The 573,267-nt window shown below is 56.0% G+C and overlaps 2 protein-coding genes across 4 annotated transcripts; one reads left to right on the forward strand and one right to left on the reverse strand.

The window, feature by feature from the left end:
• The first annotated feature begins 31,561 nt into the window (after window positions 1–31,561).
• TAF4 (TATA-box binding protein associated factor 4) lies at window positions 31,562–88,544 on the forward strand. The gene is given in 17 exon segments (XM_054724170.1): window positions 31,562–31,847; window positions 31,930–32,454; window positions 32,457–32,921; window positions 61,516–61,682; window positions 62,868–62,987; window positions 65,022–65,141; window positions 65,708–65,830; window positions 66,286–66,375; window positions 67,109–67,354; window positions 69,506–69,653; window positions 69,993–70,107; window positions 72,540–72,709; window positions 72,966–73,096; window positions 73,769–73,894; window positions 74,297–74,353; window positions 74,763–74,882; window positions 87,093–88,544. Coding segments are annotated over 17 exon segments (3,114 nt in total). The 5' UTR covers window positions 31,562–31,624; the 3' UTR covers window positions 87,261–88,544.
• A 9,002-nt stretch (window positions 88,545–97,546) lies between these two features.
• Window positions 97,547–474,491, reverse strand: CDH4 (cadherin 4). 3 transcript variants are annotated; one of them, XM_054723858.1, is made up of 17 exons: window positions 474,435–474,491; window positions 472,307–472,418; window positions 219,595–219,821; window positions 211,894–211,902; window positions 205,333–205,521; window positions 155,762–155,917; window positions 154,238–154,382; window positions 143,579–143,751; window positions 127,499–127,636; window positions 114,705–114,890; window positions 109,521–109,774; window positions 108,847–108,989; window positions 103,730–103,963; window positions 101,583–101,816; window positions 101,008–101,147; window positions 100,254–100,418; window positions 97,547–97,954 (listed from the first exon to the last, which is right to left on the reverse strand). In XM_054723858.1, exons 1-17 carry the CDS (start codon window positions 474,489–474,491, stop codon window positions 97,751–97,753), a joined length of 2,766 nt encoding a protein of 921 aa, XP_054579833.1. In that variant the 3' UTR covers window positions 97,547–97,750. The 3 variants fall into 3 exon arrangements, with proteins under 3 accessions (XP_054579833.1, XP_054579832.1, XP_054579830.1); XM_054723857.1 differs by lacking the exon at window positions 211,894–211,902 and having other exon boundaries at window positions 205,333–205,512; XM_054723855.1 differs by lacking the exon at window positions 211,894–211,902.
• Between the last annotated feature and the right edge of the window lie 98,776 nt (window positions 474,492–573,267).

Here is a 573,267-nt window from a genome sequence, read left to right on the forward strand (position 1 = left end):
AGGACACCATTGACGGCGGAGTGGGGGGAGTTCTTTTTTAAAAAAAATATATTTTATTGATTTTTTTTTACAGAGAGGAAGAGAGAGGGATAGGGAGTTAGAAACATCGATGAGAGAGAAACATCGATCAGCTGCCTCTTGCACACCCTCTACTGGGGATGTGCCCCCAACCAAGGGACATGCCCTTGACCGGAATCGAACCTGGGACCCTTGAGTCTGCAGGCCGACGCCCTATCCACTGAGCCAAACCAGTTTTGGCCCGGCGGGGGGAGGGGAGTTCTTGATTAAAAATTTGGTCAGTGCTGACATGTACACATAAGGAACTGTTGGACCCAATTGAAATTGGGTCTCAAAAGAACTGTTGGCCCAGAAAGAAACTCACTACACACTGATTCATTTGCCTGTCACCATAACCATTATTGCTTGTCTCATTTTCGGTTCTTATAAGTGTATTTCTAATAGCACATGATCTCACTCATCTAGGGGAAATAATGAACAACATAGACTGATGAACAAGAACAGACCCAGAAACAAGGAGGCATCGATCGGACTGTCGGGCCTTGGGGGGAGGGTAGGGAAGGGTGGGGGTAAAGGGGGAGATCAACCAAAGGACTTGTGTGCAGGCATATGAGCCTAACTGGCGGTTAAGGACAACAGCGGGGTGGGGGCATGGGTGGGGAGGGGTGTGGGATGGGAATGGGGGGACGAGGACAAATATGTGATACCTTAATCAATAAAGAAATTTAAAAAATTTTTGGTCTATATTGTAATCGCTTTTGTTTTTTTTAATAAAAGGAAATTCACTTCTTAGATCATCGTTGAATTTGCATCCTCTTTTCTTACTCATTATGTTAAAAATCTAAAAAAATAATTTAAAATTCTATTATAAATAATTATATACATATTGCTTAAAAACAGTAAGTAGGTACATAATTACATGAACATATTTTATTGTTAGTTTATAAATTAAATTAATTTGATTGTTATAAAGTAACTATATTTTTAAAATTATTTTAATCCTATATTTCTTTCTAAATAATAACAATACTAACTTGTATTATTTTTCCTCTGAATTTGCCGTAATGTAAGTCGTAAGTGTCACTTTCAAGGCCGGCGCTAGACTTTTTGCCGCCACTATAAAATATAAATAATACGAGTACTGTCTGCTAAATTCAAGAAAATTTATGTATTTATGAAATAAATAAATAACTTACCTAAATTATCTGAATAGCTGATTTGTAATGACATCACTTGTTTAACTAGCTTCCTAGCACGCAGTACGATGTGTATCGTCTGAGAGACAGTTACAAAATGTTTTCGTCGTTGCCAATCCCAAAAAATGCCATTGTTCATTAAGTCCAAACAATGGTGGTCGAATTCTAACAACTGATCAACAATGCGAACTTGATAAGCAGTTCTCGATAATCAGTTCTCAACGATTATTTGTTATTATTAAAGTTTAACATTATAAAATTAACAAAAATAGTATAAAACTCATATCCTGGCTAAATAGCCACATGGCCGCCGAAAACCGTCTATTCCCTTCCCGTTCTCCCGCCGTTCCCTAGCTTGTCGTGCATTCTTTCCAAAAATTGGGACTTTTTTAAAACGCCGCGGGACGCGGGACAAATTAAAAATCGGGACTGTCCCACCAAAAGCGGGACGTCTGGTCACCTTACCTATTGGGCTATTTTATTTTATTATTATTTTTTTAATGTATTTTATTGATCTTTTTTTTACAGAGAGGAAGGGAGAGGGATAGAGAGAAACATCGATCAGCTGCCTCCTGCACACCCCCTACTGGGTATGTGCCTACAACTAAGGTACATGCCCTTAACCGGAATCGAACCTGGGACCCTTCAGTCCCCAGGCTGACTCTCTATCCACTGAGCCAAACCGGTTAAGGCCCATTGGGCTATTTTAAAAGCGGGCTGTGGGCTTTTGTCTCCACCCCCTTTGTGTCTGTGGCGGGAGGCCTTCCTGGGGTGTGCCTTCTGACAGTACACAGTCTTTACCTACTTCCTCATGTCATCGTGATCCATCCTCCCTGTTGGTGAGCTCTTTCTAACATCCTGTTTGCCCAGAGGCTTTCCAGGTGCATGAGCTTTGTCATGTCTGCAGGCCGCCATGCAGTAATTTGTCATTCCAGGTTAAATGCCTTGCCTTGAAGATGGACCACCTCTGGCTCTATTTCTAACAAATTTCCTCCTCTTTTCTTTTTACTTTTATTGGTCTTATTTTCACTCTTGTATTTTCATTTTTCAAATTGCTCTAGAATCTATTGACTTTTCTCATCATAGGAGAGTGAGTCTAATTTGGTTTCTAATAATAACAGGTTATTCTGCTGATAAGTCACGGGCATTTGCTTGTTAAGAGCTGCCTCAATTAGTCTCTGTGCTAATCCCCTCACACAGGGATAATAGAGCACCCTTCCGCTGTCAGGACTCCTGCTGCAATGATGAGAGATGTAAGAATCGAGGCCATTAAGCCTTTCCATTTTCCAAACCATCTCTGCAACCATCCTGTGAGGGGGTCATCAATGCCGGCATTTTCAGCCAGTTCATTAGCCAAAGTCATCAGTCCCCGGAATGCCTTTGTGATGGTGCCATTGGGTTGGGAGCTGTGTTATTGGGAATGAAGATACAACATTTTCTTCCTATCATAACACAAATCCCCCCCTTTTCCTGCTAAAACCATGTCTAGCGCTATTCTGTTTTCCCAAACCATCCAGCTAGTGGCATCCAACTGACTAGCTACCCCCTGAAGGGCATCCCGGTGTAATTGATAAACCTCTGCTGATTATAATAGATGTAGTTAATCCAGTCTACATTTTTATTAATAGTGGATCACCAGAAGAGCGCAGACTCAAATCCAGCAGCTATTTGGTTCCGGGCCTTAAATTCACTAGGACTCATATTGAATAAATATAAATATTGGAGTCCAAAGATCCTGCTGCTGCTCTTCGTGTCCTGGCTATTCTGTCTGGATTCTCGGTGGAATGCCAGGGTGAATGGTACAGCCAATTGAACTAAGGCACACGTCCCAGTCCAATTGGACGCTGTGCGCTACAGAGGTTCCCTTTCCCACAGTACCACCAGACCTGTGCCTGGGGTATATGGAAAGTCGAGTAATTGCCAGTGCTTGACCCATTGGTGCTATTTATTTATTAATTAAAGGGCATTATTTTTTAAAATATATTTTTATTGATTTCAAAAAGGAAGGGAGGAGAGAGAGATAGAAACATCAAAGATGAAAATCATTGATTGGCTGCCTCCTGCACACCCCCTACTGGGATTGAGCCCATAACCCGGGCATGTGCCCATAACCGGAATTGAATCCAGGACCCTTCAGTCCACAGGCCACACTCTATTCACTGAGCCAAACCAACTAGGGCCCATCAGTGCAAGTCGTCAGTTCTCCCATGGGTCTAGTGAATTCTGCCCCCTGCCTAGAGAGGCAAGAAGAATAGTTCACATTCCCTATAGAGAAAGAGGGGATGGCCTTAGGGTCTGATCTTTGCAAAGCGGGAAAGAGCAAAGACAGACTCCTACAGGTCTCATTTCCCCATGCATCCTTGTCTTGGTACAGGGCCGGCATGCAATACATTCCTTCGGGATCAGTATCCCATCCGAGGGGAAAGGGAACCACCTGTGGTTGTGGCCGTCCTGCAGCACATGCGAAGCGATCGCTCTTGTTAAGAGCCTGGACCATAAACTTAACCCATTCAACCCAGGCATTCATATCACCATACCCAGTTTCTATTTTAAGTCTGCCTTGTCTTTGACTTCAATTATTTTTACTCTCTTAGGATCATTTTCTAGCATCTCAGGACCCTTCGTGGGGTCTAGAGTTTGTGTTTTTACCTGTAGAGGGTGTAGTTGTGTTAACTATTAATCTGAGAGCTAGTGTCTCTAGGGAGTCTTTTCCTGAGCCTAAACCATATACTCTAGTGACTACCTCAGGTGACTGAGTCATGCCAGCTGACCATTGATAGTTATGAGTATAGGGTTGCACTCCAAATATCTGCAGTTGTCCAGTGGGGTACCTTTGGATAGATGTAGCTTAGCCTTAAGGGATCTCCAAGAATGAGATACCCACGAGTCTCTTACTGTCTACCCCTGGTATTGAGTTATTTACCGTAGATCATTCCAGCTGGGGTAGGGACCTGTGTGGTGTAGCCATTTCCTGGTTCAGGACAGAGGTACTTGTTCTCTCCCAAGAGTTGCCTTTGACTTTTTAACTTCCCACAGGGTAAGACCTGACAGGCATCAAACTTGATAGTTTGAGGTGATGGGGTCCTAGTTATATTTATTACTAATTTAACTGGTTGATTAAAGCTTGTACTCAGGGCAACAACATATCCAAGCCAAAGTAATCTGTAGAGGGAGAGCCAGGCCATGATGAGAGGGGGTTAGTGTGTTTCTTTTCTTAGGACTATCTTTAAAGGTTTTTCTGTTGACGCTACTATTTTCCACTGATATCTTTCTCCCTCCCCCAGAGTCTCTTTTACTGGTCCCTTGACCCGAGTGTAATGAGTCCACCCTCTCTCGGCTGTCTGTATGGCAGTCTCGGTAGCAGGAGCACTTGGTAGGGGCCTCCCAACTGAGTTGGAGCTTGTCCTCCTTCCAGGTCTTGATCAGCACCAGGTCACCAGGCTGGACGTGATGAACTGTGAATTTAAGAGGCAGGGTCTGGGCGAGGAGTCCTCTGAGCCTGAGGGATGACAGGGTAGGAGATATGGCCAATATATACTGAGTGGCCAGATTATTATGATCTCTGAACGCATAATAATCTGGCCACTCAGTGTATAGTTCCTCAAAAGTTGATCCTTAGTGTCCATGGTAGGAAGGTCAGCAGTCCTGCCAAGTATGGGAGCCCATATAACATTTCATAGGGGACAATCCCCATCTTTCCTTGGAGCTGTTCTAATCCTAAGGAGAGCTTTAGGAGACATTTGGTCCAGGGCACTTTGGTTTCTAGGATCAGTTTCATAATTTGTCTCTTAAGCGTCTGATTCATTCTTTCCACCTTTCCCGAGGAAGGGGTGCCAGGGAGTGTGATGGTCCCAAATGACGTCTAACCCTTCCGTTATTCCCTTCAACACCTTTGAGGTGAAGTGACTTCCGCTGTTTGAGTCGACATTTTCCATCAGACCGAACGTAGGTACGATCTGCTCTAAGACTACTTTGATGACTCTCCTTGCTGTGGCAGTTGAGGGGAGAAGGCCTCCACCCAGCCAGAGACGGGATCCACTATTACCAGTAGGTATCTCTGTCGTCCCACCGTAGCAGCTCTGTGAAGTCTACCTGAATGCTCTGAAATGGTCTCAACCTGGGTGGTCTCCCCCTTTCATCTGTTTCCTTGTTACCTTTTTGTTTATTCTTTGGCAAGCCACACATCCCCCACATACCTGTTTAGCAATAATATAGACACCCACACACCCATAATTCCTAAATATTGCTCACACATGGGTTGGGGACCTGAGTGACTCCCGCTATGCAGTATGGACATCAGGTCCCTCATTGTGGGCTTGCTTATCATTTCTCTCCCATCAGGGAGCACCCATCTTCCATCCCCTGTTTTAGTTGCTCCTATTTTATCTAATTCCTTTTCTTCCTCTTTAGTAAACCCGGGCCTTACTGTTACCGTTGGAGTTGGAACACTGAGGATCGGGTTAAAGAGTCCGATTTCTTCCTCCAGAGAGGCTTATTTGGCAGCCTTGTCTGTGAGTCTGTTACTTACAGCCTCCATAGAGCTTCCCTTCTGGTGTCGGTTTACATGGACAACAGCCATTTCTGTCTGGAGTAGAAGACTTGTTTGACTATAACTCCATGGACCAATTATTTTCCCTGCCTGTTCATGAGACCTGTTCTGCCCAAATTTATCCAAAAGTAGGCACTACTGATACATAGTCACAAACCCAAACAAACAGCCAAAATGAGGAGACAAAGAAACAACTCCCAAATGAAAGAACAAGAGAATTCTCCAGAAGAAGAGATGAATGAAGAAGAGAGAAGAAATTTATCTGAAACAGAGTTCACAGTAATGATGGTAAAGATGCTCAACAGCATGAAAAAGATATAGTAACTATGAAAACAGAATAGTTGTAAATAAAGAATGACATAACATAAATAACACATTGGAAGGAACACATAGCAGATTAGGGGAAGATGAAGATCAAATCAGTGAATTACAAGATGGTTAAAAAAAATCAATCAGAGAACTAAAAAGAAAAAAAAACAATTAACAAACATGAGGCCAGCTTAAGGGAGCTGTGGGACAATGTGAAACATAACAATATTAGAATAGCAGGTGTGCCAGAAAAGCCAGAAAAGGAGAAAGGGATAGAGAACATATTTGAAGAAATAATTGCAGAAAACTTCCTAACCTGGTAAAGGAAAAAGTCACACAAGTACAGGAGGCACAGAGAACCCCAAGCAAGAAGAACCCAAACAGACCCACACCCAGACACATCATAATTAAAATGCCAAAAATTATTATTTTTATTTTTTAATCCTCACCCAAGGATATTTGTCTATTGATTTTTAGAGAGAGTGGAAGAGAGAGGGAAAGTCAGAAATATCGATGTGAGAGAAACACATCAATTGGTTGCCTCCTGCATGAGCCCTGACCAGAGCCTGGGTTGGAGAAAAGCCTGCAACCAAGGTATGTGTCCTTGACCAGAATCAAACCTGGGATCCCTTTGGTACACAGGCTGACACTCTATCCACTGAGCAAAACTGGCTGGGACTAAAATGCCAAAAATTAAAGACCAAGGTAGAATTTAAAGGCAGCAAAAGAAAAGCAAACTGTTACCTGCAAAGGAGCTCCCATAAGGCTGACACATGATTTCTCATCAGAAACTCTACAGGCCAGAAGGGAATGGCATGAAGTACTCAAGGTAATGAACAGCAAAGATCTGAAACCATGATTACTATATCCAGCAAGGCTGTCATTCAAAATAGATGGTCAGATAACGAGATTCCCAGACAATAAAAGGCTAAAGGAGTACATCACCACCAAGCCAGCATTACAAGAAATGCTAAAGGGACTGATGTAATGAGAAGAAGAAACAGAGAGAGACACCTAGACATACAGAATTAAAATGGCAATAAATAAGTACCTATCAATAATAATAAAAGTGTAATATGCTAATTAGACCAGACGTCCTTCTGGATGACCTTCTGGACGAAGCCAGGGCTGCAAGGGAAGCCTGGGTCCTGGGTGCCAGAGGGAAGGAAGGCCTACTCTTGCACAAATTTCATGCATTGGGCCTCTAGTCAATAATAACCCTAAATGTAAATGGATTAAATGCTCCAATCAAAAGGCATAGGGTTTTTGAATGGATAAAAAAACGTTACCCAACTATATGCTGTTTACAAGAGACCCACCTCAGAACAAAAGACACACACAGGATGAAAATGAAGGGATGGAAAACAATTTTCCATGCAAATGGAAAAGAAAAAGAAAACTGGAATAGCAATGCTCATATCCAACAAAATAGACTTCAAAATGAAGGCCATCACAAGAGACAACAAAGGTCACTACATAATACTAAAGGGATCGATCCAAAAAGAGGACATAACCCTGGTAAACATATATGTGCCCAATATAGGATCACCCAAATATATAAAAAAACTTCTAGAGGACTTTAAGGCAGAGATCAACAATGATACAGTCATAGTAGGGGATTTTAACACCCCACTGACTTCACTGGATAGACCTTCCCGACAAAAACTTAACAAGGAAACAGTGACTCTAATGGACACACTGGATCAGATGGATTTACTATTAATTGACATTTATAGAATACTAGAGGCCCCATGCACGGATTTGTGCACCGGTGGGGTTCCTCGGCCTGGCCTGCAGGGATCGGGCCGAAAGCAGCAGTCCAACATCCCCTGAGGGGTCCCCGATTGAGAGAGGGCACAGGCCAAGCTGAGGACCCCACCGGTGCACGGGGCCTCCAGTATGCATATAAGATCTTTGGTTAATCTCTTCCCGCTCTTCCCCACTCCCTTTCCCTCTGAGATTCATCAGTCTGTTCCATGTTTTCATGCCTGTGGTATCCACTCCTGCGTTGAACATCTGCCCCCTGGTGGTCAGTGTGTGTCATAGCTACACCAGTCGCTTAGGCTTTTATATATATAGAGGTCCGGTGCACGAATTTGTGCACAGGTGGGGTCTAGCTGGCCCTCCCCAATTGGGGCCGATTGGGTAGGGCTGGCCCAGGGGAGGGGCTGTGGGAAGTTGGCCCCACCCCTGATTGGGGTGGGAGGCGGATTAGGGGTGGGGCCAGCTGGGGGAGGGGCCATGGTGAGGTGGGGGAGGGGCCGCAGGTGATTGGATGGCTGGGGGGAGGAGCTGCGGGAGGTTGGTGAGCTGGCCGTGCCCCCAACCAGGGTGCGGGGGCGATTGGGGGCAGGGCTGGCCATGGGGAGGGGCCGCCGGCAGTTGGCCAGCTGGCCCTGTCCCCTGGTCGAACTTCCAGTTGAACTCCAGGTCAAACTCTTGGTCGAGGGGACAATTTGCATATTAGCCTTTTATTATATAGGATATCACCCCAACACAGCAGTATATACATTCTTCTCAAGTGCACACAGATCATTCACAAAGATAGACCACATGTTAGGACACAAAACAAATCTCTACAAGTTCAAGAAGACTGAAATCATATCAAGCATCTTCTCAGATCACAGTGGAATGAAATTAGAAATCAACTACAGTAAAAACACCCCAAAACATTCAAACACATGGAGGCTAAATAGCATATTATTAAACAATGAATGAGTTACCAACAAGATCAAGAAAGAAATCAAAAACTTCCTGGAAACAAATGAAAATGAATACACAACAACCCAAAATCTCTGGGACACAGCAAAAGTACGGTAGTCCTGAGTGGGAAGTTCTTAGCACTACAGGCATACCACAAAAACAAACAAACAAACAAACAAACAAACAAAAAAAAAACACAAGAAAAAGCAGCAATAAACTATTTAACCCTACAACTTAAAGAACTAGAAGAAGAACAACAAGAAAAGCCCAGAGTAAATAGAAGGAAGGAAATAATAAAGATTAGTGCAGAAATAAATAACATAGAGAATAAAAAAACAAAAAATCAATGAAATCAAGAGCTGGTTATTTGCCAAAACCGGTTTGGCTCAGTGGATAGAGCATCGGCCTGCGGACTGAAAGGTCCTAGGTTTGATTCCGGTCAAGGGCATGTACCTTGGTTGCGGGCACGTCCCTGGTGGGGGCTGTGCAGGAGGCAGCTGGTCGGTGTTTCTCTCTCATCGATGTTTCTGGCTCTCTGTCCCTCTCCCTTCCTCTCTGTGAAAAACCAATAAAATATATTTAAAAAAAAAAAAGAAAAAAAAAAGAGCTGGTTCTTTGAAAGCATAAACAAAATTAAATTGATGAATCATTAGTCAGACTCATCAAGAAACAAAGAGAGAGGACCCAAATAAATAAAATCTGAAATGAAAGCGGAGAAGTAACCACTGACACCACAGAAATACAAAGGATTGCAAGAAAATACCATGAACAACTATATGCCAACAAGTGGACAATGTGGATGAAATGGACAAATTTGTAGAAAAATACAATCTCCCAAAACTGAATCAGGAGGAATCAGAAAACCTGAATAGGCCAATAACAACTGATGAAATAGAAACAGTAATCAAAAATCTTCCAGCAAACAAAAGCCCAGATCCGGATGGCTTCACAGGGGAGTTTTACCAAACATTCAAAAAAGAACTAATACCTCTACTCCTCAAACTATTTCAGAAAATCCAAGACGAAGGAGCACTTCCAAACTCTTTTTATGAGGCCAGCATTATCCTAATTCCAAAACTAGATAAAGACACTAAAAATAAGAGAATTATAGGCAATATCCCTGGTGAACATAGATGCTAAAATCCTCAACAAAATGTTAGCAAATTGGATCCAGCAGTACATTAAAAAGATCATACACCATGACCAAGTGGGATTTATTCCAGGGATGCAAAGCAGGTACAATATTCACAAATCAATAAATGTGATATAGCCCTAGACAGTTTGGTTCGGTGGATAGAGCCTCAGCTTGTGGATTGAAGGGTTCCAGGTTCGATTCCGGTCAAGGGCACATTCCTGGGTTGCAGGCTCAATTCCCAGTGTGGGCATGCAGGAGGCAACTGGTCAATGATTCTCTCTCATCATTGATATTTCTATCTCTCTCTCCCTCTCCCTTCCTCTCTGAAATCAATAAAAATAAATAATGCGATAGATCACATAAACAAATTGAAAAACAAAAATCACATAATCATATGAATAGACACAGAAAAAGCATCTGACAAATCCAACACCCATTTTTGATAAAAACTCTCAGCAAAGTGGGAATAGAGGGAACATATCTCAACATGATAAAGGCCATATATGACAAACGTACAGCCAACATTATACTCAATGGGCAAAAGCTAAAACCATTTCCCCTAAGAACAGGAACAAGACAGGGATGTCTGCTTTCACCACTCTTATTCAACACAGTACTTGAAGTCCTAGCCACAGCAAGAAGAAGAAATAAAAGGCATACAAATTGGAAGGGAGGAAGTAAAACTCTCATTATTCACAGATGACATAATATTGTACATAAAAAAAACTTAAAAACTCCACCAAAAAACCACTAGATTTAATAAATGAATTTGGCAATGTAGCAGGATACAAAATCAACACCCCAAAATTGATGGCTTTTTTTATACACCAATAATGAATTCTCAGAAAGAGAAACTAAACAAGCAATCCCGCTTACCACTGCAACAAAAAAAAATTAAGATACTTAGGAATAAACTTAACCAAGGCGGCAAAAGACCTGTACTCAGAAAACTACAGGACATTGAAAAAAGAGATAAACAAGTGGAAGAATATACTGTGTTCATGGATTGGTAGAATCAACATCATTAAAATGCCTACCCAAGGCAATCTATAGATCAATGCAATCCCTATTAAAATACCAATCGCATTATTTCAGAGCTAGAAAAAATACTCCAAAAATTTATATGGAATTTAAAAAGACCCCAAATAGTTGCAGCAATCTTGAGAAGGAAGAACAAAGTTGGAGGAATCACAATACCAGATTTCAAGTTATACTACAAAGCCACTGTAATCAAAACAGCCTGGGACTGGTGCAGGAACAGGCATATATCAATGGAACAGAACAGAGAACCCAGAAATTGACCCAAACCATTATGCTCAATTAATATTTGACAAAGGAGGCAAAAGCATACAATGGAGTCAAGCGAGTCTCTTCAATAAATGGTGTTGGGAAAATTGGGCAGATACAAGCAAAAATGTGAAACTAGACCACCAACTTACACCATTCATAAAATAAACTCAAAATGGATGAAAGACTTAAATGTAAGTCTTGAAACCATAAAAATCCTAGAAGAAACCATAGGCAGCAAAATCTCAGACATTTCTCATAGCAATATGTTTACAGATATATTTCCTAAGGCAAAGGAAACTAAGACGATAAACAAATGGGCCCACATCAAAATAAAAAGCTCTGCACAGCAAAAGAAACCATCAACAAAACGAAAAGGGAGCCCACTGTATGTGAGAACATATTAGACAATGATACATCTGATAAAGGGTTACTATCCAGAATATATAAGGAACTCATACAACTTAACAGAAGGAAGACAAACAATCCAATTAAAAAATGGGCAAAGGACCTAAATAGACACTTCTCCAAAGAGGACACAGGAAGGCCAAGAGACATATGAAAAATGCTCAAAGTCACTGATCATCCGAGAGATGCAAATCAAAAGGACAATGAGGTACCATCTCACACCTGGTCAGAATGGCTAACATCAACAAATCAACCACTGACAAATGCTGGTGAGGATGTGGAGAAAAGGGAACCATAGCACACTGCTGGTGGGAATGCAGACTGGTGCAGCCACTGTGGAAAACAGTATGGAGTCTCCTCAAAAAATTAAATATGTCACTCTCATTTGACCCAGTGATCCCATTTCTAGGAATATAGCCTAAGAAACCTGAAACACCAATCAGAAAGAATGTATGTGCCCCTATGTTCATAGCAGCACAATTTACAACAGCTAAGACCTGGAAACAGCCCAAGTGCCCATCAGTAGATGAGTGGATAAAGAAGCTGTGGTACATTACTTGGAATACTTGGTATACCATGGAATACTATGCAGCAGTAAAAAAGAAGGATCTATTACCCTTTAAGACAGCATGGAGGGACCTGGAGAGTATCATGCTAAGTGAAATGACTCAGTCACAGAAAGACAAGTATCACATGATCACACTCATATGTGGAATCTAATTACAAAATAAACTGATGAACGGAGTGGATCCAGAGACATGGAAGCATGGAACAGAGTGTGGAATCTCGGAGGGAACATGGGGGTGGGTGGGAGTTAGGGGTAATCAGCCAAAGACCTTGTGTGCAAATATGCATAACCCACGGGCACAGACAATAGGATGCTGAAGGCCTATTGTCTGTGTTCCTAGGGGGTGTGGGATGGAGGGGGTCAATGGGGGACAAAAGGGGACATACTAGTATGTAATACTTTCAATAATAAAGAATTATATTTTTTAAAAAGTATGCACTATTCCATAAGCATAGTTACAGTCGGTGCATATACTGTAGTGCCTTCTTAAGGCCTGGTTAAGAGCATATAATTCACAGGTCTGGGCTGACCAGCTATTACAGAGTCTACCTCACTCACACAAGGAATGTTTGGTTCCATCAATGATAGCGTAGCCATTATGTCTCTCCCTCTGTTACCCGGGATAACCCATCAAGGAACAGCTTGGCCCCAACATGCAGCGGGACGTTCGCTTGTATCCTGTGATGTCTAGGCAGCTGTGTGCGGATGTTGCCTGGTTTCCCTCTCCTTTCCATAGGAAACTGGCAGGTTCAGGCAGGCATCCGTGGTCAAAACCAAATCCCTTTCTAATAATACTAGTAGTCCTGTGCACAAATCCATGCGCCAATAGCTCTCTGCGGGGCCTGGATGCTCCGTGCCCACTGCCCAGAGGCTCTCCGTGGCCCAGAGGCCCATCTGCGCCCCAGCCTGGCCAGAGGCCCTCCATAGCCGGGGTAGAACGCTTGCCTTGTCGCCATGGAGACAAAGCAAGCATTCTGCCAGGCTGCTCATGCTGCCCGCTCTCAGTGGCCGTCACCCCAGGACTGGGGCACTCCAGTGGGGCTGAAAGGACTGGGCACCTCCATCTTGTGGCTATGGGCACCGCCATCTTTGTGATGGAGTGACAGTTAATTTGCATATTACCATTTTATTAGATAGGATGGCTTCATACTTCAGAACTCGGAAGTCTGTGGGCCATCTCCCCGCTCTTTGATTAGCATGCTCCTGACTGGATGTGGAGTGCTCACTATTAAGGCTCCTCCGAAAGTCAGTTTCCTGCTCTCCTCGGCCAGTAAGGCAGTAGCCGCCACAGCCTGCACACGTTCAGGCCATCCTCTGGAAACGGGGTCAAGGATCTTGGAAACAAAGGCCTCGGGTTGTATCCCCCAACCCCCAGGTCTAGGCCAGCACCCCAAGGGCTACTCCCTGGTCCACTGTTACAAACAAATGGAAGGGTTTCTCCAAAGTTGGTAGGGCGAGGACCGGGGCTGCAGTGAGAGCTTGTTTTAGTTCCTCTGTTGTCTGAGTTTCCTCTGGAGTCCATGTTAGGGGTCAGGCTCTCCTTCTAACAGCTTGAGATATGAAGCCTTTGTCTTCTGAGCATATGAGTCAATCCACAACCGGCAATAACTAGTTACCCCAAGGCCCTCTGAGCGCCCTCCTTGTTTGGGTATAGGCAGACTCACTATGCCTGGAATCCTCTCTGGGTTTATTCGTCTTTTTCCTTCACTAATTAATTGCCCTAAGTACTTAACTTCTTTTCCTACAAATTGTAGTTTATTTTTGGAGACACGCAACCCTTTCCTCCCAGAAAATTGAGAAGATTTGTAGTAGTTTCTGACACTTTATCTTTCCTCTCCCTATTTATGAGGAGGTCATCTATGTACTGTAGAAGCTGGGTCCCTGCAAGAGCTTGAAACTCCTCTGTGCTCTTTCCAGGATCTGGCCAAATACATGTGGGGCCTCCGTGAAGCCTTGGGGTACCACGGTCCAGCGGTACTGTTGTTTACCACCACTTGTCGGATTCTCCCATTCGAAGGCAAAGAGGTCTCTGCTCTTAGGGTCTGGGGGACATGCCCAAATGCATCTTTTAGATCCAGTACACTGAACCATTTGTGTTCAAATGGGATTTTGCTGAGGATGGTGTAGGGGTTAGGCACAACAGGATGGCGGGCCTGGACAATCTGATTTATAGCCCTCAAGTCCGGCACTAGTCTGTATGACCCATCAGGTTTCTTTTTAAAAAAATATATATTTTATTGATTTTTTTACAGAGAGGAAGGGAGAAGGATAGAGAGTTAGAAACATCAATGAGAGAGAAACATCAATCAGCTGCCTCCTGCACACCTCCCACTGGGGATGTGCCCGCAACCAAGGTACATGCCCTTGACCGGAATCGAACCTGGGACCTTTCAGTCTGCAGGCCGACGCTCTATCCACTGAGCCAAACTGGTTAGGGCCCCATCAGGTTTCTTAACCGGGAGGATTGGGGTGTTGTACGGTGACATACAGAGCTCCAACAGTCCATCTTTAATTAATCCCTTGATTACCAATTGTAGGCCCCTCCTTCCTTCAATGAGGTTGGGGTATTGCATTCTGCAAACGATTTCCCCTGGCTGTTTTAGCTCAATCTGTAATGGCGTGATGTTTAAGCCTCCCCTGTTTCCCTCCTTGACCCACACGAGGGGATCCATCTTCTTTTCCTCCTCTTCCATCAGAAGAGCCATCATTACTTTTTTTTTTTTCATCATTACTTTTATTTGACCTTCTACCCCTAACCCTAGGCCAAACCTCACAATCAAGTCCTGACCCAGAAGGTTAGCTCCTGCCTCAGGAACACATAACAGTGACCCCTCAATTTGTTCTGATCCCATTATGAGTAGCATTTTCTTGAAAATTGAAACCTGAAATCCCTTCTCTTTTACCCCTGAGACAGTTAATTTTTCCTTAGATAATTCTGTACCCATTGGTTGATACATAAGAGAGGAGTGAGCAGACCAAAAAAAATTACCTCTTCTCCCTCCGGTCCCACGCTCAAATTTACCAAGGGTTCCTGGTGGGACCTAGTCAGAAGGAACCCCTGACCCCCTAGTCCTCATTGAAGGGGATCACTTTTTCCTCCATCTTTAATTCTGGGCACTTTATTTAAAGTGTCCCAGCTTTTAACACTTGTAACACCCATTTCTATTTTTAGAAGTTTTCCCTTGCATTTCCCTTTTGTCTCTCTGCTGGCTAGCATTTCTATGTCTGCCAGGAGGAGCCTGACCCACCGCTGTCTGACCACCTCGTCCACAGCGGAGACCGTGCTGCTTGCCTTCTGTTTCTGTGTCTCCTCCTCCCTCTTACAAAGATTTTCTGAGCGTCTCTCAGTAATAATTCTTCTTCTTCTTCTTCTTCTTCTTCTTCTTCTTCTTCTTCTTCTTCTTCGTCTTCTTCTTCTTCTTCTTCTTCTTCTTCTTCTTCTTCTAAAGAAAACATGGTTATATTTATTTATTTATTTTTGCAGCAATTCTTTTTATAAAATTTAATAAATCTTTATTGTTCAGATTATTACAATAGTTTCTCCTTTTTCCCCCATAGCTCCCCTTCACCCGGTTCCCACCCCACCCTCTGCCCTTATCCATAGGTGTACAATTTTTGTCCAGTCTCTTCCTGCACCTCCCATACCCCTTTCCCCTGATAATTATCAGTCCACTCCCTTTCTATGCCCCTGATTCTATTATATTCACCAGATTATTCTGTTCCTCAGATTTTTAATTCACTTGACTTTTAGGTTCACTTGTTGATAGATATGTATTTGTTGTTCATAATTTTTATCTTTACTTTTTTCTTCTTCCTCTTCTTAAAGAATACCTTTCAGCATTTCATATAATACTGGTTTGGCAGTGATGAACTCCTTTAGCTTTTTCTTATCTGTGAAGCTCTTTATCTGACCTTCAATTCTGAATGATAGCTTTGCTGGGTAGAGTAATCTTGGTTGTAGGTTCTTGCTATTCATCACTTTGAATATTTCTTGCCACTCCCGTCTGGCCCGCATAGTTTCTGTTGAGAAATCAGCTGACAGTCGTATGGGTACTCCCTTGTAGGTAACTAACTGTTTTTCTCTTTCTGCTTTTAAGATTCTCTCTTTGTCTTTTGCTCTGGGCATTTTAATTATGATGAGTCTTGGTGTGGTCCTCTTTGGATTCCTTTTGTTGGGGTTCTGTGCGCTTCCTGGACTTGTAAGTCTATTTCTTTCACCAGGTGGGGGAAGTTTTCAGTCATTATTTCTTCAAACAGGTTTTCAGTATCTTGCTTTTTCTCTTCTTCTGGCACCCCCATAATTTGGATGTTGGTACACTTGAAGTTGTCCCAGAGGCTTCTTACACTATCTTCAACTTTTGGGATTCTTTTTGCTTTTTGCTTTTCTGGTTGAGTGTTTTTTGCTTCTTTGTATTTCAAATCTTTGACTTGATTCTTGCGTTCCTCTAGTCTGCTGTTGGGTCTCTGTATAATATTTTTTATTTCAGTCAGTGTATGTTTTTTTTTAAAATTTATTTATTTATTTTTACTTTTATTTTTATTTTTTTAAATTTCTTTATTGATTAAGGTGTCACATATTTGTCCTCATCCCCCCATTCCCATCCCACACCCCTCCCCACAGATGCCCCAACCCCCTGTTGAACTTAACCATTGGATAGGCTCATGTGCATGCACACAAGTCCTTTGGTTGATCTCTCCCCCCTCCCCCCACCCTCCCCTATCCTCCCTCTGAGGCCCGCTAGTCCGATCGATGCCTCCTTGTTTCTGGTTCTGTTCTTGTTCATCAGTCTATGTTGTTCATCATTTCCCCTAGATGAGCGAGATCATGTGTCACTAGAGATATACTTATAAGAACTGAATGTGAGACGAGCAATAATAGTTATGCTGACAGGCAAATGAATCAGTCTGTAGTGAGTTTCTTTCTGGACCAACAGTTCTTTAGAGACCCAATTTCAATGTCCACCAGTTCCTTATGTGTACATGTCAGCACTGACCCCTCAGCTCTGGATGGTGGACAAATGGTGGTGACGGAGGTCCGACTCCCTCTGGTTTGGTCTCGGCCGGACCCAGGGGCACGGCTTCACCCACACTCAGGGGCACGTGGCCACACCCAGACCCAGGGGGTGCGTGGCCTCACCCGGGCCCGGGACCCAGCCTCACCCAGATCCAGGAGCACATGGCCTCACCCGGACCCAGGATCCGGCTTCACCCGTACCCAGGGGCGCAAGGCCTCACCCGGACCCAGGGGCACATGGCCTCTCCCAGCCCCAGGGGCGCGTGGCCTCACCCGGACCTAGGTGCGCGCGGCCTCACCCGGACCAGGTACCCAGCCTCACCCGGATCCAGGGGCACACGGCCTCACCCAGACCCGGGATCTAGCTTAACCCGGACCCAGGGTCGCGTGGCCTCACCCGGACCCAGGGTCACGTGGCCTCACCCGGACCCAGGGGTGCATGGCCTCTCCCAGACCCAGGGGTGCACGGCCTCACCCAGGCCCGGGACCCAGCCTCACCCGGATCCAGGGGCACACGGCCTCTCCCGGACCCAGGATCCGGCCTCACCCAGACCCAGGGGCGCGCGGCCTCACCCGGACCGGGACCCAGCCTCACCCGGATCCAGGGGCACACAGCCTTACCCGGACCCAGGATCCGGCTTCACCCGGAGCCAGAGGAGCGTGGCCTCACCCGGACCCAGGGGTGTGTGGCCTCACCCGGATCCAGGGGCACACGGCCTCACCCGGACCCAGGGGCGCGTGGCCTCACCCGGACCCGGGACCCAGCCTCACCCGGATCCAGGGACACATGGCCTCACCCGGACCCAGGGGTGTGTGGCCTCACCCGGATCCAGGGGCACACGGCCTCACCCGGATCCAGGGGCGCGTGGCCTCACCCGGACCCGGGACCCAGCCTCACCCGGATCCAGGGACACATGGCCTCACCTGGACCCAGGGGCGCGTGGCCTCTCCCAGACCCAGGGGCGCGTGGCCTCACCCGGACCTAGGTGCGCGAGGCCTCACCCGGATCCAGGGACACATGGCCTCACCCGGACCAGTCAGTGTATGTTTAATTTCTAGTTGGTCCTTTTTCATATCCTCGAGGGTCTGGCTAAATTTATCGGCCTTTTCTAGGAAATTCTTGAAAAACCTTATAACCGTGGTTTTGAATTCTATATCCAGTTGTTTGTTTTCCTCCATTTCTTTCGTTTGTGATCTTTTACTTTGTCTCCACATTTTTGCTGCTTCCCTGAGTAGGTAGGGTAGCTTTGTGTGCTAGGTGTCCTATAGGGCACAGTGGGTTGGCCTCCCCAGTTACCTGAGGTGGACAATATTGGTGCACCCCTTTGTGGTCTGTGTGTACAGCTTGTTGTAGTTAAGTCTTGATTGTTGTTGGTATCACTGGGAGGAATTGACCTCCAGGCCAATTGGCTATGTGTATCAGCTGTGTCTATGCCAGGAGACCTGTGCTGGAGACAGCCTTATAGGACAAGACTTGCAAAATTGCAAAAGCCTCTCTGCTCAGCTTGGATGGGGTGGAGTCTCAGGGCTGAGCAGACAGTCTTGGCTTCCCATCAGCCCTGCCCTTGCATGCGTGCCTCCAGACCTCTGCCTTCCGTGGCTCCCTTGAGTTTCCGCCTGACAGTCCTGTTTTCCCCAGGCTCGCCCGGAACTGGGATTCAGTGCAGTCAGGAGCTTCCGACTCCCTTCCTCTAGGGAGAACTAGCAGCAACCTCAGCAGTCAGTCTTCTCTGCGCGCACGTGCGAGTGTGCGTGCGTGAGCCTCAGACCCCTGCCCGCAGCGACTTCCCCGCATCTCTGAGTCTCCATGTGCCTTTCTCTCTACCTGACAGTCCAGACTCCCCCCGTATGAGCTTGGGTCCACGGGGTTTCGCCTGCAACTGGGGTTCAGTGCAGTCAGAACTGGGGTTCAATGCAGTCGGGGGCTTACTTCCTTCTCCCGCCAGAGAAAGCCAGCCAGGCACTCAGCCGCCCTTCTTCTCTGCGCGCGTGTCTCTGTACCTCAGCCCTTTGCAGCTCCTCTGATTCTCCGTGTGCTTTCCTCTTTCCTTCTAGTTGTAGAATTTCCAGTCAGCCAGCTTTCCTGTGGTTCTGGATGATGTCCATTCTATCTTTTAGTTGTAGTTTTGAAATTGTTGTGCGAGGCAGCAGTTTGGGTGTTTACCTATGCCGCCATCTTGGTTTTTCAACATGGTTATATCAGTAATTCTTCTTTTGGTTTTTCATTGCAACCCTCAATCTTTTGCGACCTTTGGCAATGTCTGGCCAGCTCTTGGTCACAAACGTGGCCTTGAATAGGCCTTGTTCTATTGGGTCTTCTGGGTCTAGGTTGGGATATTTTCTTGTCTTTGTAAGAAGGCTGAAGGGGTTTCCTCCTCCTGTTGGACCTCAAATGCCTTAGACACATTCTGTGACCTAGGAGCAGACTCTTTTATCCCCTTAATTATAAGTTCCCTCAGGTCCTGCATTTGCACTCGGTCCCTGGGGTCATTGTTACCCCAGTTGGGGTCAACATTCAGAAACTTCTGTTCCACTGACAAGACCCCCTGCCCAGGAGGATGCTGTCTCTCCCAGATGTTCATGGCTGCCCTTCTGATCATTCCTCTCTCTTCCCTGTAAATAAGATGTTCATAATGAACATAATCTCAGCCCAAGTCTAGAAGCTTGGTCCTAAAAACTGGTCCAACTGGTCTACTAGCCCCAGGGCATCTTCTAAAAATGGTTTCATCTCATTCTTAAAATTCCTAACCTCTGTGCTGGTGAGAGGAGCATTCACACATCCAATTTCTCCTCATACTATGGGAACCTCTCAGAGAGGAAACATTGGCTGCTTATAAGGGATTGGGAAGTTCTCGATGTCTTTCGTCCATTGCTCTAATTCTTTTCTTAGATTTCGGTGAGGAGCAGTTGGCTGAGCTCCCCCACAATCTTTAGATCCCCTGTCTCTTCTGGCTCCTTGGCCGCCCTCTGCTCCTCCTGCCTCTCAGTCTGTGGAATGTAAGGAGCGGGTAAACATGATAAGAGGTACCAGCGTTTTTCCTTGAGTCTCTCCTCCTTCTCTTTAAGAGGAAACATACGGGCCTGTCCCTGTAACCAGCAAAGGGCATAAGCTTTCTCCTCCTGTGTGGACGAGGTCTTGTCATTCACCTAAATGACTAGAGTTTGGCACACCCAGTCTTCATCTGAGCCAAACACGGGCCAAAAGACAGAAGGTCTACAGATTGGGTCTTTAGGCCATAGCAAACAACAGTCCTTGATCATCTTTTGTTTCTTCTTGTCCCTGGTTGGGAACTTCCCCCCTAGAACCTCAGCATTCTCCCCAGTGGACAATCCAGGGGAATGTCTAACCGAGCCTCCTTGGCTCCGCTTTCCTTGGCTTCCCTAGGCCTAGAATTCTTGTTTCCCATTTTGGGCAAATTCTTTGTGACTACTCTATGTGTTCAACCCCCTACTGGAGGTTTCTTGCACACCCTGAGATTCGCTTCGTCCATCTCCCACCGTTTCCCTCACAGGGGAACGAAACCGTGGATCGGGATTCCACACTCACTTCATGTCCAGGACATGTCTCAGTCATACACGCTCTGTCTCCGAAAATACCCAACCACCAAGGCAGTCCAATTTTCCTACCTTGGCCCATGCATGAAGTTGCCTGGTTACCATGGTGCTTTCTTTCTCTTCCCTGTGTTGGTCTTGACGGCTTCTGGAAAACCGTCTCGGGCTTGTCTATGGCTTCCATGGGGAGATAGAGCACCCATGCAGAGCAGGCCCCCTGAAATCAGGTGGGATGCATCTCCTCGACCAGGACCACACTCTGCATGGGCACAGAGATCTTGGACGAGCCCCCAAACGAGTGAGGAACATGCTAACCTGTCCAAACTCAAATAATGGACTAGGAGACACAAAGTACAGCAATAGCAAAACTTTTAATGGTGGTCTTGCTTGCTTGGGTGTCTGGTAGGCACGCACACCAGGGGTGGTTACAGCTAGCAATTTATCCCTAGTGCGCAAGTCCCTCCCCCGGTTCCTCATTGGCTGAGTAATATGGAAAGCACAATCTTCCCAGACACCGCCCAAGTTTCATTATTACTTATTGGGCTATTTTAAAAGCGGGCTGTGGGCTTTTGTCTCCACCCCCTTTGTGTCTGTGGCGGGAGGCCTTCCTGGGGTGTGCCTTCTGACAGTACACAGTCTTTACCTACTTCCTCATGTCATCGTGATCCATCCTCCCTGTTGGTGAGCTCTTTCTAACATCCTGTTTGCCCAGGAGCTTTCCAGGTGCATGAGCTTTGTCATGTCCACAGGCCGCCATGCAGTAATTCCGGGTTAAATGCCTTGCCTTGCCGAAACCGGTTTGGCTCAGTGGATAGAGCGTCAGCCTGCGGACTGAAAGGTCCCAGGTTCGATTCCGGTCAAGGGCATGTACCTTGGTTGCGGGCACATCCCCAGTAGGGGGTGTGCAAGAGGCAGCTGATCGATGTTTCTCTCTCATCGATGTTTCTAGCTCTCTATCCCTCTCTGTAAAAAAATCAATAAAATATATTAAAAAAAAAACAAAAGCCGAAACCGGTTTGGCTCAGTGGATAGAGCGTCGGCCTGCGGACTGAAAGGTCCCAGGTTCGATTCCGGTCAAGGGCATGTACTTTGGTTGCGGGCACGTCCCCAGTAGGGGGTGTGCAGGAGGCACCTGATCAATGTTTCTAACTCTCTATCCCTTTCCCTTCCTCTCTGTAAAAAAAAATCAATAAAATATATTAAAAAAAATAAATAATTGCCTTGCCTTGAAGATGGACCACCTCTGGCTCTATTTCTAACATCTGGGCTCAGGTTGCCTTCTCTTACAGAGCGAGGTGTTTGTTCGAGGCTTTGCAGCTCTGAGAGGTGGTGTGCACAGTGAGCCTGACACAGTCCTTCATCAGCTTTCCCTCAAGTGTGACATCTGCAAAAAACTACACACATCAACACATTCTGTGAAGCGAACACAACCATTCACTGTGTGAATGGACCACCATTTATTTACCCATTTCACTGCAGATAGATTTTGGGTTGTGTCCAGTTTGGGGTGGTCACGAGCAGGGCTGCTCTAGCCACCCAGCCCTCTCCCTGGTGCATAGAGGACATGCTTTGGTGGGTTCTATGGGGACAATACTGAGGCCAGGCTGAGCAGTGACTCAGCTTTAGTATAAATTGCCATTTTCCAAGGTGGTTGAACCCAATCCCACTTGCATCAGCAGGTGCTCTCTTCCTCACCAGCTAGGTAGCCTGAGTCCCTGGCATGTGCCTTGGCCTGAAATTGAACTGGTGACCTTTTGGTGCACAGGATGACACTCTAACCAACTGAGAAATCTGGCCTGGGCACCAGCCATTATTTTTTTTTAATACTTCTCCCTGCTCCATTCTTTCCCTTCTCTCTTTTTGTGATCTCAGTTGCACAGATGTAGATATTTTTATATTGTCCAAGAGATCCCTCAGGCTCTTTAATCTACTCCCCACTGTCTTTTTCAGATGGAATAAATTCTATTAATAATTTTCCAGTTCACTGAGTTCTCCTCTGCCCTTGTACTCTTCTGTTAGGCCCATCCACTCATTAACTTTATATTTATGATATTCTAATGTTTAGTTATAGAATTTCCACTTTTTTAGAGATAATTTCTAGTTCTCTGTTGTGATTTTTAAAATATCATTTCACTTGTTAAAGGTACGTTTTCTCTTACAGGAGTTGCTATCTATCCTATCTAATAAAAGATAAACATGTAAATTGACTGCACCTCCACTACGCCCACAAGCCACGCCCACCAGCCAATCAGGAGTGAGTATGCAAATTAACCCAACAAAGATGGCGGGGGCCATGGAGCTGGAGCCAGCCAGAGGCTTGAGTTGCCCCTGGTGATGGAGGAAGCCAAGCTTCCCGCTCGCCCTGGCCAGCCCTGGCCTCCACTTAAGGCTACAAAGTTTAAATTATAGAAGATGAATAAATCCCAGATACCAGGGCCTCTGCTTGGGTCGCTGGGGGGTGTGGCCGGCCTGCAAACCACCACAGGCCCCTTGCCCAGGCCGCCCCACGACCCAAGGGAACCCTCACCCTGATCCGGGACACCCTTCAGGGCAAACTAGCTGGCCCCCACCCGTGTACCAGGCCTCTATCCTATCTAATAAAAAAGTAATATGCAAATTTACCATCACTTCAACATACAAGATGGATGCCCCCATGTGGTCAAAGATGGCTGCCCCATGTGGATACAAGATGGCCACCACAAGATGGCCAGCAGGGGCGATCAGTTGCGAGGGACCAGGCCTGCAAGGGAGGACAGTTGTGGGTGATCAGGCCAGCAGGGGAAGGCAGTTGGGGGCGATCAAGCTTGCAGGGGAGGGCAGTTAGGGGTGACCAGGCTGGCAGAGGAGGGAAGTTGGGGGCAACCGGGCCTGCAGGGAAGGGCAGTTGTGGGAGACCCAGGCCTGCAGGGGAGAGCAGTTGAGGGGGACCAGGCCTGCAGGGGAGGGCAGTTAGGGGTGACCAGTCCTGCAGGGGAGGGCAGTTAGGGGTGACCAGGCCTTCAGGGGAGGGCAGTTAGGGGTGACCAGGCCTGCAGGCAGGGAAGTTAGGGGCAATCAGGCTGGCAGGAGAGCAGTTAGGGGCAAACAGGCTGGCAGGGGAGTGGTTAGGGGGTGATAAGGTGGCAGGCAGAAGCGATTAGGGGCAATCAGGAAGGTAGGCAGGCAAGCAGTTGGGAGCCAGCAGTCCTGGATTGTGAGAGGGATGTCCGACTGCCCTTTTAGGCCAGATCCTACCGGGATCAGGCCTAAACGGGTAGTCGGACATCCCTCGAGGGGTCCCAGATTGGAGAGGGTGCAGGCTAGGCTGAGGGACACACACCCCTGTGCACAAATTTCATGCACTGGGCCTCTAGTGTGTGTGTATGTGTGTGTATGTGTGTGTGTGTGTGTGTGTGTGTGTGTGTGTGTGTATGTGTATAAAAGAGGTAAAATGCAAATTAGCCGGGACGCCGTAACAGTCATACTGGCTCAGGAGGAGGCTGCACGTGCAGATGGGCCCGGAGCAGTGACACAACACACAGGGGGGTCCGCCCCTGGCCCCAGTGGCCGCAGTACAGCAGCCGCTGGGGCCGGGGCCGGTGCTGGAGTGGAGACACAACAAACAGGGGGGCGGGCCCAGAGCGGAGACACAACACACATCGGGGCCCACCCTCGCTGGGAGACAGCATGCCAGCAGTCCCGCCTCTGCGTGTGAGCTGCAGAGGAAACACCTTTTCTTATAGCTCATTGGCTAAGCTCCCTGTACACCACTCACAGTGTTCTTGGTAACTTGGGTAATAAGAATCCAAGAAGATGATCTAGGGTTTTTCCACCTCACTCCTGGAGGAAAAAACAAAGGTCCGCTGCTGGAGGGCTAAGAAGTGTCATATCCTGCCCTAGCCGGTTTGGCTCAGTGGATAGAGCCTTGGCCTTCGGACCGCAAGGTCTGGGTTCGATTCTGATCAAGGGCATGTACCTAGGTTGCAGGCTCCTCCCTGGATGGGGCCCAGGTCAGGGCTCATGCAGGAGGCAACCAATCGAAGTGTCCCTCTCACATTGATGTTTCTCTCTGTCTTTCCCTCTCTCTTCCATGCTCTCTAAAAACCAATGGAAAAATATCCTCAGGTGAGGAAGAAAGAAAGAAAGAAAGAAAGAAAGAAAGAAAGAAAGAAAGGTCATATCCTATGAAGGAGACATCTTGAAAATGCCTAAAGAAAGTTGTCATTTTTTCATGGTGAAGGGACTGGAGTTGATGTTGATGAAAACACCTGGTGGCTGTGGCGGCTGGCAGTGGCAGCAGCAGCGGGGTAATGGGGGTGGCGCCTTCCCCTGATCAGCTGGTCGCCTCCTGCAGAAGGAGGCCAGACTTCGGCTTAAGCCTGCTCCCCGCCGGGAGCGGGCCTAAGCCGTCAGTAGGACATCCCCTGAGGGCTTCTGGACTGTGAGAGGGGGCAGGCTGGTCTGAGGGACCCTCTCCTCCAGTGCACGAATTTTGTGCACTGGGCCTCTAATCCTATATAATAAAAGGCTAATATGCAAACAGCAGAACAACCAGTTGTTATGATGCACACTGACCACCAGGGGGCAAACGCTCAATGCAGGAGCTGCCTCCTGATGGTCAGTGCGCTCCCACAGGGGGAGTGCCGCTCACCCAGAAGCTCTGAGCTGGGCTCATGGCTGGCGATCGCAGCAGCTGTGGCGGGAGCCTCTCTCTCCTCTGCAGCAGCGCTTAGGATGTCTGATTGCTGGCTTAGGCTCTCCGCGGGCCTAAGCCGGCAGTCAGACACCCCCGCCCCCCGAGGGCTCAGGCTGGGCTGAGGGACCCCTGGAGTGCATGAATTTTGTGCACCGGGGCCTCTAGTAGTTATAATAGTTACTTTAACATCTTTGTTTGCTAATTCCATCATTGGGGTCATATTAGGAATTAATCTCTATTTTTTTTTTTTTTTGAAAATGGCTAACATTCTCCATTTCTTTGTATACTGAGTAATCTTGGATTATATCCTGGACATTGTGAGTGTTATTTTGTGTTGATGTTGGATTCTCTTATAATAACTCAGAGAGTGTTGATTTTATTATTTTTGTGTTCCTGTTACCACAAGGCAGTTAACTCAGGGCTTAGGCTGCAAAGATGGTCCCATGCATAAGAGTTCAGATTTCAGCCCAGCTGTTTGGAGTCTGCTCCACATCTGTACTGAAATATCACCTGGAGACTTAAGCCAAGTGTACAAACAAAATTTGGGGTTCCTCTTCTCCCACTGGTCCCCTCTGGGATGTCCCTTTACTTTACAGAGGGTGTCATTGCCTCAAATGTGTCTCCTAGGGCAAGAGGATTGCAGGTGTTTTGTTGGTGTAGTATCTGCCCTGTGTGGCGGGGACTGTGGCCTGACCTCAGACTGGTAGCTGTGAAAACAGGCAGCTACCCAGCCTTCCCTCCTTCCCTGACCCCGCCAGTCACCTGCCTGCCTGTGTTCACCCTGGCAGCTGCAGGTGCTTTTCTGTGTTTTGTCCAGAGTTCACAGTCCGTCTGCAGGAGGGTAATTCCATTGGAGTTTATGCCACCACTCTGGAAATGGAAACCCCGAGCGTCCACTTCTGTGATAAAAACCCTGCTGGGATCTTAGAATCCCTTTTGCACTGAATCTGTAGATTACTAGTATGTTGAGGAGAAACGACATTTTTACACTACACTATTGAGCTTTCTGATTCTTGAACTTGGTATGTCCCTTATGTGTTTATTTTTTCTATAATTTCTCTCAATCATGTTTTATGATTTTGTGTCTATAAGTCTTTGGCTTTTTTTTTTTTTTTAATCCTCACTCGAGGATATTTTTCCATTGATTTTCAGAGAGAGTGGAAGAGAGGGAAAGACAGAGAAACATCGATGTGAGGAGACTCATCTATTGGTTGCCTCCCGTATGCCCCCAACCAGAGCTGGGAGCCTGCAACTAAGGTACGTGCCCTTGCCGGAATTGAACCCGGGACCCTTTGGTCTGTAGGCTGACGCTCTATCCACTGAGCCAAACTGCCTAGGGCTGTCTTTGGATTTTTTTGTTTTATACCAAGGCATTCGTTGTTGTTTTAAATATATTTTTTATTGATTTCAGAAAGGAAGGAAGAGGGAAAGGGAGAGGGAGGGAGAGATAGAAACATCAATGTTTAGAGAAACATTGATTGGCTGCCTCCTGCATGCCCCTTACTGGGGATCGAGCCTGCAACCTGAGCATGTGCCCTTGGCTGGAATTAAACCTGGCACCCTTCAGTCCACAGGCTGACACTCTATCTACTGAGCCAAACCAGCTAGGGCTGTTTTTTTAAAATATGTTTTTATTGATTTCAGAGAAAGGAAGGGAGAGGGAGGGATAGAAAGAAATATCAGTGATGAGAAATATGGATTGGCTGTCTCTTGCAGGCCCCCTACTGGGGATCAAGCCCATAACCCAGGTATGTGCCCTGAGCATGCATTGAACTGTGACCTCCTGGTTCATGGGTCGACGCTCAACCACTGAGCCACACCAGTTGGGTGGCATTTGGTTTTGTGATGCTCTTTTAAGTGGTGTCATTTTAAAAGTTTAATCTTTTACTTCTGAACTGCCATTCAATGGTCAGTGCCTAATATTTTAGATTTGGATAGCCTGTCTGAATGATCAATGCTCACTACACGGACTTTGCCAATGACTAACCCATGACTTGTTGCCTTGCCCAGGGAACTTGCAGGGAACCTAAAAGTTTTCAGGGATTGGGGCTTCAGCTTTATAAACTCATTCTGGAGCTGGGTGAGGGGCAACTTAGGTAAGGCAGTAACCACAGCAACAAGCAATTGTAAGAAACCACTAGATGGGCATGGTGCTTAGAAAGTGGAGCCTGGCAGTGTCATGCCTGTCCAGGTAAGGGGGACTTGGGATGCCACCAGGCCTCACCTGACAGCAAGGCTGTTCCAGGCTTGCACTTGGGGTGGTCAGGGGACGGCATGAGGAAGCTGGCCTGTCAGAGTGATGCCAGGACAGAGAAGTTCCCACTTGAGCGTTGAAGTAAGCTCCTCTCTGAGCAGAACTAGTAAAACGATGTACAATGGCTATAGTTAGCCCTTTGTGGGAGTCAGCCCGGAGGCTGCTGTGAGTCATTTGAGAGTTGCAGCCAGCCAGCCCCATCCTGAAGTTCTGGGTCAGTCTGTTTGCAGCAGGCCCGACTCTAATTTAGAAGCTAACATCTGACCAGTGGGGTCCTGCTGTTCCAGAGGCTGTGTGTCTGTCCAGTTTTAAGTCTAAGTCCCAGGTTTGTCCCCCCCAGCCCCCGTCCCCCAGAAGAGACGCCTTGGGCCATTGATTGACCTTCCCAAGCTTCGGTTCCCTCTTCTCCAACACAGTCTGGGCTTGCTCAGAGGCAGAGCTCTGTGCATCAGTCTAGTCATTACTGATAATAACTAGAGGTGGCCACTTTCTTGGCAAGGCAGAAGAGAGAGGGACTGTCTCTTCTCCAGACCCCTCAAGTCACAGGCTACTGTCTAGTACTCCACCTCTTACAGCCATGTCCTGGGGCAAAGGGGCCAGTCAGGCTAAGGAGTGCCTTCTGACTGATCGGATATGTCTGCTCTCCAAAGTGGACAAACTGGTCATCTGGTATACCTGGTTGAATACTGTTCCCCCAAATTCATGTCCACCCAGAACCTCACATGCGACTTTAGAAAGAGGGTCTTTGCATATATAATTGTTAAGAAGTTTGATAGGAAATAATTTTGGGTGTAGGATGAACCTTAAAGCCAATGACTGGTTCCTAATACAATGAGAGGGCACAAAGAGAAAAGCCATGCGAGTAGAATAAATGTCTAAGTCCCCAGGTCTGTGATAATGTTCCGAAGGCCCTGAGAAATGAATGTGTGGGTGTTTACAGATTAGTTATGTGTTCATGAGCTTGTCCCTGGGATGTGGATGTACTTGACCAAGCACTGCTGGCTGGGGTGGGGGAATCACCCAGATGAATAGGACTCCAGGAACTGGGCCCCCACAGCTGCCATCTAGCTGCCAGCCTTTATTTAAAAAAAAAAAATCTTTATTAATCTCAGAGAGGATGGGAAAGGGAGAGATAGAAACACCAATGATGAGAGAGAATCAATGATCGGCTGCCTCCTACACACCCAACACTGGGGATCATGCGTGCAACCTGGGAATATGCCCTTGACTGGAATCAAACCTGGGACCCTTCAGTCCACAGACGGACGATGTATCCACTGAGCCAAACCAGCTAGGGCTGCCAGCCTTTATTAAAAAGCTATTTTGTTATGTACTTCAGGCAGACAACAAAAGCACAGGGAATATAGCAAACACTTTGTACCTTTTGTACAGCAGAGCAAGGCAGAAATGATTGACTTGGCTATTTGTTCTTATATAATAATATACTCTATTTGTTCTTATATAATAATATACTCATATATTAAATGTGTATGTCTGTTGCTTTTTCTACTTTATTGAAAAGACAATACACTTAACGGCCTACAATGCTGCCAGCAAGGGAGCCTGCCTTTTGCCCATGGCCTTGCCCATCTGCAGTGTGGCAGGTGGCGAGGGAGGGTGTACTGTTTGGGATTCTGCCATTCTCACAGCAAACATTTTTTCCCCATATTTAAAACTGGTGTTTACTAGTATATTTACACTAGTTTTCATTCCCCCTTTTCTCTCTTTATGTTCAGGTGTGATCTTACTTCCAAGCTACAGAAGTCTTAACTGTTCATGGCAACAGATGAAACCACACAGATATTCGAAGAAAATGCCCTAAGTTTCCAGGGTGACCAAGGTTGACTGGCTGGTCTCCCTCCCGGCTCAGTTAGGGGCTGGGAGCCAAGTGGCTTCACTCTGCAGGTGGGCAGAGCTTTGGAGAGAGCCAGACCGGCCTAAACTGTCTGCAGCTCCTACATTTTCCCGGGAGCTGGGATGGTGGGGGCAGGGCACAGATTCGACCTCCCACACTTCCTGCTGTATCTGAGGGTGCCCCAGAGGACTCTGGGGGGTGATGTCAGCACCAATGCGGGAAGAGGCCTGCTGCAGAGGGCAGGGCCCTGGCAGGCACCCAAGGACAGAGTCTAGCCTGCGGAGGCCCCGGGACTATATTGGGTTGGAGGAGGATCTTGGCGGGCCTTGGGGGTACTTGAGAGGCCACCGCTCTGTGGGGACCAGGAGCAGCCTGCAATGGCGCGGTGGACCTTTACTAAAGATCTCAGTAACAGAAATGGGCCCCCTCCCCCGCAGTCACGTGGCCCCGCCCGGGCCTGTCTGGAAGCTTTGTAGCTGTTTGCTTCTCCACCCTGACTCCTGTCTGTTTTGAGGGCACATGTAGACCTTTGTTTCCCACCATAGATGTCTACACCGGGCTGAAGTTGTCTTGCTGACACATTTGTTCAGCTCACTTTAACATTTTCTAATCAGTTGTCAGCATTTAAGATCTTACAATTCCACGTCTGCTCCTGTTTGAAAAACCAGGCCACGGGCCCACGCTGTGCTCAAGGTGGCTAGGGTCAGTCCCCATCAAAGGGTTCCTCTCTCCTGCCTCTTGGGTGCTCAAGTTCTGGTGCAAAATTCCCGTTACACATTTGCGGATTCGCCCCGACACACTCCCGGGGAGGCACCTTTCCTGGGCTCCAGCCCCCTTGCTCCTGGTCTAGAAGCTGGGGGCGAGGGAGTACAGACACTCCGGGACCCGGGGACCCAGGAGTCAGCCCGCACACCGGTTTGGGAGAGGCGGGGCCGCTTGTCTCAGGGCGGTTGGAGGGGGCATTAGCTGTCAACAGCTGAGGTGGGTGTCACTGCGGCCACTGTCCCTGCAGCGGGAGCCCGACCCTGTGCCTCCCAATGCCTTTCCCAAAAGAGAGGAGAAGAAAACCACTGGAAATGCCCCAGAGCATGGCCATCTTTTGGTGAACCCCCCAAAAAACCGCACAGAGATCACTTTATCCGAGATATTTTATAAAGTGTTCGCAAACACGATTTCAGATGACTTACAGGAAACAAGGGGCGGAAAGGGCCTCCAGATGGGTCCGCTGCCCACGGAGCACCGGTCCCCGCGGCGCGTCCAGCTTCCAATGACTTGTCTGGAGGCCGAGCGGCCGGGTGACAGGACAGTCACACCGGGGAAGCCTCGGCGGGCCTGTCTCGGGGCATAGTCCTCTCGCCGCGTCCCGGAAACGTGCTGCGCGGAGCCCGGTCGCGGACACCCCGCCGGGCCGGAGAGCAGGCCCGCGCCCGCCCCCACCCCCCGCTCAGAGCAATGGCGCCGACTACGGGCGTCACCCTGCCCCGGCCCGCGTCCTTCCCGGGCGCACGGCCTCCGTGGCGAAGGACTTCGGGGCCGCGGAGTACGGCGTCCCCGCTCTCACACCGGTTCGGCGCCCCGTCCGCTCCCGCCGCAGCCATTTTGGAGCGACCACAGACAAAGAGAGAAACCCCCCCATCCCCCGCTGCTGTCCGACCCGGCCAGCCCGGCGGTCCGCACCCCTACAACCCCCAGCCCGCAGCCCGCAGGCGCCCACCGACCACAACCTACCCAGGAGCCCACCCGCGCCCCTACCTCTGCCGCTCGCAGCCATTGGCTGCGCCTTTTAAGCGAGCGGAGCGACCAATCGCGAGGCGCTGGGCGGCGGGCGGGGGGCACCGCGGCCAATGGGGAGGCGCCGGGCGGCGGGCGGGGGCGGGCGCGCCGCCGCGCCTGCGCAGTGCACCAGCGCGGCCCTGCCCCCTCCCCCCCAAGCGCCGGCCTCCCGCGCCCCCCGCCCGGCCGCCGCCCCCGCCCCGCCCGGCGCGCGCCGCCCCCCGCCCGCCCCCGCCGGCTGCCCGCCTGCCCGCCTGCCCGCCCGCACGGAGCCGCCTCCCCGCCCAGCGCCGGCCGAGCGGCGGCGGCGGCGGGCCGAGGAGGAAAGATGGCGGCGGGCTCGGATCTGCTGGACGAGGTCTTCTTCAACAGCGAGGTGGACGAGAAAGTGGTGAGCGACCTGGTGGGCTCGCTCGAGTCGCAGCTGGCGGCCAGCGCGGCCCACCACCACCACCTCGCGCCCCGCGCGCCCGCCGCCGCGCTCGGGAACCACACCGGAGCCGGAGCGGCCGAGGGCGCGCCCGCCGCGGCGCCGGAGCCGCCCCCCGCAGGTAGAGCGCGGCGCGGCGCGGCCTGGGGCGGGCGGAAGCCGCCGGGCCCGCTTCTTCATCGCGCCGCCGCTTGTCCCCGCAGGGCCCGCCGCCAAGCTGAGCACACTCGAGGCCGGAGCGCCGCCGGGGCCCGGAACCGGGGCCTGCGGCGGGCCCGGGGCCGCGCCAGCCGCCAAGCCCGCCGCCCGCAACGGCCCGCCCGGCGGCCCCGGCGCCGCGCAAACTTTGAATGGGAGCGCCGCGCTGGGGAACTCACTCCGCGCCGCCGCCGCCGCACCTGCTGTCAGCCTGCTGCACAACGGGCCCCCGCCCGCGCCGCCGCCCAAGCCCGCCGCCGCCACTGTCATCCAGACACCGCCCTTCCGCGGCGCCCCCGCCGCGCCCGTGCCCCGCGCCCCCTCGCCCCCTGTGCCCCCCGCCGCGTCCCCCGCGCCCCCCGCGTCCGCCGTCGCCCCGCCGCCGCCGCCGCCAGCCGCCGCCAGCCTGGCCCGGCCGGCCGGCCACCCGGCGGGACCCCCAGTGGCCGCGCAGAACGGGGCTAGCGCTGCGCCCGCGCCCGCGCCCGCCCCAGTCCCCGCGCCTGCCCCAGCCCCAGCCCCCGCCCCCGCCCGCCCCCGCCCGCCCCCGCGCCTGTCCCGGGTCCCGCGCCCTCCCCCGCGCTCTCCCCCGCGCAAGCCGCCAACAGTCAGCCCGGGCCCGCTGCTGCGCCCGGGCCCGCCGCCGCGCCCGTGCAGGTGGCCAAGGCAGACTCACCCAAGACCGCGGTGCAGCCGGCGCCCCCGCCACCACAGACCCTGGCGGCCAGCTGCCCGGCCGGCGCGGGGGCCGGCATGATCCTCGGGCCAACTATGCAAGGGGCGCTGTCCACCGCCACTGGCCTCCCACCTCCCGCCCCCGGCACTCCTACCGGGCTGCCCAAGGGCTCCGCCAGCGCGGTCACCCAGAGTCTGCCTAGGACGCCCTCAGTCACTACCAGCGGTATCCGGGCCACGCTGACGCCCACGGTCCTGGCCCCTCGTCTGCCACAGCCGCCCCAGAACCCAACGAACATCCAGAACTTCCAGCTGCCCCCAGGTGAGTGACCACGGGGGGGGAGGGGAGGGTCTTTGCTGCCCTAGTAGAGAGTCCAGGAAGTTGCAGGACTGGAGGACCTAAGGTCATGGGTCTTGCACGGGCCTGCAGCAAGCTCAGGTGCACCTCAGCCCAGGTGCTGGGAGTGTGAGTTCTTGCACACCCAATGTGATGTGGCAGCCGGGATCTGTTACCTTGTGCAGCTGTTGGCTTCAGCTCAGGTCTTTGCGTTGCAAAGTTTTTGTGCCAGTGCTCACAGTTCCTCTGCTGGCCCTGTGTGCCCTTGCTTGGTGTCTCCTCTGTGGAGAGCAGTAGCAGGGGCTCCCAGGCACACCTTACTGGTTTACACAGGGTGTGGAGACATAGCCTGGTTCCATGGTTTTTCCACACTTGGCGATTTCCCCTCCTGTTTCTGGGATAAGGCATATGGCCTGTGTTCTCACTGAACTTTCCTGCTCCTTTGGTGTTGGGCTGTGATGTGTACCCTGAGGGTGGGTCAAGCAGAGTGACGCCCCTCCTTGAGGCTGGGCAGGTCTGCATGGAGAGCTTCTGCTTCCCCGCTAACACCTGGGCACCTTGGGGGACTCCTGGGCACATACCTTTCCTGGGCTGCAGGAATATTTCAGCTCTTTTCTCGTTGAGCACAGTGTGATCACTGAAAGGACCTCAGTTCCTTTGGTTATTACCATCCAGTGACATCAGCGGTGGGCACGTGCTCTCCAGGCAGTGGGTTTTCGGAGGTACAGACGGACAGCCTGTGTCCTCCACTCTCAGTTTCCTGTCAATTCGCCATCCTTTCGGGTTCTTTGGGTGTGACAGTGCAAGGGCCCCACAGTCTGTCTCGTCCCGCTGCTTCGTTCTGGGATTCTTAGGCGGAGAGAAACTTTACACTTGTGGCGCCTGCTTTCTGTTCTGTCCGCTCCGCCTCTCCTGCGGGGACTGAGTGCTGCGCTTCTGGAGAGCTCCTCCCTTGCTGTGTAGTAATGCGTGCTGGTGTAGCAGCTGCAGAGGTGGCAGGAGTAGTAGAAACAGCACCTCATGTCCCCTAGTGCTTGCTGCAAAGAGCCACAGGTCACCCTGAGAAAGAATTGCAGCGAGTTAAGAAGGAAAGGCTTCCTGTCACCACAGGTGAGCTGGTCCTGGGGGCAGAGCTTGGCGGGCATCTGTTTTGATGGGACTTGGGCAGGGAGGGACCCGGCCACCAGGACCAGTGCTGTGGGTGGTGGTGGGGCAGCATGCCAGGGGGAAAGGCCATGAGGCGGAAGTTACCTGAGCACGTTGTGTTTGTTTCTGAGTTTGTAGGGGTGTTTTATTGGTGGCTCTGTTTTACTTGTTATGTGTATTTTGACCTTTTAGTAGAAAGTATGGCTAGTTATTAGGGCCATTTACAAAAGGGAATTCGGGGTTGTGGTACGTGATGTAAGCTGTCAGGAGGCTGTTTACCTGTCGGTGAAGGCCCCTTTAGTGGCCCTGCTGGCTTCAGCACTTGCCTTGTTTCAGCAAGGACAATGCCTACGCAATACTTTTGCTGTCTGGACCTGCTGTGAGCTTGTCTACGAAGTTTGTGAGGTGGGCGCTGGGCCTGGCTTGCAGAGGCTGTGAAAGGTGTGTTTGGGATTCACGGATCCCCTTGGTGTGATTCCTAGTGTAGGGACAGTGACCCTAGACTCACTTGCATCTTTTGTTCTAATGTCAGTGTGAGGGATGTCTTCATGTGACAGGTAGACAAACAACGTAGTAAAAATTGTGCCTGAGGTCTTGTGAGGCTTTGCATTAGTCCCATGTGTGAGAGCACAGGACAGCTCATAGTGACATTTGGGTGACAAATGCTGAGCGCTGTGCTTTAAAGGAGACAGATGTTTTCTAGAAAACAAAATGTTTACATCTCTTCATACCCCTCCTCCCCAGTTGATATTCTGATAGGAAACTATGATTAATTAAGTTACTCCATTTTAATAACAGTAGAAGCAAAAAAAGTAGAGTTGAAACTTCTCCCAGTGCCCCCAAAACAGTGTCCTCTTTTTAAAACAGTACAATTTAATTATGTAAACCAAAGTGACAGATGTGAATATTCTAGCTACATCATGTAATTCGTCAGAAAATACCAAATTCTCCTATTGGATGTTTCCTTTTCATTTAAGTCAAGTCTTTTATCATAAAAAGATATAAAGTGGAGGTAGAAGTAACTTACAAATATGACTCTTGCTTGGCTAATAGATTATTCTTGTTACAACTGTGTTACAAAGCTTGGGGAGGTATTAGGAGTCTCAGGGTTGTTAAAGCCACACACATAGGTGCCAAGTGAAATAACAGACTGTGGGCAGTTGGAATGAGTGAAGGAAGCCCGCCCTCCCAGAACCCTCCCTTCCTGGGGTCAGTCTGGGTGGCAAGGAGACTACCAAGACCGAGCTTGCCAAAAACCAATTCAGCACGAGCCCACCGTAGGGTAACACTGAAGTACCAAGGCCCAGGGATGGCCTCCAAGGGATGGTGACCCTTGTCCCTCTCTCCTTTACACCTTGTCTGTCCTGCTTCCACAGAGGATTTGCTCTCCTGTGGCTCTAAGGCTTGGCCAGTGTGTGCTCTTATTCCAGGGCAACACCATTTCCCCCCACTGGCCCAGGGACCTTGCCCTCGGGGACACTGGCATGTGACTTATTTGAAGTGAACACTCCTTCCTTGGCCGGGTGGTTCAGTTGGTTGGAGATTCATCCGTACACCAAAAGGTGGCGGGTTCCATTCCTGGTCAGGGCCATACCCAGGTTTTGGGTTCGAACCCCGGTCTGGGTGAGTATGGGAGGCAACCCATCAATGTTTCTCTCTCCCTCTTCCTCTCTTCCTCTCTTCCTCCCTCTCTAAAATCAGTAGAGTGAACACTCCCTGGGGTAATATGCTTGTAGAGACCAGTGTCTGCGCGTTGCTTCCCTGACAGGTGAAGTGAAGGATTTGTTGGTGGGGAAAGAGAGAATCTAGTGGTAGCTGCGGTGCTGCTTAGGCCAGCTGAGTCGGGAGGGTGGTCCCCAGCTGGGTGGCGGAGCATGTAGGGCTCAGCCCTGAAGTTAGAAGAAATGGAAATTCTGGTGGCTGACTTGTAGCAAGTGCTTTGACATGAGGGACATTCTTAGAAGCTGACATTTTGTTACTCAAGGACACTGTTGCTTTCTGACCTGGGGCGGAACATGATTCCTTAGAGCCTCGGCTTTCCCAGCTGGAAGAGGGGTTGGTGTTTGTGAAGCCTGTGAAATTGCATCTGGTGAGCCCTGTACACCGCCACCATGGAGCCTTGAGTATTCACACATTGTCCCGGCCCCTTATGTTCTCACTGGTTTTAGAACTTCATGTAGAGGCAGCGAAGACTCCACACAGCTTTGTTCCCATTCAGACTGTCCAGACGGCCGTATTCTCAGGGACCCAGGAGCCTGCTGCTGTGGCTGAAGCTGGTTCTATGAGAAGAAACCAGGCTGTCTTGTTGCAGGGGGTCCCAGACAAGTGGGTCTCGCTTAGGCCAAAGACCTTAACCCAATTTTTCTTTGGCTATACTTAGATAACAGTGATGTTTGAAAAGAAAAAGGACTAACTTTTTGAGAGCTATCCATGGCCAGCACTGGACAGCTCTCCTTGGCTTGGCACCACTGTACTGCCCTTGGAGGGAGGCCCTGGGGGTGAGGAGGGATCCCTCTTTCTCACCCTCTGTCCAGGCTTCACTCCTGGATGTCCCCAGCATCATTAGGGTGGACAGAGCTGTCTGGGTGCTGGGATTGGGATAATGTTTCATGCCGATGTGGGTGTCTTTTGGAGTTGGTGGTCCTCACATTTTAGCAACCAGGTCGCTTAGTCTCTCCCCACCCCTCGCTGTAAAGGGGGCTGACTGCCCTGTGCTGAGGGCTTAAGGGCTGAATTACCGGAGTTTGAAAAGTGGGCGGCTCTTCCAGCTCTTTACAATTTGCCACATGAGGGGCAGGGCCCTATTTGTGGGGGACCCATAATAAAGCATTTAGGGAAGTGGTATCCTGGCTACATGGGTGGCTGGTGGTCCCAATGGGCCAGAGGGCTGGCTCCCAGGGCAGTTCTGCCATCACCAGGAGGCCCAATGCCTGGCTCTCAGGTGCACTGAAGGAGTTGCTCTTAAACACCTTCCCAGAGTTCCACACATTTATAAATATATGACTGAAGAGCTTTTTTAGTCATATGTGAGTTGATCAAAATCTAACAACTGGTTTTGAAAATCTTGAAGCAGAGATTTGAAAGGACTCTGGAGAAAGTTGCCTCAGATATGGGGAAATTTGCAGAGTTCTCAAAAGTACTTTAACTTTTCTTCGTGTTGATGGAGCAGGAGTCTCAGGCTGGCTCCCTGGTCCTGGGAAATAGTGACTGCTTAGTGCTGTCATCTCTGACAGTCGCCGCAGTCTAGAGGCCGGTAGCCATGACTTGATGGACCTCTGACAGTCATCAGACAGGTACAGTAAGTCAGAAGGCAGAGGGGAGGGGCTTCTGCAGCAGGCCCCTCTGTCCTGAGTGCTGTGTGCCAGGAGGGTGACGGGGACTGTCCTTTCCTGTGGTGGCATGGTGCGTTACACACACGTGTATATGGCATGCCTTAGAATAATTCCTCTACCCCCTGTGAAGTAGTGAGTGCTGTAAAGTTGTGTGTGAGACTGGAAAGTGGGTATCTTTGTGGTGGGGCCATGAACTCTTTGAGTTAGAACTTCTGATTTTTATTTTTATTGATTTCAGAGAGGAATGCAGAGGGAGAGAGAGAAACATCAATCATGAGAGAGAATCATTGATCAACTGCTTCCTGCATGCCCCACAATGGGGATCCAGCCCGCAACCTGGGCATGTGCCTTTGACCAGAATCGAACCCAGGACCCTTCAGTCTGCAGGCCGATGCTCTATCCACTGAGCCAAACAAACTCGGGCTGAACTTCTGATTTTTACATGTCCTTAGACGTCTAGTCCAAGTAATCAAAGCGTTCAGGAAACAGATATAAAAATTGCCGAGGTACATGCCCTTGACCGGAATTGAAAAATGCATAGGTGTCCCCTCTCTCTCCCATTTGTCTGGTTCCCTTCTCTGGCTGCCTACCTGTCCACACACTGCTGTGGAGGGGATGGAGGCCATGGCTGGAGGCAGGGGCTGAAGTTGGGAGCTGAGGTCGTGGATGGGGTTGGGGGAAAGGGCTGCGGGCAGGGAACTGATTGAGCGGGTGGAGGCTCTGGAGCTCCCCGCCCTGCCACTGTGGGTGTCGTGAGCTCAGCCCTCTGCAGCCCTGGCCCGTGTTGCTGGGTTGGACCTTCGGGCTTCCCTCCTGAAGTTAGAGCCTTGATGGGATCTTTCTGCCTCTCCCACGTGGCCTGGGAGGAAGGAATGCACGTGCTTTCTTGACCCCCGATCTCATGAGGAGCAGTGTGTCCATGTGAAGGGGTAGGGTGGGATATCCCACGGCATTGGGGAACTTGCACCCCAGAGGGCCTATGTCCCAATGGTTTCTGAGTCCAGAGGCTGGGAGAAATGAAGACAGTTCTTTATGATGCCATCAGATGGATGTCAGATTTCAGAACCTGAGTGGCAAACGATAGGAGCTTCTCTTGCCTGAAGTGACTTATTTTGGGGCGTCAGTGGTCTGAGTGGACAGAGCAGGACACTAGGAGCCAGGACAGCTAATTCCTCCTCCCCAGGCTGTGTGTATGTGTCCCAGTGTCAGTGTGGCAGCTGCTGGCCCAGAACAGACTGCACAGGACAGGGAAAGGCTGTGGCGGCAGCCAGTGAGACTGAGCACTTTGGGGAAAGAAGGTGCTGGTGAGGGGGCAGCGTGCTGTGGACATATTCACGGGACATGCTGGTAGATTTGAGGTGAGGGTTGACTGAGATTGGGACTGCCCTCCCTGGAATCTGGCAGTTGCGGAGGGGAGGAGGACCAGTGTTCCTGTTTTGACATGTTTCCGAGAGGAAGGAACAGAGGTGTCTGAGGCAGGGGTGCAGGGAGAGGTAAGAGGAGGTCGGAATTTGGGAGTCAGGGCATCTGATGGAATGTAGAGGGTGGCAGGGGAGAGGCGGCGATTGGGGCCAGGCAGAGTGGGTCCTGAATGCTGCCAGGTCTCTGGGAGATAAAGTTACATGTGGGGCACTTGTTTTAAGATTTTTTTTGTTTTTGTTTAATTCTCACCCAAGAATATTTTTCCATTGATTTTTAGAGAGATTGGGAGGGGGAGTGACAGAGAGAGAAACATGGATGTGAGAGACACATTGACTGATTGCTTCCCACACAGGCCATGACTTGCGCTGGGGATTGAGCCTGCAACCGAGGTACATGCCCTTGACCGGAATTGAACCTGTGACCCTTCAGTTAGAGGGCTGGCGCTCTAACCACTGAGCAACCAGCTAGGGCTTAAGAGCTTTTTTTTTTAACAGATTAAAAAATATTTTTATTAATTTCAGAGAGGAAGGGAGAGGGAGAGAGAGACAGAAACATCAATGATGAGAGAGAACCATTGATTGGCTGCCTCCTGCACGCCTCCCACTGGGGATCTAGCCCGCAACCCAGGCGTGTGCCCTTGACCGGAATCGAACCTGGGACCCTTCAGTCTGCAGGCTGACACTCTGTCTACTTGGCCAAACCGGCAAGGGCATAAAAGTGTTTTATAATGTAGGGATGTTTGTCATTAAGAGTAGCAATTGTCTCCTGGCTCCTTTGCCTTTTTATTTATGAAAATGGCTTAGAATAGACGTTACTACTTTGGATGGATAGTTGAGTTGATAGACTCAGGTGGCTTGCAGTTTCTGTGTGTGCGATCCTGGGCTTCCTGCCGTGTGCTGAGGGACGGTTCACGAGTCTATAGGTTTCTGGAGCTACATGGACCCGTGAAGATAAGCTCCCTTGGACGAAGCTTCTGAGGCCAGCAGAGGTGAGGAGCTTTTCAAAGACCTTATGGCCACTTAACAGAGGGGTGATGCCTGGAGAGAGGCCCTCAGGGCTGGCTCCTTCCTGTGGCATCTCTTCTGGTTGTATCCACATGAGGCAGTGGATACACAGGGACCAGGCTTTTTAAAGAGAAATGCCACGAAGGGAAGTGTTTGCATGCCCAGCGAGAGGCTGAGTGTGCCTAGCAGCTGGCACATGTGTGCCAGAGACCCGGGGTAGGAGGTGAGCACGTGTCTGGCAGCCGCTGGACTTCCTTGCTTAGCAGGCACTTGTCCTTCATGGTCCCACCTTGGAGGGTCTGAATGGCTCCTGTGGGCTCTGCGGTGATCACACCAGCTACAAGCGTGAGTGGTCTGGAGGCACCCTCGTCTGGGGGTGGTCCCTTTCTCCTGCACAGGGAGCTGTAGGAGCTGCTGTGCCTGGGGGCTGCCTTGGTGGACAACCATCAGCCCTGACCTGGCCTCGTGGCTGGGCGCTGGCTTGTGAGTTTGGTCACTCAGTCAGCAAACGTTCACTGAGCACCAGCTTCAGCCAGGCCATGTCCTGCCCTCTGATGGGCTGGTGCTGGGACCACAGCAGATCCGAGAGTGGTGAGGGTGTCCAGTTGGTGGTGTCGTTTCTGAAGGGAGTCTCGTCAGCTGCTCTGTCCCAGCGCACTGTCTTAGGCCGGCGTTCTGTCTGTCGTGTTCACATGGGCACTACAGTTCCTCTGCTACTTTAACCTGATTAGAAACAGTCAGGCTGGTGCCACTTCGTCATGTACTTAAGTTGGGAAACTTGGTCCAGAAAGTCTGCTCTGAGCCGAAACCAGTTTGGCTCAGTGGATAGAGCGTCGGCCTGCGGACTCAAGGGTCCCGGGTTCGATTCCGGTCAAGGGCATGTACCTTGGTTGCAGGCACATCCCCAGTGGGGGGTGTTCAGGAGGCAGCTGATCAATGTTTCTCTCTCATCGATGTTTCTAACTCTCTATCCCTGTCTCTTCCTCTCTGTAAAAAATCAATAAAATATATTAAAAAAAAAAAAAAAGTCTGCTCTGAGAGCTCTGGAGTGAGGTGGCGAAGATGGTCCCTGGCCAGCCGCAGGTGTGGTGGGCTCGGGAGGCACAGGCAGCCCTGAGTTGGCACCCTTCTGTGTCCTGAATCCAGGCGGGCTCCTGCACCCTGCAGCCAACCCTACTTTCATGTCACACTTGGAAGTTTGGAAACCATTGACTGGGTGCCATCTACTAGTAGGGTGCTGACCCTGAACCCCTGCTGGAGGCTGCCCTCACCCAGCATTGGGGCTTCCTATCCAGACATGCTTCTGTGGGTCCCTGAGACTATGCTCCGGGATGGCTTGGTGACTGCAGAGCTGCCACCCTGCTGGGACCTATTGCTCTAGAGCAGGGGTCCTCAAACTTTTCAAACAGGGGGCCAGTTCACTGTCCCTCAGACCGTTGGAGGGCCGGACTATAGTTTTAAAAAAAACTATGAACAAATTCCTATGCACACTGCACATATCTTATTTTGAAGTAAAAAAACAAAACGGCAAAAACACCTGCATGTGGCCCGCGGGCCGTAGTTTGAGGACGCCTGCTCTAGAGCAGTGGTTCTCAACCTTTCTAATGCCGCGACCGCTAGCAGGGTCGCCTAAGACCATCGGAAAACACAAATATTTACATTACGATTCATTAACAGTAGCAAAATTACAGTTATGAAGTAGCAACGAAAATAATTTTATGGTTGGGGGTCACCACAACATGAGGAACTGTATTAAAGGGTCGCGGCATTAGAAGGTTGAGAACCACTGCTCTAGAGAAATCCCGAGTTGGGAGAGCCAGAGGCCCGGCTTTGGGGACACAGGCAGCATTTCACGTCCTTGAAGATACACTCAGGCAGCAACAACCTGTGAGAGCACAGGCGGTAAGAAGTCGCCAAACTCAGTCCTGTGTCTGCATGTGGGATGGTGAGGTGTCTGTGTGTAGGACACAGGTGGGCACGGTGTCCCGTGTGAGTCCGTCTCGGCATCTGTGAAGGGCCACATGCTGGTGAGGTCTGTGTTTACCTGTGTGTCGAGGGCGTGTTGGTCCTAGGACTCCCTGCAGGTGTCCCCTTCTGAGGATTGGAACGCGGCCTGGACCTCGAGGTGGGTTCTTCACCTTTACCTGCGAGTTCTTATTTCTCTGAAAGAGGTCTGAGCTGTTAGGATAACTTTAGCAACCACTTGTTCTGGTGGGAGGTCCTGGAGTGGTTATTCTCATAGTTGTGTGTATCTTTGAAACTTTATCAAGCCAGCCCCTGGATGTTCTGTGCAGGCTGGTGGGCAGGTGGCTTCCGGCTGGGAGGGTGTGGTCTCAGTCCCCTCAGTGTGCAGGCCGAGCGTGCTCTTGGCTGCTCCTTGCTCGTCCCCTGGCTGGGCCTGCTCCACTTACGACCTCACGGTTTCTGTTGCTTCTGGAATGAAGTCCGGCCTCCGGATGGTGGACTGAACCTGGGAGGTGTCACAGTCTCATCCCAGCTCCAGCACAGCCCACTTCCTCCCTCACCGGTCAGCAGGCCAGGTCATGGCTGCCCTTTGCAGTCGCTGGCCCTTCTGCCCAGGACATGGTTTTCTGGACACCCTGCTCAGCACTCTGGCCCCAGGTCCCGTGTGCCTGCTGGACGCCTGGTGCTTTCTCAGGCCGCTCTGTCTCACTGGGGCCGTGTCCGTGGATTTGGCCATGGGGCAAGTGATCCTGAGCCTGTGAGGTGGAACTCGGGGGTTCACTGAGGGCCGGGGGCATGACTGGCTGGTCTCATTCTGGAACCTGAGCATGAGTGTAGCGCTCGCGTGGTGGGCGTGCCTGTGGCCTGAGTCAGGGAGTTTCCTGGAGGTGTTTGTGGTCTGTCCACTGGGCAGACAGGCTGGGACTTTGGAAGGCCTTTAATTGAGACAGGGGACCAGGTGAGACAGGGCCCATGTTTAGGAGTCAGATGCATGGATTTGAATTAGTCACAGTCTTTGGTCCTGGCGCAACCTGCCTTATTTATGTCCTTTAAACAGTTTAATAAGCACCTACAGCCCAGCCTGCGTGGCTCAGTGGTTCAGTGTCAATTCCCTTTTAGGGTACATGCCTGGGTTGCGGGCTCGATCCCCAGTAGGGGGCGTGCAGGAGGCAGTCGATCAATGATTCTTTTTTTTTTTTTTAAATATATTTTATTGATTTTTTACAGAGAGGAAGGGAGAGGGATAGAGAGCTAGAAACATCGATGAGAGAGAAACATCGACCAGCTGCCTCCTGCACACTCCCTACCGGGGATGTGCCCGCAACCAAGGTACATGCCCTTGACCGGTATTGAACCTGGGACCTTTCAGTCCGCAGACCGACGCTCTATCCACCAAGCCAAACCGGTTTCGGCTCGATCAATGATTCTATCTCATCATTGAAGTTTCTATCTCTCTCTCCCTCTCCCTTCCTCTCTGAAATCAATAACAATATATTTTAAAAAATAAGCACCTACAAACACCACCCCAGAAGAGCTGGGACCTGGCCAGTGTCCCACCTCACCTTTGGCAGCCGCTGTCTCACCCCATGGTCAGCGCACCTTCACTCCTCTTTCACACCTGCTTGTGGCCTCTTCCAGACAAGGCTAAACACATGGGTTGATTTTAGCTTTAATTTAGTAGGAAGAGCACCAAGCTGTGGGTCAGCTTTTGGGACACTGTGGCCATGCCAGGGTGTTGGGTTTGGTGAGAGCAGAGTGATCAAAAGTGGCTGGGTATCCGGTATTAGGTGGGTCACATCAGTGTGATGGCGATTGTTCACCAGGTGTTATTGAGAGTGGAAGGAGGACACTGATTAAAGAGCCCAGACAGAAGGATTGTCTTGGGCAGGGTATCCCGGAGTGTCCAGTGGCTGTCCCACTCCTGCTGCTGATGTCCTACTGGGACTAGTCCCAGGTCACTGTGGAGGAGGCTGCATGTGAGCAGATGGCTGTGCCCTGCATGCCCACGGCACCTAGGACTGAGCCTCTCCTGGCTGAAAGGAGGCGCCTTGAGCCCGTGTCCCACGTCCTGTCCCCCTGATGTGCGTGGGCTCCTGGACGAATGCCCTGAGGCTTTGCCACTGTACTGGGGCCCAGACATCTCAGTTCTGCCGGTCAGCCAGATACCAGAGGCTATTTCTTAGGGCAGTGATGGGCAACCTTTTGAGTTTGGTGTGTCAAACTTCGCCAAAAAACTGAGCATAACTCGGGTAGTGTGTCACTTTGAGGAAAAAACATTATTTCGCAAATGTTTCATCCTCAGGAGCAGCAAATGTTTCATCCTCGGCATGCTGCCGCCTCAGAATTGAACCTGGGACCTTTTAGTGCTGACACGCGTGTCATAGGTTCGCCATCACTGTCTTAGGGGGTTTAGGCCATCTCCTGGAGTCTCTAATACTAGCAACATCATTTAAAAAAAAGTAAATACAGTTTGTTTAGAGTCGCTTTTGTTTCACAGTGATTCATCCATCCACCTGCAGAAGGATGTCTGGGCTGCTTCCCATTCTGTCAATGAAGAACAAAGCTGCTGTAAACGTCTGTGTGCAGGTTTTGTGTGGACATCAGCTCTCAGCTCCTTTGGGTAAACACCAGGGAGCGTGACTGCTGGGTCCCACGAGTCTGTTCAGGTTGTCAGAGACCACCACGCTGTCTTCCAAAGTGGCTGCACCAGCTGCGTTCCCACCAGCAGTGCAGGAGAGTTCGCGCCGCTCCACGTCCTCGCCAGCACTTGGTGTTGTCGGTGCTCTGGATTTTGGCCGCTCTGATAGGTGTGCAGTGGAATCTCATTGTTCAGTTTCCATTTCCCTGATGACTAGGACGCGGAGCATCTTTCCATTTGCTTACCTGTCATCTGTGTATCTATTAGGTGAGGGGTCTGGGAAGGTCTTGGCCCATTTTTAATCGGGTTGTTTGTTTTCTTTCTGGGTTTAGAATTCTTTGTATCTTTTGGAAAACAGTCCTGTATCAGATGTGTCTTTTGCAAATATCTCTCCTCTCCGTGGCTTGTCTTCTCATTCTCTCGGTATTGTTTTTGTAGAGCAGAAGTGTTTAGTTTTAATTAAGTTCAGCTCATCACTTGTCTCCTTCATGGGTCGTGCCTTTGTCATTGTAAAAAGTCACCTCCAAACCCAAGGTCCTCTAGGTCAGTGGTCGGCAAACTGCGGCTCGAGAGCCACATGCGCTCTTTGGCCCCTTGAGTGTGGCTCTTCCACAAAATACCACGGCCTGGGCGAGTCTGCTTTGAAGAAGTGGCGTTAGAAGAAGTTTCAGTTTAAAATGTGGCTCTCAGAAGACATTTCCATCGTTGTCCTGTGGATACTTGGCTCTGTGGACTAATGAGTTTGCCGACCCCGCTCTAGGTGTTCTCCTGTTTGCGTTCTAGGGGTGTTACACGTTTGCGCTTTACGTTTAGGTCTGTGGTCCATTTTGGGTTAATGCTGCGTGCAGATTCATTGTTTTGCACGTGGATGCCCGGCGGTTCCAACACCATTGACTGAGCACACTGTCCTTTCTCCCTTGAGCTGCCTTTGCTCCTTTGTCGACATCAGTTGGCTCTATCTACGGGGTCTATCTCTGGGCTCTGTCCTGCTCGGTTGGTCTGTGTGTCTGTTCTTTCACCAGTAACCATGCCGTCTTGATCGCTGTAGCTTTACAGTCAGTCTTGAAGTCGGTGGCGTCAGTCCTCCAACTCTGTTCTTCACCTTCGTTGTTTCTTTGGCTCTTCTAGGTCTTTCGCCTTCATATCAACTTTAGAATCAGTTGGTCCATATCCACAAGATAGCAGGCTGGGTTCTGATGGGGATTGTGTTGAATCTACAGATCAAGTTGGGAAGAACTGACATCTTGACAATATTGATTCTTCTTGTCCATGATCATGGAATATTTCTCCGTTGACTTAGTTCTTTAATTTTATTTAAAAAATGTTTTTATTCATTTTAGAGAGAGAGGAAGGGAGAGGGATAGCGAGATGGAAACATTGATGAGAGAGAAACATTGATTGGCTGCCTCCTGCATGCCCCCTACTGGGGATCGAGCCTACAACCTGGGCATGTGCTCTGACTGGGTATCAAATAGGAGACCTCCTGGTTCATGGGTCACACCAGCCAAGCAACTTAGTTTTTCTTTGATTCATTCTCAGAGTTTTGTTGTTGACTTCACATAGACCTCTTATGTATTTTGTTAGATTTGTACTTAAGTAATTCATTTTTTGGGTGCTAATGTGAATGGTGTTGTGTTTTTAATTTCAATTTCCACTTGTTCATTGCTAGTTTATAGGAAAGTGACTGACTTTTGTGTATAAACCCATAACCTGCAACCTTGCTGCAACTGTTCACTAGTTCCAGGCCTCTGCGTGGGAGGGGATGGGAGGAGGAGCCCTAGAAGCTGATGGGAGGGATGTGCAGTTTCCACTCTGCAGGTGGTTCTGCCTGTCTCTGTCCTTCTGGACCAAGGGCAGGAAGGGTCCCGAGAGAGCCAGCTTCCACTGCCCCTCAACCCTTGGAGTGTCAGCTGTCCCAGCGGTAACTAGGCAGTGAGCAGTGCCCCTTGGGAGGGAGGAGGTGTGTCCGGGCTTAGTGCAGCGATAGACTGTCCCTCTTGCCAGTCCCTGACTCTGAGTCCTTGTCTTTAGAAAAGGTTTTGGTACACCAGGATCCTCACAAGGCAGGCCTTGCTTTGGGGTCCCGGGAGGGAGCTGGCTCAGCCCGAACCCTCTGGGGCTTTAGGAGACTTTCAGGGTGATTTCAGTACTTGTATTAGAAAGCCACCCTCTGCAATGACAAGAGGGTGCCTCGGGAGGGGGCTGCATGGGCGTGGTGGCCAAGCAGTGTTGTTGGCCCTGCTTGTCTGGGTGCCCGTGGGAGTGGCGGAATGGTGGAGGTAGGAGGAAGAAGGGCTTGGGGTGAGGCTGGTTAGTCAGCTGCCCCGAGTTGGGATGCCCTGGTGGGGGAGTCAAGGTGCGGACTCCCTTGACTGTCACTTCTTCCCACAATCGAAGTGTGATCATGTGGATTTATATCGCTCTGTGCTCTTACTGAGGAGACTGGGGTACCAACTGCCTCAGGACAGCAGAGTCCCCGGAAGTGAGAGGGAGTCCCCTGCACAGTGTGCTGAAGCCCTACCTTGTAAGAAAAGAGACCTGTAGGAAAACAGATGGTGACCTTTTGTGACTGCGTGTTGGGAGGTTTCCTAGGACAGGAGCAGCACCCTGGAGGAGGAGGTGACAAAGTGGACTTCAGGATTGACAGACGTTCAGAAAGTGGAAGGCGGGCGTGCAGTGAGGGTGCAGGGGGAGGACCCACAGCTCCCAGTAAGAGGACTCAGCTCTGTTAAGAACAGCAGGAGGTGTGCACAGACAGGAAGAAGATACAAAAACCAGCAAGCGTGTGACAGATACCCACATCCCCCAAGGCCGTGCAGGTGAAAGCCGCATGGCATACCCAGTCAGTCCACCCTCAGCATGCTGTCATTGAGGGACCCACCATCCCTCCTGGCGGTGGATGTGGAGGTGGGGAACAGCGGGGACAGTGGGTAGGAGCACAGCTTGGCAGTGTGGACTGCCATGTCCAGCAGTCCTGCTCCACGGGAAGAGACCCTGGTGGGAAGCTTTGGCCTTGATTGATAATAGCTCAAACCGGGGAGAATCTGGAGGTGTATCAGGTGATCCATCCACAGTGTGCCCTCAGCCGCACCAGGAGCAGAGTGCTGACACCTGCAACAATGTGGGGGCGGGGTCTAAACATACTCTGCCCTGGAGAAGCCAGACACAACAGCCCATCACTGTCTGACCCCACCAAGCGGGGTTCTAGCAGTTTAGCTCCCCAGTGGGGATTGCGCCCCGCTGGAACTGTTCAAGTTGATGGAAGTGTGTTCAGTCTTGATTGTGGTAGTGACTGTACAAATGTGTGCATTTGCTCAGACTCATCAGATTGTATATTTAAAACGGGTGCATTTTTTCTCCGTCAGCCGCACTTCAGCACAGCTGTACAAAAGAGTTCCCCGTGGTTCTTTCTCCTGCCCTGGTGCTGCACAGTGTTTCAGGCTGCGTGGGAGTTGTGACTTGTGACTTGTGTCTGTTTATTGTGTCTGAAGTTCAGGTCTGCTGTCTCCTGTGTGTGAGACAAGAAGTTATTGTTGTGCTTGTGAAAGGTGGTTCCCACATCCCAGGGGCCATGAGCAGCCTGGTAGGGACTGCAGGTAACACCTGTCTGCTCAGGTGATGACCTCCGTCGTCTTCCCTGGAGAGAGAAGATTGGGTGTCTGTGGGGGCTGTGCACTGAACTCCAGGTCTGCCGAGCCTTCCTCTGGGTGCGCTGGTTTTGGGGGTGGCCACGAGAAGACAGTCTCTACTTACAAGTCTTTAATAGTTGCTTTCTCCCCAAGTAATACATGCTCATCATGGAAAGTTTGATAAAGACAGAATAATGTGGGAAAGAAATGAGTAGTAATCTGTAGTTCTGTCACCAAGAAGTCTTTATAATTGTCCCTGATGTTGTCCCGAGTTTTGATGTTTCCCACATCCTTACCTGTTCTGTGGTCAGCACGACCTCACTGGATGGGTAGTGAGTTAACATTCGTGTGTTCATTCTCCAGGACTTATCGAGTGCCAGCTCTGTGCCGGCACTGTCGCCTGTGAAGGGGGTGCTGCCGGAAGGGGAGCTCGTGCCCTTTCCATGAAGCTCAGACACAGTGAGGCAGGCAGGTGTGGAGCGGAGCAGGTGTTCGGGTCTGGTTAGGGAGGCCTCTCTGAGGTGGGGCAGAGAGCCCCTGAATGCTGGCAGAGGAATCTTCCAGACATCAGGCAGAGCTGGAGCTGCGTTCTGGTGGGGAAAGTGGTCACGGGTTGAAGAAGTGGCAGGCTTGCTGTGAGTGTGGTGGGGGTGAGCGTGGTGGGTGACGGGTGTGAGTGGGGGCAGTGTGCCGTTTCTCTCCTGCCTGTGTGGTGGCTCTCCCTGCCTCAATTTACCTGGATGTTACCCGTCTTCATGTGCGTGTCCTGAATGTCCTTTTCCTGTTAGTAGTAAGCACCTCTGGGATTAATTTTTGCATATAGTAAGGCGAGTTGGCCTTGGGAGGGTCCCAGAGGTGGCCTCTTTTGGTCCCCTCGCATCTCTGTCCTGGTGGGCAGTGAGCGCTCCCTCACCGGAGCAGGAGAGCTCTTGGCTCCTGGGTTCTCCTTGCCCTGGGCCTGCAGGGGGACTTTTCTGGCCAGGTTTGGGGTTGCTGCGACATGTCACTGCTTCTGGGGTCTGAGTGGTGGCGGCCAGGAAGTCCATTGCAGCCACACGGATGAGCTCAAGACGGTATTGCCGGTTCCGTTTCTGATGCAGCAGGTTTTGCCCATAAATGCTTTGATATGATGTTTGCCTTGCTCCTCTTGCACTGAGAACCTTGGATCCTGATGAAAGGAAGCATCTATGTACCTGGCATGTGCTACCATATACTTAGTTACGACGGTGAGACTCAGTGTAAGGTTCTTTGTGTGTTCAAACTGCACGGAAATGATTCTCTGTGTGTGTAATGTTACCACTTGGATATACAGTTCACTTTTGTTTGTTTTAGTTTCTATTTTCCGTTTGTTTTAAAAGGTGAAGGTGAAGGGGTTAAGCAAAAACAACAACAACAAAAACCCCAAAACAGACACAGACAACAGTATGGTGATTACCAGAGGGAAAGGTTAGGGGTGGTAGAAGAGGGTATGAGGGGATAAATGGTGATGAAAGGAGACTTGGGGTGATGAACACACAATACACTATACAGTATTGTAGTATTGTACTCCTGAAACCTATGTAATTTTATTAACCAGTGTCAACCCAATAAATTCAGTAAAAATGAAAAATAATAATTTTATGTTTTGAATCTGTGGAACATTACCATGGCACAAAAGCCATATTTTCTAGATTCACTTTTGGTCTGTTCCCCTCCGTCAGTACCTTCCCAGTGTTAACTTCAGTGCTTTCTGGGCCATCCTCTCTGGATGCATTTTGTAGACTGAAGCAGGTGCGAACATACACACCTTTGGTTCTTTTTCTTACACCAGCAGGGGCACAGACATCAGTGTGAAGCTTGATTTAAAAAAAAAAATATATTTTATTGATTTTAGAGAGGAAGGGAAAGGGAGAGAGAGAGATGGAAATATCAATGATGAGAGAGAATCATTGATTGGCTGCCTCCTGCATGACCCCCACTGGGGATTGAGCGTGCAACCCAGGCATGTGCCCCTGGCCGGAATCGAACCTGGGACCCTTCAGTCTGCAGGCTGACGCTCTATCCATTGAGCCAAACCAGCTAGGGCTGCAGCTTGAAGTTTTGTTTATTAATCCTCACCTGAGGGTATGTTTCCATTGATTTTTAGAGAGAGAGAGGAAGGGAGTGGGGAGGGGGGGGGGAGATAAAGAGAGAAAGAGAAACATGACCAAGAGAGATACATATGGATGGCTTGCCTCCCACACTCGCCCCAACTGGAGGTGGGTTGGGCGTGGGGATTAAATCTGCAACCCAGATACATACCCTTGACTGGGAATCGAACCTGTGACCCTTTGGTGTGTGGGCCAATGCTCTAACCATTGAGCCACTGTCTAGAGCCCAGTTGAGTTTTGAGAAGTGTGTGCACCTGTCTCTCCACTGTCACCATCAGACTCAATGTCCCTCTCCCCTGGAGGCCCTACATGCCCTTGGCTGCCCATGTTCCCCGTGGGGCAGACCTTTCTGCCTTTTGCCCAGATTCTTTCTAGAATCTCACCTAAATGGCTTAAATACTGTGGACGTATCTGGCCTCACTCTGTGGACGTCACCGTATGCAGCAGTGATGTGTTTTTATGGTGAGAGCATCCATGTTTCCACACGCATCATCCACGCACTGTTGGGCAGGTGCTACAGCTCCTGTGTGGACCCTCCTCTCTCGGGTGCACTTTAGGAGGAATGGCTGAGCTGTGTGGCAAGTGTGTGGTTAGCCTCGTCAGGAACCGCCAGCCCTTCTCCTAAGTGGCTTGGCAGTGCCCGAGGGTTCTGTTGTCCACCAGCACGTGCATGTTTCTCACGTAACGGGCATGGTGTAGACCAGGAGCACTCCCCCTTAGTGTATGGCCTGTGATTCTTCACAAGCACATACACCGCAGACCTTTCCCCACAGCAAGATACAGAAACACTCTAGAGCCTCAGAATTCCTCTCGCCCTGGGTGGTTATCCATCTCCACCCTCATCCCAGCACCCAGTGCTGCCCTGTCACAGGTTTTATGTTAGTCCTCATCCGAGGATATTTTTCCATTGATTTTTAGGGAGAGTTGAAGAGAGAGGGAAAGACAGAAACGTCAATGTGAGAGAAACACATCTATAGGTTGCCTCCTGCATGAGCCCCAACCAAGGCCCGGTGGGGAAGAAGCCTGCAACCAAAGTCCATGCCCTTGAGCGGCATCAAACCCGGGACCCTTTGGTCCGCAGGCCAATTCTCTATCCACTGAGCCAAACTGGCTAGGGCTGTCACGAGTTTTATGTAAATGAAACGATTCAACCGCACTGCTTCCTGTCTGGTTTCTTGCACTTAGCAGGGCTTGTGTGAGATTTCTATAGTTGTGTTGAGAGTCTGCGCCTTCTCACCGTGGAGGAGGATTCCATGCTGGTGATGGACTGACGGCTGGTTCCATCCAGCCCCCAGCTTTGGTTGTTTCCAGCTCTGGCTGTTGTGAACAGTGCTTGTGAGAAACATCCCTGTGAGCCTCGTGTGGACCTGTTTTCATTTCTCTTGGGTAGACCCAGGGGGTGGGTTGTCGGGCACAGGAGTGCCTGTGCTCTTCCCACTGACAGTGTGCCAGCTGTTTGGAGTCCTCACCCGACGTCCAGCGTTACTGTGGTCAGTCTTTCATTTTAGCCATTTTGGGCCGTAATGCTGGCCTAATGATTTTCTTTAAAATTTAAATTCTTTATTGTTGAAAGTATTACATATGTCTCCTTTTTCCCCCATTGACCTCCCCCCGGCTGCTCCCGTCCCCCAGCACATGCCCTACCCCCCTACTGTTTGTGTCCATTGGTCATGCTTATATGCATGCATACAAGTCCTTTGGTTGATCTCTTATCCCACTCTCTCCCACCCTCCCCTGCCTTCCCTCTGAGGTTTGATGGTCTGTTTGTTGCTTCTATATCTCTGGATCTATTTTTGTTCATCAGTTTACGTTGTTCATTATATTCCACAAATGAGTGAGAGCATGTGATACTTATCCTTCTCTGACTGGCTTATTTCGCTTAGCATAATGCTCTCCAGGTCCATCCATGCTGTTGCAAATGTTAAGAGTTCTTTCTTTTTTACAGCAGCATAGTATTCCATTGTGCAGATGTACCACAGTTTTCTAATTCACTCATCAGCTGATGGGCACTTAGGCTGTTTCCAAATCTTAGCTATGGTAAATTGTGCTGCTATGGACATAGGGGTACATATGTCCTTTCTGATTGGTGTTTCTGATTTCTTGGGGTATATTCCTAGAAGTGGGATCACTGAGTCAAATGGGAGCTCCATTTTTAATTTTTTGAGGAAACTCCATTCTGTTTTCCACAGTGGCTGCACCAATCTGCATTCTCACCAGCAGTGCAAGAGGGTTCCCTTTTCTCCGCATCCTCTCCAGCACTTTTGATTTGTTGATGGTAACCATTCTGACAGGTGTGAGATGGTACCTCATTGTTGTTTTGATTTGCATCTCTCAGATGATTAGTGATTTTGAGCATGTTTTCATATGTCTCTTGGCCTTCTGTATGTCCCCTTTCGAGAAGTGTCTATTTAGGTCCTTTGACCATTTTTTTGATTGGATTCCAGTGGGGTTTTAATTTGCATTTCCCCAAAGACTAATGATGAGCATCTTTTCATGCCCTTATTTGTTATTTATATATCTTTTGTGAAACGTCTATTTAAATCTTCTGCCTGTGTGTTTAAATGGGTTCTTTTTATTATTATTGATTTGATAAGAGTTTTAAAAACATATTCTGGATACAAGTCCTTTATCAGATAGAATTGTTTTATAATTTTTTTTAAGTCTGTGCCTTTTTTTTATTTTATTAATTTTTTACAGAGAGGAAGGGAAAGGTATAGAGAGTTAGAAACATCGATGAGAGAGAAACATAGATCAGCTGCCTCCTGCACACCTCGCACTGGGGATGTGCCCATAACCAAGGTACATGCCCTTGACCGGAATCGAACCTGGGACCCTTTAGTCCACAGGCCGACGCTCTCTATCCACTGAGCCAAACCGGCTAGGGCATAAGTCTGTGCCTTTTTATTCAAAGAGCAACTTTTCAATTTTAAGGAAGTCTGGTTTATCATTTTCTTTCTTTCAGAATTTATGTTGGGTCTCATCAAAGAGATTTTTGCCTAACTCCAAGCACAAGTTTTCCTTTAGAATTTTTATGGTTTTAGTTCTCACTTGATCCAATTTGAGTTAATTTGGGGATAGTTGTAAGGGAGGGGGAGTTGAGATTCATTTTCTTTCCTACAGGATATCCAATTGTTCCAGCCCTGTTTGTTGAAAACACCTTCTGTCTCTGTTGAATTTGCCTGTCACTAAAAAAAAATGTTTATGTTTATTTTTAGAGAGAGGAAGGGAAAGGGAGAGAAACATTGATGAGAAAGAAACATCACATCAATCATCTGTCTCTTGCACACCCTCTATTGGGGATCTAGCCCACAACTGGGCATGTGTCCTGACTAGGAATCGAACCAGCAACCTCTTGTTGTACTGGACGATGCCCAATTCACTGAGCCACACCAGGTGGCCTCTCCTGACACTTTTATTTTATTATTATTATTATATATATTTTTATTGATTTCAGAGAGGAAGGAGAGGGAGAGAGAGATAGGAACATCAGTGGTGAGAGAGAATCATTGATTGGCTGCCTCCTGCATGCCCCCTCTTGGTGATTGAGCCCGCAACCCAGTTATGTGCCCTTGACCGGAATTGAACCCGGGACTCTTCAGTCTGTAGCCCAACGCTCTATCCACTGAGCAAAACCAGCTAGGGCTCTCCTGCGACTTTTATTGAAAATCAGTGGACCTTGGGTGTGTGTATCGAGTTTCCGGACTGCGGAACAGAACCTGATCCTTGTAGCCCTTTGGAGGAAGGCCTGGATTTAGACTGAGCCTCTCTTCTTTTTCAGAAGTGTGTGGGGGCTACTTGGGTCCTTATATTTCCATATAAGTTCTAGAATCAGCTTGCCATTTTCTACAAAAAGTCTTCCAATATCTTGTCTGGGATTGTGTTGAATCTGTATATTAGATTTATGATATTGACATCTTTTAAAAAAATATATATTTTATTGATTTTTTACAGAGAGGAAGGGAGAGGGATAGAGAGCTAGAAACATCAATGAGAGAGAAACATCGATCAGCTGCCTCCTGCACACCCCCCACTGGGGATATGCCCGCAACTGAGGTACATGCCCTTGACCGGAATCGAACCTGGGACCCTCTTGACCGGAATCGAACCAGTCCGCAGACCGACACTCTATCCACTGAGCCAAACCGGTTAGGGCGATATTGACATCTTAACAGTATTGAGTTTTCTGATCCATGAACATGATAAGCCTCTCCATTTACTAGTATTTGGGTCTTTCAGAGTTTCTACCAGCATTGTTTTATAGTTTTCAGTGTTTGTCCTTTGCATGTTTTGTGAACTGGATCCTTAAACAGTCATATTTTTATGTTATATAAATGGTATTTTTAAAAATTGAAATTTCCAGTTATTTGTTGCTAACATTTAGAAATATAATCTCTTTATTAAGTCTTTTTATTTAGTTTTTAATCTTTATTGTTCATATTATTGCAGATATTCCTCTTCCCCGCCCCCCCCCATAGCTACCCTTCACCTGGTTCCCACCCCACTCCAGGCCATCCCCGCCACCCCACTGACCTCGTCCATAGGTGTAAGCTCTTTGTCCAGTCTCTTCTTGCACCCCCACAACCCCTTTTCCCTGAGAATTGTCAGTCTGCTCCCTTTCCATGCCCCTGGTTCCATTACATTCACCAGTCTGTTCTGTTCATCAGGTTTTTTATTCATTTGATTTTTAGGTTCACTTGTTGATAGATATGTATTTGTTGTCACTTTGTTCATAATTCTTTATCTTTACTTTTTTCTTCTTCTTCCTCTTCTTAAAGAATACCCTTCATCATTTCATATAATACTGGTTGGTTTGGTGTTGATGAACTCCTTTAGCTTTTTCTTATTTGTGAAGCTCTTTATCTGACCTTCAATTCTAAATGATAGCTTTGCTGGGTAGAGTAATCTTGGTTGTAGGTTCTTGCTATTCATCATTTTAATATTTCTTGCCACTCCCGTCTGGCCTGCATAGTTTCTGTTGAAAAATCAGCTGACAGTTGTATGGGTACTCCCTTGTAGGTAACTAACTGTTTTTCTCTTTCTGCTTTTAAGATTCTCTTTGTCTTTTGCCCTTGGCATTTTAATTATGATGTGTCTTGGTGTGGTCCTCTTTGGATTCCTTTTGTTTGGGGTTCTGTGCGCTTCCTGGACTTGTAAGTCTATTTCTTTCACCAGGTGGGGGAAGTTTTTGGTCATTATTTCTTCAAATAGGTTTTCAATATCTTGCTCTCTCTCTTCTCCTGGCACCCCCATAATTCTGATTTTGGTACACTTGAAGTTGTCCCAGAGGCTCCTTACACTATCTTCATATTTTTTGATTCTTTTTTCATTTTGCTTTTCTGGTTGGGTGTTTTTTGCTTCTTCGTATTTCAAATCTTTGACTGATTCTTGGGATCCTCTAGTCTGCTGTTGAATCTCTGTATGTTATTCTTTATTTCAGTCAGTGTATGCTTAATTTCTGATTGGTCCTTTTCCATATCCTTGAGGGTCTCACTAAATTTCTCAGAGGTTTCTAGAAGATTCTTGAGTAACCTTATAACCGTGGTTTTGAACTCTATATCCAGTATTTTGCTTTCATCCATTTCTTTCATTTGTGACTTGTTTCTTTGTCTCCGCATTTTGGCTGCTTGCCTGTGTTTGTTTCTATGTACTGGGTAGATGCTAAGTCTCCTTGAGTTGATAGAGTGGCCTTGTGTAGTAGGTGTCCTATAGGGCCCAGTGGCTCAGCCTCCCCAGTCACCTGAGGTGGGCGCTCTTGATGAACCCATTTGTGGGCTGTGTGCACAGTCTTGTTGTAGTTAACCCTTGATTGCTGTTGGTATCACTGGTAGGAATTGACCTCCAGGCCAGTTGGCTGTGATGACCAGCTGTGTCTACACTGGAAGATCTGTTGCACAGGAGACACCTTTATGGGGCAGGACTTGCTTCAGTGGGGCTTTGGTGCTCACTAAGTCTGCCCCTTGAGTGTGTCACTTATGGATGTGAAGAGTTGTAATCCGGTATGGTCTCACTGTGACCACTGAGTACACTGGCTATTGGATCTCCAAGGAGGTGCAAGGTCAGTCACTGTCTGGGGCTGCCCAGCAGGAGCTACAGAGAGATTTGCAGATTCCTCCTCTTTGTATGGGGTTTGGAAGTGCCCAGACGAGGCCCAGCTGTGAAGCAAGGCAGGCTGCTGCTGCCAGGCCTTGGGCCTTCTTTTGGAAGCTCTGGGGCTCTCTGACCCAGCTGCAGTTTGACAGGTTTTAGGTGGAGAAAGGACAGGCCATTCATATGCAAAAGCCGATGTGCACAGCTTGGGTGGGGTTGTAAATTGGGTGGGGTGGGGTCTCTGGGAATCACCAGGGCGGAGCAAACAGCAATGGCTGCCAGTCAGCCCTGAACCGGAGAAGTCCCCGGGTCTCCACGTCCTGTGCCCCTGTGCAGGAACAATGATCGCTGTGAGCACCTCTCAGAGAAAGCAGCCCTCGCATTCCTGTCCCGATGCCAGACAGTCCAGTTTCCCCCTGTATGTGTCTGGGTCCCCCGGAGTCTTGCACGGAACTGGAGTTCAGAGCAAGCGGGAGCCTGGGGGTCCTGGGTCCACTTCTGGAGCCTCAGCCGAAGCAGTGGCAGCACTGGCCACACTGTGGAGGTTGTGGCCGTGACACATGGACAGCCCAGTCACCCCCTGCCTGACTCTGCGAGTTGCAGGGGGCTGTGGTTTCTGCCTGAGCAGACTGGTCACAAACCACGGCAGGGCCACTGAGGTGGAGAGTGAGGGGCCCTGTAGCCATTGGGGGATGAGAGGGAGGGGCCGGAGCACTTCTCTTTCCGGTCAGTGGGTGATGTGACGTGTGCTCACCACTGTGTGCCTGGCACGATGTGAGTTGTAAAGGTGAAGTTAGTGGGTTTTTGGTAAACCAGTGCAGAAGTGTATTTGCCAAGTACACTGTATCCCGTTCTGAAGGCACAGAGCTGAGGAGGACAGTCTGGTGGGAAGGACTTTGTGGGCTGAGGGTGGCTGTCCTCCTGGTCTCTTGGGTCTGTCCAGACTCCTCCTCCCGTCCCCATAGCGACATCTTCGAAAGCCCCCTTGGGCAGTTAGGACTCCGCGGGGCAGCCTCAGAACGAATTCTCCATGTATTTCAGACAGTGCCTCGTGCTCTCTGCTCTGCTCCAGTGCCTCTCCTGGCTGCTTTGGTATCAGCGTCAGTGTTCAGGGGGACAGCTTCCTTCTGCCCATGTTTAACTGTAGAGGCCTTGCCTTTTGTACCATTGTCTTTGCAGATTCTCTGCCATCTGACAGGCGACAGCCTAGGGACCTTCATGGGGTGAGGGTGAGTGCAGGGGTCTGGTCCCTGCTCCTGTCATTATGCCTGGGCCATTTTCCCAGGTGATGTGCCCTCCCAGGGCTGGGGGAGCCCCTGAACCACATGTGAGAACAGTATGTGTGAGGGGCTGTGGCAGGTAAGCTTATGCTGATGCGCGTGATGTGGGATTCTTCCAGGTGGAGGCCCAGGCAAGTCCAAAAATGCCTGGCCACTGTGCAGTGCAGCTGGGCTGACCTAGATTTTCATTCCGGATACAGTAAAACATTGGCATGAGAAGGGTCAGGAAAGCTGTAACTGGGTGAGAACACTCGAGTGTTCCTTGAAATCTGGTGAGTCAGGGAGGGGAGGGTTCGTTCAGTCCTTAAGACATAGTGGTCATGCTTGGGTGAAGATGGGGGTGGCCTGGTGGCCTTGGGCTGCCCGCTGCTCTGGTGGGGCCACGCTGGCCTCCCAAACAGGTGGTTGTCAGGGCCCCGTTGTACCAGTGAGCAGTTTGCGCAGCTCGGTCTTGGCCCGCAGTGTCGCCTCTCTGACTTCGGGAGGAGGGTGTGATGCTGCACATGTACCTTTAAAACTGGAGCTTTCCTGATAACATGAGAGGGAAACCAGTCTGAGTTTTCATCAAGAAGGACATTAAAAATACATCTTGGATGAAATTTGTAGCCACTGAAAAGTGTTCTTGAAGAATGTAGAATGACATGGAATTACTTATGATATAACAAGTAAAAAGAAGCCCGGTCAGTGTGGCTCAGTGGCTGTCGACCTATGAACCAGGAGGTCATGGTTTGATTCCTGGTTGGAGCACATGCCCTGGTTGTGGGCTTGGTCTCTATATGGGGCGTGCAGGAGGCAGCCAATCAATGATTGTCTCTCATCATTGATGTTTCTCTCTCTCCTCCCTTCCTCTCTGAAATCAGTAAAAACATGTTTAAAAAAAAAGAAGTGAAAAGAAGAAAATAAAAAAACGAACATCAACCAAACGACCTGGGTTTTCTTCACAGTTATCAAAGCACACACGGTAATGTGAACGCTGGACAGAGTGGAAGAAACTGAGTGCAGCCCTAGTAACCAAAGGGCATGGGGTTTCAGGAGGTTCTGATTCCTCATTTCTCGTTTTCTGTCGTGAACAAAACGAAACCCTGTTGTTTTGTGTCTGCTTGATCGGGGTGCATCCTGAGTACGCCTCGTGGAGATGGGCTGCTCTGGTTTCAGGTGGCCGGAGTACAGAGGAGGGAGACAAGGAAGGCTGCTGTGGGCTGAGGGAGGGTGGCTGGGCGGAGGGTGGCTTGGTCAGGCAGCAGAGCCCCGGGCCACACTCCGACATCCCTGTTGAACTGCCTTTGTTTGGGAACTGACCTGGAGTCGGCCACATTGGTGGGAAGATGAATCTGAAGGCTCCTTTGAAGTTGAAGTTGTTTATTGTGTGAGGTGTGGCCTTCTCCTTCCCAATTTAAAGGTTGGAAGAATACGGCCATGGTATACAGCCCTCCTTGGTCATTGTTGAAGTGAAACCCAGAGGGTATGTGTGGAGCCGGAGGCACGGGGTGTGCCAGCCTCTGCCCTGGGCACTCTGGGAGAAATCACTCTGCCGCCGCCTTGGTGGCCCATTTGTAAGGTGGGAGTGGGCCAGGTTCCTTCCTTGATGGGGTCGGACGGATGCGTGTCCCCAGCCAGGAGGTGTCTGTGAACTCAGGCTATTGCTTCTTCACAACCTTTTCTCCAACATTCTTCAGTTGCATTTTGAGGCAAAGTTGTGTTTCTTTGCTTTTGCATGAATAGATACTGTACTAGTATGCTATGCGTCTGTTTGAAATGAGTGATTATAATCAGTTCACAAGATCCCGAGCTGTGATAATGTCATTAAAACATGCATTGAGGCAGCTGTTGGTGTTCAGATGCTCCCCAGGCCATCACAGTGTGTCTGACTTTTGCCTGTGATTGTGATTCATTTTATCTAGGGAAGGCACACCCCATTACAGCCTACAGGCCCACCACCCACGAATGCAAACAAACTTTTTTCCCCCTAAGGAGCCACAAGTTTGCCGTCAGGTTAGAGCCGTGGTTGGCAAACTGCGGCTTGCGAGCCACATGCGGCTCTTTGGCCCTCTTCCACAAAATACCACCGCCTGGGCGAATCTATTTTGAAGAAGTGGCGTTAGAAGAAGTTTAAGTTTAAAAATTTGGCTCTCAAAAGAAATTTCAATCGTTGTACTGATATTTGGCTCTGTTGACTAATGAGTTTGCCGACCACTGGGTTAGAGCAATTGTTTCTACAGCCTCCTGCATTGCCTGTATGTTCAGTGGCATTTGTCATCTCTCTTGCTTATCCACTCACAGATATCCTATATAATAAAAGCCCAGCGACCGAACGGCGGAACGACCACAAAGAGTCTACCGGTCACTGTGATGTGCACTGACCACCAGGGGGCAGATGCTCAATGCAGGAGCTGCCCCTGGTGGTCAGTGCACTCCCACAGCAGGAGCAGCCACTCAGAGGACGGGTCCACAGCTGCTAGGCTGACTGGGATGAGTGGCCATGCCCCCCCGGTGCACGAATCCTGTGTACCGGGCCTCTAGTATATATATTAGAGGCCTGGTGCACGAAATTCGTGCACGGGTAGAGTCCCTAGGTGGTTCTTTTGGATCAAGCCTTGTAGGTGTGAGTCCAGGGAGAGGCCTGTTATTTCTGGATGACCTGATGGGTGTTGAAGGAGCCAGAGCCCAGCGCCTTCAGAGGCTCTTCTCAGCCTCCGTTCAGACTCAGGAGGGTGTGATGCCCACAGGACACCCTCGCCCTGGCATTTTCTTTCCCAAGGGCACCCTTTTCAGCTGTGCCCGAGGGGAGGATGGGGCTTGGCCAGTGGTGTGCTGAGGCCCCACCAGAGGAAGAGTGCAGATTCCTCTCCGAAGCTCCATCATTGATTCTCATGGAATTAAATGTGAGCTTAGACACTTGTGTTATGTGTCTGATGGCGTCTATGACTGCTGCTGGTTTTTGAAGCTAAAATTAATGCTAAACCTGCATGATTGGATTTACTTTCCAGTGATGGAGCTCAAGCATGTGCTGTGTGAGTGGTTCTCCCTGTCCGTCTGTGTTGTGGGGCCCCCTCCTGGTCAGCCATGGGCACCATGCTGCCCACACCCAGAGAGGTGAGGTGCCTGGGTGCCACGGGGTCCATGTCCTGGAGGGGAAGTTTGTTTGGGGTTTCATAGGACAGGTCCCAGCTGCCCCTGGTCACAGGACCAGTGGGGGCAGGGCGGAGGGACCTGTCTTGGGCAGAGCTGGGGTCTGCGGCTCCAGCGGGACCTCCGACCTCTCTTCGACACCACTGCCTCGTGAGCACTTGGCATCTGTGTCGGGGAGAGGGTGTGCCTGTGGGGACTCTTCCAGGCCCTCAGCGTCCCTGCTGGCTTCCTCCTTTCGAGTGGGTGCATGCTGAGGCCAGTGTGGGGTGGCTGTGGGGCGATAGTGGGGCTGGCAGAGCCGTGGTGCCTGGCTTACTCACAGAAGGAAGGCTTGGTTGCCCTTTTTTTTTTTTTTTTAAAATATATGTGTGTGGATATATATATATATATATATATATATATGTTTTTATTGATTTCAGAGGAAGGGAGAGGGAGAGAGAGAGGGAGAGAGAGAGAGAAACATCAGTGATGAGAGAGAATCATTCATTGTTCGGCTGCCTCCTGCATGCCCCACACTGGGGATTGAGCCCGCAACCTGGGCATGTGCCCTGACCGGGAATCGAACTGTGACCTCCTGGTTCATAGGTCCACACTCTACCACAGAGACACACTGGCTGGGCGTCATTCGGTTGCTCTTTGAATCCATGAAACTGCCCTGTGCGTGTCCTTGTCCTGTGCACCGTCTGGCAGGCAGCAGGCATGTCAGAGTCCGGTGACTCCATGTGTCACCACAGGTCCCATTTCTCCTCAGAGCCGCTAGGCCTCCCCATAGAGCCACTGCTTCCCAGGCTCTGACGCCAGATGTCCTTTGTCCCCAGGTATGGTCCTCGTGCGCAGCGAGAACGGGCAGTTGTTAATGATCCCTCAGCAGGCCTTGGCCCAGATGCAGGCCCAGGCCCACGCCCAGGCCCAGCCTCAGACCACCATGGCACCCCGCCCTGCAACCCCCACAAGTGCCCCACCTGTCCAGATCTCCACCGTCCAGGTGAGTCATGCGTACACCCTGCACCTGCCGAGGGCCGTGTGGCAGGCATCCTGCCCCACCACCGGGTGGCAGACCCTGGTGTCCAGGACAGTCTTACTGGGAAGAGCTGGCTCTGAGTCCCTGAGAGCTGCCCTCTCTCCATGACTCCACCTTCCCATGCCTCAGTTTCCTCTCCTGCAGAGTGGACCGTGTACTAGTGCTTCTACCACAGAGCTGGGTCCCAGGCTGAGCGGAGACGTGCAGTGCTAAGCTAGTGGGCAGAGCAGGCACACGTGAGCGCTGGCCTTCTCATCGGGAGGCACAGAGGACTTGACACACTTGTATTGAACAGAGCTGCTTCCCCACACACAGGCATTGGAGACTGTGGTGGGAGGCAGGCTCCGATGCTGAAGAGCACGCAGGGCTTGCCCCCCATCTGGGTTCCTTGTCCGTGTCATGATTTCCATGTGGGCATGTGTCAGCACTGTCCCGTTCCCTCTGTCTGCGGTGCTTTCCTGTCCACTGCGTCTTCCTCTGTTCTCAGCTAGTGAGCTGGTTAGTGACCGAAGTGAGACCTCCTTCTCCGTGATGCCAAGCGCGTACCCTGGGTGGCGCCCTGCACTGCAGCAGCAGCTGCGTGTGTTGGGAGACCCACAAGGGCCCCTTCGTTGAGTGGAACAGCTCAGTTTCCCAGTCTGTTCTGTTCAGTGTGAGGCAGACGTACGGTATCTGTGGTCTCACTTTAGCTGTTGGTTGTGCATGTCACTGTGTGACCATCAGCATTTGCTGTCCATCTCCTTTCAAACCAACTTCATAATTACCTTGCTCAGGACTCGAGCTTCCCATCGGGGCTAGGTGTGACACTGGTCTTAGACCCAGGGGACACGTACTTCTTAGTGCTGTTGTCACTCTTTAGTACTTGTGGACAAGATCACAGAAGTCCTCACGGGACCGATTCCCAGATACATGTGTTTTTCAAGGACCATGCTGATTTGGTAAAGAAGTCTAAGGCATTTTCATTGTAGTAGCAAAGATGGGGAGCCTGCACTTTTACTTTGGAAACAAACATTTAGAATTAGGGTGGCTCTGTTGAAACTGCGAGTGAACTTGCGGACGCACTTGTGTTCTGGATTGCTTTGGGTGCACGGGGTGGCGGGGAATTCTCACGCTGTTGCCCCTTTTAGATGGGTCTTGCTTGTTTTCCAGGCACCTGGGACCCCTATTATTGCCCGGCAGGTGACCCCGACGACCATAATTAAGCAGGTGTCTCAGGCCCAGACGACGGTACAGCCGGCCGCCGCGCTGCAGCGCTCACCCGGAGTGCAGGTGAGGCCCGGCATCCTGCACGCAGGGACCAGGCACGAACTTGGGTGTGGGACGCAAGGCAGAGTTTTGGGAGGAAGGCTGTAGAAGAAGGGGGTTCTTCTCTGATGACAGCACAGGCTGTGGCTGGGACCCCTTCCTTAAAGCCGCACTGACTTGAGCACCAGCAGCACTTTAAAGCTGCCCCTGCCAGAGAATAATGAAAGGGTCACCTGATCAGTATTTGATTGTAAGGCATCTCTGGAGCAGGGAAAGCCTAGTGCAGAGAGTCTGTGTGTGTACCTGTCTCCCCGTGAATGCGCCGACGGTGGCAGTGCTGTCGTTGACCGTGTCCCAGGTCTTACTTGGTGTCATTATCACAGCGGTGGGCTGTGATGCTCTCAACAGCTCAGCTGCTGGTGTCCCGGACAGGCTGGCCCCTCCCGTCACAGCAGAGGAGACCTGGCCAGGGCCAACAGGCCAGAGCGTCCAGAGCAGAGGCTCAAGGTGCAGTGAGGTGTTGGTGAGCGTGCACTGTGCAGGCGCTGCAGCGCTGGCCAGGTTTCACCAGGTGTCTTTGTGGCCAGGGTGGCTCTTTGCTGCATTGCTGTTTGTGTTGATACCCTTGGCAGTTGGTACTGTCCTGTTTTTCCGAATGAGGAAACCACAGCCCAGAGGTGGCAGGGACAGTGGTGGGTAGTGGGTCTGGAGCAGCCCAGCACCACACTCTTCCCCCACTGGATCGCGTCTTCTCCTACTCACCTGTGGCGCCTGCAGTGAGCGACTGGGGTTTGAAACACAGGAAGGGTCGTCCAGGTGTGGGGGACTTTCCAGGATGCAGGCTTCAGCCTGGGGTTCTGTCTGGTTGGCGCATCTGATTCTACATTTTGTGGAAGGGTTTCCAGAAAGCATGAGGCACAGTCAGCTTGGCGTCTGCTTCTGGATGTGTCTTGTGAGTGGAAGTTGGTGGGGCCAGCAGGAGCAAATGTGGGACAGGCCCCAGGTGAAGGAAGGAAACCCCACTGCCCCGAGATGGCAGCACGGTTTGCTCCTCCTTTCCTCCCTGAGATTTGAGTTTGATGTTTGCTGGTGACAGCAGTGATGACTCATGCTTCACGTTACAAGTGAGAAAAGATAGACTGACGATAAAGCCCGTCACCACCTGCAGCTCCTGGGCCTCCCCGAAGCTGGTGTCCACAGCCTGGGGCCACTGGGACACCCGAGAGCTTGGAGGGGTCCTTTCAGGGGCTGCGTCAGCTCCCTAATGGACACTGGGCCACACCGGAGCCGTGAGCAGGGGTTGCACTGCCCCTACTTTCAGAAGTTTTAAGAAAGGGACATTTTAAAAATGGGAGAGAAAATGTTGAAAGCTAGATTATAAATTGGAGGACCGGTTAGAAAGCCAGTTAATGTTGGTGTCACGACCCTGCTGCAGAACTATGGTCGGTCAGGAGCCTGACCTCAGGCAAGGGTGGAGCTGCTGTCCATTCATTCAGCAAGGGGCCTTCCTCACTGATGCCCACCCATTTCTCCTGTTGCTCCCCCGCCCCATTAGTGATACTTCATGATGGGACTCGCTCTTAAAGTGCAAGGCAAAGGCCGGTCTGGCCGGCAGAAGGGGCCAGGGCCCCTGCCCACTCCCTCCCAGAGCCGCCTTGCAGGAGGGCTGACTTGTCACCAGGCTCTGTGCAGACCAGGCGGTGGCATTTCCCATTGCAGTTTGTTTTTTGAACTTTCTGAGGATGAGACCTACTTTGCTTATTAAAAGGCCATTTGTACTGGTCACCATGTGACTTTCAGGATCAACTCCTGAGCACCAGGTTCTTCCAGCAATGGGCTCTGTTTCTGTCAGTTTTTGCTGGAGGTGCACCATCCTACTTCTCAGGTGCTGAGGACTGCAGTGCCCAGGCTCGGCCTGTCGCTGTGTCCGCAGGTCCTCAGGGTGCGTGTCCCCCAGTACACATGGCCAGCGGGGCCCCACCCCTGCAGGGAGCTCTCTTCTCAGACCTAAGGCTGCTGCCTGCAGCCTCTGTTTACCTGTGTTTTGGAATCTTGCAGCCTCAGCTTGTTCTGGGTGGCGCTGCCCAGACAGCTTCAATTGGGACGGCGGCGGCTGTTCAGACGGGGACACCTCAGCGGACTGTCCCGGGGGCCACCACCACCTCCACAGCTGCCACGGTGAGTGCTGCCTCGTGCACCCCTCAGGTGGGACAGCGTGTGCAGAGGGCTCCCCATGGTGACAGAGGCCCAGACAGTAGCGTTTGCAGTTGCGTCTATAGGACAGCACTGTTACCCGTTTGGGTTTACACTTCAGTAGTTCCTTGCACGTGCATAAATCTTCAAACTGGGATCCCACTTTCTTTACGGCTTTTCCCAGTTTCTTTGCTAAGTAGTTCCGTCAGCATTAGCAGTTGTGGCGCACTGTAACCCTTCACTGTGCATCGGGGAGATGCGGTTCTTGTGATGAGCAGCGCTGCAGGGACCTTCTAATGGAGTCTCCTTTTTACCTTGGTGGTTTTCGCCTTGTTACATTCCAAGGGAGGGAATTGCCAGCCGAGGGAAGCGTGAGCCGGGCCCCTTTTGGTTGTATGGCCAGGTGTCCTTGGGCATACTCCTTGGGCACCTGCCAGGGCCATGCTCCACCAGCAGGCTAGGAGAACACTTAGAGAAGAAACAGTTCTCAGGGTGATGATGGGCGTTTGCCTGTAAGACTTTTTCACAGGTGTCTTTTTACTTGAATGCAGGAAACTATGGAAAACGTGAAGAAATGTAAGAACTTTCTGTCCACGTTAATAAAGCTGGCCTCATCCGGTAAACAGTCCACAGAGACGGCGGCGAATGTGAAGGAGCTGGTGCAGCACCTGCTGGTAAGAGCTTCGCCACCAGCCCTGTCCCGCGTGTGACACGGCAGCCTGTCCTGGGGTCTGCAGAGCCCTCCCGTGCGGGCTTCCTCCCCGAGGCTCAGGGCCTTGGTGGAAGTGTCGTCCCTGAGGACAGGCGTCCCTGACCCCTCTGCGCCTGTGCTCGCAGCTTTGACTGTGCCAGAGAGGTTCCCTCAGGCTGTTCTGGCTCCTGGCAGGATGCCCTGACACGTGGTCAGGGCTGGGCAGTGTTGAGTGACAGCTGGGTGAGGGAGATCAGGGGTGGGCTGGTCAGCACACACCTGGGATGCCCACATTGGCCGAGCACGGGGCACGCTGACTCTCCTGTTGCCTCTGTCAGCCCAGACCTGGCAGAGAGACCAGGAGGCCAGCGTAGCCTTAAGAGGTGTGTGTGCGAACTTTCAGTCCTGCAGGAATTTCATGTGAGTTTTATTTTTAAGGATGGAAAAATCGAAGCGGAAGATTTCACCAGCCGGCTGTACCGAGAACTTAATTCTTCACCTCAACCTTACCTTGTGCCTTTCCTGAAGGTAACGGCAAAGCCCCTGTCCAACTCCGTGCTGTTCTGAGGGAGGAGTGGGCTCAGTTGGCACCTTGTGGTGAAAGCCTGAAGCGACTGCAGCAGAATGTGTGGGGTCCTCTTAGAGGCTTTTCTGGGAGTTGGACCTCAGTACTGCTGGCATTCGGGCGTCCCACTCCAAACACAGGGCCGACTCATGGGTTGTCCGTGAGCGTGAGGGCTGATGGGACACCCACCCCAGGGAGGAGCCAGGGTTCCAAGAGCAGCGGTCGTCCCGTAGGTAATCTCTGGTGCACAGCATTCTCAGAGCATTCCCGAAGTGCTGCTCTATCTTTCTGGGCTCAGGGTCAGTGAGTGCTGGAGGCTGCCACCCACACCAGAGGTATCTCTTTAAGCTCTGAAACCGACACTATTAAAAAAAGTTTTTATTTATTTGAGAGAGAGAGAGAGAGAGAGTGGGAGAGGGAGTGATAGAAACATGAATGAGAGAGAAACCTCAATTGGCTGCCTCCTGTATGCCCCCTGTTGGGAATCGAACCTGCAAACCCGGGCATGTGCCTTGACTGGAATCCAGCCTGGGGCTTCTTGGTGCAGGGGAGTACACTCAGACCACTGAGGCACACTGGCCGGCAAAACCGACACTCTTGAGCTCAAGAACTTTACCTCAGAATGGGGTGTGTCTGGGTTCGGAGGGGGGACCCCATGCTGTGCTGCCTGCCGACCCTGTGTTTGTGTTCACCCAGAGGAGCTTGCCCGCCTTGAGACAGCTGACCCCTGACTCCGCAGCCTTCATCCAGCAGAGCCAGCAGCAGCAGCCGCCTGCCCAGCAGGCCACCACTGCACTCACAGCCGTGGTGCTGAGCAGCTCCGTCCAGCGCACGGCCGGGAAGACGGCGGCCACTGTGACCAGCGCCCTCCAGCCCCCTGTCATCAGCCTCACGCAGCCCACACAGGTTGGCGTTGGCAAGCAGGGGCAGCCCACGCCGCTGGTATGCAGGCGACAGCCCCTTACCCCTGCCCGCCTCGGCTCAGGGAGCCTGCAGGACAGCCTTGGGCGTTAGCTTCCGTGGTTAAGCCAGCAGCCTGGGCCCCACAATTCTGTGACTCATTCCTCAGTAGCGTGAAGTTAGTGTGTTGGCTTTCACCCACTGTCCATCCAGCACCTGTATCGTTGGGGGTGATCCTGGCTTACAGGGACATGGTGAGTTTATAGTGACTCTTAGCTGGATATTACCTTTGATTGGGAGCAATGGTCCACGTACAAGAAACTGACAGTGTGTGCTAGTGTTGGATGACCAGGCAGCTGCGTGAGCCTCTGTTTCACAGTGTGGGCCTGGGTGTGCAGCAAGTCTGGGCCTCGGTGACTCCAGGAGCTGGAGTGGCAGGCTGCTGTCATTCATTTACTACCAGCTTGGATTCTGTGTTCTGAGCTTTGCAGCTGGAGAAAGGCTGTCTTTGCTCCCATAGGCAGATTGGGGGCTTTTAAAAAAAATTTCAAAGAGATTTTGTTTCTCTAAAGCCAGTCACAGAAAAACACAACCCAGGCTCCATGGCATTTAGTAGAAGTGGAGTGTGTTTTATGATGGTGCAACATGGTAACCCAGTGGGCGATTAAATCCACGCAGGGCTCTCTCACCTGCTCAGGTTAGAACCCGAGTGGAGTGGGTTTGGCCTGGATCGGTGTGAGGAAGCAGGCTGACCCCGTGGTGGGAGGTTGTGAGTAGTGTCAGGGCCCGAGGTGCCATGTGACAGCTCCACGCTCCTTTCAGTCCGAGGGGCAGACTTCCTTTCCTTTCACGTGACGCAGGTACAGAGCTGCCCTGTTTGGCAACCCCTGGGGCTGATTTTCACAAAAGCTGGGTTCTCTTGAAGAGAGCCTGATGGGAAGCCACTTGTTCTCGGAGATTGACCTGTGATGCGGGTGTGTGATGCCACCGGTGTTCCCTGGTTTTAGACAGAGGCTGTGTCGACCAGCAGAGACCCTTCTGCGCTCGGCTTTCCCCAGGTTCTGTGCAGATTCGTGTGTGTGTGTGTGTGTGTGTGTGTGTGTGTGTGTATGGTCAGCAGTGGGTAGCCAGGCCCGAGTCTGACCGGTTTCCTTGAAGCTTGTAGATGTGAAAACTGGAAGGTTTCCCAGTTCAGGCTCATCCTGCACAGCGTGGGCTTTCACAGGTGTTGTTGCCAAAATAGTTTGATCTCAGGGTACTGCCCTGTCCCCTCTGTGCATGCCCCAGAACACTTGCACCGGGTTACCTTGGTAAAATTCAGAAACTGGATTTAAAAAGTAGATATTTTTATTGACTTCAGAGAGTAAGGGAGAGGGAGAGAGACATAGAAACATCAGTGATGGGAGAGAATCATTGATCAACTGCTTCCTGCATGCCCCACAGTGGGGATCCAGCCCGCAACCTGGGCATGTCCCCTTGACCGGAATTGAACCCAGGACCCTTCAGTCCGCAGGCCAATGATCTTTCCACTGAGCCACACCAGCTAGGGCCAGACACTGGATTTTGAAACCCTCAGCCCCAGAGGGGTGGAACGAGGCCACATGGACTGTAGCTGTGTGGCTTTAGAAGGGGCTGTAGTGTCGCTTGGCCCCTGTGGGGATACTCGGTGCTGCCAGGATTTGGAGTGCTGCTGTGTGGGGGGTCGGACCGAGGCTGGATGTGGAGGACGTGGGTTGACTGGACAGGTAGATGAGCAGATGGGGAGCAGAGACAGAGGGCGAGCACGTGATCAGTGGCAGGAGTCTAAGGTAGACAGCCATGCAGGCCGTGCAGGACGAGGAGCAGGCACACAGCCGGGGCCCGGCGCAGGTCATGTCTGGGGGACAGTTCAGGGCAGGATGTAGGAGATCTAGCCTCCCCCCAGCTTAAAGGTCACCTCCCCTCTTAGAGAAAATGTGGAGGAGAAACAAAAACTTGACCTGTAGCCTCAGGTGGCCATATCAACTCCACTGACCTGTGGGAGAAGTGGCCGTCCCACACGGGTCTCGGGCCACTTAGGTGCAGATCTGCCCTGAAGCTGAGGTGATCCTGGCAGCCTGACCTTGCCCTGGCCGGGGCGATGGCAGGAGGATGGCTGGGGACAGCTGGGAGCCCGGTGCTATTAGTGCTCATGGGGACGTGGCTCTGCCTCAGGTGATCCAGCAGCCGCCCAAGCCCGGAGCACTGATCCGGCCCCCGCAGGTGACGCTGACGCAGACGCCCATGGTGGCCCTCCGGCAGCCTCACAACCGCATCGTGCTGACCACGCCCCAGCAGATCCAGCTGAACCCACTGCAGCCAGGTGAGGCCGCAGTCCCAGGGTCACTCACTGAAGGTCCTGTCTTCCAGTTTTCTTACGGTTTGGGGACACACACAGCAAAAGTGACCATTTGAGCCGTTTGAGTGTCCAGTTCAGTGGCATTGACTACTCAGTGCGGGCAGTCTTCCTGTCAGTGTGGTGCAGCAAGTGGAGGCCCGAGAGATGCCATTCAGACTTGTATCTGTGGTTTGGGGTTAGAAACCCATTGCTTTTAAGAACTTGATTGTAGTGGGTGGGGGCATCCTCCCTGACTCTGCCGGGCACGGGCACCACACACATGCACCTGCATCGGGCGGGGTTCCCGTGTCCCTTGTCTTGCAGTCCCGGTGGTGAAACCTGCTGTGTTACCCGGAACCAAAGCTCTTTCTGCGGTCTCGGCCCAAGCAGCTGCTGTGCAGAAAAATAAGCTCAAGGAGCCCGGGGGAGGCTCGTTTCGGTAAGGCATGCCTGCTTGAGATGACTGAGAAGCCGTTGGGACGGTCTTGAATAGCCCAGTACTCTGAGAGCGTCAGTCCTCCAGGGCGCCTCACTCGCCCTGCTCTCAGCCTCAGGACCCTCGGAATGCGGATGGGGTCTCTGACGCGCAGCTCTGAGCTGCTCGTGGTGGAGTTAACCTGTTGGGGCAGAAGGAAGGGCTGTGGTGGTGACTGTCGTTGTGATGGAGCCGTAGGAAATGCCTTTGGGCAGAAGGCTTTCATGGGACCTTCCCCCCATAGCCAGCAGGTGGCTGGAGCCGGGCCAGTGTCTGAGCAGGGCGAGGGGCCATGTGCCTGGGCAGCCCAGCTTGAGGGCAGCGCCAGGGTGTGGGGAGGGGGCAGGTGCTGGAGATGGGAGGTGAGGTCACTGTAGCTCAGAACTGGGAGTGGATGGAAGGTGGGGAAGCCTGGGCCTCTCCCTGGCAGGGAAGGGAGTCAAATGCAGAACAGAGTGAGCTGAGTGGACCTGTGGTGTCGGGTTGGAATGGGACATGGTGGCGTCAACTCCTGGTGCAGTGTAGACAGGTCTGAAGTAGCAGCAGATGGAAATTCCTCGCTCTGCCCACCCAAGGAGCTGGGAGCAGTGACACCTGGTGGTAGCAAGCACCCGGGTGCTCAGATCTCATCTTCTGACAACTGTTTTCCTGCAGTGACTGACCAGGGTGCCTGGAAAAGGCTGACCCCTCGGCCGGGTCAGGGGAAGGTGAGGTGGGCTCGGCACATCTCCTTAGGTCAGAGAGCAGTGTTCAAGGGGGACAGGCAAGGGTCAGAGCTCACAGACAGAGGTCTTCAGAGTGGCCTCTCTCCTGCTGGCCACATCTGTAGGAGCAGACTGTACTCACGGCGGAGACAGGAAGCCATGAGCCCATAAAATGAATAACTGATAGTTTATGAGAAATGGGACACCCAGTTTCAGAGCGCACACAGGTGCACACACACTCTCAGGTCCTCACATCCAACCACAGGGCCGGGCAAAGTGCCCTGGTGGTGGGGAAGCAGGGCAGGGACCATGGGGCTGGTGCTTGGAGGACACGCTAGTAAGGGACCAACAAAACCCAGGCCCTGTGGAGGTGGCGGACGTAACTTGTGTGAAACTCCTGCCAACGATGCATCTTGTCACGAGGGGACATCAGTTAGATGGAAAACGAGGACGCATGTTAAAACAAGTGGCCTGTGACCTAAGTGTGAAGGGCATGAGATCAAGGAAGGGCTTCGGAGCATTTCAGGCCCAAGGAGGCTGAAGAGACACCGAGTAAAATGCCAGATGTGACTGTGAACAGGACCTCTGCTGTGGACGGCACTCCTGGGACAGGCCGCCAATTGGGCGGGTCTGAGCGCGGCTGGTGATGCAACCCAGCTCTCTTAGGGGTGCCCTTGTCGGCGAGGATGCCGAGTAGGGGTGTCGGGTCAGCAGCATACCCTCAGGTGGTTCAGGAAGGAGTTCTGCATACTGAGCTCCAGTTCTCCCCAGAGTCTGTGATTGTGTGATACATAAATTAATGCTCTGTGTCTTTTTTATTTCTAATCTTCACCAGAGGATATTTTTCCATTGATTTTTAGAGGGAGTGGAAGGGAGAGGGAAAGACAGAGAAATATCAATGTGAGAGAAACACATTGATTGGTTGCCTCCTGCATGTGCCCTGGCCAGGGAGGAGCCTGCAACCAAGGTACGTTCCCTTGACCGGAATCAAACCCAGGACCCTTCAGTCTGCAGGGTCCATGGAGCCAAACTGACTAGGGCAATGCTCTGTGACTTTTTTTTTTTTTTAAGTAAAATGAGCTCAGTTTTGTTTTTTTATTGATTTCAGAGAGGAAGGGAGAGGGAGAGAGAGATTGAAACATTAATGATGAGAGAGAATCATTGATCGGCTGCCTCCTGCACGCCCCCTAACTGGGGATCAAGCCCGCAACCTTGGCATATGTGCCCTAGACTGGAATTGAACCCGGGACCCTTTGGTCCACAGGTCAATGCTTTATCCACTGAGCCAAACTGGCTAGGGCAATGCTCTGTGACCTTTAAAAAAGGGTTCCATTTGGGGGAACTCCTTGAGCGCAGTGAGTAGGGTGTTGGGTTTTGCTGTCTGAACTTGGCATTGACTGTTGGGGAGCTCTGTGCACATGTCCATCCATATGCACGCCCACCTTGACCCTGAATGGGTATTTCTTTAAAAGACTGGGGTCACTGTCAGAGAAGACCCCGAGGCTTCCTCATTCAGGTGACAGCACAGAGCACGAGACCGATGGCGGACGCATGCCTGGGGAGGTGTTCGCCATGCTTTCTCCAAGGGGCCCTGTTCGCCCCACCCGCTCATTGCCCCGAAGTTGGGACCACCTGAATGCGCTTCTGCTGCAGCCCGTGCTTGGCACAGTCATCTGTTGTTCTTACCTTAAGGGACGACGATGACATTAACGACGTGGCATCGATGGCTGGAGTAAACCTATCGGAAGAAAGTGCAAGGATCTTAGCCACGAACTCTGAGTTGGTGGGCACGCTCACACGGTCCTGCAAAGACGAAACCTTCCTCCTGCCAGCGCCTTTGCAGAGAAGGATATTGGAAATTGGTACGTTCCTGCTTCACGGCTGTCACAGGTGTCTGCGTCCCCACGGGTCTGTGGGTAATATGACTTTAGTGCTCGGTCGGGGTCAAGCTGCCCCTCCTAGCAGCTCCCCACCAGCAGCTTGCCCGTGTCGTACCTTCCACGAGGTCGGTGATGACGGTGCTCTGCCCAGGGCCTGCCTGGGCTGCGCCGAGGCTGTGCAAGGCAGCAAGTGGTGAGAAAGAAGTGCTTAATGTGTGAACTATTGCCTGACCCCCAGGTAAGAAACATGGCATAACAGAACTGCACCCCGACGTGGTGAGTTACGTGTCACACGCCACACAACAGAGGCTGCAGAACCTCGTGGAAAAAATATCAGAAACGGCTCAGCAGAAGAACTTTTCTCATAAGGTAACGTGCTGTTCTCCGGACCCAGTGTCCTGCTGTCCGGTGCAGGCAGGCAGCCCCGCTGGCTTGTTCCAATCTCCTGCAGAGCTAGGTTTGGGGAAGATGCACTTCTTGGCTGCACAGTGCTCTCAGGTGCTCTGTCCCCCAGGCTGGGGACGGAGGGATTTGTGGCTGGGGCAGAGGTGGAGGTGACTTTCAGCTTGGGCACCAGTTGCCCCTGGGGTTTCCAGCTAACCCTGCAGATGGGGGGCTCCAGTCTGCTCGGTGACTTGGAACATCGCCTGTTGTGTTTTGTTGAGGTCGCCTGGCCTCCACAGCAGCGGTCAGCATGCATCCTTGTTGCGCTCCAGTGAGTGCTGTCCCACAGGCACCGAGGAGCAAGATAGACTGGCGACAGCGCCTACAGAGCAGCTGTTAGAATGAAAGCACAGAGCTGTTTTGAAAATGTTTATGTTACTATAAAAGTGTTTACATGCTACTTAAAAACAAACAAACAGCGAAGTGTATAAAGTGGAAACTCCCCTTGAGCTCACTGCGCCTTTCCTTGTGTCAACGTGGGAGCACATCGGATGCAGGGTCTGCAGGGCGGAGCTGTGGGAACTGGACCGGGGAGGGGGTGCAGACTGTCCAGCTGGGTTTCCAATTGATCAAATACCATTTTTACCTTCTTTGTAGGATGATGACAGATATGAGCAGGCGAGTGATGTTCGGGCTCAGCTCAAATTTTTTGAACAACTCGATCAGATTGAAAAACAGAGGAAAGATGAGCAGGAAAGAGAGATCTTAATGCGAGCAGCCAAGGCAAGTGCTCCTGAGTATCCTGGGACGACAGATGCCCTCAGGGTTCCTAGGGGACTGGAGTGGTGTTTGGGGTGCAATCAGGAGTGGGGCTGGGGCGCGAGGCCTCAGGAGCCATAGCACGTGGGGCAGGGCGCATCCTGGCACCTGTCCTGTGTCCTACCCAGTCAGGTTCCTGTAGCTGGCAGACACATCAGAGACTGTATCTTAGTTTTTATGTCCAAATGGGTATTGTTTTCTGAAGAATTCTGTTTGTTTTATTCCCCATGACATGCAACACAGATTTTCATCTTTTGGCTTTCAGCATTTAAACAGTGTGCCTCCTCCTGTTACAACCTTGGTGTTGCCATGTCGTGAACATTTAGGTCATAACTTATCTTTCTTCTTTCCCTCTTTGAAAAATAGTCTCGCTCCAGACAAGAGGATCCAGAACAATTAAGGCTGAAACAGAAGGCGAAAGAGGTGAGGGGCTTTTGGGGTGGAAGAGCCTTCTCAGCCGCTGGGACCTGTCCCCATCCCTGAAACGTGCGCGGGAGAGTGGGTTAGTGATGGCGGTGGTGAGGCAGCGTTTCTGTAGACGCTTGAAGTGCTCGCCCCGGTGTTCTCTGAGCTGACTGCCCGCTTCAGAGCTAGGGCACTTTCTCACCGGTGCGTTCAGTCTGTACTTGTAAATTTGTCCAGAGCTTTCTACCATGAGCACCTCTCGGTTTGTTGTTTTTCTGATTGTAAAATATGCTTTCTGTTAAAAAAACGGTTCAAACATGAAAGAAATTTTAATTTAGAAAATTTGTGCCAACTCCTTGTCTGTGAATCACTTTGTTGAGAGCAGGAACGCACATGAGGTGACCGTCCTTGTTCCCTCTTCACACAGATGCAGCAGCAGGAGCTGGCGCAGATGAGGCAGCGTGACGCCAATCTCACCGCGCTGGCAGCCATTGGGCCCCGCAAGAAGCGGAAAGTGGACTCCCCAGGCCCGGGCTCCGGGACCGAGGTACAGCAGTGTGGGGGGGTGGGGGGCTGGAGGGGGCCGTGGGGCGCCTGGCAGCTCACCCCTCGGGTAGTCAGACTCACGTAGGAAAATGGGCGTTCTCACATGCGTGGTTGACACTTTACATTAAAATCGACTTATTTGTGAACATCACAGGAGACGAGTTCTTTCCATAAGAAGTTCAGTCGCATGGTTTAATACGATGAGATTTAGACTGGCTTTGAGAAGAATATGGCGATTATAACTGTCAGGGGAAGGGCCGTCTTACTGGACGGGACAGGGATCAGCACAGGGGACGGTCACTCCCAGCGCCGTGTCAGTTTCCTGCTTTGCTTGTTGGCACATCTTTATATATAGTTAGGCATCGAACCCTAAAGAAAGCTAATTTTGCTTTAAACTGTCAGTTGTTTTTAAGCTAAATTACATGAAGAGGAAACGTCATCTCTGATTTGTCCCTACTTCTCTACTGTTCCCGGGGTTCCCGGAGCCCTCCTGAGGCCCGTCCTAGCGCAGCCTTACCTTTTCATTATAGGGTAGCGGCTGGCGGTGGAGGCCTCACTTTTGATTACCGAAAATGGTTGTATTTCTCTGTTTCAAATAATGTTTTCTCTGAGTATGAAATCCTGGGCTGACAGTCTGTTTTTTTCTTTCAACTCTTTTTTAAAATTTAAGATTTAATTTTTCCTACACTCTTGAATAAGCCAAGCAAAACCAGGTATATATCACTTAATTTTATAGAACAACAGACTAAAGGGATAAGTGAGTCCAGGAATTAGCCATCCCTGATGTTTTCCCTGTTCTTCGGACCCCTCTGTGGCACCACTGGTTCCTTCCTTTCTAAGGAATGTCCTAGTGCCATGGTTTCTTGACCAGCTCACAAAAGAAGGGAGGCTAAATTGTGTGCTTTGCCGAACTGCACACCTATTCTAAACTGAGAAACAACCACAGGGGTGTAACCATCCTCCTACTTTAAGCTGCTGTTCCACTGTCTTCCAGGCCCTGCTCCCTGTACTCCTCTCCTTTATTGTTTTGGATTGTCAGAAGTGTGTCTGTGTTGTGTTCAGATTCAGTTCTGTTGATACTTTACCTGCTTCGAGTTCTTAGATCTCTAGGAGAGTATTTTTCCTCAAATTTGGAATATCTTGGCTTTTATTTCTTCAAAATTCTTTTCTGTCGTCTTACTTTTTTTTTTTACTGGGACTCCCAGTTACATGTACATTCCACCTTTTTTTCAGACTGGATAATTTCTACTGACTTATCCTCAAGTTCCCCAACCACATCTCCAGGCGGCTGTGAAGCAAGCCCCTTCAGTGAGATTTCCTTGCTAACATATTCTGAAGTTGTAGGGTTTTCACTTAGGTCTCTATGTTTCTAATTCTTGGCTGAGCTTCCCCGTTACCTCTTGTGGACACCATATTTTCCCATTTTTCTTTCATCCTGTCTATGAAAGCTATTTGATATCTTTGTCAAGTCCAACATTTGGGCTGTCTCAGGCTCATCTCAGGCTGCCTTTTCCCCCAACTGCAGGTCATACTTCCTGTTTCTCTGTGTGTCTAGTGATTGTTGATCAAGTGCTGGCTATTGTGCCTGACGTGCTGGTTGACTCTGGATTTTGTCTTCCTCTGAAGAGCGTTGTCTATGTTTTAGCAGGAAGTCCTGCCACTCGGCTTGTGTTTCACTTTGGTGTTAGAAAGGGTCTGTAGGAAGCTCATGGGGTCTCAGAAGCCCCTCTGACCTAGCAGCTTCACCTGCAAGCTCTGCCTACCCCGTCCAGGTTGGTTTTAGGTTTTGGAGGGTGGGTCTTTACTCCTGGGTGTCAGGAGTGTGGAGGGCGTTGGCTCACCGCAAAAGTACTGCACTGTAGCGCTTTCCTGGTCTGCCCTCTCCCTGTAGCTCCTGTACTCTCAGTTCAGGAAGAAACTGTGTATTTGATACTGATGACTACTCTCTATGCTGACATCGGTCTCCTCATTTTGTTTTTCTGAATCTCATTCTACCAGACTTTTTTGGAATGGTTCATGGAGACACTGTTCCCCAAGTTCTCGCATCTTGATAACTGTCTTTTCTATTAAAAGGTCAGTTCTGATAGCCATAAAATCCTTGGCTCATGTTTCTTTCCTTGAGAACCTTACATGTGTCACTCCAGATACTGGTTCCTGGGAGAAAGTGCTGCCCCAAGTCTGATGATACTACATTTCTCTTGTGTATTATGTTCTTTTTGCCCCAAGATGCCCAGAGAATTCTTTTCTTTAAGCCTTTCATTTACGTGGAGTTGCTTACTCTGGATTGGCCTTTTCAGTGTAGGTGTGTCCTTTCAGCATACAGCATCAGATCCTATTTCATTCAGGAACACTTTCTTTAATGGTGCCTTTCTATTTTGTTTTCCTTTTCAGAGATTCCCATTACTCTGTGTTGTACCTTCTTTGCCTGAATCTTTTCAATCTATCTTTTTTTTAAGTTATACTTTTCATTTTTTCACCTTTGTAATTTCTTCTTAAGGTGTTCTTTGTTGTGCTTCTTTGCTCTTGTGTTCTTTTTAGTTTAGTCTTCATTTCTCAAACGAAATTTTGTTTCTAATTTCTAATTCTTGGTTTTGTTGCCTCATTTCTAAGTTTTGTCAATTCTGATTTTTGTTGTTTCATGCCTGTCATTATTTCCTTAATGTCTTTAGTTTGTTTTGAATTAGCACATTACAGTTTTCATCTGTTTTTTTGTTGTCTGTAGGGATGCTATCTTGCTCCTTTTTCTCCTTTTTCCTGTGGTGTCTTCTATGGGATTTGATGCTGATGCTTTCAGTTGCTCACTTTTGTGTATTTGTTTTCTTGAACTTTTAAGAAGCAGTGTGGTTTGAGGGAAGTTTGTGACTTGATTGGGTTGTTTCCATGGTGATACAAGTGTGGGTGCTCATGTTCTGAGAGTCCATGGCTCAGCTCCCCACCCTATCTTTCTGCACCTTTCTCTGTCCCTCACCCCCCTCCTGCTCAGCTTGATTTCCTGACTGGGAGCCCTGGTCAGTCCTGTAAGGCTTCCCAGCACTGGGCTGCTGTGTGAGTAGACAGATCCTCCCAGGTTTAGCTCCTGCTCTGAATGAGCCATTGCTCTTCCAGTGAAGGCCTGCTGGCCCCTGGGTTGTAGGCTTGGTGGTGCTGGTGGCCTTTTTCCGACTTGCCCTGCACGGTTTTGCAATACCATTGAGGCATGTGACTGCTGTGGTTCACCTTCACTGGCTTTGTTCTCAAGAGTGTCTGCTGGTTTGGGTGTTGCTACCTGATTGTTCTGGGGTTTATATGATACTAGAGGCCCGGTGCATGGATTCGTGCACTGGTGGGGTCCCTCGGCCTGGCCTGCACCCTCTCACAATCCGGGACCCCTTAGGGGGATGTCAGATGCCTGGTGCACGGATTCGGCCTGATCCCCTCAGGCCAGGCCAAGGGACCCCACCGGTGCACAAATGTGTGCACCAGGCCTCTAGTATGCATGTAAGATCTTTGGTTAATCTCTTCCCACCCTCCCCCTTCTCCCCTTCCCTCTGAGATTCATTAGTCTGTTCCATGTTTCCATGCCTGTGCGTTGAGCATCTGCCCCTTGGTGGTCAGTGCATGTCATAGCTACCGGTCGAACGGTCAAACAGTCGAACGATCGCTTAGGCTTTTATATATATAGATGGGCCTTTGGCAAGATCCTAAAAATGCTGCCCCTGTTACCATCTCCCTTGAATATATTGATGAACTTCTTTCAAAGTGTTTTTATTTTAAAATAGTTTCAAACCTACAGAAGAATTTTAGGAATAGTACAAAGAACTCCCTTCATTCAGATTTTCCATTCTGAACACTTTATCACATTTTCTTCTTTGCCCTGACTCCCCCATCCCCATGTCTGTGTGTATGTGCATTTGGGTATTATATATATAGTATTGTACGTTTACAGAATGGGGCAAAAGTATGTTTATAGTTGTGAGTACATGAAACACAGAGTTTTTTCTTCTTGTATTATTGTATTGTTTTCCATATGTACACACCCACACAGTGTTTCTGATATGCTGTTCTGTCACCCCCACATGCATCGATGCTGCCTATCCAACCTTGTCATGGGGGAATCAGCATGGATCCGGCCATTGGCCAGTCCTCAGACTGGTCACATTTCGCAAGCTGTCCTGGCAGCGTCGGTCTCCTTTTCTCTTTGGTCCAGTTGGTCTCCTTTTCTCTTTGGTCCAGTTCGCGTGCCTTGTTAGTCTCTTCCAAGTGTCCCTATTCTGGACAGGGTTAGAGGTCAGGCCTTGGGCTCAGGATTGCTGGTGCTCTGCTGTGGTCATCAGTCATTAGGCCCCCATGTTGACCTGGTGAACTTGATGCCACCTGGTTCAGCTGGCGTCTGCCAGGTCACTCCTGTGTACAGTCATGCTGTGCCCTCAGAGGGATCAGTCCTTAGTGAGAAGACGTTGCAGGGATGTGCAGACCTCCTTCCCCACCAGACCTCCAGCCTTCGCACCCGCACAACTGCCACTGCACGCTACCACCACCGGTGCCAATTGGGGTTGTCTGTTGTCACACCTTCTCCATCATTAGCTGCCTCTCCTGTAAGAAGAGCTTCGCCTTCTCCCTCATGCCTTCATCCTCATCTGTTCACCATGCGCGCGGACTGGCAGATTCCTGTTGCTCTCAGTGGGTGGTAATCAATCCTCTCATTATTTCTAGATGGTCAGTGGAGGCTTCTTCAAGCTGCTCTCTATATCCTTTTGAAATGTCACCTCATCCCTCAGGCGTCCCATTTCTGCTGGTGCAAGGGCTCCAGGCACCCCGCCAGCAGCTGGTCCAGAGCCCTGGTTCCTTTCAGGGCGGCGCCTATGCATACGTGCGCGTACATGTGTGTGAGCGTGTGTGCATGCTGAGTGTTGTGCGTGTGCCTGCAAGTGCTTATGTGTGTGTGTACTGCATGTCCTGCATGCATGTGCGCAAGCGTGTGTGCGTTCATGGGCGTGCCGTTGTGTGTGTGTGTGTGTGTGTGTGTGTGTGCTGTGTGTCACGCGTGCCCCTTGCAGTATCTGAAGCCAGCTCAGTGTTGACGTTGAAATGGAGGCTGAGTTGGGCACCCCAAGGCCTCTCTCCTGCGTGCCCTGGCCCGTGCCCCTCCTGGTGGAAACTTAGTTTCTGCTGCTATTCTCAGTGTGTGCGGTATTTTGCTTATGAAACGGATTTCCTGACCATGTCAGTGGCTCGGGTCCCTGTGCGAGGATGGGAGGGCAGGTCCCCTGGAAGAGTGTTTTGACTTAGCAGGTGAAATATCCAGAAAACCTCTAAAGGACAGACAAGGCACAGTGCTTCCACGCGGGTAGGGGTGCGGGCGAGGGCGGAGACCGGCCTGAGGCCGGGGAGTCAGGTGAGCCGGGGGGAGGCTTGTCACCAAGGACGGCTGTGGAGGCCTCCCCGCAGTGTTGGCGTTGCCCATTTGGACTTCAGGAAAAGTTGTGTTGTACGTGCGATGGTCAACACCAAGCCCAGAATTTTAACGTCCTCTCTCTGCCTCTCCATCAGAGATGGTGCTCAGTCTCTTGTCTTTTTATTCCCAAGTTTAAGATTATTCCCTCAGATTATGTCTTTAAAAAAGACAACTTTTTATTTTGAACTAATTTTTACACACACAGAAAAGTTGCAGAAACTTTGGAAAGTTTTTAAAAAAAATAAATTTTGGATTATTATTATTTCAAAAATATATTGTTATTGATTTCAGAGAGCAAGGGAGAGAGAGAGAGAAGCATCAATGATGAGAGAGAAGCATTGATGCCTCCTGCACGCCCCCCACTGGGGATCGAGCCCGCAACCCGGGCATGTGCCCCTGACTGGAATCGAACCTGGGACCCTTCAGTCCACAGGCCAACGCTCTATCCACTGAGCCAAACTGGGTAGGGCGAGAGTCTGTATATCTGTCACCCAGCATTCCCCACTGTGTGTCATTGGTATTATACTGTTCACTGAGGACTTTATTTCATTTTGTTTTTAAGAATTAAAATTTTTAAATTAATAAACTTTGTTTTAGGTTCACAGCAAAATTGAGAGGAAAGTACAGAGAGTTTCCTGTAGCTCCTCCCCCTGCTCACAGCCCACCCGGCGGGGCGTTTGTAACAGTCAGTGCCCCTGCATTGACATCATCACCCAGAGCCCACGGTGTGCACGGGGGTCACCCTCGGGGTTGTACGTTCTGTGGGGCTGGACAATGTGTAATGGCATGTGCCCACCGTCATAGCACCACACAGAGTAGTTTCACGGCCCTAAAATCCTCTGCCCCCCCCCCCCTCCCTCCCCCCAGCCCCTGGCCACCATGGTCTTTACTGTCTCCACAGCGCTGCCTTTTCCAGATGTCGCACAGCTGGAGTCACACAGTCTGTAGCCTTTTCAGTTGGTTTCTGTCACTTAGTCGTTGCATTTCAGGTTCTTCTGTGTCTCTTCATGGCCTGACAGCTTATTTTTTTCGGTGCTGAATAATATCCCTCTGGCTGGGTGGACCATGGTGATTCATCCACCCACCTGCAGAAGGACGTCTGGGCTGCTTCCCGTTCTGTCAATTAAGAACAAAGCTGCTGTAAACGTCTGTGTGCAGGTTTTGTGTGGACATCAGCTTTCAGCTCCTTTGGGTAAACACCAGGGAGCGTGACTGCTGGGTCCCACGAGTCTGTTCAGGTTGTCAGAGTCCACCACGCTGTCTTCCAAAGTGGCTGCACCAGCTGCGTTCCCACCAGCAGTGCAGGAGAGTTCGCGCCGCTCCACGTCCTCGCCAGCACTTGGTGTTGTCGGTGCTCTGGATTTTGGCCGCTCTGATAGGTGTGCAGTGGAATCTCATTGTTCAGTTTCCATTTCCCTGATGACTAGGACGCGGAGCATCTTTTAATTTGCTTGTTTGCCACCTGCGTATCTTCTTTGGTGAGGGGTCTGTGAAGGTCTTGGGCCCATTTTTTTTTTAAAAATATATTTTATTGATTTTTTTATAGAGAGGAAGAGAGAGGGATGGAGAGTTAGAAACATTGATGAGAGAGAAACACCGATCAGCCGCCTCCTGCACACCCCCTACTGGGGATGTGTCCGCAACCAAGGTACATGCCCTTAACCGGAATCGAACCTGGGACCTTTCAGTCCGCAGGCCGACGCTCTATCCACTGAGCCAAACCGGTTTCGGCGGGCCCATTTTTAATCTGGTTGTTTGTTTTCCTATTGAATGTTCAGAGTTCTTGTATATTGTGGATAATAGTTCTTTATCAGATGTATCTTTTGCAGCTTTTTCCTCTGGATTTGGTGTTTTTCCCATTTCCAACAGTGTCCTCTCCCGCGGCAGGCCCTTGTCTGGGATCCCTTGTGGTGTTTGATCCTCACGCTCCTTGGTTTCTTCCCATCTGTGACAGTCCTCAGTCTTTCCTGTCCTTTCTGATCTGGCACTTTTGAAGGGTATGAGTTGGTTATTGGGTAAAGTCCCTTAATTCGGGCCGATATTATGCTTCCTTGTGGTTAAACTCAGGTTATGTGATTTTGCTGGACTGTCACAGAAGTAGTGCTGTGTCCTTCCCAGCCTGTCACATCCGGAGGCCCCAGTGCTGGTGGTAACTGCACACTTGGTCCACGTGGGGCCTGCAGGGGACTCACTGTGAAGTTCCTGCCTTTCCCTTTGTGACTTCTGTCTGTGGGAGACACAGGACTGCACTGCTGTCCTGGGTCTCGTCATCGGTCACTCATTGTGACCTCCTTCAAGTTGGCTCCTGTGTCCTTCAGTGTGACCCATCACTTTTTAAAGATTTTCTTTCTCACACTACAGATTGTTCTAGGCTTATGTTACTTTTCCTGCCATGACTAAGAGGTCAGCCATTTCTCTGAGGAGCCCTGGTTAATTTTGTTGGAGAGCCATGTTTGGGGACCAGGGCCTGGGCCCCAGTGAGCTCCTGCTCCTGGGATGTCCTGCCTTCAGCCCCCGCGGCTTCCGCACGCACACACTGTCTGTGTTGGGTTGTTCCTGCCCATGTACACCTAGACTGAACACAGTGGATTTGTACTTGCACCTCAGGGTCAGTCTGAGGTCACAAGCTCCTCCCAGCAGCCCTCCTTCCTCTGGGCTGACTGACCTGTTCCGTCCTAATGGGCAGGTTACGGGTTCAGAATTGCGCAGCCCTGTGAGATGTCCCGTTGGAATGGAGGTTGTCGTGGTCCTTGTTCTGTTTAGTCTCACAGCGTCAGGCCCAGCCCTCACTCTGAGTCACTTAGATGGACTCGCCCTCCCAGGGGCTGTCCCTGTTGCATGCAGTGACCTCTGATTGCTGTCTGTGTGCCGTGGGACTCCCACATCTGGGTTGATTTTCATGGCTTGTTTTCAGGTGAAGCGTTGCCGTGCTTGGCAGTCTGAGCTGTACACACGCAGGTGCCGGTCCCCCACCTGCCTCCTCGTTTCCACTCGGCACTGTGTTCTGGGTCCCTTCCTCCTTCCCGTCTGCATTGTGTTCCAGCGGTTACTTGGGCCTTAACTCTTTCCCAGTGTTTATCCCCTGATTTTCACCTGTTTACTACTCAGCTTATTCATTTTTCTTGACCTTCAGCCTCACCTGTTGGCTGTCGGTCATCAGTGAACTCCGCCTATCCCGTTCCCTCCCCTCCTCTTCTGTGTCACATCAGTTCCCCTCTGTCACAGCGTAGGACACATGTCACTAGTCCTCCTGCCGCATCCTTTCTTTGGTGTTGCTGCACGTTCTCGTATTCCAGGCGCTCATTTCCACCATCTGTGATGTGCTGTCACCTGTCAGGATGGTGCCCGTCCTGTGACAGAGCCTGTATGCGGCCTCGGGGCACAGTCCCCATCTTGGTACACTGAAAGGGGCTTGCTTTGGCCGGGGATGGAGGACTGCAAGCTGGCTAGGAGTGCTGGGCTCGTGCTTCCTCTCAGGGTCAGTGCAGCTCTGTGGCCGCCTGGCTGTGCACGTGGCTGTGAGAAGCCTGATGCCACGCTAACTCTCGTCTTCAGAGTTTTTGTTTTCTCTTTCTACCAGAGGACTGAGCTTTGACTCTGAAACTAAGTGTTAGGAGGTTATGTCAGTGAGTTTTGCGGTTAATTTTCCCAGGCCCTTTCAGTGTGGGGTGCTGCTCTTTGTCTGTCCTGGAGGGTTTTCTGGGATTGTAGTTCAAGTCCTAGTGCTGACCTGTCTGCCCCCTCAGGACTCTGGGGGACTCTGGGGGCTCCCATTTCCCCTGTCTTTTTTTCTGACCCTTTTAATTTTCCTCACCTCCTTTTCTCCTTTCCTGCCTTTCTGCACTTTTATTTGTCTGTTCTCCCCTGGGCACTTTGCAGTGAATTTACTCATTTCTGAGCTACTTTTGTCTTTTCTGTCCATTAAAAAAAAATCCTGACCCGAGGATATTTTTCCATTGATTTTTAGAGAGAGTGGAAGAGAGAGGGAAAGACAGAGAAACACCGATGTGAGAGAAATACATCGATTGGTTGCCTCCTGCACGAGCCCTGACCAGGGTCCTGGCCGGGGAGGAGCCTGCAACTGAGGTACATGGCCTTGACCGGAATCAAATCCAGGACCCTTAGGTCCGCAGTCCAGTGCTCTGTCCACTGAGCCAAACCGGCTAGGGCTCTTTCCATTTTTTTTCTTGTGTTTAACTCTCCTGGTTTTAAATTTGTTTCTTCTGGTTTTAGATTTGCTTCTTACCTAATTTTTGAGTTTTTGACTTAAGGTGATTTTCCTGTTCTCAAATGCTTACATATATACTTTTTGTTGTTGAAAGTGCCCTCCTACAGCGTCCTCTTGTGTTTCCGGATAGTTCGCCTCTGACCGTGTGGGACCGTGGGCTCTGACTTTTGCAGCGGTTCTTCAGGGCCTTGCTAGGCTTCTCTTGTTTGGTGTTTTACAAGATGAACGGGCGGATGGCTCCCTCTTCTGGCAGCATTTCAAAGTCGGGGTAGCTGGGCAGGTTTTTTGTTTGGTTAGGCTGAGGGGAGGGCTCACCTGTCCTCTGATGGTGACATTCTCGTTCTTGCAGGACCTTAACTTGTCCCCACTCAGTCCCTCTTCACTCTCATACACTCGAATTATCCAGGGTCACTACGTCTGAGCCGGGAACAGACTCTCTTTATCTTAGGTCCTGTGGGTCCTTCAGCTGTAGGGCTGGGGCTGTACTGCCATCCTGGCCAGGGCCTCTTCCTCAGGTTCCTCTTACCCCCCAAGGCTGGACCCTCCTTTGGAGCCAGGTGCCATAGTATGACATGAACACTGCCCTCTGATTGGGGAGAAGTGAAAAAATAGCTCTCCCCCCATGTAATTAGAAGAAATCTGAGCGTCAGGTAGGGTGCCTTGAGCACAGGGGTTTTTATAAAAGTCAACAGAAGCAGGAGAAGTGCTGGTTTCCTGTGTTCTTTGACCTCAGAGCCCCGGCTGGAAGTGCACAGCCACACCCATGGGCCCTGTGGGTGCTTGCCCATCAGGATTTTTTGTTAACGGTTTTGATTTTCAAAAAATATTGCGTTAAAGTATTTGTCTTTTTTTGAAAAGAAATACAATTGACTTACAACATTGTATTAGTTTCAGGCATACACAGTGACTTGCTATCTATATGCATTACAAGGGAGCCCTGTGATAAGGCTCTCCCCGAGCACATATGTCACGTCCCTGTGACCTACTCCATAACTGGGAGTTTGCGTCCCTAGTCACCTTCCTCGGTCTCACCTGCCCCCACCCCTTGGCCATCATCAGTTTGTCTCTGCCCATGACTATTGCTATTTTGTTTGCTCATTTGTTTTGGTTTTTAGAAAATATTGTTCATGTTGATTTCTGACTTTTAACAGTTTCAGCCGCTCAGCTGTTCTGAAAGCAGAAACACAAACATGGTCCAGGTTGATAGTGTGTGTCAGAGACACATGGTCCGTGACGTAGGTGGTGCCTTTGTTCCTCCGAGTGACATACTCCTGCCTCTGTGAGCTCAGGTGGGGGAGAGGTCACCGTCTGAGAGCCTCCCAGCGTTCCTGCCCGACACTGGCCTCTGCTCTGTGGGCTGACCTGTTGCCTCCTCTAAGCTGTGTTGTCAGCACAGCCTTTTCAGGAGCGCTGTTTGATTCTTAACGAACCACTCCATTGGGTAGTTCTTTCAGACAAGGAAAAGCAGTCATGGGAGGGCTGCGGGGCTGGGGGCTATTGGGGAGCCTAGGGGGTGCACAGACCATGTAATTTATTGGTGGAAGATGTGCCTGAGATGCCTGGGACCACCAGGTCCCCTGGGGAATGGGCTCAGGTAGGGGGACCAGGCATGGCCTCACCTGCCACCTGCTGGCCGCCTGCAATGCTGCGGCCTCGCCCCTCTGCTCCCACCTTAAACCTGGAGAAAATGCTGTAAAAACGCCAAGGTGGTTTTGCACTTGAACTATACACGAGCAACTTTAACCATCAGACTCAGAGACTTTAGTTTCCACTCCACTCGGAGACACGAGAGCCGTGCAGTGGGAGTTGTGTGGTTTGTGCCTGAGTGTGCGATGGAGGCGATGATGTGCTGAGACCATGGATGCTGCTGCTGCTGGGCCCGCAAGGTGCTTCCAGGAGGACCCCCAGACTCCGTCTCTACAAGTACCAGAGACTCAGGCCCATGTCCGGGGCCCAGGGCGCAGGCTGCATCCGCTCAGACCAGCAGGGAGCCCCTCTCTTGTCCAAGGGACCACGGAGTGCTGCACCCCAGCCAGCTGACCACCAGCCTGTCCGGTTCCAGACCTTGTGGCGTCAGGAATGTGCCTTTGTCAGTGAAGTGGGGATGATACTCTGGCCCCAGGCATCGGCCCTGCCTGAGCCCCCAGATGCGTGGAGATTGGGGGACATTGGCCACAAACCCAGGAGCCTCTCTGCTGTGCCCTTGGGCAGGAGCCACCACCTCTTCCCTCCTTAGGCCACAGGGATTGAGCTCTGGGGAGCTTGGGGCTAGTGTTCTGGAGCGCGGCCCTGCAGGTCATTGTGGGTTCCTGACCCTGCCTCACCCTGCCCCGTGGGGACTCACTTCAGCTCAAGGAGTGGGTCTCTGGGATGGGGCCTGTCCCACCTGGCTTCCTCCACAATCAGGGTTCCTTGGGACACTAAGGGAGACTCGAGTTGCCCCCAGACGTGCCATCCTGGGGCCCTCACCTGGCCCCGCCCTTTCTTCTGCCCTGAGTCCGGACTATCCTGTGCACCACTAACTCGGCTGTCTTCTCCTTTGTCACCAGGGGTCCGGCCCGGGCTCTGCAGTCCCCGGCAGCTCCGGCGTGGGAACCCCCCGACAGTTCACACGACAAAGGATCACGCGGGTCAACCTCAGGGACCTCATATTTTGTTTAGAAAATGAACGCGAGACAAGCCATTCACTGTTGCTTTATAAAGCGTTCCTTAAGTAGCACAGGACCTGCGGCATCTCGTTAGAGACGCCTGGGGACGTTTTTATATATTTGCAGATTACGCCTTTTTGTAACAAGCAAATGGGATATTGTTTAAAAAACAGCCACCTCTTTGCAATGGAACCGTTTTATATTCCTGTTTCTAAGTCAACTCTTCAGTCCGGAAGAAAACAAGTTTCTGTAACAGAGAAAACAGAGGCCCATGGGCACTCTTAACGGACAACTAAATCCTAACTCATCTTTGATTGAGTGGCCTTCTTGCCAAACAAGCCATATATAAAAGCTGACAGAATCGTTTAGCAAATAATTAGCTGCCCTATGTCGCCTCCTAGCGGCTTTTACATTATTTGTGCATTTGGTTTTAGTTCAGCCCCACTTACTGCGTAGGTGTGTGTCTGCAAGCCAATGACCTCATTTCATTTATTTTATTTTTGTATCAGTCAGTTGGCAAAGCAAACTGATTTTTAGACTATTTATCCCCCCCTCCCCATTCAGCACTCGAGGAACACGGCCCACCACGGCCTCTGGGTGAGTCACTCTCCTGCCTCGCGGAGCCGGCCTGGCGGCTCCCGGATGTGTGGCCGGCATCTGTACAAATGCATTTTATTTGCTATAGTTTGTAAAGCTGTAAAGTTAAAAGAAATGAAAACCTTTTCAGCATAAATATATTTTACTTGCACTGTGTTTTTTAGCTAAAAGTGAAAACTTAGATGAAATAAAATCAAAGTTGAGAAGAATCATCAAAAGACTTTCTCAGTGTGAATCAAGTGTTGAGAATGGCTGGTGTATTTTGTCAGTAATTGTACATACTTTGGCACATAACATGAAACGCCTCTGTAAACTGTAATTATTTTGCTAAGAGACTGTGTGCGAGCTGTGGGCCCTTTACAGATGCCCAGAGCAAGCCCCTTCTTTGTACCTATTTTTTTATTACAAATATACTAATTGGTTCTTTATATTTTCAGAGGTTATTGTATTAAATTGTCTATTGATAGTACTTTTATGACTGTAAATACTTGGCTTTCTCCGTGGGAACCTCACGGTAGACTAATTCGCCAGAGTGGGAGCTGAAAGATCAGTATTTTTTACCGACACCTGAGAACTGTTACACCTTTTATTTTGTCTTTTAGGAAATCCCGTCTTTCCATTTTTTCATGTAAATTTTGCACAGTTACTTGTTCATATGTAAATATTTTACTTTCAAAAATGAAGTTTTTAATTGCTATTGTTTTATATAGGGTTGAAAGAAAATTAACTCCTTTATTAAAAACAAATTTATCTGTATTTGTTTTGCCTATTTTTCCCAGTTTCCAGTTTTAGATGCTGCCAGAGACTCAGCTCTGGCTCTGCTGAGGTGCTTACTTATGAGCCACTTGTTAGAACCAGTATCTAAGCCCCCGCGACTCACCTAGCAAGGACTCACCTCCACGGACAGATGCCCACGGTGCAGAGTAATGCCTGGCAGAGATGAGCTCACACCTTGGTGGGCTCTCAGTCTGGGCCACCCCACGGGACACAGATGGCCCCGTGCTATGTGGACAGCAGGGCTCTTGTCCCTGCAGATGAGCTGGGGCCCAGCGGGGCGAGGCCAGGTAAGGCCTGTGGTGGGCCCTGCTGGTGAGTCTGTGCGGGCGGCCTGGATGGCCAAGCCCTGATGAGGACCCACAACCATGGAGGAAGGTGGGGTCTCCTGGTGGCCCTGCCTCCGGTCTATCTGAGGGTTCAGGTAGGACCCCCTCCAAGGCTCAGGGGTCACATCCACAGCAGTGCACTGTCTCTTGAGCCATAAGTGACCAGTTGTTGGCTTAATTGGAGTTGGTGACTACTTCTCACATTAAGTTTAGCTGGTTGGATGGATCTCCAGCAATATGTGGGCTTATTTACAAGTCACACTGGAAACCACCGCTCTCAGTGCGGTACTGCTGTGCCTGCCGCGGCTGTGCAGCCAAGCCCAGCACATGGGGCGTCCATAGTGGACATCTGCCGTCCAGGTCTGCAGGCTGGGTGTCCAAGGGGTGATCCGTTTCGGGCCCCTCCCCCAGCTCCTGGCTTGTGGCATCTCGGGACAGTCCTGGGCTTGGGAAGCATTACCCCTTCACCTCTGTGTGGTGTTTTCTCCCTGTGCGTGTCTGTCTGTGTCTCTGAATCGTTCCTTTTTATAGCCACCACGAGTCTCAGAGTCACCATGATGCAGCGTTGGGACGCGGAGGGACCTGTGACAGCCTGTGCTGCCTGGGAGTCGGGAGGGGCTTGGTGCTGGCCGTGGTGCAAATGTCAGAACTTCTTGAGCTGCATTCCATAAGCACATGTGCAGTTTATCGTACCTCTAACACATGTCAGTGAAGATGCAGAAGTAAACGAACGTGAATAAAAAAGCCGTGTTCCAGTGTGAAGACACTTGGCGGGGGATGTGGTGAAGGCAGGAGTGGCAGTGTGGGGGGGTTGGGCGCAAGTCCAGAGGGCGGGCACAGGGTCTCTGGGATGCTCTTGGGACCCCTCCCCAGTGCAGGGGTGTCTGTGGGTGGCGGGGGTGCCTCGCCCTGGTGAGACTGTGCTGGAGGCCATGGCCAGGAGGCCGTGGGGGCGGCTGGGGCTAGTGCATTCATCGAGGACATGCAGGGACTGCCTTCCAGCGTTGAGGCCACCAGGTGACAGCCAGGTGGCAGCACGGGCCCCTAGGACCTGGGCTTATGTGGGAGCCAGTGGTAGGGGGATGCAGAAAGGGAAAAGAGGTGGCTTGACATGGGTGGGGGCTGGGGGCAATTTGTGGGGGTCATGGAGGCTTATGGGGGGCCGGGCAGGAGGGCTGGGCACAGGAGTCTGGGCACACAGGACACATGGGAGGTGGGGCAGGCGGGAAGGGTCAGGGACTTGAGCATTGGGGGTGGGGTGCACGGAGGTGGGGATGTGCAACTGCCAGTTACCTCTTGGAGCTGACCAAGCTCTTCCTGCTAAGGGTGTGGCACGTGGGGTCAGAGTTGGCACCCTGCCCTCCTGAGGATAAGCCAGGGATCACAGGCTCTCCCCTCTCGCTTCCTCTCCAGCAGCTTCTCCACACCCGTAGCCCTGACCCCAGACTCAGATGATCTCCTGAGAGAACCCAGACCCTGGTTCATTTTGGTGGGGGTGGAGGGAGAGGTGCAGAGGAGGCTGGGTGGTGGCATTAAAATATCTCGATTTTTCAATGTCAACAATTGTGTTCAGTTGAAAAATGGTCCCCCAAAATAGGTCCCAATCCACAGAGCCCGCTCTGTGACCTTATTTGGATAAAGGGTCTCTGGGTGTAAGTTAAGGATTTTGAGGTGAGGCCATCGTGGGTCCTAAATCCAGTGACAAGTGTCCTTAAGAGGGAGGCTGGGGGAGATTAGAGAAGCCACGTGAAGACAGGCAGAGATTAGGGTGACACCATCCCAGCCCTGGCCTGGGCACCTACTAAAGGGCCGAGGGACAGGCAGGAGGGTGCTCCCAGAAGGAGCTCGGCCCTGGGTCAGCCCAGTGACACCGGGCTCGGACTTCGGGCCTCCAGATCTGGGAGAAAGATCTGTGTCAACTGCCCAGCATGTCCTGTTACAGCGACCCAGGAAACACACCCAGCAGTTAGTTCAGTGTTTGGGGTGAGCTGGAGAGAACAAACCTTGGCTGCGGCTGGCCTCCTGGGTTTGGGGCGCAGACCCTGTAAAGTGGGCTCAGCCTCTTCATGGCCAGAGCCCCTCGGCGGCTGGCATTGCCACCAGGCAGCTTTCTCTCGGCAGCCGAGGGGCAGGGTTTCACATGGCTGGCCATGGCCGGGTGGCGGGGATGTGGAGGGCACACACCGAGGGGCTTCTCCACCCCTCCCAGCAGGCCCACCTGATTGGTGTTGAGCAATGGCTCCTGACCCCAGGCCTCAGTTTCCATGGCGACCATTCCCTAAATTTGAAGGGAAGGGAAAGGCAGGGTGGCGGAAGCAGAGGTCACTCATGGCTCCAGGTGCAGCAAGCTCAACCCTCCTGCCTGGTCCCTTAACAAGCTTCTGGAAGTTTCTCTGCCTCCCTTCCCCGCATCACCCCCAGAGTCCCTCCATTGGGACTGAGCCCCCTTCTCTTCTGGGACTCCTCCCCCAGCTGGATGACCTTGGAAAGTAAGAGGCCAGTGCTCGGGAGCCCGGCCAGGCCCTGCCAAGAGGTGGAGACAGACCAGAGGAAATACTCAAGGGAAAGCACATAGGTGTAAAACAATTCAGTTGCTTTAAGAAATCAATGAAACGAGGGGTTTGTGAGGACCACAGGAGGGTCTTGGGCAGAAAGGCCTCCCCCACAAAGGAGTCTGAGGACTCAGCACCCCAGGTTCTCCCAGCCTTGCAAGGGGGGCGGGGGCACTGAGCGGAGACGGAACTGCTGTGGGGCCAACCCCTGGGCGCCAATGCATGGCCCACTCAGCAGGGAGGGATGGGCGAAGGGACCTCCTTGTGCCTGGAGCTCTGTCCCCACTCTTATCCTTGAGGTTGATTTCCAAGCAGACAATTTATTCCTAAGCAGCAGAAGTTGCTGCAGGCATCTTCTGAAGCCACGGCCACCGGACCCACACCTGGAGGCTCAGCACCACGGACAGCTCCCTGCAGCCGCCCAGAGCCGCAGCGGGTGAGTGGGGGCCTGGTGGTGGGCAGGCGTTGGGGTGTGATACGGAGCACTTGGGTTGGGAGGGAGGGTGGAGGAAGAGGCCTGCCTGAAGTCTGCCCCTGTGTGTGTGTGTGTGTGTGTGTGTGTGTGTGACCTGTCACTTGGCCACACCCCACTCCCTCCGCCCTTTAGTAGGCGCCCAGGGCAGGTCCAGGTTAGCTGGCCACCTAAGGCAGGGCCTGGGTCTCCGCCTAGGTGCCCCTCAGGGCTGTCGTGAGAGCCCAGTGAGCTGTGGGATCAATGAGTAGCATGTTCCTGGGATGGTGGCCCCCAAATCAGAGTGGGAGTCAGAGTGTGTCTCCCAATCTCACCATGAGATGCTGTGTCCTGGCCTCCAGTGTGGCAGATTTGTGCGGGATAACTGTGGCCAGCCCCTACGCCCCCACACTCGTAGCCCTGCTTGGGTGGTATCTCCGCTCAGGGGCGTTTCCCACACCCGGGTCCTGCCTTCGTCACCATCCCCCAGCCTGGCCTTGGTTGTCAGGGGCTGGGGCAGCTCCTGGGGACCTGTGCTGAGCAGCATGCAAGCGGGCAGATGGGGTAGGGACGTGTGCATGTGGGACAGAAATGTCCCTCAGGGCACCAGGGTCGGGGTGAGATGGGACAGGAGGTGGGCACCTGCCAGGGGCCGAGAGAGGCAGGTGCCCACACCTCCTGGGTCAGTTAAAATTAGGGTCAGAGTAGATGATTTCTTTCTTAAATAAAACAGCTCCCAGGTGGACATCCCAGGACTGGGGAGGTGGAGATGGTGCCCACCCAGCAGCAGCCACTAGCATTGTTGTCGGACGTGGCAATCACTGTGGCACCTTGACCTGAACCGCGGAAGCTTCTTGCTTGGTCTCAAGTCTCACGAGTTCTCCCGTATCACAGACTCGGGACAGTGTGGCTGCCCCTCCCACAGTGCCCAGTCCTGACACACTCGAAATCCCCCCTCCCCGCCTCACCTTGGATGCCAGGGGCAGTCAGTTCACTGCTGGTCCTGCTCTGGCCCCAATGTCCACCCAAGTCCCACTGGGCGGCTGCCCCACCTGCACAACCACCTCACCTTCCCTTTGCCACGTTCCCTTGTCCACCTGCAAACCTGTGCTCTTCCTAATCTGATCAGCCGGGCCTCCCGGGTCAGGAGACTCTCTCAGGGCTGCTACCCTCCCCCACATCCTGGGCAAGGCCGGCCTGGACTCCTGCCAGGAGACGGGCATTGGACTCGTGGCTGGGGGCTGCCCCTGTGGCGTGGCCTACGGAGGGAGGATTGTGTCACTGTGTCCTGGGGTCCTCATGTGCATCTGCCTGCCCCCCAGCATGCCGTCCCAGAGCCCCCAGCCAGCAGACCAGGCATACTTGGCCAGCAGGGCGGGCTGTCACCTGGTGGAACCCCTGAGCACCAGTAGTTCTGAATACCCTGAATACCCCTTTCAGGGCTCCATGTGCAGCGGGGACCTGCGACCTCCGACCTCCATCTAGTGATATGACCCACGAGCAGGCCCCTAGGTCTCAGGGAAGGGGCTTTCCGCTGGACTTGGGGTTATTTTGGCCAGGCCCCACCTCTGGGCCAGCCAGCCCTCTGCTGTGGAGCCTGTGTACTACAAGCAGACTTCCCCAGGGCCTGGTGCTGGGCCTGGTTACAGGAACATTTGTCCCACCGCAGGAGCAGGCCACAGCACTCGCTTAGTTGTGAATGTAAGGAGCTCGCACCCTTAAAATCAGCAAGTGCTAATTGTGCCTGTAATGGTGACCTGCCCTGGGATTGCTGTGCATGCAAATTTGTGGCCCAGAACAGCTCTGGGTCTGACTGTGCCACTTAGTGGGGTTTCCCTGAGGAGGGTGAAGCCTCTGTGGGTCCAGCCTCCTGGGTGGCTCTGGTGTGTGGCCTCTGCCAGCCGGCACTGCAGCTCCTCCAGCTCAGACTCAGGCTGGGGAGCAAGGGCAGGCTGGGTCACATGACCAGGCTGGGCCAATCAGAGAGCTTCCAAGGATAGCTGAGCCTGGAGGTTAGGGGGTGGACCTGCTTATCTTTGGGTTCACAGTCTGGGGTGAGGGAGGCCTGAGAATTGTAAATTTGAGCCGGGTCTCCATGGTCTCGTGGAGGTTTGCTTTGGGGTAGGAGAGGGATATATGTTATTTCAGTTTGTTAGCTTGCATTGGGCCATCTAAGAATTCTGAAATATTAAGACACAGTGACAGGGGCCTTCATTTGCACAGTTTCCCTAGGCCTCCGTGTGAGGGGCCTGACTGTTCCTGTCTGTGCCCCCAGAGCCCAGAACAGTGCCAGGGACAGAGGCGGTGCTCACACACGTTTGCTGAGTGGACAGGTCCCACGGATACCAAACCCGACATGCTCGTCCACCCAGCGTCTGAGTGCCATCCGCCTTTGAACAAGGGGACAGAAACAAGCCCGGTGAGGCCACCTGTTTCACAGGGACTTTATTTACTCCTCAGAGCAGCGTGTGGCGCCCGGCCGCTCCAGGACAAGCCGTGTACAGCCCCTCCCTCAGAAGCAGGACTGGCCGCTGCACTGAAAGCACTGAAAACATCGACGCGTTTCCCTTTTATTCCTGTTTTTGTTTTTTTGTTTTTTTTTGGTACAAAATGATACAAACAACAATACAAAATAGTTGTGCTGTTGACGATTACAAAAGAAGTCGGAACGTTTGTCTCACTGCGCAATGCTCAGAGTTGCAGCGCGAATACATCACACTCCAGTATCTTTCCCCAAAACAACCACAGTCATGCGGGCTGCTACACATTTTGTCCTTTTTCAAAAGAAACATGCAAAACATAAAAAAATGAAAAAATGAAAAGAACCCGAATGGAGGAGGAGAAAGGAAAGCAGACGTGTTCCAGTTCCAGAGACGTGGCCCAGCCGAGGCAGAGCCGCCCACGTACGCCACGCTGGTGAGCTGCGCCCGGCGGGCGCCCTGTGCACGGGAGGTGTGGTCCTGGTTTGGCTGCTGCTCCGTTCAGCGCTGACTGTGGTTGAGACTCTCCCGCCCCAGCTTTTACCAGAGCTGTCCTCTGGCGAGCTGTGCTGGCTGCGCTCACCGGGGCGCTGGGGGTCTGGGCCTGGCACCCTGACACTTTGGATGTGCTGAAGGACACGAGAAAGCGCCAACCTGTGTGGCAGGCATGGCGGCCCTGGGCTGGGGTGCCAGCGACCAAGGTCAGGGCCTCCTGACATGCCCCGCAGCACCGGACTGTCCTGCTCACAGAACAAAGCTCCCCCAGGAACCAACCACGCCCGAGCCTTTGCCATTGCCGAGTCCAGGCCCAGGCCCGCTCCCTGCTCATGGCCCCGCCGAATCTATAAGCTACGTAAGAGACGTTCAGTACTGATGGGACGCTTAGCTAATGCTAACTCGGCCTTGGAGGAGTTCCGGCATGGATCTGGGAGGGGGTGGGCACCCATCTTTCTTTGGCCCCTGGGGCTGCCCGGGTGGGGGGGAGAGGGCCTAGCTGTCCCGCTGTCTGGGAGCAGGGACAGGCATGGGAAGGCCCCTGTGACGTCCCCAGCAGGCTGCTGCAGCTTCAGCCTGCAGGATTTAGGCAAAATGAACCAGGGGCCTGGCAGTAACAAGAGGCAAGGGAGGGGAAGGAGCCGGAGGGAGGCACATGAGACGGACATCCACCTCGGGGCAGAGGGACAGGAAGTGGTGAGCAAGGCGGGATGGGTCGGTGCATGGGCTGCTGAGACCTGGGCTGGCTGGGCACCGCCACCCCTGAGGTGAACCCCTGGGGGCCCAGGAGGACTCGGGATTCCCGAGAGGGGCCCACAGCTGCCTCAGCTGTAGAGCCACAGTCACACTTAGCACTTCGCCTGAAGGATGCACTTTCCCCAAAGAAACAAAAACAGAACATCCCAGCTCACTTCCTGCTAGCCCTGATCCCACCACCAAGCTCCCCCATGCCTCGCTGCAGACGCAAGGGCAGTTCTCTGCCTGACCCGACAATCTGCATAGCAAGGCTCAGGACCGGGGGCCTGGTCCCCTTCCCTTGGAAGGTCACCCCCTGACATCCAGCATGTGACACAGTGACCTCCCTCCCTGGGCAGCCATGGGTGGGTCAGGGACAGAGCCTTCGTGGGACAGGCTGCAGCTGCAGCCCAGCTTGGCTCTGGGAGAATGGACGGAGTTGGTGATGAGTGTGGTTTGGGGAAGAACCCTGATGTCCAATGGGGACACGCCCATGAGCACTCAAGTTCACCTTCAAGGCCAAAGTTGTTCTGAAAAGAGGGTGACCATGAACGGGGATAGGCCATAGGAGGAGGAACGACTCAAGGACCCCAGATGGGGAAGGAGGAACACTTGCCTTGCTGCACCCTAACTTCCCCAGGCTCCTCCCTGTTCCCAGGAGCAGGCCAGTTTCCTTGTCCTTGGTCCGCTGGGACTCCCCTCCCCCAGGGGGCCCTGATGCCAAGTCCTGCCCAGGCCAGTGGCACCCTTCACCCTTCCTCGGGGAACCTGAGGTGGACCAAGCACAAGGATCCCCCTTGAGGGTGCCTGTCTCCTGCCGGCCGGAGGCGCCTTCACATCCAGGGACGCCCCAGGTGCTGCTTCTCACCCCGCATTGATTGCAGCCAGGGTCTCCCCAGGGCCCTGGGACACAGCCTGTCGTCCATCCTGCAGAACCGAGTCCCCGGCCTCTGGATGGAGTTGGACTGGTATTCGAAGGGCGGTTGACCCGGTCCAGAGAAAGGGGTGGGCTGCTGTCTCCAGCAGGTGCCACCCAGACGCATCTCAGGCCATTCCGAGCAGGTCCCCGCCGTCCATGCTGCTCACAGCATGGGAGAGCTCTGGCCCCGCAGGGAGGGGTAGAGACAGAGGCTGCCTCGGCCTTGGAGACCGCACAGCCCCGGGCATGGCCGCGGTCTGGGGCTGCACTGGTGGGTGCTCGCTGGGCCTGTGACAAGGTTCGGTCTGGAGGGGAGGAGGGCTCAGGCCATGGTTTGGTGAGAAGCTGGCTGGTTTGGGCTGTGGCTTCTTGGGACACTATACTCTCCTGGACCAAAGGTAGTGGAAGCCTAGATGGTGTTCGGGGTGGGGGAGCCTAATGGTTGACCAGGGGCACCCAGGGAGACAGCCAAGGACAGAGATGGCCACTGGGAGCCCCCCCCCGCCCCCAGTTATTTAAGCATCTTGGGAGGGGGGTGCACAGCTGGGCCACCGTGAAAACCACGCCCACACAGCGGTTTTGGTCACGGGCGTTGCCCGGGAACACAGCCGCAGGAGCCGAAGCTGGGCCTCCCTGCCCCCCTGGCCTCAGGCACCCCAAGGGGTCCAGGAGACCCAGCTGCACGAGGCAAATCTCGAGCCGTTGGGATTTGGATCCCAAACTATGTTTTCTTTGTAAATTTTGTCAAGCGAGTCGCCCACTTTTTTCCTTCATAAAAGGCCAAAAAGAAAAAAGAAAAAAAGAGACACATTCTCCTGATTCCTAAATTGGTGGTGCCTTCGGAGCTCGGAAGAGCCAGGGTGGGGTGCTGGGGCCGGGCTGGGGGACTTGGTCTGTCTGCTTCAGCCACTCCTGAGTCTGAGGGAAAGACACGTACCAAAGGCACTTGTTTTTTAAACAGTGCTTCTGTCTAAGAGGCCCCGGTCAGGACCGAGAGCCTCTCGCTCCCTCGAGTGACTGTCAGCTCCCGTGATGGGCGGTGGGCGAGCAGTGTCCATGCCGGACAGCTCAATGTTGGGGGGCTGGGGCGGGGAGACCCCCCAGCTCACCACTAAAGGACGTGTCTGCAGGGAGTCGGGAGGACCAGCGGCCTCCCCAAGTCCTGCTCCTCTGTCTGTCCGTCTGTCCCTCCGAGTGCTGGTCCGGCTTTGGTCCGGGAAGGGGCAGTCAGTCCTCGCCGCCTCCGTACATGTCTGCCAGCTTCTTGAACCGGGGCCCCCAGTCGTTCAGATAATCGTAGTCTTGGTCCCCGGAGCTGGATGAGTTTAGGGAGCTGACGGAGCCTGCGGTGGAGCCGCTGCCTTCGTAGTCGAAGACCAGCAGGGAGTCATAGGGGGGCGCTGTGGGGTCGTTGTCTGCCGCTCGGAGTCCCTGGGGGTCATGAGACACGGTTAGGGGGGAGGGTTTGTGGCCTCAGGAACTGGAAGAAGACTAGGGCAGGCAAAGCTATAGGGCCCTGCATACCATAGGTGCTCAACAAGTGCTCCCTATGTTTGACCAAAGGGCATCTCAGATAACCAAGGAGAGAAAGGTCAGAAGCTGTTACAGGTGGAAAACTCAATGGCGGGATGGGTGGGTCCATGGCTACGTGGGCCTGTGGCTGGGCGGGGCTGTGGCTGTGTGGGCCTGTGGCTGGGTGGGGCCTGTGGTTGGGCGGGGCTGTGGCTGTGTGGGCCTGTGGCTGGGCGGGGCTGTGGCTGTGTGGGCCTGTGGCTGGGCGGGGCTGTGGCTGTGTGGGCCTGTGGCTGGGCGGGGCTGTGGCTGTGTGGGCCTGTGGCTGTGTGGGCCTGTGGCTGGGCGGGGCTGTGGCTGGGCGGGGCTGTGGCTGGGCGGGGCTGTGGCTGTGTGGGCCTGTGGCTGGGCGGGGCTGTGGCTGTGTGGGCCTGTGGCTGGGCGGGGCTGTGGCTGTGTGGGCCTGTGGCTGGGCGGGGCTGTGGCTGTGTGGGCCTGTGGCTGGGCGGGGCCTGTGGCTGGGCGGGGCCTGTGGCTGGAGTTCAGTCCCTCCAGGGAAGCCCGTGGGTCTTGATTCCATGATCATTGTCACATGGAATGTGCACCTGAGCTGGCCAGAGTCAGAGTTTTGAAGTTAACTATCCTCATGAACAAAACCCGGCAATGTTGCAAGTGTGGCTGGAGCCCCGCCAGGTGCTACCCCCTTTGTCCTTGAGTGTGGCTGGCTCACTGGCTGGTGGTGACCCTGGGAACAGTCTCCCCCTCCCCCCTGCCCTGCCCGCCCGTGGATGGGACAGCTTGGAGGTGTGGGGTCTATCCTAGCTCTGGGAGGTCCCCAGCAGGGCGGCCCAGGTGTCCACGGTGATCACTGGCTAGCTGATGCCTCACTGCCCAATCCTTACGACCCGTTCAGTACTGCAGAGCCTGCAGTGTCCGTTTTTGCTTCCTGGGAGAGTTACTCAAAGTGGATCGGGAAAAAGGCTCAAAGTCACGAATCATCCGAGAGATGCAAATCAAAACAACAATAAAAGGTATCACCTCACACCTGTCAGAATGGCTACCATCAACAAATCAACAAATGACAAGTGCTGGTGAGGATGCGGAGAAAAAGGAACCCTCGTGCACTGCTGGTGGGAATGCAGCCACTGTGGAGAACAGTATGGAGTTTCCTCAAAAAATTAAAAATGGAACTCCCATTTGACCCAGTGATCCCACTTCTAGGAATATATCCCAAGAAACTAGAAACACCAATCAGAAAGGATATATGCATCCCTATGTCCATAGCAGCACAATTCACCATAGCTAAGATCTGGAAACAGCCTAAATGCCCATCAGCAGATGAGTGGATTAGAAAACTGTGGTACATCTACACAATGGAATACTACGCTGCTGTAAAAAAGAAAGAACTCTTGCCATTTGCAACAGCATGGATGGACCTGGAGAGCATTATGCTAAGCGAAATAAGCCAGTCGGAGAAGGATAAGTATCACATGATCTCACTCATTTGTGGAATCTAATGAACAACGTAAACTGATGAACAAAAATAGATTCGACAGAGAGGCATCAAAACAGACCTTCAAACCTCAGAGGGAAGGCAGTGGGGAGGGCAGGGAGAAGGTATGCATATAAGCATGACCAATGGACACAGACAATGGGGGTGTGTGAAGGCCAGGGCTGAGGGGCGGGGCGGGCTGGGAGAGGACAATGGGGGAAAAGGGAACACATGTAATACTTTCAACAATAAAGACTAAAAAAAATAATTTAGACTGCAACAAAAATGAAACAAGGAAACATTTTAAAACGTGGACTGGGAAGGCCTACTTTCGGGGGTTTTAAAACTTGTATTACATGGGAGCCAGCGAGCGCTGCCTGAGCCGAGGTAACTTTCCGTCAGGTGTGGAAGCCTCTCTTGCCTGGGACGCGGCCTGTGTTGGGGGCTGTTCTGCACAGCCTCTGCTTTTTACTGAGCCCCCACGTTTTAAGAACTTCTCTCCAAGTCAGATTCCGGGGACGTGAGTGCGGACGGCCCCCCTGCAAATGCAGTCGGAAATCGAGGGCAGGGAGTCGGTCCCTCACCCGGTGCTGAGGGCGGGGCTCGGCCTTCCCTCCACACTCCAGGGCCCATGCAGAGGGCACCACTGCTGGTTCTGTGTGTTCACAGGGTTTTACCTTCAGGAGGGGCCCTGCTCGGGGCCCTCCCCACTGCCTGGGCACCCACCTCGGTGATGAAGTCTCCGATGTCCCCGGGGTGGGGCACCACAGGCCTGACCGGGTACAGGGGCTCGGTGCCCACCGGCCGCTCGTCCACCCGCCGCACCCCGGCCGCCGTGCTCAGCACATGCTCCGTGGCCTCTGGCTGCTGCAGCTGGCTGAGGTCATAGTCCTGGGCGGGCCGAGAGGAATCAGGGGGAGGCACAGGTGGGCAGCAGGCAGGGCGCCAGAGAAATCCACTGTCCTATTCCCTCCCCTGGTCGCCTTCCCACAATGCCCACCTCCTCTCCATCCAGATCCTGACTGTCCTGAAGGCACGTGGGGGGCCTGTGCCCCTGGCTGCCTTCAAGGGCCTGATGGGCCCCCAGGGGGACTCCCTCACACATTCCAACTTTGTTCCTCAGAACACCGGGGCTAGGGCTGCTGTCACCCTTGCTCTGGGCGGGGACAGGAAGCTTTAGTGGGGTAAGGACTTGCCCTGACTCCCACAATGACTGTGGTGAGCGCAGGGTCCAACTAGGCAGCTCCTGGAATCCCCCCGCCCAGGCACACTGCCTCCTGGTCACCCCACAGCCCTGGCACACAGGTCTGTCCTTCCCAGCCCCTGGGGTGCAGGGAGCAGGGTGAGGGGTCCCCTCAGGGAGGAAGCGGTGCAGGTGCATGGAAACTCGGGCAGAGGGGCCCAGCTGGCGAAGAGGGCCCTGCTGTCCTCACTGGACGTGGGCCCTCTCCCGCTGCGACAAAGCACACACTGCTCTCACCTGGTCTTCCTCGCCGCCGCCCTCCTCATCGTACTTGAGGATATTGTCCCGCACGTCGTCCTCCGGGTCGATGAGAAGCTGCTTTGTGTGGCGCTCCTTCTCCCGCCGCTTCATCCACATGACGAACAGTAAGACCATGGCTGTGGAGTTTGGGGGCGCCATGAGCAGGGCTGTGTGTGCATGTGTGCAGGCACGCACCATGTGTTGTGTGCGCCTGTGTGAGTATGTTAGCATGCGTGTGCACTGGGACGAATATGGGTGGGCTGTGCACCTGTGAGAGTGTGCATATTGCCGCCTGTAGTGCACACGCTATGCAGTCCACGTGTGGATATGCATGTGCATGCCCGCGCAGCCATGTACACACATATGCACATGGACAGTCCATGTGAACGTGCTGGGATGCATGCATGCTCATGAGTGTGTCTGTGGTTACACCGACTGGTTCAACGGGCGTTCTGAAAGGTCCCTGGAGGTTGGGAGAGGTGGGGAGATACGGGCTGCAGGGCCAACCCGGGCTCTGCCCGCTCCTGGACAACCCTGGGCGGTGTGCGCCTGCAGTGCTCGGCCGTACTCACTCAGCAGGATGACGATGCAGACGAGGATGGCCACGATGGCGCCTGTGCCCAGGCCAGCTGCCACCACCGCGCCGATGGTGGTGCAGTCGCCATTCTCATCGCATGGGCACACCTTGACTTTGATGACGGACGTGTTGGACAGGGGGGGGTTCCCAGAGTCTGTGACAATGATGGGCACATCGTACACTCCCGCCTCCAGGTACAGGATGCGCAAGCTGAGCTGGGCGTAGTCGCCTGGCACAAAGCAACAGCATGCGCTTTGTTAGTGAACACCCGGTCCTCCTTCCTGAGCACAGCTTCTGAAGCAAAGACTGAGTCCAACAGCATGAAACTCTGTGTCTGTGTGGAGCGCACGCGCGCACACACACACATACACACACGAGTATGCTCATGTATAGGCACACACATATATACATACACAGGTGTACTCAGGTACAAGCACACACACATACACAAGTATGCTCATGCACAAGCACACACATACACAGGTATACTAATGTACAAGCATACACACACAGGTATACTCAAGTATACTCATGTACAAGCACACACACAGAGGTATATACATGTACAAGCACACACATACATATTCAGGTATACACATGTACAAGCACACACATGCACACACATACACACGTATATTCATGTACAAGCACACAATGCACACACACAGGTATACTCATGTATAAGCACACACACATATACAGGTATACACATGTATAAGCACATACATACACAGGTATATACATGTACAAGCACACACACATACAGGTATTCACATGTACAAGCACACACACACAGTATACTCATGTAAAAACACACATGTATACTTATGTACAAGCACACACACACAGTATACTCATGTAAAAACACACATGTATACTTATGTACAAGCACACACATACACAGGTATACTCACGCACAAGCACACACATGCACATACATACACATGTATATTCACACACAAACACACAATGCACACGCATAGGTATACACATGAATGAGCACACACAGGTGTAATCATGTACAAGCACACACACGCACACACCCTCCGCATCTTACCACGAAGGTGAAAGATGTTGTCAATTCAAGAAAAGACACCGAACACATGGGATGAAGAACTATCTCCTACTGTGTGAAGAGTTTGACCAAATCAACCATAAGCAAAAGCCTCAGAGGAAATAGCGGGGCTGGGCGGACAGTGTTGGAGAGTGGGAATGTTTGAGCATGCTTCCAGAGAGGCCGTGGACTGTGCCCCAGATAGAGTTGTCAGTGCTGACACCAGGCCAGGCCTTGAGATATGGTCTCATGGCCCCTTCCCAGCACGTAGGCCTTCTTTCATAGAACACTGTCAGCTTTCTGGAGAACAGGATGACCCTGTGAATAACATGGTCGTCATTGGCATGATCCTGACGTTGCTTGGGAAAAACTGTTTTGTCTTGGGTTACTTGTTCTGCAAAAACCGGATGTGGTTAATGTGCTTAAAAGCGGTCCTACACAAAGGGTCGCTGCTGCTCTCTGGTCTCCCTGCGTGGAGAATGGCAGAGCAGTCGCCGGGTCGTCCGGCCGCCCGGCTAATAAAGGCTCCTTAAATTTTAATTTGGTCTGGGCTCCAGTGGTCGTTCACTCGCATCCGCTCCACAACAGACAGTTCCCAGAGGAAACCAAGTGCCAGTACATACATGAGAACGCCCTCCAGTAGTTAAGAGGTACATGGGAACAATGATTTGGGCTAAGAGATCGGGAAAGTGATTTTCAGGGACACTCAGTGCTGGTGAGGCTGGGGGACCGGTGCACTCCTGCACGTCTAGTGAAACTGGAAATCCGTGTCACCTTTCTGGATGCATCGCACAACGCTAGCAGAGGTCAGAATTCTGGTACCTTCTCGAGGAGCCCACTGCCAGGACATGTATGGGTCGGGGGTCAGCTGCTGGGATCGTGGCAACAGTGAGAGCCTGGGACTGGGCGTGGCTGAGCCCTGGAGCACGGGGGGCCCCCGCCTCGTGGGGACTCCGACAGGCGACAGGCTACGTACCCCTCTTGTGGGAACAGCTCCCCTCCCTGCCGCCCGCTCTTCCCGGGCGACGGGCCCCTGGGGGCCGCACCCCGGACTCAGTCTGGTTGTCCTGGCGCCGGGTGAGGCTCACCATTTAGGCGGGTGACGGTCCAGTTCCTCCGCGCAGCGGCGGGGACGGAGGGCAGCTCAAAGACGTAGGGGCCGACGTTGGGGTCCATGTCGGCGTCGGCCGCGGTGATGTTGATGGTGTCCAGGCTGGGCTTCTCGCAGATCTGTGCCTCCTTGGGGAGCAGCTCGGGGGCGTTATCATTGATATCGATGAGGTAGATCTGGAGGGTCCCGGTGCCACTGGCTGGGGGGACCCCTGTGGGACAGACACGGGTGACCAGGCGGGATCATTGCTGATACTCCAGGACCACAGGACATACCGCAGCCCCACCCAGGACGCCCCAAGCTGCACCAGCACCCACTTAACTGCACACGACATGCACAGACAGAAGTAGAGCCATGGGAGCACATGCCCGCGCACATACATGCACACACACACCCACACATGCACCCACAGCTCCACGCAGAGCACAGCTGCAGGAGACAGCGCCCACAGAGCTCACAACCACACTCAGGACCCCTTCCCCAGTTTTCCAGGTTGCCCTGCCCCTCCTCCCCAGTGGGGCTCCCTGTGGCCAGGCGCCCTGCGCTTAGACTCTTATAACCAAACTAGAGGCCCAGTGCATGAATTCATGCACCAGTGGGGTCCCTTGGCCTGGCCTGCGGGATCAGGCTGAAGCTGGCTCTCCGACATCTCCTGAGGGGTCCCAGATTGCAAAAGGGCTCAGGCCAGGCCGAGGGACCCCACCAGTGTACGATCGGGGCTGGGGAGGGACGCAGGAGGTTGGCCAGCTGGAGAGGGACTGTGGGAGGGCTCCAGGGCATGTCCGGCCTGTCTTGCTCAGTCCTGATTGGCCAGACCCCAGCAGCAAGCTAACCTACCAGTCGGAGCGTCTGCCCCCTGGTGGTCAGTGCACGTCATAGCGAGCGGTTGAGCAGTCTTAGCACATCATTAGCATATTACGCTTTGATTGGTTGAACAGCCGACCGGATGACCGGACACTTAGCATATTAGGCTTTTATTATATAAGATGGAGAGCCTTAGGAATTGTGTCTCTGGGGAAGGGAGCTGGCAAGACGAGTTTGAGATTGAGGGCCTCTGCCCAGTAGGTGCCCCTCTGTCCAGTAGGCCTCCCTCTTCCCAGCAGGCCCCCCTCTGCCTAGCAGGTTCCCCTCTGCCCAGCAGGCGCCCCTCTGTCCAGCAGGCGCCCCTCTGCCCAGCAGGTTCCCCTCTATAGCGGTTATTCCGCTTCTGCCAGCCTCTAGGTGATAAAAGGTGCTCTGCTGAGGCCCAGAGTTCCTCAGGGCCGCCCCGCCCCTTGTGCCCCCCACGCTTTGGCCCAGGCCGATGGGATGGTGGGCGCAGGCTGATGGGATGGTGGGCGCAGGCTGATGGGATGGTGGGCGCAGGCCGATGGGATGGTGGGCGCAGGCCGATGGGATGGTGGGCGCAGGCCGATGGGATGGTGGGCGCAGGCCGATGGGATGGTGGGCGCAGTCCGATGGGATGGTGGGCGCAGGCCGATGGGATGGTGGGCCCAGGCCGATGGGATGGTGGGCGCAGGCCGATGGGATGGTGGGCGCAGGCCGATGGGATGGTGGGCCCAGGCCGATGGGATGGTGGGCGCAGGCCGATGGGATGGTGGGTGCAGGCCGATGGGATGGTGGGCGCAGGCCGATGGGATGGTGGGCCCAGGCCGATGGGATGGTGGGCGCAGGCTGATGGGATGGTGGGCGCAGGCTGATGGGATGGTGGGCGCAGGCTGATGGGATGGTGGGTGCAGGCCGATGGGATGGTGGGTGCAGGCTGATGGGATGGTGGGCCCAGGCCGATGGGATGGTGGGTGCAGGCCGATGGGATGGTGGGCGCAGGCTGATGGGATGGTGGGCGCAGGCCGATGGGATGGTGGGCGCAGTCTGATGGGATGGTGGGCGCAGGCCGATGGGATGGTGGGCGCAGGCCGATGGGATGGTGGGCGCAGGCCGATGGGATGGTGGGCGCAGGCTGATGGGATGGTGGGTGCAGGTCGATGGGATGGTGGGTGCAGGCCGATGGGATGGTGGGCCCAGGCCGATGGGATGGTGGGCGCAGTCTGATGGGATGGTGGGCCCAGGCCGATGGGATGGTGGGTGCAGGCTGATGGGATGGTGGGTGCAGGCTGATGGGATGGTGGGTGCAGGTCGATGGGATGGTGGGCCCAGGCCGATGGGATGGTGGGCGCAGGCTGATGGGATGGTGGGTGCAGGCTGATGGGATGGTGGGTGCAGGTCGATGGGATGGTGGGCCCAGGCCGATGGGATGGTGGGCGCAGTCTGATGGGATGGTGGGCCCAGGCTGATGGGATGGTGGGCGCAGTCTGATGGGATGGTGGGCCCAGGCCGATGGGATGGTGGGCCCAGGCCGATGGGATGGTGGACGCAGGCCGATGGGATGGTGGGCGCAGGCCGATGGGATGGTGGACGCAGGCCGATGGGATGGTGGGCGCAGTCTGATGGGATGGTGGGCCCAGGCCGATGGGATGGTGGGCGCAGGCCGATGGGATGGTGGACGCAGGCCGATGGGATGGTGGGCGCAGTCTGATGGGATGGTGGGCCCAGGCCGATGGGATGGTGGGCGCAGGCCGATGGGATGGTGGGCCCAGGCCGATGGGATGGTGGGCGCAGTCTGATGGGATGGTGGGCCCAGGCCGATGGGATGGTGGGCGCAGGCCGATGGGATGGTGGGCCCAGGCCGATGGGATGGTGGGCGCAGTCTGATGGGATGGTGGGCGCAGGCCGATGGGATGGTGGGCGCAGTCTGATGGGATGGTGGGCGCAGGCCGATGGGATGGTGGGCGCAGTCTGATGGGATGGTGGGCGCAGGCCGATGGGATGGTGGGCGCAGGCTGATGGGATGGTGGGCGCAGGCCGATGGGATGGTGGGCCCAGGCCGATGGGATGGTGGGCGCAGTCTGATGGGATGGTGGGCGCAGGCCGATGGGATGGTGGGCGCAGGCCGATGGGATGGTGGGCGCAGGCCGATGGGATGGTGGGCGCAGGCCGATGGGATGGTGGGCGCAGGCCGATGGGATGGTGGGCGCAGGCTGATGGGATGGTGGGCGCAGGCCGATGGGATGGTGGGCGCAGGCTGATGGGATGGTGGGCGCAGTCTGATGGGATGGTGGGCCCAGGCCGATGGGATGGTGGGCGCAGGCCGATGGGATGGTGGGCGCAGGCCGATGGGATGGTGGGCCCAGGCCGATGGGATGGTGGGCGCAGGCTGATGGGATGGTGGGTGCAGTCTGATGGGATGGTGGGCGCAGGCCGATGGGATGGTGGGCGCAGGCCGATGGGATGGTGGGCGCAGGCCGATGGGATGGTGGGCGCAGTCTGATGGGATGGTGGGCGCAGGCCGATGGGATGGTGGGCGCAGTCTGATGGGATGGTGGGCGCAGTCCGATGGGATGGTGGGCGCAGTCCGATGGGATGGTGGGCGCAGGCTGGGCAGCCACAGGAGCATGTGCTCTGCCCTCCAGGACTGCAGGGGGTGGCAATAGTTTTTCATAGAGGCTATGCCTTGTGAGGCCAGCTCCTGACCCCGACACCAACAACCACGTTTTTTGGCTGAGACAAGTGGAGCGTGTAACAAATATATCCTAGAGCACGTTTCTTTAATCTTCCAGAAAACATGACAATGCATCGCGCCTGCAGCTCGGACCGCCGTTAGCTGTGTGAGCCCCACCGGAAGCAGCACAGGCGGGCGCTCCATTCGGGTCTTCCACGTGCCGCCCTCCGGCCACGGAGTCAGTGAAAGCCACCGTCTAATCTAACCTTGGCGCCGGAGCTGCTGGAGAAGAGGTGTCGAGGACAGCCGCAACCCGGCTGGCTGCAGCCGCCTTCATGGACCCGCCGTCAGGGAGGCGGGTGGTTGCCAGGACGTGGCTCTCGCGGGCTATGGAGCGAGCCTAGGAACTCCAGCTGCACAGCTGTGCCTCGAACCCAGCAGGCGCGGCCTGCCTCGTGTGGCCTTGCACAGGCTGCTTCCTGACTCCGGGCTCTCCTCCCGCCCATTTCCCCTGCTCGTCCCTTCTGGTTCCGCAGGTCCGTCCTGGCCCACAGTCAGCTCCTCAGAGCCTAGGGCACCGCAGGAGGCCCTGCCGCCCTCTCACCTGTTCTGTTTTCTCCCAGCACTTCTTGCTCCTGAAATGCCCTGGTCAACTTGTTTCTCACTCGTCTCCCTGGGCAGACTGCCGAGTGTCCCTCAGCACCCATGCCCCCTTTCTTCCTTCATAAAAAGAACTGGGCCCTCAATTTTATCTGGGGTCACCCCTGCCTGATTGGAAGGCCACTTTTCTCAGCATCCCTTGCAGCCAGCATGGCTTCAGGACTAAGTTCTGGCCTTCGTGAGCTGTGAGTGCAAGTCCTTGCCTTCCCTGCTCCTCCTGCTTCCAGAACGTGGTCATGATGTGGGAGCACCAGCAGCCATTCTGGACCAGGCGGCAGCTCCCCAAGGACAGGCGTGGCAGAGGGGGCCAGCTCTCGGGTCTGACCCTGGGTGCCTGCCTCCAGCCTAATCGGTTGCAGTTACTGTCATTCCTATGCAGCTGACCCTGGTTCTCGTGGACACACCGGCCTCTGGAATGCCAGCCGTGCAAGGTAGGGCGTCTGTTTGCCTGTCCACTGAGGAGTGGTGCCAGGCGACGGCAGGGGTCAGGGAGCAGTCATAGTAGCAGCTGTGCTGGCTGGAGCCAGGCCCAGCCCCCAGGGTCCTGGGCCAGCGCCGCTCGGCTGAAACATGCATGTGCCTTAGTGTACAGGGCGGAAGCTGAGAAGGGTTCAGCCACCGCAGAGCGGGGCAAACCCAGCCTGACCGCACCATCCCTGGCTCCCTCCCCGCCCCTCCTCCCTGGTGACCGTGGGAATGGTCGGATGGGCATGAGAGTCGGTGGGAGGCAGAATGGCGAAGCTCTGAATGAACGCGGGAGGATGGCTGGTGGGGGCCCTGAAGGACGGCGAGGCCCTGGCCCAGCTGTGCACAGGGCACCTGGCACCATGCCTCCCACTGCAGCCTCCCCTCTGGGTGCCGGCCGGCCCCCTCAGTCTCCCTGCCAGAGCCCCCAGCCTGGGTGAGCACCCACAGTTACCCGGGGCGGGACGCACCGTTGTCAGCCGCCACGAAGGTGGCCTCGTAGATGTTGTTTTTGGTGTAGAGGGACTCGCGGTCCAGGACGGCCGCCGTGGTGACCTGCCCGTTGGTGGCGTTCATGCGCAGCCAGCTGGCCGGGTCTGACAGCTTTGAGTATCTGCGGAGGGAGAAGCGGGGGTGAGCCAAGCGCTGGGGAGCACGGGTCTGTCCTGGAGCCCGAGCCCCTGCGGGCTGCCAGCCCACTCTTTGGGGCACCAGGTGGCTTCCAGCCCTGCGCAGGGTCCTCCCACGGTGGGACGGTGACCACAGCGACTCATGGTCACCAAGGTGGGCGGGCTCCACGTCCTCACAAGGACCCCTGGGGCAGACACTCGCATCCTCCTCATTCCCAGGTGGGAAACTGAGGAACAGAGAGGATAGAGGCCAGGAGCAGGACCCAGCCGACTCGGGTCATCGTGTGTCAGTCAGGACAACTCGTGGCTGTGGCTGCCTGTCCTCAGGACTGGGCCCGTGGCTCCCGCCTGGGAAGACACGGCCGGACTGGACTGCCCGAGCCCCTCCGGGAGGGGGACTTTGTGGTTTCAGGTTTCATGGGGCATTCAGGCTCCTCTCCTGGAAAGGGGGGCCCGAGTGTGAGGAGCCCTGGTCCAAGGGCCCGGGGGGCCGGGTGCCGTGTCCTCGGACCCACCTCACGGCCTGCTGCATGAAGCGGTCGGGGTCCACCGCCGAAAACGTGGTGAGCACGGTGCCCGGAGGCACGCCCTCCTCCAGGCGGATGAGCTTGTGGTTGGAGGGGAAGTAGGGGGCCTCATTGACGTCCATGACCGAGATGGTCACCCCCGCTGTGGACTGGAAGGACATCTGGATCCCGCTGGCCAGAGGCGCCTGGTTGGACACCATCACGGTCAGCATGAATGCTCTGTTCAGCTCGTAGTCCACGGCCTGGGAGGAGAGAAGACAGCGTGTGAGCTGCAAAGGTGCCCGTGGGGCTGGACGGAGGGGGTGCCCGTGGGGCTGGACGGAGGGGGTGCCCGTGGGGCTGGACGGAGGGGGTGCCCGTGGGGCTGGACGGAGGGGGTGCCTGTGGGGCTGGATGGTCAGCACCCACCGCCCCTGTCTGTTGCTACATTTCCCTGCTTTGTTCCCAGGAGACTGGCCCCAAGGGATGCTATCTCCCAGACTGCCTTGTCTCTGGCTTCCTGCTGGGTTTGACCAATGGGAGGAGAGAGTTTGGGGTGAAGGACCCTGATACCCTGCCCTCCTGTCTGTGTCACTGTGGGCCGTAGCTAGACTCCTCAGGGGCTACGGCACCCACCAGCCGGCCCCTCCAGGGCTTGGCTGTCATCAGGCTGGGGATGCCATGCCTGCCCTGCTCCCCCAGCTGAGTGTCTTTGCCCAGGGGTGTGCCCCTAGGTATTGTGGGTTGAACCATGGCCCCCCCAAAGATACGTCTCCCTGGAACCTGTGAATGGGACCTTATTTGCAAATAGGGTCTTTGCAGATGTGATGAAGTTATAGCTCTTGAGATGAAGTCACCCTGGATTGAGGCTGGGCCCAATCCAAGCACAGGTGCCCATGTGAGAGGAAGGCAGGGAGACAGACCACGGACAAGCACAGGCAGAGGCCAGGCACAGGCAGAGGCCAGGCACAGGCAGAGGCCAGGCACAGGCAGAGGCCAGGTGAAGACAGAGGCCAGGCACAGACAGAGGCGGGGACCGGTGATGCAGCAGGAGCCTAGGGACGCCAGATGCCGACAGCCACCAGCTTGGGAGAGGCGGCAGGAGCTGCCGAGCCTCCCTCCGAGGGAGCCCCGCCCACTCCTGGATTCCAGACTTCTGGTCCCAGAAGCGCAAGAGAACCCATTTCTGTTGTTTAAAACCCGTGTGTGTGTGTGTGTGTGTGTGTGTGTGTGTGTGTGTGTGTGTGGTGATTTCCAGGTACCTCTTCTGGGGGTGCCCGGATCCTCCTCCCTCACACTGACTAGACCAGGTCTACAGTCTACTAGCTAAGGAATTAAGTACAAAGGGGAGGGATTAAGTACGTAAGCCGACGGGCCGGGAAAAGAACAGCCGTGGGTCCTGGAAGCGGGAGAGGCCCTGCAGGAGAAGCCGGAGGCAGTGGGGCGGTCGGGGCTCTGGTGCTGATGCCCAGCTGGCCCTCCACAGCCCCCGGTGATGTTGGGGAGCCCCCACCTCTCCAGGCATGGTCTCCTGTCCACCAAAGGAAGGGGTGGTCCCTGCCGCTTCCCTCCACGCACTTGTGTCCTCACGGCTGAGGTCCCACTCCTCGTGGCACTCAGCATGGTGCCATTTGGGTCAGTAGTACCCCCAGGTGCCTGGGGACGTAGGGGGCGATCTGACGCGCCTTTAGCTCATTCTTGCCCGTCAGCACCATGCTGGGTGCTGCTCAGCTCTGTGGTGAGGGAGGGCCTCGCACCCACAGGTGTCACCGGGTAGGCCCTCAGTGGCCTAAGCTGCCTGCCACTGTGTCGAGACACCCAATGCAGAATCCACCCCCTGTCACTTCTCACCTGAAATATCTCACCAGGGACTTCTGTCCAGAGACCATGACTGCCACCCCCAGGTGCCAACCCTCTGCTCCTGGCTTTCAGCTGCTCCGAGCACACGGCACCCACCTGCACCCAGAACCGAATAGCTGCCGACGCGCCAGCCCCTCCCCCAGGCGCCTTTGAGAGTTGGGCTCCTGTGTTTAAATTTACTGCCACATAAAGTCACCACGTCTTTGTCCATGAATACGTCACTAAGCGAGTGGTCTTTCTCTCGGTTATGGGTCTGCGTCCCCGGAGGACCTGGAAATGGCTGCCTGTCGCGCATTACAAATGGTGTCCCCAGCCTGAGACAGGGCGCCTTCCAGAACCCTTACTGTGGCCATGAGAGTCCATAGCCGGTGGGTAAAGCGATCTGCAACGGCGGGTCAGCAGGAATGTGCTCCAACGGCCTCACCTCCAGCGGAGCACCTGCTCCATCTCAGCTGGGCTCCCCTTTCTCCTGTGGCGGGGCCCTTGGCTCAAAGCTGAGGGGCAGGCTGTGTGGGCAGGGCGCAACTCCAGCATGGCACCCCGGGGCACACAGGGCTGCAGGCCAGTCACTGCACTGGGAGCCAGGACTCCAGAACTGCCAGGGGCTGGTGGGAAGGAGGGTGCAGAGGGAGCCGACCCCTCACTGACCCCAGCCCAGTGTTCTAACCACCCGAACCCCCTCAGGCTCCTGGGCCACAGCTCACTCACTGCCTCAGACACCCTGTCACCAGACCCACAGCTCACTCACTGCCTCACACACCCTGTCACCCGGCCCACAGCTCACTCACTGCCTCGGACACCCTGTCACCAGGCCCACAGCTCACTCACTGCCTCAGACACCCTGTCACCAGGCCCACAGCTCACTCACTGCCTCAGACACCCTGTCACCAGGCCCACGGCTCACTCACTGCCTCACACACCCTGTCACCAGGCCCACAGCTCACTCACTGCCTCAGACTCCTGTCACCAGGCCCACAGCTCACTCACTGCCTCAGACACCCTGTCACCAGACCCACAGCTCACTCACTGCCTCAGACACCCTGTCACCAGGCCCACAGCTCACTCACTGCCTCAGACACCCTGTCACCAGACCCACAGCTCACTCACTGCCTCGGAGACCCTGTCACCAGGCCCATAGCTCACTCACTGCCTCAGACACCCTGTCACCAAGGCAAGCAGAGAGTCGGTGTTGGGTTTGAGTTGAAACCCCAAGGCCCAGGTGAAGAGCTGGGAGAACCTGATGACCTGAGCTGGGTTTTCTCCTTGGAGGAAGTTTGGCTTCATGGCTGCAGGAGCGGGTGCTGAGGGAGGAGAGCATAGACAGGGGCTCCTGAGGGTGTGGGGATGGTGACAGATGCCTGTTTCGAGCTGTGTGCCCCTCGTCGGGCACACGAGCTGTGTGCCCCTCGTCGGGCATACCTGAGAGGTGGTGAGGCTGAAGGAGCAAGGAGCCCCCATGTCTAGTTCGGCCGGAGGACAGAGCTGGGGGGCAGGTGGGGCTGGGCGGGTCCCGGAAGACCCGCCGAGATGACTGTGGACTTCCTCTGACAGTGAGCCGTTGGACCGCAGGGTGGGAGGGAGGTGCGGCCAGGAGTGAGGCATTAGGCTGAGGACCAGGCCACAGCCCAGGCGCCCCTCGTCTCCTCGCTCCTCCCGCTGCATCAGCCCCGACGCACAGGACTCTCAGAGAAGGACGGAGTCCCATCCCGAGGACTAGAACTAGCGGGGCCAGAACTAGCCGCTGGGTGTTTCCCAGGAGAGGCGCTCTGCCCGCCTTCTGGGCTGGGACCTCCAGCACGCACCTGCCTGAGGTCACTCGACATCCCTGCCCCAGGCCCCTCTGTGGAGACAAACCCTGCAGGGCGGGTGGTGGCGGGTCGGGGCCTCAGGGCACTGAGAACGACTGGGGAGCAGGCAGTCCCCGAGGACGTGATGACGATGCCTGCAGCTACTCTGACTGTCGCTGAGCTCTTGTTACGTGGCAGGTGCTGGCCACGGCCTTTCTATCCAGGGTCTGTTTTAATGTTGGTGAGAAACCTGCCCCCCACCCCCTCCCCGCACAGCCTCACGTATCCACGAGGAAACAGGCACAGAGAGGGCGGCCGGCCGGGGCAGGGGGCGGAGAATGAAGCCCCAGCATGAGACCCAAGAACAAACGTACCCACATCCCCACGGCACCGACTTCCCCCTGGGCTGGGTCCCTAGCTGTCCCCGCACTTGTCAGCTCCCTGCCACACCAGCCCCTCCTGGCCACCCCTCAGAGGGCAAGTGTCTGAAAGGATGGGTCCCTATCGAAGAACGCAAACCCAATTTGAAAATGCTAAGATGAAACATCCCGCCTTACACACACTTTAAGTGGAAATCTCAGAGGCAAGCCCTGTAGGAAATAAAGCCAAAAATGAAAGAAAAATGGGGAAAGTGTGGTGCCCACCGCTGAATTCTGCCTGGGACACGCTGACCATGACACTGAGCAGACAGTGGGGCCATGTGGACTCTCAGCTCAGTGTTCTAAACTCATTTTTAAACTCGCATACACAGCTCTGGCCAGTGTAACCCAGCTGGTTGGGCATCGTCCCATGCACCAAAAGGTCACCGGTTCGATTCCAGGTCAGGGCACATGCCTGGGTTGTGGGCTCGGTCCCTGGCAGGGGGCATGTAGTAGGCAGCTGATGGATATTTCTGTCTCACATCGATGCTTCTCTCTCTCCCTCTCCCTTCCTCTATCTCTAAAATCAATAAAAACATTAAAAAAATTTGCATACACCAAGATTCACTTGTGAATTTGACCAATAGAGTCATATACCCAAGATACAGGAGTTCACCGCCAGGTCCCCTCCTGCTGGCCTGTGTAACCAAACCCTCCCCACCCCCAGCACACTTCTGCAGACTATAATTTTGGTACCAAAGCCTAGATAGAGACAGTATGGGAAAGGAAAAGAATTGGCCTAAACTGCTCCAAAAAATACAGGGAAAATGTTCAGGTGGCAGCAAAACAAGTCCTGCCACAGATTACAGAACCCTCTTCCGTGACCACGTGGCTGCGTCGCAGGAATGCAAGGGTGGTCACCTTCAGTGTCCGGTGGAGTTCACCCATCAACAGATTAAAGAACGAGCCTTCAGGGAGGGGCTGGGAGAGTAACTTTGGGGGGTGGGGGGTCAGCCTGCCAAGACCCTGGAGGTCACATGACCAGGTCCTCGTGAAGGCTGCCCCTGTCACCAGTGGGTTGGGTGCAATCCTTTGTTCTTGGATGTTGGGGGTGAATATCCTTTCTGTTGAGCTTGTCCTGGGGCACGCGCCAGGGGTGCCTGGCAGGAAGCGAGGTGAGCACCCACCTTCACCACGGTGACCATGCCCTCGTTGGTGACGGGGTCCGTGCGGATGGTGAAGTGCCCCGAGGGGTCCCCGCTGATGATGCGGTAGACGGCATTCCAGTTCGGTGATCTGGGCTGATCTCGGTCCATCACCGTGAGGTTTGCGACCACGGTCTCCACCCGGTTTTCGGGGACTTCCCCTGCATACTGCAAAGCGGGAGAGAAGGGGATGTCAGAACCCGTCAGAAGCCCAGAGAGGTCAGGAGTCTTCGCCAGCTGCTCTCAGACGCGTGATTCCTGTGGGTGGGGTCCTCCCACGTTCTTGGTGGTGCCTCCAGGGAGGCCCAGCAAGGCTGGACACCCACGTCTGCACATATCACATCCTTACCTGCGTGCACGCACACAACAGACACACGTGTGCACGCCATGCCTCTCTCTAGTCCCCCTCAGGCCTTTCCCATGTCAACAGAGGACTGATGCAAGAGTCAGGGACACACGGGAGCCTGGATGTGTTTGCAGGACGGGGACAGGGCAGTGGACGGCGGCTCCGGAGGAGAACATCGGTTCTGCTCTGTTGGTGGTCCTGACACAGGCCGGGGCTCGGGGTCTGCGCTGGTGACAAGCGGGTAACCCAACCCTTTGACCTGTCACAGCACAATGAGGGCTGCAAGTCACTCTCATCAGTGTGTGTGGTCCACGTGGTAGGGTAGCTACATGCAGGGAAAGGCGTGTGTGTGTGCATGTGGGTGTTGGGTGGCCATAGACACCAGAGTCCCTTCTACCTGCCGAGCATCACTGCTCAGGCTGGCTTCGGGCGTGTCGCCTGTGCTGTTTTATGCCCAGCTGTCACTGCCTTGAAATTGTAGCAGTTTGTGGACAAGGGGCCCACATTCTTATTTTGCACCAGGCCCTGCAAATTGCGTGGCCAGTCCTTCACTGTGGAGTGTGCTTCTGAGCCACAAAACCTAGAGACGAAGTTTGTGCAAATATCCAGGGATTGCTGGTTGTATTCCCAGCAGTGAAGCCCCAACAATGACCACTGGGTGCCCTCTGACTTGCCTGCCAGGGGTCGTGCCAGGCTCTGCCCATGTATGGTCTTACTGCTTCCTCAGGGTAACCCTACCCATACCCCTATTGACTGCAGCGAGAGAGGTTAAGACCCTGGGGTGCCATACAGGGAGGGGCCCAGAGTGTTAGTCCCAAGTGCTGGGCATGGTGTCACGGCTGCCTCTCTCAGAAGGCACTGGCCATTGCGGGGTCACAGGAGGGGAAGGGAGGGGCCCAGAGGCACTTGGTGCCCCCTCCCCCGCCACGTGGCAGAGTGCCGGGCTTACAGCGAGGTGACCGCCTGTGCTCGCACTCTGGAACAGACAAGCCGCCACTTTACGCCAAAGGAAAGCTGCCTATGCCCCTGAGGCTCCAGGGGCCGGTGAGCTTCAAAAGCCAGGTGCCCCGGGGAGAGTGTCTGTAGCCAGCTGCCCAGGCCCCACCGTCCAGGCATTTTTAAGGCTTCTGCAGTGGTAGGTTGCAGTTGGCAGCACCATCCAGCGCCGGGGACAGGAGCTGAGGTCCCTGCGCCCAGCGACCCCTGGCAGAGCCCCCGCACCTGTCGCACCAGGCCCTCGGATTTCATAGCCCTCACACGCTGTGGCAGCTTCCCTCTCAGCTTAAACCACCGAGAGCCCTGCCTTAGCTCATTTTTGAGCAGCACCAGGCCCCACGCGGCCCCGTGGGCGCCTCCAAACTCTGAAGCTGGTTTCTGTCCCTGGGAGTCACGGGCCTGTGGTTCCATGGCAGGGACGGAGCTGCGTGTCCCCGAGTCTGACTCCTTCTGACTTTGGGGGTGTGAGAATGAACAAGTCATCTTTTCTGTCAAAGAAGAGTTTAGACAGCTGCCATTTTGGACTGCGTGACTTGGCAGTCGCCATGTTGGCCACATGGCTTGCAGCTCCCCTGGGGGCCACCATCTTGAAACAACAAAGGCCAACCCCTCCCTTTGAATTAGCCAATCGGGAAAGACTGTGCGTCTGAGCTCCAATCAAGAGCAAGGGATAGGACACGTGCGTCAGGGATTATAAATCCCAAGCAGACCGCCTGCTTGGTGTGCGCCTGCTTCCAGACCATGTGTGCGCACCCTTCTACGTAGAAGTAAAGATATTCGCCTCACTGCCTGGCTCCCGAGTATGTTTTGTGTTCCATCAGGACCCGTGACTTGCGGGGGCTCACCTTATTTCTAACAATTTGGGGGCATGTCTGGGATACTGTCTGTCGCCACAGGGAAATTGGACCCCTCTCTTGAGGAGGTGCGTCCCGCTGCCAAGTTGCGGCGGCCTCGGTGAGGAGGGACAGCCATTACCCCTGGGCCGACTACGAGCTCGGGATCGAGAGTCAGCCAGCAACACAGGAAGGGCCCAAGCAAGACCCGCGGCAATCAGGTGACCTCATGCATGAGCCAAGGCGGGAAATGGACTGAGTACTGCTTTGGTGATTGGGTGTCCTCGGAGGTCGGGCATATGTGACTGGGATGTGTCTTGGACATAAAGCGAGTGCGGAGTTCTGATCTGCGGTTCCATTCTCTTGGGAGGGAAGCGGCCAGAGAGGGACGAAGCAGATCTCGGGGAGTACGAGAAACCTCCAACATGGGGGGTCGAGTACATAGTCACAGGGACCTGCCGAGGATGGGAAACAGAAATTCTAGGCCTAGGGAATACACTCCCCTGAATAGTCCATTGGGAGAATGCTGAGGTTCTGGGGAGGCAAGTTCCCGAACCCGGGACAGAGACATTGCTCTGGGTGGAAACTTTTAGTGTTGCGTGCGCCTGTGTGAGAGTGTGTGGTGATGTTTTATGTCTGTTTTTTGTTTAATTTGTTTATTTCTGTCTTTATGTCTGTAAAGTAGGGACTTTAATTTGCTCTTCCCTGATTTATGATTTTCTGTGCTGGGTTAAAATTTTAAGAAAGATTGCAACCCAGGGAAGTTTAAAACAAAGGCCATCTAATTCCAAGCCTAACAACCATCATCTTCCCCACCTGAGGCAGAGCGGGAGGGAAAGGAAAAAGCCCGAGGTTTCCCAGTGGCAGAATGGGAGGCAGGTACTTGCCGAGCGGGGCAGGGCGGAGAAATTTGCAAAATCCCGCCCAGCATCATGTCCATTAAACATCTAGTTGTCAGCGTTGGTGTTAACTGGGACAGGACTGAAATGGAACTGGAACGGGGCCAGAACAGACCAGGATGGGAAGCGGGTGGCCGGCACCTGCTTGTGACGTCACAAACCCGCGCAGGCCAGCCAAGGCGGAACTAAGGCTGACCTTGGCATGGCAGCAAGAGAATGGGCGGTTCTTGAGTGAGGATGGACCGCATTCCAAGGGTGGTCCTGGAGGCATAGGACTCCCAGCCAGATTACCGTATCCTTTCTTGGAACAGAAAGGGCAATCATAGTTAACAGCATAATTCAAATAAAGTGGTACTTTCACATTGAGTTATCCCTGTTAGTAAAGCAGAGAAGCCTAAAAGAGAACAAGGGTGGACGGACAAATGGGATCCCTTGAATTGCCTGCCCTGCTCCCTATGCCCCTGGGAGACAATCTGAGGAAACATCCAAGATGGCGTTTTCAACCCCAACCTCCCCCTCAGGCGGAGGGCTGTCCTGATAAGGCTCCAACTGGCGGCCAGGCGGCTTCTGCGCCGCCAGAGACCTCCTTTTCTAGATCAATGCAAAAAGGATATTCACAGCCTACCCTTCCCAGCATCTCCACCTCCTCCAACAGACTGTACCCCTTGAGGAAGGTGCCCTTGGGAGGAGGGGGAATAGGCTTTGTCAATGCCCCACTCACCAGTTCAGAAGTGAGGGAGCTTAAGAAAGAGTTAAAGCCTCGACTGGAAGACCCACATGGTGTAGCTGCCCAATTAGATCAATTTCTAGGCCCACAAGTGTATATGTGGACCGAATTACTGTCCATTTTAGGAATCCTATTCTCGGGAGGAGAGAGAGCAATGATTCCAAGGTCAGCTATGGCGGTCTGGGAGCGAGAGCACCGACTGGCCCTGGGGCACTTCCAGCGGAGGTGAAAGTTCCAAACCAGGAGGCCCAGGGGGACCATAACGACATGGACCATAGAGGGCACCTGAGAGACCTTAGGGAGCTAATCATTGAAGGAATTAGGGAAGCAGTTCCCCCGTCTCGGAACCTAAATAAAGCCTTTAATATTCAGCAAGGCAAAGAAGAAGGGCCTTCCGAATTGTACCAAGACTAAAAGATCAAATGAGAAAGAACTCTGGGCCAGACCCTGAGGACCTGCTGGGCCAAGGAATATTATAAATTCCATTTGTCACCAATAGTTGGCCTGGCCTCTCAGGAAAGTGGCCTAGGGAAGGGCTGGCCCGGAGGCAGAATCAGCGGCAGCACTAACCTTAGGTGAGGTTTGCTCTAAGGAAGAAGGTAGCAGTTTAAATCCCAGCCTGCTCCTATAATAATTTTCTTAATTAACTTAAAGGCTGGGTTAAATGGTAAACATCTAAATATTAAAAAAAAATAACACAACTGAAACATTAACTGCTAGACAAGTTTTAATTTGCCTGCTCTTAGTTTTTATTACAGAAGGTCTCTTGTACTTGGTTGAAGGTATATTTTTTTGAAAGGAAAAGTGCATTTAAAGTACGTTCATAAATGTTAATCTAAGAAATGCTGACTGTTTACTTTTTGGTAATCATTGAAAAATTAAGCTTTCTAAGAGTGAATAATTCTAATACATTAAAAAGAAAGAAAGAAAGAAAAGGTCTGTACAAGTTGTAGAAATACTTAATGGAAGGACTGAGGCATGGTTATGCATTTTGAAGGAAAAAGAAGGTGGTTTCTAAAGGTGGTTATTTCTGGAAATTGTAAAAATGTTTTTGAAAGTTGTAAGAATGTCCGTGGAAATTATAAGAAGTTTATAAAAAAGAAATGTTAAAAGGAAATTGATTAAATGATACAGGCCAGTAAGCCAGGACAGAGCAGGGAAACAGATATTTGAACAGCAGTTTGCAACCATCTAGAAAACTCTGTCTTCCCTAAACCAAGGACACTTAAGAGTCAATGATTTGCATTTTGCCTCCCTAAACAGAGGGTAAACAGCTTATGCCAAAGTTCTCAGGAAGACTGATGGGAGAAATCCAATTAGTGTCATTTTCTGTCCACACCCAAGGACAAGTGAAGTTAGAAAATAAGCCTTATTTTGGTCAGTTCTTTTCTAGTAAAACTAGAGGTCCAGGCATGCAAATTCATGCACTTGGGAGGCCGGGAGGGTCCCTCAGCCCGGCCTGCGCCCCTCTTGCAGTCCAGGACCCCTCGGGGGGTGTCCACCTGCCGGCCTAGGCCTGATCCCCCGGGGAGTGGGCCTAAGCTGGCAGTCAGACATTCCTCTGGCAGCCCAGGATCCCTCAGGGGATGTCTGACAGTCGGACATCCTTAGCGCTCCTTAGCGTTACCGTGGAGGCGAGAGAGGCTCCCACCACCACTGCTGGGCTTGCAACTGTCAGCCCAGCTTGTGGCTGAGTGGAGCTCCCCCTGTGGGAGTGCACTGACCACCAGGGGGCAGCTCCTGCGTTGGGCATCTGCCCCCTGGTGGTCAGTGCATGTCATAGCGGCCGGTTGTTCCTGGTCTTCTGCTATTATGGTCAATTTGCATATTACCCTTTTATTATATAGGATAATTATATTAATCAGGTATTTAATAAGAAGACCATCTTTTAATCATAGGAACTGAAGTTTGCTGGCCTATGTTCCTGTCTAATACACTTTAATATATAATCTTTTGGTAAAAGCAAGTTTGACAACCTTCTTAGGGTTTGAATTTTAAGAAAAGTAGTTTTTTTACCTAGAGCTGGCTGTAGGTGATTCCAGTAGGCCCTGGAATGCCTCAAGATCTTCCTACAGTGGAAACTAGGGACCAATTTCTTCAGAACTGAGTACTGGGTATCTCTTCTACTTTAATCTCTCTCAGGTTAGAAGGCCTCCTGACCCAAGGCCCCCTGGAGTTTCCGGGTCATCGCCATCGACCGGAAGACTGTTTGTTCTAATCAAGACTTGGAAGGGAAGCAAGTTGGAACCCTCCTGGGAAGGACCTCACCTGTCTTGCTTACCACAGAGACTGCTGTTCGAACTACAGAGCGAGGTTGGACCCATCACACACGGGTTAAGGGTGGACACACTCAACTTGGACAGCCATACCAGGACATGTCCCCTTGAAACTGATGCTAAAAACTGTGAGCTGTCTTAATAACCATCATGTACTGGGCTCTATTTGCTTAAGGCAGTGGTCGGCAAACCGCAGCTCGCGAGCCACATGCGGCTCTTTGGCTAATGCCACTTCTTCAAAATAGACTCGCCCAGGCCGAAAACCGACTTCTGCGCATGGGCCACGAAGTTTCAATCGCACTGTACGTGCACGCCCGCACGTGGTATTTTGTGGAAGAGCCACACTCAAGGGGCCAAAGAGCCGCATGTGGCTCGCAAGCCACGGTTTGCCGACTACTGGCTTAAGGAATCTGGCAACTTGCAGAGCCTTACAATGTGGGCTGGAGAAATGTGTACAATCTGGATCATGCTTACCCAGTTAAGTTATCAGTTATAGATAACTTGAATGACTTGGATATTTCAGCCTTTAGGTCAAAAGATTGGCTAGGACTAGAGTTAGGAGTAGATGTCACAGGACAAAATCCCCTAGGCCACTGCCACCACCATGCAAAGAGAAGCAGGACATAAGGGAACGAATGCCTGGTGGAATGGATTAGGTATTCTGTTCACGCCCTGAATAAAAGCGACTGGAAGGAAGGCGAGAGGCCCAAGTGGTCCCGTTCCCATTCGGATGGACCTCAGACAGTCACGGGATGGGATGTGTGCTTGCCTTGTACCAGGAGGAAACCGCCTGGGGAAACGCTTCCTGTAAGACTCTCCCTGTTGTTCCCATCCAACAGAGGTAAAGAGCAAGGACCCCCCAAAACAATCCGGCCCATCCTCCGATGTAAACTATGCCTCCTGCCTCTCAAGGGGGGGAACAGTGCTCAGAGTTTGTGAGAAATGTATCCGGATGCGTAAATGGCCGAGTATCCTCAGAAGCCCATCGTGCTGCACTGTCGGTACCCCGTGCTGATGTCTGGTGGTGTCATGGGGGACCCTGACTTGGGCCTTGCCCAGCGAATGGAGTGGACCTTGTGCTCTGATACCATTGGCTATCCCTTTCACGTTGGCACGTCGTAAACCTTCTTCAATGGACAGACAGACTAGGAAGAGGAGAGAGAGTCCGGGGCTCCTTTGATCCCATATACACACAGATCCCATTGGGGTTCCAGGAGGGGTGCCAAGGAGTGTAAGGCTAGAACTCAGATTGCCACAGGGTTTGAGTCTGTCCTGTGCTGGTGGCCACTGTGACAAGAATGTGGCGGATTAGTTGTATTTACTAGAACCAGCAAAGGCTTGTTAACGAGGCTCGAGAGGCAGCTAAAGGGACAGTGAGCAGCTAGATGCCAGCAGCAGGATGGCTGGGGGCACAGGTTGCCTTAGATACGGTTCTGGCAGAAGAAGGAGGAAGATGTGTAACGTTGGGGCCAGTGCTGCACATTCGTCCCTGACGACACAGCACACGGACCGTCACTGAGCCTAAGGCACCGGCAGGTTCGGTGACGTGTGAGCTGGAGCCTGGGACCGAGGCTCCTTCCCCGATTCACTGGAGCGATGGCTGGAAAGTGGAAGGAGCGATGGTGTCCACCTCACCCCTTTGATTAGGAGCCACAGTGATGGGGTGTCACGTCATCCCATGTGGGGCGTCTTACCCAAAGGCTAATCGGAACCGCGTTGACCAAACAGCAAAGTAGTCTCCTCCTGGACACTGCAGAGCAGGAAGGTCAAGGGTGTCAGCCGAGTTTGAAGAAAAGAGTTTAAGTAAAGAAAAGGGGGAACTGTGAGAAGAAACAAGTCAGCTTTCCTGTCAAAGAACAGTTTAGACAGCCGCCATGTTGGACTGCGTGACTTGGCAGCCGCCATGTTGGCCACATGGCTTGTAGCTCCCTGGGGGCCGCCATCTTGAAATGGCAAAGGCCCACCCCTCCCTTTGAATTAGCCAATTGGGAAAGACTGTGCACCTGAGCTCCAATCAAGAGCGAGGGACAGGTCACGTGCGTTAGGATTATAAATCCTGAGCGGACCACCTGCTCGGTGTGTGTGCGCGCTTCCAGACCATGTGTGCACCCTCCTGCAGGAGTAAAGATATTCACCTGCTGCCTGGCTCCCGAGTGTGTTTTGTGCTCTCCCAGGACCCCTGAATTGGGGGGCTCACCTTATTTCTAACATTAGCACAGAGCAGGATTTGGGTGAGAGCAGGAGCCCAGCCAGGATGCAGGAAATACCCTCAGCCAGGCAAGAAGCCTGAGAGTGATGCCTGTGCACTCACAGACCCCTCGGGCCCTCGGCATCTACATCCCGCAGACAACGTGACCCCAAGATGGCGCTCTGCTGCCCCGAGTGCTCCGAAGCATTGCTGGTTCTAATGAGTCTCAGGGAGAGACTCTCCACAGCTGCCCCTCGGGACACAGGACCCTCGCTCCCCGCCCCCCAGACCCCGGGCCCTGGGTTGAGGAGGACATCTAACTAGCTCTCCCGGCCGGGGACCCGGATCCGGCAGGCAGGACCAGAGCCCAGACCGTGGCCCTGGAAGCCCGTCCTGCCAGGATCTGGTGGAGGAACCAGAGGGGCTGCGGACGCCTGGGAGGGGTCCCCACAGACCCGCCTGGGGACACGCCAGCACTGTCCCTGCAGTCTGTGGTGGTTTCTGCTGGGATGAAGGCCAGGCGCTCCGGGGATGGTACGGTGTTTGCAGCTTTCTGTCCAGGGAAACAATGCTAATTTCTGCTGGCTTCTGAGCTCGGAATCGGAGCCAGACTGGGGATCATGGCTCTTTTCTGGAGGGACCCTGGGCGCTGTCCTCCCTCCTTCTCCATCTGTGGGAAACGGGGCCAGCAGAGGTGGTTGTGCTGGCTGGGCCCCTCTGCGAGACCCCGTCCACCTGGGGGGGCTGCTGGAGAGCAAATGGGCAGCCAGGGAACGTGCTCCCCGGCCCGGCCCGGCCGCTTAGCTCAAAACATGGCTTGGAAGACCCCGCCAGCCTTTGGGTCCTAGAGCAGGTTTGCTCCAGGAAGGACAGGTTTCCTGATCTCCACACAGATCGGCCCACAGTCCCAAGCAGCCTTTTTCTTCGAGGCGGAAGGATCATGTTGACAGTAATTGTTATTAACGTTCGGCAACAAGATCCACTTTACTGTTTATCGAGCCCCCTGTGTGCAGGCAGGGAGAGCGTCCCCACTCACCGGTGAGAGGCTGAGCGACAAAGCCCCACCCGAGGCCCCACCTCCGCACGCAGCTCGGAGGTCCTGGCTGGGGTCCAGGAGCCTGGCCAAGGAAGTGGCCATCCCACGCCTAAGGGAAGTGGACCCCCGCCTGGCGGGCAGGCGTGCCAGGGGCCAGGATGCTGCGACTCTAAGCTTCACTCCAGGACCCATGATGAGGCAAACAGGGGGTCCTGGGGGCCCCGGCCCTGCAACAGACCCCGGTGTACCCCGAGAGAGTGCTGTGCAGAGGCCGGCCCAGCAGGATGTAGGCTGGCAGCGGGCAGCCAGGGCAGAGTGTACGGGCAGAGCAGGTGAAGCGAAGATAAGGTTTAATTAACATTTAACAGGAGTCAGATCATGCAAGACCCCTGTGTCTCCTCCGCTTCTGCTGATTGTTCCTGATTGAGCTCCCTTCCTTCGAGGGGTGTGGCCAGTCCTCAGCCCCGCCCACCCCAGTGTGCGGAGAAACCAGGGTTGGGGCTTGCCTGTCACCCACCCCAAGGGCTACATGCCACAGGCCACCCAATCCCAAGAGTTGAGATGCCCAGTGATGGCCAGGGGACCCAGAGCGTTCGTCGTTCCGATGGAAGATGCCGGACGGAAAGGAAGCGTGTGCTCTGCGTGAGTCCACTCGGGTGACGGTCTCGAACAGCAGCCAAGCCCTCGGCATGGACATGAGGCTGCATGCCGGGGGGATGGCGGGAGGTGCTGCTGGTGGGCAGGTCCTGTGTCTCCCTGGGCACAGACACTGCTGACAACCCACCGAGGTCTGTGGATCTCGCCATCAGACCTCAGGTCCATGAACACCACCCTGTCAGACTCGAAGCAGAGGCCAGAGGCCCTGCGAGTGGGTGGGGCTGCTGGCTTTGGCTCCGCTGAAGTAGCAGCCAACCGACTTGGACGTAGAAGATGGAATCAGCCAGATTGGGGCGGGAGGGTGGGCAAGGGCTCTGGTCCGCCTTGTGCGGGGCCCACTGGCTCCCCACCCGGCCTGCAGCCCTGAGTCGTGGGATCACCTGTGAGCCCCGGCTGGCTGCAAACTCCTCCCGGGCACCTTGGTGCAAGAAACCCCATTGTGGATGGGGAAACTGAGGCTTGGACCAAGACTGGGAGCAGGTTGGGTCTCTCAGGTCGCCTGCCAAAACCCAACTCCCTGGGGTACTCCCTTCGGTATCCCCTGGGTGCTCTGCACCAAACCCACTGGTGAGCTGAGACCAGCCAGCAGGGTGGGGCTGAGCCCCGAGCTCTCCAGGTCACCACGGAGCCTCATGCCTGGAAGCCAGCCTTTACTGGCATCAGAGACAGCTGGCTTGGCTGCTTTCTGCCCTGTCTCCATGGTGACCACAGCCGTCCTGGGGCTGTTTCCTAGGGGAGCCACACCCTGACACCTGGACCAGGCTGGCACCAGGACAAAACTGTGTCCCTGGAAATGGTGTCCTTGCACCTGGGCACCTGGGCTGTTTGAGACCCCTGAGCAGCTGGGGCCTGAGCATCGTGGACTGCCAGCACGGGCCTGGCATGTCTAAAGACAGCCATGTGTTCCTGTCATTGTCACAAAAGGCAGCGCAGGTGGAAGAAAGAGGCCAGGTGTGGGCAAGGCCATGGTGTGGTCTTGGGGTGCCGTTATTCTCCCAGGGCCCCTAGGAAGCTGCTCCCCCATGTCTCACCTCCCCAGGATGCTGGCCCTGGGCGTGTCCTCTCATTGTCGCTGGCGCTGGCCGAGGGAGCAAACAGAAACGGAAGCCAGGCATCCCTCACCAGTGGGCAGGGGCCTGGCTATACCCTCTGTGTGGCTATCTGCTCCATGACCACCAGGTGGCGCTGTGCTACCTTGGCCGAGGCTACAGAGCTACCACCCAGGAACGCCCTTGCCCACTTGGTCCATTGGGGTCCAGAGCCTGGGACTCCCTGATGCTGGGATGTGGGATCTTGGGACTCTGTGATTCGAGAAGGAGGAATGTGGGGATGACAGGGTGCGGGGCGTGGGGCAGCAGGATGAGGGGATGTTCATGGGCCGTGGGGCGGCTCGTGTGGTGTGGTGGGGGGAGGGCTCTGTCCTATGAGATGCCTTCAGGGCAAGTTGGCTGACACCAGAAGAAGAAGGGGTCTCCTCTCTGCCCCCCACTTTCCTGCCCTTCTCCCCCACCCTCTCTGACCTGCTCAATGAGAGCACAGCTTCTGGGGTCCTTTCCCAGCTGCCCCGCTTATAGGCTGTGTGGCTTTGGGCAGGTGACTTAGTCTCTCTGAGCCTCCTCATCATCCCCGTAACTGGATCCTCACCCCTGTGGGTTGGTGGGGATTAGAGACGAACCTGACCAGTGCCTGGCGAGAAAGCTGACAGCGTGGCTGTGCTGTGGCTATTATTGCTGCTGTTGTCGCTCTTATACCTCATCCACTCTGCCCTCCAGTGGCCCCGGGAGAGGGCAGCTCCGAGAAGGTGACATGAGACCTGAGAACGAGCCCTGGGTGACCCTCCCTCTGCCCGTCCAGCCCCCGAAACTGCCACCCGCTAGACCAGCACCTGAGGGGTGGGCACATGTCCCCACCGTGACAGCACCCCCCTTGGGGCACAAAAAGACGTCTTGGGGATGCAGTGCTGCTTGACAAGGACCTGAGGGTCCTGAGGGAGGGTGGTGGTTGGTACGGGGGAGGAGCAGAGGCCGGTCCTGAGACCTCCACGTGGCACAGAGGGCGGCTCCAATGTGAGCCGGCACTGAGTGAGCCTTGAGGGTTTCATGGGACAGGAGCCTCGTGACGTGTGGCTGTGACTCCTCAGCCCCACCCCTCGGACGTCCCCCACACGCACGCGGTTTGTTTCTGTGACTTGCTGGCTCTAGACCCAGATGGACGTCCAGTAACGTTCTGGGAGTGAGTGAATGAATACGTGTCCACCAAGGGGGCTCAGCCACAGGTCCAGCCTGGTGCGGGGCCTGGCCACAGCCACCAGCTGTGCCTGAGAGGGAAGGAGGCACGGGGCAGTTTATCCGTATACCCGTCTCCTCCTGCAGAGACCTGCCCTGTCTCTGGCCGAGGCCCCGCCTGGCAGCCCCAGCAGGTGCTCCGCACACAGCCACACGCATGCTCCAAGAGCAGCTGAGACATCAGCCCCTCGCCAGGGCCCGAGCACCACTGGTCAGCTCTTCTGGATTCAGAAAGAGGGCCCAGCTCGCTCTGTCCTGGGAACCTCTCAAGGTGGCACCCCTCGCTCCCTAGGGGGTGTTGCTGTGCCAGACTGGAACACAGGCCTCCTCCCAGCAGGCCAGCCCCTGGGTGGAGATCCCAGAGGTGTCACCCTGCATCAGCCTCCCCTGTCCAGGGCCTCTGCCCCCGCGCCCCGCCCCCACCCGCCCGGCTGTCTGTCTCCTCCTATCTGCAGCAGCAAGGACAGAAGAAATGCCAAAGGTCAGCGAATTGCCTTGCACGGTCACGTGCCAGGCGGCCACCAGGTACTCACCGTGCTTGCGATGAATTCTGGCGGGTTGTCATTCACGTCAGTCACCGCGATGATGGCTGTGGCTGTGTTCGAGAGGCCGTAGTTGAGGTTTCCCTCCATGTCTGTGGCCTGAACAATGACTGTGTACTGCTGAACTTTCTAGAAAGAACGAGTTGGGGAAGAACAGGGCTTAGTTGGGTTTTAGTTTACAGGCTGCTTATGCTTTTCATCAAAGGAGCGTGCTCCCTGGGCGGAGCTTGCTGAGCTGGGCCTCAGGCCAGCACGAGGCACCCTGGCCGCATGGCCCTCCCCAGACTCAGAGCAAGGCCGGCGGAAGGACGTTCTCTGTGGGAAACGGCGCAGCACGGGAGCCCGGCCACACGCCAGCTCGGTGGCTCTGGCCGTTGCAAGTACAGATCATAATTGGTGCCAAGACTGAGGGGCCAGGAGCACGGCACTGGGTTTGCAAAGCCAGGGACGGGCAGTTTGCAGAGAGCGACACTCCCAGACATGTGTCTGGAAGGACCTCATGCCTGTAGCATTTTCAGGGTCCAGCTCAGCTGCAGGGCAGAAGTTCAAACAAGAGACAAGCCCTCTCCGCTCTTTGCAGATGCACAGATACAAGCGCACTGTCTGAACAGAGTCCGGAAGGAGCGCTGAGCATTCAGGTGCGTGCAGGCGTGAGCTTTAACAGGCGGCAAAACTTGATGGAAAGCGTGAATTCCATCAGGCATCGTGGCCTTGTCCGCCTGGCGCTCGCTGAGGCCACTGGTGCAGACACCTCCGAGCCAGCAGAAGTAGCCTTTTCTGCGTCCGCATTCTGAACCAGAGATCACAGGAGCTTCTGATGCGACAGGTGCGGATGAGCTTGGTGGCAGCTCTCTGTGGGGACCACATCCCATATCTCACTGGTACCATTAGGGGAGGAAGGATTTGGGGGCCCAAGGCAGAAAGGGACCTTATGAAATGTCGGCCAAGTGATAAACTATCTCAGTCCTACTCAGAGAGGTTAAGGAAAAAGGCTGGTTCCCACCATCCTATTCAGGGAAGTGGGCTCAGGTTCCAAAAACTGGCTCCATAAAGAACTAATTATAAAGAGCAGATGCTCACCAGACTGTCTCTTTTTCCATCCGTCCATCCCTCCCCTCCTCTATCCATCCATCCACTTGTCTTTTTATTCATCAATCCATCAACCCACCCATCTATCCACCATCCACCCATCCACTTATCTTTCCATCCACCCATCCACCCATCCACTTATCTTTCCACTCACCCATCCATCCACCATCCATCCATCCATTATCCATCCACCCATCCATCCACCATCCATCCATCCATTATCCATCCACCCATCCATCCATCCATCCATCCATTATCCATCCATCCTTCTTTCCATCATTCTGTCCCTTCATCTCTCTGTCCCTTTCTCCCTCCTTCCCAGAAGCTAGTGACAGATGCCTGGATGAGCCTAGCCAAGGCCCGAGTTTTCCAGACGAGCCCAGTCCAAATTGACAATCTGTGGAATCGAGAGCTAAGTGAATAGAAACCCATGGACATGGTTTTGGTTGCTGAGTTTGAGGTGTTCTTTATGCAGCAGTGCTCACTGGCTCACACCCATGTCCTTCCTGCGGCCCCGAGGCCGTGTGCTTGGCTGCTGACCACCTCTCAGGCCTCATCTGAATCGGGCTCCCCACACCTCCCACACAACCTCCCTCGGTTCCTTACGCTGACCCGCCCTGCCTTCGCATGTGCTCTGACCTCTGTGGAACGCTTATTCTCCCCTAGTCAATGCCAACTGTTCTTTCAGATCTTTGCGCAAACCCCCCTTTCTCAGGAATTCTCCCGCCGCTCCCAAGCCAGGCCCCAGCATGGCGCGTGGCACAGTTCTGACTTTACAGTGGTCATGCCGTCATTTGATTGTTGTCTGTGACTCTCACCAAACTGAGCTCTGGAGGCCATGGCTGTCCTACTGACCACCGTGTCCCAGGTCAAATGTGGCGCCTACCATACGTAGGTGCCCAGTGAACGTGCCCTGAATGTCCCAATGACTGTGATGGCGGCAGAGATTCTGAGCAATGGCAGGCCAGTCCACCGACCCCCGTGTCTGGGCATTTGTGGACAGTTGGGAGGACTGAGGGGGCTTTGAGATGAGTCACAGGATCCCAGGAGTGCTCAATGCGCCAACTGCTGCTGATTTGTAGAAATAAAGTTTTATTAGTGCACGGCCACGTCCATTCATTTAGGCATTATCTGTGGCTGTTTTTGCAATGAAAACAGCTGAGCTGAGTGGCTGAGACAGAGGTCACAGGTCACCAGATGGGGCGCTAACTCTGGTCCCCATCCTCCTCAGCACCAAGGAGGCAGGTGCCAGGAAGCCGGGCCTCAGCACGAAGTCAGCCTCCTCCACAGGCTCACCAAGGTGCTGGGCGCGGGGGAGGGGCTGTGGCCCATGATGCAGGAGCCAGGCCCCCAGCCCCAGTGCCATGGCCAGCCAGACAGACGAGCCTCGGCCCTCGCTGGCCTCCGTGTTCCAGTCTGAGATGGGGCAGGGTCACGTGCCCAGCTGCCTCCACTGGTGGTCACACCAGCCACTGGGTGGATGGTGGATAGGTGGGTGAGTTGATGGATTGAAGAGCAGGGCACCTGATGAGACCCCCTCATTGCCACCGGGAGCTGATGCAGTCACTGCTCTCAGGACTTCGTTATGGCGCCAACGATGCCCACACAGCTGTGAGGTCTGATCAAACAATTGAATCGATACCCCTCCCCTGGGAACTGACCTTTAGGCCACTTCACAGCAGACATTCCCTTCTGCTTAGACCACATTCCACTTGCTAAGACCATTCGCTCTCCCCTCAGGACCGTCCCAGGATCCAGACCCGCCCAGAGAATTCTCTGCCCAGAAAAAGCCGCCTAGAGTCCTTTAAAACCTCTGACCCCCCATCTCCCAGGCATCTCTGGACACGGACACAGACCCCTGTGTGCTGGCGCCATTTTGGGGCTCAGCCCATCTGGTCTCCAGATGACCTAATAAATGTATAACCCCTCACCGCTTTGGCCTCGTGCGTGTGTTCTTCCTTCGGCGACCCTAATCCTAGCCAAGACGCCTCTGGGCACCTAGTTCCCGTGTGCAGGATGGACAGCAGGCTGGAGTGCCCCTGTCTGTACAGGGCACACGCAGAAACCCTTCCGGCCGACGTCAGGTGTGGCCCAGCCAAGGTCCCTGCTCCTGGCTTTATGCCTCAGGGTCCCAGCAGAAGGAAAGTGCTCCTTTTTCCTGTCCAGCAGAGGGCGCTGCTTGCCTGGTCAGGGCCGTGCCTCAGCCAGGACACTGCAGGGACAGGCTGGGAACAGGGACTGGCTAGTGGGGAGGCTGGCAGACCGAATCCGAACCCCAGTCCCACATGCCCTTGGTGAGGGGCCCCAGGTCCTGCCCAGGAGCCGCCTCTCAGCTGTATCTCGCCCACAGCTGCCAACGACCCCACGGATGGGGCCTCGGTTACTCCAGTCCCCTCCCCGAGGAAACGTGCAGAAGGAAATCAGATTCTCTGACAGAGCCGCAGGCAGCCTCACTTTGAAACTCTTCAATTTCTCACCTGAGTTTCTCTCATTCTTTACAAATCAGATTCCTCTCCCTCCCAGGACGGGCTGGGAGACTCAGCCGCAAGGATGTGGCAGCTTCGGGGCAGGAGGCAGGTCAGGCCCTTCCGCACCAGATGCCACCTCTGAGGGCTGCCTGTCACTGTCAGCAAGACTGCAAGGCCCTGCTGGGTGAGGCGTGGCCCGTGACCACTGCCCGGCTCTGCCTGTCTGACTGCTTGGTGGGAGGGAAGAAGACCAGGGCTGGCCGCTCAAGCCCTCAGGACCAGCTGCTGTTACAAGGGGCCAGAGCAGAAAAAAAGAGGGCAGAGGCCGGCAGCAAAGGGAGGGGTTTAGCCCAGAGGAGAGAGGAAGAAATCACAACCTCCCCATGGACCATCCAGGCCACTGCCCCGAGACACTGCAGAGAAACACACGTCTTAGAGAGGGCACAGGTACGCGTATGGGTGGGTGTAGGTAGCCACGTGTATCCTTGGTGGGAATGCCTGTGTGTGCAGCTGACTGCCACTAGAGGGCGCGCAGGTCTGGTGGGGAGTCTTTCCTGGCCTGAGGGGGGCAGCAAGCAAATGCAGTCAGCAGGAGGAAATGCCGGCAGCCCCGACCCCTGCAGAACTGGGCGCCTCAGCCCCTCCTGGGAGTGCGGGGGGGGGGGGGGACGGGGGGCAGACACAGGCTCCTTCGCGTGGCTTTTGGTGTGGAAAGTGTGCTTTTCAGACTCAGTGGTGATGACCATTCTCTTCCACCAAATCCCTTTCAGGAGTGGTGCTCAGAGGCAGGACCGGGGCGCATGCCAGGGAAGGTGGGCGTCCTGGCGTCTCTGGACACGGCCACCTCTGCCATACTTGTCCCACCTTCATGCAGGGATGGGCCTGGCACGGTTGGGGGTTTGGAGTCTGTATTAAAAAGCCATACGCAGGCCTTGGCGTCTCAGACTCACCTGCTGGTCAGCAGGCGGAGCCTGCGGGACAGGGCGGAGCCGGCGGGGCGAGGGCGGAGGCAGCTCCGGCTTGTTTGTGGCCAGTTCTCCACCGGCCCACCCCTGAGCCTGCCCCGCGCCCGCCCGGGCGCAGGACTTGGCCACTTTCAAGTTCAAGAAGGAAGAAACTCGAAGTGGCCATCCCTGCGACTTCACTGCCTCTCCTAGCTCAGCATTAAATTTTGCGTGACACCCATCAATAATGCAGCCACCTAAGTGCCCTAGAACAGCACGTAGGCTCCTGTGTGCCCTCCCTCCCTGCTTCCCACGCGGGGTGCCAGGGCTGCCGCCAACGCACACCGGCCCGGCCCGCGTCAGGCCTGCGCTCCACACCGCGCTCCGGCCCCAGGGGACCAGCGCTGCTTGGCCGGCTCAGCTGCTGTGCCTTGCGGTGCTGCGAGTATTAGAAGGCTGGGAGCCGCCACGTGCCAACCTGCAGCTCCTCCTGGCAGCCCCCGCCCCAAGGCGGCACTTCCCTCCTGGGCCAGTGCCCTGCTGGGACCCGTCCCCTGAGGCTGAGCTGGCACCCAGGGCTGGCCCGGCCTGTGTCTCTTGCTCTCGCAGCTCAGTCCTGGGGTCTGCTCGGCGCCCAGGAACGCGACTGGAGGAGCCGCAGGCTGCACACTGCGGACGGACGAGGAGCCACAGGCTCCATCCTCATTCACGTGGTGCATCGAGAGCTGCGGTCCCCACTCACATGTCACCCGGCCATTCCACTGCTGGGCACACAGCCCCGAGAACGGGACGCCGAGCTCAGACAAACACGGTGCCTGGGTCCCAGCAGCTACAGCGGCAAGGATCCCACGTCACCGACAGCTGAGCGAGCGACCAGATGTGGTCTGGCCCGTGGCAGGACAGGATTCAGCCACAGAAAGAACTCGAGCCCCGGGGGCAGCGCCAGCTCACCCCACCCCAGGCCCCTGGCCCACCGTCGGATGCAGGACCCATGAGCAGGCAGAGGTGGAAAAGCCACCGGCAGCCGGAGTGCCCGCGAGGCCTGGACCTCAGTGACCGGGCGAATGGCCGGCGGCAGGCTCTGGGGTGACTTTGCCGGCTCCGACCCCAGTGCAGAGACGCACCCAGGGAACCCGGCGGCACAGACAGGGCCTTTTATTCGATACTTTAATTCTCCTTTAAAGGAGCATGTGTCCTCCTGCTGGGCTTCTTTCTTCCGGGGAGATGGTGCGCGGCGGCTGAGGGAGACGGCGTCTGGAGCCCCAGAAGGGTTGGGAAAGGGTGCTTCAGGGCTCCCAAAGGAGGTCCCGTGGGCTTCTGGCTGCGTCTGTGGGGGGCGGGGTGGGGGTGGGGGTCCTCGTGCAGCCCAGCTCGAGGCACGTACACACACCGCCCACCATGCTGACCGCCAGACACGCGGACCGCCAGCCCACAGCGATGGGAGCGCTCCCGGGAGGGCCCAGGAGGAAGGCCGTCCGTTTGCTCTGGAAGCACCTGCCCCGGAGCACACACGGAGGGCTCAGGAGAGCCTGGGGTCACGGAGGCCGGAGGGGCGCTGTGGAGCCCGGCAGGGAGCACAGCGTAGGGTCCCCTTGGCAGGACCAGAGGCATCCAGGTGGCCAGGGTGCCGCGCGGGGCCCGAGGTCCCCGGGGATGACAGGCCTGGAGCCAGGGCAGGGGCTCCGGTTTCAAGGGCGAGCCAAGTGCGAGGGGAAGTCGAGTTTGACTCGGTAGTCGCTGACACCCCACTAGTGACTGCTGATCGGTCCCTGTGGCCAGGGTGTGCGTGTCCCCTGCCCTGCACCGGCCTTGGAGGTCCCGTTGCAGAAAACCCCTCCATCCTCACAGGGAGCGAAGGCCGGTCCGGCCAGGCCCGGCCGCAGGGCCACGCAGGGCTCGCCTTGGGGGCGGCTGAGGTCTGCGGGCTGGCGGCCCACGGGAGAACCTTCCAGACCCGAGCCCGGGCTCTTTGTGGTCTCACTTCCCTCCACCCTTCAGGGGCCGCGGGGTCTGGGATTCTGGCTTCTGGCTGAGACCCCGCTTGTGCTGCACATAGAGGCCGAGGTAAAAGGAGGAAGCACAGGCCCGCTTCCTCCTGTTGGGGCTCTGGGCGCCGGTCTCGGGCGCACGGCACTCCCAGAGATGCAGCTGCGGGTGACACCACTGGACCTCCTCAGCGCCCCCAGCCCAATGAGCATCCTGCCTGCACACCTTTGGGAAATATGGCTTATACACACATGTACACGCATAAAGGCAATGCATCCACATACGTGCACACGTGTGCAGATTGGTTGTTGCACTCACACTGTCCTTTGATGTGGCCTCGGCTCTCTCAATCAGACAGACCCAGGTGAGAGGCGGGAAGCTGGGCCACCTGGTGGCTTCTAAAGCGGCCTGGGAAGTCAGCGTCTCACCCAGAACTGGTTCACGTAGTGCAGTGACCACAGGAGCAATAACAATGCCATCCTGGCCCCCCGACCCTGATTGCGTGGCTGCTCCATGCCCCTCCCGGCACAGCCCCCCGGACCGCCGACCCATCCCGCTCCCACTGTCCCCAGGGCCGGCTCTGGGACTCGCCTGTCAACAACAGGACGGAGAGCAGCGGAAGGCCCGGGGCAGGGGCTGTCGGAGCCGCTCACACCCGGGGCGGAGCAGCAGCAGCCGGGGAGGCTGTGAGGATGCGGGCACGCCGGGCTGTGCGTGCCGGCGGGAGCCTGGGCCGCGCCCTGCTGCCCGGCGCCCTCGTCCTCTTGGCCTCTGCTTCTCCGGTTTCCTGCCGTCAATGTGCTGCCGCTGGGAGGAGAGGAAACCGCAGCGGAGTGATGGTGGGAGGCAGCTGTGCTCTGACTGGGACTCCCTCGCTGCGTGGCTCAGCGTCCTCGTCCTCGTGTGGCCAAGAACGTGGCCCCCAGGCTTCCCCGAGAGGCGCCGGCGTGCCATGGAGGGACAGGCCCCGCGTCCCGGGCGGGCACAGCTGCTGTCCACAAGCCCCCACGCCAGGCAGGCCGCCCTGTGACCAGAGACCCTGCAGACGGCAGGAAGCGATGCTTTGCTCAGTTTTCTCTTTCTCCCTCTCCTCTATTGTGGGCGACAAGCAGGACCTCAGGGATGAATAAGCAAATGAGGTTGGTGGTGGCGAATTTGCCTTAATTGTAACTTTCCTCTCTGAGACCGCAAAACCGCACTTGGGTCTGAGAGCCACCCGTAAAAATGTGTCGCAACTCGGCCTCCGAGAAACGCTGGGCCGCCGCCCACCGCGGCCGGGCCGGGCTCCCGGAGCCGCTTCCTGGGAAGACGCGGTCAGAGCCCCGGCCGGCTGCTCCCAGAGCCGGGCCGCGTGGCCTGTCCCCGGAGAGCGCCGCTGGGGCTGCGCCCGTGGCCCGCAACTGCTCGGCGAGGCCACAGCCCGGGCAGAGCCTTGTCGGCCCACCCCGCCCCCCCGAAGGCGCAGGGCAGACAGCCTTGAAAACACGTGAGGAAATCCGGGGACCCCGAGAGAATCCATTCGGCCACCTGGTCTGGGAGGGCGTTTCAGGTCGATGAAGATGGCGGTCCGCACACGAGGACAGAGGTCGGGCGGAGGTCATCAGAGCGGCATGGACACCACCCCAAGCCAGGAAGTGGCCTGGGATGCGGGGCTCCGGCTCCTCACACGGCTGGGCCATCCCACCAAAGCGACCCTCAGCGTGAGGGGGACCCGCCTGCCACACCCCATCTTCTCAGGCCACGAGCCCCTCGTGAGCCAGCGGGTGGGGAAGGCTCCCAGAGGGCGCCTCCCGGGAGACACCGCCGGCGGGTGTCACCCCGCCGCTCCCGCTCCCGACGTGCAATCACGCGGAAGTGCTCCATTCTCACGCTCTGCTACCCAGACGCGTGGCAAGTGGGTGTGTTGGCTCTGCCCTTCCTAGAGCCCTCCCTCTCCCGGCAGGGAGCCCCTCAGGTGCCCGCAGAGGCGCTGCCACGCGGGCTGGTGCCCTTTCAGGGAAGGAAGCGCCCTTTCCAGTCCGGCGTGCAGCCGTGCGCACAGCCAGGGGAGGGGCTGGGAGGACTGCCCACGCAGCCTCCTCCGGCAAGCTGCGGGCCCAGGACAGTGTCCGCAACGGGCCCTGCAGGCCCAGGTGCCAGCGGACCTCAGGGGCAGGCCCTCTGCGCTCGCTCAGGGTCATTTTTGGGGAGGGCTCCCCCGGAGCTGCCGGCAAACAGCTCCCGGGGGCGAGGGCGGTATCCTGTCTTGGGTGACAGCTGGGCTGGCGCGGCGCCCGTCCTACCATCAGACCTGGTGCTGGAGGGCGGGTGGGGCCCTGCCCGCCACGTCCCCTGCCTGTCCTGTCTCCCTGATCCGCGGAGCCGGCTGTCAGGGACCTTGTTGCCTGTCAGCACCGTCTAGTTTCCCCTCCGCAGGTGTCACCGGTGCGTGGAGGGGGCGGCGCAGGAGCACGCCAGCTTCTCAGAGAGGCGCCTTGGCGCATGGCCCACCCCACTGCCCGGCCCCGGCCGGGCCCAGACAGCCGGCTGCCTCGGGGTGGGTAGTGTTGCCAGACAGAGCAAGTAAAAGCGGGGACCAGCCACACTGGCGCGCGACATGTCACACGGAACGTGGTGGTTTGCCGAAGCTCGGCTCTGATGGATGCCTGTGTGGAATTGGGGGGGCGGGGGGACAGGCACCTGCTGAGTGGCGCAGTGCGGGGTCCTTCCTCCATCTGGGGGTGCGGCCGGGGGGGGGGGGCGGGGGACTGGCGCAGTGCGGGGTCCTTCCTCCATCTGGGGGTGCGGCGGGAGGGGGGGGCGGGGGACTGGCGCAGTGCCAGGGCCCTTCCTCCATCTGGGGGTGCGGCCGGGGGGGGGTGCGGGGGACTGGCGCAGTGCGGGGTCCTTCCTCCATCTGGGGGTGCGGCGGGGGGGGGGCGGGGGACTGGTGCAGTGCCAGGGCCCTTCCTCCATCTGGGGGTGCGGCCCGGGGGCGGGGCGGGGGGGACTGGTGCAGTGCGGGGTCCTTCCTCTATCTGGGGGTGCGGCCCGGGGGCGGGGCGGGGGGGGGGGGACTGGCGCAGTGCAGGGTCCTTCCTCCATCTGGGGGTGCGGCTGGGTGGGGGGCGGGGGGGGGACTGGCGCAGTGCGGGGTCCTTCCTCCATCTGGGGGTGCGGCCGGGGGCGGGGCGGGGGGGGGGGACTGGCGCAGTGCGGGGTCCTTCCTCCATCTGGGGGTGCGGCCGGGAGGGGAGCGGGGGGGGGGGGGACTGGCGCAGTGCGGGGTCCTTCCTCCATCTGGGGGTGCGGCTGGGTGGGGGGCGGGGGGGGGACTGGCGCAGTGCGGGGTCCTTCCTCCATCTGGGGGTGCGGCTGGGTGGGGGGCGGGGGGGGGGACTGGCGCAGTGCGGGGTCCTTCCTCTATCTGGGGGTGCGGCCCGGGGGCGGGGCGGGGGGGGACTGGTGCAGTGCGGGGTCCTTCCTCCATCTGGGGGTGCGGCCGGGGGGGGGGGGCGGGGGGGGGGGACTGGCGCAGTGCGGGGTCCTTCCTCCATCTGGGGGTGCGGCCGGGAGGGGAGCGGGGGGGGGGGGGGACTGGCGCAGTGCGGGGTCCTTCCTCCATCTGGGGGTGCGGCCGGGGGCGGGGCGGGGGGGGACTGGCGCAGTGCAGGGTCCTTCCTCCATCTGGGGGTGCGGCCGGGTGGGGTCGGGGGGGGGGGACTGGCGCAGTGCGGGGTCCTTCCTCCATCTGGGGGTGCGGCCGGGGGCGGGGCGGGGGGGGGACTGGCGCAGTGCGGGGTCCTTCCTCCATCTGGGGGTGCGGCCGGGGGGCGGGGCGGGGGGGGGACTGGCGCAGTGCGGGGTCCTTCCTCTATCTGGGGGTGCGGCCCGGGGGCGGGGCGGGGGGGACTGGCGCAGTGCGGGGTCCTTCCTCCATCTGGGGGTGCGGCCGGGGGGGAGCGGGGGGGGACTGGCGCAGTGCGGGGTCCTTCCTCCATCTGGGGGTGCGGCCGGGGGGGAGCGGGGGGGGACTGGCGCAGTGCGGGGTCCTTCCTCCACCTGGGGACGCGGCTGCCAGGCTGTCCTCCGGCCGATGGATGATTCACCCACGACAGGCCACGCGCCTGGCCCGTGTGGAGCCTCCCGGGGTGCGGGTGCCCTGCCCACATCGGCCCGGCACCCATCGGCTACAGGAAGCTGGAGACGCTTGCTCACGAGGGTGGGAGGCCCTGTCACTGCCCTCAGTGCTCTCCCCAAGGGGGTGAAGCCCCAGGCCAGGTGACAGCCTGGAGAAGGGGTGCTGCCGGCCAGTCTGTCCTGTCCCCCCTCCCTCCAACACTTGCCTGTTCATTCACAAACAATGAAAACCAGCAACAGCCCCTCATCGCCTCCAACGCAGCAGAGCCGTGGGGAACGGAGGTGCGGTGTCCCCGGGCTCATGCTCCCGGACCAGCAGCTCCTCGAGGCCCTGAGGTTTGGGAGTGCCCCACTGCAGCCCCACAGGGTCCTCGGGCTGGTGCCCCAGCGCTGGGCAGACTCTGGGAGCGCCCCCTTCTGGGAGGCCCACGCTGCCTGCACCCGCAGCCCAGGGCGGCTCCGGCAGGGCCGGGCGAGCTGTTTCTTATGTCAGGGGGAGCAGACGACAGCTGAGTGCCAGAGCCCGGCTCGCTGGGGTTCTCTCCCGCCCCCGCCCCCGTCTCAGGCACACGCTCACCACACGCTCACCACACGCTCACCACACACCACACACTTCATCACACACTCACCACACACTCACCACACACCACACACTTCATCACACACTCACCACACACTCACCACACACCACACACTTCATCACACACTCACCACACACTCACCACACACTAACCACACACCACACACTTCATCACACACTCACCACACGCTCACCACACGCTCACCACACACCACACACTTCATTACACACTCACCACACGCCACACACTTCATCACACGCTCACCACACGCCACACACTTCATCACACGCTCACCACACGCCACACACTTCATCACACACTCACCACACGCTCACCACACGCTCACCACACGCTCACCACACACCACACACTTCATCACACACTCACCACACACTCACCACACACCACACACTTCATCACACACTCACCACACGCTCACCACACGCTCACCACACACCACACACTTCATCACACACTCACCACACACTCACCACACACCACACACTTCATCACACACTCACCACACGCTCACCACACGCTCACCACACACTCACCACACACCACACACTCATCACACACTCACCACACACTCACCACACACTCACCACACACCACACACTTCATCACACACTCACCACACACTCACCACACGCTCACCACACACTCACCACACACCACACACTCATCATACACTCACCACACACTCACCACACACTAACCACACACCACACACTTCATCACACACTCACCACACGCTCACCACACGCTCACCACACACCACACACTTCATCACACACTCACCACACACTCACCACACGCTCACCACACACCACACACTTCATCACACGCTCACCACACGCTCACCACACGCTCACCACACGCTCACCACACACCACACACTTCATCACACACTCACCACACACTCACCACATGCTCACCACACACCACACACTTCATCACACCTCTCCACATGACACGCTCAACCACACGCTCACCCACCGCCACACACACTGTCATCACTACACTCACCACACACTCACCACACGCTCACCACACGCTCACCACACGCTCACGCCACACCCACAGACTTCATCACACCACTCACCACACGCTCACCACACGGCTCACCACACGCTCACGCACACCACCAAATCACTTCATCACACACTCACCACACTGGCTCATCCACACGCTCACCACACGCCTCAACACACACACCACACACTTCATCACACACTCACCACACACTCACCACACACCACACACTTTCATCACACCACTCTCACCCACCACTGGCTCACCACACGCTCACCACACACCACACACTTCATCACACACTCACCACACACACACCACACACCACACACTTCATCACACACTCACCACACGCTCACCACACGCTCACCACACACTCACCACACACCACACACTCACCACACACTCACCACACGCTCACCACACACTCACCACACACCACACACTTCATCACACACTCACCACACGCTCACCACACGCTCACCACACACCACACACTTCACCACACACTCACCACACACTCACCACACGCTCACCACACACCACACACTTCATCACACACTCACCACACACTCACCACACGCTCACCACACGCTCACCACACACCACACACTTCATCACACACTCACCACACGCTCACCACACGCTCACCACACACCACACACTTCATCACACACTCACCACACGCTCACCACACGCTCACCACACACCACACACTTCATCACACACTCACCACACACTCACCACACGCTCACCACACACTCACCACACACCACACACTTCATCACACACTCACCACACGCTCACCACACGCACACCACACGCTCACCACACACCACACACTTCATCACACACTCACCACACACTCACCACACGCTCACCACACGCTCACCACACACCACACACTTCATCACACACTCACCACACACTCACCACACGCTCACCACACACTCACCACACACACACACACACTCCACCACACACACACCACACACTCACCACACGCTCACCACACGCTCACCACACGCTCACCACACACCACACACTTCATCACACGCTCACCACACGCTCACCACACGCTCACCACACGCTCACCACACGCTCACCACACACTCACCACACGCTCACCACACGCTCACCACACACCACACACTTCATCACACGCTCACCACACGCTCACCACACGCTCACCACACACCACACACTTCATCACACACTCACCACACACTCACCACACGCTCACCACACACCACACACTCACCACACGCTCACCACACACCACACACTTCATCACACACTCCCCACACACTCCCCACACACTCACCACACACCACACACTCATCACACACCACACACCACACACTCATCACACACTCACCACACACTCATCACACACCACACATCACACGCTCACCACATGCTCACCACACGCTCCCCACACACTCCCCACACACTCATCACACACTCCCCACACACTCCCCACACACTCCCCACACACTCCCCACACACTCACCACACACTCATCACACACCACACACCACACACTCCCCACACACTCCCCACACACTCCCCACACACTCCCCACACACTCACCACACACTCACCACACACTCACCACACACTCATCACACACCACACATCACACGCTCACCATACGCTCACCATACGCTCACCATACGCTCACCACACGCTCATCACACGCTCCCCACACACTCCCCACACACTCCCCACACACTCACCACACACTCACCACACACTCACCACACACTCCCCACACACTCATCACACACTCACCACACACTCACCACACACTCACCACACACTCACCACACACTCATCACACACCACACACCACACACTCACCACACACTCCCCACACACTCATCACACACCACACATCTCCCCCTGCCCCCTCACTCCCCATCTCCCCCAGCCCCCTCTCTCCCCATCTCCCCCAGCCCCCTTACTCCCCATCTCCCCCTGCCCCCTCACTTCCCATCTCCCCCTGCCCCCTCACTTCCCATCTCCCCCTGCCCCCTCACCCCCATCTCCCCCTCCCCCCCTCCCCCATCTCCCCAACCCCCTTACTCCCCATCTCCCCCTGCCCCCTCACTTCCCATCTCCCCCTGCCCCCTCACTCCCCATCTCCCCCAGCCCCCTCTCTCCCCATCTCCCCCAACCCCCTTACTCCCCATCTCCCCCTGCCCCCTCACTCCCCATCTCCCCCTGCCCCCTCACTCCCCATCTCCCCCAGCCCCCTCTCTCCCCATCTCCCCCAGCCCCCTTACTCCCCATCTCCCCCTGCCCCCTCACTCCCCATCTCCCCCTGCCCCCTCACTCCCCATCTCCCCCTGCCCCCTCACTCCCCATCTCCCCCTGCCCCCTCACTCCCCATCTCCCCCTGCCCCCTCACTCCCCATCTCCCCCAGCCCCCTCACTCCCCATCTCCCCCTGCCCCCTCACTCCCCATCTCCCCCTGCCCCCTCACTCCCCATCTCCCCCAGCCCCCTCTCTCCCCATCTCCCCCTGCCCCCTCACTCCCCATCTCCCCCAGCCCCCTCTCTCCCCATCTCCCCCAGCCCCCTTACTCCCCATCTCCCCCTGCCCCCTCACTTCCCATCTCCCCCTGCCCCCTCACTCCCCATCTCCCCCAGCCCACATGGGGAAAGAGTTTCCATGGAGCAGGGCCTGGGCCTCCTGGAGGGGTGAGTGGCCCAGCACGTGTATGCACAGGCCCCGTCAGATCACCAAGGGAGTGAGAGCACCCAGGCCAGGTGACAGCGTGGAGAAAGGGGTGCTGCTCTAGCCTCTCCCCAGGGCAGGCGGCCACCCTGAGTGGGGGAGTCCGGCATGGTGTTTGGTTTGCTTGGGTGGACCTCACTGAGGGCCCCTGGTGTCAGGTCACAGGATACCCCGCTAATGACACAGACTCCCAGAAGCCAGGCCGGGCTCCTGACCTGCCGCTGCAGGCCTCATGGGCGGAGCAGGCAGCTCGCGGCATCGGGAGGGTGGTGGGGCCTCCAAGCACGAGATGGAGGGGCCCGGACTGGCCGAGGCCACCCGGAGCCCAGGGTCCCGGCCCACCTCCCCCATGAAGACCCACCCACACTGTCTTTGCCAGTCCTGGCTGGGCCGCAGAGCCTCTGTCCATCCCTGCAGAGCCTAGGAGGCTGGCGAGGCTATGCCCACTGCACAGATGGCAGGTGCCTGGTCTGGAGACATCCTCTGATGTGCCCATGGCCATGAGCAGGCCACTGCGGCGCCTTGCCTCCTGCTGAGTCCCCAGGCTGCACAAATGACCTTTCCTGTGGCTGCCTGGCCACCGGCACTTCCCAGGACAGGGGCGAGTGGCACTTATTGATTTGGAAGGCACGGGTGGTGACAACGTGGTAAGACAAGACCTGGCAGGTTTGCTGAGTCTGAGGTCTAGGCTCACGGCACTTGGGGTCCCCACTGCCATCCAAGCCACACATGCCAGCAAGACACGCATCCTGGGTCTGTCCCAGGCACCCAGGACACGCATCCTGGCTCTGTCCCAGGCACCCAGGACACGCATCCTGGGTCTGTCCCAGGCACCCAGGACACGCATCCTGGCTCCGTCCCAGGCACCCAGGACACGCATCCTGGCTCTGTCCCAGGCACCCAGGACACGCATCCTGGCTCCGTCCCAGGCACCCAGGACACGCATCCTGGCTCTGTCCCAGGCACCCAGGACACGCATCCCAGTGCCTCTGGGACTGTGTCCCACTGGAGAGGTCACGCTGGAGCTCTGATGTCCTCTGTGGAACAGGGGCTCAGGGGACACACCAGCTGAGTCAGTCTCTCCCCAGGCCACGACGCCCACCTCACCTCTCGATCCAGGCCGGCGGCCACTGTCACAATGTCCCCCGTCTCGCTGTTGATGGTGAACATGTTCTGGGACGGGCTCTGTGGGGTCTGGGTCAGGATCCGGTACCGCACCAGCCCGTTAGCCGTGGTGCTGTCGTCGGCATCATTGGCCGTGACGGTCATCACGTAGGTGCCTGGAACAGAGAAAGCTGTTCAGAGGGAAAAGGTTTGCATAAGGGCCGCGGCCACACCTGCTCACTCAGGACAGACATCACTGGTCGATCGCGGAACCTCTGGAGCCCGGGTGTAAGGCACCGTTCCCCACCCCTGGGCTGCCAAGCATCAGAGGGGGCACTGCCCCGGGTGGAAGCACCGAAGCGTCTCTCCCAGCGCTCGGTCCTCTGAGGCCAGCTGCTCGGACTGCCTCCTTTCGCAGTGGGGGAGCACCGGGGTCTGAGAGAAGCAAGAAGAGCATGGGGGCAGCACGTGGGGCCCCAGCCGGTGCTCTCCGAGGCACTGGGGCCACGGCCCGGCCCGGTGTTTGCCGAGCCCCGACAGGTCCCACGCAGGGTGCCGTGTGCTGGGAACTCGAGGCACACAGTGACAAACAGGGCCTGGCCCTGCCGGGTACACGGAAGGTGTGGAACGAGCGCTTGAGGAGACACATGGGAACAGACTTAGGGCAGCCCTGAGAGGGAGGCTGTGCATGGGGACTCAGAGTCGGAAGGGGTGAATCGGGGGCATGCGTGGGGGGAGTGACTGGCTTCATTTCAGAGCCGGGGCTGGGTGAACAGCCCATTCCCTCCCTCAGCAAGTACCTCAGCTTCCCCATCCACGAACCAGTGATGAGGTCTGCAGGGGACACTGGCATGTCCTCTGTCCATCTTCTGGCCTCGGGAGGCCCTGTGGGTCAGTAATCCCTCCCCCAGGGCGGCACAGCCAGTGACCCAGGCGGAGGTGTTTGCAGAGGTTTCTGGGAAACCAAAAGGCCTATGGACATGGGGGCCACAGCCCTTCCCACCCATTTGTCCCCACACATGCATGTATATATCATTGATTGGCTGCCTCCTGCATGCCCCCTACTGGGGATCAAGCCCACAACTAGGGCACATGCCCTGATTGGGAATTGAACAGTGACCTCTTGGTTCATAGGTTGACATTCAACCATTGAGCCACACTGGCTGGGCACACAGGCATATATTTTTATTGAAATACTAGAGGCCCAATGCATGAAATTCATGCAAGGGGCTTGGCCCTCACAGCCGCGGTGGCTGCCCTCGGCCTTTGCAGCCACGGCGACAGCCCCAGCTTCATCCGGAAGGTCGTCCGGAAGGTCATTTGGCTGTCCAGTCTAATTAGCATATTATGCTATTGTTATTATAGACTAGAGGCCCAGTGCACAAAATTCGTGCATGGGGGGGGGTGTCCCTCAGCCCAGCCTGCACCCTCTCCAATCTGGGACCCCTGTGGGATCGGGCCTAAACCGGCAGTTGGACATCCCTCTCACAATCTGGGACTGCTGGCTCCCAATCGCTCACCTGCCTGCCAGCCTGATCACCCCCTAACCACTCGCCTGCCAGCCTGGTTGATGCCTAACTACTTCCCCTGCTGGCCTGATTGCCCCCAACTGCCCTCCCCTGCCGGCCTGGTCCCCCCAACTGTCCCTCCCCTGCAGGCCTGGTTGCCCTCAACTGCCCTCCCCTGCTGGCCTGGTCCCCCCAACTGCCCTCCCCTGCAGGCCTGATGGCCCCCAACTGCCCTCCCCTGCTGGCCTGGTCGCCCCCAACTGCCCTCCTCTGCTGGCCATGTTGTGGTGGCCATCTTTGACCACATGGGGGCGGCCATCTCGTGTGAGGGCATGAGGGTCAATTTGCATATTACCTCTTTATTATATAGGATAAGTCACATACAATAAAACTCACCCTTTAAAAATACACAAGTCAGGGGTTTGTTTATTCACAGTTGTGCAACTGTCTGGAGTCTAATTCTGGGGCATTGCCGTCACCCGAAGGAAACCTGTATCCCTGAGCAGCCAGCCCCTCCCGCTCCCGGGCCCCTGGCAGCCACTGACCTACTTTCTGTCTCTACGGATTTGCTCTTCTGAACACTTCCTACAAACAGAACCCTGCACTCTGTGGCCTGTGTGTCTGGCTTTCTTCACGAAGCCGAATGTTTTCAAGGTTCGTGCCTTTTCATGGCAGAATAACATTCCATTGTTTGGGGTTACTTGCCCCAGTTGCTGCCCCAGTTGCTGGGGGTGGACAGCAGGCTCCGTGCTCAGACCATCGCAGTGAGAATGACTGACACTCCGTACCCTGCTGCTCACGTGCTGGGGAGGGAGGGAGGAGAGATGCATCACTGCCGACTAGGACAAGGGCTTTGCGGGAACAAAGAAGGTCCGTGTGTGTGCAGATGGAGCGAGGCGAGAAGGGGAACTCGAGAGGAACCGGAAGGCCTCTCTGAGACAGGTGGGGGTGGGGGGAGGGAAGGGGGACCCTGGGCGAGGGGCAGAGGCCTTGGGGCAGGGAAGAGCTCTGTGTGCTGTGGAAGAGAGGAGGATGCGACGTGATGGGGTTGAGGATGGTGGGGCCCACGGTGAGGATTCTGAACTTTATTCTAAGATCACAGGGAAGCCAGGATTGTATTTTCATCATGGGAATGAGTGATCAAGTTTGTGTTTTTAAGACATGTACCGAAAGCAGACTGTTAGAAGTCAGAAGTATTGCTGGTTGGAGGGTGGACAGTAAGAAGGCTAATTCATTCATTGGATTTTGTATAGGATTGGTTGTAATTTTGGTAGACCAAAATGTCACGCCCACTAGGATATTCATTCATTCATTCATTCATTCATTCTTTAACACATCTTTATTAAGTGTCTTCTAGGGAAAAAAAGAATGTCTGTGTTTTGAGAACCCTAGAAAAAAGTTCTCCAAGTACCTCTCCCACTTATTTCATGCAATGAATATATTCTCAAAGAATTGTGTGTAAACCCACTTTTAATGAATTTAATTATCAGCAGAATTTCCCCAGAGGGAAATTAAGTATTTAAAAAAAAATCCAGGAAGTTCTATTTTTAGCAAATGGTGGGCTATGTTTTTATACCAGTCTTTTCCCCAAGGAAAACCAGAAAAGCTAGGAAAAATCCTATATAATAAACGCCTAATATGCTAAGTGTTCGGTCATCTGTTCAACCAATCAAAGTGTAATATGCTAATTATATGCTAAGGCTGCTCAACCACTTGCTATGATGTGCACTGACCACCAGGGGGCAGACGCTCCAACTGGTAGGTTAGTTTGCTGCTGGGGTCTGGTCATTCGGGACTGAGCGACACAGGCTGGACACACCCTGGAGCCCTCCTGTGTCCCTCCCCGGCTGGCCAACCTCCCACGTCCCTCCCTGGTCCCGATCATGCACCGGTGGGGTCCCTCGGCCTGGCCTGCGCCCTCTTGCAATCCGGGGCCCTCAGGGGATGTCAGAGAGCTGGTTTTGGCCTGATCCGGCAGGCCAGGCCAAGGGATCCCACTGGTGCACGAATTTGTGCACCGGGCCTCTGGTGTAAAATAAAAACACCTGCTTAAAGGCATTAAAGAACCACCAAGTAATGCAGATAAAAGATAAATACCTGGGCCATCTTTTCTTAGAAGACATTTGCTGATTCCAAAGCTGGCTGCTGACAGCTGAAGAGCTACATCGAACATTCAACAGATGTATGGGAACAGGAGTCAATGACCTGAGCTTAGGGCTGCCCAGAAGGAAAGTCCCCGGAGAACTCTCCAATCCGAGGCCGGGCCCTGAAGGGCAGCACCCTAGGAGTGGGGGTGACCTGGGAATAAATAGGCTCTAACAGAGGTAACTTAGGGTAAGAGATTATTAGTGTCCCCTGCTGGGAGCAAAAGTAAATTTCCATGGAGGAGATGACATCCTACAGAGCTCAAATGATCTCTGCAGTTGTCCTATGCACCAGGCGGTGCCTGACTGACTAGGTGTACAAGCACACAAACCAGCTGAAACGGAGAGGAAAGCCGGCAATGGCCAGCCCCGGGAGAGGCAGGGGCAGGGCAGGTAGGAGCAGACTTGAAAACAAACACATCTCAGCTCAATATGTTCAAGGAATTAAAATGATGAGATGGATTTTTTTTTTCCAGAGAACTAGAAACTATAAAAAAAAAAACCACAGAAAATTTATATTTGAAAGAGTACTGAAATCAGACTGAGTAGATGTAAAAGCAGATTAAATATAACCAAAGAGAGAGTCAATGAATTGGAAGATGCATCAAAGCATAAGAAACTCAGCGTAAGAAACTTGAGACATGAGCAGGTCTACCGTATGTATAATTGGAGCCCCTGAAGGACCAAAGAGGAAGAATGGAGCAGACACAATATTTGAGGAGATGATAGCTGAAAAATTCCCAAACCAAAGAGACATCAAGCCACAGATGGAAGAAGCACTAAAATTCCGAGTGGGATAAATATGAAGAAACCCACAGCAAGTCCCATCACATCAAACTGCTAAAACCAAAGGTAAAAAAGTCACTTTGGGTGCTGGGCACACAGTGCAATATACAGATCTTGCAATATAGAAATCTACACCTAAAACCTTGTGACCTATTAACCAATGCCATCCCAATAAATTTAGTTAAAAAAGATAAATTTAAAAGCAGCTGGAGAATTTTTCAAATGGCATAAAACTTTTAATGGAATTATAGGCCTTAAAACCAATTTCTCAGTAGAAATGATGGGTGCCAGAAAACAATGGGATGAAAGAAAATAATGGACAACCCAGAATTCTTTATTTTGAGCTTTCTAAAAATAAAAGTGAGACAAAGGCTTATTTAGACAGTCAAAAAGAGGGCATTCGCCACCTGGAGGCCCAGATGACTGGCTGGTAACAAGACCCGCCCTCGGTTCCAGGCTCATCACAAAATTGTCTTAGATCTGGGCATCTGCCTTCTTGGCTAAGCTCAGAAATCTGATTTTTAAAAACCAAATGGCATACTTTTGATAATTCCTTTCTGATTGCAAAATAGAACACACTCACAGTAATCAGTGTGTGTTCACTGGATACCTCAGTCAGTACAATGCCCACAGTGGCCCTGCCCCTGGACACGCCTCCGGTCCGCATCCCAGCCACAGAGCCTGAACTTCACGCCTTCCCACCCATTGCTTTTGGTTTTTACAATCAACTTTGTTAGTGATCAAAGAGATGAAGGGAAGAAATTTTGCACATACCAGATGAGCAAACATAATCCTATATAATAAAGAGGTAATATGCAAATTGACCTCACACTGTCACAAGATGGCTGCACCCACAGCAGAGGCAAGGTTCCTGTAACAAGGTGTAACGAGTGATCAGCAGGGACCTGAGGCTGCGTGGTGCCAGGCTGGGGCGGGTGACCAGAGGCTGTGACCCCCGCCCGTCCAGTAGGGCTTGATGGGGGACCTCAGGTTGCACCCCCTGCCAAGTGGGGCTTGATGGGGGACCTCAAGGCGCACCCCCCACCCCGACCCGGGCCAGGGGACCTCAGGCCATGCCCCTGCCTGGCGTGCGCCGGGGGACCTGAGGCTGTGCCCCCTGCCCAGTGGGTTTGATGGGGGTGGGGCCGGCCGGGTCTGGGTCTCGTGCGATTTTGAGGTGCATGCAGCTGGGTGGGGACTTGACTCTGGGTCCCGTGGCGCACCCCAGTCTCTGACAGGAGGAAAGTTTTCATTACATTTTACTAATTTTCTTTCATCTCTGACACTTCTATTATAGAGAAAGGGCAAATAGCAATATTAAAATATTTCCTCTAATTAATTCCCTTTTAATGTGCACGGATCTCATGCACCTGGCTACTAGTTTTAAAATAAGGATGAGACCTACTGGTGGGGACCTGCCCCCACGGCCTCAGGTCCTGGAGGCAGATTGGCCGTCTGTGCCAAACGCTCTTCCCGTGTGCCCACTCGCAAACCCACATCTAGGAATTGGCCCTAAGGGGCAGGTCACACATGTGTGGCAGAGACTGTGGTGCCCCGGCGCCCATGGGGACGGCACAGGGTGAGTCCTCGACACCTGTTTACTGAACACCTACTATGCGCCCGCTTTAAATCCCCGCGGGACAGGGCTGGGTGTGGCCTCCTCTGCTGGTGGCGGTCCTTGCCTGCGGCTTCACCCGTCCTCGCGTGGCCATCTCCGCTGTGTCGGTGTCCAATCTCCTCTTCTCATAAGGGCACAGCCACAGGGGCTCAGGCCCACCCTGCCGGACTCATTTTAACTGGTTCCATCGGCAAAGACCTTATTTCCGGAAAAGGTCCCATCTGAGGTTCCGGGTGGACGTGGTTTTGGGGGGTCTCCATTCCACCACCACAGGGATTGGCTGAGGCTGAGGCGGGCTCATGCCGGCTAACAAAGCCCTGTGGCAGGCAGACCTGCCCGCCAACGGCCTTTCTGTGGCCTCAGAGACTTTGGAGCGGGGCTCGGTGCTCCATCCGGTCAGATCCTGCCTCTGTCACTCCCAGGACCTGGCTTCACCTGTCCCTGAGCCTCTCAGAGCCGGGGCTCCTCCTCTGGGAGCCAGGTGTCCCTCATGGGGTCACGGGGAAAGCGGAAGAGTCCCCTGTGAGCTGGGCACCGGGCTATGAGCCGGGTGGCTGGGTCTGGGCCGTCGTGACCCTGGCACCAAGGTCCCCTCCTGGCCCCTGCCTTCTTCAGCTGGTGGGTGTGAGTCCACACTCAGCCTCAAGTCCCAGCTCCCCGATGCCACAGGGCCTCGGTGGACAGTGCCAGGCCACCTGGAAACAATCTGTGCGGGGTCCCCACGCCTGCCCTCTGCTGAGGGAGCGGTCGCCCTGCAGCAAGTGCCATCACGGGACCAGGCCGCCCGGCCGCCTGGGCTGGGGAAGCGGAGGCGCCCCTCCCCGGGCCCTCAGCCGCTGCCCAGGAGAAGGAGAGGCTGGAGTTTTTCTCAGCAGCTGAGACGGGACGGGAGCGGAGTGCTCTGCTCTGCCAGGGCTCTGGCTCCGGACTTCACTTTATCAGTCACGCCGCGGCCAGAGGCGGCCGGGCCGGCCTCCGAGGGGCTCCTGTAGGTACTGCCAGGCGCCTTAAAGGATTAATTTCACAAGCTTCAAATTGCAGTTTAATTTGAAAACTAATTCAGCTCCATAATTGGCTTTCTGCTCAAATCACTGAGGCTAAAGATTTAAATTCTTAATATTCAGATGACTTCCGAGTGTGCGCGCCGTCTGTGCATTGGGCCGTGTGCTCATCTCGGGGGTCCTCCCAGCCCAGAAATAAATTAATAAGTAAACGGGCTCACTAACAGAATAATCTATTTAAGCGCAGAACCCGAGTTATATGGATGAAGGTTTCTTGGACTTCGTTGGCTGCTTGTAGGTTTCTCTGCTATTTAATATTTCAAAGTGACATTAATTAAAATTATAAGGGGTGAGAGAAGCAGGAGTCCCACTTAGAGCCCTTTTAGAAAAGGTAACACGAAGCATCTTTGCTCGGGAAACTCGAGAAACTGGTCTGGGCTGGGCTGGGCGGGGAGCCGCTGGGCGAAGGGCTGGAGCTGTGCGGCGGTGGGGTGCGGGGGGCGGCGGTCTGATTGTGAGGACACGGCCTTGAGGTCTGCCCTGAGCGCTGAGAGCTCATTTTCTGGAAAGCTGGCTGCTGGGCAGTGTGGCAGGGAGTGTGTGACTCAGGGAGTCGCAGGACAAGTGCTGGCCAGTTGCCGGATGCTGCAGGCCTGGCAGAGGTCCCCCTCCCTCCACATGGGAGTGGACGCTCCCAGTAACTCCCCAGACTCCCGCTGCCTCGCGGGACTGACGGTGAGCGTCGCCCGGTGTGCATCAGGTTCCATTCACTAGCATGCACTTAGTGCTAAGCTGAAGTAAAAGGCCTTTCGGAGGGAGAGGCAACAGCATTCCTTGAGATCAGTAAGAACAGCTATTCTGAAGTCACTAATTCGGGCAAAAGCCCGAATAGCTCCGACGAAGAGACAAAGGCGATGGGCCTTACAAGAAAGGGAGGGGACAGCTCCATGGATGGCAGGAAGGCGTTGCTATTGGTACAGAGCTGGTAACATTGTGTCACTGGGAGTCACAAGATGTGTTTTATTGTTATTTTTGCAAACAGTTGTTTGGGATACAATGTTGCCCAGGCCGGGCCCAGAGGTTACTTTACCGTTTTAACATCCAAAGATTTGAGGCCACAGAAGAGGAAGCCTCCCCAAGAACAAACCAACACAGAGGAGACAGTCGAGCAGTGGCCAGGAGGGCTCCAGACAATCCCACCCCGCCCCGGGCTCCATGCGGGGGCTCCCGCCGCAGGCTTCCCAGCTCCTCACCAATGTGTCCCCTTTGCCAGGTCACTCGGTGGGCCTGGCTATCTGCTTACAAAGAGAGCGGAGGCTGTGGTCAGAGGGAGGGCGCTCTTGGCCCCAGACCACCAAGCACATGGGTCCCTGGAAGGGACAGGGTCATCCCAGGCCTTCTGCATCCTTTGAGCCCGTCTGATCCAGCTACACCAAAGAGGGTTTTGTAAAATTGAGGGGGGCTTAGGGTGGGAAAGAACATGGGGTGGGAAGCCCCATGTTGGCTTGCTAATGTCCCCAGATGAGCTACCCAAGCCCTAGAAGGCTCTTCGGAGCGGAGTCCGTATTCACACCCCTCCCCTGGTTTTCCGTGGGACCCACTCTGGAGCCCTCGCCAGCCTGGCGCCCAGGACACCCCCTTCCTGGCGGGTTCCTCTTTATGGCACACAGGCCGGGTAAGCCTGGTAGTGGCATTTATGCTGATAGGGAAGCAACGGGGGACTGTTTCCAGGGCCCGGGAGTCTCCTGCCTCCAGAGGGCCAGGCTGGGCTCTGTTCGGACATCAGCCCCTTGCCCTGGACCAGCGTGAGTGAGGACGCGGAGCTGGGTCCAAGGCAGCAGCCAGGGCAGCTCTGGGACTGGAGACGGACTCGGGGTCCCCCTCGGCTCTGAATGTCAGACACATTTAGTCCAACCCAGTCCCGGAAGGGCACAGGAGCGAGCGGGAAAGGGGGCCCAGCTCAGGATCCGCGGGCAGCGGATCACTCCATCCCAGGCTCGGGGCTTCTCTGGGCTCCAGGAGCAGACACGGCGACATCTGCCTCTCTTACCCTCGGGAGCAAAGCCAGAAGACTTTCTCCATCAGTTCGTTTGAAAATAAGACCCGGGAGGTTTGATTTGTGACAGAGAATCCCGGCACCTTTACGGGATGTCCTGGGCCCACCGCACCTGCCGACAAGCGAGCACCCGGAGCCTGACACGCACTCGCTCCCCGGCTTCCGCAGGCGGCGGCGGCGGCCCTGTTGCTTTCTGTCTGCTTGCAGCTCACCTGCCCACCCGCCGCCTGCCCCGCCCCTCAAGGGACGGCAGGCACCAGCCCCCCAGGTTGTGGCAGAAACAATCCACAGCCCGTTCCCTTCGCTGACACCCGGCTGGCCCTCGCCTCGGGGTTCTGAGACAGCCCAGCGAAGACACAGCTCACCTTGTAGAAACAGCAGCCCGAGAAGGAGCCATGACCACCGCCTCCCGCAGCGCCAGCGGGGTGAGGGCCCACGTGTGTCCTCCGCCCGGACGGGGCGGGGAGCGGGCAGCTGGGAGGCGGCCGGGCCCAGAGGCCTCCTGGGACCAGTGCTCGTGGCCAGCCAAGTGCAGATGAACACGGGACACGGTGTTACTACGGTTCTGCTCCAAGTGTTGCAGGGGCCAGCACCATGTGGAATGGTTCGGCGCGTGTCTGAGCTCCACGCGCAGCCGGCAGCCCCACGGGGCCTCATCGGTGGCACCTGGCTCAGACCCTGTCCGACGCCTCACAATCGGAGACCGCAGGGCGGGCCGTGCTTCTCAAACCTGGGCACCCTCAGACACCGCCCGGGCCACTTGTCTGACCAGCCCAGCCCCCCCCCCCCCCCGTGTGACCTGCCCCCGACACGCGCTCCGCTGGTCCTGGGCCGCGCTCCGGAGTCGGCTTGGATCTGACCACAGCCGCACCGCGGGTCTGGGCTGCTCATGTTCCCTCTTGAACCGGGAGTCTCATCTGTGCCCAGCGGGCGGGCCCACTTCTCGGTAGTCACGGATCCAGAGACCACACAGGTCACAGGCTTAGCCAGAGCGGCACGTGACAGAGTGTTGGTCGTCGTGGATGCCGGGTCGGATCTGCAGGATGAGGGGCGCCCGGGTCGGCGCCGAGGGGACCGAGGCCTCAGGCACGGCTCACCCCTCTGGGCCGGGCGGTCTGGCCTCGCACGGCTGTCCGCGGTGTTTGGAATAAAACCCCGCGTGTGGCCCCGGAGACTGTGAACGGCAGGCTTCTGTCCGGCCTCACACGGGCCGGGACCTTAGCGTGTGCCTCCTCCTCCCCCAGCCTCCCTCCAGCACCGCACCGGCCCCAGCCCTTCTCTGCTCCTGCTCCTTCTCACGCGCCAGCTCTCGGCCTCCATGTCAGCTCCGAGGAGGGGCCCTCCCTGGCCTACAGGGTCCCCGTCTGAGCCCCATCCCTGCGATGGCTTCACGCCCTCGGATTGGCTCACTTTTGTCTGTCCCCATCTGGACCGCGAAGGCCCCGAGCGGTGCTCAGTAAACACCTGCCGGGTGCGCTCATCGCGGTGGCCGCGCCCCCCCCCCCCCCCGCCTCCCGGCCACTGCCGGGTGCGGTCGGGCTGGGCTCACCTGGCTTGGAACCCTCGTCCACGGAGCCGTTGTAGACCTGGTTGAGGAACTCGGGGCGGTTGTCGTTCATGTCGATGACGTAGATGTACAGGTCGATGGGGTTCTCCACCTTGTTGCCGTTCATGTCCACGGCGTGGGCTCGGAGCTGGAGAGCACACAGGCGGGTCAGGGCCTGAGCGCCTCTGGGGACACTCCGGACTGCTCGCCTCGGGGAGCAGCGACAGCAAGTTCCCGGGACCTGAGACGCTGGGGCAGGGATGATAGAGCAGCTCTGGATCCCCCGGGGAAAGGCTGGGGGGGTGGGGCTGGGACACATCACAAAGATTCTCTGAGCCTCAGTTTCCTTTTCTGTGGAGGCGGGGAGGGGCGGGGGGCAGGGAAGCAGGGAGGCAGGAGGGGGGGTCCGGAGAGGCCGGTGGGGGGGCATGGGAGGATGGATTGGGTGACGGGCAGGAGCTGGGGCTGACGGAGGCCCAGTGCTGAAGCCACCTGGGACCCCTGCTTGGATCAGCCCTGACCAACAGCCAAGTGCAGGTCCACCTTCCACGGCTGAAGGAAAGCCCTCGGGCCAACCTGGGGCTGGACCGTAAGTCCTGCTACTGGGAGGTCAGGCCTGGGAGACCCAGACGGGAGCTCCAGCCAGAAAGGAGAGAAGTGGTCAGGCCTGGAGGCGAGGGCGGCTCCCAGGCCCAGGAGGGCGTTTTCTGTGCCGCCACGACAATTAGAAATGGATCCTCTAATCTCGAACAAGGTGAACTTGACCAGCAGCTGGCCTCCTCCTGGGCCCGCGGGAGCCAGAGCCCCGGTGCCCGTGAGACTGGAGGCGCCGGCCGATCAGGGACAGGGCCCTGGGGCGGGGCACCTGGCCTTGATGAAGGGGATGCTGGGGCTGGGCTAGCAGAGACCTGGAGTCGCTGTTGCTCGGGAGGGGGGACAAGCCTTTGCGCCCCTCCCGCTTCCTCCTGCTCACTCACTCACATGTTCAGGGGCCCAAGCACTGGCTGAGGTCCCTGCAGACCCCAAGCAAGGCGCCCTAGAGGGGCCGGAGCCTCTGGGGGGGACAGAGAACGAGGTCAGGGGGGAGCCCAGGTCTCGCCTGGAGCCTGGCCCGGCGGGCACCACAGAGCACGGGAGCGAGAGGTCACTGCGCCCACCGTGCCCAGGTGCCCGCCTCGCAGCCACCACGTCAGGTTCGGCGAGGCCCCAGAGGACAGGAGGCGGCCCTCTAAGGAAGGCCTGCGCCTGCATTTTCTCGCTGTCTTCCGCCCAGGCCCGGCTCAGAGACGGCAGCGGGCGGGAGGCTGCGGGGCGCTCTCCAGAGCTGGAGCCCAGGGCCTGAGTGCGCAGCCGCCGTGACCCCACCAGCGCCCGGGCGGCCACGTGGGCGTGGACCGTGACCGCCTTGGCCTGGGAAGGAGGTACAAGTGAACGGTCTCGGGCTACCCCCTCCCCGAGTGGAGACCTGGGCGCGGTGCCTGCCCGGCGGGCGCCCCCTGCACAGCGCGGACCGGAGTGCAGACTCACGTGGTAGGAGGCCCGCTCCTCCCGGTCCATGGGCCGAGTGACGTACATGCGGCCAGACATGGAGTCGATGCTGAAGACCTCCATGGGCGGCTGGTCGGCGCCCACGCCCGTGATGCTGTACCGGATGGGGATGTCGTTGTCTTTGTCCGACCGGATCTGGAGGAGGGAGGAGGGAGAGGACGGTCAGCGGCTGCGGAGCGGGGACACGCTCCCCATCACACGCACCCCCTGCCTTTCCAGGCCTCAGCTCGCGCTTCCTCCACGAGCCCATCACCGGAGGGGCAGCCAGTGCTGGGGGACTTGCTGAGCACCCCCAGGCAACAGGGAAGCACAGGACCCCGGATTCCAGGGGGAAGGCTCTGCGGGAGTGGGGGACACAGCCTCCGCTGAGACGAGGGCCACGGTCTGGCACAGACACGCCTGACCGCCATCGGACCTCGGCGAAGACCGCAGCCAGCAGGCGGCAGTGTACGGGACTCTGAGGGAAGAAAGGCGGGGCCCAGTACATGTATGCGGCCGAGTTTTCATCCCTGCAGGAAGGCAACGGGCAAGTTTGGATGTGCTCGGATGGAGAAAATATCCCGTCTTCCCGCTCCTGGGACAGAGGAGGGGAAGTTGGTCCCTCGGAGGGGAGCCACAGCGACGACCTCAAGCACAGGGCTGACAGAGCCCGCAGGCAGACACCGGCATCCACTGGGAGCGTGCCTTCAGAAGGCGCAGCTTTGCATCGGAGCCCAGGGACCAGGATCACATTTTGGAATAAAATGGACCACAGTGAAACCTAAAAAAATTCCACTAAGCAGAATCGGGCAGGGCCTCTTACTGGAATAACGCAATTACAATTTAATGCTGCCACTTACAGAATTCCAGGAATTTAAAAAACATTCTGAAGTAACCATGGGCTAGGTAGGAATCGAAGCTGCATCCAGAGGCTAGTTAAAAGCTGTGACAACGATGGACTACCACATGGCCACGCCCGGGAACTGGGCCCGAGGAGGAGCCATCGCAAAGCCTTCACTTTGAATGTTTGATCCTTGAAACAGAGCCGCAGCGAGGAGAGCGCGACACCGCAGGACAAGCAGAGAACACGGGGTGCCAGCAAAGGCGGCTGCAGAAACCCCGCCTCTGGGAACAGAAAACGAAGAACTGATAGAGCAATTCGAGAGCTGCCCTCAGGGGGAAAATCCTCCAGAGAACAGATGCGCCTCTGGCAAATGTAAGATAAAAATATGAGCTCTTAACATGTTGTTATTTACTTCATTGGTAACTCAGTTGGAAATCTTAATAAAAATGACTTCTTTTTTGAGAAAATGTAAAAGTTTGAACTTGACTCGAAGAAATAGCAAACCCGAAGAGACCACCATTTCTTGGTGACATTCCTGCAAGAAGAGCCGCAGGATCAGGAGAGCATCCCAAGGCCGCCACTTGGATTCCTGAGCAGAGCACCTGCCCAGGCGGGCCTCCACCCCCACTAGGAGGCCGCCCGCAATGCTCTCTGTCGCATCAATGTTTCTCTCCCCTTCTTTCTCCATCTCCCTTCCTCTCTCTCTAAAATCAGTAAAAACATATTTAAAAAGGCAGATAACGGGGCCTCCCCTCTGAGGGCACAAGTTGGCGGCAAGGACTCCTGCCTGACTGTCCAGCAGCGGCCTCGGTAGGACGGGAAACGGGGGTGCCATTTACATAACGGTCAGAGGAGGTAAGACTTCCATTACACAGGCATGTGTAGGTCCGTGCAAGCCTAGGGTTGCGGGGTGGGGGCCTCCGGAGAGGAAGCACACACACGCTCATATGCACACACACACTCACACACGCTCGTGTGCACACACTCATGTGAACACACTCTCACACCCACTCATGTGCACACAAATTCACACTTACATGCCCACACACATGCTCACATGCAGATACACTCATGCACGCACACACTCTCCTGTACACATACACACACTCATGCTCACGCATGCATGCACACTCATACACACATACACTTATGTGCACACACACACATGCACACACACTCATGTGTGCACACACTCACATACACACCTCATGTGCATATGCACACACACACACATATTGTCTGCGAGCAGTGTCTTTGCTCTGGGTCCTCTCTCTGACTGCCTCACTCTCCTTGGTCAGGCAGGGCTCTCCCTGGCTCTCTCTAAGCAGCATACATCAACCTTGGTTTCAGGCCTTGGTCTGGGGACAGATGCCACCCCCACACTGTCCCCTGGAGCCCAGAAACCCCTGAACTTGGCTTTGCTCTGTCAGCACAGCCACCCCGGTTCCTCCTGCTGGAGGTGGCATGCTGGGCCCTGGCCTTCCGTCTTTGGCCGGTGGTCTCACTGACAGTGCCAGGCATCCCAGGACCAGCTCCGCTCGCTCTTCGTCACATGCCTCCCTGCTGCCCACCAGGTGGCGTCCTTCAGACACAAAGGCTGACCGGCTCAGACCAGCCCTGGCCAGGCAGCTGAGTGGGGACTCAGGGAGACTTCTTTCTGGGGTCCTGGCTCCATTCCCAGGGGTTGTTGAACAGAAAGGTGGCTCTCCATGGCTGAGATCCATCTTCTCCACCCATGGAAGGTTTGCACCAAGACTTGGTCACCAGGAAAACGGGGCAAAAGCTGCAAGTCTAGGTCAGAGAAAGGAAAGCCCGTTTGCCGCCTGGTGCTTGGAGAACAGCTTAAAAGAGACCACACTGTGTTGAGGAGAGAAGGGAATGCTCAGTCAAGGCTTGCTGTGTGTGAGGGACCACTTCTGCTTCCAGGAGTGCGGAAGGTTCTAGAATAAGCATGTCAAACTCAAAGGCTAACATGGGCCAAATAAAAAGGTTTAAGTTTATGTGAGCCACAAAAAAACAAAAGCTTCAATTTCCATAGAAACGTAGATTTATTTTGATAGAGACATGCTGAATACAAAGGGCTGAAATAAATGAGTAATCGTTTACATAAAACAATAAAACATTTTAATAAAAATTAATATTTTTTCTTGAACATTGACTTACCAGACACTGAATAACTGCACAAATTAATAAGCGTCACGCAAATAAACCTATTTTTCTTGTTCTCTGAAAGCGAAATATTTCCTGTTGCGCACACCAAACAAGACAGTCCAAGACTAATGATGTGTCAATCTGCTGCTAAGATATTCACTGCCAGTATTAGTGGAGAGAACTGGTGCGCCTGCGTGTAAGGCACGTAAGGGAAATGAATGCAACACGATCATAGTAATCAGTCATTAGCGAATGTTGTAGTTCGTTATTAATAACTAGAGGCCTGGTGCACAAGATTCGTGCACTGGGGGGGTGGGGCCTCAGCCTGGCCTGTGCCCTCTCACAGTCCAGGACCCCTCGGGGGATGCCCGCCTGCTGGCCTAGGCCCGATTCCCAGGGCAAAGGCTGGCAGTCAGACATCCCCCTCACAGTCCAGGGCTCTCACAGTCTGGAACCCCTCACTCCTTACTGCCTGCATGCAGTGGAGGCGGGGAGGTTCCCATTACCACCACTGCGCTCGCCAGCCGTGAGCCCAGCTCCCTGTGAGAGCACACTGACCATCACAGGGCAGCTCAATGCAGTAGCTGCCCCCTAGTGGTCAGGGCGCATCACAGTGACAGGTCGTTCTGTCGTTCAGTTGATTGTATATTAGGCTTTTATTATATAGGATTATGTACAACAGGATATTGTAAAAATTAAGTTAAGAAATTTTTGTTAAAATGTTTCTTACATACCATTGTATTGGCTGGGCTGCAAAAATATTTGTTGTGGGCTGCATGCGGTCTGCGAGCTTGACATGCTTGTTCTAGAATATTGGTGAGTCCAGGGGCTCCCTTTGACTATAGATTAAGAGCAGGGCACTTGGAGCGCATAGTAGGCCCGCAAACAACATTGGCTATCTTGCACTGGATGGAGGAGGGCGTTGAGCCAGGGCCAGAGCAGCTTCCTCTACAATTCCTGGGCCAGATGGCCTGTCTCTCACAGGGACATTTAATTATAAAACTGTGGAAAAGAACCCACCACGTATTTTAGAGATGTTATTTTTACAGAGAAATCTCATTATATTTGACCATTGGTGCATTTGCCTAATTCTCCAGGCGCCGTTCAGTGGCGCCTTCTGAAACCTGGCGCTGTGCTTCCAGGGCTTTTGCCCCAAGCCCCGCTCGGTACCGTGCGGGGAGGAAGTGCTGCGAGTGGACGCCGGGCCAAGGCGCAGGGCCGCCGTGTGTCTGGAAAGGGAGGCCTCACGCAGCGCACCCGCCCCGAGCGAGGAGCACGGCCAGCCGCCCGCTGCCCGCGCGCTTGGTCGACGCCCGAGAACACCGCTCTCCCGCGTTTGCTATCGAAGGACACACAGATGGTGAAAGGTCGGTTTGCTTTGAAGGAATGTCTACATTAAAACAGCTCACGGTCCTCCTCCCCTGAGGGATTCTGGCGGGATCCCCCCAAGGAGGAGTGTTTGCCTAAATTCAAATGAACTTGAAAGGGGAGAAAAGTCAGCATGTGCTTGAATTGCAAGCAACTCAGAGACACCTCCCGGAAGCACCGAAGGAGAGGACACCACGGGGGACAGCCATCAGGGCGCAGCCACCAGAGGCCCTCGGCCGCAGGTAGTGCCCGCCAGCGCCCCCCCCCCGGCTTCCGGCACCACTGCCCCCCCTGCCCTGTGCGCCCAGCCCTGAACTGAGACACGGCCCTGCCCTCCTGTGGCCACGGGCCCACAGTAGAGGCATCTACAAAACGATGCCCTCTCGTAATTGTAAAGTGTGGTAAGGATCGCTGGGCCAACAATGGGTCAGTGAGAGACCTGCTGGAAGAACTTAGGGGCAGGGGTCATCGAGAAAGTCAGGTTCCAATGGAGTGTTTGGTCTTGTCCACTGCTGCACATGATTCCCGCACACACACACACACACACACAGGCACAAACACACACAGGCACACACACACACACAGGCACACACAGGCACAAACACACAGGCACACACATAGGCACACACACACACACACACAGGCACACACACACAGGCACACACACAGGCACACACACACACAGGCACACACACACAGGCACACACACACAGGCACACACAGAGGCACACACACACAGGCACACACACAGGCACACACAGGCACACACACACAGGCACACACACAGGCACACACACAGGCACACACACAGGCACACACACATACACACACAGGCACACACACATAGACACACACACACACACAGGCACACACACAGGCTCACACACACACAAACACACACAGGCACACACACATATACACAGACACACACAGGCACACACACATAGGCACACACATAGGCCCACACACAGGCACATACACATAAAGCACACACATACACACAGGCACACACACATATAGGCATACACATACACACACAGGCACACACACGCGCGTGCACACACATATACAAACTGCACACACATATACACACACATAGGCACACACAGGCACACACATATACACACACATAGGCACACACATAGGCACACACACAGGCACACACAGACAGACACACACACACACACATACAGGCACACACACATATAGGCGTGCACAGACATATACAAACTGCACACACATAGGCACACACACTCATACACACATACTTACATATGCAAACATACACAAACTGCACACACATACACACATGTGTGCATACATGCATCACCAGTCCTCCAGGAAGGTGACGATGGCTGTGCATCTGAGTGGGTTTGCCCACCATTTGGAAGGTCCCCTTGACCGCGTGGGAGCATGTGAGAGATGCTTTCCAAGTCCTCGGGGTCACCCCTCCCCACTGGACGAGAATTTGTAGTGAAGTGTTTTAGCTCTTTTTCCTCGTGCGATATTAAGCTCAGCGATTTCCCAAGAAAACGGATTGTGAATTCTTATCTTCGTTACCTGTTGGGCATTTGAGCTCCCTGCCACGGCTCCCATGTCTCAGGGAGTAAAACACCCTCTCGCCCCATCCCTGGACCAGCCAGGACGCAGGTGGCGGGTTTGCGCTTGGCCGTGACTGCAGTGGCCAAGAGAGGGAATTTTCTTTTAAAATCCGGCTCCACGGAGCACAGAGGTGAGAGTCTGTTTCATCGAGAGGCACCTGCAGTCGCCGGAGCCTCGGCCAGCCCTGCTGCCAGACCTCCATGGGGGCAGCTTGATTTTCATGCTGAGAATCAGGCCTTTCTCAGGCTTACGTGTTCGCCCGCCCTCAATTCTGAGCACTAAGGATTCCCTGCACCAGTTTCTGGTCCCTAGAAGCACAACACAGCTGTCTCGGTCCCTGAGGGCGGCACAGCCACTCCTCGCAGCACGCACACAGTAGGTGCTCAATAAACTTTGGGTGAGCAGACAAAATGGGCACACTGCCTGGTGGAGGAGCGGCAGCCAGCTGGTGCCAGATCACGGCGGGGCAGAGGGACCCTAAGGGTGCGTGGTGGCGAGAGGGCTCCCAGGACGGGGCTTCACAGGCCGGTGGGAGGGAGGCTGCAGGGCGGGCGGGGTCTCTCTCTCAGGCACCGGGCTGCTGTATGGGGGGCAAGAAAATGAGCAGGGAAAGGGGAGGGAGAAGAGGAAAGAAGGGGAAGGGTCTGGGAGAGAATCGAGGTGTGGTCCCCCTCCCCAGGCTGCCTCACCGGGGTGCAGGTGCCCCCTCTGAAGAGGACAGCCAGGACTCCCCGACCCCACCCTGGGACGCCTTTGGGGACCATTCAAGAAAAATCCCAGAATGTCAGCCCCATCTTGTCCAACCCCTCTGCAGATAGGGGGGCAGGCCCGGGAGGAGAGGGGTGGGGGTGCAGGTCCTGTTTTGGTTACGCCGCCTTCCTAAGAAGCCTCTGTGAGCAGAGGGAAGATGAGGAAGCCGTGGACTCCCCAGATCTCCCCAGGGCCACTCGCCTCTTGGCCACTCCAGCCCGCTCTGCGCACATGGCTCGGGGTGCCGGGACCGCCGAAGCTCCACGCGCTAAAACGCCGCCGTGGCTCTGAGGTCCAGGACGAGAGCTTCGCGTTAATAGCCTTTGAAAACGATTATGATGGCCAGCAGCCCCGTGGGAGTCTCGTTCAGCTTGCTGCGCAGTTTAATCCAAACGGCCCTGGTCACGGCCCGGGGCAGCAGCATCCAGCCCCGGAAACCGTTCTCATCAAATCACCGGACAACGTGGGGCGCAGGTGACGAGGGATGTCTATGGTCGTCCCTGATTCTCGAACTTCTCTCTCAAGAGGCCGGGCGTGTCTGTGTTTCTGGTGTTACACGCTGATGAAGTCCAGCCTTCGATGGCTTTCACTAGGGGCTTGTAACGAGCAGAAAACCCCGGCCTGTGGCGGGAAAAGGCACCTCTGCTGTTGCACAGACACTGGCGTGCGTCACCGTTCTCAGTTGCTTTGCATTTTATAAATCATGAAAAACTCCCCAGTCGCAGGAACACGAACGAGGCCGTGGGGAAGCTCGGAGGACCTTGGGGGTGGGGGTTGTCCCACGCTTCTGGAAACGCCCTCCGGTTGCCGGTGAGCAGCGGTGGCTGCTGGGCTCCGGTGTGGGGCACGGAATTCACCACTGCGGACGGGGAAGGGCCAGGCTTCCCCGCTCTCCGGCAACAGGCCTGACTTCCTCCTGGGGAGCACTGCTCCCCCATCGTGAGTGGTCTTGGGGAGACAGTCAGGCGAGACGCCCCCTCCCCCAGCCCACAGGCAGCCCAGGAGCCACACTGGGACAATCTCTCTTTCAATGTGGACCTGAGTGGAGAGTGGCTCAGGGGAGGGTTGGGCCGGGGCCCCGTGGGTGCACGCCACCTCCCGGCCTGGGTGACTGGACTTGTTTCCCGTCCCAGGAGGGCAAGCCCCCGCCTGCCCCGGTTTAGCATGAGGGTCCCTGAGCATGGCCTGGCCAGGTACGTGCAGCCAGACCTACACCAACGCCCACCCTGACCTTTTTTTTTTTTTTCTATTCCTCACCCAAGGATATTTTTCCCATTGCTCTTTGGAGAGAGTGGAAAGAAGGGAGGAAGGGAGGGAGGGAGGGAAGGAGAGTTTGGCTGCCTTCCGCACATGCTTCGACCAGGGCCTGGGATCAAACCTGCAACCCTCGGTGCTTGGCCTGGCCTCTAACCACTGAGCTCACCAGCCAGGGCCCACCCTGACCTCCTGATCCTGGTGTTGGGGAGGGGTTTTCTACAAGCAAACCGTGAACTTCATAGAGAGGTGAGCCTGGGGGCGCAGAAGCCAGGCTCCTGTGGGGCAGGCAGGGTGCTCCCAGCATCTCCCACTGTGGCCGGCCGCCCTCTGCAGTGTCCGGCTGGGAGGCGTAGCCAGACGTCGAGCAGCCGAGGCTGGACTGCTCGTGGGGCCAGTGCAGCCAGTGGGGCGCACCTCACAGCCCTCCCACTGCCAGCTTTCCCTCGCTCATTCTTTCCTGACTGCCTCCTTTCCGTCTCCCACAGAACGGCGCTCAGGACCAAGGGTCCAGCGTGACTCACGGGCCCCAGGCCTGTGGCGCCTGGGCAGCGACCTGGAGGAGCGAGCGGGCTGGAGCGGGCAGTCTGGGCAGGCCTGCAGCGTCCAGCCGACAGGGGCTGTGTGCATGGCAGCCGGGCGCTGCTCTTCCTTCCAAAGACCCGGGCCAGGAGTCTCTCTGGCTGTCAGGGCGCGGAGACATGCGCGGAGCGGCAGGAAGACGGATGCTGCCCGGGCTCACCGTCTCGGCCAGCTTTGGCAGGGTCCATGGGACGCGTGACAGGGCGAGACAGCTGGTGGGCTGAGCGTTCACTCTCAGATTTGTCATCCTGCCCCTGCCTGTTGCCATTTCTGTCTCCAAACGGAGAGTCAAGAGTCTTGTCAGAGTGTCAGCCTCATTAATGCTTAACTCACGTTCCCGCCGTCTCTGGTCTGTGTGCAGCTGGCTGGGATTTGTGGTGGCCCCAGACAGGGTCCAGTCCTCGGGGAGCACAGCGGGGGTGGGGGGTTGGCAGCCAGACCAGGGCTGGGCTGGGGGAGAGGCCAGGCGGGAGTCCGAGGGGGCAGGTCCCCGCTGAGGATGGAGGCCAGCTCCCAGCCCCTGAAAGACAACAGGGGTGGAGGATGTGCAGGGACCGAGGGGCATTTGGGGGACAGTGAGAAGGGATGAGGCTGGACACAGGCCGAGATGGGGCGATGAGGCATCCACCAGCCCGGCCTCTCTGCTGAGCCCCACGTCTGCTCCCTTTGGAGAACACAGCCCACCTGCTCTGTACGCACGGCGGGGAGGACCCTGCTATGGGCCCCAGGAGCACTGCCCCGGCACTGTGAGGGGCGCAGGGAGGGGCACGTCACCCAAGCTGGGACAATGACAGTGATTCCATTCAGAACAAGCTTCCTCCTTTGCCTGGTCACCCAGCTCCTCCTGGGCAGGAAGGCGCCACGGGGCTCACCTCTCTGCCTCTCCGTATTGTCCTCACCTGAAACAGGATTCTTATGCCAACCCTGCAGGACTGTGGTCAAGAGGATGTGGGAGGCGGCAAATGATGATCCACATCACATCTGACTGGTAGTCAGCACTGAGTGCTGAGCTCAGTCAGTACTGAGTGCTGAAGGCTATGCTCAGTCAGTACTGAGGGCTGAGGGCTGTGCTCAGTCAGCACTGAGGGCGGAGGGCTGTGCTCAGTCAGCACTGAGGGCTGTTCTCAGTCAGCACTGAGGGTGGAGGGCTGTGCTCAGTCAGCACTGAGGGAGGAGGGCTGTGCTCAGTCAGCACTGAGGGTGGAGGGCTGTGCTTAGTCAGCACTGAGGGCGGAGGGCTGTGCTCAGCACTGAGGGCGGAGGGCTGTGCTCAGTCAGCACTGAGGGCTGTGCTCAGTCAGTACTGAGTGCTGAAGGCTATGCTCAGTCAGTACTGAGGGCTGAGGGCTGTGCTTAGTCAGTACTGAGGGTGGAGGGCTGTGCTCAGTCAGCACTGAGGGCGGAGGGCTGTGCTCAGTCAGCACTGAGGGCGGAGGGCTGTGCTCAGTCAGCACTGAGGGCTGTTCTCAGTCAGCACTGAGGGTGGAGGGCTGTGCTCAGTAAGCACTGAGGGCGGAGGGCTGTGCTCAGTCAGCACTGAGGGTGGAGGGCTGTGCTTAGTCAGCACTGAGGGAGGAGGGCTGTGCTTAGTCAGCACTGAGGGAGGAGGGCTGTGCTTAGTCAGCACTGAGGGCGGAGGGCTGTGCTTAGTCAGCACTGAGGGTGGAGGGCTGTGCTCAGTCAGCACTGAGGGCGGAGGGCTGTGCTCAGTCAGTACTGAGGGCTGTGCTCAGTCAGCACTGAGGGCGGAGGGCTGTGCTCAGTTAGCACTGAGGGCGGAGGGCTGTGCTCAGTCAGCACTGAGGGCTGTGCTCAGTCAGCACTGAGGGTGGAGGGCTGTGCTTAGTCAGCACTGAGGGCGGAGGGCTGTGCTCAGTCAGTACTGAGGGCTGTGCTCAGTCAGCACTGAGGATGGAGGGCTGTGCTCAGTTAGCACTGAGGGCGGAGGGCTGTGCTCAGTCAGCACTGAGGGCGGAGGGCTGTGCTCAGCACTGAGGGCGGAGGGCTGTGCTCAGTTAGCACTGAGGACGGAGGGCTGTGCTCAGTCAGCACTGAGGGTGGAGGGCTGTGCTCAGTTAGCACTGAGGGTGGAGGGCTGTGCTCAGTCAGCACTGTTTTCAATAAAGGAGAGCTGAGTACTGACTGTCAGCAGTGGGCTGGGTCCTGAACTATCCATGAACCAGGGCTGAGTTTGTCGGTGGTGCAGAAGCAGAGGTGGTGGGAGTGTGACCACAGTAACGGCGACAGATGCTCCCATAACCAGTCCACAGCTGCATGGCTACAGACTGGGCGGCAGACTGGCCAGGCCTGGGATGGCAGCAGAAACCACCCACTCTGCCCAAGAGACGGAGTGGGTGAGGAGGTCCCTCCAGTGAAGGCGAGGTGGGCAGGGATGCCAGGTGGGTTCCAGCCACTCCTGCCCAGACAGCGACTCCCAAGCTGGCCCTGCCTGGAGGTGGAGGGCCCGTGCCGTTTCAGTGACTGTCTGAAAGGCCCAGCGACCCCCCCCCCCCCCCCCCCGCCGCGCCTGCAGGGTGATGGCAAAGGTCTGAGGGGCTGGAGGGTTCAGAATGGGTGGCACTGGGGCCAGCGGGACCTTGCTGCTATTACCTGTGGGACTCCAGCCGCCACTGGCTCAGCGAAGGGAGAGTTCTCTGTAGCTCCTGCCCTGCTCCAGGCCGGAGCTGACCACCGGGGTGCGGAGCAGGGTGGGCTGGGTCCCGCGGAGGCTGCCTGTGAGCCCCATGGGACACCTGCTCTGTGAGCCGTCCAGGCCAGGCAGTGAGGCTGCCGGCTCAGGGAGGGTGGCTGAGAGGGAACCAAGGAAAAGCTGATGCCTGGGAGTGGCTGCCCGTCAGGCTGGCGGCCACGGTGCTCATCTGACCCCGCCCCCCCCGGGCGCTCGGCAGGCGGCAGACAGTGACTTACTCAGCCCGGGAGGGAGGTGAGCGGAGGCGTTGGAAACAGGTGCCTGGGACTCTCCTCCCACGATTTCACTGCCCGCTCAGAACTGCCAACCTTTCAAAGGAATGGCTGCTACTCAGCGAAATTCAGCCTGAAATTGAGGCTGGGCTCCACCCTACCCACGAGGACTCCCCTCTGTGATTTATCCTCTACGTGAAATTGCACTTTCTGTTCAGCTGCGGGAGGGCTGGCACCGTTCCCGGCCGGGGCTCCAGGGCAGCGTGCTGGGCCCCAGGAAGGGAGCTGCGGAGGCAGAAGGGTTTACGCAGGGACCGTGCGGACTGTGTGAGGCCACTGCAGGGACAGGGAAGAGGGACTGTCAGAAACTCCATCACAGGCATGCCCCTAAGAGCTGAGAGTAGCTGGTCTCTACAAAGCTGAGACCCCGCCCTTTTCCAAGGGACCGCCCCCCCCTGCCCCTCACAGCCTTCAGTCTCAGCCCAAGGCTGCCTCCTGAGCAGCCCTGCCGCCTGCCTGCCTGTGAGTGACTGCCCACTGCCTTTTAAAAATCATCTTTACACCTGGAGTGTGGGTGGCTCATTCATCGCCCGTGTCCCCCTCCACGGCCTGCCTCGCTCTGTGCGGGGCCTAGCACCTTGGAGAGCTCCCTCCCTCCACTGATCCCGGGACTCCACGCTGCCAAACAGAAGCAGGTGCCTGACCCTGGTGATGCCTTGCGCTTTCTCGTCTTCCTCCTGGGCACTTACCTGGTGACTGCTCTGCCCCAGGCCTGCACTCAGCCCTTCGACATGCCTCACTGCAGGGATGCTTCCGACACCTCGAGAGAGAGATGGTGCCAAGCCCACTTTGGATGCAGAGAGAGGGCCAGGAGGAGGGGCAGGGTTCGAATACAGAACTACCGGCCATAGCCCCCTCTCTGCTAGTCACGTGACGCCTGGGGAATGGAGAACATCTCAGAGCACTGGGGAAGCACCTAAGCCTAGCCTGGGGAATCCAAGAGGGCTTCTTGGAGGAGGCAGAGCTGAGAGGGGTGGAGTCTTCTTGGTGCCACCCCGTGAGTGCTCAAGTCTCCATCCAAAAGCAAAGTCACCAGGTGTCAGTGACTTTGCGGGGAGCAGAGGTCAACACACTGGTAGCTTGGGTGTGGGGCCTCCGAGTCTAGGGCGTCCTTTCCCAGGACTTCTGCCTGGTCTCCCTCAGGCCTCAAGCTCCTGATTAGTGTCTGAGCCTGGGCCCAGGCCTTGGCATCTGCGCACCCATTTCCCTGCACGGTGCTCCGCAAACCGCTCAAGAAACAGCCCGGCGGCCGGCAGGGGCACGCCGCACTCAGGGCCGTGTGGGTTTGGAATGCGCAGCACCAGGCACCTGTGTGCTCACAGTCCTCGAGGAGCTGTGACACACGGGCGGCAGCCGCTCCTCTGGAGTCATCGGGTGTTCCCGGCAGCCCTGTGAAGACCACAGCTACGGGGCAATCGGAGGCTGTGGGCCAGCTCTCTGGATCCCCCACGGACAGTCTGAGCTTGGGCGGGGCCGGGGACAGCAGCAGAGCCCTCACTTCCCGGCATCCCCAGCAGCTTTCGGGGAAAGAGCCCACGGACGGGTCTGCGGAGAAGGGCCTGGGTGGGGGTGGGAGTGGGGGCGCTGGGCTCACAGTGAAAGGGGGGTTGCTATGACATCAGAAAGGAAGAACCGGACCCGCTGCCAGGAAACAGCCTGTGCTGCGTCCCAGTGGTCACGACACCTTGGGACCCCCAGGTCAAGCCGGGCGGGGGCATGCCCGCCTCCTCCTGCCTCTGCCAGGACTGGCTGTGGTCTCTATGACCCAGGCCATGAAAATGTGATCCTGGCCCTGGGGGTCTTGGGCCCTGTTGGCTATGGGATCTAGTGTTGGCTGGAAGAGGTGGGCAGACCTGAGATTGTCCATAAAGGTCTTCTTGTCCTGACCATCACCCCGAACCAGGTCTGCTTCCTGGACTCGCTGCCCAGCCTCTTCCATGTAATTTTGCTCCTGTTCTCTCCCATGCTCAGCCAGGCCCACCCGCTCAGCTGTGACCCACTCACCCTCTCTCTCCCCCCAGCCACGCTGTCTCCCTTCAGCTCCCAGATGCACTGTGCTCGCCCCCCCTCAGGACCTTTGCACATGCCGTTCCCACACCTGCCTTCCTTTTCTGTGTTAACGCCTGTTCACACTCCAGTTCTCAGCTTAAGTGCCACTCCACTCACCCCAGCCAACTCAGAGCACAGGTCCTTCCTGTTAGCATTTCCAATAGTTTCACTTTCGGCTTCACTGCATTACGTGACTCCTGTGTCTGCCCTGAGGTGCAGGGTCCTGTGAGGGCCCTGTGCCTGCCCCAGAGCAAGGGCGGGAAGGCCACAGGTTGTGAGACTAGACGAAACCTCAGGGGCCATGTTACACCTAAACCAACAGCCAAAATGCGAGGCTAGTTTCCCCAAATCCGTTCTTTGCGTTCTGGCGGTGGGAGAGCATTCCCTGGTCAAATGCGTTTGGGAAATGTCAACCGATCTCAGAGCAGCCCACGGGGTGTGGGCCCCTAGCGGTGGCCACGGGATGAAAGAAATGGCTGTGGAGTCCCAGGAGAGGGCGGGGTTTGTGGAGATCCCACCTTTAAACATCCCGGTGGGAAAAGCCTCCTGTGGAAGCTGCCAGCACCCAGACGATTTGACTTGACACCTGAGGAGGGCTAAGCCTGTTCTGACCCTGCTCACGGCCCCCGAGGGAGGAAGGCTGTTGATGACAAGGGCCTCACACCAAGGTCCTTCCCTTCTAATCACCCCTGCAACTAGGGTACATCTGACCTGACTCAGGGCCGTGTGAGTTTCGGTGTTTGCCACCGGATTACTATTTCTTATCAAGACCTCTTTTCTCCCAAGTTCTCACGCTGGTTAATTCCAGACACATTCATGAAGTCAGCCTTAGAAATGCTACATGTCCGCACACAGGCTCTCGAAGCAGGCAGGCAGCTGCCGCAGGGAGGAAACCATGAGGCTCTCGCCTCCTTGGCAAGGCCTGTGGTCTGCAACGTGCTCCCCGGAGCCCCCGCTTCCGCTCCTTCCTGCCTCTCTCCATTGTCAACGCACTGAGTCACATCCCAAGGACACAAGGGATGGGAGGCCTGCATCGCTTCTGTGTTTTTATCCATCTTTAGAAGATTCAAGCCAAACCACTGATTCATGAACCCAGCGACCCACCAGCAACCTGCACCTGGCACGTTAGCAGGAGGCCTATGGGGAGCCGAGTGAGGAGAGCCCCGAGGTACAGGGAGCTGGCGTGCACAGCCCGATCTTAGCCCTTCGGAGGGCAATAGGACCCCCGGGGACCTGCTCCAGACACCTGGTGGGCAATGATCATGAAAAAGGAAAACAGGTCAATGTGGCTAACTGTGGCAAACAAAATGATGGTCCCTAGACACTCACACTCCTCCAGCCATTTCTTTTTTGGTTAATCTTCACCCAAGGATACTTTCCCATTGATTTTTAGAGAGAGTGGAAGAGACAGAGAGAGAAACATCGATGTTAGAGAGACACATCGATTGGTTGCCTCCCGCATGCTCCCTGACTGGGCCGGGGATTCAGCCTGCAACTAAGGTACATGCTCTTGACTGGAATCAAACCCGGACCCTTCAGTCTTCGGGTTGACACTCTATCCACTGAGCCAAACCAGTGAGGGCCCTCCAGCAATTTCTTCTCTACCCTGATGACACCGTCTCTTCCAAGCTTCTCGATAAAACACACACCTTTTGACCCCAGAGAGCTGTCCCACGACACGGCTTTACTGCAGAGCATTGATGGGTGGAGCCACGCTTTGGCATGACATTCACCTCGTGGACAATGGCATGTCTTATTGTTTCAGGCTTTACACAAACGGGCAACATAAACATGCTGCACGCATTTATTCTTCTTTTTAAATTTAATAAATCTTTATTGTTCATATTATTACAGTTGTTCCTCTTCCCCCCCCCCATAGCTCCCCTCAACCCGGTTCCCATCCCACCCTCTTCCCTTACCTCCCCCACACTGTCCACATCCATAGGTGTACGATTTTTGTCCAGTCTCTTCCTGCACCCCCACACCCCTTTCCCCCTGAGAATTGTCAGTCCACTCCCTTTCTATGCCCCTGATTCTATTATATTCACCAGTTTATTCTGTTCATCAGGTTTTTTATTCACTTGATTTTTAGGTTCACTTGTTGATAGATATGTATTTGTTGTTCATAATTTTTATCTTTACCTTTATCTTCTTCTTCCTCTTCTTAAAGAATACCTTTCAGCATTTCATATAATCCTGGTTTGGTGGTGATGAACTCCTTTAGCTTTTTCTTATCTGTGAAGCTCTTTATCTGCCCTTCAATTCTGAATGATAGCTTTGCTGGGTAGAGTAATCTTGGTTGTAGGTTCTTGCTGTTCATCACTTTGAATATTTCTTGCCACTCCCGTCTGGCCTGCATAGTTTCTGTTGAGAAATCAGCTGACAATCGTATGGGCACTCCATTGTAGGTAACTAACTGTTTTTCTCTTGCTGCTTTTGAGATTCTCTCTTTGTCTTTTGCTCTTGGCATTTTAATTATGATGTGTCTTGGTGTGGTCCTCTTTGGATTCCTTTTGTTTGGGGTTCTGTGTGCTTCCTGGACTTGTAAGTCTATTTCTTTCACCAGGTGGGGGAAGTTTTCAGTCATTATTTCTTCAAATAGATTTTCAGTATCTTGCTCTCTCTCTCTTCTTCTGGCACCCCCATAATTCTGATGTTGGTATGCTTGAAGTTGTCCCAGAGGCTTCTTACACTATCTTCAACTTTTTGGATTATTTTTTCTTTTAGCTTTTCCAGTTGAGTGATTTTTGCTTCTTTGTATTTCAAATCTTTGACTTGATTCTTGTGTTCCTCTAGTTTGCTGTTGGGTGTCTGTATAATATTTTTTATTTCAGTCAGTGTATGCTTAATTTCTAGTTGGTCCTTTTCCATATCCTCGAGGGTCTCTCATATATCCTCGAGGGTCTCGCTAAATTTATCGGCCTTTTGTAGGAAATTCTTGAAAAACCTTATAACCGTGGTTTTGAACTCTATCTCCAGTCATTTGTTTTCCTCCATTTCTTTCGTTTGTGATCTGTTACTTTGTCTCTGCATTTTCGCTGCTTCCCTGAGCTGGTAGGGTAGCTTTGTGTGCTAGGTGTCCTATATGGGCCAGTGGCTCGGCCTCCCCAGTTACCTGAGGTGGACACTCTTGGTGCACCCCTTTGTGGACTGTGTGTACAGCCTTGTTGTAGTTAAGTCTTGATTGTTGTTGGTATCAGTGGGAGGAGTTGACCTCCAGGCCAATTGGCTGTGAGGATCAGCTGTGTCTATGCCAGGAGACAGCCTTATTTGACTAGACTTGCAAAATTGCAAAAGCCTCTGTGCTCAGGTTGGATGGGGTGGAGTTTCAGGGTGGAGCCTACAGCCTTGGCTTCCCATCAGCCTCGCCCTATGAGGTTCCTGGGTCTCAGTGTCCCTCGGTACTCGCTGCAAGCACCTCTGAGAGAAAGGTGCCCTCGAGTTTCGCCCACTGCCAGACAGTCTAGTCTCTCCCCCAATGAATCTGGATTCCCAGATTCTCACCCGGAACTGGGGTTCAATGCAGTCGGAACTGGGGTTCAGTGCAGTCCAGAGCTTTTGTCTCCTTCCCGCTAGGGCAATCCAGTGGCACAGTCAACAGTCCGTCCTCTGCACACATTCACCTGTGAGACTCTGGAGCTCTGCCTTTCGCCGCCTAGATTCCCCGGTATGAGCCTGGGTCCCCAGAGTCTCGCCTGGAACTGGGTTCAGTGCAGTCCGGAGCTTTTATCTCCTTCCCGCTAGAGAACGCCAGCCAGGCACTCAGCCGCCCCGTCCTCTCCAGCTCCGTCCTCTCTGCACGTGCGCGCCCGTGTCTCCATACCTCAGGCTTTTACAGCTCCTCTGATTTTCCTTGTAATTTTTTCTTTCTTTCTAGTTGTAGAATTTCCAGTCAGTCAGCTTTCCTGTGGTTCTGGATGATGTCCGTTTTGTCTTTTAGTTGTATTTTTGAAATTGTTGTGTGAGGCTGCAGTTTAGGTGTTTACTTATGCTGCCATCTTGGTTTCTCCCTCTGCACGTATTTATTCTTATGCTGCCAAATATCTGAATGGACGTCCAAGGGCTTAGCAGTTCATCTGGTGCAGGACACACAGATTCATGGTGAAAACATGCACCAATGACCACAAGCATGAGTCTGAGATGCCAGTAGTTCTGGTTCAAGCCCCCATCCTGCCACTTCTCAGTGTGGACATGTTTGGCCTCCTGAACCCTTGTCTCCTCATGTAGAAGGTGATGATACCTACTACATCAAAATTGCCAGAGGATTAAAACAAAGATGTTTGTAATTTACAAGACTCATAGAAGAAAGTGCTCAAGATATGGGGTTGCAACTTCCTCCTTCTCTACCATCACCATCATCCCATCACCACCATCACATTTATCACCACCACCGTTATCACATCATCCCATCACCTTCATCATCATTACCCTCATCATCCCATCACCACCATCACCACATCACCTTCATCATCATTACCCTCATTATCCCATCACCACCATCACCATCATCCCATCACCTTCATCATCATTACCCTCATCATCCCATCACCACCATCACCATCATCCCATCACCTTCATCATCATTACCCTCATCATCCCAACACCACCATCACCATCATCCCATCATCACCATCACATTTATCACCACCACTGTTATCACATCATCCCCTCACCTTCATCATCATTACCCTCATCCCATCACCACCATCACCATCATCCCATCACCACCATCACATTTATCACCACCACTGTTATCACATCATCCCATCACCTTCATCATTACCCTCATCATCCCATCACCACCATCACCACCATCACCATCATCCCATCACATTTATCACCACAACCGTTATCACATCATCCCATCACCTTCATCATTACCCTCATCATCCCATCACCACCATCACCATCATCCCATCACCTTCATCATCATTACCCTCATCATCCCATCACCACCATCACCATCATCCCATCACCTTCATCATCATTACCCTCATCATCCCAACACCACCATCACCATCATCCCATCATCACCATCACATTTATCACCACCACTGTTATCACATCATCCCCTCACCTTCATCATCATTACCATCATCATCACCATCACCACCATCTCCATCACATTTACCACCACCACCGTTATCACATCATCCCCTCACCTTCATCATCATTACCCTCATCATCCCATCACCATCACCACCATCATCCCATCATCACCATCACATTTATCACCACCACTGTTATCACATCATCCCCTCACCTTCATCATCATTACCATCATCATCCCATCACCACCATCTCCATCACATTTACCACCACCACCGTTATCACATCATCCCCTCACCTTCATCATCATTACCCTCATCATCATCACCATCACCACCATCACATTTATCACCACCATCATTATCACATCACCCCATCACCTTCATCATCATTACCCTCATCATCCCATCACCACCATCACATTTATCACCACCACTGTTATCACATCATCCCATCACCTTCATCATTACCCTCATCATCCCATCACCACCATCACCACCATCACCATCAGAATCACCATTATCATCATCAACATTGCTATCTTCCTCCTCCTCCTCCACCATCATCATCACCACCATCACCTTCATATTTATCACCACCATCACCATCACCATCACCATCATCACCATCACATTTATCACCACCATCACCATCATCATGATCACCATCGTCAGCATCACATTTATCACCAACATCAGCATCATTGCCAATACCATCCCCTCGTCATGGTATGAGGAGTCATCTGCTCCAATAAAGGGAGATCAAGAGATACAGCACGTGTGTCACCTAACCCTACTGAAGAATACTTATGAGCCCCAAAGATGGACATATCTAAGAGTACTTGTGGGGCAACAGAAAGGAGTAGCTGAATATTTCCATTTCTCAAGAAGAATTCTAGACATTGTGGCTGATTTCACAAGTGAAAGCTGTGGTGAATGAGAGTTCTCTTTACTTGGCACCTGGAGACCAGCGTGCTTGATCTGGGAGAGAGCCCGGCGGGCCAGAGGAGGGATGCCCCAGGAGCTCGGTGGAGAGCTCAGCCAAGTGGACGAGGGCACTGGACAGATGTCCACGTCTCTTGCACACTTTGATGAGGCTCGCACAATGACAAAGAGCCACGAGAAAGTGTCCCTGGCGGTAGGAGGCCATGTGGGTGGTGCTCCAAAAAGGCCCGCTCATCCAGTGACACCTGCTGGCCGACCACCTGGGCAAGCCCCTCACCTTGCTGGGCTGTAATGTCCTTTGTAAAGTACGGTTTGGACTGAACATCTCTAAACTGTTTCTCCTGCTTCTAAATCCTGCTTTTAAAAAGCCTTCATTGTTGAGAGTATTACAGATGTCTCCCGTCCCCCCTTGCCGCTCTCCACGCGTTTTGATGATGATAGAAAATGCAGACGTAGGGAAAACGAAAGACATGCATCTCAGTGCATGATTGTGAAGCACGAAGTGGCAGGACCTGCTTTATTTCTCTTGATGACCAATAGGAGGCGCCCTTCACACAGTGCTGAAGGGCTTTAACACGGCCGGCCCCGCCGTAGCCCGCTAGTGTCGTGGAGAAGGCTCCGCTCACCCGCGGGGGTGGCGGTGGGTTTGCAGCCATGCCGGAGGCTGTGTGGCGTGCTTCTCTTGGAACTACCGACAAGAAGTCCAGCAGACCCGGCTCCTGAGTCAGGGCGAGTCCAAGGGGCCGACAGTGTCTCCCCAACTCTGTGTGCCCAGCTCCTGCCTCAAGGAGGGCAGGGATGTGACCGTCTAGTAGACCTCGGGTTGGGGGGTCTGGGGGTGCAGCTGCATTTGCGGCTGGATTCTCTGCCAGGAGCCAACGTGGGCACCAGGGATCTCCATCTGTGCAGGCTGCTGTGGCGAACGGGTGAGATGGGGCGCGAGGACAGCTGAAGCGGCGGCTGTGGGCTTGGGAAGGGGGCCCTGTGAATGGTGGGCCTCCCGCAGGCTCTGTGTGTCCTACTGTTTTCATAAGAATCAGGATTTTTTTTGCTTCTCTTGAAAAATTGGGACATTTGGGCACAGTGGGCCCATGGCAATCCCCAGCAGGATGGAGAAGTACCCTCTTCACTGGGGCGCCTGCTCTCGGGGGCCACCGCAGTCCCCGCCATGCCCCATTGCCTCATGCTCAGCCTGGCCCCGGACCTGTGCCCTTGTAACAGGACGGGGAAGCCCCAGAGCCTCAGCGCCCACAGTGCACCCGCTCAGGCTCGGTCCTTACAGGTTAACCCTGGATGGATGGCTGTTGATGCCGGGAAGCTGGTCCTGCAAGATCCTGTGGACTGGGCTGGCACCGCCTGGGATAGCTTAGAACCGTCAGTTTCCACACGATCACAAACTGCCACTATTTTAGCTCTTCCCTGAATATGGTCCGAACTCAAGGAGAGTTTATCAGTTTCCATTTTAGCACCAGGTGGGGCATCACCTGGAGTATTGTGTGTGCTTTGCCCCAGGTACTTCCGAACCAGTGAGACATGGTCAGGGTGACAAAGCCTTCGAGAACGAGGCCGCGGCGAGTGCCTGGGACCTGGGACTCTAATCCCCGCCTGTAATGGTTGTTTTTGTGTCAGCTTGCCTGGCTGTCGTGGGTGAGACTGCCATTCAAATCAGTGGACCCTGAGAAAAGCAGATTGCTCTCCCTGAAGCGGTGGGCCTCATCTAATCAGTTGAAGCCTGAACAGGAGTGGGGGTCCCCAGCAGACAGCTTTCGGACTTCATCGGCACCATCGCCCCCCGAGTCCCCAGCCTGTTGGCCCATCCTGCGGATTTTGGACTTGCCAGACTCCCTAATTGCGTGAGCCAATTCCTTATAGTAAGTCTCTTTTTCTACATACATGTCCTATGGGTCTGCTTCTCTGAAGAAACCTGGCTAACACGCCACCGTCTCGCCCCACCTGCAATGGACGGGCAGGTCGCACAGCGGGGCCGCTCCAGGTGGGCTGCACATGGGCTTCAGCCCGCTGCCCTGGAAGTTTTATATTCAAAGATCATTCGGGGCGGGGGGGCAGTCTCCTTTGTGTCTGGGGTCTGACTGGGGCAGGGAGAGGGGTGGGGAGTGCGGCGGGCCATTCTGATAAGCCCAGGGGCCTTTGGTTGGTCATGCTTGACGGAAATCGAACTTTCCCACCAAAAACTTGGTGAAGCCCCTGCACTTTCCAGCGACATCCTTGGTGGGCACTCCCTCTAGTGGCTCCTCAGAGACCTTCCCACCCACCAGCCCACGCTCCAACCGCGCACACGGAAGGCACACTGGACACCTGGGCGCGTGCTGGCTGGATCACGCCTGTGCAGCAGCCTTCCGCCTCAGACCTGGGAACCACAGGTGTGTGAGGCTGCTTCCCCCATCAGTTTTCACTTGAGCACCACAATAAGAATTCTGATAATCGGACTCTGCTCTATAAAAAGTACCATTTCCTCCCGTTATTGCTGTCACCAGAGGCTCAACAATGACACTCACAACACAAGACAAGATGTAATTGTACTAAAAGGAATAAGTGACAGAGGTTTTTATTTACAGGATTGATGTATGTAGCCATCAGGATGCTTTTTACGCTGCTCCCAAGAAACAAACGTCTAATTCACCAGCACGTGACAGTACCCAGCTGAGCGTATGACGGCACAGTCACTGCAAACACGTAAATTATTAAGGAGAAGATGTCTAAACATAAACCTGCAAAGCCCCACCTTTCTCCCTAAAGAAGGAAATAAAACATCTACTCACTCTCAAAGCCAGAGGGGCTGGGAAGGGAGCTGCGCGAGGAGCCTCCTGGTTTGTGAAGGTGCCTGGGAGCCCGGCCGACCCCGCATCCCACCCTCCCCTCCCTGCTCGCACCACCGAGTCTAGAATTTTGCCAACATTTGCTGTCCCAGCCCCGCTTGCAGCTCAGGGCGATTTGGGACCGTCTGAAGGAGGAGACATAAGGGACAGGTGCAGGGGATGCTAGACGTTTCAGCTTTCCTAATAACAGGCAGGAAAGGATAGTTTCTACTCTCGCCTTCCCAAGGGGACCAGATGGCAGGCGCACCGGAGCCCTCTTGCAATCGCGAGAACACAGCCAAAGCTAAGGTGGAAGAAGCAGGAAACAAGGGGCCGAGCCCTCGAGGGCATCGCTGAGCTGGTGAGCCAGCCGTCGTCACTGCTCCTAACACGAAGCAGACAGTGCTCGGGCCCTGGAGGTGGACCCTCAGGTCCCTGCAAGGGCAGCAGCCCCAGGAGTGCAACGGGGCAGGGGTCCTCACCCCAAGGCATAGGGCTCTCAGAGGGAAGGCAGGGCTGGTGGGCCAACCACAGGGCCTGCTTCTGAGGTGAAAAGGGTCCGTGTGCTTGGAGATCCCAGGGCCCCTCTGAATGGAGGAAGAGGACTTGATGGGCGCGAAGGTGTTAGTGAGCGGTCTGTTTCGTCTTGAGTGTAGGACTCAAGGCAAGTGCCTTGGTGCGGTCGGGCCCAGGTGCTCAGTCCTGGGGGTACGGGGGCACCTCTAACACCGAGGTGGCTGGAAACTCGCTCTCACACCTGCACCCTCTGGCCCACCCCGCTGGCCAGCAAAGGCAGCTGGACTTCTCTTGGGGGCCCTGTTGCCCGGACCGGACCGCTAGGCCGTTCCCGCCGCCAAGGGGATGAGGCGCCGGCGGCCCTGACAGCGGCAATGGCGAAGGCGGCTCACATCTCACCCTCACCGAGGTGCATGCGTGCGCATCCGCACCACCTCATTTTTTCAGGAGAAATCAGAAAAGGTTATGAACAAGTGGGTGGAGGGGAGGAGGGCTCTATTTTCTACTGTGTAACTTTGTAGACACTCAAGAGAATTTTCTAATCGTGTTCACATGTTCTATTTAAGTAAAAGGTCAACAATGGTGAACTGATCGGGGGTAGAGACCATTTTTTTCTCTTATTTCTTTGTGTTGAAGAACTAAGAAATGCTATCTATACTTAAAAAAAAATCAACTGCTCTGCTGGTAACCCCACCCGAGGCTGCCCCCCCAACACGGGCACCGCGTGAAGCGGACGGGTCCGCGGGGCCTCCTCGGCACGCGGTCAGGAGCCGGCGCCTGCACAGGTGCTCAGGGCTCCCAGCTCAGTCCACCGGCAGCTGCGGCGGCCTTCGGCTCAGGAGAGCCACAGGCTGTGCGGGCTCCACTTTGGGGATGGAATGAAGAGGTGCCAGCTGGGTGGCCGTTTGTCCCCTGAGCTGGGCTGGCCCACCGTGAGCGTGCCCCCTGACCAGGCTCGGTGCAGCCACCACACCATTCCGGTGTGACCTCCCCTCTCCCCTCCCACCATCCCTGGCGAGGCTACTGCCGTCCCTCTCTGACTGACGTGGGGCCGGGCCGCTGTGAGCAGGACAGGAGGGCCAGCTGCTCCGCAGGGAGGGGTGGTGTCACCTGTGAGCACACGTGAGCTCGGGCTTGACTGAGCCCAGACCCTGCTTTCCACGTCCTCCCCTCAGCCCACGGAGGCCCCTCTGGCCGAGCCCGCGCTGTCCATGTGACACGTGTCAGGTGGCCTGCGTGGTAAATGCCCAGTGACACTTGGCTGTGCCACTCCAAGGGGCAGCCAGGAGGGGGCACTGTGGAGGTGGCCTTAGGGACCCCAAATGACCGTGGGGCTCTCTGGGAAAAGCAAGGCTTGGGGGAGATGAGTGCAGAGACAGGATGGGGGGGAGACAGGGGCCCCAAGTCTGAAACAAGGTGCAGCCAAGGGGCTGAGGTAGGCAGACGGAGGCCAGAGACGCTCCCTGAGAAAAGCAGCAGATCTCGTAGGAGGAAGGAGCCAGAACACTGGTCCCCTCTAGGAGGCCTTTCAGAGCCACTGTGTCCCAGCTCCGGTCACAGAGTCAGATCAGTAGCACCCGCCCCCCATGCCGTACCTGCCCCGGCTGGCGGGTCCATCCCCGAGAAGCCCCCGGCATGTCGCAGATGACTGTGCGTTTCACCCATAGAGCTCAGTAGCCCCCAGAATGTCTCTCCTCATGGGACAGAGCTGCAGGGAAGGGCTGGGAGTCACATGTGTCATTAGCTGTCCCACATGTAAATTACACCAACGGGCGGCAGGGGGAATGACCCCACCCGAGCATCAGAAGTGGGCTTCCTTCTGACTGGGGGACACAGGGCTACAACTGGGCAAGGAGGGGCGGGAACAGTGTCGGCGCCGCCCGACTGCCGCCTCCATAAACACACCGACCCTCTCCACGGTTATTTGGAGGGGGCGTGACCAATCGCAGAGCTGAGGGGCTGCGGAATGCAAGTGCATTTGGCGTTTTCCTCGGGAGAGTTAAATGCCTCTGGAACACGCACCTGGGGTGCAAACAAGCTCCGTCCGCCCCCTGGGCCCCGCCCTTCCGGAGGGGACACGTTTACGGCCGGGACGCTCTCCAAGGAAAGGTCTTCTGGGAGATGGAGGTGAAGTCCGTGCAGGTCCACAGACCCCAGGCCTGGGGGGCGCTGAGAAGGGAGGACAGAAGCCAGAGGCCCGCCAGGCAGGGCCCGCGGTCTGACAGGGACGTCCGGGCGTCCGGATGCAGCCTCGGGGCTCCTGTAGTGGCGCCCACCTCAGCACATCCCAGGGCCCCGACAGCTCTCCAACAGTTCAGGATGGAAAGACTGGTGAGCAGGAGGAGTTGACAAGGACCCGCTTCTTCTGTGTCGTGAATTAGGGGGACTTGCAAGGTCTGTGGGGACGAAGACGCGCAGAGAAGCTGCCCTGAGAGCCAGTCTGCAGCTCTGTTTCTGGGTCCCGGACAGACCCCACCGGGTCAGAAACCTCCCAGGCCCACGTGGGAGACAAAGGCAACTTCCCACACTTGTAAGCCACACCTGGAGGCCAGAGGGCAGCCCCGTCTGACTACAGCCTGAGGTGGAGGCCCCGGCGCGGGGAGGACCCGGGCCCCTGGCTCTCCGGGAGGGCAGGCCGCCTGGAGGTCCAGGCCCCAGGCCCAGAGTCCGGCGAGCAGCGGCCTCTCCGGCCCTTTTCCTGCTGTAACAGAAACAAGTCCAGGTGGTAGAAGGGGCGGGGCACAAGCGTAAGTGAGCCCTGCAAGCCCAGGTTCACAGTGGGGCCTTAGGATTCCCTCTGCCCTGCTGGCAACCGGCCCCTGCACGCCTTCTAGCCTCCCGAGGGCTCCGCCCGCGCAGGCACAGATTTCGGGCTTCCAGCATCGGCTGGCCCCTTGCAAGGAGCGAGAGGTCGCCTCTGGCTCCAGCTCCGTTTGTAACCAGAGTGCCTCTCCGGGTGGCAGGAACACAGCCTCTGCCATCATAGAAATGAGCCCCTCACAGGACAGAGGAAAATAAATGTGGTGTTTAAGGAAGTGGAAAGTAGAATTTTCTGACCTATTTTCAGAAGAAGGTCCTCTGAACCATGCCAGCGGAATCGCTGCTTTTGCATTTAGCAAATCGGGGAGCAATAGAGAAAGCGGTTTAATGTTGCTGGTGTTTTATCCCCTGTGAATGTTAGGGGGAATATCGTTACCAGGAAAAGAGTGACGAAAGCCAACACCAACCTTGCATGGGTTTTCAGGTGGGAAAGGGGGCCACACCTCCAGAAAGTACCTCCCTCTGTTGCCTTCCCCCCAAGGACCAGCTTCCAGGTCACAGCTCAGCAAGACGGCACGGTGCCTCCCAGGGCGTCCCAGGGAAAGCCCCCCGGGCTCCCCAATGGAGGCCTGAGCTGCAGGTTTGGGGTGCCATTAGCGCCCGCGCACCAAGGCCAAACGGAAGTGCTTGCGTAAACCCTCTTGTGGGTGAGAGCAGTGGAGGGCTGAGCAGAGAAGCGGGGAGAACCCAGGGCAGCCTGCCGGCTCTGCGGGAGCGCTTCATTCCTGGCCGCGCGTGCGCTGCGTTCGATGATCCAGGAAACAGTTTCAGACTTAACGCAGGAAGCCAGGGCCCGCGTTTACTTCCAGGCTGGCTTGCACCTCCCTGGCTGTGGCCCTGGGGCCGAGAACGCACTCTCCAGGCCTTTTGGAGGTTCGCGCCCCGTGCTGGTTCCAGGGAGCAGGTTTTCCATTGGGGGCGGGACGGCTCCTCCTCAGGCCTGTGAGGCTGTACTCTCCCGTGCACAGATGTGGCCACCAATGTGGTCACAAGCACAGAAGCTGCTGGAACCCAGCCCGGGCCATTCCTGGGGCCGTCCAAATATGTCGTGTCATGAAGCATGGTGCCTGTGACACGGCCTACCACGCCACAGGGCTGGCCCGGGCCGGGCTCTGAGACCCGGCCGCCTCTCGGTGGATGTCAGGCCTGGTCCTGGCGTTGCCTTGGAAGACTCGGAGGCCGAGCAGCACCAGCCGTTCTGCCCGGACCCTTGCCCGCCCCGGCCCTCCGGCACCTACGCCCACTTGACACATCCCCGGGAACGCGCACTCAGGGGGAGGGAAGGTCCGGGCAGCATTCTGTCGGACGGAGGCCCTGGCTGCTGCAAAAGCAGGAGGGGATCCCGGTGAACGGCGGGAAGAAAGCAGTTTCAGGAGCTGTGGGCCACACCTGTGCTCCCGCGGACCGGCACCCTGGGTGGAGCAGAGGAGCCAGCTGCCGTGCGGGGTGGGCAAGGCACATGGATGTCTGCCGTGGGGTACAAAGGGGCACCGACCTTCCCTGGGGCTTCACGCAAAGAAATGACAGACAGCGCTGATACCGCCCACTGGCCCAGGCGCGAACATGCTCCCTTCGGAATGTTGGCTCGGTGGCAGGTGCCCGGCCGCGAGGACGGCAGAGGCTGCCTGAGTAACACTCACTGCCCCGCACAGCAGTGACGCGAGCCCTGGGAGGCGCAGGATCAGGAACTTATGAAGGCGCCCAAATCCCCACCCGCAGCTCCTCAAACATGCCTTTGGTGGGTACCCCTTTAAGGGGCCCTGGTCATCTAACCACACAGCACGGCTGAATTGTCCGCTGCAACACGCCCCACCCGGTGCGCCACCTCTGTCTTGTGCAGTGAGTTTCTGCGAGTTATTTGGTGTGAGAGGTCGGTGTGCACCGGCTTACCGGCGGGCAGCACACACCAGGCAAAGGGGCTGCGAGGAGTGGCTCGCAGGGCAGCTCTGCCAGCCTCGCCCCAGGCTGCGTCGCCCCAGGGACTGCCCAGCTGGCCTGCGTCCCAACCCTGCTCTTAGGTCCCAGCTGTGTGACCCTGGACAAGTTACACACCGTCTCTAGGACTCACTTTGCTCATCTACAAAATGAGGGTAATGGTGTGAGGAGGAGATGGTAGTCCCTGGGGCATTCTGTCTAGGAGGTGGGCCTCGACTGTCCCCTCTTACAGACGAGGCAAGCAGGCGGCCCACAGTCACACGGTCGGGCGAGACTACCGGGTCTTCGCACTGGGGCTTGGGAAGCAGGCAGTCCTGGGTTGGAAGCTGCTGTCTCCCAGCTGTGTGACCTTGGGCAAGTGACTCAGCCTCTCTGAGCCTCCGTTTCCCCATCTGTGATGCTCACTCCATCCGACCTGGGTAGTCAGGGCCAGGTGAGAGGTAGGGTGAGGCACAGTGGATACCTGAGTGCCCCAACAAATGGGCGCTGTAATCACCCACAAAAGCGCTCGTGGCACGAGAAGCGGTGTGGGTTGCCGAGGCACGGTGGCTGGATAAGCACCCTGGATGGCGGAAAGAGGTTGGGGCCGCTGAAGAGCGGAGGGACCAGAAACACATTTTAAACCCCAGTTCCATCTTGTTTACACGGATAATTCTCAGTACTGAAGGGTTTGCCAAGGATGTTAGCGATTCTGTTTGAAATCTGCGGCAGGAATAATTTGAGACCCCTCTCTCCGTGTGAGGAGGGAGGCTGTTGCCTGTGAATCTGAGTTGGTCTCCAGTCGAATGAAGCGTGAAACTTGTGACCCTGGGAGCCCCAGACGGGGCGGCGTGTGTCCTGACGTGCGGTGGGCCCTCGGCCGCCTGCTGGTCCGACTCCAGCCCTGGGGCTCCCGGCTGGCCGTGGTCTCTCCTGAGCTGTTCCTGTGAGGACACCTGGGCCGCTCTGTCGCCACACCGGGGGACTAGGCAGCTGCTTAGAACCGGATCACTTCTCCACACATTGGGGTACGCTTGGCCGAGGGGGCGGGGGAGGAGGCTGCATGCCTTCTACACAAAAGCAATCCCTGGAAACGCCCACGTTGCACCCTGCCACCCCCAGCTCTCCCACGGGCCTGTGGTAATGAGCCATCTCCTGCACAAATGCCACGAATACCGGCTGGCCAGGGGCGGAGAGAGGGGAGGGTCTTCACCAAACCTCAAGGCCGTGTTTGGGACGGTTTGACTTAAAATACAGGCCCTGCAGGGAGGAGAAGTTCTCCTGGGTGGTTAGAGGACACGTTATAGAGAGGGGTCCCCCTTGCAGCTGTGCCCGGCCTGGACCCGTTCACTGGGCAGCGGCCCTCCCAGCTGCCTGCAGCTCACAGCTGCCCCGTCAATGGAAAGCTACCCTGGGCCAACGGGGGCCCCCAGGCAGCCCTGCCCAGGAACAGCTATGCCAACGGGCACTTAGGGGGGTGGGCCGGGGCTGAGGGGCAGGCCAAGGCTGGGCTCCGCTGAGACCACACGCTCGCTTAGCTTTCTCCCCACCCATCCTGCCTGCTCCCCGCCCTCCTCTTCTACTGGGCACCCCCATCACATGCGCCCAGTCCCAGTCTGAGTTCTGCCAGCAGGGACAGGAGCAGTGGAGGCAGCCACCTGAGAGCCTATGAACCCAGGGGCCACGGGAGGCTGGGGCGGCGCCCGGTGGGGCAATGCTGGGAGTGCCCCGAGCTGCGGCCGGACCACCCAGGGCGTCAACAGGAGCCCGGCGTGGACGGTCTTCAGGACAGCTGGCCGGCTGCAGGCCGCGGGGACCCTGCCTGGTGCTGCTGGACTTACCCATGGGACAGTGGGTGCCACTCATGCAGCAGCACTGGCGAGGCCGGGCCCCCCAAACCCCACACCCTTAGACCGTGAACATGTTTCCATTTCTTTTCCGTTTTCAATGGGTTGATTTTGTTGGCTTTGTTCCTCGCGGCAAAAGATCCCAAGAAACGCACACTATACAAGGAGCTGCTGGCTCGACTCAGTGTGTCCTACTTAAAAAAAGCAGGGGGGGGGGGGTTAGATTTTATTTTAGGTTGCCTAGCTTTGCCTAGCAATTCTTTTTTTTTTTGCAGATTTTTATTTTATTTTATTTTTAAAATTTTTTTCCACTTTTAATTTCTTTATTGATTAAGGTATCACATATTTGTCCTCATGCCCCCCTTCCCATCCCACACCCCTCCCCACACATGCCCCCACCCCCCTGTTGTCCCCAACCGCTGGTTAGGCGCATATGTTTGCACACAAGTCCTTTGGTTGATCTGCAATTCTTCTTTTTATTGCGTAAAAGGCCACCTAATGTTCAATTCCCCACCCTCCTCACTGTGAGTGGGCAGTGCAGCCTTGCTAGGTACTCACACTGTGGCACGGACCTCCGGGACTTCTACTTCTGGCAAAACCAAAATTCTGTGCCCACTGAAGCCCAAGTCTGTCCGCTCGGCTGCCTCTGGCTGGGGCCGGTGTTCGCTGGAAGAGTCCCAGGGACCTGCCCACAGGAGAGCCATCAGGACGCACACAGTGAGCCAGCAGTGACACACCACGGACAGCGATGAGAACAGCTCCCACACGCACCGCCTCTGCTGCCCTGAGGCGGGGGGGGGGGGGGCACTTCAACAACCCGAGGCTGCTGGCATCCATGCCCATGGCCCTTGCCTTCCTGGGCCAGCCAGTGCCTTGCCCGGCCAGGGCTGCCCTGTCTGCAGGATGGCCTGGGCTCCCGGGAGGTTCCCGGACCCGGCTCAGCCCAGCCCCAGCCAGGCCCCCAGCCAGGCCCCCAAGGTGAGCAGGAAACCCGGGGTCACGGGGGTGCTTGTTCGCAGGGCACCTGCAGCAACCACACAGTGATCTTTTAAAACGAAACCCAGGCACCTCTCTCCCTGATAGGACCCGCCCGCGGCCTCCAGAGACCTGACCACGTTCTCAGCCTCGCCCAGCCTCCGCATCCCCGCCCCCGCCCCCCTGGAGGCCGCGGTTGCTGCTGGGCTGTGTGCGCACAGTCAAGGTTCGGCCCTGTCCCGGGCGACGCGGAACCCGTCCTGGCGGGGCCACCTGCTCTCCGTTCACCTCCTCCCGCCTTCAAGCAGGAGGCCTGGCCTTGGTCTCACCTCCAGCTGCCCCGCTGCCCATCCCCACGCCAGACTCCGCCTTCCCACCTCCACGCGCAAACCTGATTGGTCCCGCGTTGTGGGCACACCGACTGCATCTTGAAGGAGGTGTGGCCTGTTTCAGGCCCCTCCAGCTGGGGGTTGTTTTCAGTTCTGTAATCTGTGAAGAAACAGGCACCTTTGTCTTCCTGGGTGACATGCACAATTTCCCACAACGTTTAGGACCACAGGTTGATTTCCGAGCTGGGCCAGCGGCCATCGTTCCCGAGACCCTCTGAGCTGTGACAGGAGCGCCACCTCCACGGGCGGAATCAGATCACACACGGTGCTTCCAGGTGACAGTCCTCAGCCCGGGGACCGCTCTCCGCCGCCCCGGTACTGACATTCACTTCCCGGGCTGTGGGCCTTCACGGTGATGGATGGTTTAGACCAGTGGTCGGCAAACCGCGGCTCGCGAGCCACATGCGGCTCTTTGGCCCCTTGAGTGTTCTAACGCCACTTCTTCAAAACAGACTCGCCCAGGCCGAAAACCGACTTCTGCGCATGGGCCACGAAGTTTCAATCGCACTGTACGTGCGCGCCCACACGTGGTATTTTGTGGAAGAGCCACACTCAAGGGGCCAAAGAGCAGCATGTGGCTCGCGAGCCGCGGTTTGCCGACCACTGGTTTAGACGATAATGTCATTTTTGCTGCCATGTTGGGGTGCCAGTCTCTTTAGGCCTAGTGACAGCGGTATGGTTACATAAAATGTCCTTTAAAATAAACTTTAGTATAAAAGGTGAGTTGGTTTAAATAACAGCATCGGGGAGCAGTAGCATCCAAATAAAGGCGGAGAGCGGGAAGGAGGAGTTGGGAAGGACGCGACGGGCCAGCGTGACCGCGTGGCCGCGGACGAGGGCTGCCAGCACTGGGAGGGAGAGTGGTCCTGGAGACGCCGCTCTGAGGAGTCGTGCCGGATGGCGCTGCTGCAGAGCACAGCAGGAATGAATGTTTATACATTCCCCTAGTGTTCCGGGGCGTACTGAGACCTGGGAAGGGCAGAGCTGGGACTGCAGGAATCCCTCCACGTCATGAAGACCGAGAGTTGGTCCTTATGGTGCCACCCTTTCCACATGCGGCCTGGCAGCGGCTTCTTCCTGACCGCAGGCACCGGTCACAGCGTGTCCTCAGCGGTGTCCTTCCCTCCGTTGCTACATGGAAACAGGCCCCAGGATGCATCCGTTAGGTTCCAAATCAAAGTTGGATTCTGGAAGTGGGGATTCCTTGGTGACAGGTGAGAAGACACAGTGTTCTTGAACCCAGAGCTCTGTGGGGCGAGAGCCCTGCAGCCGTGGCCTCCCCGTGGCACCTGCCACCTGGCCCGGGCATGCTCTCTAAGCTACTGTAACCAGCGTGCATCCAGCTACCCCATCTCTGAGTGACCCAATGGGGCAGGAGCTAATTTCCCTGCACTTCCCCGCCTCCCGCACACTGCGGTTGGCCTGGGACGAGCTGGCTCACTGGCCACTTTCATGCTGGAGTCGCGCCCCGGCCAGGATCACCATGTCTGTGGCAGGCTCGCCCGAGGCGGCACCCAGCCAGCACGGTTCTGGAGCGCCCGGCCATGCCTGCAAGCGAAACGCTGGGTGGATGTTGTTTAACATGATGACAGATGACATTGTTGGCTGTGAGTCTTCTGGATTTGCTGAGCAGCTCGAGACATCCGGAGGGCTGATCCAGTACCACGTGCAGACAGAACGCTCCATCACCCCCCTGCCTGTATTTCAAAACGCCCAGCGCGCTGCGCATCCTCTCGGTTCAAGACATTTCCCAGTGGGTTTGCCCGTCAGGCCCCTTGAGCCTGAGGGCTGTACCTCCTCCGCTTGTCTGTCCTCTTGCTTCTGTTTACTTTCCTGAATGCGGTTTGGTCATTACTATGTGCTGTTTCACACACATGATTGCAGCCCAGGCCGCCTGCTCTCCCAGGTGGCAGGAGCTGACAAGCCTCACAGGGGACAGGGACTGTGGACCCGGCTGAGAGGAGAGGAGCAGGTGGGGAAGGAGATTCCGCATCCAGCGATCTGAGCTTGAACAGCCTCAAACTCAGACACTGCCTGGGTCTGGACACCCTGGTATCAGCTGCCGAGAGCAAAGCCCGAAGCTGGACTGTCTAATCGAACCCCGACTCCGGCTGGGCAGGGCGAGGCCGGTCCTTCCTGCGGGTCTAGAACACGGAGGCTGTGGGCTTGACAACACCCACTCTTCCTTCCAATGGCACGGACTTTCTCCACGTTGGCTTCTCTGCACAGGCGACCCCAGCCTGGCTGACCCACCGACGCCCTGGAGTCCCTCCCAGGACACCCCCCCTCCCCCCGGCCCCTCGCAGCACTCCAACGGGGGCGGGTGGGGTGTTTCCATGGCGCTGGAGACTCATACACATCAAACCAAATGAGACATTTCTAAATCATCTCCTGTGGCGGTTTCTTAGCAACCCACTATTAGGGGCCTCTTGGCAGTTAAAAAGACCCGTGCTCTCCAAAGTGCAGTCCTGGATTCAGGAGCCCAAGCCCTGTCCACGCCCCGCACTGGTCTTGGGAGGAGATGGCCCTGAACTCGTCCTTGGGGACAGATGCCACTCTGCCCGCCCCGCACGGCCTCATGGGCGCCGACTCAGAATCTGTGCCCACGTGTGGGATGGCACACCCGTGCCCTGGACAATGGCACCCTGAACAGCTGCCATGGTTGGGATGAAGATTCCCACCTTCGTTCTGTCACCTTTTGCCCCAGAGATGAAACAGCCGCCAGAGTGAAGGGTAAGGCAATGTTTCCCCGGCTGCCCCGTCCATTTCCTCCTGCAGCATGAAACCGCACATCAGACCCTCCTGCAGCATCCAATCCCACATCAGACCCTCCTGCAGCATCCAATCCCACATCAGACCCTCCTGCAGCATCCAATCCCACATCAGACCCTCCTACAGAATCCAATCCCACATCAGACCCTCCTGCAGCATCCAATCCCACATCAGACCCTCCTACAGAATCCAATCCCACATCAGACCCTCCTGCAGAATCCAATCCCACATCAGACCCTCCTGCAGCATCCAATCCCACATCAGACCCTCCTGCAGCATCCAATCCCACATCAGACCCTCCTGCAGCATCCAATCCCACATCAGACCCTCCTGCAGCATCCAATCCCACATCAGACCCTCCTGCAGCATCCAATCCCACATCAGACCCTCCTGCAGCATCCAATCCCACATCAGACCCTCCTGCAGCATCCAATCCCACATCAGACCCTCCTACAGAATCCAATCCCACATCAGACCCTCCTGCAGCATGGAACCACACATCAGACCCTCCTGCAGCATGGAACCCCACATCAGACCCTCCTGCAGCAGCATGGACCCCCACATCAGACCCTCCTGCAGCATGGAACCCCACATCAGACCCTCCTGCAGCATGGATCCCCACATCAGACCCTCCCGCAGCAGCATGGAATCTCACACCAGACCCTCCTACAGAATCCAATCCCACATCAGACCCTCCTACAGAATCCAATCCCACATCAGACCCTCCTGCAGCATCCAATCCCACATCAGACCCTCCTGCAGCTTGGAACCCCTCATCAGACCCTCCTGCAGCAGCATGGAACCCCACATCAGACCCTCCTGCAGCATGGAACCCCACATCAGACCCTCCCGCAGCATGGACCCCCACATCAGACCCTCCTGAAGCATGGAACCTCACATCAGACCCTCCTGCAGCATGGAACCTCACATCAGACCCTCCTGCAACATGGAACCCCAAATCAGACCCTCCTGCAGCATGGAACCCCACATCAGACCCTCCTGCAGCATGGAACCCCACATCAGACCCTCCCGCAGCATGGACCCCCACATCAGACCCTCCCGCAGCATGGACCCCCACATCAGACCCTCCTGAAGCATGGAACCCCACATCAGACCCTCCCGCAGCAGCATGGAATCCCACATCAGACCCTCCTGCAGCATGGAACCCCACATCAGACCCTCCTGCAGCATGGAACCCCACATCAGACCCTCCTGCAGCATGGAACCCCACATCAGACCCTCCTGCAGCATGGAACCCCACATCAGACCCTCCCGCAGCATGGACCCCCACATCAGACCCTCCTGAAGCATGGAACCTCACATCAGACCCTCCTGCAGCATGGAACCTCACATCAGACCCTCCTGAAGCATGGAACCTCACATCAGACCCTCCTGCAGCATGGAACCTCACATCAGACCCTCCTGGAGCATGGAACCTCACATCAGACCCTCCTGCAACATGGAACCCCAAATCAGACCCTCCTGCAGCAGCATGGACCCCCACATCAGACCCTCCTGCACATGGAACCCCACATCGGCATCCCGAGGCTCTGAGGCTGTGGCCTGTGTGCGTGTGCCTGGGTCCCCTCCGCCCCGGGACGAGGGCTCGGCCTGCAGGGGCTCAACGTGGAGACGAACTCCCGTCTGGCCCCATCGCTGCCATTCGGCGGCTCTCAGACCAAAGGCAGGCTGGCGGTTTGCAAGCTGGCTTTTCACCCCCTGAACCGGTCCCCCCTTAACATCTGTATCCTATTGTCCCCGCCCTACAAAAACAAACCCAATGAGCGAACACGCGCCTCTTTCGGCAACTTCCTTGACAAAAGACTCAGGTACAAAACCAGAAGTTTAACTCTTTTATGCCGTTGACCCCTGAACAACAGGTGTGAGCTGTGCAGGGCCACGTACACGCGGATTTTGTCAATAAACGTGCACAGTGCCATAATGTGTTTTCTCTTTTTATATTTCTCTTAGTAGCACTTTCCTTTCGCTCGCTGTTGTAAGAACACAGCACATAGTACATGTGACGCACTAACCCCATGTATCCGGCACGGGTCTATCTGGGCCGCAGGGACGGCTGCAGCAGCTGACAGCAATGGGGTCCAGGACACGGTGGGGGGACCCCTCTCACAGCCAGCACCCACGTCTGCAGTCACCCCAGCAGCCTGCCTCCGGGACCAGGCGGAGTGTCCACATTGGGTGGGGAGGACGAGGCCCCAGGCTGTGCGCTGGCCAATGCCCTCCTCAACCCCCAGGTGGCGAGGCCCCGCCTCAGGCCTGGGCGGCTGCGGCCTGAACGGAGCTCTGGGCGGAATCCTGGGTCTTTATTCAGAGAGTTTGACGTAGGAATGCGGACAGCTCGCTCAAATTCTCCTGATACTCATGGGCATGTCTAAAACAATGCTCCTACTTTCTGAAACCTATGGGACCTTCCCCGAGGATACCAGCCGGGTGTCACCCAGCCCACACTCACCAGCCAGACCCACGGACCGCCTGTGCTTCTGACCTCCTGACAGAGTCATAAGACGGCATTTACTTCACTTAAGACATTCCAATACTGATTCTTTAGAAACGTTTATTGGGGCTAACTATAAGTAATAGTTGATCAGAAATGGTTCAGCTATACAATAATCCTCAGTGACCACGGCTCTGACAGTTGCTGGCGTGTGTTTAACTACATGAAAAGCTTTTCAATTTTGCATTAAGGGGACTGAGGCTCAGTGAGAGCTCAGAGGACCCCCGACCTCTGGTTCCCAAGGAGATAGGGTCAGAGGGGCTCATTTTTATTGGCTGCCAGCTTCGCCAGGAGGCAGACGTCAGCCAGTGACCTGCTGAGCGGGGCCAGCACGGTGGGTGTGGACCAGAGGACCATGCCCCACCCCAACCCGGTTCCTCAGGGGCCGAGGCCGCGGGCTGCACAGAACCAGGCTGGGCCTTACTGGGAAAGCAGAGGCCTCATGACGCACCTTCCCCAGTCCAGCCAGGGCAGCAGGGCCTGGGATCTGCCTTTGAACACACTCCCCAGGCTGCAGGGCCGGGAAGATCTCCCTCTCCTCCACCTCCACCCCCCCCCCCCCCGAACAAGGCCTGGGTCCTGCCCACTCTTTCCGCCTCGCTGGGCTCCCCCACCCTTTCTCTCCTCACCAACGCCTCTGGTCCTGCCCAGGCCCACGTCACACTCTTGGGCCGACTCCCTCCTTCCCCGTGCTCTGGCGCAGCTCTTGTCCTCAGACTTCCACCCACACGGCACCTGAAGGCGCCTGGCAGACGGCAAACCCAGTGGCGTTCTTCAAGGCTTCTCACCCTGTGATGGGCCTCCGGAAGCCCGTGTGACCTGCCTCCGGCCCTCCTCCCGGCCCGCTCTCGCACCGCCTCTGCGTGTTGGCCGCATTCTTGCCGCAGACTTCCGCCCCTTGGGGTGCCAAGCTCAGGCCTGCACTTGCTGCTCTCGCTGCCTGGTGGCTGCACAGCCAGCTCTTAGTCTTGCAGAAGCGAACAGTGGCTCCTTGGAGCAGCTTCCACTGGCTGCCCCCTTTAAGGCATCTGCCCCGCCCCCGCCCCCTGCCCATTCCGGCCTGTCTCATCCCTGGGTTGATTTTCTTGTGGTTCCTTCCAGGTTCTGACAGTTTCCTGTCCTCTCGTCCGTCTCCACCATCACGGGGTCAGCTCTCAAAGACAGGACGGGGCCACACACGTGTGGCCACCGCTGTATCTCAAAGATGGCAGAGTCCATGTGTAACAAATGCCCCTTTGGTGACCAGGTGGGTCCCTTTCCTCTGACCCAAGATGGACCACCCTCTAAAACACTAACATTTCCTCCAAGGCGAAATCCGAAGAAACACACACGGTCTTTGATCAGCCCACATTGCTGTTGCTGTTGATGATTTAGGAAGACAATCTGGACATGTTCTCTGGCCCAGCGCCCTCCTTGGGGGTCAGCCTCATTGTCAAGTCAGAGTTTTATAAGCTTATAGTCACACCAAATGGAATGGCTGTCCCCAACCCCCTGGGAGAATTGCCACCACTGTCAAAAACATATTACCTTCATCCTCATCGGGGAGTTTTCAAACGCTGAAAAGACGTAAGGGTGGAAAGTACTTCTGCACTCAAAGGACTTGAGTGTCTCAGAAAAGCGGCAGGAGTGTCGCTGTGGCTGTGCCCAAGTTCTGACTTCAGGTCCTGCTGCTGCCCGGAGCAGGGGGTGGGCACTCAAATGACCAAATGGGTGGGTAGATGGATGGATGGATGGACAAGTGGACAGATGAATGGGTGGAGGAGTGGGTGGATGATGGGCAGATGGATGAATGTACAGATAGGAGGATGGATGATGGCTGGATGGGCAGACAAATGGACAGATGGACGGATAATAAATAGGTGAGTGGAAGGACGGATGGATGGATGATGGCTGCATAGATGGATGGAAGGATGAGTAAGTGGAAGGGAGGGCAGATGGTCAGAGAGATGAACACTGGCCTAAATGATGATGGATGTACTAGCCACCTGTCATCCTCTACCAGCCAATTCAGGACGAGCATTATGAATTTGTGTAAGCCCCTTCCAAATCTGCATGTGAAACTTGCAGTCTATGTCACCTTTGGATTCCATTGTTCTTTAAAAGAATTTTAAATGGCCCTGGCCGGTTTGGCTCATGGGATAGAGCGTCAGCCTGTGGACTGAAGAGTCCCAGGTTTGATTCCGGTCAAGAGCATGTGCCTGGTTGTGGGCTCGATCCCCAGTGGGGGTTGGGGGTACAGGAGGCAGCCAATTGGTGATTCTCTCTCATCATTGATGTTTTTCTCTCTCTCCCTCTCCCTTCCTCTCTGAAATAATAAAAAGAATTAAATGAACATTGGTTAATAAAATTATATAGGTTTCAATTATTCAGGTGTACAATTCTATAACACAGCACCTATGTATTGTGTCGTGTGGTCACCATCCCAAGTCAAGTCTCCTTTCATCACCATTTTTCCTTTTACCCTCTTTGGATTCTATTAGTCTTAATAGAAAGCCCAAACCTTGATCTGGCCACTCACTTCCAAAAGCAAAGTGCCAGGCCTGGTCCAGCCCAGGTTGGCCACAGTGGCTGGTCAATTCCGCCTCCCAGAGGCAATAGGCGAATTGAAAATGCTGTGTGTCCAGCCCTGCCCAGCTCTGACCTCTTTGGACAAAGGAGCCTCAGAGTAAGTCAAAGCGGAGACAGCAGGTTTCTGCTGAGACACAGGACCTGCAGCCGTGCGCTCTCTTCCCCTTTGTTTCAGATGTGTAGACTGTTCTTGAAGGCGTGAGCTCAGGTTAGCTCCTGGGCTACCCTCCAGATGCGGATGTGCAGGCAGAGCTGAGCTCCCCGAGGGTGGGAGGCTGCCGGCGGGTGTGTGTGTGTGTGTGTGTGTGTGTGTGTGTGTGTGTGAGAGGGTGTGTGTGTGGGGCCCACCTCCTTTCAGGTGCTCTCTCAGGTGCTGCTCAGATACCTACTTAGTTTTGTTTTAGACACTGAGGCTCCGTGGCTTTTCTTGTTTTTATCGCCCCACATTTTAGGAAAATGAAATCAGCATCTCAACTGGAATAAGCATTACAGCTGAGGAATCCCCAAAGCCCAAATCAAATGCCTAACTCAGTCGCACGGCCCGATGGCCAAATGGCTCAGCGCAGAAGCGAGCACCTCCTTAGGCATCTCAGGGTCTGAGACATTGAGCCCCCCCCCCCCCCCCCCCCCCGCCCCGAGGTCTCTCCCCGGTGGTTGGCACAGCGAGGCTCCCTGCTGTGCTGGTGAGGCCAATACCCGGCCACTATCACAGAGGCCTTTCAGCCAGAAGCAAGCAAGACAGAGCACCCGGCCACAATCCGGCCAACAGCACAGCCTCTTTCTGGGGCACCATTTTTCAGGTTTTTAGTTAACATACATATTTTTATTGATTTCAGAGAGGAAGGGAGAGGGAGAGAGACAGAAACATCAATGATGAGAGAAATCATTGATCGGCTGCCTCCTGCATGCCCCACACTGGGGATCGAAACCTGGGCATGTGCCCTGACTGGGAATTGAACCGTGACCTCCCGGTTCACAGGTTGATGCTCAACCACTGAGCCACGCCGGCCTGAGTGGGGCATCATTTTTAAGAGTAACTTTGAAGACAGAGCCCGACTGTTCCAGCGTCCCCGGGAGGCTGCCCCGCAGCCCGTTCATCACCTTCTGCAGCTCAGCTGAGGTCTGATCTCCCCACAGCCCTCCCTGGCCCCTCCCCACTGCCTGGCTTTGCTTTTGATGTAGTCTCTGCCCGGTTTCCGTGAGTGGAGTGGGCTGTCTGTGCCCAGAGCCTTCGGAGGCAGGCGTTCCCCTTGGTTCCCTGCCGTTCAGAAGAAAGGAGTGTTCAGAGTGAACGGTTTAGGAGAAATCCATGGGAAAGGCCGAGCAGCATCAGAAACACGCCCGGGCTTCCCGCAGGTTTAGTCACGGAATAAACTGCCCGGATCGGGGGTCTTTTTTAAATTTTAATTTAATATATTTTTATTAATTTCAGGGAGGAAAGGAGAGGGAGAGAGAGATAGAAACATCAATGATGAGAGAGAATCATTGATTGGCTGCCTCCTGCATGATCCCCACTGGGGATTGAGCCCACAACCTGGGCATGTGCCTTGACCGGAATTGAACCTGGGACCCTTAAGTCTGCAGGCAAACGCTCTATTCACTGTGCCAAACCGGCTAGGCTAGGATTGGGTGTCTTGTCACCATTCCAGAAGGCAATGGCTTGTAGGCGCCTCATCCTTGTTTCAGGGGACATTCGCTGGGAGCTTGCGGGCACCTCCTGACCCATCTCTGGGTGCCAACCAGGACCTGGGAGACGAACCTGGACAGTGAGCTGACTTGCTGCGTGTTCCTGTGTCAGTGGCTGTCCGGCCTGCGCGGGCCCTGCTCTCTGCCCGCCACCCCGGAGTCATGTGTCTTCCTGTCATTATCATCCTCTCCCGCCAGAAAGGGGAGGGCCACGTGAAGAATGGAGGACCCCTTTCCCAGGAAGGCGCTGGCAGCCCTGCCCCGCACACCCTCCACCACCCTGGGCCCACTCATGAGCGGGAACCTGCAGGGACAGGAAGTGGTTTCCCTGGTAACGTCCAAATTGTCCTGGAGGTGACTTAGCAGAAGATGAGCCAGAACTGTGGGCCCGGAATGAGGTCTCCACTGGCACAGCCACTTCCCCCATGAGGACTGTCACTGCTCATTGGGTTCCGGAATATTCCAGCCCTGGCCTCCTCCCTGGCTGGACATCGAGGCCCATCGGGGCCCTCGGCTAGTGTCCGCACTTACAGACGGCGTCTGGTCTACGGACTCGAGGGCTGTGGCTGTGGTAGAAGGCCAGCTGGTGGGAACTGTGGCTGGAACCCCAATTCTAGGCGGCCAGTCTCAGCAGGTGCTTAAGCTCCTGCCCACGCAGGAGGCGACCACAGTTCAAGGACCAGATGAACCCTCTGAATAGGAAACCACTAATGTAAATCGAAAACATTAATATATCGAATTGAATATTCACCAATAAATTATCTGAGCCTCTGTAGCATTTTGATTTTACTTTCATTTTTTAAGGGACGTTCAGTGGCATAAATACAGTCATGAAAGCAGTTTAAGAACGGGAACGGTACCCAGGAAGGAGCCGCACATTCCCGCTCACGACTGCTTTCCTCGTCCCCTCTGGCGCTAGTGAGGATGGAATGAATTCCCCAAGGTCTCACCGTGGCGTATTCTAGTAGTCACAGGGAGGCTGACTGCTGCGGCACAGGATCCCACATGGCACCTGTGTGTCGGGGCTGAGCTGTCAGAAGCCACACTGGGGTAGGCGGTGTCTGATGCTCCCCATGGGCGGGAAGGAGGCCGTCCTGAACTGCAGGTGACAGGCAAGTGAACGTGCCTCCTGTCTCACAGAAAGAAGGGCCCTTGCACCTGGGGGAGGGCCCCTTGCACCTGGGGGAGGGCCCCTTGCACCTGGGGGAGGGCCCCTTGCACCTGGGGGAGGGCCCCTTGCACCTGGGGGAGGGCCCCTTGCACCTGGGGGAGGGCCCCTTGCACCTGGGGGAGGGCCCCTTGCACCTGGGGGAGGGCCCCTTGCACCTGGGGGAGGGTGCCTTGTACCTGGGGAGGTGCACAGTCAGAGGAGCAAGTCCTAGATACATGTGCAGTGTTCATTAGACAATCCCATGTAACAGGCAGGGCTTGGTTCAGGTTCGGGGCACGTCTAGTCTCCTTCCTCAGCAGGTCCTCTTATTGCCATTAGTTATCACATCTACATCCATTACAAACCTTATAAAACAGTGTCATATATTTTTGCTTTAAGCAGTCAACTGTCTTTTAAATAAATCAAGGGGAGAATATAATCTTTTATATGAACCCACAAATGTATCTTTTCTGTGCTCTCCATCTCTTCCTTCAGATCTGAATTGCCAACCACTTTTTACCTTACAATTTGAAAATGTCATTCCAGTGCTCAGTGGTCTCCATTCTTTCTTTAAAAAATGTTTATTGATTTCTGAGAAGAAGGGAGAGGGAGAGATAGATAGAAACATCAATGATGAGAGAGAATCATTGCTCGGCTGCCTCCTGCACACCCCACACTGGAGATCGAGCCTGCAACCCGGGCATGTGCCCTGATCAGGAATCAAACCGTGATCTCCTGGTTCATAGGTTGATGCTCAGCCACTGAGCCACGCTGGGCTCCATTATTCCTACAGAGAATCCAACCCTCATTCTTCACTGTCATCATTTGTATGTAACACATCTTTCTTCTACGTTCAAGACTTTCTCTATTTTTAAAAAATATATTTTTATTGATTTCAGAGAGGAAGGGAGAGGGAGAGAGAGGTAGAAAAATCAATGATGAGAGAGAATCATTGACTGGCTGCCCCCTGCTGGGGATTGAGCCTGCAACCTGGGCATGTGCCCTTGACTGAAATCAAATTCGGTCAGAAGGCTGACGCTCTATCCACTGAGCCAAATGGGCTAGGGCTTTCTCTCTCTCTCTCTTTTTTTAATTTCAGCAGTTTGACTCTGATCAAGGTATGGTTTTCTTTGTATTTATCCTACTCAGAGTTCACTGAATTTCCTGGATCTGTAAGTCTTTCTCCACCAAATTTGAAATTTCAACCATTTTTTTCTATCTTGTTATCTCTCTCTCCTCTCCCTCTGGTATTCCAATGACATACATTAGGTCACCAGTCTTTATCCTCTTCAATCCTCTGCCCTGCCATTCTCCAGATTGGATAATTTTTACTGATTTACCTTTGAATGCACTGAGACCTTCCTTCTGCCTTCTACAATATACTTATAAGCCCATCTAGTGAGGTTTTCATTAGAGATTTTATACATTCCAGTTTTACCATTTCCATTTGGTTATATTTTTAGAGTTTCTATTTTTCTGTTGTGATTTCCCATGTATTCATTCATTGTGACCATATTTTCCTTTAAGTCATTGAACATATGTATAAGAGATCCACTATTTGGGAAACCTCAGGGTTAGGTTCTATGGGCATTTTTTTCCCTCTTAAGTATGGTCACATTTTTGGGGAAGCATATCTAGTAATTTTTTATTGTATACGGATCACTGTGAATGGTACATTGCAGAGATTCTGGCTCTGTTATCTTCCTCTGAAGGGTGTTGCTTTTTGTTATAGCCGGGAGTTAACTTGGCTGATCTGAAATATACGTTTGTTTCCCTTGCATTAGGCAGCAGCTGAAGCCTCTGCTTAGTTCTTTTAATCATCTCACTGTTGTTTTTCACTGGGTTCTTTGGGTCTCCCTTGTGCATGCATAGTTCAAGATCTGGGCAGAGTTTATAAGCAGATTTGGAGTCTCTGCCTCTAGCTACATATTTTATAGGCTTCATCCTTTCACATTCCAGCTGCTATATCATTCTAACCCCATCACCCAACTCCTCTGACCGGTAAGACTGTTATTTTGTTTTGTTTTGTTTGTTTGTTAATCCTCACCTGAGTATATTTTTTCCATTGCTTTTTAGAGAGTAGAAGGGAGAGAGGGAAAAGGGGAGAGAGAGAAAGAGAGAGAAACATCAATGTCAGAGAGACACATCGATTGGTTGCCTCCCACATGCTCTACAACTTGGGCCGGGGATGAAACTGCAACCCAGGACGTGTCCTTGGCTGGGAACCGAACCTGCTGCCCTTTAGTGTGTGGGCCAACGTTCTAACCAGTGAGCAACATGGGCCAGGGCAGGCCTGTGGTCTTCTGTGTGAGAACTAGCCACGCTTTGAAGCAGGACAAGCAGTGCCCTCAGAGGGAAAGCCACATACACACAGAGCTCACCCAGGGCTGCTTTCTTCTCAAGGGTGGAGTCCCCAATAGTTTTTGCCTACTAGTGATTGCTCTCAAGTAACTGCAAAGTTTTTTAACAGCACCCCCCCCCCACCCCAGAGTTTATAATTATTGTTTTAGGAGTGTTAGTCTGATATACACTATCTCACCATTACCAGAAGCAGAACTTGCAATTCCATTATAGTCAACTATGGTAGAGCTCACCTAACATTCTTCAGGGTGCTCCTGGAAGGCTGCCTGGTGGAGGTGGGCTGTACCATTCACTCATTTAAAAAGAACTTGATGACACTATTCTGTCCCCTCTGTTGTGCTTGACAGGTGGACTATCCCTCAAGCACTTTCATGTTTATGGAGAAGACAGACTAATAATCACTGACAAGACAGTTTCAAGAACTCTGCCACCATGGCAGGCGGGGTTGGGGGGCGCAGCAGGGTTCTGAGAAGTGGGGCTTTCTCAGAGGAGGTGGGAAGGAGCCAGGCTGGGGTGTCAGGTGCAGTGAGGAAACACTCCAGATTGAGGGCAGAGCTCGTACACAGGCCTCCCGGTAACCAAGCACAAGTTCAAGCCTGGAAGCTGCAAGAAGCCCAGCATGGCTGGAGTTTGGCGTGTGGGGCAGAGTCAGGTCATGGAGGCCCGTGTGACATGCTAAGGAGTTAGATTTTCCTCCTGGGGACAACGGGGAAAGGACGGAAAGGAACGACACGACACAGTGTGCTTGGCAAGCCACCTGCCTCCACTGGGCAGGGAGCAATGACCATGTCCGTCATACATGTTGGCTGGGTACCTTCAGAGTGCCAGGAGGAGGCGCCCAGGGGGACCCATGATCATTATACTGCCCGAACACCGTGTACGTCAGCACGGAGCTCCATCGATCGTGTGCAGAGGGACATTTATGGAGCGTCTACCTGGGCTGCACGTGGGGACTCACCGTGTCCCTGGCAGACCCCAGCGCAGCTCACGTCATGGAGCGCTTGCGCCAAAGGCCCAGCCCATTTCCGTTCATGCAGAAGGTCAGTTCATATTTGCGGCTGGATATGAAGCAATGCGCACAAAATGGGACAAATTCACCAAGGAGAGTGAAGAGCCTCCATGGCCATCGCTCTCGCTCAGGGGCATTGCTGGGTGAAGAGCAGCTTTTCCAGGCCCCGCTGTGCTCTCCGAGCGCCCTGCTCCCGAAATGCTCGCCTGCTCGCCTCTCCACGTGCCGCCTTCATGCTGAGCAACGGTGCCAGGGCTTCCTTCTCGCACGGTCAGAGTCCTTTTCCAGCCTTGCTCCCTGGCAGGCCCCCGGGATGGGTCTGTACGACTTCCTGTCTGTTAAAATACCAGCTTCCAGAATTAAAGGACTTGTCTCCCATCCTCCGGGGCCAGTTCCCACAGTGGCCATGGACAACCTCTCAAGGTAAACAAGTGTGAATGCTTATTAGACTCAGCTAAGACACGCACCCTCTTTTTAAAAGGCCTGAGTGATCCTCACTCTGAGTGTTGCCAGAAGGCAAGCCTAATCCGCCTGCGAGAGAAGCCCGTGGGGTTGCAAAGCCCTGCATTCGTCCACACGGAAGACTCCCAGGGACAGGGAAGGGCTACATTGGAGTGAGAAGCGGAGAGCTGATGGCCTGGTGGTTCTTGTGGCCATGAACGGACTCCTCCCACAGAATCTCCAGTGCCCGCAGGGCGCCTGGCATCCCGGATGGCCCCAAACTGTCCGGTCCAGCGCCGAGAGCGGGAGGAGGGAAGATCATGCTGACCTTCACCGGAGCCCTCCTGCCATTTCCTCCAGAACAAAGAGCCTCTCCAGCTCCTAGCGAAGGAGCTCAATCACTGAGTGGCGGCCTCCTCCATTGTGATGAGAAGAAACAGCCTGGAACCTCCGAGTGGCGTCTCCACGGCGCCCCCCCACCCGTCCCTTAATCTGATGGCGGTCGGATGCCAGGGGCGCACCACGCCGAGGGCCTCCATGCTCCGCCCGGACACGTAGGTTACTGATTCGCCCTGCGTGGCAGAGCTGACACTGTATTCTTCCCAGGAAAAGCCTGTAATTGACAGCAATTTTTTGGGGAAGAACATGCTGCCCACTCCTCTCCCTCCGTTTTTCCTTTCACACACTCCATTCGAAGGAAACGCGGTAATGAACGGATCCCAGCTGCACCCAGGCCCCCCCTGCCCCCCGTGCTCCTCCCTCCGCTTCCTGCTCCCTCCTCCCACTTCCCACTCCCTCCGCTGGGCCAGGGGTTCCTTTCAGGGCAGCCGCCCCAGGACACGGCCAAGAAGCTCATCAGCTTCCCGGAGACACTAACAGGTCAGAAGCATCGGAAAGGGAACCCTTGTCTGTGCGGGAGAAGAAATGAATGCAGGAAAGGTGGGGAGGGAAGCAGAAAGTGAGCATATGAGAGTGTGTTTGTGGGCTGAGTTCTTACATCAAAACTTGGAGTCCATTTGGAAAAGACAAATCTTTTACAGAAACCGTAACGGAAATCCCATTTTCCATTTGCTGAAGAGGAAGCGCCCCAGGAGAGCCTGGCGTGGCTGGGGCCCTCACTTCGGGCCTGAATGACACCCTGAGAGACCTTCACAGGAGCAAGAAATCAGCCTCCACGTGGGAGGTTTCTGATATTCTGGGGATGCTCATCATAGCAGCCAGCCAGGCCTCACCCACACCCACCCTGTACTCACAGCCGCTCAGATGGACACTCTGGCCTGGAGGGGCCCTCCCCAAAGGGCTGCTAGCAGATCCTGGGCATCCTCGAGGGAGGGCTCTGTCCACAGTGGCCGCCTCTCCTTCTGGCACCTTTCACAGGTCTGTACGGAGGGGCCCAGAGGGAGGAAGTTCCATGTGTTGTACTGGGACCCTCAACCTGAGAAACTCCAAACCAGGACTGCAGGACGCTCTGGCAGGGCTCGATGCCCGCCATGCATCACGCGCGCACCCTCTGGCGTGTGAGCAGATGAGAGCGCTCGGTAATTATAAACTCATGCCTCACTCTAACCTTCCTGCTACGGTCCAAGGGCCAGATCTGGCCCCCTGCCTGTGTTTGTAAATAAAGTTTTATTAGCATACAGCCACACCCCTCTGTTTACATGTTGTCTATGGTAGCTTTCACACCTTAAAGACCCCAGAGGCAGCCGGCAAAGCCTCAACTACTTGCTCTCTGCCTTTTACCGAAAATGTTACCTATTTCCAGCAGAGGTGACCTTCTAGAACAAGCACAAAGCTCTAACTAGAACCAAATCACAATGGCAGGCCCACCCCCTTCCCAGTCTGTTCAATCCTGACAACATTGAGGCTAAGCTTCAGGCCCTGCTGTATCTATTTTTGTTGTTGTTAATCCTCACCTGAGGATAATGTTCTGTGAAGGGGAAGGAAGAGAGAGAGAGAGAGAGAGAGAGAGAGAGAGAGAGAAACACCGATGTGAGAAAGACTTATTGATTGGTTGCCTCCATACACTCCCTGACCAGGGCTGGGGATGGAACCTACAAGCCAAGTATGTGCCCTTGACCAGGAATTGAACCCCAGACCCTTCCTTCAGTGTGCAGGCCATGCTCTATCCACTGAGCCACGTGGCTGGGCGGGCCCTGCTGTCTAGACACTTCAGAGTCGCCGCCCTTCGAACACAGGCAGGCAGCCTCTGGGCTGCGGTGGGCAGCCAGCAGCCGGCATTAACACTGGCCCTGCCTGTGCCTGCTTCGCAGGAACGCCAGCTTCCCAGTGGTCGCCTACTCGGAAGTCTCCTTGTAGCATAAATTTGTATTAACAAGCAATCACTAGAGAAACATTTTCACTAAGTGACAAGTGATCAGCAGAGGCGGCGCGGGCCTGGCAGGTGGGGGGCATGAACACGGGGACACAGCACACAGCAGGCTGCAGTGGCGGGTGGCAGGTGGGCCTGAAGGCGGGAGTCGGGGGAAACGGCCCAGGTTGGGGTCTCGATCCCGAGTGCTTCGCCGCGTCCTTACCTCCATTCCACAGCGACATGCCAGTCGGGCCACTCCGGGGTAGGTGATGGCCCGGAAGCCCCTCTCCCCACCTGGGGGTGGGGGAAGGAGGGCCGGCTTTGTGCTGTGGGCTGGGAAACTCTCGTCACCGACTACCATGCTCACACTCTGACACCGTGTGGGGTTCCCCACTAAGCTGTTCTCTGTGACACCAGCCGGAGTCCTACAGTTTAACTCACTTCAGCCCCGACCTACCCAGTGACAGGGCCAACTCCCCGTGAAGGGCTCAGGCCTCAGGACTGCCCACTAAGACGCCAACCCCATGTCCAGGCTGTCACCGCTGCTGACCTGTGGCTGTTTATAAATCGGAGGTTCCAATGACCCTTCCTTGCATCGCTTAATTGGCCACAGCAGCTCACAGAGTTTAGGGAAACAGTTCACTCACTAGATGGCCAGTTAATCATAAAGGATATAACCTGCAACAGGCCGGGGAGAGAGAGATGCAGGGCGGTGTGGAGGCTCCATGCCCTCCCCGGAGCACCCCGGCCCACGCCCCCGTGGCCACCAGCCTGGAGGCTCTCTGAGCCAGGCCCGTGGGTTGTGGTGGAGGCCTCACCCCGCAGCTGGAACGGATTCAGTCGTTGGCTATGGACCCCACTGCCGACTTGGAGTCACAGTTTCAGACTCAAGTCTTGTGACTTTTCAGCAAGATCATCACAGTCAAGCCACCACTCGGCAGCTTAGTCACCGTTCAAAAGGCGTGTGAATGATCAGGCCGAAGACAGGTGTCAGAGGTCAAGGGCCTGAACCGAAGCCCCGCCTCGCCTCCTCCCACTCTTGGGCTCTGTCACTTGACAGTAACTGCGAGAGAGGGGACCCAGGGGACCCCACTCACGCAGCTCTTCTGCCCTGGACAACTGGATGCCCCTGGGTCTCTTTGCTCTGTGTCACTCCGTGTGACACTTACTGAAAGGCGACATCTCAACCTTAGACACCAAATGCAAACCCATCCCCCCACCAGGAACAAGCCCATCAGACCTGGTGGGCAAGATCCGCAGAGCAGAGGCTGGGAAGCCTAGACCTTCCCCACGCAGGGGCTCCCCACGCAGGAGGGGCTCCCCACGCAGGAGGGCTCCCCACACAGGAAGTGCTCCCCACGCAGGGGGCTCCCCACCCCACGCAGGAGGGGCTCCCCACACAGGAGGGCTCCCCACACAGGAAGTGCTCCCCACACAGGAAGTGCTCCCCACGCAGGGGGCTCCCCACCCCACGCAGGAGGGGCTCCCCACACAGGAGGGGCTCCCCACACAGGAGGGCTCCCCACACAGGAAGTGCTCCCCACGCAGGAGGGGCTCCCCACCCCACGCAGGAGGGGCTCCCCACACAGGAGGGGCTCCCCACCCCACGCAGGAGGGGCTCCCCACGCAGGAGGGGCTCCCCATACAGGAGGGGCTCCCCACCCCACACAGGGGGCTCCCCACCCCACGCAGGAGGGGCTCCCCATACAGGAGGGGCTCCCCACGCAGGAGGGCTCCCCACACAGGGGGCTCCCCACACAGGGGGCTCCCCACCCCACGCAGGAGGGGCTCCCCACCCCACGCAGGAGGGGCTCCCCATGCAGGAGGGGCTCCCCATGCAGGAGGGGCTCCCCATGCAGGAGGGGCTCCCCATGCAGGGGGGCTCCCCACGCAGAGGGGCTGCACTTACCCGCACGAGCTGCTGCGGGAAGGGCCCGCGAGAATTCTCAGGCACGTTGATGGGGGGGATGACCCAGTCCCGCTTCTGTCTCCGCAGACCCAGGCCACTGGCAGGTGGGTGCTGGGGCCAGGGCAGGAGCACATCGCTGGGAGGCGGGGCGAGGTCCAGGGCTGGAGTCTTCCTTCCTTTCTGCGGCATCTGCGGGGTGGGGGTGGGGAACGGGGAGAGAGAGCCACATGTGGTTAGGTTCTGCTCCAAGGAGAAGGCATCAATTAGAGAATCCGAACTTTCCTGATGGACAGGGAAAACCTGGATGATGTGAGGAGGGCTAAGTGTCAGCCCCTCTACACAGAGAAACACAATTACATTGGGGGGAGGAGGACAGGGAAGAAACCACAAAAAAGGAGAAAATGCAGTTAACTAACCAATAGGGTGGATCCGAGCTTTTAAGTCCCAAGTGGAAAACAATCACAAAGGGACAAATACATTTTAATTTAAAACTCTTGGCTAGGAAATCATATCCTAAAAGCAACTGCTGAACTTGGAACAAAGAGTTAAGTCTTACTATACAAACAGTACTTAGAAATCAATAAAAAATTTGAATCTTTTTTTATAACAGGAAAAGGACATGAATAGAAACCTAATAGCAAAATAAAGGATCAATAAATGTCTAAAAACGCCCGTGTTTCCCGGTAATCAAATGAAGCAAAACAACGTGTCCGCTCCACCTACCAAACTGCCCAGTTAACCGAGTGGACCCTCAGCAGCGAGAGGTGTGCTGAGCGAGCGTAGAGAGAGGGCCGCCGAGGCGCAGGGCTTGGTGGGGAGCAGACCTGGGGTCTCACATTTATGTGCACGCAAGGAGTCACGTGACACCAGCTAAGTCCCTTCATCTCGCCAAACTCCAGCCACTTCTTTTTTTCGTTTTAAATACATTTTTATTGATTCAGAGCGGAAGGGAGAGAGAGAAAGATAGAAACATCAATGGCAAGAGAAAATCATTGAGTAGCTGCCTCCTGCACGTCCCTGGGGATTGAGCCCACAACCGGGAATGAGCCCTTGACTGGAATCGAACCTGGGATTCAGTTCACAGGCCGACGCTCTGTCCACTGAGCCAAACGGGCCAAGGCCAAGTCTTATTTTTTAAAGGATCCAGAGGAGATTGGACAGAAACGCACCCAGAGGCCGACTGTGTTCTCTGCTCACCAGCGGGTTCATTTTACTTTATTCCTTTTATATGTCTGTGTCTCTGAACGTTATCACATGCCAGCAGAACTTCATGTGTGCACGGGGCACTTACACATCTGTCATCTCCGTGTTTACTTTCAAGGTGCCCATATGGCGCCTTGGCCTGGTGTTCCTCGTTGATGTTCGTTTCATGCTGAGACTCACGCCCTGAGCGGGAATTCCCACAGCAAGGCTGACCTGGGCCAGGACAGCCACGCCAGCTGTGCAGAAACCAGTACGCCCCTGAAGAGGGGGCGCCTGCACCTGGACGTGGCAGAGGGGACAAAACTGGCTGGAGGCGTCTGAGCAGTCCTGGCGGGTCGTCCCCCTCCAGCTGAGCTCAAGGCCCCGCGAGGCCCCGGCTGGTCTCAGCATCGCCCTCTGTGGACAGACACTTCCCCACTCTGCTTTGCCATAAAGCTGCATAGTAATAAGTTAAACACGCACCTAGAGTGGGCCGCCTCCTCCCGTGTCCCTCGGCCAAACTCACCTCGTGCGCAAGGACCCGGGAGCCCCCGCCACAAAACTGCCTTGTTGATGACAAAAAACAAACAAACAAACAAACCCCACACAAAGAGTCTATATGCCCGGATGCCCAAACTGAAAGCTACTCCAAGGGAGAGCCCATCTGGCCAGCCACACTCCAGTGAGAGCCCCCTGGGACGTCCCCGTCGTCCCGCTGTGTCACTGTGCTCAGCTCCCAAATTCAGGAGTTTGCAGCAATCAGAGCCGAAGGCCTTCCCAAGTCACTGCCCTCCTTCCTCAGCAAGGAGCCCCCAAGGCAGTGCGCCCTCTGGCCTTGCTCCCGACGGGATGGACATGGCACCCACTGCTGGACGCTGCCTCGGGACCAGGCCTCCCTCAGTAGCGAGGAGCAGGGTTGGGTCGTCTCCAGAACTGCGTTTAGGACAGTCCTGGCCACATGCTCTCCCGGCATCCAGGGCACAGCTGCTTTCCACGCCACTGGGGCTGAGCGTTCCACAGTTCCCAACCAAATCCGCCCCATCGCTAATTCAGGAGGCACCCCCACTTTACTAGGGACACATCAGGGGACTGAGGCGCCAAGGAATACCCGAGGGTCACACAGCTCATTAGGCAGAGGCAGGATTTGAACCCTGGGCATCAGACTGCAAGGCCAGAGCACCTGGCGGGGTGTGGCCCTCCTCTGCTGGAGGCTCGTGCCTGGAGGCTGCACCCCTTTCCCAGTCCTGGCCTAGGTAGCTGTGCAGAAACCAGCATCCCCCCTGAAGAGGGGGCGCCTGCACCTGGACATGGTGATAAACCTCAGGCTGTGGAGGGAGAGCTCCGAGGTCCCGGCGAGTCAGCTTCAGGAGCTTGTCAGAAATGCAGTCTCAGGTCCCACCTGGACTTGCTGCCTCTGGGGTGGGGCCTGGAATCTGTTTAGGGGGCCCTCCAGGTGCCACGTGCTCCACAAACTCACAGCTTTGCCTGGGACTCCTCCACTGTCCCCAGGTCCCTGCCTCAGAAGGGGCCGGGCTGGGGTCTGCTCTTGAGCATGTCCGCACAGGGCAGGCGGACTCGGCTACACCCACCTCACGCACGGTGACCGGGAGCCCCCGCCACAAGCACAGCCTCTGGGGGGCTGTCCGCGCGCCCCTACACCCCCACGTGATGGTGTGGAGAGCACACGTCTGCCTCACCGGGGTCGCTTGGGCACCAGCAGATGCTCACCTGAGCCTTCTGAATTCCAGACACAGAATTTGAAAGGGTTTCGTAGAGCCATTTAAAAGCCCAAACGCGCTGCTTTATCTTCATTTGCTCAGGAAGAGCTGGCCCGGCACTAATTTCCCTAGTGCTGTTTAAATAAATTGTGGCTATTTTTAAAGCTCTGAGACAAATGTAAGAACAAGTCTGGGGGAATCGGTGCCAGCCCTGCGCCTGCTTCAGCCAGGACGTCCCCACCTCTCCGGGAGGCCCAGGGTGACGGGCGGGGACTTGGGTGGGGCGAGCGTGTCCTGGACACCCAGTGACCCGGGCCCCCTTGGAGCACGGCATGCAGCACTGCCAGGCTGAGCCCCCAAGTTCATTGGCCAGCTTCATGATGCCCCAAACCCCATCATTCACCACCCTCATCTCCCGGCCCAAACCTGAACTCCATCAGTGACCTGTCCTCGGCCTCCACCTGCTGGCCCCTCATCCCGCACCCCATTTCCCTGAGCTCCCTTCCCAGGCCCCCGCCTGTGCCCACCTGGCCCCTTGTCGGGGCTGCTGTCTGCCTGTGAGTGTAACTGACTATGGCTCCCAGGTGAGGCCCTCAGGGACTCATCAGTATCACCTAGAGGCGGGCCACCTCCTCCCAGTGTCCCCAGCAAGTGAAAGGTGAATAATGCAAGACTGACCTGGGCAGGTTTTAAATGATCGCCTTAAAGAAACAGAGGAAAAGGAAGTGCCCGGGAGGGCGGCGGTCACGCCCCTCCGCCAGGCGCCATGCAAGGTATAATGGATCCCTCCTCTCTGCTGCCCGACTGCACACGGATTGGGAACGCAGGGTTATGGAGAGCCAGGTGAGCGCAGGCTGCGACCAGCGGGTTGGGCCCTAAAACCCTCGGGGGTCACTGAATGGAGGTGAAACAGTCCAGGGCCGCCTTCGGTGCAGGAGCCCCGGGTGCCTCCCCAGGCCGCCCGCCATGTCGGCTGAGGACTGGTTGGCAGGTGAGCGATGTGTGAGTTTCCATGTGATAGGAATGCTGAGGACCCAACAAATCAGGCCCCAGGTGGGCCAGGGGTCCGCATGGTGGATGTGCCTGGGAGACGGAGCGACCACGTGGGCGCTCCACGGTGCTGCAGAAGCGCCTCTGAGACGCAGGGACCCTACAGCAAGGTCCGGGCCGGGCCAGCCTCAGGGGCGGCGGGCAGGTGGGAGCGCGAGAGCCGGGCGGCCGGGACTGGGCACCTGTGTGGGGAGCGAGGCTCCCGTTCTCCGAGAAGGCAGCGCAGCAGAAGCTGCTCCAAAGCCAGCCGCAGGTGGGAACATCCCCGAGTGCCTCTCTGAGGATGCCCAGCAGCTCACCCTTCGACGACGGGGTCCCAGATGACAGCCCGCCGTCCCCACGGGCCTTCCCACCCGTCCGGTCCTGGGCTGGCCTGCTGGACGCTTCCTGAGCACCTTGAATTCTCCCCCGTTTGAGAAAACAGCCTGGACACAAGCCCGCCTGATTGGATAATGCCATTTACGGAAAATGTCCAAGTCCGGTTCCCATGGGATGCGCCCACCTCGCACGGCGACCACTGATATCTTCGAGGCCTCTCCTCAGTCACGGGGCTCCAGGTCGGCCTTGCCCCCAGATGTGATCCTCCGCTTTCATGACCCAGGACAGCAATTCCTCTGCTCGGCCTCGCAGCTGGGCAGACCCCTGATGCTGACAGGCTTCTTTGGAGGGGCCTATGTTGCCATTTGCATGAGCAGAGAACAAGGGGTGGGGGGCTCCCTGACTTTTCCTGCTCTCCCGGTCTATCTCGCCACAGGCTGCACCACCCTTCTGTGTGTGGCCCAGGGGCGGATCCGTACTCCCAGGATGAAGGTCCGGGAGGTCCGAGAGAGGCTGAGAGCAGCCCTCACTCCAGGGGGCACACAGCAGTCTCCACCCAGCCTGCGGGCTCTTCTTTCCTTTTGACGAACTGTGTCCAGCCTCCCACCTGTCACGCCCAGACCCACTGATACAGCTCATCTGGCGGCTCTGATGTTGGGGTGAAGGGCCCGGCCCCGTATGCAAACACCACGTCTCCGGGCCCCGGCGTCCCAAGGGTGCTCCGTTCCTAGGGGCTGTCCTCAGGATGAAACCTGTGGGGAACCCCACTGCTTCTGTCCGGTCAACGAACAGACTCACGTTGGGGCTGGGCGGGGAGTGTGCCCAGATGCCAATGCTTCTACAGCTCTTCTGTGTCTCCCCTCGGCCGTTCTCCCCTCTGCTGCTCCCTCATAGCTTCGGGGTAAACATGCTTTAATAAAGGAAACAGCGTGTCCTCCCCGCCCCACCCCCCAAACGTCAAACCTGCTGCTGATTGTCAGTGACAATAATTCAATTTCTTAAAAAAAGGCACTAAAATCCATGCAGCCAATTCTCCTTCCCTTCAGTGTATGGCTGACAAGCGGCCCGTTCTGCTCACCTGCCAACACCTCTATTTAAAATACTTAGCCAGGGCGCTGAATGCAGCCTTCTGGCTGGTTTCCATGGTAGCTAAGGACGGACAGAATGAAATGGTACTCAACGCACACAAAATAAAAGGACAGACACCCCACTCTTTATAAACAGATGCTGTGAGCCACCGAGATAACACGGGTGTGCTGAGGAGGCGCTTAGCTGAGTGCGTTCTTCTGTCCACGACACTAGGGGGCTGAAAGCGCGGTTCCCCCCAAGCTCCACGCTAGTCCTCATTTCCGACCTCTTCTAAGGCCGGTCCTTCTGGAAAGTCCCACAGAAACTGGAGAAAGGTGTCCCGAGTGGGGTAGCAGGAGCGCTTCCGCATCATCCACTTGAAAGGAAAACCTCAGTGCTAACGTTCCGCCCCGCCGTCCCTCCTGCCCCACCGGGCTCACCCACGCGAGGGGGGGCTGGCCCGCCCTCGCTTACACCTGGGGATGGGGCGCCCAGAGGGCCAGGGCCAGGGTCCCCTCTGCCCCTCCGCTGAAAGGGTGGGTGTGGCACGTGAGCTGTGCTAGGCCAATGGGCTGTGGCTCTGAGGGTGTATATGTGTATGCCCGTGTGTATGAGCACATATATGTACCCTATGTGCATGCGCACATACGTATGCATGTATGTGTATGTAACTCCCATGTGGCTAGCCTTGCTCCCCCATTCTCACCTCCCCATTGTACCAAGATCCCCAGTGTCTGGGCTGCCCCTCACCTGCCTGTAGACCAGGGTCTACCCCTCGGCACAGCTGACTTTGGGTCAGATCACGGTCTGGGGCTTTCTGGGCACTGTGGGGTGCTGAGCGGCACCCTTGCTCCCCCTGCGGTGACAGCCCTGATGTCTTCCCGTGCCCTGGTCGAGGACGTGCTCTAGAGAATCAAGAAATTATGTTCAGTGAGAACTATCTGAAGCGAAATCACCTTTCAGTGTACAGGAAAAAATACATCACAGTGAAACTTTAAATTAGTAAGTTAAGCCAAAATGTGTCACTTTCCCCAGAGTTGTTAATGGCGGAAATGAATGGAGTGGTTCATGTTGGCGTCAATTAGTGAGAAAAATGGTCAGTTCCTTCTGCTTGGATGATTCTGGAAGGCCTCGGCCAGGACAAGGGAAGGGTTTGACTGGGGCCTAACCAGACAAAACCAGGTCCAGGCAGTGCCCGCCCCCGCCCCGCCCCCGTCACTGTCACTCTTGGGAGCTTCCCTGCCTACACAGCCCTTTCTCACCCCCTTGCTCCCCACACTGCCCTGGGATGCAGCAAGTCACCTGTGAGGGCTCATTCGTCTTGTCCTGTCTGAGCAGGTCTCACTGAGAGAGCGCCCTGGGCAGTGCCCTCCACGGGGACAGGCCTGGGGAAGGTGACTGGTGACGCGATGCTGCCGCCGCCCCTCAGCCTGGCTGTGCCCGGGTCAAGCTTCAGGAGACGCCCCGGAGCACCGCCTGGAGCACGGCCTCAGCGTGACCTCCACCCTGGGACGCCTGCCGGCCCGGACAGCGGCAGCCTCCGGCAGCTTAGGTGCGTGGGCCGGGGCCGCCATCAGAAAACCCAGGGCAGAGGCGGCTCTCACCCGATTAGAACAGTCACTCCCGCCTTCACCCCTACAAGGAGTTAAAGGCGGCGATTATTTTGGGGAGCTTTGCTCATCGGTTGAATACCCACGTTGGGGTGGGGGCACTGACAGGGCTGTGGGCTCTGCCGGCCGCTTGTGCGGGGCTTTGCCGCGGAGGAATGCACAAAGTACGTGGGACACGGGTGCCGGCCCCACGGCAGCCGAGTGGGTCTGCGGCAGTCTCTGTGGCGCTGTCGGAGGGGAGGGACTGACCCTCACCCAGGCAGCTGGCATCGTCCCGGGAGCGGGAGCGTGGACGTCGGGCCGTGACACTGCGGCCGCAGAGTCGCTGTTTCTCAGCACATGGGCAGGGCCGACTCTGGGAAAGGACGGAAGGACCAGCTCGCTGCTTCTGGGCGGCGCCTAGAGGCCTCAGGTGCTTCCCCGAGGTGACACCTCCCATCCAAGCCCCATGTGGCCCCTTGAGAAAGCTCTGGACCCATGTGTCAGGGTTCGGGCCGCACACCAGCCTCTGGCGCTCACGGGGACGCAGGCCACTCAGGGACCCTCACGCGGCAGGCCTGGCCTCTGGAGCCTCATCTCTCGGGTGGACACAGGAATGATTCTCAACCAGGGCCTCCCTTCCCCCGTTTTATAAGTAACCTGGGCCCTGGAGATACACTCACGGGTGTGGAAGAGGGACAACTGTGTGTGTGGGGCAGGGGAGACCATGGGGACGGAAGGTCACAGACCACGGGAGTGGGGCTAATGGACGCGGGGCTAAAGAATCGGGGCTCAGCAAGCCTGGTTCTCGCTGCTGTGGAGACCCAAGCAGCTGAAAGAAGAGGCCTTGTGGGCATCTGGGGCGCTGGGTGGGCCCCCAGGTCGGGCCTCATCCCACCTTCAGGGTGATGAGGCATCTGCACTCCCGGGGGTTGAGTCTCCATCTCGGCAGGAAGACACAGGTCCCACCCTGGTGTGAGTGTCTGGGGGCCACCGCCCCCCACCACAGACTGGGCGCTTCAACAGCAGACATTCACCCTCCGCTCTAAGGGCTGGAAGTCTGGGGTCCAGGGCGGGCGGGCAGGGTCCTCCGGAGGAAGGAGGTCTCTCCAGGCCCCTCTGGAGGTGCTGTGGCGGCCTGTCACCTCGGGGGCCCTGGGCCTGCAGAAGCACCACCCGACCCCTCTGTCACACAGCGGCTCCCTCTGTGTGCCTGTCATAAGGGCGCCAGGCGGGCGAGGTCGGGCCCCGATGCCCTCACCCTCACTAATGACATTTGCACACCCTGCAGAAACACAGACCTATTCTGGGAGCCTGTAGGTTAGGGCTCCGTCATGAGTTTCAGGGGGACACAACTCAGCCCACATGCCGGGGGGCAGGAAGCCCGAGGAAAGAACACGGTCGGGCCGTGGGCCGTCTGACACGGGTGTCGCGGGGCTGAGTCTCTCACAAATGCTGACGCAGCCAAAAGACCCAATATTAGCTTCATAGACACAGCTCCTGTTTTGCAAACTATGCCCCCGGGCCCACTGCCCTTCCGCGTGCCACAGCACCCGAGCCGCCAAGGGGGGCCGCTCCTCCTCAGTGAGCACCGGGCGGCCGTCGCCGATCCCCAGGCTCAGCACTCCCGAGGGAGGTATGTGACCGCATTTGCATTTTCTAATTGAATTGCTATCGGCTTTCCTGCAAGACTACACGCACCAAACGTTCCCCGACCCCAGCGCGCTTTGCCTGTCGAACGCCCGCCTGTCAGCTGCTGGGAGCCGAGAAGATGGGAAGGAGAAACGCTGCCAAATCCGTGTGGCTTATCCGAGTGTAAAGCTGTCAGCCTGCCCAGCTCCACCCAGGGCCACTGAGCAACAGGCACGGAGGAGCCTGGACCTTCGAGAATGAAACGCCATCCTCCAGGGTGCCGCTTCCGGCTCCCTTCCTAAGAGCGCCCCCCAGACTGCCAACACTGCAAACTGCTCCTTTAAAGGAGGCCCTGTTTCTAGAACATTCTGCGACAGAAACCTTGCTCACTGTGTCCTGTCTGAACTCCCCACCTTGTCCAATCCCAGCCAGGGAGCCCTTGGCATGCATTAAAACACAGTGTTAAAATGGTGAATTATAAACTACCTGCCTTCAAGTGCTTGAAACATCAGTGAGCAGTTAAATGACCACAGAATAGACACCTGCTCCCAAGCCCTGCTCAAGTCCTCTGGCCTCACCCAGCCCGCCTCCTCCCGCCTCCCACGGGCGACCTCTGCCCCGACTGTCACACACTTGGACCCACTTGGGTGCAATTACACAGTGTGCGTTTCCTGCCTGCGTCTGCTCCTCCCCCTCACACGTGTCTAGGACATTCTCATGCTGCTGCTGCTGCTTGGGTCTGGGATTGAGCCCCTAACTGGGGGTCTGCGTGTCTGTGGAGCTGGAGAATGGCTCCGGCGGAGAAGCCTTCCCTTTGGTGTCGGTGGTTTCCTTTTAAGTGAGTACGCGTATGTTCAACTGAGTGAGCACACTAAATTAGGGTCTAAAGACGTTGCACCAAAATGCACCCCGCCGTGAGTGCATGAACACCCCAATTGCGCCCCGTCCTCACCCACATTGGGTGTTTTCTCTCTCTCAGTGTTGAGCCGGATCTGCCTTGCCCTGCGGGGCTGATGTGGCCACACTGGCCCAGCCTGGCTCTCCTCCTTCACCGGGTGATTGACATCCTCTGTGCACTCGGATGTGAGTCCTTAGTTGTCAGGTTACACATATCCTCTCCCATCCCCAGGCTCAACTTTCCACTTTAAGTGGTGGCTTTGGCGAGCAGAGGTGCGAGAAGGCGGCCCCACGACACCCTCTCACATGCTCTGCCAGTTGTCTCGCCTTGTCTTGCTCATGTAGATTCACAGCCCACGGAGCTGGTGGCGGGGTGTGGCGTGGGAGGCGCCACGGGCCCAGCATCACTATTGAAAAGACAGCCCTCCCTCCCTATTCGAAGTAGGGCTTGGCAAACGTTTTGTTAAAGGGCCAGAGAGTTAAGATTTTAGGAATTGGGGGCCAAGGATTGAAACCAAGGCTATTAATACAACACTTTTACAACCATTTAAACCCTAGGAACCATTCTTAGCTTGCAGGCCACTGGAAGGCAGGCGGCAGGTCCGAGCTGGCCTGCGCTGTGGCCAGCTGGCCTCTGGCACTCCTACAAAAACCAAGGGTCTTCACCATGTGCGTTAGGCAGAATTCGCCAAATGGTCTATGTGAAGTGGGCGAATCTCACTGTATAAAAGGGATGCCTCTATGAAGATGATCTTTTAAAAGTTTAAACACCTTTTCCCGGGCTTGCTATTCTGTTCCATTTGTCCCTCTGACCCTCTTTGCGCCCAAACCATACCATTTTAGCTCTTACAGTTCAGTGGTTCCGCCGCATGGGGCAACCCTGCAATGAATGACTGAAGATTAAACTGGCTGCATATGGGGTGGGGTGGGTGCTCCTGGCCTCCAGGGGGTGGAGGCCAGGGTTGCTGGCAACACTCTACAGGGCAGGACAATACCCTACAGTGCAGAACAGCCCCAAATGCCAACAGCACTGAGGCCGAGAAGCTTGGCTGGCTCTACTAGTGTGTCTTGATGTCCAAGTCCCGTGTTCCTGTTATTCTAGTCTAGGCCATTCTTGGCCTTTGCATTCCGTTAAAAAAATGTTAAGTCAGCTTGTTAACCTCCTACGAACAAGCAAAAACCATGCTGGGAATGTGCTGAGTCTGCAGAAACCTTTGGGTAGAACTGGCATTCCCACAACACAAAACCTGCCGAGTAGCACACCCCTCCCTTTTAAAGGGTTCTTTAATTGTTCTCAATAATGGGGAAGGGTCTTGGACAGTTTTAGGCTTACTTCTAGTTATGTGATCATTTCCATACTATCGTAACTCATATCTGGTTCCAATTTCATTTTCTGATGATTTATTCCGGTCTGTAGAGGGAGGATGGCTTTTCCATTCTTGTTACCCTCACTCATTAACTGCAGCGTGCTACCTACAGATTCTTCCAGATCTCCAGTCACATCATATCAGCTACAAATGTCAGTTCTATTTATTTGGACCTCCTTTTCTTGCCTAACCTTGGCTTGAACCCCCAGCATGTGATGTAGGAATGACCTTGTCCTCTTTCCAATGTCAAGGAAGGCTTTGGGTATTCCAAAGTAGACTGGAGGTTTGCTGTCTGCTTTTCATAGACACCCTTTACAGGATTAAGGACAGTCTTTTTTCCCCCTAATTGGCTGAATATTTTCATCCTGAATGAAGGTGAAATTTTACAATCACGATGCACTTCACTCTGTGTTGAATTACATGGACTAACTTTCACATGTTAAACAACCTTGCATTCTTGGACACACTGGTGTGGCCCTGGCTTATTTTGTGTATACATGGCTGGATTCATTTGTTAATATTTTGTTTAGGTATTTTTTTTCCCCATCTACTGTGAGCAGGCTGGCCTATAATGACCTCCCTGCTGTTCTTTCAAGGTTTTGGCTGGTTCTGGACACAGCTCTTGCTGACTCTGAGGAGAGCTCGTGGTGGTTTGGACATGGCGCTTGCTTGTTTGGGGAATGAATCCTCTTGCTCAGCTCTCTGGACGATGTGTAAGGGTTAATTTCAATTGCTCCTAAGGCTTGGGTAGAACTTACCAGCGGAGCCATGATGGTGTGGGCATTTCTTTATGATAAGGATTTTAATTCAAATTTTGTTTGGAATAATAAAACAGTGCAGATTTCCTTCTTATGCTAGTTTTTGTGAGCTGTATATTTCTAGAACTAGAGGCCTGGTGCACAAATTCGTGCATGGGTGGGGTATGGTCGGCCCACCCTGATTGGGGCCCATTGGGCTGGGCTGGCCAGAGGAGGGGCCATGAGTGGTTGGCGGGCCGGCACTGTCCCTTGGTAGAACTCCTGGTTGAAGGGACAATTTGCATATTAGGCTTTTATAATATAGGATGTTATCTGTTTCATGTGTGTTTTCAAATAGGTTGGCATAGATCATACATAATACTCTCAAATGCTCTTTTTAGTGTAGGACATTGGCCACGACACCCTCTTTTCATTCCTGATTAGGATAATTTGCAATTTCTTTTTTCTTATACAACCAGATTGGTTAGTATTTTATTTTACTGTAATCCTCCCTTGAGGATATGCTTTTTTTATTTTTGTAGAGAGAGAGGAAGGGAGAGAGAAACATCGATGTGAGAGAGAAACATTGATCAGTTGTATGTGCCCTGACTGGAAATCAAACCCTCAATCTGGGCATGTGCCCTGACTGGGGATTGAACCTGTAACCTTTTGGTGTATGGGACAATGCTCCAAGCAACTGAGCCACCTGGCCAGGGCTTGGCTCAGTAGTTTATAGAGCCAGGTTTTGTCTGTTGATTCTGTCTAAATAGTTTCTCCTCTTGGTTTTTCTGTTTCCTTCTTTCTACTTTTCATAATTTCTTGACATCAATGTTTAGATATGATTTTTCCGCCTTGTCAGCCAGTAAGTTGGAGAAGCCCTGATTCCAACCCACAGCCAGACAGCCAGGCCCTCCACCAGGGGCTCAGCTGCCCAGACAGTCACTTTTCACTCCTAGAACACCGTTCTCCCAGGTAGCAAAGGGGTTGCAGTCACGTGGCTCAGTTTCTCCGTCTGCAAGGTGGGGACAATGACAGTGCCCACCGTGGACACATGCGGGTTAGGAGAGGCGATGCCACATAGAGTAGGGTCTATGTGACATCCTGGCAGTCAGGCCAGGCTGCTTTGGGTTCGGAGTAAGAGGAAAAAGGAAGCCATGCAGGTGACGAGACTGGAACAAGGCCCGGTCGGTGGGTGCAGACTGCCCGCCCTCTTATGGTCACAGTTCACACACGTGGGTGTGCAGCCCCACAGACGCTCCGAGCCTGACCAACCTGGGGTTGGCAGTGCACTCCTACGGGGACTGTCTAATTGCAACCACCTTCCACGGAGGACCAGGGCGCTGACTGCATCAGAGCCTCTTCATTAACATGCCTAACAAGAGGCATGTTTTCAATTAGTGCCTTTTATCTGAGGCCTAAAGGAGCCTACTCTTTGCTCAGGAGGCACACAGGGTCTGCACCAGAGTCAGGGATGGCGGCTTACTACCGCTTCCCTGTCCTTCAGCCCCTGTCCCCGCCACCTGCAGGGAGGGCCCCACATGGGACAGTGTCCCCAGGGCTGCGTCAGGCTTGCCTTGCTCATTGCCTTTTCTTCAGGACACGCTTGTGAAAACACTCAGGAGAGATGAAAAACTAGTCCTCTGACCTGGTTTTCGTCACCACAAGACGAGGCCCTTGCCTTGGGGACACCGCTGTGAGAACCGTGATTTGATACCTGGTCCAAGGCGCTCGAGGTGTCCCTCCCCGTGGGGTCAGCTCACCAATGAAAACGCTATCACCTGAGTCACCACATTCTCTTTTGCAACCACCTCTAAAAACAAGATGCAGATCCCCATTTTCCTAAAGTGGGTTCCCTGGAACACCTCTCTTGCAAAAAATTTCATGAAAAGGGTTCCTTGGCCAAGCGATTTGGGGAAACTTGCAGACTGTCCCAGTGAGGTTCAGACAACAGGTTTGCATAAGGTTTTGGGCAAACCATTAGAAAGGATTCTGGTCAGCTTGGTTTAACCCTTTACTGCCCACGGGCCCTCTTCTGAGGGAGCTGTGAACGCCATCCAAGGTCACCTGTGCCGCTTCATCCGTATGCTTCCCTTTGCTAACGAGCCACGCACGCAGTCCCGATGACATGATGACTACACAGGCCTCACTATCAGGGGCTTCACATACTTCCTCCCCCCACCAGTTGTCCCTGGGGCAGGTGGCCATGAGCAGTGGGCTGGGATGTCCCTACTGGCCCCGCAGCCCCCACACCCAAGGCCGATTCAGCAGCTGAACATGGGACGGGCAGAAAAGGACCAAGACCCAGCCCCCTTGGACACGTGAAACCTAACATTGAGGCTTTTGGGGGTTGGCCATGGGTTGCTAGGCAATGTAGCAATGAGAGAGACCTTTTAGGAATGGGGGAGGGTGAATTCACCCCTCTCCAACCTATGGAGACAGGCCCTGCAGGCAAGTTGGGGGAAGTGAAGTCAGGGAGGGTGGTTAATGTTGCTCCATCTGTCTTTTTCCTCGGTCTCCTCCCTGCCTCCCTCCCTGTCCTCTCCCTCCTTCTGTCCTCTCCCCCTCCCCTCCCCCCCTCTTCTAAGGGCCCCCTCCGGCTGTCCCAGCCCACCGAGGGGTTGGCCTGTCTTCCGGGGCTTTGCAGGGGTACAGAGACCTGAGGAGAAAGGGCATTCACCATGCCCGCCGCGGCGGCCCACCTTACCTTGTGTCCAGAGAGTGGGGACGAGGTCTGGGCCACCAGCAGCCGCACTGCGGCGTCCCATCGCTGGGCAATATGGCGGTCCCACGCAGTCACAGTGAAGGCCACCTCCTCAGAGGGGATCCACAGCTCCCGGGCGGCGAAGATCGTCCCGTCTGCACCGACTTTGAAGTCCATGCTGCTGGTCTCATACTGCGTCCCCTTGGTCCCCAGACAGTTGCTGAACTTGACTGCAAGAGGAGGGAGAGAAGGGTCAGGACCCGGAGTGGGTGCGGGTGGTGGGGAGGGGAAAGGGCAGGCAGTGGTCGCATGGTGTCCTTCCAGGCAGAGGTTCTGGTTCCTAAGGACAGCCGGGAGTCAGCCACGACAGGCATGTTTTGAGTCGGGTCTGGGTTTTCTCTCTCCCCCTGGGGAACACGGAGGGGCCTCAGAAAAAGGAGCTAAAAACCAGTGGACGGCTTTCTGCGACCTGGGACAGCTGGGCCGCTCTCGCGAGACCTAGGCAGCTGTGCCGCTCTCGCGAGACCTAGGACAGCTGGGCCGCGCTCCTGCGGGCATTTGGAGTAGGACAGCTGGGCCGCTCTCGCGAGACCTAGGCAGCTGTGCCGCGCTCCTGCGGGCAGTTGGAGTCTGGGTGCTGGGTGTGGTCCACCTGACGCACGACCCCCTCGCCCACCACACGCAAACTGCGCCCACAGGCTTCGAAGTCCCGAGTGGACATTTTCCACCCCAAGACAGCCAAGTGCGGGACGCAGACGAGCAGCGCTGAGCAGGGCTTGCACCCGCTGCGTCCTCAGGTCTGTTTTCTTCTGGACACAAACCTGGCGCCTGCGAACTGCCCACCAGGCCGGCGGCCGGCAGCGACCTCGGGGCAGCCAGGTGCTTTTCGGTGACCTGGCTGCGGCGTGCAGGCAGCTGTCTACCCCCACTGCCAGGCAGGCATGATGGTTGCTTCCCAAACGTTCATTAGGCACCGGATTGCCAGCCCAATGGCTGCGTCACAGGCCCGTGCGCTCCGCGCGAAGACACCCGGGAGCCGCGCTGGACCTGCACGTGCATCCTACCTGCGAGCCTGCGAGCCTCCTCGCGCCGGTAAACTACGAGGCACCCACAGCCCGAGCCACATTCTGCTGATAAAAGCGGTGGTTAAAGTTACTTCGTATTTATAAAAATGTGGGTCCCTCAGCAATCACGGTGGGAGGATTGGCTTTTGAAGCAATTTCACTGTCACTGCTTACATGATTTAATTGCTATTTATTCTAGAAACTAAAAGCTCCTCGGTTACACTGATGCAGTGTTTTCCCTCCATGCTCACCAGTTTACTGTCGCCTGCTCAGAAATAATAAACAACGGGCGTTCCCTCCTATCAAATCCTTCCCCTTCCCCAGCGCCGTCACTGGCACCTCCCACTTGTGGGTTTAATATAAAAACGTTTTTAAAAGGGATGAAACCAGGTGTTGCTTCCTCGTCTGGCAGAGAGCCCACATGTGGAGACCCCGGGCGGACAAGGGGTTGTGAGTGGCCGCCGCTCCGTGGGATTGTCCCTTTGATCGAGGGGCAATGGCCTTGTTTTCACGTGACGGGAAAATTCCGAACTGCGTTAGAGCACCACTGCTCAACGCAAACACATTAAAATCAGCAGCAAACACTGAATCCGTCAGTGGTGACACGGACACACAAAAATGACAGTTCCATGATTGCTGAGAGATTGGCCCTAGATGCATAAATAAGCACCTTTGTTCTCCAAAAGCAGGTTTCTAACAACACTAATGGGCTTGCACAGCCGGGGGTTCGCATCCCTGGGATTCGGCGATGCCTTCTGTTGAAAAAACAGGCCCGGGCTGAGCTGGCTTCTCAGCTGACGACGTCCTCTGTGGGCCGGAGACCCTCGGGATGCTGGAGATGATGCCACCAGGGACGGCTGCCATGTCCAACCTCCGGGACACCACCCCTGTGGGTCAACCAAGGGCTCCCACGCGGGTGCTCACATGATCTGTGGGTCTTAAACGTTAGCGCCCTTCCAGTCTGTGTCTCACTAGAACCCGTTCAGCCAGGAAAAAGCAGGGGCCTCGTGACAGCCTGCAGCCCCAGCGTCCGGCTTCCGTGTGACCACGACTCGGTCGATCTGCTCTGTCTGACGGGTCATCACCTTATGTTTGTCTTTGTCTTTGACCTGATTTCTCTTTTAGTCTTAAGGAGAAATTTAACATCCAGTGGCATCTCTATAAAGTGTTTCCCTCCACGCCTTAGATAGAACCATCAAATACGGAAAAGCTTGTATTCTGATTTAATTCGGAATTACACATCTGTCCTCGTCCGCACGAGGTCGCTCGGGGAAGTGCCTCGTTCTCCCATGCCCAGCGCTCCGCTCCAGTCCGACGGGAGGCACAGTCGGCAGGTGGCGTTGTCCTATTGTGCAGCTGAGGAAACTGAGGCTCACAGACACCTCACGCCTTCCGGCAGCCGGCAAGAGGAGGCAGCGGGATTGGAGCCCTGGCCCGCCTGTGAGGCTGGTTCTCTGGGAGGGGCAAGGCGACCCTTGGAGGCCCCGCGATGTGGCATCTAGGTCCTCTTGGGCGACTTCCTGCCGCCGCTTAGAGAAATCTGACCCTGGGCGATACCTGTCCATGCACAGAGGCTGCGATTCCCAGGCCTCCGTGGCCGCACGGTCCCCACGTGGGGGGGTTGCCTGCGACCCTGGGCCCTGGGACCCAGGACCCGGGACCCAGTACTAACTGTGAGGCGGACGTTGTTTCCTGGGGAGAAATCAGCTGTGGGGGTGCACACGGAGGTCACAGCCGCTTTGGGCTCCACGGATGGAGACCTGCTTGGAGGGGCGCCTCCTCGGTCTCGGACCCCACTCGGGATCCCCTGACGCTCCTACCCACAGCCGACTGCGGTGCACTAACCCCTTCCATTAGTGTTAAACAAACTCGACAAGAGACAGGAGATACCCTGAGAGAAGTTACAGCCAAAGCTGAAACACACACAGTCCAGCCCCCTGCCCCTGTCCCCCGCGTGGTGGTGGCCAGGCACCTGGGCAGCCGGCGCTGGGGGAGGAGGGCAGGTGCACGGGCCCTCGCACAAGTCAGCACTGCTGCCGGAGGAGGCCGGGGAGGGTGGGGGAGCATGTGACTGTCCCCTGCGCCGCAGACACCAACCGATGGTCAACGTCAGGGTGCCGTCCTTGCCAGCGTGCCCCGTGGGGACCGTGTGCCCCGTGTGCATGGTGGGGGGTGTGTGCCCCGTGGGGACCGTGTGCCCCGTGTGCATGGTGGGGGGGTGTGCCCCGTGGGGACCGTGTGCCCCGTGTGCATGGTGGGGGGTGTGTGCCCTGTGGGGACCGTGTGCCCCGTGTACCCTGTGGGGACTGTGTGCAGTGGTGTGCATGGTGGGGGGAGGTGTGCCCTGTGGGGACCGTGTGCCCCGTGTGCATGGTGGGGGGGTGTGCCCCGTGGGGACCGTGTGCCCCGTGTGCATGGTGGGGGGTGTGTGCCCCGTGTGCCCCGTGTGCATGGTGGGGGGAGGTGTGCCCTGTGGGGACCGTGTGCCCCGTGTGCATGGTGGGGAGTGTGTGCCTTGTGGGGACCGTGTGCCCCGTGTGCATGGTGGGGGGGGTGTGCCCTGTGGGGACCGTGTGCCCCGTGTACCCTGTGGGGACTGTGTGCAGTGGTGTGCATGGTGGGGGGTGTGCATTGTAGCCACACCCACATGAGCCCGGCCCCTTTGGGATGGGGCTTGAACCCCAAGTCTATGACTGACAAGCAGTGGCCGCTCTGAGCAGGGTCCCTGTCCCGTCCCGTGGAGGAGCAGAGGGTGGGCGGCACCGGCACAGGACGGACACTGGACAGACACAGCCTGCCGCCTTCGCGCGCTGGCTGGCATGCTCTTCACCCATCTGAGGACGATGAGGCACTTGCCCAAGGTCACACAAGGTCACTCATTCCACAAACGTGTGGCCCCTGGTGCCAGCTCTGGGTCTACCTGGGAAGACAGAGCGGAGGCTGGGGTGGGAGGTGACTGGGCAGGACAACTTTTCCATAAACGTGAAACTTCTCTAAAAATAGTCTATTAAAAATGGATATTCCCCATCTGCCCCCAGAGGAAACACTTTGCTTAGAAATATTAAAAATCCCACTTTAAAGCAAACATGGAAGCTTCTCATGCCATTCCGTCTGCAGCAGCGAACACAAAACCCCTCTCCCTCGGGGCTCCTTCACCCCGAGCCAGACCACGATCTGACACGCTACTGACACGTCTCCCAGGACTCTGCGCTCAGAACACCTTCCTTAGCCCGCTGCTGGGCAAACAGTGAACACAGACCATCTTATAATAAAGTGCTGACGAGCCCAAGCACCACTGGAAGTCAAAAAATCCCAAGTCGAGCCATCAAAAGTCAGGGACAGCCCGTGGGGTCTGACCACCTGTCAGGAACTGCGGCACTCAACCAACGCCCAGACCTTCTCCCTCGTCCCCACAGCCTGGCAGGGACAGCCGCACCCAGCTCACGGGTGAGCGCTCTGGGAAGTAAAGACCAGGCGTGTCCAAGCGCCCAAACATGGGCTCTGCCTTCAGGGGGCGTCCGCTGAGCAGGGGTCCCTGAGAGGAAGCGGGCCAGGGCAACTCTCAGTAGGAACACCAGGCAGGACACACCGGGCAGCTCGCTCCCAGCACAGCGGCAGGGCCTGCCCTCTCCCCCCACTCTCCTGGGCGCCCTCCCCGGCGTGTCCCCCCATGCCTGTTGCTACAAGGGCACAGGAGTCCACAGCGCCCTCCATGGACCACTTTCCCTCCATGAACGCCTCCCTCTGCAGGGCCCGGGCTTTGGCGGCCTGGGCCCGGCTCCCGGCTCCCTCCTCCTGGGCTCACAGCACACACGTGAACACGCACATGTGAAGTGGCGAGGAAGAGACAGAGGGCTCAGGGAGGGGGCCCTGGGAGGATCGTCTGCAACTCAAGCCCGCTTTCTCAGGACCGCCAGCTCCCCTGATGGCGGCTGTGCTCTGGGATGGAGCTAATGACATCGCTCACAATGAAGGCCAAGGCAGAGAGAGGCCATCTCCCAGCCCCTCCATGCTCCTCTCTGCGACGGGAGAGCCCAGGAGAGGAGAGCGGCCCCGATGGCCTCCAGGCCTCGTGTGTGACTTGACTGAGTTTTATCAAAGGGCAGTGGGCTCTCTCTGATGCCCTCCTGAGGGCTCTCTCTGATGCCCTCCTGCGGGCTCTCTCTGATGCCCTCCCGCGGGCTCTCTCTGATGCCCTCCTGAGGGCTCTCTCTGCTGTGGGCTCTCTCTGATGCCCTCCCGCGGGCTCTCTCTGCTGTGGGCTCTCTCTGATGCCCTCCTGCGGGCTCTCTCTGATGCCCTCCTGCGGGCTCTCTCTGATGCCCTCCTGCGGGCTCTCTCTGATGCCCTCCTGTGCTGTGAGCGTCCACCCACAATCTCCTCCCCTCAACCCCTCACTGACCTCTTCCCAACAGGGAGGACGTGGCATGTGAGGCCTGGTGAGGTTCAGGAGGGCAGTGGGCCCCAAAGCTGGGTCTGCACATGGTGGGCTGCTCCTGAAGCCGTGGTGATGGGGGTTCAGGTGAGATTGAGGACCACACCCAGAGAGGCGATAAGGACGCTGTCTCCAGGCCTCACAATAGGGGATCAGCAACCCGCCCGCACCTCCCTCTCCCTTTAGATTAAACACACACACACAGAAACAAACACGTGCCACCCTTTGCCCTTGACCTCAGATGTACAAATGAGAAGGAGGACCTGGGGCACAGCAGCCCCGACCACCAACGTGGACGATGCATCGACCATATGCCGGAGGCGGCGGGGGCGGGGCAGGCCCTCTTACTCCTGGGGATGAAGGTGATTGTGGCCTCAGGACGCCCCACTGCTCTTTGTGCTTGAGATTGAGGGAGGGGCATGTCTCGGGCAGCTCTGTGCCAGGAAGGGCCTTGGTTTCAGGAGATTCAGAAACCCAATCTCGAGGCTGCAGGTGGGCAAATGCCTCCAGGTCTTCAAGGGGTGGCGTGGGCACCCTGAGCTGGGACCCTGCAGCCTCCTCCCAGACTCCCTGAGCTCACAAACTCCAAATCTGGCGGCACTGAATCCACTGCTCAGGCTGCTCTGCAGGGACCTGAGGCACCAGCGCCGTGCGAGGGCACACCCCCGTGCGAGGGCACCCCCCCGTGCGAGGGCACCCCCCCGTGCGAGGGCACAGCCCCGTGCGAGGGCACACCCCCGTGCGAGGGCACACCCCCGTGCGAGGGCACACCCCCGTGCGAGGGCACACCCCCGTGCGAGGGCACCCCCCGTGCGAGGGCACACCCCCATGCGAGGGCACCCCCCGTGCGAGGGCACAGCCCCGTGCGAGGGCACCCCCCGTGCGAGGGCACAGCCCCGTGTGAGGGCACACCCCCGTGCGAGGGCACACCCCCATGCGAGGGCACCCCCCGTGCGAGGGCACACCCCCATGCGAGGGCACCCCCCGTGCGAGGGCACAGCCCCGTGCGAGGGCACCCCCCGTGCGAGGGCACCCCCCCGTGCGAGGGCACCCCCCGTGCGAGGGCACAGCCCCGTGCGAGGGCACACCCCCGTGCGAGGGCACACCCCCGTGCGAGGGCACACCCCCGTGCGAGGGCACAGCCCCGTGTGAGGGCACACCCCTGTGCGAGGGCACCCCCCGTGCGAGAGCACAGCCCCGTGTGAGGGCACACCCCTGTGCGAGGGCACCCCGCTGCTGTGGTGGGGCGCACGCTGGTGTGAGGGGCGGCCTGAGACGTGCAGTGCCCTGGATGTGCAGAGCCCTGGTGCCCCTCCTGCTCAGAGGGGCTGGCAGGTCGTTGGCCTCAGTTTCTGGGACTGAATCCAAACACCACCGTGAACTTTACCCGCCGTTCCTTCTGCAAACACGTTTGCGATGGCCACCAGCCATTTTTCTAAAGCAAAGAAAAAGGGCTCAGGAGACGCAGACATCTCCGCTCTCCCAGCACGCCCACCGCCTGGCCCCTCCGGTCTCCCGGGCGCATTCATGCTCACTGGGCACCTCCTAGAGACGAGGAGACCCCGGGGGCCTGCCAGCCAGGATGGGGATCTCGGTGCCTCCGGTCCACCCCGAGGCCCACGGGGCCAGGCTGCCTTGAGCAAAGTTCCTCCTCCCGGGACAGCGGGGACCGTTGGCACCCACGCACACGCGCACTGAGAGCGCAGCGCAGCGGGGCTCCTGGGCACAGGGTGCCAGGGGAGCCTAGGAGGGGCCTGACTGGTCCTGGGCCCCGGGAGGACCCAGGAGGAAGAGGAGCCCTAGGCGAGGGGGACAGTGACCAGGGTCCCCCTCGTCCCAGGCCTCCCTGGGCTCCATGAGGTCCCCTGGGGACAGTATGGAAGAGTTCTTCCCGACAAACAGGTCCAACATGACCCCTCTGCAGGGCGGGCCCGCGGTCAGCTGGGACGTGGGGACACATTGACGGGGCTCAGACTAGGAATGCTCGGTGGTGGGGGGTGAATTCCACCCCAACCTGGGGAGGACACGCCCCCTCCTCTCTTCCCGGGTCTCAGGGGCACCTCCTCCTCAGCCAGGGCCGACCCCAAGGCAGCGGCGTCCTCGGCTGTGGTTTGGTTGTTCCTGATCCGAACCCGGATTCTACAGAGCACGGAGGAAACAGTCTTCACGGGCCACAACATTATTGCCCACAGAATGCCCGAGGAGCACGATCCAGGGCTGGCGTGGGGGAGGGGCAGGGACACGGTATCACTTGAGTGACATCTATGCCTATGGTCTCTCTCCCCTGACACTCTTTAGCGGACACTAGAGCATTGAAGGTTCTGGGGAGTCCCAGGAGGGTGAGGGGACCTGTATCACCTAAAACACTGTCTATTATCCCTGGAAGCAATGCATGCTGGGAAATCAGGGTGTATCAGTCAATACGAGGTGGGGTAAGCTGAGTAACAAAGAGCTCCCAAATCGTATCACATGCCACTGTGGGTCAGCAGGGAGGCTCTGTGCGTGCAGTCCTCGAGCTGCTTCACAATGGCCGAGGCAAGGGACACGTGGCTCTGAGGGATGGGACTCACGCTTGGCTGTCACACCTCCTCCTGTTGGGGGGCTTGGGGACGCACCTGCTTCTGCTCCGGTGCCTTCGGCCAGAGCCAGTCGGGCATCTGGTCCTCAGCACGACAGTGAGGAAGTCATACCCCACCACGTGTGCATAGCAATACATGTTAACAGTAGTGGCTCCTGTGACTGGCTCACTGTGTCACCGGCTGCCTGCTGTTCCTTCACAGACCTGCCACATTTGGAGGTATCGCTGCACATTCGAACTGCGATTTCTGTCCTACAATAAACAAAATGGCACCGAGCGGACGCCCGCCAAGCAAGTGCCGCCTCCAGAGGACCGGCTGCAAGCCTGCCTGCCAAACAGCCACCGCTCCACTTGGCCGGCGTGTCCCTGCAAGTCCCCATCACTGTGCCACCTCTGGGTGTTCTTTCTCTCTGGGAGGCTGTGAGGTCCCTGAGGGCGGGGGTTGTGATGCCCCTACTGTTCCATCCTGGAGCCGCACAGAGCCCACAGCCCATTTCCCTCATGTGTCCGCATGAAATCCCGACCCCGGGACAGCGGAGCACTGGCCCGCAGGCTCCGGCCCGTCTGAGCTGCGCGTGGATGCTTTCCTGGCAGGAGGAGCAGCCAGTGACCAGGCCACTTTGGAGGCTGTGGGTCCCGGCCTCACCTGGACCTCAGCACCGCTCCCTCCGGAGAAACGCAGGCCGCCGGGCCGCGCGCGGGGAGACTGCCGGGGAAGCGTCTATCCCGAGGTAATTACTCCTGGAAGGAGTTGGACGTGAAACCTCGATAAAGAATTGTTTTTTAATCGAATGGCGAAAAAGCTCAGCCAAATGTGTAAAAATTATATGACATTTTCCTCCTCAGTGTAAATTAAAATTTGCAGAAAGGTCAATGAACCGGGAGATTTAGACGGTGAGAACTGGGAAGGCTGAGCAGGGAGCGCCCTGGGCGGCCCCGCCGGCCCCAGCTTCCGACCGCGGGCTTCCTGCCCCCCGGCCGGCCCACCTGCCCACGCGCCGGTCTCCAGTGCGCCGCGCTCCTGTGCAGGTCCGACGGCGAGAAGACTGCGTTTCCCTGGAGAGAAAGGCACCTCTCAGAGGAAGGCAGCCTGTGGACTGGACTCTTCTGGCTGCTGCATGGAGACCAACGCAGGAGCTTCACTCGCCTCGCGGGCCGCTGTGCGGGCAGCTCCTCCTACAGGCACCTCTGGGACAGGGGAGAAGAGCCCAGCACGCTGCCTCGCCCGGAGCTAAGGCGGGGGCTGGTGGGACGAGCTGTGTGGCCTTGGACACCTCGCTCAACCTCTCTGAACATTAGGTGAGATGATACGGAGAAGGAACGGGGTGCAGTGCCTGGCCTGTGGAGGCTGCTGGGAAGATGAACCCACCGTCTCCCTGGAGGCAGAAGGAGCTGGTGGGTGACCACAGGGCATCTTCCTGTCCCAGGGCTGGCCCCCAATTCCGTGTCCAAGAAACAAAAAGCAGTTAAAGGGTGGAGGACGCCGACCTTGGCAATGACCAGACACACAGCCTTGATTTCTCAGATGTACAAGTAACACAGTGTCTTACCACCTCTTCCTCTGCAGGAAAGCAAGGTGCCTCCCCACAGGCCCCACCCCCTTTATCAGAGCGGTCAGGGCAGCAGAATGGACCTTAATTTAAAAAACAAGACGAGTGAGCCAACTCCCAGGAACATGCTCTTAGAGGGAAAGAACAAAGGGGTTTGCGAGAGACACAGCCTGCCTCGTCCTCCAGGGACCCAGCACAGACACTGCTGAGGAGCGGCCCTCTCCCTCAGGCCCCGCTGCTCCTCGTGGGGCCGGGGGTGGGGGGGTGAGGGGGGGGCTGGGCTTGCTGCTCCTCGTGGGGCGGCGGGGGGGGGGGGTGAGGGGGGGGCTGGGCTTGCGGGTGAGTGCGGGTAAGAGCATCTCGGTGCCTCTGCATCCGCAACTCTAAAGGCTTTTGTGATTTAAAGCGGCAACTACAGGAGGTGCCAGATCCAGAGGAGAAAGGACCTCTGGGCTGGGCGGGGAGAAGCCCACTGAGGCTGAGGCTTCGGAGACGTATTCCCGTTATTTCCTGAGACTATTTTGCAACACCCTAATGTTTTCGCGTGTCACGGGTCCTTCGGGGAAAACAGCTTTTGTTTTCAAAGAAGCAAAAGCCTGGGCTCCGCGCTTGCCGGCCTTGGAAGGCGCTGCCCTGAGGCGGCGATGCCTTCACATCCAGGGCCAGACCGTGGGGCCTCAGCTGTGTCGGGGTGAACAGAAATTGCCAAAACTTAAAAAAAAAATCTCTGGCTCGGGCCGGTTTGGCTCAGTGGATAGAGCGTTGGCCTGCGGACTGAAGGGTCCCAGTTCGATTCTGATCAAGGGCACGGACCTCAGTTGCAGGCTCCATCCCCAGTGCCTGTGGGAGGCCACCAATAGCGGTGTCCTCTCACATCGGTGTTTCTCTCTCTGTCGCTCCCTCCCTGCCACTCTCTCTAGAGGTCAATGGAAGCAAGTCTCTGACCAGAGCCCCCTGGAGCCACAGGGGCCTGTGGCCGCACTGGGAACGTGGGTTGGACTTTGACCACGGCTCTGCCAGCATCTACTAGGAGGGCCGCCGCACAGGTGTCACCACGTGTTCCTCTGGTGCAGGGCAGGGGGTCCCGGTGAGATCCGAGGGGGGCTGTCACTCACCCCGAACCCCCTTCAGGAGCAGTGACATGTAAATACATCTGCGAGGGAGAGCTGCCTTTCTCGCCGAGTGCGTGTCCGCGTTCCACGGCGCCCGCAGGGCTGTGGTGGGCTGTCACCTCCGTGGGAAGGAACAATGGCCCCTCACAGATGCCCACGTCCTGGTCCCAGAAGCTGGGGACAGGTGACTCACATGCGAGAGGCTCTTTGCAGACCTGAAGTGAAGGGCCTCGGCAGGGAGGTGACCTTGGGTTCTGGGGGCCCGGGGACATCACCAGGTCGTTGTAAGAGGGAGGGAGGAGGCCAGAGTCAGAGAGGGACACGTGACGACGGAAGCACAGGCAAGGACCCGCCCCGGACCCCAGGGGGCACAGGCTGCCCACCTGGACTTCACCCTCATTTGGACGTCTGACCCCAGAGCCCTAAGGTGATACGTTTATGCTGTTTAGGCCACGAAGTCTGTGAGCTGCTACTCACAGGGGTGGGTCGCCCGCTCCCGCGGGCAGGTTGGCAGTCCCGGACCCACGTCTCCCGAGAGCAGTGCCGAGCACGAGCCGTGCTCAGCAGGCGTTTGCTGAGCGAATGAAGGAGGTCAGCCTTGCCGGCGTGAACCGCATCACCCCCACATGTCTGCAGCACTGACGTACACGTGGTGGATGACTGAGGCTCTGGCTACCTGCTGCACCCTGGCCCTGCCCTGCTCTCCACCGCCCAGCAGGGGACTCTGCAGCCCGCTGGCTAGGTCCCTGCTCACCGATTTGCATCACTTTCATGAAAAATTGCAGAAATCCACACCCAAAGCTCCCAGGAGGGCTCTGCCCCAGGAGGGCTCTGCCCCAGGAGGGCGCTGTCCCAGGAGGGCTCTGCCCCAGGAGGGCGCTGCCCCAGGAGGGCTCTGTCCCAGGAGAGATGACCCAGGAGGGCGCTGTCCCAGGAGGGCTCTGCCCCAGGAGGGCTCTGCCCCAGGAGGGCTCTGTCCCAGGAGAGATGACTCAGGAGGGCGCTGTCCCAGGAGGGCTCTGTCCCAGGAGGGCGCTGTCCCAGGGGAGATGACCCAGGAGGGCTCTGTCCCAGGAGGGCGCTGTCCCAGGAGGGCTCTGTCCCAGGAGGGCTCTGTCCCAGGAGGGCTCTGCCCCAGGAGGGCTCTGTCCCAGGAGAGATGACCCAGGAGGGCTCTGTCCCAGGAGAGATGACTCAGGAGGGCGCTGTCCCAGGCGGGCGCTGTCCCAGGAGAGATGACCCAGGAGGGCGCTGTCCCAGGAGGGCTCTGTCCCAGGAGAGATGACCCAGGAGGGCGCTGTCCCAGGAGGGCGCTGTCCCAGGAGAGATGACTCAGGAGGGCGCTGTCCCAGGCGGGCGCTGCCCCAGGAGAGATGACTCAGGAGGGCGCTGTCCCAGGAGAGATGACCCAGGAGGGCTCTGTCTCAGGAGGGCTCTGTCCCAGGAGAGATGACCCAGGAGGGCTCTGTCCCAGGAGGGCTCTGTCCCAGGGGAGATGACCCAGGAGGGCGCTGTCCCAGGAGAGATGACTCAGGAGGGCTCTGCCCCAGGAGAGATGACCCAGGAGGGCGCTGTCCCAGGAGGGCTCTGTCCCAGGAGAGATGTCCCAGGAGGGCGCTGTCCCAGGAGGGCGCTGTCCCAGGAGAGATGACTCAGGAGGGCTCTGCCCCAGGAGGGCGCTGTCCCAGGAGAGATGACTCAGGAGGGCGCTGTCCCAGGAGAGATGACTCAGGAGGGCGCTGTCCCAGGAGAGATGACTCAGGAGCTGCGAGGGTGGCTGCATGGCCTCAGCGTCCCTTCCTAGGACAGTGTCCCTTCCTTGAGAACCATCAACTGCAACTTCTCCGGGTGCTGAGGCTCAGAGCGGTGAGCTGACTTGTCTGAGGACACGGCCAGCTGGCAGCAGAGACTTCTAGCCACTGTTTTTCCTGAACGTTCTCCGGGTTGTTTAACATTACCGGGAAACCGCCAAGTCAGGCCAGCTGACCAGGACAGCGCTGGGGCTGCGGGGCCACCCAACCTGGCCTTCTGGACTCTGTGTCCAGCTCCCCCCAGGCAGCCCAGGCACTGGGGACGCATCCCGCTCAGCCCCTGTTTCTGAGTTCTAAACTCTGCAGGTGGCAAACTTTCCACCAAATACACAGATGATCCTGCCCAGGCCTGTTAATGAGAAAGCTCTCACACGCTATAAAAACAGACTGAGCATCTGTTTGCTAACATTTTGAAAAATCCCTACAGAGGTGCAAGGTGCTGCACAAGTGAGAACAATGAGCCAGGCCGGCTGCCTGCGAGAGAGGAGGCGTGGCAGGCCCGCCGCCCGCGCTGCGCAGCCGCTCTGGGCCCAGGAGGCAGCGGGCACCGCCCTTTGCTCCTGTTACTGGGGAAACGTGGGACCAGCTCCTTGTCCTCTGTCACTGGCTGGCAGTGGAAGTCGCCGTTGGCTGTGGGCTGAGGTCCTGACCGCCCTGATTAAACGCGCGGACAGCAGCGGTCCTGGAGTGGCCAGCTTGGTGCCCCTCGCCCCAGAGAGAGGGGCAGGTGTGTGCTGGGCTCCTAATTTGGGCATGTGGCCACGCTGCAGGGCCCTGGGATACCTGTGGACTCCCGCCCACCTCCTCCACCTGCCGTCTGGACACTGCCACGAGCCAGGCCCGGAGCTGGGAGAAGCCAGGCCCCGGCAAGGCATTCGGGTTGGGTGTGCTGAGAGCGTGTGCTGTCCACTCTTGCAAGGGACGCACCGAGTGTCCCTCTGACCGGTCTCTCACAGCCCATGAGCCAGGTTAGCTGGGGCGAGTTCCCGCACCACGAACGCTCACTGGGCGCCGTGGAGTGAGGAGGCTCGGGCTCACAGGTGTCTCTGCTGGAAAGGAGACAGACTCGGCACAGTTCACGTCCCCCGGGAAACTGTGGGGACCTGGGCACCTAGGTGGCCACACAGGAAGAGCCTGATGCCCAGGCCACACTTCAAATGGCCAGGGGCACCAAGGACAGTTTGACCCCGTGGAAATTAACCTCAGCCCCTGACTCCAACCCAGCTGGTTGACGCTGCTGCTCCTGAAAGCTGAGCTGGGGGCCCGGCCTTGGGGGGGGTGTTGGGAGGGGCCCCTGGACTCCAGGCTTCCTGATGGGGTGTCCTGAGCTCAGGGGCGTGGCTGCCAGCCTGGCCACCTCATGATAATGGCACTAGCCACAGCCACTGAGCATCTGCCGAGCCCGCCGCGGCTCCTGCTACCCCCACCTTTCCACCTCAGTTGAACTGGGAGTTCTGAAAGTCACAATTAATATTTCCAAATGAAAACACAGGTAAAGCAGCTCTGAGTAAATACTGTTCAAACACACACACGCACACACAAATACGCACACATGCATGCACACACATGCACACACGCGCACGCACACACGCGCGCACACACACACACACACACGCGCGGGGGAGGACTGGGAGGCTTCGACCCTGTGTCCTGGCCTTGCTCCCTTGGCCTGCCTGCGCGTTGCTATGGACAGATGGTGTCTTCCCCACACGAGCTCAAGCTCTGCGAACGCAGCCCGCCTCTCACCCGTCCCGGCCACACTGTCCCGGTCACACTGCCCCGTCTACACTACCCCGGTCACACTGCCCCGTCCACACTGCCCCGGCCACACTGTCCCGGTCACACTGCCCCGGCCACACTGCCCCGTCCACACTGCCCCGGTCACACTGCCCCGTCCACACTACCCCGTCCACACTGCCCCGGCCACACTGCCCCGGTCACACTGCCCCGTCCACACTGCCCCGGTCACACAACCCCGGTCACACTGCCCCGTCCACACTACCCCGTCCACACTGCCCCGGCCACACTGCCCCGGTCACACTGCCCCGTCCACACTGCCCCGGTCACACTGCCCCGGTCACACTGCCCCGTCCACACTGCCCCGTCCACACTGCCCCGGTCACACTGCCCCGTCCACACTGCCCCGTCCACACTGCCCCGTCCACAATGCCCCGGTCACACTGCCCGTCCACACTACCCCGGTCACACTGCCCCGGTCACACTGCCCCGTCCACACTACCCCGGCCACACTACCCCAGTCACACTGCCCCAGTCACACTGCCCCGGCCACACTGCCCCGGCCACACTGCCCCGTCCACACTGCCCCGGCCACACTGCCCCGTCCACACTACCCCGTCCACACTGCCCCGTCCACACTGCCCCGGTCACACTGCCCCGTCCACACTACCCCGGCCACACTACCCCAGTCACACTGCCCCGGTCACACTGCCCCGTCCACACTACCCCGGCCACACTACCCCAGTCACACTGCCCCGTCCACACTGCCCCAGTCACACTGCCCCGTCCACACTACCCCGTCCACACTGCCCCGTCCACACTGCCCCGGTCACACTGCCCCGTCCACACTGCCCCGGTCACACTGCCCCGTCCACACTACCCCGGTCACACTGCCCCGGTCACACTGCCCCGTCCACACTACCCCGGCCACACTACCCCAGTCACACTGCCCCGTCCACACTGCCCCAGTCACACTGCCCCGTCCACACTACCCCGTCCACACTGCCCCGGTCACACTGCCCCGTCCACACTGCCCCGTCCACACTGCCCTGGTCACACTGCCCCGTCCACACTGCCCCGGCCACACTGCCCCGGCCACACTTCCCCGTCCACACTGCCCCGGCCACACTGTCCCGGCCACACTGCCCCGGTCACACTGTCCCGGCCACACTGTCCCGGCCACACTGCCCCTGCCACACCGTCCCGGCCGCCCCGGCCACACTGTCCCGGCCACACTGCCCGGTCACACCGCCCCGGCCACAACGTCCTGGCCGCCCCGGCCACACTGCCCCGGTCACACTACCCCGGCCACACTGCCCCGGCCACACTGTCCCGGTCACACTGTCCCGTCCACACTGTCCCGGCCACACTGCCCCGGCCACACTGCCCGGTCACACCGCCCCGGCCACACCGTCCGGCCGCCCCAGCCACACTGTCCCGGCCACACTGCCCCGGTCACACTGTCCCGGTCACACCGCCCCGTCCACACTGCCCCGTCCACACTACCCCGGCCACACTGCCCCGGCCACACTGTACCGGCCACACTGCCCCGTCCACACTGTCCCGGCCACACTGCCCCGGCCACACTGTCCAGGTCACACTGCCCCGTCCACACTGTCCCGTCCACACTGTCCCGGCCACACTGCCCCTGCCACACCGTCCCGGCCGCCCCGGCCACACTGTCCCGGCCACACTGCCCGGTCACACCGCCCCGGCCACACTGCCCCGGTCACACTGTCCCGGCCACACTGCCCCGTCCACACCGCCCCGGCCACACTGCCCCGGCCACACTGCCCCGGCCACACTGCCCGGTCACACCGCCCCGGCCACACCGTCCGGCCGCCCCAGCCACACTGTCCCGGCCACACTGCCCCGGTCACACTGTCCCGGTCACACCGCCCCGGCCACACCGTCCCGGCCACACCGTCCCGGCCACACCGTCCCGGCCACACCGCCCCGGCCACACCGCCCCGGCCACACCGTCCCGGCCACGCTGCCCCGGCCACACTGCCCCGGCCACATTGCCCCGTCCACACTGTCCCGGTCACACTACCCCGGCCACACTGCCCCGTCCACACTGTCCTGGCCACATTGCCCCGTCCACACTGCCCCGGTCACACTACCCCGGCCACACTGCCCCGTCCACACTGCCCCGGCCACACTGCCCCGGCCACACTGTCCCGGCCACACTGCCCCGGCCACACTGTCCCGGCCACACCGTCCCGTCCATACCGTCCCGGCCACACCGTCTCGGCCACACTGCCCCGGCCACACCGCTCAGGCCACATTGTCCCGGCCACGCTGCCCCGGCCACACTGCCCCGGCTCCTCCCTGTGGAAGTGGAAGCGCCGTGCAGGCCCCTCCATTCGCTCAGACATTGGCCCGGCCCCTCGGGAAGGCGGCTAGCTCCGCGTCACAGGCCTGGCCACAGAGCAGCCCCGGGCTCAGCGCCCACGGCAGGAGGGGGAGGCGCGGGGCTGGCAGGCTCAGCTGCTCCGGGAGGCCCCCCAGCCTACCAGTAGCTTGGTCTTCGCGGTATTTCGAGCCCCTGGTGGCCTCTGGTAGGTCTGCCCTCCCCCCCACCCCCCTCCCCCCTCCCTCCTCCCCGGCACCGCAGACCTGCAAACTGGGCAGAGGGGTGTCGCCCACTGGCCCGCCCCTCGCATCAGTGGGCCGGGCGTTCCAGCCCCTGTCTTGCTGAGGTTCTTCCCGGGCCCTGGCGGCCCCCTGCTTTAGCTGAGCCGCAGCCCTCGGCTTCGATCGCTGGTGACATTTCACTTGGCCGTGTCAGCGCTATCTCCACGGACCGCGTGCACCGCCAGGGACCTCTGATGGTGGCGCCACGCAAAGGAGGAAGCCGCCTGCTAATCTCATTTTACAGTGTCTGGGGGGTGGGGGGCCACAAAGTCTGTGCCCGTCTGACACCCCCCAGCACAGGTGTGGATGCCGCCCTGAGGGTTTCTACTTCTAACCCAGGGCCCCATTCAGCCTTCCTCCACTCAGGCTGGTCTCTTGGGGGCCCGTGCTGCCTGGCCCACCCTGCCACCCCATCGCTGCCATTTCCTCTGTGGTTCTCACCGCAGAGGCTCCTGCACAGCCCCGCACGGGGCCTCCTTCCGCTCACTGCCGACCCTGCACCCAGCATGGCGTCCACTCCTCTGAGGCTCAGCAGTCAAACGGGCCCATGGAGACCCTCCGGGGCAGGCGCCCGCAAAGGGCCCTCAACCGCAGCCGGCACCCGGAGTCGGGACGCCACCTCCCGCAGCTAGGGCCTCAGCGGCCGTCCAGAGGGGGTGCCAGCGCCGTTCTGCCTGGTGGGTCGCCGAGGCCCGAAGGACGAGGGCTGCCACGGGGCGCTGGTTTGGTGTGGACACGGCCGGAACAGGCTCGGCCTCGTTCCTCCACCCCAAGGCCTTGTGCGCTGGTGTCTGGGGGGGCGGGGGGGGGCGGGGTGTTGAAGGCCTCAGGGCCCTGAGCACCCCTCTGCATTCCTTTTCTCTCCGTCTCAGGGACCATCGGCTGGGCCCCAAGAACCCTCATATTGGATGTTCTTGCTGGATTCTCGGGGAGAAGTGTGTGTTTTGGGTGGGACAGTAAGTGGGGAGCCCCGTCCCCATCACAGGCTTTGTGGTGAGTCCCCTTCTGCCTGTCGTCCCCTAGGCCTTTGCTCTCGCTTATGGTCAGCTCCGCCTCACTCGCCACCGGCCTCCGGCCTCCGGCAAACACTGTTAAGGCGCTGGAACCCGGTGCCCTGAGGCGGCTGGGACGTCGCCAGGCAAGAGGTGCCGGCGACTCTAATCTCTGAAAATACTCATCTCTTGAGTTGACAAGAGCTCGGAGCACCACACCAGGCCGCCACTTTGTCCCCAGTGGCCACATGGGGCTTCGGGCCGGGAGCCTTGCTCTGGGCAGAGATGCCTCCTGCCCTGGGCCATGTCTGACCCCCTCGTTACTGTCGCCCACGCCCCACGCTGGGGCTTGCTTGGTTTGGGGTCCTTCATGCGTGTGCGTGTGAACCACGGGCAGGCCTCTCTGCCGCCCCCTTACTGCATGCATTTACCCCACAGCGACCTTCCGGAGGGGCAGGTGACCACCCCATTGACGCGGGAGTCCGCAGAAGGTGTGCCTACGCCCTCCCAGGTCCCACGTGACGTCACAGCCAATCAGGCCTCGGCCCGGCTGCGCTGAGGACAGAAAGGCCACCTTTCTCCAGATGAGACCAAGCACACATGTCGCACAGGGGACATGGGGTGTTCTTGTGGGACACGACGTGGGGGAGACTTTGGTGGGAGGGCAGCCCAAGGCCCCGAACCTTCCAGCGGAGCAGGCTCAGTCAGTCACTGAGTCAGTTCACAAACAGTTACTGAACCTTAGCACCCGGGGCCCCGGGAGCTGGGCTGCGAGGGGGGGACCGCGGAGGGGCCTGTGGGCAGCGGGAGGACGGGGCACCATGCTGGGAGGGCAGTCCCTCCAGGCCAGGCAGCCCAGGAGGAGGCCACGCACTGAGTACAGCCGTCCTGAGGCGGCCCAGGAGGAGCCACGCACTGAGTACAGCCGTCCTGAGGCGGCCCAGGAGGAGCCACGCACTGAGTACAGCCGTCCTGAGGCGGCCCAGGAGGAGCCACGCACTGAGTACAGCCGTCCTTAGGCGGCCCAGGAGGAGCCACGCACTGAGTACAGCCGTCCTGAGGCGGCCCAGGAGGAGGCCACGCACGGTGCAGCCGTCCTGAGGCGGCCCGGTGCCTGCTGTTGCAAAGTGCGAGTGACTGGGTGTCCTGCTCCCACATGGCGGTCTGGAGGCCTGGCTTCGAAGCGTTGCTACCTGCTCTCAGCAAACACGGTGGCTGGGACCGTTCTCTGCAGCCAAGTGGCGCCGACGTGCACGCTTCCCGCACCATCCGGAGGGCTTACCCACCTGCTTCGTGCCACAGGCCGCAGCGCGAAGGAAAGATCAGCTGTCAGTCTCTGACGGCACAAGCCGCATTCCAGCTCTCGGGGTCGATCGCTGGTGACATTTCACTTGGCCGTGTCAGCGCTATCTCCACGGACCGCGTGCACCGCCAGGGACCTCTGATGGTGGCGCCACGCAAAGGAGGAAGCCGCCTGCTAATCTCATTTTACAGTGTCTGGGGGGTGGGGCCACAAAGGCTGTGCCCGTCGGACACCCCCCAGCACAGGTGTGGATGCCGCCCTGAGGGTTTCTACTTCTAACCCAGGGCCCCATTCAGCCTTCCTCCACTCAGGCTGGTCTCTTGGGGGGCCCGTGGCCCCTTTTCCCAGGAAAGCATTCCATTTCCATTTCGTCAGCCACGACGATGTAAATGCGGGGCCTCCTCATCTCTTGGAGGGTCACCTCTGCCTTTTCCCCTTGGCCTAAGCACAAAGTCCCTTCCTCCCTCGTCAGCTGGGAAGGCGACACGCCCCCAGGGAGGATGCGGGACTGAGACCTGTGCCCTCACCAACCAATGGCGAGCAAACAGCCCACGCCTCCTAGAAAACGCAAAACCAAGGACAACACGACCCTCCCGCTGCATCCTGCCCGCCTTGCAGTCTGCGGCCGGTGCGTGCTGGCGGCCGGGAAGGGGACGTGGAGCTTCGAGTGGCCACACTGCCATCTCACCAACTGCACCGCCATCCTGGGTGGCTCTGACCTGCCACCCCTCCACGGTCAGGGCACCTCCTGCAAGTGGGTCCGGCTCTGCTGTGCGGGTACCAGTGGGGACAGGGCAAAGCCATCACTCACAGCATTCTAGTTGGAAAAGCTGGAAACCCATAAAAACACGTGCCTGCACACCTCCGCGTGGCCCGCGCTGTCCGCGGACGAAGGTGAAAGGGCAGAGCCGGAGCCGCGGTGGCTGGGGTTGCAGGGCACAGGTGCTCTGGGGGAGCAGAAGAGAAGGGGCGAAGGGGCGAAGGGGGGATGCCTTCACGCTCAGGGGACCCAGGGATGCTGCTCACCGACAAGGCCCGAGGCCTCCAGTGCGCGGACAAGCCCATGTCTCTCAGCGCCGCCCAGGCTGCCCGCGGTTTCCGCGCAGGGCCTGGTGCAGAGCAGGCAATCAGGGAAGCATGCGGTGAGAGGATGACCCAGAGGCTGCGGGGCGGCTGACGGCTCTCCCATCCCACTGCCACGCCCAGCAAATGCCCAGTCCACCGGCGAGTTACCAGGTTTAGTAGTGGCCAACGGGTGAAATAGTAGGCTGTGGGTTAAGTAGTGACTAGTAGGTTAAGTAGTGACCGTAGGTCTAGTGATGGGTTAAGAGGCTTCTAGATTCCAAATTAGCCACTCCCAACCCCAAAGCCCTTTCCTAGCTCCACCCGGGCTGGCTGCTGCCATGGATCATTTTCATTGGGAAAGCGGAAAAAACCCACCTTTCGTAAACCTCCCGACTCCACTGGCTTCAAGGTTTTCAGGAAACGGCTAACTTTTGACAGTGCCCACGTGGGCATTCCAAGGCCCTGTCTAGCACTTGCCGGATAATGCTTGCTCACTGGCGAAAACAGCTTCACAGCAGGATCTAAATCGGTTTTGCTGATCAATTGCTCAGAAATGCGTAACTAGTAGGTGGCTACAGACTGAGTCGCACGAAGCACGGGCCGTCTTCGCCGCAGAGTGGCGTGGTTCTACCGTAAAACTGCCCCCTGCGCACCGCTCCCGGGCACTCGGGAGCTTGCTGGCTCGAGCGCTGACAGAAAATGTCCTGGTTCAATCAATACGCTTGTTAGGAAACGTGGACTAACACCTCCCACGCCAGCAGGTTCACGTGGCTTCAGACAGATGCTCCGTCTTTCTTCTGGGCTTATTTTCCCTAAGTCTGAAGGCAGATCAGCGTTAGGTCACTATCTATTCAAACAGGCCCCTTTAGGCATACATCGGCCGGAAAGGAAATAAAATGCCTATGGTGCTCCTAGAAAAAACTGCATATTCCTTGATTAAACCTGAGGACATGGGTGGTAAAAACAAACATAAAAGTTACACACACACACACACACACACACACACACACACACAGAGGTTTTTTTTGTTGTTAATCCTCACCTGAGGATATTTTCCATTGATTTTTTTTTTTTTGAAGAGAGAGTGGAAGGGAGGAGGAGAGACAGAGAAAACCATCGATGTGAGAGAGACACATGGATGGGATTGAGCCTGCAGCTGTGATACATGCTCTTGACTGGAATTGAACCCGAGACCCTTCAGTCCAGTGGGCTTTACCCACTGAGCCAAACGGGCTAAGGACACACACACACACACACACACACACACACACACACCTTGATCCCCCAGGGGGCTCATCTCCCCTCATGCCTAGAAATTTCCTTGCACCAAAAAAAATGAAGAATTTTTTTTTTTTAGAAACAAAGGCTTTTATGTCTTTATAGATTAACATAATAGACATGTAAGGAAGGCTGTAATGGGTGCTAATTGATCTTAAGGATTCAAATGTTTGTATCCATGTTTACACACACACATGTACATCCACAACACACATATGTACACACATGTACGCACATATACGTGCATGTGCACACACACGTGCGTGCACATTCATGGGGCTCTTCTCTCTGAACCTTCGGGACCCTGTGCTCTGTGGGGGAGGTCTCTGCAGGGGGAGGGCTCTGTGGGGGAGGTCTCTGCAGGGGGAGGGCTCTGCAGGGGGAGGGCTCTGCAGGGGGAGGGCTCTGTGGGGGAAGTCTCTGCAGGGGGAGGGCTCTGTGGGGGAGGTCTCTGCAGGGGGAGGTCTCTGCAGGGGGAGGGCTCTGTGGGGGAGGTCTCTGCAGGGGGAGGGCTCTGTGGGGGAGGTCTGAAGGGGGAGGGCTCTGTGGGGGAGGGTTCTGCAGGGGGAGGGCTCTGCAGGGGGAGGTCTCTGCAGGGGGAGGGCTCTGCAGGGGGAGGGCTCTGTGGGGGGAGGGCTCTGTGGGGGAGGGCTCTGCAGGGGGAGGGCTCTGTGGGGGAGGTCTCTGCAGGGGGAGGGCTCTGTGGGGGAGGTCTCTGCAGGGGGAGGTCTCTGCAGGGGGAGGGCTCTGTGGGGGAAGTCTCTGCAGGGGGAGGGCTCTGTGAGGGAAGTCTCTGCAGGGGGAGTGCTCTGTGGAGGAGGTCTCTGCAGGGGGAGGGCTCTGTGGGGGAGGGCTCTGTGGGGGAAGTCTCTGCAGGGGGAGGGCTCTGCGGGGGAGGGCTCTGTGGGGGAGGTCTCTGCAGGGGGAGGGCTCTGTGGGGGAGGTCTCTGCAGGGGTAGGGCTCTGTGGGGGAGGGCTCTGCAGGGGGAGGGCTCTCCATGGGGAGGGCTCTGCAGGGGGAGGGCTCTGCGGGGGGAGGCTCTGATTCTTTTAGGCAAAGCTAGCAAGACCCCCATTCTCTTGGCAGAAAAGTATGTAAAATTATCCGTACAGATACCACTGGTCTGTTTTCATGGAGGAAATATCCCTTCATGGGTTGTAGAATGGGTCTTACTGTTGCCTTCAGAGTTCAGAGTCTGGAGCCGCAAGTCTCCTCTGGACACAGGAGGGCGAGGGCTGGAAGGGAAGCTCTCCCTGCAAATGCCGCCATGTGCGATGGGCGTCACCCGCAGGGCCCGGGGTGGTGTGCACAGCCCACGACAACGGGAAGGTCTGCGCACTGGGCACCCACAGGCTTCTGCTGTGTACGAGGTGACCCTGCGGGCTGGGGGCCTGGAGACCCAACAGGGAGGCGCCTCTGGTGCCCCAAGTCGGGGCAGGGAGGGGGCTCAGAGGACTGCCCACGGGGAGGTGGCGGCAGCAGGAGCGCAAAGAGCTGAGTGGCCAGTCTGGAAGCCACACGACGGCAAGGGCCCATCAGCACGAGGGGCAGGACGGAGGCGTGCCCTCTGCACCCCCGGGGGAGGATTTGGGGCCAAGAGAAGGGCAGTGTGTGCCGGGAGAGCGACTGTGTCCTGGGCGATTGCTACGAGGTGGCAAGCTGGCGCCGGGCACGCAGGCTCCTCAGTCCCCGGAGGGCCGGCACCCCACGGGGCACAGCGGCAGCGGCAACGTGTATGGCTCTCGAGAAACAACGGCAGCTACACATAGATTCAGACACGGTGCTGGAGGAAGTGGTACAATGACCGCGTGCCACGCCCACGCACCCCGTGCACCGCGCACGAGGCAGACCACGGACACAGGGACGCAAAGCGCCGGATGGAGCCCGCTCAGCGGGTGCAGGTCCTGGGGGGAGGGTGGGGAGTCAGGGGGTGGCGGTCGCCTGTGCAACAGCCGCTCCCTCGTCTGCGGTTTCGTTTTCTGTGGTTTCAGTTACTCGCAGTCAGATGGGGTCCGAGAATATTACATGGAAAATTCCAGACAGAAACAACTCGCCAGTTTTAAGTTGCTCGCTGTTCTGAGCAGAGTGACGGAATCTCTCACTGTCGCTCCGTCCGCCCAGGGCGCGATCCCCACGCTGTGCACAATCTGTCTGTCACTTAGTAACCATCTCAGGGGTCAGAGAGGCTTGAGGCATCTCAGGGCTGTGTGAAGTCACCTGATTTTACTTCGGAAGGGCCCGCAGCGCAAGGGCAGCGATGCTGCCGCTCGGATCCGCCCGGAGAAGCCGGAAAGCGCTTCCCTTATGCGACAAGGGGAGTACATGCAGGAACCAGCAGCACTACAGGGTCCAGGCATCCACGGGGGTCTGGGATGGGTCCCCTCTGGTCAGGGGGACTCCTGTCTGTCTCCCACTGTCACCGTGCGCCAGGTGGGCCTCTGTCGCACCCTCTGCCAGCAGGAGACGCCCCGAAGCACGAAAAGCCTCCATAAAAACGGTTTGAATCGGGACCCTTCCCACAGCGCAGGCGGGGCTCAGCGCCCGAGGGCCGCCTGCACCCCGGCGTCGGTCTTCTGCAGGGAGACTGATGCTGCGAGACCCAAGGCCTTTTAGTTTTTGGTCGGATGATTAAATTCCGTTACGTCCAGTATGTGTTTCACGACTTCGGCAACTGACAAGTTGCAAGAAAGGCTCCCAACTGCCCACCTTCGGGCACCAGGACAGACCGGAGCGCGGTGCGGGCGCGGTCCTCCGGCCGTGGCGGGCAGACGCTGTCCTCTCACCTGGCCCACACGCCTCGGCCTGCCGTGGCTTCCAGGACCCGCCGCGTGGGGGCGCCGGGCTGCACCGGGGCAGCTCCGAGAGGCCAACGCGTGCTGCTCGTTGCCGGGAACAACACACAACACACAACACGGGATTTGCTAGTGGCCCCGGCTCCCTGGGTGGCAGAATCAGTCTCTGAAATGCGTGATTTCCACGGTCCCTCTGCTGCCCTAACGTCTGTCAGCTCCCACTTTCACAGATTGGGGTTTCATGAGACCAGCACACGGATCTCAGGATTCACCACGTGCCCTGGGCCACGCCGACGTGGGAAAGACAGCCCCGGGCGCCCTTCAGTCCCGCACCGCCCACCCAGCGAGAATTCAGGGAGGAAACAGCGGCTCAGCGTCACAGGAGGCGAGTCCCATGCCAACCTGCACGACTCCGTGGCTTTGTATTTATTTTCAGACTCTGCCCTGTGATTTCCATTTTATAAAAAGGTGCAGACATTTTACAAAACCTGCCAAGAGAGAACCATTCACAATTTGCTCTCATACATCTGTTCAAAGTGCTTTCCCAAAGAAAGGTCCTGCGGGATGAGCGAGCAGCCAATTTCCACGTTCTGATTGTTTATCAACACACTGCTGTGCGCGGTGAAAGTTCCCATAACAAAGGCCACAACCTACAGACGTGAGAGGAACACAGTGCCACGCAGGGCAGCGCCACCGGGGTCTCCCAGGCCCCTCTCCACTGAGCAGGAGACACCACACATTTCACACTTCCTCCAGCCATTATTCTTCTTTTTAAATGGGATGTATTGGGAGTGACACTGGTTCACAAAACCACATAGGTGTCAAGTGTACACTCAGACATCACCTGTACATCGCCCATTGCCCCTTCTCATTCCCCTCCCTTTGCCCCCATCCCCGTTCCCTCTGGCTATCAGCACACTGTTGTCTGTGTCTGTGTGCTATGCATATGTGTTTTTTGACTAATCCCTTCACCCACTTTCACCCAGTCCTCCAACCCCCTCCCCTCTGACAGCTGTCAGTCTATTCCGTGTAACCATGCCTGTTTCTATTTTGTTTGTTAATGTCTCTCTCCTTTCCCACCCATCCATCCACCCATCCATCCTCCATTCTCCATCCATTCATCCACCCATCCATCATCCATCTATCCATCCACCCATCCATCATCCACCCATCCACTCATCCATCCATCCATCCATCCACCCACCCATCCTCCATTCTCCATCCATTCATCCACTCATCCATCATCCATCTATCCATCCACCCATCCATCCATTATCCATCCATCCACTCATCCATCTATCCTCCATCCACCCATCCATCCATCCTCCATCCATCATCCATCTATCCATCCACCCATCCACCCATGCACTCACCCATCCATCATCCATCCACCCATCCACCCATCCATCCATCATCCATCCATCCATCCTCCATCCACCCATCCATCATCCATCAATCCATCACCCATCCATCCATCCATCCATCCATCCTCCATCCATCCACTCATCCATCCATCCATTCACTCATCCACTCACCCACCTACCCATCCATCATCCATCCATCCACTCATCCATCCATCCATGCATCCAGCCTCCAGCCATTCATCCATGCATCCACCCACTCATCCATCTTTCATCCATCCATGCATCCATCCAACACATCTATCTTTCATCTACTCACCCACCTACCCACCCATCCATCATCCATCCATACACCCATCCTCTGTCCATCCATCCACCCATCCTGTCCATCCATCCATTCATCCATGCACTTATCAATCTATCCATGCACCCATCCATCCATCCACCCACCCATCGATCATCCTCCACTCACCCATCCATCCATCTATCCATCCACCCACCCATTCACTCACCTATCCATCCATCCACCCATTCACCCATCCATCCATTCATCTATCCATCCATCCGCCTATCCAGCTTACCCTCCTCCTTCCCTCCCTCCCTCCTTCTCCCTATCTCCCTCACTCCCATCTGTCTGTCTGTCCATCTGTCCATACATCATCATCCATCCATCCATCATCATCCATTCATTTGTCCATCTATCTATTTGTCCATCCATCCTCCCAGCCACCCACCCACCTTCTCATGCCCACTGAGGTAAGTGCTATAAAGGCAGGGACCTGTGAGATGCCAGAGCCCAGACTGGAGACAGGTGCTTGGCAGTGATGTGTTGAGTGCAGTACAGGGTCCACCAGCAGCTGAAACCCACTGGGCCATGTGCTCTGTCCCTCCCCTGCTGTCTGTCACCCGCGGCTCCACAGGCCCTGGCCCACACCGCTGCAATTCCCCAGGTCCTTGATGGAGCTGGGAAGACAGGGGTTCTCTGAGGGGCAGCCTCGGACCTGACTACTGCTGGGTGGCTCGAGGCTGCAGACCCAGGCAGGGTCCAGTTTGCTCGGAGACGGGCTCCCACCAGGAAGGGCGCAGCAGTGCCATCAAAGGCACAGGCTTGGGGACGTACTGACACCTGCCTGCTCCACAGCCCTCTCCAGCTTGGTCCTGCGGGGGGCATCCTGGTGTCTCCCAGCATGTGGGGGCTCTGGCGCAGAGAGTGGTGGGGGTGGGCTTGCTCATCATCGCCCTCGTTACCTGGACAACCCCATCCTGCTGCTGTGAGACAAACACGGCCACACCCCAGAGCCTCAAACAAAGCCAGCCTTGCTGGGCCCTGCTCTGGGACAGCCAGGCCCAGCTCAGCCGCCCACACCCCAAGGCCCCTGGGCCTGAGTGCCAGGGAGTGGACGTGTGGGCTCCCTGACCCAGAACTTCCTCCGGGGGAAGGGGTCGGTCTGGGAGCACCGTGTGTGTGGTGACCTGCCCGGTGAACTGGGCAGACGGCTGATGACACACGGACCGAACACGGGGCTGAGTTGGTCCTCCTGATTCGGGCACTCAGTCTGGTCCCCAGACCAGCAGCGTCAGCATTGGCTGGCACGGTGGGCGGAATAGTGGTCCCACAAAAATGTCATCATCCCGTCCCCCAACCTGGCAACATAGCACCCTCCTTGGCAACAGAGAGTCTGTGGATGAGACTAGGAAGTTGAGGTAAAGACCGTCCTGATGACTGGCCTGGCAGAGCGACAGGGGTCCCAGGACTGGAAGGCGGGTCAGGGTCAGACATGGCGGGTGTCACGCACTGGCTTTGAGGTGAGGAGGGGCCAGGGGAGGGCTGGGAGGCTGGACCAGAATTCTCCCTCCAGAAAAACACCCACCGACACCTTCACCTCAGCTTGGCGACACCACTTGGCCTCGAGAATTGTAAGATGAGTATTTCTCTTCTAAGCCACGGAGCTGTGCTCATTTGTTACAGCAGCATCGGAGACTAGCACGCCTGGGACTTGTTCAGAACGAAGACGCTCAGGCCCGGCTGGCGTGGCTCCGCGGTTGAGAATTGACCGATGAACCAGGAGGTAACGTTCAATTCTGGTCAGGGCACATGCCCAGGTTGTGGGCTCAATCCCCAGTGGGGGGTGTGCAGGAGGCAGCTGGTCAATGATTCTCATCACTGATGTTTCTACCTCTCTCTCCCTCTTGCTTCCTCTCTCTCTAAAATCAAATTTATATCTACATCTACATCTACATCTATATCTATATCTATATATCTATATCTATATCTATATCTATATCTATATCTATATCTATATCTATATCTATATCTATATCTATATCTATATCTAATATATATATATACACACACATATGTGTGTGTGTGTGTGTGTGTGTGTGTATAAAAAGAGAGGACCCTCCAGCTCCCCTCAGAGCTATGAAATCGGTAACTGCAGGGATGGTGCCCCAAACCTGCATGTGAACAGATCTCCGGGTGCCCCTGGTGCCCCGCGGCGTCCGGGCCGTCCTGCTCACTCCACACGAGGACACCCACTCAGCACCTTCATCTGGCACTTGCACCGCGGCCTCCCCAGCCCAGCGGTTTTAAACGTGGGCCTGGCCTCTTTGTCTTTTGTTTACCTTTTGGAGCCCCCTGTGTGGGTAGTCCTGATGGGCATTTGGGGGCCGGGTCCTCCGTCCCACCAGCCCCTCCATGCACATCCTTGCAAGCAGCTCTCACCCACGCCGCATAGAACCTGGGACATGCAGCCCCACAGCAGGGACACAATGGACAGCCGGGCCACCCTGGCCCCTGGGGCTCACGTGGGTTCCCCGCCCCTGTGACCTTCAGCATCACGGTACCATTCCTCAGCGCCCGGCTCCTCCCACTGGTTTGCTCGGAAGGAAAGGCATGTGAACTGCCTTTCAAAGGCAGATGCCGAGCTTCCTAGGGCAGAAGCTCTAAACGCACCCCATGTCCATTTGCGGAGGGAACCCCAACTTTTTTGGGGCTCTGCAAGGGCCACTGAGCCCCACACCTTTCTCCAGGAGGACTGGGGCTTTCCTCCAACCATGGCTAGCACCCCATGCTCGCCCCCCTGCCCCCTGGGGAACACGGGCTGGGCACTCAGACACCTTCATATGTGAAACACACAGAAATCTCCAAGAACTGTCTGACGTACTGTTGTCACACGTTTGTGTCACCTTTGAGTCATTTAAGCCTCATTAAATGTGTGCAGACAATCTTAACAACTCAGAAAGAGTATTTTGTGTGATCTGGACAAAAGAGAAAGTCAACTGAACCCTGCAGAAAGCTACCGCAGACAATTTGTAGGAAATTCACAGCCAATTACGTCTCATCTGCCTGCGTTAGGCTGAAGGAGGAGGAGCGGCAGAGAGGACCTGAGGGCGGTGCTTCCCCCTCGCCACGGCCACGGAGTCTTCTCCGCAATCTCTCCTGGCATCACACATGAAAGTGGCTCCATCATCCATGCCCTGTGTCACACGTGGAGGCGACCCCATCATCCATGCCCTGTGTCACACGTGGAGGCGACCCCATCATCCATGCCCACATCACACTGTGGAAGCGACTCCATCATCCATGTCCTATGTCACACATGGAGGCGACTGCATCATCCATGCCATGTGTCACACATGGAGGCGACCCCATCATCCATGCCCACATCACACTGTGGAAGTGACTCCATCATCTATACCCCTCATCACACGTGGAAGCGACTCCATCATCCATGCCCCTCGTCACACTGTGGAAGTGACTCCATCATCCATGCCCCTCGTCACACTGTGGAAGCGACTCCATCATCCATGCCCTCATCACACTGTGGAAGTGACTCCATCATCCATGCCCTGTGTCACACTGTGGAAGTGACTCCATCATCCATGCCCACATCACACTGTGGAAGCGACTCCATCATCCATGCCCTCATCACATGTGGAAGCGACTCCATCATCCATGCCCTCATCACATGTGGAAGCGACTCCATCATCCATGCCCTCATCACATGTGGAAGCAACTCCATCATCCATGCCCTCATCACACTGTGGAAGTGACTCCATCATCCATGCCCCTCATCACATGTGGAAGCGACTCCATCATCCATGCCCCTCATCACACATGGAGGCGACCCCATCATCCATGCCCACATCACACTGTGGAAGTGACTCCATCATCTATACCCCTCATCACACGTGGAAGCGACTCCATCATCCATGCCCTGTCACATGTGGAAGCTGTCACACGTGGAAGCGACTCCATCATCCATGAATGAGCTGACTGGGGTCAGAGAGGCCACCTCACTTTAAACTTACTTTTCTTTCTGGAAGGGAACTCATCTGTCTCCCCAAAGAAGTGGGCTCAGGAGTGAGGATGCTCAATCCCAGGAGACGTGGGGGCTCAGAGGCAGGAGACAAATAGGCTGTTGAATAGCCTGACCCCAAAAGGAAGGGGAATTGTGTTATCATCTCCTCCTGCCCTTCTGATCCGGGTCTTCCGAGGCGTCTGTCTTCACCTGAAAAGGAGTTTCCAGAGGCTTGGAAGGGAGTGGGGAAGGGACAGGGCGAACAGTGGCATTCTGAACTCCCCTCCCGGCTAGACCCCCTGTCAGAGCCGGTGGAGTAGGGTCCCGGAGTCAGACTCCTTGTTCCTCTAACTAGGGCTCCCTGAGTGTGCCCTGCAGTGTTCTAGAGCCTTCCACACACCCTGAAAAAAAGAGGGTCACTTGGAAGGAGCCTGGGCTGGTCACCTGTCTCCCTGAGGGGACGCAGCCCCTGCCTCTGAGCCGCCCCCACCGGGGAGGCGGCCCCTGAGCTCGGGGTGGGCTCACGTCCTCACGTCGGCCTTCTGAGGCGGCAGGACGAGGGCTGCGTCCAGGGTGGGGTTGGCGCACACCTGCCCTCATCCTTCCATCCCATCCTCTGTCCCACTACATCTGTCCATGTCTATTTTGGGGCAACCACCTTGTAAAAAGCACTGCTAGCGTTTTTAGAACCCCCTTTCGACCTTCAGAGGCTGCGCTCAGAGGGGGCTTTCCGGAGAAGAGGCGGAGGGCTCGCCGGGCTGGTCCGCACAGCCCAGCAGCCCCGGAGCGGCCTCCTGGTGGCTGGTGCCTGTGGCATCCAGACTTTTATGTGAAACCCCAACATTCTAAATGCTGGCAACTGGTTAAAAACACACAGAATTCTGCCAGGAGAGCAAGGCTCACTGGCTGCTATTATTCTTTTGAATAAAGTTCCCTGTTAGATCAATCAAGAATGAGAAAAATGAGATTTTATTTTACCTGCATTGTTCCTTCTCTGATCTGCGTCTCTGACCTATGTATCATTTTTCTTCACTCTGAAGAACTTCCTATAATGTTTCTTGCAAGAAATCATAAACGCAGCCCCCTTCAAATGGAGCCTGAGCTGCAGACAACTGCCCTGCCGGTCTCACGCCTCAACCCCTTGGATGTTAAATCTGGACAAGTAACCTCTGGGCTGACCTGGAGCAACATTGTATCCCAAACAACTGTTTGCAAAGGTAACAAGAAGCACACATTATGACAGCAGACGGAAATGAAAACATTGTTTAGAATCAGCCTCATATGTTACCCGATCTGCACCAGTAGCAACGCCTTCCTGCTGTGGATGGAACTGCCCCCTCCCTTTCTCATCGCCTCTGCCTCCTCATCAGAACATTGTGTGGGCATCGGCCTGAATGAATGGCTCCAGAATAGCTACTGTTACTAATCTCAATAAATGCTTGCTGCTTCTCACACTGAAGGGCTGTTTTATTTTTCAGTTAACACAAGGCAGGTCTACTGGTGACCAATTCTCATTTTTGTTTGTCTGAGAAAGTCTCTATTTCCTTCACTTTTGTTGTTGTTAATCCTCATCCAAGGGAATTTTTTTCCATTGATTTTTAGAGAGAGTGGAGGGGAGGGAGGGGGAAGGGAGAGAGAAACATTGGTGTGAGAGAGACACATTGATTGGTTGCCTCCTGCATGCGCCCCTACCGGAGCTGGGGATCGAACCTGCAGCCCAGGTACGTGCCCTTGATTGGGAATCGAGCCTGAGACACTTTGGTCCTATAACCACTGAGCCCACTGTCCAGGGCTGTTCCCGTCACTTTGGAAGGACAGTCTGCTGGATGCAGAAGCCCAGGGTGGTGGTTTTTCTCTCAACACTTGGGTTTGTCCCCCCTCTCCTGGCGGGTGTGGGCTCGGACGAGGTGGCCCCTGTCACACTCACCCCTGTTCCCGTCCTGCTAACATGCTTTTTCTCTGGCACCATCAGGTGTTTCCTCACAGCTCCCCGTGGCTCCTGATCCCACAGGCAACTCCTGTCCCAGGCCTGCTCCTCCGCCAGGCCCAGCTTCCACGGAAGGGTCCTCAGGGTCCCAGGCTCGGCAAGCCCCACAGCCCATAGGGAAACGCCTGTGCAGGTGGGGGCATGCCAACAGGGCTTCCCCCCAGAAGACTGGAGATTCCGTCTCCTCCTGTGTGCCGTGCCCTGCGCCAGGCCCTGCCACGTGTGTGACACACATAACAGACCTACGGTGTGTTCGAATGGCGGGTCTCAAAGTGACTGCAAGACCAGCCGCCGCGGCCCTGGGAACTAGTTGGAAGTGCACTTTTGGTCCCACCTGGACGTCCTGACTCAGAGTCTTCTGGGTGGTGGGAGGGGTGTCTTACACACCTGTGATTCACTGCAAGCACACCCTTCCGGCAGCCAAGCCCGCCCCCGAGGGAGCCACAAGTGGCACAGTACATCTTCAATGGATTCAGTGCTTTCGCTGGTGCGGGTTCAGTGCTATTGATTTTTGGTTCATGACAAATCCGTGAAACCTGCCTCCACGCGAGGCGAATGCCTGCTTATGTTCCTACGTGTTCTGCACATGTCTTCATGTTGAGACCCTCTGGTCAGCGTCCCTTCAGCAAAACACAGGGTGTCAACAACCAGGCCCAGAGACAAGACATCTTCCAAAGCTCTTTCCACAACAGTGGTGAACCCCTCCCGCCATGACCTTGAACATGCCACAGGGACCTGCCCTCCCTCTCCTCACCCGGGGAACCAGCGCTACCTGTCGCATCACGGGGCTTTAGACTGGTTCTTTGAAAATCAAGAAAAAAGGGCCTAAAACTAATGATGTAAGATGAGCATCTACAAACTGCTTTGAAAACAGACTTGTGGTGTTATCTCTATAACCCTGAACCCTGGAAATCACTCAAAAATATATCCACAACAACGCCCACAGTTACCATCCGAGACTGTTGAGCAACCTGTTTTGGGAGCCAAACACCCCTCTTCAGGATCTGGGGCACGGGGAGGGATGACCTTGCATGGTTAGCCATTCAGTTTATATGTTCGAGTGTCAGCTCCACCTCCGTGCTGTGTGGGCAAAGGAAAACCAGCTCCCAAGGACGAGAGGGCACAGAAGCGCTTGTGCGCCAGCCTGGCACGGAGTGACGGTGCCGGAGGATCCGCAGGCAACTCGTGTGAGGCCCTCACCATGTCATTTGCTTCACCCAAACATGTGTCAGGCCTGCTCCCATCCAAGAACATTCTAGATGCTGGGGATGTCCCAGCAGTGGCCCCAGAGGACTGAACCATTGTCATCTCTGCCTGGCACGTCCCCAGTGGGTGTTTCTGGGCGGTAACAACAGGACCCCTAGCCCCGTGGAGGTTGGTGGTGCCACTCTGCCACCTGCATCCGTGAGCAATGATGCAGGGCGGCCAGAGGGCTTGCCCACGGCCACATGCCACCCGCTCAGGAGAGAAACTGCAGAGCCCGAGGCCCCTGGTGACTGAGGCTAGAGACACACAGCAGCACATGCAGCCCCCACCACAGCCAGAGCAGGAGCCTGCTCCCAAGCTGGGTGTCTCACCCTCCGCCCGGCCTGGCACCCTGACTAAGCCCAAAACCCACTGTGGGCACCTCACCCACGAAGTAATTTCCAGCAAGCCCTTCCTCCAGTCGCTCCGCTTTCACGGCAGGGCCATTTAGCTCTGTCTTGTCTGGAGAAATGCATCCCAGTGCCCGGTTGCTCTCTCAGCCGGTCACGTTCCCTGGGCTTTCCTGAGCACCCGCTGTGCACTGGGGGCCATGCAAGGTGCACAGGCTGCAGGGACCTGTGCGGGCTGTTCCCTGTGGTGCCAATGCCTAGAACAGAGCCTTCCACCTGAATGAGTGAACAAATGAATGAATGGAGGATGAATGGACAAATGAATGAATGAATGAGTGTAAGAATGAATGGATTAATGAATGAATGAATGGACAAACCAATGAATGAGTGTAGGAATGAATGAGTGTAGGAATAAATGAATGAATGGATTAATGAATGAATGAAGGAATGAAAAATGGATGAATGAATGAATGAATGGATGGATGGATGGACAAATGAATATGAATGAGTGTAGGTATGAATGAGTGTTGGTATGAATGAATGAGTGTAGGAATGAATGAATGAACGAAGGCATGTAGGAATGGAGAAATGAATGAGTGGACAGATGAATGAATGGATGCATGAATGAATGGATGGATGAATGAATGAATGGACAGATGAATGAGTGAATGGACAGTTGAATGAATGAATGGGTGAGTGAGTGGAATCTACTTTCTGAGCTGATGGGCCAATGGATGCATAAACTAACCACCAACAAAAATGCAGTGATCTGCTTGGCCAGGTATTACCTTCTGCAGAATCTGGACTCTTGGGAAGGTGACCTGGCCTCCCGGAGAGGGGGCTGTGCCGGTAGCCAGAGAGGCCAGGCAGTACCTGCAACACGACCACTTTTTAAACGGGGTCCTGTTTGCCCTTTCACTGTGATGGGCCAGGATAAAAGTGTGTGTGTGTGTGTGTGTGTGTGTGTGCCTGTACTGTCAGAAGTGACCCACACATATCTTCTTTTAAAGAAGGAATGTAACTATTCAAACACTGGAGGCACACACGTGAGGGACAATCCAGAGCTGCTGTCCCATCACGAAGGACTTGGGCTGTGTGGCACGTTTGCTTCCAGCTCTTTCTGTGTTCGGATACACACATAAGGACATACATGCATACCTGCAGACCGTTTTAATGCAATTCCAAATGTAACATTCTTTTTAAAAGTGTTTTATTCTTGTTTATCATATGCTCCTATGTGAGTACAGGGAAGTTTTGTTTTATTTTTATTAACTTTTACAGAGAGGAGAGGGAGAGAGAGAAACATCGCTGAGAGAGCGAAACATCGATCAGCTGCCTTCTGCACACCCACCACCGGGGATCAAGTCCCCAATTTAGGCATGTGCTTGACCAGGAACCGAACCAGCAACCTTTTGGTGCACGGGAGGACACTCAACCAACCGAGCCACACTGGCTAGAGGAAATGGAATGTTCTTGGGAGAGAACTAGTAAACTTAGATGGGATGAGAACGAAAGTGCCTCCGGTGCATGTTCCCTGCCCCCACAGCAGTCACCTGCTCCCACGGCGGCAGGGAACGAGCGCGGCGGGCGGACCGTGCCTGGGCGAGCGCGGCGGGCGGACCGTGCCTGGGCGAGCCACCGCTGTCCGCGCCAGGATGCCCAGAGTTACATCCTGTGGTTTGACGGCTGTTCTAGGCAAGGTTTACACTGGCGAGACCACACTCCCTATAAAATTTTACATCCTGCTTTTATTGTTTGCCTAATTTTATAACCGTGTTATGCCATTTAACTCTCTTTTGTAAACATTTTTAGTCAGTGTGATTTGGTGCCAAATGAACCCCAGCAATGGATTGAGACACATCTAATAAATAAGACGGCGTAACAAAGCACAGAAGAACAAAGTGAAAAGGTCCAATAATTGTGCATACAGCTGTTTTTAAAAACAATTCATTGCTTCTCATGCAATGTAAACACCCAGCTAATTAACACAGCTTCTTCACAATTCCTGAACTTTCTTCGGAATAATTATGGGAATGGAAACATAACATTTTCCCCAAATGAAAAATCAGTCCATGGATTAATGTCTCCAGCATGACCCTGGGGCAAAAATCAGACAAAATTAAACTTCAAGATTCCATGGATTTGAATGGAATTCTCAGACACTAATAGTGGGATCATTTTTCTCAGGTAGTATTTAATAAAAGCATTATAAAGCCCATGCTTTATAACCTGATACTTTTATTTTAAAGAATTTATCCTAATGAATAACAGACAAATGCAAGAATGATTAAGAGCGTTAATTACTATTGTTTATAATATCGAAAAATTAGAAGTAACCCAAACATCAGTCACAACAGACCAGCTAGATAACGGTTTCCCCGTAATAGGGAAGCCAGTCATTTAACATGCTGGTGTGGGTTTGTAACATGGAAAGGTGCACGTGTGGGTTTGTAACATGGACGGGTGCACATGGCATATGCTGTACTGGCGGATTCCTGTGGGAAATACAAGCCTGTGCAATAAATGAACCCTAAACAGGGCAGGGCAAAAGTGGGGTTACAGTAGTGAGTACACAAAACATAGAGATTATTCTTGTATATTATTCATTAACTAGAGGCCCAGTGCACAAAATTCGTGCATGGAGGGGGGATGTGTCCCTCGGCCCAGCCTGCACCCTCTCCACTCTGGGACTCCTCGAGTGATGTCCGACTGCCCATTGGACATCCCTCTCACAATCCAGGACTGATGGCTCCCAACTGCTTGCCTGCCTGCCTGCCTGATTGCCCCTAACCGCTTCTGCCTGCCAGCCTGATCAACCCCTAACCACTCCCCTGCCAGCCTGATCGACACCTAACTGCTCTCCTGCCAGCCCTTTTGCCTCTAACAGCCCTCCCCTGCAGGCCTGGTCCCCCCCCAAGTGCCCTCCCCTGCAGGTCTGGTTGCCCCCAACTGCCCTCCCCTGCAGGCCTGGTCACCCCTAACTGCCCTCCCCTGTTGGCCATCTTGTGGCCACATGGGGGCAGCCATCTTGTGTGTTGGAGTGATGGTCAATTTGCATATTACCTTTTTATTATATAGGATTATTGTATTATTTTCCACGGACAACTGCATCCCTCCCTTTGCCCCGCCCTTTGTTCACATAGAGAACAATGGGCATGTGGAAGGGATGATGTGAAAATATTATGGCAATTTTACATAGTCACTGGGGCTGTGGATGATTTTCCTCCTTTTCTGTAACTTCCACTTTTTCCTCATGAATGTTTATGATGGACGTTAACAAGGTTAAAGAGATGGTGACATTAAAATATGTTGACACTGATTCCAACCCCATATTGTCCAATTGGCTTCTTTTCTTTTCTGTGCTGACAGATGACAGTCCTAACCCGGGAGGCCTCTGAGCAAATCCGTGGGAGACCACACCCGTCACCCTTGTCATGGAAGTCTCCCCATTCTCTGAGGATCATCGTGGCAGCAGGACAATAGCAGGGCCTCCCTCCCCTGCCCCGGAGCTGAAGTGTCTCCTCTGGGCATACAACCCACCAACAATCCCCAAATGGAGCCAGTGAAGAGGAACACCATTTCCCACAATTCTGTTTGAGGGCCGGAAACAAGGAGAAGCCGAGCAGGTCCTAAAGCCACTAAGTCCCTGGAAAACAAATGAGCACAGAACAAAATAATGGAGCCTGGCCAGCGTGGCTCAGTGGTTAGAGAGTGGCCTGAGCACCGAAGGGTCATAGGTTTGATCCCCGGTCAGGGCACATGCCCAGGGAGGTGGGCTCGATCCCTGGTCCAGGAGCATGCTGGAGGCAACTAATCCATGTGTCTCTCTCATATCAGTGTTTCTTCTCTCTCTTTCTCTCTTCCTCTCCCTCCCTCCCTTCCACTCTCTCTAAAAATAAAAAAGAAATAAATGGAAAACAGATCCGTGGGTGAGGATTAACAAAAACAAAAGTAAAATGGAAGGTTCTTTATTTGGAGTAGAGGGGTGGGTGGGATTCCCCCCAGCAGGGTGCCCAGTGGCCCTGTTTACCTGAGAGGTGGGGCAACCTGCCCGAGGTCACAGGCTCTGAAGGGTGAAGCCGAAGTTTCTGCCCAGGTGTGAATCAAACCCACACACTGGTCAGTGTGGCCCACGGCCTCCGGTGAGGGCTGGCCGCACGGAGGGCTCCGCTCACAATGGGGTGCTGCTCACAGGGACCTAGTGTCACAGACGCAGCCTCTGCTCTGGGAGCTGTGCATTCTCCGCCCAGGTCCCAGGGACTCGCCTGTGGGAGACTCAGCCCCTGTGAGTGTGGGGAACACCCCTGGGAGGGACGTGTCCTTCCCACCATCCCTCACCTGCAGGCAGAAGTCGCTGCCATGGCAACCATGACGCTAACCCACACAGCAGCACCAAATGTCTGCCTGCCCTACATTACTGCTTTAAAACGTCCTCCAGAGAGTCTGAGGTCACCCTGGGTAGAAATGGACACGAGGGCCACTTAAGAACATAATTACACGGATGAGTGTGTTGATTAAAACCCGTGCTAATGTCTATGACACAAATTCCACACCAGTGAGAGAGACTGAGCTAATTGTTAGCTCTTGGAAAAACTAATAAACACTACTTCTTTCTGGATTAGCAGTACTAAATACCTGCAATTATTATCACCTTTAAGAATGAAAGTAAACCTCTTCAAATACCGTATAAGGACAGCATATGGGTGATCATATGCTGATGCTAAAATCCAGCTCTCCCCACAGGGAGAACCCGCCTGTCTTATTGAAGCCTACACCCCATAGACAGGGGCTGCTCAGTCCAGAACCTGCCATACCGGAGGTGCTCAATCAGTATTTCTTTGGAAAAAAATAAAAGAACAAAGTGTTTAATAAGTGCTCCCTGGCTAATATGAAGATGAGCTGGTTAATGACAGTATTTGCCCAGATGCTCCCAGATATCCTAAGTATATGCAAACACATGTAAATACACGTCAGATAACAAGCCGTGTCCGGTGACCAGGTCCTGGGGACGGTATAAGCTGATGACTGACTGCGTGCCAGGCATCACAGGCGTGAGAATTCAGCGGTAAAGCACACAGCCCGGACCTCGGGCAGCTTGCAGTCTCGTGGGGACATTCGTCTGGAATAAATGTGTACTGAACGGGAAACTGCCCAAGAGGAAGGACAGGCCGAGGGAGAAGGGAGTGTGGGGGGCGTGCAAGGTACACTGAGGGGTGACGGCAAAGGCAGGAGAGGGGCTGTCAGGACAAGTGCGGGGCCCCGCCTCTGGAGGGGGTGAGCCGGGGACTCGGAGGGTTGGAAGCACTGGGCTGCTCAGGACCCCAGAGAAGGGCGCCATGTGCAGTGACCTGGCCGGAGAGTAGCAGAGTCACCAAGGGCCTGGGGCCACAGAGAAGGGTCCGACTTCTCTCTAAACAGGATGCAAAGCTCAAAGCAAAGCACTGGCACGTTCTAATCCTATATGATAAAAGGCTAACATGCAAATTGTTCCCTTGACTGGGGGACGGGGAGTTCGGTGGGCCTGGCTGAACCTCACCTGTGCACGAATGCGTGTACCGGGCCTCTAGTTTTCATTATAAAAATATTGACTGGCCTGGCCGGTGTGGCTCAGGGGTTGAGTGTCGACCATGAACCAGGAGGTCATGGTTCGATTCCTGGTCAGGGCACACGCCCAGGTTGTGGGCTCAGCTCCCAGTGTGGGGCGTGCAGGAGGCAGCTGATCCAGGATTCTCTCTCATCACTGATGTTTCTGTTTCTCTCCCTCTCCCTTCCTCTCTGAAATCAGTAAAAATATATTTAAAACAAACAAACAAGAACACATGGACTAGTAAGGCTGCTCCTGGATGAGAATAAATAGGAGGAGCTGGAAGAGGAGGTGTGTGCGACTGGCCATCAGGAACGGGACCAGCCCCGGGGGACAGCGCTGGGACGGCGCGGACTCGGCCAGCATCACCGGGGCTAAGCCCGGGGCACACCTGCGGCACCTGCTGCTGCAGCCGGCCGGGCGCTGCTCCCTCCGCGGTGAAGGCACTGTGGGATCCCAGGCCGCAAGGTGAGGATGCCTCCCGGGCGCTGTGTGCCCTCCCTCAGCCGGGCAGCCCACTGCATGCTGGGAACACTGTCCACGTGAAGGTCCCTAGACATTCTTCCCCCAGGCCTCCCAGCAAGCCAGCCCCTGGCCAAGGGACTGTCCTGGGAGTGAAGGATCCGAGAGGCTGCTTAGGGCTCACGAGCTTTCCTTGCAACCTAATCACAGGCCCAGACGCCTCCCGGGGTCCCGGACTCCCGAGTCAGCCTGAGCGCGTGCAGCCTGCGCGGCTCTGGCAGGAAGCGAAGCGCTGTTGTGAACGCATCGCTCCTTGGCTCCCGCCTGCACTGCGGGCAGAAATGGCAGCCCTTCCCTTAAAAAATGTTCCCATTGACTTCAGAGAGGAAGGGAGAGCGAGAGATAGAAACATCGATGATGAGAGAGAATCATAGATCCGCTGCCTCCTGCACCCCCCACCCCCACCGGGATCCAGCCCCAAACCCGGCTTGAGCCCTGACCGGGAATCTAACCGTCACCTCCGGGTTCATAGGTCGACGCTCACCCACTGAGCCACGCCGCTGGGCAGCCCTTCATTTGGAAGCAGAGTTTCACACGACTTAGATACTGTGACCTGGATGTACAGTGTCTAGAATCTCAAAAATGAGTTCAACGGAGCAGCAAGCAAGAGGAAGTTGAAAAGGAAGTCGGAGAGAAAGCTACAGGGGTTGGGATACAATCCAGGCTGCATGGCCGGCTCCCTGGCAGGTGGAGTCCAGCTCCTACCGCTGACCTTGCCTCCACCCTCTCCCGGGACCTGAGCTTGATGCAAAGGGGAGCCTGTGTCTCCGACGGGCATTGCCGGGGCCTGGCTGCAGCCCCGGAGGGCAGATCCCAGAGGCAGGCGATGGGACACGGAGAACCGGGCCGTCCTTGAAGCAGCACCACCCAGCGCCTGCGGCAGACCAGTCGGGACTTCTCCACGACCAGGCCTAGTTAATTCATCTGCAAGTCTAAGGCCTCGGCTTCGCTCTGGCGTGGGACCTTGCTCTGTGACACCTCCCCCGGGTTTCATGAAGACCGTGGCTGCTGGTGGCTGCTCCGCAGGGTCCAGAGGCACGGCATCCGCCTTCCGCTGCTCACCCCCTCCTGCCACTCAGAGGGCCTCGGCTGCTCTGAGGGCTCTGGGAGCCGCTAAGCCCAGGGAGTTTGAGGGGAGGCACCGTGGCTCCCAGGCCCCACACGGAGGGCGGCGTGCCTCCCACGCCACGCGGGCCTCATCTCCGGACCCAGCGGAAAGCTCGGTGTTCTTGCGCCTTCCTGGGATGGGGCTGTTTACCTCTTAGCTCCTCGGAGTGCTGCTCAGAGCTGGCAGGGTGTGGCCGCTCCCTACGCAGAGGATTCCAGAAACCCGCAAAAAAGCAGCCGCTGCGGAAGGGTTACTGTTGAACACGGGTCTGTTCCTTTCCCCGCTTTGCCTGGATGACTCACGTGGAGGCGAGGGGTCTGGGGGCCTCCGCCTGATGAACCTGCCCAGGTGAGGGCTCCCCGGCCCGGCTGTCTCACTTGCGCTCTGCCGGGCCCCCTCTGCCCACCGTCCCTCATGGACCCAGCGCCAGGCTCGGGAAGGACATCACAGAGGTCTGGGGAGCAGGGGGAAACTGGGGTCGGAGGGCAGAGCTGCCCAGGGTGTGGGTGTTGGGATCTCCAGGACTTGGCTTTTGGCGTGTTCCGCTCCATGTGGCTGACACAGTCTCCCTCTCAGGGCTCAAACGTGTGCCTGTGACCAGGCCGGCCTGGCCGGCCGGCTCCAGGGAGGCTCCGCTGCGCCCTCCTCTCAACCCGGCGCCTGCCTGGCTGCCACGCTCAGCTTCTTTAAAGAACCGCGAAGCCAGCTTAAGGACACCTCCCGCTCGTGCCATCTGCTTGTGTCTCACCCCACCCTCATAGCCAACCGCTCGGCAGCCTTTAGTGAGAAGCGCTTCCCTGACCTGCAGCCAGCTGCCTCGGCGGCTCCTCCCCGCTGGTCCGGCAGGCTGCCCGGTGACGCACCCAGGCGTCTTGCTGTGTGGAGTTGGGTGCAGCCTCTCTCCCCTATTGCAATCGCCTCGACAACATCTTCCTTGCCCTCCCCAATGAATGTGAGAGTGACTTCGCCTGTAACACCGACAGCTCCACGCGATGAGGCTACAAGACCCGTGATCCCCGTGAGAGGCAGCGGGAAACCCAGAGGGGCCAGGGAACGGCAGGTCCGGAGTGAGAGCGCGCACAGGAACCCTGAGGAGCCGGCGGCCGCGCTGGCCCACCCGGCGCCTGCAGCACTGCACGTGCTCAGTAAGAGAGAAAGCAGCACCACCAACGGCCAGAAAACAGCGGCTGTGAAACGGAAACCGGACCCTGGGAGAGGGCCCAGTGAGGCTCCGCAGGCCCACCGCCCGCCAGCCCTCCTTCGGCCCAGGCGCCCCTTCTGAAGCGCAGTGCCCCCAGCCCTCCTCCCGCCGCCACAGAGGAAAGAGCCTCGTTGCCCAGGGCATCGTTGCCAGTCTCAAAGGGGCAAGAAGGGCCTGGACACAGGGCGCAATAGGGAACTGACCACCCTCTGATCTGTGGCAGCCTCATGGTACCAACCCACAAGCCAGGGATGGCAAACACAGGCCACCGCGCCTCCCTGTGGGAACGGCAACGCAGACCCAGTGTTCCCTGAGCAGCTGCTCCGCCCAGCGCCTCCCGTGGCCACGGTCACGTTTTCCCGACTCGGAGCGGACCCTTGTGGATTAGGAGTTAGGAGCAGAACCGGAGCCACTGATCAGAGCCCTGCAGTGGGCCTGACCCCGCTGCTCCTCAGACACTGATCGGTATTGCGTGTTCAATTAATCTCCGCTGAGTGTGCTGGGTGATGGGGCAGAATGTTCTAGCAGTGGGGGAATCACACGTGTATTCAAGGCTCTTCTAGAACACTCTGCCAGCAAATTCCTGCTGACTCTTAAAGGCCCGTCCCCAGTCCTCTCCCTCTTGAAGCATCCCCAGCTCCTCCCAAGGGGGCGTGGCCAGGACTCACATGCAACATTTATTTCTATCTTTCCAATGGTCATGGTAGGACTTCCTGCTTGTACACGGGTCTCGACTCACAGAAATGCCCCAGGACAGTGGCAGCCCTCCACGTGGGTCCCAGCAGCCAGTGGGCAGGGCGGCTGGCCTCGCCTCTAACACCTGGCTCACTGCGCTCTTGATGCTGGGCTGTGTTTGCATTTGCCCGGGCCAGGGTCCCATTCCCCTGGGGAGGCGGCCCCTGTGCACCTGGACCAGAGTAGGGGCACAGGGTCCCAGCGAGCGTGGCCACAGAGACACACGCGCCATCACTTGCGCTCCGACGAGCTGGCCTTCAGTCTCTCCATGTGGGAAGGCGCACCTGGCTGTACCGCTCAGATGCCACGAAGATCAAGAAAAGTAAACGATTTTGTGCACCTGCCTTCCTCCAGCTGGAAAGAGATCTTGCTATCATCTCCGGGGTTTTTCTATTGAAATCCACCACTAAACATCAAAAGCTGCCAAGTTTCGTGGGGAAGGCAGATCTGCAGCCTCCTCTCTCCCACGCGCCTCCCGGAGGGAACCATCACCGAGATAAAGCCACAGAACTCCTCTAAGCACGCAATCACTCCAGAAGCGAACAGAAGGCAATTATGGCAAAACAGAAGCGTGTTTGGGTTCAGCATCTGACAAACCAGCTCCGAGATGACAACACAGGCGTTCCCAGTGCCAGAGCGCCATGCCGCGCTGCTCACCACAGTGGCCTTCAAACACACGTTTTTATTGATTTTAGAGAGAGAGGAAGGGAGAGGGAGAGAGAGAAACGTCAATGATGAGAAGCATCGACCTGCTGCCTCCTGCACACCTCCTACTGGGGATCAAGCCCATACCCTGGGCATGTTCCCTGACTGGAATCAAACCGTGATCTCCTGGTTCATGGGCTGATGTTCAACCACTGAGCCACACCGGCCAGGCACCATGGTAGTCTTAATATAAAAAAGGATGCGCAATAATTGGCGGGCTGACCTCAAGTCCACCAAGAAATAACGACGCTGCTTACAGCCCCGAGAGTCCCCGCGGAGCCCGTGCCTTCAGCTCGCGCTGACTGTGGGCCACAGAGGAGACTCGGTGGGTCTTTCAGGAAAGCAGCCTCCCTCCCTGGACGGTGCAGGGTCACAGCCCCTCCGTGGACGGCACAGCCTCACCCCATCAGGTTAAACTCCAGTGGATCAAGGTGACCTACCGCCCGCGTCTTTATCATGTCTTCGAAGAGGTCGCATGTTCAAATTAATATTGTAAACGGTTTTATTCCAGGTTGGGAACGGCAAGCACTGACTAGCTGGCAAGCGTACAGAGCAAATGACAGAGCGGCCATCGGGAAAGATCAATCAGTCCTGCGGTACTTGCCCTGCTGGGCTGCGGGCGGCGGAGGTGTGTGCCGAGAGGACGCTGGCGGGATGCTCTGGGAAGCCCGGCGTGAGCTGTGGGCTCTCAGCAGCACAGCCCACAGTTGCAGTGATCACCACGGCAGAAGCAGGGCAGGTGCTGACGTTACAAATTCACGCTCCTCTGGCATTTTCAGTCCATCGCCTCCCAGGAACTTCAGAACGGTTGCCAGAGACTGGTGCACACCATGCCCCGTGCTGGACAGAAGCGAGGTCCGGTGGGCGCTGCTCTCTCCCTCACCTGCACGCGTGCGTCCATGCATCCTACCTGCAGTGGCAACACTGCCAATCTTGGATGAGCCTCACTAGGTGCCCCGGAAGTGCTCCACGTGAGGTGCTTCACTTCACTGCCATGACGACGCTATGCATCCTCTTCAGCCTCCCTGTCTGCTGGACCTGACCTAGGAAAGTCCCTGGGACACACTGCGTGGGAGCCCCAGTCTCCTGAGGTCTCTGGGAGCTCGAAGGGAGGTTCAGTTGTCAGGGTCACCTGTGCTCCCACGTCCCACACAGAGCACCCCTGTTCTGCGTTGCATCTTTCCAGATGTCAGGTCAAAACTCTAAACCAACCCGTTCTCAGAGCACTCAACTCAAGGCGTGGGCACAGAGGGACAACGGGAAGGTTTGCACGCACAACACACCTTAAACTGAACGCGAGGCATCTCCACGCTTCACCAGGCCTTTCTGCCGACACCACAGGACCTGCCAGGAGCCCTTCTCTCTTCGCTGGTCTCCAGACAACCCCACGTTATCCCTGACGCCTCTCCTTGGCTCTCTTCTGGACCATTCTTTCCATTGCTGCTCCCCTTCCAAATGTCCCTTTAGAGTTCAAATCCCTCCCTCCTCTTGCAGACCCCAGTGGTCTTCCATTATGTTGGGCTTTTCCCTTCCATCCACCCACGCTGGGTGCTGTTCTCTTCCTGTACCACTGGCTGTCTCGCTGTCTTCCCACCAGCCTCAAGCCTCTGCCCTCACCATCTTACCTTTTTTCATCCATCCATCCCACATTCCTCCTCCATCCATCCATCCATCCATCCATCCATCTACCCATCCATCCACCCTATATCCATTCATCCCACATCCATCCGCCCATCCATCCATCTATCCATCCATCATCCATCTATCCATCCCACATCCATATATCCCCTATCCATCACCTATTAATCATCTATCCATCCCTATCCATTCATGCATCCATCCATCCATTATCCAACCAGTCATCCATCCATCCATTATCCAACCATCCATCCCTATGTTCACTTTCTATCCAATTTCCATAGAAGGGTCTTCAAGGCCATCAATAACTGAGACACACACCACCTCCAACCGGGTCCTTGTAACTCTCCCCTCCTGAAAGGCCTGGCTTTGCTGAGCATGCTCACACACAGGCCCCTGTCTGGCCATCTGACTGCCAACCCACTTTCCAAGCAGCCGGACACACCCCTCCCCTGGCGAGCAGCGAGCCCTCTTCGGGATGCCCCCCGCACCCTGCCACCGTCAGACCAGCCTGAGGGCAGGCCTCCAGGGGCCAACGGTCTGAGTGAAGCCTCTTTGGGGTTGATGTGCTGCCTATGGCCATATGTCTTGAAGATCCCACTCAGATGTTAGCTAATAAGACAACTGTACAGGGAGGTGAGGTGGTTTAGAGAAGCAAGAAAACAAACAAAAACAAACAAACAAATGCTACTGCTCCTGGGAGGGGTGGAAGGGGAAGCTGTACCCTGAAGGATGGATCCAGAGCTGTTGATGGAAATGTCCCCGAACCTTCTCTTCCTAAGCCAGCCTGCGGCAGGTGGAACGATCAGATACCACTGTTTACTCAGAGATTGGTGGCCGCTTGTTCGCAGCCAGCCCCGTGTGTAGCAGCAGGCTCTCCTCCTCACCAGGCCGGCCGTGAGCCTGGGTGCCAGGCCAGGAGCATGACAGGTCTCCAGGGAGCAGAGGACACCGCGGACAGAGTGGAGCAGGTGTGGAGCGGGGGGCACCGCGGGAGGAGGGGAGGAAGCCCGGGGTGTGGAGGCGGGTGTGGAGTGGAGGGCGCCACATGGGTGGGGAGGGCGGGGCAGGGCTACTGTGACCCCACTGGCAGCGATGGCAGGCAACAGGTGGAAACATGACCATTCTATGGGTCCCCTGATGTCTCCCATGCCCTCTGACACCGAGAACTTACAAACGGGTAAATCAGAGGATGAATCTAACCGAGCATTCATATTGTACAAGGCAACTAGATTCAGAAGACACTTCACGGTGAGTTTCAGATGGAGCTCCTTAACGGCATCAGTGAAGAGAGACTGGGCCACACAGGGGAGGGACCGAGCACAGGACAGGGCTGTGCCACAGCCTGGCTTTTAGTAAGACTGAGTCAGGGACAAGAATGGGAGGGTTCCCGCTAGACGTAGGGAAACCGACTTTATGTAGAGAACATCGTCCACAATTCAAACAGGGAAAATAAAACTGCCCAAAGTGGCACCTGCTGACGCAGCCTGAAGACGTGACTTTGTATCGTCCGGTGTGCAGAGCTCAGGGAGACTCGGGAGCGGCAAAGGAAGGAACCGCACTCCGCGGAGCAGAGGAAGAAACGAGTGAGCTGTGCACGGGAGATGCCGGAGGCGTCTTGTCTGCAGGGCTGCACAATCCATAATTTGCAATCGACCGCTTCTCCAAAGCATATTCAATATCCCCTGGTAGGGCAACCTAGTTTTGCAACAATGCAAATACGATCAATATGTGCGTTATTTTTATGTCACTCTTCTTATAATGTCACGGATGCTTTATGTTTAAAGAGAACAAAGGCTGATATTTCGTAAGGTTTAGATGCTTGTTAAGACATGACAGCAGAAGAAAGAAAAAGACAGAGAAAAGGAAGAAGGTGAAATGGCCGGACACATCAGCCCAGGACTGTGAGAGGGCCCGTCTCTCAGTTACTGCAACGGATCCAGCTTCAAGGGAAGCGGATCTCGGGCGGCAGACGCACCTGCCTGCCAGGTCCCACCGTGAGGCCAGGTCTCTCAGGAACTACCCTGGGGGGGGGGGGTTGGGGTGGGAACCAAGCACCCCAGGGCCTCTCCTGGACCACCCACATAGACCTCCAGGTGAGAGGGTGGGGGTGACTCTAGGGGCAGCAAGAGGAAGACCCTGTGGCCCTGCCACCTTGTGTGTCTGGATCGCGGGGGTGAACTTACGAACCTGCACGTGTGATAATGGCCGAGAATGGGGTGGATTTCCTGGTTGTGATTCTGGTTGCGGGTACGAGGATGTAACCACAGGGGAGCCTGCGGAAGGGTGCATGGGCCCCTCCGTGCTATCCTTGTAACTTCCCATGAATCTCTATTTCAAAATGGAAAAGAGGTTGCAGAGGGTCTGGGGTGGACTCGACTTCAGAGCTCAGCTCTGCAGAATGACGGGCGAGGCCGCCTCTTTCCAGGAGTCCGTGGTGGCAGGAGCCCCGCCCGCGCCAGGGAGGGGCAGGCAGCTGAGAGAGGCCAAGTACACATCCCACCGCTGTGTGTCCCCAGCAACCTCACCCTCTGCCTCCGACTGTCCCACCTCAAGACCCGAGACCGAAGCCCTGTGGGCTCCGTGCCCTTGGCTGCGACGCGGAAGGGGCCTCGGGCACACAGGACGGCCAGCACCTCCGCAGGGGCAGGGCACAGGGTGGGCACAGTGGCAGTCTTTGGGGAGACCGCGGCAGCTCCCGGCTGGCCCCCACACTCAGCACCTGGTAACAGTGGGAAACCCGCAGCCTCGTGGCCATTAACTGGCCTCCTTGCAGTTGGAAGAGAAACCTCCCAAGTTCGTAGCTGCCACAAATTCATCTTTAACTTAAAAAGAAATATCAATAATTAAAGCCAACCACGTGTGCTGTGGGGACACATGTGGGGAACAGAGAAGGCGCTGTGCCTTCAATTACAGCTCCTTCTGGGGGTGGGGTGACTCCCTGACCCGGGAGTCCACGCTCTGGATTACTTATCTCATTTCCGGCATCGCCGGGTGCCCAGAGCATCCTGTCTCCAGCCTCAGGCAGAGGTCAGAGCCTGGGCCAGGCAGGCGGCTGGCAGCCAGTGCAGGTGCCCTCGGCCCCACACGCCTGTCTACCACGTGGCTGCAAAGGAGGCCCGCCCCGCCGCCTGCAGAGAGGCCAGTCACGCTCCTCTGCTGAGAAGCGTGTGCCACGCACCTCCACTGAGCACTTATCAGGCGCCACTGTATGCAGTGGACTGCCCGAGAGGATGCTGCAGAGACAAGTAGTCCAAGACCCCACCCAGCTGGGGGTGGGGCAGGTTTTATCGTCCACCGCGACTCACCACACATCTGTCCCCAGTGCCGGTTATGGCCAGCCTGGGGGCTGGGTGCAAAGGTGAGGCCCTGTGCAGAGCCTTTAATGACGTCGAATAAAATATGAATTTATGCAGCCCGCGTTAAGTGGGCAAACAGGTGAACTAATAGCGAACCACCGAGCTCATGGGAAGTGAAGTGCCCCTGGGAAAGCAGGAGCGTGGTCACGGGGGTTGTGGCTCCTTCCTCCCCGGTGGCCTGCGAGGGGCAGACGTTACCGCACACCGTGTCCTCTGCCCTGACCACCACTAGGGTGACCCCACCCCAGAGGCGGTGCTCAGGTCCCTGCACGGGCCCTGTACCCCGGACCTGGTGCCGCCTTGCGCTCACACACCGGCCACATGAAGGGGGTCAGGCCACCTGCCCGCGACAGCGCAGCTCTGAGCCGTGACCGGCCACCGGCGAGATTGCATGACCAACACACCCGTCCTGTGTGACCTGAACACTCGAGGCCAAGCCACAGCTCAGCGCGGAACCCCGCCGGGCACAGCCTCCTGGAGCCTTAATCTCCTTATTGGAAAGACGGGACGAGGGCCCTGGGCGCGGCCTGCTCTGCCCGTGTTCCGTGGAGGGACACAGCCCACTCACAGCAGCCTGGCTGCGGGGGCGGGGCAGCCAGTCTAAACCGGAGAAGCTCCCGGTCACGGTGTGGCTCTCAACGTGGTGGTCGGAGGTCGGTGCCCGGTGGTCAGAGGTTGGTGCCCGGTGGTCAGAGGTCGGTGCCCAGTGGTCGGTGCCTGGTGCCCGGTGGTCGGAGGTCGGTGCCCGGTGGTCGGTGCCCGGTGCCCGGAGGTCGGTGCCCGGTGGTCAGAGGTCGGTGCCCGGTGGTCAGAGGTCGGTGCCCGGTGCCCGGTGGTCGGTGCCTGGTGGTCGGAGGTCGGTGCCCGGTGGTCGGTGCCCGGTGGTCGGAGATCGGTGCCCGGTGCCCGGAGGTCGGTGCCCGGTGCTCGGAGGTCGGTGCCCGGTGGTCAGAGGTCGGTGCCCAGTGGTCGGTGCCCGGTGCCCGGAGGTCGGTGCCCAGTGGTCAGAGGTCGGTGCCTGGTGGTCGGAGGTCGGTGCCCGGTGGTCGGTGCCCGGTGGTCGGTGCCCGGTGCCCGGAGGTCGGTGCCCGGTGCCCGGAGGTCGGTGCCCAGTGGTCAGAGGTCGGTGCCCGGTGGTCAGAGGTCGGTGCCCAGTGGTCGGTGCCCGGTGCCCGGAGGTCGGTGCCCAGTGGTCAGAGGTCGGTGCCCGGTGGTCAGAGGTCGGTGCCCGGTGCCCGGAGGTCGGTGCCCAGTGGTCAGAGGTCGGTGCCCGGTGGTCAGAGGTCGGTGCCTGGAGGTCGGTGCCCGGTGGTCAGAGGTCGGTGCCCGGTGGTCGGAGGTCGGTGCCCGGAGGTCGGAGGTCGGTGCCCGGTGGTCAGTGCCCGGTGCCCGGTGGTCGGAGGTCGGTGCCCGGTGCCCAGAGGTCGGTGCCCGGAGGTCGGTGCCCAGTGGTCAGAGGTCGGTGCCCGGTGGTCGGAGGTCGGTGCCCAGTGGTCGGAGGTCGGTGCCCGGAGGTCGGTGCCCGGTGGTCGGAGGTCCGTGTCCGCGGTGAGCAGGCGTTGCTGGCACCCGGGACAGCCCTGCTTCCCATGCTACCCGCCCCTCCAGTCCTTTGGGAACAGGCGGCCGCACAGTCTGCTCGGCGCTGCGGTGCCGCCGGGTTGGTTCAGCAAGTGTCAGGGGCTCTGTGCCGCGGAAGAGGAGGAAGTCCTCAGTGAGTGTTTGAGAGCGGGGTCACCATGCCACTGGAAGGCAGGATGTGACCGGGCCACCACCAGAGACACCAACGCTGGGTCCCACAGCTCAGTTCATCAGACGCGAGTTCCCCGGATTCTCCCCCCAGGCCACGCTCAGTCCCCAGAAATGCCCCCACCCAGGTGGCCACTGTCCCTCTGACTGGCCAGCTCTCAATAGAAACACCACGCCCCCTCAGGCTCAATACTTGGCGAGAGGGGCTCACAGACTCAGGGAGACAGTTCACTTCCGGTTCCTGGCTTATTATGAAGGTCGCAACACAGCGACAGCAGGTGGGGAGGTCAGAGGGCCGGTGTGGGGCAGAGCTCCCGTGGCCTCCATGGGCGTGGAGCCACCCTCCCGCAGCTCCACGCCCGCCCCACCCACCGCTCCGCCCAGGGCTCCCGGCGCCCCACGGCGGTTGTCCACGGACAGGCCCTTCTCTGCTCTGGGAAGACAGCAGCAGCCTCTCAGCTGGCTGCAGCCATGGGAGACTTCACTGTCAGCACGTCCTGGGCACGATCGAGACACCGCCCTGCCCGCTGCGTGTGTAGAAATAGATGGCCCCTCACCCAAACTAGGCGTACTGGTTGGCCCCGCATCGGTGCGATGGCGAGCCACACACATCTGGCTGGATCCCGTCTTCCAGCCCGGGACCTGCCAGAACGCAGCAGCCTCCATGGGGTGGCGGGCGGCAGGGACAGGAGTGGATGGAGAGGGACCACTGGTCTTTTTTTTAAATAAAGCATTTTTATTTTTTAAATTAATTAATTAATTATTATTTAGTCCTCACCCGAGGATATTTCCCCCCATTTTTTTTTTTTTTTTTTAGAGAGAGAGTGGAAGAGAGAGGGAAAGACAGAGAGAAATATCAATGTGAGAGAAACACATCAATTGGCTGCCTCCTGCACGTGCCCCGAACAGAACCTGGGCGGGGTGGGTGGAGGGAGCCTGCAACCAAGGTATATGCCCTTGACCGGAATTGAACCCGGGACCCTTCCATCCGCAGGCCAATGCTCTATCCACTGAGCCAAACCGGTTAGGGCTGCACCGCTGACCTTGAAACCCAACAAAGGGGTCTTGGACATAAATGAGCAGGACTGAAGGAGGAAGGAGCAGGTGTCCCTGAGCGCTGGGTGGGAAAGGCGTGGCTGGGGAGCCGGAGCACGCCGATGCGGGCAGAGCCCGCCAGGAGATGAACTCATTGCACTCCCGCCAAGGAAACCTTCCGTGTTCCTAAAAACACCCCCTATGCCACCTGGCCTGGCCCAAGTGCAAGCAGCCCGGTGATAGCTGGGTCTCCAGGGCAACGTGGCCCATGCACCTCGGACCCACAGAGGCCCCAGGAGCCCCGGGCACGAGGGGCTTTCCGAGAGCCGCCCGCTGTAGCCTTCTCCTACTACGTGGGCACCGACTTCCCGGCTGCCCACATTGGTGCATCATCCACCCCCCACCCCGCCCGCTTGGCTGCCATGTCAGGTTTTATGTCCATTTTTTAAAAAGACTATGAGAAAAAAATAATTTATGAGATAGTCAGAAATAATGGGTGTGGGGCATTAAGTGTGCTTCAATACAGCACATTTTCTTCTTAAATGGACTTTAAAAATCCTTTTGCATCCCAGAAAGTGCTGGTGTTACTCAGCGCCTTCATGAGAGGAAAGAAGCAAACAGCTGTTAAGAGGAGAGTCTGTGTGCGTCCTGGGCTGGACGAAACTCCACCTCCGCGTGGGAAAGCCCACAGGCTCCGCTGAGGGCGGGTCTGGTTTTCCATCGAGAAGTGGACTCTGCGGAGCCCCTGCATGTCGGGTCCACGTGGCGAAGGCAGATTAAAACAGCGACAGAGTTAGAACGAGATTGTAAAGGGTTAACAGACCAGGAAATGGACAAATCACCACCATTGGCCGCAGCCAGGCCTGGGGCTCCGTCCCTGCTCCAGCTGCTGGTCAGACCTTGGGCCCAGTTTCCCACGGGCCACTTAGATCCTTCCTGAATTTCCCTGAAGCATCCCACCAGGGCCCTGCCGCCAGTGTGCAGCCTCGCCCCCTCCCCCACACAGCATCTTCAAGGAGGTCAGTCACTAGGAGTCAGTCAGGGGGAAGTAGACATTCATTTTCTCTCCCTTCACAAGCTTGGGAACAGAAAAATAACCCTCATACCGGCAAGCGCGTGTGCGTGTGCGTGTGCGTGGGTGAGGCCGTGGAGTGGATGGCGACGCCACAGAAGCACCAGCAGGAAACAGTCCCTGAGTCCTGACACGTTCTGGGCTCTCGTCTATAGTCATCATCAGGACACAGGCATGAAAAGACAAGGGCATGCCTGCGTGGACGCCGGACAGCACACGGGTGGATTGCTTTGTAGCTGCTGAGTGTTCGACTTTGCTATGAAGGGGTGACTCTGCAGTCAGGGAGGTCTGGGTTCCAATCCTGCCTCCCTGACTTTGGCTGCTGTGTGACTCCAGGGGAGTTACTCAGCCTCTCTGTGCCCCAGTCCTCTCCTCCGCAAGGTGGGGCTATAACATCTCCTGTCGCTCATATGGTTGTTGACAGGATGACGGCAGGCCAGGCGGTGGCCGAGCGCCTGGAGCCTGGAGCCGGCAGGACGTGCGCAGGATGGCCGTTCAGTAGTGGGTGCCGTCTAGTCTCTGCTCACTCCCTTTCCTGGCTCCGCTTCCTCCTCTGCCTAGGGGTGTACAGGGCCTTCGGGGCAGCCCACGGGACAGGGGGGTTAAAGAACATACCAAGTGCACGGGACCCAGCGCCACACAGGGCCACGCAAAGCTTCTCCGCTCTCTCTGACACTGCATCTAAGTCTGGCCTTGGGGCACCGGGGTGAGGGCACAGCGGTTGCAATCTCAAATGCACGCACTCTGGTCTCCCTGTGTCCCAAACGGGGAGCACAGATGCTCCGTGGGCCCACCTGTCCTTGGAGCCACGGGGACAGCTGTCCAGACTGGCGGTCCACACCGCTGCCCTTACGAGTGGCGGTCCAGTTCCTCCTGGGGGGCGGGTCACATCCAAGTCCTGGCATCACCAGCTCCCCTCTCCCCATGCACCACTTCCTCCCTCATCACCACAGCGGCATGGCTGCTGGGGCCTGCGTTTGCAGGTAGGAAAGCCGCGGATTCGGTCTCTGTCCAGGGACCACGCCAAGGTGGTGCACCGATGCTATTCCTGTGCCACACCTGCGTCCTGCGTGCAGGATGCGCCAGGCAAAGGCTCAGCGGCATTCCGCTCAGTGTTCCGGAAGTGGAGGCAGTGAGGAGCGGGGAATGCGGAGCGAGGCAGAGCAGTGCGTGTGTGTGTGCGTGTGTGTGTGTGTGTGCATGTGTGTGTGTGTGTGTGTGTGACAGCCTGGGAGAGCGCAGACGGAGACAGAATGAAGCACCCAGCACATCACCCGGCTGCAGAGCAGGGCTCCTTTCTCCCCGGGGCCCCTGTGCCCCCCGCACCGCAGGGCCTTCCCCAAACCTGAGCTCCTCCGCTGCCAGCGGAGCCGCCTGCCTGTGCGCAGTGGCGCAGGGCTCATCAGTTTCAATCACAGTAACTCCGCCCCTCACCTGGCCGCGGCCCCCGGGGCGTGTGCAGCTGAGGTCATGGAGAAGTGAGAGCAGGCATGCACTCCGCCCTCCACACGTCCACGCCGCCATTTCCAGCACAGGATGCTCCGAACCCAACCAGCCTGAGCCCAGCTCAGCCCCAGAAGGGGGCCAGCGGCAGCAGGACCAGCCTCTCCCCTGTCCATTCCCCAGATGATAGCGGGGTCCTTGCTGTCTCCACTACATGCCCCTCCCCCCGGCCCCCCGTGACCCCTGGTTGTAGCTGTGGAGGGAGGGGCAGCCAATGGCACAGGCCTTGTCCAAATAGCTGTCATAGCAAAGCCACACGTGTTGGTGCGGGAGCGCACGGGCAGGTGTGTGCTCAGGTACAACCAGGGAGGGGGAGCCGCATGAAGAGCAAATGCCAACGGCACAGACTCCTCCGGAGCCCGTCCCCACGTCCTTCCACACACGGGCGGGACCCCGGCGAGGCGGCCTGACTTCTCGTCGCTCCCTTCTGCCTGGGCGCCGTAAGAGGAGAGGCCACAGAGCATTGCTTCAGCGGCCACGTCTCTTCCCCTCGGGTCCTGCGCTCTTCCCGCGATTATCTGAGCTGCATCACAGTGTCAATAACTCATGGCAGATCAGATCAGCGTCCAGCAAGGCTTATTAGGGCACAAGGCAGGCCCCGCAGCGGCCATGGGCAGACCCCGTTATTAGGTTAGAATCGCACCCTCACAGCCTCTCGCAGGCCTGAGCTCCTGGATGGATTCCTCCTCGGGGCTTGAAATAGATTTTCTTCTTGGCTGCGGACACCGGTGACTTGGGAAGACAGCAACGAGCACATTGGACTGGAGTTAACTCCTTATAAACAACCGGCTCGTTCTGGTGAGGGCCGGGGTGGAGGACGGTGGTCATCGTTTCCAGGTGGGCTAGAGGAGAAGTCCCCACCATGTGTGTGCATGTGTGTGTGTGCTTGCCTGTGTGCACACATGTCGTGTCTATGTGCATTGTATACTCGCACGTATATACTGGAGCTTATTATAAACCTAATGCTTTTCTCGAGGAATCTATTGCCTTATCAGACTCTAGGAGTCAAGCTCTGGTTTCCTGGGTCCTTGGAGCTCCTGCCCCAGGGCCTGTGCACAGGCCCCTCCCCTGCCCAAAGCTCCTTTCCCAGCTGGGGCAGCCCTCCTGCCTGCAGGACTCTCTCTGGTGGTTACCTAGCCGCCCTCCTCAGGGAGGAAGGACGGTTCCCTGCCGGCTGCCTGTCTCAGCTGTGGTGGACACAGAGCGTGGAGGCCCTGACTACACTTCCTGCCTGTTGCTACTGTGTTGGCTGCTCTCTCTGTGCCTCCCCTGAAGCCTGGGAGTCCCTGGGGCTGGAGACCTCACCTTCCTAGTTCATCCTGCATCCTCGTCACCTCTCAGGTCACCGGGGACGAAGCACGCTTTGGATTGTTCTTGTGTGCGCACATCTCCGTATGTTACTGTTGAATCACGTGAGCTACAGGCCTATTATGGTCCCCAACACAGTTTTCCCAGCAGAAAACAGAATCTGGTAGTTTATGCTAGATGAAGAGAATAAAACAAAGCTGGCTCAATTAGCTCCCTCCCACCAACCTTTAAACTCAGACAGAGAAGCATGGCCTTCTGATGAATTGGAATCTCTTAACCCTAAGTGGGGCCCTTTTGCTTTTACCGCCACCAGCGTGTGGGCAGAGGGAAGGCGTGTATCTCAGACAAACGCGGAGTCTTATCCATTTCCACGTGAGCACAGGAAGCTCCAGGACGCCTGTTTGCCAAAAGTTAATCAGAAATCGGAGATTAAATTTTCCTTTGTATGATGCACACATTTAACATCATGAAGAAAAACTCAAAGCCCATAAATCATGTTCTACAAATTACCAATACTCGGGGGGCAGATTAAGACCCGAAAGCAGTCGTGTGCGACTCATGCCTAAGTGCGCACACGCCTCTGATCTGTTGTCAAACGGCTTTAAATAAACAGTTAGAGATGTTTGCATGTATTTATTTTCTCGGGCTTTTGCGAGTGGATGCCGAGCGTGCTCAGAGCTGCGCAGAAGATGAAACAGGCCGGCTCGAGCCTCGGGCGCACAATCAGAGGGAGACGGATGAAACGGCTCAGGCGGACACGCCGCTGCGGAGAGGCTGCTGCAATTTGCCAGGTGCCAGGGCTCGCCGGCTGCTCTGGGGAAGGGGCCCAGTTTCTGAAAGCGCCACGGACCAGTGAGTTTTCAGAGGGAAGCTGAACAAAAGAGCTGGAGGACAGGGGGGGTGTCCGCACATGGGGTGGGGTGGGGTGCGGGTGCAGAAAGCAGGGTTCCCAGGTACAAAAGGCCAGCCGAGCCTCCGGTCCGGATGGATGACTGTTTCCCCTGGGGGACGTGCCATCACACAGGTTTATAAAAACAGCCACTTGGGTCTGGAACCGGCCCCTCCACTTAGAATCCAGGGCCTCGCACTGAGCGCCTGCGGGGCCTCCGTGGGAGGGGAACAGCGCAGAGAAAGACGCCTTCTTCCCGCACTCACCGCCCTCGCTCTCTGCCCAGATGCTGCCTCTGGAACCTGCCCGCATTTCTGACCCTGGGACCCAAGACCAAGGTGGCTTTAGGGATAAGTGGGCCCTCTCCCGGGGTTAGCTCCCATGCTAGCTGGGTGAAAAACCATTTCAGAAGCCAACAGAAAACCCGGAGGCCCGGTTCAGTCTCCTCCCTAACTTTGCGGTAATTAATAAGAACAAGGTCACACTTTCAGAATGGGGGCAAGAGCCAGGCCCTGGCTGCGTGCTTCCCGGCACCACAGCGGACGCAGATGAGCGCAGTGGGCCCTGCCTGACGCTGCCCCTCACTGACGCTCCCGCACGGAAAACAAGCCTGGCGCTTTCACATGGACGTTTAACTGCACACGGAAGCAAACACGCAAAGCGGAAGACACGGCGACTCCAGGGGAGAATCGATCAAATGGGGGAGTTGTTGCTTGAATTGCACTCTGTGACTTTCAACAAAAGTGGGAAATCACTCATGTGTTTATTTGTGCAAATAAAATGAATTTAAAACAATAAATGTCAATGAAAGTGCCGCTTTCTGCTGTTTAATTTACCTTCAGTAAAGGCGCCAAGCAGTGGGTGGGCCACGGCCCCCGCGGGGGCTCTGCTGGTGATGGGGTTGGTGGGGGAAGGGAAAACAGGACCTCGCTCGCTGCCCAGAACTCTTTTCTGACCAGATGAGCTGAAACCAAGACCTCGACAGGAAGACACAAGTCCAGGTCTCAGAGTCAATGTTACCTTGGTTAAATCGAGTTGGAAATCAGTATAAAAGTCCAGCAGGGAAGTTGCTGTGGCCCCGCCCCCTCTGCTCAGTGGGGCCGGTGGCCCAGGGTCTCTGTGATGAAGAGGTGAGCAGAGATAAAGGGGCAGAGCTGGAGGAGGGAACGCCTCCCCATAGAGGTGTTCATCTGCACAGGAGCACCCAGTGGCTCCCACCTCAAGCCACCAGGCCCTCCCACCTTCCTCAGGGACTTCTCAGCCGGCCTACCAGGAGCCCAGCAGCCAGATCTCCACAGGGGCGCCTCCCCGCCTGGCCCTCCCTCTTTGTCCTCTCCAATTCTCAGTCTTCCTTTAGTCGTCACTTGGAGACCCCTGATGCCGAGAAGCCCTGCCCACCTTTTCCAGATCCCGAGCTGCCGCTCACCACACCTCCTTCCTCAGTCACTTGGGACCTGGGAGGGCAGCTTCTCCCTCCTGCATGATGGTGATGATGGTGGTGGTGGTGATGATGATGGTGATGGTGATGGTGGTGATGATGGTGGTGATGGTGGTGGTGATGGTGGTGATGGTGGTGATGATGGTGGTGATGGTGGTGATGATGGTGGTGATGGTGGTGGTGATGGTGGTGATGGTGGTGGTGATGATGGTGGTGATGGTGGTGATGATGGTGGTGATGGTGGTGATGATGGTGGTGATGGTGGTGATGATGATGGTGATAATGGTGATGATGGTGGTGATGATGGTGGTGATGGTGATGAGGGTGGTGATGGTGGTGATGATGGTGGTCATGGTGATGATGATGGTCATGGTGGTGATGGTGGTGGTGATGGTGGTGATGATGGTGGTGATGATGGTGATGATGGTGGTGATGGTGGTGGTGATGGTGGTGATGATGGTGGTGATGGTGGTGGTGATGGTGGTGGTGATGGTGGTGATGGTGGTGATGGTGGTGATGATGGTGGTGATGGTGGTGGTGATGGTGGTGGTGATGATGGTGGTGATGATGGTAGTGATGGTGGTGATGGTGATGATAAAGACTGAATCTTACATTCTTCAGCGCTGATGGATTACTTCGTACAGTTCTAAGCTCTTCACATATTAAATCATGTGATGCTCACACAGACGGGGAACCTCAGGCATAGGAAGCTGACGTGATTTTTTCCACATTGCCCAGCTGATGAGTGGCAGAGCTAAAATCTGCACCTAGGCCGCCTGTATCATAGGTCATGCTCTCAAACCTCCATCCCACCTACCTTCTTGGAGAACTTACCAAGTTATGGGAGACCACACACACACACACACACACACACACACACACACACACACAGTAATGAAATAATAGTCCTGAAATAAGCAGCTATGACTCATCAAGCATTCTCATGAACAGAGCTAGGGGATGGGAGGGCCCCAGCCACTTCTTATGCACCCGTTAGATGCCACCCACCGCAGATGCCTGATCTCGTTTCTCAGGTGGTGGCTGAAAACCAAGACACCTCGTCTTCTGCAACAAGGCCCCTCAGCTGCAGCCATGACAGGCATACAGGGACTAACTTCCCCTGCAGAGTGTCAAGCTCAAAACCAACGGCTTGTCCTCTGCGCACAAGCTCAAATGGCCCACGCACTTCTCATTAAGGCTCGAGGGTCTGCTGCACATGCAACCCCATACTGATGACGTGGTAATGAAAGAGCACACACATTTAAAAAAAATAGTTTGTCTTGACTTTATACAGATCCCCCCGTTTACACCAACGTGAGAGTCTGTAAGTCGAGGCCTTGACCCTGGGGCGCACAGGAATGGAAAGGGTGCTGCAGTGAACTAGCTGGTTTCTGGCTGATAGAGATGCAACATTCAGAAGGCGCTGGACCAACCTCAAGTGCACAGATGTTTGTTTTACAGTCTCCTTTTTATTCAGAAAGTGTATGCATTTAATTAGCCGTTTTATTTTACATAGAAAGGTGCTACTTGGCTCCAAGAGCTTCTGCGTCACTCTGGCCTAGAGGGACATCTGTATTCGCATTCAGCCGCCCAGCCTCAGGCAGCAATTGGACGGAAGCTTTGACATGAAGGCCAATGCCATTGGCTCTGCATGGAGTTTGCAGTGGTTTCACTCCAGTTTCACCTGCTGCCCACTCTGTGCTCTCTGCACCAGGCGCAGCGGAGGAGGACATGGGCGAGAAGCCAAATGGGCTCTGAGTTCATGGACCCCAACCTGGGCCCTGGCACCTTTGGAAGGTGGACATTGTGACCTCCATGGGGGAGATTGGAGAGAATTCCCAGATCACCTGGGCAGGCGTGGTCCTCCCATTTGCTTAGTGGACAGGGGATGGGACACTGGGGGGGCGTGGTCTCCCATTAGCTCTGTGGACAGGGGATGGGTCACCTGGGGGTGTGTGGTCTCCCATTAGCTCTGTGGACAGGGGATGGGTCACTGGGGGGGCGTGGTCCTCCCATCTGCTTAGTGGACAGGGGATGGGTCACCTGGGGAGGCGTGGTCTCCCATCTGCTCTGTGGACAGGGGATGGGTCACTGGGGGGGCGTGGTCTCCCATCTGCTTAGTGGACAGGGGATGGGTCACTGGGGGGGCGTGGTCTCCCATTAGCTCTGTGGACAGGGGATTGGTCACATGGGCAGGCGTGGTCTCCCATCTGCTTAGTGGACAGGGGATGGGTCACTGGGGGGGCGTGGTCTCCCATCTGCTTAGTGGACAGGGGATGGGTCACTTGGGCAGGCGTGGTCTCCCATTAGCTCTGTGGACAGGGAATGGGTCACTGGGGGTGTGTGGTCTCCCATGAGCTCTGTGGACAGGGGATGGGTCACCTGGGGAGGCGTGGTCTCCCATCTGCTTAGTGGACAGGGGATGGGTCACCTGGGGGGGCGTGGTCTCCCATTAGCTCTGTGGACAGGGGATGGGTCACTGGGGGGGCGTGGTCTCCCATCTGCTTAGTGGACAGGGGATGGGTCACTGGGGGGGCGTGGTCTCCCATCTGCTTAGTGGACAGGGGATGGGTCACCTGGGGAGGTGTGGTCCTTCCATTTGCACTGTGGACAGGGGATGGGTCATGTGGGCAGGCGTGGTCTCCCATTAGCTCTGTGGACAGGAAATGGGTCACTGGGGGTGTGTGGTCTCCCATCTGCTTAGTGGACAGGGGATGGGTCACTGGGGGGGCGTGGTCTCCCATCTGCTTAGTGGACAGGGGATGGGTCACTGGGGGGGCGTGGTCTCCCATCTGCTTAGTGGACAGGGGATGGGTCACTGGGGGGGCGTGGTCTCCCATCTGCTTAGTGGACAGGGGATGGGTCACTGGGGGGGCGTGGTCTCCCATCTGCTTAGTGGACAGGGGATGGGTCACTGGGGGGGCGTGGTCTCCCATCTGCTTAGTGGACAGGGGATGGGTCACTGGGGGGGCGTGGTCTCCCATCTGCTTAGTGGACAGGGGATGGGTCACTGGGGGGGTGTGGTCTCCCATTAGCTCTGTGGACAGGGGATGGGTCACTGGGGGTGTGTGGTCTCCCATTAGCTCTGTGGACAGGGGATGGGTCACCTGGGGAGGCGTGGTCTCCCATCTGCTTAGTGGACAGGGGATGGTCACCTGGGGAGGCGTGGTCTCCCATTAGCTCTGTGGACAGGGGATGGGTCACTGGGGGTGTGTGGTCTCCCATTAGCTCTGTGGACAGGGGATGGGTCACTGGGGGGGCGTGGTCTCCCATTAGCTCTGTGGACAGGGGATGGGTCACTGGGGGGGCGTGGTCTCCCATTAGCTCTGTGGACAGGGGATGGGTCACTGGGGGGGCGTGGTCTCCCATTAGCTCTGTGGACAGGGGATGGGTCACTGGGGGGGCGTGGTCTCCCATCAGCTCTGTGGACAGGGGATGGGTCACCTGGGCAGGCGTGGTCCTCCCATTTGCTTAGTGGACAGGGGATGGGTCACTGGGGGGGCGTGGTCTCCCATTAGCTCTGTGGACAGGGGATGGGTCACTGGGGAGGTGTGGTCCTTCCATTTGCTCTGTGGACAGGGGATGGGTCATGTGGGCAGGCGTGGTCTCCCATTAGCTCTGTGGACAGTGGATTGGTCACATGGATGGGTCACGTGGGTAGGCGTGGCCCTCCCATTTGCTCTGTGGACAGGGTGGGGCCCTGTGACATGTGTGGCAGGTTCCTGGAAGAGTGAGCGTGGTGCATACTTGATAATTTGGGACTTTGTATCTCCCTTGGGAAGCCCTCACCCCTGTTCTCAGGTGTTGGGTTTGAGTGGATGGACCCATCCCCCCTGCTAGTCCTTGAATGGGCCCCAAGGGCTAACCAGCATTTCCTGCCCCTCAGCCAGAGTGGTTCAGCGATGGAACTCAATGCTGGCCAAGGCATTCGGGAAGAGAAGTACCCTCCCTTCTACAGACCCGTGGGGGCGCTACCTTCTCTTGCCCTGGGTGGGGCACGTGACAGGAGAACCTGGACCTAAAACTAAGGAAAAAACCACTGTACGTGACATCAGCTATTTTCAGATTGATTTTGAGTTTGGTTTTGTGTCTCTCACAACCTAGACTTTCAACAGAACAGCAAGTAGGGGGTCAACATGTGATGAGAAGAAGGTGGCCTGACTGTGTCCTGAATTGTTTGAGCGGCTTCCTGAACACTGTCTCATGAGGTTGAGGGGTCTGTGTGGAAAATGCTGGGGTACACATGGGAAATGCTGGGGTACACATGGGAAGTGCTGGGGTACATGTGGGAAGTGCTGGGGTACACGTGGGAAGTGCTGGGGTACACGTGGGAAGTGCTGGGGTACACGTGGGAAGTGCTGGGGTGTGTGTGGCAAACGCTGGGGTACATGTGGGAAGTGCTGGGGTACATGTGAGAAGTGCTGGGGTACACGTGGGAAATGCTGGGGTACACGTGGGAAGTGCTGGGGTAAACGTGGGAAGTGCTGGGGTGTGTGTGGCAAACGCTGGGTGCAGATGTTTCCTCTGATGAGCTATACATGGTCTTTCTCTACCTTTTACTCACTGTCAAGTTAGACCCGAGGGAGGGAGACCATGCCCACGGTTTTGCACTAATTTGACGAGGGTGTTGGCAGCTGCGTCCAGTGATGGCACAGATGCTATGGTACCGGGACGCTGACAAACAAACCATTAAACAGGGTTAGGGTGCCCAGCTCTGCACACCTCGCCCTGCCTGGAGCCCGTGGGCCGTCAGCAGAGTGGTTCTGTTGCCTGCGGACAGGAGGGACCTCTCTCCTCTTCAGGGGTGTCCCCTTCGAGGAGCAAGCAGTCTTTTTCTGGGTGACAGACAGCAGAGGGGCTTGGGAGGTGCCCCTTGCTGTGAACAGAGTGGGGGTCAGGATGCAGAGAGATGATGGTCCTGGAGGGGGTAGGTCCACCCAGGAGTCTTGCTGTCACGGGGACGGGGACGGGGAGGGGGGGGGCGGGGAGCTGTGTGAGCAGGAGCTGGGGCGGAGGGAAGCTTGAAGGAAGGAGAGGAAATTAAGAGAGGTGACGGGAGAGAGGAAGACAGCCTTGCCCATTCCACAGCTTTGCCTCAGGCTAGTTTGCTTCTGAGATGGCACGGGGGAGGGAAGACAGTGATGAGAAAAGTTAATTATGTGAAGACACACGCATCGTCCTAAGCATCCCGTCCTCCTGGGGCTGCCCAGGGCCACCAACAGGAAGGTTTAATCAACCGAGGCCCCTCCTCCCACTGTTGGCTTCCAGAACACAGAACAATGGGCACCCCAAACAGCTCATCCACCAGTTCCATCTGTGCCCAGGACCCCCGATTCCAGGCCCACAGCTGTGTCCCAGATGAGACATTCAGCTCAGCTCCCGGGACCACGGGAGAAATCTGTGTGGCTGACACAGGTGGACGTTCCCACACGCCTCTTGCGGCCGTCAGCTGAATTTTCTATGCGCTGCTTAATTTCCTTCTGCACTTTATGGCTGTTGCGGTGACATTCTTGTCTGGCATTAAAAATAAATAAATCTCCCAAGACCTAGAGTCCCAAGGCTTAATGAGCTAATTGTGGGTCTGCATTTCACTCTTCCAAGCGCACTGCATAGGGGTGTGCTCACTGCCAGGAGAAAGGCATGCACTGCAGGCTGCCCTCTGACTAGTACTGTCATTTACCCAACTTTTCCAAGCACCCAGGACTCGGTGGCAAACGGGGTTCCCGCTGGGTGCTGAGTGCCGAGTTAAGTGATTTCAGGAGGCTGCATTCAGCCGCGGGGATTGGTGAGTGATGTCTGCCTTGGAGGATGCAAGGGCAGACTGACACACAGCGCCGGGAGCTGTCCAGTGCTGATGAGACAGCAAACCACTTAGCAAGCCCAACAAACAGGAACCAGTGAATTCAGGAAGGCCGGGTGTGTGTGTGTGTGTGTGTGGGTGGGGGTGGGGGTCGGGGGGGGGGCTGATGGTTAGTCAGCACCAAGGACCCTGTGCTCTCCTGACCCAGACCTGCCAGCTCCACACACCCGTGGCCAGAAGGGTGGGCTGAGGGTTAATGGCAGCACCAGCCCCCGGCCGTGGGGATGGACCCAGGCTTTATGTTCACACACTTACACAGAAACAAGAGGCAAAACAAAACCGGCCCGAGGAGCCACGCTCCCAGGAGCAGTGTCCATTCTTTGTGCAGCTCTGAGTCCGAGCCCAGGCCGCTCGCTTCGGACGGGAAACAAGCCCTCTGGAGCCCGCCGCTCACCTGTCCTCCCCTCCCCTCCCACCCATAAAACGTCGATCCTAAGAGGAGCACCGTGTCTTACAGCCAAAACCCCTGACCAAGAAGGGCGAGTCCCCCGAGGGCGGGGGCCCTGCTCATCTTCCCAGCCCCACCATGTCATCACCCCCCCGCCCGCCACCCCTGGACCGGGTTAACCCTCCTGATTTCCATGGGGTCGGCTCCCTCATCACATGCTCTGCAGGAGGCGGCAACCCCTTCCTGTGAAGGGCACATAGCCCTGTGACAAACGACCGCAGCGTCGGGCGCTCTCCCAGCGGCTCTCAGGGCCTCTCTTATTGGGTCATTTGCTGGAGCTCTGAAATATGTTTTTACTTAAACGGAAAATTACTTTTACTGTACGATTCAGTGAGATCCACAATATTCGTGTGGCATCCACCACTGGGGAAGGAAGGCGGGAGGAAGGAAGGGCCGGTGTGGACCTGAGCACGTGATAGAAAGGCTGTGGCCGCCACTCCTGACTGCCACGGCCGCCTACATGAAAACACCTGCACCCACCTCCACTGTGTGGCTCCCTGGGCTCAGTGCCCCGTCCCCCGCACCCGCCCCCCTCCCCGGGGGGAGCTCACACACTTTGCCGGCTCAAGTGGTAAAGGCACACGATTCCCAATGAAAATACCCACCTTGGCCGGTGACAGTGAGGAGCAGCGACTCTAACATATGGCTGGGCCAGCGAAGAGGCCGGGAAGCACCTTCGTGGCCGCGGCTGGGAGAGCCGGAGCCTGCGAGAGGCTGGGAGGCACCAGGCCGCCAGGCCAGCTGGTGACATGGGTGCTTGGGGCTGTGCCTGCGGTGCTGGGACTAAGTGGCTGGAATGTCCACCCACAGACGGCTGGCCTCACGGGCCACGCGCGTCCTGAGCGATACCCCGGGAGGCCAAAGCGGACGCAGGAGCTGCAGAAATTAACTGCCCCTGCTTCCCGGGGGGAGGAGAGCGGGGCGGGGCGTTCCTGGCAGTGCTTACCATGTTACCCGCACACAGTTCCCTCCATCTGTCCTGAGGTTGAGTTTATCAAAACTGTTTGTGCAGTTTCCATACACGACGGAGTGTGCTGCGAGGGACACCTGCCACGAGGCCCAGGCACACCGGCTGCCACCACTGCCCTTCCGCTGTTTTGGCTGATGGACCCTGGAGAAATGGCCGCAGCCTGTGCCTCAGTTTCCTCCTCCACAGCATGGAGTGAAAAACTGCCATCCCTCCCAGAGCTGTGGTGACGAGTAAGCGCAGGTAATAGGGGACAGGCCTCCTGTGATTCTGGAAGGTTCTTGGAGAGGAAGGGGCTGAGGGACGGGGGGGGGGGGTATGGGGGAGGAGAGGAAGGCCATGCTTCTGTTCCCTGCAGCATTGCAACTGGGCCTTATTTTCTGCTCCTAAAGCACATATCTCAGCTGCACCTGGGCCCTGGGCTTCCATAAACGAGCCCAGATCCCTGCAGGAGACCTCCAGCCCCCTCCCCATGGGTTTGGAGGGGGCAGCCTGCCAGGTGGGGACACCTGCCCTGCAGGTCTGGCTCCTGCAGGAACCTGAGTTCACTGCCTGGTTATGGGGCCCCTGGGAAGAGGGCCCAGCTTCGCCTGGTCCTGGCCCTGCCCCAGGGCCCCTGGAAGCCCGTATGAGTCTGGTGTGCTTTCCTGGGCATCATGGAGATGGTCACAAAAGGCAGGAGATGCCAGCACCATGGTCCTCCAGAGCCTCGTAAGCATTTCTGGGCTGGAATGTGCCTGCATCCACATTCCTGTCCAGACCAATGCGGCAACCAGGCCCCGTGCCTTCGGCCTTGGTCCCAGGAGAGAGGCGCACGGGGAGAGCACGCCCTGCTGGGCGGTGATTCACGCAGCATGACGAGGGCATCCACAAGCCGTCCGAGTAGAGCCCACACCCTGCACGCCGCAGCTCAGGGCAGAGGCACCTGGTGGGCCTCCCCTACTCTGCACCCTTGTGAGCAAGCGCGGTAAATGATCAGCCCTAAAATGCACCCTCTCATGGGACCCGGCACGGACACACAGACTCACGGAAGCACCGAGAGTGGTTGTCTTACTGGGAGAAGCTGCCTTCGCTCACTGCACCCCGAACTGCACACATGGAGGAGGCAGCAGACATGGGGGCTGTGGGCGGGTGGCAGAGGCACCACATTTATTCTAGAGTGTTCTGCAAGCTGCCCTCAGGAAATGCCCCCGCCCCTACCTCCCTGCCCCTGCACGCTGCCCACCTGTCTCACATTCCTGCATCATGGGAGCTTTGTTTTCCGAGTCCCAGCCGAACAGCCCAATGTCCTTATTACAAAGGAAATGGTCCTCACCTCGCATGCCCCCACCACCCTTCATGGGCAGGGCTCCAGGGCTCAGCGACCATGGAACTCAATGGGACCCCAAACAGATGGCCCTGTCATCTGCATTTATAGCCCCACCCTTAAGTTCGGCCCAAACACCCCACCTCTGGAAATAGCACAGACCCAGCCTGCAGAGGCCACACCAGGACCCCAGGCCCATGCTGCAGCCCGGCCTGGGTGCGTGTCCTTGAAGCAATGTTTCCTGTGAGGCTGGGGACACGACGGTGCTGGGCATCTCACCTCCTCACCCCGTTCTGGCACCTGCAGGTTCTCCTCTGGAACTTTAAGTAAGACACCTACACACATGTATGTATGAGCGTCCTCTCGCCTCCCCCGTGACCCTAGCGAGCCCAGCTCATTGAGGTGGACTATGACGCCTCGTCCAGAGCCTTCCACCCGCTGCCCGAGGAGCAGGCCTGGATACTGCTCCGAGTTTTGCTGCATGGGGTGGAGCCCAGCAGCCTCTTTTTCTAGTAACTTCTGCATGTCAGCTCCACAGCCACTACTTCCCTACTCAGGTGGGCACGGGATGCAGGCATGCTCAGTGCCAACTGGGGACAGGCCGGCTCAGGGTGCTCCCATTTTACCGGAAAGGCTGGCCTTGGTCTTCGGTGAGGAGACCTCGCGTCGGTGATGCTGCTGGTGAAGGCGAGAGCAGCTTCATCAGGCCACGGCAGACAGACCCCCCTGAGGCACCGAGCAGCGTGGAGTTCCAGCCCAGGATAGAGGGCGTGAAGAGCCATGTGGGACAGATGGCAACACTGGAGCTTGGGCTGTGGAGGAGGGTTAGGGCTGCTGGTAAGTCCCTGAACCCACTTCCACTGTCATGACCTTTGTCTGAGCACTTGCTGTGTGCTCATGTCTCTTATTTTATGTAACTTCCATGGCCACTCGGCAGGTCCCAGACCAGAAGACCCATCTTGCAGATGTGAACACCAAGGTGCAAGAAGTTCGGAGGCTCAGCCACAGCAGACAGGCGGTGCTCCGGAGCTCACGGCTGCTGATCCAGTGGGCCCTCAGTTGGCTCGTTGGTTTTAGGGTTGCCCTTTCATCTGTTGAGCCTTCAGAGAGGGCCTACCACGTGCCAGGCCTGTGCTGGGCGCTGGAGATGCATGCTGATTGTGCACAGACGCCACCGCCTCTTAAGGGGGCAGAGTGAACAACGCAGAGCGGGTGCTGCCTCAGTGCCAGCGGGAGAGGCGGACAGAGAGGCCGGAGCCCTGGGGGTTAGGGCCCAGGTGTGGGAGGGGGTGGTCAGGCCAGGATGGCCACAGGACACACCAGTGCCCAGCAGGGCAGAGAGGGGCTGAGCTCCCCCTCACAACCTCCCTGAGGCCATGCTGCCTGGGTCGGCTTGGGTACGAAGGCAAGCGGCAGTGACGCCAGGACACCAGGAGCAAGTTCTGAGGAGGTGGAGCAGGTCCCGCTGCTGGCCCAGCGCCCGCCCTCAGCTGCCTCCTCTCAGGTGCCCTCTCTCAGCTGCAGACTTGGCCAGCTTTGGAATTCCGTATTCAAAGGGACCTTGTTCCCAGGTCACATCAGAAAGCAGAACAAGAAACTGACCTGTGACACGTGAGCACCTGTCTTTGAGATGCTGTCCCTGCATCACTTCCCTGGCGCTAGAAGAGGAGGCTGGGAACAAAGCTGGCCCGGTGCAAAGGCAAGCTCAGTTCTCGCGAGTTCACGCCCGGATTTCGCAGGTGACAGAGGCCGTGCCTGGGGCCAGGCGGAAACATCTCTGATCCAGCCAGACTGGCCTGGCCTCCTGGGAAGCATGCCCCACCCAGGAGCCAGGCCCCGCAGGTGGAGTTACGGCATCGGGCGGGTCGAGTTTAGAGACTGGGGACCTGTCAGGATGGTGAGCTCACGGCTGGCATGAGCCCACATCCGTTACCTGTGATAATTCCCTCAGCCAGGATTTACAGAGAAAGACAGCATATTTAACTTGTTACATTGAAGACGAAAGCTCTTCACTAAAGTAGTCAGTCAGGGAGCCATGCCGTTGTCTGGCAGGAGCAGCAGATGGAGCCCCTCCTCCGCGCGCCCGCAGCAGGTCTGAGCGGTGGGGCGCACCCCGGCCCCCCCCACAGGATTGCACCGTCCACCCTGAAACCCACGTGCGCTCTTCCCCTCTGGGAGCGGGTGTGTGCAGGTCTCAGGGCGCAGCGTCGCCACTCTCTGGTCCCAGACGTTGCCCAGAAAGAGGAGCCTCCGGGGCTGGAACTGGAGGTGAGCCGTGAGGCGGGGAGGAGGTGTGGGGGGATTTCCTCTCTCCTTGTTAGTCCTCAACTGAGGATATTTTTTCCACTGATTTTTTTTTTGAGAGTGGAAGGCAGGAAGGGAGGAGGGGAGTGGGAAGAAGGGAGGAATAGAGGAAATTAAATCCGTGACCTGGCTGGTTGGCTCAGTGGACAGAGCGTTGGCCTGTGGACTGAAGGGTCCTGGGTTTGATTCTGGTCAAGGGCATGTACCTCGGTTGCAAACGCAATCCCTGGCCCTGGTCGGGTCGCATGTGGGAGGCAACCGATCAATGTGTCTTTCTCACATCGATGTTTCTCTGTCTCTCCCTCTCCCTTCTACTCTCTCTAAAATACCAATGGAAAAATATCGTCTGGTGAAAATTAACAAAAAGAAACCAAAACAAACAAACAAAATTCCGTGACCTTTTGGTGCACGGGCCGATGCTCTAACCATTGAACTCACCTGCCAGGCTTGTTTCTCTTCCCACCCCCGGTATTGGAGCAGGGGCTGCGGACACTTCCGCACAGGGCTGGGTTACATGTGTTTGGTGTGGTGGAGGGTAAAGGCTTATTCTTAAACGCTCAGACCTCCAGGGCCTTATCCAGTGGGGCCTCCAGGGGGTGCGGGGCCTCCAGGGGGTGCAAGTCCTCCGAGTCTTAGAGGATGAGTGGCGTAGTCCTCCCGCCATCGAGAAAGCGGAGGCGACAGAAGGTTAAATGACTTGCCAGTCAGTGGCGGCGGCAGCTTGGCCCCAGGCAGTGTGAGCTGTCACCTTACCACTTGAAGATACTGACCTCTAGAAACGTCTATGGGACAACTTTCACCACAGCTGCTACTGCACTTACAAATTTTAAAAGATGCCTGGATTACTAGTAAGTTAGAGTTGCTCCCAAAACATTGTTTTTAAAAAGGACACAGCTCTTTAAATCTGTTCTCCTGGACTTAATTCAGGAACCAGCAGCCACAGGAGAGGAAATCGCTGTCCGTGGTGCTGGAGCCGTGCCTGCACCCGAGGGCGCCAGCCTTGCGAAGGCTTCCGTTCTCTGGGTGACCGACCGGATTGCATCGTGGCAGCAGTGTCGGCACGTTGCACGGCCCATCTACTCTACGGAAACTCTGCCCGGACCTCCACGACCTCCCCTTCGATGGCAGCCTGGGTGGGCGGGCAGCTGTTTGGGAAATGAGTGAGTTCAGGGGTGGGGGACGTCCAGCCCTCCGGCCATATCAGGCCCGTGAGAGCATTTGGTCTGGCCCTGCCAAGGCATTAGGGGTGAGTTAATCGACTATTTGACCAAATATAGCAGCCTAGTTTTTTAAAAAATATGTCTTTATTGATTTTTTAGAAAGAGAGGATAGAGAGATAGAAACATCAATGAGAGAGAAACATCACTGATTGGCTGCGTCCTGCACACCCCTTACTGGGGATCGAGCCCACAACCCAGGCACGTGCCCTGACCGGGAATCAAACCATGACCTCCAGGTTCATAGGTCGACCCTCAACCACTGGGCCCGCTGGCTGGGCTAGCAGGCTAACTCTTCAGGTGCTGATTTTGTATGGCCCGTGAATGATGTTATAAATATCCAATGGCCTTGGCAGAAGCAAGGTTCCCACCCCGGAATTAGTTGGTATCAGCGGACGAGAGGTGCCGTGGTGTGCGCAGCTGAGGTCTCAGGTCTCCCAGAGGGGATGGGCGTTGCCGGGAGCAGCACCTCGCCAGCGGGAGGACCAGGGGAGGAAGAGAAACCCCCGGAGTACCGCGCTCAGAAGGGATGGCTCACCTCACCTCCCTGCCTGCACGCTGCCTCTAGCTGGCCACACACAAAGGCCCCTTCTCTCAGGGCAGGCCCTCACACTGCAGCGAGCAGGACGTTTGTCTTCTGGTCGAACTTCTCCCAGGTCTGCCCAGCAGGAAGGAAAGGATTTCGTATTGACAGCCACTTAGCGCAGCTGGGGCCTCATTAGTGACATGAACGTGAGACCGGGGCCAGCAGGCAGCCAACAGACTCATCAGAGGCCCAGCAGCCTTCTCCACAGGGGACACCCCTCGCCACGGGGACACCCCTCACCATGGGGACGCCCCTCACCATGGGGACACCCCTCACCATGGGGACGCCCCTCACCATGGGGACACCCCTCACCATGGGTGACACCCCTAACCATGGGGACGCCCCTCACCATGGGTGACACCCCTAACCATGGGGACGCCCCTAACCATGGGTGATGCCCCTCACCATGGGGACGCCCCTCACCATGGGTGACACCCCTAACCATGGGGACGCCCCTCACCATGGGGACACCCCTCACCACGGGTGATGCCCCTCACCATGGGATGCCCCTAACCATGGGTGACACCCCTAACCACGGGTTATGCCCCTCACCATGGGACGCCCCTAACCATGGGTGATGCCCCTAACCATGGGTGATGTCTCTCACCATGGGGACGCCCCTCACCATGGGTGACACCCCTAACCATGGGGACGCCCCTCACCATGGGGACACCCCTTACCACGGGTTATGCCCCTCACCATGGGGACACCCCTCGCCACGGGGACACCCCTCACCATGGGGACGCCCCTCACCATGGGGACACCCCTCACCATGGGGACGCCCCTCACCACGGGTTATGCCCCTCACCATGGGGATGCCCCTCACCATGAGGACAGCCCTTGCCGCGGGGACGCCGCTCCCCGCATCTCTGGGGGTGAGACCTCTACAGATGCTCCTGTGTTTGTTCTCTTGGCATGAGCTCATAATGAATTTCTCTATCCACCTTGACACAGCCAGTCCTGACTCCACTTCCTTCCTATAGGTTTACCCTCACCGTGCCTCTGTTTCCGCATCTGGGCCATGGGAACAACACTTGCCTCTGCCCGAAGGGCTGGGGACTATCTGATGAGTAATGTGACACGTAGGGCTGCATTCAGTAAGTGCAGACGATGACTTATCACCGCAGCAGTGGTGGGTGCTGGCATCTGGGGAGGGTGCGGGGGGGGGGGGAGGGTGCACGGTACACCATGCGGGACTCTCCCGGGGCCAGGCTCAGTGCTGTCGTCACAGCACCCTTGGGGGTCCTGGTCGTGGCCACTGCAGAGACCTCCCTCATGGAACACCCGTTCATCGGCGCCTGCTACACCTGCAGGGCCCTGTGGGTTGGGAGGCCTGCACAGAGGTCAGAGTCCAGAGTGGGGGCAGGGACGCCTAAGACCACAGACAGGGGTAGTGCCCCCCTCCAGCCCTTGGCACTAGGAGACAGAATTGGAGAGGAAATCTAATGATCTACAATCCTGTCTCTGAAACCACCTCCTGGCACCGTTTGCACTGAACACAGAACAGAAACAGGCCTTCGGGGTCAGGGCGCAGCCAGCACGCAGTCTCAGAGGCCGGCCGCAGGCTGGGACGAGCTCTCCCTGGGGACAGGCCCTGGTGTGGCTTCCTGAGCGTTCCTCATAATCCCAACACGGAGGGAACAGTGCGCTGAGACCCGCCCACCACACCACGAGCTGGACGAGTGAAAAGACGCCGTTTAATTATTCGCCATCATCCGTTTTCCGGGCGTGCTATTATCACATCGGGAGGAAAGCTGTTCAGAATGGAATGAAAGCGAGCAAGCGAAACGAGCCCACCGAATTCCAGCCCGAAACATGGCTGTGCTCATTGGAACCGGTGATTTCTGAACAAACCCCAACCTGCTCCGGAGCCGGGTCATCCGCTCAGCTTGAAGTTTGGTGTGAATCACCTCGATAATAACGCATCGTTCGGCACCCGCGCCGCCCCGCCAATGGCTCTCGGAGGCCTCGTTTCTAGAAGACGGCTGCAGTCAGGGTGTAGCTGGCATCAGTGACGCCGCCAGAACGGAACGGCCTGGGTGTGTCTTCCTGGGATTCGAACAAAGGCAGCTGCACATTAATGCTGCTCACAAGACGTCTCGGATGCCACAGCACCACCCGGCCAGGAAGCTCTCGGGCCGTCCCTCGGGGTCCCTCTGCCCTGCAAATCTAAGTGCGTCCACAGGGGTGGCGAATCCGTCCAAACAAAGACTCGGAGGGAGGCAGACAGGGTCTCTGCCCGAGTTTATCTCCTCCTTCCTCGAAGCGAGCAGAGCAGGCTGCCACACGGAGGAACTCAGTTAACGGACAGGCCGTTGCAGAGTGCACAACATCCCCTGCCCAGCACCCAGGAAGCAAGCTCGCTTCTCACGACCTTCTGTCGTCCAGTCACAGCACACAGCACGAGGGCGTCCGAGACCGAGGTGGGCGGGCTGTGCCTTGGGCGGGCTGGTGTAGGAAGGAGGCTGTGCCTGTTGCTCACCGACTGTCCACGGCTGCCTCTGTGACACTGTGGCACGGCTCCATGGTTATGGCGCCGAGTGTTCGCTGTCTGCCTCTTTACAGAGAACGGTTCCCGACCCTCTCAGACCACAGAGCCCTCTACGCCAGGCTGAGCTGCCCAGTCCTCTAGCCCTCTGACCTCACAGGGCCACTGTGACCTGGGAATGATTAGCTTGTGGCTTGGAGGGTGACAGCCAGAAACAGCCACGGGAAGGTCAAAGATAAAAGTCTCACTCACTCATCAAGGGACGGCCTTCCATTTGGAAAGAACCAGAAATAAATTTCCCTTCCAATTAAATGGGAATCAAGTTCCAGTGACATTTCTATGGATCAGGTCCCAAACCGGGGCCGAGGCCAGAGCTGTGAGGACTGCAGGGCCGGGTTTCCCACCCGCCTGTCTGTCTCAGGGGCCGACACCAAGGGATGTGCTACTGTGCAGACGGCCTCAGCAGAGGGCCCGAGGGAGCAGGGGCGCTCAGGGGCGTGGCCCACGCGAACATGGTGCTTCGAGTGACACATTCTAGGAGGGGATGCTGCCAAGCGTGAGTCCAGATCCAGCACTGCCGTGGGATGGGTAAGAGGCCTCTGGGGTCCATCAGTCCTCAGCCTGGCTCCGTGGAAGGAAACTTTCCAGTTTACGCTTTGACTGGGGGCATGTCACTTTAAGGTGCCCTGGTGGCTGAGAAACCAGGCTCTCACATGAGGACCGGGTAACCTCCCCCAGACTCTCTCTTCTCAATGACATGCAGGTTTGAGGGGCTCTCCCCGCTTTCTGGATCCCGGTGCCACACACGTTGAGAACCTAGAAGGAGTGAGGCCTGCATCTGCCCAGCTCAGCCTGATGTGTTTTCTGGAAGAGGCCAAGCTTTGCAGGCTCAGTGCTGCCCAGATGCACACTCTCGTCCCCAAAGCTCAAGCGGCTGTGGTCACGAGGAGTCTTGCACAGAGAGGGGAGGAGGTGTGTGCCCTCGGGGTGTCGGGGGCCAGCCTCCTGCGGGGCGGCCGCTCCAGCCGCAGGCAGCCTCCAGGGGCTGTGTGTTTCTCTAACACCGTCTTAACATACAGCCCACCTCGAGGGCCATCCCCACAGGGAGCAATGGGATGAAGTCACCGCCCCGCTGCAAACCCTGTGCACCCTGTAAAAGCCGGGATTGTACCCCATTTCCCGGAGCAACACCAACGGTTCTTTGGGGTGGATGTGACTTGTTTGTAAAGACGACATTCCTTGTGATTTAAACAAACCTAAGATGATGAAAGCATGCACCCGGGCTCTGATGAGCCCGCAGCGCCCTGTGTGGGTCCAGGCCACCCTGAGCTGGGCTGCCTTGGTGTGGGGTTTTCCAATAAAGGGGAGATTCTGTGACTCATCACACCAAGTCCTTTCAGTCCCTGCCAAGTGCTCCAGAGGTGAATCTAACAAAAAAGATGAGAGCAGCGCCCCCCCCCGCCCCCCGCCCCCGGCAATGACACCAGGCGCCCGCCGATGCTGGAAACATCCAGCCCCTTCTCCGTTTCCTCATCTGTGATGTTTCTTTTGGTGAGAACAGGGTTGTGTTGTACCCAGTCACCGTCTTTTAAAATCTGCCAGGGCCCGGCAGGTGTAGCTCAGTGGTTGAGCGTCGACCTATGAACCAAAAGTTCACCGGTTTGATTCCTGGTGTGGGGCGTACCAGAGGCATCAATGTTTCTCTCGTTGATGTTTCTATCTCTCTGTCCCTCTCACTTCTTCTCTCTCTAAAATAAATGAAAATATATTTTAAAAAATCTTCCAGGGTTGTGCTGTGCAATCTGAAGCTACTCATTTCTGCCTTTTCTCTTTGAATTGCTTCAAAACGGGTACTTTTAGAGGCAATTAAAATTTCTATAAACATGCTTTACTTTTTTTTAATAGACATTTGAAGCTACTAAAATGCAATCAATCTGAATAAAATGTTGCCCCAAGAACTGAGTTCAATAGATAAAAAAAATTAAATTTAAAAATATTCTGGAGCCTCAGAGGAGGAATTTAATTCTAACATAAACAAATACCTTCATTTCTTCCTGCTGTCTGTGCCCTTCACCTCTCCTGGCAGGCTGACCCTGGCCCGTGCCCGCCCTCCGTGGGCCCAGCCCACAGCCCCTGACCTCCCCTGCAGCCCCCACCCCTCCCACCTCCCAGGCCTCCAGCCCAGTGCTGAGGTCCTGCAAGTCTTCGAGGGAACCATCCCTTTGTCCGTTGATCGAGTGGGTCCTCGACTCCCTCCCATCATGCACCCATGCACACCCCTCATGTGTCCGAGCTTGAAAAGCACGTACGGAACTGGCCCTCACCCCCCCATGGGAGTTCCGCCGCCTTTTAGAGTCCGCCTCTTCCCCACAGCAGCTCGCCCGTGAACCTGGCCGGCCCCTGTCTGACTGCTCTGCCAGCGCTCGAGGAGGAAGAGGGGCCCCTAAACCACACCCAGGGGACCAGACGCAAATCCAGGGCACCACAGCTCACTCAACACCCCGGAGACACAACGAGGGAGCCCCGTCCGGCAAAGACATGGAAAAGCCCAACAGCCCATCACAAAGTGTAGACCTGTCTGGATCTGGATTCAAAAAAGCCATTGAAAAAAAATTTAGTTAATCCTCACCCAAGGATATTTTTCCATTGATTTTATTTTTTATTTTTTAGAGAGAGTGGAAGGAAGGGAGGGGGCAGGGAGAGAGGTATCGATTGGTTGCCCGCAAGCCAGGTGCATGCTCTTGACTGGGAATTGAGCCTGAGACTCTTTGGTGCACGGGCCGGCACTCTAACCACTCAGCAACACCGGCCAGGGCTCAAACAAACCATCTTCAAGGACAACGACACTCGAGAGCCTAGGGCATCTGGACTCAGTCTGCAGGCTGTGGATGGGTGGCTGCCTGGTGTGAGGAGTGAGCGGCTTACGGGGAGGGGTCCCAGGAGTGAGCAGCTTATGGGGAGGGGTCCCAGGAGTGAGCAGCTTATGGGGAGGGGTCCCAGGAGTGAGCGGCTTACGGGGAGGGGTCCCAGGAGTGAGCGGCTTACGGGGAGGGGTCCCAGGAGTGAGCGGCTTACGGGGAGGGGTCCCAGGAGTGAGCGGCTTACGGGGAGGGGTCCCAGGAGTGAGCGGCTTACGGGGAGGGGTCCCAGGAGTGAGCGGCTCACGGGGAGGGGTCCCAGGAGTGAGCGGCTTACGGGGAGGGGTCCCAGGAGTGAGCGGCTCACGGGGAGGGGTCCCAGCAGCACACACGCTCCAGTCGCCAGGTCAGGTGGGAAAACCAAGAGCTGAGCCACGGGGCAGCCTGTCTGCGCTCCGGGCCCCCTCCGGGAGGAGGACTCGCACTGCTGAGAAATGAGCATCTCCAGCCACCCGCTGGTCCTCCTCAAGGGGCTGCTAAGCGGAGCTGGGCGGGCAGTCCTCCGAGTGCCCAGGTGAGCCTCAGGTCAGAAGGCCTGTTTCTGCCGGGTACACTGTTGCCTTTTGTCTGTGGCGCTTCCACACCCACATGCCTGGGGCCTGGACCTCTGCCATAGTATGCGCACCATGCTACCCTCATACATACGCACACCGCACACCCACACAGACCCCCACAGGCACACTCACGCATGTGTGCGTGCGGGACAAAGCCGGTCTGGGCCGCCAGCACCAACCGTGAGGGCGCCAGTCCCTAAGGCCGCTGCTGCCTCGAAGGCTCTGTGGACAGTGAAGGATGACAACAGAAAGGAAGCTGAGGTGAGTGCACGACGACCATGAATGGAAACCGCCTCGCCGTGGCCTCACAAGAAAGCAAGGACGGTGGGGGGGTGCCCGGAGGGGGCGGGTGCCCCTGTATCAGACGCCGGGCTCGGAGATGCTGCAGGCGAGGCTGGGAGCCTGCGTGGGCGCTCGTGGGCCCTCCCGTGCCCGTGACAGGCCCACAGCCATGGCCCGAAGGGGAGAGGGGGCCTAGTGCTGTCGGGCCATCACACGTCAGTGCGCTTCAGCCGTGTCTGAGATGTTAACTGGTCTTCCATGGACTTTACCGCCAGTTCCCAAATGTGCACTTGATGAATGTGGCCATAACTTCAGCATTTTAAGGGTAATTAAAAAAATACATTTTTATTGATTTCAGAGAGGAAGGGAGAGGGAGAGAAACATCAATGATGAGAATCATTGATCAGCTGCCTCCTGCACAGCCCCCACTGGGGATCAAGCCTGCCACCCTGGGCATGTGCCCTGACTGGAATTGAACCGTGACCTCCTGGTTCACAGGTTGATGCTCAACCACGGAGCCACACGGGCCGGGCTAAAAGGAATTTTTACTGTGGGACTCCTTGGCCTTTAAAAAGCTGTGTGCTCCCAGGTGGGAATCCACGCCACTGTCCCCGAGGCTGTCGGCACAGCGCTCCTGGCGTGGTGTCTGCTATTGGGCCGAGTCACCCCAGCTCTGAACGTGGCCACGAGGTGTGGCCTTCCAGGTCCGGCCCGTCGGGATCTGCGGCACTCCTGGCTTCTCAGACAGCCCGCCTGCCCCTGGTCACCTGCCACAGCCGTCCTCACCCATCTGCGCATTTCATTCCTCTTCACATAAACTGACTTTACTCAGCAGCTGTATTTGCCAGATTCCAGAACCCCAGTGTTATGTTCCTCCCCTAAGTGCAAGATTCACGTTTTAGAATTTACTAGAATGCTCCTTCCCAGGAGCAGACAGCAAGCCAGGTCTCGTGAGCAAATTGTCGGTGGAATAGGATTGCTGCCCACGGCCCCGACCTAATTCATGCAGCTGGTTTCCGATTTCTCCTCCAAAACTATCCTGAACTGGCACCCACCCCTCCAGGGAGCAGGCACTGGCAGTGGGGACGGACGGAGCATGGCAGTTTGGTGTTGGGGTCCTGCTTTATCCTCACAGCATCCATCACTGATGTAGGGCCCACCCCGTCTCCATAGGACGCTGCCACCGCCTCACACACACTGTCTCAGGTAATGGACCTGCAGCCCACTCAGCTTTCCGTCAAGGGTCCCAGATGCCCTCTGCTCCCAGAGCAGCCCCAATGGTCGCCGTGTCACAGGAAAGCCCATCCCCACTCCCCTGGGCAAGCTGCATGGAGAGGGCTCCCGCCTCAAGCAGCGGCGACATCGGGCACGTGGTTCTCTATGGACTGTAGGATGTTGAGCGCATCCCTGGCTCCTGCCCACCTGGCAGGCAATAACTGGAAATGTCCTCAGATGGTGCCCTTGTCCCCTGGGGGAAGGGGCAGAATCCCCCTGGTTGAGGACCACCATCCAAAGAGACCCACGTGGCCCTGAGGGGTCACACACCTCGGGTCCATTCCCACCGAGGCCGGCTAGGGGTCTGGGAGGTCCTCCGTGCTGGTGTGGCTCCGTTAAAAGGGCGTCCTTGCTGATGTCAGAGGCACCAGGTTGGAACCGGAGTGGCGGCCCCACCTACATCAGTGGTTTGCACTTCCTTCCCTCAGCAGCTTCAGGGCAAGGAAGGAGCCGACTCTGGGAAATACTCGTTACAAAAGGCCAAGGTGCCCTTCACGAGCACCTGCTGTCACACGGCATGGGGGAGCGCCCGCTCCAAACTGCCTTTGGGAGTTTTCACAGCAGCCCTGGCTGTGGATGCCCTGGCCACCTGCCCCTCCTACTTCCAGCTCTCCACCTTCATCTCAGCACCAGATCTCAGAGGCGCCATCAGCTTTTTTGGGTTTTATTTTATTACTGAAGTTAGAAGGAAACTATTGCTCAGTTTGGCAATGTGGTAAGTGACAAGTGAAACCTATTAAGGTTGTGAAATTAGCAGACATCCCAGGATCTCACTCTTTTATTGCTCAACCAAACACCGCGTCCAAATTTCCTTTCGCCAGAGACACTGTCATCTTTCCAAACCGTGGGACTTGAAACCTCATTTATGGAGTCATGTGGACGCTCCAAAGGGCCAAGTCCACGCCCCAGCTTTCATCTCAATGACAAGCACATGCCGTGGTGATGGCCCTTCCACGCAACAGCTCTTTATTCAAAGGAACAGAGAGACCCTCTTAGATGCTCTGCTCATGAAATATTCCCCACGTTACCAAAAGTTCACTCAGCTCGTATGGGCCTTGTTTTTTCTTCTTATGCCAACAGAGAAAAGTCCCCAATATTGCGCAAAATTGAATTATTGTTCATCACATGGGTTGTTACTTTCATTCCCATGGAAAGCTAATATCTCAGAGCCTCATGTGTAGAAAGAGAGCATCCACTGCAAATTAAAGCGATGAAATAAGTAACTTCACACTCATCGTTTGGAAAACGTGGCCTCCATGTGTGCTGGGGTGAGGACTCACAGGGAGGGGTGCAACTGTGTGGCCTCTGTGGACAGCAAGTGAGTTACGGCAGAAAATGCAACTTCCCTCTGACCCAGCATATGCAGGGGACTGCTTTCTTTTATTTTGAGTGTACATTTATTTTTTTAAAACTGGGGACAGTGAAACAAGGAAGGGCCTGGGACAGAAGCAACAGGAGAGCCTAGGCTGGACGGGCCTGGGAAGTCGGAGGAAAGGGGGCTGGGAGACAGGCTCAGGGGGTGAGCCTGGGACGAGCTGCCACTGCCCACTGCTGCCCTGGTGGCAAGTCTCATGGGGTCTCTTGGGGGTTAGGGGATACATGCCTGTGGGGAAGAAGAGGAGGAAGGGATGGGTGTGGGCATGCTCCTGGGAGGGGGAGCGTGCTGGTAGCCGCTTTGGAGAGACTTAAACACGTGGGCTGGAGATGCAGGGAAGGCTCCGCATTGCCACGTGGCTTACGTGGCACAAAATTGAAACCTTCTGCTATCAGTCAGGACAGGTGGGCTCTGCTGCACCAACAGCCAGCCCCACGCCTCAGCAACTCCCCCCACACGAGTTTACTCAAAGCCTGGGCAACCCTGCAGACCGGCTCCTGCGGACGTTGGATGGGTTTGGAGAGGAGAAAGAAGCCAGCTCACAGGGGCTCCTGGTGACAGGCCCCGTTGTCACTCACAGCCCAGAGTGAGCTGCGGTCAACCTGACTGGGAGGGACTGCAGTTTGGAGTCAGCCCTATGCCCCGAGGAGCAGAGGTGGGACAATGGCCACATCCCCGGTGTCCTTGGGGGGAAGGGATGCCTGAGGCACATTCCCTGGCACACGTGCCAATGAGGGGCTACAGCGAACCTGATAAAACAAGCGGGCTCCACAATGCCACTCAGACCCACTCAGACGGTAAGTCAGTTTGCGTGCAAATCTAACGCATTTCTGTGCACATGCCACGCAGAAGGAGGACAAAAGCATGGACGCAGAGACCTCACGCTCCAAAGCGCTGCTTTGGGGAATGAAGGACGCAGCGACTGACCTCTCCCACGAGGACCTGGTTTCCGTAGGAAATCTAGTAACACCCACTCATTCTGGACAGCGGGCTCCCCGGTGCTCCCTAGGTCACCTGCCCTTCTCAGTGCAGCCTTGATTGTTGTTGTTGGTGTTAATCCTAACCTGAGGATATGTTTTCATTTATTTTTAGAGAAAGAGGAAGAGAGAGATAGAGAGAGAGAAGAGAGAGAGAGAGAGAGATAGATAGATAGATAGATAGATAGATAGAGAGAGAGAGAGAGAACATCCATATGAGAGAGACACATCCATTGGTTGCCTCCCAACTGAGATCCAACCAGGGCTGGGGATCAAATCTGCACCCCTTCCGTGCGTGGGCAAGGCCAGCAAGGGCTGCTTTTTCTTAAAGCTACAAAACTAACCAGGGTGCTTGTGGGAAAGAGAAACACACCTGCAGGGTGACGCCCAAATGGAGACTGGGACAGCGGACTCCCTGGGCGAGGCCCCCAGTGCGTCGCTGCGGTTTTGAGGGGTGGCTCTCGTGACTTTTCTCCCAGAACTATCGAGAACTTCACGTCTGGATTAACAAGCTGACAGATATATGGGGGGACGGAGGGGGACTGGGGCATTTAATTATTCTCTGAAGAGGGGCGGAAAGGCGTTTACAGGTTCCCTCCCAACACTTTCGGGGCACACGGGTGACATGGCCGTTAAGCTACTTCAGGCAGCCGCAGGGAATCCTCGTATTTGTTCTCCTTCCCGCCCTTCCATTTTCCAGGCTCTGTAAGGTCTTCCCTGGGACAGGAGCCTCTGCCCCTCACTTCCCTGTTCGCACCCCGCATTTTCTAGGCTGCACTGAATACCCTGCTAAGAGTTTACGAACGGAGGCGAGACCCCCAGGCCAGAAGCTGAGATTATGGGACGGAAAGCACGCTGGCTGGTCTCACGGAGCCAGGAAGTGAATTTTCCAGAATCAGATCCAACATCAGGGTGTTTGTGCTCCTGTACCTGCACCCTCCTGTTTCAGACATGGCTCTCGGTGGCTTCCGGAATATTCCCAACATTGCTCCAGTTTCCAGACACAAGCGCACACTAACTGATACATTTTGGGCTGGATTTTCAGGTAATTTCTTCTCTTTCAATAAAGGCAATTCTTTATTTTATTTTATTTTTTTTTTAAAATATATTTTATTGGTTTTAGAGAGGAAGGGAGAGGGAGAGAGATAGAAACATCAATGATGAGAGAGAATCATCGATTGGCTGCCTCCTGCATGCCCCCTACTGGGGATTGAGCTGGCAACCCAGGCATGTGCCCTTGGCCTAAATCGAACCTGGGACCCTTCAGTCTGCAGGCTGATGCTCTATCCATTGAGCCAAGCCAGCTAGGGCCAATAAAGGCAATTCTTTAAATGTGTGGCCACACACAGACCTGTCAAAGTGTGGCTTCTAAACCTGGGTATGGACAAGCTGCTGCTGTTTCATTGTCCACCCAGCTTCCCGAGCCGTCCGGAGGCCCTGCTCCAGGTGCCGAGGGCGGGGCAAGGGACTGCACAGCGGAGGCAGCTCCGCCACCCAGCCCGGCTCAGACGTGGCTGCCTGTCCTTCCTCTACCCTCAGGTCCACACCTGGCCACAAAGCAATGAGTCACCTCCCTGGGCTGAGGCTGCTCAGGATTTGGGGAGGAGAGGGGAGCTGAGAAAAGAGCAGGGGACATGGGGAACACCACGCTGCTCACCCACGTGCCCTTCTCCCTGACACCTCGTGCACAGAGAATGGCTCTCTGGGTTCCTGGAATGAGGCCTGACCATGTGACCGGCTCTGTCCAGTGAGACGTCTCATGGCCCCTGGACTAAAGTGTGACCATGTGACTGGCTCTGTCCAGTGAGATGTCTCATGGCCCCTGGACTAAAGTGTGACCATGTGACTGGCTCTGTCCAGTGAAATGTCTCATGGCCCCTGGACTAAAGTGTGACCATGTGACTCGCTCTGTCCAGTGAGATGTCTCATGGCCCCTGGACTAAAGTGTGACCATGTGACTCGCTCTGTCCAGTGAGATGTCTCATGGCCCCTGGACTAAAGTGTGACCATGTGACCGGCTCTGTCCAGTGAGATGAGACAGTGAGATGCCTCATACCCCCTGGACTAAAGTGTGACCATGTGACCGGCTCTGTCCAGTGAGATGTCTCATGGCCCCTGGACTAAAGTGTGACCATGTGACCGGCTCTGTCCAGTGAGATGCCTCATGGCCCCTGGACTAAAGTGTGACCATGTGACTGGCTCTGTCCAGTGAGATGCCTCATGGCCCCTGGACTAAAGTGTGACCATGTGACCGGCTCTGTCCAGTGAGATGTCTCATGGCCCCTGGACTAAAGTGTGACCATGTGACCGGCTCTGTCCAGTCACATGAGACAGTGAGATGCCTCATACCCCCTGGACTAAAGTGTGACCATGTGACTGGCTCTGTCCAGTGAGATGCCTCATGGCCCCTGGACTAAAGTGTGACCATGTGACCGTCTCTGTCCAGTGAGATGTCTCATGGCCCCTGGACTAAAGTGTGACCATGTGACCGGCTCTGTCCAGTGAGATGTCTCATGGCCCCTGGACTAAAGTGTGACCATGTGACCGGCTCTGTCCAGTGAGATACCTCATGGCCCCTGGACTAAAGTGTGACCATGTGACCAGCTCTGTCCAGTGAGACGTCTCATGGCCCCTGGACCAAGGCGTGACCATGTGACTGGCTCTGGCCAGTGAGATGTGAGCAGCAGTGAGGCCTTCCGGAGCTCCTCCTGCCATGGTGACTATGGACACAGTGGTATGGGGGGGCATGAGGTGGAAGCCACAGAAACTGCAAGCCAACTCATGGCCTCAACTGCCCAGGACAGTGCCCACAGTTAGGGGCTAAACTGTGTCCCCCAAATTCATACGGTGAAGTCCTAACCCCAGACCTAAGAATGAGACCCTACTTGGAGACTGCAAGAAATGAAGAGTAAGGAAATGCAGGATTCAAATATTAGAGTTCACTGGTCCTAAGGAAAGTTAGGTTAGCAATCTTCTTAACATGCCTCCTGGCACCGCAGCGTCGGGCTGACCCTGGCCGCCGCACACCTGCCAGTGCTAGCGGTGCTCCTCAAGTAGCTGAGAACCGTGGGCCTGGGGTGGTGGCTTTGCTACGGGTGGCACCGCAGGGAGGCTGGCCCCTCGGAGGCCCCGTGGCAGTGGCCAGGGGCGCGAGCACCAGCTCAGGGGCCTGGGAGGAGCCCGCAGGACCCTCTGACTCCTTTCACGGTGCCGCGATGTCTGTCACTCACGGGGACCATTCTCTCCAAATCCAGGTCCAGTGGCTCCTTTCAAGCTTCCCTTCGAAAGGCTCAGCATTTTGATCTGCACGTGAAGGGAAGGCGGCAAAGACGCACCGGATGCTTCACGGAGGGGGCTGCGCAAGCCTTCATCTGGCCACAGCATCTCCTTTTCCCTTCAGTGGAGGCTGCTGCGGGGGCGGGGGGGGGGGCGGGGAGGCACATGCTTGCTCCGCGGTGTCCTGCCAGGGAGGCCCCGGGAACAGAGAAGGCGCAGGTTAGGGAAGGACCCACACGAAACAGGACCCCGTGAGTGCAGAAGCAGAGGGTGGCTCCTGCAGCTCCAGACCCCAGACCCGAACCGACCGCAGCCTCGGACTTCTCCTCCCTCGCTTCCTGGAGCAGGCGCCTGCGGGACAGCGGGCCGCCAGCCTGAAGGGGTCCCTGGCCTTGAGCAAGTCCAGCAACCTGCTACTTGCTCTTTACCAGCTTTTTACAACGGTATTAAATATGGAATGCACACACCAAGGCACACACGTAGTCATGGAAACCAAGCAACAGGCTCAACTTTGCCCAGTCCCACATAGTCCACTCAGCCCCGGGTCGCCTCCCAGACCCCCGTGAAGTCAGGCAGGGCCCTGTCTGCACCAGGGGCCAGAGCAAGTGGGAAATGAGGGGAAATGGGACAACCTCAACAATACTTTAAGCCGCAGAGGAGTATTTCTGTAGCAGAGTGCAAACAGAATTTACCTAACACACAGAATAAATGCCTCCGAAAATCAATATTTCCAGCTGGCTGTACAAATTAAATGATGATATTCAAGTGCGAGATTAAAACAATGACTTAGGATAGAAATTGAGTTATATTATCTCACGCCTTCCTACTGCTGAATATGTTAATAGAACAAATTTGTTAGCATTCAGTCAATTTATCTCCCTAAACAGGAGGTGGAGATTCCTGTCTGAAAAGCAAAAGGAAAGGAGAGAAGCCTCCCGAAATGAGTGTAGGATGGAAAGCCTGCATAACCAGATGCTCATGTGGGGTCGAGGAGGCCTGGGCGTCCCGCCTCCCTCTTCAAGGAGACACGGGGTTAATTTCCAGAAGATCCTGGCTCCCCCGCTGCTGGTCTCGCTGGATACCTGTGCAGAGGCATGACCAGGCCTCACACAGGCCAGGTCTGCAGAGCACGCGCCCGGTCCACCCCACATCATATCCTTCCTCTATGTCCCCCTTGGAGAGGGGAGGCCCGCTCCAGCCCCACCAGACGCCTGCGTGACGATGCTCAGGAGGCCACAGTGTTAATGGCTCCTGCAGGGGAAGAGCCTTTAATTGCAGAGAAGGGACCAGAAGAGACTGGAATGGAGGGAGCGAGGGGGCGGCCGCCCTACATCCCAGCACTGGCCGGGCCCTTGCCCGGAGCTGGCCTCCCGGTCCCTGGGTCCTCCCACGCGAGGGGCACAAAAGGCACTTAGTCCGGGCACAGCTCGCTAGGCTGCTGCTGCAGGGCCTCACGGTCTCGGTGACAGTGCGCCCTCCTAATGGCGACACAGGGCACATGACTCAGGCCAGGGCTCCCGTGGACTGGAGGCCGCTGGTGCCCGCTGCTTCCCCAAGGCGCCTCGCTCACCTGCAGGCCCCAGATCTGCCCTCCATCACCTTGGCCTGATGGCCTCCAGCTGCTGCACTGGGTGTGCCATTCTGGATCCTTCCTTTTCCTTAAATTCAACTCCACTTTGAGCTGCACCTCGAGTTCCCCAGGTCGCCACCTTCCTCTCTGACAAGGCCTCTCCGAGCTGCTGCTCATGGGAGTCCGCAGCCTCCGGAGTCCTCACCTGGGAGCCGCTGTCCCCAGGCACGGATGCTGGGGTGGCTGTGGGAGAAGCCATGTGGAAAGCAGGAGACAGACGAGTCCCACCATGGCCCTGAGCCCCTGAACGGCCCAGCCTGGACGAGAACGGCAGCCCAGGTGGGCACCTGGCTCTGACACCGTGAGGCCCTGAGCAGAGCCGGGCTTTGCGGACCCCTCCACCAGCGGAACTCTGACCTAATGAATGAGTCTGCTTTTAAGCTGCCACTTTTGTGGTCACTGTTATTCAGCAACCAAAAACGAAGATATCTATCAATACCCCAAACCGAGCCTTGGCATTCGGAGGGCGCTCTGCAAGGGGACCCGTTCCCCAGCCTTCTCAGCAGTGACACCGAGCCTCCAGGTGCTGCTGGTTAGTTACCAAGTGCGGCGCTCTGCTTTTAACCGATTTCCAGGCGGGTAGAGCATGTCCATCTGCTTATTAACCACTTCCTCTTGCATTTTCCCATCTACGTCTCTCGCCCACTCTCCCATCTCATTTCTGTCGGGGGCCCTTTCTTACCAATCTGCCCATGACGCAGGTCTTTCTAAATGAGAGTTGCATTTGACACAAGGGTGGGAGGTGTGAGGTTCAGGGACCCACTTTGCCAGGTGGCCTGGACTCCGAGTCTGCATTCCGTTACCTGTTCTCCCATCAGAGCACCTTCTGGAAGGTCCTTTCTGTGTTGAGGTCAGTTAAAGACAGAGGAAGCTGCAGGTGATATAGTTTGGAGACCGTCCTGCCTGGAGGTGGGGGGCAGAGAAAGCCCAGCACCCACACCTGCACGTTTGTGTAGCCTCCTGTGGCCCCGCCCATGGGGTGCATCCCCGGGCGGGATCCAGGATGGCCCCGCAGCCCCGGGCATGGAGTCAGGGGCTGGTCTGGGTTTTGCTCACATGAACTGTGATCAGCATCTCCTCCTAGGACAGCAGCAAGCCTTGGGGACCCCCGAGCAGGAGACCCCCGAGCAGGGCCAAAATCCCTCCAGTTCCCACCTTGAGTGTGCAGAAGACAGAACAAACTTTAAAACCCTGATAAGCCTCATGTTACTAACCAGCAGTTTTATCTAAATCCTGCTTTTCTGACTGATGCTAGCAGAAGCAGGCCTCTACATCCAATTTCCAGTCTGCACCCAGAGGGCGTTAACCCCGGGACTCTGTGCCCAGGCTGAGGGCTCAGCGCCCCTCCCGCCCCCGCCTCATTGCAAAACCACCCTCAGTCCCTACGAGCTGGGCCCACTGGCACTGCCGCCCTGCCCCCACCCGGTGCACCTGGAGAAATGGGAGGCATCTGTTTCTTGTGGGTGAGACTGACTCCCTGCCCCTGCGGGCCCACCCCAAGGATGCTCCAGGACCCCATTCAGGAAACGTATCTAATTTAGGGTACATGTTAACAACTCACACGATTGTGTGCCAGGCACTCTTGCACTTTAATGCTAATTCATTCATTCCATACAACAATGAGGTAGAGCCTTTTGCTATGCTCATTTACAGATGGGGAAACTGAGGCAAGAGAAATAGCCGCATGCTGAGTTCTGGAGCCGGAACCGAGACACAGCAGGCTGGGCCCAGGGTGTGTCCCCAGAGCAGATGTGGGTGGTGAATCCCAATGACGTTAAGCTCACCCACTCCTGTTTCCCCTTGACCCATGTGTGTGGGGCTCCAGAAATGAACTCCACTAGTAAACGTGGGCATTAATTGTCCCGATGGCAGTGATGGCAAAGGCGTATTCAGCACCCCACAGTGGACAGCGCCAGGCAGCTAGGGAGCCAAAGGGTGAAGGTGACAAGATACTTGAAAAGTCTGTCTTTACCTGTCAGATACCTGGAAAGCCGGGCTCCCTTCACCGGCTCTTAGATGAGCTGCCCGTGCCGCTGGGCCCTGCCTCCTGGGTCCAGCGTCCACAATTTGGCGAAACAGACCTATTTCATGATATTAAACACTTTGGGGTACCCTCTTCCCACCAAAGCATTATTCTCATTGCCAGCCCCTTTCCTCGATCATCCCCGCTGTCTTGCTATAGATCGTGCCTGGTTCTCAAAGACTGTCCCGAGGTGCAGGGTAAGGGACTGCTTTGCTAGGACCCAGCCCTGTGGGTCCCAGTGTGCAAATCACTGGGCCCTCCCCCACACTGACCGAGCCACTCAGCCTGCCCCCACTGCCATGTGCGGCTTTTATCAACCCCGGACGACCCAGGTATCATTGGAAAAAGAGTCTAAAAAAGGGCTGTTGGGAGCAAAAGGGCCATTCACAGTTAGCTAAAGGTGAAAAAATAACGCTTATGATATATTCTTCTACCAAGAGAACCCAGGGTAAGAGAAGCTCTGTAGGTAACCTACAAATTCTCAGGGAATCATGCTATAGATTTCCTGCAAACGGGTTCCGTGTCAGGTTATGACACATTTGAATGAAATTATAAAAACCAATATTCACCCCGGGATTGTGCAATAAATAGAATTTATTAAAGTACTTGTGAGGCGCCTCCAGTGAGAAATTCATCTTCGATCCAGATTTTAATAAGGATTATATAATCATAATGAGACTGTAATAAAACCACATTACCTGGATAATCCATTTTATTACCAGTTTTATGATGAGTTCTCATTTATTAGGATTCACGGGATCTTTAAGGCGTATGTAAATGGCACAATATAAAATACATGAGGACCAGGAACGATGGCCCAGGTCTATGCAAATTCACCTTCCCGAGGCCAGCGACCTCCGGTTTTCCCGTTCACACCACCAGCAAGGATCTCAACAGAAGCTTGGACATGCGACCGTGGGTGCCAGGGATGAAACAGGAATGTCTGCCATGAAAACGGACGTTCCTCCCCAGGGTGTGGAAGCTGAGGCTGCGGCATTAAACTTTATCAGGCAGAGCACACTCCAGGGGACTGAAACCCAAACAAGCCCCAGGAGCAGTCTTTAACCTCCGGCCTCTGCTGGAAGTCTCTCTGAATGTGTGACGCCCGCATCTGTCACGGCAATGTGTGGGCCACTGGCAACCCGCCATCAAGGGCCAAGGCTGTGCACTCGTCTAAGAAGGAGGGAAGGCAGACGGCCTGTGTGGCCCCCATCAGACGTCCTGCCCATGTTCCCACCTTGGTTTTTGGATAATTTCTAAATCGTCTAAATAATGTGTTCCATCTCTCAATTCTCTCCTACCTTTGGTTCTTAGCATTTCCTGTCTTGCCTTCTCTCTCTCTCTCGCTTCAGCCTCTGCCATCCCCAAACCCAGGATAAACGCTCTGTAGACGGTCCAACATGTCTGATGGCGCCAACACGCCCCGTCACTCTCCAAAAGCCAACGTGACGCAGAACAAAGGCAAGGAGGCGAGGAGGGTTGCCCAGCCGGCTCTCGTCACCGGCCGCCCTGCTGCCTAGCTCTGTAGCCTTGGTCAAGTGTCAGGTCCCGTTCACGCAGCTCTCCCGCAGCTCGGACCAGGAACACACTGCCTCGGCGTGGGAGACGCCAGATCACGGCGACATCTCGTCACGGCGCACCCGCCGGAGCCATGGGGACAGGACTGTCGGCTCTCTTTCACAGGAATACAGACCCATGCGTGTGACTCCCAAACCACAAGGGACGTGGGACGGGAGAGGAGAGTCTCAGATGCCACAGGTCCTGGCCCCTCACTGTGCACGACGGCCTGTCCCGCTCAGCTGGCACCCAGCCCTCCGATGTGAGCACACGAGACGGGAAGGACTGGATGAGACAATGAAGTGAACGGTGACCACCGGGTCACACTCAGTGCAGTGGGGAGGGGGGGGCCCGAGACGCCACAGCACAGCCCCTGCGGATGATGAGAAGGTATCCAGTCTTCGTTAAGGGCGGAGCTCATGCTACGTGTTCTTACCACAAGCAAACAAAAGCCACCACCTACGGGACACTTGTGGGGGTGCCGGACATGTTCATCACCTGGAATGTGAGAATGTACACACTTGTACACATATGCCAAACAAATCTTCAAACTGCATACGTTAAATACGTGCAGTGTTTCGATCTATACCAATTTTACCAGGAAGCTGTTGGGGGTGGGGTGGGGGGTGACAGGTCCAAGGCTTTTAACAACAGCTCTTATTTATAAAGCGTCTTGGAGAGAGGGAGTTAGCAGGGTGTGGGGGCTGTGAGGATCCAGGGCGTGTGTGTGTGTGTGTGTGTGTAGCTGCGCACTTTTCTCGTGTGGCTGTGAGGATGCAGGAGGCGTGTACATCCTGCTCACTTTTTTCGTTTGTTGGAGTTGGTGAAAAGTCTGAGGCTGTCAGCAAGCCATCCCAAAGCTCTGACATACCGTGAAGTGCAGAGAGCCCCCTGCCCACCCCACCCCCTGCCCACCCCACCCGTCACCGTGCCTGTCACGGCCGCCTGTGTCAGTGCACTTGACAACCAAGCTTGAGCCAGTTTCCACAGCACGTTCCGGAAGGACATAATTAGATCAGAACGTTACATTTGTTAATTTTTCAGTTGCTCATTAAAATTGACATGCCATTTGATTTTGACAGAAACCTTTTTATCTCGATGTAAGGCTGTAGGCTTTTTTAAAAGCTATATTTAGTGAGTTCTGAAATATGGCAACTGCAATAATGAAATTGAAACCACTCTCTCCATCACTCACATCGAAGAATCACAAAATACATCACCTTCCCCATAACATTTAAAAAGAAAGACAACCAGGGCCATGGTCTTTAAACGTTTACAAAGCCGCGTGTGTCGGGTCCGGGGGAGGGCTCCGCTGAGCTGCGCGGGCTCCGTGGAGGGCGGAGGGCCGGGGTGGCGAGTCCCCCCGCACAGCGCAGTGCGCTCCCCGCTTTCCCGGGCAGAGCTGAGGGGCCCTTCTGCTTCCGACTGTGGGGGCTTCTGACAAGTCCGAACAGATGCAGCCATGTGGGGGGGCGACCCTCAGATCAGAGTGGGTGTTAGGACACGAAGACCCGGGCCTGGGGGGCCTGGGTGCAGCCCCTCCTGTATATTAGCCATGTGCTCGGGCCAGTGAGCTCAGTGCTTGGCCCTCCGTTTCCCTCCGGGAGGCCGCTGGCCCGCACCCTGAGCCCCTGCATGGGAACCAGTGAGGCTGGGAGCCCAGGCCCCGGCGGTGCCCCTGCCCATGTCAGGAAGACAGGTGTCTCCTCTCCTCTCTCAGCTTCAGCAGCTGGACAAGAGGTCGCCATGGACTCGGAATCTGCAGGCTAAGACGGAGGCGTCTTCCGCCTGAAGGAGGACGGACAGGGACACCCACGTGGTCTGTGGCACGAACGAGAAAGGGAGTGTGGCTCCTACATGTGGAGGGGTTGGTCGCTGTGGTCTCGGAGGCAGAGGACCTGCTTCCTGGGTCTCAGCCGTTCCTGAGCCGCTGCAGACACCTGCCAAGGCATCCCCCCCCCCCCCCCCACCGGTCTCCAGGGGCGCCTGCCAGGGGACCTGAGCCATGCTCCCAGCAGGTGGGCCCGAGCGATGGGCATCGGGATGCACCCTGCAAACTCCAGAGCGGGGCAAAGTGAGTGGGCACTGGCATCCACGCTCTCCCAGAAATTCTTGAACGCCCCCCCCCACCCCCCGCTGCCGCCGTAAGCTCTTCCCCAACCCCAGTTGCAGCAGCACGAGGTTCTCATCCAAACCTCTGATAGCCAGCCTGGTCTCCAGTCGCCAGAAACGTCCACCTACACTAAACTGCACAGGGGATGGGGAGCCACAGACTCAGGGCGGACTGGGAGCTGAGGCTGGCGAGTTCTGTCCAAGGTGCTAATTTAACCTTAACAACAGAGCTCTCATTCCCGGGCCCATGGGCGGAAGCTGGCCTTGTGATTTCAACGTTCATGGGAGAAAAAGCCTCTTTTTAATGGGAGCTGTGGGGGGTGGGGGCGAGGAGGGACAAAGAGAAGTGATTTTTGTGTGAGTGTGTGTGTATGATTCTGGTTTCTTTTTATTAAAGGACAGTTTGGAGAATTTGTTTATTGTTCAACCCAAGAAATCTGCCAATCTGCCTACAATGGTTTCTTCTAATGATTGAGAACTGAATGCTATGGATATGTTGTTTTTTTAAAATTTTAATCATGAAATATTTTATGATGCAAATAAGTTGGCCAAAATTGGCACAGTAAGTTCCAAGTCTCCCCTATCCCTCCCCACCCCTCCCTTCCCACCCCGTGAAAACACCATCCCAATCCCTGATTGGGAGCGGGAGACGTCGTTGGCACACACTGCTCACTCAGGACAGAGCACATTGGGATTTCACAGGTTTTTTGCCCTTTTTAAAAACAGATATAGATATTTGACTTATTGTGAATGTCCTCCTCCAACAGGGAGGCATTCCAAGCACAAATGTGGCTTTTTTAAAATAACAATACTAGAGGCCCAGTGCACAAATTTGTGCACCAGTGGGGTCCCTCAGCCTGGCCTGCAGGATCGGGCTGAAACCGGCTCTCTGACATCCTCTTAAGGGTCCTGGATTGTGAGAGGGTGCAGGCCAGGCCAAGGGACCCCACCTGTGCACTATCGGGGATGGGGAGAGACACTGGAGGTTGGCTAGCCGGGGAGGGACCGTGGGAGGGCTCCAGGGCATGTCCAGCCAGTCTTGTTCAGTCCCGATCAGCCAGACCTCAGCAGCAAGCTAACCTACTGGTCGGAGCGTCTGCCCCCTGGTGGTCAGTGCACGTCATAGCAACTGGTCGACCAGTCGACTGTCTGCCCCCTGGTGGTCACAGCAAGAGGTTGAGTGGCCTTCACATATCATTAGCATATTATACTTTGATTGGTTGAATGGCCAACTGGTCAACTGGACACTTAGCATATTAGGCTTTTTATTATATAAGATTCTGCTCACTCCATCAACATAAACACAAAGTAGCACACTGGCCACAAACACACCCTTGAATTTCAGTTTAGTGAGTTTTTAGCTTTAATAGCTGGTGCTGCTAAGAATGACTGAGGCCAATGTTTAGATGCAGATGGAGACATCGTTGCTGTGGTTTGTGGAAGCCCCACATCCCTAACCAGAGAGCTTGTCATCCCTGCTCTGTCACCTGCGGGGAACAGAGCCACCAGCGAGCTCCGCAGCACGGGAAGCCACGCAGGACCCGGTCCCACCTGGGGTGCTTTCTGTGCTGACCAATGAGATGCTTCACAGGCCTATTACGCCTCTCCCACTCCACCCTAGGGCACTGGGCCACGTTTGGGGACAGTTTTGGTTGCCACACCTGGGGAGGTACTACTGGTACCCAGTGGGGGAGGCCAGTGATGCTGCTGAACACCCACCCCACAAGGCACAGGATGGCCCCCACAAAGAGCGGGCCAGCCCCAAGGTCCAGAAGGCCAGTCTGAGGAGCCCTGATATGCCCTAATATGAAGATTTCTTATCATTTTAGGTTTTTATAAGAACTTACCATAAAACTTCCAGAAAAAAAAAATGGATACTGGTGGTGGTGGGGGCGGGTCAGAGAAAAGAACAGGAAAAAAAGAAATAAGTCTCTCACCAAAAAGTATCTCATATTAAAATACGAATCTGGTTTATTTCCACTTTTCTCACTTGAATAATTGCAGCAGGGAGGGTGGATGTTTTTGTTTTTCCTTTAATCACACTTTTGGTAGCATCCACACACCAGCTGAGGCTCAGCTGCATTTGCCCCCCTCCCATAAAAGGACTGGATTTAATTAACTTATTATTGTTTTCCTTTGTTCCAGTTCAAGTTCAATTAGATTAAATGACAGAATTGTCAGGAAAAAAGATTTGAAAAAAGTTTAAAGCCCCACACCCATAGAAAGTGTCCCCATCGAGACCACGGAAAAGAATCTGTCCACTTACAAGTCTTTGGTATCTGCCTGGGCAACACCAGGCCTGCGTCTGCAGCTGCCGGGACTTGCAAGCCCCTGGTGCTGTATTACTGCCCTGAAGAGAGGCAAGCATGGAGCAGGGTGATGCCCAGCCGGTCTACAGAGACGGCCTATCTCAAAATGCAGGCCCAAATTACCTTCCTCTTCCTCCCATAGGTAGACATGGCTGAATTAATCAGACAGCTCTCTCTTTACAGGAGAAAATCCTAGCAAAGAGGTTGGTTTGTCCTAACACATGTCCATCAGTAGCTCTCAACTTTTGTCATCAGTAATTTTTTCTCCAATATTCACCATTTTCAACTTTACTTTTATAGTCATGTAATGCAGAACCAGCTCAGAGGGTCCTGTCCTGTTTCTAACAAGTCCCAGAATCAAAGCTCATTCCACTCACAAGGCACACCTGTGAACCTCATGAGTCACACCTGTGAACCTCACTCACAAGTCACACCTGTGAACCTCATGAGTCACACCTGTGAACCTCATGAGTCACACCTGTGGACCTCATGAGTCACACCTGTGGACCTCATGAGACACACCTGTGGACCTCATGAGTCACACCTGTGGACCTCATGAGTCACACCTGTGGACCTCATGAGACACACCTGTGAACCTCATGAGTCACACCTGTGGACCTCATGAGACACACCTGTGGACCACATGAGTCACACCTGTGGACCTCATGAGACACACCTGTGGACCACATGAGTCACACCTGTGGATCACATGAGTCACACCTTGGACCACATGAGACACAGCTGTGGACCTCATGAGACACACCTGTGGACCTCACTCATAAGTCAGAGCTGTGAACCTCACGAGTCACACCTGCGAACACCTCATGGGTAACCCTGTGAGCCCTCAGCTGCTCTCCCTGTAGAACCACGGAACTGGATGTGAGGGAGCCTGAAGCCTTTCAGAAGCGCAGGTGCGCTGTCCAGGAAGACCTGGTGCTGAAACCCCCAAATCTGGCCGGAGCCCTGGATGGGGAGACAGATTTGAGCACCACCTCCTTGGCGGCTGAACTACTTTAAAGCAAACTCTCCCGGCCCCCACGCTGGTGGATTGGAGCAGCACAGAGTGCAGTGCCGGCTCCGGCCGAAATGTCAAACCCCTTCTTGCCCAGGGCCACCACTAAAAGGAACCGGCGCTGTCCCGGGTCGGGTCGGGAGAGGGTCCAGCGCTCATGCTCAGCTCCTTTTTAGGAACCTGGAGCCGCTGCCCACCAGGCGCAGTCTCCTTGTCCCCAGCATCTCCTTTTCAGTCGACTCAGAAATAAAGCCGTTCCTTTCCCCCAGAGCTGATGTGTTGGCTTCCACGTGCACTGGGTGGCGAGACCTTGCTGGGCGACAGTACAGCAAGATTTGGCACTACGACTCCACACGGAATGGGGCGTGGGCCCTCCCAGTACTAGAAACAACTCACTACTTCCCGGGGACAAGAGCAAAGTTATCCCCCGGAGGAGGGCACAGTACATATAATAAGAATATGGGAGCCTGGCTGGTGTGGCTCAGTGGCTGAGTGTCGACCTATGAACCAGGAGGTCACAGTTCCATTCCCGGTCAGGGCACATGCCCAGGTTGCAGGCTGGATCCCCAGCAGGGGGCAAGCAGGAGGCAGCCAATCAATGATTCTTATCATTGAATGTTTCTATCTCTCTCTTTTTCTCCCTTCCTCTCTGAAATAAATAAAAACATATTTTAAAAAGCTATTAAAAGAAAGAATATTGGAGACTGTGATTCCCCGGGCCCTGTTCTGAACACATTACATCATTATCTCATTTAGTTCTCTCCACAGTCCCATAAGGCTGGCATGTCTATTATTCTCATTTTGTAGCCCCAGAGGCTTAGCTGCCTGCCAAGGTCCAAGGTCAGGAACCACAGAAGAATGAATCAACCTGGAAATGCATACCTTGTCGGTGGGACAGAGCATAGACACCTCCTAAAGACTGTGTGGAGGTTTCGGGGAAAGCCGAGCACTCACCTGGGCCAGGGCTGGCAGCTCCATTCCCAGGTGTCAGGCCCAAACAAGCCCAAGACCCTCCCAAGGGACCTTCCTAAGGTCGGCATCAATGACAGATAAGCCCACCGTGGTCTCTGTTCCTAGGGGACGAGAGGTCACCAGCAGCGGGGATGGGCTCACCAGCTTATAGAGCTAGACAGACAATTCTACACCTGAAGTTCAGAGTCAGGCAGACGTAATCCAGGCCTTAGAGTTCCGGGATCTGCCACCTTTGGAAGGGTGGCCCTTGGAGCGGTTGGGAGAGCGTCCTGGTGGGTGGTGTGTGTGGTGTCCTGGGTGCTGGCCACGCTGGGGTCTTGTTTGAAAATTCACGCGCTGTGTGCTTATGGTCAGTGTGTGTATTGTATCCCAATCCTACCTTATAATAGAGAAACATGCAAATTGACCGCACCTCCGCTATGCCCATGATTGGGCCTGCGAGAGGCTGGGGGCGGGACTCCGGGTGGCCTATCCGGCCGTTGAGAAGATCAAGATGGCAGCGCCCAATCCTCTTAGTTCCGGGGGTCCCGGGGGCAATCGCCACCCTGGGGGGGCGTGGCCGGGCCGAGCCAGGCGCTCCCGGGGGTGCCGGGGGGCGATCGCCACCCTGGGGGGGCGTGGCCGGGCCTAGCCAGGCGCTCCCGGGGGTGCCGGGGGGCGATCGCCACCCTGGGGGGGCGTGGCCAGGCCGAGCCAGCCGCTCCCGGGGGTCCCGGGGGCGATCGCCACCCTGGGGGGGCGTGACCGGGCCGAGCCAGCCGCTCCCGGGGGTCCCTGGGGAGATCGCCACCCTGGGGGGGGGGGGCGTGGCAGGGCTCGCCCAGCCCCTCCCAGGGTCCCTGGGAACATGGCAGGCATGTGGTTGCTGAGACCCAGACCAGGCCTCTGGCCACAGATTCATAGCTTTGAGGAGACCTAGGGCAGGGATCTGCCTCATCTGCAGAGAAACAGAGGTTCTGCAGTGCCCCCAAGACGTGGGTGGGCCCAGCCAGGGATCAAGGGGCATGGAAGGACTCCTGGCAGAGGGGCAATGACCCTCACCCCTGAGGCGGGGGTTGAGGGATGGAGCCACCTCAGTGAAGGGGTGCTGCACTGCAGGGTACTGGACTGACTGACATGATTCAGAGAAGCTCCCAGTGCTAATGGGCCTCGCTCAGGCAGCCTTCACACTTCAGAGGCAGTGACTACTGCTCCTACCTTGACCCTAAAGCAAGCTCGCTACACCCTGCCCCATAGCAGAGCATGCCTAGGCAGTGAGTGGGAAGCCTTCCACCTGCTTCAGAGAAGGGGGGGCAGTAAAGAATGGGGGGAGAGGAAAGAATGTGGAGCATCTGCAATGAAGAGGTGCTTGAGAAAGAGGCTGGGAAGCCTGACTGGAAGGTTTGTTCTGTTTGCTGGGCCGCTGCCCCTTAGGAAGCACAAAGAGCATGGCTCTGAGGGCTTCCTGTGTGCTGAGTCAAATTCCACTCCGCTGCCAGCCTGATTGATGCCTAACTGCTCCCCTGCCAGCCTGTTTGCCCCCAACTTCCCTCTTCTGCCGGCCTGGTCACCCCTAACTGCCCTCCCCTGCCCCCTACATGGGGGCAGCCATATTGTGTGTTGGAGTGATGATCAATCTGCATATTACTCTTTTATTAGATAGGATAGAGGCCTGGTGCAGGGGTGGGGCCAGCTGGTTTGCCCTGAAGGGTGTCCCGGATCAGGATGGGGGTTCCCTTGGGGCATGGGGCGGCCTGAGCAAGGGGCCTGTGGTGGTTTGCAGGCCAGCCATGCCCGCTGGCGACCCAAGCGGAGGACCTGGTATCTGGAATTTATTTACCTTCTACAATTGAAACTTTGTAGCCTGGAGCAGAGCCAAGCCTCCTGCTCACTCCGTGGCCGGCAGCCATTTCTGTTGGGGTTAATTCACCTTCTATAATTGAAACTTTGTAGCCTGGAGTGGAGGCCTAGGCCAGCAGGGCAGGTGGAAAGCGTGGCTTCTTCCGTTGCCTGCGAAATCTTGCTGTCTGTGGCTGTAGCCATCTTGGTTGGGTTTATTTGCATATCTGCTCCTGATTGGCTGGTGGGTGTGGCTTGTGGGCATGGCTTGTGGGTTAGTGGAGTTAGGGTCAATTTGCATATTACTCTTTTATTAGGTAGGAATAGTGTCCCGGTGCACGAATTTGCGCACATTGAAAGGAAATTAATTAGAAGAAATATTTTAATATCGTTATCTTACCTAATAATAGAGAAACATGTAAATTGACTGTACCTCTGCTACGCTCACAGCCAATCAGCATGAGTATACAAATTAACCCAACAAAGATGGCGGTTAATTTGCATACATACCTGGGTCCCGGGAACCTCCTTGGCACCCAGGTCACTCCTAGCCAGCCATCGGATGGGAAGGGGCTGAGCCTGCGATTGGAGGGGCAGGGCGGGGGGGCGCTTCCCAAGCCTGGGGCGGAGGCTTTAGGCTTAGGAAGGGGCCGAGCCTGTGACCAAATGCAGACCATCCGGAAGTCAGTGCTGGGTTGCCCAGCTGCAGCCTGGTGACCCAGCACTGACTACCCAGGTGGCTGAGACCCAGAAAGTGAGTCAGGGTCTGATCTGCAGCCTCAGTGGAAGCTGTTGATCAATGTACTTACCTCTCTCTTTCTCTCCCTCTTTCTTTCTGATCTTCACCAGAAGCCAGGCTTTTCTTTCTCTTCCGGCCTCCTCGGGGGCTGCTGTTAAGCCCCGCCTCTTTGATCAGGCCCAGAGATAGGCTGACTGGCATAGGAACCGACCAATGAGAACTAAAGGTGGGTGCTGTGGGGAACCAATGGCTGCCTAGGAGGAGGAGCTTCTGACAATGAATGGCATACGAACCGACCAATGAGAACCAAATCTGGGTGCTGTGGGGAGCCAATGACTGCCTAGAAGGTGGAGCTTTTGATGCTGGCATAGGAACCGACCAATCAGAACCAAATTGGCCAGCAGAGGAGGGAAGTTGGGGGCAACATTAGGCCTGCAGGAGAGGGCAGTTAGGGGTGATCAGGCTGGCAGGAAGTGGCAGTTAGGGGCAATCAGGCAGGCAGGCAGGTGAGCAGTTAGGAGCCAGTGGTCCCAGATTGTGAGAGGGATGTCTGGCATTTGGACATCCCATAAGGGGTCCCCAATTGGAGAGGGTGCAGGCTGAGTTGAGGGAATCCCCTTCCGTGCATGAATTTCATGCACTGGGCCTCTAGTTCTCCATAATAGAAGTGTCAACCAAATTCACGATCAACAATGACAGATGGAAACACATGCATGCGATTGGCACCAGCGAGAGCTTTATATGTATCGCACATGCAGGAGTCAACTTATCCTTTTATAGATATCAAACAAACTTGCTTAATTAGACCTGTTTTCTCATGTTGTTAAACTTTCTCCAGCCCAGTGAAGCATCCCAACTTCTCTTTCAGGTAATTGTCAGCAACACAGCAGTCAATATCAACATGAAGCAGATTATTATTGTAGAACATGCAGGGAGAACAAAGGGTAAAATATTTAACTGCAGCAGTGTTTGACTATATTCTGCACAGTGAGAAAACCTGAAGTCATTTTCAAGGTCCACCATTTCTTACTTCTTTTCAGTCGGGTCAAGTTTTAAGCTTTCTAAATCTCCGTTTTTTGGCTAATGGAAAGAAAATAGGATTCTACCGAGTCTCCTATCTACCTACCCCAGGACTTCTGTGAGGATAAAACGAGATGAGGCACGGGAAAACAGTTCACAGACATTTGGTTACAGTGTGAAATGTTTGCACCTGGCTATAAAGCAAGTCGTGTTCCTGGGCTGAAGAAACTGCAAGTAGGCTAGTTGCTAGCGAGAGGAAGCCGGGTATTGCTACGTGACATCATTACCCGGATGGACACTTAGCATATTAGCCTTTTATATAGACAGATAGTTTGAGATTTACAGAGAAGTCACCGAGACAGCAGAGAGCCCCATCCACCAGCCCCACTCCCCGATGCCAACGCCTGCCTTCGTGTGCAGCGTTTGCGACGATTAACGGGCCAATGAAGTCCCCACTCTTTCCAGATGTCGTCTGTTTTCACCTTATTCTGTCCTAGGACCTCATCCCATGTTGTCCCCATGTCTCCTGAGGTTCCCGTGGCCATGACAGTTTCTCAGACTTGCCTTGCTTTTGGCGACTGGACAACTTGAGGGTTCGAGGCAGGCCCGGGTAGGAGGGGCCATTCATGTTCACATGCACCACAGCTGTTTGCTTTCCTGAAGCGGAGCTCTTCAGAGACCGGTGAGCCCGCCCGCATGCCGGCTTATCTTCAGATTCCCTCCAGAAAAGCTCGGCCGACTCCTCGGAGTAGCTGCCATGCCAGGCGCCTCGGCTGTCTCCTCTTCAGCCTCTCGTGCTCACTGCCAACTTTTCTCCACTTGGATTCCTGGCTTCAACAAGAACTAAAAATAAACCAAATCCACTTACAACATAGATGCAGAGTGAGCTAATTTGGTGGCATTATCTGGAGACCGTTATTATAATCAAGATGGTTCTGTCTTGTTCTGCAATCTGCTAATTAGATGTGGCACTAGAAGCTCCTCTGGCTGTTAGAAAGTCACCTTTGGAGAAAATGGATGTATTGATACATGTCTCTGTGTGTGTGTTTGCAGTGTGGCATCTGACTTAAGAAACCACATTCTACTGAAAAACTGACATGGCATGTTGTAAACTCAGGAAAACAAAAAACCCCAAACTCTCAAAATGGGGTACACGTCACTACAGCTGCTTGTAAGGAAACCGGGTTAGCCACTGGCCACCAAGGGAACAGTCTGGATTCTTCCAGCTCCTGGAGTGGCCCAGCCGCGCGGCCAGCGCTTGTGCCTCCGCATTTTCTGTGCCTTCCCACAGTCCAGCTGCGGCTCCTTTCTGGTCCAATGTGGTCCCACTTGTTTATTTTTACTTTTGTTGCCACTGCCCAGGGAGACATACCCCCCAAAATATTGCCAACACGGATGGCTTCTGCTTTCTTTAGGGGTTTTTCTTTCAGGGAGTCCATTCAGGTCCTCAGCCACTTTGAGTTTGTTTCTGAATATGTGGAGACCGTGTTCCGGACTCATTTTTATGCATGCATCTCTCTATCGAGTTCTCCCAACACCATTTATGGAAGAGACTGTAATTTCCCCATTGTGTAACCCTTTGTAGACTACTTGACCATATCCTTCTCAAACTATTCCAAAAGTCAAGAGGAAGGAACGCTTCCAAATGCATGTTATGAAACCACTACCCCAATACCAAAGCCGTGGTTCCTTCAGTAACATTGACAGCCTGGCCGCCCCCACCAGTCCTGGCCCCGAATAGGAGGAGCAGCCCTGCAGCCTGTCACTCAGTTCCGGTCCCGAGAGTCCGCCTGGTGCTGTGTGAGCATGCGCCTCGTGCTCTAGTCCCCTGTGCCTTTTTCTTTACAGCTCAAGTGTATGTCACTCACAGCAAAATGCTTTGCACCTGCAGGTACAAGTAGCTATTCACTGAATAACATCTTTGAAATATTTCAGCCTAACTCCTTGGGTGAGCAAAATGGAGGGTTTATCCCAAAGAGGGAGAGTTCAAAATTTATGTAGATACAAGTTAATCCTTCAGCAGTGCCCCCCATTTCTTATACTAAGCACCCCCTAAGTCAGCTGCGATGAGAGCCATAGTAAGAAATGCGAATGAAGAAACGTCATGGGCCACCAAACTGCTTCCACAGGAGCCTTCATTGCACTCCACGTTTAGGGCAGAGCTGTTCCTGAAACTGGATTTTAATGACACAGAGTGGTCTCTTTTGTTTCTTGCACCACGTCCTACATAATAAGTGACTAATATGCAAATAGACCGAATGGCGGAACAACCGAACAACTGGTCACTATGACATGCGCTGACCACCAGGGGGTGTGTGCAGAACATGGTGGGCGTTGGCCGCGGCGGGATGATGGAGCAGGTGAGCGGGGGCGCCACACCAAGGCAGGGCGCCGGTCGCTGTCATCGGGGCGAGCCTCTGGTGGTTACTGAAAATTCTTTGCTCCCATGCACTGTGGTCCCGCCGGGTGCTCACACCCGCTGCTGCTGCCGGAGCTGCTACTCACACCTGCTTCCTGTGCCCGGCGCCGGTTCCGATCACTCGGCACCATCAGAGGGTGTGAGTGGCAGCTGCTGGCCCTGATCGCCCATGAGGGCTTCTCTACCTCCCCCTGCTCCTGAGGGGAGATTGGGGCAGCAGCCACCACTGGCACCCGCTGCTGGCACCAACTCCAATCGCTCCGTGCCGTCAGAGGGTGCAAGCGGGGCTGGCGCCGTCAGCACGTGGGAGCGGGGCTGCTGGCAGCCAGTGGACCAGGGGCCGTGGCAGGAGGGGCCGGGCGGGGGCACGGAGGATGGGCCAAGACCCGCCCCTGTGCCCACCGCAGCCTCTTGGCCCACAGTTCCTTTCAAGGTGCACGAATTTGTGCACTGGGCCCCTAGTCTATATAGGTAAATATCTGTGTTTTCCAATGGTCTTAGGCAACCCTGCTAGAGGTTCTCAACCTGTGGGTCGTGACCCACAGGTTGAGAACTGCTGCTGTAGAGCCTAAGACCATCGGAAAACACAGATATTTACATTACGATTCATAACAGTAGCAAAATTACAGTTATGAAGTAGCAACGAAAATAATTTTATGGCTGGGGGTCACCACAACATGAGGAACTGTATTAAAGGGTCACGGCATTAGAAAGATTGAGAACCACTGCTTTAGTAAGTACTGCCCACTACTGGACTCTCCCACCCTGATCAAGGGTGGGGCTGGCAGGCCCCCTTCCCCCAGCTGCCCCGCCCCCGATCAGACCACCCCACCACGATAGGCTTGCAGCCCCTCCATCTGGCCTGTCTGTCCCTGATCAACCTCCACCCCAACAGGGGGCAGGGACAGCTGGCCAACCTCCTGCAGCCCCTCCCCCTGGCTGGCCCCACCCCCGATGGGCCCCCACCACCCTGATCAGCCTGCAGCCCCTCCCCTCCACCCCGATCAGGGGCAGGTCCAGCCGGCCAACCACCCATAGCCCCTCCCCCAGGCTGCTGGCCCCTGATCAGCACCCCTTACCCCATTCAGGGGCAGGGCCGGCCAGCCTACCCCTCACAACCCCTCCCCATGGCCAGCCATGCCCCCAACCAGCCCCCCAACCCCAACTGGGGGCGGGGCACATTGCCAATCACCCTCGGCCCCTCTCCCAGCTGGCCCAGCCCTGATTGGCCCCAATAGGGGTGGGCTGGCCGGCCAACCTCTTGCTATTTCCTCTTCCCGACAGGCCCAGCCCTGATCCACCCTGATTGGGGCCGGGATGGCTGGACCCCACCCGTGCACGAATTCGTGCACTGGGCCTCTAGTAGGAAAATAAAATGCATGAGCTTCTTGAGTTTAAGGTTCACAATTTTGGAAAAGACTCATTTCTATCCTAATGTGTCATCCTGTTTACTCCCTCCAGAATCTCTGTCAATATTGAACACTAATGATAAAACCACTTTACTTTTTGCTGTTATTTGCATTCAGAATCCTTCTGGGGCAGCAACTGACTACCAGAACCGATATGGTGTGAGGTTAACAATGATGTCTGCACTGCATTTGTCTCATTCAACCTCCCGGTCGGATACCATCTCCCGACTCCTAATGGGCCTGGCGGATACCCTGCTCCTGGGATTCTTTCCCAACATGCCAGCACACACTTCCTCTCCCAGGGAGATTCCCAGAGTACGAAGCTCTGCGTGGACGCTGGAGGCTGTGGAAGGAGCAGCAAGCGGATGTGACGGCTAGGACTCCCCACACACTTCACCCTCAGCTTCTCCAGAGTGAAGACACTCCTTCTTTCTCTCTGTCGTTTGCCACCAACATTTCCTGAGTGCCTGTCGTGTGCCAGTCACGATGCCAAGTATTGGTGGCACATAGAACCCAAACAGCCCACCCAGGTCCCCGCGGCCAATCGCATGGACCCTCGTAAACATGTGCTGTTTGGAATGACGGAGAGCAGGCACGGCCGTGGTCCTAGGGGCTGCGCTAACTAAGTCAGGGCCGGGCGGGCAGCCCCACGCCGGGCGCCATTCTCCTCCACCCACCGTGCTGCTGTTTCTCCGTAGCAAAGGCACCGAGTCAGCCAGAGCCCCTCAGCCCCGGACTTCACAGCGGGTTTTAATGGATCTCCAAGCACTAACCCTGGAGGGCCACCTGCCCTTGGCGAGCTAGGAAGCCGCCCTCGGGGTTTAGGGTCATGGCAGCCACCCTGCGGACAGCCCAGTATCGGGATGTCACGGTGCACAGTGGCGCTGCTCTTGTCCCGCTCTGTCCTTGTCTTTGTTTAGCAATTTGTGGTCGTGACCTTGCGGTAAACTCTGAAACGCCCCACGCTGAACCGAGCCTGTCCCACACACCCAATGCTGATCCCTGGCCAGCATTGTAGCTTTACTTACTCCTCTGCTCAAACCTGCTCTTTTCCCATTCTTCCCAGTTACTGTTCTCAAAAGTATCCTTTAGACCAGTGGTTCTCAGCCTTTCTAATGCCGCGACCCTTTAATACAGTTCCTCATGTTGTGGTGACCCCAACCATAAAATTATTTTCGTTGCTACTTCATAACTATAATTTTGCTACTGTTATGAATCGTAACGTAAATATCTGTGTTTTCCGATGGTCTTCCTCCCGAGACGTGAATGACAGCAGAGGCTAGTTTAAAAATAATTCCACAAGGAAACCGCATCAAGCCCTACATCTTCGGTAAAATGTTAAAACGTGAAACAATGAACCTGAGCTGCCTCATGAAAGAGACGCCCCGTCCCCCACGCTCAGGGCGGCTGCTCTTGTGGTTTCATCTTTTCCCTCCACATTAAACCAGACACCTGCTCGGCATCAAGCCCTCGGGGCAGAGTGGGACAGTGATGCAAACACACGGTGTGGATGTGAAAGTGGAGAGCGGGCTCCCGACAGCCTCCGGGCCGAGATCAAGGGGACATCACCATCCCTAGCCATCAGGGAGGAATCAGCGCAACTCTGTCTCTGGTTCCAATCGAGGTGATTAGTCGGATCTGCAGGCAGCACAGACACCAGGCCTGGCACGTCCTGATCGCCTGGCACGTCCTGATCGCCTGGCAGGCAGGGCGGCCAGCTCCCGCAGGAGGTGCCCCGAGGGCTCATGCGCGGGAAGATCGGGCCCTCTCCTGTTTGGGTGAGCAGCGCAGGGAGGTGATTGATCTTGGGCAGCTCCCTAATTCCTCTGGGCCTCAGTTTCCCCATGTCAAAGCGGGGGTAAGGATCACATATGCCTCATGGAGCTAACGAACGAGGCCATTAAACGAAGGCTTATGTAGCAGTAACGTGAACACTTTTCCAAGTGTTTGCCATTGGCTAACTCAGGGTCTCTTAAGCTCACCCTGTTGGCACTGTGGGCCAGGGTGCCTCTCTGCTGGCTCCCTGATTTGTGACGACATCCCCGGGGACCATCCCGCTGGCAGGAGGCACTGGGTCAGAGTGAGAGGAGCCCAGGACGCCGCTGCCCGTGTCCCAGATGCAGAGCCTTCTGAGCTAGTGTTTAAGGACCAACTCTGAGCCTCGTCCCGCAGCAGACGAGTCTCTGGAGGCGGCGGGAAAACACAAGGTCTGAAGTCGGTATCTAATAACACACGTTTGCCAGGCAGCCACACGGAGCCCGCCATGATGTCTGTCCAGGAACATTGAGGATGTTGTCTAGGGCGTCACTCGGTGTTGCCAACGTTGGAGGCCCGCCCCTACAGAATATTCTCTTACAAGTTGGTTCTGGTGAGAGTATTCCCTGCCACGAACAAGGAAGAAGGAAAGAATGTTTCTCTTCTCGATGCCTGCAACTGTCTTCACTGCTCTAATTCCCCTCTACCCTGCGGACGCGTGGAAGCTCACAGCCACAGGAGGGCCGGTGCTCGGGGAGCCTTCACTGCACGCAGGCTGGGTGAGCTTGGACCAGCGATTTTCTATGTTTTAAAAAATATGTTTTTATTGATTTCAGAGAGGAAGGGAGAGGAAGAGAGAAATAGAAACATCAATGATGAGAATCACGGATCAGCTGCCTCCTGCACGCCCCCTACTGGGGACCGAGCCCACAACCCGGGCATGTGCATTGCCTAGGAATAGAACCTTGACCTCCTAGTTCATAGGTTCATCGCTCAACCACTGAGCCACTCGGCTGGGCCAGACCAGCGATTTCAACAAAAATGTTTAAAACATGCAGTACCTGACTCTTTAGTCAGGGGCACCCAACTCTTTTCCCTTCGATTGTCAAATAAAAATGTCAACAGCCAACACAACAATGGCCATATGATGTGAATGAATCAAAATTGTATCTATTTTTTTGTTAGATCGGCAAAAAATACAATAAAGTTTCGGTGAGCTGCAGGATTTCAGTACTTGGTTTATGTGCCATGAGGCGAAGAGGCTGAAAACCGCTGGCACGCTTCCACCCTCGGCCTTCGAGCTTCTCCTTCTCTCCGTTTTGCCTTCTGCTCACTGAACTTCTCCTCACTCCTGTGCATGGACACCCGCGGGGCGGGGCTGCCCCTCCATCCGCTTCGTGGCTATTCAAGTGCCACACAGGTAAGCGTCCTCGTCTGACCCAGCACAGACCGCATCTCCAGACCACGTGAACTCCGAGGGCAGGGCACAATCTTTAGATCTTTACCTTGAACATTTTCTTTCAGTGAAAACAGTTTTGGACCAGATGCCACAAACCAAAAGCACAAGCCTGGCCTCGTCAGAAGCCAGCCCCACCACAGCCTGGGAAGGTGGAAAAGACGCCGGCCGGGGAAGGTTCAAGCTTAGAAGAGGATGCTTGCCGCCAGCGCGCTCCAAGTGCAGGGTCCTCCGAGCGAGCGAGGGAGCGGAGGCTGCTTGTGTACTAGGTGGTTCTCGAGTGAGGTGTGCACTCCCCGGCCTGTTTCCTGGCGCCCTGCCTGCTGTCTCAGCCACCCCATCTTCTTTGAGTTTGGCCAATAAAGGTCAAGCAATGGGTGACAGGCTGGGACCGTGACCCTTAGGGCTCCCACGCAGACCAGAGACCCATGGCCTGGGCAGATGCGCTCACTGGGACCGCAGCACCCTGGGAGCAGCGGAGGGGAGGCATTCTGGAAGTGAGGCGGCGAGGGAAGCAGCTGTGTGCAGGCGAGCATGGGAATCACTTCCTGGAGGAAGAGACCAGAAAAGCCCATTAGTTGAGTCCAGCGGGCTGTTGCGTCTGGCGCCCTAACGAATTGGTGGCCCGGCAGGTGTGAGAGGAGTCATGGTGACCGGTGTCCTGGCCGCTGTGCAACGTGCAGCCAGGTCCTGTGTCCAGGACACGCCCCTGTGCGTGTTCCTTCAAGCTCACAACAGCTCTGTCGGTGAGCAGGGTCATGGAGAGGCGTGGCCCGGACAGCGGCCCTCATCCCTCCTGGAGTCTCAGTGTCTGAACAGGGAGCAGGTAAGTACCAAGAACCTGGCATTTCCCAAGGAGGCCGCTCCTTTCCATCCATTTAGAACTGCTCTTTTGCGCAGAAGCCACATATAATGTAGCGTCTGTATTATTTTGAGCTGCCGGCTTAAGGGAACCTTCAACGAAACGGAAGCTTTAAACATCACATACAGAGAAGTAGTTTGAATCAAGATGCATACACAGACATGACCTGGTTAGGGCTCTAGGAAAACACAATTCTGGTGCTAACCAGGACAGGCTGGAGGTCGTGAACCACGTACCGGAGAAGAAAGGTATTTCTCCCCGTGCCCCCCCCCCCCGCCCCGGGCCAGTGCCACGCTCTGTGGTACCACCACCGTGGACGTGAGCGAACACAGTCTCCCGGGAGGTGCGCTCAGCGCACTGTTCCAGAGAGTTACCCGTTCCGGCACTTTAATGCAATGAGGGCATGTCCTGTCCAGGCCCAGGGGTTGCGGGCCTCCTGGGTGGGCAGGGCTGGCCTGGCGCTCGCAGGCGTCCTCAGGAGCCAGGCTCACTCGGGCTTCCGGGCCACGAGGCTGCAGGACACGTGCGTGACGGCCCAGCGATCCTAAGAGAACACGACTTACCACATAAAGACTGAATGTTAACGCTTACAGGAAAGGCCTCCCCATACAATACCATTTATGCCCGAAGCGCTGGGGGCCCCACAGGTCTGTTCCCCTCGCTGCCTCCAAAAGGAAAGACAGAAGGGCCACGTCCATCCTGTGCTTTCCCACCATCACACAGGCGTGGTCACGGGAGTCCCTGCAGGGGAGCTCGGTGTGGCCTGAGATCACCCGGACCCGGGCCAGGGTTAGGCGCTGTGCGCGCGGCGGAGCTGTAATAAGCAAGGCCTGGGCATGGGTTCTGCTTCCAAGCAAGCCTTGTGATGTGCGCTCAGGGTGCTCCGGAAGCAGCGGAAGCGCCGGAAGCAGCGGGAGCGCCGGAAGCAGCGGGAGCAGGGCTTCATGGTCAGTGACAGTCGTGCAAGAGCCCTGCTGGCCACTTCCTGCCTGCCTACTTACATCCTATTACACATTTAATTTCCATTCCCCAGCACAGCCTATAATATGTTCACTATTTGACAAATGGAAAACAAATTACTGACAGAGTATCCCCACCCCCTTGCTGAGGACGCCCTGGTGGTTCCCCACAGGAAAGTGACCATCCTCACGCGACTGTCGCTATGGCAACAAGTCATCATAAAATACCAATAGTCACAATGGCCCAGGGGACAACTTGGTGACCCTCTGAGCGCTCCGTGTGGGTCACCCGTCGCTCTTCCCCCACCTGGAGCAGACACCACCCACCATCTTGGCTTATTGGGAGGTCCCCCTGTGACTGTCCCCAACTTACTGCAAAGTGGGACAGGGAGAGGCTCCCCTCCCGGAGTGTCCCTTCAAGGCAGTGCTGCTGACCTTGGGAATGGAGTCTAAAGACTCAAGTTCTTAGAGAGGTTTTCAAAGAGGCAATGGAGGTGGAGGTGTGCTGTCCCGAGTGCTCACCATTAGTACAAAAACATCGCCATAGTGACACGCGGGGGGGTGGGGGGGGAAGGGGGGCGGGCCTGAGCGCATGTTTGTGGCCATGCAGCCAGCGCCTCTGGACGCCCGTCCTCCTTCACTGGACTGAGGAATGAACTGGCCGGCACCCCCGACCCGGACCCCCTCCTGGGGCCATGGGTCCTCCTGGGCTTTTCTTCCAGGAATGGTGAGGGAGACTGTGGTGCCCTCCGGGCCAGCACCAGGCTCTCTGAACGAAGTCTCTGCCTGTTGCAACCGCCCTCCACCATGGGCTCCCTGAGGACAGCACTCCCTGCGCCTCAGTTTCCCCAGTGCAGAACCTGAACCTGGCAGACAGAACATGACTCAAGAACGGAGGTTAAGACAGTAAAAGTCAGCTTTGTTATTTGTGCTTAATCACGTTAAACGTGCACAAAATGCTTGTTTAAAACAGCCACCGGAGTGCCGCCTTGCAGAAGAAAGGAGAGGGACGCACAGAGCGGGAATCGCCGCCTTCAATAAGTTCCTTTCTCTCCTGGGCTTTGTTACCCCAAAGTGATGCCTTTGACTAGATGTCTCTTAGAAAAAGTCTTAACTGCTATGTAATAAAATCTATTAGAGAGCAATTCAAGTTCTCCCACATAAAGATTTTTGTAGACACAGGATGTTTCAGAAGAATTATTCTCTCACATATAGTTATTGAAAAGCCGGTGCTAAACATCGCACTTCTTAAAACAAAATTGCTACCTGCTAGGAGCTAGCTTTCTGAAAGGAGGCAGGAAGCCGAGGGCCCAGCAGGCCTGTCCGCCTGCAGGAGCCGCTGGTGAAGTGTCGAAGGGATAATGAATAACAATGCGCTTGTTAAGTGACAAAGCTTCAAACATAGAGATTCATTTATGGGCTTCTTTCTTAGCAGCAGATGGGTTTCCAGGTCTATTCGAGGTTATAGATTTTAGCGATTTGCACACAGCACGTGACAGCCCAGCCGGAGATTTCATTATCAAGTTGAGAGAAAATGAGGAAGATGAAGGCAGCACTGAACCAAGCCTTCTCCACAGTTTAGGATGCCGATGCAGTGCGTTCAGAATGCTTAGAGCCGGAAGGCAGTCTCCAGGACTTGTCAATGGGGACTGTCCCATCGTGCCAGGGCGGCCAGGGACCACTGCCATTTCTCACAGGACCTGGTGTCACGAGCTGCCATCTCTCCACCCATCTGCCTCGCTCGCGGGCCATGCTCGGGGTAAGCTGTCTCAGCAGCATGGAGCTGGGATTTCAGGCCTTGCTTCGGGGAGACTCGCAGGCCACCCTCCCCTGCAATATACAAAACCTGGCCCCCCGCAGGCCGGTCGGGCCTCCCCTGGTGCCACGCCCCTCACTCCAGCCCCAGCCCCTCTCCCAGGTCCAGCACTGTGTCCAGCCATCTCCTTTACAGGCCTCTGGGTCCCCACAGGCACCTCAAAGTCTGCAGGCCCAAAGAGGCCCCGTCCTTGTTTCCTGTCTGAGTCCCGGCGCCCGCTCCCCAGCAAATGTGCGGAGGCCCCTGGAGTCCCCCCTCCCCCAACCGTGACGCATGCGCATTTTATGGATTTTTCTGTTCCGATTCATAATATCTCAGAAATGGAAAAACAAAACAAAACTCGCTCACCCAGGGAGGCAAATACTACCCACAGTGCCTGTCTGCTCATCGCATCCATAAACCTGCAAGAGTTCCAGGTGCTGACCTCTAACCTGTCACACGTGGGATATTCCGGGAGAGAGTGGGTGCTGTGGCCCCGGAGTCCAGCATCAGCCAGGGAGGGAGGGCTGACGAGTGGAGGAGGTTGGCCTGCTTCGCTGCCACTCTAATCACGTGGTGAAGGCAGACTGAGTCCAAGTCCCCGTCAGGGATCTTTAAGGCTCGTGGCTGCCAGCCCATCCCACACAGGAACATGGGTGCTGACTTCAATTTTGAAGAACTCAACTCCTTTGCCCAAATCGTCCAAGTGAAGAGCAGTGTGCCAATTCCCTCCCGGAAATAAGAGCCCTGTTGGACAGGATGAAACTCTTCATTTCTTAGCAGGGAGCTGGCCCGCCACGTTAATTTTTCAGCCTTAGTTCACAGTGCCCCAGGAGAAAGCAGGGACAGGTGATGCGCTGATCTGCTCAGATCTGCTCTGAGAACAGGAGACAAAACCCTGCACGGGCGGCCTGCGGGCAGTGGCTAGGAGCTGGCTCGGTGCCGTGGCCATGGGTTCAGATCCTGGCTGTGCTACTGGGCAGGTCGCGGAACCTCTTGGTGTTTCAGGTGAAGGCGGTCATGACAACTGCCCCCACTGGCTGGCCTCAAGGATCCAGGGGGGATGAGGGAGCCTCTGCATCTGCGAGCCTGGCGGGCACGCTCTGCACATCCAGGGCGTCCGAGCACCACGACTGGCCCCTGCAGACTGACTCTGTGCAAAGCCAGCCCTGCCTCTTCCGGCTGCTTTTCGCCAGGCTGTGGGGACAAAGGGACGGAAGCCAGAGGCTGCTGAGCATCCAAGGGGGCAAAAAGCAGCAGACAAATGGTCCTGCTGAGGAGGCGAGCGGGCTGGACAGACGGTGCGGGAATTCCTGCTCAGTGTGAGCATCTAGGGCAGTCGTTGGCAAACTGCAGCTCGCGAGCCACATGCGGCTCTTTGGCCCCTTGAGTGTGGCTCTTCCACAAAATACCACGTGCGGGCGCGCACGTACAGTGCGATTGAAACTTCGTGGCCCATGCGCAGAAGTCGGTTTTCGGCCTGGGCGAGTCTATTTTGAAGAAGTGGCATTAGAACACTCAAAGGGCCAAAGAGCCGCATGTGGCTCGCGAGCCGCGGTTTGCCGACCACTGATCTAGGGGAGCAAAACAGGCCCATCGAGCTGCCTTGAGGCTTCCCGGAGAAGCAGCTGTGGGTCTCCAAGAGACGGACACCTCGGGAAGACAGCCGTGCGTAGTGTTGAGAAGGCAGGATTGAGGCACAAGAATAAAACGTGGAGCGCATGTGGCAGGTGGAGGCCTTTTTATGTGAGGGGTGGTTGAGCGACAAGCCTGGAGAGGCAGGAAGACTGGACTTCAGGACCCCAAACACGGTCCAGACATTTGACCCTGGAGTCCTCCCAGGTGTCCCAGAGGCTGGAGCATCCGTGAAACCTGGCCAACAGGGTGGGGCAGGCGAGGCTGTTTCAGGAAGATGGGCTACAGAGAGAAAGAGCCAAGAGCAGGTGCGGAACGAGGAGCAGAGGGGAAGTGTTGGAAGTGGCCAGCCACGAAGTGACCCGGCACCGGGACGGTGGAAAGGGAGCTGAACGAATGAAAAGCATGGCAGGCCACACGCGGCTTTGGCTGCTCAGCCAGCGTCAGACACCCAGATACCTGTGGACAGCAATCTGGCAAGTCTGGCCTGGGGTCACCTGTGAAGCCACCAGGCATGTGGGGACCCATCAGTAGGCGGTTGGTGGGGTGCCCCTCCTCCTTCACCAGTTCAGGCCCCTTCACATCCTGGTCTCGGGCTCCAACAATGGTCAGAGTGAGCCGGCCCAGGGCCTAGGCGGCCCACGCCTCCACTCACAGCAGGTGCTGATGGCCCATTGGCCAAAGCGTGTCACCACCTGGCCAAGCCCAACCCTGCAGGGAGAAGCGCCAATGTCACACGCGGGCTGCACATGGTGGGCGTGTTGTTGGAACCATCTCTGCAAGCATTCGGCAAGCAGGAGGCAGAGGCAACGCGTGGGCACTGGGGGGCCCAGGCTTTGAGCGTGGGGGTTATGTTAGAGCAGACAGTCCGTTGGGAAGGCGTGCACACAGTCCACACTGGCTTCAGCTACGAAGTGGAGGAGGGTGCTGCCCCTTCAGGTACTGGACCCAGGGCTCACACTTAATCACACCTGTGGCTCTCAGCTCCGCGCCACCAGCCTCGGTAGCCGCTGGACCCAGCAGCTTGGGGCTCAGAGCTGAGAGGAGACATCGGCTTCTTTCTCCCAAAAGTTTGTGACAGAAGCTGGAAGGAATGTTGGACCGGCTCAGATGGGGAGCTGAATAACTGGTTTCAGACCTCACTCCACCATTCCCTAGCTCTCTGAGCCCCCTGCCTCAGTTTCCTCATCTGTAAAGTGGGAAAGATGATGGCCTGACCTACTCAGGTGGCCTCGGGGAGGTGTATGGCACATGGGCAAGGGCTGTTTCTGGCTGTTATTGCTGCTGGTGTCCTCACATCAGCCACGTGGCCCACAGCCCGTCTATACCCAGAGCGGAGCCGAGGGCAGGGACCATGCTGACTGCCTGGCTCTGAGGCAGAGATCTGCCCCCAGCATCCAACCACACGCGGGGGACAGTCAGCTAAGTGACACGCAGGCCTCGGTTCCTTGGTGGAATCGAGGCCTGAGCACTAAGCCCACGTGCCCAGAACTGGGGTCCTGGGAGGAACGTCCCCACAGTGCCCCTCCTGCCCCCAGAATGCACTGCAGCTTCTCTGCCTGTGATGTGAGCAGTTCAAATGGACCGACCATTTTCATAAGCATCTCCTTATGAATGGGAGACATCCAAACTGGACAGATGGACACAAATCTTTCGGGAAATGTTGGTGTGCGTGCATCTCCGCTTCCTCCCTGTCAGGTCTCTGGTAATACCGGGCGTTCCCAGGCCCTGCGGTTAATCTGCATTTTGCAGAGAAGGTGGCGGGCGCAGAGAAGTTCAGAGCCACAACAGGCAGGAGCCATGGGACCTCGCTCCTCACAGTCACGGCCACGGCCACGGCCACGGCCACGGGCACATTCGTCTGCAAACCAAGCTGCAGACCTCTGCTTAGGCTGAGCCGGCTGAATCTCCCCGAGAGGAGGGGAGAGAGAAAGACAAAGTCACCACAGACGAGAAAGAGGCGGCCACGGATATGCATGGAGCCATAGGAAAGGCCATATGGGAATAGGCAAAACGGTCCTCTTGACCTTAGCTAAGTTCCCTGGGGGCAAAACGGTGTTTGAGAACAGCTGGTGCAGAAGAAAAGGGCTCAATTTGCCATCAAGAAACTTCAGTTCTAGACCAAGGATGGTCACTGTTTAGTTGTGTGGCCTCTGGCAAAGCTACTGTGTGTCCGTCCCTTTGTCCATCTGTAGGTCAGGTGAGAAGCTACCTGCCCCTGCCCCTCACAGATGGCGTCTGTCAAGTAGAGAAATCAGTGTGAATAAGCTTCAAACAAACCAGCATCTCAGCTGCACGAGCTCTGCTATACAAACCCCCTGCCTGAAGGCCTCTGTGCCCCTGTGCCTCCCGCCCCCACCCCCTGCCACTGGACTGGACTGCCTTTCCCAGCTGTCACAGCTGGGACCACACAGTCTGTAGCCTTTCAGATTGGCTTCGTCCACTCAGTCGTGCATTTCAGGCTCCTCCTGTCTTCCCATGACGAGACAGCTCATTTCCTTTTGCTGCTGAATAATGTTCCACTCTCTGGCCGGACCACAGTGACTCGTCCACCCACCCGCGGAAGGACATCGGGTTGCCGCTCGGGCTGTTTGCCTCGTGTATCTGACTATCGTCAGAGACGCTGGAAATACATTACATCAGGGAGCAGCTTTCTAAAATGCAATGACAAAGCCAGAGCTCACGACCGGCCCTGCAGCTCCGACTCCTGCCACGCGCCCGAGAGCCTGGCGATGCCGTGAAATCTCCCCGCGGCAGAAACAGGCACGGGCCACAGCAGGAGTCTTCTTAACAGGACATAAGGTGCCCAGGCAGCATCCAAACACGCAAAAAAGGAAAACGATTTCCAGGAAAGAGGCTGAAAACAATCCCAATTGCCTTTGAGGGAGGGTTTGGGTGTTCCCCCAAGCACGCAGGGCACGGTGACTGGATCACCCCTCTCTTCCCACCCCTGACAAGAGAGGCCTCCCTAATAATCCGGAAACTATGGCGGCTTCGCTGCCCGCCGGGGAGGACAATGCTGTCCACACCCGGAGGGTCGCGTTTCTTTTATCTCAAGAAACACCAACAGCGCGTTACTCCATTCCCAGAGAAACCCCGAGTTTTCTAAATATCCAGGAAATGGAGGGAGCTCAACGGCACTGTCTGTCTCGCCACAAAACAGCTGGGACCTTTCCAGAGAGCCGGAGGGTCCCAGATTCTGCGGTGCCTTTCACGACCGACAGAACCGTGAAGCCGTGAGCCAGGTCCAGTGAGAGGGGCGAGAAGGGGCGCAGTGAGGCCGTGCCTTCGGAGCTGGGCGCAGTCACTGTTCCCGCTCCCCTGACACGGACGGAGCCAGAGGCGCGTGCCTGTGTGTGTGTGTGCCTGTGTGTGCGCGTGCCTGTGTGTGTGTGCCTGCGTGTGTGTGTGCCTGCGCGCGTGCCTGTGTGTGCGCGTGTGTGCGTGCCTGTGTGTGCGCACACCTGTGTGTGTGTGCCTGTGTGTGCGTGCCTGTGTGTGTGCGCGCGCCATGCTGCGTTCCTCGCCTGATTAAAGCTGCTTCAACAGAACCATGCCGACATGGCGGACTTATTTCCCCACAATGAATTTTATCACAGATGCATTGAACCGAGAACTATAAGCAATCTTCTAAATGGACCAGAAGTTCAACTTTCTGCTTATGAGCTAAACCATGGCGCCCCCCGGTTAGAATGAGAGCCCCTGGCACAGGCTGTTTCTGGACAGGAGGACGTGAGGCTGGAGGAAACGGCGTGCTGGCCGAGGCGGGAGAGGAGACCGGGCTGTGTCGCTGCCTGGTGCGGGGACAGCACTGCCTGCCTCCGTGGGCGGGGACACGGAAGCACCCTGGCCTCGCCCACGAGCCTCTTCCCGCAGCTGCGTGCTCCGCTGTAGGAAGCGCTGACCATGAGCAGACAGGTGTTCCGGGCTGCCCTTCCCGTGACGTCCACACCGGGGCCGCCCTGGGCCCTGGCGGCCAGGCTCTTCTCCGCCCTCACGGGCCGTCGTATGGGTCCTCAGCGCGGCTCCAGCTGCGAGGCAGGACGGGACTTCTCATCCCGCTGGAGACACCGTCTCAGAGGCTCGGCCCCAGGCCCCAGAAGTATGAAACGTGTGGAGAATCATGAGCTCCTGCCGTTCGCTCTCACAAAGAACCAGCTCAAGCCGGGACGTGGGCGTGCTGACAAGGCTCGTGGCCTGTGCGGCTGGGTGGGGGGCCTAGGTAAGTGTGGTGGCTTTGAGAATCTGCCATAAAGAGAGTGGGACCTTGGGCAAGATGCTCCCTGCCCGGAGCCCAGCGTCCTGGCCACTGACTCGGAGGCGATTCCGACGCCGGTGGGCTGCGGGGGCGGGGCCTGGCGAGCCGTCAGCTCCCACAGATGGGGCTGATGGGGTCACTGGGAATATCCCTGCCCAGCCGCCCAGCCGCCCGGCGGGAAAACAGGGTCAGGCGGGACTTTCAGACACGAGCGGATGTTTTCAGCACCTAAGAAGGGAGCCAGTGTGACCAGGCAGCCACGGGGCCTACCCGCCCAGGAAGGACCCGAACCCACTGCGCGTCACCAGGTGCAGCCGTCCCTTCCTAAGGCGACGGCTCCTCAGTCCTGGGGAGATTCCGGTGAAGCCGAGTCAGCTGACATGCGTTTCTTCGTTGAGTCACGGTCTCATGACAACCCGAGTCTTGTCTTTTCCCATCTTAGCCACCTGGTAGCAGACGAGCCTGGGGAGGAAGCATGGCCTAGCAGAACTGCAGCAGAGTCAAGTGTCTGGGTAGAGATAATCCGCTGTGTTAACATATTGTCAAACATCTGGAGAGAAGGTTGAAAATAACCCCTTTGAACCAAAGTGTCTGATGTCTGGGCCCCGGAGCATGGCCTCTGCTTGGTTCTTGGCAAACAGGTATCTGACGCAATCTTCCCGTTTCCCGTCAGGGGCCATGGTGAGGGGTGGCCACGGGGAGAAACCAGTGGAAATTCACATCTCGTCCGCTGGACAGGAGCACATGACATGTGATCCACGTGCTGAGCTACACGGGATGCGTTTTCAAAATGAAGGAGCATCCCAAGGGGAGATCAGAGCTGTCCCCAACAAGATGCTTTCTTCTTGGAGAACCCACGCGGGCAGAGTGATTGGCGGCTGGCCTGAGCGAGTGGCCCTCCGGCCAACCCTTCAGCCTCCCCACCAGCTCACCCAGCGCTATGAATGCCCCTGTTTTAGAGTTCCGTTCAATCATTCTGTATAAAGTCTTCCTCCTGTTTCACCGCCTGGCGCTGAGACTGGATGAGTGTGATTCATTGCGGGACCCTCACACTCTCACCCAGAACCCAGCGGTGCAGCTACGGAGCCTCGGTCTCCATCCACTGGTGAGTGCGACTCCTCACCCAACCTCTGGACGCCAGGCTGCTTGTAGCCGGTCAGGTCCTTGTGATTCTTAGGCTTCTGAGCTCACCTGGCTGGGTGAGAGCCCGGGCTTCCGGAGTGAGAGGAACCTCATCTCGCCTGGCCGAACTTCGAGCTGCGGTATGTAGCGCACCTTGCACCTTGTCTTTGTCGAGATCCCATTTGGATTTCCTGACTTTGTTCAGTTACTTTGCACCCGCCCCCCATGGGGATCCTTGCCCTTCTGCCTCTGCTCCCTGGGTGGCTCGCTCCCTACTGTGGTGCCCACGGGCATGGCATTACTCGGGAGACCCTGCAGCTTCCCCAGGGCAGCGGTGTTCAGGCACGAGAGACCTGTTCCACTCGACTTGGAGAAAGGTTGGCCAGCGAGGATGGAGGACGGGATCCAGCCCCCAGCCGTCCGGCGGCGGGTATGGGCTGACTTCGGGCGGGAGTGCAGTCAGCAGGATTGGGCGGGAGAGAGGGGGCAGCCAGGAGACCACGGAGGGCGGGGGACAAGGAGGAGCTGGGCGCGGAGGGGAGCTGGGGATGAGGCGGGTTCTGGATCTGCGGGGGAACCAGGTACAAGCTCACAGGCAGGACATCCACAAAACGGTTCCTTTAATGTAATTTTGCTCCTTTCAGAATATGGAAGCAGAAAAGGTTAAGGAACCCTGAGTCGGACTGTGGGCCCCTGGCTTAGCAAACAGGAAGAACACGTCACCGAGAGTCCCAGCTGTTTGCGTGAAAACGACGCAGAAGAGGCCCCGTTGTGCTACTCCGCTGGGGTCAGACGCAGCGGGTGTGGGTTGCCGAGCCCCTAGGCTTCCTGTCCGCCTGAGGGCGCGGGCGCAGGAACGCAGGAGTCCCACGTTCTGACCTGTAACACGGTTTCGGAAAGGCTGACCGTGGAGGACTCAAACACCAGCTCACACCTCATTCTCGGTAACTTTCTCGTCAGAAAGCCTTACTGTTGATGAATAATTTCAAGTGCATTTGTGTGCCACGCTGGAACCTGGGCCGCGAGTATTGACTGGGAATCCTTTCGCAAACTCAGTTTTGACTGGCATCTTAATTTCCCACGGTTTCATGTTGACTCCTCGGCCCTGGAGCCTGCCCAGCCCTGAGCCGGGCAGCTGAGCACAGCAGCTCTCAGCACTCACTGGCCCGTGGAAAGTGCACTTGGTCAGTGAGATGGCTCTGCAGACGGCGTGCGTCTCCCGTGGGGACGATTCCAGGTCAGCGCACAGGTTAAGTGGACAACCGCACAATCGCAGACATGACAGGGGAGGACAAGACACCAATTCCGAGAGCAGCGGTTTCGGGACAAAGTAATCAAGCCCCGGCCCGCCTCCCGCCACCTGGCCTCGGGAGCCAGCTTCGTCCTCTGCTCGGAGGCAGCGGCTTGTCAGAGCCCCTCAGGAAAAATGCCTCATCACCAGGCCTGTGGGCTCATCCCTCGGGGAAGGAGAGTCCCTTCTAATTTCCTGCAAAGAGATTCTACGAGGCTCCCTGCCTGCGCTGGCGAGTCACATTCTAACAGTTACTATGTTACTGCCCAGGGCGCCTGTGAGTTCACTAACCCTGCAAACTGACAAGGAGGAGGGTCTGAAAAGCTTGGCTCCCTGAAAACCCTTTTCAGGGGCAGGGAGACAGGGGCTCCTCCTCCCGGGTGGGCTTGCAAGTCCAGACTTAGGGATTCTGCACTTTTTAATCCAGTTTGCTTCTGAGATTGCCAGTATTCCCTCTGAAATATTTTGCATAAAACCGAGGAGGGGCAATACAACGTTCAGTTTCAAAGCCCAGCCCAGCTCTGCGCCAGGCCGAGCCGGGCCCTCGGGGACCGCCTGGGACTGTCCCCCCTGGAAACAGCGCCAGCAGCCTGGAGCAGGACGCCGCCTGGCAGGGCCGCCGGGCGGGGCATCGCCCGGATGGGTGTGGGGCTGCTGGAGCAGAGAGCTCCAGCAGGCGAGAGGGCTGCCCAGGAGTAACTATTCACAGAAACAGCAATGAAGTGAGCTCTGCTGCTGGGCTGGGCCTCCCACTGATGGCCTCACCCATCGCTGCAGCCTCCGGGTGTGCTGTCTCCAGCCTCTCCTGCCAGCCCTAGGCCCAGGTGAGGGAAGCAGGTCTCACCTGCAATCCCCTGGGCACACCCTCCAAATTTAAAGGGGCCGAGCAGCCTTCCTCTGCAAAGAACAATGCCAGCAGGAGGAGGCGGCGGGTGGACAGCCAGTTTCCCTTCCTCGGTAACAGAGCTGAGGGCCAATAAACAATGACAGCCTAACAGCCAGGGCCACATGCTGATTCCGTTTGCTCCAAGCCAGCCGTGGGTGGACAGCTCCTGACACCTCTTCTCCTTGAGTTTCACACCTGGGCACATTCATTTAACAAACACTTATGAGTTCCTACTAAGGAAGAACATCGACTGATTGGCAGAGCGTAGTTGCGACCCCAGCGCCAGCCACTACGGAATACGTGGGCGGTTTCCTGGCCTCCAGCTGCCCGCATTCTGCCCCCTGCAGGTGCTTCCTGGGAGTGAGAGCCCAGGTGGAGGTTGCTGTAGGCCCTGGGGTCAGCGTGGTTGGCACTGCAGTGTGACTTTGGCAGTCACTGAGGTTCTCCGTGTCCCCTCTCCGTGGTGTCGGGTTCAAATGGGACATTTCTGACAATGCTCACTGCGGTCTCTGAGTGCACACGCGTGCCAAGGTCAGGGGACCTCATCTGCCTCAGAGACAGACAGGGCGCTCAGAAAGACTCTCGATTCTTCAAGAGAACAACAGGAAGGAGCCTGAGAGCACAAAGCGCGGTGAGGCAGGCCTCCATGCTCCAGGCTGCCCTCCTCCTGCCTCTGGACGTCTGCTCCATGTCTGTGGCGCCATCGTCCCTCTCCAGCACGTAGCCCAGCGCTATGAGCTCCCATCACCCACTGGCTCTCAGCTTCTGCTGACATGGGAACCCACTGGGGATCTTGATGGGTGGCCATCACCTGGGCCCGGGGGCCTGAGCTCCCTGATGGCTCCAAGGTGTGTCCGATGGAGAACTGCTGCTGAGATGAGACGGGCTCCTGGCTGGGACCTATCAGCCACCTACACCCTGAGCCAGTCCCACACGCGCACAGAAAGCTCTGGCTCAGGGGTTCTCAGCGGTGGCTTCTCCTTGGACCCCACAGTGCAAGCACCCGCTCTCATGGGACTCACCTCCTAGAGAAGGCGATGGCCAAACAGGCCAGAGAGAAGCTGAACCAGCTCATGAAGACACTGAGATGGGACATTGGGGAGGAGACTCTCCAGGGGACAGCTGGAGTTGCAAACTGACCAAAAAAAAAAAAAAAAAAAGACAACCAAAGGGAGGTCCGGGTGAAAAGCTTGTAAAGAGAACAGAAAATGCAAAGGCCAGAGGCTGGGTCAACTTGCCAGGCCCAGGATGGATGGAGCGTGGAAACAGCCAGACCTCAGAGGCAGGAGGTACAGGGACGAGCAGGAGCTGAGGCCAAGAGGTGTGCAGGCAAAGGGTGCAGATCACTGAGGGGCAAATGGAACAAGAGACAGGTTCTGCTGACCCCACTGCACCCAATGCCACCACCACCACCATCACATCACTGCCACTGATACCATCACCAGTACTATCATCATCATCATCATCATCACTACCTCCACCACCACCATCATCATCACCACCATCGTCCCATTGTCAGCAGCATCATCAGTATCACCACCACCATTACATCACTGCCACTGATATCATCACCAGTGCTAGCATAATCATCATCACTACCCCAACCATCATCATCACCATAACCATCATCACTATCACCATCATCGCCATCAGCAATACTATCACCATCATCATCACCACCACCGTCAGAATCATCATCAGTATCACCATTACCATCACTGCCACTGATATCATCTCCAGTACTATCATCATCATCTTCACCACCACCACCGCCATCATCACCGTCACCATTACTGCCAATTTCATCATCAAATCAGTGCGACCAACATCATCACATCATCGCCCCCACCAAATACTGGCTGCTTTGCTGGTGAATTTCCTCCGAGTGGCTCTCTATCCTCTAACATCTCTCCTCTACCCTGGTGTTTCCTTTTTCCAAGTTACTTGCAGGAGGATAAAACAGGCTACCCCTCACGCCAGAGAGGACGCAGGGGGACTGCTGTCAACCTCCGAGGTGTGTGGAGAAGCGGCTTCAGCAGCCACGTGGAAGATGTCTGCGGCCACTCCTTGTTTCCAGAAGGGCCCATGTGACACAGCAACTCGTTGACGGGTCTGTGAGCTCCACGTAGGTCCTCACTGTTTTCAGATGACTGCTTTGGCAGGGACAGTAAACATAGGTTTGTTCTCTTCTAAGGAAACTTCACACCCTGAACGGAGAACTCTGGTACAAAGTGCCTCTTGCCAGTTGGTAATTTTCTGACAAATTAAAACACCAATTTTTCTTTGTGCAGCAAGTTTCCATTTATCACCCCAGGCTTCTCATGCTCCGTGTGTTAACTTTCTCACCACCAGGAGAAAATTATGCTATTATTTTTGCTAAAAATTTTGCTATTATTCTCAGAAGCATCATTGCATTTCCAGTACAATCGTGTCTTCACATCCTATATAATAAAAGCCTAATATGCAAACTGTCCCCTCGGGTGGTTGTTTGACTGCTGATTATGATGTGCGCTGACCACCAGGGGGCAGTGCAGAACATGGTGGGCATTGGCGACGCGCTGTGACCTCTCGCCAGCTACCTGGGGGCAGGGGTGACAGGGATGGAGATGCCGTGAGAATGCGGGGTGTCTGCCGAGCTGGCTCTCACTCCCCCTGCTACCCTTCCCCAGGACGCCAGGGTTTGCATGCCCGGAAGTCCCTACACTCAGGTGCTGAGTGCCTGCAAGGAGCCCGCGCCGCACCCCTGCAGTCGCAGGGGCCGGTTGGGCTCCCTGTGGGTTCATGCAGGAGCCAGTCTGTGAGGCCGGCCGGGAGAGAGCACGCTGCCTGCCCGGCTTCCATGTGGTGCCGCTGGGCAGCCCAGAGGCCCACACTGCTCCCCGGCCTGTGGAGTTCGGCCGCGCTCACCACATCTCTGCGTGGGGATTCGGGTGCTGTGACTCAGGTGGAGGGGGGAGTGCGGGAGTCTGGGGACCCAGTGCTGCCCAGGGCCCAGAGGTCAGCTGGGACCTGCCCTTCCACACCAGATGCTCGTGCTTCAATCGCCAGCCAGGCCTAGGGACCGTACCTGTGCATGAATTCCGTGCACCGGGCCTCTAATAAGTATATATCATCACACTGGTGATACATTCAGTATACAGGGTACACTCTCTGCTTGGAGTCACCTGGAGGAATGTCCTCACAAAGATCTCTGGGGCTGCCTCCCTCACGGCCCTTATGTAGCTGCAGGAGCTCTCCGGGCACCCATTCTGTTCCAGGCTGTCTATAGTATTGCAAAGATCAGTTAGTTCACATTACAGTGGCTTAAAAATGCTGGAGTTGATTACCTTCAGCAGAGTTTCTCAACCCCAGCACTCTGACTACCTGGCAGGATCATTCTGTGTTGAGGAATGCCTTCCACAGGTAGGATGTTAGCAGCAACCTGGCCCCTACCTACTGGATGCCCCTAGTACCTCTCAAAGTTGTAAGAACTAAAAGCATTTCCAGGGATTGCTAAATGATCCTTTGGTGGGGAGAGGGGGGAAATCAGCTGTTGAGAACCACTGACCTACAGTAAAAACTCGTATTTACAAAACTTGGTATTCTTACAAAAGCCAAATAATGACTCCTACCCACAGAGTTACCAACACATTCTACTTAGAATTGGAGAGGTCCATTCATGCCTAAGGTCAGAAATGGTGGACTTAGCACATATGTTGACCAGCAGGCTCCTAGGGTTTTTCAGGTATAGTGATAAATAAGAGCTATTCACTCATCCATCCATCCATCCATCCATCCATCCATCCATCCATCTCTCCATCCGCCCACCTACCCAACCACCAACCAACTCATCCATCCATCCATCTCTCCATCTGCCCACCCACTCACCAACTCATCCATCTATCCACCTACCTACTCCTCCGTCCATCATCCATCCATCCATCCATCCATCCATCCATCCATCCATCCACCTACTCATCTACCTATCCACACATCTATCCACCCACCCAACCACCTATTCATCTACCCATCCATCTATCTACCCACTCATCCACCCACCCACCTACCCACTCACCCACTCATCTTTTCACCCACCAACCCACTCATCCGTCCATCCACCCACCCACTTACCCATCCATCCACCCATCCATCCACCTACCCACCCATCCACTCATCTGTCCACCCACCCAATCCACTCATCTGTCTATCCACCCACCCACCCACTCATCCATCCATCCATCCATCCATTTATCCATCATCCATGTATCCATGTTTGTCTGTCTACTTCGCACCTGCCATGGCCCTATCTCATGGTGCAGGTGAAATGTAAGTACTAGATGTCCTTGAGAAACTCACAGTCGAGTAAAGTGGCTCTCATGGATGTGGGACCACATCAAGGACCAGTTTTGGGAATACTGGGGTACATTTTAGTGGTCACAAAATCCGGGTGCCATCAGCATCTTGAGGCAAAGGCTAGGCGTGCCAAAGCATCCTACAAAGCATGAGAAGTTCCATGTGTGTCCACCACACCTGATCCAATGGGTCATCCTATAAGATTTGAGCCCAGACCTTAATTTTGTATTTCATAAAAACAACACCTAGTTTTGCAGGGTTTTAATTCACAATGAGTTTTTCAGGAGTGAAATGGAGGGAAGGTAGTCCTTTGTACTGCTCAGAACTTTCCAAGAGTCTTTCCCCATTTCAGAGAATTACGTCACTGACAGCAATACTGACTCCAGGAACCAGAGTCAAGAATCTAACTTCTGTCCATCAGCATACGCAGCTGTCACCTTCTCAGAGGTTCTACGGACAAGCCACAGGCTCCTCGCAGGTCTTCTGGCAAAGTCCTGTCTGGGTGTTAACATGCTGAAAATCCCTATGCTTGTGTAATTTTCATTATTGTGACACTATGCATTGATTTATTCAAAAGTTGGAACAACCTGGAGTCTCTATTGTGGTGGTTAAACAACCTACACATAAGATAAAATTGCACAGAAGTTTTTGGGGTGATGGAAATCACCTAAAATTGGACAGTGGTGCCAAGAGACATATGAAAAAAATGCTCAATGTCATTGATCATCAGAGAGATGCAAATTGAACCAACAATGAGGTACCATCTCACACCTGTCAGAATGGCTACCATCAACAAATCAACAAAGGACAAGTGCTGGTGAGGATGTGGAGAAAAGGGAACCCTAGTGCACTGCTGGTGGGAATGCAGACTGGGTGCAGCAATTGTGAAAAGCAGTATGGAGTTTCCTCAAAAAATTGAAAATGGAACTGCCATTTGACCCAGTTAGTGATCATACTTCTAGGGCTATGTCCTAAAAAACCCGAAACACGTATCAGAAAGAATGTATGCGCCCCTATGTTCATAGCAGCACAATTTACAACAGCTAAGATCTGGAAACAGCCCAAGTGCCCATCAGTAGACGAGTGGATAAAGAAGCTGTGGTACGTTTACACCATGGAATACTGTGCAGCAGTAACAAAGAAGAATCTCCTTGCTGTAGGCAGAGAGTTTCTTTGGGAAAATCTACAATGTATATTCTGAACTCATCACTGATCTGCCATTTCCAATGACAGTAAATGTCCCCCAATACAGGAGCAGCTCCCTCACTGTGCGGGGGTGGGCCTCTTGGGGTGTCGGGGCCAGGCAGGGCACCCACTCAGGACAAAGACCATTTTTAGTGAGGGAGGGGTGCTGTGGCCAGGGTCTGAGAGTGCTCTCCATCTCTCTCTCCCCAACAAGGTGAATCTGAAACTTTAGGTAGACAGGAGCTGAGTGCAGGTGCCCTGGAGGGACGTGCCACTGACTTACACTTGGTGTCCGAGCCCCAAGGGAGGGGGCCCGAGGGGCAGGTCAGAGGAAGAGAAGAGGAAGCTGAGGCTGAACCCCGGCATCAGGCCAGGCCTGCAGGGGGGCTCTGGTCCTGGGAGCTTTGCCTTATCAGCATTTCAGTGAAGGTCGGAGCACCTGCAGGCGCCCCCCCCCCCCCCCCCGCCCCACTCCCCAATGGACTATCGGCATCTCACTCACTAAGACATGCGAAGGTTTGGGTTGTAAATAAATAAAACGGGTCTGCAGCCCACACCACCTTTTCTCCCTGATGGGAGCGCTTCCCGGGACCTGGCCCCATGCGAGTGAATTCCACACGCGCTCCTCTGCTCAGATGACCTGCTCGCACCCAGACAGGACGCTGACTGAGGCTGGGAGAGGCCCCGCCGCCTGCCGGGGGCCTCGTGGGAGCCGCGTGAGGTCTGGGCACCTCTGCACGTGACCCAGTGCCGTTGGTCAGCGCCGCGCCCGCACCTGGAAGACGAAGGCGTCAACGTGGCAGTTGGGAGAACTGTCAACTGTTCCTGATCCACGACATCACATGTGACTTTGAAATCACTTAATTTAATATCCACAATATAGTCTTCCACCGGCTTTCCCCCCCTTTCAAATGCCTTATTGTAGACTGGTGTAATTACTTCCCAAGAAGTCTGATTTCCATTTCCTCATTTTCTTAATAAAACCTTTTCCTCTACAGTTAGCCTGGGAGGAGACCCTCCCTAGTCTAGCTTTTAAGGAGCTGCAAGATTAAGTTAGATGCCCGCTGTGCTTCCTCCAAAGTGAGTTATTAGCGAAGGCGCGTCGGTGTGAGCCCGGCCGCACGTGAGGGGAGAGGCGGCACCTGCCCCCGTGCCCCTGCCTCTCCTGCCGGAGCGGCTTTCCGGGGCTGCACCTGCCCCGTCCCGAGGGATGCGTCCTGAGGATTCACTGAAGGGAAGACATAACAACCCATCTCTCGCGCTCCCCGCCTGACTGCCCTACAACATGTTGGGAAACCCTTCAACAATCACAGACATTAAGAACCGAATAAATAACAAACCCCGGACAGCACGCCCACCAGCTAAGGTGCCTCAACAACCCTCTCTACCTTTGAAGCTCATTACCTTGGCGACGTACAAGCCGGCCCGGATCTGGCACGCACACAGGAAAACCGCACCTGACGTGGCGGTCCTGGCCGCTCGGCAGGTCTGGTGCTTTTGCGTAACCCCCACCAGGGTCAGCGATCTTTTCACCCAGCAAACAACACCCAGAGACCTACTTGCTTCTCCATCAGGCGGTGCGAGGAAATCTTTAAACGAGGAACTCCCATCCTTCCTGGCCCAGAATGAGGCATCATCTGGTATGATGTTCCGATGCGAGATTAATTCCAAACACACGGGAAGTCGACATGTGAGCCCGCCCACCGGCACTGGGCCCGGATGGGGGAGAGAAAGGCTAGCTGAGCACAGGTACCGGCAGCCGCAGACGCTGCCGGGCCTGGGCACGTGCCGACACCTGCCAGGGACACGGGAACAAGCACGCCCTGCTCTTGGGCTTCGGCCAACGCGATTTTCCAAGGACACAAAATGAGTGCGTGTCGGGCTGACAATCAAGCTTACATTTTATAAACTGAAGTTAAGTGTGAGTCAATTATCTGGATAATTAATTTTCAAATGGTTTCTGCCTAAATCATCTATGAGCCCATCCATGCGGGCCAAGCTGGGCACAGCGTCGGGACTCCCTCCGGCGTGAGCATGCAGACCTGGCCTCTGCAACACAGGGGTGGGCGCTGCGCTCACGGGGGCAGGCCTGCTCTGCGGACGCCATGGCCCAGCAGCGCTGCCTCGCCAACAGCTGTCTAGTTGCTGGCCGCGCTGGGGCTGGGCTGGGCCTGGCGGGCTCCTGGCCGCACACAGGCTCCAGGTGGCTGCTCAGCTCCTGCCTGTGCACCCTCCTGGCTGCCGGCCCCTGGGCAGGGGGGGCTCAGTCTCTCTGACCCTCTCCTTCTCCCTCTGCGAACTGAGGATGAGGATGCTAACGCCCGAGCATTGCCACGCCGGCTACGCACGTGGATTAGGGTTTAGGACGAAAAGCACTCAGGTTAGCTCTTGTTATTTTTATTGATGGGACAGCAACCTGTGTAGGGGCTGCTGGTTCCCTGGTGACAGGCCTGTGGGGACTGAGGGGCGTCTCCCCTTCTCCTTCCTGACATTTGCTAGGTCCTCTGGGTCATCCAGTCCTGCACCCTCCCTCCCCCTGCCAGCCCCCACTCCAGGCCTGAGAGCAGGTGACTGACAGGGAGGATGGGGAGCCTGGGGGTCGTATGAGAACCTCCTGCTGCAGGCAGGGCCTGGGCGTGGGGGCTGGCTTGGAGTGGGAGAATTGGGGGGCCAGGCTGCCTGCTCCCGCCCTCTCCATGGGGCTGTCTGCTATGTGAGAGCCCAGACCTCCCAAACTTCCAAACGGTGGGGACTCAGATTTCAACATGGAGTCTCCCAATTGTGGGCGGCCTATTTCGTCCTTACAGACGCTGCAAGGCTCCCACGGCACAGGTGACGGCCATCCCCGGCAGCCAGTTCAGGCCTGTTCTGTGGCCCAGCCAGCTCCCAACCCACTGCCGCCTCCCACCTCTGCCTCACCTGAGCAGGTGCACAAGTCTCTGTACTTAGCTGCCACTAAAGGTCCAGGCCAGGTGCCACCCCCCTCCACCCCAGAGCTGCCTGTGCCCTGAGCCAACCTGGAGGGACTTTTCCACAGCCACCTGCACCCCGACAGGCCCGGGCCCCCGCCTCCGCCTCCGCCTCCGCCTCCGGTGCTGCAATGACCCTGACTGAGCCGTCCACCTCAGGGAGCCTGGCCTGTCCGTAGGTGGGACACCACTGGCTCGGTGACGCTGTAAAACCAACACAGCAAACAGCTGCAAGGAGGCGTCGCGGCCAGGAGCTGCCTGGCCTCCCGGTTCACCTGCCTCAGCAGGGCGTCCGCCCAGCTCCCAGCAGGACTCAGAGGCCCCGAACCCCGAGGACAGTCCCCGTGAAGGGGCAGCAGAGTGTGGGCCGGGAGGAAGGGCCGTCCTGGCTCATGGCCCGACCCTGCAGCTCGGCTCCGGTCACCGAGCGACTAACAACACAGCCATGCTCTGTCAGAGCACGTTCCCACATTCGGCAGCCTCTGGCCGGAATCTGTGTTCCACACCCTCAGAGGTGGTGCAAACACGTGGCACCCTGCTCGGCTTACGTGAGCACAGGGGTGGTATGAAAGAAGAGCCAGCCTTGGTCCTCTGGGTCCTGTGCCCTGTAACTGGGGAGCACTGAATGGACATATGGGTGGGGTGCCTCCTGCCGTGGGGGCCTGCTCAGCCTCTGTTGGAAGCATCGCTTTCCTGACCTCCAAATGACCCAGCAGCCTGAGAGTGAGTCCCACGAGGCCCAGGTCTGGGGGTGACCCCGGGGAGGGATGTCAAACATCCACAAACACGCCCACTCAACGTTATTCCAGATGACTTCCAAGAATCCACTGACAAGAGTTTCAATCAGAACAGCATCATTGTCTGAACACCCTTATTGTCAACACTGTAGAAACTAACACCTACCCATTCTCCAATCTGAACGAGGGTCCCGATCAGTCATAGGTGTGGAGATCAGTGCTGTTAGAGCGGCCCAGTCCCCCAAACAAATCCCACACAGTTCCTGCTGGTGTCACAAAGCCAGTCCATGCAAAACGCCCTTTCCCCCTTCAATGGTGGGAAAATAGAAGTAAAGCATGTTCTGAATCGGTTATAGAAATCCCTGCATGAACTACGATGATGACCCTGGCATCTATGCGACTTTTAAAAATATATATATTTTTATTAATTTCAGAGAGGAAGGGAGAGGGAGAGAGAAATATCAATCATGAGAGAGAATCATTGATCGCTGCCTCCTTCATGCCCCACACTGAGGATCAAGCCCACAGCGCGGGCATGTGCCCTTGACTGGACTCGAACTGGGGACCCTTCAGTCCACAGGCCTACACTCTATCCACTGGGCCAAACTGGCTAGGGCCCTATGCTACTCTTAAACGCAGGGTAGAAACTACAGGTAATAGAGAAAATAACCACAGTGCAGGGCTGAGAGAAAGTTGTGAGTACACAGAACACAGAGTTCATTCTTGTATTATTATTTACTAGATGCCTGGTGCACGAAATTCGTGCACTTGGTGGGGGGTGTCCCTCAGCCGGGCCTGCACCCTCTCGCAGCCTGGGAGCCCTCGGGGAATGTCCAACTGACGCAGAGGTGAGAGAGGCTCCTGCCACCACTGCTGCACTCATCAGCCATGGGCCCTGCTCAAGACTTCTGGCTGAGCTGCACTCCCCCTGTGAGAGCGCACTGACCACCCGGGGGGCAGCTCCTGTGTTGAGCATCTGCCCCCTAGTGGTCAGTGCGCATCATAATGACTGGTCGTTCCACTGTTTGGTCGATTTACATATTGGCCTTTTATTATATAGGATTATGCTTTGATTGGCTGAACAGATGACTGGATGACCGAGCACTTATCATATTAGGCTTTTATTATATTTATTGTTTATTGTATTAGTTTCCATAGGAACAACTGTAAACCTACTTTTGCCCAACCCTGTATATGAATAAGTTGGGAATAAACCCAAATCATTTGGCATAGTTTCACTTTTGCAGGTTTAATGAAGAAGGCTAGGAAGGATATTTGTTGATCAAACTATCAACAGTGACTATTTTTCATTCTTAATTCTTACCCTTATTTTATCCTCACCCGTGGACATGCTGTGAGAGAGGAAGGGAGAAAGAGAGAGAGAGGGAGAAAGAGATAGAGAGAGAGAAAGAGAGAGACGTCGATGTGAGAGAGAAACATCAATCTGTTGACTCCCCACTGGGGATCAAACTTGCAACCCGGATACGTGCTCTGACGGAGAATCGAACCAGCAACCTTTTGGTGCACAGGACGAATGTTCAACCGACTAAGCCACTCCAGCCAATTCTTACCCTTTTTTATTAAAGTTTTCTGCCATCAATATACATATACATGACTACTGAAAGTGATGTTTAGGAGGCAATAAAAGTTGTTGAAATGCTTTCTTTCCCCCTGATGAGGAGACTGCAAAATTATTTAAGCAAGATGGGCTACACATTCAATTAAAAAGTGTCCCCACGCCCTGTGAGCCCCAGAAGGCAGGGACACAGTCCTTATGAGCCAGGGCCTTGGGGAGAGAGAGGGAGTTGAGAGGAGCCCCCACAGAGCTCAGGAGAAATCTGGCAACTGGAGACGGTGTAAATGAATGGCTTTAATTTCCTCTCCCTGGGTGGGTGGCAGCTGCCCGCCATCCACACTGACCCTCGCTGCCAGGCCCTCCCCCAGCAGAGATGAATGGGCCACGCTGCGGGCCTCTGTGGACAGCCTTGGCCGGGGTTCAGGCTGGCAGGCTGGTGCTGGGCCCCAGGACGCCCCCCCCCCGCCCCCAGGCTGCATGCCCTGGGGCGGTGCCAGGCGGCTCCCAGCCGCTCCCCAAGGCTGTGTGTGGAGGGACAGAAGCTCATGAGGACCCGTTTTAACAAATAGGAGCGAAGACCCTGCATAGTCCAGACCCAGCAGCCCCGCACATCACCTGCTGTGCAATCCGGTCACCACAGCTGTTTCCTAAGGAAAATTTAAACATCTCAGGGCCTTTTCATTTTGTTCCTTTGTGTGCTGTTGTTATTGTCATGGTGGCTGTTTTTCCATCACTCAACTGGACGACGGCCCTGAAACACACACGGACGGCCTTTTCAGAGTAACAAGGAACGCCTCGGGCGCGGTGGCTCTCTGTCGCTTCAGTAACAGAGCCCGGTCCACGCCAGGGAGAGCTCGCCGTGGCAAGGTAATGCAATGACGCTTTCTGAGGCTCCGGCTGTGTAAGTCGCCTCCTCCCCAAATGGCAATCGTGTGACCCAGGCACCCCTCCTGCTCCTGCCACGGGCGGCTGGGGAGCCGACTCTTTGTCCTTCGAAGGCGCCCATTATCTTCCCAGAGAGCACAATGCGTGTTTATCTCACAAAACCGCCACCACGGAGGCAGAAAGCACGTCACGGAGGCGGCGAGCGGAGCCCGTGCAGGTGCACGGTGAGCCGTGTCCGCTCCGTGTGAGCGGCAAACGCTGCCAAACAGCCCTGGTTTCCAGTATTTTCTTCGCTGTTGATTTTTACAACCTGCTCATGAGCGTTCCCATACACCTCTCCGGCCTGGGGGAGGGCAGGCTTGCTTAATAAAAATCCCTCCGGAGGCCTGGCGCTTCCTGGCACCAAAAGGCTGTGGGTTCCATTCCCGGTCAGGGCATGTGCCTGGGCTTCGGACTTGATCCCCAGTCAGGGTGCCTACGGGAGGCAGCCGATCAACGTCTCTCTCGCACTTATGTTCTTTATTTTTATCTCTCTGTCCCTGTAAAATCGATAAAAGCACAAGAAATCCCCAGGAAGCGGTGATAGCACCTCCTTTCCATCAGTTCTGGTCACGCACGTCGTCTGCGGCCGGAGTCCTGGGACATGGCGGTCAGCCATGGCCTCTGGGCGGCGGCCTCCCCAGAGCTCGGCGGGTGGGGATGGGGGTGGAAGAAGCCAGCAGGGCCGGGCCGTCCCGGATTTCAGATCTTTCAGGTCCGCTGCAAATTGGCTCTGTAGGAAATTCAGCGCCCAGTGAAGGAAAGGGAGCTGAAGGCCAAGCTGATGACAGGACCTTGGGGAGACCCAGTGAAACCCAAAAAGTGAGTTTACAGAAAAGGAGGGAGGAGGACAAAGGAAGGCAGAGGCGCACCCAGGAGAGTGAGAGAAAGTGAGCAGGGGCGGAACGTGGGGCCGAGACACAGGTGACACGGGGAACGAGGTGTGTGCGGGAACACGGCGGGCAGCCTGCGGGGCTGAGTCGGAACCCACCCACAACGAGCCGAAGGCCCAGGAAAACGAGGGCGATGCTTGTCATGAGGCAGACAGCACAGGGCGCCCGGGGCCCCCAGGCAGAGCTCAGGCCCCCTCTGGAGCTGGTCTAGCACGCAAACAGGTCCCTGCACGCGGGGCAGCGGGGCTCCAGAGGGACCAGGCCGACCCTGCCTGACTTCACGGCCCCTGCTCTGCCTGCGTCCATCCGGATCCTGCAGCTCCGTCATGTGGGAGCTCCCCATGGTCTCTCTGTGGGCTGTGCGCTCAGCAGTCAGGAGCAGGAAGGAATGGAGAGAAAAGGAGGGAGAAGCACTGTCGTGCCAAGGGGGGGAGAGTTCCTCCCTAACACACACACACCACACACACACAGACACATGCACACAGACACACGCACACGCACAGCACACACAGAGCCCAGTTCTGCAAGCCTGACTTGCAGTATAAATGAAACGAGTTCTGGTTCTCAGATGCTTTCATTTTCACAGGTTCGCCAGTCTTCTCTGAGCTAACATCCGCCCGCCCCGCCAGCTCTCCTTGGAAACTCCCGGCGGTTAGGGGACAGGCCGCCAGGCGCTCCGCCTCGGTGCTGTCGGCCGAAGCCGTGTGATCAGGGAAGAGAGGCGCGTAAAGGCAAAAGGAATAATTAAAACGCGCCATCAGAACCAGCCCTGGATTTAAATGTTTAAATGTTTTAATTTGGAAGAACAATGGCTTCTGGAAGTGGCTTCTCCAGCGGTACTGACAACCTGCCATTTACTAATCAGCGTTGCTAACACCGTGCCGGGTTTGACACCAAACACCGATGACAGGCGACGATCCCTAAAATAGCAGCCATGTCTCAGAGCCGATTCATAGTGACTGGCAGAGCAGGGGGTCGGAGTGTTCACTGTAGCAGCTAAAGAACACGAACAGCCCTCACGGCAAAGAACATCCTGGGAGTGGAAGTTCGGTGCTCAGAGCCCTCCAGGGAAACCGAGGTGATGTACACGGAGGGGCTCCAGGGAAACCGAGGTGATGTACACGGAGGGGCCTCCAGGTAAACCGAGGTGATGTACACGGAGGAGCCTCCAGGGAAACCGAGGTGATGTACACGGAGGGGCCCCCAGGTAAACCGAGGTGATGTACACGGAGGGGCTCCAGGGAAACCGAGGTGCTGGGCGCCGAGGGGGAGACAGTAGTACCTCAGGGCTCACAGCAGAACAGTTATGTTTACCAAAGCGCCTCACTCCCAGGCTCCCAGTCAGGAGCTGTCTGGCCTCCGGGAGACATCCGAGGTGTCAGGAGACATTTTTGATTGTCATGACTGGGGACGGGGTCGGAAAAAGGGTGCTACTGGCACTGAGGGGGTGGGGCCAGGATGCTGGTGACACCCCAGTGTGCAGGACGCCCCGGGAGAATGACTAGGCCCTGACGCCAGCAGGTCTGTGACTCTGGGAACACAAAACCGCACTCCCACAAATGTGTATTTTTTTCAGTCGGCTAACAGAGACCTCTGTGCTGCTCACGTATGTACGGAGCTGGCACCGTCTGAGTCCCACACCCTCCCTTCTCTGGAGTGGCTGGCCCACAATCCCTGCCCGGCGCTCTGCATCTTGTGCCCAGAACACACGGCGCTCTGACGGCCAGCAGCTTACGTGGGGTTCAACGTGTGGCCCCAAAGTGAAACGCTGACCCGCCCCTGGGCCACTCAGAAGGGCACTTTTACTGGAAATGGTACCTCGTTCCGCAGTAAGTTTACTGGAGTTCACACAACCTGGTATTATTTTTACCATAAACATTTTCACAGGATAAAAAGCACGAAGCAGAGGACAGGTCTCCTCGATCTGACAATGATGTTTGTTTACAATCATGACTGGAGGTGAAGTGTTTGAAGGTCCCCACACAGGAAGGCGCTGTCCTGTCCCAGTCAGTGCAGCCCCCTCTTCCACTGTGTGCACACTGCCTGCACCCCAGGGCCTCTCATCCACTGTGTGCACACTGCCTGCACCCCCAGGGCCTCTCATCCACTGTGCGCACACTGCCTGCACCCCAGGGCCTCTCATCCACTGTGCGCACACTGCCTGCACCCCAGGGCCAGCCAGCCTTCCAGGCCCGCACTGGCAGGCTTTAACACACTTGCATAGCTCCTCATTTACTTGCTCAATTTAGCAAAGACAGATGAAAGCCATCCTACTCGCGAGCAGCCCTTGAACAGTAATCACTGCGGGAAACCCAGCCTGGTGTTCTGGGTGGTCCCACGTGTGGGCACGTCCTCAATCTCTCTTGTCACTGGGAAGGACACACTGATACAGAAACGTGGCGTCTGAAACTTGCAGTAATTTCCACCTCACTGAGACCAAGCTTTTCTGGTCATTTTTTCTTGGTTGAAAAGGATGCAAGGGAGTCGGCATGAGCACACCTCGAAAAGAAACAATTCGATCGGACTGTTCTCTTTTCCATGGACCCCAGGGCCGTAAAGTGGCCGTGGGCAGAGGGTGCCACTCCCAACTCTGAAAGGCGTCAAGCCCCAAGACAGAAGCTTCAGAAAGGAAGTGGGTAGAAGTCCTATCCGACCGAGCTCGGCAGGACCTTCCCTCTCAGACTCGGTCTCCGCTGATGACACCGGTCCGCGGCCTGCTCACCTGGCTCTTCCCCATCACTACATCTCGAGTGGTGGCCCTGAGCCTCCGCACACAGATGCCGGACCCTCCCCTTCCTTGGCTCTGGCTCGGCAAAGCACCCCAGCACCTGGCAACACCAGGTGGGGGCCAAACACAGCAGGTGCTCTGCAGAGCTTGATACCCGGGGTGCGGACGGCTGGACCAACCTCGTCACCTGGACTTCATTCGGGGGAGATCCTTGTACAGAAGATGGTGCAAACTCTCAGAGAGACACTTAAAGTGAAATCCCCAAATACTGGGGTGCTAACTTACAGGAAACAGTGCAAATCAAATATCTGATTAGCACCTCATAGTGAAAAACAAAACTAAAATTTACTCAAAATACGGTTATTTTATTTTTAAAAAATATATTGTTATTGATTTCAGAGAGGAAGGGAGAGGGAGAGAGAGAGAAACATCAGTGACGAGAGAGAATCACTGATTGGCTGCCTCCTGCACACACTCTACTGGGGATCTAGCTGCAACCCAGGCATGTGTCCGACCCATGGGTTTGTCTCTGGTCCCAGGCCTCCTGGTTCATAGGTCGATGCTCAACCACTGAGCCATGCTGCCAGGCAAAATACATTTATTTCATATTTAATAAAACTTCAGTTATGATGGCAACGGAATGCTACTTTTTAGAGGGAGGGCATGACTCCACAACGCTGTGTCTTCAGCACAGCTGGCCAACAAAAGCCCCTGGCAGCCTCCGGGGGTGGGGGGGGGGCATCCCACACAACTCCTGCTCCCTGGGAGGAGAGCAGTTTTATAACAACAGTCTACTTTCATTAATTTTTCCCAAGGTGCTTCCTACTCAGCTAATGTTCCTGTAATTCTCTTTTAATGAATATATATTATTACTATTGGCAAAAAGTGGATTTTTGCGTCTTGGATGGCTACCTGGTCAAACCCCACCTTCATCTGTCAACAATTGTGGGTATAATGCCTACAGTTTTCCAACAATCCTCTCATCGCCATCCTGAAATCCTGGATTTTCGCATTATTTGCACTGTCACTTTGCAATCAATTTACACTGCATGTGGGGCTTTCTGTGGACCATTTGCAACACTGGACAACAGGCTAAGACTGGCTGAGGAGCGCAAGGCATGGGGGCAGAGAGGGTCAGAGCGGTGAGCAGAGCACACGTTTGAGTGGGAAGTTGGTGCCTGAGTGGTCTGCCCGAGAATGCCCTTCTCTTCTCCATCAGCCTCCCAGTGAGGGAGACAGAGGAGCTCAGGTGTGGGAACCCACCCTCAGGGCTGAGGGGGGTGGTCTCCAGTGATGGTGTCATCAACCCTTCTGGGTACCTGTAGTCTGCTCTTCCCACCAGAGGGCAATGCTAACCCCTCTCCTTGAACCTGGACTGGCCAGTGGCTGCTTTGACCAATAGAATGTCCCTCTAAGGATGGGTCACCTAGGCCCCTCACAATGCTTTCCTCTGGGATACACCCCTCAGAACCTAGTCCCCATGCTCTGAGAAGCCTGAACCGTGACCAGCCTCCAGTCCCAGCCAATCTCCGAGCAACGCCACAACCAGGCATACATGTGCACCACCATGGACATCCAGGCGTTTGGTTGATTTGCATATTAGCCTTTTATTATATAGGACTAGAGGTCCAGTGCATGAAGATTCATGCACTGGAGCAGGGGTCCCTCAGCCCGACCTGCCCACTCTCACAGTCTGGGAGCCCTCAGGGGCGGGAGGCAACCCGGCGATCAGGGGAAGGTGACACCCCATCACACCTCTGCTGCTGCCACTGCCAGCAGCGCAAGCCTCGGCCAGCGCTGGTTACCTGAGCCTCGGGTGGCCCTGGGTGGCTGGGCAGCCACCATCCAAGGCTTGCCTGCAACTCGGGCCGGCCCTGGGAGGCTGGGGGGCTGAGAGGACTCCGGAGACAGGCGTGCAGAGTGGCCGGGCCTGCCTGGGGGTGGACTCAGCCTTGCCGCGTGCCTGCCGCCCCGGCGGGGCTGAGGGGACTGGGCGCCATCATCTTGTGGCTGTGGGTGCCACCATCTTTGAGGGCGGGGCAGTCAATTAGCATATTCCCTCTTTATTAGATAAGATTATTAGATAGGATAAGACGGCAGGATGTATTTTTTGCTAAGGGTATGTTTCAGAGACTGTTGGGGTCTTTCTGTGGGCAGTTCATTCAGTATCCCATCAGCACAGCTTGCAAAGTTTGGCCAGAAGGTTTAGAAGCACAGAACCTTCTTTTCCACAGGCAGTGTTCCCTCCCTGAGCCACTTCCCAAAGCGCTGACACTCAAATACATGCTGCGTGAGCGAGATACACGCCACCTCAGTTCAGGGCTATGGCCAGCCTATTACCCACATGCCACTTGGCACTCTCACAAATGCTCAATAAGAGAGAAAATCTTGGAGAAAGTGCTTCACACATGAAATGTTTCTTTTACCGCCAAATGTGTCGAGTTGATTTGTGAGGTCAGAGCACACACTGTACAACCGAGACACGCAGCAAGGCTTCCGACGTTCCCACAAGGAGTCACTCTGCTTGTGCGATTGGTTGCCTCCTGCACATGCCCTGCCTGGGGCCAGGGGTTAAACCTGCAACCTGGGCACATGCCCTGGTCCGGGAATGGAACCCGAGATCCTTCGGTGCAGGGGCTGACAGTCTAACCATTGAGCAACACCAGCCAGAGGGAGACTATGACTTTTTAAAAGTCAGTCAAATTTCTCAAGTGCTGGGTCTTTCATTTGAAGCATACTTGGTAAAGTTTGATGCATAAATCAGGGTGCTGTGGGGTACGTTTTGCCTGCTTTGGGGTGCAAAATCAGAATTGTGGGCAGACCACGGCCCCCGGCCCGTCTGGCCCGTGCTGTTTGTGGGAAGGAGCGGCTGGTGGGGTCTGGCCATCTGTTGACGCCAGACCCCTGTGGTGGCAGAGCAGAGCAGAGCAGAGCAGAGTAGCTGCACGGACCTCAACATTGAAGACATAGCGGGCCTGGCCCATAACAGATCAATGTAGCTGCCTTTGGGCAAGCTGGGAATGGCCACTCCCGTTGGAATGATCAGGGTGACTTCATTGTCCGAGGGACATGTGGGCGCAGCGGGGCTTCCCCGTCGGTCCCCGTGTGCAGGCCGATGGGAAGCTCCGTTAGAGTCGTCATTAGGGCCCCACCGCGTAATTCCTTCCAGGTGGGCACAGTGGACCTGAATGACATGCTGAAAGCACCAGGCAGTGACGCGGGAGCCTTGCCTTATTCCCTGAACACACTGAGAATGCATTTTTATACTAGTGAGTGGGCCCAGCCAGCGCCCGCCCTCCAGGCAGCCCCCCTCCAGGCTGCGAGGTCCCCGCCTGAAAGGATTAGGATGGTCTCAGGATGAGTGAAGCCAGAACACTGCTCAGCAGTCAGGGCCAGCAACTAGCTCCGCCCACGAGAAGAAAACCAGGCGTGTTCACAAGTCACAGCAGTTTTGCTGTGTCACAGGGAGTGAGGCTGCTATTTTGTCGGGAAAATGCTATCATTTTAAGCACCGTTCCAAAGAAAACAGGGATCTTGCCAGAGGAGAATAACATTCACCCAAAGAGGGAAAAATGTACATTCAGGTAGCAAACAGATTGTTTCTGTGGGCCCAGGACCTGCCGGGAGCCGCTTCTCAGGATGAAAAGCAGTTAAAGAGCAAGAGACGAACGGGCTCCGAGGGGCCCCTCAAAGACACCCAGGCTCCTGCTGAATGGCTTTCTCCTGCCTCCTCTCAAGTCTGCTGCGCCCCGCTGCCACCACGTGGACGGACTCCCTCCTTCAAACAGGAATATCTGGGCACAGTGCTGGGAGCTAAGATACCGAGGAGAGCTAACCCAGGCGCGGTCCCGCCTGCTGAGCTTCCTGGGGGGAGGGGCGCGTGCAGACAAGAATGAAACAACCGCACTCTGTGCAGTAAGAATTGGGGCTTTGTCTCTGGTCCCTGGCACAGAGCTCTGGAAACCCCAGGGACTTCCTGAGAGATGGGGTGTCTTTGTTATGCTAATGAGGATGCTCACTGCAGGCTCTCAGTTTTGGGATGGGGGCTGGCACAGGGAAGATCCACTGGAGGCCTAGGGACTTGACCCAGCCTGGCCTTGGGGAGGGGAGGGACAGTCACATGGCCCAGAATATCATCACCCAGGCCTCCTAATGAAAAGCCACTGACACTGCACAGGGAGGGACAGTGTGCTTCCTTGCTGGTGACCACTCTGATGCCTCCCAGGTCTCACCACCCGTCTCCTTTACTACCAACTGCCCCCTCCCCCAGGCTGCTCCGCTGAATTACAGCCTGAGGGTCCTGGGAACTCTGCCATTTGTAACCCCTGGTCAGAAGTACAGGTGGCCTGGGGGCCCCAAGACTTGAGACTGGCTTCTGAAGTGAGGGCCAGTCTTTTGCAGGACTTTGCCCTTTGCCCTGGGTCCGAGCTCACTCTGGCTAAAATGCCCGGTTGGTGTTGAATGAAATGGAGCCCACACTGACCTGAGGGCATTGGGACAGTGACCACACAGTGTCTGGAGGGCAGGCAAGTCCAGGCTGAGATGGGCAGGCCTGGCCCTTCTGGGAGGTGGGGCAGCTTCCCTGAGCATCTGAAGGCTGAGTGGGGCTCACCAGGCCAAGACAGGGCGCTGCAGGCAGAGGGAGCAGCACGGGCAGAGGCCCTGGGTGTGGCCAGAGGGGACAGAGCAAGGGCAAGGCCACGGCATCTGGCCTCCAAGGTCTTGGGGAGGTGGCCCCAGTCCTGGGAGCCCACACCAGCGCCAGGGGCCCTGAAAGACTCTGCAACCCCCAGGGGAGTGGCCCGGTGCTCTCACCTCCACATGGAAGCCCGGAACTTGGCTCCGCCAGCCCATCCTGTGTCCCACACACCCATGACCTTGAGCGCAGTGGTTACTGAAAGTACAGAAAAGGAAGGAAAGAGGTGAAGCCCTGTGCACCACTGGGCTCTGCAGCCAGGCTCTGCCTTGGCACTGAGGGCGCTCGGGGGGGGGGGGGGCATCTCTCACCTGGCAAAGGGGAGGGCTGGGCCGGGGCCAGACAGTGAGCAAGGCTGGGGAGGCACTGGGAGCCGCCGCCTGGGCCCTGTGGGCTGAGCTGCAGGCGGTCAGCTGCCAGGATGCTGGCCACACCTCACAATTGCCAGTGGGAGTGGCCTGGGCTTCCCTGAGGTAAGAGGCTCAGAGCCAGCATGTGGGTGGGGTTTGGCCCTGTGCCACCTGAAAGCAAATCCTAGCGCCTGTCTCTCCTCCCCCTCCTCCTGGTCCTTCTGCCTCACTGTCCCTTTCCTCCCTGTCTGTGACCCTCACGTTCCGTCCTCCATCATGTCACCCTGAGTGCACCCAGGAGGGGGACGGGATGAGACTGGCATCCTGGGGATCTCAGCCCAGGAGGAGCCTCAGAAAGGAATCCCGAGCGGCTGCGCTCCAGGTGGGGACAGGCCCGTGGGCTCAGAGATGTGGGTTCAAACCGTCCTTCCTCCGCTTTCTCCTCCTGTCCGGACCAAGCCAGGCTGCTCCTCAAGCCTCACTCTCTGCAAATGGATGCAAAACGCACACAGAAAGGGATCCAAGCCCCGGCATTCTGAAGACGCGGCGATCACGCAGCCGCTGCCCACCATCGCAGTTCCAATCCTGTGCTTCAGGGTTTCAGGAGAAAAGCCATGTGTCCCTACACTACCTGGCTTCAGCAGAGAGCAGTCTTCACGGTGGGGGGCGGGGCGGGGCCGGGTGAGAGCTGCAAGGCACCACACACCAAGAAAGAAGAGAATAAAGCGAACTGGTTGTTCCCTCTCCCTCCTGGTGGGGTTCCAGAGCAGGCACCGGACGAATGAACAGGATCACTAACGAGATGTGCATTTAGAAAGACAGGTGGAAAGGAGCAAGCATGCGAGGGCACACGCAGGACGCGGCTGAGGCAGGAGCACCACGCACTGGTGCAGTTTGCCCTGTCACCCCCGGACACGCGCCCCTGGGGGCCTCTGGGACCGTGGAGGAGGCGGGCGGGCCCTGGAAGAAGCTCCCGCGGGCTGTGCAGAGTCCAGGAGGCTCACCGTTCTCCGAAGCCGACAGGCTCCAGGAGCAGGTGCGCTCTGCCAGCCCCGGGGGGAGCAAGGGCACCTCAGCTCCTGCAGCGTCCTCCTCGCCCCGGGGAGGCGGGCGCGGCACCTCAGGCAGCCTGAGTGGGGCAGGCGCTGCGAGCGAGCACGCACTCTGTCTCATAAATGCGTCACAACGTTCCATAAGTCACCCACGGTTCCCCCCGGGGCCTCTTTAACTTGGGGCTTAGAGCTACATGGGAATTCTCCCGTGGACCTATTATTCTCTCAAACAGCAGAGGGGCACCGGCGTGCACAGTGCTTTTGTAGAGCCTGGCAAAATGTGACCATGCAACATCCAATCAGGACTGTTCAGAAAAACAACGCACCTACAGCGGGTCTGAGCTGCAAGCCAACTCCCATCTGGGCAGTTATCCAGGGATCAAATGTCACCAGTGGGTTAGTTCCGTCAGCGACAGGGTAGTGTGACCCCTGGAATTAAGCAAAGCGCTGTGTCTTTAGCCCCAATGCAGATGTCTCTGGAGATGGCATGTTCTAGAACAGCAATTGCCAACCTTTCGGACCTCACGGACCACCGGTTGGCTACCGTTGTTCTAGCAGGTACAACCTAACCCTTAGTGAGATGTCACACCTCCCAGGACTATGATGGTCAGGACACAAGAAAGCCAAGCTTCTGCATGAAACACTGTCTTAGACAGGCAGGCGGGTGGGTGGGTCTATGCAGCTACATTTACTTGAAATCCACAGCATTTGCAACTCACCCACTAGGTGCCCTATTTTATTTAATCCTCCCAACACTGAACAACTCTCATGCATGGAAGCTGCATGGGCGTGCTGAAACAAGGGTAGGTGCCCGCAGGGCTGCTATGGAAGCCGCTCCATCCTCCTCAGTGGGAGGGAAGGGAAGCTCTCTCATGGCAGACATAGGCCTGTACGTACACCCTATGGCTTTTATTTTCTTTCCTCATCTCCTTTGGCCCAGATCCTGGCTCTCCACTTCTGTACATACCAGAATTCATCACAGGGTCACATGCCCTCACCCTTGCATGGAGTACTTCAGAATCAACTTGAGTGATTTTAAGAGTGATTGTGACAATCCCCATAAAAATTCCAGCAGAGGCAGGACTTACCTGCCAATCTCAGGACTCGCTGTGAAGGTAGTCACATCAGGCAGAGGCTTTGGCAGGGGACAACGGCTAGAACAGGAAATTGAGACGCAGAACCATACACGAAGGGCCAACAGGTATTTGGCAAAACTGCCAAGATAACATAGCAGGAAAAGGACAGTCTTTTCAACTAACGAGCTGGACAATTGGATATTCCTATGGAGAAGATACACTGACCCTAACTCGCTCTGTATATAAAGTTTAACCTAAAACAGGTCAGAGTTCTGAATGTAGAAGCTAAAGCCATAAAACATCCAGAAGAAAACATAGGAGAGAAAAAAATTCATGACTTTGTGGTAGAAAAATGTCCTATCTAATAAAAGAGTAATATGCAAATTAACCATCACTCCACTACACCCACAAGCCACGCCCACAAGCCAATCAGGAGCGAGTATGCAAATTAACCCAACCAAGATGGCTGCAGCCATGGAGAGACCAGGAGGGAGGCTTGGGTTTCCCTGGCGATGGAGAAAGCCAAGCTTTCCACACACTCTGGCCAGCCCAGGCCTCCACTTAAGGCTACAAAGTTTCAATTAGAGAAGATAAATAAATCCCAACAGAAATGGCTACGGCCATGCAGCGAGCAGAAGGCTTGGCTCTGCTCCAGGCTACAAAATTTCAATTGTAGAAGATAAATAAACCCCAGATACCAGGGCATCCGCTTGGGTTGCTGGGGGGCGTGGCAGGCCTGCAAACCACCACAGGCCCCTCACCCAGGCCACCCCACGCCCCAAGGGAACCCCACCCTGATCCGGGACACCCTTCAGGGCAAACCAGCTGGCCCCCACCCATGCACCAGGCCTCTATACTATCTAATAAAAGAGTAATATGCAGATTGACCATCACTCCAACACACAAGATGGCTGCCCCCATGTGGTCAAAGATCCTACCCCCATGTGGAGACAAGATGGCCACCACAAGATGGCCAGCAGGGGAGAGCAGTTGGGAGGGAACAGGCCTGCAAGGGAGGGCAGTTGGGGGCGATCAAGCCTGCAGGGGAGAGCAGTTGGGAGGGACCAGGCCTGCAAGGGAGGGCAGTTGGGGGCGATCAAGCCTGCAGGGGAGGGCAGTTAGGGGTGACCAGGTCGGCAGAGGAGGGAAGTTGGGGGTGACTGGGCCTGTAGGGAAGGGCAGTTGGGAGGGGACCCAGGCCTGCAGGGGAGAGCAGTTAGGGGTGACTAGGCCTGCAGGGGAGGGCAGTTAGGGGCAAACAGGCTGGCAGGGGAGCAGTTAGGCATCAATCAGGCTGGCAGGGGAGTGGTTAGGGGGTGATCAGGCTGGCAGGCAGAAGTGGTTAGGGGCAATCAGGAAGGCAGGGAGGTGAGCAGTTGGGAGCCAGCAGTCCTGGATTGTGAGAGGGATGTCCGACTGCCCCTTTAGGCCCGATCCCACCCATTGGGATCGGGCCTAAAGGGGCAGTCGGACATCCCTTGAGGGGTCCCAGATTGGAGAGGGTGCAGACTGGGCTGAAGGACACCCCCCCACCCATGCACAAATTTCATGCACCGGGCCTCCAGTTTTTAATATAGAACACATAAAACATCCTATCTAATAAAAGAGGAATATGCAAATTAACCATCACTCCGCTACACCCACAAGCCATGCCCACCAGCCACGCCCACCAGCCAATCAGGAGCGAGTATGCAAATTAACCCCAACCAAGATGGCTGCGGCTACAGAGAGAGCAGGAGGGAGGCTTGGGTTTCCCTGGTGATGGAGGAAGCCAAGTTTTCCACACACCCTGGCGGGCCCAGGCCTCCACTCAAGGCTACAAAGTTTCAATTATAGAAGATAAATAAATCCCAACATAAATGGTGGCAGCCATGGAGCTGGAGAGAGCAGGAGGCTAGGGTTAACCCTGGCAATGGAGGTAGCCAAGCTTTCCACCTGCCCTGGGCTACCTTGACCTCTGCTTAAAGCTACAAAGTTTCAATTATAAAAGGTAAATAAATACCAACAGAAATGGCTGCCGGCCACGGAGTGAGCAGGAGGCTTGGCTCTGCTCCAGGCTACAAAGTTTCAATTGTAGAAGATAAATAAATCCCAGATACCAGGGCATCTGCTTGGGTCGCCGGGGGGCATGGCTGGCCTGCAAACCACCACAGGCCTCTCGCCCAGGCCACCCCACGCCCCAAGGGAACCCCACCCTGATCCGGGACACCCTTCAAGGCAAACCAGCTGGCCCCCACCCATGTACCAGGCCTCTATCCTATCTGATAAGAGAGTAATATGCAGATTGACCATCACTCCAACACACAAGATGGCTGCCCCCATGTGGTCAAAGATCCTGCCCCCATGTGGAGACAAGATGGCCACCACAAGATGGCCAGCAGGGGAGGGTAGTTGGGAGGAACCAGGCCTGCAAGGGAGGGCAGTTGGGGGCGATCAAGTCTGCAGGGGAGGGCAGTTAGTGGCGATCAGGCCTGCAGGGGAGGGCAGTTAGGGGTGACCAGGCCTGCAGGGGAGGGCACATAGGGGCAAACAGGCTGGCAGGGGAGCAGTTAGGCATCAATTAGGCTGGCAGGGGAGTGGTTAGGGGGTGATCAGGCTGGCAGGCAGAAGTGGTTAGGAGCAATCAGGAAGGCAGGCAGGTGAGCAGTTGGGAGCCAGCAGTCCTGGATTGTGAGAGGGCAGTCGGACATCCCTCGAGGGGTCCCAGATTGGAGAGGGTGCAGGCTGGGCTGAGGGACAACCCCCCCCCCCCCCCCGATGCACGAATTTCGTGCACTGGGCCTCTAGTGAACCATAAAAGGAAAAATGGGCAAATTGGATTTTATAAAAAATAGAACCTTTACTCTTGAAAGATATTCCCAAGGAAACTAGGCAAGCCACAGAATGATAAATAATATTTTTCGATATACATAGACAAAAAATTCTACCTAGGATGTATCAAGATCATCTTCAACTCAATAGTATTAAGACAAACAATGTAATCTAAGAATGGGTCAAAGATGTAAGTAGATACTCACATAGATATGTAAATGGGCAATGAAGACATGAAAAGCTGCCTCGAATCATTAGTCTCCGGGGAAGTGAAATTAAAGCCTACCCATCTCTCCCTGTTCACGTGGAATGGAGATCCCTAGCACATGTCTAATGTCACTTGGGTACATGGATGGCATCTCGGCACTTTGGGTGCGGGCGACTTGGTCACCCGGTAGACCAGGCAGCTTAAAACTCAGTTCCGCAAGGAACCCAGGGCCCGGGGCTGTGAGCACAAAGGGATCCTCGGGCTTCTTTGGCTGTCTTGGCCGTAGGAAATGAAGAATACGCTTTGCTAAATGAAAACTGGTGATCTGGAGGAGTGCTGTCATCATAGCAGGCCACCCAATGAAATCCAGTTTCCAGGGGCTGTGCAGGTGCAGTGCGCGTGGAGCGGCTGCTCTGCGTATCACAGCAGACAGCAGGAACAAGGAGGAGGCAGGACTCGCGACGGATCTGTCACCGGCGACACCGTGATTGTCCCCTTCCCCACCTCCTCTAATCTCACCACTGCAGTGTGGATGCAGAACACGGTGGCCCATGTAAAATGTCACCATTCTGCCGATGGTGCGGATCTGCCGGCAATTCCTGCAGTTCCCGCAGCAGCCGCTGCACATAAAGGCGGTAAGGCACTAGTTCCCGCCACGTTCAGCAGCTTTTCCATTCCTCCTGCAACTGCACATCAGCTGTTTTAGCTTCACAAGCTGCGGCGGAGGCCGCACAGCACAGTGTGCAGGGTCAGGTGTGGGGGACAGCCGACACCTGGTCGCCCTCTTCCCTGCATGCACACCCCCACTTCGTAGAGCCCTGAAGACAGGCCCTAGAGACCATCCTTTCATTATCTCTACTTAGTCCCATTAGCAGAGGTTTAGGGGAACATCACGACGTTTCCTCCAAGAGACGTGGCACCAAAGCACCGAGAGCCTCCCTGCCCTCACCTCCAGTGTGGTCCACAGCCAAGCACAGCAGCGTCTTTGGGGAGCTTGTTCAGGGTCCCAAGACCCATCAGGGACCTGCTGCTGGAGAGTCTCTGAAGGGGGGCCCATGAAGCTGTTTTAATGGCACCTCCAGGTGAGAAGCACAGCTCGCTCTCAGCAACACTCTCAGCACCCAAGCATGCCCGTGCCCCTGGTGCTTTTTCAGGAATCACTAACTGCGGACCTAGAAGCCAGACAGGATCAAAGGGAGGCTTCAGAAGGAACACTTTGTGAAAATCTCACCCACACCACCCATCCATCCATTACCCATCCTTCCATTCACACACCCATCCATCCACCATCCATTACCCATCCTTCCATTCACACACTCATCCACCCATCCATCCATTACCCATCCTTCCATTCACACACCCATCCATCCATCATCCATCCATCCATCCATTACCCATCCTTCCATTCACACACCCATCTATCCATTATCCTTCCATCCATCATCCATCCTTCCATCCATCCATTACCCATCCTTCTGCTCACACTCCCATCCATCCATCATCCATCCATCCATTACCCATTCTTCCATTCACACACCCATCCATCTATCATCCATCCACCATCCATCCATCCATTACCCATACTTCCATTCACACACCCATCTATCCATCATCCATCATCCATCATCCATCCTTCCATCCATCCATTACCCATCCTTCTGTTCACACTCCCATCCATCCACCATCCATCCATCCATTACCCATCCTTCCATTCACACACCCATCCATCCATTATCCATCCATCCACCACCCATCCATCCATTCACACACCCATCCATCCATCCATCCATCCATTCATCCATCCATTACCCATCTTTCCATCCACACTCTCATCCCTCCATCATCCATCCATCCATCCATCCATCCATCGCCAGAAGACGTGAGAGAGTCTGGTGGTATGTGTGGGTGCTGGAGAGTGCGCATAAGGCTTAGAGTGTGACCTCTGCCACTGACCAGCTGCGTGACTCTGGGCAAGCTGTGGGCAAGATGAGGCTCAACTCTGTTGGATTTGTGAGGTGGAGATAACAGCAGCCTCTGCCTCAAGGGTTGTTTGTAATGATTATATGAGTTAATAAATGGAGAACAGTATTTGGAAAGAGTGAGCAGTGTAATATAAGCTGCCATTATTATCATAATTTTATTATCACTGGTGCAAACAGGGAACAATGCAAACAAGTATAATCTATGTATATAAAAAGCCAGTGTTGTGACGACCAGGATGACCAAACGACCGGTCACCATGAGGTGCATTGAGCACCTCTCGGTCCCACCCCCGCGGCACACAGGCTCAGATCGCAGCAAGGCGGGTGGCAGGCAGGCGGGGCAGTGAGTGCGGCGGGCTACCGTGTGTGATTTCGTGTGCTGGGCCTCTAGTATAAGATAATTTCTATAATGTGCTGGATAGTACAGAGGACACAGAACACGGAGCAAACGGATCTGTCTGTGCACAGTTACCTCTGGAATATAGTAAGCAATCACCATCTCTCTCTCCACCCACCCACCCACCCACCCACCTAATATCCACCATCTTCCTTCCAACCTCACACAGCCTTTGATTTGGGGTCAGTCTGATTCTAGCCACTCTGCCACTGGGGGTGGGAGGTCCCAGCTGCTAAGCACGGACGCCTGCCTGGCCTGGGGGTGGGGGAGGAGTGCCTAGCTGTTACGACAACCGGGCTGGAGTTGGGTTTCCAGGCAGAAGACCAAGCAGGGGCTGCACCCGAGGCTGCGAGTGCAGGGCCCGGGCTGGGAACAAGAGCGCTGGGCCTGGCGGAGAACACGCAGGGGCAGAGAGTGAGGCTGGCAGGCCGAGCTGGGCGGGCTGGAAGGCACAGCGGGTCCAGAAACAACCGTAACTGGGACACAGGTCAATGGCCGGCACGTAAATGGACTCGGGGAAGGTGGCTTCTGCTTCCACGCCACAGCCCTAAGGCCCTGCGGGAGAATGGCTGATCTCTCCGGCCGCGGCGCTGTCTGGGCGGGGACACGAGCTTCTTCCTGGCCCTCCGAGAAGCAGGCCTCGGACCCCATCCGTGGAGTGGGGCGGACAGCCGCGCTCAGCAGGCCACACAGCCTCACCGCACAGAACCACGCTCCTCACGCAACGCAGCGTGAAAGGTCTTCCCGGCAATGCCGGGAGCTCCAAGCTGCGGAGACGAGCAATCAGGGTGTTTCCATCTCAGGACGTGAAAACGTGCAGGAAGCTGAGCGATGGGCTTACAGTTGTTCTTAATTGCTGTTCCCAAGCTGCCAGATTCTTCTCCCTAATGAGACCTGGGGCTGCTACCACACATACAGGCACACGAGTGACACAGACATTATTAAGGAAAACGCCGGCTACCGGGAGCACGGCGGCCAACCACAGAAGAGTTACTGACAATCAGCCAGGACTCTGCACTGGTTTTACATGAAGGTCACAACCCAGCTCTTTATTGAGGAGAACATGTTCATTTCGAAATCCCGAAGCCCAGACACGGCCCTGCACATGGGCGGTGCTCCCCAGACACCTGGCAGGAGCTGCGAGGGAGGCGGCCCGCTCCATCCTCTCCAGGGAAGGGCCTCGCCCACTTGCTCCGCCACCGCTGCTGCTGTCAACAGCCCACGTCGCCGTGGGTCGCAGGCAACGCTGTGATCGCAGGAAGTTTGGGAGGGCCCAGCCCGCACCGAACAACGCAACGTCAGTGAGGATTTCCGCGGCGATCGTAACTGGGACCTGTGTGTCGCATGCGGACAGAAAGACGGCGAGGGGAGGGGTTCGCGAACAGGCAGAGTGCCACGAAGACCGCGAAGCTCAGCCCTGGGCAGGCGCGGAGAAGCTGGGCCCTCCACTGCGCGTGCCAGCTTCCACCGCCCACGCGGGCAGCGCCAGGTGAACGTGCTCGCTGGGACCTGGCCACGTGACTGCAGCGTGTACGAGTTACAGGACCGTCGCAGGACGCAAATGCCTGAATTCTCCTGTATTTCTCACGTTAATATATGAAGGCAGAGTATTTTCTAAGCAAAACTACCACAAACGGTTACGTTAAAATGCCCTGAGTCAGTAATATTGTAACAGCCATGCAAGGTGCCAGGTGGGTACTGGGTACAGGAAATATTGGGAGGGGGCACACTGTAAAGCATCTGATTGTCTAAACACTATGCTGTGCACATGCAACCAATACAAAATAACACTGGCCGTCCACTGCGATGGACACACAAATGTAAACAATGCAAAAGAGAACACACCCTGCTCTGTTGAAAATGAATTATTCCTTTTACTGTCATATTTTTTTGAAAACACAGGCAACCTCCATGAAGTATCGTATGCATTCCTCTACCGTTTCTTTTATTGCTCTTTGAAAATAAAATGAACACTCTTCGTCACCTTTTTAACTGCAAAGAGTTCCCGTGGAGCGAAGTGCCCCATGGCCGCACCCCGGGGGGTGCACTAGTGACTGGGCCCGGGCTGTGCTTTTGCCTGAACTGGAGGCAGAGGGTGCGCGCGTGCTCCTGGTTTTATGGATGGCCCACGGCCATCGACACGGTCAGCAGCTGGCCGTCCTGTGCCGGGCAGTGCCAACAAGGACACTTGCCCTGTCTTGTTCTCATTCAGAACTGACAGCCAGACTCAGGAGGCCCCCCTGGAGGAGAGGTCTCTGAGCTGTGTGCTCATGTCCCCTCAACGGGAGGGCCGTCGGGCATGCACCCTGCCTGTGCAGATGTTTATTCATTTATAAGGTGCTCCTGTCCTTAGAACTGTAAGGTCAGCGCGCCTGCCGGGACAGCTTCAGTGCTGACGCGTGTAGATTCTCATTGTTGACCTGATATCCCTGGGCTGAGATCAGATCACTTCCCATCTTTCCGTTGCTTCTTCAGTGCTGGCTCTGGCTGGCGAAGGGCCAGGCCCGAGTGCGGGAGGGGCGTGAGCTCTGCGGTGCCCCTGCCACTTAACGCACCGCAGTGAGGACGGCCAGCAGCCCGCGGCCTGTCTCTCTACAGGAGTATTTTAAAGCCCCTCGGGTACTGTCTGAAGGTGAGTGTAGTTAAGATGAGGTAATAATAAATAAATTCATTTAACCTGTGCACCCAAAGGAACCCAGTCCCCATAAACTGACACTGAACAATGACAGAGGTGCCACTCTCTGCCCCACACCCCTGCCACCAACCCTCCTGAAACATCTCAGCACCTCAGGCCCAGGCAGGGGGAGGGGCCTCGTCAGTCCCTATTGAAAACCTCAGCCAAGTTCAATCCCTTCTTTCTGGTTTTCTTGAAGCATAACATCTCCCGAGGATGCGGACGCATCGCAGGTGGGCAGCCGATGGCTTTTCACAGCTGACTTTGAGAAACAGCACCCAGAAACCCCTGAGCTCCCCTTAGTCATCACACACCCTCCACGCCAAAGAGAAACACTACCCCGAGTTCTAACAGTGCAGACGAGGCCCACCTCACTCCGTAGTTCCATCAATGGGAGCGTCCAGAATGCTTGCTCTGGCGTCCGATTCCTTTAAATCTAAAATATGTCTGTGCCTATCACTCACTACCTTCTGCTGGTCTCCTGTTGTCGAGGACAGTGATTATCAACCGTGTGTCATAAGAATTGTTAAAACATGCAATAGCTGACTATTTAGTCAGGGGCACTGCCCTCTTTTCTCTTAGATTATCAAATAAAAAAAAATGACAACAGCCAATACAACAATAGCCATCGGAGTGAATGCCCTGTCTTGAACCATAAATATATAGGTCCTATAATAGAACTGCATCTTATTGGTCACATTGCATAATAAGGTTGCATCTGATTGGTTAATTCTTGGTGCCAGAAGTCCTTATATACAAGTATAGGCGCCTGATTTTTTAAAAAGTCACCTTGGAGCAAAAAGGGTAGGTAATTACTATTATTTTTTTGTAAGTCAATCAAACTTATACCTTTTTATTTTGTCAGATTGGCAAAATATATATTTTCTGGTGTGCCACAGAATTTTAGTAATTTATGTGTGTCAGGAGATGAAAAAGGCTGAAACTCGCTAGTCTAGGATTATGAGGTCTCCTCCTATTTTTGGGTTAAATAAAGATTTCCTGGTAATTTGCTTGGTGACTTTTTGAAATTGAAATGCACAACCCTATGTAGCCACCGTCAGTCAAGGTGGAGATTTCGGGCGCCCTCCCAGCAGCCAACCATCCCTCAGAAATAGGACTGGGGTGACCTCGTTGGCACGGGCTAGCTTTGCCCGTCTTCGCACGCCACACGGATGGCACCGTGGGACCGTCCTCTCTGTAGCTGGCTGCCTTCTCCACTCACTGCTGGTCCTCACCGCAGCCTACATTGCCCCGCCGGGTGACAATGCCGGTTCCTTCACCCAGCCCGCTGTGGACGGGCAGCGGGGCCCAGCCCAACCTGGACTGTTGAGGACACTGCTACTGTGAACCTTCTAGAACATGGCACGCATTCCTGTTGGCATAATGTGAGGAGGGAAGTAACTGGGCCCTGGAAATGCACGTGTTCGGTTTGAAAAGACCTGCCACATGGTTTTCTAAAATGGTTGGACCATTTATTTTCTTTTTGATGACAAAACTAAACAGACAAATGTAAGCAGAAGTTGTAGTGGGATCTTCCCCGTCTCCAGAGACCTTCTCACATTCTCCTGTGCCCTCCACTCTGGTGTCCCTTCCAGGTGGCACCGTCCCCTGCTGAGGGGCCTCGCTCCACTGTGCCCTCGTGACCAGGTCAGCCCACAGACTCTCTCTCCTCCTCTGGCTCCTTCATCCCTTTTAGCTCCAGACCCACCAGGTCCTGGTCCTGCGCATCCCTCCCACCCGAGGCTACCCCGCTGGCTCCCCTCCAGCAGGAGGGGCTGTCTGCAGGCGGGACCCGCTCAGAGAAAGGATCCCCACTGCTGCCGCTCTCCTGTGACCCACAACCCGCACCGAGGGGAGGGGCGGCACGGGAAAGCTCCGATCTGGTGTCAGGCAGCTCTGGTTAGTTAACACCTGAGACCAGGTGGCCAGCAGGAAGCCAAGGACCACCTTCCTTCACCAAACGAGACTCCGAGAATAAAGACGGCCTGGCTGGGACCTGCGTGGACTGCTGGAAGGTCAGCACCTTGGAAGGTCACGTGCCTGACAGCTCCTTGGGAATGGAGGTGCCTTGTGGCCACCTCTGCCTGGCCTCAGGGGGCACTGCTGGGTACCCCTTCTGCCTCGGCACAGCATCTGTCTCCAAACTTCTCACCCGTTTCAGAGGAAAAACCAGTAACAGAGGTCTGGAGAAACCGACGTTCCAAGAGGTAAACAGCGAGAGATTTCCTCCCAGACCCACGGCGCTAATTTACAGCACCGTGCAATGTCCACCTGCAAATGAACTCCAGCCGGAATGGGCGGCGGGGGGTGTGCTGACATCTGTGGTGATCATCAGCTGAGAAGGGGAAATGCTGGGCCGCTGCCTCCGTGCACCGGGCCGTGCTCCCAGCACCGGCGGCATTTCTAGAGGAAACAGCTGGCGTTTCGGTGTGTGTCCCGCACCCCACAGCTCCGGGTAGAAGAGGCAACTTCAGCAGATTTGTGGGTACAGAGGTAGAGAGGGAGGGAGGGAGGGAGAGGGAAGGAGGGATGGAGGGAGGGGGTGGAAGAATGAGTGAGCGAGAGAGAGAGAGAGAGAGAGAGAGAGAGAGAGGGAGGGAGGCAGGCGGCAGAACACACAGACTGAGGCAGACAGAGAGCAAGTCTCCCAGAGACTGAATTGCATGCCCCCAACAGAGGCCTTTTCTTGACAAGAAGGAAATAGGCCACAGAACCTGGGTCTCATCCAAGCCCCCAGGGTCAGCTCTGCCGCACGCATTGTCCTCGGAGCAGTGATGCCTGGCTGCGCCAGTCCTGCTGCACTGTCAGTCCGTTTCCAAACACGTCCCCAATGAAGCCTCTCTTTGGGCCCAAAGTCATTTCCTTCCAGCAACTGGGTCAACCCCAAGACATGCACCTCCCTGTCCATGTGCAGACGTGAGTCAGGAAAACAGCTGTTCGCAGATTCCATGCCCTCAGAAAAAACAACTGCCTTCTATTCACGGGCATAAACCCCCGTTCTTAAAGCCACACTTGGGGACCCTGTGCCCAGCATCCAGCTGTGGAGAGAGCGCACCTGAGCATCATAAAGGCCACCGGTGACGAGCCCACAGCTCACATCAGCCTCAGTGGTGACAGACGGAAGCTTTGCCTCCACGATCAGGAACAAGACAAGGATGCTCACGCTCCCCACTTCTCCACTAGCACCGGAGAGAGGGAGTAAAACCGTCACTATCTGCAGGTGACGTAATCTTACTATAGAAAACCCCACAGAGTCTCCCCACACCTATGAGAGCTAATGCCTGGACTGAGTGAGCTATAGGATATAAAACCAACATGTAAAAAGCAATGTGTTTATGTGCACAAACAACAAACCGTCAGAAAGAGGAATTAAGAAAACAATCCCATTTACAATCACATCAAGAAACAATACAATATCTAGGATTGACTTTAACTAGGACCGTGGTCAGCAAACTGCGGCTCGCGAGCCACATGCGGCTCTTTGGCCCCTTGAGTGTGGTTCTTCCACAAAATACCACGGCCTGGGGGAGTCTATTTTGAAGAAGTGGCGTTAGAAGAAGTTTAAGTTTAAAAAATTTGGCTCTCAAAAGAAATTTCAATCGTTGTACTGTTGATATTTGGCTCTGTTGACTAATGAGTTTGCCGACCACTGGACTAGGAGGTAAAGGACCTCCCTGAAAACTGTAAGACCCTGATGAAAGAAACGGGAGACAAGTGGCAAGATATCCTGTGCTAATGGATCGGAGGAAGTAGTATTGTTAGATACCCATACGACCCCAAATGATCTACAGATTCAATGTAATTCATGCCCAAATGCCAATGACACTTCTGCCCTGGCTGGTGGCTCAGTGGTTAGAGCACTGGCCCACACACTGAACCGTCTCAGGTTCAATTCCTGGTCAAGGGTACATTGCAGGTTTGACCCCCAGAGCAGGTGGGGGCGTGTGCAGGAGGCAACCAATCAATGATGTAGAAGAGGCAACTTCAGCATGTTTCTTTCTCTCTCTCTCTCTCTCTCTCCTCTCTCTCTCTTTTTCCCTCCTCCCTTCCACTCTTCCTAAAAGTCAATGGGAAAAATATCCTTGGGTGAGAATTAACAACAACAACAAAAATTTCAATGGCATTTTTTACAGAAATAGTACAAACAATCCTAAAATCTGTATGGAACCACAATAGATGCTGAATAGCCAAAGCAATCTTGAGAAAGAAGAACAAAGCTGGAGGCATCACAGCTTTGATTTCAAACTGTGCTACAAACAACAGCCAAACAATGTGGCACTGGCATAGAAACAGACACACAGACGAGTGAGGAGCCCAGAAATAAACCCATACGTATATGGTCAACTCATTTATGACAAAGGAGCTCAGAACATACAGTGGGGAAGGACAGGCTCCTGGATGAGCGGTGCTGGTAAGAGTGGACAGCCATGTGCACAGGAGGAAATCGAACCCCTAACTACGCCATCTATGCAAGTCAACTCAAAATGGATTGAGATGTGAACATAAGACCTGAGACCATGAGCCTCCTAGAGGAAAACCCTCCGATAGGCCCCTGACATTGGTCTTGGCAATGATTTTTTAAAATTTATTTTACACCAGAAGCAAAGGCAACAGAAGCAAAAAGAAGCAGGACTACATCAAACTAAAAAGCTTCTGCACAGCAAAGGAAACTCAACAAAATGAAAAGGCAACCTACCGCATGGGAGAACATATTTGCAAACCATGTAATTGATAAGGAGGTAAGATCCACATTATATAAAAAACTCATACAACTCAACAGTAAAAGGAAGTTGAGAGCAAACCGAGGCAGGAAGGAAGGTCCGGGCTGGGGAGGCAGAGAGCTTAGCCATGAAGGGGAGGATGGGCCGACCCTGCTATTTGGCCTGCCCAGCACCAGGGCCAGTCCTCGGGCCTCAGCCCCTCAGCAACCTCTGACTTGACCCCTGAAGCTGGGTGGGGCTGCCCCTGCCCCCACCCCAGCTCAAGGGATGATCACATGACCCAGCCTACGCAACCCGACATTCCATTTAGGCCGCCTGTCTCTGGAGGAAGGAGAGGCACGGCGGCTGCCATGCAGGCCCAGGAGCTTTGGCTGCAGCGCCTCGGTTCACCGGGTTTGCTGACTTCATGAACGGGTCAACCTGGAGCTGACAGGGCCTCCCTGGAGGAAGCCCAGTCCTGGGGACACAATGGAGCCCCTGGATCTGGCAACACCCCCGCAACCATGGGAATGCCAGTGGAGTGAGCCCAATATCCTCCCTCCCATCCCTCCCCCCTTCCTCCTCCCCTGCCAGACTGAGGCTCTGTCCAGCCGGCCATGCCCACTGCCCGCCTGTGTGGTCACCCATGGTGCTGACATATCTAGGCTGCGCCCTGCCCCCCACATCCACACTGTCCTTCCCTTCCAGGTCTGACACCTGCTGCTCATTTTGTTTTTATTTTTATTGTATTGAGCTCAAAAGTTGCTCTGCATGAGAGGAAACGCCATGGAATGAGCTGCTCAGCATACAGGCGGTGCACGTGGCTGGCCGTGTCTGAGATGTCCCTGCTGGTGGCATCTCTGAAGCGGGTGACACAGTGCAGCCCACCAGCCATCGCGCCTCCACGCTGCCGCTGGGCCGTTTGGCCCTGTGGGAAAGCTGCCTGTTGGAAACCACAACAAAGACGATGAGAGTCTCCCCTGAGGTGTGCCAAGGCCACGATCCAGGCGCCGGCTCCGCTGAGGTTTCCCATCTATGGATGCAGCTGTCCTCGCCGGAGGAAGGGATTCGTGCCATTTTGAAATCAGACTCAAACTAGCGGAGCCCCGAGGTGGATGCTCAGTGGCGCCTCGTCAGGACCCTACACAGCCCCTACTTTGATGCGGTACAAGATGGCAAAGAATGAACAGGAAGAACTTGAGATTCATGGAAGTAGGGGCTGTCAGCCTCACTGACTGTGGAATCCCCAATATCTGGGATTGGTGGGTGAGTTGATGATGGGTGATTGGGTGAATGGATGGATTCATGGATGGGTGGAAAGATGGATGTTCAGATGGATGGGTGGGTGGATGGACAGATGGATGGATGAATGGATGGATGGATAAATGTGTGGGTGGATGGATGGATGGATGGGTAGATAGATGGATGAGTGGACAAATGAATAGACAAGTGGATGGATGGATGGATGGACAGATGGATGATGGATGGATGGTAGATGGGTAAAGGAATGGGTGGCTGAGAAGATATGTGGACAGAGGGTCACAAAGTAGTCTTCATTTCCATAATAACTTAAAGGAAAGACATTAAAGTGTCACCAGGTTTTCCCTACAGCTCATCTCAGTGTAAGAGCCAACAGTCCTGAGAGGAAGCTGCCTGTTCTCAGGACGTAGACTGATTGGTCCACATCCCTGCTCAGGCCTGGTCACTTCACTTCTCTAGTTTCCTAGTTCTCATTTGGGCAAAGACGGTGAGTGACGCTCAGCATGAGGTCTGGACAGGACGGCCTGTGACGCAGTCACTCCGCACCGAGTGCAGTGCTGTGAGCCCAGAGTGAATCAGGGTGCTCTGTTTCTAGCATATCAAATGTTCCCAGCCACCTGACGTGAGGACCTTTGACAGCTCTGATTGACCCCTTTTAACGTTTCCCAACTGAGAGTATTAGAAAGTAAACAACACATTTCAAAGCCCCCGTGAAGGTGTAGGGTTAAAGAATACAGTTGCTGCCCTGCCGTCATGGCTCTGTGGTTAGAGAGTTGGCCCATGCACTGAAGGGTTGTGGGTTTGATTCCTGGTTAAGGGCACATACCTAGGTTCCAGGTTTGATCCCCATCCCCGGTTGGGACATGTGCAGGAGGTAACCAATCAATGTTTCTCTCTCTCTCTCTCTTTCCCCCTACCTCCCTTACACTCTATCTAAAAGCTAAAAGCAATGGAAAAATACCCTGAGGTGAGGATTAAAAAAACACACACCAAACACACAGAAAATAACAATACTGAGATCCTGATTTAGCCAGCACCCCAAAATACTTCTCGATTAGGGTGCTGGACAAAGAAAGGGCCCCACAGATGTCACATCCTGATCCCTGGAACCTGCCAAGATGTGATGATGTGACTAAGGGGACTTGACAGATATCCTTCAGCGAAGGCCCTCGAGACGGGAGGTGACCCTGGGTTCTGGGGGGCCTGGTGGCATCACAGGTCCGTGTAAGAAGGAGGGAAGAGGTCAGAGTCAGAGAGGGACACATGACGACAGAAGCACAGGACGGAGTGATGGGGGTCCTGAGCCACGGAGTGTGGGTGGCTCCAGAATCTGGAATACACATGTACATGGATAATCCCCCAGAGTCCGGAGAAGGAACACGACCCGGTGACCAGTTTAGACGCCAACCTCCAGAACTGTAAGAGAATAAACGGATGCTGTTCAAGCCACGGTGTCGGCGTTGACTGCAGCCACGGGACACCAAGGCGTTAGTGACATGGAGTAGCTAGCAGGTACCCTTGGGGCTCACTGAACCCAATGTCCGTGACCGTCACCTACGTCACTGCACACACGTAGCGCCTCCCTCCGCTACTGTGCCTTGTCCCACCGGGGGAGAGGCACCAGCTTCCCACCCACTCACCCGCGCATGCAACGTGGGTAGCTTCTACGAACATTCCTGCTACAGGCACTTGTTTTTCTTGGGAAAATGCCCAGAAGGATTTCTGGAGCAGCTTCCTGAAGGCCATGCTTACCTTCAGGAAATGCCGGAAAGCCATTTTCCAAGGTGGCGGCTGCAGTTCCCACCCCTGACCACACAGGGTTACCGCGCCTCGGGTCACACCGGGCAGAGGGCGACCTCTCCAGGCCTTTAAACACAGCCTGGAGGTGAGAACAGCCAGCCGTGTAAAGAATCAGGGGAAGAACTTTCTAGAAAGAGGGAGACGCAGCTGGGTGACAGCAACTAACGTCTGCTCTCTCGCTGCCATTGCAAGGATCTCGTGGTCACCTTCGGGGAGAGGGTGCCCCTTCGTAAGTGAGGGCGGAACACAGTGTCTGTCGTATTCGATGCTGGAGTCAGGCCCAGAATTTAAAAGGATATTAACAAACCAGGCCGGTGGTCTGATCCTGGCTGCTACGGATCAATGTGTGTGTCCCCCAAAGTCCCATGTTGAAGCCCCAATCCCCAGTGTGATATCTGGAGGTGAAGCCTTTGATGACGTCATGAGAGTGAGCCCCCATGTGGGATTAGTGCCCTCACGAAGAGGAGGAGGCTGGAGGGCTGGCTCACTCCACCAGGTGAGGACACAGCCACCGGTTGCCCTCACCAGGAGCCTGCCTGCCCTCACCAGGAGCCTGCCCTCACCAGGAGCCTGCCCTCACCAGGAACCTGCCTGCCCTCACCAGGAGCCTGCCCTCACCAGGAGCCTGCCCTCACCAGGAGCCTGCCTGCCCTCACCAGGAGCCTGCCTGCCCTCACCAGGAGCCTGCCTGCCCTCACCAGGAGCCTGCCTGCCCTCACCAGGAGCCTGCCTGCCCTCACCAGGAGCCTGCCTGCCCTCACCAGGAGCCTGCCCTCACCAGGAGCCTGCCCGCACCAGGAGCCTGCCCTCACCAGGAGCCTGCCCTCACCAGGAGCCTGCCCTCACCAGGAGCCTGCCCTCACCGGGAGCCTGCCCTCACCAGGAGCCTGCCCTCACCAGGAGCCTGCCCTCACCAGGAGCCTGCCCTCACCAGGAGCCTGCCCGCACCGGGAGCCTGCCCTCACCAGGAGCCTGCCCTCACCAGGAGCCTGCCCTCACCAGGAGCCTGCCTGCCCTCACCAGGAGCCTGCCTGCCCTCACCAGGAGCCTGCCTGCCCGCACCAGGAGCCTGCCCTCACCAGGAGCCTGTCCTCACCAGGAGCCTGCCCTCACCAGGAGCCTGTCCTCACCAGGAGCCTGCCCTCACCAGGAGCCTGCCCTCACCAGGAACCTGCCCTCACCAGGAGCCTGCCTGCCCTCACCAGGAGCCTGCCCTCACCAGGAACCTGCCCTCACCAGCAGCCTGCCTGCCCTCACCAGGAGCCTGCCCTCACCAGGAGCCTGCCCTCACCAGGAGCCTGCCCTCACCAGGAACCTGCCCTCACCAGGAGCCTGCCTGCCCTCACCAGGAGCCTGCCCTCACCAGGAGCCTGCCCTCACCAGGAACCTGCCCTCACCAGGAGCCTGCCCGCACCGGGAGCCTGCCCTCACCAGGAGCCTGCCCTCACCAGCAGCCTGCCTGCCCTCACCAGGAGCCTGCCCGCACCAGGAGCCAGGGAGGCTGGCAGCGGCCCGGCCTGCAGCGGAGCTGGGAGAAACGCCGCAGGTCAGCCCATCTGTGTTGCTTCTGCTACAGCTGCAAGCCACTGGCCTGTTAGTGTCTTTTCCGTCCCTTTGCTGGAATGCTCTTTCGCATGTGCTGGCTCCTCAATAGCTTCTGGTCTCAGTTCAAATCTCTCCTCGTCATACAGGGAGGCCACACCCCAACAAACAACAACGGCACCCCGCATGCCGCCCACCTGTGCCACCGCCCTCAGAGCTCTTGCCAACAGGACGTATCTTCCAGCAGGAAACACAGCCTGTCCCCCGAGGGTGGCCGCTCCCTGGAGGGCAGTCCCCACGGTGACCCCCACAGGACCAATGAGTACCTTTCAGCGAACGAGTCCACGACCCACTGCATCCCCGTGTCCTCTCCATGGCCAAGGGCAACGCCTCCCAACGCAACCCGACAGAAACCCAAGTCCCGGCCGGAAGCCCTGGAAGCGGAGCCCAGGCCTCTTCTCCAAACGAAGATGGGGAGATGGCTGCGGACCCAGGGTTCCTGGGACACGCCCCTTTAAGACCCACAGAGAGAAGCACGTGATGAGATGGCTCAACGATGGCAAGTTCACTGTGTCACTCAGTGTGAGTTCCCACCACGGCGAAGGCCTCGCAGGGCCGTCGTGACCCTGCATTACATTTATGCTTCGGCCTCAGGTTTCTTTCCCCTTCGGTTGCAGACGAGAGAATATTAACCAGTTAGTCATGTGAACACAGGACGAGGGCCGTGGCCACAGCGTCTGTGGTTCCACTGGTTTCTCCACACTGACATGGTGAGGGCTTCTCTTGTCTCTTATTCTTTAGTTCACAGGAGGAGGGCGCGTTCCACTCCCCAAGGTCATCAAGGGCACCGGTCCGACGCTAAGCCGTGGGCTCTGGCCACGCTGTGCAATGGTGATTGATTTCTAAGACTCACGATAAAGCGTGGGCATCTCTCAGGGTCATCGGTATGGAGACAGCGTAGCATTTCACAGGTCAGAGTGAGCGGGACCCCCTGGGCCCACCGTAAGGGGCCGGGGGAGGGGGGACCCTGGCTTCCTAGAGGTGAGAGGCAGGTGGAGAACAAGCTTCAATGTTCCCAACAATATCAGTGAGAGCAACCCGGGGTTTTCTTAACCATGTTCTTCCTACAAAGGACAGAACATTCCCCTGCTCCCCCCAAACACTCCCCTGCTCCCCACAATCCTTGAATCCCTAGAGGTTTGGCATTTCCCCTGGGAAAATACTTAGATTCATGGGAAATTTGCCCCTAAGAAAACAGATCGCCCCGGGTCTGAGCCAGGACGTTTTTAATGCCATGGGATATTTCAGAAAAGGCAAGAAGCATGAAATTTATCAGATGCCTCGACGCAAAACCGCTGTACTTTGGTGGCAGAGAGTGAAAGGCATGGAGGTGAGACAAATCACCCCAACTTGAAGAGCAGCACACGGTTCCAGACTTTCAAGCTATCCCCGTGGCTTTGGGAAATTAAAGCAGAAGAAAAGCAGAGGAATGGGAGGGGAGGGAACGACTTCTCCTGTGACCGTGGCGTCCTGGCCGGGGCCCCTGCCGCCTGGTTCACCCGCAGCCTCTGCCATGGGCCCCCACCTGGCGCCCAGCCCATGGTTCGCGGAGCCGCCCTGTCTGACCAGCAGCCCGTGCAGACAGGGTCTCTCGTTAGTGCCTCGCTGAGGTTGCCCGTCACCTAACTGCTTCAATAAATATAACCAATGAAGGATAACGTGGAGATATTTACACGAGCTGGAGATGGCGCACTGCGATTTCTAGATTTTTCCTGGTAAACCGTGTGCTGCCTGACGCGGTGTTGCTGTGTTTAGATAGAGGGGGACTTTCCACAGATGTCGCTTTCCCGTCTGCCCTTGGGATCAGGGGACAGAGGTAATCAAAGGCTACTGTCTGCGCAGAAACAGTCCCAGCAAAACCCAAGGCAAAGGGGAAGTTGCTGGTGGAAGAGGCAGACGGGAACACTCGAGGCAAACGCAGCCCATCCGGGCACTGGGCCCCCTGGAGAATCATTCAGAAAAGGACACCCTGAGGTCTGGGCAGAAATAAGGGCCGTGGGAAAGGCCACCCCTGTTCCCCGGTTCTGGCTCACACAGTGTCCAGCAGATTATTTGACTGTAGCCCTTGTACCACATGGAGGTGCGGGCACAACACGGTCCAAGCGTCCTGACTCTGGCAGGGTGACCACATGCCTCAGACTATGATGACAACCCATGGTGGCTACCAACCCTGGGGGTCAGGGCCACCCTCCCCGAGCACACACGCACCCCTGTCCGGAAAATACGCACGTTCCACAGTGTGAAAGCTGTGTGGGGCTGAGCTTTGCCTGGACACACACTCCCTCAGACTCGTCAGGGTGAGCTTGCTGGGAAGCGAGGCCCGGAGGCTGGCGATGGAGGAGGATACAGTGGCGGCAGGTGGTGTAGACCAGCCTCGCCCTCCTTCTCTGCTCTACAGACACGTTTTCATCTTCGAGGCCACCTCATGGTTCAAGGTGGCTGCTGGGCCTCCAGCCATCCCTCCTATGCTCCACACAGGAGAAAGGTAAGAGATGGAGGGTGAGGCTCCCACAGAGTATTCCCACATAATTGCATTGGTGACACCTAGTCGTGGGGTGACACCTAGCTACAAGGGAGCCTGGAGAACGAGCCTTTTTTGCGGGGGAGATTATCAGTCCCCAGGAAATGTGCGGGTCTGTCAATGAGAGAGGGAAAAGCGACGCCAGCACGGCGCCCAGTGGGAGTGCGGCTGACCCCTCTGCGCCCCACCGCTCAGCAGACTTGAAATTTCCCATTAAATGTTTTTGTAAAGAACGAGTGTTCAGCCAGCCGAAGATCCCCTCTGGAGGGTCCAGTCTTTGAAGAAGTTAGTAGGAATAAAGGTTTTGGGTTCAGTTTACAACAAATCGAACCCCAGCTAACCCAGTGTGATGCCCGCACTGCAACCGGGAAATGCTGGAGGAGGTGCACCACAGGGAGTCCCGTGCCAGGGCCGTGCTCGCCGCGCGTGGTGGGATTAAAGGAAGACCCAATGGCCAATGTGTGTACACTACTTTCCAAGACACGAGGGCTCCATGCAGTGGAGGGGAAGGTTGTCCTGTGCATACCAGTCTGCCTCCACCAACACACATGCAGCAGCTCTTCCTTGTTCCAGAAAAATGCCCCTGGGTGGAAGGAAGGGGGAGGACTTGAGCTCCATGTCCAGCAGTGACCACGTGGCCCCAGGGTGTCTTGCAGCCGCGATGCGGGCAAGATGGGTGAGCTGGGTGTGTGCTGGGGCGGAGGGTGCAGGCACAGCATCTCAGCTCCTCTCACCGGACGTGGGGAGGCGGCTTCACAGACCACCACCCCCTGTGCGCGCAGGAGCCTCAGCCACGGCTCAGGGCTCACATGCAAACCAAAGTGTGCACACATTTGTGACAAGAAACAGTTACTTTCCTAACTTTTCCAAGAGCCAGGATGTCCTCAGGCAAGAGTCTGAATCAGAAAGGCAGCCTGGAGCGTGTCTAAATCCAGTGTTGCTGGAACCCGCTCCTGAATCCATCCGCACAGAATCTACAAGGCCCCAAATAAATCCTCGCTCAGCTGGCCCACACCGGCCAAGGCAAGGGCCTCCAGCGTGGGCGCAGCGCCTGCTCACGTAAAGCCACCGGGTGGCGTGGGGGCCGGCGCCACGCTCAGACTGCAGCCAGGCAGGGTAACGGTCCTGGGCCCCAGGAGGACGAGGGCCAGAGGGGGATGGCCACCACGCCCCTCGCGGCGTGATCCTGCCCGTGGAGCAACGCCAGGCTGATGTGGCGGCGGTGAGCGCACTGTCCCCTTCCGTGGGAAGAGTCACCGACTGACTCGCGTTTCGGTGGCTCACGAAGAACAGCACCGCCTGCTTCTCTCAAGGGGCGGGTGGCCAGTGACCCATCTCATCCGCTAATCAGCTGAGGCCCTAACGAAGGGAAGACGGGTCCTTGGGAGACAGGAGGGTTCTGGCAGCCAGGGCGTCTGCTGTTCCCTGGGCTCCAGCCTGCCCCCCACATTTCAGGCTTGTCCCCAAGTCACCTGAGCGGACGCCTGAAAGCCAACTTCCTCCATATTCACCCCCAACTGGTCCTCGGAGCACCTCCCTACTGCAGTGTCCATGCGGCTCCCTGGACCCCTGCAGGGGACGCGTCTCTGATGACGTTATTCTCGTCCCTCTTTCTCCCTTTTGTAAGTAACACTCTCTGGAACAGCACCCACTCTTCTCTGTGTAGGTTGTAAGAACAAGAATGCAAGTCTGCCATATGCAAAACTGGGTCTCCGCAAATACTGCAAACTGCAAACCTCCGAGGGCTCCCCAATTCCAAATCAATAACCAAGACCGAGGGGTGGAGGCGCGCCCTCCCTCCCCGAGCACGCCTGCACCTTTCCCTCCCGCTTCTGCCCCCACAGGCACGAATCTCCTAAACGCTAAGGGTCCCCGTGAGACTTGCAACCAGGGGCGCTCCCCCCCGCCCCCGGCTCACCCCCTGAACCTGTCCCCAATGCCCCTTTTCTCCGACTTCCCAGTGTGCCGACTGTAGGCCTGCCGTGGCTCCCTTCGTTCCCGTGTGCTGTAGAGAGCCACGCCGCCCACCGGACTCCCTGCTGCTGCTCTGTGCTGTTCCACTGTCCCAGCATTAACGAACACACTCTCCAACAGGAAGTAAAGGGGGTGGAATGCTCTTCCGATCCAATGAGCATACCGTCTCTGGGTGAGACAGCCAGTGACCTCGGTGGGAAAAGGCACTTTCAAGCTCAACTCCCGACACTGCTGCTTCGGCTCCGCCGTTCGTGGCCTGCAAAGCTTGCCATACGGAGGTCACACTCCCAGTCCAGCACCCGGCTCCCCGTCGCCCGGGGAGGCCGATACACAGTATGTCTCCATCCCATGGGTTGGGTGTGCTTAAAAGTGAATGGAATACAACCAGCATTTCAGGTGTAGCCTTAGCAATGTGGTTCTTAAATTTTCACGCGTGTGAGAGCCGATGTACCCATCCCACCTCTGCCTCCAACCACTCGGCAGTTTCCTGAGGCAGGTGCAGGCACTGACGGCACAGATGCCAACAAGACACCGGCTCCCCATTTGGGTAGAAATTATTTACCTTTCTAACAAAAACTGTAGTATAATTTCCATGTGTACCAATAAAACTTTATTGACAAAAACAATCAGAGGGCCAGATATTTCTAGTCCTATTTCTAGTCCTAATCCAAGCTGTCTCTCAGCCACGTTATGAGGTTTGAGACCATGGAGCACAGAGTGGATTTGTTAAAATCACCTAAAACATCTGAAATTAATAAGACTGTGTGAAATATGGATTATCCCACCCCATTAGTGAGGGAGCACCCTAATGCTCCCTGGGCCTTGAGAATGCAATCAAGGCAGAGTTAGCAAGACCTCTAAAAGCTAAGTGCTTGGAATATTAGTAACATTATTAGCAATGCCAGCTATATGTAATAATGCCATGTATGGGAGGGAAAAGGTACTCTTAGTAAATTAAGGAAACATTTATTGTTTCTCATCCTCTAAAAGTTGATTTGTGCCGTGTGTTGTTACTAAGTAACAGTGGTACAGCAGCTCCCGGACATAACTTATAGAATAACAAATATCTGCACGTTGGGGCTTAGCGGTCCAATCTATTTCTCTGGCGCGGGAACCGCGGCCCCTGGGGGCGTCCCCAGCAATGTTCCTTTGTACACAGCCTCGAGGTTTCAGGCCTGGGAGCGCTGAGGGCAGACCCAGGGCTCCCCTCTCTGCGCTTCAGACGCTCGCGGCAAGACCCCCACAGCCCCAGTGGATGGAAGACTGGGTGTTGGTCTTGCTGTTCTCTCCGGGCACACGGGCCCTCTCAGCCTCCTACATGGTGTAGGGAGGATGGGTCCCGCTGCCGGGCCGCCCGGGAGGATGCATTACACAGCCCGGCCAGTGTCGCTGAGACTCCCTGTGGAAAGCAAAGGCCCAAGACAAACAGACGACCAAAGGGCGCTCCTACAGCCATTCGGTGGGAACCTACTTAGAAAGAAATGAGAGACAAAGTAACTGCCACTGATCACAGGCGGAGCCCAGCAGGGCCAGGTGCCACTGTCCCCACCATGGTCATCCTGGTGCTCCCTGCCCAGTGGGCCCTTCCGCGGTGACACGGCACGCAGGTGGGGGCCTGACCCGCTGCTGGGGAGCCTGGGGCCGTCCACACCGCCCTCCCCGGGGGGGCCTTTGTGTGGGTCAGTTGGTGATTACCAAGTCGGGTGGCACAGGAAACTGGAGGCAAACGCATGTGACATCTCTGGAGAGCTGCGGCCGTGTTTGTCCCACCCCCTGAAACACACGTGCGCAGTGAGTTTCTGCTGGGCGCTGGGACGGAGTCCAAGGTTCTTAAAAAATGTCAGATTTAACAGCGCGGGGAAATGTCTTTCAAGTCAGGAGATGAGAACCCAGGAGAGTTGAATTAACAACAGAGCACAACATTTTACCAAGTAAGAGGGCCATATTTCCTCTTTATGGGACACAGCTCAGGGCCATATTTAATCTCTGGAGTTTAATGAACTTTCAAAACTACTCGATAAATCCTCAAGGCCCTGACAGGCACCGCCAGGAGGTAAATCCAGCCCTATTTCAGTGGCCTATATCGTTGTTGTTATTTAAAAGGTTAATTTTCTTATTCAAGGAACCCAGTTCTCTGGAAAACAAGCGTCAGAGCCTTGCGCGTTCTGCCCCGTGTCTCCCTGGGTGCTGCCTGCCGGGCAGGGTCCGAGTCCAAATCAGACTCGCAGGATGGGCATCTGCCTCCACGAAGGGCGGGTCCCTCCACAGAAGCACCCAGCTCGGCCCCGGGGCCACCCCACAGGGAGCCCAGCTGGGCTGGTCGTGTTGAGGTCAAACGTCAGGTTGGACAAATGGAAGGACGGGTGGGCATGGGCAGCTGCTTTTACCTCGCAGCCCCAGGTCACGTCCACGGTGTGAGTTGATCGTCACCCAGAGCAAACTTGTCCACCAACTTCTCTGGGCATTTTTCGAAAGCCCACCAGGAAATTTAAAGCTGAGTCACCCCAAACCTCACATTCAGACTCTGGAGCACCCACAGATCAAAGGTGCCCTGGTCATCCCATAAAAGTTAAGAAGTCTTTTCTATCAAGGTTATAATTTAGCTTTAACTCCACTCTCTGCCACCAACCTGCATCTTGTAGTAATCTACCTTCCTGGGAAAGCAGAGCACAACCCTCATCTCCTGGTGGGCAGAGAAGTCTCAGCAGCAGCCAGAACTGCAAACATCCTGAGAAGGGAGAGTTTGTCCCCTTCCTGACAGACATCTGGTCTCCTCCCTGGTGGCGGCGCTGCCCTTCTCAGGTTAGACATCAGAGCCGACTGGGAAACCACGCCCTTCAGCCAATCAGGGCACGGTGGGTGCGGTAACTCCCAGGGAAGGATAAAAGAATGGAGTCCCCATTCCGTGTGCCTGCCCACCATATTGTTGTTAGTGGCAGCGCGCCCTTCTGCACAGAAGTTAAGTTTGCCTGGCCGACTCATTTTAAAGCGTAAGTCTCATTCCTGAGACACCGTTAAAGAGCATTTCTAACAATCCCGTGCCCTGGTCATCCTGTGCCCTGGTCATCCCGTGCCCTGGACATCCTGTGCCCTGGTCATCATGTGCCCTGGTCATCCTGTGCCCTGGTCATCCCGTGCCCTGGTCATCCCGTGCCCTGGTCATCCTGGTGCCCTGGTCATCCTGTGCCCTGGTCATCCCGTGCCCTGGTCATCCCGTGCCCTGGACATCCTGTGCCCTGGTCATCCTGTGCCCTGGTCATCCCGTGCCCTGGTCATCCTGGTCCCCTGGTCACCCGTGCCCTAGTGGTGCCCTGGTCATCCCGTGCCCTGGTCATCCTGATGCCCTGGTCATCCTGATGCCCTGGTCATCCCGTGCCCTGGTCACCCCTACCCTGGACATCCTGGTGCCCTGGTCATCCATGCCCTGGTCATCCATGCCCTGGTCATCCATGCCCTGGTCATCCATGCCCTGGTCATCCCAGTGCCCTGGTCATCCTGGTGCCCTGGTCATCCCGTGCCCTGGTCATCCCAGTGCCCTGGTCATCCTGGTGCCATGGTCATCCCGGTGCCCTGGTCATCCTGGTGCCCTGGTCATCCCGTGCCCTGGTCATCCTGTGCCCTGGTCATCCTGTGCCCTGGTCATCCCGTGCCCTGGTCATCCCGTGCCCTGGTCATCCTGTGCCCTGGTCATCCCGGTGCCCTGGTCATCCTGTGCCCTGGTCATCCCGTGCCCTGGTCATCCCAGTGCCCTGGTCATCCTGGTGCCATGGTCATCCCGGTGCCCTGGTCATCCCGTGCCCTGGTCATCCCAGTGCCCTGGTCATCCTGGTGCCATGGTCATCCCGGTGCCCTGGTCATCCTGGTGCCCTGGTCATCCATGCCCTGGACATCCTGTGCCCTGGTCATCCTGGTGCCCTGGTCATCCTGGTGCCCTGGTCATCCTGATGCCCTGGTCATCCTGTTCCCTGGTCATCCTGGTGCCCTGGTCATCCTGGTGCACTGGTCATCCTGATGCCCTGGTCATCCTGTTCCCTGGTCATCCTGGTGCCCTGGTCATCCCGTGCCCTGGTCGTCCTGGTGCCCTGGTCATCCCGTGCTCTGGTCATCCATGCCCTGGTCATCCCGTGCCCTGGTCATCCTGTGCCCTGGTCATCCCATGCCCTGGTCATCCCGTGCCCTGGTCATCCCGTGCCCTGGTCATCCTGTGCCCTGGTCATCCTGATGCCCTCTTGTGGAAGGCTGTCTCCCCACGGTCTCATCACTGCCTTTTGGCTGAAGGCAGGGACAGGGTGGGGCGCCCAGCAGAAATAAATTCCCCAAACCCTGTGTCCATGGCGCCTCTTCCTCCGGTCTGTTGGCTGCACCAAGGGCATGCCTTAGGAAGGCTGCGGCTCAGGCATACTGGAGGCAGGGCAGTATCCTCCACTGCAACTTCCATCCACCAGGCTCAGAGGACAGTCTGCTTCGTGCAAAAATGCCGTTTCCCCAATTTTAACCTAAGGGCCATTCGCTGACATTCCGAGGGAGCGAGGCAGGGCCATGAGCGAGACAGTGATGTCGGAACGAGGGAGCGCTCCTGCAGGACACTGGGATGGGTCACTGCCTGGAAAGACCCTCCCCTCACAGAACCCAGGACCCTGTGAGCCAAGTGGGGCTTTTCCCAGAAGGCTGCAGGAATGGTGCTTAGCCTCGCACAGCCGTTCAGCAGGGTGCCTGGGGGCCAGGAGGAGGCCATTCTCGTCCTGCTGACCAGTCCCCAGCTCAACCGGCTTCCCCTGGCTTTTCTTCTCCTACAGGTGGCAGGTGGGTGTGCTTTGTGGGCATCTGGCCCGGCCTGGCCCGGCCCAGCCCAGCCCAGCCCAGCCCAGCAGCACAGTGGCTCTGCCCCTCTCCCTACACGATGCTGCCCCTATGGTAAATGCTGCTTTCCTGGGCTCACTTATGTGGCATGTCACAGCGTGGGGATATTCAAGGGTGCTTCCTAGAACATTCTTTCAGCTTCCAAGTGCTCCAACGCCTCAGGGCATGTGCAGACATTCAAATTGGAACCAAGAAATGTGCCCACGGGACAAAACCGGCAGCACGGCAGCGTGTGGTGGCCAGGCCACCTCTGTGAGCTCAGCTTCTCTGCTCTAAGCTCCTATTAACTAGTAGCGCCTCTTTAGTAAGGAATTTTTTATTCCAAAGTTGTTTCAGAGAATTTGGGAAACAGATACATGGGAAGGAAGGAACTAGCCCAGGAGGTCATGACGAGAGCAGGGCCAGGCCCATGGCATTCTGGGCCAGGCCCATGGCTTTCTGGGCCAGGCCACCTGTGTTGCTGTGACCCGCAGGAGGTTTCGAAGTGTCGCTGGCCCCTCCACACCAGATGCCAATAGCAACCACCTCCCAATTGCTGACAAACAGAAATGTCTCCAGACTCGCCACATGTGCCCTGGCCCAGCTGCGAAGCCTGGTGCAGTGCCCAGCGTGGTGTGAGGGCGGATGCCCTCCCCGTCTGGTCTCTACACGTTCATCAAACCAGATCACATCAAATATGCGTTCAACAAATATCCATGAAGCACCTACTATGTGCCGGCATCAGGTGTGAGAGATCCTGTGGTGAATAAGAAAGACATGCTCACTTTTCCAAGGGAGCACACAGGTGTTTACAAGTGATACGAAGTGCTAAGATGTGGGCATCGGGACACCGGCCGGGCCAGTGGGCAGCCGCTGCTTGGACAGGCCACCCCAGGGGTCAAGGGGGAAAGCCACTTGCTGGGAGATGAGGTGAGCCAGCCCGAGGCAAGGAAGGGAGCAGGCCTAGCCCCCTCCCGCCCCCTGCTCCCCACAGGGTGCAGAGTCACAGCCTGTGCGGGGACCAGGGCCGACCACTCGGCCTCCCTGGAGTGACCGCTGTCTATTTTCTGTCTCAGAAAACAAAAACAAGCACCACTACCAAGAAGCCTTGATTGGCTTAGCCAAGTGCAGATCGGAAAGCTTTTAAGTGCGCCCAGCCTCCACACTGCTGCTGAAACATCTCCCAGGGGCAGAGATTCAAATGCAAAACCATTTACCTTCTAGGCTGTTTATCCCGAAGCTGCTTTTAATTGTGGAAAACTGAAGCAACTTTCCCGTCAATATAAAGAAGTGGTTAAAAAATGGTATGTTTGCTCACACAACAGCATAATTAAGGTTATATTTGGATATGTTTTGTTTTCATGAAACTGCTTCAGGACATACTGTCAAATGGAGGAATCGGACGATTCAAATGTGTGAAACGTGTCTGAGTCTGTGCGTGTATCTGAGTGTACACATGCACCATGCATCTCTTGTCACATGTTAACACATCTGTCAGTTCTCTGTGGCATATTTAAAATTAAATTGTAGCACAACATAGAGTAAATATGTGTTTAAATTAATAACAAGGTAGAAACATGGGAGCAGACATGGGTAGAAGTATTATAGGTGGCACACACGGTATTCATGAAGAGATGGGACCGGATTTGTTAGCAGTGGCGTGTCAATCAAAAGTCCAACATCACTGTGCACTCGGACCCCAGGGGAGCGGTCCCAGGTGAGAGGTTCCCCCGTACCCTATGGGCACCTGGACCCAGGTGAGAGGACCCACATGGGAACATGGATCCCAGGTGAGCAGTTCCCCCATGCCCCATGGGCACCCGGCCCCCAGGTGAGCGGTTCCCCCATACCCCATGGGCACCCGGCCCCCAGGTGAGCGGTTCCCCCATACCCCATGGGCACCCGGCCCCCAGGTGAGCGGTTCCCCCATACCCCATGGGCACCCGGCCCCAGGTGAGCGGTTCTCCCATACCCCATGGGCACCCGGCCCCCAGGTGAGCGGTTCCCCCATACCCCATGGGCACCCGGCCCCCAGGTGAGTGGTTCCCCCATACCCCATGGGCACCCGGCCCCCAGGTGAGCGGTTCTCCCATGCCCCATGGGCACCCAGCCCCCAGGTGAGCGGTTCCCCCATACCCCATGGGCACCCGGCCCCCAGGTGAGCGGTTCTCCCATGCCCCATGGGCCCCCGGCCCCCAGGTGAGAGATCCCCCATAGGAACGTGGACCACAGCTCAGAACTGCAAAGACGTGGGGCAGGCCTGTCCGCACACTGGGGGATAGAAATGTTGAGGAGCCATCTATGCGATCAAATGTGCGCTTTAGATGACCCTCAACAATATAATTTTGAGTGAAAAATAGAAAGTGCCCGAAGATGACATACAGAGATACCCATTTATTAAAATTAAAACAACCCAAAGGAAAGGATGTACGCTTTCCTGGTCAAAGAAACTCCTGGCCACAGACATTAGGTGTGCCTGCTCGTACGTTTCTCTGAGAACAGCTGTTTTCAAGTTCTCGGAAAGACATTACCTGGCTGAGGTTTCCCCCTGGGACGCGATTGTGCAAAGGCCAAATTAAAAAAAGAGAAAGAGAAGGCAACATGATTCTCCTGGGTGATGGATGATGGACGGACGGACGGATGAACGGATGGATGGCTCTGATTTTCAAAGTGGGACTTTGGGAGGTCAAGGCCCTGCGTTGCGTTGGGTCTCCCCCGCCCCCCCCCCCCCAAACTGCCACCTTTGTTCGGACCTGAGCCATCCTGAGCGGGGACAAGGCCCGCAGGAGAGCACGCTTTCCCCTCCGTCTTTCTTCTCTTCTGAAGCCAAACAGTCTCTCGCTAAGTGGATGTTTTGTTTACCGCAAACTGCGGGCTGCATGCGACGGACTAATTATTTCCTGAGTCTAAGACAAGCCCCAAACCGTCTACAATTCTCCGTTTGCTTCCTCCCACAGGACGTGTTTTCCTCCCTGAAATTTCAAAGCCCGAGCTCCTGCCTGGGCCCTGGGACGTCATCTATAAAGTACTCAGGACTCGCCTGGAGCCTCAGCCACAGGCGTCCCAGGGACCTGGCGACGGAACACAGGAGGCGTCCCTGAAAGACAGACTCGGAGGGCGCGGGCCTGACCCGCTGCTGTCAGAGGCTGGGCAGAGCTGGACGCGGGTGCCCCGCCTCCTCTCCTGAGTGAGGTGCTGTGCCCCAGGGCCTCCTCGCCTTCCTCTCGCAGGCACCTTCTGAATGCCCCTCTGCCAGTGCGGATGGTGGCCGTGCGCTCAGCAGGGCTTGCCGTTGTCCAGTAGATGCTCGTTCATGGAGGGTGTCCCGTTTGCCCAGCTCTCCCTCTTCGGGGCATGTCTGATGGCTTCCGACGCGGGTCCAGGAGACACAATTCTGATGTAGCAGAGCCCAGATGCCACACTGCTTTGTAGAGCCCTGAACTTTCCATCACCCACCCCCCGCCCCCCGTCTCTAGCTGTTAAAAAACCTCCGAGTTGTGGTAGCGTTGAGGGTGGTGAATGTTGAGCCGCTTCGCAGTTCAGATGCTCTTTAAAATGCATATCGTGTGGCAGGGACCTGGGCTCGCGAAAGACAGCTTCTCATTAGGACTGCCTTCCCTCCTCCTGCGAGGCATGACCCCGCTCTGCGACCTGCCAGCAACACCTTGAAGGATCCGGGGAGGGGCCCAAACTGGGGGAGGAGAGGTCCGGAACAGGAACCCGAGTTGCCTGAGTTTATGCGAAGTGGGTAACACACCTGTCCACAGACGGAGTCGGTGAGGTGGTCCCAGCTCTGCACAGCAGCGGCCCAGGACGGGGTTGAAACGGAGACAGTGTGACCAGCCCACACTCGGCGTCCGTTCACGCATCGAGGCGGTAATGAAGGCATGAATGTGGCTGTAAACATTCTAACGTGCACAGTGAGATGGATTTTCCTAACAGTTCAGTGTGGCATCACCCGATTGCAGCACAGAGAAGTCATTCATTACAAGGAATAAATCGCTTAACGAGACTGGAAGCTCCCAGCAGCCTCCCGGTAAAGGTGTGATGAAGTGAGGCGGGCAACGCTGTCACTGAGCATGAATTATGCAAAAATCATACCCGTAATCCTCTCTCTCCCTGCGCGCTGCTGCTTTTGTTGAATATTCAAAGGGATGGCTTCCCAGGACAATATCAAATTAGCCCGTGTAATAAGAAAAAATTCTGTGGCAAAATTACCTACACAACCGTTATCTGCATTAAGTTCTCCTTTAAACAAAGGCCAATTATCGCCTGAGTTTCTTTGATTGATCTGTCCTCACGCCAAGCTCTGCTACCTACTATCGGCGGTTTTCTCTTCATTGCACATTCTGAAGTTAACACTTCATTTCTAAAACCGGCCTTGGAGAGTCAAACAGGAGTGTTCGTGCACAGGGCTCAGCAGTGGGGACAGGGCCGGCACCCCCAGTCTTTCCATGGCTCCCTCAAGGGATTCTTAACAGATCCCTGCACTCAAACCAGGCATTTGAATATCCTTATTCTTATTTTAATATGTTTTATTGATTTTAGGGAGAGAGAGAAGGGAGAGAGAAAGAGAGAAAAACATAGATTGGCTGCCTCCTGCATGCCCCCTACTGAGGGATCAAGCCACAACCGGGCATGTGCCCCAACCTGGCAGGGAATCCAACCGTGACCTTTGGGTGCACAGGACAATGCCCAACCAATTTGCCACACTGGCCAGGGCTCCTTATTTTGTTTTAGGTAGGGCCATGCTGGCCTGCATGCTAGGTGGCACAAAGCAGTGGTGACACTGTAAGAGGGGCGGGAGGGACATTTAAATACGCGTCTGAAGGCCCCCCACGCTGCCTTCGCCTTCGGGAAGATGCGGGCAGAAATCTGCTAATGACCTCCAGGATCTGCCCACACAGATTCAAACGTTGGCTTAGCTTCGATAACTATAAAATCCACCTCCTTGGTATTTATGGCGAGAAGTGCAGGACGAGGCTGACTGCCAGTATGGCAACTCCATGCCGTGGGCTTGCCCATTCTTGATGAGGGGGCAGCCGGTCCCTGGACCCCACCGAGAGCCGGCCAAGGCGCTCACTGCACAACCCCTTGCATATTCCTTCTCTGACCTCCAGGCCCTTCTGAGGAGCAGACTGTGAAACGCATCCTGTCTCTAAGCCCTGGCTTTAATCTATTACAAGGAGTGACTCTCACCACGCCCCGGCAGGGATGCGTCTGCACTTCCTTCTTGCACAATCTGCTCATCTTTGCAACCCCGACCTGGCATTCTCATGGTGACGCCAAGAACCCTGGGCTCAGGAGGTGGAGAACGTGCTGGAAGTCACCCAGCTGGGAATGGCTGGAGTTTAAACACTCATCTCTCTGACCTGAAATTAATCCCACAAAAGAAAATCACGCCTACAATCTGTGGATTGCACCAACTTCAATTTCCTGATTGTGATATGTACTCAAGTTGTGCCACAGGCTAGCAGCAGGGGACACTGGGTAAAGGACCTCTCTGTAGTGTCTTTGCAACTTCCCTGAAAAACTGTAATTATTCCAACTAAGAAGCTTATAGATGAGCTAAGCCATCTTTTCATCTGTCTATCCAAAACTATGCATAGTGGGTTCAGGGGTGACCTTCAAAAAGGTAAGTCCACATCACACCCCGGGAACCTGCGCGTGTTGCCTTGTTTGGAAAAAGCCTGTTTGCAGGTGCAATTGAGACCTTGAGACAGAGATCCTCCTGGATTATCAGGTTGACACCTAAGTCCAGCGACACAGAGGGGTGGCATACGGAGAAGAGGAGCCATGTGAAGCAGAGGCAGAGAGAGACGGGAGTGATGCAGCCATAAGCCAAGGACTCCTGGAGCCACCAGGAGCTGGGAGAGGTAGGAAGGAGCCTCCACTGGAGCCTGGCCCTGCCACACCCTGATTTCCAACCCATTCCCGGTAGTTAGTTCCAGTAGCCATGGGAACCTAATACACTACCCTTTACACTTCTAAAGGAAAGAATCTAAGTCCCAGTGAAACCTTCCGTTTCCTAAATACATCAAGCAAAACCAAGACATTTAAATCCTAAAAGAACAAAGTGGTCACGTTATTCCGTGTAAATGAAGGAGTGTTTGAGCCTCTCGGCCACATCGACCTCCTTTTCAGACATGGTCACTGGAGCTGCCCTCACAAGGTCCAGACGTGTGCTTGGGGCCACCCTAAGAACTCAGCACGGGCCTGAGGGTCGCACCACTGACATGGCGCCGAAGGGTTGCTGCGACTGGGATTCTGACATTGGAGCAGCCAGGATGCCTTGGTTCTGAAGGGACTGGAAATGAGCTAACGTGGATGGAAGGTCTTTCTAGGAATCGGTTCACTGTCTCCACAGCACCGAAGACATGAAGCGGTGAGTGGGCCACAGAAGGCCATCACACATGTGGTTTTGTGTCGTGTCCGAGTTGAGGGGCAAAATCCCAGCTTCCCTTCAGGAGAAAGCATTCAGACCCCTCTAGGAATTTGTGTGCGGTCAGTGTTGCTTACGGGTGACAGGGGTTTCGGACGGCAATGGATCCCAGCTCTACATGCACTGGAGAAGCTAAAGCAACGAGTCTCCACGCCTGGGCCCTGGACCAAGTACCGCTCTGAGCATCCCTAACACCCCCTAATCTCAATGACACTTGAAGGTCACCTTGACAACCACTTTGTCCTCATCCAAGTTGCACATGGCAGAGTCTTAGTGCAGGAGGGTTTGTGTTCAGCCTGGATGGAAGTGAGAGTTGACGGCAGGGTGAGGGCAGGAGATAAGGCAGGACAGAGACCCTTGGCCACGTGGCCACTCAACTGTCAGCTGACGCTCAGACGTAGAGGAGGACCGTCTGGGTTCGCCAGAGGCCAGGAGCCCACAGCAGAAGCAGTGGGGCCAGAGCATCTCACCGGGTGCCACCAAAGACAGCCACGCCGCCCGGCGCATCCCCGAGCTCCCAATCTCCCCAGTTTCAGAGTGAGCCACAAAGTCTTCAACAAATGCAGAGTACTGCTTGCAAAATATGTCACTCCGCTGCCCCTTCCCAATCCCAGTTACCTTGGCAACACAGACATGAGGGAGGGAAGCCTCCACCACGCACTGGTGGTGGGTGTGCGTTCGGGTTCTGGTCGGCCGACAGCTTCCAGCTTGCTAACGAGTGCTCACTGGTTGGGATGAAAGAGGCGTCCTACAGGCACACAAAGCAGGCTTTGGACTCAAGGAATATGCCCATCGTGTCGGAGCCACACAGAAAGGCTGCAGAGCAGGGATGCTTGCCCAGCGCCCTGCAGTGAGGAGAGGAGTGCGGGCGTGCCGCACGCTGCCTGTGAGCCTGGGTGGCTGAGTAGTCTCACCCGTCCCTCTGCTGTGGCTTTAATCTGTGAGGTGGAAATATTATGCCCTCCCTCAGGGCTTGCCTGAGAGTCTGGGCGAAGGCAGGTGGTAAGGACGCTGGTCACCGAGAAGGGGTGGGAAGAAGGGCTTCACGCCAAACTCACCCTGTGGGAAGAACACGTCGGAAGTGGCATGCTCCGAGGCCAGCCTTTCCCCGTGACTAATCTAAACTCCGCCCCAGAGAGGAGTCTTCCATGACCACTGTGCCCCACGCCCACGCCTCCCCTCCAGTTTCCTCTCCCACTGCTGTCCCGGCCATGCCCCAGGCTTGTCCTGCCTCCATTCTGTGCTGGTATCTTCTCTCCAGCCTGGAAGGCTGGCCTCCCGCATGCCGGCTCCACCCCGAGCTTCTCCATGAGATGACCCGCTGCCTCTGTCCTCCTCTCCTGGGATCTCCTCCAGGAGCGCTCACATCCACACCACAGAATTCCAGGGGGTCTTCCTGTGGCCGCTTTCTCCTGGATTCGATGCTCATCTCACCAACACCAATGGGATGCAGACAACAGGACATCGCCAGCCTTTCTACCACATTTAACAAACACCATACAACCACCACCACCATCACCTGCACTTTTAGCACCATCACTATCACAATCAACACCACCACCACCACTGTCACCTCCACTATGAAGTATGGGCCGCCACCACCAACAACCAGTATTATCATAACCAATAATACCATCATCACCACCATCATGGTCACCACCATCCCTACTAACATCTCTACCATCACCATCTCCAACATCTTTACCATCATCTTCACTCCTATCACCATCACCAATGCTAAGACCACTACTACCAGCCCACAACCAGGACTGTCACCACCAATACTACTGCCATCATCACCACTATCAGCATCTAACATTCTTGAGCACTTAGTAGATGTCAAGCAGACTTCTGCCCATCAACTTATATAAACCCTTGAGGTTGATACTATTATCCCATTTTATAGCTGGGAAAACTGAGACCCAGACAACTTAGGCAACTTGTCCAAGGCCATGGGGAAAGGAAGTGAAGGAGCCAGGACCTAGTCCAGGCTGTCTGACTCAAGAACACACTTTTTTTTTAAAAAAACAAAACTGATTTCAGAGAGAGGAAGGGAAAGAGAGATAGGAACATCAATGATAATATAGAATCATTGATCATCTGCTTTCTGCATACCCCCCACTGGGGATCGAGCTCACAATCTGGGCATGTGCCCTGACCAGGAATTGAACCATGACCTCCTGGTTCATGGGTCAATGCTCAACCACTGAGCCACGCTGGCCGGGCTCAAGTGAACACTCTTAACCGCAACCCCAGAATGCCCCCCACGCCCTTCTGAGGACTCTGGGAACTCCCCGGGCATACCATGTCATGTCACAGGGCCATGAGGGGATATTGTAGTCACCTCACACCTCATCCCCTCCCCTCCCTGGCCACTGCCTCTTCTGGGCAGCCCTGCCGGATCCCATGCATGGAATGTCGTCCTTCTCCATGTTACACGACTGTGTTCACTTTTTTACATCGCTCTTCGCGCTGGGGGCCTGTGCTTCCCACTGTCCGGCAGCCAGCAGCCAGCTCCACGCCTGGTCTGACAGGTGCTTGACGAATGTTAAAAAAATCAAAGTGGCTCATCAGTCCAAGCCGTGACATACCACCGACCAGAAGCTCCGTGACCTTTGGAGCTCTCGCTTCCCCTGCCCGCCATGTGCACATGCCCCCCCCACGCCTCCTCTGCTCCATGGTGCAGCCACCATGTCTATTCCCATCACTATCCAAAGAGGCCAGCACACCCCATGTGTTCAATGTGAGCAGGTCGGAAGGTCTACACAGGTTTCTCCAAGCCGCCACGCTGAACCAATCACCCCGAGCACGCACGCAGGCTGCCCTCAGAGCGCTCCAGTCACTTCACAGTGCTCAGTGTCACCCGCAGCACCGGCGGGGGTGGGGGGGAGAGAGGTTGGAGGGCTGGAGGGGGGGGAGGGGTGGCGGGGGGGTGCACTATCTCTGGTGACAGACAGGCCCGGACGTCCCCAGCAGCTGGCCCAAGGTCGCCTGGAACAAGAACAGACAGTCCCCGGTTCTAGTCTGTTTTACGAGAGGTCAGACACAGCAGGTCTATAGTGTTATCTGTGCTTTTCTCCACTAAGTCCAAACGGTCCTGGGAGGTCCTGGACGACACTCGTTATGAGATCTGTAACAGCACCTCCGCTATTACCTGCACGGAACAAAGAACATCATTGCTGTTTTCAGAACAATAAAGGGGCCATTGAATCCGCCTCCGACAATTCACAGTGAGCAGTTAAAGGGCACAGCCCATTTCCCTCGTCCAGCGCCAGAAGGTGCAACCAGCCGCCCCACACCCAGACCTCGGGCGGCTGCGACTCAGCCTCAGAACTGTCCTGGCCCTGGAGTTGGCTACGGTGACAGTCACGTGCATGAAGACACACGGCCATCTCTGGGCTGCAGGACGGGACAGGAAACACATGTGCGGCCCCGGCGGGAGTGGTGGTGACACAGGGAGCACGCGCCGCCCCAGGCACTGCCCACGCCAGAGTCACCGCCAGCAGGCATGTGGCCCCAGGCTGTCAACGGCACCAGCTTGCTAGAAAACAAGCCAGAAATCATGATTTCATGAAAACATGATTACGTGCCGCCATGCAGATGAGAAAGCAGAGGCCCGAAGCAGCGCCCAGGACAAAGAAGACAGCCAGGCTGGCGGGGGGCTGGCGGCTGCCCTCCGACGCTGCCTCCCTAGACGTGGCTAAGTGATCTCATCACGAGTGGCCATCCTTCCCCTGGACATCCCTCCTTAACCTGGGGACAAGGCTTCCTCCTCGTCACCTGAGGCCAGGCTATGACGGGCGTGCCCGGCAGGCCCCGAGGTGCCAGAGGTCCAGCCAGGCTTGGGGCTGCTCCTGGATGGCACCACTTTTTGGGGAGGAACCTGCATCTTCCATCTGAGTAAAGCCACTGAGATGCTGTTACAAGTACAGGCCACGGAGACCGCAGCCCAGAGAGGACACATTGAATGAGGAAGACGGACAGAGCGCGGGCCCTGATGCCCACCTGCTGGTTTTCTCCGCAGCCGACCGGGGTGGGAAGGGCTGGGCCGGCCCTGATGCAGCCCCCCGCCCCCTTCTGCATGTGACTCGGGCCACACCAGCACCACGTGACCTCAGGTCTGGCGACTGAGTCACACAAAGGGATAGGCCATGGAGGATGTGGGTGTGGCCTCTAAGGACGACCAGGCAGCCGAAGTGGCCGAAACGCTTCCTATGGGACTGATACGCCTGTCTGTCAAGAAGTGGCTGAGAGGGAGGCCCGGTCGGGGGTGTGGACCACAGACACGGAATTCAGAGCTGGGGGCACAGTTCCTGAACGTGGCTTCGCTTAGAGAGTTCCTTTAACCCGGCAGGGCGTCGTGTGTATAAGCACAAGCTGTCTGCTCGCCGCAGACCCAACGCCACCTCTGAGTCAGCTCACGAGGCCGACACGCGTGTGTTCCTCAAACGACAGCACATGCTTGGCGGGGTCAGGGGTGGAGGGCGCGGGAGGGGAGGATGCTCCCATCACGGAAGGAGATTTCAGATTCCAAATCTGTCTCCCAGATGTGCCAGCACTGCAGCGGCCCCTGGAGCGCACTCAGCGCCGCTGTGGGCAGACCCTGGGTCCCGCAGGAACACGGGCCAGCTCCCTGGGTGGATCCGGTGGCAGAGCTGGAGGCAGGCATGTTGGCTGCGGGAGGCGGGCCCCTCTTGGGGGCTGTTGTTCAAGGGCAGAAGGAGCCAGGGCCGAGAAGCCCCAGAAAGACAGAGGAGGGGGGTCTGGAGATAAGTGGACGGTCCGCCTACATGACCACCTGCCTGGCGGCCTTTCCCAGCTGGCCGGGGGCTGCCAGGATGACACGCACTCACAGGGCCTCCCCGTCCCTGAGTGGGATAGAGGAGTGGTTCCCGAGTGCCTGCTGGATCCGGGAGCCGTCCCAGGAAAAGGGCCTCCGACCCCATCGGCCCCCGGACCGCAGGGCCACGGTGGCCCATGGAGATGCTGCAAGGTGGTGAATGGCCCGTGACCTGCACACCGAGGACACCCCACTTCCCCTGCCACCCCGGCAAGCTCTGCACAGCCCGGGCCACACCCACCAGGGCAGTGCCCAGGCCTCTGCGGCTCAGACCGCCAGCTGCCAAGTGGCAGTGGGTCCTTGTCCTTCTTGGGGTCAGAGCCCACAGACGGGCGCTGTGCAAGTCAGACAGAGGAGGCCATGCTACGTGCCTGACTTGTCTGCTTTGATCATGGGAGCTGCTTCACCCCCGACCCCCCAGAAAAGTCACACCTCGGGGCAATTTACAAACACCCACCAACATGCCGAGAGCGGGAACCCAGGGTCTGTCCCACCACCCGTCTCCCCAAGTCCCTGGCTCTCTTTTTGACACAGTCAGGACAGCTAAGAAAGATTTTTCTTCCCCCACCCCACCCCACCCCACTCATAGATCATGTATGTGCAGGTCTCTCAGCAAAGGGAGGGCCACTCTTGTGACTCTAGAAGAGTCTAGAATGTCTAGAAGGGCGTAGAAGGGGGTCCAGAGCATCAGGCCAGCCCCACGCTCCAGGCGAGGGCGATGTAAGCTCTCTGTGGGTTCCTCTCTCTGGATCTCAGCACGACCAACACCCCAGGCCCTGGCAGGGTTCCATCTCAACCTGCTGCTTCCCACACTGTGCCCCGGCCACATCTCCGCCGTGTCCCCGAGTCTCCAGTGTGCTGACGTTACACCAGCCCCACAGGGCGCCTGTTTGTTCCTGGAATCTAAGTTCGCCCACACCCCTACCCTCATTCCTCTGCTGCTTTTAATTCTGGCCCTTTTTCTCGTACCCCGTTGAGCTGGGAACAGACAGCCCACATTCCTCTGGGTGACACGTTTAAAATGACCAATTCACATGTGAGCAGTCCTTATTTATCAAAACATTCTTCCCCAAGTCGAGTTCCTATGCCTTTGATCGTTCTGGTTGTTTTTCAACAGATCCTGTGAAGATGTTTTTCTATTTTGAGATAATTGCAGAAACCACAGGCTCCCCTCCGACATGTGGCCCAGAGCTGAGCCCTAGGGAATGTCTTTGTCCTTCCCTCTTCGCTCCTCCTGGAGCCCCTCCCTGGACGGCCTTTGCCCTGTGACTTCCCAATGGGTCCTCATCGCTGTGCTCATCCTGCGCCCGTGGCCTTGAGCTCCTGGCCAGAGCGCTCTGCCGGCTCATGGCGAGTAGGAGGAAATGACACCCACCAGGAATGAATGAACACGGAGGGAGGGGCTCGCTGCTCCGACGGCAGCTCGCTCTAGTGCGCCGTCTCCATGGGCACATGCCAGCTCCATGGCACACGCCAGTCCCCATGGGCACCTCCTCTGCTTCCTTCTGCTGCAGGGTCTTTCCCACCACCTTCCCGAGCCCTCGCTCTGAGAGCCCCTCGAGGTCAGGAGCTCCTGCGTTCATCACCTCACAACCCATGTGTGCCTGACTGGGTCCAGCAGGTCCAGGCGCGCCTTGGTTTCCTCGTGCTCCCTAACAAACCAGAGCTCAGGTCTCGCTTCCCCGAGACACTGAACCCTCAGCGATGCTGCCCGCTGCCACCAAAGAGGCAGCCTCTTCGGATTTAATGACTCTGGATCCAGTGTGGGTCCAACGAGAAGAGAAAACTTGTGCGGTGGTTTCCTTTGACTCAGAACCAAGGTCCTGCCAAGAGCCCCGATTTCCGCTTTGGGATGTCATTTGTTGTTCCTTCCAAAAAGCCACCGCCCCTGTTCCCGTGGCTTCCAGAGGAGCTGTTTGATCTGTTGTCGTAGCGGAGCTTATTACAGCTAATTACTCAACAGAGAACTCCCTCCCAGGCCTTGCCTGCCATGGTGTCATCTCCTGGGGGACGCCGCTGTCTTCGGCTTTTGATTTCCCTCCATCACAGCCCGCTTTCATCAGGATGCGCCGCAGACTCTGATGGGAGCAGTTAGTGCAAAGCAGAGCCTTCCCGTGTCCTGCTTGCCTTGCCGGTCTCCACGGCTGCAAGAGGAGCGTCAGGCCAGAGATGACGGCTCCACAGGCCTCGCCCCCAAGGAGGGGCTGCGGGGCCAGGGACCTGGCTGCACCGTCATCTGCCCCTTTGTGGGACGGAACAAAGGCCCCGCCCAGCCCTCCGAACCTGCCATGCTGGGGGCAGTGAGAACAAGCCGGCCTCCTTGCGGGCCATCCATCCGTGCAGTGGGAATTAAGGAGTTTTCAAGGCTACTGTTTCTCAAGTGAACTTGGCACTTGGACCTACATACATTTTAGTGCGGGTTTCCCTAGGAAGGAAAGTGGGGAGCACACATACATACAGTACACACACGCACACATATTCACACTTTCACACACTCACACATGCTCACACACACATGCACACACATCCACACCCACCCACATATGCACACACACATGCACAATGTGTGCACACAGGCATGCACACATGTGCACACACATGCACACACACACAGAATTTCGGGAATTGTGCAGGACGGTGGTGCTGACAAGCAGAACGACCCTTCGTTGCACAGGACAGTGAACACGAGACAGAGTCAGTAGCCGGTATAAGAGGCCTGTCCCGTGCCGTGATGTATGAGCTCTCTCAGAAAGGAAAGGGGATGAGAAGTCACTGACTCAGAAACTCGCCTGGAATTCATGACCTCGGCTGCGGGGAGAACGGGGGCACCTCTCTGCTGGCTGCCTCGGTTCCCCCGTGCGCCCTCTCCATTCCCGCCCCGCCGGCCTCGGCAGCCTGCGGATGTCAGTGCCAGGCACTGACTGGAGCCCCCGTGTTCTGAGGTGGGGTGCCCCGCGGCCAGAGCGGGTGCCGGGGGCAGTAAACGCTCTCCTCTGCTGACCCTGGGCTGGGCTGACGGAGAGCATTTGGTGGCATGTTCCCTGTGGAAGGCGGTTTATGTGGTTTTACGTGGCCTCCTCGCCTCCAGCTCCCGCACCAACGCTCCCTTTGGTAAGAATTGCCGTCGGGCCCGGGCCAGGCTCGAACACCAGCCCTTAAGAAAGGAAGCCAAGGTGAAATCCAGGCAAGGTAAGAATTGTCTCGAGAGATTTGAGGTGTCCTCACTCTGACAGCCAGGAAACTGGAGGGCAGCAGAGGGGGACCCACAGTTCGCTCAGCCCTTATTCAACAACTATTTACAGACTGTTCACTCTGTCGGGGCCTTTAGGAGGCTCTGGGGACACAGCCAGGACACAGCCAGCCATGGGCCCTGCCCTCCTGGGCCCACGGTGAACGGCAAACATGCTGGGCCGTGGGAATAGAGCTCAGCTGCAGCCCCTGTGTGGCTGGGTGTTCTGGGGAGGCAACGGGCCGCGAGGTACAGACCCCGTGCGCTCACAGTCCGCAGGGCTGAGGAGAGGGCGGCAACGAGCAACGCACAGGAGAGGTTGTCGGCAAGGGCTCAAGGCCTCTGTGCGGGAGACCCTCCTGGGGCTTAGCTTGGGTCCTCTCCCAGAGTCCCCATCCAAGCCGGAGACACGTGCACGCGTCACACCTGCTCACGTGTGGTAATACGCCTCACCAGAGCGAGCATTCACAACAAACGCCAAGCACTAGATAACATGTCCTAATGCTGCACACACCCAAAACAGCGGCGATGAACAACTACACGTGGTCAGCGACAGGGAGACGCGGAGAAATCAAGGCAGAGAAGCGGAGTCCCGGCTCCCAGGGACCACGGACGCCAGATCGGAGGTGACCCGTGGCTCGCAGGCCTGGCGGGGCGGCTGGGGCTGCTTTGTGTGGCCTATGCAGTGTTCTAAAACTGTTTGCATTGGCTGCCGATACTTTACGTGGGAGATTTCACTTTTAATTCCAGATTTTTGGCTTCTTCTGAAATCCGTGGTGTGTGGGGGCACTGGGCCACATTCGTGCTGCTGTGACCACCTGTGGTCCCCTGAGCTGGGTCGTGACCGGCCCATTCGTCAGCTTCCCCCAGGGGACTGTCTGGATGCATGAGCCCATGGTGAAGGGGTGAGAGGGAGGGAGAGTTCACCCCACCCGACAGCTCCTCGCAGGTGACTCACAGCAGACGGAGGGCCGCTTCCTGAGATCCGAGAAGCTGAGGGGTTACCAACAGTGCAGGGCAGGGGCAACTGCTGGGGTTAGATCTCGGTCAGCCACGTCCTTCTAGGGCTTCCTGTCTTACACAGCACTCAGAGAGGCCGAGAGAGACGCTCGATGTCCATGGAGAGGCAGCCCATGCATCAGGGAGAGGCAGGCCCACACAACAGGGAGAGGCCCACACAACAGGGAGAGGCCCACACATCAGGGAGAGGCCCACACATCAGGGAGAGGCAGGCCCCGCACATCAGGGAGAGGCAGGCCCCACAAAACAGGGAGAGGCAGGCCCCACACAACAGGCAGAGGCAGGCCCCACACAACAGGGAGAGGCAGGCCCACACATCAGGGAGAGGCAGGCCCCACACATCAGGGAGAGGCAGGCCCCACACATCAGGGAGAGGCAGGCCCCACACAACAGGGAGAGGCAGGCCCCGCACATCAGGGAGAGGCAGGCCCACACATCAGGGAGAGGCAGGCCCCACACATCAGGGAGAGGCAGGCCCACACAACAGGGAGACACAAGACGGTGGTCTCCACCTCTTCCTAATGGTGTTCCCAGGCCGCGTGCTGCCCGCTCCACGCAGGGCACCGAGGAGACAGCTGGGTGGGGGTGTGCTAAGCAAGGCACCCCAGCGTCTGGCTCAGAGGGGACCATCTCCTGAGACCCCCCCAGGGGATCCAACTGCTGGAGACGTGCTCCCTTTCTTAGCACACGTGGTTCTTGTAAAAACGTCTCTTCCTTCCACACACTGCAGAGGGAGAGGCTAAACCTAAGTTACCTCCTTGAACTTGATTTCACATTTTTCACGTCTGTCCAGTTAATCCCAACCTAGATCCAATGCTGACTTGTCTCCCAAACTGGCTGATTTTCAGTTGCTCTGCCTTTATTTTTTTAAAAAGAGATTTTTTTTCTATTAGATGAAAAACATTTCTTTTCATGCTTCACTAGTGCAAAAACAGCTGAACCAATTTGGCCCGAACTTTCTCCATAACTTGTTACAATCCTAATTAAAATATTCACATCCGGCACAGGCTTTGGGGGACATAGCATCGCGCTGTCAGTCAAATTCTGGCTGACATCTACAACCCGAGACCCAGAAAAGGAGCTGCGTGGCTGTCACTCCTTGTTGCCTCTTGAAGGAGCTGCGGGAGGGAAATTATCGGCGAGGGGATTAAAGCAAGGAGGGGCACGGTGCTTCTCCACTTGGCTGAGCTCACGGATAACTGGGCCCAGACTCGCAGGCACGTGGCTGAACCGGGGGGACAGCGCTGGAGCTAAGCGCTGGACCCTTCCCGGCATCTCCTAGGCAGCTCGGCTCTCAACGCAGGGCACGGCCATGTTGCTGGATGGGAGGGTGCGGGCGCCGTGATGAACCAAGGGTCACCTCCCAGCTTGGGTACCTTGGGCAAGGGGTGAGCCCTGCACACAGATGATGCCTCATCGATCCCGTGGAGATAATGAGCCCTCCCACCAGGAGGCAGCATCTCACCCCATACTGGGCACAGGATCGATGCTCTGGAAACGCTGTGGCCACATGTTCTCCTCCCGCCTGACGGAGCGCCCAGGTAAACAAAGACAGGCTCTTGAAGTAAAACATATTAAAACAGAAATAGCTTAAGCTTTCTAGAAACAAACGTTTACCAAATGCACGGTCTGCTTGGCGCCTTCGAAACACCGGGACCCTCTCCTGACAGCACCGACATTTCCAGAACAACCCACCAGCACCTGGTTCACAGGCACCGGTGTCCTTAAGGCTGAGAAGAAGGCAGGGCATTTTCCTAATTTCCTAATGCTTCCCGGCCCTTATGACTTCTGTGTATGTGTGTTCATGTGTGTACAGAGAGATAAATCGCCTGCTAGGTGCATTATTTGTATGATTGACACATAGATATGTACACACAGAGAGCATAGGTAGCTACATAGATAATTGACATAGAAAATAGATAGAGATAGAGGCATAGACAGATGATTGACAGACAGAAGATCGGTATATACTAGTAGAGAGGTGCATAGATAGATGGATGACTGACAGAAGACAGACAGAGCGAGGCAGATGCACAGAGAGGACAGGCGCACGGATGTATGCGCTCACACACTGACGTGCATGTCTGCACGAAGCTCCCTCTGTTGCAGCAGCTACCACCTCTCCATGTCCTTGGCGCCCAGGCCCCAGCAGCCTGTTTCTCTTCTGAAGTCGGAGACCAGTGGCTGACCGTGTGTGAAATGGAACAGTCTCGGGTGAGGCTCGTGCAGGCGCTCGGGAGCCCTGGTGGTTTCCACTCCAGGGGCACGTTCTTCTGATTGCTGTCAGTGTTGGTCTTAGATCCAAAGGTCTCCATGAGAGGAAGCCCCCCTGCACCCCACCCACCCTCCCCTTGGCGCTGCGGGCCACGTCTGAGCCCCGAGGACATTTAAAGGGCTCTGGCTGATGCCCGCTCCCCACACTCTAAACACACCGTCTCACGTCAGCAAGATGGGATGAGCGCGTCCTGTGCCTCAGCCTCCACCGCCGCCCTCGTGGCGTGGCCCCGACTCGGAGCTCGCCCCTGTGGCCTCCTGGGTCAGCTCATTCCTGGGCCCGGAAGGAGCGGGGTCTCCACTGAAGGAACAGAACTCCTCCCTGCTCCACATTTGAGAAACTGGTTCCCTCAGCGGCTGCACCAGATTGCTGGGTGTGAAGCCCAAACCCAAAGCCAGTAAGAATGCAGTCGGCGCTGCGTTTGTTACGAGGAAATGGCCTATAGAGGGTTGGTGCCTGACGCGGTGTGGCCGCAACGCCTACTGGACGGGACACTTGTAGGGGCGGGAGCTGCCCGGGACAGCCAGCGCGCGGCGGCTGCCATCCCCCAAGGCCCACCCTGCCCTCCACCGGGCACTGCTCTCCCGGCTTTGCTGGACAGGAGTGTGACAGGAGTGGGCGGTGGAATCGGTCACCGTCAGCTGATGGGACCAGGGGAGCCGAGCCGGGCAGCAGTGCCAACTGTGGCCAGAAAGAAGATTCCAGGCCAGAGGCAGGTGGGCGGAGCAGCAGGGACGTGAGAGGGAAGGTGCAAGCCTTCTTTTCTCTTTCATTGTCACCTTTGTTTTACGTCAACAAGGACGCATCAGGAAGTCCCCTCTGGACGCCGCCAGCAGGTATTTCTAAATTCTGACTACGAGTTCTCCCACTGACCTTCCTGGGACCCCTCAAGCGGGAGGTTCTCTCTAGAGAACAGACCAGGAAACTGTTCCAACAGGTGGAGGGGCAAACCAGAGGGAAGCTTGGAGCTCAAAGGATCAGTACGAGACCCAGGTCCAGGAAAGTACCTTCTCACAAACCCTGACCTCCCGATCGACCGCGGCCCGAGGACCGTCCCAGGGGCAGAGCCGGGCACGCCACCTGCTGGCGCTGACCTGGGGCCTGGGCTGGGGGCGTCCGGGGCGCCACAGGCTGGGTAGCAGCATCCCTGGCCTCTCCCTGCTAGAGGCTAGCAGCGCCCTCCTCCCTCCTGACAACCAAGTGCCCCAGACACTGACCCCTGGGGGAACGTCACCCCTGGTGGGCACCAGTGCCACAGCATCTTCAGGACTGTCACCATCGTGGTGATGACCTGCTCCCACGTCTCCAGGCGGAAAACAGCCTCCTGACACTGAGACCGAAGGTCCGTCCTCTAGCCACAGGGGCACGTGGGGCTGGGACCCCACCACTCTCTCCTGCGCGCCAGGACAGAGCCCACCAAAGCCAATCTCCATTTTCAGATGCTTCCAAAGCGGCCTATTCCGAGCTCTGGCTCACGGGCTGCCGACTATCGGAGGTGAGCTGGGGCAACTCCTAAGCACTGCACTTTCATCAACTTTTACAGGAAAAGAAGATGAAAGAAGCAGAATTAGCTTGAATTAAAAGCTGGCTGCAGAGGAGTGGTTAATTTGAATGATGTCCACTGTCAATGCCGTGGAATGAAGTCAGGACTTCCATGAGGACCATATTCCGCGAGCCCGAGTACATTAAGGCAGTTTACAAGGTAATGAGTTAGATAACGGTGCGGAAATGAATTTACGGGCCCCAGTCAGAGGCATTATGCAATCCGCGAGGACTTGGCACACTGCCCGAGAGTCTGAGATTAATTTTAATGGAAGAGGTGCTTCAGAGAGGCCTGCCAGCTGCAGGTGCCAGGCGCTGGTGGCCTCGCTCCCCGGGCACCACGTCCGAAACCTTGACTCCACCCACCTGTGACCAAGCTTTGCCTTCGGTGAAGGGAGAAGCAAAGCTGTCATTTCTGCTGCAGGACCCTGAGAGGCGTGGAGCCAACTCGAGAACTGGGGCTTGGCAGGCACGGAAAGTAGGGGTGCGGGCAGCTGGTGGTGAGACATCTGGGAGCTGAGAACACCTCGTCCTTCGTTTACTCAAAGCTGGAGGGGAGGAAAGACAGTGTTCTGTCCCAGAAACGGTGGACGTAAGCAAGGAGGAGAGATCTCGGGGTTCATTGGGGCCTGGCTCCAGCCGGAGGCCCTGGCAATCCGGTGGGACTCAGGCAGGATAAATGGACCTCCTTGTTCATCGCACTTTGAGGTTTCCAGATTTCCACAGTCCTCGACTTTCTGTGCCAGGAGTGCAGAATGGAAAACGGGCACCATTTCTCGCCCTCAGCGCTGCACGCATTCACAGCGTGTCGGGCGACTTGCTCTGTGTTCAGAAGAACTCAGGAGACCAGAGAAAAGCATGCAACCAACTGCCAGAAAGTAAATGGGACCTGTGACAAGGAATGGAGGTGCAGCATATGTAAAGAGCTCCTACAAGTCAATTAGAAAAAGCCAAACCACCCCGAAGAATATATTCCTGCGAGTAGAAATATAAATGGTCGATATACAACACGAAATGGTCAACCCTACTAGTTATCAAGAACATGAAAATGAACACAAAATACAGTGGCCTATAGAGGGTTAGTGCCTGACGCAGTGTGGCCGCAGATGGTCAGAAATTGGAAGGGCCGAGACCACCACGTGCTGGGAGGCTGCCGGAGGGCGCACGCCCATGGGTTCTCTGCAGGCACTTAAACAGGTGAAGTCACTTTTAAGGGCGGGTTACAGTGTTTCTCACTTTTACACGTGTTTACCAGAATGTAACAAGGGACACCATGGCAGTAATATAAATGTCAGCAATAGTAGTTAAGTAAATTAGTGGGGCGCCCGATCTGTGGGAGCCCCTCCCCGGCTGGACCGGGTCTGATCGTCGCCCGCTCCGTGAAAGGGCACTGTCGGTATGGACGCTGCTGGGGGAGGCACAGAGCCCTCGCCGGGCATGGCTGGTACATACCCTTCTCGGGTCTATTTTAACTTGCGGGGTTTTCTTTTAAGGAAATGTTAGCCACGTAGTAAATGGCACGGAAGGGATGTCACTCCTGAGACTGTCCAGAAATGTCTCACACACTCCTCTGCATCTGTCTGCTTCGTCGGCGCTTAGAATGATGGTGGGCGGGTCTCACTCACGTCTACCCCTGGCGGCGTGGAGAGTGCCGGCCCGCGAGGAGGCCAGATGGCTGAGGCCTGAGGCGCCTTCCCCACGCCACGGGCTGCAAAGGACGCAGCCAGTTCAGCAAGTGAGATTAGAGGCTCTGAGTTCAAAGCCACCCGGGTGTGGCGTGGCTCTCCGACGTCCGAGGGCGAAGATGACCAGTCCCTGCAGTGGGCTGTGCGGAGGACGGAGGGTGGGGCTCATGGAATAGGACCCTAAGTGGGCCTGGCTCCGATTGCACGTCTTCCTTGCTGCGCACAGAAGCAGGTCTCCCCGGCAAACACATGCCTGGCCGCCAGCCCTCTCCTTCCCCGCGGAAAGGGTACCCCTGTGGTCACAGAGTTGGTAAGCACTCCGGGGTAAGACTGGACAGTTATAGATAATCTGATTGTGGTTCCGACACCATGTTTGCATAACCCAGACCCCTACGGCCCAAACTCCCAGCCTGCCCAGTCAGCGGACTTGGAGACCCGCCTCTCCTTCCAGGTCAAGAGAACACACCTGTGTCAGGACAGAGCGGCGGCTGACATTTCCCTGACACTCAGGCCGGGTTTATTTTGCTGTAAAAGCACCTGCCATTCCTGACTGGGCTCCATGTGGCCCTCCAGGTGGGTCTGAGTGAGTGAGAGGGACCTCCTGTGTCTCCCAGCCCCATGCAGGGGAGTCGGGGTTCCCAACGCTCCCCACTGTGGGGGGATGGGGGTTCCTGGAGCTCCCCACTGTGGGGGGATGGGGGTTCCTGGCACTCCCCACTGTGGGGGGATGGGGGTTCCTGGCACTCCCCACTGTGGGGGGATGGGGGTTCCTGGCACTCCCCACTGTGGGGGGATGGGGGTTCCCGGAGCTCCCCACTGTGGGGGGATGGGGGTTCCTGGCACTCCCCACTGTGGGGGGATGGGGGTTCCTGGTGCTCCCCACTGTAGGGGGAAGGGGGTTCCTGGCACTCCCCACTGCGGGGGGATGGGGGTTCCTGACACTCCCCACTGTGGGGGGATGGGGGTTCCTGGCGCTCCCCACGGGGGATGGGGGTTCCTGGCACTCCCCACTGCGGGGGGATGGGGGTTCCCGGCACTCCCCACTGTGGGGGGATGGGGGTTCCCGGCGCTCCCCACTGCGCGGGGATGGGGGTTCCTGGCCCTCCCCACTGCGGGGAGATGGGGGTTCCTGGCACTCCCCACTTCGGGGGGATGGGGGTTCCTGGCGCTCCCCACTTTGGGGGAATGGGGGTTCCTGGTGCTCCCCACTGCGGGGGGATGGGGGTTCCTGGCGCTCCCCACTGCGGGGGGATGGGGGTTCCTGGAGCTCCCCACTGCGGGGGGATGGGGGTTCCTGGTGCTCCCCACTGCGGGGGGATGGGGGTTCCTGGCACTCCCCACTGCGGGGGGATGGGGGTTCCTGGTGCTCCCCACTGCGGGGGAATGGGGGTTCCTGGCGCTCCCCACTGCGGGGGAATGGGGGGGTCTATGTCACTTTAAAGAACGCTGACGACTCACTCAGGATTCCTCCTGTGCCGTCACGTTTAGTCACCACGGGGAGAATCGGGGAGCCCAGGTCCTGCTACATCTTTCTTCTCTTTGGTGAAGGATGAGAGGGGAGGTATGTTGGTAGTGGGGTTTTCCCTTTAAGTAAAATCCAGCGAGACTGCCTGGAACAGGGAACCGGGAGGCTGGCCCAGGGCGAGACGAGCAGCCCAGGCAGGCCCGCCCCCCGCAGCCCCGTGGGCACTCACAGGTGTGGCCAGGCAGCGCTGGCTGGTGAAGGGCGGTGTGAAAGGGCTCCGCTGAGGGCAGGGCTCGGGCCATGTGGGCATGAGGCTGCGGCGCCTCACCAATGTCAGATCCGGACAACCGGAGTCAGTGAGCCGGCTGTGGGGCCCTGCTGTGGGCTCAGGCCCTCCACACGTCCGAACACGGAAAGGTGCCGCCGACCCGGAAGAACCCACAGGCTGGCGAGGGAGACGGCACGGACCACAGTGTCGGACAGGGGTGTGTTTTATTAGATGCTCCAGCCAAGCTGCAGGGGACGAGAAAAGCGGTGGGCTACTGTGTCTGGGGGCGGGGAAGACGAGGGGATATGCTGGCCCGCCGCATGGGTATGGGGTCCTATCCTGATGCCACCGACCATGGCCGCCACCTGCCGAGGCCCCGGGGCGACCCTGCACCCTGCTCCTCTCCGGCCCTGGAACCCACGCTCCACGCGCAGGGGTGGCTGTGAGCCAGTCACATGGCTGCCGCTGCCGAAGGCCTGCAGAGCCGCCCCTGCACTGAGCACCGAGCTCCGAGCCCAACCCCTGCCTCCGACCGCTCCACCCAGACACTCCCTCCTCTCACTCGGGCCGTGGTCCCTTCAGGGCTCGGTCCTCCTCCTCAGCTCCGCGGCTGCAGGTGCCACGCACTGGTCTCCGGTGGCAGCGTCCTCCCCGCTGCTTCACCCCTCACAGCCCTCGCCCGCCCACGGACTCGCGGGTGTGTGCTCTCGCCTGGAAGTGACGCCCCAGGGAGGGAGCAGGAGGTGGAAAGGCCTGGAGAAGAGCCGGCTCCAAGGCAGTGCTCAGGAGACAGGCACCTCGGAGGCCCTCTTGCGCCCCAGGTTTCCTGTCGGCTGTCCTGCCACATGCCGGTGCGCCACCCGGCGACCAGCCCACGGGGCCCCCACTTGAGGGGGAGACGCCAAGGCCATGGCTCCTGACAGATCCCTGTCCGTCTAAGTCCAAGCTCGCGGACGGTGACTCAGCCTCCCTCTTGTCATAACCGTTGTCATGGTGACAGTGAAGCTCACAGAGTCCATGAGACGCCTCCGGGTCTAACGAGATGAAGAAGTGACCTCAGGCCTCGGACACTGGCACTGCTGCCACAGACCCAGCCCCCAGGCCCGGGCAGGCCCCTCACGCCGCCATCACGGGCTTCTGGCGGCCCGTCCGCCCTACATTAAGCCGAGGCAAAACTGGACACTGACGGCTCGGGGACATTCTTTTCCCAAGGAAACAGCTAAGGTTAGTGACGGGGCCAACGCTGCTTTTAACGCCGGGGAGTGGGATTCCACTGATGGCTGGGTGGTGTCACCTGAAGTTTCAAGATGCTCCAGGTGAGAAATGAAAGAAAGCAGCGCACCCATCGCCCATCCCCACATCCCTCTGTAGACGATGGATGGCATCTATGCGGCAAGTGTGCCCACAGCGAGGGGACCTAGGAGGGCGGCACCTGGCTCACGTGGGTCTCCATCTTTCTCGTCCGGAGAACCGAGACTCCCGGTAGAATCCGATCACTGACCAAAGGCGACATCTAGGAATCAAAATGACACAGAAGCACCTCTGCCCCGTGCTGCCGGAGCGCGGAGCGCGGAGCCACACCCAGGCTCTTCCTGAATCTCAGTCCCGTGGCGGCGGCCGGAGCACCGCGAGGCACACTGGGCCGCTCCACAGGAAAAGGCTGAGAGCATAAAATCACTCTGTTGCCACGGAGATGTGACCCAGCTCTTGAAATCCCGTGACTTACGTAATTCTGCTGATTCTGGCACTTTAAAGGGTGACCTCATATTCGCAATTTCAAACTCAGGAGAGCCTGATGTTGAGTGCGCGCCTATGAGCTTGTGCTAGGATGATAGATGTCATCAAAAATTGAAATATTATCATTGACTACAAGACCTGGGGAAGAAGGACGCAGCCAAAGATTACAAAGAAAAACCAATGTAGGAATTGGAAAGAGGTGGAACTTTATAAATGAGACAACTCACTGCTTCTCAATGGCCAGGTGGCTGGACCTGTCTACCTTGTCGCTGGGGAAAACAGTGAACCTGAAGCAGAGATATTCCAGGACGTTCATAAGGGAAAAACAGACATAAGTGACGTGTCTCTGGCTTTCTGTTTTAACAGCCTCAACGTCCATCTGTATCAGACTGCAAATCACCGCAAATCCTTTCTGAATGTGGACAGAAGAATAATGGCAAGTAAACTAAGACAGAAAGGCTAACAGACAAGCTAAGTGACCCTAACCCTGAAGTGATTCCAGAGCAAGCAGACGCGGGAACCTACTCGAGCACTCTCCCGGGGAGGTCCGGGGAGGCCCAGGGAGGTCCAGGGAGGTCCGGGGAGGCCCGGGGAGGTCCAGGGGAGGTCCGGGGAGGCCCGGGGAGGTCCAGGGGAGGTCCGGGGAGGTCCCGGGGAGGTCCGGGGAGGCCCGGGGAGGCCCGGGGAGGTCCAGGGAGGTCCAGGGAGGTCCGGGGAGGTCCAGGGAGGTCCAGGGGAGGTCCAGGGAGGCCCGGGGAGGCCCGGGGAGGTCCGGGGAGGCCCGGGGAGGCCCAGGGAGGCCCGGGGAGGTCCGGGGAGGCCTGGGGAGGCCCGGGGAGGTCCGGGGAGGTCCAGGGGAGGACCCTTAGATGGCCATCAGAGCGGGAACGTCCAGAGAACCAGGCGCCAGGGCCTGCATGTGGCCGGTCCTCTTGGCCCCATCGGGCCTCGCCTGGCTTCACTCTCATAGAAATTCGGGGAGCCCCTGGCACAGGCTCCCTATGCTTCTGTCCAGAGCTCTTCTGCTGGGAACGTCCCCTCTTCATTCTTCAAGAAGACACCCCCCGAACACCCAAGCCATGCCGGTTCCTCGGAGACCGTCTCGGCACTCGCCTGTTTCATCTCTGTCCCTAATGTGTCAGGCCCCTTCCTTCCAACGATGTGATTTCTGTCCTTGCCGGTAGGGAATGCGGGGGATGATGCTGACGTGATGGCCCGTGCCTTCTCGGAGCCTAATAATCTATCATGGATCGTATGGACTTTGAAATGCACTTTGAAGAGAAGGCGCAGGGGCCAGAAGAGCCACTGACAGCTTCAGCCAGGGCTCCAGAATAGAGGCGACAGGAAGCCACCAACTAGAACGTGTCGGTGACCCAAACTGAGCCTCTGCACAAGCCACAGGAGTCGGGACATCTGTCCCTGCAGCCACATGATGTTTGCCAAGTGGCCCCAGAACCCGCGCAGGTCCTGTGCTGCGTGGGTGGGGAGCGTGAAGGCTGGGGGTCTTCTACACACACGAGCCACATGTCTCCAACACGTCATTGCTGGCCGGGGCCTGCCCGGCTCCCGCACTGATGCACAGGGACACACACATGCTTGCACAGGCCTTTCCCCCAACTGTTCAAATGTTTGGGTTGAATATTGTTCCTTTAATGTTCTTGGCTCCCAGCCAGTCCCGATACAATCTGAATGAAGGTTGCTTTTTGGCAAGGATGGCTACCCTGAAGTTCCTTCTACCTTAATTCACAAATTTCATGTCTCCTTTTCCAGCCTGGACATCCGTCCAGCGGCTTAGCCCCCCTGCACTTGCTGAGCGAAAACCTTCCAGGAACCTCAATGTTCCAATGAGGTGAAAATAAAGGCTCTCCCCAGCTACAGCGTGAAGAGCACCCCAGCAGAGTTCTGGGGTGACACCGTCACCCCATATACACAGGCACCTAGGAAATCAGGCAAGCCACCGCTTGGGCTCATTTTCTTAATGAGTGGTGAGGTCATTTGTGAGGGGCCGATATGCGGCATTAGGCCTGGGTGGGGCAATTTCAAGTATTTAGGATTCTCTAATTCTTTAAATTCCTTTAAAAAATATTTGTAATTGATTTTGAGAGAGAGGAAGGGAAAGGGAGAGTGAAGCATCCATCAGCTGCCTCCTGCACACCCTGCTGGGATGGACCAGGCAGCCTTCCCATGCTCGGGACCAGGCCCGGCCAGCCGAGCCACGCGGCCAGGGCTGACTTACTGTTGTCGTTGTTGTTGGTCCTCACCCCGGGATGTTTTCCCTTTGATTTTCAGAGCTAGTGCAAGGGAGGGAGGGAGACAGAGAGAGAGACATCGATGTGAGAGACACATCAACTGGGTGCCTCCCACACATGCCCCCACTGGGGCTGGGGATCGAGCCTGCAACCAAGGTATGTGCCCATGACTGGAATTGAACCCGAGACCCTTCAGTCCACATGCTGATGCTCTAGCCACTGAGCAAACCAGTGAGGGCAAGTAACTTTTCTTTCTAAGGTAAGTGTACAACGGGGTAAGTTTCACCTAAGATTCCACCTTTACAGGGGAGTGCCAGGCGGGATTCTGAAACAGACTTGTCACTCATGGACTCCTCTGCCGTGGCCCTCCGGCTCCCGCAGCTCTGTGACCGGAAGGAAGTCACTTCTGGGGTAAGATGATGACCAGAGAGGTGGTGGTGCACATGGTCCCCTCCGGGCACCTGTCCAAGCTCACCAACCTGCAGACCGGACACGCAGGACGGGCGCTCACCCAGCGTCCTGCCACGCGGCCGCACTGCCCGCGGCCCACAGGCTGGCCCACGCATTTTAAAGAGTCTCACAAGCTCTAGATCTCGGGCTAAACAACCAGGCGCCAGCAACACCCGCCGGCCACCACCTCAGGGAGGCCTCCTGGGCCCCGGCCCACACTGGCCCCGGCTCCCTCCTGAGCGTCTCCGCTCGCCTCGCCTCGCCTGGGATGTTCGCACGGAGGACGCACAGAAACGCGCGACACCAGGGGTGGAAGCCCCTCTGCCAATCACGTCCAATGACTTGCTGCGACGCCCAGCGCAGGGCAGTCAGCCCGCCACGGGGCTTGCCATCCCGCAGGAGGAGCGCCAAGGTGGGATCGTGCCCCTCTCCGGCCCTCCCTCCTGAACCCGGCTTCTCCTCGATAAACAAGACGGACATACGTGTGTGAGGCCAAGTGAGCCCTGCCCAGCAGCTTGGGAAATGCTATGCTTTGGAACGCCCCACTCCTCCGCTGGGTCCGTAGGGGGCCATACAGCTGTTCTCTTTGTCACTGGTGTCATTTATGCCCCCACGTTCACATCGCTGAAGCGGAAGTCCAACAAAAGTGACAACAGGACCGATGCTGACCGAGACCACGCGACATGGGCATCACAACCTCCGCGGCACCTTCCGCGACGGGGCCTCTGTGGAAAGAGGGAAAAGCCCGCGCCGCGACGCCTCTGTCCCGTGCTAACTGCGGGCAGGGACCGTGTCGTTCAGGTGCAGGGCCACGACTGTGGCTTACCCGGGGGCTCCGCTGGAGCCCAGCTCCGGCCAGCGCATGGGCGGCGCCTCCAGTCCCGGGAAGCCCCAGGGAGCATCTCAGAGCCCTCATCCTGCATCAGTGGCCGCCCTGCTTGGCCACCGTGGTCCCTATGGGGCCCACCGCTGGCTTTGCTGGTCCGTGCCTCAACTGCGGGGCTTTCTGAGAAAACGGAGCCGAACACAAAGCAGAGGGCTGGAAGCTGTCACGGGTCCTAGGGCGTGCCCGAAGTGCTTTGTCCAGCACTTACCTTAACAACAAGTAACTCGAACGGAGTCATCACAGAATCAGAGGTAGACAATCCAGGGAGTCACCACGGAGAGACCCCTCTGCAGCATCCTGACACGTGGTCCGCGCCTCTGCCCCTTCCCCAGGACGTGGCTTCCTCCCGGGTGGACAGAACGTGGCAGGTGGCCCACTGCTGGACGGTCTAGTTGGGGCGACCTTACCCTGTGCTCTTATAAAACCGCCTCCCAGACATCCCTCGCTGGTTGCTGTGGCCTCCAGGCCAGAAGGAGACGCCTTCCTCAGCCAATGGCTGCCTCCCTCTCTCCCCCCACCCCCTCCCTGAGCCCTGTGCTGGGTGACTTATCCCCGCCAAGGAGGGTTGCCTAGTCTCCATTTGCTTTGAGGTATTAAATGATAGGATTACACTCACCTGGGTTTTTAATTATGTCAAGAGGCTTTCTGAGAATTACAATTTCTTAATTAACTCATCTTCTTAAACTCGGCAACATTCTTTATATTCATAAAATGAACCCGGAGGCAACGAGATGGCATTTAAAACCTGCAGGCAAATAACTCTTTAAATGTACGACTTAATTCTGAGGGCTTTTCCCTCCAGCCTCCTAAACTGGTTGATCCACGCAGGGTCCTGAATCCACGCTCTGACCCCGCACGCAGAGGGCTGCTTCTCAAATTCGCCATCACAGGGAATCGCTCTGAGCCATGGTGCCCCGCTCGGCCTGGAGGGACCAGCCTCAGGGATGCCGGACTGTCCTCCTCCCAGGTCTGGGGGACGCGGAGCAGGCGAAGGGCGCGTCACACTCCACTCTGGAACCTCTACAGAGCCCCATGTGACCCCGTATTTTATGTAGACCCCAAATCCCACCTATTCTGAGAGACCCTGATGTTTTAAAGCCATCCAGTCTATAACAAGTTCATCAGTATTTATTGAATGAGGAGATAAAAAAGTGTAAGAAACAGACACCCGCCCCCCCCCACCTCAATGCAGCAAACCAGACCACGCACCCTATTTCTGGAGCCCGGCCCCTGCGCTCCGCCTCCCGTCCCTTCCCCTCGGCAGTCACGCTGCGGAAGTGGTTTGTGTGTCGTCTCTCCTCACATTTTCGCTTCCATCCTGTCTGAACACATTAAACAAAACGCAGGATTCGAGGGTGTTTTGAAATGCCATAGAATGGCACCATTTAGTCAATCCACTCTGCAATTTTTGTCTACCATTATGTGAGGGATTTATCCATGGGGATAGGTTTCTGTAACTAGTTTATCACAGAATCGCACTGTTTCAATCTGCCACCACTGACATTCCTTCTCCTACTGGACACCCTTTGTTTTTGCCGTGACGAAGGACGCGGCGCGGCGCAGTGCTCCCCGGGGGCCTGTTCAAGAACGTGTCCGGGGACAAACCCAGAAGCAGCGAACGCACTTAGGGGTTCCCGCACGTGAGAGGACGGTGGGGTTCTTTCAAGAGTCTCCTCCCCGTGGTGTTACGTTGGCCTAAGAACAGTTAGACAATTAAAGAATAAACACTTTCCGGAGACCCATCAGTATCATTAAGAAGTCTTCTTTCAATTACAACTTAAACCTCCACGTTGGCCAAGAGCGTGGTATTATTAAACATAAACAGTGATGGCCGGCCAGGGAGCAGTGAGACTGGGGCCTTGGATGACTCGCTGAGAAAAGGACATCAAGCCTGTCAGAGGACGAGCAGAGAGGGCAGCCGGGGTCTGCGTCAGAGAAAAGGCGCGAGTCAGTGCTGGGCCCAGCAGTGTCTCCGCCCGTCATCCCCGGCTGTTCTTGTCTCGGCCCGTCATCCCCGGCTGTTCTTGTCTCGGCCCGTCATCCCCGGCTGTTCTTGTCTCGGCCCGTCATCCCCGGCTGTTCTAGTCTCGGCCCGTCATCCCCGGCTGTTCTTGTCTCGGCCCGTCATCCCCGGCTGTTCTTGTCTCGGCCCGTCATCCCCGGCTGTTCTAGTCTCGGCCCGTCATCCCCGGCTGTTCTAGTCTCGGCCCGTCATCCCCGGCTGTTCTTGTCTCGGCCCGTCATCCCCGGCTGTTCTAGTCTCGGCCCGTCATCCCCGGCTGTTCTAGTCTCGGCCCGTCATCCCCGGCTGTTCTTGTCTCGGCCCGTCATCCCCGGCTGTTCTTCGTTCTCCCCCTCGGTGCTTGCTCCGGTCTTAGCGACAACCACGCAGTCTTCCAAGGCAGAACATGTCCCTTGAGGTCTTCAGGTGCAGAAAAAGCCTTTTTGCTGGTTCCAAACCCCTGACTTTCTTCTCAAGCTTTCCCCCAATCTCTCATCTTAAAGTAACTTGATATGAGCTTTAAGAAAATTTATTGGGGTGACATTGGTTTCTACACCACACAGGTTTCAAGGGTACAACTTAATAAAACACCATCTGCACACTGCATCATGCGCCCAGCGCCCCAAGCAGCGTCTCTTTCCTTCCCCATTACCCTCTTTGCCCCCTCCCCTCCCCCTCCTTCTGGCCATCACCACACTATTGTCTGTGTCTCTGTGTTATGTTTTTTGCTTAATTCCTTCACCTTCTTTCATCCAGTCCCCCAACACCCCCTCCCCGTAGCTGTCAGTCTGTTCATGTATCCATGCCCCTGTTTCCATATTGTTCATAAAAACATTTTGAAATGAAGTCTGTAGAACAGGAATAGTAGAACAATTGGTCTACAAATGGCTGGTAGTTCTCTCCTTGGTCAAACTGAAAAGGCAAACCTAGCCCCGTGGCTCTGGGGACAGCTAGAGGTGACTCCAATGCTTCATCTCTCGCTCCCAGCTTCTCGGCAAGCCTTGTCACCTCCCGCCCAGCCGTGTGTCAAAAGCCTTGCAACAGCCCCAATGAGGAGGAGGGCTCCTTGGATGTCTGCCCAGTTAATAAGAAGACTGTAAATGCTACTGTGAAACAACCAACTAATGAACCCCCTGCAGTTTGAGGAAACTAAAACTCCAGGGCAGAAACTCACACGGTCCAAAATTACCGGAGGAGGAAGGAAGGGCCATTTCTATCTTCACCGCAGTGCGCATCGCGGGTGCGGATGCTTAGATGGCAGGAGAGCGCACACCCGGAAAGGAAAGTCACAGCTTGGACAGCTAAAATCGCGAAGATTACAAAGGCCCCAGAATGGGCGCCAGTACCCCGCAAGGGAGGACACTGCCACCTGTAGTCACAGTGCCAGGGGAATGCCGGGCGAGGGCTGCGACAGCAGATGCACACCAGATTCCTGGATGTAACACTGAGACCCAGGGCCATCTATGCATTGTCACATCACCGCCATCATCACCACCCCATCCCCCTCACAGCATCACTACTGTCATCATTATCTTCATCATCACCATCATCTTCATCACCATCATCACCACCCCATCCCCCTCACAGCATCACTACTGTCATCATTATCTTCATCATCACCACCCCATCCCCCTCACAGCATCACTACTGTCATCATTATCTTCATCAATCATCCATCCATCCACCCCCCACCCCCCTCACAGCATCACTACTGTCATCATCTTCTTCTTCACGTCTGTCATCTTCATCATTTTCTTTTTCTTCATCGTCATCAGCACCACCACCATCTCCTTCTTCCTCCTATCACCATCATCTTGATCATCATCTTCCTTCTCCTCATCATCACCCAACAGCGCACTCTGCCAGCTACGCTCAGGAAAACAACTCATTAAGCTCTCGGGCACCCATGGGGTGTGAATGCCTATGTCACCCCCACTTCACCGTGAAGCCCTGTCATTCACAGAAAAGCAGTAACTTCTCCAGGGCCATGTGGCCAAGAAGAGTGGAGTCAGGATTCTCCCCAGGCCCTGGCCGTGAGCCTCGTGGAGAGGAGTGTGGCTGTTCCCAATCAGCCAGACTAAGGCCCAATCCACCTGCCTGCCCACCCGATGCCTGCCCTCACCCGCACCCCCTCTGCTGGGTGTTGTTTCCATAGAAGAACGACAGGAGGAGAGAGACTCTTCCCTGTAAGGCCCAGCGACAGAAGTAGGGCAGACAGACAGGCCCCAGGCCCTCAGGGCTCTCCACCAATTCTCAATGACCTGCAACCTGCCCTCTATCGCAAGGACTGGAGATTCTGCACTGATAGCCTCCCTATTCTTGGCCAAAAAGAAGACGGTCCCTATATGCACAGATGGCTGTATGTGGGAGGACTGGCCTCCTGCCATCAAACACTTAGTAAGGACCTACTGTGTGCACAGGATTGGCACTGACCAAGGGAGACTGGAAGAGGTCCACAAAAAGACCACCTTGGGAGGGGATAGAAAGGGATTTAAGAACAACCGTGTGCTGTGCTGGGAACAGGTACCAGGAGATAACAGGCCACCAAGGAGAATTAGTGACACACTCACATGGAATAATAACGTTAATGGTGGAGGAGGAAAAATTGCCTACTGTGTGCTAGGCACAGTGTGTATTTTACACACGTCATCTCCTTCCACCCTCAGAACAACTCGTGAGGCTGTCCCCCTTTCACAGATAAGAACACGAAGCTTAGTGAGCTCACGTAACTCGCCCAGATCTCATAGGCAGCACGTGGTTTGGGCCCTGTAGGATCCAGTCAGGCAGGTGTGGGGTGAAGGCACCCTAAAAGGAGAAGTTCCCAGCGGGGTGTGTTTTTGAGAATGCGTCTGGTGAGCAGCACAGCAGGAACTTCTGGTGAATCAAAATGAGGTGGACAAAGAGGAACAGGCTGGGATTCCCAGGCAGGCACGTGGTTTGTGGTGCGTGTGGTGTGTCTATTTTCATCAGAAGACAAACTAAGTAGAGGTGGGCCATCTGTGAGCAGATGCTTGTATGTACCTCAACGATTCTAATCAAATCGGAGAAGGAGAGACAGAGTCACCTGTGGGAAGACAGCAGGGTAACCAGCTCTTACTAAAGACACCCTTGAAATACCCACGACAGCCGGACGGAAGGCAAAACCCCTTATAACTTATTCCCAAAGAGCTGCTCGGCCACACCCTGAGCTCTGGCTCCCGGGCCAGGGCAGCGCTCAGATGACACCATCCCATTCTCCTTCCTGAAGGTGAGCCTGATGCTCCGCAAGTTCAAGTCTCCGGGCCAGAGCCTGGCAGTTCTCTGACAGTGTGCGCACATTGGATGCCATCCTGGTTTGAATTTCTGCAGATTCCTTATTGGGCTCTGAGTCGTGGCACTCGGATGGACCCTCGAGTGTGACTCCACACGGTTAGCAGTAGAATAAAGGAATCGAAAAAAAGCAAGCGAGTGCAAAGGGTTAATTCTCTTGCTGGGAACAACTGTTGGTGCAACTAGGGTACCGCCGGAGTTCCCTCTGGGCGGCAGGCATCCCTGTAACATGCCAGGTGAACGAGTTATCGACTCCGGGGTCAGCCGAGCCTTTTCGGAAATAACTCACGACATTTAGGACATTTAGACTGAAACCTGGGTTGCAGGCACAGGCCGAGGGAACAGTCATGGGGGTCATGGGGCAGGGAGAGGCGGAGCCGCTCTGGGCATCCTGTGATGGGAGGGAACATGTTGGGGGAGGATCCTGCAGGTTCACCCCCTTTAACACTCTTGGCAAGAGTTTCATGCTCACACCCACTGAGGCAGGGCCTCCCCTGCTCCAGGGCATCTGTGATCACATTTGTGAATGGAGTGGCTGGTGGGCAGTCCCTGACCATGGCCAAAGGGACCCTGAGCCCCAGCTGTCGGTGGACACAGGTGGAAGGGAGCCCGTGGGCCATCCTAACCACTGGGCAATGCCACACAAGGCAAAGCCAAGGGGTGAGACCACTCTTATTAAAATGTCTCATTTGCCCTGGCCAGTGTGTCCCAGGGGTTAGAGCATCGGCCCAAGCACATACCTGTGTCGCAGGTTCCACCCCTGAATACGGAGGCAACCAATTGATGTGTCTCTCTCACATTGATGTTTCTCTTCTCTCTCTCTCTCTCTCTCTCTCCCTCGCTCTCGCTCTCTCCCTCCCCCTCTACCCCTCCCTTTCACTCTCTCTGAAAATCAATGGAAAACATATCTTCAGATGAGGATTAACGAAAAATAAATAATAAAGGACTCATTTAACCCCAAACAGCTGGAGGAGTGTCGCCCTTGGTACAGAACATTAATGGGTGCCGTACATTCTTTCCCACTCGGAGCCCGGGAACCCAGCCTGCCTCCTGTGCCGCGCTGCGCCCTGCACTGCCCAGCTCCACAGACCCGGAGCTCCCAGGGGGCTGGCTGCCTGCTGGGACGAGAAGGGTTTGAGGTTGTGTGCAGAAGAGTCAGGCCTTAGGGCGAACAAGGGAGGCAAGAGTGGAGTTCCGCAGAAATCCATGCCCCTCAGTCACGGCGAGGGGAAGCCCAGCCCACCGTCACCAAGCCCCTCCAGGCTGCAGGCGCGCCCTGTGCTGAATGGGGGCACCGGGGCTGCGTGGGGTCTCTTCTCACAGCCAGACAGACAGCCTAGAGCTTAACACTGGGTCACTCTGGAACACGGGCCATAAACTTGACGTTTCGTGCGACTCCACACTTGGCGGGGACCATCAACCTGCGGCTTTGGCAGAGGTGCGCAGGGTGGATGGAGACCACGGAGGGCAGCTGGCTGGCCACGGCCCTCCTCCGCAGGCACGGGGTGTAGACATGGGCCACCAGGTACCCCCCCCCCCCCCCAACGCTTCCTCAGCGCCGCGCTGCCCTGGCCTCCTTCCGCCAGCCCGAGGCTGTGACCTGGGTACAGCAGCGACTGCCGGGCTCCTGTAGCTGGTGCCCCAGCCCAGGTGCCTGTGGTCACAAGCGGCGGCCGCTCCTCCTGGGGTTTTCTTTGTCGGAGCTGCTGCAGTGCCTCCGAAAGGAATTCCCAGCATTCCAAAGGCCTCGCCAGGCCGTCACCGCCCCGGCAGGACCTCAGAGCAGAGGGGCCCCTTTACAGACAGATCGTTTGTCTGGTCCAGAATCGCTGGGGAGGGAGGCTGGGACTGGCTTTGGGAGGAGCCTCTAAGGGGCTGGCAGTCGGGAGGAGGGGCGCCGTGAAGCCTGCAGCAGAGCTGGGACCCCCGCCTGGTAGCTGAAGCCAGGCCAGGCCAGGGAAGGCGCACCGGCCACAGGGAGCGAAGCCCCGGAGAAGGGAGCTGTCTTGCCCCCCGTGCACAGACAGCGGTGCCTGAAGGAGCCAGCAGCTCCAGCTTGATTCTTACTCGGCCAGAGCGCAGGCTGCCGCTGCCATCGGACAGCCAGGCGGCGTGCAGGGCTGTGGAGTGTGAGCGGGCATCTCCAGGAGGCGAGCACACACTCAGCCTCTGATGCCTCGGGAAGAACGTTCGCTAAAGGAGGGTGGACACAGGAGAGTGTGGGGGAGAGAGAACCCCACGGCTCATTATTAAACTCGAGGGCAGGGGCCAGCTCACTGACCGGTCACCTACAAGCAGTCCCCGGGCCAAGGAGGCCTGCGCGGGCGGGGAGCCGGGACCGCGGGGTCCGCTCCACCCCGCAGCCCGGCCTTTTGGGAACAGCATGTTATACCACATACGGGTACAGAGTGAATAGAAACGCAAGACGTATGTGAACGCTTTTCCTTATAAACATAACGGGAACTTCCTCATCATTTATACCGAATAGAAATGGCCAGCTTCCTCCTTGAGCAAACTCGTTTAAATGAACAATTTTATTAAGAAAGCAATTCCAGTCCCCCCAAATAATTCTCAATAAGAAGCGAAAGCCCCAGCCGCCTCCCCGCGCCCACTCCCGAGGAGCATACAGGCTTTGCTTTATATGCTCCTACACGTCCTGCGAATACAGGTCAGCACAGGTGTCATCAAACATGGAGGCCCCCGTCTCCCACCATGGGGTGCGAACATAGGCCTCGTCTGTTTTCACAAAACTTCGCTCATGTGTCCAGGTGGCACAGCCATCCGAGCTGCGCCTCACCCTTCACCGCGGGCGCCTCCGCCCCGTGCGGGGCGGGGACGGTCTCCGGGGAGCGGCGGGTCCTGTTTCCAGTTCCCCCGAGGCACCCTCCCGCGAACACACCGCACACGGTGTACACACCGCACACGGTGTACACACCGCACACGGTGTACACACCGCACACGGTGTACACACCGCACACGGTGTACACACCGCACACGGTGTACACACCGCACACGGTGTACACACCGCACACGGTGTACACACCGCACACGGTGTACACACCGCACACGGTGTACACACCGCACACGGTGTACACACCGCACACGGTGTACACACAGGCGTTGCTAGGAGTGGAACTGCTGTGTCAAAGGGTGTGTCCTCTGACAGCCCAGGGCCCACCCACACGGGGATGCAAAGGGCCCAGCACGCCGTGTGGCCCGTCCCCTCGGACCCGTCACCTTCTCGCCTCCCGTAGTCCGATGCGAATGGGGGCAGAGTGTTACCTCCCACGGAAGGGCATGTGGGTGCCTGCACACTGCTGCTCAACCACGTGAAACCCTTTTCTCCATTAACTGCCTGTTCATACAGCGCACTCATAACTCCACGTGACTTCGTTCCACACCCAGCCCCACTCATTTGAGCTCCTGGTCGTCTCCGCACTGACTTACGAGCTCCTTACTTATTAAATAAAACTGCCAACACATCAGACACGTGTTCCCAGGCTGCCGTTCTCTCTGGGGAGGGAACTTGGGATGCTTCTGACTGTCGGGAGCTTTCACTTCGTACAAATGGAACAGTCTTTCCTCACGTGGCTTCGGGCACATTCCTTTCTCAGGTAAAACATGCGACTTCGACTTCGGAGCAATTCTGTGCTTCCAGCAGACCGCTCCAGGCCATGCCCAGAGTCCCCCGCGGGCCTGGTGCTGCGGAACTTGGGGAGCACGGATGGAGAGGGCCCCTCACCTGCCCGGCAGAGGTAACTTAAACCTTATAGCCAGAAGAATGTACCTGACACACAGTTATTCGGAAACGACATACATGACGGCAACGCAGGAACGGCTATTGACCCGCGCGCTTCCCGCCGCGCCCGGGCCCTTCACGTGTGTGAGGGTGACCGAGAGGAGCCGGAAAGGGCAGCCTGCCGCGTTCACCTCGCCTGCTCACCACCGAAACCAAGGTGGCCGCCCACGGAAATGAACTCAGCGCCTCCCGTGCTCCCGGCTGAGGTGACCTCACACAGCAAAGGCTCTGTCCTGTGGACTGTCGCCCCACACGCTCCCAACGGCGGGTCCACCCACCCCGCCGGCAGCAACACGGGGTCTCCCATGACCCCTGGTGTCTCCCAGAATGCCCCCGTCCCTCTGGAACAGGAAGGAATTGAACTCCATGCAGTAGAACTTTAACGCTAATTCTATTCTCTTATACGGAATCTTCGGGAAACGGTCACCTACTTTATAGATACGTGGTGACACACTCAAACCCCACCCCATTTGATAGAGAAAATTCCAGATCCTCCGATCTGGCCAGACAACACGAGGTGAGCATTTCCAGAAGATTCGGAAGCCACACGGCACCTCTCAGACCTAATGGTGTGTTTCATAAGAATGACCCCTTTTTCCAAGGAAGCTTCCTGTTGCACATGCTATTTCATACCAGCGAGCCAACAGTTCAAAACACGCCACTCATTCGTTTATTCATACAACACGTAGACATGGGAGCACTCATTCGTTTATTCATACAACACGTATACATGGGAGCACTCATTCGTTTATTCATACAACACGTATACATGGGAGCACTCATTCGTTTATTCATACAACACGTATACATGGGAGCACTCATTCGTTTATTCATACAACACGTAGACATGGGAGCACTCATTCGTTTATTCATACAACACATATACATGGGAGCACTCATTCGTTTATTCATACAACACGTATACATGGGAGCACTCATTCGTTTATTCATACAACACGTAGACATGGGAGCACTCATTCGTTTATTCATACAACACATATACATGGGAGCACTCATTCGTTTATTCATACCACACGTAGACATGAGAGCCTTCCGTCAGCTCAGTGTCGGGCTGAACCCCCGAGACGAATCACCTGAGTGGAAAGGCTGTGGGAAGAAACTTAATTTCCTGGGAAGTACAGACGCCAGGAGAGAGCTCAAAGGCGGGGCTGACTCCACGCCTAGCGCTGGCGTCTGCGAACAAGGAGCACAGGTGCCAGCTCCCTCACACGGTTCTCTGCAGGGTCTGTCTGAATAGCCACACCCTTCGTCTCCCCAGGGTCTGAAGCGTGCAGTCACCGGGGAGATGGGGATCGGGGAAGAGGGTGCCTGCCCTGTCACCGGGGAGATGGGGATCGGGGAAGAGGGTGCCTGCCCTGTCACCGGGGAGATGGGGATCGGGGAAGAGGGTGCCTGCCCTGTCACCGGGGAGATGGGGATCGGGGAAGAGGGTGCCTGCCCTGTCACCGGGGAGATGGGGATCGGGGAAGAGGGTGCCTGCCCTGTCACCGGGGAGATGGGGATCGGGGAAGAGAGTGCCTGCCGTGTCACCGGAGAGATGGGGATCGGGGAAGAGGGTACCTGCCGCATCACCGGGGAGATGGGGATCGGGGAAGAGGGTGCCTGCCCTGTCACCGGGGAGATGGGGATCGGGGAAGAGGGTGCCTGCCCTGTCACCGGGGAGATGGGGATCGGGGAAGAGGGTGCCTGCCGCATCACCGGGGAGATGGGGATCGGGGAAGAGGGTGCCTGCGTGTCACCGGGGAGATGGGGATCGGGGAAGAGGGTGCCTGCCCTGTCACCGGGGAGATGGGGATCGGGGAAGAGGGTGCCTGCCCTGTCACCGGGGAGATGGGGATCGGGGAAGAGGGTGCCTGCCCTGTCACCGGGGAGATGGGGATCGGGGAAGAGGGTGCCTGCCCTGTCACCGGGGAGATGGGGATCGGGGAAGAGGGTGCCTGCCCTGTCACCGGGGAGATGGGGATCGGGGAAGAGAGTGCCTGCCGTGTCACCGGGGAGATGGGGATCGGGGAAGAGGGTGCCTGCCGCATCACCGGGGAGATGGGGATCGGGGAAGAGGGTGCCTGCCCTGTCACCGGGGAGATGGGGATCGGGGAAGAGGGTGCCTGCCCTGTCACCGGGGAGATGGGGATCGGGGAAGAGGGTACCTGCCGCGTCACCAGGGAGATGGGGATCGGGGAAGAGGGTGCCTGCCCTGTCACCAGGGAGATGGGGATCGGGGAAGAGGGTGCCTTCCCTGTCACCGGGGAGATGGGGATCGGGGAAGAGGGTGCCTGCCCTGTCACCGGGGAGATGGGGATCGGGGAAGAGGGTGCCTGCCCTGTCACCGGGGAGATGGGGATCGGGGAAGAGGGTGCCTTCCCTGTCACCAGGGGGATGGGGATCGGGGAAGAGGGTGCCTGCCCTGTCACTGGGGAGATGGGGATCGGGGAAGAGGGTGCCTGCCCTGTCACCGGGGAGATGGGGATCGGGGAAGAGGGTGCCTGCCCTGTCACCGGGGAGATGGGGATCGGGGAAGAGGGTGCCTGCCCTGTCACTGGGGAGATGGGGATCGGGGAAGAGGGTGCCTGCCCTGTCACCGGGGAGATGGGGATCGGGGAAGAGGGTGCCTGCCCTGTCACCGGGGAGATGGGGATCTGGGAAGAGGGTGCCTGCCCTGTCACCGGGGAGATGGGGATCGGGGAGGAGGGTGCCTGCCCTGTCACCGGGGAGATGGGGATCGGGGAAGAGGGTGCCTGCCCTGTCACCGGGGAGATGGGGATCGGGGAAGAGGGTACCTGCCCTGTCACCGGGGAGATGGGGATCGGGGAAGAGGGTGCCTGCCCTGTCACCGGGGAGATGGGGATCGGGGAAGAGGGTGCCTGCCCTGTCACCGGGGAGATGGGGATCGGGGAAGAGGGTGCCTGCCCTGTCACCGGGGAGATGGGGATCGGGGAAGAGGGTGCCTGCCCTGTCACCGGGGAGATGGGGACCGGGGAAGAGGGTGCCTGCGTGTCACCGGGGAGATGGGGATCGGGGAAGAGGGTGCCTGCCCTGTCACCGGGGAGATGGGGATCGGGGAAGAGGGTGCCTGCCCTGTCACTGGGGAGATGGGGATCGGGGAAGAGGGTGCCTGCGTGTCACCGGGGAGATGGGGATCGGGGAAGAGGGTGCCTGCCCTGTCACCGGGGAGATGGGGATCGGGGAAGAGGGTGCCTGCGTGTCACCGGGGAGATGGGGATCGGGGAAGAGGGTGCCTGCGTGTCACCGGGGAGATGGGGACCGGGGAAGAGGGTGCCTGCGTGTCACCGGGGAGATGGGGATCGGGGAAGAGGGTGCCTGCCCTGTCACCGGGGAGATGGGGATCGGGGAAGAGGGTGCCTGCGTGTCACCGGGGAGATGGGGATCGGGAAGAGGGTGCCTGCCCTGTCACCGGGGAGATGGGGATCGGGGAAGAGGGTGCCTGCGTGTCACCGGGGAGATGGGACCGGGGAAGAGGGTGCCTGCGTGTCACCGGGGAGATGGGATCGGGAAGAGGGTGCCTGCCCTGTCACCGGGGAGATGGGGATCGGGGAAGAGGGTGCCTGCGTGTCACCGGGGAGATGGGGACCGGGGAAGAGAGTGCCTGCGTGTCACCGGGGAGATGGGATCGGGAAGAGGGTGCCTGCCCTGTCACCGGGGAGATGGGGATCGGGGAAGAGGGTGCCTGCGTGTCACCGGGGAGATGGGATCGGGAAGAGGGTGCCTGCCCTGTCACCGGGGAGATGGGGATCTGGGAAGAGGGTGCCTGCCCTGTCACCGGGGAGATGGGGATCGGGGAAGAGGGTGCCTGCCCTGTCACCGGGGAGATGGGGATCGGGGAAGAGGGTGCTGCAGACGAGGCCAGCTGGACGGGCCTGAGAGGCAGGAGATGAACCCGTTAGGTGTGCACCTGTGATCAGCAGCACGCTGGGTCCCGATTCCAGATAATCCCTCACCTGGGTGGCGGGTGTCGTGGGGGACAGCTCCCTAAAGTCAGGGCCCCAGCACCCGTTACAGAAAGAGCGGCCTCTGGGTTTTTAAATAAACATACAGCACATCTGTGGACAGAGCACATAACAAGCCTGCCTGGGGCGCTGCCTGCCCCACCCCACGTCCACACTCTGCTCCCTCTCCAGCCCCACCCGGCCAGCAGGACCACGTCCTACTGGGGGGCCCCTCTGACACCCCTCGAGAAGGACACATGGTCTTCACTTCCTTTTTACCCTTTGTCAGAAAAGTAAGACGTGTTGAGGCCCTGCTCTCCGAGGTCAGGGGACATAACAGGATTTAAAGCAGAAACTTCACACGAGAAAGAGAAGGGAACCTGTGGACTTGCCTCATGGCTACGAAACACAAAATTTGGGGAGTTGGGTTCCTTGAACAGCGTCAAGAGGTTTTCTACATGAGTTACAAGCGAGGACTGTATTTTTTTCAGTGACCACTGATTTATGACCCACTCAGGACAGTGAATGATGTGACAGGAGCCAACGAAAATACCACCCACTCTGCTGGCGCCGGGCTCCCTGCCAGGGTCCCGGGAAGCACCCGGCAGCCACTGTCTGGTTTCACTCCCACCCGAGCCAGTGGGCAGCGTCCACGGCTGAGGGGCCGACACTGGACCACCGGTGGGGAAAGCCAGGATTGCGTGCCTGTGGGCATCTCCTCCACGGTAGGAGGAGAGGTTGACGATGCTCCGACAAGCTGCTCGGTGGCCCCAGTGTCCCATGTCCCGGAATTCTCCCTGCAGGTCTGGATGTCGCTGCTCAGGAACCTTCATTATCCAGTTTTGGAAATAACGGGTCCCGTGAAAGGTTTGTAGCTCCACTTCAAGGTGGGTTCTGGAAAGGCTGCAGGGACACAGGCAGGTAAGGCGGCCACGCCCCCCTGCAGGAGCCGAGGACCCACCCAGGTGCCCGCCCCGCCTGGCCCCGCCTCTCCTGGCTGCATCTCCGCTTTGAGCACACGGTTAGGAAACAGCATGTTATCCTGTGGGCGGCTCGCACCGCAACAGCCCGGGGCCCGGCCTGCTCAGAGGAGCTGCTCAATGCACTCAGCTCCTTTCACCTCCCACATGTAGCTCAACATTCCTTCGCTACCAGTTAGCCAGGCTGCTGATCAAACCTCCCCCAGCCTCAGCACCACGGGTGGCCGCCTAAGCGAATGGCGACAAGGCGACCACGCTTCCCCCCCAGGCGGCACGGCCCGCTCCCGCTCGGAAGACGGGCACATGCAGGACCGGCGGGTGCACAGAAACCTGGTCAGACGGGCTTTGCCCGCCCTCAGCCAGAGTTCAGCCCATCGCAGGGAACAACACGTTTGCTTTGCCGCCTGAACCGGCTGAGGAGGAGAGGACTTTCTCTGACTCGTAGGGCCTCAGTGAAGCGTGGCCCCATCGGCCAGGCGCGGCTCCTCGTCCACCTCCAATGTCCCAGGAAATGGCTTTCCTTTTCTTAACCTCTCCCGACGGAATGAGCTTAGAAAATTCAGATCCGTCAGAGTCTATGTGAGAACACCCTTCCTCTTGTTTCACAGGCCGCCCGGGACCCGCTGACCCTAACCCAAGACACCCACCAGCTCAGGAGGGGAGAGGGCATGGCTGAGGACATGAGGGCCTGGAGCTGCTGGGCCTTCCCTCGGCCCCGGTAACCATCGCCACCCCCAGCCCCAGTCCTCCGCCCGCGGCCGTAACGGAAATCCACCTTTCCCTGCCCTGGCTGGTTGCTCAATGGTTAGAGCGTCAACCTGAGGACTGAAGGGTCGAGGGTCTCATTCTCAATCAAGGGCACCTACCTGGGTTGCAGGCTCGAACCCCGGCCCTGGTTGGGTTGCATGCAAGAGGCAACCAATCGATGTGTCTCTTTCACATTGAAGTTTCTCTCTGTTTTTCTCTCTCCCTCTTTCCTTCCCTCCCTTTCACTCTCTCTAAAAATCAAAGGAAAGAATATCATTGGGCGAGGATTAACAACACAAAAAAGAAGAAAAGGAAGCCACCTTTTCCAGGAAGTGCTCCTGCATACCCCGCGACAGAGAATGGTGGTCGGCAAACAGGTCCAGACCCTTGTGCTGTGACCCCATCTCCCACTGCCTGGCTCGGGCCATGTAGGCACCATCCACTTCTCACGCCCTTGAACGGGAGACAGGAAGCCTGACCGCATGCAGCTGAAGCCAACATGGACTGGTGGGCTTCTGGGGCGAGAACCGGGGTCTGCTGGCTTCCAGCTGCCATGACCGCCGTCCCAGGGCCGGCTTCTCCTCTGCGCACTGGCTCCGTGCTCCCCGGAAGCACGCCAGACTCCTGCCTGGCACCGGGCAGACGTTCTTGCCCAGGAATGTGGTTCTGTGGGGGGAGCAGCTGAGGGCCGTGAGGTTCACAGGTGTGACCCGTGAGGTTCACAGGTGTGACTGGGGAGCTGTTCACAGGTGTGACCCGTGAGGTTCACAGGTGTGACTGGGGAGCTGTTCACAGGGTGACCCATGAGGTTCACAGGTGTGACTGGGGAGCTGTTCACAGGTGTGACCCGTGAGGTTCACAGGTGTGACCCGTGAGGTTCACAGGTGTGACCCATGAGGTTCACAGGTGTGACTGGGGAGCTGTTCACAGGGTGACCCGTGAGGTTCACAGGTGTGACCCGTGAGGTTCACAGGTGTGACTGGGGAGCTGTTCACAGGGTGACCCGTGAGGTTCACAGGTGTGACCCGTGAGGTTCACAGGTGTGACCCGTGAGGTGTTCACAGGTGTGACTGGGGAGCTGTTCACAGGGTGACCCGTGAGGTTCACAGGTGTGACTGGGGAGCTGTTCACAGGGTGACCCATGAGGTTCACAGGTGTGACTGGGGAGCTGTTCACAGGGTGACCCATGAGGTTCACAGGTGTGACTGGGGAGCTGTTCACAGGGTGACCCATGAGGTTCACAGGTGTGACTGGGGAGCTGTTCACAGGGTGACCCATGAGGTTCACAGGTGTGACTGGGGAGCTGTTCACAGGGTGACCCATGAGGTTCACAGGTGTGAATGGGGAGCTGTTCACAGGGTGACCCGTGAGGTGTTCACAGGTGTGACTGGGGAGCTGTTCACAGGGTGACCCGTGAGGTTCACAGGTGTGACTTGTGAGTGGGTGAGCTGTGGTTCTGGGTCTCCCTGGAAACCAGACAGGACCCTCAGCTGGTTCTGCGGTTACAATCACACCCTGTAAGGAATCCACCACCACCCTGAGCCCATCCTGCTACTACACCGTCAGCACTACCGTCCGTGTGTCTGTGCGGTCACTGCTGTGGGCAGGGGGACCATGGGATGGAGGGACACGGCCCGTTGTCGGGCTCCAGCTCCCAGAGCCGCTGGGGGGAGACAGGAGCACGGGGAGAAGCCACTGGGAGGGACAGGCCCGGGGGTGTTGCCGGGCCGGCTGTGCGCCCACCGCTGCCCGGCGGCTGCACGTCCTGCACGTGCCGCCCACACTCCGGTTCTGCTGCGGAAGAGCTACATCTGGAATCACCGAGACAAACTGCACAACCATTTCTCCGGCTCTCCACCTATTTTGTCAATTTCGTTTGCATCTCAAGTCACATTTCTAATGTGGAAATGCCAACTCAACGTATCTTGCTCAGCATAAATGACACCACTTAAAGGCCCCCGTCCCCCCGTTTACCTGGTGGGACAAAAGCAGCAGCACCCGTGTTCAGGCCCTTCCTGGGGACAGAGGAGCTGACACGCTCCGTGTGGTGACTCCCTGCTGCTCTGTGGCTTCTCCTCTGCTTCCCGCACGTCCTCACACTTAAAGGTGAGAAATGCTCCGGCACATTTGTCACAGCTGTTTTTCCTAATCTGTTAGCCTTTTCAATGTGAAAATGTTTTAATAACAGTTTTGTTTTTTTTTTAATTTATTGTTTGAGACCCAGCCAACTTTTCCTTCTTGGTTTCACCTCAGCCTTTTTGTTTAATGAGTCTTTCCTGCCCCCGTTTGGAGTTCTGATAAACACTCACCCCACCTGGCTGGCAGGTGAACTCGCCCCGCGGGAGTGAAGAGCCCTGACAGGCTGGTGACGCGGGACCTCATCCATCACCCTGGCGCCCTCCCGGCTCGAGGCTGAGCCATCCTGCAGGTGGTGACAGGGGACCTCGCCCATCACCCTGGCGCCGTCGGCTCGAAGCTGAGCCATCCTGTAGGTGGTCCTCTGTGGCACAGTCTGGGGTTCAGAGGTGGGCAGATGACTTTGCTGTCTGATTGGCATGAGCCTTGGGGTCTTTGCAGGGCTGCCCTGCAGGGGCCAGAGGAGCCCAGAGGCTGGCCAAGAGGCGGGAGGCGGGCAGAGGCTCAGGTCAGCACGCTAACTCCACCCACACTGAGAGAGCCCCTGCCTCAGCCAAGACTGCTTCTTTGTGCTGGACTGTTCCAAGCTGGTTTGCAGAGAGCCATCCCCAACCCCTAGGTCCCCTGGACATGCTCGCTGGGACTCAATCCCGTGGGCCTTTACTGGGCTTTGTTCTGCTCACTGCTGTGTCCAGGGCGGGCACATGCTAAATGTTCAAGAAATACTGGTTGAATGAATGAGCAAAGAGCCTACAAATGAATGCTTGTGCTCTTCACATCTCCTCCCAAATGTTATAACGAAGGTCATGTGTTTCCTTCCAACGGCAGTGTGAAAGATAATGGCCAATTTGGGCAATGGTTCTGGAAGTTTTATGATCTACAATCATTTCCCTTCCTTTTTTTCTATGTTTTTATCTCTTTTTTTTTTTTTTTTTTGCCTCCAAATTGCTATCTTTTCACCCCTACAAAAACCTCCTTAAGTAAACATTCAGAGGCGGAGACTGGTACCCACCCCAGGGCGGGGGTGGGGGTGGGGGGAGGAGGAGCCCCCATTCAGTAGGTTCCTGACGCTGCAGGCTGATGCTGCACCTGAGCTCCAAGTGTGGGGAGCCCCACAGCCCCAACACTCAGACGAGAGACCTGAGGACCCCGCTCCACAGAGCTTACAGGACCCTCTGGGCCGCAGGTGGCCCTGAGCAGGGCCAGCCCAGGGCCTGTGACCCTCGCGGCCACACTAGCCCCCGAGTTCAGAAGGGCCTGTTCTTGGCTCTACCTCTGCTGCCACCGTCTTGAACCTCTTCCTCATTTTGGAACGAGAGCCGCACATTTTCAGGCTGCACCAGGCCCGCAATCCGCAGCAGGTCCTGCCCCCGCCAGAGCTGTCCGGTGGGACCTCCGGGGCGCTCGCCTGCTGGGGCCCAGGGCCAGCTCCTGCTCCTGCGAGCTGCCAGCTGTCCCCACGGCCGCCTCTGTCAGGCCTGCACCGCCGCAGGTGTGGGAGGGGGCCATTCACGAACTGAGACCTCCTGGCAGCAAAGTGTAGCCTCCAGAAGCCGCAGTGCCCAGCCTCGCCACCTGCCGTTGTCAAGCTCGCTTTCAAGACAAGGCGTCCGGGAGCCGCCCGGACAGTCCACATGGGCAATTGGGGACCACACTCTGGATAACTGAGCGCTCTACTCGTTTTGTCTGGATTGTGCCTAAGCCCGGCCCCGCGCCTCCCAGCCCCCAGCACAGGCAACTGCCCCCCTACAATCGGCAGCTGTCTCAGCAGGGAGGTCCCAGAGACACAGGCACGTCTGGCTGTTCCCAATGTGCAGGTGGACGGAGACGGTCTGCACAGCTTCTGTGCACAACACAGCACAACGCAGGTGTCACTGACTTCGCTGCTCCCCGCCACCCCCACAGAGGACGCATGTGCCACGAATTCAATTCGCACAAAACCATTTCCACCACCCACCCGTGGCTCCAGGCAGCTGTGTGACAGCCTGGCTGGGTGTGCGACGGCACACAGTATTTAATGAGGCAGAGCTCTCGGCACGGCCCTTCGAAAACACACCTCCCCTGGCGTGTCCAACCTGCGTGAAAACAGGCGACATACACTTAAAACCAAGAGGCTCACATGGAACCAAAGGGAAGATGCGAGAGGCATCTACATCCTCCCCCCGCCCCCGGGCCTGACGCTCAGCCCTGACACACACCACCGCTTCCAACTTGCATTGTACTTAGAAAATTCTGGATCACGAACGCGAGGAGAGCTGGGCTCTGCAGGGCACTGCAGCATCTCGCCCGGGCCAGTCAGGGCCGGGTGACATCACTGTCCTGGCACCACCAGAAAAACCCACATGCCTGTGGCATGGCCGGGACACGGAGAGCATGGGGTGTCCACAGAGAGGAGCGCTCTGCAGCAACGCCAGGGAGGGCGCTGTGCCCGTGCCAGCCACACCTGGGCGCTCCCGGTGCGGCGCCGAAGACGCCAGATGCGAGAGCGCAGGCGCTGCGTGAGTCCGCTGACCTGAAGTTCATGGTGAGACGAAGAGGTGCAGAGCAGACCCCGTGGGCAGGGGCGACTGCTGGGAGCGTCCGAAGGGGGCTCCACGCTGCCCCGGGTCCGGCTGGGCTGGACACGGCCTGCCTACTGCCTGCTCATGACCTGCATGCCTTTTCTTTGCAAATAGTTATATGTCAACCAAAAAATTAAAAAAAAATTGATGGCATCGCAGCAGCACAGCAAACCAACGGCGTCCCGCAGAAGAAACGGAAGTTCCGAAGGAAGTTAGCATGTTGCCATGATGTTTCCAAGTGACTCGTGAGTCAAGGTTCACCATAACCATCCCTCCCAGTGTCCTCTGCAGCTCTTAAAACCAGCCGATGACAGTGACGCCCTCAGCAGCTAGGAAGACGAGACAGAACATGTCAAACTTCCCAGGAGAGACGGCCGCGAAGTGTCTGGGACTAGGAGCTGTGGGAGGGATGGCCGGGCCGAAAACCACGAAGAGGCCAGGGGGAGAAGCAGAGAGGGTACCATTAGGTTTGTGAAGTTCAAGAGTGACTACGGGGAGAGGATCTAGCGTCCCTATCGGACCCAGCACGGCCACGTGTCCACGCTGGAAGCTGCCGTCGGCTTGAGCTCTGAACGCCCACACATCCCCTGGTGAGGCGTTTGCCGAATCCATCTGGGAGGAGGAGGCATCCTCACCTATTTATCTCTGTCGTCCTAACAAGTGGAAGTGACAAGTGCCAGGCGAGGCAGCCACTCTCATCTTGCAGCGACACCAGCCGCTTCAGGGCACGTGAGCAATGAGCCGACATTCTGAGGCTGCAAAGCCATGTCAGCATGGGGGCTCGGCCTAAGGGGGGCAAGGGAGCCTGAAGGAATTGCAGGGTTTATTTTCACCCTCTCAGGCACTGGCGTGGGGACTTGGGGTGACGTGAGGACCCAGCAGCAGTGGCTGGGAGTTTGTGGCAGTGGCACGCTCAGACCCAGACTGGCCCTCTGACTCGGAATCACATTGTATGAGGTTCTGCTGTCACCTGTGAACATTACGTTGAGAACCCTGAAGAAGGTGAGGTTGTAGCATCAGACGTCAGAGTTACACCCAAACCCTGCAGCAGTTTGTGAATATAATGCTTCTCCTCTCCTCCTGGGACAAAAGGGGGGGGGACTACAAAATGAAAAGACAAGTTTACATGCAAAGCATGCAATATTTACTCACACGATACATGCTCAGGGGCTCAGGCTCAATATCAGATGCTGCTCGGAAACACAGACATACAACACACAACACAAGGAAATACACAACACACAGGTAATATAACAAACACACGTGCACATCTCTCTTTCATTCTCTCTCACTCTCTCTCTCACACACACACACACACACACACACACACACGGGCCTCCTGCCCTCTAGGAGCCCACGACAGAGGAGACAATGGTGAGAAGCAGGTAGAAGATAAAATGACAAGGAAGCCAAGCATCAGAAGGATTCCAGTGGCGACCACCGAACGGCTCGATCGCCGCCGGGGGAATGACCACTCTCCCCGGAGAAGGGCCGAGCGGCTCCCTATCCACCACCCGCCTAAGAAAGGGGTTGGCTGGGTTCCGGGAAAGAAGAGAAATGCGCTGAGGGCGGCGTGGGCTGCTGGGGTCCCGCGGCCGCTGGAACTCACTCCACGGCACACAGCCGCACACTTATCACCTTTAGTTCCAGAGGTCAGAGTCTGACCCGGCTCCCGGGGCTGCGGTCAAGGTGAGGGCAGGGCGTGTCCTTCCAGAGGCTCCGGGGAGAAGCTGCTTCCTCCGCTTCAGCCTCTGGAGGTGCCGTGCTCACCGGACTGCAACCTCTGCTCCCAAGCGCACACCTGTCTCCCTTCCGGGGCCCTGGGGATCGTGTGGGCCGCCAGGGTCACCTCCCCGCTCGGTGTCCTCCCGAGTCACCTCTGCAACGCCCCTCTGCCACATAAGACGATGTATTCTGGGGACTAAGACATGGACATGGTCAGGGGCCACCACACAGTCCCACACACGGGTCCTAAGTGGGGTGCACAGGACATGGTGAGGGGCACCTGCCTCGGGGTGCCAGGGGGTCGGTTAATACAGCGAAGGTTACCTAGCCCTGCCCCACCTCCATCAGAACCTTCGGAGCAGGAGGGTGGGACCCTCCGTTCTGGGGAGGAGAGCTCACGACAAGAGACCTGACATGCAGGTCAAGGGTAGACACGCATGAGACGCCTCTCCGCGTCTGGTGTTTAACCTGCAGCCAGACGTCAAGCTGGCTCACCGGTCTGGCTGCTGTTATTCTGGGAGACCTGACTGCAAAGTCTGAAAGGTGCTCCATGAAGCGGCAGACAGCAAGCACATCTGTCAGTGACGAGCAGGCGGGACCGCACGTGCAGGTACAGGCAAGGGGCCGGGGCGGTCCGTGCGGCTCCCGGACTGAAGCCCACCTGCGGCCAGCGGCTGGGATGGCCCCCGCGGGTCAGCTGCCCGGCTGTGGCAGCCTGTCACCTCCCCCCGGCAGAGGGGCACTGTTTGGGGGGTTTCCTACTCTCGTCAATTGGATCTGAGAAATCAGGCTAACCTTCTCTTCCCTCCGCACTGCCCTCTAAGTACCTGGTTTAATTACACCTAAGTCCACCTGCCCACGGTCCGGGACACTTCCAATGGGGCGGCAGCCACGGAAGACAGCGTGCACGCGCGTGTTATTTCCAAACCCCCGGCTGCTAATGAAATCCCAAACATTCCGATTTTAATTGAACTAGATAAAGATTAAGAAGCTTAGCAGCAGCTGGCATTACGAATTAGCTCTCAGCGAGTTTTATGTTGCACTAAATCACTGCTTTTGTGATCGTCCTAAATTGTCTTTATCTTGCTAACACAGAGAGGTTCTCCGCCGGCACCAGGCTTCCCGGGTGCCACCGCCGGAAACAGTTTGATGTGTGCAGTCTTAATAGCCATTTTAATAATATTGTGATCTATACATATGATGTATATTCAATAAATTCTTAACACTAATTAGAAAAAGAAGTCGAGGCCTTTTCATGACCGTTTTGGAGAGGAGCGGACTGCGGAGACGCAGCCCTGGGAAGAGCTGAAGGCGGCGGCAGGACGGCAGCGACGCCCAGCCAGGCACCAGGGAGCCGTGAACTGAGCAGCCAGGTCTGCTCCGGGCGCCCCAGGCACGGACCTGAGCAGCAGCCCCGCCTAAATTGCACCTTCCTGCGTTTCCAGATGTTGCCGGCGTCGGCCTCCCACGTGGGATGGTCCATTACTGCAAGCATGTCCACGCGGGTGCCCTTGACCCGTGCCCAGCCCAACTTCCCCTCAACTCCCCACGGCAGAGGGCCCGGACACCTTTCTGGAGTGACTCCTGAGACAGGTGGGCTCGGCTTTGCTCCTTCACTTTCTAGGGCCACAGCTAGTAAGCCGAGACCCCCCCGTCTGTGCAGGGGCTGGCAGCAGGTGAGACACCACACACGGCCCGTGGCACAGATGGCCCTGGCTTCCTCCTCACGGCGGACACCTGGGGAGGGTGATGGGGTTGAGAGTCTGTGCATCCCAGTGGCTCCTAGAGCAGGTGGGAGGGTCCTGCCATCGGTGAGCATGCAGGCAGGGGCGTCACTGCAGCCTGAAATGGTCTACATTGAAGGACCCCGGGAGGGGCCACTGCCCTGGGCACCTGCCCTCCAGGTGGCCACCAGGGAGCTAGTGCCCTTCCACCACAGGAAATGGAGCCCTGGAGTGGGAGCCGGCGGCCCGCCCCTGCAGGGGCCCATGGTGGGGAGGAGGGCCGCCGAGAGGCCAGGGCCTGGGTGGGAGCTGGGCGGTCTCCCATCACTGTGGAGAGAACACACAGGGGCCCAGCCCAGCCTGGGCTCTTGGAAGGGGGGGGGGCGCGGGTTGCGCTGAGGCTGCAGGTGCCGATAGGAGGCCTGGGCCCACACCTGCAGCACCCACAGCACCTACAGCACCTACAGCACCTACAGCACCTGCAGCACCTGCAGCACCTACAGCACCTACAGCACCTGCAGCACCTACAGCACCCACAGCACCTACAGCACCTGCAGCACCTGCAGCACCTACAGCACCACAGCACCTACAGCACCTGCAGCACCTACAGCACCACAGCACCACAGAACCTACAGCACCTACAGCACCTGCAGCACCTGCAGCACCTGCAGCACCTGCAGCACCTGCAGCACCTACAGCACCTGCAGCACCTGCAGCACCTGCAGCACCTGCAGCACCTGCAGCACCTGCAGCACCTACAGCACCTACAGCACCTACAGCACCTACAGCACCTACAGCACCACAGCACCACAGCACCTACAGCACCTACAGCACCTGCAGCACCTGCAGCACCTGCAGCACCTGCAGCACCTGCAGCACCTACAGCACCACAGCACCTACAGCACCTACAGCACCTATAGCACCACAGCACCTACAGCACCTACAGCACCTACAGCACCACAGCACCTACAGCACCACAGCACCTACAGCACCTACAGCACCACAGCACCTACAGCACCACAGCACCTACAGCACCTACAGCACTTACAGCACCTACAGCACCTACAGCATCTACAGCACCTACAGCACCTACAGCACCTACAGAACCTACAGCACCACAGCACCTACAGCATCTACAGCACCTACAGCACCAAAGCACCTGCAGCACCTACAGCACCACAGCACCTACAGCACCTACAGCACCACAGCACTTACAGCACCACAGCACCTACAGCACCACAGCACCTGCAGCACCTACAGCACCTACAGCACCTACAGCATCTACAGCACCTACAGCACCTACAGCACCTACAGCACCTACAGCACCACAGCACCTACAGCACCTACAGCACCTACAGCACCTACAGCATCTACAGCACCTACAGCACCTACAGCACCACAGCACCTACAGCACCTGCAGCACCTACAGCATCTACAGCACCACAGCACCTACAGCACCTGCAGCACCTACAGCATCTACAGCACCACAGCACCTACAGCACCTACAGCACCACAGCACCTACAGCACCCACAGCACCTACAGCACCTACAGCACCTACAGCACCTACAGCACCTACAGCATCTACAGCACCACAGCACCTACAGCACCTGCAGCACCTACAGCATCTACAGCACCACAGCATCTACAGCACCACAGCACCTACAGCACCTACAGCATCTACAGCACCACAGCACCTACAGCACCTACAGCACCTACAGCACCTACAGCACCAAAGCACCTGCAGCACCACAGCACCTGCAGCACCTACAGCACCTACAGCACCACAGCACCTACAGCACCTACAGCACCTACAGCACCACAGCACCTACAGCACCTACAGCACCTACAGCACCACAGCACCACAGCACCTACAGCACCTACAGCACCTACAGCACCACAGCACCTACAGCACCTACAGCACCTACAGCACCTACAGCACCACAGCACCTACAGCACCTACAGCACCTGCAGCACCTACAGCACCTACAGCACCACAGCACCTACAGCACCTACAGCACCACAGCACCTACAGCACCAAAGCACCTGCAGCACCACAGCACCTACAGCACCTACAGCATCTACAGCACCACAGCACCTACAGCACCTACAGCACCTACAGCATCTACAGCACCTACAGCATCTACAGCACCACAGCACATACAGCACCTGAAGCACCTACAGCACCTACAGCACCTACAGCACCAAAGCACCTGCAGCACCACAGCACCTACAGCACCTACAGCATCTACAGCACCACAGCACCTACAGCACCTACAGCACCTACAGCATCTACAGCACCTACAGCATCTACAGCACCACAGCACCTACAGCACCTACAGCACCTACAGCACCACAGCACCTACAGCACCTACAGCACCACAGCACCTACAGCACCTACAGCACCAAAGCACCTACAGCACCTATAGCACCACAGCACCTACAGCACCTACGGCACCTGCAGCACCTACAGCACCTACAGCACCACAGCACCTACAGCACCTACAGCACCTACAGCACCACAGCACCTACAGCACCTACAGCACCGACAGCACCACAGCACCTACAGCACCACAGCACCTACAGCACCACAGCACCTACAGCACCTACAGCACCTACAGCACCACAGCACCTACAGCACCTACAGAACCTACAGCACCACAGCACCTACAGCATCTACAGCACCTACAGCACCTACAGCACCACAGCACCTACAGCACCTACAGAACCTACAGCACCACAGCACCTACAGCACCTACAGCACCTACAGCACCACAGCACCTACAGCACCAAAGCACCTGCAGCACCTACAGCACCACAGCACCTACAGCACCTACAGCACCACAGCACCTACAGCACCAAAGCACCTGCAGCACCTACAGCACCTGCAGCACCTGCAGCACCTACAGCACCACAGCACCTACAGCACCACAGCACCTACAGCACCTACAGCACCTACAGCACCACAGCACCTACAGCACCTATAGCACCACAGCACCTACAGCACCTATAGCACCACAGCACCTACAGCACCAAAGCACCAAAGCACCTGCAGCACCACAGCACCTGCAGCACCTACAGCACCACAGCACCTACAGCACCAAAGCACCTATAGCACCACAGCACCTACAGCACCTACAGCACCACAGCACCTACAGCACCTACAGCACCAAAGCACCTACAGCACCTACAGCACCTACAGCACCTACAGCACCACAGCACCTACAGCACCTACAGCACCTACAGCACCACAGCACCTGCAGCACCTACAGCACCTACAGCACCTACAGCATCTACAGCACCTACAGCACCACAGCACCTACAACACCAAAGCACCACAGCACCTACAGCACCTGCAGCACCTACAGCATCTACAGCACCTACAGCACCACAGCACCTACAGCACCTGCAGCACCACAGCACCTATAGCACCTACAGCACCTGCAGCACCTACAGCACCACAGCACCTACAGCACCTACAGCACCTATAGCACCACAGCACCTACAGCACCAAAGCACCTACAGCACCTATAGCACCACAGCACCTACAGCACCTACAGCACCTACAGCACCTACAGCACCTACAGCACCACAGCACCTACAGCACCTACAGCACCTACAGCACCACAGCACCTACAGCACCACAGCACCTACAGCACCTACAGCACCTACAGCACCTACAGCACCACAGCACCTACAGCACCTACAGCACCTACAGCACCACAGCACCTACAGCACCACAGCACCTACAGCACCACAGCACCTACAGCACCTACAGCACCTACAGCACCTACAGCACCTACAGCACCTACAGCACCACAGCACCACAGCATCTACAGCACCTACAGCACCTACAGCACCACAGCACCTACAGCACCTACAGCACCTACAGCACCACAGCACCTACAGCACCTACAGCACCTACAGCACCACAGCACCTACAGCACCTACAGCACCTACAGCACCACAGCACCTACAGCACCAAAGCACCTGCAGCACCTACAGCACCACAGCACCTACAGCACCTACAGCACCTACAGCACCACAGCACCTACAGCACCAAAGCACCTGCAGCACCTACAGCACCACAGCACCTGCAGCACCTACAGCACCACAGCACCTACAGCACCACAGCACCACAGCACCTACAGCACCTACAGCACCTACAGCACCACAGCACCTACAGCACCTATAGCACCACAGCACCTACAGCACCTATAGCACCACAGCACCTACAGCACCTACAGCACCAAAGCACCTACAGCACCTACAGCACCACAGCACCTACAGCACCTACAGCACCAAAGCACCTATAGCACCAAAGCACCTACAGCACCACAGCACCTACAGCACCTACAGCACCACAGCACCTACAGCACCACAGCACCTACAGCACCTACAGCACCAAAGCACCTACAGCACCACAGCACCTACAGCACCTACAGCACCACAGCACCTACAGCACCTACAGCACCTACAGCACCTACAGCACCACAGCACCTACAGCACCTACAGCACCTACAGCACCTACAGCACCACAGCACCTACAGCACCTACAGCACCTACAGCACCTACAGCACCAAAGCACCTACAGCACCTACACCACCTACAGCACCTACAGCACCACAGCACCTATAGCACTTACAGCACCACAGCACCTACAGCACCTGCAGCACCTACAGCACCTACAGCACCTACAGCATCTACAGCACCTACAGCACCACAGCACCTACAACACCAAAGCACCACAGCACCTACAGCACCTGCAGCACCTACAGCATCTATAGCACCTACAGCACCACAGCACCTACAGCACCAAAGCACCTGCAGCACCTACAGCACCACAGCACCTACAGCACCTACAGCACCACAGCACCTACAGCACCAAAGCACCTGCAGCACCTACAGCACCACAGCACCTGCAGCACCTACAGCACCACAGCACCTACAGCACCACAGCACCACAGCACCTACAGCACCTACAGCACCTACAGCACCACAGCACCTACAGCACCTACAGCACCACAGCACCTACAGCACCTATAGCACCACAGCACCTACAGCACCTACAGCACCAAAGCACCTACAGCACCACAGCACCTACAGCACCTACAGCACCAAAGCACCTATAGCACCAAAGCACCTACAGCACCACAGCACCTACAGCACCTACAGCACCACAGCACCTACAGCACCACAGCACCTACAGCACCTACAGCACCAAAGCACCTATAGCACCACAGCACCTACAGCACCTACAGCACCACAGCACCTACAGCACCTACAGCACCTACAGCACCACAGCACCTACAGCACCTACAGCACCTACAGCACCAAAGCACCTACAGCACCTACAGCACCAAGAGCACCTACAGCACCTACAGCACCTACAGCATCTACAGCACCACAGCACCTACAGCACCTACAGCATCTACAGCACCTACAGCACCTGCAGCACCTAGAGCACCTACAGCACCTACAGCACTTACAGCACCACAGCACCTACAGCACCACAGCACCTACAGCACCTACAGCACCTACAGCACCTACAGCACCTGCAGCACCTACAGCACCTATAGCACCTATAGCACCACAGCACCTACAGCACCTGCAGCACCTACAGCACCTACAGCACCTACAGCACCTACAGCACCTACAGCACCACAGCACCTACAGCACCACAGCACCTACAGCACCTACAGCACCTACAGCACCTACAGCACCTGCAGCACCTACAGCATCTACAGCACCTACAGCACCACAGCACCTACAGCACCTACAGCACCTACAGCACCTACAGCACCACAGCACCTGCAGCACCTACAGCACCTACAGCACCTACAGCATCTACAGCACCTACAGCACCACAGCACCTACAGCACCACAGCACCTACAGCATCTACAGCACCTACAGCATCTACAGCACCTACAGCACCACAGCACCTACAGCACCTAGAGCACCTATAGCACCTATAGCACCACAGCACCTATAGCACCTGCAGCATCTACAGCACCTACAGCACCTACAGCACCTACAGCACCTACAGCACCTACAGCACCACAGCACCTGCAGCACCACAGCACCTGCAGCACCTACAGCATCTACAGCACCTACAGCACCTACAGCACCACAGCACCTACAGCACCTACAGCACCACAGCACCTACAGCACCTACAGCACCACAGCACCTACAGCACCTACAGCACCACAGCACCTACAGCACCACAGCACCTACAGCACCTACAGCACCTACAGCATCTACAGCACCTACAGCATCTACAGCACCTATAGCACCACAGCACCTACAGCACCTGCAGCACCTACAGCACCTATAGCACCACACACCTTCAGCACCTGCAGCACCTACAGCACCTATAGCACCACAGCACCTATAGCACCTGCAGCATCTACAGCACCTACAGCATCTACAGCACCTACAGCACCACAGCACCTACAGCACCACAGCACCTACAGCACCACAGCACCTACAGCACCTACAGCACCTACAGCACCACAGCACCTACAGCACCACAGCACCTACAGCACCTACAGCACCTACAGCACCTACAGCACCTACAGCACTTACAGCAGCACAGCACCTACAGCACCACAGCACCTACAGCACCTACAGCACCTACAGCACCTACAGCACCTACAGCACCACAGCACCTACAGCACCTACAGCACCTACAGCACCACAGCACCTACAGCACCTACAGCACCTATAGCACCACAGCACCTACAGCACCTACAGCACCTACAGCACCACAGCACCTACAGCACCACAGCACCTACAGCACCTACAGCACCTACAGCACCACAGCACCTACAGCACCACAGCACCTACAGCACCACAGTACCTACAGCACCACAGCACCTACAGCACCTACAGCACCTGCAGCACCTGCAGCACCTACAGCATCTACAGCACCTACAGCACCACAGCACCTACAGCACCTACAGCATCTACAGCACCTACAGCATCTACAGCACCTACAGCACCTACAGCACCTACAGCACCACAGCACCTACAGCACCTACAGCACCTACAGCACCTACAGCACCACAGCACCTACAGCACCTACAGCACCAAAGCACCTACAGCACCTACAGCACCTACAGCACCACAGCACCTACAGCACCACAGCACCTACAGCACCTACAGCACCACAGCACCTACAGCACCTACAGCACCACAGCACCACAGCACCTACAGCATCTACAGCACCTACAGCACCTACAGCACCTACAGCACTTACAGCACCTACAGCACCTACAGCACATACAGCACCTACAGCACCTGCAGCACCTACAGCATCTACAGCACCTACAGCATCTACAGCACCACAGCACCTACAGCACCTGAAGCACCTACAGCACCTACAGCACCTACAGCACCTACAGCACCTACAGCACCTGCAGCACCTACAGCACCTACAGCACCTACAGCACCACAGCACCTACAGCACCTACAGCACCTACAGCACCACAGCACCTACAGCACCTACAGCACCTACAGCACCACAGCACCTACAGCACCTACAGCACCACAGCACCTACAGCACCTACAGCACCACAGCACCTACAGCACTTACAGCACCACAGCACCTACAGCACCTGCAGCACCTACAGCATCTACAGCACCACAGCACCTACAGCACCTACAGCACCTACAGCACCACAGCACCTACAGCACCTACAGCACCACAGCACCTACAGCACCTATAGCACCACAGCACCTATAGCACCTACAGCAGCTACAGCACCTACAGCACCACAGCACCTACAGCACCTACAGCACCTATAGCACCACAGCACCTACAGCACCTACAGCACCACAGTACCTACAGCACCACAGCACCTACAGCACCTACAGCCCCTACAGCACCACAGCACCTACAGCACCACAGCACCTACAGCACCTACAGCACCTACAGCACCACAGTACCTACAGCACCTACAGCACCTACAGCACCATAGCACCTACAGCACCTACAGCACCACAGCACCTACAGCACCACAGCACCTACAGCACCTACAGCACCTACAGCACCACAGTACCTACAGCACCACAGCACCTACAGCACCACAGCACCTACAGCACCTACAGCACCTGCAGCACCTGCAGCACCTACAGCATCTACAGCACCTACAGCACCATAGCACCTACAGCACCTACAGCACCTACAGCACCTACAGCACCACAGCACCTACAGCACGTACAGCATCTACAGCACCTACAGCACCACAGCACCTACAGCATCTACAGCACCTACAGCACCAAAGCACCTACAGCACCTACAGCACCTACAGCACCACAGCACCTACAGCACCACAGCACCTACAGCACCTACAGCACCACAGCACCTACAGCACCTACAGCACCACAGCACCACAGCACCTACAGCATCTACAGCACCTACAGCACCTACAGCACCTACAGCACATACAGCACCTGCAGCACCTACAGCACCTACAGCACCTACAGCACCTGCAGCACCTACAGCATCTACAGCACCTACAGCATCTACAGCATCTACAGCACCTACAGCACCTACAGCACCTACAGCACCTGAAGCACCTACAGCACCTACAGCACCTACAGCAGCTACCGCACAGCCCTGAAGCCCCTCTCCTCCTGGAACTCCCTCCCCTCGCCTGGGCTTCTTCCTGAAACACGCCTTGTCCTTTGCACCTGCTGTTCCCTCTGCCCGGACACCGTCTCCTCAGATGCTCCTGTGTGTGGCTGCCTCTCCTCTCTAGTCAGGTGTCCCCTTCGTGATGCTTCACCTGCCAGGTGCCCCTGCCTCGGACTGCACCCTGTTTTCTGCTTTGTATCACCAGCCTCCCCCGTGGAGTCTGGCTGATTCATGGCCAGTCCGCTCTGCCCTGGCCCGTGGACCTGTTCAGGCGCAGTCGTCAGTGCCTGGGAAGCCATGCTTGCTTGTTGAATGAATAAACACACACATGCTCCCCTTTAAAATCGTTTTCATAACGTCCTTTTATAAAGCTGGTCCCCAACCCAGGCACCCTGCTGCAAGCGTCCCCACCAGGAAGTGCCTGGCAGACGCCTGGGCCTCTCACACGTGGGCAGGTTGCTGTTGGGGCTTTGGGCCTCGCGCCTGCCTGCACAGAGTGGTTCGTGAACCCCCCACAGGACCAGGTGCAGGGACAGGATCGGACACGGAGCCACAGTGTCTGAGTCCTCACGTCAACCCGGATCCCTAGTGAGGACGCTGCCCCGCAGCACAGCGGTGGGGACTGAACTCGCCGCACCAGGTTCTCTGGAGAAAGTGCCTCTGGGAGTCCCTGACAAGGGAAGTGACCCCCACACAGACCGACCTTTCTGGTTCGCCACATTTTCCTTCTTGGCTTCTCAACTGCGCTGTCCCTGCGCGCATGTGAGTCCTGGGCTTCTGTGACAAAGAGCCTCAAGCGGGGGCTGAGAGCAGCAGAACTTCACCTCGCAGATCTGCAAGCCGACGGCGGGATCGGGGCCCAGGGTCTCGCTCCCTCTGCGACCTGCTGGGGGACCCTCCCGCCTCCCCCGGCCAGCCTTGTCCTGGTTTGCAGACGCAGGGTTCCCACTGCCACCTTCCCCTGCAGGCCCTGCCCAGTGCTGGGGAAGGGTCTCCTCCCTCCCTATCAGGACACAGTTCACAGACTTAGGGCCCCTCAGGTAGCTGGGCCTCATCTTAACCTCATTAAAATGACAAAGGCCCTTTCCCCCCAAATAAGCTACACTTCAGGACTTCAGCATCTCTTGTGGGGACACACTCAACCCACAGCACTCGCTGACATTCTTATTCAAAATTCTGCCACGGGGCTACAAACGTCCCTACTTGCAGAAACCACTGTCCGTTCAGAGCGAGCCTCGGCCCGAGTCCACGGCCGCTGCACACACTCCGCCACCGCGAGGGGCTGAGCGTCCAGACCCTTAGCCCACGACGTGGGAGTTATGGTCTCTAGTACGTGCTCTTTTAAATTATTTTCTCTTTTTGGCAAGAGAAAGGGTGGTGACGAGAGCAGAATGAGAGCCCTGTGGCTGGGAGAGGCTCGGGGTGCCTGTGGGAAACTGTGTTGATTTTCAAAGAAGCCGACAGCGAGACCCCAGGCCCGGCCCTCAGACGACAAATGCAGACGGTGTGGCATCATTTCACGTCCACGGGGCTGACCAGGACCTGGCTGATGAGAATGTCCCGGAAATACAACCCCGGAGAGGGGCGTGGGGTTCTGAGAGGAAGAGGCCAGGGAGAAGCGAGGCAGCCTGGGCCGGGCTGCAACTCCTCGGTTCTCGGGGGGACCTGATTGTCCGGGACAACGATCAGCACAGACAACAGCATCAACCCAGTGGCTCCCTGCACACACGCGGCTTCCCTGCTGGGCCGGCCTCCCGCCAGGATGCAGGCCCGCAGTGCCCAGGTCCGAGACACTCGCTGGTGTCCAAGGTCAGGTGGCTCCAAACCCAAGCCAGGAGCCAGCCCCTAGAAGGCCCCCGACACGTTACTGAAATCACCACACAAAAGCAGCCTTCTGGTGCCCAAGAAGGCTTGGGACTCCTGGGCGGGTGGCCCTTAAGTGGGATAATGCACCCCAACCCGGCCCGACACCCCCAAACCCAGAAGAAGGTAAGGGATGCAATGCAGACACCACCACTGCCAGGAGGAGCGTCCAGGTTGCCATGCCAACCACAGTTGCATTTGCCTGATCTCCCCACAGACCCATGAAGTGGTGCCAAGGGCGAGGGCATGTTAGAGTAAAGGAACACACTGACACAGTGCAAACCCGGTGAAGGGTTTGACACGCACTCATGTCTCCATCACACGAGACAGAGGGAACGGGAGACATGCCTTAGCGGTGAGGAGGGCAGACACGTTTCCTCAGGTATGGGCAGTGCTTGCTGCGCGCGAGGCTCTGGCCCTGGTGCTCGGAGAACAGTGACCGAGGCCCGGTCCCGGCCCTCACGGAGCTGGCCTGTGTGGGCCGCACGTGCTCTGCACGGGCCTCCGCCATGGTGACAAGGCCCCGCCGTGGTACTGCTGCTCACCGGCTGCAGATGTGCTCACACCGCCAGGCCAGGGCTGGCCCCTGTCGCTATTGGGGACCCACCATACGCCGCAGGGGGAGAGAGCTGCTCCACCAAGGCTCAGGTGGGCTCCCCACTTCTGCTACTCATCCCAGCCCCCAAGTCCTGCCAGCCACACCTGGAGCCCCAGAAAAGTCTTCTGGGTAACAGCCATTATGAAGACACTCAAATTATACCTCGCTCCCTCCCTCCATCGGACCCACCAATCCACCCATCCTCCCACCTCCCATTCCATCCATCCATCCTCCCTCCATCTATGCATCCGTCATCCATCACTCATCCTTCTACCTGCCTTGGCCTGAAATTGTTCCCACAGGTTACGTCCTGTTTCATGCACTGTCACCACACAAGCCTCCGGTGCCCTTTGTATGCGGAGGCAGAGGCTGCTCTGGCCCTGGCATCCTCTCCAGGCACTCTGCCTCCCAGCACCCGAGGTCCAGCTCCTCCAGCGTGGCCCTTCCTGTGGGAGCACCGGCCGCCCTGAGCGCGGAGAGGGCCGCAGGGGCGGAGGCGAAGCCCAGGCTCCCTCCAGCTGGTCACTGGCCCGTGCGCCTCCATGTCCACACCATGGAGTGGGGTCCCCCTCCGGCTGCGGGCACCGCACCACGTGGAGGAAGTGAGCGGCAGCCCCTAGCACGCTCTGGGCCCGCACGGGCCACCACTGGGACCGGACAAGGCCCGTCAAGCAGGGCCGGCGTGGAGGAGCCGCCCCTTCTCCATGGCCCCCCGTCACCCCAGAAACCCCCACAGGAGTGGCTCCGATTTTTCCACTTGGCCTGGGAGCCCAGCCACGGCTACTTCTGGAGGAGAGCGTTCCGTAACCTCTCGCCCGTGGTCAGCGCTGGAGAGAGGAAGTCCTGGCTTTGGGCCGTCTGCCTTCCAGCAGCAGCCGTGGGAGCCCTTTCCCGGGAGCCCGCTTTCTCCCCAGGAGCCCAGTCTGTGATTTATGCCTCGGCGCACGGTGGTCCCAGGACTACTGACGACGCTGACCACCCCGAACCCCGACAGACACAAGCTGAAGTGCTCCTGTGACTGCCCATCGCCCGCCTCCTCCTGGAGCCGCCGGCAGCGTCCACACAGGGCGGAGGCTCCAGCCGCAGGCGCCCATGTGCGCGCGGTCTGCGGCGGCCGCTGCTCTCCTCCTGCAGCAGCACTGCGGCCTGGGCCACGGGGCCGCAGCTCTGGCCCGCCAGCCGCCACCGTGGCAGCAGGGCCTGCGCACGAGCAGGCTCATTCGTTAGGAACTGCTGTGTCCCCTGGGAAGACCCATTAGCAGGGTCCCCAGCCTGCCCGCCCTGCCCACCCCGCCCCGCAGGTCACCCCGGTCACCCCCAGCCCACAGCCTCAAATGCCAGTGGGCAGGAAAATTGGGTTGTCAGTTAAGTGTGACAACGATGATTTTTCAGCTAAAATAGTTTACACGGTTCAACTTTAGGGGCCTGAACGGAACACAGGGAAATCCCATTTTTATGGACGGCCAAGAGGCATGGCCGTCCCAGGCGAGCGGGGATTTCTGGGACCATGTAACCGGAGAGCTCCACTGAGGAGTACACCCAGGAAAGGGAATCAGGAGGTGCCCGGCCAGCAGCTTCCGTCGCCAGGTGGACCCGGGGAGATGAACCGCCTCAAAGCTGATCACTGTCCTTCCCAATCCCACTGGCTGGAATTTTCTTCCATTCTGTGGAACTCAATATCACAGGAAAAATCTAGCCCCCGCCCTGGCTGGTGTTGCTCAGTGGTTAGAGTGTCATCCTGTGCACCGGAGAGTCTCGGGTTCAATTCCCAGTCAAGGGCATGTGCCTGGGTTGTGGGTTGGCTCCCTGCCCATCTATCTCATCGATATTTCTCTCTTTCTCTCTCCCCCTCCTCCCCTCCCTTCTACTCTCTTTGAAAAGCAATGGGGAAAAAATCCGCAGGTGAGGATAAAGAAAGAAATCTGGCCCCCAAACCACCTCTCACCCTAGCTGGAGGTGCGGTGACCGAGCCGCCCCTGGGCTCCCCGGTGTGCTACTCGGCTCTCCAGTGGCAGCGCCATGCTGGGTGATGAGGCAGCACGCTGGCATTTGGATTTCACGTTGGTGCAGTAATCCTTTCATTTCCTTATCGGGGTGAGCAGAGCAAGCAGGAGGCGAGGAGCCGGTTCGTGCATCGCTCCAGACTTTCGGCTGCAGATCATTAAATTGAGAACTGAAGACACTATCCATCAGTGCTTAATCGTGTTTCACTTCCTTTATCTTCCCTTATTACAGCCGCGCGCCGTCATTCGCTCACCCAGCAGAAGACGCTGGCGGCAGGTTGCAGGGCCGGGCGGGCCTCTGCGCTCCCCGAGTCCTGGGTTCTTCGGCCTCCTCCTTGAGGCTTCTCAGTCCCGGGGACAGCTGCCTACTGCGTGCCCTCGGCCTCTGACCCCTGTGCCTGATCCTGCACTTCTGAGGCCACTGTGATTGTCCAGCACCCCTGGTTTAAGGCCCCGCCTGCCTTTACAGCAATCTGACCTTGACTGTGTCCTCTGAGCTTGCCGACCAGTTTCCTCATTTGTCAAGTGGGGCCGATGACAACAAGCTTCACAACATTGTTAGGAGGGCTAAAGCATCATGTATGCAAAGGCTCGGGGCTCCACCAGGGCACATTCCTCCAGTGCACAGACCACAGGAGCGAAAGGGGAGGATCTGATACAGGAGCAGAGGGAGGGGCCGAGGCAGGTCAAGCCCCGCCCACAGCCCCAGGCTCTCAGTGAAGTTTTGTTGGGACACAACTGCACCCACTTATTACAAATTGTCTGAGGCTGCTTTTGTGCTGCAGTGGCACTCTGCAAAGGCCCCAAGGCCGCAGTGGGTCACTGTCTGGCCCTTCAAAGAAAGGGCAAAGTGCATGATCTTCAGGGGCCTGGCTTGACCTGGCAGCTACTTCAACCCTGATTTCAGGCCTTGGAAACCCCACGGCCTTTCAGAGAATCTCATTTGGAGTCTTTATCCAGTTTGGCTAGAGTTGCTTACTTATTGACATAAACGAACCATAACTGGGTAAAAGAGATCCACACATTAGCGTACGTTAAGCACTTAGGGACAGACTCTAAGAATGCACCGAAAGAACTTGAAAACAACCCGAAACTTTCCTGAGGGATTTCGGCGGTGACTGAGCTGACAAAGCCAAGCCGTGTTTGCAGGTTGAAGAGGATGCTGAAGTTTCTCCAAATACATCTCTACCCTCACAGGAGGCAGTCACCCTGACCGAAAACGGACAAACATGAACACACAATTTGCAAAAGAAAGCGGGGAGGGCAAAACATACTGGTTAAATGCCTAACCTCTCAGCTAATTAAACGCATGCGTTAGATGATGCCAGCGTGTGCTTGTCCCGCTGGAAAACATGTTTAAAGGGTTGGCCATCTGAGAGGCCTCGGTCAGGGGAGGTGTGGGAACAGGAGTGACCCCAGAGTCCTCACCGGAAACATAAAGTGGCCCTGCCTCTCTGAAACGTCCTTGAGCCGCGTGGATCCAGGGCTGTGCACGAACCGCCTCTCAACTAGAAATTCTGAATTCTGCTTCCACTGATCCACTGTGAGGGGGAGAGCTGTAAGACGTTTACACAGATTTTCATCATGGTGTCGTCTCCAGCAGCAAAGAACGTCCTTCTATCCCCCACAACACATGCGTACCACACGCATACCACACATACATCCATATGCATGTGTGCAACACACCCACACAATGCTTGCACACATCACACATGTTGGCAGGTACATGTGTGTGAATGCACATATGTATACACAGTATACCACACTATATGCACACCTGTGTACACACTACACGTGAACACACGAACACGCATCATACATGTATGCCCACATGATGACATATCACATATACACAATGCTATGCATGGAAACTGAAGTGCTGGCCAAGCATGCGTTCCCACGGGCATAGGCGAGGGCACACCCTCAGGAGGGCGAGGCCCAATTCCCAGTCTCGCCCATGTCTGCACTCTCCCCTCGGCTGCCTCGCCCCTGGAGACCTCATGACCTCGGGGCGACTGGAGCAGAGGGGGACACAGTTCCTCAACCGGCCCTGACTGAGGGTCCCTCTGAGCCGGGGTCCCTCTGAGCCGGCCTCTCGGTGGCTGCAGGTGCAGGAACACTGGGCCTTGGCTTCTGAAGCCCTTGGTACTTTGGTAAAGGGTGGGTGAGAGCAGAGTGAGGGGCAGCGGATCAGTGTGAGGACTGAGCCGCTAGCCAGGTGGCAGGCAAGCCACCGCCTAGGCGTGTTCCCGCCCAACAAGTTGAATGCTCCTGATGCGTGTTTCATAGAACGCTTCCGGATGAGTGGGGACAGAGGGACAAGACAGCCCGTAGGAACAGCAGTCAAGGCCAGTGGCTGCTACGGGGCCGCCCTCAGCGAAGGAGAGGCAGGGCCTCTGAGCAGAGCCATGCCGAGCCTCGTCCCCTCCGGGCCCATCACTCCCCACCTCCTTCATCTGCTCATGGAGAGTCTGCAAGCTGACCGTGGGCCTCCCCGAACGCAGGTCCTTGCCACTGGACTCTGAAGCCAGCCCCCTTCATGAGCTAGCGGCCCGGGTGCGAGACCACCGGGCACCTTCTTCCTTGAGCCCTGGGGCTCCCCCAGGCTGGTCCCCAGAGGACAGGGAGGGGACAGCGAAGCCCCAGCTGTAGAGGAGAGAGCGCGCTGTGCAGACCACCCCTCCCTCCCCACACCTTCCGACTGCCTGCACCCCTGCTCCTCCGCTCACTGCAGGCCCGGAGCCGTCTCCCAGGGGCTGAGCTCAGGGTAGGGCCTCTGCGTCTCACAGCAGGCGGGGTGTCCCCGCCCCGGCCAGGCAGGGGCCTTGCGTCCTCAGCCCCTGGACACACCACTTCAGTGATCGGGACGAGCCCTTCCGAGCGCGGCCACAGCTCCCAACATACGGCCTCGTTTGGGGGGCCTCAGCACCTTGAGCTGGGGGACGCCATGATGGCGATGGATCGTTCTCGGCCGTGTGGGTGGTTCCTGCACAGGCGCTTCCAGAGTTCCACCTCCCAGGTCAGTCTCACCCCAGACACGCCCAGTTCCCGCAGGGAAATGACACGCAGTCGGAGCGGCATGGGGAAGGTGTTGGGGGGGGGGGGCGTGGCGGGAGGCCAACAAGGCAAACGAATTACAAAATAAAGCAGAGCCAACAGCTGGGCCCCTTCACCCCCAGGAGCCGGGCCTGTAAGTGCCTGGCTTGCAGGTGGGGGACCCAGCCAAGAGCCCACGAGTGAACGTTTCCCAAATGGCAACGAACGCGCTGGCACCCAGGTTAGAACACAGACCCTGCCTAGGGGCCCGGGCGCTGCCCAGCGGCTCCAGGTGGGACTGGGCTGGCAGCCAGCCCTGCCTCCGGTTCATCGGCAGCTGGTGAGCCGCGGGGACGCACACAGAGGGGAGGCTGTCCGGCACGAAGACCCGGGCCATCGTTGTCATTGTTGTCCCATCACACTCCGGGCCCCGGAGCCACACGGCCGGCCGCACAGGGGCAATCCCATCAGACGGAGGCCCACTCGTCTTACTTTGCTTCGATAATGGCTTAGTAAATAAACCGAGGAAGCCCCAATACAGAGATGCAAAATGAAAAATACCCTGGCTTTTCCATTTTATGCCCATCTTTCTCTAATTATCTAATTACCGCGCTCTCGTATTTTCTTGCCTGTCAGTTCTGGCCTCTGCCTCTCTGAGGTGGGAGGGAACTCATCTGCTCCCTCCTGCAAAGATGCCTCCTCGGAGGGAGGCTCACAGGCGTGTGACGGGGCCTCGGTCTGGCCCTCCATCGTACATACCCTCCATCATACATACCCTCCAGTCACTCCCCAAGCTGTCACCCAGCACTCAGACACGCAGACACATCCACTCACACACTCATATTCACACGGACACTCCCTCAAACACACACACTCACATATACACATTCACATGTACACACTCACACACATACACACTGATTCATGTACACATTCACACACACACAGTCACATACCCATATACACACACATTCACACATATACTCACACATGTATACACATTCACATTCCTAGCAAGACCACTGTATGGGCAGACTTGGAAGAGAGTAAAACAAACATTGCATCATTGCATATTTTAATAAAACTATGAGACAATGGAGGGGGAAGTAATTAATTCGGCTTAGCTCAGGCAGAAGGGAAGGGAGAGGACAGCCAAAGATAGCTCATGGGGAAATGGCATTGGAATCAGGAAGCCCTTAAGATCCCCACAGGTGGAAGGGCCAGCCGGTGGGGGAGGGGAAGCCCAAACAGAGGGACAAAGCAGACAGGGCGAGGGCGATCTAGCCGCCTGGGCAGGTGACCCAGCACGGGTGCCTGGCCAGGTGGGCGCGCACGAGGGCAACGGGGGCCTGAGCGTCTCCAGGATCTGGGGTTGACGGGCCCACAATGCCTGCAGCTGCTTCGTATCCACAGTGACTATGAAGTGAACCGCCACCAACAGTGACGGATCGAAGGAAAGTGTGGCCCCACCCTCCCTCTGCCCAGCAGCTCCGGCCCCCGTGGCCGCTTCAGAGCGCCTGTGACATTATAACAGGCCAGTGTCCACCATCCAGAGCCACCAGTCTGCGCCTCCTCAGATGTCAGCCCATCAAGACACCGACCGTGGCCCCAAGGGGAACGGCAACTAGAGGGAACGGGTCTCCACACCAGCTCAGGGCGGGGGGCTGTGCCCGCGGGGCTGTTGTTTTCTTGGTGGGGACGGGAAGATGGCTGAATACGGGATCACACTGATCCACTGCTCAAGTTGGCCCCTAACCCTCTGCCCCGCCAGCCCCCAGGTAAAACCCAAGATTAGCACCTGGGTCAGGAACATCCCGCACAGATCGGCGGCTTACACGCAGCTAACGAGGGCCTCCGATGCCGACAGTGAGACCATTTCAAGCACAGCCCTAGGCTCCCCCCGGTACAGACGGCAATATGTTTGGCCCGAGGCTGCAGACATGCACTGTGGTGCCACATCCTGGCTTCAGAGTTCCACGGAAAGGAGGCTCAGGCTCAGGAAAGCGGAAGGGGTGATGGGATGCAGTCACTCCGCGAGGAGGGTTCCCCGTGCCGTGCCCAGGGCAGGCAGGCACCGTGTGTCTCCCTGAACGGTTGTCATGTTAACAATGCACAGCCCGAGACCTGTGTTTTAAGTGGCAAAACTACAATCATCGCTGCACGGCCTGTATCGCAGCTCCACAGTGCTCCGCACCAGCGAACCAGCTGTCGGCGATAGGGGCGGGGCCCGCTGGCCTGTGCCGGGCTGGACCGCCAGCTTATCCAGCTCCCACCGCATTAATCCTTCCCTTTCTGCAAAAATTCAATCACTTCCTGGAGTGGCCACAGCCTCCAGCAGTCAGTCCTCAGGGCGACGCGATGGGGATTGCGGAGCGAGCGCACTGTGTTAGGAAATAAGTAGATAAGCGCCCGCCGCCAGGTTCCCAGGGGACACGCAGGACTCGGACTCCTTCACGGAGACACCGACCAGTGTCCGCCCTCCACACAGTCTCCCGTCAGCTCCCCGCACCCTGGGGAGTGGCCAGCAATGTCCCCGATACACAACGCTCTCATCAAGGATGCCTTTCCCACAGAAGTTTTAACGGGTGACATTCAGCAAGGAGGAATAGCATTATTTCAGGACTGACAAGGGAGGGATGCAGAAAGAGAACTCCTGCGTAACAGCAGCGTGCAGGGACACTTTCCCAAGGAAACACCGCCTTCCCAGGGAGGAGGGGATGCGCTTTTCTGTCTAGGAGAGGGGAACACAGCCCCCTCTTACGCAGCCCCCCTCTGCTCAGAGCTGGAGGAAGGATTAATTAGGGCCTCCTGGGAGCTTCTGCCTCAGAGAGCCGCTAGGGACTTTTCCTCAGAGGCCGTCCTGGCCGAATCCTCCTTTTAGAATCCGACAGTGGGCGGGGCCCCCACACCTGCCAACAGCACGGGCCGCCAGGGGCAGGAGGCCAGGCTGGAAAGGGCTCCCTTCTTGGCGCTTCCTTTCTAAAGGGAGGAAAGGCCACTAATGACATCATTTCCAGTGAAAGAAGGAAGCAGCCAAGCACCTGCTGCCAAGCTCTGCTCCTCCCATCCCCTCTCCCCCACTCACCCCCGCCCCCCTAAGCTGCCGGATTTAAACGCAGCCCCTGCAAACCCAACCAGCCCTCAGGGTCCCAACCAACCCCCCAAAACAAACCTTGGCACGTTGAAGAGAGACCTTGGTGACCCTCATTTTTATTTTTCAATTGGGAACAGGTGAAACCAAGATTCTCACGCCTCCACACAGCCATCTTGTTAGTGGCACCTTTTCTCAGGTTGCGGGAGGCAAGGCCTCCAGGCTGCTGCTGCTGAAAATCAAATGCCGTGTGCAGGTGGCAGGTGAGGACCACGGAGGCAACAACCGTGAGCACGGAAGATTTCAGAATTTAAATGCAGACCCTGACCCTCAAGGCTGAGCCTCACAGTGGCTCAGGCATGTGGCTCCAAGCCAGCCCGAAGGGGACTGAATCCTGCTCACAAAGAAACCAGGAAGGCACTGCCCTGGGCGGTGTGGCTCCATTGGTTGAGCACTGTCCCATGCACCTAGAGGTCATGGTTCAATTCTCGGTCAGGGCACATGCCTGGGTTGCAGGCTTGATCGCCAGTATGGGGTGTGCAGGAGGCAGCTGATCAATGTTCCTCTCTCATCAATGTCTGTCTGTCTGTCTCTCTCTCTTCTTCTCTCTCTGAAAAATCAACAACAACACACACAACACACACACACACACACACACACACACACACATATATACACACACATACTTTTTTTTAATCCTCACCCGAGGATATTTTTTTCATTGATTTCCAGAGACAGTAGAAGGAAGGGAGGGAGAAGGAGGGAGAGAGACAGAGAGAGAGACAGAGAGACATGAGACACATCAATGGGTTGCCTCCCACACATGCTCCTACTGGGGCTGGGGAACCTGCACCAAGGCGGGCTCCCCTGACCTGGAATTGAACCCTGTGGGCCTTCAGCTCTAACCACCTATCAGAGCAATAAAAACATATTTTTTAAAAAACACAGAAAGGCAGGCCCGGGCCTCTGTGGCACTGACTCTGCTCAGCCGAACGCCACGTGAGTGGCTCCCTGTCACACGGCGGAAGCCCCAGGCCCCAGGGGCTGGGAATTAGCGCAGCAGGAGCCATTCTTGGCCCAGTGAGCGTCCTGAGCTGCAGGCTCTGCCTCCCCACATTTGCATCCCAGGTAAGGCACCCAAACCAGGGAGAGGAGGGGAGGCCGAGTGAGGAGCTCCCTACCCTTCAACCCCTGGAGCCAGAACCCCTGTGGGCCAGAACCCCCGTGGGCCAGAACCCCAATGGGGCAGGAACCCCCGTGGGCCAGAACCCCGTGGGCCAGAACCCCCGTGGGCCAGAACCCCCGTGGGCCAGAACCCCCGTGGGCCAGAATCCCTGTGGGCCAGAACCCCCGTGGGCCAGAACCCCCATGGACCAGAACCCCCATGGACCAGAACCCCAATGGGCCAGGAACCCCCGTGGGCCAGAACCCCCGTGGGCCAGAACCCCCGTGGGCCAGAACCCCAATGGGCCAGAACCCCCGTGGGCCAGAACCCCCGTGGGCCAGAACCCCAATGGGCCAGAACCTCTGTGGGCCAGAACCCCAATGGGGCAGGAACCCCCGTGGGCCAGAATCCCCGTGGGCCAGAACCCCCATGGGCCAGAACCCCAATGACCAGAACCCCAATGGGCCAGAACCCCCCGTGGGCCAGAATCCCAATGGAGCAGAACCCTCGTGGGCCAGAACCCCAATGGGGCAGGAACCCCCGTGGGCCAGAACCCCCAGGGGCCAGAACCCCCGTGGGCCAGAACCCCCGTGGGCCAGGAACCCCCGTGGGCCAGAACCCCCGTGGGCCAGAACCCCAATGGGCCAGAACCCCAATGGGCCAGAACCCCAATGGGGCAGAACCCCAATGGGCCAAGAACCCCCGTGGGTCAGAACCCCCATGGGCCAGAACCCCAATGGGCCAGAACCCCCCGTGGGCCAGAATCCCAATGGAGCAGAACCCTCGTGGGCCAGAACCCCAATGGGGCAGGAACCCCCGTGGGCCAGAACCCCCATGGGCCAGGAACCCCCGTGGGCCAGGAACCCCGGTGGGCCAGAACCCCCATGGGCCAGAACCCCAATGGGGCAGGAACCCCCGTGGGCCAGAATCCCAATGGGGCAGAACCCTCGTGGGCCAGAACCCCAATGGGGCAGGAACCCCCGTGGGCCAGAACCCCCAATGGGCCAGAACCCCCATGGGCCAGAACCCCCGTGGGCCAGAACCCCCATGGGCCAGAACCCCCGTGGGCCAGAACCCCCGTGGGCCAGAACCCCCATGGGCCAGGAACCCCCGTGGGCCAGGAACCCCGGTGGGTCAGAACCCCGGTGGGCCAGAACCCCCGTGGGCCAGAACTCCAATGGGCCAGTACCCCGTGGGCCAGAACCCCCGTGGGCCAGAACCCCCAATGGGCCAGAACCCCCAATGGGCCAGAACCCCCGTGGGCCAGAACCCCCAATGGGCCAGAACCCCCGTGAGCCAGAACCCCAATGAGCCAGAAACCCCCTGGGCCAGGAACCCCCGTGGGCCAGAACCCCAATGGGGCAGGAACCCCCGTGGGCCAGGAACCCCGTGGGCCAGGAACCCCAATGGGGCAGAACCCCCGTGGGCCAGAACCCCCATGGGCCAGAACCCCCGTGAGCCAGAACCCCAATGAGCCAGAACCCCCGTGGGCCAGAACCCCAATGGGGCAGAAACCCCCGTGGGCTAGGAACCCCCGTGGGCCAGAACTCCAATGGGGCAGGAACCCCCGTGGGCCAGAATCCCCGTGAGCCAGAACCCCAATGGGCCAGAACCCCTGTGGGCCAGAACCCCCATGGGCCAGAACCCCAATGGGCCAGAACCCCCATGGGCGAAAACCCCCGTGGGCTAGAACCCCAATGGGCCAGAACCCCCGTGGGCCAGAACCCCCATGGGCCAGAACCCCCGTGGGCCAGAACCCCCATGGGCCAGAACCCCCGTGGGCCAGAACCCCAATGGGGCAGAACCCTGTGGGCCAGAACCCCAATGGGGCAGAACCCCAATGGGGCAGAACCCCGTGGGCCAGAACCCCCGTGGGGCAGGAACCCCGTGGGCCAGAATTCCAAGCTAAGCAGTGTAGACAACCTGGTACCAATTTCAGGGGCTGCAACTGAAGTCTGTCACCGTCACTGCGTTTGAAAATCACAGGTTGTTGGAGAACACTATGCTCACCTGCCCCACAGGACATACCATAGCCCACAGGAACTGCTCAGTGTGTCAAGGTGGAAGCATCTCCTGTAATAGATGTGCATCTGCATACCTGGGGCTAGGAAGAATATTGGTGAAGTGTTTCAACCAAAAATACTCCAGAGAAACACTCCCACCTCCTGAAGACGCTCCTACCTTCCCGTGAAGCCCTCACTCACCCCGGAGGGAAGTACCGGACGGAGCTCACACTCCGGCCCCGCCCCATCACCGTCAAAGGATCCCAGACTTCAGGATGGATTTCAAAGGCCCCTGCGATTTTGGCAGCATGACATTTTATGTCTTATATGCCACTTTTATTAGCCAGGATTGCAGAAAATTGACGCTTACCAGCCATTAACATTTCAAGCATGTAGCTCTATTTTCCCCCCTCCTGGAAATATAGGTTACATCTCTCTGCGGATCGATCTGTAAGCTGCCCAGTTCCTTTAAGAAAAAAAGTCATTGTGAAGATGCTCTATTCTCAGGAAAACACAAATTCTATAATTTTACGGACTTTTGATCACAATTTTATAGCCTTCAGCCCTCCACCGGTATTCTGTTTTTTTTATCTCAAAATGTGGGAACTGCATAAGACTAGTTGTATAATCCCTTCTTTGTCTCTGAGGGAAGGTGGGAGCAAAGGAGATAACTCAAGAGGAAAGTGTCCGAGTCACACAGGGAGGAGGCTGCTGTGTGGTACCTTTGGGTGCCTGACTTCTAACTCCATCAAACCTCGAGGCTCCAGCATTCAAGATGACAGGACATGACCCAATCATGTCACAGCCTAGTAATATGTAACGACCGGTGGCTTCTATCCACGAGCTGCCCCTGAGCCTTGGGGCTTTAAATAAGTCATCCCATTATTTATTCATGCAATTTTAAAACATGCCTTTTGCCAAAAGATCTCTGGCCACACATAAGGATGTAAAGGCCAAGCAGATTTAAAAAAAAAAAAGTCATAAAAACAAACCAAACAAAATCATAAGAAGCCATCGAATCGAGCTGCCATCACTGGAAAATGACCATCTCAAAGGCCAGCTCAGCGCATCTGGGGGCTGGGCCCTGGCCCTGGAGATGGGGGGTCCATGGAGAACTGGGCCGATGTGGCAGGGAACAGAGGGGCTTCCTGCAGGGCGGGCAGTTCCTGCAGCCCCAGGTAAGGAGACAGGAGGGGCGGGGCCAATTCCCCAGAGCCAGGTACCTCTGGCAGGGCTTGCTGTCTACACAGCGATGAGAGGGACAGTGACCGAGTGTCAGTCCCAGCGCCGGGCTTTCTGCGGTCCAGGCACCGCTCCCCAAATCACCCACGTCTTCCTGTGCCAGGGGAACGGTCACCCCTCCGAGGGGAGGTGCCACAGCTCACACAGCTAAGCACCCGTGCCTGGTGCCGCAGAGCTGATGACTGGGGCATGGGGCTGGAACCCCGGAAGCTGATCAGATCCGGGGTGCCCCGAGGTGCCTGATCTCTGAGGGGGAATCTGGGCTCAGGAGACAGACAGGTTGGGTGGAGGGGTGGCCGCAGGAGGCAGGCTGCCTGTTTAACTCGGGGCTCCTCCAGGATAGGCTGCAGGAGCTTAAACAGGTGACCCCGAATCTTTGCCCATCAGCGTCCCCTGCAGATTCACCCACCGGCCTGGTGAGGCACCTGGTGCAGTGTCCAGCACACAAGGGCTCTATCGATGGGTGCTGGGGCAGGGCCAGGCTTCCCCTGGGGGGACTCGGGGGTTCCCCAAAGATGGCAGCTTGTCCTGTTTACAGAGTTCATTCATCAAAGGCCTGTGGTTCCCCCGCCACTGAGTGAGCCACGGCCTCTGGAGACACCTCGCTGAAGGACAGAAGGAAAAAGGATGTCTTTCCCCTCCAAGTCCTCACTGTGCAAACCAGCCTGCACATCGGGACAAGGCCTAACCTACCTGGCAGGTTCCAAAGACAGGGCCCCTCCCCTCTGCTCCTGCACAAGGAAGGAAGGAGGCACCAGTGGGGACAGGTGTCAGATGCAGCCTGCCGCCAGCTGGAGAGGGGCGTGGGGCCCTGACCTCCTGGCCCTGCTGCCCGGGTCATTCTCTGGAAGGAACAGCCCCATCCCATCCTGGCTGCCGGCCCCTGGGTTGCCATCCCAAGGCAGAGAGAGAGGATGCTCAAGGCTCTGCAGCGGCTCGGCCGTAGGACCTGGAGCCCCGGCAGGTACCCGGGGCTCCCATCAGCCATAGAGCCAGTGGGCAGGGCAGCTGGAGACTGTCCCAGGTGTGCGTGAGGCTGCCTAAGTGCACCTGCAAAGAGGTGGCAGGGGCAGGAATAGGCCCTCGACACGAGCTCGGCAGCCGCTTTCCTGAGCGAGCGTGCAAACCTGGGCTCGCAGGGGAGCTGAGCAGCCAGGCAGCAAGCACGCGGCTGCTGGGAACACAGGCACGAGACACTCGGAGCCAGAGAGATGCCTTTTTGCATTTGCACAGTCAAGCAGTTCTGGGGAGAGAAGCGGCGTGTTCCTCTGTGAGGCCTCGCTGCAGTGGGCAGGCTGACACTCCAGGAGCAGCCGCGTTAAACAAGCCGCCCCACACTCGGCCCTTCAGACCAGCAGTGTTTACAGCGCTTCTCCAGGACGGTGGCAGTGGGGTCCTTGTCAGGACTGCACCTGACAGGGAAGATAATGCGGGGGCGCGAGCGTGCCATATACATTTTAATTCTGATGAAACTGCTCCGTGACATAAAGCACTACATCGCTGCCCTAAAGCCTCATGTGCTGAGCCAGCGAGATGGAAAGCAAAGCACTGCCCCCACTGTCCACCCAAGTGGCACCGGAAGGCGCTGACCCCGGCAGGACCCCCGTGGAGGCCAGCGCCTCCCGCTAGGCGTGCTGGCCCTGAGTGCTGAAGCTGGAGACCCTGTGGCCAGAGACCCGCAGGCTCATGAGCACCAGCTTCCCTAGAGATGGATTAAATAGCCCGACTCCCAGCCACAGCCCCAGAATGTCTGACTCGGGGCGTGTGAGGGCCCTGGGCTGTGGTAACGAGTTCTCTTGAAGGTCGGGAGGGCAGACTTTTGAGATCAAGATGTCCCAGGCCTTGCGGCTCCCGGAGGCTCCGTCCTGCTTCTCCTGGCTCCTGGGGGCCCCCGGGGGCCCGGCTTGAGGCTGCACCGCCCGTCTCTGCCTCCATCTTCACGTGGCCTCTCCTGTGTCCACGAGTTCCCTTCTGTCTCTTACAAGGACCCTGTCCCTGGATGTAGGGCCCACCCAGGTAATCGGAGATAACCTCATCTGAGACCCTTGATTATACCTGCGAAGACCCTTTCTCCAACAAGGTCATAGTCACCGTGCCGGGTAGGTCTATCTTTTGGGGCCACCGTCCAACTCATTACGGTAGATCTGGGAGGGGACCCAGGGGCTTGCTGGGTTCAAGCGCCCCCCAGTTCCTGGACCACATTTAGACATCCCGCTCCTCTGCTTTGCAGGTAAGGAAACTGAGGCTCAGAGAAGGGAGGGTACCCTGATTCAGCCCCTCTCCCATGAGTGCCCCCAGCTCCCGGGGCGGCTCCTGCCGTGTCAGCCGCCTTCTCCCTGGGTCCCGCTGGAGCAAACCCGCACCGCAGGCCCCTCGGCTTTCCACGCGGGTCCACCTCCACGGTGTCCACTTACACTAGGGCAGCGAACACCAAGGCAACCCACACCTGGCGTTTCTCCAAGGCCCTCCCTGCCCTGGGGCTGGAACTGCACTGCACTGTGTTCCTAAGGGACCCGCACCTGGTCTGGGCCAAGAGCGCCCTCCGGAGCCGCCAGGCAGGTAACCCCGTCCTCCAAGAGGCGTCCTGCTGGCGCCGCTCCGCCTTTGGATGTTATCTGTCACTGAAGGCTTACCTTAATCCTCCTAAATCCCCACACACAGTCGCAGGAAAACAGCAAAGCCAAACAAGGCGAAGTTCAAAGCAGCCAGATCAGAGCTGCTGCCGCAGAGCCCACGGGCTCAGCTCAGTCTCCACAGCGCGAAGCCGGGCTCAGGCCCACAGACACAGCAGCAGAGGGATTCCGGGCCAGGGCCAGGGCCGGCGAGCTCCTAGAGGCAGGGCAGGGTGCAGGAGGGCTCCGGAGTGGATTCAGACCGGCCTTCCCCTGTGTCTCCCCAGGCTCCTCAGTCGCCCCGCCCCGTTTCCTCCACAGGAAGGTGGCCTCATGCTGGCAGGAGCGAGGCCCAGGATGCCGTCCTAGTCCCGGGACCTGTGAATGTGCCGCCTGATGCGGCAAAAGGGCGGTCGGTTCAAGACCTTGAGGGGGAGGCGACCCCCGATTACGCAGGTGTGCCCAGTGCCGTCACGAGGGTCCATGTCCGAAAACAAGCAAGGCGCCCAGAGGGGAGAGCAAGGGTGGGTGATGGGAGCTTGGGGCCGAGGCACAGGGAGAGGGAGCCGAAGCGCGGGCCCAGCGAGGGGGGGGGGGGGGCGCCAGCCAAGGAGAGCAGGCCTGTCTACGAGGAGGTGCTGCAAAGGCCAGGAGAGGGCTTCGTCCCTGGAGCCTCCAGGAGGAGGCAGCCCGGCAGCACGCCAGTGTAGCCCAGGGGCCTGAGCTGGACTGCCAGCATCAGAACCATGTGGGTCAGTGAAGCACTGAGGCTGTGGCCATCGGCACCACCCCAAGAAGCACATACAGCCCTGATCCAGCGAGCGCCTCCCTGGGAGAGGCAGCGTGGGGGTGGCCCCCTGCATGCCTCCTGTGACTGCCCTGAGCCCCCCGCTGGCTTTCGCAGGCATTCGATGAAGGCACGCATTAGCATATGGGAAGTCCTCAAAAACAGCAGCCTGCCCTGACGGAGGCTGACAGGAAATGGCCTTTGGTACCACGCACTGGTCCAAAATAATGAAATAGATTAGGTTTTTTTTTGTTTGCTTGTTTAAAGGAGGGTGGGGGAGGGAGCCAGCCTGAGACAGTACTAGAGGCCGCCAGGAGAGGGCAGCCTAGAGCCCAGGCAAAAAGTCACCAAAACACTGAGCCTTTTGACAAAAAGCAAGTGATTTCACCAGCCCAGCTTCCAGCATGCCAGGGTCCCTGCTTGGAGGGTTGAAGAACAAGCAAGGGCCGCAAGGTTTTACAAGAACACGCTCGGGAGAGCTTCCTCACCCTTGACGGAGAGAAACTCACTCAGCTCCCGGCGTTTTTCACAATGGAATTCACTCCAAGTAAAAAATGCCCCTTCAAAAAGTCAGAATAGGCACATTCTTTGAAAAGACGGATGCCTGCTTGCTCACCCACTCTCAGGTTGCGATTAATTCTGGCATCTACAAAAAAGAAAAGAAAAGAAAGAAAGAAAGAGCCCTGGCCGGGTGGTTCAGTTGGCTGGAGCATCGGCCCATGCACCAAAATGTTGTGGGTTCAATTCCTGGTCAGGGCACATGCCTCGGTGGCGGGTTTGATCCCTGGTTGGGGCACCTATGAGAGGCAACTGATCAATGCCTCTCTCCCCTAACCCTCTTCTTCTCTCTCTACAAATAAATGAAAACATATCCTTGGGGGAGAGGGGGCAGGAGGTTCTAAAAAAGAAAGAGAAAGAGAGACCTAGGAACCTAGCTCACAGTCCTGCAAACCCCCAGGACCCGAGACCCGGGCAGAACCGACCACCCGCAGACAGAGGGCGGTCTCACCTGGAGCCTGGCCTTGGCAGGTCTGCGGCCTCCTTCAGACCAGAGCCGTCCGCTTTGCTCACTGTCTGAACACCTGCCTTGCTAAGTCCCAGTGCTCCAAGCCACAGGTGAGTACCTGATGACGCCGGTCCCGTGCCTGCACCAGCCCAGCTCACGTGTGGTGCCGGCTTCCAGAACCGACTGGCTGCTCGGTAGAACCCCTCTCTGCCATTTGACCAGCGCTGGCTTCGCGGGGTCCGGCTCTCCTAGTCCCAGGGCCGGTGTTGCAGATGCAAGGTGTGCAGCGGGTGTGGACCCGCGTCGGACTGGCCGCACACAGGGACTGCCGTCCAATGGGAGTGATCTTACCTCCCTGGAACGGGGATGACAGGACACTCTGCCCGAGGGCTGGCGCGGGCGGGCGGAACTCGATGTTACCACCTTATCATCGCTGTCTCACAGGCCGCCTCTCAAGGTGCCACTAAAGCACGCTGTGCTGAAAGGCGTCCGTGCCCGTCACTCCCATGCCGCTAACGGGCTGCGCCTTCTGCAGCGAGGGGTCATCGGATGACGGCCAGCACAGAGGGCAGAGCTCAGAGGGGCAGGGACTGCCGTCCGTCGCCTTCGGGAGCCACCCTCAGGGCCCACGCCCCAGCCTCTGTCCGAAAGGGTGGGGGAAGCAGCGACATACAGGGGATGGCGAGAGCCGTGGCGGCAGGGGCCGCCTTTCTAGTGTTTCCGCGTGTCTATCAGGACCCCCTCTGTGTGCCCTGGCCGGCCAGCCTTCCCCTTCCTCCAGTAGAAGCCGTGTTCTAAGTCTACAAACGGCCCTTTCTGAGTCTCTAAGCCTGCGACCGGGCAACGTCACGACAGGGAGAGGCTGCTGAGAAGCCCAGAGCAGCCCCTGTCCCCGCGGGCAAGGCCAGCCGCAGACAGGCCGAGTGGCGTGCTGGCTCCCGAGCCCTGTGACACGCCGTCTCAGCAGAGGCCCGGAGGTCTTGGTCCTCAGGAAGAAGCATTCCTCTGGCCTCCAGAGCAAGGGGCATCCTGGCTGCGTCCCGCCTGCCTCCACTCATCGCTGCTTCTCTGAGGGGACCAGGGGTCCCTGGAACCAGCTGGCAGTGTGCACCAAGTCCCCATGTGCTCTCCTGGCTTCCAAAAGAGGCGGCTGAGAGACGCAGTGGAGAGCCCGCGCTCTCGGACGGCTGGGCCGGATAGGCGGCCTCGGCTTGCTGTGTGGGATGAGGCCCGAATGTCCTGCCACAGGGTAGTCGACAGTGGTGACAGCTCATTTCATCGAGCCGGTGACAGGCTCTCTGCGGGCCAGCATGCCGGACATGGATACGAATTCTCAAAGGAGTGGGGGCCGCTAAAGCCAGCGTAGGGCCGAGCCCAAGGCACGAGGGTGAGTAGAGGGAGCTGGAACGCCCAGGCTCAGGGCAGAGGATGAAATGCCAGGCTCCGAGCAGGCGGAAGAAGGACAGGCACTTGCCAGCAGGCGCAGCTCTTGTTTGCCCTCAGTCAGGACGGCATCACTGTGTGGGAGAAGGGGCTCAGCTGCGGAGCCCTGACCTTGCTTTCCTCACCTCTCCAGGAAGAGGCACCCAGAGCTCGGTGGTTGTTCCAGGTGCCACCTGGGACCCATTGCCTGTCCCCTAGCCTCATAGTCACAAGGTGGCTGCTCTGCCCAAGACATCACACCCGCATTCCAGGCAGAAGAGGAGGTAAAGGCAAAAGGCATCGCCAGCCACGCCTGTTCCTCTTAATCGGGAACAAATAAAGCTTTTCCAGGAGCTCAGCTAATAGAATAACCTGATTAGATCTCTTGATCAGAAAGGGGCCAAGCGCCACCTTGGTGCCAGAGAGTCAGCTAGAGGTGGGAGCATCTAAGACGGGGCTCAGCGTGAGCCACATGGGTAAGTACAGGCGAGGTTCTGAGTCGGGAAGAGGGAGAGAATGGATGCTGACAGGCAGCTGCAGTGCCTACTAATTCTATCATGTTAGATAAATCCTACGTGGCTGGTTTACCATTAGTGCCGTTTTCCTGAGCATCTATGGCGGCTCCCACTCCTCTGCAAGGTAGCAGGGAACTCAGGAACACACAGTGGCGCACTTTCTGGCTCATTCATTACTTCACCTGACAATACTGCTTGCACACCCACCGCCCCACATGCGGGCATGATACTGGGTGTTGGGCGTGCAATAAGCCTTGCCTGGCTCTTACCTGTATGTCTAGTGATGTCTTCCGCTCTGCAAGTTGCCTGTCTGGACAGATGTGGGTCAACTCCAACTGCATGGCAAAGAGGCTATTTCCAACCTGCTTGCCAAGACAAGGTAACGCCACTCCGGGCGGAGCCTGTTACACTGTGGCCAGTTCTGAGATACCCACTGGATACCTGCATCTGGTCTGTCCTCACCTCCCTCCCTGTGTGCGCCTTGTTATGCAAATGAGGCATTCACTCAACAAAGCACTGCTTGTCCACTCGGCAGCAGGGTCCTGGAACCTGGGAAGCCTTATTGGTCAATATGGATGCTCTTCTCAGCATCCATCCCTCCCCCCTTCCTCCCTAAAACAGAACCAATCTGACCGGTGATGGATCATAATAGGTCTCAGCCCAATGTGATAATGCAATTCTCAGCCTCCCAGCATCCAGCCCTTGCAGCTCTGTGGCACGTGATCTAGTTCTAGCCAACGAGACTGCTGCAAGGGCTCTGAGCAAGTGCGTTCCTAACGCAGGGAAGAGAGGCAGATGCTGCTACCATTCCTTCCTTCTTCCTGCTCCAAACTCAAATGCAATGTCTGGAGCCACAGCAGCCAGTTTGCAATGATGAGCGGTCACGTAACCAACGGAAGATGGCAGAACGCTAAGAGTAAATACTAGGCACGTGACGGTGCCGCAGATCTGCTGCTCCAGCCCTGACCACCTGTCTTTTCACTGTTATGTGAGGAAACTGTCAATTGGGTTTTATCCTGTTGGCCAAGGACATTCCAGCACGATCTAAGTGGTAAACCGGCGCAATAGGGCCGCTGCCCTCCCGAACCTAACGGTTTCTGTGGGAGATCACTGACCAGATGACATGTCATCCTCTGAGGAGGCCAGCTGGCGGGCAGTCCTGGTCTTTCTGAGGAAGCCTCGCGGAATGGAGGGTCAGAAACAGCTCGCCTTTCGGCAGTGACGCCCTGGACCCGCTGTCCTCAGACCCCGCCCTCCGTGCCCGGCAGACGGCTTCTGCTCACCTGTCACCCTCTCCTCCAGGAGCCAGGGGATCTGACCCGCGAGTCCTGCATTCCCACATGCCGCGGGGCACCTCCCATCCTTGGGGGTTTCCAGAGAAGCTGGCCTGGGTTTCCCCAGCCCTCTGCCCTCCAGACAGCGTGCAGTGCAGGTCACGTCTCAGCACAGCCTCGGCGGCTGACGGTTAATTATTAACAAGGCAGAGAAACCGACACCGCTCACCACTGCCCTGACGAGGCTGTGGCTCAGAGACCAGAACGTTCCACTCCAGCCTGAGGAAATGGCTTCGCCATCCCAGTTAGACATTACCATGCCCAGCGACCCTGGCCACGAGTGAAGCATCCCCAAATCAGAGCTGCCGTGCGAGCATGTCGGCAACTATCGTGGGCGGCCAGAAGGGCAGGGACGCGGAGGGGACCGAGGAGCGCTGCGAGACGCAGCTAAACCAACGCCGTGTGCTGCCCAATGTGGCGGACCCGCTGTTCGCACGGTTTTCAATGCCATCGTATTTGCCACCCTGTGGGGAAACCATTTTAAGCCCAATTAGCAGGAAATTTTTAGAATGCAAATGCTTTTCATTTAGACATAAAACAAAATGCCATGACATTTCTCCCATCCATTTATCATAAACAAGTTAATTACTGTGCAACAAATCACTCCCCTGGAACCTGGTGTTGGGGCTGCCGGTGGGCTAACTCGGGTGACGGGAAGGGCCACCCAGCAGTCGCCAGTGGCGGATGGCACGCTTATAAAACGGTCCGTCTGTGATGCTTCGCCTGACAAGTTGATGCTAAGCTCTCTTCATTGGAATAACTCATTTAAATAGTCATCACCTACTCAACTTGATTCCTACCAGAACTGCAGAGATATCACGCCTATTTACTTTTCACACACGCGTACTGTGGTCTTGTCATTTGCAAAATTTCCTACGTAGATAGAGAACTTTATCTGCCTGCTTTGAGGTATGTCAACTTTCGCCTTCAGGTGTAAAATGACTTCTAAGATTTACAACCTCTCTGAACCTGGGAACCTTCACCTTCAGAAGAGCCAGAGGAAGAGAGCGGTGAGGGGCTGTTACACCCCAAGGTGCAGGGAGAGCGATGGGACTCTGGCCCCCCAGGGAGGGAGGTGCAGAAACCCAAGGCCCGGGACCCACTCTCCATACCCAGGGTTGGGCTGGGCCTCGTCTCAGGTATAAGTAAGTGCTTAGAAAATGAGTCTCACACCCGCCAATCTCAGAAGCCGGTCCAAGTTCACCTATAATGAGGGGCTCTTTGTCCCGCCCTAGGTGCAAACCATCTGTCCACACAGGACAGGCCAACTCGCAGCCAGCGATCGAGGCTTCCCCAACCCCCTGGCCAGGAGCCATGGCCGCCAGCACAGGGAGGAGGGACTTGTATGAAATGCCACATTTTATCATAAAAAGGACGAGTCTGCCATTCTCTCCCATGGAGGTAGCACCTGTCGTCACTAAAGCAGAGTCAGTGTTTTGGGAGTCCCTCCGTCACACTGACACACCTGCATCCTATCCCGTGCAGCGCACCCCTGGGGAGGCTGGGCGGCCGCTGCGGGACATGCATATACGCAGAGCGAGAGCAGTCTGGGCCTCCTCCGCAGGCGCCCGGGGTGCCCAGTAGGCCACAAGCCTGCAAGACGGCCTGACCTCTCCAGCTCTTAAGTCTTTACCATGCAGGTGCCATAGGAGAGCAGCTCCCGAAACGCTGGCCACACATGCCGACGCATGAACATGCCCACCCCTTCCAGGCCAGCCGCCCAGAGGTGTGTACCCTTTTTTTTCTTCTTTTTTTTTTTTGTTTGTCATCAATGACAGAGCCAAGAGCATCGTACCCCTGCTGAACAGTCAACTCAGAAAACAACAAATAAGAAAAGTTGGACTCGGTGTAAAATGAAAATCCCGACTCACATAACAGGAACCTGCAAGTCCACAAGCCCTGTGCCCAGGGGAGGCTCTGAAGACTCACCCCAGCTCACAGAGGCTGCCAGCGCCCCAGGGACAATCCTAGTCTCCCCAACACACGGAGCGGGGCTCTGTTTGTGGTGAATGGTGAAACTGAGCCTGGATGCGCTCTCTGAAGTTCACTCCCTCCATCCCTTTCAAATCAGCTAAAAGCTGCGCTTTCTGGGAAACTGAGCCCGGGAGGGAAGACGCAGAGCCAAGTTGAACCTCAGGGAAGGGAGAGCTGGCCAATTTCCCCTCCTCGGTCTAATGAGCTCGTCCTCAAAGGCCAACGGATCGGCAGGCACAGGATCCACTGTCCTCTGTGTTCTGAAGCCGTCGGAGACTGGCCGTCCAGTGTGGACAGACCCCGCAGGGACCAGGCGGGCGTCACGGTGCTCCCTCCTGCCTGGGCATCGATGTGCTGGTGGGACAGTCAGGAAAATGAATGCCACGCTGGCGAGCACGTCTGTGGGCTTACTCACCACATTTCCAACAACGTCATCTGCTTTACCATGCGTCTCAAAGCAGGGATAATTTAAGAATCCAAAATTTCATACGTAGGTAAACTTGTAGGAAAGCCTCTCTGCATATTACTTGGGTGATGCTACATCTGATTTCTAATTTGTGGTCCAGGAAATGATTCGCCTCACTCACAACTGACAGGGCTTCTAACCATTCCCCTGTGATGCAAACGCCTCTCAGGTGGCCCAAGCCGCACCTCACTGACCTCACAACCAGCGGTTTGCAAAGAGCATGGCTCAGAGCCAGACCAGCCTGGCCTCTGACATCAAAAACTTTCCCCAATCCAGAGAAAGATGAGCAATTCCTCCTCGCCCCCACGCCCACCCTACCTTTGAGGAGTTCCTCTCCTTCCAGAATATTCTGGGAGATTAATGCCGTGTAATCTGCTTCGGAGAATCCAGCCTTGCAGGTCTCCCTGGCTGTAAGACCCCCACTGTGGGCCTGAGAGGGAGAGAGGTTAGAGCAAAGGTCAGTCCTCAGAATTCTAACCCAACCACCCCCGAAGCCTGTGGTGTAAGGTCTCAGCTCCCCCAGGCCTGGTAACGCAGCTCCCACAGACCCAGGGCAGCGCTGGGATGCAAGTGTGAGGAGTGTCCAGAGGCATCTGGCACATGACAGGGATGCAAGTGTGAGGAGTGTCCAGAGGCATCTGGCACATGACAGAGATGCAAGTGTGAGGAGTGTCCAGAGGCATCAGGCCCTGGAGCCAGGAGTTAGCAATGACCACATTGGGAGAGGAGGGAGGCCAGGGAGCAGGCCGTCCAGCCGCTTCACCCTCAGGCCAATGCCCGCGTGAGCTGCACCTGCAGGCTTGTCTCCTCTCTGCAGTCACCAGGGAGCGGGTGGGGGCAGAGCCAGGAAGGTGGTCCTCCAGGGCTGGCTCAGAGGGAGCTGCCGGGAGGCTGGGGTCCTCTCCGCCTCCTCCTACTTCCCTGGACCCTGTCCACCTTCAGGGCCCCCATCTCCAGCCCGGCAGGGAGAGCTGCCCTAACTGACCCATGGGTGTCCTGTCCTCAGAGCCCCCCTGCTCTCCTGCCCAGAGGGCGGGGTCTGGAGCCGGACAGGGAGCAGAGGCAGGTGGGATGGCCCCTCGAAGCCTGGGAGGGGAGCTGCAGTTCAGCCACGGGACTGGCGATGGAGGGAGAAACAGCCAGCGCCAGAGGGAAGCCAGTCCTCTTTCACCGCCTGCCAGCTCCTGCAGCAGGGGCGCAGCCTGCACCCCGCGGAGCAGAACATGCCTCCGCCGCCAGCCGTGCCGGCTCTAGCCCCTCGCGCCACCGCAGGGCAGGCACCCACCGCGGGGTTGGCGCGGGCGCCCCTCGCCCAGAAACACGCAGGGAGGGAGGGCGTGGGGTCCTTCCTCGGGAAAGCGGGGCGCCGCGGCGGGTCCTCCAGCACGAAGCTCCAAGGAGATGGGGCCTGGGAGGCGCACTTGCCCAGGAAAGTTTGGAGCCGCCCCCCCGGCGAGTGCAGAGGCACCCGCGCCAGCAGCCCCGGAGCGGCCTGGCCCCCGCGCTGGTTTATTTCCGAGGTTACGCCGCGCAGCCCAGGAGGAGCAGCGAGGCCGAACGGCCACGAGAGGGGGTTCCTGCAACTCCCGCGGCCCCTCCGCCTCCCACAGGGGCGCCTTCCGTGCAGCCCGCAAGCCGCCCCCTCGGCCCTGCCCCCAGCAGGCGCAAAGCGGGGCTGGGGACCGGCTCTCGGCTCGGAGGAACGAAGGCGGGCGCCGGACCGCGCTCCCGGACGCCCTCGCTCTGCGGCCGCCTGGCGCCTGGCTCCCTGGCCCCGCTCGGAGCAGCCAGGGCCCCGCCAGCTCCACCCACGCCGCGGGGTCTCGGCGGCGAGGGTGTCCCGGGTCCACATCGCCGCCCACCCGCAGCGAAGGTCCTGGCTGGCACCCGGAGGACCCAGGCGGCGCCTAACCGCAAGCCCCCTTTCCTGGGCAAGGGTGGCCCAACCAGGTGTCCCCAGCTTCCTGATTTCCGGCCCGCTGCGGCCAGGTCCCCGCGCCCGCAGCCCTGCCCCGGCTGGTCTTGCCAACTCCGGAGGCACAAGGCTCCCGGGCGATGGAGGGCGCGCCGGCTCCGCCAGCGGTCAGCCTGCCCAGGCGCGGGCGAACCGAGCTCGGTGCAGCAGCCGCGAACCTAGGGCAGCTGACGGATGCTCCGCGGGTCCCCTTCGGGCAGAGCTCCTTCTGTCCCCACCCCAGCCAGCCAGCCAGCCACCCACACTCCCGCACCGCGCCGTGCCGCCGCTCCCGCTGCCCGGCGGCTCCGCGCTCCTCCCAACCGCAGGCGGCTTCGCGGGGCGCGGAAGCCGGCTCTCTGCAGAGGGGCGCGCGGCGGGGGCCGTGAAATCCGGAGAGCCTCTCCGGGCGTAGGCGCGCTCCGCTGGCTCCGGGGGACGGTCCCGCTCTGCCCGGGCTCCGAGCGGCCGGGGCAGGAGGCGGCAACTTACCCGGAGCGCGCCGGAGAGCGAGAGCAGCAGGACGAGCACGCCGGAGACCGCGGGCATCTTTCCTGCCGCGCCGCGCCCGGCGCCCGTCCTCCCGGTGCCGGAGCCCCAAGCTCGCTCCCCGCCGCCGCTGCTCCGCGGGCTCCACGCCCCAGCCCCGCGGCGGCGCGCTCCCTCGGGCCGGTTGTCCGCCGGCCTCCCAGCCGCCCGCGCCTCTGTTCCGCGCGCTCCGAACTGCAGGTGAAGCCGCGCTGTCGCCCGCCGAGGCCCCGCCCGCCGCCCGGCCCCTGCGCTCGCCGGCCTGACGCGGGCCTTAAAGGCGCCGCGCCCCCCGCGCCGCGCCCTCACCCTGCCTCTGTGCGAACGCTGGGCAAGGGCGGGGGTGTCTGGAGCCCATGTTGGCCAAAGGGGCTTTGGACCCAACGTTTACAAGTAAAAGTGTGTGGGGGTGGGGGATGGGGGTTTGGGGCCAAGAGGATGGAAGAAGTCCCCGCCCCCAAACCCTGGGCACCCCTACTGGATGGGGAGCCCCTGCTGCTTTAGTCCAGCTTCCTGCTGGTGGGTGGGTAGGGGTGGGCATGTTGGGCTGGGAGCTCCATTCAGACCTTAGTGCTTCAGGTTCTTCTCATTAACTCCCAAACCCAGGCCGCCCTCCTGGCCATGCACCAGCATTAGCTAAAGAGAGGACCTAGGCTGGGTTCCAGCCCAAGGCCTCTGGACAGTGCAAGTCTGGGCCCCGCTGGCCAAGGCCTTGGGGAAGGGACCAAATCCTATTGGTGCATCGGCAGCGCTACTAGGCCTGAGAAGCCAAGAAAGAAATTAGAAACCCCTGGAAAGGAAAGGCAAGGGAAGGGAAGGAAGAAATTCCCCGGCAGGCAGAAAAGCTGTCGCAGGCAGTACAGGCAGGCCCGCCGGTGAGTGCTGAACTGGGGAGACACCTCTTTAGGGATCACCAAGTCAAACAGGCCCGGCCTGGAGAGGGGGGTGCTTCTGCCTGTTCCCCTTCAGCTTGGAGATTTAAAGAAAAGTGCTTTGTTTGCTCAGATAGTTTTAAATGTCTTTGTCTTGGTTTGGGGGAGCTCTATGTCCAAAATACGTTGCTTTTGGATTAAGAAATACGCTGCAAAGGAGGAGAGGAAGACTGAGTGGACCTTTTGAGCTCCAAGGTCAGAGTCAACTTGGACAAGAGAGCAGAACAGCCCCGACCTCCCCCAGAGCCCGCACACCTGAGCAGGGGGCCTCTGGTTAGGCAGGCGTGTGCTCATCTTCAGGAAGTCAGATTTTAGGAAACGGAAGAAGGCAGGGTAAGGTCTATCCCGAGGTGGGCGGGGGGTGGTGATGTATGGTTCCTCACCCTGCAACTGTGACTAGTAAACAGCCCACCAAGCCTGCCTTGTCCTGCGTCGCGTCACCCCAAACCTGCTCCGTTCCCTGCATGGGGTGGGAGAAAGCAGGTTTCCCCACGAACAGGGCTGACTGTGCCAGGCTTCCCACGTCAGACTCACACAGGGCCCTGCATCCCCAGGGAGGATTCATGGCGCGTGCATCCTGGATCCCACGGGGAGGTCCGTCCTGAGCCTTGTGCTCGCATCTCTGACTTCCTCAGGGTCCTGCGTCCCCGTGGAGAGCTCGCCTCTCCCGGCTCCTGAACTTCTATCTCTGGGACCTGCCTCTGCCCTCAGAGGCCCCAGGGTGATGCAGGCTGCTCCGCAGCCTCAGCGGAGGCGGCCGGGGCACAGCACTTGCTCCACAGCCTCCGTGAAACTGACCCAGTGCACACAGGTGTGCCAACGTGAAAAAAAGAAAAAAGAAAGAAAGAGGTGTTGGGTGGGGTCCTGAGGCCCATGCACAGGATGAAACCTCCGTGTTGAATCCTGTTTCCTGCCGCTGCGTGTCTGAGCATTTTGGTTGGACGAAGGGCACTGTGACTTCCCGGAGGGATATGGACATCCCTTCACCATCCAGCCTCGAGCCAGGCCCAGGTGCAGGCGCTTGTGTGTACTAAGGCACAGAGCGGCCCTCACTCCGCACGTGGGCGCCATCATCATCCCCATCACAGACGACGGGTGTGGAAGGCCGGCCGGAAAGGCGGCTGGCTGCCGCTGCTGTGTGGGCCTCCTAACCCGCCCAGGCCCGGGTAGGGAGCGTTTCCCAGCGCCATGGTGGAGGGAGCCCGCTTACACAGCAGATGTGTGGGAGTTGGCACCTCGAGAACAGGAGCCCGAAGCGCTGCAGTGACTGAGGGGAGCCCAGCAGAGAGCGTCGGCTTCTCAGATTTGCTTGATCGAGGCCGGGAGGAGGCTGTCAGAGAGGAGGGAAGTGTGATCGCAAACCCCAGGCAGTGGCTTACAAAGGATGGTCTGCAGCCTGGCCTCCCAAAGGGGCCCCAGACCAGCAGCATGCACTCCCAGGAGCTTGTTAAAATGCAGAAGCAACCGCCGGCCACGCCGCAGACCCACGCTGTGGGAGTCTGCATGCTACTGACCCGTGTCCTCACCTGAGTCCTGGGGTCACCTGCTCCAGAACCCTCGAGAGGCCCCTAAAACGCAGATGCCAGGCTCCCCCGAGACCTGCTGACCTGGAGCTCTGGGGAGTGGGGCCTGGGCCCTGGCCCTTCACCAGCTCTGGGGCTAGTGTTCATGCAGACGAGTGTTGGGGACCACTGGCCTAGGCCACAGGGAGCAGGCAGTTCCCGGGAGCCTGGTACAATGCTGCTTCATGGGCCCTGCCCTGTACCCACGGACCCCAGTGTCCTGGGTGAGCCTGGGAGTCAGCACTGGGCAGGCGGAGAGACACTGAGACGCTGCCCTCAGGGCCCCCAGCCGCCCCACCCAGCACCCCAGGAGGAGCTGCCGCCCTGTGCTGCGGGTGGAGAGCCCTGGAGAAGGGAGCCCTTGTTTCTCGGGGAGACTAGAAAACGCATCTGGAGGGGAGCTTCGAGTGACTGCTTCCCCTCGGCACCTGCAAACTATTGACCTTGACGTGATTGGGCCACATGTGTTCCAAGGAGGCTTTGCTGCGCTGGTAGGACGTCTCTCCTCCGCCCACCTGTTGAGGTGAATCTGGGGAGGGGTTCACCTTTGGAAGCAAATCGAGTGCTCCCATCGGGCCTGCGTTTCCCTGCCTTTTCATCGGATGTTGATTTGTTTTTCCCCGTTTCTCATTATTTTTGTAGACACTTCAATGTTAAACAAAAAGCTGTTTTGTAAAGAACGCAGGGAGATGTAGCAAAAGGTGTGTTCCTAGAATAAAAGAACTTCTGTGGGCAAATGAAGATATTCAAGGTACCAAGGACACAGAACAGATAAGCATCCTCTTAGAGCCGTGGTCGGCAAACTGCGGCTCACGAGCCACATGCGGCTCTTTGGCCCCTTGAGTGTGGCTCTTCCATAAAATACCACGGCCTGGGCGAGTCTATTTTGAAGAAATGGTGTTAGAAGAAGTTTAAGTTTAAAAAATTTGTCTCTCCAAAGAAATTTCAATCGTTGTACTGTTGATATTTGGCTCTGTTGACTAATGAGTTTGCCGACCGCTGTCTTAGAGGAAAAAGCAAGAGAGAGACAGACACAGAGAGACACAAAGACAGAGAGACAGAGACAGGGAGACACAGAGAGAGACAGACAGACAGGCAGAGAGACGGCAGGCGGCACAGGGAGGCAGCTCCCTCACCACCAAGGGGGCTGACCCTGGGGACGGAGGCCCTGCTCACCAAGCTCACCTGCCTCCTTGCACGGCCCTGGGGCAGAAGACTGAGACCGGCCGAGGAGGGTTCCGAGGCCCTGGAGGCAGTGGGTGGGTGGGGAGGATGATAAAACAAAGTCTGAGGAGAGGAAGCCGATTAAACAGCAGAGCGGGTAATATTAGATTTAGCGGGAGGGAGACAACAGGGGAGACGCTGAGAAGATGAGTGAACGGAGAGCGGCCATAAAGCACGAGAGGCCAGGAAGCCGGGAAGAAAGTGGGAACGGACTTTACAAGTTAAGACTCCTGCGGGGACCACGAGGCTTCCTGCTGGCCTCGGCTCTGTCCCCGGGAGGCCTCCCTGCTTGGATGCTGTCCAGTCCTATGTAACCTGGTTTATTCTTGAACTTCCAGGGTTCGTGCTGATCGCCGCCCCCAGAACACCAGTCCCAGCACTGAGGGTGGCTGGGTGCCCGGAAGGCCCGCAGAGCACTCGGCCACGTGTGGTGGCCAGAGACACGCGCCCGTCCCGAAGGAGCTACCCCTCCATCCGCCTGCTGTCAACCCGGGGGTCCTGCCAGCAGGCGCCTCAGCTCCACGGCCATCACACAGGCGGTGTCTGCTGGAGCCTCCCACCCTGAGGCCGAGCGGAAGCTGGGCTGACCCGGAGCTTGGATGTTTACAGCCCCTCGGAGTGTCCCCAGGACCACAGTGCGCACCTCCTCACCGCAGATGGGGACGATCTGTTTGACCCACCAGCAGTGTCTGCGGCACGCCTGGGCTACGTGCGCTCCGGGGTGAGACAGCGGAGTCAGGGAAGTCACGCCCAGGCAGGCCCGCTTCTCGGGTCCCTGCTGGGCCCTCTGAGTTTGTAGATTCATCCAGGCACAACGGTGCTCAGGTGCTGCCTTCTGTTCCAGGGATGCAGCCGGGACAGGAGACGCCGCCCCTGTCCCCATGGAGCTCACAGTCCAGAGGCAGTCTGACCTGAACACAGACCCACATGCTTAGCAGCAGGGCCTGGCACTCCCACGCCTGGTCTTCTGTTCATCCTGTTACCCAGGTGGCTTTCTCAGCATCAGCCTCCATTTACAGGTGAGAAATGCCCTCGCTCTGGTTGGAACAGGTGTTCTGGTCTCCCCAGGACGCCTGCATCTGGGGACTCGGCTGTGGCGCTGCCATGGCTCAGGCTGCCCTCAGCTTTCACCCCAAGTCCCCCGCATCTCTAGCAGACACCCTGGTGGTTCAGTTCCCACTTTAAAATGAATGAACTGTCCATGTTAGAGCGGGAAGGTATGGAGGGCACAGGGACCCTCCGGCCGGCACATGCCCAGCTTCCCCATCGTGAACCCAGCACTCGACAAGCCAATGGAGGCGCAGTATTGGGAAGGAGAGCCCAAGCTACAGCAGGGGCTCTGCTCGGCCACCGTGGCAGCGCCACAGAGAGCACGCCACTGCCCGGAGGGTCCCTGTGCCCACCGTTCGTCCCTCTCCCCCACCCCAACTCCTGCACCACCGGCCTTTTACTGCCTCAATGCTTTTGCCTTTTCCGGAATGTTCTAAGGTCACAATCACACAGTATGTAGCCTGTTCAGATTGGCTCTTTTGCTTAGCCATAGGCATTAGGCCCCCGTGTCTTTTTATATCCGAATAATACTCCCCTGTCTGGATGTACCACAAGTTATTGGTCCATGCACCTGTTTGCTTCAAGTACCCCTGGGTTTTCAATAGTGGCAACTGAACGCACTTCTTCCCACCTTCCCTGACGTGAGTGGCAGGTAAGCCAATGGCTGCTTTCCTGACTTACCTGGTCCGAGGGTCCCACTGCAGAGCACACACCTTCCCCCTCATCGGTGGGTGGGGTTACCAACCCAGCCTTTGAACTTGGGGTGGGCAGGGTGGAGGTGTGGCTCAGGACAGCTCCCTTCCATCCCTGTCACCTCCATGGCAAGCGACCCTCCCCCTGGGTGAGCCAGCTACCCTCTAGCTTGCTGTGACACCATTGTCTTCTTTTTTAAAAATATATTTTTATTGATCTTTAGAGAAAGAGGAAGTGAGAGGGATAGAGAGATAGAAACATTGATGAGAGAGAAACATCAATGAGAGGCTGCCTCCTGCATGCCTCCTGCTGGGGATGGAGCCTGCCACCTGGGCATGTGCCCCAACAGGGAACCGAACCGTGACCTCTTGGTTCATAGGTCGATGCTCAACCACTGAGCACACCGGCCAGGCAACGCCATTGTCTTCTGAGATGGAGATGCACATCACAAAGTGGCCCTCACTCTCTCCCACTTCGGTACCTACGACGGGAACTGGCGGGACGAAGCCCTCTGATGCACAGAGTTCCTCTTCTTGGACTTCAGCGCCGATTGTGACTGTTCTCGCTTCCGCTGAGCAGTGATTGCTGGGAAGGCACAGTCTCAACACTACACATTGCTCTTAGATGGTCTTCGTGGAGCCCCACAGCCACCGCCCGGCCGCCCACAGCCGTCCAGCCGGGAGCCCACGGCCGCCCCCCGGCCGCCCACAGCCGTCCAGCCGGGAGCCCACAGCCGTCCAGCCGGGAGCCCACAGCCATCCAGCCGGGAGCCCACAGCCGTCCAGCCGGGAGCCCACAGCCATCCAGCCGGGAGCCCACAGCCGTCCAGCCGGGAGCCCACAGCCATTCAGCCGGGAGCCCACAGCCATCCAGCCGGGAGCCCACAGCCATCCAGCCGGGAGTCCACAGCCGTCCAGCCGGGAGCCCACAGCCATCCAGCCAGGAGCCCACAGCCGTCTAGCCGGGAGTCCACAGCCGTCCAGCCGGGAGCCCACAGCCATTCAGCCGGGAGCCCACAGCCGTCCAGCCGGGAGCCCACAGCCATCCAGCCGGGAGCCCACAGCCGTCCAGCCGGGAGCCCACAGCCATCCAGCCGGGAACCCACAGCCGTCCAGCCGGGAGCCCACAGCCGTCCAGCCGGGAGCCACTTCTCAGCAGAGAGATGCTGTTCAGAGGGCCGTGAGAACGTCCGGGAGAGAAGCCGCGGGAGAGGGCGGCATGGCCGGCGGCAGCCCCAGCTAGCCGGTCCGGAGCTTGTGAGAAGAGACAAGCCCCCTTCCCTGGGCCCCATTCAGGGGCCACCGTGGTTTAAATGTGCGGCCCCGTTTTATTCTCACGCCCCTTCTGCAGGAGCACCCCTCCTGCCCTTTGTTCAGGAAGAAACAAGACCTGGAAGAGGCACTCTGCCCCTGGTAGAGGGGGGAGGGGCGAAGGAGAGGGGGCTCAGGGGCTCTTTGCTCATCTTCCCGTTGGAGGTGGAGCTGGCCTCCCCCGGCTGGGTCCAGGCTGGTCCTCCTGATGAGCTTGGCCAAGACTGACCTTGGAGTCCCGGGAGACCAGGGAGGAAGCCGTGCAGCTCCCACGGGGCTGCTGGGAGCATGCGCTCTGGGACCTGCGCTGCCCGGGAAGGAGGCCGGCACAGGAGGCTGCTGCGCAGGAGAGGCCCGGGCAGGGCTATGGCTGTCCTCGCCCTGTGCCCCCGTAAGCGAAGCCTCCAGGATCCCCCAGCCCAGCCCGTCCCCAGCCGAGCAGCAGAGCGAGCTCTATCCATGCCCCTCAGAACAAAGAATCCGGCAGCTGAGTCCGGCTAAATCCCTGCTTCGTGGGACCAGAGGTGGATGTTTTATTTTTTTGTTTCTTGTTAATCCTCACCCAAGGACATTTTCCCATTGATTTTTAGAGAGGGTGGGAAGGGGGGAGGGAGGGAGAGACATCGATGTGAGAGAGACATACCGATTGATTGCCTCCTGCATGAACCCTGACTGGGGCCAGGGATCGAGCCTGCAACCGAGGTACATGCCCTTGACGGAATCGAACCTGGGACCCTTCAGTCCTCGGGCCGGCGCTCTAGCCACTGAGCCAAATCAGCCAGGGTGAGGTGGGTGTTTTAAAACACTGAGTTATGGGTGATCTGCGTGGCTTGAGAGGTGGGTGGACTCAGGCCCCGCCAGGTGTCTGAAAGCCTGCTTACTCCACCGAAATGGTCAGGTGTAGGAAGGAACCTACGCTCACTGGCCTGGCAGCTGCCTGCTGGTGGGGTGGAGGAGGGGTGTTCTCCTGCAGGGAAGCAGCTGACCTGGCCCACATCTAGTTACTTCCACGTAAACACAGCATTGGGGCCTGGAGGTCAGAGGTCCCACGAGGCCTGCTGGTCTGCAGATGGAGGGAAGCAGCTGTTCTCCGGAGGCCCGCTCGAATCAGCGCCGGCCATGCCTCCCCTTCACATGTGGAACGCGTTATTCTGCACAAGCTCTTATTTCCAGGGAAAAGCAAGACAGGAATCTCAAACCTCATCTCCTATTTCCCCCCCAGAAGGAGGTGTGTGAGAAGGAGGGGAGGAGACACAAAAACAGGAGCGAAACAATGCATTTCAAGAGACTAAGCTCATTAGGTGCCCTCCTCAGCACTCCGCCCTGGTGCCCTCCTGCACAGGGAGCCGCTGGGTGAGAGCGGAGCTTCCCAGGAGGTGGGGGCTGGCCGAGCATGGGTTAGGTCCACAGCGTTCCCCGGGGTGGGGGGAGACTGGGAATGTGCCACCTGGCCTTGCTCCTCGCGTAGATACAGCCCCCCCAAGAGGAAACTACACTGGGGTAGGGGTGGTCCAAACCATCTCAAAGATGATAAGTGGGGAACCAAGCCAGACATTCTACAACTCCCTGTTCCCCCAACTTCGAGGGCGGACACGGCGATGCTGTACCCTGGTCCCTGCTGAGTGACAGCTGCACTGGGGGGCCTCTGGGAGCTCTGCTCTCTGATGGCCCAGTTGCACATACAGAACCTATAAAGCAAGGCTGGGGCGCATCCGCTGCATGGAGGAAGCGCATCCGGTAAATGACCCTCTGAGCATGTTCTAACCAGTCCGAGTCCGTGAGCAGGAGCCCCAGTAACCAGCTCGATGACGCCCCTGCCCCCCTCAACCCCCCGCCCGGCTCCCTGCTCCTGGGCCATCTTTATTGCTTTATGAGTGCACATTCATTATTATTATTTTTTATTTGTAGTGAGAACAGTGACCATGAGATCTACCCACTTCATGAAATTTAGGATGTGCCCTGCAGCGCTATTAAAGCCGGTGCAATATTGTGCAGCTGAGCTCTAGAATTTGTTCCAACTTTCTACTCTTGACAGCAATTCCCGTCCCCCTCCCCCAGGAGCCCTGGCCAGCTCCCGCAGCCACCCTCCACTCCCCGTGCGTCTGACTGCCTTAGGTTCCTCGCGGACGTGGGATTGTTGAGTATTTGTCCTGTTTGGCTTCTCTCCCTGAGCCCACGGTCCTCCAGGTGCACTGTGCTGCTGCATATGTAGGATTTCCTTCTTCCTATGGGCTACGAAATAGTCCATTGTGTGTATACTCCACATCGTCTTTTTAAAAATGTTTTTATTGATATTAGAGAGAGAGGGATAGAGAGATAGAAACATCGATGAGAGAGAAACATAGATTGGCTGTCTCCTACATGCCCCTATTGGGGATCGAGCCCACAACCCAGGCATGTGCCCTGACCAGGAATTGATCAGGTGACCTCTTGGTTCATGGGCCGATGCTCAACCACTGAGCCTCACACACCAACGGCGGTACCACATTTTCTTCATCTGCACACCCGTCAGTGGGCATTTCGGTTATCTCCATCTTGACTGCTGTGAATAGCGCTACTGTGAACACGAGGGTGAACAGCCAGTCTCTCCAGCAAACAAGGAAAATCCTTCAATACAAATCACATATTGAGTCACAAAAAAATGTCTTAACAAACTTAAGATGATTGATATCATATCAAGTATCTTTTCCAATCACAGTTGAAGGAATACTGAGATATTCACAAATATGTAGAAACTTGAAAACACACTCTTTAACAACCAGTGGGTCAAAGAAGAAATCAAAGGGATCTTAGAGAATGCCTTGAGACAAGTGAAAATAAAACACAAACAACAGAACTTGAGATGCAGCAAAAGCAATACTTAGAGGGAAATTCATAGCTATAAATGCCCACATTAAAAAAAAGAGGATCTCAAATAAACACCTCTAGAGCTAGAAAAAATAGAGCAAACCAAAACCAACATTAACAGAAGGAAGGAGAGAATAAAGAATAGTGAAGAAATAAATAAAATAAAGGAGTAAAAAAATAGAAAAAATCAACAAAACTAAGTTGATTTTTGGAAAGATAAATAAAATTGGTAAAATTTTAGCTAGACTAAGAAAAACCTAAGAAAAAAGGAGAGATGACTCAAATAAATTAAATCAAAAGTGAAGAGGGAGACATTGCAATTGATTCCATAGAAATAAAAACGTTCATAAGAGATTACTATGAATGATATTATACCAACAAACTGGACAACCTAGAAGAAATGGGTGAATTCCTAGAAACATACAATCTATCAAGACTGAGTCAGGAAGAAATAGAAACTATGAACAGACCAATAATTAAGGAGATCAAGTCAGTAATCAAAACCTCCCAACAAAGTAAAGCCCAGGACCAGGTGGTTTCACTGGTGATTCTACCAAACACTTAAAGAAGAATGAATGCCAGTCCTTCTCAAACTCTTCCAAAAACTGAAGAGGACAGAACACTTCCAAACAGGCCAGCGTTTCCCTGACACCAGAGCCAGGAAAGACACCACAAACAAAAGCCTTCTCTGTTACCATAGGCAGTATCCTTGATGAACATGATGCAAAATTCCCCAGGAAAATACTGGGGAAATGAGCACAGTAGAAGGATCGCACATCATGACCCAGTGGGATTACTCCCTGGGATGCAAGGATGCTTCAGCAGACACACATCGGCCCGTGTAACTCACCGCAGTAACAGCAGAAAGGATAAAAATCACATGATTGGCCCAGTTGGTTGGAGCATCGTCCTATGCATGGAAAGGTTTCAGGTTTGATTCCTAGTCAGGGCATCTACCACCTGCCTAGCTTGTGGTTTCATCCCCAGCCAGGGCATTCACAAGAGGCAGCCGGTTGATGTTTCTCTCTCACATTGGTACTTCTCTCTCTTCTCCTCCCCCTCCTCCTCCTCCTCCTTCTCTTCCCCCCTCTCGCTCTGGAATCAATAAAAAAATACTTGGGTGAGAATTTTTAAAATACTTTATATGATTGTCTCAGTGGATGTGGAAAAATGTTTTTATAAAATTGAAGATCTTTTCATTATAAAACCTCTCAACAAACACATAAAAGAAAGACACTATGGGAGGAACCAAGATGGCGGCATAGTTAAACAACTAATCTGCTGCCTCACACAACAATTTCAAAAACACAACTAAAAGACAAAATGTCTACCACCCAGAACCACGGGAAAGCTGGCTGAGTGGAAGATTTACAACTAAGAAGAGAAAGGAGCACAATTGCTGAAAAGCTGAGGTACGGAGGCACGCGAATCAGACCGGCGGCGGGCGGCTGGGTGCGCGGCTTTTCTTCAACCCGCAGGGAGACAAGCTCCCGATCACTCTGAAATCCAGTTTCTGGGGACACTCGGGGGACCCAGACACCTACGGGGAGAAGCTGGACTCTCGGCCATCGGGTCAGAAAGTGAGAGTGACTTTTTTGCAGAGGTGCGCCCAGCAATCATTGTTTACTGCGCTGGAGCGCGGGGCGCAGGGACTTGGAAAAGTGGAAAGGCAGAGACGGCTGACGGCAGCCATCGCCGTTGGCCACGCCCCAGCCTAGTGACGCCCTGAGACCCCGCCCTGCCCTGAGACCCAACCCCACACATTCTACAAACCCGCCCAGGCTCCACACAGCGGCTTTTGCATATAAATGGCCTGTTCTGTGGCAGCTCAACCAAATTAACTGCAGCTCCAGTCAGACTGCTCCAAAACTGCCCAAGCAAAGGAGGAGAAAACTAGTCCTTGCTGTAGCTCCTGCTGGGGGACACACAGTACATAAGGGTACACCAAGAGTGTCCACCTCAGGTAACTGGGAGGCTGACCCTTTGAACCAATAGGACACCTAGTACACAAAGCTACCCTACCAACTCAGGGAAGCAGCGAAAATGAGGAGGCAAGGAAACAGATCACAAACCAAAGAAATGGAGGAGAACAAGCAACTGGACATAGAGTTCAAAACCACGGTTATAAGGTTTTTCAAGAATTTCATGGAAAAGGCAGATAAATTCAATGAGACCCTTGAGGATATGAAAAAGGACCAACTAGAAATTAAACATACACTGACTGAGATAAAAAAATATTATACAGAGACCCAAAAGCAGACTAGAGGATTGCAAGAATCAACTCAAAGATTTGGAATACAAAGAGGCCAAGGACACTCCTCCAGAGAAGCATGAAGAGAAGAGAATTCAGAAAGTTGAAGATAGTGTAAGAAGCCTCTGGGACAACTTCAAACGAACCAACATCAGAATTATGGGGGTACCAGAAGAAGAGAGAGAGCAAGATGCTGAAAACCTATTTGAAGAAATAATGAATGAAAACTTCCCCCACCTGATGAAAGAAATAGACTTACAAGTCCAGGAAGCGCACAGAACCCCAAACAAAAGGAATCCAAAGAGGACCACACCAAGACACATCATAATTAAAATGCCAAGAGCAAAAGACAAAGAGAGAATCTTACAAGCAGCAAGAGAAAAACAGTTAGTTACCTACAAGGGAGCTCCCATACGATTATCAGCTAATTTCTCAACAGAAACCATGCAGGCCAGATGGGAGTGGCAAGAAATATTCAAAGTGATGAATAGCAGGAACCTACAACCAAGATTACTCTACCCAGCAAAGTTATCATTCAGAATTGAAGGGCAGATAAAGAGCTTCACAGATAAGAAAAAGCTAAAGGAGTTCATCACCACCAAACCAATATTATATGAAATGCTGAAAGGTATTCTTTAAAAAGAGGAAAAAGAAGAAGAAAGATAAAAATTATGAACAACAAATACATATCTATCAACAAGTGAATCTAAAAGTCAAGTGAATTAAAAATCTGAGGAACAGAATAAACTGGTGAACTTAATAGAATCAGAGGCATAGAATGGGAGTGGATTGATAATTCTCAGGGGAATAGGGGTGTCTGTGTGGGGAGTATGGGAAGAGACTGGACAAAAATCATACACCTATGGATAAGGACAGCGGGGGGGAGGTAAGGGCAAAGGGGGGGTGGGAACTGGGTGGTGGGGAGATATGTGGGGAAAAAGGAGAAACAATTGTAATCTGAACAATAAAGATTCATTTAAAATAAAAAAAATAAAAAAGATATATACGAGAAAATAACACACATTAGTCTTTTCTAATCATGTATGGGCAAAAATGCTGTCTCATTCATGTTTTAATTTGCTTTTCTTTGATTATTTCTGATATTTTTTGACCATTTTTATTTCTCCTCTTGTGAACTACTTATTCATAAACTTTGCCCACTTTGCAATTAAAGTACCAATTATTACTTTCTTATTGATTTAAAGAGCTCTTTATATATTAAGATTTTTAGTACTTTGTCTGACAAATATATTCTGAATATTTTCCTAATATGTTGTTTGCCTTTTAAATTGTTTAATATATATTTTGTAGTAAAAGTTTAAAACATTTACAAAAAAAAAAAAAAGAAAGAAAGACACTATGTCAACATAACGAAGGCCATAGATGACAAACCCTCAGAACAGCTTGCTCATTGGTGAAAGTCTAGAAGCTTCTCCGTAAAGATCAGAACAAGGCAAGGCTGCCCACTCGCTCAACTTCTACTTGTCACAGAAATCCTGGCCAGAGCAATTGGGCAAGAAAAAGAGGTAAGAGGCATCCAAATGGAGAGGCAGGAGTAAATGATCTCTGTTTGTAAAGGACATGATTTGATATGTAGGAAACCCTCGACTCCATAAAATAAACCTCTTAGACTTAACAAAGGACTTCTGTAAATTGCAGGATAAAAAAATCAACGCACAGAAGTCGCTTCAGATCATCTTTTTTAAAAAATATATATTTTATTGATTTTTTTTTACAGAGAGGAAGGGAAAGGAATAGAGAGTTAGAAACATCAATCAACTGCCTCCTGCACACTCCCTACTGGGTATGTGCCCAAAACCAAGGTACATGCCCTTGACTGGAATCGAACCTGGGACCCTTGAGTCCGAAGGCCAACGCTCTATCCACTGAGCCAAGCCAGTTAGGGCTCAGATCATCATTATACAGACTGCACCCACGTCCCTGTCCCAGGCCCTGCGTTCAGGGAACCCAGCTGAGAACAGAGAACCCTGGACACCCAGGTGGATTGTGAGAGGGGCCTCCTCCCCAGGAGCAGGAGACACTGGCCCTGTGTCTTTTGAAACCACAGCAACAGTTTCTGAAAAAAAAATTACTAAAAGTACAGTGTTTGCATGGAGGGCAGTCAGTGCGTTTTAACTGTATTTATGTAAAATCAAAAGCCCAGTCCTGGGTTTAACCAGACCACTGCTATTGGGCTTTTTGCCTCAGTGTCACTGAATTGAGAAACACTCCTAGTCCAAGCGAGACGCAGGCCTCCACCCCAGGCTGAGTTTTTCATTGTGATCAGAACCCCACGTGTTGTCTGAGCCGCGGCTGTTTTCCTGAGGTCTGGAACAAAGGGCACAGGTCACCCAGGCTATGCAATTCCGTGGCAGCCCTGCCACACCCACGGGCACGTGCTAGCATAGCCTTCCACATAATTGCGCGTATTCATTTACATAGATTTTCCTGCTGTGTTCAAAATGCCACTGCAAAATTGTAAAATTGATCGTTCAACTCGAGTCAGGTGTATTCACATGTATTACTCAGGGCTGTGGGGAGAGGGGGTCAGCGGTCGCCAGCTGGGCAAAGGGCTCAGTCATCTGCCTTGTTCTCTGAATCCAAGGGCAGGGGTTGGCCGAGCTGGGAAGGAAGACATCTGCAGGCTATTGCCTCCAGAGCAGGAAAGTGAGTTGGGGTGGGGTGGGGTGGGGGGCTGAAAGTGCTGGGAGGAGTGGATAACACACAGTTGCAAAAAAAGAGCATGGATAAAAACGTTTCCCCTTTCATTTTAAAATGACCCATTTCCTGCACACATTCAGATCCTTTTGCACTCGAACAACTTGATGGATTGATTTTCACAAAGGATAGCTCCGAAAGAATCCAAAGACTGCCACTAACTCAGAATCAGACACACAGGGTTGCAAGGAAAGCTTAACAATGGCAGGGAGGTTAGGGAGACTCTTAGTCTTGGTATTTGGGTTCTCAGTTGTATTATCAGGGTTGTGGTTTTTTTTTTTTTTTTTTTTTTTTTTTCAGTCAGAAGAGAGTGAATCCCCACTCATACTGGCTTATGTTTTTTAAAAAAGAATAAATTTTGACTCAGGTAACCCAAGAGCCAAGATATATGTTGGCTTCAGGTATGGCTGGATCCAGGTGCTCAAGAGATTTCTCTTGACCTCTGGGCTTTGTCCCCTCTGTGCTGCACATGCTGCAAATCTTAGCTTCATTCTGAACGAGGCTGTCTCTTTCTAGTAGCAAGATGGCCACTAGCCACTTGCCCTTTGTACCCTACCTTTCCAGTGACCCCAGCAGCAGGAGAACTGACCGACTTTATAATCTTGGCAAAATGCTGAACTGAGCCTCCCGGGACCAACCTGGTCTCCAGGTGATTGTAACCCTCTTAACGATAACTGGTCCAGGGCGATTCAGTGCTCTGATTGGTCAAATCTGGGTCATATGACCACGCTGGAGGCCAGGGTGGAGTCAATCAACCTGAGCCTCTGATGCAGAAGAATGCCCAGTGAACACCGAGGGCCTGTTTGTTAGCAGAAGGGTGGGTGGACGCTGGGAAGGCAGATAGGACCGGCATCCATGAAACAGGCCTGGCTGTGGTCTTCCCTCACCGCCCTCACCTTGACCGGTATCATCTGTGAGTGCACATGCAGTCTTTCCAGGTTACTATTTTCAGATGCAGCCTTAAAGGAAAAGAAAAGGATTGCTCTAAGCGAGCAGCTTGCATCTCTGGTAGAACCACTTTAGTTATTCCGACTGGCTGCACCAAGGACCCTCCTGACTCCAGCCCACCTGGGGGCCGTGTGGCAGGGTGGACCTCTGTCCCTGCACTTTCCCCAGGGGAGCCCTAGTCCCTTTGCTCACCTGTGCAGTGTACCAGGAAAGCGCTCTCTGCGCAGGTCACCCGCAGGAACCCGCAGGAGCCAGAGCGCCTGGAGGCAACGCTTCCAAATCCAAAGGAGAGTGATGGTGGCGACATTTCACCTTCAGGGTGCAGCGCCAACACGGTGGGCGGGGCAGGAAAACTGGAACCAAACGGAATTCCAGGGGTGAAGGTGTCGGGGTGGGGGTGCAAGGTTGCCTCTGAGGCACAAATTCATACGCATTATCAAAAATATGGCCCGAGCCCAGCTGGTGTGGCTCAGTGGTTGAGCATCAACCTATGAACCAGGAGGTTCGATTCCCGGTCAGGATACATGCCCGCGTTGTGAGCTCGATCCCCAGTGTGGGGTGTGCAGGAGGCAATCGATCAATGTTTCTCTCTCATCGTTGATGTTTCTATCTCTTTCTCCCTCCCCCTTCCTCTGAAATCAATTAATATATATATATGTGTGTGTGTATATATATATATATATATATATATAGTCCAAATCTAAAGAACTTGGCCCGTGTCCAGGAGACAAGCAGACACGGGATTGTGTTTACCTAGCATGCTTCAGTAGACTTTCAATCTATTTGCAGGTATGCATGACAAACTGCCTTCAATGTCTGAGTTATTGGCTCTGCTATAAATGAAATTAATAATATGAGGTGGAGGAGGTGCAGTAATAACGACCCTGAAGCCAGCTCAGCTCGGAGCCCAGAGGTGGGTCTGCAAGTGAGGGAGGTTCCTGTCAGCTGCGTGGGTGGCCGATTGAGCAGACCCCGTGGGTTATCTGAACAGGAAGGAAGTTACTTCCTGGCTCAGGTGATTAGCCAGTAAATCAATCCAGGAGGAAGGGAAGATGTGAAACAAAATCATGTCCCTCCATGATGGTGCTTTTGAGGGTTTTCTGGGCCCAGTCTGGTCACCAAAGAGGCTGCTGTAAAATCAGGAGGCCACCCCTATTTGCTGGTGAGGAAACAGACACAGTATCAGTGGGAGAATCTCCCAGTTTATTAGAGGTGAGAATGGGGCAGGTTGGTGTCTCCACCTCTCACGAGGAAGTCACCCCAACGCCACTTCCTGAGCTTGCAGCAGGCAGTATACGGGTGCCCAGCGTAGGGCCGCGGTCACTGGTGACTTTCAGGAGGTTTGGGACCCTCTTTGGTCTTGTGCATTCTTTTTTTAAAAAAATATATTTTATTGATTTTCCACAGAGAGGAAGGGAGAGGGATAGAGAGTTAGGAACATCAATCAGCTGCTTCCTGCACACCCCCCACTGGGAATGTGCCCGCAACCAAGGTACATGCCCTTGACCAGAATCGAACCTGGGACCCTTGAGTCCACAGGCCGACGCTCTATCCACTGAGCCAAACCAGTTTCGGCGGGTCTTGTGTATTCTTGCAAACCTGTTTCGCAGATAGCACCCTAGTCAGAACCTGTCCATGGCTGAATGAGCAGGGAATTGTTCCATCTGACCCGGCGGTACACGGATCATTCCTGTACACTTTGTAAATACCCACCCCACCGCTCAGGGGTGGGTATGGGTCTCTCCATTACTGCCACTTTCAGATGACGCTCAGAGAGGTGGGAAGTCCCTCTCCACTAGCTCGCGGCAGGCAGGGCCCCCGCCTCCCAGTGCTCTGTGCTCGCCACGCACCGATTTGCAGAATAGTCTTTACAGGAAGCAGAACTGGGGATGTGTGTTTTCTTAAAACACACACACACACATTTCTGTGCTCTCCACAGGCATTTTCCCCATTCCTCAAAATGTAAAACCTGAGTAATTCACCTCAAACTCATATCCAATCATGTAACACCCCAAGCGAGGAGTAAGACAGCAGTCTCTGGATCTCCCTCGGCTCCGCACAAACACAAATCAGGGAGAACAGAAGTGGGCAGAGGGCAAGGCCACCCAGATGCCAGCTCTGCCCACATGTGGAAGGCTTCCCACTTATTTGTCAGAGGCCAGGACGCCTTATAATTATCGAGATAAAGCAGTGCTTCAGTCATGTCAACTAGCTGGCAGAGGGATGATTCTGAGACACAACTTGCTGTCATACAATTGAGCGAGGGCGCCGTGCCTGGCAGGACTTTGTTTTGGCAGCTACTGAAGGCTGGTCTCTGTCAGAGCCTTTAATGGGCGGTGTACAATTGGGGGAAGAGGTGCCCTTTATGAACATTCAAAGACCTCCGGACAGGATCGAATTGGTCCCCCTCTGTCTTTAGAACTCAGGGGCCTATTCACCCAATGGCAATGTTGCTGAGCCCTATCAGAGTAAATTGACCCGAGTTGGCCTGGGTGTGGCCTGGGTTGACCCCAGTTGATCCAGGTTGACTTGGGTTAGCCTGGGTTGGCCTGAGTTGATTTAGGTTGAGTTGGGTTAGCCTGGGTTGACCTACGTTGACGTGGGTTAGCCTGATTTTGACTACTCACTGCAGGCTCAGCCTCCCTTGAGAAGGTCTCTTGGAGGATGAGCCTTTATCCTTGGAAGGGTTGCCTTGGAGTTGCATACCCTTCTCTGAACATACCTGGAAAAGATTGGGGCAGGGGAGATATCAGGGCTACAGCAGGGCTATTCAGATGAGTATGAATCTAAGGGCCAGGAATGCAAGACTAAGCATCAGGACCAGAACTGAGGGAGGCCCAGGAAGGGTCTACGGTGCAAATGTGAGGCAGCTCTTTCTCTCAGGCTGCACGTACAGGGTCCGCCCCTGAAAAGGCAAGCATCCTTAGCTGCCTAGCTTGCTCTACCCTTGTCTGGGGGCTGCTAACACCTGCCTGAGAACTAATGAGGAATGAGGGTCTCCCTGATGGGGAGGTTGATGTACAGCGCCCGCGCCCCCCCCCCACTCAGAACCTCAAAGGCTCTCATTGCCCTCTGACAAGGTGAGAAGGAGGTTCTAGGTGCAGAGCAGGCACCAAGCTCCAGCCCCACTCACCAGACACTGTGCTCCACTGCTCACACATTAACCTCTGCCCACAGAGCCAGAGCCACTCTCAGCATCGGAGGGATAACTTCCCATCTGCACTTGGTACAATCAGGCTGCCTGTGACCAATCTCAGTTCCTGCAGCGAGACACTGAGAACTAATGAAAGTGTTGTGTACAGGGATGGAGGGAGGTAGATGCCATTCCAGAGACTTCCAGCAAGGCTGAGGCATGGGTTCCCTCCCTGCTCCTTGGTTTACTAGCTGTGTGACCTAGAGCGAGTGAATTCGCCTCTCTGAGCTCAACTTCCTGTTCTGTAGAGAGAATGAGGACTCTCTGCCGGCAGACGGTGAGGAGTGGAGACTGACATGGGGAGGCAGTGATGAGTTTGCCCCAGGGGACATTTGACAAAGTCTGGAGGCATTTTTGCTGTCACATTTTCACCACTCGGGCAAGCATGGGGTGGGGAAGAGGTTGTTAATGGTATCTCATGGGTAGCGGCCAGGAATGCTACCCAGGATGGTCCCACTACAAAGACTCATCGGGCCCCAAATGTCACCGGTGCCGGGTTGGGGAACTCTGGTGAACAGCACCCACGTTGGGGTATTGTCCTCGGTGGGCGGCAGTGACCAGAATCAGAGTAACTGCCTAACCTCCAGGTAAAGCCAAGGGCGAGGGCCTGCACCAGCACTGAGGAAAGTCGCTGTCCCTTCGGGAGCACAGACGTCTGACAGTGACAGACTCGCTCTTCGGGAGTCACAGATTGGTTGTGCCTGCCATGGGCCTGGCATGCAGGGAACAGCGGACAGGACCAGGGCCCGGCTCAGCTGGAGCCTCCACGTGGTGGAGGAGATGGGCACAGACCTGGGCCAGCATAGCAGGCGATCTCCAGGGGGACACGTGAGAGGAAGGTGGAGATGTCTGCATGGTGGGGGTCGGAAGCCCCGAGGGGGCACTCGGGAGCATCCGGGGCAGGTGGAGTGGCCAGGGCTCGGAGGGGCCTGCGGTGGCCTGGTGAGAACATAGGGGCCAGCCCTCCCTGGCCTCAGCTGAGTGGACCGTCATGGATATGTGGCCTGTGGGGACGCTCCCCAGGGCCAGGAGCAGCCAATTGTGCCTCACATCGATGTTTCTCTCTCTGTCTCTCCCTCTCCCTTCCACTCTCTCTCTAAAAAAAAAAAAAAAAAAGAAAAGGAAAGAAAAGCCAATGGAAAAATATCCTCTGGTGAGGATTAACAAAGAAAGAAGGAAACAAACAAACAAGCAAACAAGAAAGGGCAAGACCTTGAGCCGTAGAAGCCAGTGCGGTGGCGGAGCTGACCGCCGAAGAGAGGACGGCGTCCGGCACCGGTCAGGAGCGTGCGGCCCCTCCGCTCCCAGCGGACTGCTCCCAGCTCGCTCAGAGAGCTCACATTCGGGCAGCCGGCTCTGAAGCTGCTGTGGGGGGCAGGGAGGCAAAGCGAGTCCCTGTCCCCACGGCCAAGGACCTTCGCACCCCCACCCAAAGGCAGCCCTGCAGCGTCCAGCACTCCCCGCAAAACACCCTGACGCAACCCGTGTGTCTGGGCTCCGGCTCCAGTGACTCCTCTGCAGTCCCGGTCAGGAAGCCTCCGGTCTTTTCCTTCTCTTAAAGTCGGGTCAGTGTTTCCCAGGAATGTGTGTGGGCATATGTGTGTACATGTGCATATGTGTGTACATGTGCATATGTGTGTACATGTGTATATGTGTGTACATGTGCATATGTGTGTGTTAGTGTATAGATAGGGATGCAATAGATCATATTTTTTCACCAGTTCTCATATAGAAATATACAAATACTAGTGGCCCAGTGCACAGATTCATACACATTGAAAGGAAATGAATTAGAAGAAATATTTTAATATCTCCCTTTCTCTATAATAGAAGTGTCAACCAAATTCATGATTGATAATGACAGAGCAAAACACACATGTGCAATTGGCGCCAGTGAGAACTTTATATGTATTGCACATGCGCGAGTCAACATTTATTTTTAAATTGCCAGTGTGCGTCATCTGTACTGGCCGGTCGGTCGGACGGTCAGACGGACAGACGGTCGGTCACTTAGCCTTTTATATACACAGAATAGGCTGAACCACGAGACCACTTCATTTCATGTGTTCAATACCCCAGTGTGGGCATTATTTAATTTCCGTTCATTCATTCTGGGCTACGATCTGCAAATCCAATATGGCTCTCAGAGCCACAGAGAGCTCTAGGGACACAATGAAAAGGTGACAAAAAACCCTCCTTTTCTTCCAGTCACAAAACAGGCCTTGTGACCTGGCCCTGGGTGCAGCTGTGGCCCTCAGCCACTAAGTGGCGCTGTCTGCAGCTTGGCCTCCATGGCTGGGGTGGAGGGGCAGCCACTGTGCAGAGGGATCAGAGGCTCACTGGCTGACATGGGTCCTTGAGTGGGCCCGCCAGCAAGGGGCCAGGCCCAGAGGAAATAGGACGGCACGGATGCCTGGGCGCGGGTTGCCGGGAACCGGAGAGGAGGAAGGAATGGCCTTACACGGGCGGTGAAGGGCAGAGAAGTACTCGGACTGTGTGGGTAAACAAAGGCTTTGGTTTCACCGCTGGGAAGTAAGGAGAAAAGAGAACCGTTCGCATTTCAAAACGCTCAGGCCTGTGGGACGAAACGCCTTTCCCTTCCGTGCTACACACGAAGCACAGTCTTCAGCCTGGTCAGGAGGCTGCAGCGGGCTGCCCTTGGGTGGGAGGCCCAGGGCTGTTTTCTCCTCTGCTTCCTCCAAGGCTCCCCAGGACACAGTGCTTTCCTTGCGGCTCCAGCCTTCGGAGGCAGCCGCATGCCTTGGCTCCTGCCCCTCCCTTCGTCTTCAAGCCAGCAGCAGCGGCTCAAGTTTTTGTTGCGTCCATCTGTCCGACACTCTGTCTTTGCACCTTTCTCTGACCACAGCCGGGGAAGGTCTCTACTTTAAGGGCTCACGTGAGGGCATTGGGCTCACCTGGACACCAGGGCAATCTCCCATCCCGAAATGCATAGCCTTCCTCACACCTGCCAAGTCCCCTTTGCCACGTGAGGGGCATATTCGGAGGGTTGCAGCATTAGGAGGGGAGCGTATTTTGGGGACCATCATTCTGCTAATCACAGAACCCACAACTGCCTGGAGTTTTCCATACAAGCCCTCCAACCGCCATTTCCAACCGCGATTTCTCTTCTATTGCACTTTTCACGATTGGCCTCTCCACCCCCTCCCACTGGCCTTTGGATGTTTTCCAATTGCTAGCTATAAAAATATTGCCTCTGTTTTAAATGCTCCCCAAACACTGTGTACATCTTTCACATTCTGAATAGACAATATCCTAAAGCCATCTGCCCATTCAAAATCGCTTGCTGCTCCCACACTGTTTGGGGAGGGAGGGCCAGCTGACCTCCCATAAATTGAAATCTAGAACCAGAGGTGACGGGACTTCACAGGGCCAGCTCGAAGGAGGCCCCGAGGGACCACGGACTTGCTCATTTATCTGACCGGGGTAACAGGTGAAGTGTGGCAGAGCCGGTTGGCGTGGCGGCTCAGAGCAGGAATTTGGTCAGAGCATTAACTCCCTTTAAGGCGATTTCAGCTTGATGTGGTTGAAGTCAGAGTCTCTTGACTTGTACTTGAAACCCTGCGGATTATAGCAGTGTGCCGAGGAACACACTTTGGGAACAGTGTGGACCTAAGTGTATGTGGCTGGGAAAGCGCAGGTTGGATTTTGTTTGTCTGTCTTTCCTCGGAGTGATGAATGTTGACTTACTCCTGCCAACAATTCCCAGGGGCAGTCCGCCTTCCCCAAGGCAGCAGTCCTCCTCCGAAAGCCCTGGGAGCGTGTGTGACGGTCTGTCCTGGGCCCTTTAACTGACTCGGGGGCAGCGCAGCCTGGGCTGAGCAAATATTTAAGAGCCGCACACAGCGCTCGGGCGGGGTTTTGAGGGTTCACTGTCAGCAGGACCCCGGATCCCCAGGGATCATCAAACAACTTCACAGCCAGTGTGTGGACTGCAATACGGGCTCTCGGGAGGGAGGAGGAGACAACAGTGGATGAGAGGACGGCGGCTGATCCCGGTGGCTCCCTAGCTGGGCTGGGAAGCCTGGGCCGTCGTGTTCCTGGGAAGCCCCACCAGACAGCACCCTAACTAACACTTGTCAAACGTGAACTTCTTTGTATGAGGATCAAAACGTGACACTGGCAAGTAAATCTATAAATCTCGTTTTCTTCATTTAAAAATGTCATTCAACCTGGACTACGTTCTGACACATCAGGCGATATTTGTGACTGTCAAAGTGGAGCTGAAAGACGGGGTCTCGGATGGTCTCTATCAGGCCAGCGAGACCGTGGCTCTGAGGCTCTTTCTTCACTGGATGCCAAGATGGAGATGTGAGATAAAGCCCTCCCCACCCCCACCCCCCCGGGGAAATCTGGGTAGGACACCCAGGACAGTCCTTACTCAACAAGATATCTGCCTGTCAGAAGTTCAAGGACATTTTGTGAGCTATGTTTTTAATCAGTGGCTGTATCATTAGCTCTTGCATCAATTCTGCATGTGCAATAAAAACACCATGCGTGGGCCACCCTAGGGCATGTATTTCTGCTGAGGGACAGTGTGTGATGCAAATTGACAGGTGCAGTAATGGAGGAAATAGAACAAGACATGCAGAATAAAGGGCTCTTTAAGAAAATGACAGGATGATGGATGAGTGAGCATGGCTTTCACGGAAGGATTCTATTTCCCGACCCTGGAGCCTGGGATGAGTCTGTCCACAAAGCTGATGTTCCACGGCCAACGGCCACTGGAGGGTCATAGACATTTTTAACTTCACATGCGCTCCTTCAGTTCCAATACAAGAGCCACTGGCCGGACACGGCCTTTACATTTAGGTTAATTAAAATGAACTTAACTGAGTCGCACTAGCCACACTCTGAGTGCTCAACAGGCACGTGTGGCTTAAGGCTGCGGTCTTGGATGCGGCAGGCATAGGACGTGTCCAGCATCACAGGAAGGACCGTGGTCATGCCCCACCACGCCCATCTCTGCAGTCTCTGCGCCTTTGACTTCCACACCTGTAAGCGCAGGAGAGAAGTGCTCACGGGTAACTATCACTGCTGCCTTTTGTCCTGGCGTGCACACACACATGCACACAAGACTTGGCCAAAGGTCCCACTGAGCTGCTGTCCATGGGCCACGGACAATGAGTGGACACTTCAGTGGCACGTGAGAGGTTGGTTTAATAACTGAGCACCCCCCTCGGCCTCACACCATCAGAACCAAGAACTTGGCAAGGTGCTGAGGCTCCTGCTCACTGATTTCGGATGTAAGTTCGAACCCCCTCAAGGGAAGGCCCCTTTGGTGGCACTCTGCGTGGTGCCCTGTTTACGAATTCGGTCCCTAGTTTGGGAGCTCCTATAACGATGGCATCATGGCCAATGACAACGAGCACCTGTCTGATGATGCCAGCTGTTTAGAAGGATAGTGAAGGAGATTATTTAATGAGGCTGAAGTTAGTGCCATTGAAAGTGCATTACTTAACATAGCGTTGCAGCATCTATATATATAAAAGCGTAATATGCAAATCGATCCGACGGCAGAACGACCGGTCGGCTATGAAGCACACTGACCACCAGCAGGCAGACGCTCAACGCAGGAGCTGCCCCCAGCCCAATCAGGGTCTACTGGCCAATTTCTCAGTCCCTTCCCCCCGCTCCCCGCAGCCGGCAGTTTCTGATCACCCAATGGGGAACAGGGAACTGGGGGTGGGTGGCAGCGGACATGGGTGGCGCCGGGGCCCCGATCACCCAGCCAGTCGCCCCACACGCAGAGGGCAACCGGCGGTGGCTGCAGTGGCAGGGGGCAGGGCCAGCTGCCGGGAGCTGGGGAAGATGGCCCTGATCATAGGCCAGGCCTAGGGACCCTACCTGTGCACGAATTTCATGTGCTGGGCCTCTAGTTATTTAATAAAACCCTTTTAAAAGGATGCTGGGAATTGGGTGTCTAATGATCATTACCTTAATGGTTGTTTATACCTGATTCCGTGCTCAGAGCCTCCAAGTCCTGGCTGCGGCTCATCCTCCTACAGAAATGAGCTTCCACGCATGTGCAGGACTCCCCCACCCCCAGGTGTGAGTGCTTCCACGCATGTGCAGGACTCCCCCACCCCCAGGTGTGAGTGCTTCCACGCATGTGCAGGAGTCCCCACCCCCAGGTGTGAGTGCTTCCACGCATGTGCAGGAGTCCCCCCGCCCTCAGGTGTGAGTGCTTCCACGCATGTGCAGGACTCCCCCACCCCCAGGTGTGAGTGCTTCCACACATATGCAGGAGCCCCCCACCCCCAGGTGTGAGTGCTTCCACGCATGTGCAGGAGCCCCTGTGCAGGCGTGAGCGGCTGCAGTGATGTTCCTTCGTGTGAGCAGGAATTAATTAGCCCTGACCGAGGAGAGGTTGTGTCTGCATACTGATTCAGTTTGACAAACAGTGGCATGTAAGGGTCATTTCCAAGGAAATGAGGTAAACATTGAATTAGTTTGTATTGAATTTCACCTCAGAATGTGGATCTCGGGAACAGGTAGGACTCATTGCCTTCTGGGGTCTCAGATGTACTTGAACAAGCTGGAGAATGGGTGGATCCGGGGGTGATGCTGGGAGATGGCAGACACTTAAGGGGAGTGCAGAGGAAATGCGCTGGGGTTTTCTCCAACAAACCCCGTGGCTGTGTGCACGGCCCTCAGGGAGAAGGGCTGATGCCACCTGAAGAATCCTCTGTTTGGGTTTTGCTCCTGAGGTGGGATCAGTACAGCCTCATGAGCTTCCTCTCAGACTGAGCAGCACAGCCGCTCCTGGTGTGCTGGGCATCTGCATGACTAAGAACCAGCCCCCTGAGAGTAGGCGCCTACTTCCTTGTTCATGCTGGGCCTCTGTGCTCACCACAATGCCTAGAACATAGCAAGTGTCTGTAAATAACTGTCAAATTTCTGGCCAGGACAGATTTAAAATGTAAAAGCAGGTGTTTAGGGCCCTTTTCTTGGCCAGTGGCAGAGATCCAACTAAACCTGAGTTGAGGAAAACAACGCACAGGCTCATGTCACTGAGAGGTCCAGGGCCATTGAACTCCAGGCATGGCTGGATCCAGGTGCTCAAGTTACTTTCTCAGGGTTCCCGCCCCCTTCACTCTCCCTTGCTCCCACACCCCTCCCCCCTCTGGCTTTCTGTTAGAGTGGCTTAAGTCTCAGGCATGTTTTCTCCTGTGGGGTCAAGTACTCCAGGCTTACCAAGTTGGAAAACCAAAAAAAGATAATTTCCTTCCCAGTAATTTCCAGCCAAAGACCTATGATTGTGTCTCATTGGCCTACCTTAGGTCTGTGCTATCTCTATATATAAAAGCTGAAGTGACCAGCCGACCAGCTGACTGTCCAACTGGTAGCTATGATGTGCACTGACCACCAGAGGGCAGATGCTCAATGCGGGAGCAGAAACCACAGGCATAGAAACATGGAACAGACTGATGAATCTCAGAGGGAAGTGGGGGGGAGGAGGGCAGGAAGAGATTAACCAAAGATCTTATATGCCTACTAGAGGCCCGGTGCACAGATTCATGCACCAATGGGGTCCCTCAGCCTGGCCTGCACCCCCTTGCAATCCGGGACTCCTTGGGGGATGTCGGAGAGCCATTTTTGGCCTGATCCCCACAGGCCAGGCCAAGGGACCCCCACCGGTGCACGAGTCTGCACCAGGCCTCTAGTGAGCTAATAACTGGCCAGAGGGTGGCTCTGCAGACTCTCTGTCCTGGGTCTGGGGTCAGTCTCTTGTGAGCACATGGACTCAGGATGAGACAAGCTGCCTCCTGAAGGGAAACCACGGGACGCAGGTACAAGTCACCTTCCTCTGTGGGAAGGTCACCTGTCCCTCCAGGAAAGCCATGGACAACGGTGAAATAACAGCCTAAAGGCCTGGTTTGGTAAACGTTTTGCCACCTGGTAGTGTTGTGATTTTGGTTAAACATTTTCCTTTCAAAGCAGCTAATTCATTCGCTTGCGCCCTCACTGGGCTTTCATGAGAGCTGAGTAGGACATACCGTCCATGACAGGGTTTGTCACCGCAGAATACAGCTCAGCAAAGCACGCTGTGTCCTCAGCTTATCCCATCAACACACACTCCTTTCATACGAATTTAGGAAAAACAAGGAGTGGTTTTCTAGTCTAAGTGTGCTCCATGCAGCATTTGGGATATACTAATACTAAAAAAATTGTTGCATGGGACATGCCTGTGCTCACACTCACCTCTCTGGCATTTAAATGGAACTAGATGTCTTATTTCCTATCTGGCAGCATCCAGTGATACCTCTATAAGAGCAACACCTTCCTCTCTCCACTCGAGCCTTTGTCTCCTCCTTCCCCAGGAGTCGGAAGGTGGTGGTCGAGACACCTGAAGCCGTCTGGGGGCCCACAGAGCAGTCACTCTGAGAGGAGCAGAGAGTGCCTTCCCAGGAGGCAGGCCAGAGGATGAGTCATTTTCCAAACGGAAGGTCGAGAGGCTGTGAATTACATGTCTTCAGTCATGAAGGGAATAAGAGAGGGAGAAGGGTTTGTTTCCAAAACCCCAATTCCCAAATTGAGGAGGTATTTTTGAGCAATGGGAAGGAAATCGTCTTAGACTAAATGAAGGCACGTGATTTCATGCGTTCGGAATGAGGCACGTGGAAGTCATTTCTTGAAGGCCCAAGGTACACAGACGTGCATCCAGAATTTCAGTGCCCCAGTGTGTGTGAGCATTCACCCCGTGAGCCCTGTGTGCCCGCGGCTGGCCTGGGGATGCAGGAGCTCACTGCCCAGCAGGGGAGACTGTGAGTCACCGTGAGGAAGGCGTCTAAGGTCTGAGATGCAAACGAAGAGCTCATTCTGCCTTCCCAGCCAACATGGCCGTCACCACTCAGGCAAGCGGCAGCGGATGCTCCAGCCACAGAGGCCATAGTCACCTGGTGCGCCATGTTGGCAAGAGGACCTCCACACCGTCTCGGCCTGCTGTCGTAAGTTACGGTCGGACCTCGGTTCTTGAACTTACTTTGTTCCGGAAGGCTGTTTGAGAAGCGATTTGTTCGAAAACGGAGTCATTGTTCCCCTTTAGAAACAATGTAAATAGAATTTACATTAGGGGTCTGTCCCAGACCCCTAAATGATTCCCTGTTTTTAACCTTTCTTATTTACAGTACATGTCTAATATACTATTTAATCTATAAATAAACACTTCTTTTCTTTTTTTAAAAATATATTGTATTGATTTTTTACAGAGAGGAAGAGAGAGGGATAGAGAGCTAGAAACATCGATGAGAGAGAAGCATCGATCAGCTGCCTCCTGCACACCCCCTACTGGGGATGTGCCCGCAACCAAGGTACATGCCCTTGACCGGAATCGAACCTGGGACCCTTGAGTCCGCAGGCCGACGCTCTATCCACTGAGCCAAACCGGTTTCAGCAACACTTCTTTTCTTAAATTTATCAAACCAGCTCCTTCTAGCCTTAAAGGAGTGACTTAGCGCTCGGTCCAGGGGTGTCTTTCAGGTCAGCACGCTGCATCTCTGCTGGTCCATATGTCACTGCCTCCGGTTGTCCGAATGCACAGCTGTTTTCCGAACTCTTCACGGCCTGTGCTCATTGTTTCTTTCACACCCTTAGCAGCATCAGCACCATTGATGGCCTCTTCCTGTTTTGAAATTGTGCTAATAGTGGATTTCACCAGCGACAAAAGGATTCACTCTTTTGTTGCCTGAGAGATGCTTTTTGTCATGCGGAGGTATCGGCACGAAAGGGTCGTCGGGTGGAAAACCGAAGTTTGGTTCAACAACAGAGATACTTTTTCTGATTGCTCAAGATGGGAGACGTTGGAGAAACGAGGTTTGACTGCACTTATTAGTTACTCTGGCAAAGGATAACTTAATAAGGAAAAGGCTGGTAGACCCCCCCCCCCCCTTAAGCAAATGCTCCAACCCACCAAAGGGACATGGGAAAAGCCACTTCATGGCCTGCAGCTGGGATGCACCAGGAAGAGAATTTTCCAAAAACGATTCTCCTGAATGAGGCCATGAGGAAATATCAGACAGATGTACCTGAGGGGAGCGTGCAAAACAAGCGCCTGCATCAGGAGGCAGTCAACGCCAGGCAAGACCCAAGTCAGAGGCAAGTCGGGGGCTGCTCCAGATGGAAAAGGGGATTTTTGCAACTTGTGGCGGCTTGTGATCCTTAATTAATCCTGGATTTCTTACTGGATTAAAAAATAAAGTGGCTGTAAAAGGTGACCGGGACAATTGGAGAAATTTTAATACAAACAGCATTTTAGATAATAAAATTACATCCATGTTGTGTTTCTTGTGTGTTCTACTGGTATGATCGTTATGTAGAAGAATGCCGTTGTTTTGGGAATTGCATGTTGAAACATTCAGTGTGAGGAGTCCTGATGGCTGTGTGAGTCACATGGCTCAATAAAGCAGTACATCCTCTAAGTGTGGGGCCGTGTCCGTGTGTCAGTGTGTCTATGTGTAGGCGCGCTCACCGTACTAGTCTTGCAAAACCAGGGGCAGATGTGTACACTGTGAAAGGTTGCAGGTGCATTTCTGAGTCTATCCATGTATCTACAAACGCAGCCCATGGATGGCCATCACCATTCTGACAGGCGGAACAGGTCCTGTGGAAAGAAGAGCTCACACTCAGGAAGACACATGCCCAAGGACCCTTCGCATCAATAACAAAACCATCCAGAAACAAGCTGACTGGCCATCCATCAATGATTAAAAAGGGGGACATTTATAATGTTGAATTTTGCACAGCTATTAAGAAGAATGCCTTCTAAGCAGAATGGTGGGCTAGATATGACAAACACCACCACTGAAACCAACTAAAAGTTCTGGGAAAAACCTTTAAAATGCATGATGTGCCAGCAAGAAAGCCAATTATCCTTGGAGGCCAGCGACTGATTATTCCTGGGAGCCAGAGAGGTGATGAGAGCCTGGAGCTGGTCCTGCCCGGAGGGCATCCACAGCCAAGTACATTTTAGAGCTCTGGGCTTCGGGGCTAGAAAGCAAAACTCCGATCTGTCCAAGGTGCTAAGTCGGTCAGGAGTTTCTCCCTCTTGAATTTGGGGCCGCAAAGGGCTGCACCCCGTAGAGGGGAAGTGGCATGGCCACTGGAACCTCAAGGCAGATCTGAGATGGAAAATCTACTCTGACACTGATAATGCATCCTCTGGTTCTGTGCTGCTGGAGAAGCTAGACTCATGCAATGTCTTCCCATTAAACCTTCTTTGGCTTAGTCCCCTCTGGATAAGGTCACAGTCCTCACCTGTCACAGGAGGGGCTTACAGGGGCTCATGCAGCTCACCTCCTGCTGGGACACAACCCTCTACTCTGCCTCCCAGCCTGCCTAGTACTTACCCAACGTCCTTTCAAATGCCACTTTCTCATCTTCCTTCTTGAAAGACATGTCCCTGCTCCCCAACACGCTGTCTTCAGGATTCACCTCAGGCATAAGCCTCCTGGCCGCGCCCTTCCTCACTTCCCCAGGCTACACAATGTACGTTCCCTAAACCCTGTAAGTTATGACATTACCCCAGTTTTACTTCGGTGAAATCGTGTGATGATAATGTTTTTGGAGCCAGGCAGACCAAGGCTTGGCTCTTAGCTCTGCCCCTTCTAACTGGGAGTCTGGTGGCCACTGAAGCCCGAGGGAACTGGGAAAACATTATTAAATTTGGAAAACAGGAACTCAAGGTGCTCAGATTCAGCCCATGACCCAGAGGAAGGGGTGAGCTTTCCCAGAGTCCCACATTGGGTATCAGGCTCCTTGGTTACTTGTTGCTATTTGTCTGATTCACACTAAAAACCCAACTCGCATGGGTTTAAACAGTAAAGGGAGGGCACCGGCTCCTGCCACTGAGCAGCGTGGACGAGGGCTGGTTTATGTCCGCATCCAACCATCAGGGACACGTGTCTGTCTGCTCCACTGCGGTGACAATTAAGCTCTACCTTCGGGTTGAAGTGGGGGCTGTGGGATCTCCCCAGTGTGTGATTGTAGTTCCCTTGTTAGCCAGCAGGTACTCTGGGGGCTACAGGCTGACACCCGCACATCCCCACCCCATCAGCCTTTCAGTGAAGGCTTTGGGAGCTTTAGGCTAACTTCCCCACCCACTTGGGGCATCGCTGTGGGCCCCTGGTTTTCCCTGAATGGACTAGCTCTGATTCCTGTGATGGCCACTTTCCTGGTGATGGTTACATCGTCCCGGTGTGCCCACTGTATGGAGGTGAGCCAGTCCTCCTTTCGTGGCGTCACGCTTGGGTAGCGTCTCAGCCTTTTGATGCTATTTGTGAACGTTTAGAAAGGCCCGGCTCCTCAGCAGCAGCTCCCGCCCAGGAGCCTCCTTTCTCTGCAGGACACGGAGCTCTGGTGCCTCAGTCGGAGGCCAGCCTCAGGGCACACCCTGCGTGCGTCTGAGGCCCCGTGATCCTGAAGGCTCCTTTGCTGGCAGACACGGGAAGGAGTTTGTGTGTTACAACATGGGTTCACTGATTAATGACTCACTCGAGGTCGGCGAAGCACATCTTATTCCAGTGTCGGAAAGGGAGTGTGTTTGCATTTAGTATGTTGGCCTAACTGTTTCCCTGTGCCTGCAACCATGACCCTCCACATGCCACAGACCACCCGGCTGTGGTTGCTTTGTTGACCTTGGCTACTCCATTCTTGACCCCGAGGTCACTCTTCCTTTCTTTGGAAGCCACTCTGTGCCAGGCATGGAGTTGTCCTGGGAGGGGCTAGGGCTAGGGTTAGGGTTAGGGCTAGGGCTAGGGCTAGGGCTAGGGTTAGGGTTAGTGTTAGGGTTAGGTTTAGGGCTAGGGTTAGGGTTAGGGCTAGGGCTAGGGCTAGGGCTAGGGCTAGGGTTAGGGTTAGGTTTAGGGTTAGGGCTAGGGCTAGGGCTAGGGCTAGGGCTAGGGTTAGGGTTAGTGTTAGGGTTAGGTTTAGGGTTAGGGCTAGGGCTAGGGCTAGGGCTAGGGCTAGGGTTAGTGTTAGGGTTAGGTTTAGGGTTAGGGCTAGGATTATGGGTAGGGCTAGATTTAGGTTTCGGGTTAGGGTTAGGGGTATTGTTAGTGTTAGGGCTAGGGTTAGGGTTATGGTCAGGGCTAGGGCTAGGATTAGGGCTAGGGTTAGGGCTAAGGTTAGGGTTAGGCTAGGGCTAGGCTTATGGCTAGGGTAAGGGATAGTGTTAGGGTTAGGTTTAGGGCTAGTTTTATGCTAGGGTTTGGTTTACGGTTAGGGTTAGGGTTAGGGTTAGGGTTAGGGCTAGAGCTTGGGTTAGTGTTAGGGCTAAGTTTAGGATTAGGCTTAGGGTTAGGGCTAGGACTAGGGCTAGGTTTAGGGGTAGGGTTAAAGTTATGCTTAGATTTAAGGCTAGGGTTAGTGCTAGGTTTAGGGCTATGCCTAAGGCTAGGTTTAGGCTTAGGGTTAGGGTTAAAGTTAGGGTTATGGCTCTGTTTAGGGCTAGTGCTAGGGATAGTGTTAGCGTAAGGTTATGGTTCGGGTTAGGTTAGGGTTAGAGTTAGGGCTAGGATTAAGGGTTAGTGTTAGGGCTAGGGGTAAGTTTAGGTTAGGGTTAGGTTAGTGTTAGGGCTAGGGCTAGGGTTAGGTTTAGGGTTAGGGTCATGGCTAGGGCTAGTTCTAGGGTTAATGTTAGGGTTAGGGTTTGGTTTAGGGTTAGGATTGGGACTAGTGATAGGGGCATGGCTAGGTCTAGGTTTAGAGTTTGGGCTGGTGTTAGGGTTAGGGTTAGCGTTAGGGCTAGTTTTAAGGGTATGGCTAGATTTAGTTTTCGGGTTATGGTTAGGTCTAAGGTTATGCCTATAGTTAGGACTAAATCTAGGGTTGGTGTTAGGGTTAAAGTTAGGGTTAGTGTTAGGGTTAGGGCTAGGGTTAGGATTAGGTTAGGGCTAGGGTTAAGGTTAGGGTTAGGGTTATCATTAGGGCTTTGGTTAGGGTTTTGGCTAGGTTTAGGGTTAGGGTCTGGGCTAGTGTTAGCGTTAGGGGTAGGGTTCGTTGTAGGGTTAGGGTTAGGGCTAGTCTTAATGGTAGGGCTAGATTTATGTTTCGGGTTAGGGTTAGGTCTAGGGTTAGGCTTATGGTTAGGGCTAGGTCTAGGGTTGGTGTTAGTGTTAGGTTTAGGCTTAAAGTTAGGTTTAGTATTAGGGTTAGGGCTAGGGTTAGAGTTAGGGGTATGGCTAAGGTTAGTTTTAGGGATAGTGTTAAGGTTAGGATTAGGGTTTTGTTTAGGGTTAGGGCTAGGTCTAGGGCTAGGTTTATTGTTAGGTTTAGGGTTAGGGCTAGGATTATGGGTAGGGCTAGATTTAGGTTTCCGGTTAGGGTTAGTGTTATGGTTAAGGTTAGGGCTAGGGCCAAGCCTAGGGTTAGAGTTAGGGCTAGGTTAGGGATAGGGCTAGTGTTAGGGGTAGTGTTAGGGTTAAGGTTAGTGTTAGGGCTAGGGCTAGGGCTAGGGTTCAGTTTAGGATTATGGTTAGGGTTAAATTTAGTGCTAAGGCTAGGTTAGGGTTAGGGTTAGGGTTAGGGTTAGGGTTAGGGTTAGGTCTAGTGTTAGGGTTAGCATTAGTGGTAGGGTTAGGGTTCGGGTTAGGCGTAGGGCTAGGATTAGGGTTTGGGTTAACGTTAGGTTTAGGGTTAGGGTTAGGGTTAAGTTTATGTTTAACGTTAGGTTTAGAACAAGGCAGACCCAGGTGCTGGACTTGGTGGAGTGTGTGTCCTGGAGGAGGACACATGGAGGGTTTCCGGGGAGCTGTGGACTGACCTTCTGAGTGTGTCATATACCTTGTGTGAGCTGGGCATGGTGTCAGTAAGGGGGAGTTTTCCGTGCTGTCTTGGCTCATCACCTTCCTGATCTGCTCTGGCTCCTCCCCCCCCATCCAGGTGCTGCTTTCTGAACCCTGTCCCATCTCGGCTGCGGGAGATGGCTCTGCAGCTCATCGGTGACCTTCAGGGTTGATGGGGCTCTAAGGCAGGGCTGTAGGATGTGGCGTCGGGAGTCACAGGCACTCTGAGCACTGACCCTGCTTCCCCATCAGTTACCTGCTCCGGTGCCCCGCTCCACCCACTCCCATCCCTGGCCTGGCCCCAGGCCTCCTGTTTCTCTTAAGACAGTGTCCTGGTTTCCATGGATCCTTCCCCACAAGGATGCTTAGAAGTCACCAGTTCAAGATGGAAGCCAGGAGCCGTAGGAATGGCGGGAATTAGGGCGCTGCATCCCCAGGTGATTCCAGGACAAGGCTTCCTCTGGACACCAGGTGAGGGGGAAATGTGCTCCCCGCCATGACCTCTGCCCCACAGGACACTCCCGTGGCCGGCGACTCACGTTCCAGGGTCCCCCAGGTGCTCTCCCAGCACCTGAGGCCGGTTGTTTCTCCTAACACATAGTCTTGTCCTGGACGCTTGTCAATTTTTTAAGTGTTTTATTGAGATATTTAATTTTAAAATAGCTTAATTTAAAAACAAAATTTTCTTACAGTGTGTATCAGGAATTAATAAGGCAGAAAGCAGCTCCCCTAAACCTGAAGAACTCAACCCCCCAAAACGAAGAGATCCAAGCAGCATGGAACCTGGTTAGGAGGGAAGAAGTCACGCGGCAACAGGCCCGTCAGTACACGGCGGGCAGGGAGGGAGAGCCCCGGGCAGCACGCCGGGCCTTTGTCAGAAACGGTTCCCCTTCAAGCAACTCGGTTCTGGAGGCTTCGCTCAGAAAATGAGTCAGAAATAAAGCAGCTGCTTTGGATGGGGGCGTCTTTGCCTCCAGAGAGGAACAGCCTGCAGAAGGCGGGGTGGGGGGCGCTGCTGTGGCGGGCCCAGCGCCCCGGACCCCTGCCGACTCCAGAAGAGGACCAGGACCGCCCGTCCTGCTGGTGCAACCCCTGGCCCAGGAGAATGAGTTTTCCTACAGGTTTTCAGTCCATGTCTGAATGTTGAAAGCTTTTCTGCGGATTCCCTCGGTGGTATGGGGCGGCCCTCTCAGCAGGGGACCCAGGCAGCGGGAACTGCCTGCTGCTCCTTCACCATTTGGTGGGAGCTGAGTCCCCAAGTTCAGTGTGCTGACCGACCGCCTTGCCGCCTCATCCCAGAAGGGTCTGCACGCTGGCTGGGAGGTGAGCGTCGAGCCACGGTGTGACTGTGGGGAATCAGCTGATCTTTCCCGAGTCCTACTGTGTGCTGGGCACTTTGCTGGTCTCTATCTTGTTTTGTTTTGTTAATCCTCACCCAAGGATATTTTTTCCCATTGATTCTCAGAGAGAGTGGAAGGCAGCAAGGGAGAGAGAGAGAGAGAGAGAAAGAGAGAGAGAGACAGAGATGCTGAAACCGGTTTGGCTCGGTGGATAGAGCGTCGGTCTGCGGACTGAAAGGTCCCAGGTTCGATTCCGGTCAAGGGCATGTACATTGGTTGCGGGCACGTCCCCGGTAGGGGGTGTGCAAGAGGCAGCTGGTCGATGTTTCTCTCTCATCGATGTTTCTGGCTCTCTATCCCTCTCCCTTCCTCTCTGTAAAAAATCAATAAAATATATTTAAAAAAAAGAGAGAGAGAGACAGAGAGAGAGAGAGAGAGAGAGGGGAACATTAATGTGAGAGACATACATCTATTGGTTAGTTGTCTTCCACATGTGCCCCGAGTGGGGCCTGGGATCAAACCTGCAACCCAGGTGTATGCCCTTGACTGGGAGTCAAACCCACAGTCCTTTGGTCCGCAGGCTGATGCTCTAACCACTGAGCACTGGCCAGGGCCTTAGTCTCATTTTATCTTCAGCCTCAGGAGGCAGCTCTGCATAGTTCAGGTGAGGAGCTCTGGCTGAGAAGATGACGAAACTCGTCCCAATTCATAGCAAGTCCGTGGCAGAGCTGAGGGATGGAGAGAGCGGGCTTCACTCCCACCCCATGCGCCGGCTGCCGGACACCTGCCTTGCCCGCCTGGAGCGGGTGCTCGCTCCCCCGGCAGCGCCTCCATGCCCCTGCTCCCTTGATGCCAGTTCCTGCTCAGCGCTCCGTGGTTCCGCCCAGACGTCCCTGCAGTGCAGGTCCGGGCCAGGCTTCGGTTCGGAGAGCTGAATCCTCTTTCTCTCAGGCCTGCGACTCGCCTCGCCACGGCCTGTGGTCTGTGCTGCAGACTGGCCTGCTTCCCGGGCACACGCTCTCTAGAATGTTTTTCCATGTCACCGAGAACAGGGTGGGAAGGTGGGCGAGCTGTGTCCAGGCCAGACCCTCACCCTGTGCGTCTGACCAGCTCCGAAGCCGGCGTCTGCAGTCTCGCACACGATGCCATCCACCGCTCTTACTGGGTAAATGGCGTTTCCTTAGAGGGCGCCTTTCCAATGTCCGCACTGATTACGTGCAGGCGCGGGTCAGGCCCTGGGCGAGTAGTCTACTCAGAATCGATCTCCTTTGTGCCCACCGTGTTCCTGTTACGGGGATTGCCCCGAGCAGAGAGAAGCTAAACAGTGAATTTCACATGCCAGCAAGTAACGCCCGTGTGTCTTAGCATGCGCGGCAGAACGACGCCTGTCTGTCCGCAGTCTCTGCTTGGCGCCCTGGGTCCGTCACCCGCGTGGCAGTTGCCTGCATTTCCAAAGCTGCAGAGAGGATGCAAGTGTTGGAAGCCAGCTCCGTCCTGTCTCCGGGGCTCTGCAGGCTCTCACCGCGATCTGAGGTTAATGGGCTCACGGGACCCAGTGGACACGTTGGTTCTTTCTTGTGACCAGGGAGGGAGCATAGCTGACATCCGTCTGGGAGTGCGAGCGCCTCCAGGTTTAAAGGGGAGCAGGTACCCCTCCCCACAACTTGAACACGAAGCTAATTTTCCAGAACGGGTGGTCCTAGGCTGGAAGGACTCTGGGGTGCCAGTCCTGGGAAAGGCTGGCCTGTCTGGGATGCCTTCCAAGGAGTTAATTACCAGAAGGTCACCATGGAAACGCATTCTAACCGGGGAGCGGAACCCGTGTTGGCTGGTCACCCAGACCGTAACTCGTGGGAAGGCAGACTCACGTTCTGGCTGTTCAGTCAGAGGCGTGGGGTTACTCTAGAGGGGCTGCCTGTGGGCCGTGGTCCGCTGTGAGAGAAGCAAGCCACAGCACCGGGCAGGACGGCCCTGTCTCTGCTGCCTCCTCTTCCCTCCTCATCACCCCGTCCCCCACCGGACGCTGTGCCCGCGTCCTCTCTCAGTCAGACAGATGTTCCCGGCCAGGCTCCGTGCTGGGAGCCAGGGCCAAAGCGCCTCCCCGAGCGAGCGGCGAGGACAGCGGCAGCCCGGGAAGTGGGGAGCACCTGAGCTGGCCGTAGGTGAGGGCTCAGGAGAACCCAAACCGGGGAGGCCCCGGAGGACGTGAGGGAGGGCACCTCCGTGTGTGCGTGTGCGTGCACATGTCGGGGGCGTGCCTGTGAGCATGCGTGCTGGGAGTGTTTGAGTGGTGTGTGTCTGTGTGTGAATTCCCTTTTAAAATCTGTGTAATTGAGAAGTATGTTATGTAATTTCCAAATATCTGGAGATTTTCTGGATATATTTCTGTCATTGATTTTTAGTTTAGTTCCATCTTTGAGAATACGATTTGTGTGATTTCTCTTCTTTTTAATGTATTAAGGTTTTTATGGCCTAGAGTGTGATCTTTCCTGGTGAATATCACAGTCTTGTGTAGGGGAAAGCGCGTGTTTTGCTGTTGGTGGTGGAGCGCTCTCTAAATGTCAATGAGGGCACATGGTTGTTTATGTTACCCATGTCCTAATTGACTGCTGTCTGCTTGCTAGAGGCAGACCCTTGTTGTGTCAGTTGCTGAGAGAGGCGTGTGACGTCTCAGCTATGATGACAGATTTTCATGCCTCCTTCCTGACCGGCCTGTTTTAGGCTTCAAGTGCTTGGAAGCTGTGGTGTCAGTCGCAAACACAGCACATTGTTTCTTCGCGGAGAATGGACTCCTTTATCCTTATGTGTTTGTTACCCCCCTCTCTCCAATAATATTCCTCATTCTACATGCTGCCTCAGGTAAGACTCACATAGCTACTCCAGCTTTCTGTCACTGTTCGCATGGTATATCACGTGCCATCTTTTACTTTAAATGTATGTCTTTATATTTAAAATGATTTCTTTTAGACAGCATATCGTTGATCTCACACTTAAAAATCCTACCTGACAATCTCTGTCTTTTAACTGTTGCATTTAGACCATTTACATTTAAAACAATTACTGATATACTTGAATGGAAATTTACCATTTAGTTAGCTGTTTTCTATGTCTTTCCATTGTTTTATTTCCCTCTGTCTTCACTGACTTTAACGGACCATGTTACGATTCCATTTTATTTCTTCTATTGAGTATGTATACCTCTTATTTTTTAATGTTTTCCTCATTTTTACAATATAGACTTAAAGCGATATGATAGCACTTCATACGCAGAGCAAGGGGCTTACGGCTGCACGTTCCTAATCCCTCCGCCCATTCTCCGTGTCGTCGCTGTCCAGTATTTCACTTTTGTGTTTGCTGCACATACACTCCATGAGCGTTTGTTTGCAAGAGGATGTGACCCCGACCCATGTCCGTCCTGCCCATGCGCCCACACTCCCAGGCTGGCCGAGCTGCCTTTGCCAATTAGTTTGCAGTTTAAGTTGTGTTTTCTCCCCAGTGTATGTGCGGCCAGGCAGCAGCTGCCGGTGTGAGAAATGCCCGGCTCTCCTCTCCCTGCAAGCATCTGGCTCTCCCCGGGATTTGAGTTTTTTGTTAGCTCGGCAACCGAGGTTCTTTGCTGGGTTTGAGAAAAGCCCGTGGCTTGCAGTTTGTTAGGTTTCACACGATGTAAAGAAGGAAGCAATCGTCTTTCCTGGCCAGAGTAAAAGCTGGCATCTTTGACTCCACTTGGCTGGAATTGTATCTCACTCTCTCTCTCGGTAAAGAAAAATTCCATTACGGAAGCTCGATCTTATCTGGCTATCTGGCTAGTGCATCTTCTAAGAGACTGTCGGAGTGCCTGCCAAGGCTCCTGAGCATCTACACATCGTATCTCCCGCTAGAAATCTTCGGGATGTTATCTCACCTTTTCATTACTTTCAGGATTTCTTTCTTTTAAACTCCACAGAAGAATTCTTCAGACTAATTCTTCAAGGTGCCCTTCGAATGGCAGTTATGCCTGGAACAGGCAGCTCTGGGTTCCAATTCATGTTCCACCATTTCTAGTTGATTGATAAAGTCAGTTCCTTACTTCTGCTAAGGGGGTGACCCCATTCCTCCTTCCACAGCCACGGCAATCTAGTGCATGGCCACCCCATTAAATGACCGACGTTTGAATAACTCAGGAAAAGACTCAAGACCACCTGTCTCTTTAGGAAAGATTCTTTGGTGGCTCTCCATGAGTACCCACCCTCCTCGATCCAGAAGAGCCACATCTTCATTACCCAGGACCCTTCCTCACGGGACACAACGGCTCCTGGCCTCGTGTCCCTCCCTCCAGCCAACCCCCACCATTCAGCGAGATGAAGCTCAAAACCCAAGAACCATTCCTAATGCTTCCTTCTCCTTCGCCCTCCCATTCCGTCCATCTCAGCCTTATCTTCCCTACTATCTCCTACAAGCACTGCCTTCCCTTCCGGAGCTGCCGTCATCCGCCATTAGGGCTGTGTAACCACAGCGGGCGTTCCCCCAGCCGTTCTCCTCTCTTCCACAAACGCTCCTTCTCCGATGGAGGCCTGGCTCCGCCAGCTTCCTGTCCTTTGAGTTTCCCACCAGCGTCCCAGGTGGATCCTGTGTGTGTCCCGCAGCACCTGCGCTCCACCTCCTGCCTCACCTGTGCCTGCCTCGCCTGTTCACTTCAACCAGCAGAGCCCTTGTCTCCAGTTCTCCACCAGTGTTCATGACGATTGTCTGTCTGTGGGCGCCTTTGTTCCTTCGTGGTGCTATTTCTAGATAGATTTGGAAATCAAATTGGGTCAGGGCATGCACATTTTAATTTTGAAATGATATGGCCCAAGTGCCCTGAAAAGAATTTTAAAAATCAAAACAACAAAGAGAAAACAAAGTAAAAGTTCCATAGATAGACTCTCTCTAAACAGCTCATATCCCCACACCCTTGGCAACACCGAATTGAGATAATAGGCTGACAGCCCCCCGTTTCCCGAAGACAGCAGGATGGTTGACCCTATTTTAGTGGCAGCCGTGTCCTGGGCGCAGCTGCCATGTGGACAGATCCTGGGGGTCCATGAACGGAAGAGGATGGCGCTGCTGCCCTACATGTAAAAAGTAGCTCAACTTGAAAAGGGACAAGTAGGAATTACCATGTCAAGAAGAGTCCTATTTCCGGACTGCTGCCCTCTCCGCTGGGCACGGCCTCACATCTGCCCCCCACCGCACACAGGCTGGTGTGCCCTGTGCAGAATGGGCCACTCGTGCCTCGCCACCCAGTTCACAGATGCGGCTCTCAGCAAGGCGCCACGCTGCCTGTGCTCTACGTGCTCTGCTGACTGTGCTCGACCTGTGACTCACAATTCTGAGATGTGGATTTGCATAACCAGCTGCACCACGGGCCTGCTACTGCCCACGTCTGCACTATGGCCCATCCAGCAACCGGTCGGCTTCCATTTAGAGCAGGACCTCCCCTCCCTCTGTCTCTGTTCTCTCCCCTCTCCCCTGTCTCTCATGTCTCACTCCAACATGCAGACATCCCAAAATAACACACACACAAGTCATAATAACTTACTGCCCCCATCCTAATGACTTACTGCCCCATCATGTGACTTACTGCCCCCATCATATGACTTACTGCCCCATCATGTGACTTACTGCCCCATCATATGACTTACTGTCCCCATCATATGACTTACTGCCCCATCCTAATGACTTACTGCCCCCATCATGTGACTTACTGCCTGCATCCTAATGACTTACTGCCCCATCATATGACTTACTGCCCCATCATGTGACTTACTGCCCCATCATATGACTTACTGCCCCATCATATGACTTACTGCCCCATCATGTGACTTACTGCCCCATCCTAATGACTTACTGCCCCATCATATGACGTACTGCCCCATCATGTGACTTACTGCCCCATCATATGACTTACTGCCCCCATCATGTGACTTACTGCCCTCATCATGTGACTTACTGCCCCATCATATGACATACTGCCCCATCATATGACTTATTGCCCTCATCATGTGACTTACTGCCCCATCATATGACTTACTGCCCCATCATATGACTTACTGCCCCATCATGTGACTTACTGCCCCATCATATGACTTACTGCCCCATCATATGACTTACTGCCCCATCATATGACTTACTGCCCCATCATATGACTTACTGTCCCCATCATATGACTTACTGCCCCCATCATGTGACTTACTGCCCCATCATGTGACTTACTGCCCCATCATATGACTTACTGCCCCATCCTAATGACTTACTGCCCCATCCTAATGACTTACTGCCCCATCATATGACTTACTGCCCCATCATATGACTTACTGCCCCCATCATGTGACTTACTGCCCCACCATATGACTTACTGCCCCATCATATGACTTACTGCCCCCATCATGTGACTTACTGTCCCCATCATATGACTTACTGCCCCATCATATGACTTACTGCCCCATCCTAATGACTTACTGCCCCATCATATGACTTACTGCCCCCATCCTAATGACTTACTGCCCCATCATATGACTTACTGCCCCATCATATGACTTACTGCCCCATCATATGACTTACTGCCCCCATCATATGACTTACTGCCCCATCATATGACTTACTGCCCCCATCATATGACTTACTGCCCCCATCATATGACTTACTGCCCCCATCATGTGACTTACTGCCCCATCATATGACATACTGCCCCCATCATATGACATACTGCCCCCATCATGTGACTTACTGCCCCATCATATGACTTACTGCCCCCCATCCTAATGACTTACTGCCCCCATCATGTGACTTACTGCCTGCATCCTAATGACTTACTGCCCCCATCATATGACTTACTGCCCCATCATATGACTTACTGCCCCATCATATGACTTACTGCCCCATCATGTGACTTACTTCCCCCATCATATGACTTACTGCCCCATCATATGACTTACTGCCCCCATCATATGACTTACTGCCCCCATCATGTGACTTACTGCCCCATCATATGACTTACTGCCCCCATCATATGACTTACTGCCCCCATCCTGTGACTTACTGCCCCATCATATGACTTACTGCCCCATCATGTGACTTACTGCCCCCCATGATGTGACTTACTGCCCCATCATGTGACTTACTGCCCCCATCATATGACTTACTGCCCCATCATATGACTTACTGCCCCATCATGTGACTTATTGCCGCCATCATGACTTACTGCCCCCATCATATGACTTACTGTCCCCATCATATGACTTACTGCCCCCCATCATGTGACTTACTGCCCCATCATGTGACTTACTGCCCCCATCATATGACTTACTGCCCCCATCATATGACTTACTGCCCCATCATGTGACTTACTGCCCCCATCATGTGACTTACTGCCCCATCATGTGACTTACTGCCCCATCATATGACTTACTGCCCCCATCATATGACTTACTGCCCCATCATATGACGTACTGCCCCCCATCATATGACGTACTGCCCCATCATATGACTTACTGCCCCCATCATGTGACTTATTGCCCCCATCATGACTTACTGCCCCCATCATATGACTTACTGCCCCATCATATGACTTACTGCCCCATCATATGACTTACTGCCCCATCATATGACTTACTGCCCCCATCATGTGACTTATTGCCCCCATCATATGACTTACTGCCCCCCATCATATGACTTACTGCCCCCATCATATGACTTACTGCCCCCATCATGTGACTTACTGCCCCATCATATGACTTACTGCCCCATCATATGACTTACTGCCCCCATCATGTGACTTACTGCCCCATCATGTGACTTACTGCCCCATCATATGACTTACTGCCCCATCATATGACGTACTGCCCCATCATATGACTTACTGCCCCCCATCATATGACTTACTGCCCCATCATATGACTTACTGCCCCCATCATGTGACTTATTGCCGCCATCATGACTTACTGCCCCCATCATATGACGTACTGCCCCCCATCATATGACGTACTGCCCCCATCATGTGACTTACTGCCCCATCATGTGACTTACTGCCCCATCATATGACTTACTGCCCCATCATGTGACTTACTGCCCCATCATATGACTTACTGCCCCCATCATGTGACTTACTGTCCCCATCATATGACTTACTGCCCCCATCATATGACTTACTGCCCCATCATATGACGTACTGCCCCCCATCATATGACTTACTGCCCCCATCATGACTTACTGCCCCCATCATATGACTTACTGCCCCCCATCATAATGACTTACTGTTCCCTCTCCCCACTCGATCCAATCATTGGGCCTATAGGACCTGCTGTGTTCGCAGTGGCTCCTGAGCCCATGAATCAAAGTGCACCCCTGTTTTAGGCAGGCACATTGGGGACTGGTGTTGGTCACAGTGAGAGGACCTGCACCCTGGAAATCAACAAACACCACCCATCGGGACCTCCACTCTTCTCCTGAAAGCTCCTTGCTGAACATGTGCCAGCTCATGAGTGCATGGGCTGCCTCCCAGAGCTCCCATGTGTGGGCAACACCCAAGGCCAAGGAGCACGAGAGGGTCAGAGACAGCCTGCAGGCAGGGCACGCAGGGGAGAATGAGGCCTCTGCCGGGAGCCGTCCACAGGGGCTGTGTCTGCAGCAACCCCTCGCCCATGGCACGCACGGTCCTGAGAGGGAGAGGCCGCGATGCAGCCCCAGGCACAGGGACAGAGAACTGGGGGGGCGTTGGTCTGCGGATCGGGAGGGAGTGCTGCGTCCCTCGGCTGCACTGTGATGGGTTTACCATTTGAAAATGGCAAGGAATGAAATAAGGGAGGTTAGAGGAAGGAAGATGGAAATTATGAACATAAGAGACGTTAGATTGTGGATGTAATCAAGAAATAGCTGGACTACATGGCTCTTTTATTTTTAGGCTCACCGTAATTTGTAAAGGAGGGCACCAATTGATGGATTGATAGCTTCAGTCATTTATTCAACCAGGAACTTATTGAGCATTGACAAAATGTGCTTGGACTGCCCTAGCTGGTTTGGCTCAGTGGCTAGACCATCAGCTTGTAGACTGAAGAGTCCAGGGTTCGATTCTGGTCAAGGGCATATGCCAGGGTTATGAGCTCAATCCCCAATAGGGGGCATGCAAGAGGAAGCTGATCAATGATTCTCTCTCATCATTGATGTTTCCATCTCTCTCTCCCTCTCCCTTCCTCTCTGAAATCAATAAAAAAATATTTTTAAAAAATGTGCTCAGACTGTGGTATTGACATATTAGATAAGACCCAAAAATTACTGCTTATAAGAAGCTAAACATTAATGCAATCATGTCGGAATCCTATATAATAAAGAGGTAATATGCAATTGACCATCACTCCAAAACACAAGATGGCTGCCCCCATGTGGGCAAAGATGGCTGCCCCCATGTGGACACAAGATAGCCGCCACAAGATGGCCAGCAGGGGAAGACAGTTGTGGGCGATCAGGCCAGCAGGGGAGGGCAGTTGGGGGGGACCAGGCCGGTAGGGGAGGGCAGTTGGGGAGGGACCAGGGCTGCAGGGGAAGGCAGTTGGGGGCAACCAGGCCTGCAGGGGAGGGCAGTTGGGGGGAACCAAGCCTGCAGGGGAGGGTAGTTGACAGGAACAAGGCCTGCAGGGGAGGGCAGTTGGGGGTGACCAGGCCGGCAGGGGAGGGCAGTTGGGGGGATGAGGCCTGCAAGGGTGGACAGTTTCGGGAGGACCAGGCCTGCAGTGGAGGCAGTTGGGGAGGACCAAGCCTGCAGGGGAGGGCAGTTGACAGGAACAAGGCCTGCAGGGAAGAGCAGTTGGCGGGGGACCAGGCCTGCAGGGGAGGGCAGTTGTGGGGGGAACAAGGCTGGCAGGGGAGGGCAGTTGGAGGCAACTAGGCCTACAGGGGAGGGCAGTTGGGGGCACCCAGGCCTGCAGGGGTGAACACAGTTGGGGGGGGCAGACATAAAGGGGAGGGCAGTTGGGGGGACTAGGCCTGCAGGGGAGGCAGTTTGGGTCACCAGGCCTGCAGGGGAGCACAGTTGAGGGGAACCGGGCCTGCAGGGGAGGGCAGTTGGGGGCGACCAGGCCTGCAGGTGAGGGCAGTTGGGGGAAACTAGACCTGCAGGGGTGGATAGCTGCGGGGGACCAGACCTGCAGGGGAGGGCAGTTGGGGGGACTAGGCCTGCAGACTGCAGAGGAGGCCGTTGGGGCCACCAGGCCTGTAGGGGAGCACTGTTTTGGGGAACCAGGCCTGCAGGGAAGGGCAGTTAGGTGCAACCAGGCCTTCAGGGGGGCAGTTGGGGATGACTAGGCTAGCAGAGGGGCCAGTGAGGGGTGACTAGACTGGCATGGGGGGCACTTGGGAGCAACCAGGCTGACAGGGGGTAGTTATGGGCAACCAGGCTGGCAGAGGGGGGCAGTTGGGGGTGACCAGGCTGGCAGGGGGGCAGTAATGTGACCATGCTGGTGGGGGGGCAGTTAGGGATGACTAGGCTGGTGGGAGGGCAGTTGGGGGTGACCAGGCCAGCGGGGGGGGGGCAGTTAAGGTTGATCAGGTCAGCAGGCAGAAGCAGTTAGGGGTGATCAGGCTGGCGGTGGGGGGCAGGGGCAGTTATGGCAGGCAGGCAGGTGATCAGTTAGGAGCCAGCGGTCCTGGATTGTGAGATGAATGTCCGACTGCTGGTTTAGACCCGATCCCCAGGTGTCTCAGATTGGAGAGGGTGCAGGCTGGGCTGAGGGGACCCCCTGCCCCCCTTGCACGAATTTTGGGTACCAGGCCTCTAGTAATCAGATAATTATACACTGCGGTTTACAGACACAGCACAGCATGTGCAAAGGTCCTGAGTGCAAGGCATCAGTAAGTAGGAAGGCAAGAACTCACAGAGTGCCAAAGATGTGGTGGTGAAGAGGTCATGACCCCCACATTGGGTTTCTGGGTCTTTGTGGTAGAGCAACAGGAAGCCACCAAAGGCATGAGGACAGGCAGGTATGTGACCAGGTGTGCTGTTTGAGGACCACTGGCCAGAATGCTGTGTGTGTGTGTGTGTGTGTGTGTGTGTGTGGGGAGCCTGCTGCTGGCAGGTCCTGTCAAGAATGAATGGGCAGCGTGATCGACGTGGCTAAGCTTCCCTGCCCTCTCTTTTCCCGACTGCTGCTCCATGCTTCCCGAGCTTGGGACGTGGGCATACTGGCACCTGTTTCCGCACTGACTTCTTTCTGATTTTCATAAATGCAAATGAAAATAAAGACTTGGCATGTTTAAATAACCCTTATCCTGTCAATGAATTCCAGGGATGTCGGGCTCATTATTCTCCGGGAGAGAATAGGCATTAAACCCACAGGGAGTCATTAAGAGATGGCTCTTTCTCTCCGTTTGACCGGAGCGGCAGTTGTAATGTATTTATTCAGGATTTAGAAAATGGAATTCAATTCCAAGTGAAAGCCTGTTCAATTAAGTAATTCCTATCGTATCTGTAGGACAGACGGGCTGGCCTGACCGGGGTCCCTGTGCTGGCTAGCAGATGTCACTACCAGGGCAGGCGCTGCTCAACCCCTTAACCGCCCATTTAATCCTGTTGGTGGCACGGAAGAACCAGGTCTACTGACGCCACTGGATGCCTCCATGTGAATGTCTTTATCCAAGTTGGGCGGGAGGACTCACCTTGGCCCCCGTGCTCTTAGGCACAGGGGCCGTGGCTCGGCCGGGCTCCCTTTAACACGCCGGTCGGCCGTCCCCTCTGTAGTCTCTTCTTCGCGGCCCCGAGCCCGAGGTTTCCTGAGGAGACCAGGACACTCGGAGCCCCTGGGGAAGAAGGGCTCTGATGGCTCCTGTGCTCTCGAGGCCTCGGCTGCTTCTGCCAGAGGGGCCGCACGGCAACGGTTTCCGACCTGAGGACAGACTGTTCCAGCCATTGGGGCAGCAAAGCGACAAGTAGCAGCGATTTAAAAACACAGAAACACCGAGAAGAAGAAAGCACACGTGGATTTCAGGTTCGGCTAACCGGGCGATGCCACAGCGCCATTCCTGCCGTGTGCTGCACGGCCGGGTGCGCGGTGAGTATGTAGGTACGTTGTTGGGACAAACGTCCACAGGCAGCACCTGCGTGGCTCTCACGACAATCTCAGGTCCACGTGCACATTTGGAAGTCGTCCGCACATGACTTGAGATGGCGGCCACTGGGCTCCGGTCTTCTTCCCCGAAGCCTCCCGGTCGTGGGGGCCCAGAGCCCAGTGCGTGATGTCGCTTCTAGCCGCAGGAAACACCTGCGTGGGAGACAGATTGCTCCCGGGAGAGGGAGGAAGGACGCAGGGCTCGGAGCAAGAGTTTCAGAGGTGGCGCTGACACCCAGACGTGAACTGAGACAGATGCTAGGACACGCGGAGCCCCTTGAGGAGCAGCAACCTCGCGAGCTTCAGTACTCGCAGGACGAAGGCAGGCGTGGCGGCTCGCAATGTCTGCGCTCCAGAGCTGGCTCGCGTACGGTAAACACCACAGACACCGCCATCTCTTCGGAGGGTTGGAAGCAGGTGGTAGGTCTTTGTAAAAACAAGGGAGGGGGCGTGAGAGCTTGGGGAGTGGCCTCGGAGCACTGGGCTCAGCAGGGTGCTGCTCGCCTGAACACGGACGCCAGCTCTTTGCTGATCAGGAGAAAACTCCGGAGTTCACGTGGAGGGTTATTTCCCTCCGACACGCTGAGGAAGCAGTAACCCGCACGTGGACTTCGCTGCTGTAACTAATATAGGTTCTCACTTTGCACTTCAAGCAACTTCGGAAAAGCCAGGAGAGGGGCAGGCAGTGCTCCCTCTGGAAGAATGAGGTCATCAGCTGGGAAGTGGGTTGGAACCCCAGAGGGGTCCCCGGTACCTGCCGACTGATGGGGAGCTGTTGGGATACTATGCAGACTATGACGTGCCAAGCCGGGGTGGGCGGCTGTTTGCCTGGGTGTGTGCGTGGCGAGTCCGTGTGTTTGCTCCCCAGGCGATGAGGGCTCACTTCTCTCTGTGTTAGTACATACAACAGGGCCATTCAAGGGACGGTGCAGGCTGTTTAAGAGACACGGCGTCTGGCTCGAATCCCAAACAGGAAACCCAGCTCATTCTAGTCTCCAAGCTACCTACAAGCACAGGCCCTCTGCTGCGAGCAGAGCACGCCCCCAGTGCCCAGTGTCCCCTCAGCTCCCCTCACGCTCTCATTATCTGGTGCACTTTGTGCTCCCATTAATGGTCTGTAGTTTGTGCCAAAGAAAATCCCAGCAGTTCTAGCAGAGGTTCCACCCACTCGCTGGCGCCTGAAATGTGCTCGGGTCACGCTGACACTGTTAAGCGGCGGCTGACTGGCCTGCGGCTGCGCTGCTGGGCCTCCGGCAGCACCGAGGAGACAGTGCTCGCACTGCGTCCGGGCGAAGCCTGGGCCCAGAGACTGTCTCCACACGGCTGATTAACTGCATCACATCCAGGTTTCCTTCCGAGAGCTGGCCCGGTGGCTTGGTTGGTTGGAACGTCGTCCCACACACCAGAAGGTTGTGGGTTTGATTCCCGGTCAGGGCAACACCTAGGTTGTGGGTTCCATCCTCAGTCGGGGCACATGTGGAGGCAACCAATCCATGTTTCTCTCTCACATCAATGTTTCTTCCTCTCTCCGCCCCTCTTCCTCTCTCTTAAATCAATAAACATCCTCAGGTGAGGATGAATAATCTACACTAATAAAAGAGAAACATGCAAATTGACCATCACTCCACTACGCCCACCAGCCAATCAGGAGGAAATATGCAAATTAGAAGGACAAAGATGGCGGCTGCCCAGCTGCTCCAGGTGCAGAGCGGCTGGGTGGGGCAGGATGCCTGCTATGAGAGGGAGGGGGGGGGGCAAAGGGATCTACAGGAGCGGCACTCCGGCCGCAGCGAAGACAAAGACTGCAGACTCCGGAGTCTGTAGCAAAGACGAAGATGGCAGACTCCAGCTGGAGTCTGCAGCGAAGAGGAATACAGCAGACTCTGGTCGGAGTCTGCAGCGAAGCAGCAAAGACGAAGATGGCAGACTCCAGCCAAAGTCTGCAGTGAAGACGAAGATGGCAGACTCTGGCTGGAGCCTGCAGCAAAGACAAAGAAGGCAGACTCTGGCCAGAGTGAAGGCCTGGATCCCGGGTGCCAGAGGAAAACCGGTGCTGGAAGCCAAGGGAAGGAAGGCCTATTGCACAAATCTCTTTGTGCAACGGGCCTCTAGTTATATATATAAAAGCTGAAACAACTGTCCAACCATTTGACCGTCCGACTGGTAGCTATGATGTGCACTGACAACCAGGGGGCGGATGCTCAATTCAGGAGCTGCTGAACTGTGGTAACTTGGCAGCTGGGGTTCTCGGGTGATGCACCGGGAACCAGAGAGGAGGGAGCCCTATTCCAGGTGCATCACCCGAGAACTGCCCTCTTGCAATCCAGGACCCCTCAGGGGATGTTGGAGAGCCAGTTTCGGGCCCCATCCCACAGGCCAGGCTGAGGGACCCCACCGGTGCACGAATCCATGCACCGGGCCTCTAGTAACAATAATAAAAAAGATTTCCTTCCTCAAGAGTAGGAAAGGTAATAATAGCCAAGTCTATGCAAAGAAGATAAAAGTTGCAATTGGTGCTCCAGGTCTATACCCAGGGGACAGCTTGTTACCATGACCTTGGCCAGTCCAAGGTCACTCACCCACTTCTCAGTTGCTTTACCAGCCATATGATTAGACAGTCAAGTGGAGGAGCCGGCGCTGTGTTGGGCTGCCCTTTTCACGGAAAATAAATGCCCCCCCCACCAAAAAAAAAAATCACAGCTTCCCAACCTCATGACCCACATCTCTGCCTGGGATTTAAATTTAAAATGTTTCTATTATAATCCCCAGAGCATGGTTTCTGCAGAGTTCTTCTTCACATTCACCCATAGCAACCCCGTTGCTGGAGAAAGCAGTCGGACTTGGTAATAAAAGGAGAGTGGAGAATAGAATGATAGAGACTTTCACAAACACTTTTCCCCATTCAGGGGAGATGGCAATTTTGTCTACTTGGTTCAGGTGAAATTCTAGGCACATGGCAAGCATTTTAGAAGAATGAGACATTGATTTTCTCCCGGACAGCACGGAGCCCATGCACTCAGTCTTTATGTCATCTTCTCCGTGATGTACAGAAAGCCAGCGCCGCAGGTGAGCGTCCCAGGGCCGGGCACCTCGTCTCCTGGCCGAGCCCAGGCAGATGCCCATCTAGCTGGCCTGTTGGGGGAGGACTGCTCACACATGCGCTCTCAACAGGGTCTCGAACTTAAACATGTAGACGAGTAAAATACAGCGAATTGCAGAGCAGACAAACTCCCTTCTCCCCTCCCTGGGGCTCTAGCCAATTCTGAGCACATGGGAAGGTGCCCCAGTGCCAACAAATATTAATTTTCTATGAAAAACCAGGAATCCAGACTTCTAATGTGAAATGTCCCAAGTCTTAAATATGGGCGGGTCAACTAAAAAGCAAAATGAAATCATAAGCCAAGCAAAGCGACCAGCAGACACGCAGGCTGACAACCCCAACCTGTGCCCCTGCTCGGTTCCCAACGTCAGGTTGGACCCAAATATTGCTTCAAACTTCGCCTGTGACAGGTGGGTTAGGCTGGGCGCCTTCTGTGGATGCCGCAGCCTTATGCTCACCCAGTTCCCTTGTGTTATTAACACTTCTACTCACCCAGTGCACCGCTGTCTCCTGACCTGCTGTCACCCAAATTATTATTATCAGCAGCCCGATTTGACAGGTCACCTCTGTCCTGCTCACATTATTATTGCACTTACTCCCCCTGTTTCGCTGTATTTTATGCACATAAGCTTCAAATGCATTCACACCAAGCAATTTATATAATAGACTGATTGCTTACTGCCCTTTGCAACAATTGCATTTAAAATGTTTCATTCTTTTATTCACTGGTCCAGTCTGCACTCGCTACTTGATGCTAACATTACTTGACTTACCGTTCAATCAATAATTCTGAACTCTCCCACAAATGCCCTTAATTTCCTGGCTTTAATTCCAAGAGTCATTGGTATTAACTCCCCAATCTAGTGAGGTTATTGCTTCACGGCTTCTGGCGGTTGGGTGAGAGGGACCCGTACGAAATGCAGAAGATCATTCAAGCTGGTGTTTTTCCGGAGGTCTGTGGCTTCTCTCTCTCTGCTTTTCATTTCTAACCCTTCCATGCGAGCTATTTAATTTATGCACCCGAAAGTAACCTCCTTTCAAATTCACCTGGGTCGTCATTAAAAAACCAACCACACCAAGTCCCATCCGTCCGTAAATGTGTGATAAGCACCCCGCTCTGAGATGTGGGGGTTCAGGAAACATCTATAAATTTCCCAGGAAGATACATGCTAGGGCTGGGAACAGGAGAGTGCCGGTGGCCATTGCTTTTTCTAGCAATTTATTTTACAAATAAAAGCTGTGCTCTCCAAGCTGGATATTAACGAGCAGTGTTTGCGCTGGGCTGTGAGGTTCCTGGAGTCAGGGAGAAGCTGGCTTGCTGGAAATCGAGGATGTGATTAATACGTTCGGGCCCATATCCTCATCCTGCTCAGCGGCCTTCTAATGAGGTCGAGGCTGCAGACCTGGGTTTTGGAAACGTGTTGAAGGGATGGCATGCCAGTCCTGTTAAATCGTAGTTCTGTGTCTATTTTTTCACGTTTCTCCCCAAATGTAGCAAGATAAATAACCCAGCGCCGGATGCCAGGTGGTCTTGTTAAAATGGGGTACTTGCTCCTGAATTAAGTCCCCAAAACAAGACCGAGGCCGCACTGTGTCCTGAGACCACACCAATGTCCAGGTGTCCAGGGGCCAGCAAAGCTGCTGGCCGCCATCATCGGCCACTGCTGCCCATGAGTGTCCTGGTCGGTGAGATCCTCACTGTCAGAGCGAGACCGAATTAAGCGGAATGAATGATGTTAAACCCTTCAGGCTGCGGATGGCACCCACTTTGCAAAATAAATTGAGCTTTCCCCGGCCTGTGTCAGGGTCTGGTGGGCGGGGAGACAAAAACTGCCGGTTTCCGTGACTCTCATTGTTAAAGTCAGAAGCACATTTTGTTGTAGCAAAGGGTGAGGCGAGAACATCTGGCTTCGTCTGTAGTCCTGAGGCAACACCACGTCGTCAGCAAGTCTTAATGAGAATATGTTCTTCTCTGGGCGGAGGGAGGTGTAGGTAGCTTTGGGGAAAGCCTCCTGTACCCCCTCCCTGTATTTCTGATGGGGTGCTCCAAAGGCAGGCCTGCCATGCCCTGTTCACAAACTGAGCGAGCTGAGCAGTCACGTGAGGCAGTGTCTTCCCTGGAACCGCTGCCCTGCCAGGGCACAGGCCGTCCATCTCCGGCAGAGAGGCCCCGGGGCCGCTTCAGAGTGCAAGGCTCATGATGATTTCTACGTGTTCCAGTGCGTCGCCCCAATATCTGTCACCTCCCCCCAAAGTGTAAAGGAAACTCTGCCAGGATGGCGGTCACACCATTACCCCGGAGGCTGACCAACGTGGGCGGTCGGGGCGATCCCAGGGAAGGGGCATTCGAGGGCCGCGTGTGGGGGAGCCCCACGTGATGGCTGCACTCACTTTCTTTGGAAGAATTTAATTCCCAGGGACGAGAACACGTCGTTTCTCTCCCGAGCTGTGATCTTGAGAGGCTCACTCGTCCTCCCCTGGGCAGCGCATTCCTGGGGTTCAGGGTCAGTTCTGTCCTCAAGAAACGCCAGCAGCACGAGCAGCAGCGATGCATGAAGATTCATGCAGCATCGCTGGTATCATCTGTGTGAGGAAGCCAGCGGGAGTCCCCGTCTCCATCCGCTGAGCCACGCTGGCCGGGCTGAGGTGCTGTTTGCTGTGCAGCAGGATTTCAGTGATTCGTTTATGCCACGAGTTGGAAAAGGCTGACCATCGCTGCTGCACAGGAGCAGAGGCCTGCTGAGCGCCGGACGGTGCGTTCAGACGGTGCCACGCAGCGCGGGAAGAATGTGGTCCGTCCGCACAGGGACGCGGGGTGTCAGGGCATGGTGTTAGTGCAGAGAGCGGGGTGCAGGGTGCCCTGCTCTGCGGAATCCTAATTTTGTTACAAAGACAACAGGAAGACTACATTTACTGTGTGTGTCTGGGTGCATGCTTGTATGTGTGTCTGTGCAGGCATGTGTGTCCGTGTGTGCACACGTGTCTCTGTGTGTGCGCATACACACATCCTAGAAGACCGCATGTGCATCCATTCTCTGCTGTTATCTCTGTAGACCAGCGATTTTCAACCGGTGTGCTGCAAGAATTCTTAACACATGTAGTACCTGCCCACTGAGTCGGGGCCCTGACCTCTGTTCTCTTAGCTTGTCAGATAAAAGTGACAACAGCCAACACAACAGTAGCCATCCAGTGTGAATGAATCAAAATTATACCTTTTTTCTTTCTCAGACTGGCAAAAATCTGGTATGTCTTTTAAAAATATATTTTTATTGATTGCAGGAGGAAGGGAGAGGAAGAGAGAGAGAGAAATATCAGTGATGGGAGAGAATCATTGATCGGCTGCCTCCTGCACACCCCACACTGGGGATCGAGCCCACACCTGAGCATGTGCCCTGACCGGGAATTGAACCATGACCTCCTGGTTCCTAGGTCGACGCTCAACCACTGAGCCACGCTGGCCGGGCTGAGGTGTTGTTTGCTGTGCAGCAGGATTTCAGTGATTCGTTTATGCCACGAGTTGGAAAGGCTGACCATCGCTGCTGCACACAGTCCTGGGCACGGGCTGACTGTTTATTCCCCGCCCACAGCGGACATGCATGGCTTTGTAATTTGCAGCCACCTGTGAGTGATGGGTCACCTGACAGGAAGTTCCCAGTCCAGTCCTGCCAGGCGGCCATGCCCCACCTGGCTCCCCGCAGGGCCGCTCTGGGCTCTTTCTGAAAGGAAGTCGAAGTGTTCGGCTGGAGTCGCTTGGGGAACCACGCCCTTACACCCGGGATCCCTCTCTGCAGTCGCAGACACCAACACCAACCGCGGGGGGCAGGGTCCTTAAAGGCCCCCTCCCTGAGGGCTGCAGTAATAGGGATTCCGAACCCTTAACCTTTTGCACTCGGATGTCAAGATTAACATTACTCTTTGAATGTATCAATAATTTGAAATATAAAAAAATCCAAATAAATAAGTTTGTATGAAAAGAAACTCCAGTTTTTTATTCTACTGCTGCGCTTTGTAAAATCTGGGGTATTTAAAAAATTAAATCCTGAGTAGAATAAAGGAATCGAGAAAAAAGCAAGCGAGTGCAAAGGGTTAACAATCTCCTCCTGAGAACAACCACTATCGTTTAGTCACTGTCCTTTCCCAGCTACCCTCCCGCATCCCCTCAATGAACCTTCACACAGCAGCTGGAGGGAGACATTAGCATCCGGGATGGTGAAGGACAACACGCCCAGCAACAGACCTCGCTGCCAGGGGAGCCGGTTGGCTTGCAGGTGACTTTAGACGACCCCGTGTGACATCCCGGCGTTTTCTGTCTGTCTCCGGCAGGAGGCGGCTCCAGCAGAAGGAAAGAAACCCCACTCGCTGCACAAACCTGTGAAAGGGCCTGAAACTGCGCAAGCCACGCCCCCGAGGCTGCGCTTCATCTCTGAGCCCCTGGGAACCAGCGCGGAACTCGGCTGGGATCCCAGCGTTTGTCTGTGAGCGGCTCAGACAGGGACTGGGCCTTCGGGGCCGCTGGCCCCGAGCTCACCTTGGGGACAGGCTGGGTGGAGCCAGGAGCCCACCTGGCGGCCGGACGCACAGGCACAGGCTGTTTGCCGGGCAGACAGGTCCTCCCATGGAGGGGCCGGGCCGGGGCCAGAACAGAGGGTGTCCCTCTCCCACCCTCCTGGACAATCGCTGTGGCCCCAGGCCGTCCTGTGTGCCCCTGAGGCTGCAGCTGGTGGCCCAGGGGAGGAGGCCCGGTGGCGAGGAGGGGAGAAGGGAGAGGCTCAGAGGACTCTGTCCTTCCTACCTGGTGTGGACTTGGTTGTAAATGGTGTCCTTGGCCCCTGGGCCTGTCAGAAGTTAAGGGGGGGTCCGTGGCCTGCACACAGCAGGGCGGGCAGAGGCCAGGGACGCCGGCAGTTTCTGGAGCCGCACCTTGAGTGGAGGCCCGGATGCCATCAGGGGAGACAGGCTGGCAGTGCTCAGGCCGAGTGGCCTCGGGCCTGGGGGCTTCCCTATTCCGGGGCTTCCCTCCTGAAGCGCCACCCTCGGCGGTCCGGGAGCCAGGCCTGGGTGCAGTCCCCACTGCTAGAGGGTGGGCGTCTCGGCACGTCTGTCATTCAGGCAGGGTGTTGAAGACCCCTGCGGCTCGCTCCCGCCAGAGTGCCCTTCCATTAGGGCCCTTCTCCTGGATGGCGGGACATCACCCAATGGGGGCTGTCTGCTCTCCGGTTACCCTGCCTCGCGGCGGTGGGACTGACAGCGCGCAGGCCTGGCAGCCGGCCACGTCTTCCCTTTCATTGCGGAGGAAACAGCATTTACAGGGAGAAGGCTTCATTTCCTCCTGCTCAGTGGAGGGGAGCTTCCTGCTGGGCCCAGAGCGCCCCACGAGGGCTCCGCCTTGTTCCAACGGGTCCGAGCGGATCAGGGCTTCATTTGTCCCTGCTCTGGTCTCACCAGGGCTGGGCCCCTGGGACCAGGCACGCACGTGCCCGGCCAGCCCGGCCTCCCCACAGACTCCAGCGTGTCCGCGACCTGGATGGATGGGCCTAAACCCTGGGCCCGGGCTCGGGTTAGGAGGCGGTGACAGGGAGAAGTGTGCACTTGGGTGCAGCCGGACGCCCTCGTCCTGTGTCATGTTAAAAAACAGTAGACAGTTTCGAGAATAAGTGAGCTGGCTGTTAGCAGAAAAGCTGTCACGGTGGGTACTTTCTGGCGCAGATGGGTGTGTTGGCGGCGTCCCCAGCACTTGGTACCTGTGGGGCCCTATGCAGAGCCACGCACGCTCAGAGCAGGTCTGGTGGTCACATGCTTCGGGACTCCTGGGGGGAAGGGGGTGTGGTGACTCATGGTTGTCGGGACACCCACAGCCTCAGCCTTGGTGTGGCCCTCACCGTGGAAACATAATCCCAGGTGCAGACGCTGGACAATGACCCACCTCGTCCCCCAGGCCCCCATTACTGAAGGGGCTGTGTGACTGACTCAGGCTCCTGGGCCCTGCAGAGCGCATCAGACGCGAGGAGCCTCCGCATTCGCCCAGCCAGCTCGGCATCTGTTGGAAGGACGGCCACAGGCAGTGATCTAGACCTTGGCAGGTGGCTCCGACTCGGCCACAAGCAGCCATTTGCTCTGCTCAGGACTCTTCGGCCGAGGACTGCACCTCCCATGCGCCCTTGGTGTGCTGAGTCACCAGAGAAGGCGGTTCCTTCACTGTTCGGTTTGGGTGTGATGAGGCAGGTCCAGGGGCCGAGTGCACAGAGGACAGACGGGAGGAGCCAGGCAGGCACAGGAGGGTGGGGAGCAGCTGCCACAGGGATGACGTGCAAGGAACTCGGCCCTCCTGCCTGCCGTGCCTTTTTGCTGCTGCAAAAGGGCGAGCTTACTTCACAAAGGAGGGTGGGTAAGATACAGCAAATCTATCGCTTTGAGACACATACAATCATTAGGGAGCTCTGGGCTGGTTAATGTTATTGCCAGCTTTCTGGGCCATGAGGAGCCCAGCTCTCTGGTCACACATTACCCTGGGCATCTGCAGGGGGTTCTGGATGAGACTGGCATTTAGATTGGTGGACTGAGGAGAGCAGATTGCCCTCCCCAGCATGGGTGGGCCATACCCAATCCGTTGAAGGCCTGAATAGAACAAAAGGCCTCCTGCCCCCTGCAAACTCCAGCCACACCACCATCTCTCTGGGGCGTCCAGCTTGCCAACTGCAGATCTGGGACTTCTCAGCTTCCATACGCAAGAGCCAATTCCTATAACCCTCCCTCCCTCTCCGTGTATATGCTGCTGCTACTGGGTCTGTCCTCTGGAGACCCATAAGGAGCTAAGCCCCATGGCAGGAAATGCAATGGTTCATGCACAGACTGCACCCCAGGCCAGGTCAGTGCTGGCGTGTGTGTGTGTGTGTGTGTGTGTGTGTGTGTGTGTGTGCGTGTGTGTGTTTGGTGCAAGGAAGGAGTTTGGAGAACCTGGGGGCTGTGAGTCAGCTTTGGCCTTCATTGGTCACGGTGGAGACACCCTCGTCGGGCCCACAGCTCCTTGGCTGGGGATCTCTGACGCTCCCGCCCCAGCTCAGCTGTGGGAATCTGCAGGGTCGGGAGCACCGCCCAGGCACGTCTCCTGTGAGGGCAGGATCTGCCAGGCGCCGGCAGGGCCAGCCCTCCAGTTCGGGCCTCGCCCTTCCCTGGGCTGCCTCCGCTCCCTCACTTCCAAAGCATCACCTCTTCCTCGTCCCCTCCGGGCTCCCGGGCGACTCTGAGATCCCCGCCCGCCAGCTTCGGGGCCTCACCAGGCAGCTCCGCCTTTGGGCCCCGCCTTTCGGACGAGGGCACCGGGTGCTCTCCGAGGCGAGCAGAGAACAGCGATGCCTCCAGAGCCGTGTTCTCTCACAGGAGTGCAAGGCCCCTGGCGCCGCAAAGGTGGACGAGGGCTGCGAAGGCGCACATTGGTGGGCGACGCGCCACGTCCGTGGGAAGTGCTGAGTCAGTGAGTGTAATTTCCAAGCAGCTTGGTTCGTCCACACTGACCTCCAAACGGAAAGGGCCCCTCCGGGTCACTGATGTGGAGCGGGTCGGGAGCCGGGGGATGGCTCCGCTGGTGGGAGCATCGTCCAGTGCACCCAAAGGCTGCTGGTCCACTCCCACTCAGGCACACACCTGGGATGCGGGTTCGATCCTCGGTATGGCAGGCAACAGATCAATGTTCCTCTCTCACATCCACGCCCCTCCCTCCCTCCCTTCTCTAAGCATGTCCTTGGATGAGGATTAAACAAACAAAAAACGGGTGAGGATCATGGAGAGCATTTGAGAAGCACACATGGAAGAAAACCGCACTTTTTATATTATATACTTTGGAGTCAGTTTCTATTTATAAAAAGCCATATCATTTCATAACATGAATTAAACACAGGTTAGTAAGGCTTATCATTAGCACAGGGTGAGAATGTACAGGGACATACACGCCCCACCCGTCTGGAAGCAGCGTGTGCTCCTGAGCATGGCGTGCCCGCTCCTGGTGATTAGATGTGTGGGAAGGTTAGGCTGAATCTAATTTCCCCACAGAGATTACAAAGTTAATTTCTAAGCCAGGGCCTGCCTCACCACAGATTCCGAAGCAGCGAGTCGGAGCCGGTGACGGTGTCCTGCAGTGAGAGTCCCTATCAGCCAGCCCATCGGCTCCCGTTGCCGGCTGTCTGTGTGCTCCACGCTTACAGGACAAATGGCGGGGGCGGGGGGGGGGGGGGGGGGCGTTCCCTTTGCTGAGTAAGTAGGTAAAGCGTGTCGAGAGCGCACACACTTATTTTCCCTCAGCCTTACAATCCCCGCTGTGTCTGTGCAGGGGGGAGACACGGTTCTGTCTTCGTAATTCACATTCTTGGTGCAGGGCTCCTGTGGCCTCCATTGTTCATCTTTTCTCTGCGGCACAATTGGTATATTAACGTGTTTTAGAAATGGAAAAAGAAAAAGCATCACTCCTGAAATAAAGTTTTGGGTGCGAAGATAACCACTGCATTCAACATTCAGGACCCGTATCTTAGGACTTTTAAGAAATATTGGAAATATTTGCAGCGGCAAGACAACACTAGAGCCGCCCGCGAGATAAACCAGCAGCAAGGCTGTCTTGCTTTTGATTTACTGCACAGAAAGTACACATGCGGTCCCATGAATATCACTCAGTGAGTGGAAAATGCAAGAATGGTGTATTGTGATTATTCTGGGCTAAAACCCCTGTCCAGCTGGTCAGTGAACAGACTGATGGCAGGAGCTGCAGCCGGTGTGACCTCTGGGGGCTGGGCGTTTCAGCCCGGCTCTGTGGCAGAGGGGAGATGGTGCTTGTGAAAGGCGGCACGGTCTCTTGGCTGAATGGTCTTGCTGGCCTCTGACTGCTAAGCTGCTTCAGGTTGCAATGACACGTTGGCACTTGGCAGAGCTTGATAGTAGCCCCTGCCGGTTACCTGTGGTTGTGCTGATGTTAGTTATGTGGGTGCTGCTTATGCAGGTGTTAGTTATGCGGGTGTTCGTTATGTGGATGTTAGCTATGCAGATGTTAGTTATAAGGGTGTTCAAATAAAGGTGTTAGTTATGCAGGTGTTAGTTATGCGGCTTAGTTATTTGGGTGTTTGTTTTGTGGATGTTACTTATACAGATGTTATGAGGGTGTTAGTTATGCAGGTGTTAATTATGTGGGTGTTAGTTATAAGGGTGTTCATTATGTGGGTGTTCGTTATGTGGATGTTAGCTATGAGGATGTTAGCTAGCGGGTATTAGCTCTGCAGGTGTTCGCTATGCAGATGTTAGTTATAAGGGTGTTCAAATAAAGGTGTTAGTTATGCAGGTGTTAGTTATGAGGCTTAGTTATTCAGGTGTTTGTTTTGTGGATGTTAGTTATACAGATGTTAGTTATGCATGTGCTCATTAAGCAGGTGTTAGTTATGTAGGTGTTAGTTATGAGGGTGTTATGTGGGTGTTAGTTATGAGGGTGTTATGTGGGTGTTAGTTATGCAGATGTTCGTTATGTGGGTGTTAGTTATGAGAGTGTTAGTTATGCGGGTGTTAGTTATGCAGATATTCATTACGTGGGTGTTATGTGGGTGTTAGTTATACAGATGTTAGTTATGTGGGTGTTTGTTATGCGGGTGTTCGTTATGCGGGTGTTCGTTATGTGGGTGTTCGTTATGTGGGTGTTAGTTGTGTGGGTGTTTGTTATGCGGGTGTTCGTTATGTGGGTGTTCGTTATGTGGGTGTTAGTTATGTGGGTGTTCGTTATGTGGGTGTTCGTTATGCGGGTGTTTGTTAGGTGGGTGTTCGTTATGTGGGTGTTCGTTATGTGGGTGTTTGTTAGGTGGGTGTTCATTATGCGGGTGTTCGTTATGTGGGTGTTAGTTATGCGGGTGTTCGTTATGCGGGTGTTCGTTATGCGGGTGTTAGTTATGTGGGTGTTTGTTATGCGGGTGTTTGTTAGGTGAGTGTTCGTTATGTGGGTGTTCGTTATGCGGGTGTTTGTTAGGTGGGTGTTCATTATGCGGGTGTTTGTTAGGTGGGTGTTCATTATGCGGGTGTTCGTTATGTGGGTGTTCGTTATGCGGGTGTTCGTTATGCGGGTGTTTGTTATGCGGGTGTTCGTTATGCGGGTGTTTGTTATGTGGGTGTTTGTTATGCGGGTGTTCGTTATGCGGGTGTTTGTTATGCGGGTGTTCGTTATGCGGGTGTTTGTTCGCTATGCGGGTGTTAGTTGTGTGGGTGTTCGTTATGCGGGTGTTCATTATGAGGATGTTTGTTATGTGGGTGTTTGTTAGGTGGGTGTTCGTTATGCGGGTGTTCGTTATGCGGGTGTTTGTTAGGTGGGTGTTCGTTATGTGGGTGTTAGTTATGTGGGTGTTTGTTAGGTGGGTGTTCGTTATGCGGGTGTTCGTTAGGCGGGTGTTCGTTATGCGGGTGTTTGTTATGCGGGTGTTCGTTATGTGGGTGTTTGTTATGCGGGTGTTCGTTATGCGGGTGTTTGTTATGCGGGTGTTCGTTATGTGGGTGTTTGTTATGCGGGTGTTCGTTATGCGGGTGTTCGTTATGCGGGTGTTTGTTATGCGGGTGTTCGTTATGTGGGTGTTCGTTATGCGGGTGTTCGTTAGGTGGGTGTTCATTATGCGGGTGTTTGTTAGGTGGGTGTTCATTATGCGGGTGTTCGTTATGTGGGTGTTAGTTATGCGGGTGTTCGTTATGCGGGTGTTCGTTATGCGGGTGTTTGTTAGGTGGGTGTTCGTTATGCGGGTGTTCGTTATGTGGGTGTTCGTTATGCGGGTGTTCGTTATGTGGGTGTTCGTTATGCGGGTGTTCGTTATGTGGGTGTTCGTTATGCGGGTGTTCGTTATGTGGGTGTTTGTTATGCGGGTGTTCGTTATGCGGGTGTTCGTTATGCGGGTGTTCGTTATGCGGGTGTTCGTTAGGTGGGTGTTAGTTGTGTGGGTGTTCGTTATGCGGGTGTTGGTTATGCGGGTGTTCGTTATGTGGGTGTTTGTTATGCGGGTGTTCGTTATGCGGGTGTTTGTTATGCGGGTGTTCGTTATGTGGGTGTTCGTTATGTGGGTGTTTGTTATGCGGGTGTTCGTTATGTGGGTGTTGGTTATGCGGGTGTTCGTTATGCGGGTGTTCGTTATGCGGGTGTTCGTTATGTGGGTGTTCGTTATGCGGGTGTTCGTTATGCGGGTGTTCGTTATGTGGGTGTTCGTTATGCGGGTGTTCGTTATGTGGGTGTTGGTTATGCGGGTGTTCGTTATGCGGGTGTTCGTTATGCGGGTGTTCGTTATGTGGGTGTTAGTTGTGTGGGTGTTCGTTATACGGGTGTTTGTTATGCGGGTGTTCGTTATGCGGGTGTTTGTTATGCGGGTGTTCGTTATGCGGGTGTTTGTTAGGTGGGTGTTCGTTATGCGGGTGTTCGTTATGCGGGTGTTAGTTATGTGGGTGTTCGTTATGCGGGTGTTCGTTATGCGGGTGTTGGTTATGAGGGTGTTCGTTATGCGGGTGTTTGTTATGCGGGTGTTCGTTATGCGGGTGTTAGTTATGCGGGTGTTCGTTATGCGGGTGTTTGTTATGCGGGTGTTCGTTATGCGGGTGTTCATTATGTGGGTGTTCGTTATGCGGGTGTTCGTTAGGTGGGTGTTCGTTATGCAGGTGTTCGTTATGCGGGTGTTAGTTGTGTGGGTGTTCGTTATGCGGGTGTTAGTTGTGTGGGTGTTCGTTATGCGGGTGTTCGTTAGGTGGGTGTTCGTTATGCAGGTGTTCGTTAGGTGGGTGTTAGTTGTGTGGGTGTTCGTTATGCGGGTGTTCGTTGTGCGGGTGTTCGTTAGGTGGGTGTTAGTTGTGTGGGTGTTCGTTATGCGGGTGTTCGTTGTGCGGGTGTTCGTTAGGTGGGTGTTAGTTGTGTGGGTGTTCGTTATGCGGGTGTTCGTTAGGTGGGTGTTCGTTGTGCGGGTGTTCGTTGTGCGGGTGTTCATTGTGCGGGTGTTCGTTAGGTGGGTGTTCGTTGTGCGGGTGTTCGTTGTGCGGGTGTTCGTTGTGCGGGTGTTCGTTGTGCGGGTGTTCGTTAGGTGGGTGTTAGTTGTGCGGGTGTTCGTTAGGTGGGTGTTAGTTATGCGGGTGTTCGTTATGCGGGTGTTCGTTATGCGGGTGTTTGTTAGTTATGCGGGTGTTTGTTATGCGGGTGTTTGTTATGCGGGTGTTTGTTAGGTGAGTGTTCGTTATGTGGGTGTTCGTTATGCGGGTGTTTGTTAGGTGAGTGTTTGTTATGCGGGTGTTTGTTATGCGGGTGTTTGTTCGTTCGTTATGCGGGTGTTCATTATGCGGGTGTTTCTTAGTTATGTGGGTGTTTGTTATGCGGGTGTTAGTTATGCGGGTGTTCGTTATGCGGGTGTTCGTTATGCGGGTGTTAGTTATGCGGGTGTTCGTTATGTGGGTGTTCGTTATGCGGGTGTTTGTTATGCGGGTGTTCGTTATGCGGGTGTTTGTTATGCGGGTGTTCGTTATGCGGGTGTTCGTTATGCGGGTGTTCGTTATGCGGGTGTTCGTTATGCGGGTGTTCGTTAGGTGGGTGTACCTCATGCGGATGTTAGTTAGGTAGATGTTAGTTATGTGGATGTTTCTTATTAGTATGTTGCGGGGTGCACACAGGTCCCCATGCTGGGCCGCTGTTACCCTGTGTCCTATCTGAGGATTGGTCACTGGGCTCTCCCCACACCGGCATCTACTCTGCCGGTAAATCATAATGAAATCGGCCAGAAAAACCAACCAGAATGGGTGCATTTTTCATAAGAATAAAGATTTAAAAACAAGAAGTAAATCAGGGCCAGCACTGTGTTTCAGCTGTGGGTCATGAGCTTGTGCGTGTGCCCAGGCTATGAGGGGCGTTGTGGCCCCGGGCGTGGAGGACCCCCTGTAGTTCGTCACCACACACCAGCATCACAGCCCTGTCCCTGGACATTTCCAGAAGTGGCTGGCACGACGCCAGGAAAAACTGTTTTAGAAACTGGGAACCACGGGTCTGACATCAGAGCTCTGAAGTCGGGGCTGGGGCCCACGCAGAGGTGGTCAGGTGCCTGTCCGTGGTGCACCTGGAGTGCGGGCAGGCTCACCCATGGGCGCAGTTCATCGGCGCTGGAATCCCGCTTCTGAGAGGTCGTCCTTTCTTCAACTCCATCTGCCATGTGGGGTTCCAATGACCAGAAGTGACAGCCCATGTGACTTAGTGGCTGTGTCAGAGCTGATGCGACCCCAAGTCTAGGGGATGTCCCAGGGCCTCCTGCTCCTCAGATGCCAGGGAGCCAGGGAGCCAGGGAGCCAGCACGGCCCCAGGGGTGGGAGGGCAGCGTCTGTGAGAAGTTACCTGAGGAGGAGCCTCCTGCAAACACATTCGGGGGTTGTCGGTGGTTTATTTCTCTGCTCCCAGCCTTGCCTCCTGGGCAGTGAGGGGCCTCTGGCTTCTGACACCTCACCACCAACAAGACTCATCATCTCTGTGGGCGACGGAACACCTGCTTCTCGCCGTGCAAGGGACTCAGGACACAGCACAGTCTCCTGAGCCACAGAATGGACTCCCAAGCAGCTGATCGAGGCACCAGGAATGACGAAGAGCAGCTCGGCTGGAGCCCGGCGCAGGCCCGGGCGGGGGTCTCTGTCCGTCTCCTTTCCTCGGAGGATGAGGTTGTTGCTGTGTTTGGGAGATGAGAGCAAGAAGACGGCTGAGCCCCTCGGTGCCCCCTCCCTGTGGCCACTGGGCCTCACTGAGCCCACTGGGGACAGCCTCCTGCAGCACGATCTGCATCCAGGGGCGGAAGGTGCTGCCTGACTCAGCGCTCTCCCACCCCCCGACCTGGAGCGCAGCTCGGCCACCATCCAGGCGGGTCCCTCCAGGCCCCAGGAGCGCGGTGGTCAGCGAGTCCATCCATCTATCAGTTTCTAAGAGTCGGAACGCCTCTCGGTTCTCACTAACACAACGAGCTGCCCTGCATGCACGCGGCCACGGCCACTGCGTGACCAGCCTGGACGCTGGCTGGCCGCCTCCAGGTGGCCTGGGTCCCAGAGTGCCGTTTGTCAGCTGCCCCAGGGGACCTGTGAGAAGGGGGAGCAGTGGGCAGAGCTCAGCGTGCAGAACTCCCGTCAGACAGCGCAGAGACGCTGCCTCAGAAATAAACCAGGAGCCCTAAATAAGGGGCAAACCCCCTAAAGTGAGAAAGAACACTTTGACATTTAGAGCCAATATGGTATCAGAAGTAGATTTTTTATCTCCGTTTCTCATGCGCCCGTTAGGCTATAGGTCACAACTCAGTAAAGCAAATAAAAGGACGGGGTGCGGGCTCTGTATTTACACGCGATGAGACAGCGCGCCGCGGCCTTCCTTCCTGGTCGGTAAATGAAAGAAGATTCTTACAAGAGGTAATCAGAGGAGTGAGAAAGACAGCCGCCACGGGAACCAGACGGCTGTGGGGCGACCTCTCAGGGTGGAGCGATGCTGGCAGGAGCTTCTGTGTCTCCCTCCCTGGCTGTGGGGTCTGCCGCCCACGGGAGTAGAGCCGAGAGCCTCTGTGTCCCAGGGCTGCACGGCCTCTGCTCCAGGCTGCAACGTAAACATCTGAGTGCAGGGCGGTCAGCAGGGCCCTCCTGGGTGGTCGGAGGGTCCACGGCCCAGCGGTGACCAGTGTCGGTGCCCAGGCTGGGGGAGGAGGGAGCCGGAGGTGGGGTGACAAGGTGGGGTGCACAGGAGAGATGAGTCCACAGGGGGCCACAGCCAGCAGGAGGCCCCGCCTCATCCCCTCCTGCGCTGGGCTGGATACATCAGTGAGTGCGTCCTGATGAGCTTCTTACAGCCCTCAGTCTCCCCCTTTATCCCTCCGCAAACCAATCTGCCTGGTTAATTCAAACGGGCGTGTCTGCCTCCTGTACCGCCCACCTTGGGGCTCAGTCTGAGGGATCAGCACGGGGTCTGGACCCCGTAGCCTCCCGTGGACAGAGGCACCTTTCAGAGAAGCCGAGGGCAGGTGCGGCGGCCTCGCCCACAACCAGAGCCTGAGCGCAGCCGCGGCCGCCTCCTTTCCCCGGAGCAGCCCTGGCTCCCCGCACGGTGGAGTCCCGCCTCTGGCAGGATACGACACGTGACCTGGTGGTGATGAAGACTAGCCAGGAGCAGCAGGTGTTCACGGGGCCGCCACGCAGAGAGCTTCTCCTGCCACACGGGGCCGCCTGGTGAGAGGCAGCATTGGGGTGGCGACCACTCCTCCTCAGCCCGTCCCTGCCCCGAGCGGTGAGCCTGCGCCGCTGCCCTGCGTCCAGCCGGGTCTTCGGAAGTGAGGACGGCAGCTTATCGCCGCCGCACGGGTGCGAACTCCGGTGGCAGGGACACCAGGCGCTTCTTCAGCAGACACGTTAAGTACACGTATGCAGTGGAGTTCTGTGTCTCGGATGAGCTCTGCTGGTTTGTCCCTTAGGCCTGAATCTGTGCCTGCTGATAGTCACAGAAATCCAACTTCCGTGCCCAAAACTAAAAGGGGCAGAAAGACCAGCGGCTCCCATATGCTAAGTACAGGTAAGGGGTGGGGCTGTTTAGGGAATGGGGACACACGCACACACACATGCACATACACACACATGCACACACGTGCACTCGTGCGCACACACACCCACTGGTGTACTTGGGCACAGGCTGGCTTGCTTCCCCCCGCCCCCCACGCACACATTAACGATGCAGCGATGGCATGATCAGGCATGATGCTGACCTCCTGCACTAGAGGGCAACACAGCCCCAGCGTAAGAGCCTCGCTTTTTGGTGACGGGAAGCGTTTAATAAGATGCTGGTGGGTTTTGCAATGGGCACCCATTCGTCACGCAGGTGTGAGGTGGCTGAGACGCAGCGTGGCTCAGCCTCTCACGGGGCGAGGAGCCCTTTCCTAGCTCGCCGCTGCTGCTTCTATCGGGGTGCCTTCGTCGGAGAGTAAGGCTTTCCCGGGCACAATCCCCCGTGCCTGCCGCTCCAGAATAGAATGCCCACTGAAACCCACAGGCTGACCTACAGGTCCCCACGCCACCGCGGTCCAGCCAAGACATGGGCCAGAGCTGGCGCCTTCGGCCTCCGGACCAGCTGGCTTTCCGAGCATCGCCCGGTTCTGTCACTTCCTTCTGCTTGAGAGGGTCGTGGGGGGGGGGGTGCGGGGGTTGGGGGGGCTGCTCTTTCCGGGGCCGTTCTCTGGTCACCTTCAGATTGTGAGGGGTGGCGTTCATGCTCATCTCTGCCCCCGGCAGTCCCCTGGCTAGTTCACAGGACTGGTCTCCGCTGGGCTAATGTAGCTCTGGAAAAGTCGACTCGGTCAGCCCACGGGGCTCCCGGCCTTCTCCCCAGGCCTGCGCAGGAGGGAGACGCTTTGCAAACGTGAGAAATTGCCGCGCAGACTCAGCCCTGGAAACTGATGGCACAAATATGCCTTTCACCCCCCTCCCCCATGTTAAAATATCACCACCATTGGAGACGTGAACAAAGCTTCCAGCTGCAAGGGTCTGCGCCGCTGTGCCCTGCGCACAGAGCGGATGTCTCCGGAGCGGCGCCTCGGGCCGCCGTGAGTGCCAGGGCCGATGTCTTCGGAGGAGAAGCGGGCACTGCAAACGCCTGACGCTGATTTCCAGTTTTGCTCCAGAAACAGCTGCGCGCCTTGCGGTGCGACAGTGCCCGCTCCCCAGTGGCTCTTCCAGGAGAGCACGGATGCGTGTGGGCGGCAGAGGGTGGGAACACACTCAGACAGTTTTTCATTACGCGGCCAATAGCCTTTGGGGATTGTGCCCAGCGGTGTTTTCCATGGGACCTTGCCATCCCGGGTTCCCAGGCCTCAGTCACTGGCAGCCTGGGGCCGAAAGCCCTCGGGGCCCTCACCTTCTTTCTGGCTCTGAGCCCCCGCTGTGGTCCGGCGAGGGCTGCCGGCTGCGCACACGGGTCCCTCTGGCTGGGCACCTCCCCCTCCTATTCGTTGGGCGAGGACATGGCCTGTGGTGCCGAGTGCTTTCCCGTTTCCTCTGAAATGCAGCTCATCTCCGGAAGCAGAACCAAATAAAAGTTCTCAGCGAGGGCCCAGTCCTCACACGCATTCGGGACGCCATTGCGTGGTTTACATAGACTTAATTAAACACGGGGAAATCTAATACTAATTCAGGTCAACACCCCCCCTGCCCCCACGTTCCTGCCTCTGAGCTGGGTTGCTCCTCACTCTCTTATTAACTGGGAAAACACTGGGCGAGAGTCGAGCAGTCAGACAAGGAGGATGGAGATGCGTCTGCACACAACCGAGCTGTGCTTATGGACCAAGGACAAAAATGGTTTGTAGTGCCCTGGCTGGTGGCTCAGTGGTTAGAGTGCACCGAAGGGTCGCAGGTTCGATTCCCGGTCAAGGGCACGTACCTCGGTTTCAGGTTTGTTCCCTGGCTCTGGTGGGGGTGTGTGTGGGAGGCAACCAGTCAATGTGTCTCTTGCACATCGATGTTTCTCTCTCTCCCCCTCTCCTCTCTCTTCCACTCTGTCTGAAAAGCAATGGAAAATATATCCTTAGGTGAGGATTAACAGAAAAGAAATAGTTTTGTAGCAAAGAAGTTGCATGAACATTTGACCACGCCCAACATCCATAAGGTGTGTGTGTGTGTCTCAAATCTTATAATTAATGTGAAATATATTAATTGGGAATGGGAACACTTTAATCTGTTCATATATGTGTGCATGCATATGTGTATGTGTTTTTGCATGTGTATGCATATGTGTGTACACGTGGATGTGTGTTTGTGCATGTGTGTGTGTGCGTGTGTGTGTGTGTGTGTGTAAACGGTGGCTTTCAGACTGGACTTTCCACATTGAAAACTAACAAAAAAATGTGACGAGTCCTACCTTGACCAGGAGCTTCCCGCGCCAACTCTAAGACGTATTCATGTGCTGCACCGAGGAGACCTTTGAAGATTTGGTATTTATCACGGAAATGTAACCTTTCTGATACCTACAAGAGAGTGTGAAATTGTTAATTCAATTTCCCACACTCCATGTCTCCAAGGCAAAAACAGGCCCGGGCCTCAGCGCCACGGCGCAGTCCTGAGAAGCGCGTGTGCACTGCCAGTCACCTTTAACCTTTGGCTGCTGCTTGTGAGCTGCAGAGTGCACTTCCCCTGCCAATGCAGCGCAGCGCCAGGAACGTTGGTGTCTCCAGGCCGGCGAGGAGGGCTTTGCGAGGTAGAGCCAAAGCCCCCGGCTTCCGCAGCACCACGGCACAAACCTGTAACGTGGAGAACGGGATCCTAAAGACAAGCACGGGTGTTCCCCGAGACCTAACGAGACAGCTGTTCGCTGCATTGTTGTTTAAAACACCACCACCACCACCGCCGCCCAAACGTTTCTTCTATGCCAAGACACTTACAAAGTTTCATTGTGGAAAAAATCCTCAGTACTTGGGGTAAATATTTAAGTAAAACTGAGCTGTGTTGCTGCCATTTGGGCTTCTAAGCCCGGGATGACTTACCGTCTCTGGAACCTTGAGTGCCTGGAAGGCCGGGGTCTCAGCCCACGCGGGCGCTGGAGGGAGGAGGACAGGGCTGGGAGACGGCGAGGCGCGTCTGCCCACCATGCGCATGCCCGGCAGAGAGAACAGGCCCGGGCTGGTCAGAGGGCACTGCGGGGAGGGCGAGAGTCTGGTGTGTGTGTGGGGGACGGGATCCTCTGGTGTGAGTGTCCGGCGGTGGAGGTCTGGGGTGCGGCCAGGGACCAGGGTCAGGGCTCCCAGGCCTCCCGTGCCTGGCTGTCCTGGATTGTGCAGGCCTGGTTCTCCCTCTCCTAGTCGACTCTGTAAGCCCTTCCAGTACGTTAGTTTCCTATGGCTGTGCCTTAGCACACACAGACTATCTTACAGTTCTGGAGGTCAGAAGTCCAAAATGGGGCTTCCTTCTGGGGCTCTGGGGGACCCGTTTCCTGGCCTTTCCCGACTTCAGAGGCGCCTGCGTTTGCTGGCTCGTGGGCACGTGCTGCTTCCACCTCTGCTGCATCATCCTGTGTTCTTCAGACACGAACCCCGCCGCCCCCCGCCGCCCACACGCACACACAGACTGCGGTGCTGACTCCAGCCTCACGGCATCAGCATGATCTCCCAGTTCACGGTCCTCAGGGTAACTCCATCTGCAAGGTCTCCACTTCTTGTAAAGGACACATTCCGAGGTTCGGCCATTAGACGTGGACATCTAGGGAGCAAGGATTCTTCTCGGCAGCGCCTCTCTGCAGGAATGACCCCAGGTTCTGCTTGTTTTGTAACCAGGGATAGTCACCAAGTGTAACCAAGAAAGGTAACCAAGGATGGTAACCAAGTGTATCCAATTGTAATTGCTGACTAATCTGAGGTTTGCTGGGGCAGAATGGGTCCTTTGGGGTTCATTCATGCCCCATTTGCATATCAGTGTGTCCACGTAATAATTTTGCAGAGAACAGACTGAAGGGTATCTGCCGATGCTCACGTGCTCGCTGGGGGTGGGGGGCGGTGGGGCGAGGTGATGCATGGCTTAATTTTTCTCTGTTTGTCTACCTCTACTGCCCACGCTTTCTATTTTGGTGTTACTTTTGCATTTTGTATTACTTTTGTTACAAATTTTAAAGTCCTATCATCCACAATGTGAGAAACAAGTGTGGGGCTAACCCATCAGTCTTCACAGGAAACTGACCAATTTGGATGTGAACATGACATTCATCTTTTTGGCAAAACCACCTAGAATTTTAAACTTAATTACCGAAAGTCAAAACATCCTCCTGCCCAGTGTGACTGAGCTGCCTTTTCCTGCGCAGACCCTGTCACGAGGCTGCCTGTATGAGCTGCGGAAACGGCCGCTTCTCTCTGTAAGAGCTAAGCGGGTTCTCTCTGGAATATCACACTTCAGTGGCTTCTGGCCCCGGGAGCCTGAGCCTCTCGCCTGGCGCCTGCCGCTCCTCCGGCCCCACCAGTCAGCCTCTCTGGGGACCAGGCAACGCTCCTCTGTGAGGTCCGTGATGGGTTCCTGCCGCCTTCCAAGCAGGGTTCACGGGAAGAATGGGCCGTAGGACCCAAACCCCATTTCATGTGGGGACAGACCGTCTCCATCTAGGGTTTCTCCTCGGGCCGCGGCGTGCCGTGTGGGGTCACTGATGCGTGCCGTGTGCCCCTCGTCCGCGACACACACCGACCTCTTCTCTCTCCCTGGAAAGCCCTCTCACCCCCAACTTCACTTCCACTGTTTCTCACCTGGTTAGTGGCGGCAGGCTCCACAGGACCTGGGCACATCCCGCCCGGTCTCTCACAGTCAACAGGTCACAGACGAATGTGGCCAGGCCACCCCTCTCGCCACCTCCCACTGTGCCCAGGTTCTGGGGACGCAGCCAGGTCACCTGCCCTCCAGTGAGCGCCCAGGCCCCTGGCTCTGATTGCTCATTGCACCCTGGCCCGGCCATGCCCCGTCTGGCATGAGGTGGGGACTGGGTCAGTCCTGTGGAAGCCGCTGTGTCCCGAGGTGCTCCCGGTAATCACAAAGGGGCGCCACCGACAGAGTGGGAGAGGCGGTCCTGCTGATGGAACCTGTGGGTTCATGGCCACCCCAGACCCCTCACCTGAGAGCCAACGCTGTGGCGCGGATTTTCGGAAACATCTGAAAACTGTGTTGTGGGAAGACTGGTCTTGCTGGCCTTGTTCACCAGGATGACACTTTCTCTTGGCAAAGGAAGGTGCTTCCTTCAAACGTGGGCTACAAATGACATAGACACACATAGACACGTGCGCACACACATGCACACACTGACACACATACACATGTACACACATATGCACACACTCACAGACACACACACAGACACATGCGCACACACATCCCAAGGCAAAGACAGAACCCAGTCTTCCTTTTAGATCTGACGCCCAGGAAGGGGCGGGGCCTCTGCGTGCTCTTACGGGGTCCCTGCAATCATCGCTCAGGCGGAGCTGACCGCGCAGAGCCGAGGGCGAGCTCCTCGCCGGGGAGCACGCAGCCCGCGCGTTTGTCTGAGGCTCCTCCGGAAGGCGGCGGGCCCGGAGCACACGGCGGCAGGGTGAGCACACACAGCTGAGTCCGGAGGAGTGAGGCTGAGCCCGTTCCCAGCTCCTTGTTCTTGGCCTTGGCCTTGACCTCCAGGCATCGCTGCCACCTGGGTGCCGTGGAGGCCTCCCAGGGGCCCGGCTCTGTCTGGCCAAAGGCGGGGTCCGGTGGGATGGGACGAACTCTGACGTGCTGAGGACAGAGGGCTGACACGCAGGGAAAGACTTTCCGCCCGAGGCGCCGCCCAGACCAGATTGCTTGAAGGACCAGAGGAAGCTGGTCCAACAGCCACGATGCAAAGCAGACTTCACTCTGCCACCGGGTGCGGGGCGCAGAGGGCTCGGCGCCCGTCCCGGGGCCATCCTCACGCCGTGTCCTAAGGCCAGCGTGCAGGTCCCCGCATGCAGCCGCAGCGCTATCTTCCTCACAAACGCGCCAGAGCGAGCCGGGAAGATTCTCTCGTGAGTGTCGGTGACCCACACGGAGAAGGCCACGTTTACGTGTCTGAACTGTGTGTGAATTATACACACGAAGAGCAGGGAAAGGAGAGGGAACGCGACCCCAGGCAGATGCGAACATCGTGCCAGGGAAGCATTTAGTAGCAGGGTGATTGCAAACCCGAGTAGCTTTGCAAGGCCGTAACTCCGGCCACTTCAAATTCCTGTGCAGTCCTGGCCAGTCGGGCAGTCCTGTACCCTGAAAGGTTGTGGGTTCGAATCCCGGTCAGGGCACATGCCGGGGTTGTGGGCTCTATCACCGGTGGGGCAGGTGCAGGAGGCAGCCAATCAGCATTTCTTTCACATCGATGATGTTTCTCTCTCTTTCCCTCTCTCTAAAATACATAAAAACAGCCCTAGCCGGTTTGGCTCAGTGGATAGAGAGTCAGCCTGCGGACTGAAGGGTCCTGGGTTCGATTCTGGTCAAGGGCATGTACCTTGGTTGTGGGCACATTCCCAGTAGGGGGTGTGCAGGAGGCAGCTGATCCATGTTTCTCTCTCATCGATGTTTCTAACTATCCCTCTCCCTTCCTCTCTGTGAAGAATCAATAAAATATATTTAAAAAATAAAAAAATAAAATAAAATACATAAAAACATATTTTTAAAAAATACCTGAACAGATTCTATGCGTCTCAGCTGCCCCTGAACGAGGGCTCTCCACATCCAGAGAACCATCTAAAGTCCGCTCCAACTCTCACGGGGTTTGCGTGTTCTTCATTTCCAGCCGGGCCTGCGCGGCTCCCGCTGTCTCACTTTCTAAGTGTGCGTGCCTCGCTGCTGGGATGCTCTGAGCAGGCAGGCTTCCCACGAAGCCAAGCTGCTTCCTTCCCGTGCACCCAGAGGTCTTCAAATTCCTCCCCCGGCACTGGGAAGAGGGGGAGAATGAGCCCCAAGGCTTGAATTTAAGCAACTGGCAGGCAACAGGGGACAGCGCTCAGGCCGTGGTGGCCAGGCGGGTCGCGGTCTGGGTGGCCAGGTCCCCGTGCACAGGGCCTCGCCGTCTCCTGCGGCTATGGGGCTGAGCGGGGAGCATCGGCCAGGAAAAGGCCAGAGAACGTTCCATGGACAGGTTGACAAGGTGCCTTAGATTTTTGCTCAGAAGTGTATTTGCAAAACCTCCAGATTGCCTCGGCCTCTCTTTGGAAAGAAAAGTCTCAGAATCGTCCCTGAGTCTTGACACGGAGAACCACGGACCATGTCCCTGCTCCGTGTGCTCACCCGCAGGTGCGCTTGTGGGGAGAGAGTGGGCGACCGAGGCTGGGAAGCCCTGAGGACAGAGGAGTTAGAAGGGCAGCGCTGGTCTCAGAACCCACCGGGCATGTGAGGAACAAAACCAACACTCAGGGCGACGTCACAGACAGAACCACGGGGCGTCCTGCGAGCTGAGCCAGCGGAGACAAGGCTGCCCCCAGGAACAGCTGCTGGGACGGACGGAAGTGGCGCCTGTTTGGAGCATGAGCCGCCGTCCCCTGCAGAGCCTGCGGGGTCTCACCAGCTGAGGGGCACCCCTGTCAGGACCGCAGTGCTCTCTCTGGTGTGTGCGCGAGGTGAACCAAAGTGGCCGAGGCCGAAAGCCCCAGCCCCAGAGAGGAAGAGGTGAGCTGGACCCCGAGCACAGCAGCCCTGCTCTGGGTCAGGAAGCCCCGTGCAGGCACTAGGCCACGCCCACACCGCGGAGCTCCGCCTCTACAGCGCCTACACCTGGGCTGCTGCAGAGAGCCGGGCCCTGGCCTGGGACGCCCTCCGCAGCCTCTCCTGGAGCGAGCAGGGCCCCTTGTTTGGTGCCCGCGTCCTGGCCTGCTCTTGTTTGGACGTGTTGTGACTGTTTCCTTCTGGGAGAGTGTTTCTTCACTCCTGTCTCATGGGACAGACCGCCTATGCAGAGGGGAGCGGGGCGGGGTGGAGGGGGGCATGGTGCAGAGCGCGATGGAGGGAGACGCGTTCCTGCTCTGTGGAGCGTGGCCGGTGTCCCTCTGTTCTCGTACTTTCCCAGCCAGAGGAAGCGTGCAGAGGGCACGCCGTCTGATCTTTGTGTCATTTCCGGCTTGTATTTGTCACCACGGGAATTTGGCAAAGAAGGCGGCGTCTCTTCCGGGAAGCAGGCTCAGAAGGACGGCTTTGACTGTCGCTAGAATTCTCTCTACTGCACCAGTGGAGCGGCTCGGAGTCCCGTTCTGGAGGATCTGAGTGAGTGAAGGCAGGATTGAGGCTGGGTTACACTGGGGTCTTTTTATCCACGAAGTGGGGGCCTTGCCCACGATCTGCCAGCTGTTTGCAATAGCCCAGAGAAGAGGGAGGCTGCTGTTCCCCACTGTGCAGAGGAGGAAACTGAGTCCCTGCAGGCTGAGGCCCGGAATCATGTGGCCCTGGGTGGCCCCTGCGCACCGCGCACACTCAGCTTCCACCTGGGCCTGCTCGCAGGACAATGCCACAGGGTCACATGACGGGCTCATTCCTGGAGAAGCTTCATCAGGAATCACTTTCTCCAAAGGCAGCTTAATGACCCCTGTGAACAATAATATAAACGCAGCCCCTTTAAGACAGCCAGCGCGGCCACAGAGAACTGTCTGCAGGTCTCATGCCTCAACCCTTTGGATGTTAAAACAGCAAAGTAATGTTTGGGCTGGGCCTGGAGCAACATTGTATCCCAAACAACTGTTTGCAAAGGTAACAAGAAGCACACATTATGACAGCAGACGGAAATGAAAACATTGTTTAGAATCAGCCTCATATGTTACCGGATCTGCACCAGTAGCAACGCCTTCCTGCTGTGGACGGAACTGTCCCCTCCCTTTCTCGTGGCTACCCATCGCCTCTGTCTCCTGCCGGAACACTGCTTCGGCTCCTGCCTGAATTATTATTCCAGAATAGCTGTTCCTATTGATCTCAGATAACGCTTGTTGCCTCTCACTGTGAAAGACTGTTAAGCCAGCACCGATCTCCCTTCGGACGGACTTGGTGGACCTGATCATGTTCATTCCGAAGTGTTTCCCAAAGCTGCTGCTTGTTAAACGCTGGCAGGAGCGACTCGTTTCCATTTCCGATGCTCCTCCGTGCCCCCACCTGCTGCCTGAAGGCACCGGCTCAAGCTGCAGCCCGCGGCAGGGACCTCGCCTGGCACCCCTGAGCATGTTGTCCCTGTGCCCAATGTCCGAACAACGTCCAGGCCGTTTGCCATCTTCACAGACACCTGGAGCTTCTGAATGAGAAGAAAAGCAATAAACCCAAACAGCCTGGGTTAGCAGTTTGCACTGGGATCTCAGGAGACTTCTGGAAGCGGAGGTTCCTAAGGTGGTGATGGTCCAGGATACCCTGAGCCACGTCTGGATGGGGACGGAGGGTGGGTGGGCTGTGGGCTCCGGCGGGAAAGCCTCTTCGGCACTCAGACCCCCATCTCAGTGTGTACAGAGCGGCAAGCCAAACAGCTTCTGACGGTGAATCTCACCGTGGTGGGCGGTGGTGTGGGCAGAACGCTGCCTCTCGCGTCTCATTAGGAACGCCGAGGAACCAACACCTTAGCAACATCGTTCTAGCCCTGGGGTGCGGGGAACCGTGTGCAGGAGGGCCGCTTGGGGCAGCCACCGGATCGGTACGGCCAAACCAGCGACATGCATTTTGGGATAGGACATGCGCAGTCGGCAGACAGTCGGTGGCAAGTTTCTTGGAGAAGGAGGCCCATGGTCCCCCGGTGGGTGGGGCTGTGGCTGGAAAGAGCAGGAGGCACAGGGTTTAAAAAGCTCCTGCCCATGGCCAATGCCTGGACCTTCCCCCTCCCCGGAGGGAAGACCGTGAGCGAGGGCCCCAGGCTCTGGACAGTCCTGTGACCTGGTTCCTCCACTTGGAGTGGAGCCTTCTTTAGACATTGAGCCATGGCCTGCAGCAGGAGGCATGTGGGCGCCCATGGGCACCCGTGGGCATCCGTGGAGATGGCCACTGGAACATTAGGGGCCCATGTGTCTTTGCTTAAAGGGAACCCTCCTAGCACCTGGCTGTCTTCACACGTGTACATATTTGAATGAAAGAGTTTTTGAAGATAGAATGAGCACCCAAGTGGATTTTATATTTGCACTAGAGGCCCGGTGCATGGAATTCATGCATGGGTAGGGTCCCTAGACCTGGCCGGCTATCAGGGCTGATCTGTGAGTTATTGGGGGGCCCCCACTGGCACCCGCCTTGGCTGGCCTGGGGCCTGCAGGCTGGGGGCAGCTCCTGCATTGAGTGTCTGCCCCCTGGTGGTCAGTGCACGTCATAGAGACCGGTCATTCCGCTGGTCATTCCACAGTTTGGTCGATTTGCACATTCGGCTTTTATTATATAGGATGTTTTCTTGGAAACTAGAATAAGCAAGAATTCAGCAGGTCCTGGAGGTAACTAGGTAGTTAAAGTATTCAACTCTATTGTTGTGGGAACATTCAGGTAACACTGGGGTGTGAGCAGGTGAGGAATGGAGACATCAATGTGAATATCTATATTACTGCTCTGGTGGGGGGTCCCCGGGGGGCATTTCGTGGTCTCTGACCTCTAAGCCATTCTTTTAACATCACAGCTGGAGGGAGGGGTGTCCCTTGATGTCCTTGGCTGGCTTTACATTCCACACCGTTGCTCTCGCTTCACTAGGAGAGTCTCCTGATGCAGTGGGAAGAGGACTCGGCCAAGTTGGGACAGCCAGCTCCCTTCCTGCCTGCCCTCCTGTCAGCCTCCCTCCTGCTTCCCAGATAACTAGCCTCCCTGGTTCAGGATGGGCCTCACCACTGGCAGGAGGGGTGCAAGGCTGGGCTCACCATCGCCAGGAGGGGTGCAGAGCTGGGCTCACCATTGCCAGGAGGGGTGCAGGGCTGGGCTCACCATCGCCAGGAGGGGTACAAGGCTGGGCTCACCATCGCCAGGAGGGGTGCAGGGCTGGGCTCACCACCGGCAGGAGGGGTGCAGGGCTGGGCTCGGGATGTAAGGGCCTCGGCTGGAAGAGGAAGGGGTGGGAGCCTAGGGCTGCTTTCCTTTGCAAATGTCAGGGCCTCAGCTCTTACTGTCTGCTAACTTTGAAGGTCACGGAGAGGTTGTTTTCTGGGCCATGTTCTAGGCTGGGTTTTTTTGAAGTGGCTGAAACGTGGCCTGGTTTTCATAATGTATTTCTAAAATGGGGGCTCATTCCTGGGAACCTCCGGGTGCCCAGGGCCAGGCGTGGGGCGGGCTGCGGGTCAGCCCGTGGGAGCAGCCTTCTCGGCCACGCTGCTCCTCTTTCACGGGACGCAGGCTTGGGGAAGGCTTTGTTACCCATGTTTCTTGTTACCCCGCTCACGGTACACCGGTGACCAATTTTCAAGGAATTAGAATAAAAGGCACTAACAGTAAAGTCGTTTTAAACGCAATTTCAGTTACGTGCCTTATGAACCTGACACTGCGCTGAGTGAGGGCTGGGTAAGGAGGGCTCCCGGGGAGGGCGCCTGGGGGGGGGGGGGGTTGCTGTGCCCAGCGCTGGGCCAGGCGGGCAGGGCTCCACTCGCGTGTTTGCACCCGGGGACATGCCCAGGCCTGGCTGCCAGCGAAGGCCTGGCGCGGCCAGTAGCCCTGCGTTCGGACTTTCAGCAACAGCGTCCGGGCCTCAGTTTCCTGGTCTGTGAACGGCTGTCAGGGGCAGCCCACCCAGCAGAGGGCCCTGTGGTCGGAGTGAGATGGCGCAGCAACCCGAGCGCTGTTGCCTGTGATTCCGGGAAATGTCAGAGCGACTGATGTGATTGTCCCAGTGGATAGCACAGCGCACTGAGCAGATGGGGAGACTGAGGCTTGGAGTCTGGGGAGTCGCCCGAAGCCCTCCACAGGCAGGAGCCAGGCGCTTGCTGCAGCCGCGGTGGGGGAGGCTCCGCAGCCGTCCCGGGGAGGTTTCTCCAGCCAGCAGAGCAGCACGCCTGCCAGGCGCTCCCCCTCCGGGCCGGCCCGGAGTGAGCAGGTCTTCCTCGGCACTGCGTGCTCAAGGGCCCTGGCCTGCCTGGTGAGCTCACAGCAGGGGCCAGCAACCGGCAGACTCGAGGGGTTTCTGCACCACAGAGAGCAGGGGAAGCCTCGGGCCGGAGACGGAGGCAGAGGGTCCATCCCAGGAACTGGGTTTGTTTCCAGAGAAACAACTTAGAGGCCTTACTTAAAATGAATGTCTTGTGGCTCTAAACGTCCTGGAAAAACTGGAATATTAGTCAGGATTTTAGTTGCTAAGGAACCGAGCAGGCAGGCAGGCTCAGAGCCGGACGCCCTCCCGGCTGGGGCGCTGGCAGGTGGGGGGCACCTCCCTCTCCACAGCCCCTTCCTTCTTCACACGAAGGCGCCATCTCCTTTCTCCTCACGCCCCTGTTCTAAGCCCCGCACTGAAAATGGCAAGCCATGCCCAACAGTCTCCAGTCGCTCAGCACACAGCACCCCCGCCACCCTCCTGCATCCCTGGGGTGGGCCAGCACCCCATCTGCACCTCATGAGCTCACAGCTGGCCACAGTTGGGTGGGTGCTTGGTGGACACATGACCAGAGTTGGGCGATCAGGTCTGTGCCCGGGCAGTGGATGTGGGTCCCAGAGGTCCTGTGTGAGCCTCTCTCCAGCCCAGGCTCACGTACACCGGGCCGCACAGAGATTGCGCCATGGCCGCTGGCCTGGGCTCAGAGAGAGTTGGAGGTGAAGCTGGGAGGCCGGTGCTGCCTTGCCACCACGGCCTGCACCTCTGACTTGCGCTAGAGAAACTCGGGGATCCCTCCCCAGAGCCTCCCTCTCCTGGCTTGCGCTAGCTCAAGTCATTTTCTATTCTCGCACCCAAAAAAGCCCCCGAGCCCCTAGGATATGGGAGCACACTCCTCCAAAGGATGCTGTTTCCCAGTCTCGGTCTGCCATGGCCTCAGCCTGCAGTCCTGGCCGGTGACCGCGCTGCCCTGGGGCTCCCAGAGAGGTGGCCCTCCCCGCCCCGAGGGGGCCCTCCCCGCCCCGAGGGGGCCCTCCCCGCCCCGAGGTGGCCCTCCCCACCCCGAGGGGGCCCTCCCCACCCCGAGGGGGCCCTCCTGCCCCGAGGTGGCCTTCCTGCCCCGAGGTGGCCCTCAGCAGCGTACCAGTGGGAGTGCCCGTGCCAGAGGCCTGCTGTAGCAGAGACTCCAGAAAGTTCTACACCCAAAAGGATTCTCCAGCCTCTGAAAACTAAAGCCAGTGAAGCAGTTCAGAGACTCACTCTCCTTGGTAAGCATCCCAGTCATTGCGTGGTTTTAACTTTCCAGCAAGGAAACAGTCCGTTTCCCGAGTGGCTGTCTCTCCCTGACTCAGGAGCAGAAGTGTGTCCCTGCCACGCGTGCCCGTGTGGATTCCAGTGACCCAGCAAGGGAGCTCCCTGCTTAGGGGGCCGGCGGAGGAGCAGCCCGAAGATGCCCATGTCCTCATCCCCACAGCCTGTGCATGTGTTCCCTTCCATGCGATGAGGACTGTAGGACATGGAGGAGCTGAGGACCTCGAAGGGGACGTGAGGCTGCATCCTCTGCTGGCCCGATGTCACCATCCTGAGGGGGACTTGGTAGGGGAGCAGGAGGGCCTTCGCCAGGGGGCGGTAGGCATGCTGCCTGCTGGCTTAGAAGATGCAGACACCGAGAGCCAAGGAATGCCTGTGCCCCCGGAGCCTGCAAATCCGACAGACATCTTCCTGGAGCCTAGGCCGGCTGCAGCCCCAGGCACCTGACCCCGCACACGTGGCCTCCCAGCGGGAGAGAGCGGCTTGTGCTCAGCATAGGACCTGCCGGCATTCCCCCAACCCCTCCTCCGCAGCTCTTCCTCCCAACTTACAGAAACACAACGTGGCCTATGAACCAGGAGGTCACGGCTCAATTCCCAGTCAGGGCACATGCCTGGGTTGTGGGCTCGATCCCCAGTGGAGGGCGTGCAGAAGGCAGCCAATCAATGATTCTATCTCATCATTGATGTTTCTATCTCTCTCCTCCCTTCCTCACTGAAATCAACAAAAATGTATTTAAAAACAATGTGGCTTGGGCTCCGGGCAGGGAGGCAGGTCTCAGGAAGCAGAGCCACCGCAGTGCCGACCCTGCACACCCTCTCGGTCCCCGCCGGTGTTACTGGGCTGGATGCACACGTCGCCAGGTGACAGGCCAGGCCCATGGCTGGGCTCTGTCTTCCCCAGAAGCGTGGTCTCCCCAGGAACACAGACGCTGTTTGCTGCACAGTGCCCCTCCCCCGCGTGCCCCTACCGGGCTCTTCATGGCCGCTCAGAAACTGACTGCTCCTATTAACGAGGCCAAGTGGCTCCCAGCAGGTACAAATGGAAGACAGTGGGGGAGGGGAGCTGCCCTCCCCTTCCAGGGGGTCCTCCCCCGGGAAGCGGGCTCTGCCCCCCCCACACCTCCGTGTCGGCCTCTGGCTTCCCACAGTGGACACGCTGTTCTCCTGGGAAGTGCTCCCCTGCCGGCTGGACCTGGCGCCCTAACCCTTTTCATTGTGGCCGTTCTTCCAGGTGCGCGCCACCACCCGGGAGCACTGCCCGCTGCTCCCAGGAGCCCTGTGGTTGCACTTGAGCTCGTGGGACTGCCGCCCCCAGTGCAGTCCAACCCTTCGGGCCCCGGGAGAGAGCTGGCTGTTTGGAATCATCCCGGAATGTCACTCACGATGAGCTGAGGACTGGCCATGATGCGGGGGCGGGGAGGACAGTCACCTGCTCATCACTCAGCATAGCAGCTTAAACACCCTCCCCGCTGGCACAGATTCTGTGGAGGTGGCTGTTCTAACGTCCCATGGGCAATCGCAGTTGAAAGAGCAGCCACCTCACCTGCTCTCTGTCCCTGCCACAGACACGCGGCACACACGACACAATCGCAAAATAATGAAGTGCAATGTGTTCTCTGCAGACATGATGGGTGTGCCGCCGACCACATCTTGGGGAGCCTGCACCTCTGGGTGGCACCTGGCAGCCATTCCAAATAGACCCCGCCTTCCAGCGTCCAGGGCAGAGAAAAGACCCACTGGGCCTTGGAAGCTTGGAGGGTGTGTCCCAGGCACCTGAGGCGGGCGGCGGGACCTGTCCACGGTGCTGAAGAGGCTGCCCTCCTCCCCATGGTCAGTGCGCCAGCACAGGGACACTGTTCCCTGGGAAACTGGGAAGTCAGATGGGGCTGTTTTGTGATTAGCCAATGAGGGCTTCCCCAGCCCAGCAGTGTGCGCCTGTAACTTCAACATTAAGGCGGGAGAGTAAAACAAGGAACGCTCTCTCACCCACCGCCATCTGTGCATGCTGGCAGAGATCCGCCTCAGCGGGCACCCTGGCACCCATCACCCCGCAGGTCCCGTGGGCTCCCCAGAGGAGCCCTGAGGGTCGCTGTTTAAATGGGGAGAAAATTGGTTATATATTGACTTAATTTTCAAAGATAGTAATCCAAGGAGAACCCAATTTCATGTGAAACGGTGTCTCCATTAACAAGTACCAGGACTCCAAAGGAACAGAAAATGTGTCTCTTAGGTGAGAGGCATAGAGACGTGTGAAATCGTGGCAACATCAAATTTAAGGAATGTTTTCTCCAATCCCACTTCCTTCTTGGTTTTCATTATTTCAGCAGTTTGGCATGACAAGAACATATTGTGTGCTGGGGGCGCACAGCAGGGGCAGGGCCACGTGTCTCCAAAGGGTCCAATGTCTCCTGTCCTCTCCCTTCTCCACCCCCTGGTGGGCCTCCCTCCCAGGACACGTGGGTCCTGCCTCCCCAGCGCCCCCTGCTCTGCTGGAGGCGCCTGGACCTTGACCGCCGTGGGGGAGGGGAAACCGAGACAGAGTGGCCACCTGCAGCCTGGGCCCCATGGACGGGCGGCCTGCCCGGGGGAGGGGCCTGCTGCGGGGAGGGTCAGGGAAGTGCGGTGCAATCTGGGTTTGTTGATTGTGCTCACTGAATGCCCACCACGGGCCCTGGGGCCCGAGAGGCCGCCTTCCTGAGCTCCCAGGGCAGCCTTGCCTACTGAACTCCCTCCGTTTGCTCTTATTTACTTATAAAAACATGGCTGTGTTCTGATCTCAAAAGGAAGTCACACCTTTGTGTTCCTGCGGGGAGCGCAGGCGGCCCTGCGCAGGGGGAAGCCTGGTCTCCCGCTCCGAGGCGCCTCCTCTGCATCGCCTGCGGCCGTGGCTCTCGCTGTGTCCGTGGGGCCACGCAAACCCAGGGGACCCTTCATCCCCAGATGTCCATCTCGCCGTTTCCCGTGTCCACGCGGCGCGGGCATTTCCCACCTTCCCAAAGCATTTCTGAGACCGAGTTGAATAGTCAGTCCACCTTGTGGCCGTGTCGTAGTGTGCTTACAACTGACCTCTCGGTGGGACCTGCCCGGACTTAACCACGGAGCGCATCCCGCAGGGGCCTTCAGGCGGCCCCTCGGGGAAATCAGTGGTGGTTTAGATCGAGTGGCACTGCTGTCCCTCGCTCGGCCCGGGCTGCCTGCTGAGGCAGGTGCTCTCAGCCTACCTGGTCTCCTGCCCGGAGGCTGGGACAGAGGCTCCACCTCAGAGCAGGTGGGGGAAGGGTCCCTGAAAGGCTCGCGCGGCCCTCGGCGTCACACACACCGTCCCACCGGAGGTGAGGACGGACAGAACAGGGCGGGGTGGCACCGCCCAGGTCTAAGTGAGAGGGGACGATGGTCCGAAAAGAAGCCTGCTTCATTCCCAGGTGATGCTGCTCCTCCAGCTTCGTGGGGTGCCTGTGGCATTGGCTGGGGGCCTTCAGGACGGAGGACGGGGACCCCCCAGCAAAGCCACTTCACATCCATTTGAAAGGAAAGCTCAGTGCTGCCTGCTGTGCACCCAGCGCCTGGCACCTGCTTGGCTGAGCGTGATGCCCGCCAGTCCTGCCCGAGGAACAGCGGCCACCGGGGTCAGAGAAGACACGTGGTTGGGCGGAGCGTGACCCCGAACGCTCTAGGGCAGAGGGTTTTGGCACAAGAGTGCTTGTCTCTGGAAGGTTCTTTTTCTTGGGACCACATGCTGACGGAGACTTTTCCAGGACGCACTGGGAAGTGGTGGCTGATGTCACCAGGACGGCCCACAGCCTGGGGGTTGCTCTTGCAAGTGGCTCAGGGTGAGTTTGTGATAAGAACCAAGGAGACAGCGAGGGACCGCAGGGCAGGAGGATGCCGGCTTCCCATGAAGAAATGGAGCCGGGAGGGGTTCTCGCGGGAGCCGGGGCTCTCCCTCCTTTGTTCCCCCGAGTGGATGGGCCAAGCGTGGCTCCCTTGAAGGCCCTCGTTCAGCCACTGGCAGGGATGCCCTGCTTTCTCTCTGGCTCAAGTACATGTGTGTTCATCTAAGAATGAAAGGCCAACGTGACAGCTACACGCGTGGTTGAGATCAGTAAGAACAGCTCTTCCAGATGCACTGGTTCTGGCAGGAGACAGAGACAGTGTCCTGGCAGGAGACAGAGGCGATGGGTAGCCACGAGAAAGGGAGGGGGCAGTTCCGTCCACAGCAGGAAGGCGTTGCTACTGGTGCAGATCCGGTAACATATGAGGCTGATTCTAAACAATGTTTTCATTTCCATCTGCTGTCATAATGTGTGCTTCTTGTTACCTTTGCAAACAGTTGTTTGGGATACAATGTTGCTCCAGGTCAGCCCAGAGGTTACTTTGCCATTTTAACATCCAAAGGGTTGAGGTGTGAGACACGCAGGTCAGTTCTTCTGGGACGGCAGGTACGACTCCATTTGAAAGGGGCTGCGTTTACATGACTTGGCATGCTCTACAGAGGGGCACGCGGATGGGCACAGCCTGGCCACAGACCTGACTCCCCCGCTCCTCCTTGTCCCTTTAGACCTTCATGCTGCAAAGGTCTGGCCGCCCGATGCGTGGGAGTACCTAGAGTAAGGTGACCAGACGTCCCGCTTTTGGCGGGACAGTCCTGATTTTTAACAATTTGTCCCACATCCCGCGGCGTTTTAAAAAAGTCCCGATTTTTGGAAAGAATGCACGACAAGCTAGGGAACGGCGGGAGAACGGGAAGGGAATAGACGGTTTTCGGCGGCCATGTGGCTATTTAGCCAGGATATGAGTTTTATATTATTTTTGTTAATTTTATAATGTTAAACTTTAATAATAACCAATAATTGTTGAGAACTGATTATCGAGAACTGCTTATCAAAGTTCGCATTGTTGATCAGTTGTTAGAATTCGACCACCATTGTTTGGACTTAATGAACAATGGCATTTTTTAGGATTGGCAACGACGAAAACATTTTGTAACTGTCTCTCAGATGATACACATCGTACTGTGTGCTAGTAAGCTAGTTAAACAAGTAATGTCATTACAAATCAGCTATTCAGATAATTTAGGTAAGTAATTTATTTATTTATTTCATAAATACATAAATTTTCTTGAATTTAGCAGACAGTACTCATATTATTTATATAGTGGTGGCAAAAAGTCTAGCGCAGGCCTTGAAAGTGACACTTATGACTTATGTTACGGCAAATTCAGAGAAAAAATAATACAAGTTAGTATTGTTATTATTCAGAAAGAAATATAGGATTAAAATTAAAATAATTTTTAAAATATAGTTACTTTATAACAATCAAATTAATTTAATTTATAAACTAACAATAAAATATGTTCATGTAATTATGTACCTACTTACTGTGTTTTTAAGCAATATGTATATAATAATCCTACCTAATAATAGACAAATATGCAAATTGACCGTACCTTCGCTATGCCCGCGATTGGCCAGAAGGCGCGGGGGGGCGGGACTCGGGGTGGCCGGCATGGCCGATTGGGCCGGCGGGACGCTGAGTTTGTGTCGCCAGCGGCGGCGCGAGCTCAGCGTCTGTGCCATGGCTGTGCTGCAGCACAGAAGGGGCCTCTGGGGCAGCGAGCTCACGTCCCACCAAAGCGGGGGAGCTGGGTGCCTGTCCGCTCAGGCACCAGGCCTTCCAGAAGCCTTCGCCGTGCCGGAGGCTTCTGAAAGGCCTGGTGCACCAGCAGACAGGCACCCAGCTCCCCCGCGATCGAAAGCAAAAGCGTGTAGGGGACCCTCCACGTGCATGATTCAATCATGCACTGGGCCTCTAGTTTATAATATAATTTTAAATTATTTTTTTTTAGATTTTTAACATAATGAGTAAGAAAAGAGGATGCAAATTCAATGATGATCTAAGAAGTGAATTTCCTTTTATTAAAAAAATCAAAAGCGATTACAATATAGACCAAATTTTTAATCAAGACCCCCCCCCCCCCGCCCCGGTCAATGGTGTCCCGCTTTACCAATGTTAAAATCTGGTCACCTTAACCTAGGAGTCCTTTTGGCGTTGGCCTTGGCCCACCCTTGGGAGGCCCCTCGCTCTCCTCCTGCAGAGCGGAGCCTGCAGCCTGTGGGCAAGCCCCTCCACGTGTGTCAGCACGACAGCTCTCAGTGAGTTCTGGCCGCGGCGCAGAGACGCGCTGCCCCCTCCCCACCTGTGCCCTCCGCCGTCATGGCCTATGTGAACCTGTGGCATGTGCAGACACTGGCTCCACCAAAGGTATCCGTACGTGTGACTGGGAATCACACTGTCATTTCAGTAATGGCCACTACCAGGAAGCATGGCTGCACGCTGTTCCTGTAGACACTCCTCCTGCCGCCTCCAGAGCCACCCTCTGAGAGAACCCGTTATCCCAGGAGTGACGGTGATCTTTATTGCAATGCGGTCAGCTGGTGAGATGCTGTGGGTGCAGACGCAGAAGGAAGAGGACAGTGTAAGTCTTTCCTCCCAGGTGCTATTGTTCCTTAAAAACTTTCAAGCCAGCTGGTCGGTTCCCCGTCCTGACTCAGCGGTGGTGTGGCCGAGCACGGTGACCACGCAGCCAGCGGCCCAATTCCCGGACACCGGCACCAGGGCCCTGGGAGCAGCCGGCAATGCTTCTGGAATATTCTGCTGTTCCCTCCTAAGCAGCCTCCGCTCTGAGCCCGGCTGCCCCCCAGTTCCCAGCACCTAAGACGCCAAGCTGCCCTTCATGCCCTGGGAGGGTATATGCTTCTTGCAAAGCCGGAATTGGGTCGGGCCACTTCCTGGCTTATCCCCCTCCTCGCGCCCCCGTGGGTTACAGGCCCCTCTATCGCCTGGCCTCGGTCCTGCCAGGGGTCTCCCTCACTGCCTCATCCTTGGCCAGGTGACCGGTTCCTGATGCCACCTGTCTTTGTATCCCTGGGCCCTGCTGTTGCAGGCTCCTCCCTCCCCCTTCTCTGCTATCTCCTCCCTTCACTGGCAGCCTTCCCCTGTCCCGTCCCCCTCATTCTCCAAACCCTGACCCACCTTGGAGTCTGAATGGAAATCGCTGGCGCTGCTGACCTGTCTCCACCAGCACCCACCTCCTCTGGCTCCACAGCCCTCTCTGCCCTGCCCAGTGCCCGCCTCTGTGCCAGCAGGCCAAGTGCCAGAGAGCTCACACTGCCCAGGATCCTGGGACGGGCCCGCTGGCCGTGAGTTTGACATGCTTGGTGTAGACATGTCCAGCTCTCCACCCTCTGGTGCGAAGACTCCCAGGCGCACTTTCTCCCTGGCTCCCCGCGGCCCTCCAGTGGGGTAAGCCCCAGTGTCCGTGGTGGCCGCTGGCTTGGTGACACACCTTCACATTGGCCCTTCCCTCCCCGGCACATCTCCAGGGCCCTGCTGAGGTTTCCCGGGACTCCCTCCCAAACAACTTCTTGCACTTGAACCCTAGCCTCAGGCTCTGCTTCTGGGGGAGCCTGAGTGAAGGCAGGGACCCTCCTCATGCTGTGGTGGGTCCCGCTCTGAGCCTCACCTGGTGGGAGCTCCCTGAGGGCTGTGACGGTCTCACCTACCACGCTAAGAAAGTGGGGGGATGATGGCCTCTAGGGCACTGGTTTGGGGCCCCAAATGTGCCCCATCATTTGTATCGAAGAAACAGGGGCCGACATGCCGAAGAGGCGCTGTCAGCTTCTCTTCTATGGCTGTGTGGGAGGCGCCCTCCTCAGGCCCCAGGCACTGGGGGGAGGGGGGGGCAGGGCGGGGCACCTGTCTTCAAAACACGTGGGTGACCTTTGCCCTTCTCTTGTCCGAGAGATTCACAAGCTCCTTGGCATTGGGGATGGCTGCTGGACACACAGCCATGCTGCCGTTATTCCTTCCAAGTTTAATTAAATCGGAAATACACTCTCCTGCAAGATAAGCCTGGGGTGTCCTTTACGTGCCTCTTTCTGCTTTAGATCGCATTGTGAGCATTACAAAAAAGAAAAAACTTAAGGTTATTTATTGACGGAATTTCCTAGCAAATGTTCTTTCTTTATTCAAATGACTCTTATTACTATGGAAACAGTACCCAAACAAACAGAAATTACCTGCAATTTCCTAATGTCAAAGTTCACTGCTGAGATTAGGCAGCCGAGGTGAGTCCGGGAAGCATGGGGAGATTATATAATTATCCAAGAAATATGCTAATCTTGCTGAAGAAAATGGCTTTTTGTTTCTTTGGCCAACTTTGACCTTGGAGCCCAGATGATGTGAGCGGGAGACGGTGGCCACTTCCTCACTAATGGGCAGGTAAGTGCTGTGAGATTTGAGGCTGCTCTGAGGATTCCTGGTAATTCACTCTCTGGAACAGGAAACTCGGTGCCACATGAGGGTGGCCAACAGGGAAGCTCCCACAGGGACGGTGTCTGTGTCCCTGTGGCTCAGGGAGGATGTTATCAGGGCGGAGGGAGGGCCCCGATGCGTGCCCCGCCCCCTTGGGAGGCAGCTGGGACCAGGGAGGAGGTGCCTGTGGTCCTGGTGGGATTGGGCGGAACCCAGGATGGGGACCAGCCAGCCCCTCTACAGAGTGAGCACCATTCTAGGGCAGAAATGGGCTCTCTAGCCCGAAAGAGGAGGAGAATGCGGACAGGATGGAACAGAGAAGGGGAAACAACCTCCTTACTGAACACACGCTTGTTCAGGAGGCCTTCCCACCACAGCTCCACCGGCCACTCCCTCGGGCTCCCCAGCGTCAGTCACCTGCAGTTAGAGTTAGGCTTCAGCCTAAGCTGTTCATAGTGGCCGTGGGGTAATAGCCCCCACGTGGGGTAATAACGCCCAGGCTGACGTGGGCGTTCAGTCTACAAAGCACTCCACGTCCCAGGCTGCACGAGTTCCCATAATCAGGGAAGAAACCGCCTCACAGGAGCCTCTAGCACCACCACAGCCACAGGTCCCGCCACAGCCACGGGTCCCGCCACAGCCACGGGTCCCGCCACAGCCACGGGTCCCGCCACAGCCACGGGTCCCGCCACAGCCATGGGTCCCGCCAAAGCCACAGGTCCCGCCACAGCCACAGGTCCCGCCACAGCCACGTGTAGGACGGGTCTCTGGCACCTGCGCAGAAGCCCTGTGTGTGCGCCTCCCGACCCGTTTCCCTTGGCGTCTGTCTTCTCATGGGTCCCCGACTCTGCACAGCTCCGAGCAGCTTCCCGTTCTTGTCCTTTCTCAGACGTCCTACGAGGCACTGGCTGACCCTGGACTCTGCCCTAGCCATCTGGACATGCAAACTAGAGCCATTGGACTCTAAAGCAATGGAAACGTCATATTTTCATTGGTGTCACCAACTTCCTGGAAAAATATTTTCCTTTCAAAACAGGAAAAGGAGAAGAGGAGGCAGCACCGTGGGAAGTCCAGGGCCTTCCCGCCGACAGCGAGGCTGGGCCACTTCCACCGGACGGAATCCCTTACAATAACCAGCCTGGACACGCTGGAGGCGTGGTCATCGGTGCTGCGGGCCACTTCATTAGGTCATGCTTCTCCTTTTCTTTCACCCCAAGAATTTGGAGCCACCAGGAGAGGGAGCGTCGGGTGGGGTCTCCGCAGCCGGCCTCAGGCCCCACTCCAGACCTGCTGGCTGGGCCCCTCTGATTCGGGTCCCTCTCAGAGGGGGACCCCCTGTTCACCAAATGCCCCAGGGACCTTGGGTAGGGAATGATGGTGGGGGACCACGAGATGCGGGGAGATGGGGTGAGACCTGGCCAAGCATCAGGCGTCGCTGCGGCAGCTCCATGTGGGAGAGGGGATCTATTTCTGGCCTTTTTTCTCCGTTCTTTCCCGTCTATAGTTCTTTTTTTCCTCCTCTCCCCCATTTTTTTTTTTTTAATAAAGCTTTGCTGGCTTGTTGCTTTTCTTTTCACCGGATGACAGAACAGGGAACCAGACCATCAGTGAGGCAGCTGCCGCTCATGGACTTGTTCAGTTTCCACACGTGGACCTTTGTACATCACCCAGCAGCAAACACAGAGATTAATGTGTAAAAGGCACAACCCGGAAGGTTATTTTATCGTCTTCAAACATGCCCTTTGGGGAGAGAAAACCAAAGCCATCACTAGGCACAGCTGCCCCAGGTGTCAAAGGCATCCTCGGGGGTGGGGAGTGGGGGTGGGGAAGAGCAGACTTGCTGGAACAAGATCAGAGGAGAAGCTGGAGGACACTCCACTGCACTGGGACTCAGGGAACTGCAACGCGACCGGATTTGGAGCCCGGTTCCACCCGCACGATCAGGCCTGACGAGAGAGAAGTCTGAGCACAGCGTGCGTGGGTGTGGGAGACAGGGCGTCACTCGCTGGTGGGCGTTCACTGCTGGGAGGGAGATTTGCAATGTGTGGGCACCTGGGAAACAGGGAAGCTCAGGTGCCCGTGCAGCAATCCCACCTGAGCTCCTGCCCTCGTGCAATGGGCAGGTGGAAGGCTGCCATTGCCCTTTGTCAGCAACAGGGAAGTTGTGGGGGGCGTATTCATCATTGGGGAGGGGACAAAGTGGGGACCACCAGGCAGCAGTTGTTATAAACAGACCAGACCATGCATAGCAGTGTGGACAGATGTAACAAATGTATAGTCTACTGAGGAGGTCAACATACACAATCTGATACTTGTGTAAATTATCACACACACACACACACACACACACACACACACACACACACACACACACATTATACAACAGCCATGAGCTACACATCAAAATTATCACACCAGTTCCCTCTGCTATGGAAGGTAGAAAAGAGGGAATTGATATCTATACTACTAAAAGGGTAATATGCTAATTAGACAGGGCCGACCGGCCATCTTCCGGACGTCCGACTTTCTTCTGAACAAAGCCATGGTGGTGGAGCCCAAGGCGGAAGCAGTTAGGGGCGATCAGGCTGGCAGGGGAGGGCAGTTGGGGTGACCAGGCCAGCAGGAGAGGGCAGTTGGGGGCGACCAGGCCAGCAAGGGAGGGCCATTGGGGGCAACCAGGCTGGCAGGGGAGGGCAGTCGAGGGCATTAGGCAGGCAGGCAGGTGAGTGGTTAGGAGCCAGCTGTCCTGGATTGCGAGAGGGTTTAAACCAGCAGTCGGACATCCCTCGAGGGGTTCCGGATTGGAGAGGGTGCAGGCCGAGCTGAGGGACACCTTCCCATGCACGAATTTTGTGCACTGGGGCCCTAGTGAACTTCATATTTTAATGTTTTATTAAAATTTGAAGTTAAGCAACTAATTAATGAAATAAAAGAAAGAAGGTAATAATAATAAAACACACACACACACACACACAAAAAAAAAAAAAGAAAGAAAGAAGAGAGATAGGGAGGAGGGCAGAAGGTAATACTGGAGTCAATAGGATCTAGGCTGAGTTTGATGACCCTCTTTTGTCTATGACACGTGAGGGTTACCTTTAGCCAGGTGCAGCTAGGTGAGGGTTACCTTTAGCCAGATGGCCACCAATGAGGCAAGCTGATAGTACCATTCCGTCCCACCTTTGCAGTAATCTCTTAATGAGAGAAAGGAGGATGCTGTTTTATTTTTCTTAAAGGAAATATTAAGAATCCTGTATGTCTCACCGTTAGACTTTCAAAGTGTTTTGCTGTTTCTGAAACCAAGGTAAATCAGCAGATCTTTCTCATTCAGAGCCCTAATGGGTGTTCGAAGCTCTTTCTTCTCTCCCAGACTTTGTGAGCGGCGTTTCAACGTGATGTTCCTTTTGCATTGTCATCGCTGTTCAATTTACCCGTTAGTAAATGCTACGGCTTCTCTGGAAGTGTGGATATACTTGCAGAGCTTTATGGGGGGCGATAGACACTCTACAGGTCAGCTTCCAATTTGGACTCAGAATTTGCAATGCTCCATTTCTTTTTTCTGACCATTTCTAAAATTTCCTTTTTACCTTGGATTTTCACTTTTTTGACTAAGATGTACCTAGATGGATGCTATGTGTTTCTATGTTTGTGTGTTCATCCTGCTTTGGGTATAATGAGCTTCTTAGATCTAAAGACTGTTCATTTTCCTCAAATTTGGAGCAATGTTGACCACTATTTCTTCACATGGCACCTCCCTTTGGGATTCCAATTGCATCTATGTGAGACCTTTTATATTTTATACTAGAGGCCTGGTGCACGAAATTCGTGCACGGGGAGGTGTCCCTCAGCCCAGCCTGCACCCTCTCCAATTTGGGACCCCTCTCACAATCCAGGACTGCTGGCTCCCAACTGCTTGCCTGCCTGCCTTCCTGATTGCCCCTAACTGCTTCTGCCTGCCAGCCTGATCACCCCCTAACCACTCCCCTGCCAGCCTGATTGATGCCTAACTGCTCCCCTGCCAGCCTGTTTGCCCTTATCTGCCCTCCCCTGCAGGCCTGGTCCCCTCCAACTGCCCTTCCCTGCAGGCCTGGTAGCCCCCAACTTCCCTCCTCTGCCAGCTTGGTCACCCCTAACTGCCCTCCCCTGCAGGCCTGGGCCCTCCCAATTGTCCTCCCCTGCTGGCCATCTTGTGGTGGCCATCTTGTGTCCATATGGGGGCAGCCATCTTGTGTGTTGGAGTGATGGTCAATCTGCATATTACTCTTTTATTAGATAGGATAGAGGCCTGGTACACGGGTGGGGGCCAGCTGATTTGCCCTAAAGGATGTCCCAGATCAGGGTGGGGGTTCCCTTGGGGCATGGGGTGGCCTGGGTGAGGGGCCTGTGGTGGTTTGCAGGCCAGCCACGCCCCCTGGTGACCCAAGCGGAGGCCCTGGTATCTGGGGTTTATTTATCTTCTACAATTGAAACTTTGTAGCCTGGAGCAGAGCCAAGCCTTCTGCTTGCTCCGTGGTGGCAGCCATTTCTGTTGGGATTTATGTATCTTCTATAATTGAAACTTTGTAGCTTTAAGCAGAGGCCTGGGCTGGCCAGGGTGTGCGGAAAGCTTGGCTTCCTCCATTGCCGGGGGCAACCCTAGCCTCCTGCTCTTTCCAGCTCCGTGGCTGCCGCCATTTCTGTTTGGGTTTATGTATCTTCTATCATTGAAAATTTGTAGCCTTGAGTAGAGGCCTAGGCCGGCAAGGGCAGGCGGAAAGCTTGGTTTCCTCCATTGCCGGGGAAACCCAAGCCTCCCTCCTGCTCTCTGTGGCCGTAGACATCTTGGTTGGGTTTATTTGCATATTTGCTCCTGATTGGCTTGTGTGCGTGGCTTGTGGGGGTAGCAGAGTGATGGTTAATTTGCATATTACTCTTTTATTAGATAGGATTCTCCCATAGGCACTGAGTTTCTCTCTCTCTCTTTTTAATCCTCACCTGAGGCAATTTTTTTCCATTGCTTTTCAGAAAGAGTGTGGGGGAGAGAGAGAGAGTGAGAGAGGGAGAGAAAGAGGGAAAGAAAGAGAGAAATGCGAGACACACATCAACTGATTACCTCCTGCACGCACTCCAGGGGATGAAGAGTGAACCGGAAATGCAGGTAAGTGCCCGTGATGGGGAATAGAACCTGTAACCCTTTGGTGCATGGGCTAATGCTCTAACCACTGAGCAACTGGCCAGGGCCACTAAGTCTCTCTTTACTATTTCCCCCTCTGTGTTTTATTTTGCATAGCTTTAATTTCGCTGCCCTAAAAATCACTAATTTTGTGTCAGCTACTTTCAGTTACAAAATTATCATATTTTTCTTTTTTACAGTTTTCACTTAACCACTGAGATCCCTCATCTGTATACTAGGTGTACCGGTTAATAATGCAAATTTTGTAATCAAAGAAAACATGATAATTTCAAGAGAAACATCAAAAGTGCTTTATTCAAAGTAATGTCTATTGCTAGCTACACATTTCCCCATCTTTCAGGTAATTTGTGGATACCGTCCCAATAGAACTTTTCTTGTTTTGAGGCAAACCATTCAGAGAGCCAATTTTCCACTTCTTCGTACGTTTTGAAGTGCTGCTCAGAAAGTGCGTGTGCCATCAACTGGAACAAGTGGTAATCTGAAGGAGCAAGGTCTGGTGAATACAGGGGTGGGTTAATACTTCCCAGGCAAGATCTTTTAACGTGTCTTTAACTGGTTTTGAAGTGTGTGATGGTGCGTCATCATGAAGCAGAATTACTTTGCCGTGTTTACTGGCACATTCTAGTCATTTCACTCTAAAAGCATGGTTCAAATTGATTATTTGTTGTCGGTAGCGATCAGTATTAATTGTCTCACCTGGTTTTAGAAGCTCATAATACACCACACCTTCCTGATCCCACGAAAGGCAGAGCATTGTCTTCTTTCTGAAGCGATTTGGCCTTGTAGTCGATGTTGATGGTTGACCTGGATCAACCCATGATTTTGTGCATTTGGGATTTTCAAAATAAATCCACTTTTCATCACCAGTCACAATTCGATGCAAAAACTACCTTCTTTTGTGCTGTTGAAGCAACATTTTACTGATGACTTTTCGGTTTTCCATTTGTCTTTTGTTCAGTTGATATGGCACCCATTTTCCTTCTTTTAAAATCTTTCCCATTGCTTGTAAAAGATCAGAAATTGTTTGCTGAGCAACGTTTAATCTTTCTGCAAGTTGTTTTTGAGTTTGACATGCATCTTCATCCAACAATGCCTATAATTGTTGGTCTTCAAACTTTTTCGGTTGACCTGGACGTTCTTTGTCTTTCACATCTAAATCATCACTTTTAAAGTGTTTAAACCAGTGTTCAAAAGTATCTTGAGATGGAGCATGTTCACCATAAGCTTCCCAAAGTATACGATAACTTTTTCTTCAAAATAAAGTAATAAATTAAAACTTCCCGCAAATGCTCTTTTTTGGTATGAAATTTGACATTTTTAAGTGTAAAAATATCTGTGATGTTAACACCTTCAGCAAATTAGACATATGAAGTTTTGAAGCTTGCTGTCAATACAAAATAGCATACATATCAAATCACATATATATCAACATATGTGTAACTCCATCTATTGAAAAAAATCCTCATTATTAACTGGTACACCTTCTCATTGTGTCCACCTTGTACTTTCAGTTATTGAATATATTTATGACATCTGTTTCAAAATCCTCATCTGATCATGCCAACATTGCATCATCCTTGGATATGACTGAATTTTTCTGTTCATGTCTAGTAATTTGTATTGTGTGCTGGACACTGTGGATGATCCATTGTGATGAATCTAGGTTGCACGGTCTTTCCTCAAAGAGTGGTGGGCCCTGGCCCATGTGGACCAGTTGGTTGGAGCATTGACCCATAAACCAAACGTTGCCAGTTTGATCCCTATTTGGGGCACATATAGGAGGCAACCAATTGATGTTTTCTCACACATCCATGTTTCTCTCTCTCTCACTCCCTCTCTCACACCCACTTCCCTCTCTTTAAAAATCAACAAGCATATCCTTGGGTGAGAATTTGAAAAAAGAGTAGTGGGTCTTGTTCTGGTGGGCAGATGACCTGTTTTAGCCTTTGAGCCCTGAATTTAGTCTGTGTTAGGGTGGGTCTAGGGATCCGTAGCTCCAGTCCTAAGGCATTGCCATGCTGGGTCTCACTTCAGTGGCTGGGTCTTGCCTCAGCGGCTGGGGTCTCGCCTCAATCTCACCTCAGCAGTGCTCAGCGAGGTGTCTGGGCTCTGATCCAGCCACAGCCCTCCAGGAGCGGTTCTCTTCCAGGCTCTGCAGAATCGCCCTGTGCGTGCGCAGCTCAGCATTCAGCTGGCAACTCAGAGGGATCTCTACAGACCCCTGAAGACTCCCTCTGCACACCCCCACCCCTTCTCTAGTGCCTACAAATTGCAGCCATTCAGCACCCCAACTCTGATCAGTTTTCTCCACCCAGTGTGACTGTCGTTCTCCTTCTGGAAGCCAGTTCCCTTTAGTGGCGTGTGGGGAAGTGTGGTCAGAGAGAACACCTGGGAGATTTTGGTCCCCACCTCAGATCACGTCTACTATTCACTGCCTGAAGACGGGGTGGGAGGGGGGGAGGCGAGTGGAGGTAAACCTGGTGTGGCCAGACCTGGAAGTTGAGCCTATTCCTGACAATCATTTCCTAGAAGCAGCTGGAGCCTCAGGTCTGTAATCTGCTCACAAGTCTGACTCCAGCTACTGTTAGAATCCTGTACCACTGATGGTTGTGTTCAACACTAGGTCTCGGGACAGTTCCCATAGTCAGTCACTGGTTACATAATTACCTCTGAAGCAATGGCATTGAGAATGTATTTATCTATTAACAAATATTTACTGAGCACCTAGTAGGTGCCAGGAGCTGACACTGGCACTGTGGATGCTGTTATAATTAAGACTAGTTGCCCAGTGCACGAATTTGTGCACCTTGAAAGGAACTGTGGGACATGAGGCTGCAATGGAGCCCAGTAGGTTCAGGTCCAAAAACATCCTCCCTCTGTGCCCCACCCAGCCCCTCGCACCATGGCCCCCGATCCCCAGTGTGCTGGCAGCCCCCCTCCCGCCGCTGCTGCTCCCACACGCTGACGGTGTGGAGTGATTGGGGCCGGCACCAGCAGTGGGTACAAGCGGGGCCCATGCCGTCAGTAGGTGCAAGCGGTGGCTGCTGCCCGGAATTGCCCCTCAGGAGCAGGGGGAGGTGGAGAAGCCCTTAGGGGCGATTGGGGCCGGCAGCCACAATTCGCACCCACTGATGGTGCCAGCGATCTGGGCCGGCGCTGGGCGCTGGCTGTGGGTGTGAGCACCGGGCGGGACCATGGTGCATAGGAACAAAGAATTTTCAGTAGCCACCAGAGGCTTGTCCCGATGACAGCAACTGGTGCCCCGCCTTGGTCTGGCACCCCCACTCACCTGCTCCACCATCCCACTACGCCCGACGACCATCATGTTCCGCATGTGCCCCCAGTGGTCAACACATGTCATAGCGACTGGTTGTTTGGTTGTTCGGTTGTTCTGCCGTTAGGTCTATTTGCATATTAGGGTTTTATATATGTAGATGGGTTATGCTAGTGAGAGTCGGTGGGAAGTGAGAACAGTTCAGAGCGTGATGAAGGTGTAGAGAAAACAGAGTGATTGATAGGCTGACAGAGCTCCTTGGTGGAGGTAGCCTTTGAGCTAGATTGTTGCTCCTCAGATAGGGCGGGTTTTGTCCTCCCCCCCCCCTCCCAACACATGACAGTGTCTGGAGGCATTTTTGATTGTCACTATTGGGCAGTTGCTACGGGCACCTTGGGGGCAGAGGCCAGGGATGCTGCCGACATCCTACAGTGTACAGGACGGCAAAAGGCCCCTCACCACAGAGAGTTACCTGGCCCAACATGTCAGTAGTGCCAAGGCCGAAAAACTAGGGAGTCTCCTAAAGAATCTTGATGCTTCTGTCATTTTTATTAAAAAATTTTTTTTAAATTGATTTCAGAGAGGAAGGGAGAGGGATTGAGAGAGAGGAACATCAATGATGAGAGAGAATCATTGATCAGCTGCCTCCTGCACTCCCCCTCCTGGGGATCAAGCCCTCAACCCAGGCATGTGCCCTGACTGGGAATCAAACAGCGACCTCCCGGTTCACCCGTCAAGGCTCAACCACTGAGCCACGCTGGCCAGGTGCTTCCGTCGTTTTTAGCCTGAAGTCGGCTTTAGCATAATTCTGCTGCAGCCTTACCGAGCGCAGGTTAGTAGAGAGAAAATTACAATGGGAATGGGGAGATGACGAAAATGGGCAGAAAATCGAAAAGTCATCAGTAAAATGTTGCTTCAACAGCACAAAAGAAGGTCTTTTTTGCATCAAATTGTGACTGGTGAATGGGGTGGGGGGTGTGTTGGCATCAAACTGGGCATTCCCTGGTCTTCCTGCAGGCTTGCATCCCATTTTACGGGCTGAAATGAGCCAAAGTGATGTCCCCTCTCCGAGTATAAGATCCTGCTGGTCCTGAACTGGGGATTTTACTGAGGATGTTTTTGGACCTGAACCTCCTGGGCTCTGCAGAGAAACAGGCCGCGTTTGCTGTGGCTGCAGGAACCAACCCAGCCCCGGACACCCCTGTGCGGCCGGCGGCAGCAGGTTGCGTCCCTGCTTTGGCTGCGATGCCGGGGAGTGGCTGTTGCAGGAGGCCGGCAGAGGCCACGCTTTCTCTTGGGCTGTGGTCTGCGGCAGTTCCTCAAGAGCTCCGGACAAGGGGAGGGCCAACGCCCATCCTCTCTGCGCCGCGGGCCGTCTCGGAAGGGGCTCAGCAGTGAGGTTGGAGGAGGTGCACACAGAGCCGCTTCGTGTCGAGTGGAGCCTCTTTAAACAGGAATGAAACACTGACCGAACGGCCGCCTGCGTGCTGGTGTCCGGCCGCAGAGAAGTGGCTGCCTCCGTAACTCCTTTCCCCGGCCGTGGGCTCCCAGCAACCAGGCATCTGTGAGCCGTGGACCCGGGAGGGAGGGGCGTGGAGCCCAGCCCGCAAGTGCAGCTCCAGGCCCGCTGCCTTGGCCGGCGGGGCACAGGGGTCGTGTACAGGACAGTGGGGGACCCCAAATTACAAATGAAGAGTGCACAGCACGTCCTTGGAAAGTGGCTGCACAGAAGCCCCGCCGATCCTCTGTCTGGAAAGTTGTGTCCGTCTTGGTCTTGGCCACCAGGAGTGACGGAGTCCCCAGGGCTCCCAGGGACCTTCGACCCAGTGACCCCTCCCTTTGGCGAAGCTAAACCCAGTCCATGCCCGGTGCCAATAGACCATCAGGGACCTTGGGCCCAGTGACCCTCCCTTTGCTGTACCTGGAGGCACGTCGGTGATATCCCATGGGCACCAGGCATCCCCGCCCGCCCTGCCTGGCTGGATGCTCTGCCCCTCGGGCCCGGGGGCCGATCCAGCCGGCTCCGCACGGGCATTGGTTGGGGAGCTTGGGCACTGCTGCCCGCTGTTCCTCACGGCCAGAACCTTCCGAGGGCACTTCTGCTCCGCGTGGCGGGCTGCATGGGGCCACGGGCACCTCCTTCTGGAACAGGTGCACCAGGTCTGTGTGACGCCCTTAGCACAGCTTAAAAAACACCCACTCGCTTCCCCCGACGCACACGCGGCCTGTGCGGTCCGTGCGGCCAGGACACAGGAAGAGCGACATCTGCGCGCAGCACATGGGCCCGAAGGGAGGGGCTGCCCGCAGGCGGCAGGGGCAGGCAGCTGTGCCCGTGGGCGCCTCTCGCTCCCCCGTGTCCCATGTGGGCACTGTGCCCATGGGCGCCTCTCCCCCCCGTGTCCCGTGTGGGCACTGTGCCCGTGGGCGCCTCTCACCCCCGTGTCCCGTGTGGGCACTGTGCCCGTGGGCGCCTCTCACCCCCGTGTCCCGTGTGGGCACTGTGCCCATGGGCGCCTCTCACACCCCGTGTCCCGTGTCGGCACTGTACCCGTGGGCGCCTCTCGCCCCCCGTGTCCCGTGTGGGCACTGTGCCCGTGGGCGCCTCTCGCCCCCCGTGTCCCGTGTGTGCCCGTGGGCGCCTCTCCCTCCCTGTCTCCTGTGTGGGCACTGTGCCCATGGGCGCATGTCACCCCCCGTGTCCCGTGTGGGCACTGTGCCCATGGGCGCATGTCACCCCCCGTGTCCCGTGTGTGCCCATGGGCGCCTCTTGCTCCCTGTCTCCTGTGTGGGCACTGTGCCCGTGGGCGCCTCTCGCTCCCCGTGTCCCGTGTGGGCACTGTGCCCGTGGGCGCCTCTCACCCCCCGTGTCCCGTGTGGGCACTGTGCCCGTGGGCGCCTCTCACCCCCCGTGTCTCGTGTGGGCACTGTGCCCGTGGGCGCCTCTCCCCCCCGTGTCCCGTGTGGGCACTGTGCCCGTGGGCGCCTCTCCCCCCCGTGTCCCGTGTGGGCACTGTGCCCGTGGGTGCCTCTCACCCCCCGTCTCCCGTGTGGGCACTGTGCCCGTGGGCACCTCTCGCCCCCCTGGATCCCGGCTCTGACTGCAGCGCTCTCCTTTGCTCTGGGCTGGGGAGGGCTGGCAG

The sequence above is a fragment of the Eptesicus fuscus genome, chromosome 12 (assembly GCF_027574615.1).
Source record: "Eptesicus fuscus isolate TK198812 chromosome 12, DD_ASM_mEF_20220401, whole genome shotgun sequence".
In the NCBI taxonomy this organism is placed as follows: Eukaryota; Metazoa; Chordata; class Mammalia; order Chiroptera; family Vespertilionidae; genus Eptesicus; species Eptesicus fuscus.

What these genes read in the sequence shown, in the direction of transcription:
- CDH4 (XM_054723858.1), bottom strand. Translation starts at nt 474,491, where the DNA reads ATGCCCGCGGTCTCCGGCGTGCTCGTCCTGCTGCTCTCGCTCTCCGGC. An exon ending in CAGAATTCATCGCAAGCACG is followed by an intron (nt 114,891 to 127,498) that starts GTGAGTACCTGG and finishes CCCGCTTTGCAG; the next exon opens with TATGCAGGGGAAGTCCCCGA. An exon ending in GCGGCGGCGAGGAAGACCAG is followed by an intron (nt 100,419 to 101,007) that starts GTGAGAGCAGTG and finishes CGGCCCGCCCAG; the next exon opens with GACTATGACCTCAGCCAGCT.